Genomic DNA, 576,716 nt, shown 5'->3' on the forward strand with positions numbered 1-576,716 from the left:
GTTATCCAGAAGTGAAAATCTGCTCTGTAAAGTAAATGGAAATTAAATGAGACAGACACGATGCCTAGATCCTGTGTTTGCACTACTAGTGAGCAGATATGTACTACTAATCTGATTTTACATCAGAAATAGGGATCATGAAGTGCAGGACTGAAACTCCTGGGCCTTAGGTGGTCCCAAATGGCAACGTCTGTCAGGTATAATAAGGCAGACCGCTTTATTTGAAAATAAAGCTATCTTTCTTCTTCAGACTCTAAATGCAGCTTTCCCCTGACATCTCACTGAGCACGTTTCCTTCTTCAGGGAGTCTGACACAGTGTTGGCACAATTTGGCAGATGTTCTTTCCTTTCTAATGTCTCTCAGATATATGCTTCATTTAATTTCATCCTGATGTGGTGCCTAAACCTACTGACATTGAAATGCTAAGAAGCAGTGATCTGCAGCTACTGATACTGTTTTTTTATCTGCTATCATCCCATCTTATCTGGGTAGTAAAATATAAAATGTGCACTGGAAAAGGAGCATATCTGCTCCCTTAGGTCCCAGTGTGCAAATTATTCTCAGTTTTCTTGTACATAAATTAATCCGTAGAAAATATAAACATCATGGTACCCCCAGAACTGACAGAGCAGGCTGGAAAGCTTAAGGCAGTTTAAAGGGGGAACAAGAGATAATTTGGCTCAAAAATATTTGGAGGCATTCAGAAGAAGAGGGGACAGGGTGTGAAATTCTGGAGAGCTTGGGGGTGCACAGGAGCAGGCAGGGAGCGTGATGGAAGGTGGAGCACGTGGGAAGTGGTAGGCATCAGGCCATGTCCACCTGGGCGTTTCCATGTGAGCAGCACTGGGTTAGGCACATTCGGTGACATCAGGGGGCCACTGGCATGTGGCAGAAAGGCTGAGATGGGAGAGGAGCCAGGAGGTTGGGGGAGAGCTGAGAGGAACGTGGCTGTTGAATGAGAGGAGCTAAAGAGGCCAGGCAGGGTGACGGGAAAGAAGGAGGAGACAATGGAGGGAAGTTTATTAGATGAGAGGGCTAAAATGCAACATGGTCATTGAAGCCTACAACCTCAGAGGTAGCTAGGAGCCTTGTGCCACATTTAGGATCTCCATCAGCACGTAAGTACGAACCCCTTTTCCTACAGCTTGAACACCAACAGTCACAGTGCGTGTGTGGCAGATTTTCAGGGCAGGCAGAATTTAAGTGAAGTGCAACAAAGCAGAAGCATGGTGTTTTGATCCTAAAAGGGGGGCTTTATCATGAGCAAGTCTTGCAGGGAGAGCGTGTCTCACTGGTGGTGTGGCTTACCTAAGCAAAGCATTTTTTCATTCTAAGTCAGAACTGTGCTAAAGAGGAAGCGATGATCTAGTTGTTCAGCCACCATATCCTGTGTTCAGAATAATTTTCATTTCTACTTATCTGCAAATGTTAATGGAATGTCCACAAATATTTTTTCTGGTTTCTATGGTAAGAGAAAGAGAGTGTGAAACTGTGTGTCAAAACCACTGCATCATTTGCCTCATCCTGTGCTTTTCAGGAGAAGACCCTGAGCACCAGGCGAGTCATCTGTGGCATTACGTGTGTGCAAAGTGACATTTAGTAAATTTTGATCCCTTTCAAGTTCATGTTTCAGAACACAGGCTTGCACATTACAAACCATATGGGTTACTTGATCACTTTTATAATTACCGTAACGACAGAGTATATCAAAACAGCTCCACACAGATTACTTCCTCTCTGACTATAAAGCGACCAAAAGGCACTTGCTGGAATTCAGCTGCGAGACTTTGGAAATAACTCTTTTTAAGGTTTAAGGTTTCCAAATTACTCAGAGGCAGAATCTCCCATTGCCCTGCTCACACATGCGTGGAGCTCAGCGGCAGGGTGCAGGCGCTGGGGGAGCCGTGCCAGCACGCCGTCACGTGGGGGAAGCAGCAGACGTGCTGCGTGCTTCCGCGGCCTTCTGGAAACAGCCCCGCTCCCCCGAGCCTGCGGCCAGGGGCCTGCCACGAGCTGCGATGCTCCTCTCGGGAAGGGGAAGGAAAAGAGCAGCCCCCTACCTTGATGCATTTCCCCGAGAAAGGGGCTTCAGCACAGGGCGCACCTCGTCAGAAGTTCTCGCCAAAGTGTCTCGTAACCGTGCATCCCCCAGTGCTCTGCCTACGAGAAGTGCAGGGGGTTAACCTTTGGTGGAACTGGGGAAAATAAAGCATCTTTATGAGAAGAGCTGTGAGGGTCTCAAATGAAGAATCACTGGGTTTGGTGGTATTTCCACAAATCCAGTGATCGCACAGCTCTTGCTCCTGACACAGCACCCAGCCACTGTCAAATAATAATGGCCGAAATTGTTATACTTGACCCCTGAAAGCAGTGTTTCTTCAATAAGCTTTTCAGCAGATTTCCTGAGAAAGTGAAAATCAGAGTTTGAGAGAGAGATCAGCATCATGAAAAATATGTGTATCTTTAGGAGGGACTCTCGCTGATTCAGGTGGGCCAGTGCCAGTAAAAATCCCCTGACCTCAAGTTACATTTGTCTTCTTTCCCCAGAGTGAATCTCTGAAGAAACTTTAATTTTATATAAAGAGAAGTATTTTGGGAAAAGATAATTGATATGTTAACAAATTGGAAACAAGTCCAACGGAGTTAAATAATGCCCAGCTTGTTTATGTGAACAGGTAGCTGGACGTGGAGATTGCCAGTGCAGTACTTTGCACTGTGTTATTGAACTGTTTCAAAGACAAATTTTATGAATAGAGATCAAAGCGTTTAAAAGGACTGTTAGCAAATATGACCACTTGTGCAAATATCCATGAACCTCCCTTCAAAAGCCTTTCAGTAGTTCCAAAGGCTGTCAGGGCATGTAATGATTGTAATAAATACTGTATTTGCTTTTGTTTCAGCTGGCTTTGACCAGCAAATTCGTCTGATTACTTCCATTGTTATTTTTGCTTAGAAGACAATTATATGGTTATCATTTAAAAATAAAACACTCTCCTTACACATTTCTGGGTACTGGTTTTCAAATTCAGAACTAACTATCTTAATTACTTTTTATACTTAGTTACTTATTTATACTTTTTATTTTCATGTCATCTTTGAACTTGTTTCTTTTCACTAATGTTTTTTTTTTTTCTTTGTTTCATGCTTCGCATGAATTTTCATGAATTTCTTGTTTCTTAATGCTTTGTGCTAGCTGGAGAAAGAAACCACTAATTTTTGAGAACCTCCCTGCCTGTAGATTAATACTGACAGAAATTTAAATTATAGCATACGCTAAGAATATATTGCCATTTAGCTGACAATCTGTTATGGCTGGATTATAACTGCAGTCAGGAGCAGAATACTCCTGTAGCTCTGAGATTAAATTTGAGCAACATAATAGGTCACACGGGGCTGTAAGGAAGCTCCTTGTGTTCTTCTGTAAATAGACTGAAGATACAGTCTGCCTCATCTGTATTTGGTCTACTTGTGGGAAACAAAAGGATAAATATAAGCTGTCCCATTTCCATTGTGGGTCCAATGTGCAGGACTCATCAAAGTACATCGGTGGAGTGGTGCCGGTAAAATTCCAACTGTGTCTCTACAATACATTACAACATGACCAGCTGCCTTAAAGCAGGCGCTTTATGTGTCAGATGTCCCTGGGAAAAAACTGTAATCATTTGGAAATCGATTGTGAGAGAAGTTGGTGCTGGTGTAACCAGCAGCACGTGAGCAGAGACGGTCACAAACTGTGAAGGTCAGCAACCCGCCAAGGGTCCCAGCACTGTGTTCCTTGGTTAAAACAACAACAATTTAAGGTATCTCCCTGTGCAAGGACACCATGCTGGGCAGCACTGAGCCTTTTGTAATGGGCAGCTTTGGGGAGGTTTTAACTTATTCTGTATCCAAATAATAAAATAATGAGTGCCTTCAGTTCAACATGAACAAAACTTCTGAGACGGGTAGGACATTTTTACCCATGTTGGCCAGTAAACTTCAGTTAACCCCATTTCTTTAGGAAAACAAAGAAACTACGAAGAATTTAGGATAAAGATTAGCTACACATTCTGTTTTGTCCTATAGGTAAACCCACATTTTTCCTAACTTACTGGTTTCCAATTTTGGTGTCAACACCTAGGGGGTCCAAAAAAAAGTGTTTAAGACCAGGCCTTGTTCAACAGACTAACTAATGTTTGTTCCACGGGGAGTCTGAACCTCTACTGGAAAATGTTTGGGATCTGTAAGTTTCAAAAGCTTCAAAGAATTGTTCTGATAGTGTGCTGTGATATCACACCAATGCTGTACAATGATACTGTATTTTTGCGATGTGCACTGTTCTGGAGAAGTGATCTCACTTCCTGACTCATCATCACTGCAGCTATACATATGGAGATTTTTCCATACAGGACCTGTTTCTATGCACTTGTCAAATCAGTTTGCCATAATGTGTGAGGTTTTGCAATTTGGATGAAACTAAACTGGATCTGTGTACAGCAACACTTATAAGGTTGCAATTCTGTAACTAAGCGTGCTCTATCTTACCTTCCTTTTTGTTTTACAGGTTGTTACTTTGTGGTATAGAGCGCCTGAAGTTTTGCTTCAGTCCAGCTATGCAACACCAGTGGATCTTTGGAGTGTTGGCTGCATATTTGCAGAAATGTTCCGTCGAAAGTAAGAAATGCTGTCATATTTTCTTCACTGTTTAATTTGAAATTTAAAAAATGTGCAACGATTTCTGTTACAATACCTTAGACCATGATTATGTTGGAAAGGACTGATAGGATGTTTCATTTACAGCACAGAACATAAGCACCCATTGCAAATTCATACTTTCCTCTGCCTTGGAGCCTTTCTTTCTGAATGGGAGTCTCCATTAGCTCTTGATAAAGCCCAGATGAGCATCGTTGTATTCCTGTTACACCTGTGTTACCTATGTAGATAAATAGGGCCTAGAGGAGCTAGTGATTGTTTTCAGTAAAACTACATTCTGGAAAGAATTTAGCCTGAGGAAGGCAAGTCCCAGTGTTCAGCAGAGTTTTCTTGCTCTGGAGTTGGTGCATTAGGCCATCAGTTGTTTTCTTGCAGTCCTCCTCCTCTCTTGGTATATCCAAGATCTTCAAAGTCACCATAAAGAGTTGATTCCAGGAAACACAGAAACAGAGGTAGGAGTTTTTGAAGAATAAGTTATTTTTCCAGGGTGCAGAATAACAGAGACAGTTAAATGTAATAAAATAATAATAATAATGATTTTTTTCTGATTCAATTCAATTAACTGTCAGAACTGTTTTTGCTGTAAAATATTACAGCTAGATAGAGTTGATTTGTGAATATGAGAGGAATACACATGTGCTGTTCTTTCCTGGTGGAAGGGCAGTAAAATGGAGGTTGTACTATGTAGGATGTGGAAAGGAGCAACCCCACAAAAACCTTAGCAAGATAGACCTGTTTCAATATTAACCTGATAATATACACTTTGGTTGAGCTTACTGGAAAAAAGTATGATTGTCTAGGTGATCTCTGTAGAGAAACTGTATATAGTATTTTGTAACACCTACACAGTGAGATCAAAGAATATATGTGAAGAAAATGATACACTATGTGGTCTAAAAAACAAAATCAATATAATTTACAGGAAGAAACCATACTGCAAGGATCTTGAGAGAAAACTATTTAAAAACAGCAGATTGAAATTTCTGCAATGTGAAGCTCATAATACTAATTGGAGTCTCCCAAAATAACTTTGGGACTCCTCTATTTATTAATGTGGAAAATAATAATAATAATATGGAAAAATCATTTTTCTTGGGCTTCTTGCCTGGTCAAATGGCCTGGGTAGAATTAGTACACTCCACCCTCTATGTGTGTGACTCAGAAATGAGGTCAGAAAATGAGAGAAAAGAAGAATGTGGATTTTAGGAGGATCAGTTAAGCCCTCCATTGCAATCTTTAAAAGATTTAGTCTTATACCACACGCTGCCAGGTTCACAGTGGCACTAGGCCATTGGTATTTTTTTCTGATTTAAGCAGCAGAGACAACAACTTCATTTTAGGATTTGTGAGAAGAATGATACAGGACAAAGAGCTGAACGTAGAACTTTATTATTTGTTCAAAACACCCATTTCTTCTCATTTAATTTGTGGTATTCTGACAGATAAGAAATATTACCATACGCAAGCATTACTAAATTACTTTTATTTTTGTGATGTATGTGCCTCAATGACTCTCCAAATCACAAAACCCAACATAGTAAATTAAATTAGGGACAGTTATATTTTCTACTTGTTTATAAATACAAATATTACATTAATGTTACAAAATCAGAGATTTTTTTAATGGAAATAAGATCTGACTTGAAGCAGAGTTTGATAAAACCAGGACTCCTACTATTCCTGCCAAAGGCAGGGTCAGTCTGACATTCTCAGCCCTAAATCTGGGAGACAGTCAAAAACTGTAGAAGTCAGAAATCTGCCAAGTCTGTATGTACTATGTTGTTTCATTGGAAGCAATATGACTTTCACATACAGCAGTATAGAAGCGTGATTTGGAAGACTAATCTGAAGTTTCATTTCCATAAAGCTACAACGAACAGCACTGAGCGCTATCTCCATGGACTGTTATACCGGGTTAATGTTGCAATACTCTGTATGATGTATATTGTCTTTCTGATTTTCTTCATGGATTGCAAAAGAAAGCCCATGTTACTGTGACCTTGGTAGCAATAAACTGTAAAATTTTGCAAACTCCATGGATTATTTCCAAAAGATCGAATAAATGGAACAGCTATTTCTGCAGGAAAATGGTAGTGCCCTTGAGTAATCACCCATCTGCATTTCCACCAGTGTTGATAGGATAAGTGTATGACAGTGTAGCTAAAGCTTAGAAGAGTATGTTGGTTTGACACTTAGACAACCTTCTTACTGTTTTACTTGTTTCCTTCTTTCCCTATTCTATTTTGCTTCCTTTTGAAAGTTTTTAAAGCTTCGTTATTTTAAGAAATGTCCTGAGACTGGTCTCAGCCTCTTCATATCACAGATACTTCGCTGGAACCGATTTGGAAATAATACACTATACAGCATCACAAAATGTATCAGAATGCCATTTATGCCAAGCAAACATTCAAAAGTGCAAACACTTTTTTAACTAGAATTTTTTACTAGTATTTACTAGAATACATTTTTTTGTAGATAGTTGCAAATGCAGTCTGGGTTCTCTACTCTTGCATGTGTATGGGAGAGCAGTGAGCTCTGCATGAATCGTCTGCTGTCCCAATGTTTCTGATTATTATGTCCCTAAGTGGAAGACACCTCATTTAATTTCAACCACACTTAATCCAAACCAGTTTATGACAAATGTTAGAAAGGTAATTTTTTATTTAAAAAAAAAAAAAACAAAACTGAATATACAAAAAAAAACATGCAGAAGCATATATATATATATATATATATATGAATGCATAGACATAAATAAATAAATAAATCTGTCTAGCTATACCCAGAGTAAATGTGAACATTTTTCTCATCTTGGCTTGTTCATCTAGCCAAATGACACTTCTCAGTTGAGAAGCAGGGTCCTGAAATCTGACGTTTGTATAAAGTCACAGCTATATTTAAAACTTGCACGTTGTCATTATGGTACAGATCTGTGGGCTTTTGCACTTTCATGTGTGCATACTAGTGTCTTAGTTCATCAGGGTTTGTGGGCATGAAGAATGGGCACGTGAATGCACAAAGACTACATCCTGAAACCCAGCTGCTGATGAGAGCAGCCCCAAATAAAACCTTATGTGCAAGTTTCTTTAAATGGTAGTTTCAGGTTTTTTTTAACCTCATGTATTGTCAAGTAGATTGCAGTCACTTATAGCCATATTTGGGTGGACTGTCATTAGTTAACAAAAGTGTAAATGTATTAGTCACAGTGGCTCCTCTTTGATGATTTAAAAGGTAAGGTGCATTGATAAATAATAACCAGTAAGGAAACCGGTGTGGTATGCCTTTGTGTGCTACAGTGCTACAGTATCCCTCACCAATACAGCTGGCAGGACTGATGGCATCCTTTGGAAGATTGGCACATTTCATGTCTTGTATCAGTCCAAACAGTCCTGAGCCATTTGCAATAATGTCACATGTTTCTGTAAAGTAATATGTTTAGATAAAAAATAAGGATTAATTATAAAAAGATTTCACTATGAAACTGAGCATTTTCCTGGCCAGTAGGAAGGGACCTTGTACTTCCTACTCAGCGGACAACTCATTAATGAGTAATGCAAACATGGGAGTAGGCATTCACTTCTGTCTGGACACATGAAACTTTTCCAGCTGGCTCAGGGACCATGGGCAGCTCCAAAGCAGGAAGCCATGACCAGTGTTTTAGGGGAGGGCAGGACTGTCTCTCTCCTTGCTTGGATTAGGTAGTACTTAAGCAAGGTGTGAAAGGAACACCTGTGAGAGGAAGAAGACAGGAATCTGAATCTGGGTGAAACAACCTAGTTCTTTAGTGCACCTATACATGCCCAGTTCAAAATGACAATCCTATGCAGGATTGAAATCACATAGACTAGGGTGTTAGTAGGTGTGTATTTGGAGTAATGAGTCAAATATCTATATAGTAATTCCAGCTAGTCAAATGTAACTATAACATGGCATGAACAACCAAACTTGCCTTTATTTGTAGTAAATATAGAGCTAAAAAAAAAAATAATTGGTTTCTGTAGTCCATGTAGTACGTTCATAGCCAGACAAGCTGAAAAAGCCTTACCTTTGAGAGTGAACAGTGAATGCATGTGCGGTCTTCAGTAATATCACAGGTATCAATTTAAACCCAAAACTTGAAAGACCATCCTGTCCCCAAAAAATTTTCCTCCTCCCCAAACCAAAATTAAAACAGTATTATCTCAGTTCCCCCTGCTTCATCCAGCTGAGAGGGAAATTGATTCCATGCACATGGACTTCTTACTGAAACCATTCACGCACCAGCTCCATGGTGTTTTAATGAGCCTGCTGTTGGAAAGTTCATCAGTCCCAGAATTTCATAAGCCACAAGATTGGCACAAATAGTATGAGGTTATTATTTATTCATTTTTAAATATTAAATCATGCTTTTAGCAGTTGTCTCATTTTTTCAGCTTACTCCACCAGCTCCTAATATATGTGAGACAGGCATTGCATTGCCAACTATGTCTGAAAAGTGTGGCAGTGGTAAAAGATGTGTGAGTCTACTAAAATACCTACAGTGGTACAAGTTCCCTGGTGGGACCAAGTAGACATAGGACAAGAAGCTATAAGCATAGAAATAATCTTTCAATGGTGTAAATGTGCCCAATTAGAGGAGCTGCATCATTGTATGCAGAAAAGCCATGAGTCCAAGACTTTGTTAGTTGTGATTATGTATAGCAATGTGATACAGTCAAAGTTTACAGCCTCATCTTGTGATCATGCTGTGATATGAGCACTGGATTTGGGATCTACAGGCTCCCTTTAACCAAACAAAACAATTAACTGGTTTTAAAAAGCAAGGAATGCATTCATATTTGTTCTTAGATACAATTTTTTACTGTATGGAATAGTTATACAGAATCTTTCAAACTAAATGTAGTAGGTCTTTATTCCACTTTCCGAACAAGCCATAGGTTATTACTAGAATTTGAAATGCAGCCGTCAGATCCATCGTGTGTACTTCTTCTGTGTTGAATCCAGAACCAAATGCTATGATAGGTCTGTGGAAGAAGGTGGGTCCCCACATGACCCTAGCCTCCATATCTACTTCTGAGCAAGGAAAGAACAGTCAGCTCTGCAACTGTTTCAGAGCATTGTGGAATAAATATGGTTAAGTGGTTTCAGGGAGGAAAAAAAAAAAAAAAAAAAAAAAAAAAACAGCTGAGTGCAACAGGAACACCTGTTTTTGAGCTGTCTCCAAAAACTGAAGCTGGAAAGGAAAGTTTGAGCTTCTGTTACTGAGTTAAAAGAAAAACTGTTTTAGATGGATCGTGTGGTAAAGTCTTGGCTTCAGTGAAATCATTGTTGAAATTAACCCTGACTTCAAAGAGGATTGTAACCTCTCTAAAAACAATTCAGTAGGACAGAGTGGCACAAAGAGAGGCAGAGCTAATCTCTGTTAATGTGTACAGCACTTAAGTACTTAGCCAGAGTGATCACTCTGCAAGATGGCGTTGCAAACTGGCAAGGAGAGGGTATTGCATGGGTTGTCCTGGCTTCTGTGCTTTGTTCTTCTTGCAGTGACCATGTACAAGCGTTTACTTGTATTACCTGTGAAATAAACCTTGACAGGTGACTTTCAGGGACTGAGACTTTCATTCTAAATAAGAGGTGCAACACGGGAGATGTGATGAACTGTCAGTTGAACAGCTGAGGTTGGAATTCACAGTGTCTCCACTATGGTCCTCGTGAGACTGCATAGCAGAAGCAAAAGAGTGTGTTCAAGTTACATTTGCAAGAATTTAAACTATTTTGTTAGTATGATAATTGATATCTGTCTGTCAAAAGATGGCCAAGAAAAAACGTAATTTTAGAAGAAATCAGGCCATCGATATGTGAGCTACTGTATGCATGTCCTTACCCAGAAGAGGAAGTACATGTTCCCATTTGTTTCCAGTGGATAGCTAAGTGATAACACATAACAGCGCCTACAGGTTTTCTGGTGCTTTGAATGGAACAGGTAGCTTTTAATTCAGAAGAAATCTGTAGTCCAGTTCATCCTGTAGGCCGTTCTTCTAACTAGCATCAGTTTCATCATGCACTCATTTGGTCTGAATTAGCTGTTCCTACAGGTGCTAATCTCTCACAGACATAGCCCTTTAAGGTTGCATTTTGAAAAAATTAGGTATACATCTGGCAACAGATGTTCAACAGCAGAACCACAGTTTTTGAACTGCTTAAGCATGTTCTTCATCTGGAGAAAGAAGAAGTAGAGAGGACAGTGGGCTTGGGGAAAGTGGTTCATAGAAATTCTGCTATTGTGGAGAACTGCTTTGAAATTTGCGGTGCAGGGTCCTCTACTCTAAAAATATTCCAGTTTAGTCATTCCTTGTGATTAGCTGTTTTGTTGTTGGACAGTCTTGAGGAACAGACAATGAATCTGTATCTTCATAAATGCATGCCTGCTGGAGGATTTATATATATTATGACACCCTCACTTCAAGTTAAGTAACAGCATGTCATCACTTAAAAATGTTTTTCATTAATACTGTTCAATTACTCAAAGCATTCGGGGACTAGAAAGACTTGTTTAAAGTCTGTGATCAACAGTAAACTATCATATATTGGAACAGTAGAAACAAAATACGATACCACTTATTATGGAGCTTGTACATGGTCCAGATTCTTACCATAGCCCAAGTGTATTAGTGTAGGCAAAGATGTAACTAAAGGTAGGGTGGTTTGGAAAGGACCCGGAGGGAAAGACAGCATATTGATATAACACACCATAGACGAAACTCTCTTTCAAACTGGAATCAATGGATACTGTTAGAGTTATATGTGTAGGGTAGAAAATCACAGGGAAAAAGTTATCAGTTTATCTGACTGATAGTAGTGAAGATTTTGGTGTTGTTTTACCTCTCTGCCCGTGCAACAATAACACTGTGAACAAAGCCTGGAAATAGATATCTTTATGTATCAATACTACCATGTCAGAATTTGTGAAGGTCTATGACATGGTTTTGTCTCATTTAAGATGCCTTTTAATTTTTGTCAGTGATTTTCCTGTGCTTCAACGTATCTGATCACTTAATCTTCACTGTTTTTAAGTAGACACTGTAGCTATGCAACAATAGGAATATTTCATTTTGCCTACTAGGTCCTGTACTCCTCTGTGTCATAAAGCTCCTATTTTTTTTTTCAGGTCTTAGCTTAGCCTGTCCTTTTTGTGCTCTGTTTTTGTTTTCAACACATTTCAGAAACGCCTTTCAAAACCAGAGCAAAAATGATCTGTAAGATATTTTCAAATCTTCTTTATGTGGGAGAAGGAAGAGAGAAGTGGAGAGATCAGAAAATAAATCCATGAAAGAAAAGGAAAAGAAAAAAAAAAAAAGGAAAATCAGAATGAAAACACCTGGATATTTGGGAGGGAAGGAAAAACAAAACCAATACAGTAGGCAAAAAGCACCTGAGTAAATAAAACTATGAATGCTGTTTACAACTCAGGGTTTGCCTAAAACCTGGCAAACTTCTTAAATGTGGCTTGAGAGAGAACTGTTCACTTTATCATGCAGCAATTTTAAACACAGACTTTGCAATCATATTATCAGGTGTTTTCCAGTAGACCTTAAACCAACGTATCTAGTGGACCAAGAGCTCAAAAGTGTAATCATCCACTTGTCTGCTTGCTCACAGTTAGATTTTGGTGGATGCAAAATTCAAACAACTCTTTTTTTCTTTTTTTTTTCTTTTTTTTTTTTATTTTAACAAGTAAAGGTGGATTTTGCAGCTTAGAACTGTAAAAGCTACAGAGCTTGATTTGCAGCCTTTGAACCAAGGTACTGTACAGTTCTGGCCTGAGTTTGTTTTTGCCATTTTTGGAAATTATCTTGTTTTGTTACAAGAATGATTTAAGTTGCAAGTGCCATTAAAGTTCACCACACTCCAGACCAACTGTACTGGGAGAAGGTTCATTCCTTGGAAAGATCTTGTCAGCATTCAAAATTCTGTGCTTTGCATTTTTCCTCCTTTATTCTTCTGCCATTCATGTGCATATGGGTGTGTGGGAGGCTGATGGTTTTTCCAAACCAGGCTTAATAAAATTGGAGTTTTTCTTCCTCCCTAGATAGGTGGCCAGCCTATTACAGACATATTTTTCAAGCATTTCTTAAATTGAATGGACCCAAGCCACAATTTAGCTTAGTGACCTTAGTGATCTGGCGGAACAACAATGACATTTTGCTTCAGACTTTACTAACAAAGGAGGGCAGAAGACCGTACTTGTTCATGCTATTCCAGTTTCCTGATAAGCAGGATTGTTTTCTCTTTAATCCTAACTCTGCGGCAGAATTCCCCTTGGCTTTGGGCAGAGGACAAATGCATATTAATGGAGTGAAGGGCAGATAGAATAATACCTCTAATTATCAAGTACAAAACAGATATGAGTTTCCAAGGCAGCATCACCCCGTTAAAAATAAAATACCTCCTTGTTTTTCAGCTCACATTTTCCATCAAGCCTTTTCTCGCTGATATCTAAGTGCCTACGGTTGGGCTGATTGATAGCCGTTAGTCAAATCCAGTAACTGTATGGGTCTGTGGTTGGAGATGAGTGGTGAGTGAGTGCGAGCCCATTCACTTGTGGTTTTCCTTCTAGTTTCCAGCCATGCCAGACTTTCAGTCAGAGGAATAGATCTGTTGGTAAGGGAAACCGTTGGTAAACCATAGAAACCAAAAACTGTCACTGCTCATGACAAAAAAAAAAAAAAAAAAAAAACAGAAAGGAGCTCTGAGGCAGGGGTAAGAAGACCTGGGGGAGCTGTGTTAGCTGACAGTTGAATCTCTCTCTTAAGCACAGGTGTGGGCCAGGCCCAGGCCAGGGGTGGGTGCTGCAAGGTGGCAGCCAGTGGCCACGCACAGCCCAGGCCCAGCCTGAGCTCATGAGAGAGCTCCCCACCTGCAAAGCTTCCATGTGCAGGTGGCACGGCACTCATCTGAAAGCCTTCGGAATATATCATCATTAAAAAAATGCATATTCCTTAGAGGGCTGGCAGGCTGGTATGTGACAATCTGAACTGGCCTGACCAGAGGTCAAGGGAAAAGAGCTTGTGGCTAGGAAAAAGACCACAACAAGTCAGTCATGATGTAGATATTTGGAAGCCCTTGGTATTAACATTGTGGCATTTGTAATGGTATTTGTAATGTAGTTTGTATTTGGAAAAACATAATTTGCATTTGGAAATAAGGTTGGCAGCAAAACCACCTGCCTCCCTCATGGCATTGTGCTGGGAGGTCAACGAGTAGGTGCGCCACCTCGGTGGACTCTGGAGCGTCAGAAAGATGAGTTCTTTCCCGGAATAAGCCAGGACATCCCCAGCTGCAGGTGGCTTTCAGCAGTTCCTCCACCAGCCAGAGAAGAGGGTAGGCACAAGGCAATATTACCCGTGCCCCTTCCTCTCGGCCCCAGAGAGGGACAGCCAGCTGTACGCAGCCCAAAGACTTTGCTTTTGAAAGGGTCTCCTGGCTCTTTCACACAGCTTCCCTCTTCAGGAACTTGGCTGCAAGAGGCTTTGCTTTTTGCCTAGAGTTTGGCTGGGGGAAGCTCTGTGTACTTCTGTTTGACTCGTAATAGAACTAAACATTGTTTTTATTTACTTTTCTCTTTCATAAGAAAATGGCTACAAAAAGGTATTTAAACTCCAAGTGGGTGTACAGGATCCTTTCCTGGACCCTGGTGCATGTGAGAGAGGAGGAGAGAAAGACTAGATGTTAACTTTGGGTCTTGTTGCTGAGCTCCCAAGCATGGATTTTTTCCAAATTGAGTGTCTAGTCAGAAATCCTGATCTGGCCAGCTTTACTGAATTTTCTATATTCAACTGTCCACAAAAGATGTCTAATAATTAGCTACTATCAGTCAGTTCTAAAAACAGCATGTAATGATTGAGAGGTTTGTAGGAGAAATCTGTCCTGAATTTGTGTCTTTTCATTTGAAAAGCTTTGCACTAGCACTTCTCCGTATGGAGGTGCTCACCAAAGCTGTTAGACATCTTAAAAAGAAAAAGATGGAGAAGTGGAAAGTACACATAAAGGAACAGACAACAGCAGGATTTTAAAAACACCTACCTACAACAGAGCAAAACATAACAGCTTTCTGAAACTTAGTACTATTCCGTACCAAGTAAATAATAGGCTGTGAGAGGAGAGCTCTAAACATCAGAAGAAAGCAAGAGGAAATGTGATATTTAGATTTCTGAAAAATCATTTCTCCAAGGTAATGGCAGTGCCCAGAGGCAGCTCCCTGCTGCTGCCTTTGTGGAGACGCTTACCTACGCCACGAGGGTTAGACCACTGCAGAGGACTTGCCAGCTGCTCTGGGAGTCTGCACTTTGGCTGGCATTGCAGATGTCAAAGACCTAGAAAGAGGCCTAATCTGGGGATGAAGGGAGGTGGACATGGCCTCTTCTGCACGTGCACGCTGAACATCCTAAGGCAGCACACATGGCACCACAGGTAGCTGGAGCTGCATCTGCCATCAGTCCTCAGGGCCCTGCTTGTTGGCTGCATACTAGAAAAAAAAGAGAAGGAGCATGGTAGGATACAGTTCACACTTGTTCCTGTCCTGTCTTCCTCTGAAGCCACAGTGTGCCTTGTGATATGAATACATGTGTTGCCTTCCTTCTCAATTTTGTTTGCACAATGCCTGTGGCACTGCCATCGCATTTGCTTGCATACTCTGCTTGACCTGCCAACATGCTGTCTATATACAAGTCCACGCAAGACTCAACCACCATGGTGCACTGACTCTGCTAGAGACTGCCAGGATTCAACAAGCCAAGAGCTCTTGATGTCAACATGTGACATGCCTGGCTGCCCTTCTGTGCTGGCTGCATGCTTTATTTTGCAGTCTTTGAGGAAACAAACAGCAGTCTGGCTATGCATGGTCAAACCATGAGACTTCTTCCAGAAACTGATGCATAATGTGCTCTGCTTTCCTTTTATAGATGTCCAGAATGCATTCTGTCCAGAAGCAATTCTAAGACAATCTCTGATGCAGTATTTCTTTTACTCAAATATTCTCCATAGCTTCTCTCATAACGTATCCAGGTTTGTCAGTAACAAGTGCTTTTGGAAGACAGTAATTTGTCAAATGGGAGTTTCATCCAAGGGATTACTTCATTTCCACTGATTTATTCTACTGGGCTAGAATAAATTGGCACAAAGATTCAGTTACTATTGATTGTGACTGAGTCTGAATCAGTTACCTGAAGATAAATGACCTATTCAGCTATATCATCCAGAATTTGACCAACTATTGTGAATTATCAGATCATTTTTATTAGATTACGTCCATGAAGCAGGTTTTCTTATTATGTCAGTACAGCATACACACCAGTCTATACAACTGAATGATTTTTTAAAGTGCTCTTCATGTCCAAATAATTGGAGTGTAAGCTTTCAGCATATAAAGAAGTACACATAATGTGAGAGATTTTTCAGTAATGTTGCTATCTGTAACTGTTAAATTAAGCCTAATTGGCAGTGATGAATCATACTCAGCTGCTGTAAGAATGTAGATACTTGGTTACGACTAGATCACATCAAACCATTAGAAATTGTAGAGTATATTTACAAAGTCTGGTCTCTATCCAAGATGCGTATCCTTCACACTGAGGCAAAGAGGAAGGCATGCTTGCTTCTTTTCTGCCTTAGCATCAGTTTTCCTTTTCTGGAAAGTAATTGCAAAAAGAGGTTCATGTTGCTGATTTCCTAGATCTTTTAAGTGTTTGATGATGAGGGCACTTTGCTGGAAAGTGAGAGTGGAGTTTAAAGAGGACCCAGACAATTTAGTAAACTCTATTTTTGGTAAACTCTCCAGCCACAGCTGTATAAAAAGCAATGTATAAAATGGTTTACCGTGGAAGGAGGCTTTTCCTCAGTTATTCACATTCATCAGAAGAGGATTCTGGTTTTTGAATTCTGAGCAAATCCACGCCTCTTCTTAAAGGGTTAAAACTCATGTCTGAGCTTCCATTGCCTTTCTCCAGTGCTCTCAGCAGCTCCCAATATTTTTATAAATTACTTTTCAGAAACAATAGCCAACTCCGTCTGAATCTTGGGGAACTCCTAGCAGAGGACATGAAAGTGGTGAATAACTTGCTGATACGTGTACAAATTACAGCAGGGGTCTCAACAGATGGCCTCAGATTACCATGCACTGTCATGATCCAGTAAATGTAAAGCTCACAGCTTCTCCAGCCTGATTAGGAGAATATATTTTATGGAACAAAGTATTACTTAGAGCAAAATTATACCTAGTTTAACTGGCCCTTGAAAATTGTACAAATTCTCCCTGCATGGTTGCTATACATTCTTTCTACCTTTAATGCTTATCTCAAGTTTTTCAGCAGGTGTTTATTAATTCACTGTAAGTCAGCACAGCTGCTAAAAATTAAAGTATTTTTCCACACCATCCTTCTAATCCACTTGCATGTCTTTTGATGCTCAGTCTCTGCAGCTGGAGGAAAAAAATCTGAAGTTGAAATTTCACCTCTGCTCACACAGTAGTTTACTGCTCAGTGCTAAAAGTGTTTTCCCTGCCTTTCTTGTCTGAAGGATTGTAATCCCCTTTCAGAGATTCTTCTGGCCAAGAGTGTTTTATTACACTTGAAGGTGATGAGAGATATGGGGTAGGAGGCAGTCCTTCTGATGTTTCAGGATTATCTGAAAAATTAGAGAGGCTTAGTGCAACAGGTGCCATTAACACCTAATACAGGGGCAACAAAAGTGATCATAGATCAAAACATGTACTCACTGCCACACAGCAGCGGCTCCAGCCCAGCTGGAGAGAAAGCCCAAGGGTTTGCCTCTTAACTTGTAATGCTTTCCCATAGACAAATTCCCTATTTCTTGGATTTTATTCTGTATTGAGAATTTCATGTTCTCGATTGCATAAAACATTAATGTTTCACTTCAAATATGGAAATCTGATATCTAATGGATCTCTTTCCTGAAGTACCAAAGAGTGCCAATGCTCAGCCTCCGTTACCTCATTGTATCACCTTTGCCATTGTGCTGCTACCAATGACAGTGAAGATTTGGCCTTCTAGGCTTTTTTCCTAGTGCTTTTCTAGTTTACTCTTTCCAGCTCTACAATAAATAAAAATTAGACTAGTAACTTAGTCAAATAGATGTACCATTTTATGTGTAACTTGTAACGGTGGAATTAAAGCATCACTTACTGGTGTACGTGGTATCACTTATACTGGTGTCCTTTTTCATGATTTTACATTACATATTTAGAGTATACGTTCTTCTATCTACAGGGTGTCCTTTAGTCTATCAAGCTCTTTGCTTAGCATCATTGAGAAAGAAAGAGCCTAGAAAACCTGAGAAGATATACTTGGATGTTAATTTTTTAAGTCTCTTTGGGTAGACTGAATGTGTAATATACCTGTTCCTTTTGCATGAACTTTCTTCTTTGATATAGAAAAATCAGGGGTAGGTATGAGTTGACTTGCCTGTAGGAGCCGACTTTCCTCATGCAACAATTGTGAAATGCTTTTCAGCTGATACAAGAATAACACTGTTAGACACTTGGGTACAAAGAGTTTATTGCATGAGAAATTGACCTAATGGCACAAAATCTTTTAGTTTAAAGGTTTACTGGGAAAGCAATCTGATTGAAAATATTTTCAGATTGTGAAAGAGGAATTGTATTTTAATTAGGGCCTCAGACTTGAAAATCTATTACATAACCCCTTGGTTAAAACTAATTCCAGTGTTAGAGGCACTCTCAGAGCAAAGTCAATTTTAAAAGATTTTTTTAGACCAGTGTATACAGTAAATGCTAACTGCCAAGCTTTCCAGAATCATCTGAACATTCACAGAAAACTTGTGAAACTAAAAAAAAAAAAATTCTGCATCTCTGAAAATACTGATTTGAGTGGATTTTCACAATGAAATTTCATGCATGCATAAAGCAATAGATATTTTGTGTAGGAGACTGCTTTTATTTCATTTGCATAATTGATGAAGATGAGGAACAGACTTAAACCCTATTGCTTACCTTGGGGTAGGTCCTTGGCTGTGATACAGATATTTTAAAAATACTTCTTTAAAATACAGCATTAAGGAGCACCTTCACACTCTGACTAAATCGTGTCACTTTGGAATGCCGTCTGCTAGATTTTTAAGTGAGAAATAAATTATGAGCTTAATGAAAGCAGTGGTGGAAAATAGCTCTGGCCTGCTTTGGAGGGAGGATTGAGATCTTCTCAAGGAAAATATGGGTAAATTTATTCACAGGCGTAAACCTCTGGAAGTGAGGGTTGTCTAGAGCTCCGCAAACACATGCTGCCTGTTCACAGCATTCTGCACAGAGATTTGCACTGTTGCTTATGTGAGTGAAGTGGAGAGGAAGGAGCTCTCAGCTCCTATCCATCCACACAGGATAGCCCTTATCTAACCCATGGGTCAACTACTGCCCTCCAACTCTAAAACTCAGTTGCACAAGAGCAAAGAGGCACAGCAGTTTTGGAGTGTGCAAGTTTTAAAAGGGGATATGAAATAGGTTCAACAGAGAGAATACAAAAAAACAATGTGTTCATGGGAAGAGCATGACTGGGTTGTATTTTTCATACCTGTTGTTCTTTCTGAAGGCTATAAAAATGCAGAATGGTTGTACAATTAAACTTGAAACAGCTGAGTGACTAGATAGATGTAATTTAACTGTGAATAGATGTAATTAATAGATGTATAGATAGATATTTGTATTGATAGATGTAATTTAACAGTGGTGGGATGAGTGTTTAACACACAAATGGTTAATTCATATTGCTGGTGGAAGTGTCAGTACAAACAAGACAAATGCTTCTTTTTGCACTCTGAGCAAAGACCACACATTTTTTGCCTTTCCCTTTCTCCAAGGCCAGTTGTGTGCGTATTTCTAGAGCTTGCATCAAATGTTGGGACAGTTTTCAAAATGCCACTGTTATATCATGTTCACTGAGCTGAGATAACTGCTCAGTTATAAACCCTGATGAAAGAACCTACAAATCTTCTGGAAAAGCAAAATGTCCACAGATAAGAGAGTTGTGGCGTATGTGCTTAGGGATTAAGTGAAGGACATTCAACCTATCAAGGCTCTTCCATTTAAAAAAAAAAAAAAAAAGGCCAGGGGGAAAAAGAGTGTTACATGAGGAATGCTGAAGCAGTTCTGCCCAGGAACAAATGGGATCTGCCCATGTTAGATGATACAATGATTTAATAATACCTGTACTCGCCTTTCTTACTTATTTATTGGCATGCTATCTCCTTCTGTTGAAACTCCTTTTTCTAACAAGATGCTGTGAAACCAGAGCATACTTACCCTGATCCTGGGGTCATTGATGTCTGTGGTAAAGCTCCCTTTTAAGCCATCGGCGGGGGACAAGGCCCTCCTTTCTGCTCCAAGGCCAGCTGGGACTTTGTAAGGCAACACTTACACGGAAAGCATCAAGCAAATGTTAAGCCCCCCAGAGTAGGATCTTCCTCTGTCCAGTTCCTAAAGGAGCTTTGAAGGTGCTCATATTTTCTCTTATTTAAGCTCTGTATCTTTCTCTTTGCTGTATTTTTAATCAACAACTGAATCTATGCAGCAGGCTGCTTTGGTCATAAAGCTGTACACTGTGGCTCTGTTTGGTTTCCCTCTTACTAATGTTTTCCTTTCAGTTATGCATTCAAAGGGAACGGGTATGTCTGCCTGCAAATTTCTTGTGAATCGAACCCCTTTACAGTCCTGGCTCTTACCAGGCTGCCAACCTGTATGTTAGAAATGCTCAGAAAATCCAACATCGTGTAATGCAAACATTTGTAGCAAAGCCATGCAAACTTCTTGTAATGAAAACTCACACCAGGGAATGGTGATCTGGTTAGCAATCTTAACACAAAAATGCGTTGCCAAAATGATACCAGATCTTTTTTTAGTGTGTTTTCTCTCACTAGCCGCATTATTTTCTATTTTTCCTTTTTACCTCCTTTTGGACACCAATGGCTTTTAGCTTTGGACCTCTACACGGGTGGTGTCCTGGAGGCTCACTGAACTGAGTCTTTTCTTTTCTGGCTTGTATCTGCAAGTTCAGAAAGCAACTTGCTTTCTCAGCTTCTTAGGAAATCGACTGTATGTGCATTTGGGGGTCAGAATATTGTCTTTATTTTTAGAATTCATTGCTTCATTTTAAATAGGAAAGGGGAGCACATTCAACACACTACAGCACTGGAAGTTTGCAGCACCTTTTCAGAAACTGCCTGTTTTCCTTTTTCTGCCGTTGCCTATTGAGTAATACTCAAAAAGTTCAGGAGAAACTTCAGAGAAAATAGTCATTATTGCAGTTCTGTTGATGCCTTAGATGTGATTCTAACAATAGTTTAATACTGATACAGTCCAAATGATCTTAAAGGTGTTATTCATCATTACGGTACCATCCTACTTGAAGAATGATAGATTTCAAGTCAAAAATGTTGGCTATTTTATTGCAAAACTAAAAATGTCTGATCCATTTTTTGTCAGATTCTACCTGAACAGTATTTTCTCAGTCCTAATGTGTATCCATGTCATCTTTCTTTTTATATGTAGAAGTTTCTTAAGTTTCAAGTTTTAAGCAATTTGTGATCAAGTTCCACACAAAGTAACTTCTTCCTATGCAGTGTCTGGCACCCACCCACACAGATATATTATTAAAGGGAAAGGAGAGGGAGAAGTACAAAAAATGTTACATTTAAAATGAGAACTCTGAATTGCACAACAGCTGAGGCAAGTCACTTGTGACTGGAAGTGGGTAACTGTTCAGAGCATGCAATGTTGTCAGCTGTGCCCTGTCTTCAGAATAAAATTTTGTACCATACCATATTCATGAAAACTATTGGAAATGTCATCTTTAAATAGGGATATATGTATTTTCCTTATGTTTTTCCTTTTCATACCTGCAGTACACACTTGCCCAGGGGATCTATCAAAGAGAACCAGTGGTGGGAATAAGAGTGACAAATCAGCTCAGCAATAATCCCTCTGAATAAAGGTTTCCAAAGGCAGTCCAGATCATGTTATTTCTAGTCATCTCATCATTCTAGTTTTAGGTCTTACTTGTTTTTAATTCTAAAAATGAAAAATATTATCTTCATAACAAGTAACTAAGAATCTGACAAAATTGTTTGTCAGCTATTCACATTTTGTAATAAAAAGGAAAATGAAAAAGAAGAATAGAAGAAAATGAAAAAGAAAAAAAACAGAAATAAAGGAAAAAATGAAGAAGCAAAAGAAAAAGGAATAGAAGAAAAATAAAAAAAAAAATGAAGAAGAAGAAGCAAAAGAAAAAAAAATAGAAAAGGAAAGAAAAAAAAATAAAAAACATTTAAATATATCTCTGAGTCACAGACTATGTAGCTTGGCAGGTTTCCCATGGTATGATCCAGGATTCCTTGGCAAATGTTTCTTGGCTTTAGCTTTTTTAGTTTCTTCACCGTCACCTTGTTGCTCTTATTATACACACAGGCATACAAACTCCTAAACTTAATTACTACAACTTGTCCAACTTCAAAAATTCCCTGTGCCACTTTCATGTTCTGCTGCTATAATCTTTCCCCTTGTATTTTTCTTTCCACTATGTCAAATTACAGTGGTCTTTCTTTTACCAGCTTCCACAGCTTGCCTCTCTAATGCCTTCAAAGCAGCAGCTACCTGTTCTGAAATTGCTGCTCTTCTTCCTGGCACTTGTTGCTGCCTTTTCAGCATTACTTGTCCAAAAAACAAGTTATACCTCTCCCATCCATGATGCTCTTCTGATTTTTAGGGAGTTCTTTTATAACTTCATTTCGTATATCTGGACTGTTAATATAGAGACTTTTCGCCATGAATATTGTACATTTTCAAGTCAGTAATCAAGAGATTATCCTTCTTCTTTTTCTGTGGTCACAAGGAAGGTGATCGGATTCCCAGTGGCTGTTTTCACCACACTGAGCTAATGGGCTAGCAGACAAAATCCAGATAGGTATTTTGGAAGCTATTTCTTACTTATCTAGTTCTTACATATCTAGCCTTGGATGCAATTGTATTGGCAAGAGTAGAATTGCCATAATAGTTCTCTAATGTTTTGGTTAGAAAAATAATTTCTTGACTGCTCTTTTCCCCTCCTCAATGCTGTTTTTCTTTACATGAGCTTTCTCCCACGTATCCATTTTATTGTATTTTAATCACTCAGTATCAGAAATTGAAAAACAGTTTCCAATCAGAATTTCACTAATTGATTCAAAATGTCAGCCACTGACAAGAAAACTGCTGAACTATTTTCCTGTGCCTCAATGCATGTATTCTTATAGTTAAATTTTTATATTTTTTGCTTGTGGCTGCACTACAGCGTACACTAGAGCAGCATTTATCAACACCTTTAGTTCCAATTCCTATGAAAATTCTAACTTTTCTTACACTAAGTTACAGACTGTCTTTGCTTTGTGGACCACAGGCTGAAAGTAAAGCCTAGAAGTAATGTGGTCAGTTTACAGTTAAACCTCATTTATCTCTGGGGTGTCATTGCATTGTCACTGTATACAATACTTTTAGAATTGCTTTGGCATGTTAGCAGAGTTTCACTAGGGAGAAATTTTTTCACAGAGACTTGCTTAGCAAATGTTTATATCTCAGTTTTTACTGAGTAGCACAGACATGAAACACAGTGTCTATAAAATAAAGTACTCAACCTTTCAGGCACCCATCTCCAGTTCAGATAGACGGAATAATCAGTGAAGGTGAAAATCAGCATGAAACAACGTGAACTGAGTATATTCATTTGGACAAGAGAAAAGAGCATAAAGTTGGTGAATGGTGAAATCTAATTTGTTCAGCTAAATATAAGTATGAGAGCCTTTCAGCCAAAGGATTAGTGGTGTAAGTCCTGCTAAACTATAGGCAGATGCTGACATGTTGAGGATTTGTGAGGTTTTACATGTACATTGCAACCTTATGTCATGATCCGTTCTTTTATTTATGTGTTATCACAGAATCCCAGAGTAGTTGAGGTTGGAAGGGACCTCTTGGAGGCCATCTGGCCCAAGCCTCTGCTCAAGCAGGGAAACCTAGAGCGGGGTGCCCAGGCCAATGTCCAGGTGGCTTTTGAAGATCTCCAGTGAGGAATACTCCACAGCCTCTTTGAGCAACCCGTGACAGGGTTTCGTATTCTACACAGTAAAGACGTTCTTCCTGATGTTCAGGGGGAACCTCTTGTGTTTCAGCTTGTGTCCATTGCCTCTTGTCCTGTTGCTGGACACCATGAAAAAAGCCTGGCTCTGTCCTCTTTACACCCTCCCTTCAGGTATTTGTGTACATTGGTGAGATCCCCCTGAGCCTCCTCTTCTCCAGGCTGAACAGTCCCAGCTCTCCCAGCCTTTCCTCATTAGAGAGGTGCTCCAGCCCCTTCATCATCTTTGTGACCCTCCTCTGGACTCTCTCCAGTACTTCCTTGTCTCTCTTGGACTGTGATATAAAAAGGTAGATTTATCCTCTGAAAACAGTCATAATGCAGACTCATAGCTAATATCAATTTCATTGTGTAGGTGCATCTTCTTTCTGTACCTCGGGATCTTGTTCCATTATAACTCCTAGCTCGCAGAGATACATGCTCATTGACTCATTTATTTTATCAGGATAGGATAATATGATGTCTCCAACTCACCTTCACATCTCTAGGCTAAGGGCACTCTGATCCCAGATTAGAAATGAAAAGTTTTTTCCTCCAGTCAGTGGACAGCTTCTTTTGAGAAGCACTGGATAAAGGTCTAGCTCCAAGGAGCTAGAGAAGGACTGGTCAAATAAGACAGACACCTGTAGATGCCCTGAATCATTTCCCTCTCCACTTCTCCTCCCCCTACTCCACCTCCACCCTCCCCCCCCCCCCCCCCCCAAAAAAAAAAAAAAAAAGAAATCAGCAACCAACAAAAATAAAAAAGTATGGGATCAAGACAGCCTTTGAGACTTCTTGAGCTAATAGGGAAATTAAATCTGCTTTTTGGTGCAGCATAATTTTTTTCTGTCCCATATTCTTCCTTGTTCAGTTGTGTTTTTTGTAATAGCAATGGTGTTGGAGCCCTGGATTTTGAAGTAAGCAAAGTCAGAGAAGGTTAAGAGGATCAAGGAACCATGCAGAAGCCAAGTGTATTCCCATGTATAACCCTTTCCTCCACTGGAAATGAAAATATCCCTCTTTCCTGAGATGCGCATACACAGACTTTAGGAGTTTGTTGAAGTCAGAGGACAAACACAGCTTCTGTCACAGGAGACAGAGCTAGGTCCATGCCTTTCTCTAGTAATAAAGAAGGAATTCTACAAAATCAATCTTTCAGAGTGTAACCAGTCTTACACAGATTATCATCACAGAGAGGAGAATATATCCCCAAGTAAGGACTTCTGGATTCAGTTTGCATAAATAAACCTCAGGGAGTGAGTGGGTGAGTGAGTCAAGTGAAAGACACAAAGAACAAAGGTGAGATTTTACATTTCTGTGGCTGCTGGGTGTGCTCCCAGTTCAGTGGTACTGGGAGAGCTACCATCCACCTTTAAGAGTAGCATTAAAAAATTATCAGCTTGAGGTAGAACTTCCCATACATGGTGTACTGGACTTGCAGTGCTGGCAACTCATTGGTAAAGACTAACTAGCGCCAAAATGTGAGATGAGTTCTTCATACAGCTGCTGATTAAGTGGATCTACTTCCCCAATCATCCGTCCAATATTCCAATTGAACTGCCAGCCAAAATTCATGAGGCAAATTTCATTACATTAGTGGTGCCTAGCCTAGAGTTGGCATTCTGCTGTAGTCATGATGGTGGGATGGATAGGAGTCTGAAAGATGAATTAATAATGCTTCATTATGATGAAATATCAAAGTATGTTGGAAGGTCACCTTGTGTTGTATAATTACATATTCAAAAGAATTTAAATTCTTTCTTCAGCCCTCAGTGAATCTGAGACAGCAGCAGCGATGGGAAAAACCTCTCTTAAAAATCCCAAGAATCATACTTGTTTTGGCATGACACTGCCTAAGGTGATTTGCGAACAAAGCTGACTTTGCCAAGCTTTCACATTAACACAAGGTTCAGCATACATTTTAAAACACTAAATCTGCTTTCCTTTTGCATGGATAGGATTATTTGATTGTGTATTTTTGTTAGTTTAAAGGGCCCCAATATTCTAATGCTACAGCTGAAGTGAATTTCTCAGAGTAATGAAGAATGTATATTCATAATTTTAAGAAGTCATTCAAAAAACTTCTAAGGTTGTCATGTTGTCTGACTTTGGAAGATAAAGATAGTATCTGCTGCCACAAACAATACCTGGATTATAGCTACTGACCATCCTGAAAATCAGGCTCAAAACTGACAGTAGAAGTAGAAGCTTATATCTGAAAAGTTTTTTTTCCTTTTTTTTTTTTTTTTCTAGAAATCAGTATTGCCAAGTACCTTGAAGCTTATAAAGTACAGAAGCCTCTAAGTATGAGTTGAAACAGTCTTGTCAAAGAGGCTGCTGTTAGTAAATATCGTGAATATCTGAAAAGCAGTGCCAGCCATTATTTATCATTTATTCAGAGTCATAGTAAATAAAGCCCTTGAACAGGCTACCACATTTTAGCCCGTCAGTTTAAACTGGTGTCATATGGTTTCAAATTGGTCTTGATGAAATTGTCCTCTCAGTGTCCCTGCCCAAAGCAGCTTGCAGTGTAAGTTGATAGGACATGTCCTGGATGGCAGGTATGGAGGCAAAATGCACGTTTAGTTCATCAGCATGTATTCCAGTTATTGCTTTGCTCTTTTTCTTGGTGGCACAGATTTCTGCAGGCATTATTATGTCTGAGAACTGTCACTGTTCACTGGGTCTGCTTGGTATATTTGGTGTTGAGCCACAGATGAGCAGTGACATGGAGCTCTACTGTCCGTGTGGGAGTTGCAAGATGTATGACAACCATTTCTCATAATTAATGCATGCTTGGCAACAGGAGACCAAATCATACAGCTGCTCCTGCATGCGGACAATGAGAGACGATGGACCATATCTGAGTACTTCTTGTTGTCCCAGTGTAGATGGGAGAGGTCTTCTCTTGTAAAGTGTAAGATCTCTGGTTATCGCAGCCTTTAAGGACCTTTATCAGAAAGAAGAAAAGGAGTATGCAGAGAGAGGCAGGAGAATTAACCTTTCTTCAGAATCAAAGCCTGAGAGTGAAAACATGGGCATGTGCATGGTCTGTCAAGTCCTCCTGCCTCCATTGACTAGTTTGGGAAACTGTAACCATAATCTACAGCTTGCGCTGTACTCCAAAAGAGAGGTGTAGCCTGACTACTAGTTGACCCAAGTTAATATTTCAGTTTGCAGCATGTCTGGATTGCATTTCTTGGAGTAATCTACCGTGTATGACCACATCTTGTTGAATGAAAATGGTACGCAGCATCAGGGGCCTGTTCTTCACAGGTGTCCTTAGTCTTGACTGGATCCTTAATCAGCCACCAGTAATCTGCTGGAATCTCTTGGGAGGTTAGACATAAAATTGCACTGTTCATCACACCTTACTGTACTCCAGGCAAAGAAAACAGTATAGCCATGTAGCCGTACAAATCTGAATTTCATATTTTAGGCATTATGGGGTGATTGTATTTTGTAAAGATATTTTAAGTTGCACTTTGAGAAGAAGACGTGTACCGCTCTCTGAAAGCATTTTTAGTCACTGTGTTTTCTGAACGCTTTTGGAGATTCCACCTATTAATTTGTGTCTTTCCTGAATATATCTTTATTTATGCAGCAGAAGTATTCCTCTCCTTCAAGGTAAATTCTGTATTGTTTCACACTCCATTCTTTACAGACCTTCATAATTGCATTGTCATTTATTTGACCCTTTAAACTTAGGAGTATGTATCTGATATACAATGAATTTAATTTTGAATTTATACCATAATAATACATCTTTATTATATTTTAATGAATTGCATGGCATTCACTCTGTTTTTGTCTCTTGAAACAGCTGTTTAAGTATGTTCTTTATAATCAAAAATATTTTGTTAATGATATAGTTTAAAGGATAATATTAGCTGAGAGAAACTTATTTCATTCACATTAAAGGACACAAATTCTCAAAAGTAGCATATTCAAGAATATGTTTCATCTGCCCTGTTGTTTTGTTTTTTTTTTATCAATTTTAGTAGGAACGTGAAAAGTACACTTACAGACTGGATAAAGCATGAAGGCAAAAGAAGTGAGGTCTCAGAAAAATACCATATTTTCACCCTACATTGGCAGCTCTCAATGGCAAATATAAATTTAGATTAATTAAAGCAAGTCACATACTAAAAATATTTCTTTTTTTTTTTTTTTCAGACCACTCTTCCGTGGAAATTCAGATGTTGATCAGCTAGGAAAAATCTTTGAGTAAGTAATATCTAGTTGCATTATGTCAGTATCTGCTTAATATTGAAACATTGTGAGGTTTTTGACATGTTTTTAATGCAATAATGTGTCTAGAACAAAGTATTCCTAGAACATATTTCCTATTGCTACCCTATGCAACCTGATATTTCCGTTCATTCTGTGTTAGAGTGGGAGGAGGAAGCAACAATATGGAATATAATTCTGCAGAACTAACAGCCATCATCAGGAAGTTATGAGAAACTTCTGTTTGGGGCTTTTTAAATCTCTTAAACATATTGTGTGTATACTATTCATGGATTTTCCCAAAGTTAGATTCAGAAGATTCTCTTCACTTGCAAAAAAAAAAAATGCAGAATTTTCATTTTTCAGTAATTTCTTTGTAGATTTCAGAAAATAACATTAGAATCCTTTATGACTATAATTAAACTGAAATGCTGAAGGTGTTTACCAACAGTTTCTTCATGGAAAAGCCTTCTGTGCATAAGAAATAAGAAAGTAGCTATTAAAAATATTGCACAGCCTGTTAAAATGTGTAACAGTCCAGATAATTGTGAAAGCAGAAGCAATATCAGCATACAATATGTTTGGTTGGAATTAACTAATTGGCTTTATTTTAAAACCATTTTAAAATTCTAGGAGTTTGTGTTTTTCTTCTTCAGATAAATAGGATATGTTGAGGAGGTGGAGAGGCTATGAAATCTCTGATGCTTAAGAGAGATTAACTCTCTTCAAAATTATGTTCTTATTAAAAAATAAAATAAAATGGCTGGTATTACCAATATGATAATTAAGTAGGAATATACCTTTCTTTTTCTCATAAAAGCTCTTCAGAGCAAGGAATGGCTCTGAATTTATAAGAACTGTGTAAACTTAAGATCCAATGTACACGGCACGTCATTAGGAAATCAGACCCATCTACAGCTGGTCCCATGCTACAGAAGGAGTGCTCGTTTACCTACCTCTGTCTTCCCTTTTATATGGGGGGGCTGCAGGAATCTAGGGATCTGCATGAAAGCAGAAACGGAGAGAGAGAGAGAGAGAAGGCTGAAACATTACTCTTTCAAACTTATTTCAGAGACAAGATAGTAAAATTTCTAGGGAAAAGAGCTTAATTGGAATAAATAATGAATTTCTTTGTTTAGCCATGTTTCCAGTTCACAAATCATAACAGATTTGTTTCTAAGGATTTTCATTATTTAATATGAGGTTCCTAAATTGCAGGTCTTGATTTCACACAGTTGACTTCCTTTTCCTGCATACCATACCAGTGTATGTGACTCACTTGCGTGGTTAATTTGTCATGCGCTGAATAGCTCTTCCTGCACAATCCAGAAAAATCAGTCCTTAAAGTTTACTTTTTCTTCTTCTGCCAAAGCTACTCTTTTAGTCTTACAAAATTCTGCTTTATTAAACAAAGACAGTTTGGATACATGCAACATATTTTTAATAATAATAACAATAATAATAAAGACATAGCCGTGGTTTATTTAAAGGATTTTTATTTGTTTATTACATTAAAGGAGAAAAATCCAAATTAATTGGGATAGGATTAAATGGGGTTGATAGCAGCAACCTCCGATGGGATCTTTTCATCCCTAGGGGGCGAGATTACCTGTGCAGAAAAGAATTCATCAAGAAAAGAAAATGCCGTGCTAATTTTAGAATAAATTCCTTATTACACGTTTATTTAAAGAGAAAGTTTGCTTTTGTTTCTTTTTGTGCAGTTCTCCTTAAATAGTTCAAAAGTCTCTTGCTTGGGTTTGGGGGTGAGGGGGGGGTATGCTAAATAGTGTTTATTTTGTGTTTTCACAGCTGGAGAACCCCCTACAGTTAGGCATAGTTCTTCTTGTAGGAGGATTGTTTCTTTCTACAGTAGTGAGTCATTCTCCAGACTAATTTGGACAGAAAGTAGTTTCAGGATTTTCATGCATGCTGGACTGATGTATTCTTTCAGATAATCGGGCTGTGGTCTACCTTTGTTTTACATGTGCGTTCTGATCTGCGTCAGGTAAAATTCCACTGCGTTTGAGGGTAAATCCCTAGGAGGTGGCCCAAAACAATTTCCTGCTTTTCCAGGACACCGTCAGCGTGTGGGATGTCCTCACAGATTTCAGGGTAAATGCCGCAATGGTGTGAGCAGACTTGTCTCTCATTGTGATCAATGGGAGTGGAAAGTACTCAGCATTTCTCAAGACCAGGCCTGAACCTTTGGCAGGAGGTGAAACTCATCCAAGATACTCCCAAACTTAGTCACTGAAATGGTAGTGCTACCAGACCAGAGTGAGGGCATCTACTCAGACATTCATTATTAAGAGTTTTGAATACTACGTGAGTGTGTAACTAAAAATATCTTTCCTTTCCACTCTTGGTCTTCTCCACCCTACCTGCCTGACAGGCTGCCTCCTCATTTCTTTTTGTTAGTTTTGCCTGTGCTTATTCTGCCCTCTTCACGCTCTCTCATGCAAACATTAAAAAAATGGGACTAACCAAACACTTTTGAATGGCAGGCTAAATGTCACGGTTATTTAAAATATTTAACTCCCCCATCCTCTTATGGTGCTATTTGTGTTACATTTAATACAGGTTCAGATCCTTGAACAGCTAATCACATAGCTTTAACCACTGTGGCAAAGAGCATTGCCCCATACTCCTGACATACCTGTGGTTATAAAAAATAATAATAATTTAATTTTTCGTACAGTTTTAACTCATCTTTTCCCAAGAGTTGTGGTGTTTTCTGATGTACTAAAGTGAAATTGTCCTGAGATTTTAATTGCTTTGCCCTTCTAGTCATGCAGTGTTGTTTGTTTTTGTTTTTTTTTAGCTGAGCCAAATTACAATCTAAAACCTATGTAGACAGAGGTGTAATTCTACCAAATTCAGTGAGGTAACATACGACTTACATCAAAGTTTTTGACCCTAGGCTTCACCCAGTCTTACCAGCCTCAGTAAGAAGAAAGGTCAATGCTGCTCCCTAGTGGCATTGGGCTTAGTGCAGACCCAAGTATTTATGGTTCCTTCTCCTCTTACCCTGTCAGCATTTCAACTAAAAATCTCAACTTTACAGGCTGTAAAGATTGATTTTCCATAAAATCTGACAAGTACTGTGTGGTCTTTTCTATAATTTCCATCAGAAATTGGCATTTCACCACTACAAACATTAAAATCAAACTAAAACATGAAATGTATGTGACATGATCCAACATTAGAGGTTTACCTACTATTTCATTTATTTGGGTTTTGCAATCTTAGCATACTTATTTAATGAGTTTAAATACCTTCTATAGTTTAAAGTAATAAAGACAGAAATTATAAAAATAAATTCAAATATTTTATTAAAGGGTAAAAAACAACTAAAATACAATGGAAAGTAAAGATATAAAGAACTAGAGTCCTGTGCCACTTCTGAACTGAGACTTTGAAACCTGTATTGTGAAGCAAATAAATTGTTTAACTTTAGGCAACAATTCCTGCACATAGCTTTGAAGCATTATGAAACATCCCTTTTATTGCCTTACCCTCATCTTGACCCATACTCTTCTCTCAATCCCTATTCTTGTGAATAAAGGTCCTTGCATGCAATTCCCCTTTGAAACTTACTGCTTTTAATCATCCTGGAGTGACATATGTTGCACCATCCAGTCAAGAGCTGAGCAAATTTCTTCCAAAGCACTCAGTCTTTTTTCAACAAAAAGACTCATAAAATTGAGACCTAGGCCAGAAAACTGTGCTGGCCACAGAATGATTTCTACATTGAAGGCCTACACTCATCACCCTCTATTCACAGTGATCAGTGCCTTACTGTACAACTAATCTCATTTAAACCAAAAGACTTACTCATAAAGTAAACTGCTACTCAGTATATTCAATACAAAGGGAAGACTGTGTAAATGTCCAGAGCTGACATTATGTTTTGCCTTTCACAGTGTAATTGGACTCCCAGAAGAAGAGGACTGGCCTAATGATGTTGCCCTTCCAAGAAATGCTTTCGCTTCCAGACCTGCACAACCTATTGAAAAATTTGTACCAGATATTGATGAACTGGGCAAAGACTTGCTTCTCGTGAGTTTCCGTTTGTTGTTCTCCAAACCACATGATTGATAGCCACATGCCAAGAAACATTTATATTTCCATTTAATGAGCTTATTAAAGAAAAACTCAAAAGCAGGTAGGCAAATTCATGTAAATCTATGAAACATCAGTACAAAGACACCACCTTTGACTCATGAGGTGTCAAAAGTAGGAATAGTTGGAGGCTAGGAAACTGTCAGGCATGTACATGTTCTGCATGTCTTTATACCATATGCTTTGATCCTCCTTGCTGACTGCTCTTGTGTCACTGATTCAGCCACTCTTGTGGTATAAGCCTGAGCTGAGTACAGAAACTGATCTACCATTTTTCATAGTATAGTGGGCTGAGTGCAAAGCAGAAAATAGGCTGTAGAAGCAGATTACATCTGCGTGCCTTCTACTGAATGCTGGAAACTTCCAATTTGGAATTCACCAATTAATCATTGCCTCTTAAACATGGCAGGATTGAAAAGAAGCAAACAAATTGTGCTGGTAAAGCTGGTAAGATTGAATTTAATTAAATTATTTTCAATATTTCTACAGATATTTTAGAATCCTTGACCCTCAAGTTCAGTCTTGGAATTGAATATTGAGAATGGTCTTGCCTCAGAGTTTGCCTTTTGCTGTGCTTGTTGAAATCTAGCTATATTTGCTCTCTGGAAGCCTTTGAAAGAACTTGGTTCACTTGAGCTCAGTAGAGTGGGGTCAGTGCAAATCTTGAAAGATTTTCTGCATCCCTTCAAGCCGTTCCTAGCTCCAGTGAAATTATCTCTATATAACAGCAGGTCATTCTCCACTGTCCTTATAACTGCAGCTGTGATAAAGTGGACTGCATCTGGACACTTGAAATGATGGGAGAAATGCATCTTTTGTGCTTGCAGGCAGCTTGGGAATGGAAGCTAGACATGGGAAAATAACAAGATTTTGAGAACAACAAGGACAAAAGCATGTCAATGAGCTCAGTGAGTGTGAGACATTGATGGGAGGGAAGAAGAGAAAAATACCTGTGCCTAGATGGTGAGGTGGGAAGTTGTTACTGTTAGACAAAAAGATGAGAAGTGGAATTTCTGAGCTGGCTGGACAAAGGCAGGGATACGGATCTTGAAAAACAGCAAGCAAAGTAGAGCTAGGAAGAAAAGGGAGAATTCCCAGTGGGATGATATGAAAGCTTTTATGAGGGAACCTCAGAATGGAAGTCTACCATCACCTGAACATAAACAGTGGAATTAGAATGAAAAGCAGGGAACAAAAATGTATCTGCAACAAGCAAGCAGGGTTTGGAACAAGGCAGAAAACATTTAACTTAAGAGGAATAGACCCAAGATCTGTGATCACTTTAGCACAGCTCTGAAATGGCTGAATGAAATGCAGTTTAAGGTTGTCATTGCTCTTGTTACCTACAAAAAGTGGAATCCCCTACTTCCATCTCAAAGGATGTATCTGTCTGGGAGTGTTTGACACACTGACCAGCCCCACTGCTGTCATTATTGTGGCAGAAAGCTGTGATCTAAAGGTTTCACCTCAGTGATAAGTCATGTGGATATTTAGTTATTAAAAGTCACTGCAAGAGTCCAAGACTGCAGTATGCCAGATCCAATACAGACACAGAATAAACAAACAGTTAAAGCTCAGATAACTAAATTACAAAACAACAATACTGTAACATGAAGTCAGTGAAAAATATAAGGAGACAATAGTACTGACCAGCATGAGGAGCAGAGCTTTCAGCACACTTACAGACTGGCATTGATGAATTTTGAATGTTCCTTCAGACTCTTCTTTTATTTCAGCATAATGGAAATGTTCTGGTTTTTGGTTTTGGTTGTTTTTTGGTTTTTTTGGGGGGGGTTGTTTTGTTTTGTTTTTCCAAAAGATCTAGGAAAGCAAACACAAAACATTAACATACAAAGGGTATGAAGTCAAAGACCCAACACCTGTAGAAACATTGAGCTTAGGAATTAACATAAACCTTATAACACAATCTGGGTTATACCCACAGAAGATGAGTATATTGAATACTGGGGGGATTCAGAAGCTATTCATGAATAGTTGCTCCCTGCAGTCTATGAGACAGATGTCCTGTGCATCTGAATTCAAGAAAACCTGAATTCTGGGATTGCCTAGACTATGGATATCTTAATTTTCGAACTTGATATTTTCTATTAGCTTTGAGGATGCTATACTGTAACCCAACCGCTTGTTTTAATATGCATAACCATCTTAACATGCAGCAACTGCTGTGACCTGTGCCCCTGTTGTGCCTCATACTGATCGTAAATTGACAGTGACATGCATAAATAATTGACAGTGACTTGCAATGTTAGCAATTATAACTCTACATTGTAGTTAAAACTAACTTCTTTTCATACTTACAGAAATGCTTAGCGTTCAATCCAGCCAAGAGAATATCTGCCTATGTTGCCCTGTCTCACCCATATTTCCATGATCTGGAGAAATGCAAGGAGAATCTGGACTCTCACATGTCATCCAGCCAAAACTCCAGTGAGGTGAATGCATCATAATGCTGACTGAAGATGAACCTATAAATGAACAAGACATGTAGCTGACAAGGCCACTGACCCCTATAAACCACATAGCTGTTATAGTGAAGATCATTATTTGGAGGTTTTAAACACCTATCTTTTATTTTGGGATTGTGATGTGCTTATCCAAGGAAACCAATCTAGTTTACTTTCATCAGAGCGATGCAAGGAACAGGGTTTCGACCTGCTCCCATTGCAGCTTTATGTTTGTTTTGTTTTTGTTTTGTTTATCTACCTGGGAAAACTCCAGACGAAGAGAAGCTGCTGACCAGTTTTGCTGCCATTTTATCATTTTAATATTGAATGCTGCCAGTGTGGAGTAGGATGATCAAGTCACTGCCAAAACATGATGCAATCTCTCTCTCTAGCTGCTGAAGCATGATTTGGTACTTTTATTATTATTATTATGTGATCTCTTAAAGTGATATTTAAAGAATGGCATTGAAATATCAGATCTCTGCAACCTGCAGTTAACTGATACATACATTAATACATCCAGCTACTGTGCATTGTAGACTATATGCAGGTGCTTCCCCAGTTGAATACTTGGATGGATTATTTTATCATTTAATTGCTCTATAAAAATAATAGTGATGATGGTGTTCATAATAAATGTCTCAACTTTTAGTTTTTCCTCATACACAAACAAGTTATTATCCAGTTAAGTTTGTGTGCATGTTTCAAAAGCAAGTATTTTAAAGAAACTTATAGGATCCTGTTCTTAAAGATCCATTCAGTTTCCACATAGTTTATGTTGGAATACATGCACATTCTAGCCCATCATCTAACCCATCATTTCTCCCTGGAAACAGCTGCAAGCACATTTTCTCTATCTTGTTCTGAATTTTCTGGTATGCAGCTCAAAGACATGAGCAGAGCCAATGAAAATGAATACAGGTTTGTGCCGTTAACTTGTTCTCATTATCAGCTGAAAAGGAACACAGACAAAATACTTCCAGATTAGAAGCAGGGAATCCTATACCTGTAAAGAAGTACAGGTGTTTATTTGTGCTGACTTGCATGCTGTGTACTTCGCTGCCTTACCTGCAACACCCCCCATGCATCACAAGTGCATGAACATTACTGTCACAAAATCTCTCAGATGTCATTTATTAAGAAGACTTGTTTTCTATGCAGAAATGCATGAGCTTCTCTCCTAAACCACCATGTGGGTATACTGGCACATGCTTCTCCACTAGGGCTAATGTGCCATTATTGAATGTCAAAATAACTGAGCAATTCACGTGTCTTTATAGCACAGTTATATTAAATATTACATTAATTTTTTATATTTAGTACTTTTACCTTAACTAAAATATATTTTCAGTATTTTTAAAAGAAACTTTTATTTTTTTAATACTGTAATGGGAAAAAAAAAAGAAGTATTTTGAATCCATAAAAGCTGTTCCCTAGCATGATTTCAGTGCATTTACCTGGATATGACCTGGGGAGAAAATTGGTCCGAGTTAGCCCTTACCATGAATATATAAATACACACTATTGCAGTATAACTGATGATAAGTGAGGCAGCTAACTTTGCTTACTCCTATGACAGTCCCTTAGGCTACTCTCTTCTTCATCTCTACTTCATCTTGTCTAGCTACTGAGCCAGCATCATACCCTTCCTCACAGCATGCTTGGCAGAAGCAGGTCCTGAGCACTGAGTTGAGCAATGTATTTTTTCTGGATCTGGTAAGGGAACATGTAGCTGTCTCCCTGGCAGGTTTCTCAGACCTGTGGCATACTGGCTGTTGTGGTGGACTTCACTGTTAACTCTGTTTCAGGTATCTGCACTGTCTGGGACACAGTCCATTGCTAAGAGAGTGAGTAGATTTTACCAGTCTCTTGGATAAAGCTTTTCTTTACTGTTAGATGCTTAACCATGTGATTTATGGTTAAATTATGCCTACTTCAAATAGGACAGGTTTTAAAAGGACCACTTGCATGCATGCATGCATTGGCCTGTGTTTTTCTTCATGCCCAGAATGATACGTACTCAAAACCTACCAGCATGAACAGGAAAGTTGCAAATTAGGCCTGGCAAGAGCGTGTACGAGGCATCCACACACAGAGATAATACAGATGCATAGCACAAGAATTTTGGAAGCTCTGCAAGTGGAAAGCTGAAGGCCAGGGAGCAGTCACAGCAGCTAACTCCTCTAATCTTGGCCTCATTTCTGTCATTCTCTCTTCTCCTACACCCGAAAAGAATGGCAAATCTACTGCACTGGTGTTGAACCAGCCCTATTCCTCCATGGTTCGATGGACCTGAGTGTGAATAGGTTTTTGACATTCATGGGAAAAGATAGGCCAGAATTATTTTTTTTTAAACAATTTTTAAACACTAATTAGAACAATCAGACCCAACTTTTAGGAGAATCTTGCCAGAGCAGCAAATAGAAGTTTTCTACATGGTTTAGCACTTTTTAAAATATTCTGGATTTTACCTGCCACCAAGCTATCGTACATGTTGTATCAGGGCATTCAGCTGGTGTGGTTTTCCAGCAGCTGTCAGGGAACTCTCCCAGAGCTCTCCAAGAGCTAACATAGGGTGAAAATGTGTGTGTTTCTGTGTGTGTGTGTGTGTGTTTGATTTCTGATTGTAAGCAAATTATTAGGGTGAAACAAAAAGAGGGAAGTTAACACTTTAAGCCAAAGTTTGCTTAGTGTGGGCCCAAGAACTAACGAAAAAATGGAAATTGCAAGAAAGTAAACTACTGGAGCAGAATTTACTAATGCATGGTATTGGAAGTAGAGCTCAAGAGAGCAGCAGAGAAAAGCAGGAGCTGGCCTATGGAATCAGAAGTAGAGCCTCTGCAACATGGTGCTGTATGTCGTCTAATATAGGATCAGGTTATAAGTGGGAGTATTCAGGAGAAAGACTGGAAGAGGTTGCATTAATTTTTGGTTCTGCAACATCCTTCCATGGGAATGGCAGCAAGAAAAAAGGAAATCTGTCTTGACAGGGTTAGGGCAAAGATCTTTTTTTCCCTTGTGGTACCAAGGGACTGGATTCAAAGGCATAAGGACTTTTCAAATGACCTCCTTTTCAAAATCTTTTCAGGAAGAAATTCCAGTAGTCCTCTCTGACATGCCTTAGGCTTCATCTGATTCCCATTTTCCCTGCCAAGCTATGAGGCTTCACTTACACTAGTAAACTGAGGAGGCATGTCCCCTGGCTGGGCAAAGTGCTGGCACTGGCTGAAAGCATGCTGGGAATCATGCTAAAAATGAGACAGTACAGAGACAGCTGTGGGGCTGTGCTCAAGCCATGCCCTTACTCTTTTTATTTCACTGGTATAGCTGTAGTCTTGAAGTTTCTGTACTCATTACTGCTGTATGTGTAGGATGTAGGAATTATACATGTGAAAAAATTGCTCCTCTTCACAGATATTCCAGACTGAGATGACAACTTTTCATACACCCTTTAAATAACATTTTTGAGTGCAATTCTTCACAATAACTATGCCCATACATATATGTTCTAGAGGACTGGTTCAACAGCAGCTGAAAAACACTGGCAAAAAAATATATTAAAAGTAGGGTTAGTTGCTTAGCTCCTAAACCACCCACAAGCAGACACTGTGCTCTACCCACTAGACAACAGGATGTTCTGAGTAACAGAAGGAACAATTTCCATCTCCAACAAACCTTTATTTTTTTTTTTATTTTTTTTTTTTTGTCACTGCTACATAATTCTGCAGGAAAAGCAGACCCAATAGCCAAGGAAAAACATCACCAAAGCCAGGTATTGAAGTGCTGAGCCATAGCAATATGCCTGGAGAAGCCCCTTTCTCTCTTCACCCAGTCCCCACACTCTGTCTAGCTCTCCAGTTCCTCTCTTTGAGCACCCATATGGAAACCAGATTTCAGTGGCACTCACAGATGCTGTTTCCAACAAGATTCTTACAAATTTTCGATAGCTACATAGTGCCAGTGTCCCTGTGCCCCTGCTACCAAGTGTTGCTTATTTTATTCCAGCATCCCAGAAGGGATGATTTTAAAAGAATTTCTTTGTGCACCTCCTCACTTAACCTTAATTTTGTGTACACCTGTGTTGTCTTCTGTGTGACAAGTAAAATTCTAAGAATAGGCTTTGTGCGTATTTCTGTGTAGGCTGTGCCCGCACTCCACTGTTTTTTCAGCACATTAGTCTACTGTGAGAAATGTTAAGAGTACTTTTCATTCTTCTTTCTCTGTTAAAACAGACCAAAAAAGTAGGATATCGTGTTTGCAAAACTTTGGAATTTGGTGCTACATGTATAGAGCCTTTCACATGCAAGAAAACAGCAAGTTATGGTATTTGAGCATGTCCTGCATTGGGGGATGTTACCCAGCAATGTAACTTTTGCATGGTTTTCATACTTGAAGGTCGTTTTGGAGAATAAGACAGAAATACTGTGCCATGCTACTTTTCACAAGTTCACTCACTGTCTTTGAGAAGCGTGTTTTATCATCCAAAGGGATAATTCTCTCTGGTATTAGAATCATAGAATCATTAAGATTGGAAAAGACCTTCAAGATCATCTGGTCCAACGCTACCACTGATACCACCCATTATACCATGTCCCTAAGCACCACATCCAACCTTTCCTTGAACACCTGTTCCAATGCCTGACTGCTCTTTCTGAGAAGAAATGTCTCCTAATTTCCAACCTGAAGCTCCCCTGGTGCAACTTGAGGCCATCCCCTCTAGTCCTGTCACTAGCTACCTGTGAGAAGACACCAACCCCCAGCTCCCCACCCCTTCCTTTCAGGCAGATGTAGAGAGCAATGAGGTCTGCCCTGAGCCTCCTCTTCCCCAGACTAAACAACCCCAGCTCCCTCAGCCGCCCTTCACAGGCCTTGTGTTCCAGGCTTTGTAGCCCTGCTCTGGACATGCTCCAGGGCCTCGATGTCCTTCTTGTAGTGAGGGGCCCAAAACTGAACACAGCACTCGAGGGGCGACCTCACCAGAGCTGACTGCAGGGGGACGATCACCTCCCTGCTCCTGCTGGCCACACTATTCCTGGTACAAGCCAGGATGCCGTTGGCCTTCTTGGCCACCTGGCCAATTTTATTATGGAAAATATAGAAAAAACATGCTGGTTTGGTCCTTCAGCCAACAAACTTGAGCACTTATCTGACTCACAACTGAAAACACATCAGTTGTTAAATATGTTTATGAATCATAAACCACGCAGTTTGGTTTAAAAGTCGACATTAATTATGTGCCATGTATAATACACAGCTGAATAATGAGGAAGATTCTTCTAAGAACCCTGTTTTATAGAACCACTTTGTTAGTATTTTTCTTATGCAATAGTTTCAGGAATAGATGGAATTTTATGTACAATGTGAATTAGAAGATACTAGCCTATTAGAGTAATCTGTTGTTTTATGCTTGGAGCTTGAACTGATCAGAAGCTTCGGAAACTAATGTATTTATTGTATTGCCTCAAAACTGCTTCTAAATATGAAGAGCTTTCTTGATGTTAACAGGATTTCACTCTTCTCTTAATGTGTGATTCTGTTGACATTAACATATTAGGAAAAAAAATGTTTTTCCAAACTGCAATTGTGGGAGAAAAAATAAGAAATTTATTTTTAAATTCACAGAGAATAGCGTGTTATATACTGAAATCTTCAGTAACTGACTGTTCATAAGCTATCACTTTTACTTCTTTTTGATTGCTAAGTATTAGAGTTATACAGATATTTTCCATGAGGAAAAAAAAATCAGAAACAATCTCTAGAAAAGTAAGTGGGATTGTATATGCCTAATGATACCTACCAGGTTTCATTATCATATCCATTTTTTTGTGTGTGCAAATACAGTTGAGGTGTGCAAAAATATGACTACAATTTGAATAATCTAACAGGCTGTGCAACTCAAATAGGAGTTCTATCTGTGAGCTATTTATTTAATTATATCTCTGTGTTTTGTGACTTGTTAAATAATGACTGTAATATAATTCCAGTTTCTGGACCAACTCAGTAACCATGAAATCCCAGTAACTTCTGTAAAACAATAAGAAGCTTTTTCATTGATTTAAACGAGCTAAGCCATTGAAAGAAGAAAGATGTGGACATACAAACTGACAATTATACTTTTGGCAAGTGTAATTTATTCCCTTTAGTCTGAAGCTTCACATGTATTGCATACAGATATGCAGTATATACCTGGCAAAAGAACCATAAAATACACTTAGGAATAGTGTGCACAAAAACGGCTCACAAAGTGCTTGCAGAAACTAGCTAAATATCATTCTTTAAGGTGTAGTAAATGTTGTGTGTTTGTCTTGCATGGCTACAGAAAGCAAGAGATTCTGGTATGGCTATTTTGATACTTGGTGATCACGGTAGAGTAGCTTGTTTCCAGAGAAGATCAGCCAAAAGATACTGCCTTTAAAAAAACTGACATTAGTAAAGATAAAACAAAAAAAGATTTCAAGGAACTATTGGGAAGATATTTCTGGGATAAGGGAAAAGGAGAGTATTTATAAAGTGAGAAATGTAAATACAAACAATGTGTATTAAATATGCATTGAAACTGAGACTCTTTCACTGACTTCTCAAAGTTGATAGGGTTTTAAGGAAGAATCCAGGTATGAACTTACTCTAATAAGCATTTTAATGTTCATTTGCACTAAAGCTACCTATACTATTTGAAAGGAGAAGGGAAAGCAGGTAATGTTTACTTTGGTGATGTATACACAGATATGCTGTAAAGCTCTCAAGCTCACTGTCTATTTTGGAGCATGCTATAGTTGCATCCACACTAGTTAGCTTTCTGCACCTTAAACCCACCCAGATGCCAAGCAAATTTTCTAATGTTTACACTGATACTTGCTCCCATTGACATGCTCATGTTAAGCCCAGCCAAGCAGCACTGTCTTTGCCACTAAATGGAAAATGAATTTTCACAAATATTTGATTGTTAGCTTCCTTCATGCAATTACTTCTGAAGAGAGTATAATTAATGGACTGTAGTATGCAACCTTTCCTCTTATTCCATGCTTCATACATTTGACATGTTATTAAATCATCAGCCCTACCCTAATCATACTTAATGTTATTAATCTTCCCAACTCTTGTTACTGCTGCTGGCTATGCCCAGCACTCTGAGCTGTGCAGTGTGCTGTTTCTGTAGATGCAGAAAGAAGCCATGCTCTGCTGTATGTTCCTGCCATGCATTAATGGTAGGAGGCAGCTACCATTTTCTAGCGACCTTTCTTCCTTTTATAAACTTTTGTGGGACTATTTGTTTGTTTATGTTCTTGAATGTTAGGATCAATTTTGATTATCTAGATGAGAGAGGAAAATTGCAAAGTGCTGCAAAGGTAGGAAAAGTGGGTAGAGATAGGAGAGTTCAGGACAATTTGGGAAAGTGAATTTGAACATGTGGAAAAGTTATGTTTAAGTGTAGGGGGAAGAATTTTTTTCCATGTTTTTTTGTTTTCTCCTGTCATTCACTTTCAGAGCGAAGATGATAAAGCGGTGCTCTTGCACAGGATTTTAGCCCCAGATCCTTGATGTGCTAACTCAAGTCATGAGTGCCGGTGCAGTTTTTCAAGACAGCAACAGCTGTATTTATTAAATTAGATTTTGTGTAAGTGATTTTTCTGTGTAGATATATTAAAAAAAAAAAGGCTGTTGAGACAGCTCAAGAGTAGACTAATTGCAGACATGAAGAATGTATCAGTAAGGGCACCCAGTAGTGTGAAGAATCATTGTGCATTACAAGCTGACTCCTGCAGCAAATTGAAAATTCTTTGCCAATCCAAAATGGCATGTGTTTGAGTACTTGGGTTTTAATGAGATTATCCACACGCAGATTTGTCTGGATCAGTCCAGGTGGTTCACTGCCTTGCATGAGCAAGTCTGAGAGCCTGTTGGACACCCAGTGTAAGTGATGCTGCAGAACCGTCTGCCAGGGAAGAGGGTGCCTTTTCATCGGTTGTACAGCAGGAATGGAGCTTTCCAAGCTGCTGTGCCAGCCTCAGAGCTATCGTTAACTATTGTTGTGCCGCCTCCAGAAATAGGCAGCACAGAAATAGGGAGTACAAGGTCTGTGTAGGTTTAGTTCATGTGTATGGGTGACATGGTAAGGGATGGCACAGAGCGGCTTATTTTGGTCCTTGCATTAAATATGAGCAACTAGGCTTGGCACAGAGACAAATTTTGCAGTTCTAGGAATAGGAAGCCTTTAATTCTACACTGTACTTCTCTGGCATTGGTGGTATATATATATATATAGTGATAGATCACCCAGCAGCTTATCGACTCCTTATCCCAGATCATCCTACTGTAACACCAAAAGTATACCTGAAGATCCTAGTCCTTAACAGCCCTTCAATACCCTGCTTCCTCTCACTGTGGCAACACTTGGTCACCTATCACTTGTAGCTGACCTTGCTCAGCCATTCAAAAGCTGTGAGCTAATTTACTACCTTGTGATTCTGCAGCCCTCCAGTTTGCAGGCAGACAGTGATGTCTTCTCTCATTTTCCCTTGCTTCTCGTTAGGAGCTGGGAATTGATACAGAAGAATATGGCAAAGTGTTTGTTATTTTTACATTCTTTGGCTCAAGCAAAGACATGAGCAGGTGTAGATTAGATTGAACATAATGTGTTCGATCAGTCAAAACTATTTTGGATTCATACGATTATTTAGTAAGTATAGAAGATCACTGGACAACTGTCTGTGTGTGTTTACAAGAGCAGCCAGTGATTCTTCGGCTACATGAAGTTTTTAAAGGATACAAACAAGACTAACAATGCCAGCCTCCTCCTGCTCACCCCTTTTCCCTTCTTCTTCCCAGAGATCACTATTCCCAGGGAAATGTCTTCTCCCAGCAAGAGTCAGAGCACCTAGAAGACCTTCCCTCTATGAGGGGTCCCAACTTTCAAGATGGCATGGGCGCATGCAGGCAATCAAGCTCATTCCTTTGCTCATGCTGTGGCAGATATGAGTACAGAGCCTTGCCACAAGTACTAGGCACAGTCAGACAATGACCCCAATATATTCTCCTGAGAAAAAGTGTTAACAGGATCTGGAGGGGATAGCATGCTTGCTGTTTCTATAGCAGTGGACATTTTTGCATTTTAAACAGTGGTATTGGTAAGAACTCCCCTAGGAGACCTCTCTCACCTTCCTAAAGGATGACTGTGAACTCTGGGCATATGGTGGGAAAGGACAAAGTGCTTTACTCCAGGTGGATGATGGTGTATCTCCAACAGCCACCCTTCAGAGTTCAAAGTAAAGCCTGGGTCTACAGCCTGCTAGTTAAAGTGCTTTGCAATCCTTTTCCAGCAAGACACAAATTCCATCAGGATTTTTTTGCAGGGACTTTATCCTGGAGTCCCTTGCAACAAAGGAGGGGTGTAACTATGGGTTGGGACTACAATGGAAAGTACATCAGACTTTGGATGCTGGCAGGAAGTTTGCGGATGCATTGCTGTACAGGGTGGCTTATACAAGCTCAGTGGCAATGGGCTTGTCTGAGGTACTGATTGCCATGTACGTTTTGAACTGAAGATACCTATTGTAACATAATAGAAGAGCTGCAATATCATGAGATTAGAGGCCGAATGGATGGAAGTAGAACTGTGAGCAGCAGGGACTGCAGAGGTTGCTCTGTCCTTTCCTTTTTTTGTCCTACGTCTGTCAACCCAGTGGTTTTCCAGCTGTTTTCCTTTGTTGTGACTCACCTCCACCACCTCCATTGCCCTTCCTGTTGTGCATAATAAGTTGAATAGAAAAGCATTACTCTAGATTACTAGATCAAAACCAGAGTAGGTCAGCACTGTCTAAAAATTTGGATCATTCTCTGGTGGTTGGTATTAAATGTATCAGTTGTTTCAGTTTAGATTCCAGCAAATAAAACCCAGTATCTGTGACACCTTCCTTGTATTCAGCACCACTTAATAACCTTGCTGTCATTCTCTGCAGTGTTCAAAATCTCTTTTCCTGGAGATTGAACCTCCCTCCTACAACCCACTTATAGTCACGACAAGGTGGGCTAAAGAAGTTTACCTTACAGCGGTGCTTTTTGGTAAGAAATGAGAGCCAGTTCCCATGGAAAAGGGTCTAAACAAGTCTCAAGGAATCTTAGCCATGCACTCTTTTACAGGCAAAGCAGCCACTTCTGTTAAAGCAAGAAACTCATTTTAAAATACTTAAGAAAGAGAAAATATAAAGTCGCCTTTTATTTTTCTGATAGAATCTGTTTTCTACACAAAGCTATATGTTTTTGGCACTGAAAGCAAGCCCACAGGCACCCGTTTATTCTTTCCTTTCCAGTATTTAAGTCCTTTGTAAATTCTTTTCAAGCATTCAGATTAATGTATTTATGGTCCATTTCATTCCAATTCATTTAAGTGGTCTACTTCTGCCATTGAATCTTGTATGGGTTTTATTTTTCGTGTAATATTTAGCTGCATTACTTTGAACAGCTTTAAAAGTATAATGTCTTTGAATGCTCTAGTTAAAGAGAAATTATACCTTCAAAATGATGTCTTAGGAGTTGAACTGTAAACTTTGGAAATGTTTATATTATAACTCCTGAAAGCACCGCAGAGAGCTTTCATCTGTATGTCTGTCTTCTACTTTCTGTGTAAGAGTGTATGTTCCTCACCAGCTTGATACTCTTTGGTCTGAAAGCCTGAGTATGCAAACACCTGAATATGGTGCCTCACCTGAGGAGCCCCACAGAGCTGAGAGGGGCTACTCATGTGCCTAGAATTGCTCATAAAAGTATTTGCAGAAAAAGGCTTTCGTTTAGTGATCGGTCGTAGTTGTGGGGACACATGGTTAATAGCAGCACCAAGACACCCAGAAAGGGGGTCAGTGTTTATTGAAAATGTGGACGCATTTATCTGTGAGTTATTTGACATTAACCTAAATTATTGCTATTATAATTCAGTATATTATTTCTTATGAAAACACACTAGTCCTGTGAAAAGGTTAGTTGCCAAAAAATGTGTCGAGTCTTGCTGCTTAATTGTTTATTTGCATTTAGTATACATTTTGGCTGTTGAAGTGAAGCTAGTTTCATAGAGAGGCAGAAAGCTAGATCAGTCAAAAAAAAAATTAAATAAGCTTCATACTGTACCTTGAGTTTTGCAACTAGAATAGTATGTGTGTTCAGATGTAGTATTTTTTATGCTTTAGGGTATTTTTTTGTTTGTTTAAATATGTAAAAGATTAAGCAGATTACTTTGAAATGCTATTGTAGAGCTAATTTTACAAATAGTGGGGGAATGTTGTCTGAAAAATTAAAATTAGAAAATATTACATAGGCTGCCTTTGGCTTTATTTTGTTTGTAGCAGTTCCAGCAGGTATCTGTCAATTCCAGACACTTAAACCAGGGGCCGTGTTTGAGTAGCATCTTGTAACTGAAGTACATCTTGTACAGCAATAAAATTGCCCATCTCGGCTTTAAAAAAGATTGTTAGCTATACAAAAGCACAAAGGCAGCAAATTTAGATATTCTTTTGTGCATGGACAATTGCATGAAATAGGATTGGGGTGTCAAAGTATTTTAAATCATTTAGTGTAATTTACTCTCACTGTAACTCGACTGACTACAGTTAAATTAAACCAAGTATTTGACCCTTTAAGTCTACAAATTTCAGCGTCAGGCAGCTCAGGTCTATGTAAAGATATTTAAGCTTAGTAAATCAGCAAGAGTACTATATAATGCGTGACAAAAATCTTAACTCTAGTAACATTATGTCTCTCAAAATTCCTACTCATTACTTTTGTATACAAAAGTTCGGAAGTGCACTTCTTAGTGGCATTGGGAAATGTGGAGAAAAGCACGGTGCTGGTACAGAAATGTACCAGAAATAAGATTCACTTCTCACTGCTCCAGACACTCCATGTGTGCCTTACTTACATGTTACAAATTCCACTGAAGTTAAAAGAATTGTATGAAGTTAAGCCTGTTTGTAACCCTTATGGGATTCCTGTTTCAGAATCTGCAAGATAAGTTACAGTCGCAAACGGCATTATTAAAACTGGTGCTTTCAGGTTTACAGAATACTACAAACAGTGAAGATAATTTCTGAGACACATCCAGAGTAACCTTATTAATTGATATTACATCAGGCCAACATCCATTAGGAAATCAAAATATGCCGCAGTGCCTTTACTTCTTGATTTCTCAGTATGATTTTACAAAAAAAATAAAAATTAAAAAAAAAAATCAATAAGTTAAAACAGCATCTAATGCTGTTTGGCTTCTTTTGTGCTCTTTTGGTTTTGCTTTTTGTAATATCATTTGCTCTGGAGATGTCTAGGACTTGCTTATTCAAGGGAAAACATGCAAAGCAGTTTCAAATATTTTTTTCTTAATTCACCTTAGATCATGTACTTTGCTGGTGAAAATCAGCATAGTCCTGTTGACTTCTACAGCGTTGTATCAGCTTATACCAGCGAACCAGCTGGCACCTAGCGTTTTAGCTTTTCAAGTCACTTTACCTACATATGCAGTAGGATTTTCTTTTGCAAGGTGGAAAGTTACCTAACAGTGCAAACTGTACTACCTAGACTACCATTGATACCTATTCACGGGACATGATTTCACTGTATCACTTCATACTTGAAATTCAAGATGTTCTTTTAATCAGGGTACAAACATGAAAAGGTGCGTGTGTTACTGTTTCTTTTAAAGGTGCATCATTTTTTTTATTCTGTGTGCTTAATAATTACTATTCAGTGTTCTTTACATTCTTTTTGTTCAGCATTAAAATCACCTCTGTGTGAAATACAGTATGACCTACAGAGATGCATAAAATTGCAACAGTGATTTCTTGAATTGTTACTTAAATATGCTGGTTTACCTTTTGCTCATACATATTACATCAAGGGGCTACAAAATGCAAACTGTGGTATATAGAAATATTGCACCATTGCTGTACATGAAATCTCGCAGCCTCTCTCCTCTTCTTGCACAGCTGCTGATTACCATATACGCATTGGGAAAACCATGTTTCTGCTGTACAGAATGGCTGGGAAATAATGCAAACACTTTGGAAACTCTAGAGCTCTCTTTGCAAGCTTTCAAACAAAGCCCTTTGATCTAACTGCATGCCTGCTCTGTGTCCCAAATTTCACCCTATGAGGCTTTCTGCTTTAGGAACACCCTCTGTTGGGGCTACTTTACATCGACTGCATTGAAGTTCATCGGAGCATACTCTTTCAAGCATGCACCTTACCACATAACATATTCTTTAGCTTTTACAAGTTTGTAAAGATGGTGGACTGCAGAACTACTCATGTGTCAATATGGCAAAATTAAATTAAGGCACACAGAAGGTTATCAATGTTGTATTATATCAGAATTACAGTCCTTTGGAACTGAACGTTTTGCTGCTGGCAGTGCAAGAGAAGCAAAGTTGTGTATTTATTGTTGGGTGCTGAGGGTTCAGTATGAAAATCGATATAATAAAAATGTTCACGGTGTCAGGTTCTTTTTAGTTGTTCCCAAATTATTGGAAAGTAAAAAGGCAAGAAATTTGTTTTGTATTTAAAACTGCTTTCCTGAAGTTTACTTCACTTTTCGAGCTATATTTTTCTTTTATCTAAAAATGTAAAATGAATACAGATGCAGTAAGTATTGTATATTAAATACAGAAAAATAGCAACATTGTTTTCTAGTTTTTCTCTTTACAAGTGTTTTTCTCAACACCCTGGGTATTACAGAAAATAAACAAACATACACACAAAACCAGACACGCAAACATAAGCACATTCACACCCTTTCAAGCATCCCACCATACACCTTTAGTTTTATAAAAAATCTTGTTTGTCCTCATTTCTGAATTCTTTTCTTGCTTCCCTAGGATGAACTCCATTAAAAAAAAATAAATAAAATGTTAAATTGTTCCAATTGCTATGAAGGCTATTCAGTTCAGCACTGTCTGTCTTTACTGAAATCTTCTTTTTATAGATTAACTTTGCTAGGCAAATTGTGCTTTAATTAAGTGATGGTGGCTCTCAATCATTCATGAAATGCTTTATTTTCCCCGAATGTTACTCAATCCAACTGTTGTACTAAGGCGTGTGCTATTCATGTCTTCCTAAAGATTCTGCTATTTTCATCTTCTATCTTTAGAGAACCCAAGCACACTTCCCTGGCTGCCTGTTTTTTTTCTTGGTTGGCTACAAATACGACTAGTAACATTTCTGAGTACATAGAAATGGTAAAAGTGCGTGTTTTGAGTCAAACACAAAAACAACACATCATCAAACTCTAAAACCAGATGCATGTTTTCTGTCTTCACTCCTAACCAATCAAAAAAAACACCTCGGCAAAACAGCTCAAATAAAGCCTCAGTTTATTGCAAAGACCATTAGGCACTCTTTAGAGCAGGATAAAAGCAGTTTCGACCAACAGGGCCTCAAATGACCCAACAGAATCTAAAAACCATTAGCTGAGGCATCCAAACAGCTTTCCACTTCTGGATGAAAGCTGGAGACAGAAATGACTGCAAAGCTAACCAGACCCCCAAACCACAAAGGATTTTATAACTTAAGACCAAAATTTTGTACTGCCCCTAGAAACTACAAGGAGCCATGAAAGCCCATAACACCTCTATACACTTCAGATACAATGCAACACTGAATAAAAACACCTTTACATCATGTGACATTACAAATCAGCCTTGAAGCACATAAGAGGATGGAGCAGTAGTCCACCAAGAGACAGACACAACGTCAGCCACAGGGAGGGAGGCCTGTTGTCTGAGAAGTCACTATCATGACCCCTGTCAGCCACAGCTAGCACATGCTGAAAAAAGGGGAAAAATCACAGAAATTTTTGGCAGATTACACAAGAGATCTGGATACTGTTCAATGTCTTATCTCTCTGATAGCGCTCAGCTAGCCCAGGAGAAACCTCAGCAGTCTGCGGGCAGCTGTGGAACAAAATCTTCCTACATGTATTTTCTTCCTAGCCCTCATCTGTGAGAGAGTGAGCTACGGGAGGCTCATAAAACTCAATTATGGAAGAGAAATAAAATTATAAGAACTCCATTAAGAAAAATACTACAGAGAAATCAGCACAAGCGTTATTGTTCTCATTAGTCACATAAATGGTCTGATCCCTTCGCCTCACAATTATCTAATGACACTAGGTACCACACACTTATTAGCACTGTAGAAGCAAGTGTTCATTTTAAACTGCTTAAATGTGTTGTCTTTGTCTATTATTTGTCTGCCAGCTACTAACGTGCAGCAAGATTTACAGTATCTGTATCAATCATCATTTTACACCTATCAGTTGTGTTGTTTTGGGTTGTGGCTTTGTTTGTTTGTGGTTTTGTTTGTTTGGTTTGGTTTGGTTGTTTTTGTTTTGGTTTGGTTTGGTTTTGTTCCTTCTGTATACAAAGGCTTCTTTCATGCACACACTTTGCTGGAGTTTGTTGCTTGTGTCTTTGATGTATTTCCCAGGCATCGCAGACAGCTCACTGAGAACTTCTGCCTGATGTTTTCTGAAGTAATCCTTACATTAGGATATACCAGTTGCACTCTGAGGACCTGAAACTCTCCCTTCCCTTCTGCATAATGCTGCAACTTTCCACAGTAAATTTTCATTGCAACTAAGAAAATTTTCCTTGCAGTCCTGGTGTATTTAGCTCCTCAGCTTTCTTCTAGCTCCTCAGAGCCCACTTGTGGTAAATGGCTTCAAGTCACCAGTTCCCATGGGCTCAACATTTTTTCCAGTTATTGCCAGATAAATCAACCCAATCCAATCTGATCAACCACAACACTGTTTCAGAAACGAGGCTCATTTGTGCTTGGTATGTTTAAAGTACCAAAATGTGGTTACTTCTCTTAATTTTTACAACACTGTATCTAACATGCAGTAATTCTTAATGGTACCCTTTAAAAAAAAAAGGACATTTGAAGTTCTGAGCATGATGCCGGTAACTCTCAGTCTCCTAGCCCTTGCATTAACCTAACCTCAGTATTACAACAATCCTTGGCTTGCTAGGCATGCAGGTAGCTAATAAATGATAGTTAAGTACTTTTCCCCCGCTTTTTTTTTTTTCCTTTGTTTTGGTAAACAGAGCCCATTTCATTGAACTCTGTGCCAGGACAGGCTGCTATTTCATGACACCTTAGTGCATGCATCCACAGAAGAGAAAACAAAGAGGTCACACCTGTAACTGACCACCAGGTAGGTCAAGGGGAGGGGAAAAAACAAAACAAAACAAACAAACAAACAAAACTCATACAGAATCATAAAAGTTGGAAAAGACCTACAATATCATCTGGTCCAACCACCACTCTACTACCAATATGACCCACTAAACCATGTCCTTAAGCACCATGCATGTCCAACCTTTCCTTGAACACCCACAGGGATGGTGACTCCACCACCTCCCTGGGCAACCCGTCCCAATGCCTGACTGCTCTTTCTGAGAAGAAATGTCTCCTAATTGTTTTAATTATTGAAGAATAGTGCTCTTTGTTCAGTTCTTTGTTTTACTTGTTGAAGAGTAGGGGCATGATGTTTCCATTTTTCCACTCACCAGGGACATCGCCAGAATGCCAGTCCTTCTCAACTATGCTGGAGAGAGGCTTGGCAACTACATCAGCCAGTTCCCTCAGGACCCTGGGATTCATGTCATCAGTTACCATAGGCTTGTACCTGTTTAGATTCATCAGGAGGTCTCGAACCTGCTCTTCACTTACAGTGGGTGGGACTTTTATCCCTCAGCCTCCATCTACGGGCTCAGGGAAATGAAAGACTTGGGGAGCCCATCTACCAGTGCAGACAGAGGCAAAGAAGTTGCTGAGTATCTCAGCCTTCTCCATGTGTGCTGCTACCAATTATTCACATATAGAAACTCACTCCTAATATAAGAAATTAGCCACCTATAATCACTTACACACTACTATTTTCACAAAAATAGTGTCTATTTTCACAAGTGTTAAAGGTGCATGGTGGCCTTTGGGGACTCCTCCTGTCACCCCAGCGCAGCAGCTAGAAGGAAGCTGGGTCCTGTCTTGTGCTCTTCCTCGAGGCTCTGTACAGAAGGGATGCCACCTCTCACACAAGGCTGGGGGATGAGAAAGAAGCACTCAACACAACCCCTGAGAATTGGCAACAGAGTTCTTTATTGCTGGGACATCTTGCAGGTGAGCCTGCAGGATGTCCGTGGTGTTTGGTGGCTCCAAGTTAATGCTTGGGATGGAGCCTGAGTGAGGAGGCCTGGAAGATGCCCTCGTGGTAGAAAGAGGAGGGTTGGTGGGGCTGAGAGCCCCTTTTCTGGGGCTGGCTGCCCCAGGCCATTTGACTTGCCAGAGAGAAAGGCTGCCCCTCAGCCACAGGGGCTGCCCTCCATCTCCCATCCTGTGCTCTGAGTTTATTTTTAATACTGCTTTTTATGTAATTTCATTCTATTATTTACAAAAAAAGAACAGAAGCAAGATGCATCTTCAGCCCTAATTCTCATGTGTGCTTTGTGCTCTGAGTGAAGAATTTCTTCCTCACATCACTTCTAATCTAAATCTCCCCTCCATTTGTTCCAAGCCATCATTCCTTGTTCCATGGCTACACTCCCTGATAGAGTCCCTCTCCAGCTTTCTTTTAAGCCACCTTTATGAGCTAAGTTAGGTGGCAAAACTGCAGGACCTTGCAAATTGCAGCCTTATCTACCTTGTTCCATATGTTCCACATGATGTTTCCTAACACAGGCTCTAGCCTCTCATCAGTGTAACATAGATCACAGAAGCATTAAGTTTGGAGAAGCCCTCCAAGATCATCTGGTCCAACCACTCCACTACCACCAGTGTCACTCACTAAACCACGTCCCTAAGCACCACATCAAACCTTTCCTTGAACCCCCCCAGGGATAGTGACTCCACCACTGAATCACATAATTGTAGGGGTTGGAAGGGACCTCAAGAGACCATTGGGTCCAAGTCCCCTGCCAAAGCAGGTTCCCCAGAGCAGGCTGCCCAGGTAGGCATCCAAACAAGCCTTGAATATCTCCAGAGAAGAAGACTCCACAACCTCCCTGGGCAGCCTGTTCCAGTGCTCTGACACCCTCACCGTGAAGTTCTTCAGCATGTTGGTGCGGAATTTCCTGTGCTCCATTTTGTGGCCATTCCCCCTTGTCCTGTCCCCACAAACCACTGGAAAGAGGTTGGCCAAATCCCTCTGTCTCCCACACTGAAGGCTGCCCACCTCCCTGGGCAACCCGTCCCAATGCCTGACTGCTCTCTCTGAGCAGAAACGCCTCCTCATTTCCCACCTGAACCTCCCCTGATGCAACGTGAGCCCATTCCCTCTACCCCAAACACCTCACAACACCCCTTCCCCTCCTAGGACGTGTATTCCTGGCAGGAGGCGTAGCTCCCGCATCCCAACACCCAACCCCACCCCGACATTTCCCTTTCCCCTCACTTTACCCCTCAGCCCCCTCTCCACAGGGTGCGGGAGCCGCCATCCCCGCTCCCCCCCGCGGTTATCGCCCCGTGCCCGGCAGGGGGCGCTGCGCGGCCGCCGCCATCGCCGCCGCCCGGCGCTGGGTGGCTGCGCGGGGCCGAGCGGGGCCGGCTGCGGCGCGGCCTCCGTGGCACAGGGCAGGGTCCCGGGGCTCGGGGTTTGGGGCTGGGCTGAGCTGAGGTGAACTGAGCGGAGCGGCGCCATGGGGAAGCGGGACAACCGCGTGGTGAGTGCGAGCCGCGGGGGGCAGCGGCCGGCGGGCCGCGGGGCTCGGGCGGGGCCGCAGCGCTGCGGCGGAGCCCGCTCCGGGAGGGGGGGGGCACCGGCGGCCCCCGGGGGCTCGCAGGGAGCCGGGTTGGTTTTGGGGAGCCCCCGGGACGCCCCCGGGCCGGGGGGGGGAAGGCGGAGGCCGCCGTGTTGTCAGCTGGGTGGGCGGGCGGTGGCGGCGCGGGCCTGGCCCCGGTGGAAACGCGGCCTCGCTCGTCCCTCCCTCTCCTCAAAACTTGTTCCCAGCAGGGAGCCGTGCACCTTAGGCTCATCTTTTCTTTAGGCCCGACTGTACAATTGATGAGTTTTATGTTGGAAAAATAAGTGGCGAGACTTTTGTTCCCCCCCCCCCCCCCCCCCTTTTCTTTGTTTCTAGTACGTGCTACGAGTTTGCCGTCAGCTCTGTGCGGGCAGGCGGCTGCTCCCCTCGCTGGAGCAGCGAGTGAGAGACGAGGTGGGCACCAACACCCCCAGGTGGCTAACGGGGGGCCTTTGGTTGCCGTACCGAGGTGCCAAAATAACGGGAGGAGGGCTGACAGGGTTAGGCTGCAAGGCCTGGCCTGTGCCTGAAACGCGTTGCCCTCTTGTAATGCTTAGGGGTGTATTTGGGTGTCCGTTTATTCCTAATTTTCTCAGTAGTACAATGGGGAGGCACCCACCAATGCCAGCAAATCTCTACGTTCCTATGAAATAATAAAGCATAATAAAGGTTCATTGCACCATGATGGCTGGTAGTACAAGCAACTTAGGATATAGGGCCCCTTGCTTCTCTTGTGTGATTGTAGAGCTTTCCACCTGTTAACTTGATTCCCACAACCCTTCCTAAATCATTTTGACCCTTTGGAGAAGAAAAATAAGTTGTTGGTTTTTTGTTTTGTTTTTACCCCATCTGCAGGATACTTGCAAGGCAGTAATAGATTGCATTGCTTGCCCATAGAGCCCCAGCCAACTGTAGGTGCCCTGTGCTTTTCATGAGCACGAAAGCTATAAAACATCTTTTAATAACTGCTCGAGCAAACTGCCAGAAGAAGAAAATGGATGTGCAGACAAGCACTTTTCTTTGTGGAGGGTGTATTTCTGTACACTCTCTGGCTAGTGAAATTCAGTTTGGCAAGGTAGTGTGAATACTTCTAAGAAATGTTTATTGGCAAAGTAATTATTCATAAATAAACTTGCTTGAACTCATAGGAACATTTTAAGGCGTACATTTCCAAATTGTGGGATATAGAGCGGTATTCAGCCATTATGCTGCTGGAAAGTTAAAAGAAAGAGTGCCACTGAATGGAGGAAGCTTGCTAGCTGCTAGCTATCTATCAGGAATCAATCTGAGGAAGTAGAAAAGCAGAATTTGGCAGTTGTAGCCTCTTCTACAGGTAGAGAGATTTGGTTTCATTTCGGGTTAGTTCGGGTAAGAAACCAGGTAGTTTTTATTTAAGAACAGCAAGAAATTCTTTTTAGGAGTAATAATTATGTAAGAAGCTAGAGCTTTCAGATACAGATTCCTGAATGGTACCCAAACAGAGTTGACTCAGTTTGCTCATTGTAGTAAGCCAAGTCATGAATTAAAGTTGTCGTCTTTTGTACTGTTTCCAGTGCACTGAAATTATCGTTGTTTAATGAAAACAGTGTTCAAACACCACTTGCCTTCATAGCTAAAGGAACTCAGGAGCAGTTGAATTCAAGTGCAAGATTTCTTCTCATTCATCGATTTGCGATACAATAGAACTCATGAGTTAAACATGTGAATACACATCTTCAAGTGCTCTAACTACTTGAGTGCACACATCCACCTGGCTGCAAAAGAAGGTTCCGAGCTGAGATTAAACCCATTTAAATGGACAAATATTAGCATTTATTGGCCCATGTTAGTTAAACTTTTTGTGTGAATTAAAAAAAAAAAAAAAACAACAACAACAAAAAATCATCCCCCCAAGAAGTGGCAGCAAATATCATCCTTAGAGTTGCAAACTTGAGTAAAACAGGGCCTGCTTGAAAGGGTCTCAGACTGAGCAACTAAAGCTGGTCATTATTTTGACTATTATTTTTTTTTTTATCATCTCCAAACTGTGGACAGTAAGAGCAGGTTTTGCAAAAGTAATTGTGAAGCACTGGGATGCCATAGTGATAAAAGCCCAGGAGATAAGGGGAGATTACTTTCACTTCACATGAACAAAATATGTTCAGCATAATAAAAATTGAGTAATTGTTAGTTAGCTTAGATTTATTTCATTTATGGCTGAGATGGTGTATGGATTTTAACAGGTGAACTTAGAAATAAAGTTTTAAGAGTGAATGTGGAGAGAATGTGTGGGTCTGAAGGATGGAATACCTCATAAAATTGATAATTTTGTTGTTGTTGAAATACTCCTAAGTCTTAGAAGTTTCATATTTGCATAATTGTAGCTGAGCACCACCACCACTTGTTTCGGTGTTACAGCAAGGGTCTTGTGGGGTGTCATCATTTCATCCAGAATGTATTGAATCTGTCATCATCAATTTTGAGCAGAACTTTAAAGGCCTAAGTATCAGCTGTCTCAAGAGAGTAAGGGGTGAAATAAAATCACACTTCCCATATCCTGAGGAAGAATATTTCAGCAATCATGATATACTGTACTCAGTTTGCAAAATCATTGCGCAGAGAGGGGAATTACTGTAAAGAACATGTTCTTTTGGTGGATGAGATCATTCTATCACAGCATAACTCCAATTAAAAGCTCTTTCCAGGGTTTTTCTGTCAGGCTGAATCAGCCTGATTTAGTTAAATACTGTATTTTTAGAAACAGGTCAGAATTGTTTTTCAGCGAATGAGAAAAAGGTTGTGCGAAGAGTGACAAGGATAGATTTTGGTAACAGCGTAGCTGATGAATTTTGTATTTCTTCTTGTTTCATACTCAAGGCTTATATGAATCCCATAGCTATGGCCAGAGCACGAGGTCCTGCCCAAAATTCAGGACCAACAATACAAGACTACTTGAACAGGCCAAGACCAACATGGTAAGTGTCAATACTTGTCTGCCTGTTTGACCTACTAAGTGCAAGATTTGTTCTCTGTTATTGAGATGACACAGGTAGCCTACCTCCTTCCCAGAATACACAATAATACATTTTGACAGGTTCCTTGGCTCCGGCCAAGATGTTCTTTTCTAAATATGTATTCCATCTCCTCTTTTAAAAACATTATTTCATTTTGAAATATGTATTTCTCATTTGTCTTTAAATGTTTTGGCTGCAGTTTCTCAGGAGAGGAAAATGTTGGTTTTCTTACCTCTTTCACAAATACTAATCCCTAAAGCCTGCAGGTGTATGCAATCTTAAAACTTAATCTCCAGAAAAAGTTTTTGCTAGTATATTCTTAGAACGTAGTCTACCATACCCAACAAAATTACTTGAAGATACTATCAACAACTTGTTTTACGTTCAGTCCATTTTACCTCCTCTCATAATAAATTAGAGCACAATTTACCTAATTGCAAAGTTAGCTTTAGATCCTTCAGAGGGGTTTAGCTACTGTACTGAAATTATAACATTAGGTTACCATACTCATAACATCTAAGGTGCTTTCATTCTTTTTTCTGTTGGAAGTTCAGCCAAAGCTAAACTTCAAAAAAAAAAACTTCAAAAAGTTAGACACTTTAGAAGGTATTTTTAATTGTGAAAATACAACAACTCTGATCTATTATCCTTTTTATGTAGGGAAGAAGTGAAAGAACAACTAGAAAAGAAAAAGAAAGGATCCAGGGCTTTGGCTGAGTTTGAAGAAAAGATGAACGAGGTTGGTAATGTTGTTAGGATGTTAATATTCAATCCGTCTTACATGCTGGTTTTCCTCCCTTATCATTAACACCACCATGTACACATAACATTTCACTTCACACAACCTTGTAATGAGTGAATATTCAACACAAACAAAATAAAACATTAAGCTTACCCCTTAACCAAGGAAGAGCTACTTGTGATTTAGAGAAACGCTATTTAAGAAGTTTTGAGAAATACTTCTGAAGAAAATATGAACTTTCTAAATGTTAATATAGCCAGACAAATACGTATGTTTACATTAGCAAGTAAGACTCGTCTATTTCCTAGTATGATAAACTAAAGTCTGTTGTGCTAATCTTCAGTTGTTTAAGGTCACACAATCCAAACATATTAGAAGGAGGTGTATTACTGGAAACAGCCTCCTTTCTTTAACAAGGAGTGTACATGTGGTACTGATACAGGAGAAGGCACAGAGAACGGCCTTGAATATCTAAATAGGCCTATATAACGCTTCTTTCTCATCCTAAATTGATTACATGCTGTGCTGATTCACTTCTTTGGAGCTATTCTCATACTTTTGTCCAGTATACAACTAGAGATCAGCATGCTGTGAGAAGGTTTCATGTATAACTCCTGTTGTATACGTCAGAAGAAATTAGTTATATATCAGTTAAATACGTCTCTTCCCTTGAATTCTGTTGTTTTGGGATAAGCTTCGAGCAGTAGTCATCATCAATGTGTGAGAGTTTCTGGTTGAAGTAGATAGTGTTCCTCCTCTGCTACTGAAAGGGCATGACACTTGTGCTCATTACACCTTTTTTCCTAAGAAGTTATGCCAATATTTGGAGGGTCGTAGAATATCCAGGTTGGAAAAGACCTCTCGGATCATCTGGTCCAACCTTTAACCTAGCACTGCCAAGTCCACCATTAAACCATGCCACTAAGCACTACATATGCATGTTTCTTGAAGACTTCTAGGGATGGTGACTCAACTACTTCCTGGGGCAGCCTGTTCCAATACCTAACAACCCTTTCAGTGAAGAAATTTTTCTTGATATCCAACTTAGACCTCCTCTGCGGCAACTTAAGGCCATTTCCTCTTGTCTTTCTCCCCCCGATCAAGCCTACACACTTTCAAACTTACTTCTTCCTTTTCTTCTTTGCCAAATCAGAATTCAAATTTAGAGTTTTCCTCCAATCTGGTTTTGCTAGACACAAAGCATTATCAAAGATGACTTGTCCTGCTTTATTTCCTGGGTCAGCAGGATCGGCTACACCAACAGACTCACGAACAATCACCTTTGCAGCTAACCAGCGTTTAAGGTGAAAGTGTACAGGTCATTTAATACATGTAAAGAAAGATGCTTCACTTGTCATACCCTGATCGTTATGTTAGGATAAATCCTTCTGATCAATACAGAGGTCATGGTCTGTATCCAGCTCCCAAAATTTGCAATAGATAACATAGAAATGTTCATATGAGAAATACTCTGTCAGCTGGTTAATACAAGTTTCAGAGGAGATCACTTGTTTAGTGCTTTGTGAGTTTTAGCTTGGTGAGTTTGATTTAGTGTTTTATCATGTCATTTTCCTGCGTTTTCCTTTCCTTTATTATAAAATAATTGACAGTGGCATGGTTAGAAGGTAGCAGCCTTTCATCATGGCGGGAAGGGTAGTGTAGGAAGAGTTGCAGGGAATCACAAAGTGGCCATGAGTTCTTCCTAAAGCCCAAAAGCACAAATCTCTCAACGACAGAAAAGGTTACAAGTCTGTGAATGAGGTGCCATTTACAGACAGATGTTGTTCTTTCATGTACCTCAAAAAAAAAAAAAAAAAAAGCACAATCTGTTTATACTTACAAGAGAATGACTGCCTAAGAAAGCACTGGCTGTTGTCAAAAACTCTTCAGATAGCTCCAAGTAGCTGTTAAATCAAAGTACCCAGCCTGCTGCAATACCCTGTAGATTCTGCCTTGGATCATGGAAACACATTACATGCAGCACTGTATCCTGGCTAATCTGCCACGTCCTTCAGCAGCACTGTTTAGCTAATTCACAGGATGCTGACTCAGGGTTCTGTGTATCATATCGCATTGCACGTGTATAATCCTACTTAATTCCTAATATTTCTTTCCCTTCTTCACAAAATGTGGGTTATCGTTGTTCTGCCAATACAATACCAGTACAGCTTAATTGGAAGGAAAGGAAGAATCAGAATAATAAGAATAAAGAAAGCGCATCTCTGACACAGGAAGCAGGAATAGCAGATTGAAGCTAGCAGACTTAATATGCTGGGGTGTTAGATGTTTCAGAGCTCTTGAAAGAGGGATTTCAGGTAGAGACTTAGGCCTAGAGAGCTTGTGAGGGGTGGAAAAGAAGGAATCAAAGGAAACACTTATCCGGGCAGTGTGCTTGGCCTAACAAAAGTAAGAGCATTTCTATGAAGATGTACATAATAATTCAATATTCTAATCATTGTTGACGCTGACAAGGCCCAGAACAGACACAAGATAGAGACATGCGTGCATTGAGTAGTGGCCAGCAGAATTTTTCTGGAAATCTTATTTCCACTGATTTTTAAATTTAGACAAAACACACGTATTTCTGGTAGGTTGTCCCACATTGCTGAAGTGCTCTAACAAGAACTATGATACAAAGCCACAACTAGCGAAATTGATGACCTTAAACACAAATAACTTGACCATAAAGGTGAGCACTAAGATGATATTTTATTAATTTTCTGTAGCATCAAATGCATCATAGCCTTGGTTAATACTATACGGTGTTTATTTTCTGTGGGTTTTATGGAGACTATAACTTCAGGTAAAGAAAAGGATTTTGAAAAAGGGTTTTGAAAAATGCTGTTGGAAGTAATGGCTATGTCACTGTTTTTGTTTGGGTTTGTTTTCAGAATTGGAAGAAAGAACTGGAAAAACACAGGGAGAAATTACTGGGTGGAAATGAGAGTTCCTCCAAAAAGAAGGAGGTAAGTTATTTTCAGTTTAATACAGTTTGGAACTGGTTTTGTCATCAGTGCTGGCAACACAAAATGACTTAAATAGCTTTTAAAAGCCAGCATTAAGTTACATAAACCTAAATGTGCAATAAAAGAATATGACGCCAAAATAACATTCATTCTGTTCTATTTTTAAGAAAAAGAAAAAAGAAAAGAAGAAATCTAGTAGGGTGAGCAAAATTTTCAGTTTTCTGAACTTTTTTGCTTTGGGATTGTTCCTATTTGTCACTTCAGTTGTCTTGGAAAGAGGGGTATGGCTTTAACGTTGAATTTGAATGTTAAATCACCTGTTTTTTTTCTTTAAGAGAGGTAGATTATTCTATTCTATTCTATTCTATTCTATTCTATTCTATTCTATTCTATTCTATTCTATTCTATTCTATTCTATTCTATTCTATTCTATTCTATTCTTCAAGGAAAACTTTATTTCTGCTTAAAGAAATGTGGGTGGGGAGGGAACGCATCAAATGTACATTATCACATGAAAAATATTAGAAGTCACTTTTTACAGTTTAAGAAAATCTATGAGACCATGTTCTTGGAAGTAAAATTTTATTGATTTGCAAATGAAGAGATTGTAGAGGTGTTTGAATGGACTTTTACTTACTTACTGGACAAAATGCTGCATCTCACAAGCTTCACTTTTTGTTGTGTTTGGTCAAGTTGTCTTCATCTTCCTCTTCTTCATCAAGTTCTGATTCTTCCAGCAGTGAATCTGATTCAGAAGATGAGGTAAGAACTAAATTACCAGAATCTAACATGTTTTGTATTTTGCAATACTATTGTTCTCAGCATGCTGGGGGGTTAATTGAAGAGTTTTAATTGAGGAGTTGTGTTTTTTCTTGGCTGTTAAGAGAATTCCTCCATCTTTTGTGGAGGAGGTAAATGGGATTTCTGTTTTGAATGTGGAAGATGTGACTGAAAATGAGTGAACAGTTTACCAGATCACTGAAATGGTGGCCAATATTTGTTGTTGCATACTATTTACTTACTTGGTCAGTAGTTACACTTACAAGAGTGATACTGTAGTTCATTATAGAATGAAGGTAAGTACTGATAGACTGCACATGTTAATCTGTTTTATCTTTTGAACCTGAGATTATTGCAAAACTATTTATTGGAAACCAGACTAATGCACAGCAATACTCTGAATTCACTGTAGATTAAAACTGGGTAATTTTACATACTTTTTGGAAGAGACACTTCTTGTCTGGAGATACTGTCTGGACCTAGTACAGCGTCAGTAGTTCTGAATTATCAAATTGTTAACAGAACTAAGGTCTTTGATCAAGAAATAGAACGTTAGCATTGGCATCTTTCTGTGAAAGCTTGCAAAGTATTGCAAACGCTGCAGATGCTGAAAGAACTTCCTTATGCAGTCTTTTTTGACGTATGTGAACCAGTATTACCAGATAATAAGCAAACAAAAAAAATGACTAACATGGGATTAGACAGCAGTCAGAACGAGGCTTTCAGGCTATCCTTTCTAGAAAAAGAAAAAAAAAAAGTAATGTATCACACCGTTAGGAAATGAATTGCACTGTGGTGTATATTTTTTATGTCAAAGAATATTTCATATGAAAAAATGGATTAAATACCAGCCCACTCTTTTTCATGAGATTTACTTACCACAGGTTTTGGCAATATACTTTAGCGTATTGATAGATAGCTTGGCTTGCATAAAACTATTCAGCTTTGATGCATTTGGAACATACGATAATGTCAATTTTCGTTACATATCTGTTCAAGAAATTATTCATTAACAGTATAAATTCTGGCTGGCTGGTTTGTAATCTGGATCCGTTCCTGTGTTAACACTGAATTGTATCCTTTTTCAGTAGAATACCCCTATCTAATCACAGCAGTGCAAATATACCATTTTTACTAGTTTAGAAAAAATCTTTGTTAGAGCTAGTCTGGATCTATAGCACACATCTAAATGATAAACAGAATCTGAAGAACCTGAATTTTACAGTAGTTTAATCTTTTTTCAATACAGAAGATTGATGAATTTCCTCCACTAAAGGAATCAGTGGTAGCATACTTTATTCCTCAAAAGAACACGATAATATGTAGGAATTTGGTGTTCCCTATTCTTTACATTTATTGTAACTCTTTAATAGCTAGTGAAAATAAATTCAGGGTTGTCTTTTTTTTTTTTTTCCTAAAATATTTGTGGATAGGATAAGAAGCAAGGGAAGAAAAAAAGGAAAAAGAAGTATCGCTCCTCACGGAAATCTTCAACAAGCTCAACTTCTGAATCTGAGTCAGACAGCAAGGTAAATAGCACATGTTACTCTCAGGAAGTTTTCCTGATCTGTGTTATAAAGACAAATGTTTCTGACTTTTGCATTTCCTAATTTTTATCTTCTGTATTCAAAGTTGTGCTTTCTTACTGTAGCTGAGCTGTGCTTGTATCTTCCAGATGTGATCAGGAATGTATCTCTACTGTCCACGTCTGGCAGAAAATATTTGATCTTTAGAAAATAAACGTTATACCATTGATTTTTATCTATTTTTCTGAATTCAAACATGCAGCTTTTGTGCTGCTCTGTTTACTTTTAATACTACGTTAACACTTCAAAAAAATTAAAATGTTCTGTGATGTTCTTGTCAATATGTTGTTTAATTGAACACCATCTGTGAAAATACAGATACTGCAGGGCCAGAATACTGCCTAATAAGTATCTGTGGACTGAGTAGTGGTTATAAAATATTAATATTAATATTAAATGTTTTTTTAATACTTACTTGAAAGAAAGTAGACCAATGTACAAGCACAAGTACTGAATGAACAAAAAAGTGGAGAAGATACACCAGGCAGTCTGTTCTTTTAGCATTTTTCTGTGTTAGTGGACAGTAATTGTTTTTCTTTCTACTTAGGACAGCACAAAAAAGAAGAGGTCAAAGGAAGATCATGAAAAAGAGAAGGTATAGTTTTATTTTTGAAATACGTGCATCGAAACATCATTTTACATACATAATAGATTTCTCTTTTTTTTTTTCCCCTTTCCAATTTTTTTAATTGTATGCTCCAATTTACGCCTATTGAAATCTCTTGTCCAAAACTAGATAATCAGAAGGTATTCAGTGCCCCAAATTTGAGATAGACTTTTAGGTGGGTTCAACTCCTGTTTTAGTAATTGCTGTCAGTGGAAACTGTTGGATCTGTTTTTGTCATGAAGCTAAATGAAGAAAGTATCTAATCTGCTGTAGTAGATTGTGTCATTCTAGTATTTGGGATTTATCTTTAACAGTCATATTGAGCTAAAAATGCATACGATATTTCCATGGCGTGCATGGTAGGATACTGGTTTGATATTGCCAATTAAGTAACAAAAAGCAGAAGGTATTCTTATCTAAATGCAGTCATAATTACATATTTACTTATGTCGTCTTTGAAAAATTACAGAGAATTTTTTTCTAGCTTAAGCAAAATTATTATTTCTGTTCTCGGAGCATGAAATCACACCTTCTTTCTCATACCTCACCCATTTTGTACACACATCTGAGGACTTCCTTCTTCAATTATGTTGAATGCAAATAATGTCATTGTCTGAAATTTTAGTTACTCCTATGTGTAAGCTAATAGCTTTCAGTGTCTATCCTAGTCTTTTTTTTCCAGTAACTTATATTACCACGTTGGTCTTGGCTACTACACACAACCATATTGGGTTTGATGTATAAAATCTCCATTGTATAAGGCAAATGTGTTGGTTTTTTTCCCTTTCTCTGCTTCTGTTTCACCACCAACCCCTTTTGAGTATCTTCTCTTCAAAGAGCAAGTGCTTACTATAGCCCCTTAGTCTTGGTTAAGGTGTATTGCTACTTTCACACCTCTTCTGAAAGTAGAATGCTTTGGGGAACTAGAGATTTTCCTGATCTGAAGATGCCCTCTCAGATGGGCTACATCATCTGTATTTTTCATAACTACTTTTAGGAAAGGATGATGGTACTTACAATACACTAAATAGGATTGTTGAGATGTGTGATTTCACTATTGAAAAAGATGATTAAGAAGAATTTTTACAGTTTCTGGCTTTAGAAATGAAATGGAAGAAAGTAGCTTCAATGAGTGGAATGGGAGAAAGTAGCCTGGTCCAGAGCAAAGCTGGTCTAAGAAAGGGGAAGAAAAAAATGGTTTGTTGGAGTAAGCTCATGCACCATCTAAATTATGAGCATTTGATATTTTTTTTAAGACTGCTCTTTAAATATACTGGAATTACCTATATAAAGTGTTGAAGATATAGCTGGTGGGGACAGGTTAGGCGCAGGTAGGATGGAGCTTCTTTTATCAACAAACAAGCAAGAGTCTGAAGCTGCAGTGTTTGCACATATTGTGACATCTTCAATTTACTCAGTACTATTTTAAAATAGTGAAACATTTTATTTTAAAATGCTTGCTCTTTCACATGTCTTTATTTAAAATAAGATGCTATAGTATGCTATTATTCTGTCACTCTTAAAAAGTTGCTCTATTCTGGTAACGAAAGCAATGCACATAAAATGATTTTATTTCCACTGAAAGCATTTTAACAGTAGGGTAATTTGCTGATGATGAGTAATTAGTTTAATGCATACAGCATTTGAAAATATTTTATAACTTAGAAATATTATTTCAGTAGAATTCTAAGTGAAAGTTTCATGAAATCTGAAGGGCTTAACTTTACTCACCAATACTTTATGCAGGATGGCAAAAATCACCACAGAAAAAGGAAGAAGGCAGATCGTGGTGACGGACCTTTATCATCAGAATCCTTATCCGAATCGGATCAGACAGAGGAGGTCAGTATGAAAGCTGAATTTCAGTTTGCTGATTGACATGAGTAAATAAATAGCTTAGATTTAATATATTATTAAAGGTGTTCTGCTCAGTACAGTTGACTTTAAGTGTGCAGCATGTTCAAAGTTATATTTTTCTCTATAATAAAAACTTACAGGAAGATCTGTTTAGTGCAACTCCAACCACCTACAGGTTATTCTGAATTAATTTTCTTGAAATTTTGCAAGTTGTCATGGATACTTTAGAATTTAATAAATTGAGTCTAAGCGGTGGGATATGCTTCAGAAGATTTCTGTCTAATATTAGAGTACAGACAAGAAAAATTCCAAGATTGCTGCCTTTTCCATTGAATTAAAAAAATGTTGGACATAATAATTGTACTCTCAACCTTGTGTATACTTACTTTCAGGATTTGTATTCCTGTAGAATTACAAAATTTGAAAAGGTTCCAATGTGATGTTTTTTTCATTAAGAATTTCTACCAAGTTTTTCGCTTAATATTTTTACCTGTACATCTTCGCTGGCTTCTTGTTCTGCTATATTTTAATAGCAGAATGTTCCCACATCAGATGCTTATGCTTATTCCAGAATCTAACATAGTCACTGTTTCTTCAGTGGTTACCGTTCATCGTGTTCTATCACTGTTGTGCCATCACTCATTTATATGCAACAAAAGCTCAAACTTTCATATAAAATGGCACTTCCAAAGCTATTATCCCATTACATCCAATTTATTTTTTTTTAGGTGCAAGCAAAAAAGAAGAAAAGCAATGAGGAAAAAGAGAAAGCAACAGCAAGTATCCTTCCTACTCATAGTGTAGTTTTAGGATATAAATATTCTGTACTTGGTTAATTTACAATTTCACATTTTTCAGTAACACAAATGTTTTTTAGAAAAAGTCATGTGAATCTAGATTCATCATTTCTCTCTTTATCTGCTGAAGTCACTTTTTCAGCTGTGTAGTTAAGGGAAAAAAATGTCACTATTTTACCTTTTTAGATACGTATGAATTGAGATTTATTTAACGTTTATTGCATTAAGTCAAAATATGTTTTACTCTGTACCAAACTGAAAGAAACACTAATTTCTGTACAATAAGAGGTGGTGTGGCAGTTTGCCATGTAGACATCAATGCTGTTCCTTTGTCAGAGTATTGTGTACAATTATTCCTTGGCAAACTTCTTCTGCCAGGCCATGAAATGAGCCTTAGGACCCAATCTCTGCATCATCCTAATACTAATATTTACTACACTGTAAATATTACAACTTATAAATCTGTAATCATCCTAGTTACTCTCACATATATAAGATGTCAAACACTTTATTCTCTCAGAAATCTATGAAGCATTGAAAAATCATTTAAAAGTTGAGGAAGTATAATAGTGATGGTGCTGAGAGGTGTGAAATAGCCAGACCACGATGGAGATAAATTGAAAGCTGCTCATAATAGTACAAATTATTGGATAAAATATGAACTTTCTTTTCATGGTTTCTAAACAGCCTTTTATATAAATCTCTTCTGAAATATCATGGGTTCTTACAGAAACATCTTTTGAAATGTCTTTGTAGAACTGTGCTTTCTGTACTGTCATTTTTCATTAGTGGAATTTAATAGATGGTGATTTTCTCATAACTTCCATTTTATTTTTTAGGACAAAGCAAAAAAGAGAAAGAAGCACAAGAAGCATGGTAAAAAGAAGAAAAAGAAGGTTGCTGGTTCAAATTCAGATTCAGAATAGTATTTAAAAAGCAAGACTATCAACAGAAGTGCAATGACTAAAGGAAACTTAAACTGTGAAATGATGACAAACTTTACCAAACTGCATGAGTTTTCCTGTGTTCTAGAAATATTCCTAATCTTTCAGTAGCCAGCCACATGCAGCTGTGCTGGGAAAGACCATTGTTATTGCCTGCTGCTTAATACATGAGGTACAACTTTTATAAAATTCCAATAAGCAGTATTAGATGTTTGAAACAATATGAGGTGGTAGTCCAGCTGAGATGTAAAATATTGGAAAATAAGAGTTAAACTTTTTAGATACTGAAAGTAGTGTTTTAAAGCATTAGTAATAGTCTTTATTTGTAAATCAGGACAAATAAAATCCCAAGTTCATCTTGTAGGTTTATATTATACATAAACAATTACAAGCTGGTGTCTGCGAGTGGCATTTACAAAATGGAAAATTAATGATAACATTTAAAATGCTGCCTTTGTAGTAATGTTTATCATCTGCCCCATTACCATCTTTATGCTTTTGAGAAAGGGAATGCTACCGTTTTGGCTAACTGAATAGGGTGCCTTTGCCTTTGATCCTTGCAAATCTCTGCTATTTTAAATCCATGCAGCATCTCTGATCCTAGGGAAAGCAGAACTATTGTCAGCAGTTCTGGGCTTCTAAGCATGTGCTTCTGCATTAAGCAAGAGCAATGACATTTTGCAGTATAACTGACATTCAAAGCCAGAAGACTTTACCTCTGCTTCTTTGCAATAGCGATAGATCTGTGCTAGTAAATATGCATATTTCATTTAATACAGTTTTGGTTTAGTTGAACACTTCTTGCAAACACTGGTAGCTTTTTTCCTTTGCATTATCTTTAGAGTTGTTTTGCATGATTTGTACCCTTTTTTTAAATTAATGAAAATGCAGGTAATCATTTGTTGTAACCAGTTTATGAGTTATGTTCCACAAGCAGAGTTTCATGTATGTATTTAGTTATAGTTAAGTTCATTGCTGTGTTTAAGTGCACACTTGCTGAAGATATTTAGCATGTAAAAAGCAGGGTTTTGATACCATAACAGCTTCATATTGAAGCTGATTTTACTCTAAGCAAGTTCAGTGGCAGACCTGTTATGTGATGCATCTTGTTAAGATTAAAAACAAAAAATACTGCCAGAATCTCATTAAAGATACTGTTTAAACAGTTTGTATTTATATTTTTGTACTTGAGGGCTACGGAATGTTGACCTAAATCATAAAGCTGTTTTACTTTAAATTAGTTGCTTTAGAAATTGAAAACACACTTTTATAAATTAAATGTGCACTCATGAAAACACAAGCAACCATTTGATTTTAGTTTTTACATGAAATTCTCATTATTAGCTTCCACAAGTACCCATTGCTGGGCCTGCTCTTCTTAGTCTTTAACAACTGCCCACCTATCCTGAATGGTCAACTAGAGGTTATTTTAATGGTCCACTGCACAGGTGCTAACTTCTAACTTATCTCTGTTACATACAACATTTCAAATATTTTATTGCCAAGAATTTTAAGACCTTTGTTAATGGATAATTAGTCTGCAAATTGTAACTAAAAACTGGGGGAGAAAGATGATTTAGCATTGACATTCAAAATTGACTTTTCTAGTAAGTTCTTAGAAAAATACAAGTCTTGAATTGCAGCAGTGTACTTCTAAAATATGCTAAATATTTTGATCAAGTATTTTATACTGCTGGGTTTGATGCTACTGATTCTAGACCCTGTTTTGACAGTGAGGTTAAAATAAAGGCAGTGAATAATAGGGGGTTGGTTTGCAGTTTTTGTTTTGTTTTTGTTTTAAGTTGTGACATCGCAGTTTTGGTAAAAGAACTTGTAATGAACCATATCATAAATGCTCTGCTCTGCGTGATACCTTTTTTGACTTTTACACAACTACCTGCAACAGAAAGAAATAAAAAATGGGAATGAGGGCCCCAGTCTTCCAAATACATATGCCGCTATGTCATTTTAATTGTCTGAATATAACTACTTGTTCTTGTCAATTGTGTGCTTCAAATACCGTTGCAAAGCTTTGGTAGTGGTGTAGCTACTTAAGGAGCTCCAGGCTTTGTCAGTTCACAGCAAAGCTGCTTTCGTGTCCACAGTGAAATGTTTCAGTTTTCAATACATTAGACAACCACATTGAGACTCCTCTTGCATCTTTTTTTCTTGAAGGAAGAGTAAAGTCTGGTCGCAATATCTCAGCTTTCTTGATTCGTATACACTGAATATATCTGAGAAGGTAATGTTGGTTTCTAGCAGAGGCAGAGCACTTTGCTTGTTAGTTCTCCATTTAACTTGTAGTCAACAGCGCTGTGGAAAGAGGCCTGCACTGGTGCAGTGGGGATGTCGAGGAGGGAGACTCAGAACGGGCCAGCATTTGGGATGGCCTGAAATCTAAACCTTTTCAGTAGAGAGCAGAGAAATTAAGCTTAAATGGTATGGCACCAGCCAACCTGGATGAATATTTTAAGTTTGAGCAACGGGGAAAAAGTATGGGGGGGAGGAGGGTTGTCCTGTATTGAAAGGGGTCAGCAGGTGTGGCTTTATGAGAAGGCAGCCCAGGCTATGATACCAGTGTGCAGTATTAAAATATTTAAAGTATTAAAAAAAACACACGTATTCTGAAAGTCGATAGCTGCTTCGTTTTGGTGTCTCTTGTCCCATACCATCGCTGCGAGGCTGGTGGCTGGAGGCGATGAAGGGAACATCGCCGCCCCCCTTCTCCTGTCAGCGCCCCCGACCCTGCGGTTACGGTGCTAAACGGCTGGATGCCCGCGGGCCCTGCCGACCCTGGCCGGCTGGAGGCGGCGCTGCCAGCCTTCATCGCCGCCCTGCCCTGCGGAGACAGGCGCTGAGGCGGTCGCGCAGCCGTGCGCCGAAGCCCAGCCCTCCGCCATGTCGGGCCGAGGGCCGCCCCGCCCGCGTTGCCAGGGGAGCGCCCGCCGCCATGAGCGCCAAGCGGCTGCAGCAGCAGGTGGAGGCGCTGAGCCGCTCGGCCAGGCACTGTGAGTGTCGGGGCGTTTGCTGCCCCTCGGCAGCCCCCCCCCGCGTTGTCCCCCTTTAGCTTCTGGTCCCCCGAGGGTCGTTTGGTGACTTTACGCGCTCCCATCCCTTAGGAGCAGCAAATGGCGGGTTGGGGGCGGTTTGAGCATCGCCAGGACCCGGTGGATGCCTGAGGCGGCTGGGAGCTGTGGCTTTCCTGGACACGCCGCCGATTAACAGCTTAGGGTATAAAATGTGCTTTCTTGTTTCGGCTCGGCAGTTAATAAAAATGAGGTGGAATGCCTCATCAAGCTCTTCGACACGTTGGTGACCACGTCCAGCGACCGGTTTGGTACAGTAGGCTTCGATCGCAACATGTTCAGGGATACCCTGCACAGGACGTTCGGCATGACGGATGACATGGTTATGGACAGAGGTGAGATCAGTAGACTCAAAAAGGTTGTAAAACTCATTTTTAGTCCTTGGGCAGCTGTTTTTGAATAAGTGATCCCTAAAACAGTGCCCTTGAAGACTTTCCGGGTTATATTAAACTAATTCCCATCTGTTTTCTGATTCCTACAAGAATAGTGGATCCCTATAGCCAAGAAAACACCACTGATCACTGCCAAAGTTGACAACAGAAAAGTTTTATGTGGACTGTGCCACAATAGTTCCAAGTAGTTGCCCAGTGTGAGTTTAGTTGGCAGGGAGATAGAAGGTCCGAAGAACCCATACAGAAGGGAAAAAAGTACATGGTAGACCCAATGAGCATGCCTGGACAAAATAGCGCCATCCCACCCATGTAAGGATGGCAAAGGAAGAGCCATGCACAAGCACTGCTGAGTAAAGGATACCTTTATTTCTGTACATAGAATAGTTTTCCCATGGTTTAGGATAGCTCATGGTCTCATACAAGGGAGATCTGCCAGAGAGGCAGCTGGAGTGCTAGCATTTGGATGCTTATAGCCCAGTCACCATTAGTGTCGTGACAGAAGAGGGCAGCGTGGTGTCATTCTCCTCTTTCCTGCTGTGATCCACCAAGGAGTTAGTCATTGCAGCTGGTGGATGGATGGATCTGTCTTAGAATTGAAGTCCCAGAAAAGTACTCCGGTAGAGTGGATAACTTCTGAAACAGAGGTGCTCTGAACGACGCTGGAGATACTAGTCAGGCAGTAGAGGGCGATGAGAGTGATGAGCCAACATAAATACTTGACAATACAGAGATTAATGAAATGAGGGCCTTATTTGCAGTTGATGAATGATGTCTGATGTATAGGTGTCCAGAAGAAGATGTGAAGAAGGCATGAGACTGTCATCCTTTTCGATCTCAGGTCTCCAGAAGAGACCCCTTGGTTCAACTTTTTCCAGCTCTTTAACAGGAGAGTGTTTAAATGAAAACACCATTTTATGCAAAAAAAATCATGTTTCTTGGAAAATGCACTACATGGACACATTCTTAATATTTTAATGCTTACAAAGGGTTGATTTCAGTTTGCAAAAGTAAGACTTTTTTTTCCAGTTCTGTTGGCTCTCCATGTAAAGGAGTAATTAATCCTCTGTATGCAAATAAGCCTTAATGTAAGGCATATTGGTTTATTTGGGTTTTGTCTGCATGGAAGCATGCTTCCTGTAGTTATTAAAGTCTGTAAAGTAACAGATCAAAGAAAATACATTATCCCAGCAGGATTCTGGAGTGAAAGATCAGTAGACAGAGTGGTGAAATCCTCTTTATTGTTATGGCTTAGAAAGATTTGAGAAGGGTGTTTGTACCTTGCTGAAAGCAGAAAACCATTTTCAGGAAAAAAAAAAAAAAGTTTTTATATATTTTAACTGAATTTAAGTTTTTGTTTTGTTTTGTTTTGTTTTCTTTCTTTGTATTTTCCTATTATTATAAATTTAAAATGTATCTAATAACTTCCCAGTGTTCCGCACTTTCGATAGAGACAATGATAGCTGCATCAGTGTGGAGGAATGGGTGGAAGGCTTATCAGTATTTCTTCGGGGGACATTGGAAGAAAGGATTAAATGTAAGGTTTATCTGCATGATAATATTTAGTAGTTATCATAGAATTTATGACTATTAAATTATACATCATTTCCACTATAATTTGTTAGTTACTCAAAAAGAATTTAGTAATTGAAGAGTTTTCTTCTGTCAAGCTCAATAAAAACTGAGTTCTGAAATAGTTTTTTTGAAACAGATTATTCTGTGCAAACAGCCACCTTATTTTGTTGCTGACAAAGAAAAGCTTGTTCTATTGTATAGTTTAGAGAGAATATATGTTTTTGTATTCACACACAAAATCAGAAGTAAACAGATGTAGGACGAGGGTGGTGTTGGCTGAGTAACAGTCTCCTCAGGCCAGCTGAGATCTGTGCCAGCATTCATTTACTTGCCCAGTGGGGGGCACAGCAGCAGTTGTATTAATTCTAGCAGTTCTTCAGCTTGGAAGCAGAGATGGAAAAACTGTGAATCTGTTTGCAAGATGGTCTTGAGGACCTCCAGAGTAATGATGGAAAAAGAAGATAGAGGAAAAAAAATGCAAGAACCCTAGAATTCTAGGATTAAAAAAAAAAAAAAAAAAAAAAGGACTGGAGGGGAGTATAATAGAAAAAAGATGACAGCATTTATTTCCATAGTTCCCTGGCTGCAGCATCAGCCATCCATAATATGCTATATAATGTCATCATAAGGCATTGCTTTGGAAGGTGGCCTGGGATGTCACCCCGCTAGAAACAACCACAGTCTATAAAATACGCAGCCTTGTTGTAAGCACTCTAGGATACGCTGCCATGTGGTGGTACACAGTGTTGTTTGTCCTAAGTGTATGCTAGTACAATTTTTGCCCTTAGACAAAGTCTTTGCCTGGAAAAAAAAAATAATCTGTGTCTCAAAACTGAAAAACTTTTGTTTGTTTTTTAAATAAGTTTTGTGAAGGATAGTAAAATTTGTTATGGTCCTAGATTTCTGATTTTAGGGAGGCAGAAGCAATTAAAATAGAAATTAGGCAGATACTCATACAGGAAATATTCCATTGTAGAGATTTTCGCTTTGCATTTAGAGATGCTTCAGTTGTTTTTTCCATGCCTGTACAACTCATTTTTTTCCTCTACTTTTCCAAACCAGTTTCTGAAATAACTAGGATATACTGGAAGATGGACTTCTAAACTAAAACCTCATTTATACTCTAAAAGACTACTCTTAGAGGTGTTAAGATCTGTAGGTTAGTACGGTTTCTAAAAAACAAAGGTTATTTATTATGTATCTGAGCAGAAATAGATTTTAACTATAATGGGTTAGTAGGCAGTAATAGACCAGTATCACATGTGATACATACATTTCATATAGAAATTTTATATGCTCAAGACATATGCTGTATTACATACAGTTCCTGTTTTCTGTCTGTAGGCAACAGCTTTAATGATGTGTGATATAGTTGGTATGAACTTTAAATTGATTTATCTTTTGAAAAGACTGTTTTGAGGTTTATGACCTGAATGGTGACGGATACATTTCAAGAGAGGAGATGTTTCAGATGCTGAAAAACAGCCTACTCAAGCAGCCATCAGAAGAAGATCCTGATGAGGGAATTAAGGACTTGGTAGACATAGCACTGAAGAAAATGGCAAGTACTTTCTCATTGTGATACTTGAGCATCTTCAACCATTCAGACCTTAGGAGCATTCTTACGAGGTAACAAAACACTGTTATCTGCTTTACAGTGGGGTTCTGAGCCACAGAGTAAGTTACGTACCTAGGATAAACAAGTCTAGTAAGGAAAGCTAGAAGTATAATCCAGATCCAATGAGTCCCAGTCCAGTGTCCTCACACAAAACTATTAATTTATTATGTGAACATATTATAAATGGTATGTAAAAACTTGCACGTGTAACTGCACATGCACATGTGCATGGTCAAAAGAAAAGCCCAATCAAAAGCAGAAAATTCAGAAGCACAATCTGTAGTTATTCCTGCATTAGGCATTTATAGTAACATTACTATTAATTACATTTGTATTTTATCAATTGAGCATGGAATGTCTGTGCTCAGTTGATATACTCTATTAGAATTGTAACATCAAGGGTTATTCATATAGCACCTGTCTTCCTGTGATTAATCTAGGATATCTGAATCAGCCAGGGGCTGTGCTTCACCATTTTCTTCAAAACAAAGAATAAAACTTCCCCTCCAATGGTGTTGTTCAAAACATCTTGCGTAAAAACGGATCTCCAATCCCAAATCCTTTTATTTAACCCCATTTTTTCATTTCTCACACTCACCCCTGTTGCACAGCCTCAGCTGAAAGGTCCCTCTTAGCTTTAGTTCTTGACGGTGCTGAGTCTGTCTCATGCAGAATACGAGATGACAGCAATTACTCATCTTTGGAGCACCTACATGCTCAGCTTCCTACAGGTTGCATCCAAAATGAATGTCACCACATTCTGGGTGGTTGGTAAGTAGATTACAAGAAGTCCAAGCCCAAGCAATACCCTCTAGACCTAATGAAATATTCCTACATGTAGGAAAATACCATAAACTAATCATGTCCATAATCCTATTTCAGCTTTTCCATGAGAACTTCAGAAAGCTCCGATACATGTTGGAAGGTCCAGATCTGATTTGGCTGCTAGGCAGTTACCTGAGTAGGATATTACTGCCTACCTTAAATAACTACACAATTAATTATTAAATAACAAGAAAGGCATTTGTGGAATCCATCACTCAAAGAACAAAAAACTGCTCATTGACCAGTGCCTGTAGGTACAACTGCATTGTGATTAAGGATATATTCAGTCCCGTGATAGATTTTCATACTTAAAGGTATTTGTAGAGGACGTGCTCATGGTAGAAATGTAGAGCATACTCAAGCAATTTTCCATTTCTTTTAAGCAGACGGGCAGGCTGTCCTGTTCAGGACATTTTATCCTCCTGTTACCTCTTTTTAAGTGTCCTACTTTTATTTATTCCAGTGCATCTGTGGTTAAGATTTGTCTGTGAGATTCTCAGTTCAAGCTCTTCCCATGTTGGAAGTTTTGCCTTCTCTGGAATTCTGTTAGCAAAGCCATAAGAGATGGTTGAGCTTGCTTCATCTTTTATGGCTTAGGTAGAGGCTAATTACACAGATCTTGTCTGAGCAGAGATTGGTGTCCCAATGGGACATCAATTTTTGCATATACTCAAAAAAAAAATCCATTTGAATAAAACATTAGTTAAACAAAAAGAAAATTACTACAAGTAATCATCCTTTGCTAAAGAGTTCTCCTTTTATAGGACCATGATCATGATGGCAAGCTTTCTTTTGCGGACTTTGAAAAAGCTGTGAGAGATGATAATCTTCTCTTAGAAGCCTTTGGACCATGTCTGCCGGACATAAAGGTACGCCAGCCTTGGGTTTAAAAATATGTGCAAATAACTTCTCTATTAAGCATCTATGCATATCATAGTATTCACTGTCATTACATGGGGTCTGCTGAATTCAGTGGATAAATGCTTCAGCTGTGAGCTGCGCATGTGCTGAGTTCACATCTGCCTTTCACAGGACAGATGTTTCCTGATACAGTAAAACTTTGGCACCAGAGAATGTAAAAAACACACACTGTTACTTGGCACTTTTGTCTTCTGGGACAGCAACATAATGAATGATTCTCAGTAAGCATCTTCCCAGGCTAAGAAAATGAGACTATTCTCTTGGAAGAGTTTATCTGAAACCTCTTCAGAAATGCAGGTTTTATTTTTCTTTCTTCAGCGCTACTGGCACCACTGCCATCAATATTTTGGGAGAGACTGGTAGCTTTCTGAAAAAAAATACCTTGGGAGTGTCATCTCAGACTGCAGCAACGGTATTCTTAAACAAAGCCAAGGTGGATGGAACTCTTTAGCAATACATCTAATTCAATTTAGGGATTTTTTCCCCCCCATAAGATGGTAATTTAAGGCATGCTCATTTATTTATTCAGTAAGTCAAACTGATGAGACCATTTCTAATCTCTAGGAGTATTTTTTTCACTTATCTATCATTACCCTATTTAACTGCATTACATTTTTAAATACCAACAGTCATAGAGATGGAAAACAGGATTTTGAAATACATGCAATAATTCACAGAAACAGAAAAGTTCTGTGAAACTGTTGAAAACGAGGCAAGCTTTTATCTGCTGGAAACCTGTGTTTTCCTTTCCTGCCAGCTCACCTACCAGGTAGGCCAGACAGGAGGAAGGCATCTCATAGCCCTGATTGCAGGCTGAGTTATCTCGGGTCACCTGCAAAGCAGCTTCCTTCTGGCAGGCTGTCAGGAGAGTTTCAGTGACCCAGAGTCAGTACTTTGATTTCTTTTTTACACCAATGAGAAGCTTTAGAAACAGCTTCTAAATCAAATTTACGTTTACTAATTAGAATAGAAAAATAACTTGCTTTTTGTCAAAGTTGGTGATAAACCAGGCATACAGTTCAGGCCAGTCATGACTCAGCCTGATTCTTGCTTCCACTCTTTGCATCTTCTGCTCTACACCCTACCCAACTGTTGCCTTTTTACTAGGTCTATACTTTTGTAGATAAAGACAACTTATGTATTCTTACGTACCCCCAAACCAATGAACAGAAGCATTACATGAAGAAAGCTTGAAATTTTAATCAACTGAAAACATTTCTTTTATTCTCTTTTTAATTAAAAAAAAATAACAGGGCAGTTTGGCATTTGAAAAGAAAACCTTCAAGGGAAATCGTAAACTGTAACACCATGTGGAATACTGTTGCAAGCATTCTCTTCTTCATGGTATAGTAAAAATAAAAACAACGCAGAACTAGTGATTTCAATATTGCTTTATTGTAAAAAAATATTGAATAAATAGAATTTGCTTATATTAAACTGCCTGACCACATTTATTTTATTATGAGGTACACAGGAAAAGATTGCTGCAGTATCATACTGCTTTATTCATTCCAGAAAATATAAACTGATACAGTTTTTAACAGGGAATTGCTTGGAAATGCAATATAAGTTACTTTTTTACATTAAAAAATAAAATATTTTAGATTATATCCTTTATAAAAGGCTGTAGAAAGATACTGCTAGCAGTATCTATATTCTTCTTCTCTGCTTTACAAGTGGCTTGGCAGAACTATTGTCTGGCTTTTCCACAGGTGTTCTTGAAACAGACTCTGCTACCTAAATGGGAAAGAAAAAAAAAGATTTTGAGTAAACTGTAAACATTCTTTTCTAATAATGCTAGTTTTAGAGTAAGGCTGTGTCTCTAATATTGGAGTACAGGGAGGCATATGTTATTAGAATCACACTTGTGTTGACTTTTCCTGTAGAAAAGGGGGAAAAGTAACACCAAAGGCAGTACTAAACACAGCAAAGCTAAAACTCTCAGAAGATACTAAGTGTTGGCAACACCTTTAAAAACAATCAAAAAAAAAAAAACAACAAACACATTGAACCACGCACACAAACTGATTTCAGATGCTCAGTGATAGTTATTTTATCATCCCTCTCAATCCCAGAGGTATTTCAAAGTAAGGTTTGCTACACTTTTTGGACTTGGGTATTTGGGAGGAAAAGGGAAAGGATAGGGACAACGTGTTTTGGCACACATTTTAGAAATAGACTTCTTAAAAGTCTGTGCTTGAAAATGAGAAATCAGGACTTTAAGAATCCATACCTCTTCCAGTTTATTTCGAATTAACATGGCTGAAGTATTCAGGGAATCATCATCCATATCCACCTTAGGTATTTCTGGTAGCTGCGGGCCAATGATGACTTCAGTATTATCCGTATTTGTTTCAATGAGGGCAAATTTGTTACTTTCTTCTCTCTTCCTCTTACGTTCCTGCAGGTGAGTTGTCCGAGGCATAAACCTGCCAATCCCACTGTCAGCTACAGCTGTTCTTTGCCGAATTAAAGGCACAGGAGGACCGTGCCCCCCTGGGGGTACATTTCGAGTTAGCAATGTGCTCTGACCACAGCACGCAGAAGTTTCAGCACGGTGGCTGTCATACTGGGGGAGTGTCAACAGGCTCCAATTCTGACTCCCAGAAGGACATCCCATGTTTTGGGATACCCCATGAGAATCTGGAAAGCAGGACGGATCCCAGTCACTAGTTGCACATGATCCTGAGGTACTCCACTGACGGCAGTGTGCGGGGTCGGTCTTCTTAGGCCCCTCGATCTTCTTTAACACAAAGCAATCTTTAAAACAAAGAAACAAAGTAGCTTCACTGTTTTAGGTCACTATTAGTTCCAGCATTTAATTACAACACAAGCAATAGCAGTGATACTTCATTCCCTGTAAACAATCTGTGATTCTTCTTTCTTAAGTGGCACCTTAAGAAATAACCTCTTGCAATGATATCAAAATGCATAAGCCAAGAAAGAAGAAGCCCGTGCCTGGCACTTGGCTTATTTTAAGCCTGCCCAGTCTTCACTGCTGCTTGGGAACTCCACAGCACAGTAGTTTAACCCATTCTTCCAGTGCCAAAATGCAAGCTAGAAAAGTTTGCGGTTTTGGGTTTTTTGCCTTTTTTAAAGCTTCTGGTATTATCACCTTCCTTAGAAAAAATATTTCTGGATATGCCTGAAAAAGTTGGAACAAGGGTAGAAAAGTGATCCTAAGTTTTCTGGCACTGCTTTAAATTTCTGATAATGTTTTCAAAAGAAAAAAAAGGAAACAAGGAGGTTTTAAGCTTATGCATTATGCTTATGGATTTTTTTATTTTTTGTATCAACTAGAACCTAAAAGTTGCTTTCACAAAGATGGATGGATACCTAGAAATAATTCAAAGATGTCTCCATTCTGCTGCAAGCATACTTTAAATGCATCTTTTAAAAAAGCTAAATACAAAGCATTTGCTTTAACAGGCAGTTTTGCTTTTACCACAACCCACCCTCCGCTGAAATGAGACATTAAAATTCTATAAGAAACTGAAATACAAACCTCTTTGGTTTGTTGCTTTTGCTATGTACTTTCTTCTGTCCTGCAACTTCTCCCTAGTTTCTTGGACTGTTTCAAATTCCGGAGCGTAGCACACGTGCAGCAAACTCCCAAAGAAACTTCGTTCATCCATTTTTTTCTTGGCCACCCTGGAGTGAATTAAACCGTATTAGCAAAACTGAGAATTTTACTTCAACTCTCTAGAATCTAAACGAAGAGGGGGTAAAAAATTAACAAGAGGCAGGTATTGCTCCACACCATACCTTGCACACTGGACTTTTTGGAATTTTATAAGATAAACTTCAGTAAATTGCTCAGCTGGATATTCATCCAGAGCGTGATACTCCTCAATGGCACCATATAACGCAAATTGCTCCACTAGCTCCTTCATAACACCTAACGCCGGGACTCCTTGGATTAGCAAGTAGCGAGACTCCAGGTTGATAGTGTAAACCTGGAAGAAGTAAGAGTATTACAGAGCGTTCACATTGTTGCTTTATTGCAAGTAACGACTCAAGGGATTTACGTATGTCCCCACATCCTGCCAGGATGCTGCCCGTCCCCCTGTACAACGTTTTGACCCTTGTCCGGTCACTCAGGACTCGGGGGAGCCCCGCGGCACCGCCTCACACCCCCCCCACCCCCCCCTCCGGCCGCCCCGGCCTGGTTCGGGCCCCACCTTCACTGCCCGCGGCCGCCGCCCCTCGCGGTACTTGGCGCGGGAGCCGCAGGCCGCCAGCTGCTCGTGGTGCCGGCACGCGCCGCCCGGCCCGGTTCCCGTACCGGGCCCGGTGCCGGTGCCGGTGCCGCTGCTGCCCCCCCCCGCCGCCGCCATCTTCTCCCCGCCCAGGCCGGACCCGGTACCGGCACCGCTGCCGGCCGCCATCTTGTCACCTCAGCCGCCCGCCCAAGCGCGCAGCCAATCAGGCGGCGAGCACAGCGGGCGCTCTCCTCTCATTGGTCCTCCCCCGGGGCGGGACGCGCCGCCGTCCATAGGAGCCGCGGCGCTCGATGGAGGAGCCAATCAGAGGAAGGCACAGCGCGCACGCCGCGCTCCGATTGGCCGGCGGCTGGCCGTACCATTGCCCCGGGGGCGGGGGGGGGAGGGCCCTGCCCGCCGCAGCAGGCAGCCCCGCGCAGTGCGCCGGGTGGCGAGGCCCGGCCCTGCCCTGCCCGGCCCGGCCGCCGCCATGTGGTGCAGCGGGAACCCCGCCGGGGGGGCGGCCGGGGCCGGGGCCGTGACGCTCGCCCTCAGCGGCACCCGGGACTGCTTCCTGCGCCTGCCGCCCGCGCTCGCCTCGCACCTCCGCCTGCAGCAGGTACGGGCCGGGCCGGGCTGAGGGCGGCGCGCGGAGGATTCTGGGAGAATGCCCCCCCCCCACGCGCGCGCCGCCGGAGGGGTTGCCATGGCAACCGGGAGCCCCGCCCACCCACCCTCCGAGGCGCCCCTTGCGCGGGGCCCTGGCGACCCCGTAGCGGCAGCGCCTCAGGGATGGGGTCCTGCGGCCGTGATGGCGGACCCGGGGGCTGGGGTTTGAGTTGCGGTTTGTGGGAGTACTGGGAGCCGCCTCCCTGCCTTAGGGAGGTGCCTGGGGCATCGATCCGAGGGCTCTGCATCGTGGGCCGCGCGTTCTGTTTAATAAAGTGACTGGAGTTTGCCTCTTGAGCGCTGTCTCGCGCTGTGTGGTGTCGTTTGTGTCCCTCAGTGTTGTAATTCTTACACCTGTGGCACGTTCCTCAGCGTTCACATGGGAACCGGGATGGTGAATCCAGGCAGAATCATAACTCTCGGCGTTAGGGGGTATTCTCCTATATGTTTCTTGGGGTTCTTCTCACTCAGAGTCCCATCTGACAGAAGGGGGTCTTACTCTTTAAGTAACTTTTCACACATGGAAATGCACACATGACTGTGTGCATTCGTTATGCAACGAGCAGAAGTTAGGGATTAAGGGCTTGCCAGCAGGACAGACAGTCTGGAGAAAAAAAATAATCCCAAAGAACAGCGTTAAAGAAAAGAAAACCGGGGCGAATGTGGGGAGGGTGGGAGCAGCTCTGGTACAACATCCCCTGCAAGGTCACGCTCACCCTCCAGGGCCAAAAAGACATGGCACAGGGGAAAAATTGCCAAGATTGGGAAAATCCTGCCCTTTGGCATAGTAAAAGAGAGTCAGGGAAGGGCAGGTACGTGTCGCAAGAAATCCAGCACACACGTTCGCTTCCCTCCTGCTGCGGTTTCTGGATGTCTTACAAATTCTCCATCAATAGGGAGGGGGAAAGGGTGTAACTGCTTTATAGTCTTGTAGCTTCATTCTGTACATAGTCAGTTATGGCATTAATTTATCTTATTTCTCTAAAACTGATAGGGCCAGGCTGTGAAAATATCCTGCGGTCATCAGCCTATATTTCTGAGCTGGATGGAAATGAGGCATCGAGGTCACCAGACTGAAAACACTGCAGAGATTAACAGACATTTAGCGGAGAAACTTGGCATTGCAGATGGAGATCAGGTTTGAAATGCAATCTTTCACTTTTTTTTTTCCTTTTTTTTTTAATAATAAGTATCTTGCAAGATAACTGAAAATGTAATAAGTTAAAAATTAGCTATGAACTTATTTACATGTATTTAGCCAGTTACTGCATTTAAATCTTCTCAGGAGAAGAGATAACCATCCAGAAACATCTCTGCTGAAAAGATTTGCTTGTTAAATCGGTAACAATTACCTACATTAAGGTAGGATATGTCAATGGATAGGTCCTCACAGACTTGCAGCCACTGTTTGCAGTGCCATTAATTGTAGGAAAACATAAAGTAATTAAAGAAGTTAAAAGTTATTATAAGAATATTTTGGAGTTCCTGTCATTTTTAAGTACTTATTGATAACGTATCTTCTTGTCTGAATTTTCATCCCTGAATTTTCATCGGCTCTTATTTTCATCCCTGTTTTCCCTTTCACCGTGTATCTTTGTGTCTTTTCTCTTTGAATGCATATTTAAATTTGCGTCCTATTTCTTGTGTGTTGAACTTCTTGCTCTGATTTATTCTTTTATCAGAGAGAAGCTGGAGAGATGCCCAGGAAGCAGGCAAAGCTTTTTGTCAGGGGACTGTTTATATTTTTTATATTAATAGGGAGAAAGTTAAACATGAGTAGAAGACTATTACACAATAACACAGTGTTATTGTTTGGTATATTCATGTATGCGAGTTCTCCTGTTGTAAATTTTATTCAGCGTAATAAAACAGTGGCTCAAAAGCAGTGCATTGTCTTACCCTGTTTATTTTTTAGCATATTTTGTCTAGAAACGATGCAACTATTTGCAGAAATGTAAGACTTACTAGTTCAGTGGCAAGGTAACTTTTGTTCTAGTAATTAATAGCCTTCAACAGGAAAAAAGAATTGGCAACAGAAACCTAAGAACACTCAACTGTTGCCTGGAAATAATTACTTTTGTTACTTTTGCCAGGTATTCCTTGAACCCTGTTCCCATGTCTCCTCCTGTCAGCAAGTAGAAGTGGAACCACTCACAGCAGATGATTGGGAAATTCTGGTAATAAAACCTTTCCTACTGTTTATGTCTTTTACTTACATATAACAGAGACTGTAGACAGCATTTTTTTTTTGTCATTCCCTACTCTTTTTGCCCCTAAGGAAATACTAAATGTGGAACGTTTTCATTGTACTTTATATTTCTAATATTATATTAAAAAATACATAGAGTTTTTATCTGCAAGCGTTCAAAATATACGAAGTGTTTAATTTATAATTATATCGCATTTTCCCAGGAACTGCACGCTTCCTCTCTTGAAAGACATCTTCTTGACCAAATTCGAATAGTATTTCCAAAAGCCATCTTTCCTATATGGGTTGAACAGCACACTCACATTTACATCAAAATTGGTAAGCAGCACTGGAGGCTGACGTGGTACGTTGAGAGAGCTGTTCTGCAAGAGTGGATGCATTCATTCATCTGTTCTGTTCATACTCAGGTACACTTCTGCCAGCAGCCCCCTATGGGAGATTAGAACCGTGCACGGAACTTCTGATATGCCCCAAAACACGTGAACTTGAAGAGAACATCACCAGCATGCCTTTCACGGAAAGTGACATCTTGCTCAAAAGCTTTGTGAAAAATAACATGGAGCAAGAAGAAACAGTAAAGGAGCCTTTAGCCAACCAACCTCACTTAAATCCAGGAGTCCCCGAACAGAGTAAGGCCGATGCAAATGTGACATTTGGCTCAAATGTTCTCCCAGATATGTGGAATTACATAGGGAGCATTTTCTCTCGTACACCTGAGCAGAAACAAAAGACTTTGTGTGATAAAGATGAAGTGGGCACCTTCAAAGACAAGCTGCTGAACTTAATTCACATGGATTCCATTTTTAGAGTATGTCAGTCCCAGCCTCCCAGCGTACAGAATGCATCAGCCACACATGCATTTCTGAAATACAATGCCATTCATATTTTTCCATGGAATTTAGATTTTATTGATTTGGAGCCAAATGCCGTAGTATCTTACGGGAAAATTAATGAGCTGCTTTCCCCAAGACAGCGTCATCAAGAAGCAAAGCAAAATCTGCCAGTTGAAAAACAAAAACATTTGACTAGTCCGCAAGACAAAAATAATTCCAATTCTAATAGCAGTCAAGCGTCCAGTGAGGGATCTGTTGTGCAGATCGTTTGGAATGGATTTGAAGACCTAAAGAGTGTCATAGAGTATGGCAACAGTGGGGAAACCCTACATGTTGGAAGAGTTTGGGTCAGTTTGAGCACGCTACCTTTGGGGCTTTTTATCGGGTATCTTCTACTGGATAACTGTGGAACTGGCTAGTTAGTGTATAGTTTGGGGATATGGGCTTTGTGTTAAGCTCTCAAATGGAGTACACTAGAATCAAATAATATCTTCTAGACCTATGCTTTACTAAGACAACTAATTCTGGGCTATGTTACCATTATCTTCTAAGATACACGGTGTACTCGGGGTTTCTGCATCCTTAGCATTCTTGCACCAAACAGGGAAAATTCTTGAGCGTTCCTGGAGGTGCGTATTTTCTTCAAATTCTGTTGGCAGCCACTGTACTCATGACAACATGAAAGTATTTATTTACATACATTTAGTAATGCATAACGAGGTGGGTTGTTTTTGTTTTTGTTTGTTTGTTTTTGCCATTAGATATCACTTTAAAATATGGTTTGGACTCGTGTCATCAAACTATAAAGCAATGGGATCGTGTATCCTATTGGTAAATGATGTTAACAAATGCTTTTATATACTGTTAAAGCTTTTATTAAAATACTATATTACTGTCAAATAATTAGCTTTTATATAATTTAAGCTATCTTAATCTTTATACAATATTTCGTAAGGTAGCCCGGTTCCAGTGCGCATACACTGACTTGTCAGCTGGTTCTGACAGAACTACAGCCTGCTTGTATTCTTTTCTGGAAGCACGTACAGGATCAAGAAAAACAGATCAAATGCACTCCAAATAACTGTTTGACTATTTTGGCATATTACACTCCTTACCATTCGCTTATTTTCATTGAGACTGAGAGCAAAAGCCTGCAGTGGTATTTACCGCTAAAACTTTTGAGACACACAGCAATTTTCCAAATGCCAGCAACTGTTAAGTCTTTCAAGTTTAATAAACATTTATGAGATGTTTTCAATTTGGATATACGTTTAAAGTAACACAATATTTGAAAAGCAGTTTCCTTTTTAAATGGCAAACAAACTAGTACAACTTAAAGAAATTGGGTTTCTCTATCTGTACTGCAGATGTGCTTAGCTCTGATCTGTATAATGGATTATTTATACCTACCTGCCCATGTACAATTAATTGTAATCAGCAAATGAAAGGGTTTTGTGTTTTTTTTTTTTCCTTTACTAAAACATTCTTGCAACACTTTAAGAATACTGATACCATACTATGTATGCAATGTTATAACTGTTCTATTGTCTGATATTTCCTTTTTCTTTGCTTTTATTTTAAATGTTTTATAGATTCCAGATGCTCTGAGAAAAAAGCTACGTATCGATATACATTCAACAGTCCGAATTAAATCAGTTGAATCTGTTCCTAAAATTCCTGTATCTCTTAGGCTGCAACCCAGACAGAACTTAGTGAGTTGATATTCTTGGTCATGTATTTGTTTACATACTGGAAAAAAATAATATTGCTCTTGTCAAGGTTGTTTTGTTTTGTTTTAATGTTTATATGTTTTTATTTGTTATAACAACAATAATCAAGAATAATTTGCATTTGCAGTACATAGTTCCAACCTAGCAAATTTAAGTGTATTTAAGCTTATGAAAACAATAACAAAGAATCATAAATTTAAAGTGGAAATACCCATTTTTAATTCTTCTGGGAGAAGACATGCATTTGCTCTTCAGATCTTGCAGTGGCTAGTGGATTTCCTAAGAAAGAATTGCAGTAAAATCATTATAATTTTTAATGTGCTGTTTAGATTTTGATCTCCTTCTAATGCTAATTATTTTCCTAATGCTAAAGATTTACTTTTCTAGGGTTACATATTTAAATCTCTCTTGTGTGTCTACTGAGTGAGCATCTGTGACAGTAGAAACATACTTAGCACCATTTTCATGCTCTGTCGGATGTAGCTCTGGAACGAAAAATGCTTCAAAACGTACCATATGCTTGTTTCTCCATGATACTGGCCTGATTGTCTGCCATGTTAGCTGTTCCTCAAAACCTCATATATGGCATTTTCCATCATAGCAGACCTTATGCATGGTTTATTCTTCATTCCCGGTAGTATTTTTTGTTTCCTACCAACAGAGGAAGTGTTGAACTGCATTTTTTTAAGATATATGTTGGAATTAAAATAACCATTCTTTCAGTAATTTGCTAAAATCACACCAAGTATGTGTGTGTGTTTTTATGTTTTAAATACAGTGCCCTCCCCTCCGTAGGAGTTATGCTTCTGTGATTAGGAACTCAGTTGAGATTCACATTCAATTTCTTTTCCAATTCCATTTACCTAGGTGATCTAGGGTCAGTCATGTGGTCTCTTTGGTTGCTTTTTGGAATTTGTTGTTGCTGTCCCTATCAAGATGAGCCCAGGGTTGTCTGTATAGGAAGCAGGGTATACAAAAAAGAGAGGGGTGCAGTGAGCAGCCAAGATAAGTCACAGGTCAATATTGGTGCATATCGCAGGTGCCCTTTCAAGCCTGGGAACTGAGTAGTGCTTTTCAATCTTGCAATACAAGACAAGTAAAACAAGACTTAAAAACTCCTCCTTGCCTCACATCAGTGTTCCAAAGATAAAATCTTTCAAGGTGGCTGAAGAGTCAGCTGTTGCTCTAGAAGGAGCTAGGCAGGTACTTTCTGTAGAGCAGGTCATAGACATGGTGGTTGTTGGCAAAATGTTATTTTCCAAATAAATGAAACTGTTCATCTTCTTCCATATCTCTACTACCATAAGAAAAATAAATAGTCTTACTTACTAACACCTTGTTTTGTTGTATTTCTCTTTTTCTCTACATATTCTTATGTAGCATAAGGATATACACGAAGATGATGTTAAATATGCTTTTAGTTCTTGGCTACAGGATTCTGCTACTGATGATCTTCCCCGGATAATGACTAACACAGACTGTATACACCTGCATGTTAAAGAAGGTAAGGTTAATACTGTCTCCAGCCTTAGCTGTCTTAACCATCAATTATGGATTTTGCTTGGGCAATGCCTTTAATCTCTGTATGTACACCATCTAATGTAACAGTTATCTCTTTACACTGAAACTGTAAGCATTAATTACACTTTAATAACAATTATCCTTTCATTTTGGATTGTACTGTAGTATTTCAAAATATATTAATGTTTTCTCTTGTGAGGGATAAAAGCTAAATTTGTGTGGAATTTTAGTAGCTGTTCCTTGTTTTTGCAGGAATGGAGGAGTTTGCCCTTAGTGTAGTGCATCCTACTCACATGGAAGAAAATAAGTCTGAGAATGTTTTTATGCTGAGTCCCAGTTTGCTGCAAAAGACTAACATACAAGTAAATATCACATAGTATCAGGTACCAAGTAATTTAAATTGTTACATTTGGTTACAAATAAATTATATGTATCATATGTTAGTTTCCCTTTTTAAATAGATATGTCAGTCTGTTCTAAATTGTATCTGCATTCTTTACATGTTACTTTTTAGCCTGAGGCATTGGTGAGATGTTCTAGTCTTTCTCAGAAAATGAAATATTTACTTAATATTAGGATTACTGTTTCCACTGGAAATTCTGGTTGAGCAAATGCCCATAACTTCAGGATTAAGGGTATAGTTGTGGGAAATTATTTTTTTTTCATTTTTATACCGACAAAGTTGAATTTTAGCAGAGACTTAAAGGTCCCATTTGGCTGTTCAGAATATAATTTTTCTGCAAAACTTAGAATTCCTGTTCAACAAAAGTAAAATGGGCTTTATTTATATTGGTAGTAGAGAAGTAGAAGACTTCTACAAATCATACTGGTGACTAGTATTAAGATGAAAGGACAGTGTATATTTCTTAATAGCACTGTGAGCTTTAAGCATCTTCCAGCCTGTGCCTATCTGTGAACTTCTCTATTAGCCCTGTTTGCCAGTTCAGCTTCTCATACCGGGTACCTGAATAAACAGGTTGAAAAATATGTTTGGATTAATAATAGAAATAAAAATAAAAAGCCAAGTGTTTTGCCAGGCTGCTTTTCACCTGCATCAATTTCCTTGTATGATTTTACTGTCTTGCCTCACAACTGCTTGTGCCTGCATAACAAGGAAGGTACAGCAGAAGAATCAAAGTTGCAGCTAGGGAAAGAGATGATGAGCTGCACAGTCTGGGATAAAGTGCACTTAGCCTAACATCTAATTGCAGCTTGTTACATCACTGTAAACACTGAACTGTATTGTGGAAATAGTTACATGTATGCCATTTCACCAATGCATCTTTCTTTCAGGCAAAATTACACAGAATCCAAAAAAGGCTAGTCAATTGTATACCCTTCTGTGTAAAGCATTAACATTTTCCTTTATTGTAGGTTCTTTTACATCCTCTAACTAGAACAGCTGATGATGACAGCCAGCCGCCTATGCGCGATACAGACAGGAGCCTTCCATACCACAAACTAGACCATTTAGGGTGAGATGCTTTCATAGTAGAAAATGTGTGATTGAATGGGAATTAAAGAAAAAAGAATATTGGTGAAAATACACTTTTTTTTTTTTGAAAAGTAAGCCAGATCTTAAAAAAACACCACTGCATCTTTTGGTATTTTGGCTTGTGTCAGGCTCAGCCCATATTCTTGTTTGTATAGATGTTTAATTTTGTCCTCTGAGCAGTCTTACTGAAGTGAATGGAAACTTTGTGTGACTTAAACTTATGTGCTAAATAAGTCATCATGTCTGGCAATTGGATGGGAAGTCTCAGAACCCTGTAAGTTTCAGAAGAAATAGATAGTTCAGTGGCTCTTGGTCTGCTTCTAAGTGGTATGAAATAGGCCTCTGCGTAGCATTAAGGAATACTGAAGTTGTTGGAGATTACTTTTTAATCTGGGGTTTCCAAAGGCAGCCAGACTTAACATGTTGCAGTCTATCTGTCAATCTGCTTCCCACAATAACTTAAACCTATTTACATGTTTAACCAGAGTTAAGAAATGGGTATGGGTCCCAAAGAATTTTGTTGCTACAAGTTTTATCAGAATTGACAGCTGTGGAGAAGAATCCAAAGCAGTAGCTCCACTGGTAAAAAAATGTAAGCTCAACAGCTAGTTGGTTAACCTGCATGGGGGTTTAGGTACAGTTTGGAACTAGCCCTAGGACACACTGGCTCTTTCACAGCCAGTAACTAAGTGATGTGTAAAGCTGTTATAATTAGTACAAGGGAAGACAGTGGTACTGTGTAGTAAGTGAGGTAGGAACAGAGAAGAGGGGACATGAGAGACTTGGAGTATTGCAGTAATATGCTACTGGCATTGTAACAGGCAACGGAGGGCTGGCAAAAAGGGGCCAGTGTGGCAGGGATACAATGTGGTAGGGTAGGGATATTAGAAACCAGGCTTCATTTGTTCATTTCATTTTTCGTGGTGCAACATTTTGGTTAAAGTTAAAATACAAAACTTAGAGCCTTTGTGGACCTGAAAGGTGCACACCTGAAAGGTGTGTCAAAAGTCACAAAGATTTAGGACAGGTAAAGGGCAAAGATCTCTTCCAATGAGCTATGTACTCCTTTATTTCTGAGAAAGTGGAGTTCTTTGCCTCAGGTGTGCTCCATGTTTTACTATTTTGTTACATTCCTTGGTAAATTGTTACTCAGACACTCAAATAGACAAAGCCCCAGAAGCTGAAGTCAGCTCTGTTGTCTGAGACCTACCTGCTGCTGGGGTGGCATAGGATGAGCAGATAACAGTTGCACAACAGGGATGTTCTGCAATGTCTGTTTGTGCCCTCTGTGTTGCCCCTCCAAAATAAAAGTACTTACATAAAAAGAATTAAAAAAAAAATCTTCACACTGAATTCTCTATATCTTTTTGTTCGAAATGTGAAGTGCTTCACATTGCCAACGTTGTAACTTCACTGTACTGCTAGTTATTAATATTTACATCATGTGCACTGATGCTACCCTAGGACATTTAATTTTTTCTTTGCCATGCAGGGGAGTGGACAAATTAGGAGCATCTTCCTTTGAACACATAAGCCACAGCCTTTTGGGTCGTCCTTTATCTCAAAAATTGGCTGGTATTGCTGTTGGACTGCGAAGTGGAGGGGTACTAATCACAGGAGGGAAGGTATGCACTTTACTACTCTCTACTTGCAAACCCTCCCAGAAAGTTTTCAACAGTTACAAAACTTTTCATTAGTTTTCTTTGGTACCACGCAAACTGAAATAATTAAAGAATAAGCCGAAAAATGAGCAGTCAGCTGAACAGTTAACATAATAAAAAATTATATAGACAGAGAGAAATACATTCATGAAATATAAATTATATATAATATATAATATATATATAATATATAATATAACATAATAAAAGTAAAACTTTAAATATTGCTAGCAATGCAATTCCAGTCTATTCCCATAGGTCATTACTATGCTCGGTGTTTATGGTATAACAGACACTTTCTGTCTCTTAAATATGAATGAAGGTAAGAATACAGTATTTTCTCTTATAAACATAAAATGACAGTGTAGTTGATATTTTTTAAGTTTCCTGTTGCCTCTTTCAGTGATCCATTTCACATCATACCCCATAACAATAGATGCCTTAACGTTGAACTTGGTGGAATCAGAATGCTCCCTGTAGTGGAGATATCCACCCTAAATTTGGCTCATACTTGTTTCAGTCCATGGCTTTGGTCTCTACCAAGCGATGCAGAGACAGAATAGCTATATACTTCTTCTGGTGGGGATTAAAACTAAGGTGTGCCTAGCCTTCCCGGCTTAACTTGTGTATGCTTTGATAAAAACTCCAGAAAAATAGAAGGAAATAGTTGTGTAACTTTATGTTGGCTCACATTTATTTTTGCAGGGAAGTGGGAAGTCAACACTAGCAAAGGCCATCTGCAAAGAAGCATTTGATAGACTGGATGCTCATGTAGAAGTAATTGATTGCAAAGCTTTAAGAGGTATGATAATAAGTGTTTCATTCTCAAATGTGCTGCATGGTGAAGAACCATAATTATGAAGTTACCATATTTAGTCTGTCTTATCTTTCATTTTGGAAGGAAATGTAATTCCCCACTATGAGATTCTTTAAATTAAACAGTCTAATGAAAGCGTAACTGCCTTAAGCTTATTTTGCACTTACCGGTTTCTGTTCTTTCTACCACCACCAAATTCAAACAATGATTCCTTGTTTATTTCTAATTGTTGTAACAGAGGAAGAAGTTGCAAGTTGAACTGTGTGTTTTTTCAGCTGTGCTAGCTGGAACAGATTTTATGTTAAACATCCTAAATGTTAAGGAATTCCTGTTTTATTCAGTGGAAAAATGACATGAGCACCGAAGAAGAATTAAACAAACAAGCAGCTGAAGCCAGATTTATGCTGGCACATGTACTAATCTAATGTTTGTTAGCAGACTCTGCAGACTCTGGCTTAAACTAGATATCTGATTTGTAGGAGTGCAGTTAAGTTAGCTGAACCCAAACCATTGGAGTATTACCTGAGCAAGCTGTAAGTCAATCTGTTTTTTTTCCCCGGTATGTTTTGTCATAAAAACTGTATTTCTGTTTTAGGAAAAAGATTGGGAAGCATAAGGAAAAATGTGGAAGAAGCTTTTTTAGAAGCATCATGGAGACAACCATCCATCCTTTTAATGGATGATCTTGATCACATTGTTGGAGTACCTTCCACACCAGAGCATGAGAACACCCCTGAAACGATTCAAAGCAATAGACTTGCGTATGGTAAGACTGTACTACCTGTGTCTGGATAAAAACGTAATGCAGCTTAGAATTTCTGAAGCCTGAATTGTACTGTCCTAACTAGACACTTGTCTGTGTCATTATTGCCTCTGGACCATGAGGTATGTTTGTAGAGCAGAGTTCATAGCACAGAAAAATAATGTTTAATTTCCTGTGGTAGATATCATCAGTTACTTTGCAAATATAGCTCTTAAATTGCACTACCAATGACATTTTAGTAATGGAAAGTACAGTCCTAGAAAAAAAATTACATTGTCCAGCTGTTTTGTTGTTGTTATTTTTTGTTTTGTTTTTGTTTTTTATTATTATTAAAGAAAGGCCTTTATATATGGGGATAAAGTAAATATTCGTTTGTTATGTTTTGTATGTGCTAATGCTACTACAGTAGAAATGTGTATTGCCAAATGCAGAATCTTTCTGTTATTTTGCAATTCATGGAGCATTATGTTATCTGTTTAGTTTTGAAAGATCTGATAAAAGAAGTTATTTCCATGGGGAGTTTGATTGCATTCGTTGCTACAAGTCAGTCTGAACATGCCCTACATCCTTCCCTGGTTTCAGCTCAAGGCACACATATATTTCAGTGCTTCCAATGTATCCAGTCTCCAGATCAGGTAAATTCAGGTATTTATTATTTTGGTTAATTTGCTCCCTCTAAATATATGTCCCCTTCTTACCTGTAAAGGCATTTTAGAGGAACAGCTTTGAAAAACACGTGGATCAGTACAGTTAGGTAAATGAGACTAAACTGAAGTGTGTGTTTTTTCACTGCTCAGAGGAGTAAGTATATCCCTAAATGTTAATTAATTGCATTAAATGTTAAAATGCTATTAAAACTAAATATTACTTTTATGGGAAGGTTTGGGGTTATTTTTCAACATTAATTACATCCCTTTACTTTTAAATGTAGTCTTTTTTGGAACAGTGAAAAGGAAAGAATAAACAGTATAACTTAATTGCAGGAGAAAGTAGACTATTTTACCTGTGCATATATATCCTAATGACATGAAATAGTCATGGCAACTCATTGCTATTTAGCACAAGTAGTTCCTGCCTGCTTGTCTTCTCTCACAGACAAACAAATAAAAGCTATTGAGGAAGCAGTTCTGCATTATATATAATGTAGGTTTCTCCCACTTCTTGCAAGTCTGCTTTTTTTACTAGTACATGAATAATGATGAGGTGTCAGTGGAAAAGTCAAGATCTTAATAGATACCAAATGATCAGATGTATTTTATCTAATGCAGTAGTTTCCACTTTCAATATATTCTGCATGTATCAGCACAAAGGGAAAGATTGTTGTTTTCCTGTGAAACAGAAACAATGGGTGTAGTAAAACAGTAGAATCTGAGGGGGCAGGGTGTTGTTTCATTATTGTTGTTAGATTTAAGATAACTGCCAGGGTAAACATTTGAAGTCATAGAACTGGTGATTTTATTGAAGTTCAGCTGAAGAATTGACTTTTGTTCGTATTCATGCCTGTTCAGATTTTGTTATTTGAAGATTTGGTGATACCTAAAATGGTGAAGGAAATTTTAGTAACTCACATGTAATTGTTTTCTGAACATCTGAAATCCACATAAACAGGAAACTGAATATGTACTTGTTGTACAATTCTATTTTTCAGAAACAAAGATGTGAAATGCTGTGTTCCATAATAAAAAATAAACTGAATTCTGATATCAAGAAGTTCTCTGATCTTGACCTCCAATATATTGCAAAGGAAACAGAAGGTTTTGTTGCTAGAGATTTTACTGTGTTGGTTGACCGTGCCATTCATGCCTGTATTTCTAACCCGAGTGCATTTCAAAATGATGGTATGTTCACAAAATCTAGATTTCATAGTCTAACTTCTGTTATCCAGAACCTTTGAATAACACCCAGATAAAACACCAGATTTTGTTTCGTGTTTAAAATGTATTTATTTTTTACTTATAGTGAGGATTTTTTTTTCATTTTTCTGTAAAGCAGAAGTGAATCTCTCAACTGTGGATTTTCAGAAAGCCTTAAAAGATTTTACTCCATTAGCTCTGAGAAATGTCAACCTTCATAAGCCTAAAGACATTGGCTGGGACAGGATTGGTGGCTTAAAAGATGTGAAGCAAATACTTGTGGATACTATCATGTTACCTGCAAAGGTATGCAGTTCTTTTAAATCAGTTACTTGAATTTTATACATACTGTTAGTAGAATAAGAATTATTTTTAAGGTACAATGCAGTATTTGACAGAAAGAAGGCAGGTATGATTTTAAGCTACTTTTGTAGCTTCCCACTCTTCAGCTGTCTTCAGTTACTGGAAAACTCTCACCTTCCCCTTCCCTCTCCCAAATACAATAGGCAATGGCTTGTGCTTTTCGCCACATGAACTGTTGTTCTGGAGTCTTGCAGTATTACGTCCCCTGCCTGACATATTCCTAGCATCTTCTTTTGTTACACACTTCTTTACAGGGACTTGTGATTACGTTCTCTGAAAATAACATTTCCAACTGTCTTCTTCAATGCTTTTGCTAGAGGAGTACTCTACTGGGTGAATGGCAGTCCATCAATTTTCCCTTTTAATTTGGCTTTTCTGCCTTGCTTAAAGTTTCCAACACTCTGATGAGCCATTCATTTCAGTCTTCAGAAAAATGACTGAACATTTTTTCTTACACTGGACAGAATCTTTTTGTCGTATACTTTATATAATTTGATCATATCGGTCAGTGATCAAAACAGGAATTTTAAAGTGTTAGTATGGATGTTTTAAAACTGATAAATCCCTATTCCGTCCTGTTGCTTCGTGGTAGAAGTTGTCACTACTTGTAATTAAGAAACCTAGGAACCCACTTCAGCCCCATGTAAACTACCAACAGACAAAATGAGCTCTTTTGATAATAAAGTGGATAAAGAAATTAAAATTATTTTTGAACAAAAATCCACATTCATGAGATTTCAGTATACTACAGAATAATTGCTTATTTTAGAACGTGTCTTGTTGACATTCTTTTCCAGTATCCTGAATTATTTGCAAACCTGCCAATACGACAGAGATCAGGAGTCTTGCTATATGGAGCACCTGGAACAGGAAAAACACTGTTAGCAGGAGCAGTTGCTCGAGAGAGTGGAATGAATTTCATAAGCGTCAAGGTAACAAGATTTTTAAGATTGATTAATTTTATTAACTGAATGAAGTAGCTCAACATAATTATGAGTATGTGGTTGTGAAGGCAAAATAAAAAGCTTCTTTAAAATACTGAATGTCTCTGGATATCCAAGCATCTGTCTGACTTTCTGGAGCCTCACAGTTCTATGACTGAGATTTTCTTGGTATAATTTTTCTTTAGGAAGAATAATAAAACTAAACTAGATATTCTTAATTTATTCACTTTTTTTTTTTTTTAATAAAAAGATCCTGGATTCTACTCGACAATGAAGTTTGGCAATTCATTTTAATTATTTTCTAAATGCAGTGTAAATGGTTACCTTGTGATACTCTAACGTGTTTTGTTATAGTAGAAAGATTGAAATAACTGCTTAAGAACAAATTGGAGTGCTGCCATTCTCTTCGTTAAAATAAAATTCACTCCAATATATTAAACTTATGCTGACGTTGAATTACACATTAAAACTAAGAAACATATGATGAATATTCTTTTCTGTTTTTTTTTTTAGGGACCAGAGCTACTCAGCAAATACATTGGAGCAAGTGAGCAAGCAGTTCGAGATATTTTTAACAGGTTGGCTTTGTAAAGATTTGTGATATTATCAATAGATTTTATTGGTTGAAGCTCCATGAAATAATTTTGTTCTTGGAGAGTTATGGTGTCAAATCACAAAAGTATCAGAAATAAACAATTGTGTCAAACAAGATGGTCATGTTGAGTTTGCCAAGACCATTTTTAAGAACTTTTTTTATGAACAGATCAAGGGTGCACTTTTGAAGCTGATTTCCCATTTTTCTACACTTTGAGTGCTTTGGTTCACATCACAGATTTGTCGTGGAAAATAGGTGCTGAATTCCTTTCAGATATGTCCAGGACACAGACTAGTGTACTCCAGCTAGAAATGAACATTCAGTAAACAGAATCAGACTTAACTTGGTATTGAGGTCCTCAGTGCCAGCGATTTTGTTTTTACAAATCTGTCGTTATTGAGCCTCACTGCTTACTAATGTAAAAATGAAGAAGGGAAGGGAAAAAAATGATATCCTTCATGTCCTTTGCTTCTTGGGTAGTTTACGATGTAGAGGCAGATATGTATAAACCAAGATGTCATTTGAAGTGACTGGATTAAAGCTTTCATGAGCTTTCATTAACACAGTTGAGTACTTAAGAAAGGAAAAAGTGAGTACAAGGTATGTCATAAAAATGAGCCACAGTTGCATAGAAATCCAATTCTTAAGAATCTCTAACTTCTGTGGGAAACAGGTTTTCTGTTCTCTGGTTACATTTAACTGGCTTTTTTTGTTTGTTTTTAAGAGCTCAGGCAGCCAAGCCTTGCATTGTTTTCTTCGACGAGTTTGATTCTATTGCTCCTCGCCGAGGTCATGACAACACTGGAGTTACAGACCGGGTGGTTAACCAACTGTTGACTCAGTTAGATGGCGTGGAAGGCTTACAAGGTAGTAATTCATCTCTGTGACCCTTACACATACGTTTAGCAGGTGTTAATGATATTTTTTCTACACTTTCCTAAAGGAGTTTACGTCCTAGCTGCTACTAGTCGCCCAGATTTGATTGACCCTGCTTTGTTAAGGCCAGGTCGACTGGATAAGTGCCTGTACTGTCCACCTCCTGATCAGGTGAGAAAACAAAATGTTTTACATGAGAGGCAGGGGAAAAAATCAAACTACTGGTCTTTATTCTGCTTTTCTTTACAATTTGTGGCATTTCCTATCTGGCCTAAGTGGAGTTGCTTGCACAGCTCAAGTTATATATACAAATTCATTGCTTTTTAGTGCCAGTGCATTAGTATAAAACTGGGAAAAGACTGTTTACCACTGTCTTAAGGATCAAATCGTATTCCAGCAGATGTAACTGATTCAAAAAAAAATAATTAAAAAATACTTTTAACAGGAAACTAGTCTGCAGAAAGTAATTGGCAGTAGGGGAGTGTTTATCATCTTCTGCATCTTCCTATGAATTACAAATCCAATGGATCCGCTGTTTACTTGAAGTGATGAACCATAGGCATTCACAACCCAACCCTTGATTATCTGCAGTTTTCAGAGCAGTTTTGTTCTGAATCCAGACAATTCTGCCAGTCTTTACCCACAGTTAATTTGAACGTTCAAGTTCTTTTGAAGACAGATATGTCACTGGCCAGGAAAGGAATAATTCTCACTGATTATAGAGGGTTTTGGATCAGGCCTTTAAGGCTTTATGACGTGTATCTTTGATTCCCCATCTTATCTTAAGAATTAGTGCTGTTCATTTTCAGATTAGTTGGAAAGTTTAACAGATGCCACATCATTTCATTCTATAAAGGCGCATGAAGAAGATGTTCCTTCACACTAATTTCCTAGACGGGTAGTACTAGTTGGGTATTTAGAGAAATGTATTTCTCTACACACTATATGTTTGGTGCAGTTTCTCTTAGACTTGTCAGGGAAATGTAACAAAATTTATGCCTATATTTTAAAGATTGTTTACTACACAGTATGTCCAATATGTGTTATCATTAGGGTAGTATTATCTTTAAAAAAAGGTAATTCCTTCCATAGATAGGAATGTGTTTGTAACAGGGCCAAAGCACTATTTAGAAGTCCGGAGAAGGAAAATATCAGGTTGCTTTACTGACAGTATTTTTTTTCCTCCCTTCTTACAGAGTTCACGCTGTGAAATCTTAAAAGCTCTCAGTCATTCTCTCTCCTTGGCAAGCGATGTGGACTTTGAGTATTTGGCAGCAAAAACAGATCAGTTCACAGGAGCTGACCTAAAAGCTTTATTATACAATGCCCAGTTAGAGGCAATACATAATAGTTTAGGCTCAGGTTTAACACAGGTAAATAATACTGATACAAAAATGTCTCTTTTTATTTTGATGTTGATATGTTTGAAAGAGTTCATTTTTATCCTTTATTCTTAAGCATTTTTTTAAATAATATTTAGTTTTCTTGTGTCTCTGTACAAAGGATTAAAATCTTAATGTTTACAGTATCATGTGAGAATAATGTAACAAATGTAACAAATTAGTTGACATGCTTCTTAAAGATAAGATTTTCTGATTTTATGATAAGTGTTTAATATTAAAATTTATTTTAGCAAAATCTGTTCTGACAAATTGAGTGTGATCTGAGGTTAGGGGAGAAGTGGTGAGAGGGTACTGATGGAGGGGCCTCCTCCGTCTTACATTCCAGGCACCAGCTAACACCCCTGTTTCTGAGGTACAGGATCCCACCATTAGTTTTTATCCCTCATGTGACTGACAGGCCTCTTTCCTCTTTTAGCTTCCACTCAGCCACCTGCCCTCATATTTTTAATTCCTGTCTTGTGGTTCTGGCTGGGGAGGGGCAGGCATGGCTTCCCCTACTTGAAAGTCAAAGGAAAGCGTTGGGTCAGGGTCATAAAAGCAAGGAGAACTCTCAGGCTCTTTTAGCATCAGATTTACCAGGCGATGGAGCTCTGAGTATCCAACTGTTAGTGTTTGGAGGGATCTCCATCATACCTTCCATAATAATCCCTTCACTGTAGCATCATCATGAGGAGAATCTGAAATTAAGAGATGAGGATAGAACAGTAAAAGTAGGACAGCCCTCCCCAGGCAGAGAGTCCTTACACTGCTCTCAGTTTTGCTGTTCCTTCGTATGGCTATTTCTAAACATTGTGCTGCTGACCTAAGTAGTTGTAGGCATACCTGATGATGATCCCCATCATTATGAGGAGGCTGTTGTCTAAAGTAATAGTCTCCAGAGTGGCATGTGCAAGAAAATGCATTGATGTGTAGGGGAAAAAATCTTAGAACTTAAACAGTACATGCGTATAATTTACAAATAAATATGCATATATTGGGTGAGGTGCTTAGACATTTTTTATTGATAGGGGTGCACAATCAAAGAGTTTTACAGACACCAGTGTAAAGCATCAATTGCAATTTCTGTATCAACATTTAAAATGTGTTGACTGTGACTGAAGATGAGTGAGTAGAGCAATTAGGCACTGTAAAAGTAGACTCACCGCAGTCTCCCAGACCACTTTGCATAAGATAATAAGTTGCTTGGAGGGTCAAGCCAGAAATTTCCTAGCACTTGCTGTTACTGAGTGGGTGAGACAGATCATAGCAAATAAGTAAAACCTAAAGATTATTTCCTCTAAATATTGTTCTACCACAAAGATGGAAAGTTCTGCTTAAAGGCATTGGATTTTCTTAGCAAAATGTTTGGAATTATACTCCCAGAGAAGGATGGATTGCTAGAAATAAATGCAAATCAATACTTTCATTTGGACTATACATTAAATATTTTAATGTATTTCAGCTTGCAATTAGTTGTGAGTTAACACTTCTGTGTTTTTTCTTGTCACAGGATTTTGGTTCTAGTTCTGATAGTGACTTCAGCCTGTCTTCCATGGTTTTTCTGAACCACAGCAGTGGCTCAGATGACTCAGCAGTAGATGGAGAAGCAGTGCTAGAGCAATCTCTAATTTCTTTAGACATGTCCGAATTGCTTCCTGAAGATCCAAGGTCCAACATGTATCGTCTTTATTTTGGAAGCTCTTATGAATCAGAACTAGGAAATGGAACTCCTTCAGAACTGGTAAATTACTTTCTCAATATTTTGAATTCTCTAAATATTATCAGTTATGAAGCAGAAAAACTGAACCAGGCAAATGGTAGGGTTTTATAAACACAAGTATGTCTGCTTTGTCCTTGAAACTGTCTTCATCCAATACCTTGTGGTCCAGAGTGGAAACCAAGATGGATGCCATCTGACAAAATACAATATGGACTTCTCTACAACTTTTGAACACTCTTGAACCAAAACCCCAGAATACTACTTAATGCTTTATAATCAGGCAAACTGATTCATACTAGGTCTTACTGTCTGATCTAAGGGCTTGTTACCTTCCAAAGTTTATTACCAAAACAGTTGTTTGTTTTTTTTTAACTGAAAAAAAAAAGTTTTATCACTAAAAAATCACCATCTAGCTCTCATATTCATAAAAATCAACAACTTTTTCTGTTTCTGGTAGACCATTTATTAATGGAATAATCTGACCACAAGATTGTGTAAATAGCAGGAGAAAATCTTAGCTTCCATTGTTGCTCTTAAGAATGGAACTCTTACTGCAGTGGACAAACCAGCACATTCTGTGGCTAGCTTGGAGGTAGGGTGCTGCTTAGGGGCAGAAGGCTGGCTGGTCTCACTTGGCTGCCAAGTAAGCAAAACCGAATACACTCTCTCCAGGCTCCTTATATTGAAGAAATGATTTCAGAGTTTGCATGTGATCCATTCATTTTGAGAATCTGTTGTGGAAGTGTAATTACAGGTAGTTATCAAAGGTGTTAGAATCTTGGTTTCAAAACTGTATGGCATTGATTCTTAAAGCCAAAAGTATCTGCTTTTGACACTGGAGAAGTAATTACTGACTGCTAAGTCTTTTGAGGTGCTTTTGTATTTGTTGTCTTGCCGTATAGATGACAGTGTTCCAGTAGTGTATCTTTAGAGACTTACATTTTCCTTTAACTGTGGAAATTCTTCAGTGAGGCTACAAAGACTTCAATCTCTTAAAACTATTGAACTTGGAAGTTGCATGTTTTATTGAGTGCACAGAAAATTTGGAGGTGATAAATACTTAAATTATGAGTCATTCCAAAGCTAACTGCATAAACTCTCCCAGATTTCAGAACCGTTGATTTTCATACATAAATAAAACAATTGGTTTTGTAGACCTTGATTCTTTTTGACATAGGCCATTGCAAAACTATATAGATGTTTTCCAAAGATGAAACAGTTTATTTTCAAACTTGTACTTTCCCCAAATATCTTGGCAAATTAACCTGAAACTTCCTGCGCTAAAAGTTGTGTGTGATATGTTTTTAAGATAAAATTTTTGCTGGTGGAAGCAAGGTTATACTGAATTAAACTGGCAGGAAAATGAGCTAAATCTTAATGACTGAGTTGCTCTTTTAGGTCCGTAATGAGTTAATATGTTTCTCCTTGTGATCAATTTAGAGCTCTTTGTGTTTGTCTGGACCAAACTCCATAAGTCACGATTTTACCAGCATGTCTCAGAGAGACGCAGCATCATCACAGCTGTCAATGCTTAGAACAACCTCTCAAGATGACTCCCTGGAAAATAATCAAGAGCAGCAAACAGAGCACCTGAGGACAGAAATCAATGCTATCAAAGCCAATTACAGAAGCAAGAATGGAGTATGGCAGTTTTGTTTATTATTTAGGCTTAACACACTTTTTCCCAATGTTTCTTGGTATTCTAATAAATAGTTTCTGCAATAGTAGTAAATATAATGTAACAAAAATAGCAAAGGTAAATGATACCTAGCTTGAGGAAAACAAGCCAGATTTGTGTTATTAACACAAATGTGGGGAAATCAGTGATGGGGGGAAATCAGTGATTTTATCTATAATATGTATTGAGGTGGTTCCAGGGTTACTGATATTTATGGCACTAGGTATTTGATCTTTGGTAATTTCTCCTTGTTTACTCCTGGCTCTGTTTTCAAGGAGGATGGCACCTTTAATCAGTCCATGCTTGCCAAGAACACTTTGATTATTACTCAGTCCCATCTGATGACCGCACTTGAGGGTATAAGACCATCCATTAGCCAAGATGACTGGAAGAACTTTACTGAACTGTAAGTATTTTTTTTGTGTGTGTGTGAATTTATTTTTTTAATTGTGAATTCAGTGGAGATTTGGTGTTCTCATATTTCTTATTCATCAGAAACACAATAGTTATTTAATGTGGGGAATGGCAGAAGAGTTGAGTGGTTTCTGACAGCATTTTTTCAGAAATCCAGAAGTTACACATTGGGAAGGGGAAATTCTTTTACCAGTGCACTGTATTTTTGTTTGTTTTCATTAATGTAGGACCTAGAAATTCTAATCACAGACCAGAAAAATCCTGTATTATGTTAAGAGCTATACCAGTACAAGAAGATTCTGATTCTGTAAGACTTAAAGCCAGGTCCCATCAAGTAAGAGTCCAGCATATTTTCAAATTTCTGGCACTTGACTCAGTTGTGACCTCTGTTAGCTACAGTATTCAGGAAGAGGTATGTTGGTTTTGAGTCCTAGGCACGTGTGTTCCCAAAGAAAAATTAATAATCTGCAGAGGAGTAGATATAGTGAGAATGAAAATGTATCATCTGAGACTAGAAAATGACTAGAGTGAATAAGTTGGAAGGTGGCATCAGGTTGTTCTGTGATGAATGTGGAAATTAAGGCACATTCTACCTCAGCTGATACATAGATAAGCAGATCTTACAGCATGAGAAAGAGAGAAGGAAAGAAGGAGAATGAGGGATGCTCCCTAGGATCCAGTCCACTTATGTTCCCCACCCCTGCGAGTCCTACACCCTCATATCCCCCCAAAAATAAAAAATAAAAATAAAAGCAGAGGAGAAAGCTTTCCAAGTCAGATTAGTGGTTGAAAATTCTAGTCTTGTAGATCTGAGATGTGTGTTCATCATATCAGTGAAAATATAAATAAACATCTGTAGTGCTGTGTTGCATCAATGTGCATCTGAAGAGGCATATGCAAACAAGATAATTTCAGACTAATATGCTACTATCTTTTTCTGTTTCAAGGTACGAGAATTTTCAGAATCCCAAGAAGAAGAAAGGACAAGTTGGCTTAACATACAGACCGGGACAAAAAATGACTCTAGCTTAGTTACTTTTAATGTGCTTGTAATTACTAAATTGTAAATGGAAATGACGAATGTGAGCCTGATATTTAAATGATTACATCAGATTATTTATATTCATATGGATTTATTAATGCAGCAATTGAAGAAAAATTTATTTTCAGTTTACAGGCTGTAAAATTATTTCACATTTTATTTTGAAGAAAATTGTCTTCCTGCAGATTAATATTAAATTTTTGAGAGAGCATTTGTTACATTATGTCCAGTTGTTTATCACATAAATTTTTTAGTATTGCTTTTTATGAATATATGATTACAAAAAAAAAATAATGATTTCCCTGTTTATTTCCTCATAACAATTACATCCTGTTTGAATAAACTATAATATCTAATGCAGGAAATATTTTGAAAACATTCTGTAAAGCTATTCTCTACTGGCTGTTGGACGGCTTAGAGAACGGTGATACTTCAGATGTTTATTGGTAGACAACTACTCTAATACTTCCAGAACAATTGTAGCCATAAAAGAAAAATACTAAGACAAACCAGTATAATTTTATCTTTGTCTTTTGCCACTGTTAATTATTCAGAGGAATATCAAGTTACATTTTGCAACTGTATCTTCCTAACCCCATCTTTTGTTCTTGAAGACTTCAGAAAAATCTCTGATGTTTGGAAGCTGTCTAATGTTACATCCTGAAGTTATTCACCTCTGCTTTCCTACAATCAGGTTGCTTAAGAGTTGTCATTCTCGGCTAATAAGGAGGTAGACAGCAGGGGAAGGAAGCTTTCTTCCAGGAAAGGAAGAAAACTAGAGATGCTCCCCATGAGTCACTACATGTTACGGTTTATTTAATTCATTTATGTGTGTAATGCTCTGTCAGTATTGGTAAGAACACATAATATTGACCATATGATTATCCTTGTGAATGCTATACTTGTTACTGCCACTTACTATTTGTAGTTCCAGTGTTTGGTGCCAGCAAATAACCCAGATAATATGTTACTTGTATGCTTATTCTTACATCCTGGTGCAGATGAAGTTGTAGCCTTGATACACTACAAGTCTGTAGCAGTTAATACCACTGATCTTCTCATCTAACTAAGCTATTGCTTCTTACTCGTGCTCAACTCTTGCTTCAGTGGGTTTTGAAACTGAAAATCCTTATTGCATTACTACAAAGTAGTAATTTCTTTTCAATTCCACGATGTCATTAACACCATACTTACTTTTAAAAGCTGGCTATATATTTGCTTAATATTAGAGCCATATTCTAGATTATCTCAGCCTTGAGTTCATCTTTCCAATATAATGGTGTCTTTTTTTTGTGTGTGTGTGTGTTAAAGTTTGTTTTAAATGGCTGTAGAGGTTAATACGAATAGGAGTTGAACAATCTGCTGCAAAGGAGCATGTCAGATGCTCCATGCTGACTCACATTTGCACTGTGGTAAATCTAAGAAGTAATTTATGTTGTAATGAAAGAAGGGCAAAAACCATGGATATTGTTAATGAAGTACAGCAGCTAGAAAGCTGTAACAAGTTTCTCTGCTTGGGTTATGTGTCAAAACTCATCCTTCATATATATATATATGTATTTAATTTACTTTTTGAAGTCCAGTAGTTCATTTGAGGTATTTGTGGCCTTCAGGATGTAGTTTCCTTGTGCATCATCATCTTGTTATTCACCCAGTGATATTTGGAGCTTATTCAAAATACATTTTTTCTTCCTCGAGGTTCAAATTCCAAGTAGTTTTTCATCTGTGACCTAAGGCAACGCTGCATTATCTTCTATTCAAATATTTGAATTTCAAACTTCAGCCCAGCCAATTTTACTGACTAGTTCCTGTACAGTTGGGTACTAGTTCAGTACAGAACGATAATCCGTGGAATTATCTTCACACTTGGAATCACTTAAATAGTATATTGTATCTCAGTGTTGAGTATTACATTGTAAAGTTAAAAAGGAAAGCATGCTTGGATTAAGCCATACGCTGAGGTCCTATCAGACCTCAGCCAAAATTAAATACCATGTTGCTGTGGAAGATGTTCTGAAAAAACAGGAAGCCCAAGTTCCAAATCCGCTTTCCAAATTTGCTCTCCTCTTTTAAAAGGAAGTAATTTCACCAGTGAGCTGAACTAACTTGGGTGTGTGTGCATATGTTTGTGTGTATAGGCATGTGTGTATATATTTTCATATATATGTATGATATTACCCACAGCATCAGTCAAGGTTTTCTTTATATATTTCATATATGTATATTAAATCAATGTATTTATGAGTATATTTGTGATTATTGTGTTAAATACATTGCATTCTATTATATTTATAATAGCATATATAAATATATAGACTATAAATAAAATCTTGATTGATACTGTGGGATTGATTTGAGAAAACAGGTTGCTATTAATAGCTAGTTACAGTTATCGTTGATTATATTCTGAAAAAGATGAACATTTCTTCTTAAAAGATAGTGAAGGACCTAAATGAATTATCTGTTATAGAGGCATATAAATCCATACAAACATTGTCTATGAAATATCAACTGGTCTGTGGAGGCTCTTTCCCAAGGCCTGATATTAAGTATCCCTAGAGTGAAAAGAGACAACAACAAAGCTTGTTTCCTGCTATGTAGGACAGTTGGGATTCAGCTGCAGTGGATGGTCAAGGTACGTACCATGAGCAGGGCAGCCAAGCAATCGATGTCCTGTACGAGCCTCTTGACCTGTTTTCCATAAAATCTCCTCCATTAAGTCACAAAACAAAACAAACAAAAAAAAAAAAAATAAAAAAATAATAAAAAAAAAAAGGCACCCAAGCAGGGAGTAATGCAGCGGTGGCAATCACACTGTCATAAAATAATTTAACCAGTTATATGCTCAACAGAGATGTATGTGATAGTGGAAACTGGTCGGTGGGTTGGTTTTTATGAGCTCAGTAGAACTGGACAGAGACCAGTAAGAAACAAATCTTGTGGGGTCTTTGCTTTTCTGTAACAATCCAAGTCAACCCTGTGTTAGCCAGCAACCTAAAGCCAAGCAGGTTCTCTGCCTCCCTGCTGGTGCCCTTCATTCTGACCTCCTCTAAGCGATACCGATGGCATTTTTTCTGGGTATGTATTACAGGCAATATAAATGGTTGATAACTCAGGGTAGCTTTTTCCTTTCATTCTGGTTGTTGCTGACATTGTCAGCTGTCACTGACCTTTCCTCGATTGCCAGCCTGTATTTCCTCGTAGTAAAGGGACTTCTGAAGAAACACGTGATAAATATAGATATGAACACTTACCTTGTTTCTAATACACAAGGGACTATTTCACTTTGCTGATAGGACCTCCATGCCCGCTAATGTCCCATGATTTTTCTCAAAAAGTGCTTAGGCAGCTTTTACTCTGAAAGCAATTTATGTTTGGAGCTATGTAGCTGATAATTTTTTTCAAATACTGCCTCAGAAATATGTACCTGTTTTGAAGTGATCCAGAACTCCAGGCTGAGTCTGAGGACAAATGACAAAGTCTGAAGCAAATAGCTTAGGGTGCTAACAGGTGTCAGTTTTGAAAGCAAGGTGTTGAAAGCAAGATACTGGGAAAAGATGATCTAAGTGGGTCAGTTGAGCTAAATGCTGGGTTAGTCAGTGCAATTAACTCTACTGAAAGGCTCAGATGTCTGAGTATTGAGGGAGTTTGGTAATCCCCAATGCTCAAAATCTGCCAGACTTGCATTTCCACAAACTGGGGACATTGAATACCGTCCAATGTGTTACTTTTTTTTTATTTATTGTTACGCTCTCATAACCTGACTCATATCTGGTTATTGTTGGGAAACAGAACTTCTGTTGTACAATAAAAAATTCACAAGGTATTTATGATATAATTTTTAGTTCTTAAGGAATCAAACTTTGTTCCATTTCCAAAGAAAAAAGAAAAGATTTCCAAGTCCATTTGAAGTGAAACTGAAAGATAAGCATTATCTACTGAGACTTAGATTACGTTAGTATCATTAGTTACTTAGATTACATTAGAGACTTAGATTACATTAGTGTCAATGTTTCAGAATAGACAGCACCAGCTAGAACTCTGTTTGTCAGTGGTTTAAGCGTGACAATTAACAGCTTGGATAAAACACATTATAATTTAATATAATTTGCAAACAAAAGACTTGCACAAATTTATTTTTTTTTCACAGGATATCTTACTCAAATTAACAGATAAGTGAGCATGTAATATAATGCATATAATATGAAACAATATATAGTTCAGCCTTTTAATCCTTTTTATAATCTGTCATTTGTTACCTAACATTTCATAACTTCTAGTTGTTACAAAAATATTATTACATAAGGACCTGATTGTTTGTGTAGTGCTCCTAATCTCCTCTGGCATTTATATAGGAGGGCAGGACCCTTTTCAGGAAGTTAAGCTAGCAATCATAAGATCATGAGCAATGAAGAAACTTGGAGGAGACCAGAATAAGAAGGAAACTTCTTGCATGAATGAGGCTGGTATTTGCAGCATTAATCCTGCAGAATGAAGGGTGGAACCACAACTGTGTGTTGTCAAAGTGACACCTAGGAATTCACTCTCACACAAATCATTGGGAGTAGCCCTTTGATAGCTGCTGCTTGAGAAGCTCAGCCAGCAAGACTAAGGCCTTTCAAATCAGCAGACCTTCAATACATTTTGTCACAGGGTTTTGTACAGTCCCTGTTACATTTGTATGCCCTCTCTTAAAACGGGCTGTCTCTTAGCATGATCTTGGCTTCAGATATAAGCATGGGTTAAGTCACATACTTGGCATTGGGAGCAGAAGGGAGATGGCAGCTTGGTCACAGTGATAGTGTCTGACTTCAGTGCTCACCTGTAATATACAATATATTTAACGTTAATTAACTAATGTCCAGTTTTGCCTCAGGTGCAAAATTTTGAAACATCACTTTTATAATAACAAATAATTTTTCAGTTTTTTAGCAAGCCATTGATTATTGCTCTGTTGTATTAACACAGGCACAATGTGACAAGCGCTTCAGTTCTCCCATATCTAAAGAAGACCAAAAAGTGACAATCTGTCATAGGAATACCAAAGTGAAAATCTATGGGCTGATGGTTAGCAGTACTCTCTTGGTGATGCATCACAGAGGTCTAGGATAAAATACTTTCCCATCCTCAGATAGTAGCTGGCAAAGAAATAGTAAATCAGATTACTGGTCTTAGGTCACAAGTGCAAGTCAGCCTAATGGAAATGAAGTGTGAAAAATTCCTCCTCCAAATCCTCTAGCAGCTGGTGGCGCTTTTGTGAGACTCCCAAATATGTGCCTCCCAGTAACGTGGTACAGCAGCTCTGGGTATCGACTGCAGTTAGATAATCAGGGCAGCTTTTGTAGCTCTTAAGAGCTCTGTCTCACACTAGTGCCCCCAGATTTTTGGTTTGGATAGCTTGAATTAGCTGAAATGATTTAGTGAAGAATGATTTAGTGAAGAAAAAGGTGGCTTTGGAACTGCTGTGCACAAAAAAAGACCTCCTCTTCATTGCTCACCTAACACCAGCTGGTAAGCTTCTGCAGCAATGACAACTGCTGGACTTAGGCGAAGGTACAGCACTGTGGAGCTGCTGGAGGAGAGGATGCTGACACGAGGTGCATGAAAGATTATTAAGGTCATACAGCCGTTGGCCGATTTCCTTTGCTTTCAGAGTGGCAGCTTTTGGAATGAAAAGCAAAATATTTGAACCCTGCCCCCACCCCTGTCTGTGTCACATTATACAACACCAGCACAAGGATACCTAGGATCAGGACCATCCTTATGGTTTATTGGGATTTTCTATTAGGAAGATATTTGAACCCTTCAGATGAACCATATAAGCTGTAGTGCTTATTCTCATTTCTGTAATTATTGCCAAGTTTCAGGAAGCTCAGTGAATTGATTCTTAATATATATTGCCTTAACAATATGTAGGCATTGCGTTAAAGCGCTGCTTGAAAAATCTTCCAGCCAGAACACCGTGACCTTGCTGAGCCACCACGAGGGTACAGCAGGAGCTTTTTGGTTACGATCGACTCTGTGCCAGCAGCTGACTCTTAGCCTGCTTTCTCTGGCCGATTTCCTACACGCCTGAAATCCTCCTTTTAGTTCGGAGTCCCTCCTTTAAAAAGCGGACAGGGGAAAGCAGCACTCTCCCTCCTACAGCTCCTGGGCCGAAGGGAACCTCGCTTCCCCCGGCGGCCCGGCTGCGGCGACCCCCGGAGCCCCTCTCCGGAGGATGAGCGGCGGCGGCGGCGGCTCCCCGGCGGCCCCGAGCCCGGCCCTATCGGGCCGCGGCGCTCGCATCGCCGGGGCCGCCCCGGGGCTGCTGGACGAGGGCTTCGCCCTCTACCTCGCCGACCCCTTCGACAGGGAGCGCAACCCTGAGGTGCGGGGAGCGGCCGCTGCGCCGCGGGCGGGCTCGTCCCCGGCGCCCCTCAACGGCTTCGTCTCTTCCAGGGCGTGCTGAACCTGGGGACCAGCGAGAACACGCTTTGCTTTGATCTGATAGAGGAGAGAGTAAGTGCTGCTGCTGCTGCTGCTGCTGCTGCTGCTGCTGCTGCCTGCCGGTTCCCCCCCGCCGTGTCCGGGTGACAGCCCAGCACTGGGAGTCACCTGCAGGGCAAGGTGCCAGAGTCACCCCAGATGTGTTAATTCCGGTTTATCTGCTGGAAAGCGAGATGTTCCGGCTCACTTGCTAGCAAAACTAAGCCCTAGCTGCCAGACCATCTTCTACAGGGTGCAATGAACCTCTTGCTTCTCCTTCCTATTTACATGTGGCGGTGCATTCACACTGGTGCAGCTGGCAGCACACTGGCAGTGCTGGTCGTGGAGGATTGTGCATCAGTTGGCAGGGCTGGAAACTGGAGAGGAGCTTTTACTTAGGAATAAACCAAAACCGATGCCACAATGAGTGTGAGACAGAGCCAGTTTTCAGAAGAGATACCTGCTCTGAGAACAAGAAGGACGCTACTCATAATACAGCTGTTTTCTTAATGCTTAGGGTTACTGCCACTGCTTGTTGAGAAGCTAATCAAAGCTGTGTGCATTAAAGGCTGATGTCATAAATACTGAAAGAGTTGTCTGGGCTTTGATATACCTCAGAAGTGGATGTATCATCACTGAATTGCAGCTAGTGTGCTTCTCCTCAACGTGACATTCTAGACTTGATTTAGTATGTGACAGAAAAAAAGATGATAAATAATTCCTTCGTTATTTTCTTTGTTTTTATGAGGTTCTAATGTTGTTTTACAGTATCTTAAAAAAGAGAAATTCAAAGAATGAACATAATTTTAAGTCACTATTTTTTATATTCTGCATTTCCTTATTGTTATTGAACAATTGAGGGGGGGGGGAAGTGTGGTACAGCAGAACAGCAACTCCCAAGAACGCCACCTTCTACAGTGTCTCTCTTTCATATAACTAGCTCACAAGACCTGACATGAATTATCTGCAGCCTGATCTCTTCCAGTATTCTGATGCACAAGGTATTAGAAGGTGAGAAGTTCATTTTCCCATTTTTGACACTGCTTGTGCTTAGCGCTGGTCATGGCTCATGTGAAGCGAGGTGTGGTTTCGTTCTTTGGGTAAGCCCAAAGCAGAGGTGTGTTAATGTTAGTTGCGTGCTCACCAACTTTTTGTTTGCCTGGCTTTTTGTTCTGTCTTCCTCCCTGTCCTTACTGTGCTAAAAAACACCCAGATCTCCAAAGGTCAACAATCTGGTGTCTCACTGGAGTGCAAAAGAGTGTGTATTGACATTTCTTCCAGAGCTAGTGATGGGTTGCTCCTAGAAGGATGTGTTCTAGGCATAGTGAGGGGAAACTGGAACTGTATGGGCTGCGAAGAGTAGAGGTGAGGTATCAGCTCCCTGAGGATCATCAGAAGCTCCACCGTGGTCTTTCCTAGGGCTGAAATCCTGATCTAAAGATTCTCGTTTACTCAGGTTCCACTGCTTCTGGTACCCAACCCCCTGGTCTTTCTTCAAAAACATATCCCACTTAGGCTCAAATATGCTTCTGGATTTTCTTGTTTTTCCAGTGTGCAGAAATAGTAGTTGAGTCACAGTCACTTTACTCAAGGTAGCAGATGGCTCCTGTGTGCTGCTGCCTCACAAAATGTAGCACGCTGGATAGCTAAGGAAGTTATATGTTATATTGTCTGATCTGTAGGAAATAGAAAATATTGAAGGATTTTATAACAGAATGAATTGCATGTTTGTTCTTTTTTTTTTTTTTTTTTTTTTTTGTAAACTTAATTCTTTTGTGCATTTTTTTTTCTGAGAAATATGTAATTACATAGTTGACTTTAATTCTGTGTTTTAGCTTCAGAGAAGAAATTGCCAAATTTCTTACTGATTATGCCAGAGCTGCAAAAGAACTTAATCCAGAAAATGTAAGACAACTGCTTTATCTTTGCATCTTATTTTTTCTGAAACTGGTAAAGATGAGTTAATCTGAACACAAATGTCAGCAAGATACTAGAGTAGAGAGAAATTCCAGATTTGCAGAAGTCTTGGTAGTGTTAATTTTCCATTTGAAAAAGTGGTCAATGCCTGACAATCGAGCGCTTCATATGATAAGTGTATTATTGTGGCTTTTTCACTCTATTATTTTGAATTTAGGCTAAACAGGAGTTGATATTTTTGCTAAGGAAAGCTTGGTGCGCTTTTTTCAGATAACTGTTATGAATGGCTGTTGTGCTGTTTTTGCTACTTTGTCAACTGTATTATGTGACCCTGGTGGTGAGTAAAAACCTGATTATTTTTGTTTGAAAGCATTTAAAAAGTGAATATTAAGAGTATTGTGACTTATGACAGCCTGTTTTTATTATACCTGCCTGAATGAAGCAAGGTGTGACATTTGTTTGTCCCTAGCAGGGTGTCTTTGAATTAATGCCTTTGATTATTTCTAGAAGGGTCTGAGGTATCAGCAGACACACTTGCTTTCTATACAATCTATAGTTTTTTGAGAAAAGTGTTACAGGAAAAGAAGGGTATGAAGAAAATGCAAAGTGTACTTAGAGAAGTTATGAGAAGACATGGGACCCACGATGAAGCTGGAGGGAGTAGGTACACAGGGAGGGAGGTGGTCTGGGGTGGAATCCAGGACCTTGAGAAAATTTGGGTAACTGGGTAAAGGAAGCACATAGAAGGAATTGGGGGAAGGAGAATGGAGCTGCAGCAAGAGAGGGCTTCCCAGTCAGGAGCAGTGGTGAGGAGGAAGCAGAGGTGGGGACAGAAGGCAGGAGCAGAGGCCCGGGCTGCAGCCTGCTGGCAGCAAGCAGACAGCAGGAGGACAGAGCCCTGCAAGGGAAAATGATTTTGGACCTCAGTGGTCCAGAATGAGGAAAGCTGAGTAGGTGTGTGGCACAGCAGGCAACAGGGAACATCCATGAAGACCTGCCAGAAAAGGAGGGTGCCCAGGTGAGTTACTCCCATGCCTTATAGCACCCTACTGTTGGACACCAAGAGCCCTTGACAAGATTGTGGAGCAATGTGATGTGGTTCAATGACTTCAGCATAGGCGATAAAATTGCATGAATACAGGCAGCATGCTCTGTCCTCCCTGAAACCTTCTTACATGGGGCCTTTGCAATATTTTCAGGAGAACACCAACCTGGGGCTACTCACAAACATATAAAATGAGGAGGGAAACAAGCTTGGCAGAGCTGTAGGCTTCCTTGGTGCGAGATGGCACTCTGGCAGCCAGGAAGTAGTTCAGGTTTGCAGCAGTTCCTGATGAAAAATTGATAGAACATTAACAAAATACCTAGAGCAAGATCGTTATTTGTCATTATCAATAAAATAAATAAATAAATAAATAAATAGCACAGCTAGTTGACTAGGTCTATTCCCTTTTACTTATGCAATTTACATGACCAAATTTGTATCTGTTATTAAAATTGCTAAGGAAGAAGACTGGGAAACAATTTGGGTTGACTGGCAAGTACTAGATTTTCCATTTTGTTTAAAAACTGCTTTAGGCCACAGTGCTTTGAGATTAAATGCTATGTCAAATTCTTAGACTGTCATTTTAGTCTACTAGAGTGTAACAAAATTGCTCATGAGAAGTGTTAATTTCATTTTTTAAAATATTTTTAGATGGATATCTTATTCCAGCTCCTTACTATGGTGGTATAAATTCAAAAATGTGGTTATATGGTGAACTACAGCCTGTTCATGTGCCCTTGTTCAGTGAGGTAATGTTTTGGCTTTTTGGCTATTTGTATACTTTAACAGACATTTCACAAGGAGCAGTACAAAAAAAAAAAAAAAAAAAGGGAGTACAAGGGAAAAAAAACAGGCCCAGTCTATCACTTTTAGAGAGTGTCTGCCTTTTTTTTTTCAGACTGCAGCATGACAGGAGGCTGGTGTGATCAGATGTGTAGGATTACATTTCTTCTCTGTAAGACAACTCTTACATGTTGACATGCTGAATTATAATTTGTGAGCTCTAAGTCTGTTATTCCTACTAAGAGGAAATTCGTTCAAAGGATTTTTTTTCCCCTTTTCCCCTTACCGAAACATGCATCTACTGCAGAAGGTGTGTGACACTGGTTCCCCTTTTGAGAGCTCAGTAACCCAAGAAGCAAGTCAAAGGGGCTTATAGGTAGCAAATGATGCATTCAGGGAATAAATACATAAATAAATAAATAAATAAAATGAGGTTTCAAGTATGCACGTGCTGCTGTAAGTTGCTAATGGTGTCGTCTTGGGTATGCGCAATGTTTTACAACCAAATAGTTATACAGAAAAGACTGCTCTTAATTTCATATTCTGAGATGTTGTTTGAGCTGCTGTTTTCCTCCTTGAACCAGTGCCATCAAAAACTTTTGTTTGTTTAACAGTTTTGTTTTACGAAAGCCAGTATCAAGTATATTTTCACTAGGTGGAAGTGTTTCTTCACTGTCTTCTTTTTTTGTTCCTGCTGATTTTTTTTCTCCTGTAGGTGACTGATGAAGAAAGTCACCCTTTCCAGTTAACAGTTGAAAAATTGGAAGCTGCATTACAGAGAGCTAAAAAGCAGGTAACAATAACAGTGAATTCTGATTTTCGCATTTCCCTTATTTTGTAAGCAGCGTATGTTCTCAGTATTGAACCATTGGTACATTTTCATCCGTGCAGATTTTCTGTCATGTGACAAGGGTGGGTCCAGCTCAGGCAACAGGAATTTGATTTATTTTTATAATCTGGGCAAAATGCAATAGCAAAATGCAGAGACACTCCTTGCTCAGTTGTATGAAGAACAGATCATAGAATCATAGAATCATAGAATATCCTGAGTTGGAAGGGACCCTTAAGGATCATCAAGTCCAACTCTTGACACCGCACAGGTCTACCCAAGTTCAGACCATGTGACTAAGTGCACAGTCCAATCTCTTCTTAAATTCAGTCAGGCTCGGTGCAGTGACCACTTCCCTGGGGAGCCTGTTCCAGTGTGCAACCACCCTCTCTGTGAAGAACCCCCTCCTGATGTCAAGCCTAAATTTCCCCTGCCTCAGCTTAACCCCGTTCCCGCGGGTCCTGTCACTGGTGTTAATGGAGAAAAGGTCTCCTGCCTCTCGACACCCCCTTACGAGGAAGTTGTAGACTGCGATGAGGTCTCCCCTCAGCCTCCTCTTCTCCAGGCTGAACAGGCCCAGTGCCCTCAGCCATTCCTCGTACGTCTACAGATCTTAATATGTCTTTCAAGACCAAGTCTCCTGCTCCGCAGATTTCAGGGAAACTCCAAGTGTTGTAAAGAAGCTATTGTTCTGATCCCAAGAAGAGAGAATACACTACTGTAATGACCCAAGCAGTTCATTAAAGAAAGATGTTGAATGTTCTTTTGAAGAAGGCTCTTCTGAGTTCCAGCTAACATAAGGACTGAATACACTGTGCCACAGCATTGCAGGAAACTTGGTGGGGACCAGGGGGGCTGACACAGGAATTTTCTGCCACTAGGAAGGCTCCTTGGAAAATGTAATTTTTCCAAAGTTCAGGAAATACCATCAGTTCAAAATTCTTAGCATTTTTAGTCATTTTATTCTGACTGGGATTACATAAATGAGAGTATTATTTGTCATATTGCTTCTCATGTACATTTTATTTTTTTTTAACTTTCTTCTCCATCTTTGAAACTGCTTTTCTTCTTTACAGAAATGGTTGGGTTTTGTTTTTTTTTGAGTGTCCACAAGACAGCACTCACCACTATTTCAAGTTAGAAGTTGTCCTGTTCATAGTGTCTTGACATTCATAATCCACAAACTTCATGGACAGTTATAAATGCACTTAACTTTTGTGGTCTCCCTTGAAAAGATCCTGCGGAAGAAGCACAAGATGAATAGTAACACATTTCATCAAAGATGTGGTGATGATGGTAGTGGTGTTTAAAAAGAGTGAGACAGACTTGTTTTGTCCTATTCCAAGATAGAAAATGATGTTTAACAATAGATAAAGCATACAGGTACAGGCAGTGACACTTATAAAGGTCAATTAGAAATAAGGTCACATATAAAAAAAAAAAAAAAAAAAAGGACATTTTGGATATACAGGAACGTGTGCACAGATTTTTTTTTTTTGCCTTTTTTTTGCCTTTTTTTTTTTTTTGCCTTGCTCCCCTCCTCCCCCCCCCCCCCCCCCCCCTTTTTTTTAAGATCTGTCAAAGCTCTCTTAGTTAGCTAACTGTTTCTTCAGCATGGTGCCTATGTTTAGACACCATCTGTATGTCTATGTCATCTGTCTGTGCCTTTGCCAGCCTGTGTGAGACTGAGCATGCAGACACCTACCACTTGATCCTCGCCGAGGCGGTGAGCTAGCATCCATGCTCTCCTACTGTGGCATGAGCTGTCTGGATGAGGTGCTGAATCACAAAGCAGGTTCACTCTTTTGAGATCTGCACATTTGTCATCCTACTAGAGCTGAAACTGTCCTCACAAACGTTCTCTCAAACATCTGTTTGGATACACGTAAAGTAATAAACAGCTGGGTGAACTAGACTGGAACAGCAGTTGAGAATCTGCCATCCCACAGCAGCTGTTCCCAGGAACACTGATGTCTCACTCAGTATCTTCTGCTTAATACATGTCAGATGTCAAATATGCTCAGCAGGCTATCCATGCAAGCAGTGCTGGTGGAAAAGTGGTTTGTGCTTGGTATTTTCATCTTACTTTGTTTCCAATGAATTTCTTCCTGTAGCTGGAATCAAAGACAATAAACTGTAAGCTCATTTCTTGTTCAGTTCTTGTTCACAGTAACCATTCATGTTCAGACAAATTGCATGCGGAGGGGAGGACAACTACCAGTGCTTCCGCCTAATTAAATTTTATCTCCTGGAGTTCTTCTGAAGCTGCTTAATGCAAATAATCTCCTTCAGAGGAATTTAGGATGGACTGAGAATTTGCAGTGTGTTAGGTTTTCTAAAAATCAAATATACTGAAACAAAAAATATTAATTTAACTTTGAGTTTGTTCCATGATGATACATCTGAAGTCTTAAAAGTTCCCGCTACAGCCATCACAATATTTGACTGCTTACAAAAAAATATATTTGCCGTGTACAGCTCGTGTTAATACACATTCAAGATTCTTTAGCAAATAGGAAATAGGTGATTTTCCGAAAATACCAGTAGAGGTAAAAACAATTCTTTCTGTTTGTACTTGTAGTCTGATTTTCAGTCAAGTGGGACTCTTCTTATTACACAGTAGAATATTTACAATCTCTAAGAATAGTTGAATAAAAAATGTAACTTTGTTGGAGAGAGAATTTCTATTACAGAAATTCTACACAGTTCATAGATATAACTTAAAAAGTAGCTGCTTGCCCAAGACCCCCTTTGGTTGCTCTGAACATAGAACACCAAGTGAATCAATTCTCAGTCTCTGATTTCTGCAGATTCTATTACTTGTTTAAAGAAACAAGCAACATGGAAAAGTTAATCACTTGGCAGGTTATTAGATGCTAAAATCCAATTCTGTTCAGCTTCCCTAATGTTTATCTATAGTAACTTTGCTCAGTCTTGGTGAATTATTTTGGATGTGTATCTGTAGAACCATCCCTGCAACATCATAATCTTGCCTGTTGGTATCAATGGGTGTTGCAAATGATATTTGACCTGATTTTCATTTACTAATAAACTATTGGTTGTATTGGATAAATTACCAAACAAGGTCTGCAGCTGAAAGCTTAGTCTGTATGTTAATTATAATATATAATTAAATAATTTTCCAACTGAAATAAAATAACTTTCCAATAAAGGATTCGCACACTTACTACACCCTACCTATACTTTGGTTTGGTGTCACTGGTGTCCAGTGACACCAAAAACCAGCTACTGGTTTTTCTTTTTTCAGGGCATCCGGGTCAGAGCATTAATCCTGATCAACCCTCACAATCCCTTAGGGGACATTTACCCAGCACAATTACTGAAGGAATGTCTAGACTTTGCACACAGGTTTGAGCCCCAGTGCTATTTGTTTGGTATTTAATTTTCCATTATGCAATATAGCAGTGATGAAAAATCACTTTTGATGATCTCCTGTTCTCTGTACATGTTCTGAGGAGGTGTTGTGCTAGGTCCTGAGCATGGCTTTTGTGTAACTTTCTTTTTTGCTTGGCTTTCCTGGGAACACTGGAATAAATTGCTTAGGATGGAGTCCAACAGTTAGTTTCGGGATGAAATGCTGTTGTGTCTGTTCTCAGCATGACCCGTGGCTTTCAGGATGCAATCAGCATCACCTGCACTACTTGGGTGTTTAAAAGTGTTCTGCAATTTATTCAGTATTTCTAAACACACGCATGGCTTGTTAGCGTTGATTACGACAACATGGCTTACTGTTTACTGCTGCTTTCACAGCAAAAGTGTATTAGAGAGTTAAAAGTGCATGGCAAGTCTTATTTTTTAATCTAACATCTGCATTTGGGCTCAAGTCTCACTAAACAAATTTTTCAAAGGGATTTTATAACATACTGTTGTGTTCACTTGAAGCTGTAAATAAGAGTTGGATGGGACCACAGTATGCCTGAGAACTTTTTGATTGAACGTGCTGTTGGATGTTGTTTTAGATGTAGGGAGTGTTATTGCTGCTGAGAAATACGGAATATGTATAGATAAATGTTGGTAATGAGCAAGTGCTCACAGCATGTCTTGTGACCGTAGAACCTTGTGACCTGTCTTTGTAAAATTAATATGGTGGATATAATAGCAAATAGGCATGCTTATGGTACTACATGGCAGTAGTTAAGATTACATGTATATGTATATATATATATACATATGCAAATAAATTTCCTTTACATGTGTTAACGTGCCTGTGTTTTTCTCTATTTAGATATGAATTGCATGTAATCATGGATGAAATATACATGTTATCTGTTTATGATGATATCACCTTCACCAGTGTCCTTAGCTTAGAAAGGTAAGTGTGATTTCTTAGCAGGGGTTAGAAGATATTTACTCCTGAATAGAACCTATGCCTTTTTTTTTTTTTTTTCTTTTCATTTTTCTGGTTAGCTAGCATAACTAGTATAGATCTAACTCATATCCAAGTCTCTGTGACTTGATGAGACTAGTGAATCTAGGATCTTCATCCTAGACTGACAGATGGCAGACTGCTTGCAGCTAATCTCCATGGTATGGTAACAGTAATCAAAAAATGTCAGAGCCCTTAATCATCTTGCCACTGCTTTTTTGTTGTTGCTTTTGCCTGGTCTGAGTACAAGGTTCTCATTGTAATGCTCAAGAAGTTGCCTAAAGTTGTGCAAGTCACCCACTATAACGAGCCTCCTTCCTGACAAGTATGCTGTTGGGCTCTTAGTTTCCTCTGACAGATTATGAAAAGAATAAAGGTTTCAAGAATATTTAAACCTATTGGTATCTGAACAATAAAACTTCTTTCCCTAAAAGTATGCAGTTGTCTTTGTATAACTGCATAAATCTCGCACTGAGGGGAAATTTCCAGGTCCGTCCAAATACAACCAAGCACAGGGAGCCACTGGGTATTGTCACCCTCACAAGATCCTGAACCATAAATAAAGCTTTAAAAAATATTGTTTGTTTTTGTGAAAGTTCACTCAGCTTCCTTAGGCTGAAGAAGGGAGTTTCCAGCCTCAGGCCTATTTACACAAAGTTAAACAAAGGACAAAAACTATCTTCTTTAGCAGTCCACTAAAGTGTATTTTGTTCAGTTGTAAATGCATGATCTAAAATGTTCATGTCCCCCTTCCCTAGCCTGAAGTGCAGCAGAGTTGAGCAAAGAATTCCTCTCCACGAAGAGCCACCTTGCATCCCCTATCGAAATACTGCTTTTGTTTTAATATTGGTGTGACCATTGACTATGCAGTGGGATTCTGGGAATTGTAACTGGACTGCTATATCATAGTGGAAATCCTTTTCTGTTATAAGAAGTCAGTGCCTGAGCACTTAGGAGATCAGTATCATAGGATAATGTTCTGTTACAAGGATTCTGAAAAAAAGCTATGTCACGTGAAAAAGTTATATACTAATTTTACTAAAAATGAATGATAATTTTACACATTTAAGCATTTTGCCAAAACTTCATAACTTGTTCTTCTGTAACACGTCCTTTTCTGTTATTCAGTTTACCAGATCCAGAACGTACTCATTTTATGTGGGGTTTTAGCAAGGTAGGTCAAAATATTATCTCTGTGTTTTAATTTAAGATATTTCAACACAAAAATCAGTTGGCCTGTTTGAACATAAATTGTATTATAGATACAAAACCAAGCTTTTATTTGTTTTTTAATTTGTTTTCTCCTTTGGTGTTCTAAAATTTGTTATAATTCAGAGTTTCTTATGAGCAAAGATGTCCATATGTTTGAACATTTGAGGTACTACGTATAACCTGACATCTACTACAGACAGGGATTCATTTGATACTTCAGTGGTTAGGCAGTGTTCTGGCTGTTTGTTTTGCTGTCATTTGGGGATGGAGCAGACTCCTGCAAATGTACTCCATACACTAAAATGGTCATTTCTAGAAACGGCACAGTATGTCAGTATTTTTAACCTTAATGTTACCGTACATCCTACGCTTCTTGGGCTTGATCTTTCATTCTGTTTGGTTAACAGCTTTCTTGTCTTTAATGGGGCTTCCCCTCAATGAGAAGCTAAATGCTAAATTTATGAATATTAAGCATCTTTCATCAGCGTTAATGCAGAAATACAGTAAGAACTGTATTGATAGATTTTTTCACCAAGCTGGTAGTACAGGCTAAGCAACTTGCAATAAGAGAATTCAGGATTTCATGCTTTGCACACTGAACCATATGGCTTCCTACTTAGGGACTCAGTGCAAATTTATATTAATAAATATATGCTATTGCATCCTTACGTAGCTTTTGGAAACACTTCTGAACAGTGACTGTTGCAGAACACAGACTTCCGTAGGCACTATTGACAAAACTTAGCCCAAATGTATTCCAAAGTTATTCGTTGTATTGTCTTGTCTGTTCTCAGTAGTTTTTGGATTCTTACTGTGTTATCCAATATTATTTTTGTAGGATAGGAAAACTATTTGGCCTGATGATGGGCTAACATACTTTTTTGAGATCTTTTTTCCTGTATATCACAATGACTTTAAACTTGGTGGCTTGATAAAGCACAAGCATAAAGTAAAAATTATACCTCTCTATCTTCTTTTTGTCCTCAAAGGATTTTGGTATGTGTGGTATCAGAGTTGGAGTACTGCACACCACAAATCATGAAATTCAGAAAGCTGTTAATCAGCTGGCTGTCTTCCATAGCTGTCCTGGACCTGTTCAGCATGTTCTCAGTCAATTCCTTAAGGACAGAGGTTAGCCACCCTAGAAATGTTTCCATTGAGCTGTTCTGTTTTTGTTTTTCTATTACAGATGGAAGTAAAATAGGATTATATTTTTCTTGTTTTGATAGATTGGATGGATAATGTGTTTTTTCCCACCAATAAAAAGCGACTTAAGGAAGCACAGAAGCTCCTTGTGGATGGACTTGCAGATATTGGAGTACCTGTGCTCAAAAGCTCAGGAGGACTCTATGTGTGGGCAGACTTCAGAAAAGTATGTGAGAAGCTTAGAAAGTGGTGGGGATGTGGAAGTGGGAAATGTGAAAATTACTTGTGCATGTTGTTACATACTTTAATACCAGGTCCTGAAAAATCCTTTCAATTTGTATACTTGTTCAATTTTTAATAATACATTTTTTTCTTCTTTTAGTTCTTAAAATCACAGACATTTGAAGCTGAACTCAAACTATGGCAGAAGCTCCTTGATAAGAAACTCCTGATTAGTCCTGGAAAAGCTTTTTGTTGTTATGAGCCTGGATGGTTTAGATTGGTTTTCTCCAATTCTGTAGATAAGATTTACTTATGTAAGTTGCTTTACTTCTAATATGTCATGTGACAGCATGCAAGTTCTCGAGACATTAACATCACAAACAATGAGTTCAAATCTACTTCTCCCTTCTCAGGTTGTAAGGGTCATTATTATAGTTTGTAGGAAATGGGAAATAATATGTTGGCTCAGAGCACAGGTTACAAAGCACTTCTGTTGGGTTATATGAAACCTTTAAAATTTACAGAATTTCATTTTAAGTTGTTTTTCCTATATCAGGAGTCAAGCAGTCAAATTCTTTGTCAAAGGCTCACTCCTCTTGAAGATTACCCTTTATATTAAGTGGGAATTCTTCAGCACCACAAATATTTATGTGACTCTTGTGGGATATGAAAAAGCTATCCATCCTTTGTGCTGTAAAATACTTAATCTTGAATGAATGCTGTATGTTTTTGGCAAAAGAGATGACTGGAAGGTAATTGGAAGCATTTAGAGTAATACATCTACACCTTCCTCGTCAAAGCACGGCTGGATGCCAAGTAAGATTTATTGGGGCCTTCTCCAGTCAAATTTTGGGACTGTCCAAAGATGGAGAATAAAGAGCCACACTGAGCAACCTGTTCCTATATTTTAGCCATTCTCATGGTGAATGTTTTTTCCCATGTGTTTTTAGAGAACAAAAAAAATCACTTATTTAAGAAAAGAAAAGCTTGAACTGAGATGTTTTTTGCTTTCGCAGGTATTAAGAGACTTGAAGAAATGCTACACACCAATGATGCTGAGCCAGTTCCAAACAACGCATCCTCATTAACAAAACACTCAGAACAAGATCATTATTTGTCATTATTATTAAAATAAATGCATAAATAGCACAGCAAGTGACTAGGTCCATTCCCTTTTACTTACACAACTTGTATGACTACAGTAAGCTTTAGGACCCCAAGTGAATGTGGAAATTGTATTCTTGATAGTAATATGGCCTTTGCACTCATATTCATGTCATTTAAGCTTGGCAAGTTTACGCTGTTTGTGCTGAGAACATCAAGGTAAATTATCGTCCTTTCAGCAATAAAGTCTATAGAATCATAAAATAAGCGGAGGTTGGAAGGTACCTCTGGGCACTGCTGGTCCAGAACCCCTGTGTGGAGCAGGGTCAGCCTACAGCAGGATGACCAGGAACAGTGTCCACTTGGGTTCTGAGTATCTGCAAGGATGGAGGCTCCACAGCCTCTCTGAGCAGCCTTTCCCAGGCTTTTCTGCCCATTGCCTCTTGGCACTGGATGCCCTGAGAAGAACCTGGCTCCATCACCCCTATGCCCTCTTGTTGGGTATTTACAGAGAATGATGTTAGCTCCCAGAGCCTTCTCTTCTCCAGGCAGGCTGAAGAGTCCCAGCCCTCAGCCATTCCTCCTATGGCAGATGTTCCTGCCCCTTTGGCAACTCTGTGGAATTATGTCAGTGGGCCCATGTCTCTTTGTACAGGGAAACCCAGAGAAACATTCAGCCTGAAGAAGAGGAGGGCTGGGGGGAGGACTCCTAAATGTATAAATACTACAAAGGTGGCTGCAGAGAGGATGGAACCAGAAGCCCCCCTACCCAGTGTCACACTGGCCTTCGTTACACTACTTTCTAGCAGAGCAAAAGGGACTGTGTTGTTGCTTCTACATCAAAGTATTGCAAGGAGTTCCGAACCAGCACATAATCAGACAGAAATACTACTGTTCACTAAATACCGGGGTGAGCTTGCCACGTCCTCATGTCAAGGTCTCCACTTAATCAGGGTGAGCCATAGGTCATTGTAAATAGGCTACACTTGACTTTACGGCCTAGAGAAGAAGGACATCGCAACATAAGTTGCTGTAATTACCCAATGGCACTTGTCACTAGCAAGAGCCTGATATGGATGCATTAATTTTCAACATACCATTTCTGCTTACCTCAGCAAGGGAGTGAACAAGCCTCAGCTGGGATCTGCAAACTTTGCAGGTAGGCAAGAAGCAGTTGCTTTTGGTTTTGCTTCAGTCTATGTACCTGCGTGTTTGCATTTCCTCCAGTGTGTGATCAGTTTCATCAGAGTGATCGTAGAGAAGAGAAGGGCGGAAAACCTCAGGGCTTACCTAGCAGTGGTCCCTTACTTAGCAGCTTGGAAGCAAAATTTGGGAAAAAAGATCTAAGAAGACACTGAGTGTGAAACAGGAGGTGTTGGACTCGGCATCGTAGAAGGCTGTTTGCTCGCCTTGCTGCAGACACCACACTGCCACCCCACCCTTGGCTCTAAGCAAGACATTCATAAAGGTAAGTGTTTCAAGAAGCTTTACTACCTGATACAGTTGCTTACCGCCTCTGATGATGTCCTACTGAATGTGTATTTAATTCTTACACTTATGCCGCGACTACTGTGTGCAGTCAGCCTTCACAGCTAGCTCGTACTACAGAAGGGAGAGGCACGTGGAGATCAGCCAGGTCTCCCAGCTAAAGGATTTGTCTTTGAGAAACGCTGGCAAAGTTTTCCCTTGGTCCCGTTTGCTATGCTGTCTGCAGTTGATTGTTGTTTTGAAGTTAGTAGCCACAAATTGTTTTGTCATATTTTGGAAGGTGGGAAATACAGGGAAGAAACAACCCAACACCGACCATGCTGTGTGAGGACTGTATGAAGGAAAGGTCTGTGCATCGGAAACGAACTTGGACGTGGGAAGCCCCTAACAAACGAAAGGATGAAGACCTGCTGACGTACTACCTGCGTTGTCAGGATGCAAAAAAGAGATGTTTAAATCAAGACCGGGAAAACTTTTTCCATCTGCCTGTTTCTGACTCAGTGATTAGAGGTAGGTGGAAAATGCTTAGTTCGCAGAGTCTCGTAATTTCAGATATAAAAATTCTATGACTAACAGGACAGGGTATTTTTGCTTTAATTCTTAGTGGCATGCAGAAATCTCAGCTTGGAAGATGGAAGATAGAGGTTCCCAAATCCTGCTGACATATTTCATATCCATTGCCACAAGCTGCCTTAAAGCATGATTTTACCAAAGTGTGATCTTATTAGAAAGAAAGGGATAATCTACTGTAGAAGACACTATGCAGATTGAAAAGGATTATCGGGGCTTTAGTTCCTTAAGACAAAAACATGAATTCTTATTGATGTCACTTAGGGAAATACTTGTGTTAAGAAAAAGAATACCACGTTTGTATTTTGAACCTGGGTTGGTTCACAGAGCCAGCTTAAAAGAAGAAGCAAACAATGCTGATACATAGAGAAGGGATGTTTTTCAGCAAAGACATGGTCACAAGGACCATGAAGGCAGGTTGTGTGGAGGCAAGGGCAGCAGAAACCTCTGCAATAGCTTTGCACCTAAAGAAAACCTGAACAGCTTTCTGAAAAAAAGAGGAATACTCCTTCTGTGCTCTCCCTGAAGGAAAGAGTTCAGATGATTTTGAAGGAGCCCATGTTGCCATATGGAAGCAAACAGATGCTTGGGTTCACTGCTGTGAGTCAGAGAGAGGGCCAGCACCCAGCATTGCAAAATTTTGTAGTTTTCATATAAAAACAGACTTTGTCCACAGGTGGGTTCCAATTGTATTTATTTTTCATTCAACAGACATTAAAGTACTTCAGGCATTCATCAAGAAGTATGAACCACGTGGAGCCACTTTTAGCAAAGAAGAAGTTGTTATCATCAGTGAAGACTAAATAAAGTTTGCAAACTGAGATCATCAATGTACCCATACTACGATGGAGACTCAAACTAAGTCAATGTGTTTCCGTGTGGTGGAGATAACCAGAATTACTTAATTACGTTAATTTGGAGAGACATACTTAAGTAGATAAGAGATGCACCAATTCTATCTGTGTGATAATCAATTAAAACCGTAATTTGGTTGTATAATCTTTCTAATCCAACAGCTGTGGAGAGGAGGTAAAGCTACAGTACTACAGCTACACTTATTTTTGTTCTCACTACTGTAAGACCAGGAAGGATTTGTTAAGCAGTATATACAAGATATCAGTAACCACAATAAATGTGTCCAGTCTGCATTTCCCTTCTCTTTCCAGCATTTCTTTTGGAGAAGAAAAGCTTGAACTGAGATTTGTTCTGCTTTCTGAGGTATTAAGAGACTTTAAGAAATGCTGCACACCAGTGATGCCGCACCAGTTGCAAACAACAAATCCTTTCCTGCTGACACTTTATGCAATCCAAAAAGCCTGCACTTCTCCTGGCAAACCTTCAAACACACCATGCGATGATGTCTCCCAGCTAAAAAATACACTTGTTTATTGAAATCATACATGCATGTCATGATTTGATGAAATTAATCATGTTTATGTTTACTAAAGGAGTGTATATCTTCGGTATGTTCTGCTGTAACCTTGCGTAATAGTCTCACTTTGTTGTGGCCTGGAATTACTGGACTTGCAAGTGGACTTGAAGGAAACTGAGCCTCCTGGGTGCTCTGAAATTCACCCCTGCTAAGTACAGTCCTCAGTTTTATTCCATTTCAAGTATGCTCATTGTCAGTGAAATCAGTAAGTCATACATATATATTTGCACACTTGTTGGGTTATGAAATTTGGAACACACCGACAAAAATTGGTGCTCCTATTACTGTGTACCAGGGACTCTATACGTTAATCATGAGACTAAACATACTGATCAGGTGATATTTAAATTTTGTTATTTTGTTTTGGTAGCTGGTGAAATGTCTTTGTATATTCTTGGGATCATACGCATCTTACAACACCAAATACATCTTTCTGTATATGTCTGCTAGTGAGGACTGTTTGAGAAAGCCTTCAGATTTTTGTCTTCCAGGATCCCCTTCAGATTACTTCTGTGTGCCTGTATTCACTGCAAACAATCAGCCTCTTCAATCATATTTTCATACATTAAATGCAATAAAACCTTGTTGATCTGTAACTTATGCTCATTTGACAGAGTCAAGGGGAAACTATTGCTTCTTCTTTTTCATTTTCTTTCTTTCTGTTTTTCATTAAATAATTTACTAAATTATTTTGCAGTTTGCTGCATGGTTTTGGTTTGGTATGCAAAATCTGGAACTGCAGAATTAACACTGCTGTGAGCGGGAGGATCCCAAGTGAATGTGGTAGTTGTGCTCTTGATAGTAATATGGCCTTTGCACTCATATTCATGGCATTTAAACTTGGCAAGCTTACGCTGTTTGTGCTGAGAACATCAAGGTAAATTATCGTCCTTTCAGCAATAAAGTCTATAGAATCATAAAATAAGCGGAGGTTGGAAGGCACCTCTGGGCACCGCTGGTCCAGAACCCCTGTGTGGAGCAGGGTCAGCCTACAGCAGGATGACCAGGACTGTGTCCACTTGGGTTCTGAGTATCTGCAAGAATGGAGGCTCCACAGCCTCTCTGAGCAGCCTTTCCCAGTGTACGATCACTCTGAGAGTAAAAAGAATTTTTCTTACGTCTGAACAGTTTTCTTGTCTCCTTTTCTGCCCATTGCCTCTTGGCACTGGATACCCTGAGAAGAGGCTGGCTCCATCTTCCCTACGCCCTAAGCAGCTTATTTTCTAGCAGAGCACACGAGACTGTGTTGTTGCTTCTACATCAAAGTATTGCAAGGAGTTCCGAACCAGCACATAATCAGACAGAAATACTACTGTTCACTAAATACCGGGGTGAGCTTGCCATGTCCTCATATCAAGGTATCCACTTAATCAGGGTGAGCCATAGGTCATTGCAAATAGGCTATACTTGACTTTACAGCCTATAGAGGAAGGACATTGCAATAGAAGTTCCCATAATTATCCCATGGCACTTGTCACTAGCAAGAGCCTGATATGGATGCGTTAATTTTCAACATACCATTTCTGCTTACCTCAGCAAGGGAGTGAACAAGCCTCAGCTGGGATCTGCAAACTTTGCAGGTAGGCAAGAAGCAGTTGCTTTTGGTTTTGCTTCAGTCTATGTACCTGCGTGTTTGCATTTCCTCCAGTGTGCGATCAGTTTCATCAGAGTGATCGTAGAGAAGAGAAGGGCGGAAAACCTCAGGGCGTACCTAGCAGGGATCCCTTACTTAGCAGCTTGGAAGCAAAATTTGGGAAAAAAGATCTAAGAAGACACTGAGTGTGAAACAGGAGGTGTTGGACTCGGCATCGTAGAAGGCTGTTTGCTCGCCTTGCTGCAGACACCACACTGCCACCCCACCCTTGGCTCTAAGCAAGACATTCATAAAGGTAAGTGTTTCAAGAAGTTTTACTACCTGATACAGTTGCTTACCGCCTCTGCTGATGTCCTACTGAATGTGTATTTAATTCTTACACGTATGCCACGACTACTGTGTGCAGTCAGCCTTCACGGCTAGCTCATACTGCAGAAGGGAGAGGCACACGGAGATCAGCCGGGTCTCCCAGCTAAAGGATTTGTCTTTGAGAAACGCTGGCAAAGTTTTCCCTTGGTCCCGTTTGCTATGCTGTCTGCAGTTGATTGTCGTTTTGAAGTTAGTAGCCACAAATTATTTTGTCATATTTTGGAAGGTGGGAACTACAGGGAAGAAACAACCCAACACAGACAATGGATAGTTGGAATGAAAGGCATGAATCGAGGAGAACTGGCTGGATGGAGCAAGCCCCTAAGAAACAAAATAATGAAGACCTCCTGACATACTACCTAGATCGTCAGGATGCAAAACAGAGATGTTTATGTGGAAAGCAGAAAACCGACTATTTCCCTCTGCCTCGGTCTGTCTTCATGATTACAGGTAGGTGGAAAATGCTTAGTTCGCAGAGTCTCCTAATTTCAGATATAAAAATTCTATGACTAACAGGACAGGGTATTTTTGCTTTAATTCTTAGTGGCATGCAGAAATCTCAGCTTGGAAGATGGAAGACAGAGGTTCCCAAATCCTGCTGACATATTTCAGATCCATTGCCACAAGCTGCCTTAAAGCATGATTTTATCAAAGTGTGATCCTATTAGAAAGAAAAGGAACATCAACTGTAGAAGGCACTACACAGAGAGTGGGGCAGCACCCAGCATTGCAAAATTTAGTAGTTTTCATATAAAAACAGACTCTCTCCACAGATGAGTTCATAATACTTTTATCTTTCTTAACAGACATCCAGACATCTAAGGAGATCATCAGGAAACGTAAATCAAATGGACGTTTTATTAGCAAAGAAGTTATTTTCACCGATGAACAGACTGAATATTTCAGACCAATTTCACCAGAGAACCGTAACCTCACTGATGCCACAAGCCTAGTGCAAGAACAGGGGAGACAAGCAGCAAGCAGTGGTAGCACACAGTCCCAAAGCACAGACTTTAGGGTGCCTTCTGGAGACAGACCAACATCAAAATCTTCAGCCAGAAGGGCTGAACCAACAGATTTGTGTGATCTCGCTGAAGGTATGTGCCTCTGCCTGGGCAAGACAGAGACAATTATCAATTATAAAATTATGTTGTCAACAGTAGCATCATTCTGTGGTGGGGAGCATACACGAAGAACTATTAGTGGTGTAACTGCAAAAGTATTTCTTGGCACATCACGTCCATCGTTCCTAGAAGCATTTGTCTATAGGTGCGACTCCTTCCACATGTGCTGCTTGGGCTCCTGTTGGCAGAGCTCTGGTCAATAACAAGCAGCCAACATGTGCACTTTTAGTCTTTTTTGCTTATTCTTTGATGGAAGGGGAAGCATACACAAAACAGTGAATCATTTCTGGTTAATGTTAAATCACTGCTAGTTAATGTTTCAGCTGGACTAGCCCCTTCCCCCTTATCATTACAGTATGTGTATATTCCAGACATATCCTTGGGCTGTACTTCTCACTGAATGTTTCCTAAGATCTTTAAATCCAACCTTCTTGTACTCTAGCTTAGCTTGGATTTGCACTCCCCTGCCTATGAAAATGAATGCCTCACATTTAAGGGCATTGAAGAAAATATAACCACAGGTCTTACTCCGGACAAAAGCACAGAAATATGTTTGTGAAATGGGTTTGTGCTCAGAAATCCTGTAATGTCTCTCTCATGAGGAGTCAAACAAATGTCCTGTTTGAGTTACTGACATAAATTTGTAGAGACATACTCAGGTAGCTAAGGGATGTACCAATTCCATCTGTGTGATAATCAATTAAAACCATAATTTGGTTGTATAATCTTTCTAATCCAATACCTGTGGAGAGCAGGTAAAACTACAGTACTACAGCTACACATATTTTTGTTCTCACTACTGTAAGATGAGGAAGGACTTTGTTAATCAGTATATACAAGATATCAGCAACTGCAATAAATGTGATCTTTGTTCTGTGTAGTATATGCCTTGTGAAGTTAAAGACCAAAGTCTTCATTAACTCCAAGCAAGATTAGGAATGGATACCTGAGGCTGTTTCTAAAATGCTGGGCCCAGCTCCCGATCTACATGTGCATCAATGCTTTGACAGCACAGGACTGCCATGAATCATGGCAAAGTAGCTTGTGTTCAGCATCCATAGGGGCACCCAGCCACCATTCGGTATTAGCCCAAGCTGCCAATTTCTGAGTGACTAGTCAGCACTGAACATACAAAGAAAGTAAATAAAGGGCCCATAACACCATTCTAGAGTTGCTGGTGAATGCCTTGTTAGGGAAATACTGAAATGGGACGTGTGCCTTGCAGCCACAGCTCTGTGTGTTGCTTGTACACCTGTGGGGAGAAATACCCACCCAGGGGTCCTGCCCCTTGGCATCTCCCCTGGGGTTCCTGATGTTTTTTTCATGGGGGACTCACAACAACAACAAAAACAAAACAAACAAACAAAAAGGCAGAAACATTTCAGTCTTTCTCCATGCATTCTTGGCATAGCATGATTGTTTTACTCATGACTTTTATTGCATCGATGAAATACTGTAATGACATTGTCTATATTGTCTCCCTAGATTTCAGCAAGAAGGTCTACTGGCTTGCAGCAGTTTGTCTCCTTGTAACCGTGGGAGCTCTGTGCTGGTAAGTTCGGGCATTGTGCAATCCCTCATGCACCAGCATCTCTTGTCAGCGTGTGTCATGGTTAGGCTAAGCTCTTGGCTGTCTGGGGGCCAGAGGACAGCTGCTGCTCGTGTGCTCGTAAGGGAAATAACAGGTAATGGGAGCTTCATGACAGCTGTGTCACAGCGAGTTACAGCATTATGTAATTTGTGCATTTGAGCAGTTTGGTGATCCCTCAGCCTCCTCCCAGCTCACTTCTCACAGGAACATGGGCTTGGAGTGATTTCTTTTTTTTTTGCAGTTAAAAGATGGAGATCCAGAAGTCCAAGTTTTTGGCAGATTAAGTTAACTAGTTAAGCAAGGAAAATAAGAGGGGCTGCTTTACACCCCAGCTGCAATTGTAGTCAGCCTGATTTGCACAAATTGAGCAATACAGGCTGCTGCAGTGACTAGCTCACCTCCTGTGTGGCAGGTAAGCAGCTCCTGGGGAAGTCCCTGTTTTTTTTTTTTTTTTTTTTTTGCAGGTTTCTGTGACATGAACTGTCACAGAACTAGCATATCTACTGGTGAAGGTGGCATATAAGTGGAGAATGTAGCAACACAGGGGAAACGAGACTACCCACCATGCCTATTAAAGGGGCATTTTCAATTTGAAAGGAAGGGAGAATTGCTTTGTCTGCATAAACATTCTCATCTTCAGCACATCGCCTCCAGACAGCACCAGAGATGATCACAGGCACATACTTTTGAATCTGTTATTGCTTATCACTGTTATTTGTCTGTTACTGTTCATCAACCACCTCTGCCACTTAAATTCCTTGCTCCGAGTTGTCCAGGAATTGTGGATGTGGAGACCTGGGTCTGAGGAGCATGCAAAGCAGGATGAAGGCAGCAGCACTAAGCATAAGTGACAGGGCTGTACTTATCCATTGACACTCTGGCAGTCTGTAGTGCCCCATGGACATGCTGAAGTGCATATTTTGTGGTCATGTAGGATGCTGTAACTCCTGCTTTGTCTTTGCCTAGGACCAGGCTACGGCACCAGCTGGGGAATTACTACTGGCTTTCCCTTGTCCTTATGTAAGTACCCAGAAATGATGCACTGAGCTGCTGGTTCAGGTAAATGCTATGAAATCTGAGAGACTATTCAGTACCCCCCAGTATCCTGCTGCTTCTCTTCCTGCAGCATTTGGCTCTCTCTGTTGGTAGCGTTAAGGTATGAGAAGGAAATGAATCTCATTTCTTAACACTTCCTCTTCACGTCTTCCACAAATTTTTTTTCTTCACTGAAGGCTGGAAGTGCAATGTGGATTGTAAATAGATACCTAGCACTGTGTGCTAAAAACAGCTGATTGCTGCTCTGCAAGCTCTGGGCCCCTCCCAGTCAGGCAGCTCCCACAGCTGCACTTGGCCAGGTGCTGGGTGGAAGTTTGGTGGGGAGGGAAAAGTGAGGTTGCTCTTTCTAAGCTCACGTCTGGTTTCCACATTGCAGTGAGCTCAGGTCCTGTCCAGCCACAGGTATCTGCAGTGGGTGAGCTCTGCTCATTGCACTCAGGTGCTGGAAGCAGACACTGCAGAGACACACAAAAAGCAGGATATAAAGTCACTGCTCATGCCGGTGTACTGTTTATCAAAAAGCTCACATACATCAACTTCTCTTTTGCAAAGCATGGCCCTTGTGCTTCCCCTGATGCAGCCTTCTAATAAAAATCTTCAATGGTAATCACTTGGACAAGTTGGGGTAAATAAGGGGTAAATAATTGTTGAAGATACACCCACAGTATGTTTCTGATGTGCCTACAGATAAATGACAAATACCTGAGTGTGTGTTTATTTACTTGACTTGCAAGTATATAGGTAATGAGTCTTTCCTCCTTTTCGGTCTGTATGGCTTCTGTAACTAAGACTTCATTTCATTAATATAAAAATATATAGAAAAAATAACTGAATATTTAGTTGTTGAATTACTATGTATGAAATCTGAATGTTTGCTTTCTGTAATTAAAGCTGTTACTTGTTATTAGCTGTGCTTATTTGGCCTATCAGTCACAAAAAATGTGTTCTTTGCTGTTGGTATTTTTTTTTTTTAATCCAGGACATCTATTGCTACTGTTATCCTGAGCTCAGTTGTCAGCCAAATTACTTCAAAAAATGCCTTTTGCACTTGGACAGTGGTAAGTATATTGCTGAAGTCCTCGATTTTTCCTTTTCAAGTTATTTTATTTCTCATAATCAGATATAGGAGTGAAAATTCTCCTCAGGGGGGAAAAAAAAAAAAAGTAGTTGAAAATAATGCAGTCTTTTTTTTTTTTTTTTTTTTTAATCATGGAAATCTTTTCCCATTCTGTGAGGCAATTGCTATAAATAATACTGATTTCCAACAGTTAGGAAACAGATCATTTTTTTTCTTTCAGGCAGATGGAACTGCACCAAGAGCATACTCTAGATGTTCCATGCATTACTCAGTGTGTTGTGTATATACTGTGTATTTTAGCACTTGTCTAGGTCTTTAGAACTAAAATTGCTTACGGTTATGTCTGTTGGCTGGTCACAAAGCCCCGCAGCTTATCACAGGGCTGTAAACTCAGCAGTAGTGTGTCCATTCACTGAAACAAAAATGAAACTTGACTAAATTTTGTCATGGGTGTACAAAGAACAAGGGAGAGAATAATGGGTGAATAAGTCTTCTCTGAGGCAATTTTTCAGGTCTTCCTTTTGTCCTTCATTTTCCTAATATGAGAAATTCTCAGAGGTCCAATCCTCTCAGCTATGTCTATAAGTAACTGACTGGGGAATGAGCCCCCCTTTCCGTGCTGCTGGTTGGTGTCCTGAACACAAAAAATCAGCACAGTGCCATTGTTCCAACACTCAGACATGCATTTATAATGCTTTAATAACAGGCACTGCCTGAGGATCCAGCTTCCTTAGGGACCTTGCCATCAGCATCCTGACCGTTTAGGCTAGTTTGAGCACTTTGCAGTTTAATCAAAAACTAAAATAAAAATATTTAGTGTTTACTAAGTGGGGTTTTTCTTTTTCTCTTAAAAAAAAAAAAAAATCCTTTTTATCTTTTTAGACGGTAACTGGAAGTGTAATAATTGGAATTATTTCAAAGTAAGTCCTTTAAGCATTTTTCTTTCACTGTTGTATGTTCTGCTTGGGCATTTTGAGGTAACAGATTGCTTCTTTTGTCTTAGTTTCTATGAAACAGTGACTATAATGCAAGTTGGAGGAATAACTGCATTTGCCACCCTGTTACTGTTTTTATTTGCCCTGAAGACAAATGTAAGTACTTTTAATGGATTAGATAACAACAAATAATCTAAATTGTCATGATTTTAATGATGATTTTGTCTGTTTTGGCTTTTTGGAGTCACTCAATTCCTAAAAGTTTTAGTTGCAATTCAAAAAACTTGCACAGCAATAGAAGAAGACGGAATGTCCTCCAGTTGCACCAGGGGAGGTTCAGGTGGGAAATGAGGAGACATTTCTGCTCAGAAGGAGCAGTCAGGCACTGGGACGGGTTGCCCAGGGAGGTGGTGGAGTCACTGTCCCTGGGGGTGTTCAAGGAAAGGTTGGACGTGGTGCTTAGGGACAGGGTTCAGAGGGTCACAATGGTGGTAGGGTGCTGGTTGGGCCAGATGATCTTGGAGGGCTTTTCCAACTGTAATGATTCTATTATTCTATGAAATTAGAAAGAAAGCGGAGCAGTCTGTGCTGAAAACTGTGGCACTAATAGTACCAATCCTGCTCTCTCTGTCCCATCTTAATTCTTCAGTCTATAAGTTCCCAAGAGAATTCAAAACTTAAACATGGGAGTTATTTCAAAATAGGTTTTACCCATGAACATATCACCATTTATCTTTCCTTAGAGCCTTTCTCAGAAATGCTGACTAGTATCAATAGGAAGGCAGTATGAGCTGGAATTCAGCTTAAGAGGTTAACATAAACAGAATTAAAAATAAATTAAATCCATTTTATAGAATTATTTAGTTTATTAACAGACCAGAAAAGGGAATGAAAGCTCAAGTCAGCTGCAGTAATTTCAGGATTTGTCTGTATGCATGTCACTGGTGTTAGTTAGTTAGTTGCTCTCCCTGAACAACATGTAATTTTATTATTTATTTTTTGTGTTCAAAGATGTGTTGACTAATTGCAACTAAAGACAGTCTTAATGTGCTTGGTGTCCTCAGAAACCCCTGACAAACATGACCATATCAACCACTACAAGCATCCTGGGTACTGCTGGGGCAATCGTTTGTGTCCTTAGAAATTCATACGTAAGTAGTTTACTGGATGTGCACTTACTGGATATGCTGGCACTAAGGGTTAGCCCATATTGTGCAGCACCTGTAATCACTCTGTCTGGCTAGGGTAGCGTCAGTAGTTTTACATTGCAGCAAATAATATAAAACTGTTTCAGTGCAGAGCCCCTTTTCTGTATTAGGGTAAATCTGGCAAAAAAAAAAAAAAAAATAAATCAGAAGGCAAGTTTAATCAGCTGATGAGTAGATTTATTTATTTATTTATTTTATCTATGATGTGATTTTTTTTCCTGTTTGATTCCATAATGAATGGCAAGAGCAGCTGGCTAAAAAGGTACTAAAGTGCCTGTGGATTATCCCATAAAAGAAACTGATGAGTTTTGTTTCTTCCCAAGCCAAACAATTATGGATCATGGTTATGTAAATAACAGAACTGGATTTACATACATTTCAATTTAACTGCTACATCATTTGTTGTTTTGTTTTTGTGGTGTGACTTTTTTTAAAATTCAGTGCTGCTGTGGGTTCAAAAGGAGGAAGGGATGTCACTTTTACAGGTTTCTGGCTTGCATTTCACAGAAGCAATGCTCACAGGTCTTTGCTCTGCCTTACAGGTGTTCCAGGCTCTATATGCTCTATTTGGAATGCTGCTCTTTGCTACCGTAAGTACATTTATATGACCTACAAGTAAATCATTATCTCAATACAAACTCTTTCCTTCTGCTTAAGCAAAAACTTCATGTCCAGAGCAAGGTTTCCTAATCGGGCAGCCCATCCCCTCTCTCAGTGTGCCCTGCTATGTGACATGAGGAGGTGCTGAGATCTGCATATTTGCAAAACTGAGTGCTTTTTAGGCCTGTTCTACAGAAAGGCAAACTCCTTCTCCAACAAATTTGGTGAAGCAAAGAACAAGCTGCACTTCTTACCTGTCAAAATTGAGAAATAGTTTTGCTGCTAAAGCACACAAAAGATTTCCAAAGTACTTGCATCTCACTGCTGGCAGTAAGATGGCCACAAAACTTTTCTACATACAAGGGCTGGCGATGTGGTCTGTTTCTTGGCTGTGGTAATGTGAGGCTGTGCACCCTCTGTATGTGTGAGTATCTGAGAAAACCAAGGGGCCCCCAGACAGTCATTGCCTAAAAATAATTTAGCAGTCCTGAAGGTTAAACAACCAACTGTTGTCCCTGCTGGAGAAGGTTTAGGCCCTCCTCATCATTAATGGGGAATTTCAGTCGTTCTCTGAAACAAACTTCATACTCTAAATCAGACATTGACACTTCCATATATTGTCCCTTTCACATAGAAATTTCTTGCCAAATAAGGCAGATGGCAAGCAAGTACTTTTCATTTGGTGTAATTTGTAGAAGTTCCAAAAAGCAAAACTGATTGTAAGCATTGTTTTCTTCCCTCTTCTAACAAGGATCTGACGAGGACAGTAGCTGAGCTTGAAAGTCAACCAACAACCAACAAAAAAGTCACAAAGTCAAAGCTTGAAAGCCAACCAACAAAAATGCAACGTTCCATGGACTATGCTGAGGCAGCACAAAGACTTGTCATATCTATTGCTATGATCTTCTTCTTCACTTTGCTATTAGTTGGTTGAACACACAACAAAGCCGGATATTTTGGCAAACTTCAATTTCAGGAAAAGTCCTAAAGGAAGGTACATGACAGCTTGTTCGGGCATTCTGGCAAGGTGATTACAGGATGGATTTTCATATAATAAACTTCCTATAGATGAAAAAGTATCTTAATGTTACGGGATGTATTTTCATATAACAATCTCCCTACAGATGAAATATTTATCTTAGGGTATTGTGTGAAAAAGTATTAAGGAGGGGAGTGGGCAGCTGAGTGTGGTATAATGTAGAATGTATATTTTGCCTTGCTCATGAGATAGTCTCACCACAAGGCTTAGGGTCAGACTCATTAATTAATGAGTTATGTTGCACGTATTGCCAAAACTGAAAATGAAAAACTTATGAGGAAATGAAAAAATTCAAGGGGAAAATGAAAAGGTTATGGGGACTGCAGAGAAAGGAAGAGGGAAAATATTCGAGGGGGTCATGATGGTTACTGTGAATATCTTTTAAGAGTCATTATTTTTACTTTCTGATGCTAGGTAAGTTGAAAAACCGGCAAAAACAGAAATCTGGACAAAGTGAATGAAAGGAAAGGAAAAGTCAGGAGTGAGATGACTTTAAGATTAATTACTGCAACATCCTGAACATGGGCACTCACCTGAAATGTATGTAGCAAATTACATAAAAATTTGAGATTTAACTCTGTATTAGCAGTATACAGCTAGTTTTGGAAGACTTTGAGCTATTGACAATATCCCCTAACTTCAGTGCCTATTCCCTTACGGCTGAGGCTGTAAGCTGCAACAAATATATCTCACTCCTGTTGTCACAGGTACCGCTGTATTAAAAATGTTCAGTATCTGAGACTTCCAAAACATAATTCATCATAAATCAAACCTTTTCATCAAGCTAAAACAACTGTAATGCAGCCTTTATAGACTATCACGCAATACACTAAAGCTGATTTGGGACTTCTGAGTGCTCTGGTGTCCTGGTTTCAGTTGGGGTAGATTTGTCTTCCTAGTAGCTGCTATGGTGCTGGTTTTGGATTTAGGATGAGGCCAATGATGGTAACACACTGATGTTTTAGTTGTTGCAGAGCAGTGCTTCCCACACCGCCCAGGCGGCGAGGAGGCTGGGGATGCACCAGGAGCTGGGAGGGGACAGCACCAGGACAGCTGCCCCAGGCTGGCCAAGGGGATGTCCCACACCAGGTGGAGTCCTGCTGAACAATACAGCTGTGGGGCTGGCCAGGGGAGCTGCTGTTGCTTGGGGACTGGCTGGGCATCGCTTGGCTGGTGGTCAGCAATTGCATTATGCATCACTTCTTTTGTATATTCTCTTTTGTTGCCTTTTTTTTTTTTTTTTTCCCTTTATAAGCTGTCCTTTATTAACCCATGAGTTCTTGCACTTTTCAGTTCTCTCCCACATCCTACTGTGGGGTGGGGAGAGAATGAACTAACAGCTGCGGGGTGCTTAGCTGCCTGCTGGATTAAACCACAACATAAGGTAACATCATATATAAATCTTTTCTTTTTTTTTTTTTTTTTTTTTTTTTTAATATATCTAAATTGAAGGCCAGTTCTGTCTCCTATCCCTCACAGGCAGCAAGAACCAGTAACCTCAGGGAATTCAGGTTACGTAAGCATAGTAGCCTGTCATAATAAGTATGTCATAGTGTTTTGAGCTGGCTGGCTTGTAAAATGATTAGTACAGAAAATTTTGACATTGAAATACCAATATTTGGTATTTTTCCTCTTCTACTATTTAAATATTTTCATTGGCATCACTCAGACTATCAATATATAAAAGTAGTAGGATTTTTTTTTCTTACTCATCATTAATTGCAAAGCCAGAAAAAACACAGAGAAATAATAAGGATGTGAAACTCAAATCATACATAATGCTAGCTTACTCAAGAAATCAAGATACATTTCTGCCATGAGGCCACCAGGAGGACACATCCAAGTAACAGTTTTTGAATATGCATCCAGCTTTCCAAGAAATGCATCCCCGTAAATAAAGTTTAACAAGAAACTACCTAGGCCCACAGGTTTTAGATTCACCTGAACAAAATTGAATGACACATTGAATGGAGAAAAAAAACATACTTCAAAGATGAGATGTATTTTAAAATAAATAAATACTATAATCCATAAAGTAAACAGAACACTTTATATTTTTTTTTAAACTTCTCATACGGTATTCACAGACTTGAGAATATACTGAAAATAACTGGTCCAAAATATTCCTTTAAAAAAGTTATAAATTATTGGTAACAGTTTCTTTAATGGAGATTGCAGGAGTAGGTCCCACATGAGTCCATATATATCCCTTCTCTGGTCTTGTAGGAACTGTAGGGAAGGGAGATGACCGAGATTTGAAGTATTCTGAAGGTGCATGACAAACAAATTCCAAATATTCCATCTTCCTTGGGAGATCTTCTTCTGGTCCTTGGGAAAAAAATAATTTCCGAAGACAAAGTTTAGAGGCATAGAAGTAGAGAATCCTCAATGACATAACATGCAGCAAGTCAACACCCCTTACAGAACATGCTATTTCAAAAAGTGACTGTGTAGAACCTGAGGCTACACTGCCAGCATGAAGCCTCTACTTTTGCTTGATTTTTTTCCCCATTCGAAGAATTCAGTTAGTTGAGTGAAATGCTTTATATTCTAAATGGACACTATTTGTTGCCTGCCCATCAAAAGAGCTGTACTCAATTTATTAATATTTCACAGTTAGTTGCAGAATGCCCTCTATGCCAGTGCTTGCACACTACGTACGTCACATATCCAAGATGATGATCAGCTAATTCTGGTCCCTTCAAAGGGAGAGGCCTGGACTAGCATATTGAGTTTGTGCTATAATAACTTTGATTCTATCTGTGGAGTAATAATTTGATATTTAAAGTTGCAAGACTGTAATTGTGCCTGTGAGCACAAATGCTCAAATAATCCTGCTTAGTGTAGTAGTGCCACTGACATACATAAGATAAATAAAAAAGGTTATTCAAGTAGAGTAAATGCTTACGGAATTAGGGTCTACAATGTGAGAATTGCATGAATGTCCATGACAAACTAAAATTTCACTTCAAAACTACAGCTCTGCATTAGTCTAGATACTTTTAAGTAGTTGTATAAAGTGAAAGCTTAGAGATTACCTATGATATAGGATGCAGGGTCAAAACAGTCTTTGGGGCTGGCTTGCGTAGGAATGAGCCAGGTCAGTGCAGCACTCTTCTCACAGTATTGGTCCTGAATAAACCCACGGATCTGAGCATAGTATGTTTTTCCATCCTGCTCATCAACCACTGAAATAACATCTCCGATTTGATAGTATACACCCTAGAAGACACAAACAACAATTAAATCAATCTGACTTCAGAAGCTTCACTCTGATTCTTGAGTATCTTCAGTATCAAGATCTCACACTGCCTCAAATTAACCCAGGTCTCGAGAAACAGCCTTAATTCAGCCACATGCAAAAGAGGGGGGGGTATAAGCTGCAGTGCCATCTCTTCTAAGCAGTCATCAGCACCACTTGTGCCCAACCACCCAACATTTAGGAATTGGGGTCAGTCCCAGAATTGTTGTGAGACTACACAGACAGTTCCACATGGTCTCTGTCCGCCAAATGTTGCAGAAACAACCTGGCCTCACCGGTCTTCAAAGAAACAGCCCTCAGCTGCTCTACCTTACCCTTTCCCACCACTGCTATGCCTCCTGTCTGCTGAGCAGAGATGGTCTCATTCTGTCAGAAGGAGAGTGTGCGGCCACCTTTCAGAAAAATTGCAGTAATTTCCCTGTGTGTGCACAGAAAGCAGCTTTCTGCATATGAAGTTTACCCACCCGCATGCAAAAGAGTCCCAAAACACTGATCTACCTCATGTTACTGTTAATGCCAGACCTTTACAGGTTGCTCTTTAATGTGCATGATGCTGCACAGCAAAGGCAATGTCCCTTCATGTCATAACAGTGTCAACACAACACACTATCAAGACTAGAACAATGCACTACCTAGTCTAGAACAGACCATCTCTGACTTGGAAGGGCCCTACAAGGATCAGAGTCCACCTCCCGGCTCCACACAGGACCACCCGAAAACCACACCAAACTCTGAGAATATTGACCAAACACTTCTTGAACTCTGTCACACTTGGTGCCGTGACCACTTCCCTGGAGAGCCTGTTCCAGTGCCTGACCACCCTTTTAGTGAAGAACCTTTTCCTAACATCCAACCTGAGATTGCCAAGAATCATCCAAGAGGGCTTTCATTTTAAAACAAACAAGAACAAACAAAACAAAACCAACCAACCAAACAAAAAATCTCCTTCTCAACAATGCAACAAAGTATCAAAATAGAAATATTTAGGATAAAGATCTCAGGTTAAATAAAAGTTTTGACATAACTTTAAAGAATTTCTGACAAAAACAAAACTACATAATCAAAGACATCAATTCTCTTCTGAAGTAGTCAGCAGCAAACAGAGATTCATCTGGGATGCAAGACATGAAGCATCAGGTCCCTAGAGAGTATAACTACACTCAGTCCACCACTTTTCCTCCAGCTATGCAGGCTCCCACTGGCTATCCTGACCTTTTCTTTTGGGCAAAACACATTTTGGTTTGTTTGTTCCGCTGGGAAACAAAAACAAATTTCAGAACTTCAAAACTCTAACACCTTGGCCTGCTGGTAAAAACACTCTCAGTCATGAATGTGAGAAGAAAGCCAGCTTCTGCTTTCACTGGGTTAGTCAACAGATCTCATTCCCTGGGTGTCTGAGGCTGCTCGCACACAGCTCTGAAGTGGGAGCCGGTTCAGATGCCAGGCCAGTGCTACCCATCTCCTTTCTGTGCAATATCCTACAGGCCTGAGGTAGGGAACACCAAACAAACTTAACCCATACGTATGTATATATATCTGTGTATTATATGTATACATATATACACACACAGATATGCACACAGAGCTCATGCTCGTGATCTCAGCATGGTGAAAGTTAAAAGTTTTGACTGCAATAATTATTAAGGACACCAGATGCATCTTTTTGTTTGGTGAAAATACGGAGCCAACGATGGCTACATAAGCTGTTGTGGTAAACTACATTACAAGTCTCAGTGGAAGAGATGCGGCAGAGCACAAAACCACACACACTGCTGGGCAAGAAAGCACAGTTCAGTGACTATTTCCTTACTGCTTTCATTATTTGTGGCAACTTCTGAAACCAGAAATAGAAACAGCAAGATCCTTTTTGCAAACAAACCTGCACAGACCATACCTTGTAGAAGATTGACTCGGCTGTAATTATAGTGGATACAGACTCGGGAGCCTTGATGGGCTGGGTAAACAACACACAGACGTTAGATGAAGAGTGGTGAAACAAAGCAACAAGTTACAGCAGGTAATTCCAGGGTGGGTTTTAGGACGGCAACATACTGGTGGTGTCTTAGAAGATTTGGAGATGGGAAACGAGCTGCAGACGTTTCAGAGCATTTGTACTTTGCAAATGGAAACAAGGCTGGCAATTTTTAGGGAAGAAGCCAGGGTTAAAGGCCCTCAGCCATGGCCACCAGCTCCTGCCCAGAGGGGCCTCCCCTCCAGCAGCCACCCAAATGGGCCGGCCCTCAACCCACCACCCCCCAACCCCCCCCAGGCACCAACCCTTACGTTTTTTAACTTAAAGATGTGCCTCCTCCCCTTGCCTTTCGTGGAAACCTTCTTCTCGGCGGCGGGCGCGGACTTGTACTTGGTGTTCCTCAGCCGGGCGGAGCGCCGGTGGATCTCCTGCTTGCTCTGCGGGGAGCGACACCACAGCTGGAGGGACCCCACCGCCGGCTGAGGGGACACCCCGGGGCCCCCCAGCCCCTCCCGGCCGCCCTCACCTGCTTCCCCCCGCCGCCACCACCCCCGCCACCGCCACCCCCTCCGCCTCCACCACCACCGCCGCCACCGCCGCCGCCTCCCCCCCCGCCGCCGTTGCTGTGCTGGGCGGCGGCCGAGGTGGTGGCGAAGGCGGCGGGCCCCGGCGGGGCGGAGCGCGCCGTGCAGTTGTTGCAGAGGATCTCGCCCTGGCCGCCCTTCTTCCACATGGAGGAGGAGGTGCTGCGGCACACGCTGCACGTAGGCTTCAGCCCCAGCGGCATCCTGCGGCCGGCGCCCGGGGCCCGCGGCCCCTCAGCCTCAGCAGCGGCGGGGAAGGGAAGCGAAGCGGCGAGCAGCCGCCACAGCGCCGGGCCCGGCGCCGGCCCCTTCCCGCTGCCGGCGGATGTCGCTGCCGAGAGCCGAGGGGCGGCGGCAGGAGCCGGGCAGCGGGCCCGGGGGCTGCCCTCTGCTGGCGGCCGGGCCCCCGCAGCCGCTCGCTGCCGCCGGGGGGCGGCCCCGCCGAGGGGTTGGAGGCTCGGCGGGAGCTGGGGGAAGCGGCTCCGTGTGTTTGAAAGCCGCTTTCCTCAGAATCACAGAATCATTAAATGTGGAGTAGGCCTCCCAAATCATCCGGTGCAACCATCCCCTACCACCACTGTCACCACTAAACCGTGCCCCTAAGCACCACGTCCAACCTCTCCTTGAACACCCCCAGGGATGGTGACTCCACCACCTCCCTGGGCAACCCGTCCCAGTGCCTGACTGCTCTCTGTGAGCAGAAATGTCTCCTCATTTCCCACCTGAACCTCCCCTGGTGCAACTTGAGGCCATTCCCTCTAGTCCTGTCACTAGTTACCTGTGAGAAGAGGCCAATCCCCAGCTCCCCACACCTTCATGCAGCTGTAGAGAGCAATGAGGTCTCCCCTGAGCTTCCTCTTCTCCAGACACAACCACCCCAGCTCCCTCAGCTGCTCCTCATTAGAAAAGTCAAGGCTTTCTGATTTGGGGAACAGCAACTGCAGAACTGACCCTCAGTATACACTGGCTTCAATCTACATTCAGCCCACTGCGACACAGACCCTCAGATACACACCAGATAATTTCCAAAGGGAACGAGTTGGTGTCTTTGTGAAGCTCTGTCAGCGACATGCAGGAAGCCTGTTCCTCGATGGTTCCTCACTGAGGCAACTCACCTCGCCCAAACCATTGGGTACAGGTGATAAGCCTGATAAGAACAAAAAAATTCTACACATGCTTAAGATTTGCAGGCTCTTGGTGTCCATGCCTAGCCTTCATGCTTCATAGTTAGGTTTCATTTAAAGCTTGTTTGGTGCAAATTCAGTTGTTTTCTTTTGTCTCGTTTTCAGTGAACATGAATAAATATGTAACATTTTTTACATAGAGGAAAATGTGCTAAAATCAAATTGTTCTTTTACATAAAATAGGGGTCTTGCTGATGCCCAGCGTGCATGCAGTGAGCGTGGGGTGGCTGGGGCACTCGGTTCCCCTTGTTGCTGTCTCTGGGGCCTGCCTGGGCTGGCTCTGGCTCCGCAGCAGCCCTGCTTACCCACTTGCACTCCTCTCTTTCACACCAGTTTTGACTTTCTTGTCTCCAGGGCCTAAATCTGTTCCCTGTTTTGATTTGAATTCTATTTTACCTTCATCTCTTTTCAAGCCACCCACGGTCCTTGGGGTTGTTGTTTTTGTAAAGCTGCTTCTGTACTCCCTCCCTTTGTAGTTTTATGTGATTTCAAGAAGACCTTTGAACTGTTCCCCTCAGTTTTCTTGCAGCTCCTGTCTGCCTGCCTTCCCAGCCACCTGCCTCAGAAGCCCTCCAGCACTGGGGCTATCTGTTACCTTGCCAGAGCATCACCAGGCTGGTAGGAACAGAGTAGAATGATGTTCATTTCCATCTTCTGTCCTAAGTAAGCACCTAATCCTTTGCAAATGATATTATTCTGTGAATTTGGTAAGTTATAGTTGTCTTTTATGTATGTATGTATTTATTTTTAATGTAGGCAGTAGCTGAAATGTTCTGAAATTGAGATTTGCTGCATACCCAGCAGGTGCAGGGCTCTAGGGGGAAGGGGACCCAGGACTTCTTAAAAGTACCCGTCCATAGGTTCCCCTCAGTAGGATTTCAAGTTTGACAGTTTTGAGTATCCTCATTTGTTTCCAGATCCCCAACAGAAGTAGAATAGAACTAGATTCTCTAAGAAGCAGAAGCAGGTTCTAAGGCAATTGCTAGGCTGTGGCCTGTTAAGTTGTAAGTGCCTGATTTAGTTGAAGGATTTTGCAGCATGTTTAAATCAATTAAATTAATTAATTAAATCAATTTAAATCAATTTTCTTCTAATTAATGCATATTTCAACTTTACTTTATTTCAGCCTCGGTCAAAGAAAGGAGCACTCCTGGCTAAGCTCTTCCGAGTCATCAGAACCCATCCCTGCCCTGAAGGACTTCGTATGTAAATAGACAGGACAAAGAATTGGAGAAAACAAAACGTTGTCTCCACCTGGGGAAAGGGAGTGTCAACATTAGCAATGCACTGACAGGCACTGCAGGATCATTTCTTCTTGGGAGCTTTCAGGCAGGGTGATTATTAGAAGTAATGCGTATCCGCACATGCTCTGTGCATCTCCTGCTTAAGTAGTTTAATTGTTCTGCTATAATTTGACGGCATTGCTTCCTCTTCGGTTCCTACTGCTATCCTGTGTCTGCTGGCTCATGTCTGAAGAGTCCTTTATTACAGTTTTCCGTGTCATTCTTCCACAGCCAGCTGCAGAGACTGCACCTGGAGGGCTTCTCTAGAAAGTTTTGTGCTGCAGATGCATGTAATTTGTTATGAATCTGACTGACTGGTGTAGTTTGCATCTCCACATGGTCCTGTACTCAGGTTCTGTGCTTGTCAGCTCTCTTGTGAGACAAACACATTTTATTCTCATAGTTCCCATAGCTAAAAAGGATGCTATTCTTGAAATATGTTGGACAATTATTATGCAAATGAATAGCATGCATATATATTTGCAACTTCTAGGTCTTAATTCCTCATTCAATTGTGTGGCAAAGCCAAGAACCTGAAATTTTCTGAGCTCTTTAGATTTTGGTCCCTCAGGACACGGCTAGGTGAAGCAATGGCAGAGATAACATGATCACAGGGACTTTGCTCTTGAAAGGCATCTTAAATCTGTCTCTCAAACTACTTTATTTCTTTTCTAACATGCTGCAGTGACACAAGAACAGCAAAAACACTAACAAAAGTTTATGTTTCTGCGCAGGTAGGTACTGCTGATAACCGTGACTAGAGAAGTTCATTTTCTTAATGAGTGTTTTTGTTAAAGAATGTTTTCATGTCTCCATTATAACCCAGTATGACAGCTGCAGGTGAACACTGACTTCTAAAGGCACAAATGCACATTCCCACTGTGCTTGTGTATCATCTTAGCTATGCAGACTTTCTCTTTATTTGATTAGTGAAAATACATAAAGGCGACCTACCAGCTGGAAAAGATTTCATACCGAGTGTAAAGTAAATTCAGTTGTTTACAACTGCCAGTATATTACTGCTTTACACTTAAATTTCAAAAATAAGAATAGCTGTTTGTCCTGTTCAGTCAGCTGCACTGAACGGGTTACTTGGGGTTATTATTGTACGTGTTTTTTGATGAACTTCTCCTCTGGGGCAGGCACCCACCCCTCTACCTACCTCCCAGCATACCCTCAGCTGCACTTTTTTGTCACTCTGCTACACTGACCAGGGTTGCAGTTTTGAATCCTGCCCTTGCAATTTCCCCATGAAGGGTTTCAGAGAATGGACAGAATAAAAGCCAATTCCGGAGCTAAATCAAAGGTTGCAAATGTCCAGTCTTTCAGTGTTCTGTCACATAACCCGACAATGTGAATGTCCCAAACTGCTTGATGCAGCTTTGTACTGTCTCTAGTTTAAACCTCCATATATCTGTACAACACAATATGAAGAGAAACTCATGGTACAACCCAAAGTAGTCTGGTGATCAGGGAAACATTCTAGATGGGGAAAACCTGGCTTAATCAAAGACCTTCTGATTGAGAACTTAGGCTTCCAAATATGAGTTTCCAGCTTCTTGATGGGTGCCTTAATGAGCAGGCTGTTAGAGTGATATGCATGCATACCTTGCAGTCACACACTGCGTGCTGCTTGATATTAGACCTGTCAGGAAGCACAGCTGTTCTGGAATCCTGAGCACGGGAGGCTCACGGCGTAATATTGTGGCTTTTTGTCTCACAGTAGTCAAAGGATCTGCTGCAGTAGTCAACAAACGGAGCCTGAAGTCCAGTGGGACTTCAGTGTAATACCTGAGGTGTTCCTGATTCTGATCTTGGTACCTGTGGCCTTTGGCATACCTTGCAATGACAAGTGTGAGTACATGAGACAATTGTGAGTGTACTTCATTTTCAATCAAGTGTTAGAGCACACTACACCATTTGTTGGATTCTGATCCCAGTTCAGACTTGCCTTGCTTATTTTTCCAGAGTTTAGTCTGGGAGTTTTTCTTACAGTCCCTGGTTTGTTCCTGTTCTGGTTCTGTTATCAAACTTAAACATTTCTCTCCATTGTTATTACAGTGGACTGTAGAACTGTACTCATCCTTACTTGAGTCCAATCAAATTTCTTCAGAGGTGAAATGGGACTGCTTTGCTGTGTTGATACAGCAGAAGCTCAGTATTCAAACAAAACTTAGAAGGGCTGTCAAGTATGAGAATAGCAGTGTAATAGGAAATTACACGATGACATATTTTCTTTACATAACGAATTGCTATTGTGTTTCAGTGTAAAGATATTTAATGTAAATATTGTGTTTCAGTGTAAGGATATTTGACTCTACAGAGCAGAGTCAGACCATTTATGAAAAATGTTTTGTCCTTTGCTTTTTTTCAGCAGTAGCTACAAATGGTTTGTGCCCTATCTGGAACAGTCAGTCTTTAGTAAGTCTATTCAAAGTGCACTCTGGTGTTATCTCACCCATTTTAACCCATGTTATCTCATCTATTTTAAAGCTCTAACACAATTTTAGAGATCTATATGGCAGAAAGTGCAAAAACCTAAGACTGGCAGTATATTCGAAGGGATGTGTCTTCATCTTACACATATCCTTGCATAATGCATGGACATTATATACATCATAAAGGTCTGTATCCTAAGTTTATTTCTGCACCATGCATATTGCGCTCACTTTGTACACATTGAATAAGTGTGGTTTTTACTTAGACCATCACAGAATCTGTCAATTTCTTTTGCCTCCCAGGACAGAAATCATCTGAAATCATGGAGAATGGGTTTGGATGGCTAAAAGGTAGCCAGGACTGCAGTGCTCAGTAACACTGTCTCTGCATGCTGAAAAATACAGAACAGGAATTTTTAATGGCTGTCTGCTGCTGTGCATTATACATTCGGTGTATAGATGTCATAAAAAGATGGCTTCTAACTCCAGATGCCTGAACAGAAAATACAGAAGGGGGTTAACTAGACTGATTTCCAAATAAGATCCATTATTTTATTTTATTATTATTTTTTTTTTAATTGCAGAGTGCAAGCATTTCTGCTATAGCACTCGTCTAGTATTCTTTGCAATAGCATTAGTGAATTTTAGTTGGTTAATTAATATGACATTGTGGTTTGTACGTACCCCTAAAAATGATGCTGTTGTCTACGTGGACTGCCATGACAAAAAATGTAAACAGTAGGGTAGACACGAAGACTGACTGTGGCATTTGCAGAAGTAAAAATGCTAACAGCAGAGTGAGACTTTTTTTCTTCCACATAAAGTATTTTATAAATAAAATTGATCTGGTAATATGAGCAGAAGGTGCAACTGATGAATAATTTGAATAGTGATATTCAATGTTGCTCATAGAAAAACACCTGGGTTCATAAATTGATAAATACTCCTTAAAACCACTTTTATAAAGGTATTTCATTCTTATGTCATCACCAGTTCTTATGTACAAAATAAAACTAAACAAAAACCAGGACAAAATCCTCTTTCTCCAGTATCTTTTGGCGGATATGAAGTTTATACTGAACCTCTACCTGGTTATATTAAATATTTTCTTGTTTGTATTCTATTTATCTGTATCTTCAAGCAAATGACTAAAAAGGAAAAAGATAAAAACATGCAAAAATCTTCTGCATTTTGTATTTCACAGCAGGAGTTCTGTAAAGATCAAGACCTGCATAATTTTAAAATGACACCGTCCTGTCAACAGCTACGTTTAAGAGTTTCTTGGTGAGACGTAACCTTAAGTTATCTATGAAAAGCTGAGGGAAAGAGGTTTTGCAGTCTAAGATGAGATAAGACAGAACGGAATTAGTTTAAGTAATAAATGTTTAATCAAAGAATTTTACATATTATTAACAGCATTCATTTGGCCAAACATCTACATGGTTGTAGTATCCTACTTGTATATAAAGTGGGAATGTATCAAGTATAGACTATGAAAGTGCAAATAACAATTCAAGGTTAGAGTAATTTTTTACATTATAAAATTAACAGGTTTACAAAATAGTCTTGCCAAACTTTATTTTTGAATTGTAAAGTCAATGACTATGGTGTTAAAATAAGTACCAAGAAAATACAAATTTAATAGGCTAATTTCATGCTCATAAGAGTAACACAGAAACAATGGATATACTGCACAACCTAATCAAATTACAAAAACCAGAACCCACAAACTTCACTATCTTCACAGAGAGCACTCTTACATATCTTACTGTAGCTTTGCAAGACATCTCGATGCAATACACACAATCTTTGTGAGAATCTTTCTATCCAGAGATAACAATTCAAGGAAGCTATGTGAGTTAAACAGCTTTCAGACCAATTCATGTTGATAGTTCATGAAGAACTGTTTTTGTTGAAGGACCTTATACCATAGAACGATTTAAAGTAGGTATTTTTCCAAAGATGGCCAAGGGTTCGTGATTATGCCAGGAACAGGGCAGCTAGAAGAAAAGCTGGAAAATGATTTGAGACTATTCTATTCCTTTCTCTCTAACAATGCTTGCAAAATGAACGAGGTTTTTATGGGGTAAGGGTAAAATACTCTTATTTCATTTTTTACTAATATGAACCTTGTGACTGCAAGGTTCAAAAGCAGGATTTGCATGAATTCGATACACTCACTTGAACTCACAGTTATCAATACATAAACTTCGCTATCATGACACTTGCCTATACACACTCAGTAGTAATAAACTTTTATATCATATCAACAAATCTCTGGTAACAGTTAATCAGAACTTAAAATGGAGTGTATGTAATTTGCTCGTGTTATGAGAAGTTTTGATTATATGTAATTAAAACAGCCATTTCGACAACTTAATCTAGTTGTAATTACATACTGTACCATTGTATCTCACTAACTGTAGATTGATGCTTTTAAGCAAATCTAAAACCAGTATTTTTTTTTTTTCCACGGTACAACAACTAGGAAGAGGGGTTTTCAGGTGTGTTTTTTGTTTTTAACACTAAACAGTAATCACACAGCAAATGAATATTGTGCAATTGAACAAATACCTAGCAGTGTTTTGTTTATGCAAAAACACTGGTTGAACATTTAGTTATTTACTGTAAAGGCAAGGCCATGGGTGGTTGTATGGAGGTCTTTGCAATTAATAGCATAGTTACTCCAGAACAGACACTGAATTTGAATTACTTGTTTAATTGTGGCAACTATCCAGTTGGGTTAGGCAAAGGCACCGTAACATGTTGAGCAGAATCCGTTATCTGAACTTTAATTGTGGGACTGGCTAATATATGAAAATTCTGTATTCCTATATTTTTATAAAACGTTATCATTAAAAGTAATTGCACTATTAGTGCATAGAATGCTTTGTAGAATTATGAAAACAAAGAACTATGATTGCACTTCCATTAAAGTGTCTCTTAAAATACAGCATAGCTGTTGCTAACTGACTGTATTTTAATATTTAAAATAACTGTTTAACAGCAGCATTAGGTTTTATTAACTTAAGATACAGGCTACATTTAATTAAATGCAGTCACCATGGCAACACATGCCAGTTAAATTTAGAGAAGCAATGTTACCCAGTGGTTTCTTTCACTGCTAAGAATTGTGGGATTAGTTTGATAGAGTAACACTGCAGTGTTTTGTTAGGCTACCGCCAGCTCACTATTCACAGTTTGGCACGTTTGGACTGTAAATAGACATGAAAAAATCTTTGATTTTAATGTGAAAGAATATCCCCTAAAACTTGTTCCTGGAGCAGTACTAAAGAGAAGCATTAAATACCTCAGTTCACACTGCTAACAAAAAAAAAAAAAAGAAAAATGAGTAGGGGAAAGTTATGGAAAACAAAACAAGCAAACAAACAAACAAACAAAAAGAGAATTGCTAAATGTTATTTTGGTGAAAGAATGAATTCTAAAAAATGGAATAAACTATTTCTTAGGAAAACCAACCAAAATAATCAGTGTAAGCCTTTAATCTGTACTTTCAAGTTAAGGATCATCAACCTAAGGCTAAACAGATGCTGCATTGTATTAGGAATGTGGAATACAACCTACTTATTCCTTTTTCTTGAGAGCAAAAAGGCAAGTACTACCTAATTAAATGCAAAGGATATTCCTTGAAAGGTTCACATAATTACAAAGAACTACAATTCAAGAGAACCCCTAAATATCCATCGTTACGTCAGTGGTTACAACTGAGCTGTAATTATGTGGATCAAAGCCTCCATAATGCTTACTCCACACACTGTACCATCTGTCTCCGCCATTCGGTTACTCCAGATCTTGGTTTTGTTCATACCAGATGCACATGTTCAATCCACTCACTTGAGGTTTGAGGAGTCTGACTTGAAGTGTCTCCCGAACTATCCAGGGTGCTTGCTCCTTCCCTGGCATTATCACCACTCGGTGAAACCGTTTCACCTGGAATAATGTTTTCTTCAGAAGTGCTTTCTTCTGTTTGGGTTCCTCTGCCTTCGTTTTTGAGCGCATCCTCAAATAGCGCGTGCTCTTCCTGAGGCTCCAACCCTAGGTCTATAACATTTGGCTGCCCTCCTGACCTATCTTCAGTACTAGGTTGCTGTGAGTCCTCATCCATTTCTGTACTCGTTGAGGGGATCAGAGCAATACTCTGTGGGTTCATGTCGTGAAACCAGGCCATAATGTTTCCAAGAAGATTTTCACTGGTATTGGGGTCTTGACTGCTGGAATCAGCATCGCTAGATGTCGAGTATAATCCACTTCTTGTATCACTGCAGGGGTGTGAATGAAGACGATCAGCTGAAAAGGGATCGCTGCCTGCACCTAGTCTCATCAGGCTGTCACCAAGTTCTAACAGCTCAGAGCTGCTCAGGGCGGCTCTCGGGTTATCTATACTTATGGGAGCAGAGTCCAGTCTTGTAGGCAAAGAGGTACCTATTGCTCCTAAAGATGCCTCGTTATTTAGAAAGTCTCTGGTTTCTTCATCTATGGCCAAGCCTGATTCTTGTAATGATAACTGAATAGCTAGCAGGATGTTTGGGTCGTCTTCATCCAAAGAACTCAGAGCCTGTGGAAATACGTAAGGTTGCTTTCAGAATAAAACTTTCATCTTGTAACATATTTTGGATTAAAAGTAATTTGGCCTCAAATCTTATTTTCACAATTGACCGACACATGTAATTTATCAGAATCATTTTTTTACTGATACAGTTGCCAACAATTTAAAAGCTGATGATTGTTTAGCAATTCTTACTGGTGTGAGTGTGTAATTTGTTGCCCTGGATTCTCCCTCTCTTGTTGAAGAATTAAGAAGTTTTGCAGAGACAACATGACACAGAAAAGCAGAGAAGAGGAAGGCAAGTAAAACAGAGAGAATGGAGAAGAGGTTAGTGGAGATACCTGAAGAGAATCCTGGTTTTCAGAGCGACTGACAGGGGTATAGTCATGAAGCGAAGAGCTGTGCAGAATACCCATAGAAGCTGAACTCACCATGGAGGTGCCATGTCTTCTGCTACTGCCACCTTCCTGAGTGTCTGTTTGGGCAATTGAAATAAAAACATTTGAGGAACAAGTCAGAAAGCCTTCTCCCTTATCATTTACTGACAGAACCTCTTGCCTTCCTTCAGGATCCCAGCTGTATAACATTAGTCGTTTATTCACTCTGAACTAAGTAATCCAAAAAATCCCCTTTTACAGCAACTCTTACACAGTGGCCAAACACCAGTTACGCTATTTGAGGAGTGACTGCCTGATTCATTTGTGCCTTTGTAGCCTTCCTTCTCTCTTTCAAAGGATGTGGTATGCCACCAGTAGCCTGAGCCTGCTGGCAGGAGGGCAAAATGCTTCCAAGGCATATACATGAATTATGGAAAGTCCTGAAAAATACCGCACACTGCCTCTCTGTCCAACTTGTATTCGGTATTTCCCTCTCAGTCTGTCACCCATCACGATCTGTGTTTTTACAACTCTTTGTGGAAAATGCTGCCAGAATGCTCTCAATGCCAAGTGCAGGGGCTTGGATTTGTCCTTTTGCATCTTTGCATGTCACTCTTTGTGTCCTCACAAACACCCAGATTTCAGTACCCTGGTTAGTTAGACACTGGCTTGTTACACACTATGGAAATTCAGTGTGATGCATGCTTGCAATTAATTTTAGGCAAAGTGCGTGCTATGGGATACATTTACAGGTGACTTAAGACCAAAGCTGGTTTCTCTGTTCTTACACAGACAACAGAGCATCTGTAATGTGAACATTAATTTTTACTGTAACGTTGCAGGGCAATTAAGAGTAGTTTGTGCATACATCAGCGATCACTGACAATACCGTTTTCTTAAAACTACCAACAAAACAATAGAAATAAAATGCTGCTTCCATAAAAATTACTCTGAAATAAATATAACTCCTTTGAATTTGGAAAATAGCAGTTTCCTCTTCAAAACTCGAAATAAAGTGAGGCTAACTAGCTGTCTCCTGCATATGTTAATAGGATGCACTGTTGGTCACTAAAATATCCAAGTCTTTAGTCAAATTCTAGTCCTCAAACCAACAAGATGGTTTTCCATTTTACTTGCATTAGGGAAGGACCAAAGCTCACCAAAATTCTTTTTACTGTTTCTAAAATAAAGAACGTATTTGTTTCCTTCTCCTTAGTAAAGGACTTATTTTGTTTTTAAAGGACAAGCTACTGGGCTTAAGTTCATGAGACATGGAGAATTTTTTATGCATGATTTAGAGGCTGAGCACACAACTGGAAGCTCTGAAGAAGTAGAATTAGATTATGATTTGGATTTGAGCTATTTTGGTACCTTTGCAAAAGCTCGGAGAGACCCTGAGAGCCAAGTTACAGTGACCTTACTGCACGACTAGCTGTGGCACCGCTTGGAAGAGCAGCATGCTGGAAGCCATAGCCTGTGCCAACTTGTCTCCAGGCTGTCTTGGCCAGTACAGGAGTTAGTGAGAAGGGTTTTGTGATACAGCCTTGTGGCTACCTTCCAGCAGTCCTGTAGCAGGGGAAATCTCGCCTAGGCTCACAGCAGCAATTGGTCCTTTTAATTTGCATTGAAAGGCTGGTATAGATAAGGCTGGCATATGAAATACTTATTTTTCAAAATTTCTTCAGAAAAACAAGCCTGCTGTAAATAGCTAAGGAATTGCTAGTGGGAAGATCAATGTATTTCTCTTTAACAAGAGGAACAGACACAGTAAAGTCAGCAACGCTTCTAAAATCACATACAACTGTGCAAGAATGAGTCTTAACGTTGTATTCTGGCAAATATAACAACATGTTTGAAATGTGTTTGAAATGCACCCATAGGAGAACACTGTGGTTGCTACTAGCGATTTCTGAAGTAGCAAGAGAGAACAAACAGCCCCAGGCAGGACCATACCTAAGGTACTCTCACTGGGGTCATCAGGATCTGGAGTATTACTTAGCAGACTGTGCATGTCTCCACGTCGACGCTGCCTGTGCCTCCTCCGATACTGAAATTCAGCATATTCCTGCATAAACCAAAGGTTACAAAATACAGGGCAGCATGCAGTAATATTTTTCTGATGTGACGAGCACCACATTTTTATAAAAAAATGTGTGATTTTATAGTTTTATTATAAAATCACCTGTTTTCAGAAAAATAAATTGCAAGTTATATCATGCAATGCTTAAAACAAAAACAAAAAATCAACGAACAACCACCAGGTAATCCTAAATCTATAAAATAACGAATTAGCAACTAAAAATACTAGCGGTACCACCAATATTTTAATACTTGCAATCTCCCTTTTTAAATAATCCCAAGTACCCTTTTTTTTGTTTGTTTAAAAACTTTGATGCCAAGCGTTACAAACACACACACACACACACACATTTTTGTAGAAGTATACCTACTGATTTTAGAACATAAAAACAATTAATGTGAGTTAGACCAGTAGGTCATGTCAGGGTCCTGTTGCTAGCAATGGCCAGTAGAATTAGCTTTGGAAAAACACAGAAAAGCAGCAGATATCTACTGGTACTTGTTACACTTTTCCCTGGCTCCAGGACACAACAGCTCAGGAACTTCATAAGCCATAGCTGACACTCTTCTACTGAGCAGTCCTCGATGGATTTTTATTCCATGAACTATAAATCTCCTATCTTTGCCTAACCTGAGCTGTTAATGTGTCACACCATACAGATTTGAACTGCTGCAGACTGTATTTTCTCACGGTGTATGTATTTACCAAAGACAGTTTATCTAACATTTATGGGAAAGATTAAGATCCCAAGGGTTAATTATCTTTATACTTGGAAAAAAATGTTTCCATGTCCATACCTTTGCTAATATTAAGAGACTAATTTTATGCTTGAAGGCAAATTTCCAGGTACGTTTTCTCGCTAGTACCTGACTGTGTAGGTAAGGTCTTTTCCTAATCTCAGTCTCTGATTTACCCAAGGGAATAAAAATACACACACAGGTACCTCTCTTCAGAGAAGAATACTGCTAATTTCTTCCCTAAAACCCACCTTGGCAAATCTGGAATCCAAAGGCTTCCTTTGGCCAAATGGCTTGAGAATGGTAGCATTACCATTAACGTTCCTCTCTTACATTAACTCTACATCCCAAAATATCTCAACGTCTAAAATATCTAAAACTTAAATCAAGAAATGTCATTGCTCTTTCATAATGACCTTATTCATTTTAATGATATTGTGATGGTATGTTGTCTTTCCGTGAAGTGTTTCAGTTCAAATTCTTATTCATAATGACACATACAAGCCAAAAAGATTTGTCACAAAATGATTGGTGTGGGAAGATTTTTATCTATATAAGAAGAAGATCCATGAAAATCGTAAGATCACAAAAATAACTGTACTGGATCAGATGAAAGGCCCATTTAGCCCAATATCCTGTCTTCAACAGTGTTAGTGGTGCTGTTAGCCTACGGGACAGAATAAAAACAAGGGCAAGCATGAAGTGATTATTTCCTATAACATCCTTCCTGCTCCTAAAGAGCTTTGAAATTTCCTAAATGGGAGGCAGACCCCCAAACAACAGAAAACAAAATCTTGATATGAAGCAATGTAAGTGAATTAATTAAAAATATATATAATTGTATCACTATGAATTAGATAAGGCATAATGAGAAGCGGTCACTGAACATTAGGATTTTTTTAGTCATACCAGATCTTATCTTTCATTCGTTCACGACAGAGTCATAGATTGCACCAACGGCCCCTTAACTATACTTTTGGTTGCTTTTTAACATGTTATATAGAGATCTTGATTACCACTCCTAACATTTTATTTCTGATTACTTGTAAGAGTTTTGTACTTGTGATCAAAGGAACTTTTATTTTGTCGTGTCGGAACTTCATGGTTTCACACAACAGCATACAGCACCCCACATTCTTTGCTAAAACCAATAAGGTTATATTTTCTGTGATAACATGTTATGCACAGATGTTCTAATACTTGCCAGTAAAAGTACAGCTCTACATCAAAAATTTTGCATTGAAAATCACTAAAATAAACAAAGATGACCATTATTAATTCCACAAAATTCATTTAGCATAGGTGGTTGCAAGTATCTTTGATAGCTAGGTAGCAAAGAAGCCAACTTGCATAGTACAGTGCCACATTTAGGCAAATCACAAAAACTTGTAAGCAATCATCTAAGCATGACTGCCATGGCACCTGCTGCTAAACAGATTATCAACATACTGCTGATCAGCTTCTTCTCATAACCAGTTCCACTGATGATAATGGAATTATTTCAAAACAAAGGAATAAAGGAACTAGGCAGGAGAAGCAAGTTGATCTTTTGTAGAGAAACAAGCTATTTTCTCACCAGCATGATGCTCACCAACAATAGCAAAGGAAATATATAGAAAAAGTACGTGGAGTTTTCCAGGATGCTTAAAATGACTAGCTGAAAAGAAAACAGCAGCAAGGAAATGTTGAGATGAATCTTCCTTCCTAACTGAATGCTTTAATCTTTAATCTAATGTTCTCAAAATATTAAATAAAAATTAAGATGATGAAGAAAAGCTTTATAGGAAGCTTCTCAAATTTTAGTGCAGAGTCTTGAAAATTATATACCCTTTCCCACATACAGATGGTGAAATATTAGTTTTAAAATTTTTAGTTTTCATTCCTGGTTTAAATATCAGAAGTTTACCTAATTTGAGTATGCAATTCCATCCTGCTTTAATACATAAAGTAAAAAGAAACATTTCAACCGGTTAAAATATTTGGGAGTATATCTGTATGTTTTTTGTAGGATTGCTACAGAAGGATGGAAATTTCTTAGACTTTCTCAAATTCTGCTGAGATAATGTTGCATTGAAAAGTAGTCTACACAATTTCATATATTTATTAAGGTTTTCCAGCACATAGAAACCAGTTTATATATAATTCTAAAGCTGGTTATGTACTTGAAAAACGATGATGCCGTCTTAAATAACTATATCCATGTTAATGTTACTGCACAGTTAGCTATGCATATATTTCCTTCTATTGTGAAATAAATAATAAGGTAAGCTTAAACCAATTTGAAAAGCTTTAAATCAAAATAAGGAAGCTCTTCATGCAGACCACAGTCATACCTGTGTTTCTAGAAAATGCAGATGTAACTTAAAGATTTAAAAAGAAATAGTTTACCTCAGGGGATGCAAATCCTAAATACTCCCAATCCCACGTTCCACCAGCAAAACTGTAAAATTAAGAGATATACCATAAAATTCAGAGTTGGAACAAAGTAAGAACAATATACATAGCTTCAAAACATATCAACATATAAAAATGAGTGCAACTGTAACTCTCCTAAGTTAACAAGTCTTCTACTCTAATTCTTACCTTAAAACTAATTTAGGAAGCTACAAAATTACAATAGAAGTGTTGACTACTCCAGAACTGCTTGATATTTCTATGAAATATTTATAGAATTTTGGAGCATTTCAGGTATTTAGAGACAATTTGGAAGGGAAAAAAAGTGAAATGGAAGCCATGACGTTTAATCATTAATGCATCACTAATGGGGGAGCAATTTAGGCTGCAAAACAGAGCGGTAATTCTCAAGCACATTTTTCACAAAGGTTATTGTTTGTGTAGCTGAAGTCAAAATACTGAGGGTGAAAACACATTTTCAAAGTGTGTACTGTCCTCAGGGTATCCTGCGTAACTGCTGCTATGGGAGAAGTGGGTGGGAAGGATAATCCTTACAAGTAATTATGCCATGTGAATTCTTTGTCATGAAGTAGTAATTGAGTTTTCAAATTGATGCATATGTTAATGTATTAAAAACAAAACAAAACAAAACAACAACAAAAAAAACCCAAAACACTCAGTTTTATGTTTTTGACACCATTAAAGACGTAAGTACATCATTTAAAAAATAACTCCTACAAAACAGTAGTGAAACAATTTGGTCAATAACCTCTTTAAGGTTTTGTGTTTTTTTTTGGTCATTGTTTTCTTTTCATTTGGTGTTTTACTTAAATGTTGATTTCAAATCACACTACTTATTTGCTGACCAGCTAACCATGCTGACTTACATCATGAACCTGGTTCTTTTTTAAGTGCTTATGAAGAAGTGAAAAACAAACAAACAACAATCCTCACTATCCCAATCCTCAAAGACATTTCTTGCACTTGGCTTTTGACACAATTTTAAAAGCCAGGAGAGGTTTCTCGTTTGCAATTTCATCAGCAAAGGGAAGGTGATTAACAGCATGTGAGCATTAGGGTTTGCAAAAAAGCTGTAATTCCGTAAGGATCAAATGACCAAGAAAATGTAACTCTCCGGTGATTTATGACCACCAAGTTTATCAGCTCCACTTTACCTTGCTGTCAAAGAATGACAAGGGATTGACCCACTCTGACAGCTACCAAACGAACTTATTTTAGTTGCACAGGGTTTTGTTTGGATTACCTGCGCCTGGGTGCTTCTGGTGAGTCTGCAGGAGCAACGCCACGGGCTACAGAGGCCAAGAATTCTTGCCGCTTCTGCTGCACAAGACAAGCTGCACGGATGATTTTATGGCGAGGAGTCCGAAGATAAGGCCTGTTCACTTTCTGTGCAAGGTCTTCAGTGACCATTTCTAGGTCTGTCTGCAGTAGTTAACAAATACAGAATACAATACTTTTACAGTGAAACAAAAACCAGGCAGAGCTCTACACCGTAAATACCGAATGGAATGATTTCCATTTTCCTGAAAATACCATCCAGACAGAAGATCCATCAGTCCTCTTAAGCATTAACTCTCAAATAATTGTTAAAACTGAAGAAATGACAGAGATCCCCCTTAGCAAGATCACCTGTAATTGTTTTCTGCCTATCCATCTCTTCTTTCCTCTTTGATGCAGTTAACAGAGACAGTAATCAATTTTTTATTTGGTGTTCATTACGTTGTCTAGAACAACGACCTTGATTCATCAGTAAAGACTTTGAGGTGGATGATGACTAAGACCAAACTTGCCAGTGCATGCTTGGAAGCCTGCTCTTCCAGGCCTGAAACTTTATCAGTTGCCCCAACTTTTCCATTGTGATTTGGGCCCTGGCTTGAATACTACTCTGTATCATAGAATCATTAAGGTTGGAAAAGATTTCCAAGATCATCTGGTCCAACATACCATGTCCCTAAGCACCACGGCCAACCTCTCCTTAAATACCCTCAGGGATGGTGACTCCACCACCTCCCTGGGCAACTCATCACAGTGCCTCACTGCTCTTTCTGAGCAGAAATGTCTCCTAATTTCCAACCTGAATCTCCCCTGGTGCAACTTGAAGCCATTCCCTCTAGTCCTATTGCTAGTTACCTGTGAGAAGAGACAGACCCCCAGCCCCCTACAGCTTCCTTTCAGGGAGTTGTAGAGAGCAATGAGGTCTGCCCTGAGCCTCCTCTTCTCCAGACTAAACAACCCCAGTTCCCTCAGCCACTCCTTGTGTGCAAAAACTTGAGCTTGTTACTCACTGGAGTTTGAGCGTGTACCCGTTACTCCATGTGTAACAAGCTATTTGGGGTCTCCACCCCAAAATATCTGCCCTTCTAGCCTATCCCTTTATTGACCTGAATGTTCTACTCCAGCTTGCAGCAGGGCTTCCCTGCACACACTCGTGCACTAAACATCTATCTACTGGGGCCTGAAAAGAAAGGAAAGCAGGCAGCAGCCCATGCAGCTGAAGCATCCCCATCCTCACCCCCTGGTTCTCCCCCAGCTCTGCCTCCCACTCCCTCACCTGACACATTAGCAGGGAAAAGCAGGAAACAGGAGCTACAGAAGAAGAAGACAACTTGATGGAAAATCCTTCCTAGCCCAGAATAACACCTGCCTCTGATGTAACTGTCTACTCGCTGCTTTCTGGGGAGGGCTTCTTCTGTATTTGGGCTATGAAACTTGCTCAAAGAGAGAGTTCAGCTGAAATGTTATTTCAAAAGGAGGTTAACAGAAATTATTTTCCTTTTTTTCCCCTTCCACCTGTCCTTGCCCTTTTCATTCTGCAGCCATGTGTTGTTTTTCGTTCATCCTAAAATTGAACTAAAAGCTACTGTGTCATAGAATATTAATTTTCCCTCTGCATTAATTTTCCAGACTTGTTTACAAATACTAAGTATATCAGTTTTACACTACAAAAATGGAAACAAGGCACTGATAACTAACACTACCAATAAAAGAACAGAAAAGCAAACAATATGCATGTATTACCTGCATAAGTTCAAATATTTCTTTCTTTGTGCTTTTAGGCTCCAAAAAGAATCCATATGGATAAGAACACTTGAGAATGCGGCGAGTTTTTAGAAGCTCCTGTACTGCATCTTCGATGAATGTGGTATCAGGACAGCCTCCCTCAGCTGTAAGACAATACAACATTGTGAAAATATTTTCCTGCTGATGTCAGCATTTATTTTAGTGTAAGAGATTTCCACCAAAAATGTGCACATCAGCTAATTATTTTGCAAATAAACAGCAGCAGGTTCTCCATGAGTGTACCATGTTCTTACTACAAGAACTCAGCACAGAATATTAACTTCTCTCTTACTAATGCTGCTTTCCCTGTGTCTTTGAAAGATATACAATTTACTGTACATTTAGCTTTCATTCACTGCTTAGGAATTGTATTACTGAAGGGATCACATCACACAGCGGACTGATGTGAGCTCTATTCAGGAGGCTTAGCTGTAAGACATTTGATTTGATTTCAGATCAAATTTGTAGTTCACAGCAAATACTGACAAATTCTACTTACTTCCGCTGAGAGCTCTACTCAACTGCTCCATCTTTTCTTTGGCTGTTTTTAGAAGGCGCTGCTCTAACTAGAACAAGAAAACAATAAAATACAACAAGCTAATTATTTTGGGACAAATAAAATGGAAACAAGAATGAGTAAAAATGATTTGACCCATACCTGGTAGCTAAGTTCATGGTTCTTAAACCTTGTGTAATAGTGCATAAACCTATCCAGTTCTTGGAATCTTCTATGCTTCTTTTCCGCCTGGAAAATAATGGGAAAGGAAAACAAATCAAGACAAGTCTTATGGCTTAATTTACTAATTATCATTAGATATAATTACATAACTGTTTATACTTCCTCTACATGTAAAGCATTACATACAATGCTGACAAGTGATGTGTATGAGAAGAGAGAAATGTAATTTTTGGAATTCCCAAGCCTGCAAATACTGTAACTGAGAGTCAATGCACTGTGCGTGTGCATACTATTTTTAAGCAGACTTTCCAAATGCCAAGATTCAAACGTGTCTTCTGTAATGCACAGTACCTAATTACAGGACCAACACACAAATTTCACAAAAGGAAACCATGGCACAGAGAAGTATATTGACTTGTCTAAAGTCAACCAGTGGTTGCTACCAAAGCCAAAAGAAGAACCAAATCTTATGCTTCTGTCCACAAATAAGCAGTGTTTTCTTTCTGTCTTTTTGTTATATTTAAAATTATATTTTCCCAGTTAAAATTCTGGTTGGGAAGAATTTTGACTGAATTTACCCTAAACAGAAAGCTGCAGCCTTAGCACTATTTTTTTAAACAAACACATTTATTTGGTACCTCTACTGTCATCTCCTTGGACTGTTCCTCGACATGTTGAATAACTTCATAGCGAGTACATCTGTAATAGCCTCCAGTAGAAGAGCTGTGCTTCTTCCATTCTTCTAGGCATATCCAGCAAAAGTCATATTTGCACTTCAGAAAAACATGGGGAAAAAAGAAAGAAGCTCATTGTAGGTCTGCAGTTATGCATCATTATTCTCTCCCATGAAAAAATGAATTAACATTATTCTGACTGTACTTATAGTTTAAATAGAATTTCTGAGGAGCCTCCTTCTTATTTTATGTACTATAGAAGATCTTGGTTATAAAACCGTGGAAGTCATAATTTTTATTCCTTGATTCCCGAGACTATGTTGGACCTACAAGTTAAGTTTTGAATGGATGAAATAAAGCAAACGATAAATAGAGATGATTAGGTGTGTTGTTTTTTTTTGTTTTGTTTTTAAAAGTCCCATTTTTAAAATGACACAGGAACAGCTGATGAGAAAGGGAGAATTTTATCAAATTTCCTGGCTGTAAGAGAGATGTGAAATTATCAGTAAATTTAATTTCTAAATCATTAAAATGAAACAAATGATTTATACATGAATGACTTTAACTGTAAAACACTCAAAAAACCCTAATTACTTCAGTTACCGAAATACAGTTCCTCAACTGATCTTACCTGCATTTTCTTCAGTTGTTGGTTAATGAAAAACATTCAGGTTTTTGCCTTTTTTGCAAATTGGAAAGCAGTATTTTTTAGAATCCTGAATATTCTCCATACAGAGAAGAACAGTTCTTCACTCAGTCCTAGTCTGCCTTTACAGTGATAAATATCAACAGTTCAAGAAGGGTGCTTTTGAAATTTACTATTCTCATCTGCAGCCCTGCTGGTATCTTTGTAGTGCAGTGAATATGAAAGAAGTGCTATGATTTAGTATCTGCTGTAACGCAGAAAGGGCACTTAAAACCTTAGAAGTGCCTAACTTACTTTATTTAATAAATTTCAAAAAACATAAGCCTAAAGAAAACAGAAAGCTTAGGTGAAAAATGATTTTACCAAGTTTTTTTAACTTGTTTTCTGATAGCAATTCAAAATATGAGATTACTGGTATTTTAATCATGTACTGTTCATGATGTAAAATATTAATAGCAACTACTAAAGCAAGAGAGAAAAAAAACACAGAACATGAATTTGAAGAGTGATTACTTCAAGTTAAGCTTTTTCTGTGTTTACTGAGTAGAAAGTTTTCAAAACAGGTAACACAAGGAGATCTGCCTTATCCAGACATGCTCTGCATTAGGGAAGGTCAAACTGTATTATTTTCAACTCAGCACTGAATTCTCAGCTAGTTTATTTCAAAATAATTGGAAGCTGTTTATGGATGGGTGTGCAAAAGACTTTAAGACTTGGTCATTCCGGTTCATTTTATCTGTTTTACAAATGAACAAAGAAAAATTCTGAATAATGGAAGCAAAAATTTACATGAATTAGTAAATAGGAAGTCATTAACATTATTATTGGAATCCAGTAAATTAAGCTACATCTTCCCCTTCCAAGTCAGATATTCTATGATTCTATGAAACACTCTATAACTTCATAAGAAGTTGTTCAATTAATTATATTACATGACGAAATGAAATCCAATTTCTGCATTGTACTTTTGCTAATTTTGTCTCACCAGTGATGTTGATTTTCTTCTAAAAAGCAATGCAAACTACAGTATTTCTTCTTGCTATTGTGCTGTAATTTTTATTTAATGTTTTTTTTGAAGCTGTTTGCTTATACAAAGTGGTAAGATGAGTGCTGAGAATGAAGTTTGCAAATAGTTGTATATAAAAGTCTGAAGTGTATATCATTTGCCTCTCATTCAGAAACATCCATTAGAAAAAATTGTAGCAAAATTTTTAAAAAAACAGCATGAAGCAAGTTATTCCACAACAAACAGAACTATTAAAGCTTCATTTCCTATTCATTTATATGTGTATATGCTCCTACTGCAATAGTGCCACCTCTCTCAAATTACCTCCCTCCATGATCACTCCACCATATGTATCCTCTAATCTCTCAGCACATCACCGAAAGCCTCCTCAATAACCCGAGGTTCACTCTCATTAAACATTCAAAACCGCGTCCATCTGTTCTGACTCATCTCCCAAAACCCTGGGCTCTGTTTTATTCGCCTTTATGATCAGCTATCCATGTGGCAGCACTGGCTGGGCTTACCAAATGACACGTGCTGCCTGGCCACCGTCTGAGTCAAGCAGAAGAGGTAATTGCTGAGCAGGTAACTGCTGAGTAGGTATTTCAGCCTCTCTCTTGGGGGCAGTACAAATTAAGCCTCTGTACCACGGAGCTACCAAGTTTTGTGAAATTTGCGGTGATTTAGTATCTGCAATGCCCCCTCCTCTATCTGGTTCAAAGTATCCAGAAGCTTAAAAACTACTAGAGTTAGGGGAGTGAGAGACAGCAGGACTGCATGAGCCTCGTTACCTTAGAAACCAGGCTCATAAAACAGTACGGTGCCTGCTTAAATACAGAAATGGATTCTGTGACGGAACAGCATCATCTCTACACAGAGGTACATGCTAGCTCCTAAGAGGTGGTTGCAGCTCTCTACTCACCACGTAGTAGGCTTGAGCAGAACTTACTGCAGGGAAGGCAGAGGCTTTGTAACAGGCCCTTCCTTCAGTGGAGGAAGAGACAAGCGAGGTGTCCGCAATACCTTGCATCTGAGCCCTGCAGTGATCCCGAGGATCCCCTTCCTTTACTTCCTCACCAGGCTGAGGGGAGGCTGCCTCTGTGTGCAGAGATCTCTCCACCACAAAGGGAAGCTGACTGATTTAAGGGCACTTTAAGCTGTTTATAAGGAACGACATCAAAGGGGAATAGAATTGTGGTTGTCAGCCAGTGCCTCAGGATGGTACTAAATTAAATTATCTATATTCACCAGTGCTTAGTAGTCGAAGTCCTCTCAAGTCTTAAGCCATACTTCCATTCTTTTGAGAGGAGCTCAGTGACAACAACTGCTGTCAAGTAACTGAAGAGGCTTTGTCACATCCTGAACATTTTGTTACACTGGCTGAACAGGAGCCTGCAATGTGCCCAGGTGGCAAAGAAGGCCAAGGGTGGCCTGGCCTCTGTGAGGAACAGCATGGCCAGCGGGACGAGGGGAGGGATTTTCACTCAGTACCCAGTGCTGGTGAGACCACACCTCGAGTACTGTGTTCAGTGCTGGGCCCCTCACTACAAAAAGGACATCGAGTTGCTAAAGCCAGAGCAACAAACCTGGTGAAGGGACAAGAAAACCAGACATATGAGGAGCAATGGAAGGAAATGGGGCTGTTCAGTCTGAAGAAAAGGAAGCTGAGGGGAGACCTCATAGCTCTCTACATGTATATCTCCCTGAAAGGAGCTTGCAGCAAGGAGGGTCTCAGTCTCTTTTTTTTTTTTTTTTCCAGTTAAAAAGTGACAGGAAATGAGGAAATGGCCTTGAGTTGCTCCAGGAAGATAGGTTTAGTTTGGATATTAGGATGAATTTGTTAACAGGAAGAGTGGTTAGGCATTGGAATGGGCTGCCCACTGTGGTGGTGGAGTCCTCATCGCTGGAGGTATCTAAGAGATGTGTGGATGTGGCACTTAGGGACATGGTTTAGTGATGGACATGGGAGAGTTAGGGGATGACTGGACTTGTTGATTTTAAGGGTCTTTTTCAACCTAAATGTTCCCATGATTCTACATCTCATATATGAATTGTTTAAATCTTGACACCAATACAATCCTGCTGCAAATACCTATTTCAAGCACTCTGTTTACAGTCTGGAAGATTTCAAATTGAGCCGAACAACATACCTTATTACACTTTTTAGTGCTATGGAATTTATGACCTCTTTTAAAAATTATTTAAGAAGAAAAAAAAGAACAGCAAACTTGGCATAAACCAAAGTAGAACAGAATCTGTTCTCTGCTGCTGCAGACAAACTACACCAAAAAAAAAAAAGAAACCCAAACCCAATCCTCAGCTCGTGTCAGACAAAATATGTGATGATAATATAAAGAAAATAAGACCTGGATAGCAATGGAAACTAACACATTTCCAGAAAAATGAAGAGAATTACTTTCTAAACCTCTTAACTTTTTATTGGAAGCTAACTATGTCAAATAAGTGCAACTTTCGTATTTTCAATGATCATCCTCAAACAGGTATTAGCTGTGGTTATATAAGATATTTCTGACATAGAGAAACAGCATGCTAAATATGCTGTTTTTAACTAATTTGATAGAAAAAGTGTTTTCAAATTATACTGTACTCAGGGCAAAAATATTTTTTCTATTTCAGTAGCACTGTGCAAACTCATGACTAATTTTTTGGCTGCTGTCACCAATAAGTTTCTTTTGGTATTACTCTTTCCTGTCTTTTCATTCCTACTGATTAATTTGTGTTTACAGTTTTCATTTAAACTTCTCTGTTGTCTTGCCATGTAGAGAAATAACGCGAAAGAAAAATGCATGAAGGCAAAACATTCATTAGACCTTACCATTTCTTAAAATATATCATCTTCTGCCAACTGCAAGTGTTCATTCTCTTCTACATTATTAATGATGATTAAACTCTCAATGATTTCTGTTGCCTTAGGTTTCATACTGTATTGCCAGTAATTGTCAGGTGTTTACGAAATCTTGATAATTACAGTGCTCACCTGCCAGCCAAACAAATTTCACTAAATATGAAACATCTTCTAAATATATGTAACTAACGATTTGCAAATTATGCAATTCTTGCAACAGGTTCCATTAGATCTTAGACACATTTCAGAGGTTTTGGACTTCTGTGCTCCTGAAATGTATCTATGACACACACAACCTGAATTATGGTTTCACAACAAATTACATGAAAGGTCATTTCTTACCTTTGCACATTGCATGTGGTTGCAGCCCTCATTCTTTTGAATTGGAGATTTGCAGTTGGCGCATGGTTTGGAGTTAGTTAGTAACCACAGACAGTTGGCAGCATCTTCATATGCCTCACTAACTCCCACAACTTTATGAGGGTGACAGGAGGATGTGAAGCATGCGAAAACAAGACAAGTTGAAATTGTAGCTGTTTAATATCTTGTGAAAATCAGATTAGGAAAGATATGTGTTTACCTTTTTCTTGATAGAGTATTGTAATTCCTCACTATATATATTTCTCACATATATATAAATATACACACCTACTCATTTTTACATAATAATCTTATACATATTATTTATGCATAGTGTAGTATGTGTTATATATAGCATATATATGAGAAAAACACATATGAAAAAATGGCATTGTTTGACTAAGCATGGTGTAATCTGCATCTATACCACCTTATATGCATTTCAGAATAATTTATGACATACTGTGGAAAGGTTCAACTGTGGTAACCAAGTTAAGTAACTTGTTTATTCAAGTTACTGTTATTTTTTTGTATGTTTGTTTCTGTTGACCAAGAAAACATCTGTCCTGTGTAAACCCCATCTTTGTTAGCTGTTTCACTAACAGTTATTTAACATTAAACCATTCCCCACAATTGCCTTGCAATTCACCCTCAGCCTTACCATTATCATCACTTGTTGCCTTTAAATAGTTTTAAAGCACACAAACAACTGCATGGAACACAATTCTAATGGACGTATAGACTGGGATAAGGATTTTAAATTGTCCAGCACAAATAAAGTTATATTCAGTAATAAATGAAAAAATAATGAAGGAAGCTGTAAGAGGAAGGGAAAAAAATCTATCTGAACCCCATGTGGATTTATGAAGAGAATAGGGACGAATGGCTAAAGTCTGCCATTACTGCGTCCTCATATGCAGATAAAGCATGAAGCTGCTCCTTGTTCAGCAATTTGCTTTTCTTTCTCTTCTTTATCCTATTTTTCAACCAATGTAAAGGTTTTAATTAATGCTACTAAAAAATCCCACTAAAAATAGAAGAAAACAACAAAATAATAAGAATAAAAAAGGCACGACTTACGTTCTTCTGGTTTCATTTCAGATATTTTCTGTAGCCAATCCTTCCAGGTTTGGCAGTCACAAGGTTCATGTGCTTCACCAAGACATTCCCTGAAAATTAAGATGTATACACAATAACTATTCAGTTAGAGATTTAGAATGAAAGTTGAAATTGGTTCAAGCTAAAAGGCCATGGAAACTTATCAAGTCACACTCAAACTTTAATTAAGTCAGGAAGATAAAAGTCATCCAATTAACATTATTTTAAAATATTCTTAGACCACTTACTCACAAGCATAGATGACCATCATTAAGATTAATAAAGAATTTAAATGAGACAGGAAAGGAATAGAGCTTTTAAAATTACAACCTGAATTAAATTATCAGGTTTGCACTTTAAGTTAGGACAAAGTACTACTTTAAAGCCACAAAAAATGCTAGTACAGTTTCTACGATAAAGCTAAATTTCAACTCATAATAAAGAGATTATCCAAAACTAGGTAGTTTGCTATTGCTGAAATTCATTTTATGTAGTATTATTTGTACCTATGCAGTAGTAATAATTAATCTTTAACTAGATTCATGCCTTCAGTCCAGAACAAGATCCAAGCCCTTCAACCAGCTTTAAATGCTTATGGATTTTTGCTCTTTCCATCAGTCTCCAAATGAAATGGACAAAGTAGAGAAATGAGTCCCTTGAGCTTGTCTTGAGGTTAGTACTAACTTTAAGGATGGCAATCACTACCATACAGCAGCAGATAAATGGCTTCCAGATGGTTCTTGTGTGTAGGTAGATGCGTCAATATGGACTCTGGATTTGTAATGACTCCCTATTTTACTGGAGAGGTGGCACACAGCCTCAGACATCTGCCACATCAAACAAAAAAAAATCAGATGGAGTAAATATCTGATGGGCGCCAGCTGCATCAGAACATATGCAAGTTTTCTGCAGATCAAATGGTGAACTGCTTTCTGCAGTGCAGATTCAGAAGCTAAATTAGTATCTCTCTGATCACTCTTGTCCACATTTTAAGCAGGAATATCTGAACAAAGAAAGGATTAGGAGCACAGTTTTGAACCTTTTTTTCCACTAGCTAGTCTGCTATATAACAAGCTTAAATTCATGACCCAAGGAGCTCCACTTTGGAGATGCTTAAGATTCTGTAGTTGGAAAAGATTTGTACAAGCATGAATAGATAGTCTATAATAACACAACCTCAGCACAGTTCAAAAACTGACACCTTTCACACTTGTGGGACAGTAGTACTCTTAAATCATTGATTTCAAAAGAGTCCAGGCCTCTCTCACAGTATTTGTTCTCAGGAAGTACTGAAATTATAAAAAATAACTTTAACAAACTCAGTTTTAAGTCAAAAGCTGATCAGTCAATCTACTACTGTGTGGGAAGGGAGAAGGAAGGGACTTTGATTTTCAAATATGTGAACTTTTAGACAGACTGATTTTTAGTCCTTAAGTCTGAAATATTTTCAGAACATGGAAAGTGGAAAATGAAACACCCTTTACAGAATTTTAGAGAACATTTGGAAAACAGAACTGACATTTTCAACAATCCTACCATAAGGAATAAGCAAATATTTCAAGAATTGCACTGAGTCCCTTAGAAATCTTGAAAAATCTCAGTATAAATGAGAAAGCCACACTCTTCACATTGTAAGATGGGAGCTCCCTAGTCTAACTTAGTTTCTACGAAAATATTTTATGGAATATTTTATCTCCTGAGAAGGTAAAAGACAGTCTTGTGTCTTTGAGAGACAGGAGTGAGGACTGATGGTGCAAAACTAAGCGTGCAGTACCTGCTAAGACTGTTTTCCAGAAGTGTCTGCTTGCTACAATTCCTTATGTGCCTGACACAGCATGAAGGGGTTTTATATATACAGAATCTGTCTGATATAGATGTAGGATTCATGCACCATTTTCATTCGCACTACATTTAAGAATCTCGGTAATTTTTCTGAAAAGGAATGGAATTTTATATTTGTCACAACAGATTAGATTCTGTTGAAGGTGTTGTTACTGTCAGGTAATGAAAAATGAGTACCTTCCAAGGAACCCCATGCTTAAGAAGAACATTCCTACTTTTATATTTTCTTGATTTTATGAGGAGAAAGGCTACAGATCCTACAAATGGACATTCCACACTGATATATCCTCACAGATTGTTCCTTACTACATTATAGCAGGTGATTATCTATGGGTTGGTTGGGGTTTTCTAATGTATAGATTCTGAAGAATCTCTTACTAACTGCAGTATAAATTGATATTGTAATGTCTAAGCTGTAGATTATTTGGGAAATCGTGCAGAACTGACAGAAGTATGGAAATGTGGGATGTGTTGATTGAACTTTAAAGATATAAAGCAAGCTCCCTTCAAGCATACAGTGATGATGAAGACCCTCTGAACTGAGAACACGCTTTCTTTTTCTCCAGAAGAGCTATTTTTATCATGCAGTGTTTTGTACTATGAGACTGACATGACCGTCCTCAGCAAAACGTTCTGTTTTATAGTACTGCAGAATGCTTCAGTTGCTAGCAGAACTTTCTTGCCATTGCTGAAAGTCTTCTTTCGTGGGGAGGAAAAAAAGGCATTGGAAATACCTTCTTGGACATTTTGCTGATAGAATTGTGTCTTTTTTCAAGACCTTAGTCATATTCACTTGTGCAGTATCTCAAAGCATTAACATAAAAAGAACATAAAGAAATATTATCAGGAAACATAAAAAAGAAATTTCTCATAAAAATCAGGCACTCGGAGAACGTATTCATATTTAGAGGACACTCTAAGGAGTTAGTGCATTCAGTCAATGTTAAGGAAGAAGAGGCTGCCAATGTCTGAAAGACCGTGTCAATATTACACTGAAGTAATCTCAAACTCTGTCCTTCAGGTCAATAGAAGGTTGATTCTCTGTTAGGACACAGAAGCAAGGATGAGAGGCTGGTACCTTCTTGTGGAATGGCACTAAGGTTTGTTATATGTTCACTGTTAAATCATTTTCTGGTTTGTTTTCACAGGATTTTTTTCTTTCTGAGTTCTCCATCCGTTGTGAACAACTTGTTCTCAAGAAGTTCTGTTTTCCAGCTTTCCTGGTTGCTTCATTATGTCTACTTTCCTCTTATTCCTTCTTCATTTCCATTCATAGAAGGAAAGAACTAAAATCAGAATTATCGTTCATTAAGAGTCTTATGATATTTGGAATCAAGCAGATTACTCAGGATCTCTTCTTCTTGTATCATGGTTTCAATTGAAAAATGAAAAGAAGGATTACACAGCTTGTCTAAATGTTTATACTTAAGTTGACCTTTTTTGGTTTTCCAAAGCAAAAAAGACGTCCCACTACAACAGTCTTAAATCAGTCAACAGTCTTAAGTTACCAGTCTGATAATCTTAAGGAGCAAGGACAGGGCTTGTGCCAGGTTTCAGAAAAATATCCCACCACTTTTTTGCTTTTGTTGATATTGTTCTTGCCCTTTCCCTGAAACTGCTGAAGACAGATAGCTCACGCAATCTGAGGGATGTTTTTAAAAAATATTTTAATGTTTCTTCACTCCTTCTTGAGCTTGTATTCATCTTAAGACTTAATAAGAAAAAGTGTTGAAAAAGTGAAACAATGATCGGAGCGATCCAGCAAACAACTGGCTATGTATGGCGCAAAAGATCCTTCACAGCTCTGTTTAAGCTCCAGCTTTGCTGATGTGATTCCACCACAATTCTGGGAGAGCCAAACTTTGCTCATTTTCTATGCTATAATTCTGAATATCAGATATGCTACAACAATCCAGAACAGACGCAAAAAATCCCTCTACCTATACTCCTACTCCCTAAAAAGAGAAAATCACGTCACTTCATGCCACTGTTTTGCATCAGTTAGAACCAATAAATAACATGACAATATTATAAACCTTTGCTGAAACTTTAGTGCCCCATGTTTGTGAAATGTGAAATGCCCCATGAAATGTTTGTGCACGAGTTTCTTTACTGCATGAATACAGAATACAGTCATATACCATCCCATATTTTTTGTTGTTGTATGCTTCATACTAAGTGCCACTTTTAACTTTCTATTAATCCTTGGAATAGCAGTGGCAATGAGTTTATGTAGAGATAAGTTCCTAGTACTAACCAGCAGAAAAGATGTCCTTTTCCACAATCTACAGCAGGGGCTTTTAGCATAGGGAAGCTAAGTGTATCTGATCCTGTTGAATTTGTTCCTTGTCTTGTTAGCCTTACTGCTCTTTCACAGCCTGGTATAGGACACCATTTAATAGCAGGATTATTTTCAACAAAGGCCTGAAAAAAGAGAAAAGAATGGAAAATATTTTAACATAAAAGATCAGATCTTATCATTGACATATCTGTCATCATAATCTTCCCTTGAAGGACCAAAGCCAAAAAGCATAGACAACCATAGCTACTTTGACAGGCTTTTTAAAATTGTTAAAAGAGAACAATTTAATCTCCATTTAAAAAAAATAGTATTTCTTTGGGAAATAACAATAATACTCCAGACTTAGTATTATGCTAAGATCCAAATTTATATCCCTCACAAAATGTTCAATGTGTGCAGGTCAAATTCTCTGTGATATGGCTAAGTGTAAACTTCTACTGTATATGCACAGGGCTGGAAGACCTGTGCTGTGAGGAGAGGTTGGGGATAACTGGACTGTCTGGAGTGGAGAAGAGGAGGCTGAGAGGCAGCCTCATGGCTCTGGGCATCCTCCTGAGGAGGGGAGACGCAGAGGGAGGTGCTGGCCTCTGCTCCCTGTTGAGCGATGGCAGGGCATGGGAAGGGCACAGAGCTGCACCAGGCTGAGCATGAGGAGAAATGTCAGTGCCATGAGGGCGGTCACACACCAGGATGGGCTTCGTGGAGAGGCAGGTGGTGCCCCATGTCTGTCAGTGCTCAAGGGATGTTTGGACAATGCTCTCAGTGACGTGCTTCAGCTTGTGGTCAGTCCTGAAGGCTGACTTGATGGTCTCTGTGGGGCCCTTCCAACTGAACTGAACTGAACCAAACTGCTCTGTTCCGTTCCGTTCTGTTCCATTCCATTCCCACCATACTGTGTAAAACTTCAGTACTGGGCATTAGAGACTTGTCACATGCAAAAGGATTGTATTTTATACAACAGATATGATGCAGCATTTCACATAGAAGTCGTATGGTGCTTTTAATAAAATGAAACACATGTCAACAGTGGAAGAACAGTTTGATAATTTACCTTAATGTCAAATTGAAGGTATCTTTTGTCCATCTCCTTGGAAACCACACTTTCTATGATGTCTACAGGCACAAGCTGGAAACAATCATATGCTGGGCAAAAAATGTTGTGAGCTTCACCCTCCTGAATTTTCAGATTCAAAAATCTGCCAGAATTTTGTCAGTCAGTATTTGTGAATAAAAAGTAAAAATTAAAAGGCTGCTGAATACTTTATACTAGGTTCATATATATACAGATTAATCTTTTTTTTAAAAAAAAAAAAAAAAGAACAGAAAGTATCGGTTTCAGCTCAAAAGGACTGCAGATTTGATGAACAGAATAATTAAAAAAAATAACACTGTCACAGTTCAGAAGTGAGCACCATCATAGCCTTGTGTGTTTGCAGTTTCCATCCTCACCATTTATCAGATACTGCTATGCAATGTTTAATTAAACTGAGCATTACTTATAACTTAAACAGAACATACAAATGTAATTAATCTAGGAAATAATTAATTTTATGTGCAATTAATTTTTACAACTGTGCTAGTCAAAATAACTCTGCTCTTGGAAACAAGTTTCTAAACAGAGAACATTGTAGTTCCTAACTACTAGAATGCAAGACAGAAAAAGCTCAGAAATCTGATGAAAACTGGACTTCAACTCACAGTGCACAAGGATTCTTAGTTTACAAGCTAGTACTTCTTTATTAATCTGATATCAGGGATGGTATTTATCTCATCTAGCTTTATTCATCTGAAGGATACACATTTCTAAGTTAGTCATCTTGGGTCCTTCAACAGTTTCAACCCATCTTAGATTCATCTTCAAATGGGATAACTCAGTCCTGGCTATACTCTGTGTAACAGAAATGACTGGCTTGGAAGGATGAATCCCACCCAAACATGCCACTGCAAACACTTGCTTGACATTGAAATGTAGTTCTGAGAGCATACACAAATCACAGTATGTGTAGTCCAGCACCATATCAAGCCAGGCATCTCTTCGTAATTTCTAAATTACCGTGTAACAATTTATAATAAAGGAGTGTAACGATTGATTCTCTGAACACTGAAAAAAACGCCTTCTAAGAGCTCGTAGAGAAAGTGCTCATCCTTAACATAGGAGGAATGGGTTCATATACATGTAAATCAGTATAATCTGCAGTAGGACTAGCTGTGCTGATATGAAACTATAACAAGACACTGTAGTGGTACAGTGCAAGTTCTACAGTCTCCTGACTGGGGAGATGAATAAAAATGCACTGCATACAGATATAATTATTCCTGGGAACTATGATTAATATTTATACTAATATAATTGTCCATGACTGATTTTTTTTTACTTGCATGGCTATCTAGACTTAAAAAATTATGTAGTAATGAGAACATTACACCAGCAGAGCATTCCAGCTAAATCTACTCAGTTAATAGCATTCAATGTAAAAAAGCATTTTAATTGCTTTTCTGCATGAAAATGGATTTACAATGCCTAAGTTCAGTGTGCTGAACTAAGAGATGGAATTAAGCATATGCTTAACTCAGGAAGTGTGAACCCCAATGCCACCACCATGAACACACTGAGCAGATCAAGAGTAGGCTCATCTATTCACACTCATGATTGAAACATGCTTAAGAGCTTTGCTGAACTACAGCAAGCATTACATAAGCCTACATCAGTAGATGGACACTTTGAATGACAACTTAAATATTTAATAGGATCAAAACAGCAACTCTCTGAAACCCCTTCCCTCTTCAAAATAGGAAATATGAAAGTTTCTCAAAATAAAAGTACGTATACTCACGCCTCCCAGCATGCTCTGCAGAAGTCATGTCCACAAGGCATATCCACTGGGTCTTCAAACACAGAAATATTACACATACAAATGTCACACTGTAGACGAAAAAATACTGATTAAGAAAAATCATAAAGCTTTTCATATTGTTAGCACCACACACTAATCTGGAAAATCTCAGCAAAAACAAAAAGTACTCAATAGGGAGAAAAATCTAACTGTATACAGAAAAAAAAAAAAAGGTAATTTAAGCTACAGAAGTAGCTTAGAAATAGAAATGGGAAAGATTACATATCTTTCTTTCTATACCTCCTTATCCAAACACCACATTTTGTGGTGCCTTCTGTCATGTTCTTCAGCTCAGCAAGTGCTTCATTGTGCAGAGCACTCAGACCTCAGTTTTGAGGGAAAATGGGATCTGAAGTTTGCATCAGATTCAGAGCTTGAAATGGAGTTTGGAAATCACAGAGGCTTTAGGAAATATTCAGCATGTCAAACAATCAGGTCCAAATCAAGTAGGAACAATTTGGTTGTGCAACAGCAGCAACTGTTTTAAGTAATAATCTACATAAATACTATTTTTAATACATTGAATCTTTCAGTCAAAATAAAGAATGAGTTAATCTACAAATGTTCCAAAAGAAGACACCTCTGCTTCATTTTATACTACTAGGTACTGTAGAAAAAATAACATAGAATACTGAGGCCCTTACTATGAAAATATTTATCAGGGGTGACATTACTCGTTGCTTATGGTTAGGCATGGAAGGTAAATGTTTCACATTCACCAAAGAACATAAGTAGATTTTTATTTCAATTGGAACTAAGATTCCATGAAAACTTACTTCAACTTTCAATACATTAGATATTTTACACACAAAGGACAATATTTCCAAAATATTAGTTTGTTATGTGACTTTTAAGAAGCACTTGTGTTACAGCCAAAACCAAAAATGTCTGCCTCTAAATGAAGGAGTTTATTGTTGTTTCAGACATTTTAGCTAATTGTCTTGCCAAAATTTAGTATTTTAGAAGTTGACAATGCATCAAAACTGTTCCCTATTAAATTTGTGTTTTCAATGTTGTTTGAAACATAGCTTCAAAATACATGTAAGTCAGTTAATGAAGACTTGAGTTCAGAATATCAAGTATAGAATGTGTACTGGGACAGTTTTAATTATAAGTTAGGATGCAAATGCAAAAGCTGAAGGGAGTTTTACAGCTTGTGGTTTTATCTTACCTACTTTTTTTTTTTTCATTTGTCTGCCAATATGAGTGACTTTAGAAAAATATGTATTATTTCATAAACAACATTTTGAAAATATTATTTTGAAAGCTTTTTGCAAGATTTTTAAACAAACAGAAACACTAAATGTGTGAATCTGGATCTGGATTTAGATATACAAAAGAGTGATCACTACCCAGCCTGCATTGCTGGCTTAAGGACCATAAATGAAAAAAAAAAAAAAAAAGCACAATGTAGAACTGAACACATCTTTTATTATACATTTTAATTAGGAAAGATTCCTGGACAATATTTCATTGCTAATGTAATTACATGTACTACAACAATATTCCATATAGCTTCTTTTTCGACATTTTGCAATTAAAGACATAAAAGGTTTCTATGCAGGAACACAGTTGTTGTTTTTTTTTTATTTTTTATGTGATCTAGGGATGATCCATTTGCAAGACTGCATATAATATTCCAGAAAAATTGCTTAGGTCATGGAGCAAAAGTTTTATAATGTTGCAGCTGTGGATTATTAAAAAGAGAACTCTGTCTTCCAGAAGAACCACACTGATTTTAATGAAAGGCGCTTTCATATTTCAAATTTGCAATAGCCTTGTAAACTGCTTGAAGCAGCCCACACATAGTAAAAGTAATTATAAGCTTACAGTACACTAGTGGGCTGACATTTCAAAATGCAGACAAAGAGAATTTTGTTTTCCAAAGAAAAAATTTTCAAAAGGCAGGGTTCGCAGCACTGAGTATATTCACGGAAATGGATACAATGAAAGTGAAACATCTTGAGAAGTATGAGACGAGAAGAGAAGCTCAAAAAAGCCAAATGTACTGATGCTACTGTGTTTGCATAAAATTCTGCTTTGTGAGTGACAGCCAAGGTGAAAACAGAGCCCTTTGTATCAGCCACATGCTCAATCGTGTTATTATACAGAATATGTAAGGTGTAAACTTCTTTGTTCCCCACTTTCGGGAAGAGAAATGCCTTATATCTTTACAAATGTATTTTCCGAGCAAGATGACAATGCAGCTTTCCTGTCCACGGAGGTGTGCTATGTTTAGGCACACGCGCTTCTGCCCTGTGAGTTTCAGATCTATTTATAAACTTACCACAGCTGTCTCGATGTCTCCCGGTGACGGGCTGATTTCATCAGGGGAAGTCACAGAAGAGCGAGTAGTGCGGGGAGTTCGAGGAGAAGGCAGCGTATCCCACGCGTTGTAGCCGCTGGGAGGGGGAGTCGGCATCTGAACCCCCGAACGCTGGCAGCAGTTCTCTGGATTAGACATCCATGCTTCAAGCAACTTCTCCCTGTCCCAGTCTTCAAGAATAAATATAAGCAAATATAAGCAAATGTATATGCAAAATTTGCAATTTAAATACAAAAATAATAATAATGAAATTAGCTTTATTGTCTATCTTAAAGCAAATGCAGATCTTGCTTAATCATTGTTTGAAATGTTTTCGGTTGCTGATCCCTAATATTAATACTAAAGACATCTTACAAATACAGTTTTTCCTATCAGAAATGATTTAAAGTTCTCATTTAAATATAAACCTATCAATTTCCTATATTGATTTGAATCTAAAGTCATCAACGGTACTCACAGATGAGACGAAGTAGAATTTCAAGAGGAAATTTCCCAATTTGTTCCTATCACTTAAATATTTTTTTTTGAAGTTTTTACTTGTTTGTTTTTAATCTTAAGTGAAAAAAAAAAGTTTGTTTTTAATCTTAGCTACTCACACTGGAAATTCATTTTTATAAACCAAAAGATCTGCATTGTTTTTATCGAATTTTATAATTTATACAGGAAAAGATAAACAATATTCCTTTATCATATAAATATTGAAAAAAGATGTATGTGTTCTAAGCACCGAACTTAGTAAGAATATTGCCACTGTCAAATAATGATTGCTGCCTTAACTAAAATCTGCTCCCTAATTTAAAAAGAAAACTGATCTGGGCATGCTTTACTTATCTAAGCTGAACCATATCTTGGGTTCGTTTCATTTCATTTGTTTGCAGCCATGGAGCCTGAACATGTACACACTTCAATAATTATAAATGTTATTAGCATTTTGCAAATTAACTTGACCTTATAGCCTCTCAGAGAGATGCTTGCTGATGCTAACATATAGATAAAATTTAACACGTTTTCTTGAGCTCCTTTTGCAGGACACTTTTAAAATTAGCCAGGGTAAATAGAGGGTACTGAATGGATTCCATTGTGTTTTCTTTACTAAATTATGAGTTTAATTAAAATATGAAATAGCTGTATTTGCTGAATTGCCTCTCTTTTATCCTGAAAACAATTGCTTTAGCATGAAATAGAAGAGAAACAGGAACAATGTTGAAAAAACATTTGCAAAAGAACTGAAAAGTTTTATTTGTGACTGCCACAATAACATTTCTTTATCTTGGCGCATACTCTACATACTTCTGTCTCTTAATTAAAAAAAGGCAAAAAAGCCCAACCCACTCGCAATTCTTGCAGCTTGGGTCAGTAAATTGATACAGTTCTATGATAAAAGAAAGCAAATTAGTTGGATTAAATATTACATCTGTAAACTACTAAAAGTATTACATAAGAACGGTCGTTCAAAAAAATTAAGATGTGCTTTTCACACATTAAGTGTGAATTAAGTCAAGATTTTGCATTATTCTTTTATGAATTTCAAGATCAAATGCAAAAACACTGTGATTTGGTATTTGGCATTTCCCGGTTGCCTCAAGCCTTGTAAATAGCTCAATTATTCCTTTTACTAGGCTAAACCAATTCGCTGTCTTCATTTCAAAATAAAAAGAAAAAAATCTTTTTGAATAATTTCCAGTGTCTGACCACAGCTACAGGCAAAATAGCTGACTTTCTCATGACTGCAACTCGTCTGTGATTTTTTCTCTACGCTGGCCAGTGGCATTAAGTTACAGCTACCTCTCTAAAGCAACATCAGTAGCGTGACCTTTGCAATGCAGACTGATTCCTTCTCAACTTTCAATTACTGCTCACTAGATTCTGGCAGACATTTCTGCACACTTTACATCAACCTCATTGCTTTTGGACTTACTATGCACTGTGCTGCCAGTTTGAACAGTACTGCCATCATTTTCTTCTCCAGAGTTCTGCACAGTGTACAAAACATGCCTACCTTGTTAGTAAAATATTGAGTAATGTCTAGCCATAATGAAGTTTTCAGAGAATCCAAACTAGCATTCAAATACTGTGCATATTATAAATACCCTATAAGAATTAAACAAATAATCAATATTTAAAAACGTATGTGCAAAGACTGTGCCTTATATATGATTGGACTGGCACTGAAATTCACTGGCATAAGTTCATGATGGCCAAATTCTATACTAAAGAGAACATAGCCTATCAAAAACAATTTAAAGGACACATGTTTAAGGTACCATACCTTCTCATGAAAGTCTGCCAAGTTTTGTGGGTTTAAGGTAATATTTTCCTGTTTCACTTTTTCCACTCTCTTTTATTTTTACAGGGAATCCACGAAACTATCAGGGCACAAAAGCTTAATCCAGCAATACAGTGATGAGCATGGAAACCATTAGCTGCCTGAGTAGTCCCTTTGGCATACAGCAACAATGCAGATGCTTCAGTAAGCATAAATTTGGAATCGCTGAATGAAAGCCTAAAGCTTCCACTGAGTTTCAGAGAGATACTGTTGTCTGGAGCAAACCCACTGAATTCAGTATCTGCCTATTCCGACAAACCCAGTTTAAATTACACAGCAAGGGCACAGACTGATTTCAGTGAAATTAAACTAGTTACAGATATACAAAGGGAAAAGTACACTGTGCATTAGAGCAGTAACTGTAAAAATCCTTAAAAGGACACACGCTCATATGCTTTAAACCCTGAGGCAGTTTCCAAACATATACTACAACAGTCAGACTGCTTTTGTTATGACAAAAAAGTAAAAATAAAAATCATTTCTGATCTAGTTTTATCTACAAATATGTAATGGCAGAAAATCATGACCTGACAAAAATAGGAAAAATGAACTTTGACTTTTTTGGTACATGAAAACATGGAAGTTCTACTTCTGTGTCTCTCACTAAAGTAGGAAAGCTCTGTTTCTCCATTTTGCTTAAGTTCAAACATCTTCCACTGTAATTCCTAGTTTGAATCACTTCCCTATCAACTTGCCTGTCTGCCTCAATGCTTTTTGACATACTGCAGAACTTCTTTCTGAAGTACTGTGTGAACTATGTCCTGGTATCTGATTAACCATTACTTCTCTTTTTCTTGGGAATAAAAAGTGAACACACTCACAACTGAAATTTTGATTTTACTGAAAAGAAGTTTTTTTAGTCTTTAGGGTTTTGGATTACCATGCGCACGAAGAAGAGCTTCTGCAGTAAACAGTGGGGCTTGGAGCATGTCAGCAGATTCCACTATCAGCATATCCTTGAGCTTTCGCAGATCCTGAAGTCTTAGCCCCTCGTATGGCTTTGAGGAGAAGGAGAAAGATAATTTACGTCTGGTGGTGCTTTCCAGTTAGTCTCTAATTCCACAGTAAAATGAAAACATTCAAAGCAGTTACAGCCAATTATCTCAACTGTGAGGTAAGATGTGGCAGAATTTATTTATCATACAAACCTATATGGAAACACTGTCATTTTCTAATACTTAGAGAATTATCTTCGTACATTTCCAAATACAGGAGACAGCATTTCTAGAGTACTCAGTTATAATTGGAGGCCACATTCCAATGCTGAACTAGCCTAACACAACTCTCTCTCTCAATCTCTCCCCTCCTCTCCCCACTCCTCTCAAAAAAGCTGGATTTTCACAGAATACAATTAAATTTTGAAGTGATTAAAATTCGGATATTGAGGCATTCATATCAGAATTCATGAGTAGAGTTGAACTAAGTATCAGGATAACATACGATGCATACAGATCCTCTGACATTATGCATGAATTGAGACGCATTAACTTTGAATTCATCTGGAGGAGGATACACTGAGATGTTAGACAGTAAGAAGTTTATGAAAGGATCATGTACAGATCTTTTGATGTATACCCAATTTCACATAAGTAGAGAAGTCAGTATAAGATAGACCAGAAATGCAGTTAGAGGCTGGGGATGAAGATATCAAGACTCTCTGAGAAACAGAGGCCATTCCCTTATTATAGCATTAAAAAAGGTCAAATTTAAAAGACAAAAAAAAATATAATTTTAGGATACTGAATTATTCCAGCCAAGATACTGGAGATGCATACACATGTTTTTCAGACTCATTTTTAAAAATAACAAAGGAAGAACATGACAGCAAGTAATATACTTGTTAGTTTTGATCAGGGAAAATGCCCAGAAGGTAGAAAAACAAGTGGGAGGACATACAAAGAGAATGGATGCAGAAGGGACTGTAAATGATGTATTCTTGTATGGACTGGTTTAATTTAGATAAATGAAAGCAAACAAAAGATTTAAAGCATTTGATGTAACACTGATTTGTTACGGGACTAACTAGGCATTTGGCCACCAAATAGCAAGTGTCTTCAGCAATTTGGGGAGAAAGGACACAGAGTAGCTGTGATAGCAGATAACCACAGTTCAGACCATGCATCATTAGTATTTATTATTTATATATCGATGTTATGTAGAGCACAGTCAAAGACCCTCCAGTGCTATGTAATATGCACACACACACGTGTGCATACATGCACAGAAGAAGCAGAAGGCTGGTTCTGTCCTTGGAAGTTGACAGCCTAAGTAAAAGTCTATTGTGTGCATAACCTTTTGAGGATAACAAGCAGGAGGCATAAAAGATGGGGAGCAATGGATACCCTGAACTTCTAAATGAATTTCTTCTTTTGAGAAAACATAACATGCTTCCTACATTCTGGGTATCATAATAAACTCTAACAAATGCATCTAGAAGCATAGCTGCTGGCTCTGACCTCTTCTCTTAGGTAGTCAGTAACATAAACTGGAACTTCTTAATGTTAGAGATTGGCAAGAGTAATGCTGCCACAAACCTGCACTGGGTCCTTGGCTTTTTTTGAGAAAGCATGAATAGCTTAAGAGAAATGGACTGTGAGTGTCCTGACCTTTATCTTGATTGCCCAAGTCCAGGGAGTTTCTCTGTGTCCTCCCATTGCTGATCATGCATGACACAGTAAAGGGCAATCTGAACGCTAATGGCTTGAATTGAAATAAATCCGGGCCACTTGATTCATAGCATGCTGGAATTTGACTGACCTACTTCGTTTCTTACAAAAGAGATCATTTATAAAAACATGTCAGAGAGACAGGGATACAAACAGCTGGGTGCCTGAATGATTATAATTGCACAAATATGCTGCAAAAAAATGGAGCAATGAATAAATCGTTTTGACAGAGTCTGAACTTCAGTTTGAATTACAATTGTGAAATAAGTAGCTTTGTCAGCCCAACAGTCCTCACTTCTTGGAGAACACATATATCATAAAAAGACTTATCTTTCCTGTTAAACCTGCAACACAAATGCATATTTTACGACCTCGTATTTTACCCAGAACTGCAAATATGTTCAAAATTACATTTAACTGATTGGTTCTAGGTCAAACATTGGCAATTACCTTCCTTCAGTAACAGACTATTATATTATCTCAGCTGGAGCATTCCACACAACCCAGCAGGGATTTTTGGATCCTGAAGTTTTTAAGAATCCCTAATTTTATCTTTCTGAGCAATGAGAGAAATATTTCTTAAGAATGCGTTTGAAACTTTAGATTATTTTTTTTAAATAAAATAACACATGAGCTCACAGAAGAAGCCAAAAGAAAGGAAATTTTAGGCTGGCACTATTAAGTAGCTTATTCCAGAAATTCCAGAGTGAAGGCTTTATACAATCAGAACTCTTAAAAATGTTCATGTCTACAAGACATAGTCTTGTGGAGACTTGTGAAGACATAATAGTTAGTTATAAGGATGTATATTCATTATATAATCCCATAAATATGTTTTTTATCTACTTAATTTATTTAACTACTTCTACATTTATGACTTCTTTCTGCATTGCCATAAAGAATTTGAATTCCAGATCATGATGCTCAGAGACCTCCTTTAACATTTGTTTATGAGGCAGCTCTTTATTGATAATTGCTGTGAAAAATGCATTGTTCAGTATTTAGCCCTATTTAACAGGGTAATGATTTTGGAATGTATTGTTTGGGTACTACTTTAACCCATTGTGAGCTTCTCATTACAGATTTCAACACTCATATTCTCTCTAAGCCTTCTTTTTAACTACCTTCCTCTCAAAATTTTATCACTAATATTTAGACATCATAAATTATATCATTTTTTTCTCCTAAAACAATTTTTAATACATGAGCAGAAGATCATTTTAGCAGCTCATTTCAAAGTATTATTATTTCCTTCATCTTTAAAGTACCATTAAAGTAGACAAGGGCAAAGCCACTCTTTGCTACAGCGTTGACTGTATAATTAAATGGTGTCAAATACACTTTATGTAAATATCTTCTTTCATGGGTGGATGGGATTCTGCAGTTAATGGAGTAATACGTTTTAAAAATTATCTATACTTCACTTCATTTGTTCAAGTAGAAGTATATGTACTATATATGTATGTTTATATCTTAAGTACCTACACCCATATTCTCTCTTTTCACTTAATAATTCTCTGTCTGTAAAGTACATCTTAATTGTTTTAAGATAACTCTTGGTATTTCTCATACTTGCATTATATATATATGACATTAATTCTGGAAAATGAAGAAAACCATTCCATTTACCACAGGCTCAATAAATCTGTGATACACTGCTACTAGTGTGTTGCTACAGTATCCAGTGACACGTAAGTAAAATGAACAAAGAAATTATATACTTTGCTATTACACAGTGTATTTTTCTGAGGCTGACAGAGAGCCAAAATTGTTCCGGATGATCTGCTCTGATCTACTGCTCATTCCCAGGTGTTTCTTATGTAAGTTTTAAACACTGCATGATGTGATTGGAACGAAGGTGCTTGTTGTCTTCCAGGCATACATCACAAACACAATTATACTTCTGTGCTAGAATAAACAGAAAACTAGAAGACTGTGCAAATAAAACAACCAAAATCTATGAAACCAGTTTAAAAATTATCAGTCTTGGTTTATATAATTTAGTGTAACTCCAATGAAATTTAAAAGATAAACTTACACTTTCTACAGAAGTTAATTGTCTCTCATAGTTCATAGGAGAACGTTCATTAACAGAACAGGAGAAAAGAATCAAGACAAAGAAAGTCATCTGACATATACTCCTGGCTTGTTTTCTAATAACCTTTCCACCGCCCACACAACATCATTGATGGATCTTTTTTTTCTACAGCTAACTACAGTGATGACAGTCACTCTTTATAGTCCATACTTAAAATACTTAAGCGCTTCTATTTTATATAGGGAAATACAGATTATGCGTTTGTTGGTACATTCCTTTTCTTCTATATTGCACTTTGTGGAAACATACCTAACAGAATCATGTTTGGGTTTCTAAAGGACCCATTTGCTTGAACTGCTTTCTCCAATTTGCTCATAAAAATGCTTGTGGTGTGCTAAAAATGAAGCAAACTAGACATGTTGCTTAAAAAAAATGTTCAGGTATCACCATAGCAAAATGAAATTTTAAGAGGCTGGGTAATTGTATGACAGAAATGGATTTTATTCAGAAACCCCACTCAATGGAGTAAACTGAAGTGCTGGAAGACGGACAGTTCTTTGCTGTCAGGTTATGAAACTTGAAATGTGAAAACTTGATCTGCTCAGTGATCTGTATTTCTTACAAGCTTGAGAACCTTTGTAATCTTAAAGAAAGGCATGTGCAAGTTATTTTTTCTACTGTTGCAAGAGTTTCAATTCTAAACATGAACACTTACATAACTCCTTAGTAATATTTCAATGCGAAGAACAACTTTAGCTGTCTCTTAACATCAGAGACAACACTCTTTTACTACTCTGAACGTACGCACGTAATTCAATGACACTACACAGAGCACTACATAAGTCTTTTGGTCTGTATGAAGAAGAGTGATTATTTTCTGCTGTAAACATGGCAGGTCTTGCAGGGGAGGTATTAGGTACTATCACTCCAGATTCTGCTGTGTATATCATAAACACTGGAGCTAAGCTTCTTTGGCTGTTTTGCCTGGGAAGAAGTCCTATTTGTTGTTTTCAAATGTTTTATTTTTACCTCTAACCTTCAATCAAGAGATGAATGACTTTGAAAATGCATTTTCGGGTGTTACAAATATTTGCTCTTTAAAAATTAAATTTTCATGTTTCAGAAAGATGTTAAAGGACATCACTGAACAACTGTAATCTTAATGCTATGTTAAGAAAACATTTTGCATACGCCCTTCCCTCAGTGTGTATTTTTTATTTTTAAAAATGAACTTGAGAGAAAGAAGTACAGGACCATCTCTGAGGGGCAAATATGGGTAAGCATTCTGTGGAAGAATTTCAGACTACTCATCATGCCCCATCAAGGTGACAGCTGCAGGCATCACTACAGCCAGTGGTAAGAGCAACCTTCACTGCCTATCCCAGGCATTTGCCCCCATGCCTGGAGAATCCAGATGTATTCTCATTTGGATTGCAGTTCAGTGCCAGTCTTTCTAAGGCTGTTTTTTTTTTTTTTTTTTTTTTTTTTTTTATATATATATTATTATTTTTGCTGACTCCAAGATGAACTTCCTGGCATGTGTCTAGTGCTAGCACTTGTGCTGTTACAGCTACACAAGAAGTCTGAGCACCTTTTGCACTGCAAAGTCACAAGTAAAGGGAAAAAAAATAAAAAAAAAAAAGAGACTATGAAGGCTGAATTACTCTATGTGAAACCCCAAGTCCATCAATCGGTATACCAAATTCCATGCTGACATTTTTTGGCTTGTGAATCTTTAGAATACTTGGGAAGGCTGCCCTGGTATGTCAGATAGACCTAGGTCTGCAGGCCTGCCTTCACTTCAGTTCTCACGCTCAGCAGCTTTGCTAGAGACAAGTCAAACGAGGAACAGAACTGTGTCTTTTAAATGTCTCAGTGAAGTGAACCCAAGTAAACATAATTACCTTTGTACTTTAGTCCCTTGTAACTAGAAGTCTTTAAGTTGATTTGGCTCTGAGTACCTGCCTTGAACAATCACGAGGCATTATTTTCTCTAGCTGAAAAGCTTGTTCAAGTGGTTCCTGACTTGCTCCACCCCTATCTGTAAGTTTGCTATTCTCTTAGCTGTGTTACAAACCCATGACATACATATAATGATAAAAATTATTCAGGTTAAATAAAACAATTACATATTACCACTCTCAAAGACTTTTTCTTCTTTTAAGCCAAATCATTGCTATGATGCAGCCGATAGCATAACCATCCAAATTGTCCCATATATACAATCAAAGGAGTGATCAACTGCAATCGTGGCAGGAAACAGCAGCAGTCTTTTAAAGTGGCTTTGCCAACAAAGAAAATATAATTTCAAACTAGCTTCATATAATAAATATAATTTCAAATATAACTTCAACACTTTGGGTGTCTCTATAGGGGAGTATTCAGAGAAACTAATGTCAGTTAATTACATTTGTTATTTCAATGCACAATTAAAGCATATTAAACCTCATCTCAAAACTTCTCAGCTAGGAGTAAACAACTTAATTAAGCTTGTTTAGATTTGAATTTATTCAAGAAAATTAGTCAGAAAATTAACTGAACAGTACAAAGACTCTTACTTTCCAACAGAATTGACCTTGCCTGGCATTCTTCAGGAAAACAGCTGATGTGATCTGAACATACTCCTATCTAAACCTGAATGACTTTTTTATTATCAGGCCATAAGTAGACTGAACTAGGAAAATATACGTGCTACTTACAATGGGAGGAGCCATACAGAAATCTATTGTCCTTAAATTTATGTAGATTTACTTCAAAATATTTACTGAATCATGTAATTTATCTACATATTCTTATTTAGACTTTTAGTTAGTTAAAATCTGATAGTGGATGGGGGAGGCAACTTTTGGTCAGAATCTTTTGGGTTAAGTTATCTTTAGTTACACTAAAAAATTTAGCAAATCACAGTCTAATATAAGGCACAGCAGAATTCAAGCAAATTTGTATGAGTTTTATATCTCCTCCAAAAACTGACTTTAAAATAACATACCCTGTTATTATCTGTTTTCCTTACAAGTTCTGGTATGCAGTAGCTTCAGACATCGTGTTATAAAACAAGAAAGAAAATGCACTGTTTTGAAATCCTGTGCTACTCAGCTGCTTTTTGGTAACATTGAAGCCAACGTCAGTCTAGGAAGATCGATCAGAATGTTTTTCCTATTCTGTCCCACAGATTTTCTCCTTTTCAGAATTTCTCCTGTTCTCACTTTTTGACAGAAAGGGATCTTAAGAAATAAAAATCTGTAAAAACTTTGTTTTAGAGAGATTGTTTCCCAGTTTACTGGCCTTGCCTCACTGCATTTCCTCTAGCCTTACAGCCTGCAACACATCCAAGAAAGTCTGTGTAAACAAGCATAGGAGTAAAACTTCTCTTTAGATTTGACAATAGATTTGTTACTTTCTCCGAGCTTAACTTGAAAGATACAAAGAGCTGTGTTAAAATCATATGTTTTCCATATATATAGTACAAAGCGGAGTACCTGCTGAGTATTTCACAGATTTCTGTCACAGTGTAACTGCTACAAATATAAATGTGTAAAATACCACAGACTTAAAGTATTCTCTAACCTCTTTTTTGTCTAAAGCAGCATATTCAGCTTCAATGCTTTCAGCTTCGGGATCACGTGAAAATACCATTCGAGATTCCAGGTTAAGAGCCAGCTCTTTGTGGTGCTGTTTCTCTGCACAGTCACATGGGGTATCTTTATTTTCGTTTTCTGCAAACAAATCTCCACCATGTTTTACTAGAAGCTGAAAAATAAAACGTCAAGGTAAACAGTTATTAATCACCAGCTCTAATAGCTCCCTGAAGAAATGGCATGTCATTCAAGAAGAGAATAAAAAATTATGAGCAAGAAAACAGAAAAAAGGGACAAATTTAATAGCAATTGCCTTTGAGAAACAAAGATTCTGTCATGAAATAGTTATTATATAACAATTGGATAAAACATTAATTAACCATTGGATTATTAATAGATTAAATTATTATAACTGTTATTAAATAAATTACTGCTTGATTTCACTTATAATTATAATGCAATTCCATGGAACCACATCTCAGACATACATTACAAGGCAATGCTGTACAATACATCTCTGTTAGGGTTTGAATACTGAAGTTCTGCTGCTGATAAGGTCAATGCTCCACAGAAAATGAGGGGCCTGAGTTCATCAGGCACATGGCAAATTGAAGCTGCAGTCACCATTAAATATTCTTTGTATGTGGGTATAACTCCACCATTCTTCACAACACTGACCCGGTACAAAAAAGATAGGGATCTCCTGGAAAGGGTCCAGTGGAGTGCCTGGAGCATTTCCCCTGTGAGGAAAGGCTGAGAGACCTGGGTCTCTTTCGTCCTGAGAAAAGAAGACTGAGGGGAGATCTTATCAATGTTTAGACAGAGGGATTTGGACAACCTCTTTTCAGTGGTTTATGGGGACAGGACAAGGAACAATGGCCACAAAATGGGTCACAAGAAGTTCTGCACCAACATATGAAAGGACTTCTTCACGGTGAGGGTGACAGAGCACTGGGACAGGCTGCCCAGGGAGGTTGTGGAGTCTCCTTCTCTGGAGATACTCAAGGCCCGTCTGGACGCCTACCTGGGCAGCCTGCTCTAGGAAGCCTGCTTTGGCAGGGGGGGTGGACCTGATGATCTCTTGAAGTCCCTTCCAACCCCTATAAATCTCTGATTCTGTGACCCACTGGTGGTGACAGAACATGGGAGGATCCTCAGATAAGAGGGAAGATGGGGCACCAGTTCACAGACAGCACGTAACACTACTGGTTTACAGACATGTAAATGGTACTGTAAGCACACATGCTGGGTCACACCAAGCTTGTCAACGCTTGATACAAAACACAGCCTTGTATAGTGCCATTTCACCGGCCTTGAGTCTAACCAGTAACCACCTAGAAATAAAGTTTCTCGCTAATAAACACTACTTGTGCTGCTCTCAGTATCTTGGCAAACTCATCTCCTGCTATAAGCTGATCTGATATAAGAAAGGACAGAAAACACCACAGATTTTAAAGGCCAAGAGTGGATCGTTTAGCTGATTTATTATGACATCTTTATAACAAATGTTAAACTTTTAATGATGGAGAGCTCAAGACAATCATTCGCTTCTAAAATGATTCATCTTATTTCTAAATAAAACTAAAATCTATAAACATTATCTTGCTTTCAGATCATGATGGCTATAACAACTCTATCCCGTACTGCAAGGATATTTTAAAGCACAGGTTCTAATTTTTATACTTCTAGAAAATAAAAGGTCCACAAATGGATCTGTTCTCCACAAAACCTTTTTGATTGTGATCAGTTACTTCTTTCTTTTCTCTTCAACATACTGTATTTCTTTATCTGCCACAGTAAAATATCTGGAATTATTCAGAGAATCAGAGAATGGTTTGGGTTGGAAGACACCTTAAAGATCACCCACTTCTACTCGCTCTGCCATGGGCAGGGACACCTCCCATCAGACCAGGTTGTTCAAAGTCCCATCCAGCCTGGCCTTGAACACCTCCAGGGATGGGGCATCCACAGCTTCTCTGGGCAGCCTGTGCCAGGGCCTCACCACCCTCAGAGTAAAGAATTTCTTACTTATACCTAAAGCTATCCTTTTTCAGTGTAAAACCATTACCAGTTGACCTGTCACTAGAGTCTCTCCCCATCATGTAGAGTCTTGTAGATTCTCTGAAAAAAATTCCTGTGTTCTCCAAAATAAAAAGAAAGCAAAACCAAAAAATACTGCAAACTAGTAAACTAACAAGATTTAGTTGAGTTAGATATTAGTGTCATCAAGCATGACACCATGTTTTCTCTTCATAGCAGAGTATCAGGTAGAAATAAAGAAAATACTGGGGTAATTATCAAGATATTCAGCCTACAGGTACCTTGCAATTCTTTTCGAATGTAACATTGCAAAAGCCTTAACTTTAGTTTCACATTCTATCTATACATTTTAAACTTTAACACAAATTTACCCGAAGGAACTAAGACACCTTCTGAAGAAGAAAAATAACAAATAATCTCGAAAGAACACTCGACAGACCTATGAAGTTCAAGATCTAATTTGCAAGATGAGGAATACGAAAATTGACAAGATGTTAAAAATGATACCATATTTCTTTGGTACCACTGTTAAAAAGGCTCATGTCTGCTAAGAAATGAAAAGGAGACTAATAATTTAAATGATCCCATTAAGAATTTAGATAATAAAAAATGCCATTTAACATGCCAAATATGCTGTGATAGAGTGGAATATATCTGCATGAAATAAAATCTGTTCAGCATGAAGGTCAAGCCTTTTTTTTTTTTTTGTTCAGCATTTAGAGGTAAGCACATTAACTTTGCCCAACTTATCTTTAGCAATGTGTTCCACACAGCTGTTCTGCTCTGAGAAGAAATGTAATGCATGTGAATGGAGAAGTATCAAGGCTGCACATTTGATTATCAGCTCTGAACAACTCAACTAGTAGGTGATTCAACCACAAGGCAGTACGTTTTTTTTTCCCTTTCCTTATGTGGGTATAGGGGGGATAGAAGTTATAAGGCTGGTGTTTTCCTGGAAAGTTAGGGAAAAACAAGGAAACAAAAATTAATTTTGATTTGAAGTGACAGTAATGATGCAAAACCAGGCAAGCAATGGAGAAAAAAGGCAAAATGCACTCCTGGGATTCTAAGTTACCTTCAACTTACTGGAGAGAGGGAAAAAAGTTGTGGATTAGGCAATTCAGTTTTCTATCTCTCTCACTCTCTTTTTTTTTGTTAAGATTTTTAATTCTCAAATAATCTCAGGAGTAAAGGAATCACTGTTAAATTCATTCACTAAGCTCTGTTTCCTGCTTTTCATAATGTAGTGTTCCTGCTCATAATCCTGTTCCTGTTGAAGAAGTTAAAAGGACAACGGACTACACTGGAGGACTTAAAATATCTCATACACTAATCATAGGGTACAAGTTCCTCTACTATGGAAGGGCACCTAATGAAGTTTGAACTTGGGGGTCGAGTAAAATACTCTTTTCAGAAAACATGTTTCTGAAGTAGAAAACGTAGTCCATGCATTGGCACTACATAACTGAATCCAAATTCTGGCAAATAACAGTCCATGTGGATCAGACTGTAAATCCTTCTTCAAAGACAAACTGAAAGCAAATCAGACTCACAATGGTTTAGTCAACTTAACACTGCATATTGTAATAATAACATAAACCAGTTCATATGGTTAAACGGGCAACAGTCAAGTAATTGGCTTAATTTAATGAACCGTATCACAGACAGTGAGAAATAAAATGATAATTTGTGAAGAAACACAAAGCATGAACTTTTGTGATGAGGTTAAAACCAATTGATTTTACAGTCTAGACTTAAAAGTTGCAGCCCAGGTCCAGAACCCCAATTTACTCCACAGTGAGCATGATTCCTTCCAAAATCATCATCTATATGGCTTTTAACTCTGTGAGCACAATTGCTTCGTGCTCTTGAAATTTAATCTTTTGGATAACTGTGTCTACTTCTAATACCACTGTATAACCCCATCTGGAGCCATAAAGGCAGCATGATTGAGGCAGACAACTCCTTGCTCCTTGTAAATCCTTTGTAAATATAAAGTCTAAGTTACCTGTGGATTTCAAGTGTAAGTGTAATAGCTACAAAAGACCAAGGAATGGGAGCTGCTCTAGAAAATGCAACTATTCTTTCTTTTTGAAGGATTTAACAATATGGGTCCAACTGCTGGCAGTTTACAAATCAGTGTAATAGATAAAATATTTCACAAATATGAGTAAGCAAGCTCCTAAGTGCCAGAAATTAAAATATGTTGGAAACTGTTTGCTAAATGTTTCTTCTGTTTATCTCTTCATTACCAGATGCAACCATTCTTATGTCAAACCATTTCATGTGAGCTTTATTTTGTTTTCACTGACTTTGGCTTGAAGAGGTTGATGAGTGCTAAATCCTGATACATCTCATTGTCTGCTAGGACACACACATTCATCATTTAAACAATAATGTTTAAAAACAAATGGATCTTCTTGGGAAAGGCTAGATAGAACAACTGTGATTGAAAATCTCTGTAGCTAGAATTTATCAAGCAGCTGGATCGAACAAGTGGTATTAAAAAATAGCATGAGAGAAAAGCACATGATCTTCTGCAATCCATAATTTTCTCTGTTTTTCCAATCTAAAAAAGAATTAAAAGTTGACAGTCAACTTAAAAGCAGTGTTTACTTAGACCAAGGACACAACCTGATGCTTGTTTACAAATCAGTTGCATCAAGAGGCACTATCACAGAATCACAGAATGGTTTGGGTTGGAAGACGCCTTAACATCACCCAGTTCCAAGCCCCCTGCCATGGGCAGGGACACCTCCCACCAGACCAGGTTGCCCAAAGCCCCATCCACTCTGGCCTTGAATGCCTCCAGGGATGGGGCATCCACAGCTTCTCTGGGCAGCCTGTGCCAGGGCCTCACCACCCTCAGAGTGAAGAATTTCCTCCTAGTGTCTAATCTAAACCTATCCTCTTTTAGTTTAAGGCCATTTCCCCTTGTCCTGTCATTATCTACCCAAGTAAAGAGAGGAGACTTCTCCAAGCTGAACATCCCCAGCTGTCTCATTTCTGCACAGGAAGTCGATCATATAACCATACAAATGAGGAAAGATGTAGTTGTAGCTGTCATTGACAGGAAGAGTCAGGCAATACTGTTGTGCAATTCAGTTACTGTGCACATTAATTAGCTGGATTTGAGTATAATTTAGCTAGAAAAGACTGTGACCTGCCTCCCTGGTGAAACTTGGGACATATGTAAGTAATTTTTAGGGAAGTGCTGAAGACAAACTGCTAGCATGGAGCTTGCAGAACAGTAACAACATGGCGCAGAGAGGCCACAGGGGCAAGATTTAGGAGGTTAAATAACAGAACATAGTAGCAGCATCCTGTTAACTCTTCTCATAACTAAGGGACCAGACAGCCAGAGGCTTACATTATAGCACAGAAAACATCACAGAGAAGCAGTTTCCATTCATTAGAAGCTCAGAAAACTACATAGGAAAGATGATCTTTATGCTAACAAAATGAAAAGCATGTTGGCTAGAAATTATAAGACACCAGGCTAAGCTTTTAAAGAAGGAACTAATGAAAAACCAGAACAGCATACAGTTCAAGGTCGTGACAAATTTTAAATGTTTAGATAGAATCTGGAATCTTGATGGAATATAATCAATATAACAAAGTGATACTACTGGACAAATTACATGAGAATCTCAGAGAAGTTCACAGTGTTTGAATAGTGATGCTATTTTTTTTTCCTTTTTAAAGCTCATAGATAAATAAACTAGCTCTACCAACAAATGCCAGAGAACTGTAATGGAATACAGTTCCGGACTTTAATAGAAAAAGCATTAATGATCACCTGACCAAAACTGCAAGAGAAGTGAGATGCTAACAAAGAACAGGAGTGCTACAAAGCCAGAGCACACAAAGTGAAACTTCAGACACTGAGTCTCCCAAGTATACTGAGAAAATGCTGTGCTAATATATGATGTGTAAATTAAATTTTCAGACCCAATAAATGACTGAATCATTGGCAAACTAGTTAGTCAACACATGAGAGGAGAAGCAACTCCTGACTTTGTCCAGAGTAATGCGCAAGACCTGATTCAAAATGTTACTGTGAAAGAACCACTCAATAACAACTCCCAAAATGTACTTAGAGCCAATGTCCTTGCCAAAGCAAAAAAAAAAAAAAAAAAAAAAAAAAAAGACAAATGATCTACTGCCTAATTTCACAAAGTGGTACTGAATAAAAGTGCTGAAATTTTCTAGAGACATAGAAGAATCTGTCAAGGTAGAGTAGCAGGACAGATTCATACAGGAAATAGGAAGCTGCAGCTGTCTCCAGATGAAGAAAATGTAAAGAACAGTCTGGAAAAGTGAAATGTAAAAACACAATGAATAAGGCTAATAATGGTTTTGAACAATGTGCCAAGTGCCAAACAATTCAGAATAAATCATTTCAAAATCATACAGTGAAAGTGTCTGTAAAGTAGGTCGCTGGACAAAAATGCAAAAAGAATCTCAAATAATGTAAAGCAGAAACATGACAAGAATTGCTGGAATCCTGCTTCTCCGTGGACGTACCACGTAGGTCCCTATGCTTTATGAAGGACACCAATCAAAGTCTGCTTCCAACTGAAGTCCCAGCACAAGTGGTTCTAGAACAAATCAATAAACCAAATACTAATGAATCTTCAGGACCAGATGGTACTTATTCCTGAATCATAATGGAACTTAAATAGGAAATTTCTGAACTATTTATTATAATATGCAACCTATTGCTTACAGCTGTCATGGTACAAGATTAGAAGGTGGTAAAAGTAACACTAATACTAATAATAGCACCACAGAAAATCAGGAAAATACAGAACAGTACATCTGTGGTAGCTTGATAAAGTAAACTGACAGAAAATACAATCACAAGCATTACTGATAGATATTTGGACAAATATGAAATAATGAGGAAAATACAGCTTTCTTTGAAGGACGTTACATACCACTAATTTATTAGATGTCTCTGAAGGAGTCAAAAATGTGTGCAAGAAAAAGCTGTTTAATGCAGTCTATGTACAGACCTCCAGAGAGTTCACCAAAAACATTTAAGAAAAGTAGACAAGCATGGAAAGCTGTTTGACCAAAGAAATAACTTGTTAAAAGACAAGGAAACAGGGAAAATGTCACTTTCTACTGCAAAGAGAGGTCACCAGTGAAGTCCCACCGGTCCTGAGACCTGCCTGTTTAAAACGTGTACAGGTATCTAGAAAAGCAAGGGAACAAGTTGATAAACTCTGCTGACGATACCAAGTTAATGACTGAAGAGCAGATTCAATAAACATGAAGTTATGCACAGCAGGAAAATAACCTACATTTTACATACAAAAGCTGAGCTCTAAACTAATCATTACCATTCCAAATACAAACCTTGATGCTATAATAAACAGTCTTATGAAAATGTTAGCTGTTTTTGAAAAGGTTAGATGTCTGTTCTTGTGTTCTTTAAATTAAATTACCAGCATAATTAAATACTATTTCTCATTATTCGGTATAGTTTAAAAATAAATTTGATGGGAGACCTTCAAAGTCATTATGATTCCCAATTACTCATTGATATCCACCACTTTCACAAACATTAAAGTAATTTTTAATTTATAAAAAGGTAATTATATTGGAGTATGTTTAATTATATTGAAGTATGTTAGCACAGTTGTATGGCATCCTATAAAAAAGCTGGGCACTGTAAATTAAAGACATCAAACCTGTTTTAGAAACATGGACAGCCAGCATTAAAACTCTAATTTTCTTTCAGGAAGTTATTTCACTTCTCTTTACACATACAGGTATGCCTCTGTTTAATTTTAAAGCTTTTTCTCCAATGGTACAGTCTTGTAATTATTTCCAACTCTTATAAGCCTATGTCAGTCTATACTGTGCTGAAGAGTTTATGTCACAAACTTAATGTGTATGTAATTCATTTTTTCCATTGTTTTCTATGCAGTGTATGTTCTGGGCTGCTTATCTTTGTCATTTTTTCAATTATAGAAAAATAGAATTAAAAAGTTATTTCAGTATACATTATCATTTTTTTTTCTTGAACTAATTTGTGAAACACTCTGCAAGTAATTTACTAATAGCAGTTATGCAGACTCATGATTATATATCAATTTTTACCTCGACGCAGGTTTTCATCCCTGAGGCAGCAGCATAGTGCAAAGGTGTATTTTTTTTATTATCAACAGCATCAATAGCTGCTCGTTCGTATTGTCCTTCATCCAGCTTTGCTCCCTTCCATTTCAAGATCATTTGCAGACAATCTGCTCTCCTGCAGTCATCTTCCGAGGGTCTGGTCAGGCGAGGATGAAGAGCTCCTTCCGAGATCATGATCTGAGGTCCCATACACAGTAAGTGCATAGATGTCTCATTGTGCACATTCCGTTTATTTGGGTTGCCATCCCTCACAAAAAGGAAAGTTCTGCAAGAAGGGGAAAATAGAAGAGAAGTAATTAGCATACAATTCCACACATTTTCGTGAAGTGGGAAGCGTCTACTATGACAGCTCTTTTTAATTCTTGACAATATTTTGATTAGCTGTGTGAGAGATTAACATTAATAGATAATTACTACTGGATATGTCTTCGGTTAACATGTAGAAGTACAAAAAAAAAAGGTCATTCATTACTCTATGTGGTGTTTACAAGTTGCTTTACTTGTTTGCATTTAATTCCTCTCAAAGACTACAAGTTGTTTTTATTTTCATTTTTGGGAAAGCTCTGTTTAGAACACCGGTCCATGTGCACTTAAGAAAAGTTGGGGGAGTGATAAACAACCACAGGCGTGAGTACTCTCTGCTCTCCTTCAATTCTCTTAGGAGTCAATAGCCAAGATTAGGATGAATTACGGAAATATCAAAAGCACATTTGATTACTTTGTCCATTTGTGACAAATTTTAGTTGGCCAAGTTTCTTCTAAAACTCTGCGTTGTTTTGCAATAAATGTTATTAAGTCACAAGACTGATGAAACAGATCATTTCTTTTTCTACTCTGCGTTCTTAATAGCAGTGCATTTGGTAGTAACCTAATTGAGAATGCTAGAGTACCTTCTTAAAAATTCATTCTTTTTCCCCGTATCTTTAGTCAGACATAAAGGCAATATTTACTATTTCTTGAAAATATTAAATACTTTTTCTGCCAGCACTGCATGCATTGAGTAAAGACACTATTTGCTTTCTCATTCTAGAATATATGAAAGTGAAATATAATGCAAATATGCCCACCTATGTGGATGACAGAGACTGGCAAGAATTGAAGTCTTTTCTTGGAATGCTTTAGAGGCAGTTCAAAGTGGACAATTAACTATAGCAGCAAAAAGGGTCAGCTGAGGAATGAAAGGGAAAGAACAGACTGATTCCTGGAATTGCAAATCTAATTCCTGACAGCTCCTGTGGCCACGCAGCTTTCTGCTGCATCTTGCCAGCAACGAACTATAGAAGTCACAATCCAGTTCTGAAATGGAAGAACTAAGACATGCCGTACAAGGCCCATGAAACCAAACTTGCTTTAGCCTTTTGAGGTATATGCTATTAATATAATAAATGATAAATTAATAATATATTTAGGTAGTAACATTTTCCTTAAAGGAGGGTGTACGGTACGAAATGTTAGGAAAGAAAAACTGTCTCTTTATAAGTGGCAATAAGAATCCCGTAGGAGGTACAAAAAGAAAGCAAGGTACTAGGTAGAACTGGGGCTGGGGAGAAAGCTACAATGAAAGGTTTACATGAAGATAGGAAGGATGGTTCACAAAAGAGGTAAGTTCACGCCAGATCGGAAGCATGGCACATACATTCAAGAAGTCACTGCAGAAACACATGTGCTGCTCCCACATGGCCCCTCACACATAAAGCCAGCAAACTCCCTATTCATCCCCTCTTCAGGCTGTTCCCTGCCTCCTAGCATTTTTCAAGAATGAAAAAAAACGTTTTTCTGGATTCCTTAAATCAATACAGGGGACCAGTTTCCTCCATCCCTGCCCTCACCTCTCAGACTAATTGAAAATAGTTCCAATCATTTTCTGTTCAAAACAGGCAGCTCAGCCACCCAAACGCAGGCACAGCCTAAATACAAAATCAGACTATTGATCTTGGTGAACAGCAGAGCTCAGAAGAACTTGGTAACCGAATTGACAAAAGAAAACAGAGGCAGTTTAACATTTTCATAGTTTTTTTCAAAGATTCTCCCAACCAGTTTATGCTGACTGACATCACTGCTAACTACCAAAGCCTAAAAAATAATTCCTGAGTTTCTATAACAACTTAAAAAGTAATCTCTATACTGATCTTAAAAAAATACTGCAATTATTAGTCCATATAAACTTCTGAATCCACAAATAAACTACTTCAGGCAGAGACAAAAATGGAAAATCGAAGCACATATAACAGCAAAAATCTTTTGGCCCAGAGACATGTATTAATCAATTTTAACTGTGGGTCCGTATAGAAAAATGCATAAAAGCAGTACAGCAACAATTAGATTGGATGTAACTGAAAGATCTGCATGTGAGGTCATTTACAACTAATAAAACAAGATGACGACATTCACATGTCCCACACAACAGTTAAGTTTTACTATCTTCTGTTCTCCAACAATAAATGTACCTCACTGTCTTTTCTGAGTGGAAACTGTGAGGCAATTACTTACAAAAAAATTGATATCAGGTTGTTACCTGCCCAATTATGCTGCTGTTACTGCCTGGTTACAAACTAAGGTGCCACCTCCCCTTTCCACTGTCCCCGAGTACACCCCAGCAGGCATTATGTGGCACACCTTTCTCTCTTTAGGAGCTCTCCCATTCTTTTGGAGGACAAAGCATAATCCTGAAATTATTTTACTAATAAAGGAAGAGGCTATATAGGGTGGGTGTGGAACTTCCCTCTCACAAATTACTGAAAACAGACTGAATTTAGTATTTCACTGTAAAAACGTAGGTACTGTTTATCTGGCCTTATAGGGGAAGGATGTCCTGACAATAGCCCTGTGGTCAGCTGATTTTCTCTCCTTTCTTCCCTTTGAAAATCTCTGAACATCTTGAGTTCAAAAAGAAATTTGCTACTAAAATATTTTTCTTTTAAAGAAGTGGTAACAAAGTATTCAGATGAAAAGAACTTCAGAAATACAAAGCAGTCTCCTCTATAAGCTTACAACTCCTCACCACAGGCCTGCCACACACCACTTGGCAGAAATCCTAGGAGGTCTTCAATAACAGGACGTCTCTGACAATCCTTTAATTTCTCCTTTTCAACTTATATTTTCTGATTCCTAAGCCTAAATTCTGTTCACCAAACCAGTGTCAGAAATGGGCTACATCTCTATGCAGACCACTCTGTGCAGACAGCCTACAAGATAAACTAATGGGGGCTGGCCCACATGTGGCTAATCTTGAATGATCTTTCTCCTTCTTGTTTGATTTTCCCTCCGTTCCAATTACTGTAATTGCAGAATAAAATAAGCATCCAAACAAGAAACACACACACAAAACCATTGTATTTGTTTATTTTAAGAACAGCTTCAATCTCATCAAACTTCAGGTAAGCCTGAAGAAAGATTTATAAATTTGCATTTTTGTATCACAGATTTGCATGTGTTCTCTAAAACTGATGATACATTGTGGTTTTTCCAAATCTTTCTGATAAAACAAGATCATGCTCTTCTGGAAGTCCTTGAGAAGTAAAAGCTGTGCTATCACCCCAGTCATCACTGGACTTTGTATGCCATCCATCACATTCCATTTTCTTGAAGATGCTGACATACATGATTACCACGTCACTTGCCTGTTTCATCATATGCTTTTTAGCTATATGGCTATGGTTAGCCTATATATGGCTATGGTTAGCTATGGTTAAAGGATGTGTATCTGGTCACACTATGGGGGAAAAACAGACCAAGTGCTACAGAGTAATAACAGTTTTGTGCATCTAATTCACTTACTTACTGGTTTTGAGTCTGTATTGTTGAAATATATTTTATTGAAATTAGCAATACAACAGTTAGAAAAAAATGATAGAGTTAAAAAATATTAGACATTAGTATTAAAGAAATTGTGTTAGTCTCCTCAACCTAATCACCTAAAATATATACTGTGTTCAAAACCATAATCTAATTTTTGAGTCAACCACTGAAATGGTTCCAATTAGCTCACAATACTTTGAAATAAAAAGTAGATTTAGAGATGAGGTTTTGCAGAACACTTAAAAATTTCAAAATAACTAAAATGAAAGGTTTTTCAAATCCCTCTAGAACACACTGAAATTTGCTTTGGATGCCTCAATATCCATTTTCCACCTTTTTTATTGTATTATCTAAAAAATAAGACATTATTCTGAAGGAATACTTTGTGAGAATACATAACACTGCCAAGTAATGTCTCAGAACTAAATTTCCACAAAACATTATGATATTATGAAAAGTTTTGATATAGAATGGTTCCCTTGTTGTTTTTCAACAAAACATACCAACAGAGACTGTTCTCACAATAACCAGCAAAACATGTATTGATGTTTTTCATTTTCAGGTCAGGATACATATGCTGGCATTGTAAATTTCAGTATTAAAACTTCTCGAAGACAACATTTCCCTTTCTGTAGCTAGACTCATTCAGCTGTTCTCCATCTTACAGCTTCCAGCTGTCTTCAATAAGCCACATCAATGTTAAAACTACTTGTACCTTTTCTCTAGGAGTTTGTGCTGAAATAACTAATTCATTGCTTTAAAAAGCCTTACTTTGGCAGCAAAAATGATCCTTAGAGAAACCTCTCTCATTACATTATAGCAGACATGGTAGTTGCATTTGTTATGAAATATGAATATGGTGAATTTAAGATTAAAGATCTTAGTGAGAGAGAGCATATTTTGTTTGCTTGTTTGTTTTCAGATGAAAGGGATTCAGCAATACAGGCAAAATGCTTCACAACAAATTACATGAAATGACAAGACTAACTGGTATCAAATGGTATCCAAAATAAAGTATAACATTTCCTTGACTGAATAAGCTTTGTGTAGTTTGAAATAAGAAGTGGAAAGAATGAAATGACAGAAGGAGAGAGAGAGATTAGAAAAATGGAAGCAAGGAAAGAAATGAATGAAGGAAAAGGAAAAAAGAACTCAGTGATGAATGATGAGATGAATTGCATGGAAGGCAATTATGTATGAGAATGGTAGATGCTTTGGATATGAAGATTTGCAGGTACCCATTGTAAAACCTGCATATAGAAAACACACGGCTAAATCTAAGTCCTCTTGGTCTCTGTGAGATGTAACTTTGGAGACTCACTGAACTGAATTTTTTTCTAGTTCTTTTGCAATAAAATCTGTTTTACAGTACTACAATACACTAGTATATTTTCTTCTGTTAACTTCCTTTTACAATTCATTTTTATTTTTACTTCAAGTAAAGATCACCTCAACTTAGCCTTCAATGTATTTTTAAACTGCTGTATGAACAAAGAAGTACAAAGTTGCTCATTTTTCAATTCATACTCCTTAAGTCCTAACTAAGGCATTGTCAAATCAAGATTAAATAAAGTTTTCTCTTTCAACATTACTGTTTCCTTCTACTACAACCCATGAAAGTTATTAACCACAGGTCTCCTAATGGTTCATCCCCAAACCCCTGCATCTTCCTTATAAAACAAACAGACAAAAACAACAAAGTTCACTGCCCTAGGAAGAAACAGACAGCAGCTAAGGATGGTAAACAACTTCCTGTCTGCCTCCTTTTTCACTGGTTTTAAAAATTAGATAACTCTTTCACATTCAAGTCAGTAGCCCTAGCTATTTTTACCTGGAGTCCAGACCTAACAAACAATTTCTAAGCCTCTGTGTAACACAAAGTTTGTAAAGGCAGCAGCTACTTTCGAATTAGAAGTATGAGGAATGACGATCAGATGTACAGGAATGAACAGATAAGAAAGTGTAATAAAGATGGGGCCAGACCCCCTCTGCAACCACTACGGTGGGCTGCGGTAGGGTACGAGGACACCCAAATGGCAGCTGCTCTGCAGAAGCCCTCAGCAGGATTTCCTGAGGACAAGCACCTGAGGCAGTGTTGAGGCTAAAGGCTTTACCTCGTACAAAGGCCTCACAGCCTGCTAGCAGCACGAAGCCAACGAAACAATTCAGTACTGCATGGGGGGTGGACTTTGCCTTTCCCATCAAGTGAAGCTTGATTTTATTTCAAAGTTTGAACTCAGTCTGCCTAACGTGCTAGACGGCTGCTATTAGACCCACATACTTCAAATGTCAGGAGCGTCTTGTGGGTATTCGTTAACCACATCTTTTCCTCCCACTTCAAGGTGCTTTATATCCAACATGCTGACTCTGCTACTTCTTTAATTCAAAGTAAAATGTCACTCTAAAATTCAGTGGAGAAATGTCTGTGATTTCTGTATTACACCGAGCCAGGCCTTTAGGCCCAGAAGGCCTTCATTGTCACCTCCCAAGCCAAATGAAGTTTCTCAAGGATCTTTAGCTATCTAATTATTGCTGTTTAGAGTTGATAACACTACAATGTACATTTCTGTTTTCTGTTTTTATTTAGCGCTTTATCATCACTTACATTCCGTGCTGTGATATTTTAAAGCATGTGATTCACTCCTGAATCAGGTTACAATGCATTGATTTCAGAATAGCACAATGTTTCTGTGGTGACCTGCAAAAGCTGTAAATAACACTCTTTTTCTTACAAAACACACTTAAAACTTAAAAACTTGCAGTATTTCTCTCAACAACTCTACCAAAGTTCTATTTAATAATCCCAAACTATGAGGATTTCATTCATATTACAATAAGCTGCAAGCCATTAGTTTCCCTGTACTAAGATTTATGTGGGTAACCTTTGTAGAAGACTCAAATGCTGCATGGATTCAATTTCTCTCATAACTTGAGGTAGGTGTTTCACCTTATATGTATTCCCTGAAAATTGTCTTAGGCTGAATTTCTGCATAAAAACAGAACTTCAAGGCTGTCAAACCAGTGCCCTGTTTTAAAACTAAAACTTCTGACTAAAGAGTAATTTAAAAGGCAGACTTAGTAGTCAGTAACTATTGCTATAAATTTCTTCCACCATAAAATTAAGCTTCAGGGAGAAGCACAATAAAACTCTTGTTTTAAGAAGTTATTGAACAGAATCATACAATCATTTACACTAAAAAAGACCTTAAGATCATCAAGTCCAACCATCACCCTAAAACAAGAAGTGTCTGAGTCCTGCCTGCTTGCAGATTCGCTGTTCTTAAATAAGTAGAAAGGTACCTTTCTGTATTAAACAAATGATATAAAGACCTAGGATGGATTTAAATCTTTTAAACTGTCATTGCATCGTTTTACTATCACTTCATAGCACAAAGAACATTCCGACTCAAAGAAGTCTTTAATCAAGGTAGACTTTCAAACCCTGCAGCAAGAAATATTAGCTTTTTTTTTTCCCCAAGAGATAAATCTATAAAACCTCCCTAGAAAGCCATTCCCTTGCCTAAGATCAACGCCTGCCCTTCTATCAAAGCTATCTGGTAAAAAAAACAACTATCCAATCATCTCTAAATATGTTAAAATCTTCAGTAAGAATCATCTACTGCAGGCAGCTCTCAAATGCTCACTTAAGATTTAAATTTTCTAGAACAAATTTGTGTTTATCTGTAAACAACACTGGTGTAGGGAAAAAATAGTTTTGATTACTTGTTCTTCTTGTTTGTTGCATACCTTCTGTGTCTCATGAATGGGTATGACAAACACCAGAGCTAGCAAAGGCAACCAGCACCTTGCTCTGGATATATAAATAGGTTTCAATAGGCCCCAGCATCCCCCTTTTCCTCATCTTAATTTCATCCAAAAATCAAAGGGACAACTCTTCAGTCTAAGGGGGATTCAAACCAAAGCTGAAAAGCCCAGCTGAATACAGGGCTTACAGTTCAGAGAAGATGACTAACATCCCCAAACGGGTGAATTAATACATTTTGTATCAACAAATTCATTATTTGGCAGGGTCCCATTTTTACCGACGGTATTTGGTGCGTAAGACTTTCAAAGAGCAGTGCTGTAGACCCTTGTGATTTGGCTCATAACTTCAGAGGTATAAAAAACTACATTTTGCCTGGAAATGTACTGGTAGAGTGAAAAAATGTATTGCTTATGGGAAATACCACTTAACCACAAGGCAGTCAGACTTTACTCTAGTTACAGCTTCCAGATTTTGCTTCAAGCTGTAGCTCTTTGCAGAATCCAAACTTGAGGTGACAAAAGCATTAAAAAAGTGTTGAAAAAAGTGGCAAAAAAGAAATGGCTGTAACATTTACACCTACTACTACCAGTATTTGCAGAAAAGTAGCAAGAGACTCAAGATCATGGGGCTGTGAACTTGAATAATAAACAACTGACACATTCCTTCATTCTGGGAAACATCAACACGACCATTTCTTCAGGTTTTACTAAAAGGGTGATGAAAACAGCTACATTTATGGTCTGTTTCTCTATGCAATGCTATGTATTTATACCTATTAAAGCTATATATGTATGTATACACACATATATACAAATATGCGTATAAAACATATGAAAATGTATCTATGCGTAGAAAAATAAAACCAAAATAAAAACCAAAAAGTAAAATGAAATTATACTGGTAGTTCTGATAGCTGGAGACCAAAACAAACCCGAACCTGCTAAAAGACCGTGAAACTTGCTGATTTTGATGCAAGGTACTTATGTATACTATATAAACTACACAGCAAATTGCACTACTTTATGCAGTACAAGGAAACTTTATGGAACCTTTATGCAAGGTACTAGAAAAGGAAAAGCAACAAGGAAAATTAATCTGCATAGGATTCCTTTTCACAACATGCCCTCTAGTCCTTGAGTTAACTAGTACATTTACGTCCACCTTACTATTAAAAAAGTTATACTGCAAACTCCAGTGAAAGCATAAACCTATAGCTAGCAGCTTTTTGAGCATTAAGAGAAGTATGCCCAAGCCATATACTGAAAACCCAAGCTCTTTTATTCAGTAATTTAAGAATCTCATGTAATGAATTAAATCATAGTTATTGAATCATTCAGCTTCCAACACAATGGGTCAATACTGATGCATAAAAACCTTGAATAATCACCGTTATGTCATTAACCTGAAGTACTTCCCCCTAAAATGTACTGTAACAAACAACTGTAGTGTTCTAGGAAGCACTTCATTTTTTTTTTAGTCATGACTGACAGCTGCATACAAGTATAGGTTAGTTTAAACAGTGTTGTGAAAAATATTATTTCCCTAGGCAGCCTCAACTAGCACAATAATTATTGTTTTTTATTATTATTTATTTTTTATTCATTGTGTGGTAGTAGAAAATTATTTATTACTTGCAGGTACTTCTCTGTTTCATCAACTCTTAACCTTCCCCCAAAGCCCAAGAATCTGTATGCAGTAAAAAGAATAAATAAATAAAAATGGGTAGGAGACAGTGCCTATTTCTATTTTAAGATAAAGAATCTGCTGACAGATCATTAAACTCTGCCTATTTATCAAACAAAACCAAAAACAAAATACCGTGGGACTACTACCCCAACTTTTTATAAGCCGTAAATTCAGTTGGCCCCTTGCCTAAGAACTGTTATGAGCATTGCCAGAATTCCTGTAAACATTAGTAATATACTGCTAAAAAAGGAGCAAGGTTAAACCAGGAGCAATCTGGGCTAATGACAAAACATAGGAAGCAGTGGAGAGGCTGTCAAGGACACTGTACTCCACTGCTGATGGAGGTCTGTGAAGAGCTAATTCTTCATTCTGAAATTTGAAGTCTTCACAAACATTTTAAGATCTCTTATGTCAAGGACTCCACTCTGGCCCCAGATGCTGTATTTTTCCTAAACAGAAATGCCTTCAATTTTTTCCCATTCCTATGACTCTTATCAAATACAGTACATCTGGCAAAATGAATTAAATCCACTTCCTGAGTACTCAAACAATTTCTGCAGATTTTCATAGATAAATGTTAATTTGAGGATCAAGTCCAAACTATGGTGTATATGAATCATATCTTAGAGCAATCTAAGGTTAAAATGGGAATCTTTGCCAACATTTGCTCCTCTGGGCTTGTTTCACTTATGGGCTTAATGTAACGTTCAATGCAAAAATACTGCCTAGAACTCAAGCACAGTGTTCAATCTCTCTTAAACTGGCTCAAAAAAGCCTCACAATCTTTTTCACAGCATTGCTGCAATTTCACCTATTGCCTCCCCAGACAGCTTGTCTCAAACAGATTATTAGTGATTAAGGGTAGGTCAGCACCTGGACCTGATTCCAGTTTGGGATTGACTCACGTTGACATAGCAACCCATCACCTAAAGACCTCTAAGAAAGGTCTTACACAGATACACATCAACAAAGAACCTGCTATTTTATTTACTAAAAAGACGCAAATATCTTGAAAAGTTTGTTTCGGTGGTTTTGTGTCAGCTATTAGGACTGAGTATGAACTTTTGTAAGTAGCAACCTTTGGCTTGGCAGAACACAGAAGACGTAGAGGGACAATGTGCAGGAGTGTCCAAGGGACGCAATGGAATTGTAGAGCACAGATCCAAAGATACTCTACACTAAAAGCAAGGAACACAAAACTTGGTTAATCCTTATAGTTGTTATGCTGTGGGACAAAAAAAAAAAATCATACTTTATACATAGTTCTAAAGCCTGTCAGAAGGAACAGCAGCACCAAAACCATTCCTGATGCGAAAAGGTGTCAAAAACATCCTGAAGTTACCCTTAATTGGAGAATGATTGGATTTTGTTTTGGAGTGCTTTGAGTTTGTTCTGTTGTTGGACAATTAGGAATGCTGCTTCCATGATCCACTGAAAAGCACTTCTGGCTTTTATTTCAATAATCTGAGATTTCAAAAGAAAAAGAGCTGCATGCCAAATTAGAAGTGGCTTCCACTGGAACTGGCTGCTTACCAGCAACTTTTGTGACTAAATGTCTTCTGTGATGCAAAATCTGTATGATTTTCATCTTTCTCTGGCCCATAAAGCTATACGTTTCTTTAGAGTTAGAATCAAATCCCTAACTTAGGTGTGATCCTCTCAGCCTCCTTTCCAAATGCCTCCTTTGAACCCATTTTTCCAAAAAGACTATCCACACAGAATGATCTTTCCAGGTAATTGTGAGATTCTTTTTATATTGGTTCAAACAAATGCCGGATGAAATAATAAGCATGAAACTACCAAGGATTGGGTTCATCTTCACCATTTAAACACACAACTTTGTATTTCTGCACACAGACTGTTATCTTCATATCAGCTTGTAAATCACCTTGCAGTGTATGACATCTAGTGTTGACATTATTTATGTGGCAAAAATGATGACATTACACAATTACTAATGGGCCTTGTAGCAGTTCTATTCTTTTTCTTTCTCAAAGGCTATGAATGTAAAATAGAGATTGTCTCATCTTCCTCTCTCCCTTCCTCCCTCCAGAAAAAACTTTCAATCTGTACATTGCTTGATCTTTAATGATACCAACAGAATACACTTTTTATTCTTCTTAAATGTCTCAGTAAAATCATTTTATTTAAATTGAAAAATATGTAATTTTTAAAAAATGATTCACCTACAGTTTATATATATAACGTCACTGAATATGTTAGCTAGATATTGCATTTAGCTGTAAGAGGTAATTATTTCTGACAGATTTCAGTTTATCAGAAACTGCAAGTCTCCCAGTCACTCACTATTCCTGTACCCACTGAGGCAGCAGGTTCCTCTGATGAGGAAGCCACGTGTGCCTCCAGCTCCAGGGTGAGGTTAAGCCATTTGACACAATGAATGATTCAGCGGGTACCAATCAACACGACAGTCACAAACTCTACCTGGTAACAAAGTCAGTTGAAATAAAGATTCAGTCCTCCTTGATTAGGACCAAAGCTATGCTTTATTCCTTTACAACTCAAATATAATTTTACTTTGCCTGTGGTCAAATAGTCACAGGGTTCTGCTAAGAAGAACAGACAACACGGAATAAAAAGTCTTTAACAGCATACTGCATCGATGTATCTCATCTTTCCATTCACAAACATCGAGATCTTATTTATGCAGTATGTGATTTTCAAGGAAACAAAAAGGACAATGCAGGGAATAGATGGCAAGTCTAATAACAACATTTGAACAATCTTTAAACATGTGGAGGAAAGAGCACCGCAACCTAAGATTTCTGGTATTATAAAGCGTGCAAGGTGAAACCATAAACAAACACACTCAACAGCAGAACCTGTAACAGGCACCACACATATTCAACATACTAAGATTAAAATTATCAGAAATCAGTCAGGAAAAGTTCTTTTTTAAGAGGCAAAACCATAGCAGCTGACAGTCATTTGAGCTTTACTTGTAGGCCAGGCTACCATTAATATAAAGTCTGCCTGCTGTTGCGTATGGATTTTTGCGTTTGGGTTTTAGGATGAGAACAATGCTGGTAACACATGGATATGAAGTTGTTGCTGGCAGTGCTCACCCAGAGCCAAGGCCTCTCCTGCTCCATGCGCTGCCCGGCCAGTGAGGGGCTGGGGGTGCACCGGGAGCTGGGAGGGCACAGCCAGGACAGCTGGCCCAGGCTGCCCAAAGGGGTGTCCCACCCACCCCATGGGGCATCAGGCTCTGCAATAACAGCTGGGGAGAGGAGGAGGAATGGGGGAGACATTTGGAGTGATGGCACTTGTCTTCCCAAGGAACCATTGTGCATAATGGGCCCTGCTTTCCTCGGAGTGACTGTCACCTGCCTGCTGATGGGAAGGAGCAAGAAAATTCCTTGCTTTGCTTTGCATGCACTCACAGCTTCTGCCTTACCTCATAAATTGTATCTCAGCCCATGAGTTCTCACACATTTACCTTCCCTGTTCTCGCCCCCATCCCGCCTGGGGAGAGCAAGTGAGCCGTGTGGTGCTGAGCTGCCTGCCGGGTTAGGCCACAGCTCTCCACTTGAGAGAAGTCATGTTCTGAGATACAGGCTGCACAGATCTCCCTCCAACGTATCCAAAACTAGTTTTCAACATGACTGCAAAAGGAATAACAACCAACAAAAACTGGCATGGGAAGTCCCAAACGTGCTGTAAACAATACAATGCTCCCTCTGATGTCAACAGATTTTCTGTCAAGTTTATCCCATGCAGCATATTGGTGGTCTCAACAGACTTTCTCTTGTGACATTATAATTGCCTAGATCAGTCCTTATTGAAATCTCTTAAGTAGCTATAGAAGCTAGATTAGTTAAGACAAGGCTGTAGCATGCGTTGACCTGAAATACCCAAAGCTGCACATTTATTAACTTATCAGGAAATTTCAGCTGAGAATCCACTGGTATTTGATCTGCTCTAATTCTACTGCAGTGAAAATTACTTCCCAAATCCTAGCAATGAAACAAGAAATACTTCCTATAGCCAGGTCTTGGACACATCTACCTACGTTTCTCTCTGGCTTGTTTAGTTATGCATTAAATGTATGAGTTCCTTTACCATTATCACTGTTAGACAGGCATCAAGAATGTTAAAAAAAAAAAGTGACTTTTTTCAGTTTCAGGATTCACCCCAATTTCCACACTCTTTTGTAACAGGAAATCTTTACTTTTGCTGTTCTAGAAAAAATCAGCTTCACAAGCCCCTTCTGTCCCCCACAGCCTCATGTTTCTGTCACCTTCTCTCCTCTCCTCTTCACCGTCAGCTCAGGACCAGGAGTAACTGCTACAAACAAGCCACCTTGGGCTCGGATACTCACAAAGTGCTCAAACGTAGCAGTATGAAGCATAAATTGGAAAAAGTCTGTCATAGATTCAAAAAGCTTCCGAGTAAAATTACAATACTGAAAGTAACACCACAACATACCTTGCAGAGTTACAGGTTATCTAAGAAGGTTTTTCCTTTCAACCATGAGTAGTTTCCCCATGATTTCCAGGCACTCCATCTCAGCCACCCACTGGAAAAGCCTATGCTGATGTCTTATTTCGGGAGTGGTTCACCACCAGCCAGACCCTGGTGGATACCTTTCCAAATTGATAGCATTTCTTTGAAGCTGAGCAGTCAGGTGGTCCCAAATATACCTTGGGATTAGGGGGAAAAAAGCCTGAGGGCAGCTGAGGTACTTGATCATCCGAAGACTGAATTTTCTAAAGAAAATAAATCCCCTGTGTGCTCTTGCTCTGTAATATTTTTAAACCCATTTACTAAATGAAATTTAAACTATCCTCTTGAACAGGAATCTTCTGTCAAGACTTTCATTCATAGGGGATTGTGATAAATGTTAATGTAGAGTAGGATCAATTTGTATGTCGTACAAAGCTCTCAAAATCAATGTGAGTATTACGCATCTTTTATTACTTCTTGACGTTTCTGATGGTTATGTAACCTTTTATTTTTCTTCCCTGAGTCTTACCTATCATTCATGGAAGACTACCTGTTTATTAGCCTGCAATAAACACAATTTGAATAGTGAGATCAATACAATTTTGTAACACAGATGACATTTCTTATCCAGATCTATTAACAGCCAAGGCAAACTTCTCTGGAAGTCAATGCTGAATTCAAGTACCAACAGCAGATGTCCATAGACTGTAACACAAAATCACTTAGTAAATGACACTCAAATTGTTCTCATGATATTTACAATATAGTCCAAGAAAGTAAACTTGAAACTTTTAGTTCTTTGCTTCCAAAACGGAAAGCAACCTTATTTTCTGGAGAGATTTTCTGGCAGCTCAAGAGAGGCAAGGTGCTGTGGCCCCACATCCCTAGGTCCAGCCGGTGTAGAGGCTGAGCATGCATCTCCAGCAGACACACACACAACCTTATGTGTGCAATATGGTATGTGGTGATCCAGAAAGACAGAAACAGCACGGACATGACCACAAGTGGCAACTGTTGGCCCTCATTCTATTTCACTCTCTAGGTGAGTAGGATGAAGGTCCAACAGTGGGAAAAATATACATCTGAAGTCAGGACAGACAGCAGTGATCAGGCACAGGGCATGGCCAAATATACGGACCAGCCACCTGTTTACACATCCTGACTGAGCAGAGCAAGTGAGACAGCTCTCGGCCCCTGGGAACTGCTGAACTACACAGCTTCTGGCAACTTCAAGCAGTACTTCGAACGTTCTCATTCGTGCTAATTAGCCACAAGCAGCAGATTTTGGTTTTTAAACATTAAAAGCTTGGTAAAACAAAGTGATCTGTGAGGTAAACATTATATCGGCTGCAGACTGAGCAAAAGTTACATATTAACTGAATGCCTAACTATTTTCCATCTTTTATTTCAACATTACTAATATATCAAAGCTTTCTATGCTACTTATGAGAAATTATCATAGATATAATCTGAGTATTTTAATACGTTCTTGCTGAATCTTGTGAAGAGAAAAGAAACTAATGGCACATTTTCAAAGATATATCAGTGAGTATGAGGCTACAGTTTGATTATACACTAAATACAGTTTCTGGACTGTAAAAGCTGGATGAAAAGCACAGCAACCAGGTGACTCAGATTGCTGACCTTGTATAAAACAACTACATGGTTCAAAATGGTTGAGAAATTTTTGTCTGTGTAAGTTTCTGCCTGGAGAGTTCATGATGGATTATGTAAGGTTTGATCAGATCAGGTGTTTTTCTTCATGACCCTTTAAACTTTTATCCAGTTCCTTTATTTTCTTCACCTCTGAGATGACTATACCAGGATGTCCTCAGCTCCCTTTCATTGCAAACTTAGTGCCTATGATTTCACTGAGTCTTTTGACAGTCACCACTAGCCATACATCAGGGATTTTGTCCCGTTGTTTTAGTATTGGGCAAGAGCCCTGTCAGGTTATTTCTGAACATTCCAGAACATCTCTCTTAATATATCGTGTTATTCAAAAGGTGTACTGACAACTGCATCATGCTACTCTATTTTGAGAAATGAATATGGACATGTTAGTTCATATCTACCTACAACAGCACAAGTATCAGCCTATGAAGAAAAACTGAACATTATGGCATAGAAAATATTGTCTAGAATTTGAGCTACAAGTCACTGTCACTGTAGGTTCCCAAATATTTAAACCATTCCATAAAGAAATATATATACAAAATTACAGTATTATGGGCATCCCATAACTGCAAATCTCTCTCAAAATAATAACAGATTAAAGTTCGATTATTTTTAGATACTGTACCTCACCTGTAAATCGATGCATTCATTTCAATGTTCAGTTTATTTAATCTCTACCATATCCAGGACTTTCAGTACCAAAGGGAGGAGGCTTAACTGGGAAACACTTGTGCCCTTTCTACTATCGACTTTGCAAACAGGTACAGTATAAGTACAATATTTATTCACCCTTACTATGTCTTTCACATAAAAAGGAAAAATTGTTCTCTAGTATGTGTCACTGATGAGTTTTGAACAAAGCCATTGCAAAGACAGATGAAAAGTAGTAAAAAAAAAAAAAAAAACAAAAAAAAAAACACAACAAATTACTCAGCAAAAATGACAATTCCAAACGTCCAGGATTTCATTAGCAGATTCTAGCAAATACAGGTAACTTCACCATTTACTAGCAAAAAAAATTATAAATCATGGACAGAAATTAGAAAAAGGAATGATTCTTTTGATCATTTGTTTGTAACATGCACAAAATAAAACTGCATTGTCCTGTGAGACTTAGATTCTAAAGGTCCCACATAGCTAGTAGTAAATGTGATTTCTAAAATACTGATTATTTTTAATGCAAAGCAGTTATTCTAGATCTCATCATAATGGCGAAATATGAATTAACTAATGGACTGCTCAGCAGACAGCAGTTATGACTCCATTTCTTTCCATTTATGCAAACAATTTCATGTTTCCTTTCAAAGAGGCTGTATTTTCTTAAACTGAGAGAAAGAACCTGCAAATTGCAGAGAAAAAAAATCACATAAAATGTGAATAAAAACTGAATGCTATTTTAAATCAGGTTTATTAAAAAAAAAAGGGGGAAAAGGAACATTTTGGCATGTTAGAAAATAAAAAAGAATGATTCAGTGGTGAAATGAAAACATCGGTTAAGTAGGGGAGAAGAGAAAAACAGCAAAAAAATCAAGGCAGATGAGAAGCTATAAAGTTTAACAAGTTGTTAAATGAATCTAAAACACCAAGGAAAAAAATATGGTTAGTGGCTAGTAAAGTCCCTCAACATAAGAGGGACAACACAAACTTGAATACCACAGGCCCATGAGTAGATATAAACACTGAACTAAAAAGAATATTGAAAAAAAAAAAAAGAGTATATATTTATATTCTATTTCCTAATATAAATAAGAGGCTATTTATGAAATTCTCTCTAACTCATTACCTACTAAAGAAGAGGTTTAGCAATGTCTACTTGGAATAAGATTCATGAAACACTAGGCTGGAACAGCTTGTACCTGTGATCTCTGTACATGGATAAGATGCCTAACTCTTTGATGTTAATCTTTAATTGATTTTAAAGCACTGACAAAAAATACAGAAGAATGGAAGTAGCTAACATTAGGGATTGCTGTGCATGTCAACTGCAGCAATAATAAATTTATTCATTATCATGATATTCACATTTGCTGCTATTAACCAAAATGGAAGAATAAAAGCTGCCTGTTTATTCTTTAACACAAGAATAAACATACTGTCCCACCTGGAAATCTATGCAATCAGTATGGTATCAATTAGGTATGATACAAACAGATCATTTTAAAACAGGAAAACACATTAAGAATAGTGGAATGGGCATGACTTTTAAAAAAACAACTATGGTATAGCAATCTTCAGAAAGCAAACTAAAACTGTCCAAGATTAATGTTATGAAGAAGGAGCAGACACTAAAATTAATACCTAAAAATAAAATTAACGCCTGTTATAGCAGCCTGGGATTATAGACTAACTTGCATGTTTTCTATTACTATTTGAAAATCTTACAAATTCTGTCTGCAGCACACATACATATGTACGTATATATACACACACGTAAGATATTTATAACTCAGCTATAACTCTTGCATTTCTTAGACCAGTATATACACAAATAAAACACTGAATTATACTCACCCTAGGATACGGTTCATTCCATGCCTAGCAGCATAATGTAGTGGAGTATTGTGCTGGTAAGTTTCTCCATAAGAAGTATTTGGGTCAAGAGTTTCTTTTAGTTGAGGATTGCTCTCATATATTTGGCAGGCCAGATTTTCATCTCCATTTATAAGAGCTTTGCGGAATTTGGTAGTTGTATTTCCCATGTTGCTATTCTAGCTATCAATGGCACTTTTTCCTTTCCCCTTCATCCACTTGCGAGGTTCTGTAACATGCTTCACAGCCTAAAAAGACAAACAGTATTTCAGTTATTCCGTAAAGCACTCTTTGCTAGATGAATTCACCTTGAACTACAGCACTGTAAGCATGCATGTGAAGATTACTTAGGGCCTGTAAATTCTGTTCATTAATCGATGAAGCCCTTATAGACACACACAAATTTCCAATTCTTCATGGACTATTTCCCTATTAAATATTTTAACTACATAGACTCTTTAAACATACAGAAAATAAAAAGATGGTCAATATCCGTCTGTATTAGCAGACAAGGATGAATTTCCGTGAAAGAGAAGTGAATTAGAGATTAGGACAGATTCCAAATCATAGCAAAAACAAAGTCAAATCCTTAAACAAGGAGGTAAAATTCTTCCAAAGCATGCACGAAATCAGACCAGAGTTAACTGTTACTTACAGAATATCAAGTAAAAATGTGCTTGAAGTACCTAGGCACATGTTGATGGGCGTAAGCAGCAGGTTTTTGTGCCAGCAAGACCAATACACAAAGCACAGGATTTATTATCATAAAATCATTGTGGCCCCATCTTAACAGTACTGCTAAGCAGATTCTTTAAAATGTTAATCCTGTTTGAAAAATGACACAGACCAACAGCAGATCGATCCATACAACGCCAGGCATTATAGTGGCACTACCTAATTGGACCTTACAAGAACTTCAAGGAACTGCCAGCTGCCCTATTCCCCTGCCTCTCACCTTTATCTGAGGTAGGGGACCAGCAGATGGAGTTATAGGAAGCCTGGGCAAACAGAGCATCCCAGCACAGCTCAGCTCATGAGATGGGACAGCAGAGGCTTATCGGGCCGGGCCGTGCAGTCTGAAAGAGCACATTGCATTTTGTGTCAGAGGGACAGAGAGGGGACTCAGCACCAGGCTGCAGCTGGTAGCACAGTGAACCTTCCAGGAGGTTTCTTTTGTGCACGAGTCACCCCGTGCACACTGCTCCATGCCAGATCCTTCCCCCCACAACACGCTCTCTGGGATCCAAATATGCCAGGCACAGCAGGTTAGGAAACTGAATTTGACTGTGTTTGGTACCTACAATCAGGCAGGGCAGGAACCTCTATGTGCCCAGTACCTTATGTTCTGTTGGTTGGGACCATCTCAAACTTCCCTATTTGCTCTCCAGCAAAGTCACCAGGCCCAGACCACCTTGTAGACAAAACAGAGGAATGCAAGGGGTCTACTGTTGCAGAAAATCTAAGCGAATCAGGATGTATATATAATCCATGTGAAAAGGATTTGGGGAAACTATGGGGAACAGCTACAATGCACTTTTGTTTCCCCAGAGCAGTCCTTTCATGAGCTGCTTCAGCTATTATGAACTTACAAGTCACATTAATTGCAAGAGTAACAACAAGCAGGACTGAGCAAGCTTGGACACTTTTACTCTGCATCCAAGTCTCCTACAGCTTTGCTCAGGCCCCATGCTGTACGGGATGTTGCTGGCTGGAGCCTTGTGCTGTCCCCTCTCTGCAGTTCCTCTGACAGGTCATTTGGTGAAGAAGAAGGAAGACTTTTCATCCTGACATCACCAGTGCATGTCCCTCGGTCTGGGCCACTCCAGAAGGAGTGCAGTGCCCTTGGCGGCCTCCACTTTCATCCCCTTTTCCTTCAAAACTGTGGCGAAGCAATGCTTTTTTTGGAGTTGTGTCCTACTGCTTGATGCCACTGTGGGACAGAGATCTGCTAAATGAGCTAACTCAGCACGCTGAGCCTGGTGACCCCGTCCTCCCCTGCCATCAGAGTCAAGCAACTGCATTAAGCACCTGCACGCTTCTCATAATAACATAGAAGTAGGTACCCTGAAAGCAGATGCACACCCTGTTATAAACACAAACCAAAGTCCAGATTCTTCAATCACACTGGATTCTGCAGCATTTTGTGTCTTTCTGTGGTCCCTGTATTTTACAATATAAGCATATCCCGATACTATGTTCGTAGTCTTCAAGAAGGCTCCTGCATGTTCACATTACCACAACACAGCTTTCAGTGCTTTAGATTAATGTGCTTCCAGATATACAAATAGCTGCATTACTGTAAATATTCCATAGTTTTAGGCTTTAATGAAACAGCGTATCAAACCATGAAAACATCTTTACCCTTTTCAATAAACCGGCAGTTCATTATTTCTCTCCACATAAACCAAAATAAATAATGTCTAATACCTTCACCAGCTGGGATCTCAAAAACAACTTGAAAGAATAACTTTCAGTCAAGCAGTCAAGTTTGTTAATAAGAAAAGTTTACGCTATTGTATTACCCATTAGTCCTCTATCCACCACCAATATTTCTTGAGGCCATAAACAAAATTAGACAAGAACAAATGCCTGAGAGATATCACATTACTCAAATCTTCATGAAATCAATAATGCAGATCCCACTAGTGCCCTCAATGAGAAAAAAAGCACAAAAACTTCTCCCATGGTCTGAAATTAGAAGATAAGAGCATCAATTGCTGCACACTTATTTCGGGCAATTAGCACATGGCTAGCTTGCGTCAGCTGCAGCACATGCTGCCTCCTGCCCCATGCATTGAACAAACCTGGCGATGGATGAAAGGGGGTGCTAGGAGTCTAAGGAGATCAGATGGTGCCCTCAGGGAACCTGAGAAGATGGGGCAGGGTGATTCTGCTGAGAAGCTGAAGCACAATTTAGGTTGGATATTAGGAAGAACTTCTTTACTGAAAGGGTTGTGAGGCATTGGAATGGGCTGCCCAGGGAAGTAGTTGAGTCACCATCCCTGGAGGTCTTTAAAAGACATTTATATGTAGAGCTCAGTGATATGGTTTAGTGGAGGACTTGTTAGTGTTAGGTCAGAGGTTGGACTTGGTGATCTTGGAGGTCTCTTCCAACCTAGATGATTCTGTGATTCTGTGCTATTTAGGCAGAGGTCTGTGAATGCATGGGAGAACCCATGTCTGTGGAGGGTGGCTCTAGAGAAATTAAGAGCTCAAGTTAGTGCAGTGCAGAACTTGTAAATTTCATTAGTTCCACTGCAAGCTGAATGACCTATTTATTTTTTGATGGAGTGTGGATATATTAGGTGGCAGCACAGTGTTCAGGAATGAATAATAAAAGATGGAAGCGCATTGCCCAAAATAATATATACATTACCATAACATCTGGGAGCTTTAGGAACATGCAGCATGTACTGCAAAACAGTGACATCTGCTTTCCTAAAAAAAACCCTACAGCCTATGTGCACAATAAAGGGCTATATGTGATACAGACATGATACAGCAAGGTGAATTAAGAAAAACAGCAAAATTCTGCTCTATATAACACTCTCCAATTTTTAGGTTCTCGTTTCTCAGAGTCAAAGGAAAGGGAGAACTTTAAGAAGGATTATAAAAGAGTAACAATGTGGCTTTGAATAGACAAGTGCAACCTCTCCTATAACCAAGAATCAGCATAGAGGTATTGAAAATTTAGCAAATGGCTAATTGAACTATAATCATCATGTTATCAAAAGAAAATGAGAGATGATAGAATGGGGATAGCCCAGGAAAGCACTTCAGGTGAAGGCAAACAGCTTACATTTCATGTGATAGCAAGAAACCAATCTCTGGAAGAAAGCAAGGAGAGAAGTGATGGGGTCAAAACTAATCTAGGAAACAATTCCCTATTTCAAATGCAGGATGCTATAAACTGTGCTAATGCCTTTCACCGTCATACAGCATCCATAAGGAGATTCATCTTTCTCACTCTTAGCCTTTTATGCCTCAATAATTTGGTGGGTCACGCTGCAGTTTTCTTTTCTGGATTAGCCACTGACCGTGCCAGCAGAAATGCAGAAAGACGGGTGAAGCTGCCTCTGCACATTGCTCTAACAGTGGGCTCCCAGCACCTTGGGAAGTCCAGAAGAAACCAAGACCCGACAGCTGCTGCCTCCCTCAAGCTGCTGTGGCTGCTAAGTGCCCTGCTGTAAAACATTCGAGCTCTGCCAGCTGTGTTGTCTGACAGGTCTACCAGAGACCAAAGAAGCCTCTACTTCATCTGAAGGAGAAAAAGGACAAAATGTGAGCTGTTGCAACAAACTTCTGGATCTGACAATGGCTGAGAGGGGCCCAGGCTGTCTTCTTTGTATTTTTTTTTTCCCATTCCATTAAGGGCTTCCCATCCATTAGGTGCTCTCGGAGGACAGTGAGCTAACAAGGCCAGTGCTGGAACCAGGCAGTGATTCATCAGAGAGAGGAGACTTGGTTTGCTCTTTCAACCCCTCACATCTGAAGGTGATGGGCATATTATATGCACATTTCCTCCTGAAAGAGAAAGAGAAGGGAGGCCTGGGAGATCCAGCCAGGTCACAGCCTCAGGGACGTGGAGGCTCCCCCAGGCTGAATACTGGGGTGGCTGACGCTGCCTCAGGAGCTCCTAGGCTACTGATGCTGGAGCCTGCTGTCAGTGTCACTGTTCTTGCTTTGGTGTTTACATAAACTTTTATGGTGTTTTCTTAATGTGATGTGTTACAAAAACATTGCAGAATAACAAAAAGGACAACAGGGAAATGACAGTCTTCAAATATTGTATCTGAATAAAATGGGACTCAAAGAGAATTTTACAGGCCAAAGACGAGATATTTGTTTGGTAGGCAGACCTATTTGCTAAATTTTCAAGTTCTGTGATTGCAAAAGGGCTGTATCATAGCCATTATTGTAACCACATAATATTTATTACAACAACAAATAACATTACAACCTTTTATACCAAAAAACACAGGAAAAACAGTTAGCTAACACAGCATTTAGTATCCCCCTACTATTTCAGAATTTCAAACATCAAAAATCACACTCATTCAAACTTAGCGACTGTCTTTACTACTCTACCATTCCCCAATAAAAGTTCCAGGGTAACCATAAATCCAAAATACTGTTTGCACAAAACGCCTTAAAGTCAAAGGAAAGATTCTCATAAACTCCGTCAGGCGCATCACACGTCTCTGCTTTGGCAATAAGCAGTAAAACTTCTATGGACTTATTAGCAACACCGCTAAAAGCAGCACTTTGATATCACAGCTCTATAAATATTTAACAAAGAGATGGATACTCCCACAGGAGCCTGAAGACCGAGTATAAGATGAAAAAAGAGTGAATGCCGAAAGACTTGGGTAGATCAAGGTACAAATGAGATCTTGAGAGCAGTAGCACCAGCTGCCCAATTGCTATTGATTTTTTCATGGGTATCATCATAGACGTGAGTTTGAAGAAGGATGACTGTAATGGCTTAAAAGGATTTTAGAAATAGTCCTCCCTTGAAGTAGTGCCACGGTGCTTGCTAGAAATTTGTCACAAATGGTGAAATATCGTACAAGAGGGACCAGACAACTATTTTTGAAGCCTCCTATTTCTAACACTCATTTTGGAATCATGTATTCAGCACATGAGTCTTTCATGAGATGACATACCTCCCTGAATTTACATTTGAATTGCTTTAATACTGAAGCAAAATTTCTCGCTGAACGTAGCACCAGCATGTGATCGTACAGCAGCCGTTTCCTATCTTGGGAGATAGGAAAAGGAAAGGGAGATATACTGCACTACACAGTACTGCTCAGTAAATCTAAAGAAAACATTGTATTTCTTGCACACAAAAAAATATTTTATCCATATGATGATCGAAGATCATCAACAGAACCAAACATTGTTTGCAACTATTATTTTTCAGAGTAACACTTTAATTCTAAAAAGTTTGAATACAATTTGCTGGTTGAAAAAATAATATTTCTTACTCAAAAAAAGTATCTTTTCATGTAAACTACAGGAAAATTATTGTGGAATGAACAGTAAGTCAAGCTGAAAGAAGAAAAACATTACATAGGCTCTAACAACTATATCTTAATACTAACAAAATGAAGTTTTGATATTGATATATCATGTGTTTTTTATACCTTTGCAAAGACAACTGATAACAAATTGCCTACACATAAAGGAGAAAGAAAAAAGATATCAAAACAACCTTTTTTCCAAAAGAGCCTTGCTTTTGTTGAAAATATAAAATATTTTACTGCATTCTAAATGCATCTTCTGTTCTAAGCACAGTTAGCTCAAAAGGTAACTATTTTGTTTGCTTTGGATACTGCAGTTAAACAGTTCATTTTTATAAGGTGAGTTTTTAAAATATTTACTGCAGACTCTGTCCTGCATTACAAATCATAATTAACTGCAGAAGGGAATCATGCACAGCTTCATGTTTTAGGAAAAAGGCCTACTAACCTGGTACATTTCAGACTGTTGCACCATGACGAATTATAATCTTCACTACTGGGATGGACTAACACAAATGAAGCAAGTTAAAAGTTATGTTCAAGAATTCTCAGAATACTAAGTCCTCTCAAGAAAAAGCCCTGTTGATTTCTATTCCTTCCTGGTCCTCTCCTCTGTCCATGAAGTAAAGAGCACAACGGTACCAAAAAATTGTTCACTTTATCAAGAGGACAGAATTAAAAACAGAGCATGCAAACATGGATACTTACTTTAGTATAGCTGGCAGGTATGTTTATAATTAAGATATAGTAGAAAATGTTAGATTAAGTCTAATTTTTACTAGTTTCTAGTAAATATGTAAGATTTACCGAACTTGAATTACTGAGCAAAAATTTCCCTTGCTGGACATCTCCAACGGAGGAATATTTCTGCACAGTTAAGTAACAAGTGTGCTAGCAAAGCTTGAGAATCGAGTTATGGAAAAAGGGTAGGTTTTTTTATTCTTTTTGAACTAATACAACTTACTTCTTGTTTTTTTTTTTTTTAATTGTTTTTGTTTGGATTGTTGTCGTTTTTTAAACTGAAATAAGATATATTCTAAGGTTTGTTATTCTAAGATCTGAAGTCATCACCGTGAAATAATGAAAGCATCTTATCCATTTAAAGCCTTCTGAATGGAGCTTGACATTGTCAAATTCAGTGTTACATTTTACATGTCCAAGTATAGACCAGAAAATGAAACTAAAATACCAATGTAGAGAATTATCTACAAACATAGCATTGGTTAGCCTTAGTAGAAAAATAACCAACATACATTCTTTTTGTTTCAAACACTAAGGTTGACAAGTGGCATTAATGTTGAGAATTTACTTGAATAAAATACAGCACAGGGTTGTGAAGGAATTATTTCCTCATTATATGTTTGTAGGATAGAGTCTAACAACTCATGTTACAATCTTCTGCTGGCTAATGTGCCCACAGCGAGGCAGCTTAAAGCTATTGCTAAACTCAGTAATTTGAGACTTCGCCTTACTGACTCAGGCACAAAGACTTTGATCCAGGTGGAAAATTTCCTTTCTGACACACTTCTTTTGCCTGCCTCCAACTCCTGTTTGCAGAGAAAACAGACTTTTAAGCAGGGCTCTGGTTTCCTCTGCCTTGATACACTGGCAGTGATGCAACAGGGACAGATGCAGCAGACTAGGAGCAGTTAGCAGTTTATGGAAACAAAGCTACATTTTGCAGCTAAAGCAATTGTTAAATGAATTTTGATGGTGTTGTACAGTACTTGCTTTCTTCATCACCTACATGAAATGTGGTAAATCCACTGTGGGTAGGTACATACACATGTGGAAGCACATGCAAGATACTGTACAGCCAAATGAAATGTACACTGCAATAGTCAGATGAAGACAGCATCCCTGTAGATAATAAGAAATAAATAAAAACAACAATCTAGTGGCAGAGCTTAAAAGGTGCAGCTGTTCCTATACAACCTCTTTTTTTTTTTTTTTTTTTTTAAGGGCACAGCAATTCAGTGTAATGGAACAAAAGACTTACCATTCCCTAACTGTGCACTCAAGTACGCAATAGTCTGACGTGTAATTGCAGATTATTTCATATTCGTTTCAGGGCACTATGTCTTTAGGAAATTATTTAAAAAAAAAATAACAATAAAATCTGCAAAGTTCTCTGAAGTCCAGATAAAATTTTGGAGTTGTTCCCAGTGAAATATTCTGTCAAGGCCTTAATAATCTGATTTAATTTGCTGTAGCTTAGTTACTGATACAAGAGATATGCCCTCCTTTATGGCCTTTTCAGGCTTCAGTCATAAAATACAGCAGAACTCTTTTCAGGCTGGTTTTTCACTCCTCAGATTAAACAGACTAACCAAGCCTTAAATAATTTAAAATATCTGTATCTCAAATAATACTGACACTACTGCTCAAAGACCTGTGTCTGCGTCAGAAGGCAAAGAAGCACAGCAAGAAAGGCTTGACTTTTTTTTTTAAGAGTAAGACAAGCTGCACGCAGACAGCTGTGGCATTGTGATCTTGAGCACACTTTGTTTTGGTATAAAAAACTCACTACAGACTGCTCAACCTACTAAAATATCTGAAAACACGTCTGCCACAGCTAATAAAATGCTGTTAGCTGAATAAATGTCTACAGAGTGACTTCTTTGCCACAGGTCAGTGCAGGTAACACCACTTTTGCATCAAGCGCTGGACCCAAGCACCAGACGCCGAAGTGAACAAATATCACCCGGCCTCCTGTGTAAAGAAGCAGGGGCAGCCGGTGACTCAGCCAACAGTCAGCATCGGTGATAAACTGAAGAATAAGAACCGGAGGCTGGCAGCTTCCTTTAGCAGGGCCATTTCTTTCACGTTGGCAGCACGAGAACCCCATCCCGGGTAATGCTTTGCTGCTGCATTTCTCCTTGCTCACACACACCGTGGCCACTGTGATCGCTGGGATTTGCAAAAAGGACTCAAATACATTTTATTTAGCTGTAAGGTAAGCAATGACCCAGCTCGAATCAGTTAGAGAAGAATGTCTGTTACCTCCAAGGACAAAAAGTACAGGGTAAAATGACCGCTGAGAGTGACAAGGTAAAGGCTTACAGAGGAATGGACACGGCGGCATTATCAGCAGCAAAAAGCCCAAAGAAATGCGTGGGTTCCTATCAGACCGACCTGCTTAGAAAAACTGAGGATAAAGAAAACTAGTTCTGGGCAATTGTGCCAGGGAAAGGAGCAGGAATGAAGACAGCAACACAAAATTGGCTATACAAGAACCTACAGGGAACTTGATTAACCAGCCTAAATGGGGTGCAATGGGCCTTGACCTTGCCTTGACGGAGTTCAGGATGTATTTTTCAAGTATGCTTGCTCAGCTTAACACAATTTAAAAGCCTTGTTAAGATTCAGCTGAACAGGTTTGAAATTGCACTGTAACCTAAAGAGAACCCTCTGGAGAGCCTTTGTTATAAACTGGCCAGCTAAAAGCTTTAATGTTAACACAGTTTTCAGTGGCATTAAACTGACACAATTGAAATCCCAACTTTTTGGCCTAAAACATCCAGGTATACCTACAGAAAGCAAAAATAAAGAGCCTGGCAATACAGGGCTGCTCAGGATCAGATTCATCCACAGTAAAATCTGAAAAAATCCTCATACATTGAAAAACCTTATCCTGTTTCCGAACCACAAGCCTCTCAATTCGATGAAGCTTTCTTACAGTTAAGAGCATCAGCTGGGAGGGCCATACTTCAGCTGTATATTGTAAATAGGCCAAAGGCCTGGATGGTGGATCTCAAAGGGTAAGAATAGTTAATATAAGAGGTAAGTCAACTGCAGTCAGGCTGTACATAGTTGTCATTGTTCCACGACTTTCTAAAAACACAGTTGCATTTTGTAGGAATAAAAAATATCTGAAGTCAGTGCATTTCAACACAAAAATTACTGTTTTTATGAACAGCAATAAATCACTTTAATAAAGTGAAAAGCTAAAAAGGTGAGCAAACAAGTAAAACTAGATTTTCAATGTAGAGACTCCCAAAATATCATTCTGTATTTTAATTTGTTCGTGTAAAGCAATAATCACAGAATCCTACTGCTGACTCCGGACTCGTAACTTAGATCCAATGTTTGGTCTGTAGGCTGCTGCTAGTCTGCAGCTAACAAGTTTGGAATAACCTAACCAACCCTCACCTTAATTTGTCTATTCTCATTACCCCAATAACTGAAAGCACTGAAAAGAATATTACGCAGCATTTCAAGGAACGTGCAAGGTATGAAAAGTTCCCTGTTGTCACATAAGTAACATGACAGAGTGACAGAGCACATCTCTACTTCACAGAATCACAGAATCACAGAATTTCTAGGTTGGAAGAGACCTCAAGATCATCGAGTCCAACCTCTAACCTAACACGAACAGTCCCCACTAAACCATATCCCTAAGCTCTACATCTAAACGTCTTTGGTGCATTACAATTATTCCATAAACATTTACGGGATGAAACTTTTTAAAACACACTCCGCATTAAAGAATTATCTCTTCCTGTGCTATTCAAGTGGGCGGTGAGGAAAGCATATTGAGCTGTTGGAGGAAGATGACAAACAACATTCACAAAATTACTGGACCAGAAACAAACGTGCACACACTTTTATTGTTTCCTGGAAGCATTCTTACATGCTGGCTTTGTTCTCTGTAAAGCTAAAAGACAATGTGACCTCGCTGATCTCCCAAAGATATCGTGATTTTTTTCAGATGAATGAACAAATCAATTTCCTTTTAACAAAGAGGTAATTTAACTGGTCAGCACTCCTTCAAAGCAACACATTCATTTAAGGTCTAAACACAGAGTCCGGGAGATCATTGTGTGTCTAAAATGAGACAGACTCCCACAGCAAAACACAGTTTCTATACAATATTTCAGAAGTGTTTTACGACATTTCTGAGACACAACTGTAGGAACTATTTAACTATTTTGAGTCCAAAAAGCACACATCCTGCTTGCCAAGGTTGCGAGTTCCCAGGATCAAGAACAAGAGCATCCCTGCCACCAACTCATCACTCAGGTAACCACAGAGACAAGAACCATCACTTACACCTTACGCATGCCCTCAAATTAGTGGACTTGCAACTGCTGCAGTTCTGATAAAATATTTAATGTACCCAAGGGCAAAATTCTGACTCTGGCAAGGAAATAGCAAAAGACATATTGGATCTAATCTAACATTAATTTACACTATTCTGTGATTAAACACGTATTTTTAACATTTGAGAAAAAACCTATGCTGAAATATTGGGTTGTTTACTCCACTGCATACAAACTGTTTAAACATTTATATAAAGGCTATGGATAACAAATGTAATTATGGCACGTCACTTACAGTTTATATTTATGAAGATTATTCTTGACTCAAGTATAATTGCAATGAAACACAACGCTGTTGCACAACAAAGATTTTTGGTTTCAAGATTAATATTGAATCAAAGAAAACAGAGAGAAAGAAAGAGAATAAAGTTATTTTCAAAAAAAAAGAGCACCTTGAGTTTGAATCAGTTCTGCTGTTAACAAAATCAACACACCTAGTGACTGGCATAGCCACTGATGCAATTCTAATGACAGCTGTTCTTAGAACGTTATTGTGACTTTCACTGTGTAAGGAAAGGAGTGTAGGAAAGAGAAATACAAGTTGCCAGAATTCCTCATTGTGCAAAACCTGACCCATTTGTCATCAAAACCGCATGAAATGGATTGGAGTTATAGAGACTTAATGCTACAAAGGTTTTCAAGAACCAGTCTAAAAAATGTGTTTTGTTTTAGCCAAGTCATAAAATCTGTACGACTTTATTTGAAAAGATCTGCAGCTATGTACTTGGAGCTTCCAAATGAAGCAACTGTACAGACAGCGGGATGATAAAATAGCTTTGGTGGTTAGGGGAACTTTGTGACTGCTTCCCAGCATCATGCCGAAGCTATGCACAGAGGACGGGAACAGAGGCTCTGCCATTTCTCCTGTGCTCTCGCTGGCACCTGGAGAAGGGGGTGGAAAAAGAGGCAGGAGTAACAAGCCTGGCTGGATTGCCAGGAGGAAGAAAAATGCAGGAAATGATGGAAAATAGTCTGCAGAGTTGGAGGGTGGAAAGAAAAACAGAAAGGAGAAAGGACGCTAGGACATCTTTATCATCCATGGACCACTGCAACGGATGCTAAGTGAGGCAAAACAAATAAGTGTTCATTTAAACTGATGGACAGAGGGGCACACAAGAGGAGGTGAATTATGGTTGTTCTGTAAAAACACTCCTTATTCTGGCATTTTTTTTTTTATTATTATTTCTAAGAAATGACTGAGAGCACATAAGTCTCTTAAAATGGTTTTTGCTTTGTTGAAACCTTCTCAAGCAGTATGTGCCTACGCGACTTGCCAATACAGCACTCCAGCCAGGACAGTGAGGTTTCCTTCGGGAACTACAAGAGAGCACGGAAGTAACTCAAGCTGACAGTAATCCTGTTGTACCCCTACTCAGTATTGTCATGAGGGTTTTTGCTTATTTATCCTCTATAATTTAGCCAGGGCATGATTCTCAGTCATCGTTTTGAACACAAGAAGTCAAAACAGCATTGTTTAATTGTGAACATGCACTCCAGTATCTCTGAGTATCTGCTGTGTAAGCGTGCACAGTAACTGCACACACTTTACATCTTTTGTAAGTCATCCACACTCAAACAGCGCACCCTCCTACCATGTAGCTATTTCCAGTTTTTCTGAAGCATGCTGTTGTTTTTATGCCTCTGAAATGATTTAGAGCCACAGAAACTGCAGGACACTGTCTAAACAACGGAACGGAGTTGCCTCTTTCCAGTTTATGACATCTGTGTTGTCCAGAACACTGAAGCACCATCACTTATTCACAGACTTCAAGTTTCTTCCAGTGAATTATTTTTCATAATTTCATTGCCAGAATATGCATCCCAAACCCAGTGATGCAGAGAAGTGAGCTTTGCCCTTTGAATTAACAAACTAGTTGCTCAAACTACTCTCCTGCAAGCATAAACAAACCATTAATATTACTACTTCCCTTGACAGCTAAGCTTAAGAAAAATGCATGTTACACTGTGCTTTAAAATTAGTATTTATTTTAAATATCTGAGCCATAAGAAAAACAACAACAACACAGATGTTCTGTGATAGAAATAGAAAAAGTGAAATTAAAATTATTTTATGTTCTTTTCATAGACAAGATTGCTGAAGCTTGGATTGTTGGACATTGAGTTTTCTTCACCGTCTTTCCTGGCACACACTTTAGCTCACATGCACAGAGAACCTTAGTGAATGCAGACCCCATTTTTTACTTAGCTTTTTTTTTTTTTAAAGTCCTGATAAATTTGTCCTACAAAACTGTGTTAGTCTTTCTTAAACTTTCACATAGAACCTGTTTTTTTCATTCTAAACCACAACATTCAAGTTACCAGATCCTCACATCTTGTTCCTACTCAAGCATTTCACGACTGCATCCACTGTTTCAGTTTCTTATTGCTCCTGGAAACAAAAACCTCTCTGTTTGTGCAGAAATGTGTCATAACAATAAAAGAGCATCTGTGCACCAATAAATCCTACTGCATTTATACTGATTAATGCTAACTGGTTTGCAGTAGGTTTTCATCTTAAATTATTGCAATAGAAAGTAGATACTGTAGAAAGCCAGGCAAGGTTTCGTTTTATTGGTTTAGCACACAGTCTACATCATACCATGCTTCACCAAGCAGCCTATATAATCAAATTGCTCTTCTTTCAGCCACAGTCTTTTAAAAAATCTCTTCCTCCCCAGTGCAGTAATTTAACAGCAATGTCCATGAGTTTGGATTAAAGGACGTCAAGGCATCTCTTTAGACATCATCCTACAGTTGCTGTAAAAGCCAAGAGAAGGCAGAAGGCAGGCATGAAGTCTGCTCGAATATACCCGGGGCAGCATGAAGATATGATCTTGACCAAATGCAATGATCTGAAAAAGTATTAAATCAATTGAATGTTTGACCAAGGTAAAAGGCTACACTGCACAGCAATAGATAAGGCGTACAGCAACAATTTATGGATGAAAACTACTGCCCTAATTCATGAAAGAATCCAAGATTTTTCACAGAAGAAAGAACCAGCTCTTAGGTACTGATAAATGAAGGATCCTTGGGTACAGAAAGGGCTCCTGTCAGTGTGCTTGCCAAGATCAAGATTTACGTACCGAGAAAGGATGAGGATGGCGTTGATCTTCCAGCAGAATCCCACATACCTTCTCCAGGCAAGATTCTCTGTATCTAACACCAGAATGAGTTAAAAAGATGCTGCAGGCCTGCAGGAATTGTGTTCCTCAGCTTTAGGTACCTTCTTCTGAATACTAAATTGAAACCATTTTCCTAGATCAACATCTCAGAAGTTGATGCAACTTAGTGTTTTCCTGACAGCACTCAATCCTACATGTCACAGAAAGAGTTGTAAAAACCTTAATTAGCTTTTTTTTTTTGTTAGCAGAACAATCTGCTAAGAGAAGAAATGTCTTTAGTCCAACAGTTAAGAGATTGACCGTGTCCTGAAATGAGGATTCTTCATCATACAGATTTATTCATGAACGTTCTTATTGTCTGCATCACAATGTCCAACGCTGCAGAAATTATAATAGATTCTTGTGGGAGTGGTTTGGGAGTGTCTGAGTGGGCTCAACGCACATCCACGGGTCCCGATGGGATGCATCTGCATGTGCTAAGGGAGCTGGCAGATGCGATCACCGAACCGCTCTCTATCATCTTTGATAGAGATAGGTTTAATAAGTTGATTTGATAGGTTGGTCATGCTCGACCAACCTCGTTGCCTTCTATGATGGCATCACCAGCTGGGTAGATGGGGGGAGTCATCTACCTTGACTTTAGCAAGGCTTTCGATACTGTCTCCCATGACATCCTACTAGCAAAGCTGAGAAAGCATGGGATAGATGAGTGGACGGCAAGGTGGGTTGAGAACTGGCTGGCTGGCCGAGCTCAGAGGGTGGTGATCGGCAGAGCAGAGTCTGGCTGGAGGCCTGTGACTAGCAGTGTTCCCCAGGGGTCGGTGCTGGGTCCGGTCTTGTTCAACGTCTTCATTGACGACCTTGATGAGGGAATAGTGTCTGCCCTCAGCAAGCAGGCCGATGACACAAAGCTGGGAGGAGTGGCTGACACGCCAGAAGGCTGTGCTGCCATTCAGCGAGACCTGGACTGGCTGGAGAGATGGGCAGGAAGAAACCAAATGAGGTTTAATAAAAGGAAGTGTAGAGTCCTGCACCTGGGAAGGAACAACCCCAAGTATCAGTACAGGCTGGGGGACGACCTGCTGGAGAGGAGCTCTGAGGAGAAGGACCTGGGGGTCCTGGTGGACGACAGGTTGACCATGAGCCAGCACTGTGCCCTTGTGGCCAAGAGGGCTAATGGGATCCTGGCGTGCATTAAAAGGAGCGTGGCCAGCAGGTCAAGGGAGGTGATCCTCCCCTTCTACTCTGCCCTGGTCAGGCCTCACCTGGAGTACTGTGTACAGTTCTGGGCTCCCCAGTACAAGAAAGACAGGGATCTCCTGGAAAGAGTCCAGCGGAGGGCCACAAAGATGATACGGGGCCTGGAGCATCTTCCCTATGAAGAAAGGCTGAGAGACCTGGGTCTGTTCAGCCTGGAGAAGAGAAGACTGAGAGGGGATCTTCTTGGTGTATATAAATATCTGAGGGGTGGGGGACAGAAGGATGCTGCCAACCTCTTCTCAGCGGTTTGTGGGGATAGGACAAGGGACAATGGCTGCAAGTTAGAGCACAGGAAGTTCTGCTCTGACATGTGAAAGGACTTCTTCACAGTGAGGGTGACGGAGCACTGGAACAGGCTGCCTAGGGAGGTTGTGGAGTCTGCTTCTCTGGAGATATTTAAGGCCTGTCTGGACGCCTACCTGGGCAGCCTGCTTTGAGGAGTCTGCTTTGGCAGGGGGGTTGGACCCGATGATCTTTTGAGGTCCCTTCCAACCCCTACAGTTCTGTGATTCTTGGAGCCAATGTGTTCTTGAGATAATGAGCTCAATTAATATTCAATGTGGAAACCTGATTACCAGATTTTTACAGCCAACTAAGAAATTAAAAACTTTAATGAGCTTTTTGTAGCTATGTTACTAACTTAAAAAAAAAAGATTTACAAAATTATTAGACAAGACATAAAAAAATAAAATATTTGAACTTATTATAACAGAAATTAAAAATTACTGTAGGTCTGACAAGGACTGGTAAGAATCCTTTGCAGTTTTGGAACTTATTTCACACTGTTTAAAAAAAAAATCCTCAAAAATAAAGGCAAACTTTGCTAAGGAATAAATATCCAGAATTCTAAATAGAAGAAAAACTAGTTGTTTATTCCTACCTTAAAATAATACTATTTCAAGACATTAGCTTAAAGCAAGCTGAAGCTGATTTTATTTATGAATACTATTAATAACAACTAGACTAATCCTTCAGTTCCAACAATCTCATTTATTTTCTACTGCTTATATGTCAACATTTTGTTGACCAATATGTTTTATTGCATGGCTTTCATGAAACAGCATTACGTTTGGATTGCAGCAAAATTTCTGTTGATTTGCCATATGAATATTCTTCAAAAACATGAAACCAAACAGAAGATGCATGGCATTAGTTAAGAGTTTTCCATTACCAACATATGCATTTTTCTTTCCAAATATTATAAACATAGTTGTAATAATGGCTGTACTGGATCAGATACTTCTCATTGAGTATCTTGTCCCAGAAAGTTGCCAGCAGAATATACCACTGAAAAGTATAAAAATTGAGCAAGAATGAACTGACATTTTTTTCTGCAATACTCTGCCAGTCTTCTGCAATTTAGCACTTGATGAATGCGTAAGCCAGATGTGCTGCGTCTATATTAATAAGCTGCAGTGCATTTTTCTTCCATTAATTTGTTGAAAAACTCCCTGAAACCATGTAAATTTTTACCAGTTACAGCATCATGAAATTTCACAGCTTAACCATTCATTGTGAAGAAACATCTTTCTGTTTTTAACCTGACACTTGTTAAATTTCATTTTCACTGTCTACAAGAACTGAGAGGTAGACAGCAAAAAAATCTTCCTCTACTTACTCTTTCCACTTGTGATTTTAGAGCTTGCTATTACATTGTGTGCTACAAGTGATCAACCTGTCATATCAACCTTTTTAGAGGTTATTCTTACAGATTGATTAATCCTAATTCTTATGGAATAGATTCTGTGCAACCGTTATGTTCCTTTCTGCTGTTTCTGATCTTTTCTCAATGCAACGAAAGCTTTTTTGAGTTTGGAGACCAGAAGCTGTATACAACATGCAAAATGCATGGACTTACACAGTGGTGGCATGATCTGTACTCTTTCAGCATGTGATTTCCTTTTTGGGCTGGTACTAAGCACTGAGCTGATTTTCCTCAGAGATACTTATTACAATTTCAAGATCTTGTTCTTTGGGGGTAATCTTTAAGATAATCAGTTTGTATATAAATTTAGATTTTTTTTTTTCCAACCATGTGAATCTTTCACATTTGCCTATACTGAATTTCATGTGCTAAATATTTACTACTCTGACCAATGAGATTATTTTACAGTTGTCATTGTTTGTAGCATTGTCTAGAGAATGCTGTATCACCAATCCCATCTTTCCCAGATCACTCATCCATACATTAAACAGCATAGGTCCTACCACTGATCTATTTGGGACTCTATCAATAATCTTCAGCCACTGTGAAGACTGCCTATTTATTCCTACCTTTTAACCAGCTACTTCTCCATGGAAAGGACCCTCCTTCTTTCACAGAACCACAGAATGGTTTGGGTTGGGAGGGACCTTAAAGATCACCCAGTTCCACACCCTTGCCATGGGCTGGGACACCTCCCATCAGACCAGGTTGTTCAAAGCCCCATCCAGCCTGGCCTTGAACACTTCCCCACAGCTGTTTGAATTCTTTAAGACTTTCAAGCAAGGAACTGTGTCAAATGTCTGTTGGAAATCCAACTGGAGAATAACAACCACATTTTCTCTGTTAACTTCTTCAAAGGACTTTGCTAAGTTTGTGGGACCTGATTTTCCTTCATGGTGATTGCTGACTGTTCCTCAGGATGTCATACTTGTCCATGGGTCTGCTAATTTGGACAACTATCACATCATTTCTACTAACACCCCAGGTAGAGATGTCAGGCTTACACATCTGCTGCTCCGTGCCTGCCTTGGAATCTTTTAAAATTGCCATCACATTAACTAACCTCCAGTAATCCAGCACTGAGGTAGCTTTCAGGGGAGAGTTTAAATGTGACAAAATGTAGTTTTTTGCACAATTCTAATTACCATCAAGTGTACCAAAGAAAACCATATTCCTACTGAGAAAAATAACCCAAAGCAGAGTCTACACAGCTTTTCCACAAGATCTCAGACAGATTGACAGTTCTGCGATCAGACCTACAAAATTAGACCCTGGCTCTTATCATCACATAAGTACATCGCACTTTGGCAAATGACATGTTATGAAGAGAGAGTGTCTATGCCAATCTCCTTTTACCTTGCTCGATTCAGCCAGAACACAGGAAATCTGTAAAGCCTATCTCTGAGGCCTATTTCTTAAGATGAAGGAGTGGCAGTCTGTCTTTTAACAATGCTGAATTTCTTTAGACTTCCCTCCCCACCTGCTCATGAAAGGCTTATCTCACTGAGAGATGCTGAATTATCACGGAAATATTGTAGCCAGACGTAGGACAAACAATGCAAACTGCTAAGAGAGGAAATTTAGCCGACTGTGTTTGTTGTAAAGCAGGTGCATGAAGAAGGATATCAGGCTTCACAAGATGTCCCAGGAGTCCTCAGAGAGGAAGCTACCTACTGGGGAACAACCAGGAATTCAGAAATGTCCCCCACCAGCAGAGGAAGCTGATAGATACAAGGCAGTACAGTATTGCTGAGGACAATCTTACTCTGTGAAGGTGGTATAAGCCACCTCAACGCCCTTCTACATACGTACATACCTTCTACATACAGTAACCACAGAGCACTGAGCAACAGATTTCAGATAGTCTCACTGGGGTACCAGATGAAAGAGGAATGCACGAGCTGATTAGGGTGTTTTTTCTCCTCCTCTCATGTTTATGGTATCACATACTCAGGCCTTGCTTCCCCTTACTACTCTACTCCACAGCAACAACAAATACAAGGAAACTTGCCAAAACACTGCCCTTCTCCCCAGAACTTCCCAGTTCCCATGCTCTCCTGTAATCTGTAAACCTTGGCACTCTCCTTACCACTCTTCTCCACATCTGATTTGCTGGCAAAGAACAAGGAGGTGCCGCCTCATCGGGCCAAAGCAAATCTGAAATATTTTACTGGAGGCTTCCCAATACATAGGAGAAAATTCCTCTCTGCAGAAGATTTAAGCATTCAACAGTAACTATGTAGGCTAATATGCCAGCCAGGAAATACTTTACTTTTTATCCTTTAAACCAGAACACTACAACCTAAAAAGGGAATAATTATAAAAAGATTTAGATTGTAATGTGACAGTTATGCTGAATCTCTGTATAAGTAGATCACCTGAGGTAACAGATGTAAGCCTGTTTGGGATCAGATTGCTAACGGTCATACAGTACTCAGTACTGCCTTTTTTTTTGTCCCCAGCACTAGCCTTTGGCTTGCTATCCTGTAGCCAAGATCATCACATGCGCACCCACTAATTTGTCTTTGTGGACTGCCTCTTTTTGCAGCCAGGTGCTGTGCCAGGAAGCACGTACTCTGAAAAGCAGCATTCACTGGATTCATATACCCTTTGCTTGTAATGCTGCTTGCCCTTGAGCCCATCTATTATCAGAATATACTACGTGGAGTCAGCACAGCACAGGCTCTGTTCATTGCTGACTCTGCTGGTTGCACATCTCCTCCACGCACTTCCCAGGGCCGTGGGAAATGAACCATTGACTATGCAGGCACAGCTAGGGCAATAGTGGATTCGTACTTCTGGTCATGGAAAATGACTTCTAGGACCTCTGTGTCACTTCTTTGCTGCTACATTAAACACAGAGGTCCCACAGAAGAGAAAGATCCAGGTCACCCTCCTGATCTGGGAGGTGTCAGTGATACTGCGCAGGAGGTTCCTCGCCAAGGCTATTTCTGAACACCACTCACTGAGAAAGTCACAGAGGACATCTGCACGTGGGTTCCCCCAGCGTGCTGGTGCTGCCACCCTCACAGCCAGGCACATCTCCTCACGCAAGGGAAGCCCTCGATGTCTGCCAAACGTGGCTGCAGAGCAGACCCCACAGCCAAAGGAGGCACGCGGCCTCCCCTCAGAGGTACCTGAAGCGATGTGCCCGGGCCTGCTCCTGTGAAAGAGCAGGTTCCCAACATCAGTCACGTCACCCTGCTGCCCCCTCGGCTCGACAAGCTTATTCACCTTCTTCTACCATGGCTGGCAAAGCTGTCGTTAAGCAGCCTGATCCTGTGCTAGGAAAAATTCAGTCATCGATCCTGCATTTGCTAGGTTCAGGTAGAACTTGTATTTGGCTGGGTGAAAGTGAGACAGAAACACACTGGGGTAAGGCTCAAGAATGTAGAGCTTGTTAGATGAAGAATTCTACTGCCAGTTTTATTCCCCACATCTGTGGGAGCAAAAGCAAGCAGGGGGAGATGAGGCAGTGGCCAAGGGGAACTAGCTGTGCTAGCTTCAGCAGCTCTCGGAGTTGCGATGCTCAGGAGTCCCTCCGTGATTACTGTAAGAAAAACCTGCTACAGTGCCAAAGTAACACACAGAGACTTATTTAAGAACAGTTCTCCCTGCTCCTTAAGTAAAAGGGACCACAAGAGATTAAAAAATCAAATAAAATCGCTTTTTTTTCCCCCTACACTTCTTATTCCTGTCTTGGGTAGTTCTTCTCTCCCACATTCAATTCCCTGTTACAGCTGCCCAGATCGATGTACGACCTCTCCCAGGCCTCCCTGAAAGCTTCAGAAATTATAAAGTCATTTTTATTGTTATTATGAAGCCTGCATTTAGCAAGCTGGAAATCTGCCTCCATTATATTTTTATGATGCTAATGTCGCTTGAGAAACTCAGCCTGTAGTTTCTAAAGTGGCTTTAATTGACACCAGAGCTGATCTCGCCCTTTCTGTTTCTGGTCCAGCCTTTCTATTCACCCATATTCCCACACTTTCCCTGGTTTTGTACTGGCATGTGCCTTTGTAACTGCACAGAGAAGCAGAACAGTAACTCAGAGCAGTTCTCTGGTTTTGATTTTCTTCCTACATGCTGATGGCCCAAATGGCCAGACCACAGCAGCAGCCATAGGGCAGCAGGGTTACTTATACCAGCACATAATGCAAAAAAATTGAATACTTTCAAAACAGTGTTCATTCAAACTGAAATGCAGACAGAAGCAGAAACACCAGTGAAGTGCAAACTGTGCAGAACCAACAGCAGGTCTGAGTGCTGGAGGCAAGGCAGGAGTACACCAGCCCCGCTGTAGTGATCAAAGCAAATTTTCAGGAAATTTCTCTCGCAGCCCAGCATTATTTTATCAGCTGCGAGACCCAGACAGTGGTGGTGCCTTCAGAAGGGACAGCACATGGAGCATGAGCCAGAGGATGTGGCTGTTGGAGCGGAAGACTGTGGACATGGAGCAGGCGTCACGGCACCAGAGGCAGCACTTGCTGCTGTGCCCAAGCTTGGCAGCACCCACACTAAGCCAGGAACAGAGCATTATTGGGGTAGGGGCTCCCACAAAAACAGTGACACAGTAGCCATTTCCAATCCCTTCCAATATCTCAGCAGAACTGGTACCTGTCCCTGAATCCAGCTGTAATCCCACTGTGCAAAACAAGGGATGACGGTCAGTAGCAGCAGCAGATACTATTCCATTGCCTGGACCTAGGCAAGCAAAACCTAGGTGGAAATACAACTAAAATAAGTGTCCAGCAGGCAGGGAAAGCACACAGCTAAGCGTGCACTTACTGGAGGGTGAACACATCCAAGTCAGAAAGCAGGATAGGGGCAAGAAGGACCTAGGGAGAAGTGTTTGCTGCAGCTAGCAGGGGCCCAGCAGGGCTCTGGTGAAAACAAGCTCTACCAAGCTGGCTGAACAAACACAACCTTAACGAGAGAGAAGAAAAGAAAGTCTAACATAGCCCCTGTCCACTTGCATAAGGAATGGGTAGTGTTTAACACCAGACAGCAACCCCTTCTGTCCCTCGCACACTGCATACACTGTCAGACCATATTTTATTAGAGATTTACAACATGCTTGGGAACAGCCCACGGATATGATTTTGAAATGCTGGTGAAGATGCAGAAACAAAGGTATCCATCAATAGGGTCTACATATTTATCAGAGGATTTTCATCTTAAGGTCTTCTGAAAATTCCAGACAAAAATAGCTTTGATAATCTAGCCTAGAGTCACCCTTGATACAATGTCCTGCATAGCAAGAAGCATGTTCTAGTTGTGTTAAACTGCTCCCTAGAAGATCAAAAAGGGAAAAATAGCAATAAACAAGAAGCCAAAGAAGGGGAACACCACTTCTATTATGGTAAAAACAAATGGGACCTCTGAAACAAAAAGCCTAACATCCACCATGAACAATATCCAGTAACAAAAAGACAACTATATTGAAGTGAAATAGTTAAAAAAAAAAAGACTGCCTTTTCAAATGCTGGTTTGTATGAAGGCTTCTATAATACTGTGTAGCCTACAGTCTGTTGGAGGATGTGTTGTGTTGCAGAACAGAGCGAGGCTTCAATTTTAAGAAGGCAACATATTTAAATACAAAAAAAAAATGATTATTTATTAGAGGTATCCTCAGCTGCAGGGAATCAGGAGCACACCACTTCCTGTGTGCCCCCAATTACAGATGTTTGGATACAGCTGCTGGGTGGGCAGTTTGGAAAGGACAGGAGGAATCAAACAACTCCAGTAAGCAGGCAGGCAGTCCTGGGGAAAATAAAGTACACAACAGCTAAAGCAAGGAATGATTTGGGGCAGGCTTTCTGTCTTCAGGAATGCGACAAGATTTATTTTCACAGTAAGCCATGGGTAATGTGGAATATTTTTTGTTCAAAGTTCATACTGAGGTTTTAAAGTTTCAGAAAGAAGCTTCTTTCCAATTCCATTTAGCACTGATCCAGTCTGCTTTTATCTGTACTCATTATTACTCTGAAGGAACTAAAAGACCAGAAAATAGTGTCTGGTTTTCTTAGAAATTGTGTAATTCGTACAGGAAATCCATGATTTTAGGATTCTGAATTTGCTCCCTAAAAAAGATAAATTATTTTGATACTTATGAATAGCTGCTACAATTGGGACCCTTTGTATATCTGAAAAAAAAAAAAAAAAAAAAAAAGGACACAGTTATTAGTAACTCTTTAATGCTACCCTAATACCACAAGCTGCAAAATTGAAATGAACTCAATACACTTTTAAAGCTTGTGACTAATTTAAGGAGAACCTTTACTCACTCTCCTCCTAGAGACCCATATGACTAGGTAAACCAGAACTGGTGGGTGGGAGGAATTAACCAGTCACCTCCTTAAAGATTCATTTTAAAACTCGTTTTCCTTACTGATTCCTCACTCATACATAGAACAGACACACATACAGAAAAGTCAATGGGATTTCTGAATTGAGCTCAGCTAAACTGAACTTAAAGGGTATTCCTATGAAACAAAGACCAAATCAACAGGCACTATGTAGTGCCTTTACAATAAAATTATGTGGCAGTCTTACTCAGGTTTAGTTTACATTTTAATAACATCCAGGGTAACAGAGTCCAAAACTTTCGTGGTATCTCCTTTTATTTATACATCACAACAAATAATTCTAGATTAGAACATGCTGTCTGTCTAACTCCCACTCCAGCCAAATGAATTTAACTTTCTATTCTTTTATTAAGCAAACGGGTATGAACCTCAGGCTGCTTGGCTTATGAGAGGGCATATTTCATTAGTGACATGTGATATCCAAAGCTATAAACTAATAACTTCAAACCTCTGACTACAGAATTCAGGTTCCCTTAAAGAACAGATTTTGAACTGTATAGCCAAACTTACTTGAGCTAATCATATTGTTCTCTTCTGCAAAGCTCCACAGCCCTCTGGGTCATGCACGTCAGCTGGGCTAGGACCAGTTGCAAGCAGAGAAAACAGTCGGTTGTGCAACCACACCATCTGATACGAGCAGGCACTTACATTAATTGGTGCCAGTGGGCAGTCAGAACACCAGAACCAATAACCCATGCTACCTTGCACAACAGCATGCGCCAGGAGCTATATATGTTTCATACAGGAATGCACAGAAACCCATAAGACAGTCAATAACGTGTATATATACATGCACTGTTTGCAGTATATGCCTCAAAATTACAAGCAACACCTTCAGAAAACTGACTATATTCCCCTTAGCCTTCTCTGAGAACTGGAGACAGCCAGCTCTCCCCACTTCTCTTACATATGTGCTCCCGTTGCCTAATCACATCAGCAGTCTTCCTCTAGACTTCCTCAAGTACATTGGTGGCTCTCCTATACTGGGGATACAGTTTCAGAAGCAGTCACAAAAACGCCAAGCAGACAGAAATGATCTCCTCACACGGTTACTGACTTATTCTCCCCAAGAAAAGGCACTCTGCTGACTCATGTTCAACTTGGTGTCTACCAGGAAAGCAATGTTATTTGCTGCAAAGTTGCTTCCCAGCCATAGGTTTCCGGCCTCTACTATTGCACAGGGTTATTCTGTTTTAATTTTCAGACTCTGATGAACCTCATGAGGCTTTTGCCCGGCCATTTCCTCCCCTGCCCTGCAGCACACCCAACTCTGTGTCATCCAGCAGCCTGCTGAGGGTGCGTTCCACCGCATCATCCAGGCCATTAACAATGATTACAAATGCAAAACTATACTATTTGGTCTGACAAATACTAATTATTCTGTCCTGAAAGAGGTAAAGGACTCACAAGTAATTACATTTTAACTAATGGACAGGTTGGTAAGTATGAGATTATAAAGAACTTCAATACACAAGCCACCAAACAAAGCCTCTTTCATTGTCCACAGCTTTTTTTTCTTTCTTTCTTGTTGTTTTTGTTTTTAAACATGCAGTTTGCTTGGGTTTTTTGTTTGCTTTTTGAACATGCAGATTGCACTCGGTGGATCACTGAAATGGCTCCAATTGCAGATATCCTCTCCAACATCCTCCTAAACTAAGTACCGAAAATATCTGTGACAGCGACTTTCTAGAAGTCAAGGAGAAGGTCCTAAATTGAGAGCCACCGTACAGTTGTACTGCAACGGGTAATGCCTCAGTGCACGTGCCTCCATGGCACAAGCTTTTAGAGAACCAAGTAACTCAAGTTCATTCACAAAGGATGCTTTATCTTAGAGCTGTATACAACTTACAGTGCTGCACAGACCTGCACTGCTTGATACTGTAGTTCTGTAGTATAGCTAATTCTGGAGAACAGACGTGTCTTCCTTTCTGGAGAACCACACGTTCTGCCATCATGAGATCTGCTATATAACCCTCTCAACAGCTGAGCTTTAAAACATCAAAATTCTCACCTTATGGTTAGATATAATGGTTCCATCAGTCCATAAGATCCTACAACTGTTCAAGCGTATAATCTGCATTATTAGCACAGCTGGAACTTTGGAAACATAGTTTAATAGCTTTACACTTTTGCAGTTTCTCCAAGATATCGATAAAATTCACCATTTTGATAGAGCAACACCACTTCTGGGCTCTCCTCTGCCAGGGCATTTCTCCATACCTATCTGCAGTCCTTTCACACAGTAGAGAGTTAACTGGAGATTAATATTTCCTTGTCTCCCAGCTGCTTAGCTAAATAAAACAGCAGAGCCACCTGGATTTAACACCAAAAAAAAATCCTGAAAAAGTAACAGTTCTGCAAATCTACACACAGGCAAGGAATTAAGGGAAAAGAACACTCCAAAGGAAAATTCTAGTGCCATAGCATTTTGAGGTTGCTACTGCTGAAAGTAAGTCCCAATGTACATACAGTCTTGTATATATTAAATTTTGTATTTTATCTATACAATACCTAATAAAAATGTAACAAAACCACACAATGGGATACTGCAGCAGTACAACACAATATCAAGCTCGGAGTATTAGTACAGAGAAGAGTTCACTAATAAAATACAACTGCCCTAAAATCCCTGTTCTTCAGTCTATGATTTTTTTTTTTTTTTGACAACCACATAAGATAGAACCAGTATTTAATGTAATGGCAGTGCAAAAAAAAAAAAAAAAAGTATATATCATGATAATTTTTCACCATTTTTTCAGCAATTTCTGCACAGGAAATATTATAATATTTGTCATCAGTTTTTCATCTGTGCATTCTAAAAAATATACAACTTTTTTAACACAGTAAGATTTTGAGTTTCTACACAACAGCTTTCATATAAACGTACCGTTTTAAGCTTTGCCTTCAAAATTGCCATTGGAAGTCCATTTTAAGTAACAAAGCAGGGGGAAGTTGCTATCCCAGTAAGCATTTGTAGAAGCTCCTTGAAGAGCAGACAGTATGTGAATTGTAAACACAGCTCAGATTAATAAATATAACAGACACAATTTTCTCCACTAAGTTATTTCATTTCTAGTAATTCCAGATCAGGATCAAAACCAGCCGCGCACGAACAGGACACGATGTTCCTACAGCCACTTAATGCATCCACTATGGATACATTAGGATGAGCAGGGCCTGCTTCTACAGCAGAACTATACTTACAATCTAGAAAAATCTAATTATTTTCTCTGCTGAATTCCAATAAATATGTCATTAGTATACGCACAGTTAACATTATGTTAACTTTAAGGGTATTTTTCCAGTAATAGGTCTGAAACTTCCAAAGTTGTGTTTTCCTGAAAGCATCTTTCATTTTAAAAAGTTCACCAACACTCCTATAGGATAGGATTTTTTTTTTTCAAGTCAGGACTTTGTGATAATTATATTAGAATTAAACCCAAAAAAAAGGATTTTCACACTTACCCATAATCATTCTTTTACCACTTTTCAACTAAGTTATCTCACAGGCTACCTCTAGCTGACATCACCTATCAGAGAGGGATTTAGAAGCACACCAAGTCCAAATAAAATGGTGTTTTGCTTTACATAACCTTTAATTCTATATGTAAAAAGGTGTCACCCACCCAATTAGCTTCACAAGAGAGAGGCATCAGGTGAGTACAACAGCACCCACCAGCCCTTACCACAGCAGATGATGCTGGAGACAATCGTGGCTCCATGTGCAGGAGCACAACAGAGCCGTGCACAACATCAGAAGCCATTCATGCTGTCAACAGAAGAAACTGACCTTTGCTTTGAGAGGTGTAAGACAACAAAGAACAACACGATAATAGGAAAAATAATGGGAAAAGATGGACAGAAGAAAATCAAGGAAAATAAGGACAAATACTCAAAAGATAGAAACCACCCAAATAAATACAGGGAAAACACCAACACAACACAAAGGTAGAGCAGCTACTACAAGATGGGGCAGAAACACTGCATGGAAAAGAAGTAACACAAGCTTCAACAGCAGCAGCTATTATGTTCAAGGATATAAACAAACGTCTTGCTACAAATTATACTTTTGTTAACTTGCCATAGGCAGAAACTGATTTAAATGTAAGTTTCAAGAGCATTACATTAAGAAAAAAATTGTCTTCATGAATTGTGTTTTAGGACTTTTAGTTAAACCTGAATTTGAAAGTAAGCAATGGACTTTTTCTTTAGTATTTGATGCCTTCCTCTGATATTGGCTCCTGAAAATTAAATAAATAAATTGTATTTTAGAACCTACTCTACATTTTAGAAAATCTCCCCAAAATGACAAAGATTTAGAAGAGGAGGTATCCAAGCCATGGCTTTCTTGGTTGCTTAATTAAGAAAGTAAGGCACAACCAACTGGTCTGAGAGCAAAACAACTCCCTTCAGGTTATTTTGGTTTTCAAAGCTTATCATCTAGTTACTAAAAAAAATATATATTTATAAATCGGCTTGTATTGCATACACTCTTGCAGATGGTCCAGAAATCAATTATTCTTGATCTTTTCTTTGAACTAAAGCTATGCTTTTTTTCAGAACACTAAAACGTAAAAGGGTTATGTCTTTGCATTTGACCATCAACTGTAAATACGAATTCAGATCATTCCAAACTTACAGCTTACTCCAAATACCACAGTGACTTGGAAATGCCTAGACTGTATTTTTCACTGCAGCCTTTATTATAAAGCAAGGGCTAAGTGGTTCACAGCAGTTTAAAAATACTCCCTTAAAATGAATATACACCATTTGGCTACCATCTGACAGCCCTTATTCCATGGATTTTTTTTGGTGAGTGCTGTACTTCTAAAAGTCTTTCTGGTTTATTTACTCCTATGTTTTTAGAGTGCTATTTTCACTATGAAAGTCCATGTCAAAATTGAAAACCTTCCCGTTGTTATTAAAGAAGGGAAAATCCCCAAGAAATTTAATAAAGTTTTTTGCCAGTACAGAAGCCTGTACATAAGAATTGTTTTATACCTAACCTTACTCTTAGAGAATTTGCTTCGGTTTGAAACAAAGCTCCTCGGCTTCCTTGTCAGGAAAGGGTTGGACAAGAAAAGTTACCGAGGAACTTGACAGGCGCTGTCGTGCAGCTGCTCCGGAAAGCCTCCCCAGCCGGGAAGGATCTCAGGCATTCAGCACAGAGGTCCTCCTATTTCACTGCAGTAATCCATTTACAACCTGTTATTGTATTTTTACTCCAATTATCCTTTAACATTCCAAGTCCAGCATTAACGTGCTTTAAAATATAAATCAAAGCAAAACCACTAAATCAAAACCTCTCTTAAGTAACATCAACAAAATATGTTAGAGAAAATTCAAGGATAATAGCATGACTAAAAATTTGTTCTAGGTCAAAAGAAGCATTTGTCTTAGCTAAAAATACTTATATGGCAATTCTCTTGTTTGCAAAACAGGAGAGCTAAGGATATAAATATAGGTGAATTTGAAATTTTAATCTTTATATGGCATGTTTCCAAGTTCTGATAATTTTTTCATTACTAAAAACAGGAATACTGGAATAAGGCTAAAAACAAAGAATCAGAAAGCAAGGACTGTATTGTTAAAAGTGCATGAATGATAAAGGAAATTTGGAAAACCTTAAAAAAAAAAAGGTAACTATTATCTCTTCTTCCCCACTTTGACTTCTGGACTAATTAACTGAAGATTCTCAACTACCACTGTACTTACGTGTATAGCACTCCGCCCTGACTACTCTTTGGGATAAGACATAAATAGACACATACACACATACATATAAACACAAATTAAGACAGGTTGGAATGCAAAGCATACTATTTTACTGATACTAGTGAAGACAACGTAATAATCCTCCGAGGAAAATGGCAAATGGGCTATTTTCACCAGTTTCACTTTAAATCCAGAAGATGTTTAGAGGTTCTGAAGAAAACTAGTAGTTTAAATATTAGGTAGACTGCTTGGGCTTAACCTGTTAATGCGATATAATCTTGCATGAAATATTCTGTGGCCCCCCAAATTACACATATATGCAATTCATGTGCAGTGTATTTGGGAGGGAGAAGGGAAGCAGTAAAAATCTTGTCCAATGATGACAGCTTTCAAAACACAATCTTCTCTGTCATTTTGAACATTTCACAATTTCCACAGGTCTACTCTTCAAGCAAAACAAAAGATCTCTCGTTCCTATCTATCATCAATTACTATACAGTAGTGGGATTAGAAACATAACCGGTTCAGCACAGACATGTGTAACCTCCAGACTTCCACTTTGTTTACTGGTAGGGGTCACCTTAGCAAAGGTGACAAAATTCCAACAATCACAACACCAGAAAGCAACTTCGAGAATTCAGATTTCAAGATGAAGCTGGTTTACCACTCAGGTAATGGAGACCATGTGAAATCTAAACAGAACAAATCACATACATACGAAGCCACCACAAAACAAACAAACAAAAAACTCTGCTGGCCAAACTAGTCAAAAACTGACAAACAAAGCTCTATTACTGAAACAACAACAAAAATAACTTAGTGCTAATCAATCACAGCAAAGGCGCCAGGGACTAATGGGTGAGAAAGTGCTCAGGACGCATTGAATCAGCCATCGCGTTAACAAGCTCTCACGTAAGTGAGACTTGACGACACTGTCTAAAACCATTTTAAGAAGTTGTTCCACTTAACCAAAACCGACTGGTGTAGCAGGCATGGTAGCTGTTTCCTTTAACTTTCAGGAGCGTGTAATCCTGACAGAAATACCTGACAAACAGAAGTAAATTTAAACGCAATATATATATGCATCTTGGAAGCTCCAGGTTCTTTCAGTAATCCTCACCAGACAATTATACATACCTCATCCTAGCTAGACGTGGCAAACCACATGTAAAAATGAGAAAAAGGGCCGTGTAGATCTTACATGTATCTTGCTTGATTTTCCTCTTTTGGCTACTGATGCTACTCACTATAAATCGTTCCACTTTCTTTTTCTTTTTCAAATTATTTTCATTCCTAATATTCTACTGATGCACATACAAAGAGAGGGCATCACCAACATTATTTAGCTTATTGCTTGCTTTCTAGTAGTATTTTTAATTCAGGAATAATATGTTAGAACAAAGAATGAAGTATTTTAGTACAGGCTAAACTAAATTTATTGAAGTGGGAATTGCTTGAGTACAAGACCACCAAGTCTTGGAATTAAAGTTTCCAGAAGCCTCCTCAGTAATTTGGTCTCTTATTTGCAAGAGCAGCCGCTCACACTTTCTACATCAATTTAAAGAAAAAAAAAAAAAGAGACTTCTTTTAAATCCTGTTATAAATTCCACCGTTTCACTTCTGTGTATACCTCAGGTACACAAGCCACGTGTTAGAAGTTGAAAAACGCTGTCACTTTCTGTATGAATAACCCCTTTTTCTTTTAGGGGAAGGAGAGCACTTTCCCGTGTACCGAAAAGAAACTGAGGAGAAGTGAACACGCTACGCTTCGCGTTTATAATCAAAGAGATGGAAGTAAGGATAAAGCAGTCACACGGGCAGGGAAAGCTTCTGCCTCTCAGCCTCTTGTTGCTGCTGCTGGGCGCTGCGGCTGCTCGCTCCCTCGGAAGCCGCCTCTCTCTTTGCAAAGTGAAAGAAGTTGGGGCAGGTCTGCGGGTGCTGCGCCCACCGCTACAGCTCAGCACGGCCCGGCAGCGAAGGAAGGGGCCGTGAAAACTCCTGGCGAGGCTGCCCGAGCAGCGAGGCTCCCGGCGCCCCGGGCCGGGCCGGGCCGGGCTGTCACGGCTGCCCCGGCTTCTTGGCGTTTCGCAGCCAGCTTCGTGCGCCCAGACACGCCTCAGGGAGCGAGCCTGCCCCTTACATAAAGCAGCGACCGCACCGACACCTCGCTGCGCTTCTTCTGGAAATCAAACAAAGTGAGACCGAGACACCAGCCCTCCAGCTCTGGCGGCGGGTCCCGGCGGCTGGCAGCCCCCCCAGGCAGCCCCCGCCCGGCCCCCAGCCGCCCGTTCCCCTCCGCACCCCGGCGCTGCCTCTCCGAGGGACCCCCCCGGGACACGGTGGGGGCGGGTCGGGGCTCCGGGCTGCGCCTCGCCGAGCCCTCACCGGCACTCACCGGCTGCTCGCGGCGGCTCCCCCCGGCCCTTCCCGGCGGCCGCCGCCCAGCGCCTCCATTTGCTCGGCGGCCGCCGCTCGCTCGCCCCTCGCCGGCCGCTTTCCGCGCTCCGCTCTGCGGCGCCCTCCGGGGCTCCGGGCTCCCTGGGCACGGCTGCGGCTGTGGCTGCGGGTGCCGCCGCCTCGCTCCCCCTTTGTTCGGCGGCGCTGCCGGGGCCTCCGGCTCAGCGGCTCCCCGCCCGGCGGCGGCAGCAGCGCCTCATGCTCCCGGCCGCCCTCCTCCTCCTCCTCCTCCTCCTCCTCGTCCCCTCCTTCTCTCTCCGCCCGCAGCCGACGCCCGGCGGCAGCAGCAGCAGCAGCCCTTCAGGCCGCCGACCCGGAAACTCATGGGCGGCCGGGGCCCGCGGGGCTCCGACGGGAAGCGGATCCGCCGGGCCGGGGAAGGGAAGGGAAGGGAGGGAAGGAGGAGCGGGGAGGAGCCGGGGCGGAGCGCGGCGGGGCGCGGCTGCGGCGCCCAGCGAGGATGCGCCGGGGGAGGCGGCCGCCGGCGGCAGCGAGGAAGGCAAGGGGGGAGCGAGCAGGGTCCCCCCGGGGGATCCCCGCTGTGGGGCGGCCTCTGCAGGGCACCGGGGCTCGGGCGGGGAGGGGCTGGGAAGTTTGGGGCGGCCCCGGCCGCGGGGAGCCGGGCGGAGGAGGCCGAGGGAGGGAGCGGGGCGCGGGGCGGCCGGCCCCGAGGAGGGCGGGGAACGGCCCTGCCACAGGGCCCGGGGTGCTGCGGGGAGGGATGGGGAGGGAAAGGGGGTGCTGCCTTGCTTCGGCAGGGGGGTCATGGCCATGCTTCGTGTCCAGCTGCTGCTGAGGGGCCTGGAGCACAAGTCCTGTGAGGAGCGGCTGGGGGAGCTGGGGGTGTTAGTCTGGGGAAGAGGAGGCTCAGGGAGACCTCATTGCTCTCTGCAACTGCCTGAAAGGAAGGGGTGGGGAGCTGGAGGTCGGCCTCTTCTCACGGGTAACTAGTGACAGGACTAGAGGGGATGGCCTCAAGATGCACCAGAGGAGGTTCAGGTGGGAAATGAGGAGACATTTCTGCTCACAAAGAGCAGTCAGGCGTTGGGATGGGATGCCCAGGGAGGTGGTGGAGTCACCGTCCCTGGGGGTGATCAAGGAGAGGTTGGACGTGGTGCTTGGGGACACGGTTCAGTGGTGACAGTGGTGGTAGGGGGGTGGTTGGACCTGATGATCTTGGAGGCCTTTGCCAACCTTAGTGATTCTAGGATTCACGTGGGAGAGGAAGTACAGCTTCAGTCATCTCATTGCAGCTTGGTAGAAACCACCTGAGAGGTGCACATCGGGCCTCTTCCTTTGGGAGGTCAAAGGAGTGCAGCACACCTCAGTGGAGGTGTGAGGGAGCGGGGATGGGCCAGCAGCTCCGGAGGGATCTGGTCAAAGCATGTTCTTCAGAGCCCACATCTGCTGGGACACGTATGCATTACAGCCATCAGGGTCTGGTTAGGATCAAGTCACAGGTGGTGTCTTCTGAAAGTTTTTATTGTCACATCCTCCTTCTTCACCATCCGTTTTTGTTTTCTGAAGTCACATGGCAGCTCTCAGAGCTATTTGTTTCCCAAAATTATCATCATCCGTTCTCTGTATTGAGTGCAGAGCAGCCTCCTTGCGAGCAAATCCATCTGTGGCCCACACACCAGCCACCCAGGTGGCCCAGCCCTGGCCACGCAGGTTCCTTCTCCCCACTTGTGACCCAAACCCAACGTACCCCAGTGCATGTAAGGACACCCAGACACCAAGCCTTGACCAGCTGCCTGCAAGGGATGGGTGTTTCTTGTTCCTTTAAATCTCACGAGTTAGTGCATTGCTTATTTGATGTTCCTAGAAGCTACTGCAATGCCAACCCATCTTTAGATACTTCTTTCCTGATATACTTGAGTGCCACCATTACATCAGCTAACTAATGCAGTTGTCTTAACTGAAGGTGAAACTGTGTGTGCTGTTATTTATGTATGTTTTCAATGTATTTTCAGGTAGTCGGATCCCAGCAGAAATATTGGACTAAAAGCATGGGAATCTGAAGACCTCTGTTTCTCCTAGAAAAGGTGAAGAAAATATAAACAGTAACATTAAAAATCTTTGTGGAAAGATTAATCTGCAAATAGCATGTGGACTGAGAGGAGGTTCATGTGCAAATTAAGAAAATGATCATCTGAAAAGTGCTCATGGCCAGACATGACAGGCTGTCTTGAATCTGATCTATGAAGTGATTTTGTTGTAAGAGGCTTTCCCAATCCTTTTCATAAGATTTTATAATTACAGGAGTTGTCACTTTAGGTTGATTTAAAGCATAAGCAAAATTTTGTATTAAATCAAATTTGAGACCTCTATTCACTTTTTGCTAAAACTGAAGACGTATTGCTTCCAGAAGCTGTGCTTGAATGGATTGTGGCTCAGCTTACAATCCTGCTAAAGAAAAAAAATCCATATTATAGCTTATTTTTATCAGCTCTGTTACTTGGACTGTAGTCAAGACTATTATACTTCATATTGGGAGAAATAAAAGGAAAGGGTTCAAGTTTTTTTTCCTGAAATCCCTGTGTAACTGATAGAAATACAGTACTTTGTGACAGCACCTTTTGTGAATTACCATGCTTATAACTTTAAAACATTTTTTTCAGTGTCCTAAAATTCTTTGGCCTTATGTCTGGCTTGCAAAATGTGAAGAGTTATTTACAAATTGGAAAAAATATGTTTACTGTAAAAGTGGTTTAGAGAACAAGATTATTCATATAAAATCTACATAATGTAAGATTTTCCTCATTCTCTTATTTTTGTCTGTGTTATTATTTCATGAACAGTAAGCAGAAGCATAGTAACCATTGGTATTTCTCCAGCTAAAGAGATAATGAATAATAAATGAGTAACACAAAGAATCAGTGGACATAACCACTGCATACTGGTGTTTAGTGTGCTGTTGGATTTGTTTTTAATATCAGCTGAATCTTTACTTACTGTTTATTCATTATTTCCAGGGATAAGATTAAAAAAGCAGGAGGAGAGATGGGAAACCCAGAAAACATTGGAGATGCCTATGTTGCTGTGATTCGTCCAAAAAATACTGCTAGCCTGAATTCTCGGGAATATCGAGCTAAATCCTATGAAGTAAAACTTTAAGATTTTTTTTTTATTAACATTTAAAAAATAATATGTAATAATAAATGTATAATAATACGGCAAAAAAGAAAATCTGACAGTAAGATTGCTTAAATAACATACATTCATGTCACATACCTACTGTGTGTCACACCATCATTAGATTATTTGAGCACTTTACGGTTGTGTAATTTCCTTGTCTTTCATTTCACATCAGGGCCTTTCGCCCTGTGGGCTGCTTAGTACAAGGGAGCAGCCTTGTCTTTTTATCTTTAACCTTACTGTTGCAGAGGTCATTCTGACTTCACTGTCTTGCTCCTCCAGATTCAATACTTCATGAATTTGGTTACTGCTTTTACCATGGTGTGATAAACCTAAAAACAAACAAACAAAAAAAACCACCCAGTTGTTCAGTGCTTGTCTAAGTCATGCTTAAACACCTTTTGTTTCTTTATTGTTTGAAAGATTTTGCTGCTCGAAGTTCCCATTGAAGGTCAAAAGAAAAAAAGAAAGAAAGTTTTGCTGGAAACTAAACTGCAGGGAAGCACTGAGATAACCCAGAGCATCTTGGATTATGTATTAGAAGCCACCAAACCAATATCACCAGCCAATCAGGGTATTAAAGGTAAGAATATTCTAGTCTCATTTTTTGTTGATAGCTCTATAAATAGTTTAAAATTTAAATGGACACATGGAGGTAATACAAGAGCGTGAAATTAAAAAAAAAGAAGGTACGTTTTGAGTTACATCAAAAACCACCGCACAGCTAAAACCTTTCATCTACCATTGTTTCCTGTTACCTTCCAAGTCCATAAAATGCTTACTAAAAGATTCTTAAGTGAAACTTTGCCTGTTTGTTCTACTACTCCACCTCAAATTGAGATTTATAGCTAAACTTCTGGCAAAGCAGATTGAAGCACCTTTTTTAACCTTGGTCTGATCTGATGCCAGCATTGTATAAGAGATGCAGTATCTATGTGAAAAAACGTGGCATAACTGTATCAGTTACAATTATAATTTGATTGGTATGTTTTCTTTTTTATTACTGTGACATAGCTGGTCCAGCAGGTGACCTTGTGTTTGTGCTGACAAAAATTGGTTTAGTCAGCTTATTTAATTTCCAGATTGGTATAAACTATACTGACTAAAGCACTTTTTTTTTTTTTTTTTTTTTTTTGCTGTGTACCTCATCTTTGTTTTGTAAGTAAGGTTACACTGGGAAGGTTGTCGGTGCAGACGAGACAGTGCTAACGATTTGGATAAACTGGTTGCACGGTAAAATGTTGTAGGTGGCAATAGGTGGGGTTGGATGGACTTAACAAAGGCAGTGAAGCAGGAAACATGAAATAACTTAGTACACATTGAGGGATGCCTAGCAAAAGCAAAAGCAAAAACTGTCTGTTTTTTACATAGTTTGGAGAGTTTTAAATTGATTCATGAACCATGCATTAATATGAACTGTTTAGTGTAGCCTCTGCTAAAATATGCAACTGCAGTCAGAAAAGCAAACAAAATGCTGGATTCTGTAAGGGCAGAAGGGAGGATAATGCAGAAAATACTGTCCTACCACTACATGAATTACCCTAACCTGAAATATTGCATGCAGCTGCACTTTCCCATTTCAGAAAGAATCTTATTTAACTTAAAGATGAGTGGTTTAGGGGGTGAATGCTACCTGAATAATTAGAAGCATAGAAAAGTTACTGTGAAATAAGGCGTACAGTCTGTTATCTTTCAGGCTAATGGGTATATACATATTTATGTTCTTTGTTTTGTGTATTTATTTAGATTTTCTAACCTTGCTTTACATTATAGCTAATAATAAGTGACTTTTCTTCCTAAAATTAGGAAGGATGGGTCTGGTAAGCATTCTGTTAGCCAACTCTGGGTTGCTTTGTTTTCTTGATTAATTAATTGTTTTTTGTTTGTTTGTTTTTTAATACTGTACTAGGGAAGCGTGTAGTGTTAATGAAGAAGTTTCCTCTTGATGGAGAGAAGACAGGCCAGGAGGCATCACTTTACATCGTTCCTACTGTTGTGAAAGGTAACACTAAATTTAATTTCTGAAGTTGCATTCATGTTAGTAGAAGTTCAGTTGAGGATTTAAGAATTCTTATGAATACACTGTATGATTTGTATTTAAACATTAAAAAGTTAGATTTGCGTGGAAACCTCTCTCTGAACACTTTAAAACTTGAAAATGTTGCATAAAGGCATGGGAAAAACTTGTTTTTAATGGATTGCATTTATTTCTATAACTATAGCACACTTTCACTTATGGATTTAAGCTGTATTTGTTCACTTAATGCATATGTTTTGAACTGTAATCACCTCCTTTGAACTTGCTGAATGCAATTGTAAATAAGGCATCCAGACTATTCAATTCAGTGTTGTTTACTCAGAGAAGAATGCTTAGTGAATTCTGTAAGCAGTTTTGTTTAATGTGCAATGGTGAAGAAGTTCTTTAGAAAACTAAGTAAACTGCTTGTCGGGAAAGTTTTTAAAACAAGCCTGAAATAAGTGTCTGTGTGCCTTTGGTGAAACTCCTTTTTTGTTTTTGTGATAGTCCTTAAGGATAAAAACTATCAAATAAATAAATACCATTGTGGAGTTACCAATAGCGTTAAACACTTCAGTTCCTAGGCCCTATTCTTTTTTTTTTTTTCTGACAACAGCAAACATTTCACATTAATTTCTCAGATGAAGCCGATCACAGTGATGGTGTAGTAACTGAACACGTTGTGTTTTTTAAGGCTAGTCTTTTGAGTTGTAAATTGTTATGTAAGGATTGTGTATAATTTTTATCAATTATTATATGGAAAAAGTTCAGCTACTCTCAGTTGGGAACACATAACTACAAAAGATGCAGAAGGGAAAATAAGATTGTTTTCTTTGATGAGTCTTCAGAGTATGTTTCCCTTACAGATAATACAAAATATGCATACAGTCCGGGATGTCCCGTGTTCTACTGTTTACAAGACATCATGAGGGTCTGCAGTGAATCCAGCACCCACTTTGCTACACTTACTGCAAGAATGTTAATTGCCTTGGACAAGTAAGAAATGACATAAATAAAAGTACAGTAAAATAGAAGAGAAAAAAATTTGGAGATGTTGCAAATAATTTTTACATCGTTGTGAATAAAAAGAAAATCATACTGATATCAGGTTGCTTTCTTCATGTTTATCAGAATCTAAAACCATGACAACAGATTTCTAAATCTTTTTCAAAATGTTTTTGTAAACTGAGAAATGGTGTGCTTGTTTAAATCAAGTGGCTTCTTGGAAGTCCTTGCTTACAGTGAATGTTTTATAAAATCACATAAAATACTAATATTTAATCTTCTGGAAGTGACATGAATGTTATCAATAAGAGTATTTGCAAGACTGCAGTGGAAATGTCTTATTAATTTTATACCATTTAGATTTGCCTTTAGAAACAGTGAAGTGCATCTCTCCCAGACATACATGTTTATTTGCAGTAGTGAATTAAGTTTCAGAATGGTGATTAGTTGTTTAGCCAGATTTATAGGAGTTTGAAATTTGAACATGTGAGCAGTTTTTTTTACATTTAATGTCCCCTTAACAAAGAAATACCAGACATACTTATGTATGAACTTATTTGCAGGAGTAAGTCTGTCTGAACTGTAGGTTAATGAGGCCTTTAATAGGAAATAGGAAAACATCATGTTTATGAGCACCTTTTTCTGCCACACATAAGGTTAGGTGAAGCTCTTGGCTAATGCAAAAAGTAATAATAATAACAATAATAATAATAATTACAGACTACTGCCTGGCAAGGTTCTGTGTGTAGTTTTTGTGCAGTTCATTAGTATTTCTGTGTATACCATTATGCCAGATTTTATATTTATTTGTTAATTTATGCCTTCAGATTCTAAGCTCTGCTTAAAATGCGTCACCAGGCTTACAGCTGTTAGAGAAACTTTGGAAGTATAATAGAAAAGAGTTTATATGGATTATTCTCTAGGGAGGTAGTCTGACATAACACTTTAATATGGTACTTTTGAACTTTTCAAATTAATCTATCAACTGAAATTACCTGAAAATACCCTCAGATAGGCAAGAGGGTGTTTAGAGCACAATGACCACAATTTTTAAGACCTTCCTCTCAGCAGGACTATGAGTAAGTGAAAGGAACATAGCTTTTGCAGGACGTGATAGGTTGGATCTGGGACTTAAAAATCCAGGCCTAAGAATGTGCTTTTAACTGCAAGCCACATTCTTAGACGTGGTTCTGGGACTGGCAAGATCCAAATGATCCTGTCAGTGGATCTTTCATTCCAGAGCATCTATTTCTTTCTTCTACATTTCTGGGGTAAATCACTAAAAAGAATTTACTGTATTCTAGTGAAGTATGAATTTATTTCAAGCTTTCGAGAAAGAATGTGTGGAAACCTAAAATGCAAACCTGACTTTAGACTTTTAAAATGTCCTGTTCCACATGACCCTAAAGCCATTCTGTATTGTCAGGAGGAGTCCACTTAAAACAGAATAATCTTCAGCAAAGCTATGTGAAAAAGCAGGTGGTAGCCTACATGAAAGAGAATGAGCAGTTTCTGAGTTATCAAAGGAAACTTCAGTCTGCGTACATACTGAAACTTCAGCTCACACTTTAAACAAATTGCTTTAAGTTTCAAAATGAGTATGCTGAGAGTAGTAACACTGATGAACTGAAAGTAAATGAAACGATAACTTGGTGTGGTTACGTGTTTTGGCTGTAACCATCGCTACCTTTACTGTAGATCTTAATTTCCTTTTCTTTGAGAGGTTGCATCTGCCGGAAATGTGTTTGAGCAAACGTTTGCTTAACTATATTCTATTAAAAAATAATTTGGGGGGAGTAATTTAGTGTGATAAAATTCTCTGCACATTATAATTATTTCTTAATGTATAGTTATCATGCATACAACCCTTAATCAAATAAAATAACGGCCAGGCATGACCAAAATATTCATTTATTACCTGAAAATGAATTACTTGCTCATTCTCTTCTGCAGGTGGCTGGATGAACGGCATACCCAGTCTCATTCCATCCCAGCTTTATTCAGACCATCTCCTCTTGAGAGAATTAAAACAAATGTAATAAACCCTGCCTATGCTATAGAACCTGGTCAAACAGAGAGCTCGTTACACATGGGTTATACTGCCTTGGAAATAAAGAGTAAAATGCTGGCACTAGAGAAAGCAGATATGTGTATCTATAATCCCTTGTTTGGGTCTGACCTTCAATATACCAATAGGGTAAGAACTGTATTTTCATTTTATATTTGTGAAACATATGTACATTTTCATTTTACAGCTCATATTTCATATGAGCATGCTTTGTGTTTTAATGTGGTCAGATTTCTTTCTTGCACACTTAACTGCCAAATAGGTTTTAAAATCCACACACTTGAACAGTTATAAAATGTCACTTTAGTTATAAAATGTCACTAGCATAAATTTGGTTCCAAGAGAATACTTGGGTTGGATGGGGGATTGTTTAACCAAATCTCAGTAAGACTTTTTTTTTCAGTTGTGTTTAAATTATGTCTTCACAGGTTGACAAAGTGGTAATAAATCCATATTTTGGCCTTGGAGCCCCAGACTATTCAAAAATTCAGATTCCTAAAAGAGAAAAGTGGCAACGTAGCATGAGCAGTGTCACAGAGGACAAGTATTACCTTACATTTCTTTTTCTTTAATAGATAATTTTGCTTTGTTATATTACAGTAGTACTTGGCAGACTCAGAATGATGTTCTCTTTAGGGCTTCACTGTACAAATGCCTATTTAAAAAAATCTATTTGAAGTCTCTAAGTACTGAAACACAACAATTAAAGGATGGGTCAAGGAAGTTTTAAATTACAAACATTAGGGAAGCATTTCTTAGCATAATGAGTACAGCTGTGGCTTGGCTACTGCATGACTAAAATACTAGTTGTACAAATACACATTTTAGCTGCATGAGCTGTAGATCTGAAGTTAGTTGTGAGTTAGTCATTGAAATATTACTGAACTGTGTTTTCCTTCTGCTTTCCCTTTAATTTAATAGGGAACACCAGTGGGTAGATGATTTCCCTCTTCATCGGAGTGCTTGTGAAGGTGATTCTGATTTACTAAGCCACCTTCTGGACAAGAAGTTTTCTGTTAATCAGTTAGACAGTGACCACTGGGCACCTATCCATTATGCATGCTGGTGAGTCAGTTCGATATATTTTTGCAAATGAAGCATATTCTTGCTGTAGCAATTCTTTAGCACTAAGCACCTGTGTAATTCATCGTGCAGACTCAAAAATGAGGAAAAAAATCTAGACTTTTATTAGACTCAAACTATAAATGTTAGTGTTAACCTTTTGAAGAGAAATATTGCTTCAGGTTTTGAGATAATTGCTATCTGAATGGTTTCAGAGACCAGGTATGGATACCATATCATCAAACACTTATCTATTGTTCCTATAGCTGTCCTGAAGCATCTGTTTTAATTGCTGGGTCTGGTTTAGTGTGGTAACTTTTGCAGTCTTTACTGGTTAAAGGCTACAAGTACATGTAGTTTTGTACAGTAATAGCAAGTGTTGGTGACGGTCATGCTTTGAGCAGGAAGCTGATTTAGGTAATTTCCAGATGCCAACTTGTCTGATTCTCTAATTCTGTGATTATTTTAATCTATAATTCCTTTAAAGCTTTTGTCAGTTGTTGTAGAAATGCTTTTGTTTTGTCCTTAAACAAGTTAGTCTTCTGTATTTATGATTGCGTCTGATGACCTGAAGAACATGAAAATCAAGCTCAGTTGTTTGAAAGCAAACAAAAAACTTATTTGACTTTTAGTGTTTCTCAGACAATTTACATGAACTGCATACACCAGATTTACCAATTACCACTGTGAGGTTTAGGTGTTCTCAGGAGACATCTACGTGACAGTCAGAAGGTTTAATGTGATTCTCACAAGGATTTTGAGAATCATATTACTTGTGGGCAAGGCTGAGACCTGTTTTTGGTGTGACTGCATTGCTACAGCTACCCCAACTTTGTTTAAAGCAAGGTTGGGTGTGTCCGTAATGAATCCAATAAACAGTTATTAGATGGTACCGAGGAAGTGTACAATAGTTTCCACAAACTTATTAATGTTCCCTTCTCTTTGGTGTCATTTCAGAGTTAAACTCTTGAGCATGGCAATGTACTTTTTCATATTTATGAGTATCTGAAAAAGATTGTTGTTTACACTTGTGTCTGTTCTGTTTTTAATCTATCTGCAGGTATGGAAAAGTTGAAGCCACTCGGATGCTGTTAGAGAAAGGGAAATGCAATCCAAACCTTTTGAATGGCCAGCTTAGCTCTCCTCTGCATTTTGCTGCTGGAGGTGGGCATGCTGAAATAGTACAAATTTTACTGAATCATCCAGAAATTGACAGAGTAAGTTCTGTTTGTGTACAGAAATGGCAGTTTAACATCCCCTTTCTAGGTTGTGCATGTGAAATACTTTGTGTCCGGATCAAAATGTGTCATCCCGTGGAGAGGTTGCCAAAAAAATGCTTACATGTTTTTCCTCCATTCTGCTTTTCCCATTCTATATCAATGAAATGTTAAACCCCAGGATTGAGGATCTTAATCTTGAAAATATGTAAGTGTTTACCCATCTCCAGTCAAAACAATGTATTTTCTGTGTTTCTGTTTGTTTGTAGCACATTACTGATCAACAAGGAAGGTCTCCACTGAATGTCTGTGAAGAGAACAAACAAAACGAATGGGAAGAAACTGCAAAACTGCTGAAGGAAGCCATAAATAAACCTGTATGTGTTTATTTTCTAAATTGTTTGAAGTTTATATTTAATTTACACATAGACTTGTGGAAGAGCTAGGCCGACTTATAGCTGTTACTGGAAACATGCAGTATACTTAAATTGTTAGTATAAATATTGACAAACTAGCATTTTGTCTAATTTTTTTCTGTGCATATTTATGGCTTGTAAGACTTTAAATGTGATTATTTGATTTATTTGTAGAAGTATCACATCAACTATTGATCTCATGTCTACTTTTGATGATATAACCATTACTTTTCTTTATTCCTTATTAACTTACGTGCTGATAAACAGGGACACTCAGCTGCTTAAATGCAGACTTCTACAAAATAGGCTACTCAGCTCTTGAGCACTGAGCAGATTTGAGGAAGGGAAATAACACAATCTTGCAACATTTTATTGGAGAAGCTGAAACATTGAACCTGTTGGAGAGATGAATACAAGATGTTTCTTTTTTTTGTATGACTTGTGTATATGTATATGCTTTAAGCACCTGATTTCAGTCTCTCAGAAAGCGCGCTCTACACCCACACGTAAATGATTGAAGGCTATGGGAATTCTGAGAGGGGAAAATGATTTATTATTAGCAATATTATCGAAGGGCTAAAAGATCTTAGTGAGATTGTATTCTTATTTTGCTGGGGTCTGTGTAAAGGATGGTGCTTTCCTCCTGAAAAATTAACCTTTTTTGGATTAGACTAATGGTGAGAATAGTTCATAACATGCCAGTAATAGTGAGGTAGTCATTTCAGGATCTGTTTAGGCAGTTGAGCCCAGATCCCTTTTTCTGTAAGTTCCTGCTTGCCTTTGAGTTAAACAGAAGCAAACTCCTCAAATATCAGTAGAACCTATCTTGTAGTTACTGTGGTAAAAAAAAAAAACAAAACAAAACACTTCAAAAGAAGTTGCTTGGGACATGAAACATACAGTTTTCTTAAAAATATGAAGAAGTTGTGCAGTGTGTTTTTTCTCAACAGTGCCAAGCACCAACAATAATTTGTACAAGTTTATGTTAAAGAATTAAACACTGTTTCTTTATGTAGTATGAAAAGGCGCGGATTTATCGTATGGATGGGTCATACCGCTCTGTTGAGCTGAAACATGGAAACAATACCACTGTACAGCAGATAATGGAAGGGATGCGTTTGTCTCAAGAAACTCAGCAATACTTCACTATCTGGATCTGTTCTGAGAATCTCAGTAAGTAACAGGGAAGTTAGTTATACTTGAGAGTTTATCATAGGTTTTTTTGTTTGCCTTTAAAAAAAAATGACAATTTTCTTAAGAAAATAGGAAACATGGTCTCTGACAGTTTTGTAATACTCTGTATCAGTTTCTTACAAACTATGTTTAGGAATTAATTTATATCTAGGCTGTCTGTTAACATGCTTTGCCCCTCCTGGAGACTCTGTGATCCTTATAGGTGTCATTCTTTATATATTTTGCATAAGGAGTGAGACCCAATTTTCTATTTCCTTTGCTTAAGCTTTCCTGCAGTAGATCAGCTCCCAACCTTTACAGCCTGATATCTTCAAACTGTGCTTTCAGAGCTACAGATAACTTCATTTTACCCATTGTTTTGGCTATCTCCAGTAGGTCTGACTCTCTCACTGTGGCACCTAAAATATATTTCATCTTGGAAGATGAGCCTGTTCCAGATTGCCTTTCTGTTTACAAAACACAGTAAAGGTCCAGTGGATACTGTGTTGACAGTACTGTTAAGACAGAAGCCTTGCATTCAAACTTCTATTTATTGATGTCATTATTCTACTACTTCAACACTGTTGCATTGTTACTTTTTTTAAATATAAAAGTATGGTAGTTGTATGCAGTCTGGCTACTGTAACCCACATTTGAATGTAATAACTGGAACAGAACGGATCGTAGAGAATAGCTTTGGTTGGAAGATCATCTAGTCCATTATGACCTTTAAAGTCATGACCTTTAAAGATCATCTAGTCCAGTCCTTCTGCTGTAGACATGAAAGAAGTGTTTGAGTATTTAAGTCTTACTGCCTTTTCTAAGCATATATATCATGTTTTACTTAAATCACAGAAATGCTACCCTTGCATTTTAGGGGAAATATTCGCTGATACATTGTTTGTTTAAAACGAAGTAATTCTGTAGATATTTAGCCTAAGTTTAAAAATGAATCAGCTTCTGATATACAGTACTTCAAGCAACTAATGACAAGTTTTAAAAATACATTTCTTGCAGTTTGTTGCATGCAGTTGTAAAGACCACATAGTCTCCTTGTATATAGGATGGATAATATTTTTCTGTGTTTGAATGTAGGGGGGATAAGTAGAATGAATAGATAGATTATCCTCAGTGAAAACATGTTCCACTATAATAGGTCCTTTGAATTTTTGCATATAATGTAAAATGTCACAATGTAGAGGCTAGGGCAGTAACGATAAAAACAAATACAGCTCTGGTTCCTCGCTACTGAAAACAGCCAAACAGCAGTCACAAAGACAGGCAGGACAAGTGAATGAGCACAGCTGAAGGTATGGACTCCTGTATATAGCAGGACTGTAGCTGGAACCTCTGCATTTATATCATCTCTGGTACAGACAGGAGAACATGTAAATTTGAATTACTGTAGCCTGATAAGATATTTCACATATTTAAAAAAAATTAATGTCTGTTGTGAAAGGTTTATGGATTATATCTCCAAAAATGGCAAGTATGTTTGCAAGATAAGCTATATCTGTATTTTTCTGTCAAAATCATACTTTTGGACTTTGTCCCATAATAATTATTGTGATTTATTTAATATGTCTGCTTGCTTTCTGGATTCCCTCTACTTGTGGTTTTATGGTCCATCTTGGTATTCCATTAGGTTTTTAAATACAAGTTCACTCTTGGGAAGATGAAAACAACAAAGGTTCATTGTTAGTGCTTTTATTAAGTATATGCCAAGAGTTTTGTCAATATGTCTGTATTTTTAAAACCTTTTATATGTAGCAGTTTAGAAAGCATTGGAAAGCTGTTTGTTAATGAGTCCTCAGTTTGAGATATTCTGTTTCTGGCACAGAATTTAACATCCATATATGTATATGCTAGGTTATTGTTCTGTTTATTTATAAACAAACTGGTATTTTCTAGGCCTCCAACTGAAGCCATATCACAAGCCTTTGCAGCATATTCGAGACTGGCCTGAAATATTCACTGAACTGACAAATCTGGATCCTCAGAGGGAAACTTCACAGCTTTTCCTGAGAAGAGATGTGAGACTTCCACTGGAAATAGAAAAAAAGGTCTGCACATAGAAGTGATAGCGTGAAACCATGGTCTGAATCAGGACACCTTGAACATCAACACTTAGTGTGTTTAGTGACTGTAGTAATTTCCATGTTTACTTAAACCAGATCTCTTCTCTCCTTCCCTTTTCTGTAAGAGTTTGTCTTCAAGTTCTGCCCCATGCCTGCTCAACATTCACTCAGACTCTCTCTTAATTTCTCACCTTCTTAACTGTTTGGTTTATTGAAAGTCCATGTGCCCCAGTCTCAGTTTGTCATGCCTTGTTTTCTTTTCCTCATACTGTGATGTATCCAATACTTAATTAGTCAATTTCAGTGGGATTATTCAAATATATTCAAAATTGGTGGGAGAAGTGGGACAGGGGAGGAGGACACATATCAGTATTTCTGTGAACCTATTGATTGGGCATGGTGTGCTAGTCACCTTTAATTTGCAAATGCGTTAGATGAATGAAGTCTTGAATTAAGTCAGTAAAAAAAAATTGTCATTTTTACCATTACAAAGCATTACTAAAAGGTACATTTCAAGCAGGATCACACCTTTGTGTTCTATCTCTGAATCAATGAGAAATTGTATTTCTTGTTTCTAAGCTCATTTTGTTTTACCATGGAATCATTAATTAATTATTTATTTTTTTAACAGATTGAGGATCCATTAGCTATTCTTATTCTTTTTGATGAAGCCAGATATAACTTACTGAAAGGTTTCTATACATCACCTGATGCCAAACTGATCACACTGGCAAGTCTGCTCCTACAAATAGTCTATGGAAATTATGAGAGCAAGAAGCATAAACAGGGCTTTCTGAAGTAAGTATGTGCATTTAAAACATCAAATTTTGTTTTTCAATGACATATTTTAGATAGTTCCACTTAGTGTGAAACTCTCAAATTTTAGGTATAGCGTTATTTACTGTCACTGAGCTCTAGTTCAGAGTGACCACATAACCCTTGTAGCATTAACAGAAGTTAGATGTGGTGTCTGAAAAACATGCTAACTTTACTTATTGCAGTCCCAGGCAGAGGGATGGAGGTTCTGTATTCTGCAAGTCTGTGCTGAGATCCAGTAATATGAAAATGTATAACGGTATTCATGTGAGTGAAGGGTTTTAACAGGATGGAGACTGGACTATGCTGAAGGAATTCCTTACTATGTCCAGATAAACCAGATTCTGGACTGTCTTTCCTCCCTCTTTTGGAGGGGGTATGGAGAGACCACGGAGAGCATTATTTCTGTTCACATTTGCATGTGAAATGCTACACCAAATTGGTCAGAAACACAGCACCAGCAGGGCTGTGCCAGATGGTGCTTTTCTCTCACCTTCTCTTCACTTGCCCATGGAGCTGTGGCTGAGCTCTTCTGGGATGTGTTTTTTTCTTCCCACATACATTCCTACAGTGGTACCTGAACACATCAAGATTTCGCTCCTCTGCTGTGTGAACCTTCACTCCACCCCCCACCAACTCCACCCCAGCTCATTCATGTAACAGCAGCTGTGCTATCCTGGGAGGCTACTATACTTCTTATCTCTTCTCATTCACAGCAGCAGCTGAGCTGTGTTGGCTTGCTTTTCTTGGTTATGTCCTCCACCATCAGTAAATCAGGTGCATTTTTTTGCTGCAGTTACACTGATACAAGTGGGAGCTGCCTCTGAAAGGGCTGGCTGTACTGCCTCACTTGCACGTTCTTTTCTCTGCCTTCTGTTAGGCATAGGGACTGTACCTGTACAGAGTAAGCCAGATGAATGAGCTTGCTGAGCAGAAAACCAGCAGTGACCCGGATGCGTTGTCCTGTGTGGGGTTTCTGTTTGGTAGTGAAGTTATGGACAAATATAGTGTAAAAGGGATGCAGCCTATATTAAGAGTGCATGAAAGCCAACTAGGCTTTTACAGCTTCCTTTTAGTGTTTGTTGCCTCTTTTGAAAATAGAACTTTCTATAGATAGCTCATAATACAAGAGTGAAGCTATTTAATTTTCACGTGGAGATGAACGGGCCTGGCTATTGTTGGTACTGAACACAGCACTGAAGGGAAGAGTGCCCATAAGCTGTCATCCTTACCAAGTTATGTGATTTTTCTGGTTTAAGCGACTGTCCCTATATAATTTTGGCTTCCGAACTGGAAACCACCAAACTGGTCTGTAATCAAGTAAGAGTTGTGTTCTGCTGCTAGCATTTCCTGCCCCGCCATGTCCATAATGCGTGACACAGAGCAGTTAACACAAAGCTCTGTCAACTGTATGGCCATTAACTAAGAATTGCTCTCCATCTTAGGAAGCCCCAGCTTCAACTTCAAGATAACTTCTCATCTGAGGAGGCAAGGTAGAATGGGAGCTGACTGTAGCTCTGTGTCTGTGGCTTGAAGATGCAAACTGGCAGCCATTGTTCTGAGTCCTTATTTTGTTTGATGAAGGAAAACTTCTTTTCTGCTTTCTTTTTCCTGTAGTGAAGAAAATCTTAAATCCATAGTGCCAATCACTAAACTGAAGAGTAAAGCTCCTCACTGGACAAACAGGATACTTCATGAATACAAGGTAGGACAAATAATAAAATTCTAGAAAATCCTGTCTTAAACATATATTTGACTGATTGTCAGTGAATGGACAAAAATGCTCGTATATGAAGCTGGAAATGTGTATGCTCTGAATTTTTCTATTGGTTGTTGGAACGCTCTGTTTCTTATACAGTTACAGTTGTTTTGTTTCTTAAAAATAAGTATAATTTTGTCACCTGTTCATTTATCCTCAACATTATCTTTCCATTGGGTGATGTTGCCAATTGAGATGGACATGTAGAAAATCTACGCTGATTTGTATTTTCCCATCTTCTTGCAGCGATAGATCCATAAACTCTTTTGTGCCAGTGTAACTTGTATGTTAGAGACGTTGGTGGTACTGATTCACAAACTACACTGATTAGAGTAGGTCATTTAGCAAAACTTTTACATGTGGACTTGGGCTGCTTCTGTAGAAGACATCTAACTTGAGGCTGTGAATTCCAAACTGGGTCAGACACACCTGAAAATTAAATTAGCGAACTTCGCAACAAATTATGGAAGAAGTGAGGTGTGACAGGGAGAATTGTACCAGCTGACACGCATCACTTACAGTAGCGAACAGGAAACTCTGCAGAGGCACACAGAGAATGTTTTCAGGCCTTGCCACAATTTCTTTAAGATGAGGTTACTCAATCATATGCTTTCTCCTGATGCCTACACCTTTTCTGTAAGAAACCAGCAGATCATCTTTGTAATACAGATGAAGAAGGGGAAGATGATGGTTTTTGTAAGACTGGTGTAGAAAGGGGCACAGCAGAGTATTCTCTACTCTTTCTTTTATCTGATAATACGTAAGAGTGAGCACAGCTTTTTAGCCTTCTGTTCTTTGGACACTATTTTTGAGTGCAAGAGAAGGGGAAAGGAGCTGCAATCTTTGTTCCAAAGACATTCATATATTTTACATTTTAAAAATAGCTGTGTAGAATTCAGATAAACGGTAATGCAGGGTGTGGAACCAAAGAGGTTGGTGCCACCCACCACACCCACAATTATGGCCCCCTAATTGCTAAAGACTTGTGTTCCCTCTTGTCCCTGTGCCTTCTCATGTGTGGCCCAGGCAGTTTTTTGTTTCAGAAATGTTTTTTAGTTTCAGAACTCAGAAAGTTATTTCCCCTTTTTCTATTTAGGGTGCTTTACACCAGTATATTCTGAGGTGGGAGCGCATTCTAACAACCCTTTGTTGTGACTGTTTCATGTTACTGAAGAGGAAGGAAACAGCAGGAGCACATCTCACTCCAAGTGAGGGCTTTGCTGAAGAAAACAAAGCTGTGCTGCCTTTTGTTTAAAAAATAGAAAATCCACGCTGTGTTTGGTGCAGATACTTGCTCATCTGAACACTTGAAGGGTTGATGAAGGTGAATGCTTAGGGTTTTTTGGATTTTATGTATTTAGCGCCTGACAAGTCCAACGTACTTCTAAGAGAGGGAAAATTGTGGGGATCTGCAGTGCTTGGGTGTCTGTGGTTAAGATTTTTTGATGCTCATACAGGCAACTGCTTTCTGCCTCAGTCTGTTTTGGCATCTGAGTTTTTCTGTGACTCCAGGGTTTAATATAGGTGCAGGAGAATGGTTGCTGGAAAGCACTTTGGGAATACTAGTTTAGTGGGAATTCTACTAAACTTTGGATTTTCTTCAAATAAACACAATTATTTGGGAAGACGTGTTGATTGCCATTGTCCTTTTATTTCTAGAACCTCAGCACCAGTGAAGGTGTAAGTAAAGAGATGCATCACCTTCAGCGCATGTTTTTGCAGAACTGCTGGGAAATTCCTACTTATGGAGCAGCTTTTTTCACCGGCCAGATATTCACCAAAGCAAGTTCAAGTAGCCATAAAGTCATCAAAGTGTACGTAGGAGTCAATGTGAAAGGGCTGCATCTCCTCAACATGGAAACAAAGGTCAGCTTACGTGATCTGCCAATAAAAGCTGCTAAGTTTTAATTCTGTTCTCTTAAATTCCCCATGCTACTTCCTACTTTCTACTTTTTTTTTTTTTTTACTAGTCTCTTTTCACATCCGACTTGACTGTGAAGATTTCCAAGATTTTGAAGTCTTCAAAAGGCACTACTAATAGAAAGCCTCGTATTTTTCCACTTGACTACTTTATAAGCTACAACTAGATAATGGAACATACTGTTTCACTTAGGTAGAATCCTATCTAAAGTAAGGAAAAGTAAGGAAAATTCAGTTTGTAAGTATGGAGAGTATTTTCTGAGTGACGGTTTACTGCATTTCATTGTAGGCTTTACTCCTCAGCCTAAAGTATGGCTGCTTTATGTGGCAATTGGGAGATGGTGATACATGTTTTCAAATACACAGTCTGGAAAACAAAATGAGCTTTATTGTGCATACCAAACAGGTAAGCATTGTCATTTTTCATCCTCTATTTACGCTAAATTATTTTTTCTAGACTTCTCTTTTGAGATTGACAACCCTTGTTCCATATAAAAGATGCTCCAACCAAGTCCCCGCAAAAATGATTTTCAAATGAGAACTCTTGTTAATATTTCAGAATGTTTGCTTGTTTTCCTAGTATGTGAAACCTTTAGGGTTCAAAATACATAAAAATACATCTGCAGTTATTAGGGAATAGAATTTTTGTAATGGAAACTGTTTGTTGCATGTACCCAATGCTTTACACTCTAAGGACAATTTTATGTTAAGAATCACGGAATTAGCGCTGGTAACTTTTCTATCAAAATTAGCGGAGTTTGAGATTGGATGGTATTAGTGATAATATGTCATGTTAAAATGTGTTGCAACAGAACTACAGCTTTGAGTGTCTTGTATACTTTGACAGTAGTTGCCTTTTGATTCTTAAGAATATGGATAGAGGGATGAAGTGATTTAATGTTTTGAAAAACACTTTCTGATTTATGAGGAAAACCTAGTTCTTGTTTTTCATCATTTTTTTCTAAAATTATGTAATTTCTAACATTTCTGTATACTTACCTTTGCCATATATTTAAATTGTTTGTGTCATTGATCTGAAATGCTGATTAGAATTTAATTGTATGCCCTTGTACAGGCAGGTCTCGTCGTAAAACTTCTGATGAAATTAAATGGCCAGTTAATGCCAAGTGAAAGAAATGAATGATGGAAAAGTTATGAAACAGCATCTTATGGCTAAGCAAAAAACAATTCCCATCCTAACAGAAGACTTCCACAAACATGAGTTTTACACAATAGAAAAGTCTATTTGTACAGTTGTTTTTTTAACTTTGTACAGAAGCTGCATGGTTTATTTTTTTAAAAAACTATACAACATATCTATTATTTTTATAAATATTTTTGTTTTGCATATAAGCTATTGTAGAGCTTCAGGTAAACCAATAAAGCTAGTAAAATGTAAATTTCAGTCAGACGAGAGTGAATAAGGAATCATTCTTGATTCTTGATTGTTGGACGAGAATGAATCTGGGAACTATGGCTCCCAGAGGATTATGGGACTGCTGGTGCCATTAGGCAAGTCTCAGTTAACCTATTTACCTTTCCTGTCTTTCTGTGGAACATCGAGGAGGTTGTATATGTTTTAGTATTTGTAGACAAACTTTATTTTTAAAATACTGTTGATAAGTATGCCTAGAAGACCAGTCAATCCTTTGACCAACTACTTTTGATAAACTCATATTTTTTATTTGGTTTCTGACGAATGTTATAGCTGGCTTTATTTTTACTCTTTCTCATACTTTGTATTCAAATTTATTCTAAAATACTGCATGAGGATGTCAAAAGGGAAATACTTTGAATCTACAAAAGCCATATTAAATGTTTAGCATGCTTGTTATAGGAAAACTGGATTTTTACTTTTGCTGTGCAATATAAAATTTTGTATGTGAAGGAGAGACAGATACAGATTTATAAATAAATCTTATTCAGAAGTCTTCAGAAAGTTTAATAAGTCTTACCCTGGATTGCAATACATATGCAGTAACAAACGCTCATATAGGATGTACTGAGTTATTTCTGTTAAACTCATTCTCCTACTCATTACTTATTTCAGTTTATTGAAACCACAAGGAGTGCAGGATGCAGGAATGAATATACTTTATGTAACAGTTACAGTTTGATAATGCAACAATACAGTTTATAAGCATTCTTGCTCTTTGCAGTTAGGACTGGGTCTTAACGTGTTGGGTCTTAAGTGTAAGGTTGAATGCTATGGAGTCTGAAACGTCGTTGTACCTTAAAATAGTATTCATGATACATCTTTAAAAATCCTAGTTGCATTTTGGGGTTTTAAGTGCACTTGACTATTTCTTCCATGTAAACTGCATGCTAAAACAGTGTGCAATATTTTGTAAAGTAACTTACAGACAAGTGGCTTTTTTTGTTGTTTTTTAAAGTGAAGATTAAAACAAGTGTTAGGAACTGTGTTGTTTTATAATGCCTTTACTAGTACCTCACTACTAGGAAGTACATTTTAAGAAATTAACATCTTAAAAAAAAAAGTGAACGGGAGACTTCATTTGTTACCTTCTTAGAAAGCTGTGCTTTAAAACTGAAACTTCACTGTCATGAAGAACAGTAAATCATGGATGGTTATCTTTTATTTAAGGTAAATAATGCAACAGTTAGGTCCATCATAGTGCGTCCTTGCTATCGTGGCGCACTGGTATCAGAAGTACTCTTCCATACACAGCACTTTGTTACAAAACTAGAGGAAGAATGTTAAGATGTGTGTTACAGTCACATATTTAACAACAGTATTAATATGCCTTAATGCTGTATAGTTCTTTCTGCTAAGATTCTTATTTATTACTACTTAATAAATTGTTTACAACAAGTCATCTTTGTTGGTTTTATATTATTGCCACCAGCATGGAAGTACCATCAAATGTGTCACCAAACAAGTCCTATTACTTTACAAAACACTTTTTTTTTTTTTTTAACAGGCTTACCTTCGCAAGTTTTGTAGGGTGATCATGAGATAGGATCACAGGAAGGGATCCATGGTGACTGCAAATTGAGGCACACAGAGCACTTTGCTGTGCACCGTGGATACAACTTGAGCACTGATCAGAAAAACTGGAAACTCAGTCCTGGCAAACCCAAAGGCTGCAGATGCTGTGTACCAAGGGAGTTTTTGAGGACTGAGAGCCCAGCCATGCTGTCCAGGTAGGCTTCTGGCAGCTGGGCACATAGCAGTTGTCACTGGGTTGCTGTTACAAGAAAGGTGTGTGATGTCCTTTTGTCTAGAAGTGGGAAATGTGAAACAGGAGCAGAGAGAAATCTGATGTTGTAGAGATAGACTGCTAGTAACAGTCCTTCGGAATTGAAAAAGAGCTGCAAGTCTAAAAATGAAATAACTCCTGCTTACAAATGTTTAGGTCAACTGTTAGTAGTTTCTCTAACAAGTATTTTTAAATCAATAGCCATGTAGTTGATAAAGCAAAGATTTGATGGAATATTCCAGCAAGGCTGAGTAAGGCACAATTGTAGTTGAAAATTCAAACCGTGAAAAACAGGCACATTTTTTACCAAGTGGGATAATTAATCATTAGACTACCCTGCTGCCAGGATGGGTTTTTCCCCGCTTTCAGTGTGGGCCTCACTGCAAGACAGGACTGGCCCAGGTCTAGCCAGGATGCCTTTTGCTGTACAGAAGCTTTACATGTTGACTTGAGGTTGTCCGAAACGCTGTGAAGCTCAAATTACCTGTGGAATGGTTCCCAGCCTTAATTATGGGCTAGCGGGGCAAGCCCCTATTTTGTCCTTAGTTCATGTGAGGAGGGACATGGGGCTGCGAGCAGCACCCGTGGTCTCCCAGCGTGGCAGCCGCCATTCCCAGCCTTTCTTACAGAATGCAAGTCCTGCGAGGAGCGGCTGAGGGAGCTGGGGTTGTTTGGTCTGGAGCAGAGGAGGCTCAGGGGAGGCCTTATTGCTCTATACAGCTGCATGAAGGTGTGGGGAGCTGGGGGGTGGCCACTTCTCACAGGTAACTAGTGAGAGGACTAGAGGGGATGGCCTCAAGTTGCACCAGGGGAGGTTCGGGTGGGAAATGAGGAGACATTTCTGCTCAGAGAGAGCAGTCAGGCACTGGGACGGGTTGCCCAGGGCAGCGATGGAGTCACCTTCCATGGGGGTGTTCAAGGAGATGTTGGACGTGGTGCTTGGGGACACGGTTTAGTGGGTGACATTGGTAGTAGGGGATGGTTGGACCTGATGATCTGGGAGGTCTCCAACCCGCCGCCCCCATGTCTCCAGCATTCCCTCCCTCAGCGCCCTCCCGCGGCTCCTCGGGGCGCTGCGTGAGGCGCGGTTGTTGCCGCGGCAACGGCCGGGAGCCCTGAGGGGAGCGGCGGCGGCCGGGGCCGGGACCGGGGCCGGGACCGGGGCCGGGACCGGGGCCGGGACCGGGGCCGGGACCGGGGCTGGACCCGGTGCGGCGGCGGCTGAGGTGGGCTGGGACGAGGAGGGCCGGGCCGGGCCGAGGAGCTGCTGGGGTTCAGGGGCTGCTCCTGAGGGGTCGGGAGGAGGGCTCGGTGCTGAGGGGAGCCCCTCAGGCAGCCCCCGCGTCCTCCTCTTGTTGCTTTGGTGACAGGGAAAAGTCACCGTAAAAAGACAGGGGATTCCCTCCTGTCACTTACAGCCAGGTATGCTTTACAAAATAGGCTGTTTCTTAAAAAAATAAATAAATAAATACAGGCTCGGCAGTGGTGATCTGCATGGTTTGCCAAGGTTCCTCTTGACCTTAAAACTTTTTAGTAACACGGAGTAAGGGTGTTATAATTTTGTACCACCTCGGCAGAAAGACCAGTGTTAAAGGAAGGAGGGAAAAATGTAAATCTGTTGGAGGAGCTCACGTCGGAAGGCTTACGGAGCAGGATGGTGCAGATCTGCCTGTGAAGGGGGAGGAGGAGGCTGGTGATGAGCGCCTTGGGTTTGCCAGCCGGCAGTCAGGTGAGGTGGCGATATTCTGCTTGTGGTGGTGCATTGCCAACAGCAGAATGAAGGCTGAAGTAGTAATTAGCAGGCTGAGGCAGGACAAACATGCAAGGAGAGCTCTAGAGAGCTGTGGGATGCACACAGCTGAGCCGTGCCTGAGCCTCTGCTGTCAGGGGACATCCTGTGCTGTGCAGGTGGAACACAAGGGCCCCATGTGGAAAGCAGAGTGTTGTACCTCTTACCCTTGTCAAATGTTTCTCAAAATACACTCTGGGGTTAGTCTGTGTCCCTACAGACTGAAATAACCCAATCTCATCCACTGTTGTTTATCATGAAAAATTAAGAACCGTTCAGAACTGTGTCTGACATAGCAGTAAGTATCTGTAGTAAAGATGGCTGCCCTGTGAAACAGAATCAAAACAATTTCAGTAACAGCTTTTTTATTTTATGAGATAGATAAATGTGGATTTCAAGATTTATATATCGCACATCCATTAACTCCACATCCATATTTAGATAAGCAATTCTTTCTGCTTGAGGCCTATTCTTATTTGTTTGTGATTTCAAGGAGCTTAAAAATAAAAGTTACATTTTACAATGTAAGCATTTTAATAAAGTTATTATTGCGTATGTTATTGCATATTCAGCATTTTAAAACCATTTTGATTTTAAAACCAGTTTGATGTTTAAGTGTAGACTTAGAAAGCCTAAATTACGGGTCCTGTTTCTTAAAAGATAAATATATTTATATTTTAACGATGAGATGCTACTTAACTAAATGTTGTGTATAGGCAAAGAAACATCTCAAACATTCTTAAATTAAAAGCTGCATTTAATGGGTCTGTTGATTCTATGAAATCTCAAGCAACAAATGACACAGTTGTGATATATGTTTTGTGATCTGTAGTACTGTATAGAAAAACAAGATATTATATTAAAAGTAACAAGCAGTGCAGTAAAACAATTTCCTACTTTGGGTAAACAAAGAAGTGGGAAAGTTCACAAATATGTTAAAAAAAAAAAAAAAAAGTAACCTAGATTTTTTCTTATACAATTGCTAGCTCAATCTGCCAATGTCAACACTTTTATTATTCCATATGGATTTCATGCTTACACTTTGGTTTCTTAAAAAATAGCAGTAAGAATCAATTGCCAATCCAGAAAAAGAACCAATGTCTCTGGAGAAGGAAGAAGATTAAATTCCACAAAGTCTAAATACAGAAGGATTAAACAAAAACTTTCATGCAATTCCTGACAATGATACCAAGGAAGACCTGGTAAATTCAGCAGAGTCCTGAAGCAGCTGCCCCAACTGTGAAAAGTTAGAGTTGAAATGTCACATGAAGTTCCTAAAGCAGATCAGGAAAGCCATAAAATGACGGAAAATGAATCAAAAAGTGATTTACCTGCAGAAAAGCATGAATATGAATCCTCAGCTGAGAGAAATGTTTCCACAGTGCCTCAGGGTATCCCTGAAGCAGGTGTGAGGAAGCTCAGTTTTACATCAGATACAAAAGACGCTGAGGAACTGAACCAAGAGCTTTCAGAAGCTTTCAGTGCCAGACCAGACACATTATCATCAGCAGAGAATCCTGAAAGCACTGAAAAAGGATCAACATTTTTGATGCCTGAAGGAAAAGATGATAATTTTACACTTAGACTAAATGATAAAGGACTCCAGGATATGCCTGTGCTCATTTTTGAATGTCAAAAATTGAAACGCTTGTTCTTACACAACAATGAACTAAGAACACTACATTTAAATGTAGGACTTCTAACTAATCTGGAGATCCTGTTACTTGAAAGAAATAGACTGACATGTTTGCCACCAGAAATAACATTTCTTCGTAAATTAAAAGTATTGAATGTCAGTCACAACCAGTTACTGAATCTCCCTAAAGAATTTTCAAAGCTTGTAAATCTTCAGGAACTTTTTCTGAATCACAACAACATGGATGAATTTCCTTTTGCACTGAGAAGCCTTGAAACATTAGAGCTTGCTGGGAACAAGCTGAAAACTTTGCCAGATGCCATGGTTGACATGGAAAAATTGAAGGTATTCAACATTGATTCCAATCACTTCTCAATATTTCCAAGGGTTCTCTGCTACCTTCCTAATCTAGTAAAACTCAGCATATGTCAGAACTCAATTCAGAGTTTACCAAAGGATATTAAAGAACTCAAGAAACTAGAAGAATTTTCAATTAGTAACAATAAGCTTATATTTCTGCCTGTGCAGTTTTTCCAGTTGACAAAACTGAAAGACTTCAGAGTTGATGATAACAAATTGGAGTATCTTTCAGATAAAGTGGAGAATTTAAGAGAACTTAGGTTTCTGAACCTTGCAAAAAATTTATTCAAAAGCCTTACAGATAATCTTTGCAACTGTACCATGTTGAAACATCTCATTATACATGATAATCAGTTAACCCAGCTCCCTGCTAATATCCACAGACTTAGAAATCTAAAGGAGCTCTCTGTAAGTAGGAATCAGCTGGACTCACTGGATGAGCGAGTATCCCATTTAAAAAACCTCTCCAAGATAGAGCTTTCAGGAAACGCATTGACATACGTTCCTGTTGAATTAAAAGATTGCATACGGATAACCAAAGCTGACCTCAGCTATAATAAGCTCTCTCAGTTTCCAAATGCTTTGTGTGCTTTATTTGATCTTAAATACTTAAAACTTAGTGGCAACTCTATTTCAGAAATAATACCTGGAATTTCCGATATTAAAGATTTGGAGCATCTAGAGTTAAACAAAAATAAACTGTCCTCATTTTCTGCGTGCTTCTGCAGCTTTACAAAACTAGTTTACTTGGATTTAAGTGAGAATGAAATCAATAGCATACCAGCCGTGGTATCTGAGATGAAGTCTCTCCAGGTGCTTCTGTTACACCATAACAAGTTTGACTCATTTCCTGAAGAGCTGTGTACTTTAAAGTTTTTAAAAGCACTCGACATGTCAAATAATCAGATAAAGACTATTCCGTTAAAAATTAGCAATCTGGAAGCAATCAAAGACTTAAATGTATCAGACAACCAGTTTGCATCTTTTCCTTCTGAAGTATTTCATCTGTCCTCACTGGAGAAATTGACCGTGTCTCAAATGAATGGGTTGAAGGTAAGAGGTCATTTCCTTCAGGTAAGAAAACTTACAGATTGTCATGCTGCAAAATTATTATAAATAGACTTCCTCCGAACACAGGCTAAAGCTCCTGTGTTTGAGGACATCAACACAGAGGGAAACACATTTATGTATTTATCTGTTTTTAATATCAGAACAGGACAAAAATCTATTAGAATGCACATTTATTTAGAAATACTAGATACAAACCTTACTATATATGGTGTTATTTAGGTGTATCTTGAAGTGATATTTTGATAATCAAGATTGACCTGAAGTAAGCCATATATTCCTCATTCTTACTGGTACAAATTGCTGTATTTTCCATCCCAGTGGATGCTAAGAGACAAAATGGCTAGCTGGAATTTGGTAGATAAGCCTGCCTCCAAGATTTCTCTCCGTAAAATGAACAAATCTTTCCAACTTGCATCAAACTTCTTAACACTAGAAGTGTGTTAAAGTTTGATTAACTGAAAGAAGAAAAACTATATTGCTTCTCTGATTGCTTATAGCAGAGAAAATTACTTCTCATTTCTAAAATCCAAAGTTTAATTTATCATCTTTTTTATACTAAGGAATGAGGCAGGGAAAGTAAAAAAAAAAAACAACAACAACAAAAAAAAAAAAAAAAAAAAAAAAAAAAAAAAAAAAAAAAACCTCCTGAGGAAATCTAAACCTGTCTGACCTGCCTTCTGATTAAAAAGGCAGATGGCTGTCATAAATAAAATGGCATGGTGCTATCATTGCCAGTTGAAATTAAGCACCTTTCTAAAGCAAGTACTGATACACACAGTCCTTGGCCCACTCGTTTAAAAAGTTAAGCATTTTAATCTTTCACCAGAATTTGCAAAATCAGCATTTCAGAAAAGACTCAGATTTCTTTGTATGATTTCAAGTGTGGTTATGTTGTCTACCAAGGGTTTACCTTCTTCAGAGACGAGAGGAAAAGGTCTGTGAGCTTATGTTCATTTCTCAGAGAGTGGTCTAGTGTCCACAGTACCTGAAGAACAGTTAAAGTTCCTAGGAGGAAAATAAAATTTAGGAAACACCAAGGTAAGAACTAAATGGAAGAAAAATATGTTTCATACCCAAGAGGCTGAAAAAAATATTTGAGTGTTCTGAGAGGGTAAAAGTTTTCATTAATGAATTAGTAATGATAACAGCACCCAAAAGGATTTCTCCTGCAGCTCCTGCTATGGAGGCATGTCTTTTTATTGCCATTCTATTATTGTGTCTAGAAGTTTTGCTGCAAATTTTCTGCTCATCATCTGTAAACTTATTGGAAAATACTAAATTAGCTTCAACTAGAACTGAAGTTCAAACGCTTTTACTGTTGGAATTAAATTATGGAATGTAATTTTGCCTGCAGGAAAGTTACCTTTCTAACTTTTCACATAAGAGAAATCATATCAAAATAAATGAATTGTCTTCTTTCTCTATCAGCTAACTCAAATTCCAGAGGAGTTATCTAAACTGGTTTGCCTCCGGGAGCTTGACATATCTCATAATGCGTTAAAGGAAATGCCAGAGAGCATAGGGGAACTGGAATATTTGGTCCATTTAATTGCAAATAATAATGATATCAGCCAGCTCCCCAAGTCTATTACATCGCTAAGAAATCTGCAGCACCTTGATCTGAGTGGTAAGTAGCAGGCATTCGATTCATTAGTGGCATTTAAGTACTGAACTGTGCCCCTGATGAGTATAAACATATCACAAGATGAGAAGGTGATGAAACAACTGAGAGAAATGCAGCTTTCCAGTTTTTAATGTATGCTGCTCTTGCTTCTAACCAAGTATCTTTTAACACAGCTGTGAACCTTCTGTGACCCCCTCTGAAACCTTCTTAAGGGGCATGATTTTTGCAGATGCGATCATCAGGCAGATAAAGGCCCGACATACACAAAGCACCCATCACTACAAAGTTTATTCTGCAGGGACCTACCACTTTTAGGACTGACATTATTCTGTTGCAAAGAACGTTTATCTTTGTGTTCAGATTTCCAATTAGTAGCACTGGTATAATACAGTCTGTTGTCTTTTTTTGTATGTGGAGGTTTTACCGGGTTGTCAAGTGACTGTTAAAAATGCTCAGACAAAAAGATGGGCATGAAGCAGAGCCCTGCATAGCCTGTTATCTCAGGTATATCTCAGCTGCATCAACACGGCTGCCATGTTCCACCCTGTGTTCACTCACTGCAGGCTGAAACTCGCGGCTCAGCACAGTGTCACGCAGAGACAGGAGCTCCTGCCGTGTTAGCACGGGAAGCTGCATGTTCAGCAATAGCTGAAGTATCCCTGGAAGTGATCCCTTCCTGCCTAGCTGCTGTGCTTTACAGGCAGTTAGGATGTTTTGGGAATTTATTCAGATGTTTTCTGACTGATACCATTTAAAATCCTATGGACCGAGGACACCTTTTATACACTGCTATAAGCCAGGCTTACAGTTTTGAATTCATCTTTTATTGCTATGATATATTGTCCTTCCTCCATGTCTCTTCATTTACTTTTCTACTGCATTATGCTGATAGTGACTCCTTCATCTTGTAACATTTTGCTTAAATCCTTTTCTGCTTGCTTCTTTGCTTGTTTCCATCCGTCTCTGCCTTTGTTGCCCATATTTCTCATTACTGAACTTTCCAGCTCTCCTTTCATTTTCTTCCCCTCTATTTGTCACTCTCATTTTTAGAGCTACTTGTAACTTTTTTCTTTTTGTGCATCAGCTGATTTCCTTTCTTTCCTTCATTTCTCCCTTAAGAATATTTTTCAGAATGCCAGCGTTAACTTCTACAAGATTCTCTCAGTTTCACAGTGTAGTAGGCCATCAGGCCACTACAGTAGCCCGTGAAATCAGAGAAGGAAATCCTTAATTTTATTGCTATTACAGTTAAATCCCCAAACTGTAAATTCTCTGAGGCAAAATTTTTCTTCCCTTACATTTTATGTTTATGCAATGCTGAATTCATAATTAAAATTAAGAAAGAATAGTCTCTTCCCTGACATGTCCCAAGCTTCGTTAGATGAATGCAATACAGATGTAGTGAAGCATGCCTATGTATTTAAACAGAAAATCGACTGAAATCTTTGCCTGCTGGTCTTCATCACCTTCATATGCTGAAAGATATAAACTTCGATGGAAATTCTCTGTCTGAGCCACTGCAGGATCTGTGCAGAGGAAAGCAACTGTATCCCATTCTGTGCTATCTGGAAAGTGCCAATGAAAGAGACGGTATGTTAAGAACAAGTAGAGGTACTTCTGTGCATTAAAGGTAACTGCTGTAGGAGCTGTTGAAACTCCACCTAGCTGTTTTCAGAAGGCAGTTGTTATTGGTTCTGGTTCTGTTCCTCACTGATTTTTGTTAGTATCAGCAATATCAAAATTACGATTACTGTTTGTGTGCTTCCTTTGCAGACATATATACAGAAATCAACAAGCATTTATTTGTTATTGTTTTATGGGGGGTTGCATGAGGTCACTGATAAGAAACCTGTAGTTCAAGAGCTAGGATTGTATTATTGCATTAGGACTCTTCAGAAATGGAAGCTGACAGCCAAAAACTGAAACTGGGGTTTAGGTGTGTGTATTTAAGTATGTAAATTCTTGACAGAGCCCAGAGATAGAGAATATGCTAGGCTTTTGCCAGTGATTGTCCTCCCCAGACGTCTTCTCTTGACCAAATTGTGTATGAGAACACTTAGGCTAGACTTTTTCTATGGAGACTATGTCCAGGTGCTTGTTTGGAGAAGGTGGAATGTCAGGTCCTGTCAGTGTCCTGACACCCAGGGGACATGGCGTCACCTCTAATGATCTGTGTATTTCTGTAAACAAGACGTAGAAGGCAACCATGCAAGCACAGGCAAAACAAAACTTGGACAATTTATAATGTTCATAGGCAAGTAGGGTACAATAGTAATAGGGAAGTAGGAATAGTAATAGGGTTTCCCTCCTGTGCCCTTGTAGCCATCTTTAAGTGGTCAGTTCACTGAGAATGTTGTGCTGTTTCACGTGCTACCCAAGAAGCTGGCTATGAGTTTGGATAACTTGATGAAGATCAAAGAGAAAAGAATATTGCAACTACTGCTTCCTCACTTTATGCAGTGTAAATGCAATGAATCCTAATCCTGTCAGGTATAACACTTGTTTTCAGTCACATAAGGGAGAGAAAATTTTTTATTCTTAGCATACATGTACATGAGCTGTTTGGATACACACAGTTGCTTTGACAATCTGGTTCGCTCTTGAGTGGTGGTGAGCTGAGCTGTGAGGCAGCCGAGTACTGTAAAACATGTTCTCAACAGCGTACCTCTCCACCCTGCTATTCCTGTAACTCATGCTGCTTCAAGCTGAAGAAAATGAAAAGCACCCATAATGTGGCAGTGACCAAAACCAGATGGTCTGGGGCAACATCTTGGAGGTCTCTTCCAACCTAAATTATTCTGTGATCCTGTGAACTACCAGAAACTCACCAGTGTGCTGGAGTCTTACAACCCTTCTGGCTGAAGGCAGGGCCTCCCTGAGATGAGGAGTATTCAATTCCCCCACCCACAGCAGGGTTATGAGGGAGAGGAGGAGATGATGATGATAATGATACATCCTCCAGGATGGTGACATCACCTTGGAAAATGATGTTTGGTATTAGAAAAACCCTGAAGCAGGTAAACAGCATTTACAGAACATGTTAGACAAGATACGCAATTTTATTTAATTAACAATACTGCTTTATACATTTCTATTTAGAGAAGATACTGCGTAAGATGATAGAAGTGATTGCTGACAACGTTGCTTCTGAAAATTTTGAATTTTTCTGTCAGAAACTGCAACTTCGTCAGGCTGACATCAAGTCTCTGGAAAATACCAGGTTAGTTACAGGTGATTGTAACAGTATCTTGTTGGTTTTACTTCCCATTTCCTTTGTCATTACTATTTTATGAAGTTAATACACAGAAGATTAAAGAATTCATGGTACATTTTCTGTTCAATACAGAGTAGATATATCTATGTAAAATTTAGTAAATATCTACAAATCTTTTTTTTTTTTTTTTTTTTTCTCAGATATTTACTTTGTAACTTCTTTTCCTAACAGGGCTCTTATGTTGAAAGAGAAAATCATCAAGGCACTGGACGTTTGGATCAGTGAAAACCAAGACCTAACTTATGCTGAAATGGTAGATAAACTGATCAGAATACTAGTAATGACAGGCATGTATGATCTAACCAACGAAGTGAAAGCTTTAAAACTCTATTCACAAATGGTGAAATTCTAAACAAGGAATACAAAGAGTGGGTATGAACAGAACAAAGGCTTGTGTTGCCATTCTTTTTATCCCTGAAATTCTTTTCCCTTTGATCATACCGTACTCAGCCTGTTTTTTGAAAGTCATTCATAATTTTGTATTAGCTTGTCTAGTCTCTTAAAGATTGATTGTGCAAAAAAAAAAATAAATCAAAAATGCACCTTTTTGATTTCTGAAGTGAAGTCATTTTATTAAAAAATGTACTTATGGAAACTTTAGTAGATCTTGAATCTATTACATCAAGTTGTTTTATTCATTGCTGTTAAATTCTCACTTTCAATTATTGAATAATGTTTATAAACAGAAAAAAAAATGTTCATGGTTTTAACATGTTGCTTGCAACAAATTTTAGTGTTCACCAAGGCTGTATGAAGATACGGTCAGCATTCTGAGCATCTTTCTAGCTTACTTTTTAGAGCGGGAAGAAGTAGGCTGTTACCCAGTAACTGCAGCATACAGGAGGTTTGTGTTTGGAAACAGGGGGTTGGGAGTCCAGAAAGATGATTACCTGTTGCCTTAATGGATATAATGGAAAAGCTGCTACGGGTACTTCAGTGATAAAAAGAAGAACAGAGAAATTGTGGGCCCTCTCCAGAAGGAAACGGGAGACCTGGTCACCCAGTGACTTTTTTGCCTCAGTCTTCACAGGCAAGAGCTCAGCCACACAGCCCAACCCGCAGAAGGCAGGGACCGGGAGAATGAAGAACTGCCCATGTAGGAGACCAGGTTTGAGACCCGATAAGGAACCTAAAGGTGCACGAGTCCATGGGGCATGTCGAGATACATCCACGGGTCCCGTGAGAAGCTGTGTCAGTCCGGTGAAGTTCCCACTGACTGGAAGAAACATAACTCCCTTTTTTTGTAAAGGGAAGAACGGAGACGCAGGGAACTACAGCCCAGCCTCCTGCACACCACACATGGAAAAACACCCTCACGGAAAGCCGGACCTGCCCTCAGGCTGTGTAAGGCCAAATGTGCTGCCTCAATCACCAGTTAATGACCGCTACCCCTCACCCCGCTGGGGCTCCCCTCAGCCACCGCCCCCGCCTCAGCGCCGTGCCGCGCACCGCCCCCTCCTCCCTCCCCGCCTCCCCGCCAGCCGCCCAATGGCGGCCCCGGCAGCCCAGCAGACGCCGTCACCCCGTGCCGCGCGGGCCGCCATTGGCCCTGCCGGCGGCAGGCGTCACATGGGCAGAGATCAGCCCAGCGCGGGGGGGCGGGGCCCGCCACCTCCCCCCCCCCCCCCCCCCCCCGCCTCAGCCGCGGCGCGCGGGCGGCCGTTGGCTGTTGGCCGTTACCGGTGAGGCGACGGTTCCCGTGAGGCGGCCGGGCGGCCGTTAGCCGTGAGGCGATGCTGAGCCTGCTGGAGGTCGGCGGCTCGCTGCTGGAGCGGGTGGCCGTTGGCAACCCCCTGTCCCTGGCGCTGGCCGCCTCCGCCTTCGTCCTCAGCCTGGGCTACCTGCTGCAGCTGGGCTACCGGCGGCATGTCGGCTCCGAGCAGAGGGTGCGAGCCGGGGGCGGACCGGGGAAGGTGGTGGGGGCCGGCGGGGAGAGGGCTCGATGCAGACAGGGGGGTTTGGGGGGGGCTGCCCGGGGACGGCTGCGGAGGGGGGCGGCAGCGCTGGGGGTCTTGGGCCAGCTGTGGGCGCCCCGCATGTCTTCAGAGACATCTCGTTAGTCTCTGAAGAAAATTCAGTCTTTTTTCTCTTTCTTCCTCAGAAATACCCACCGTATATTTCGTCAAGCATCCCTTTCCTTGGGCATGCGATAGCATTTGGAAAAAGTCCCATTGAGTTTTTGGAAAACGCTTACGACAAGGTACGTTTTCTTACGCGAATGGCTGAGCGTGTGCTAAAATACTTCTGTGTATCTGTTAAGCTCTGTTTAAAAACTGTTGAGTCTCTCTTATTGCCTTGAACATAGAATGAAGCATGCACAATAGGCTGTGGTTTCTTCAGACTGTTGAATTAAATTGTAGTGGAATCACAAGTTCGTTAAAAATCCATTTTCACAATGTTATTTTTTGTATTAATGGGAGTCTTTTAATCTCACTCTTTCCTAATCTGCTGACTGTCTCTATAGTAGGTGATTTTATGACTCTTAAGGTGCTCAGCAATGTTAAAAGGGCTGGTGCATAAAACCTTGGTGATTTAAACAGCCCAAAAGAAAGGGTCTAAGGCAGTAGAGCCTTAATTCCAGTACAGTCAGATGTATTGATATGTGTCACGTTGTCTAAAACTTTCTGGAGTCATAAGCTTAAATCTTGTCTTTCTCCAGGCTAATCAAGCTAAGATTAGTATGTGAGCATCTGTTGGAGTTGTCATTTAATATTTAAAATCTTATTTGCTCTTAATTATCAGTGCATAACTCCAAATCCATTTTTTTTTTTCCAAGACAGCATTTATAGGTTACTGTAGGCTGCTGCATTCTTGTAGTGTCTCTGCCAGATCTCATGGTGTCATTTTTTTTTCCATGATTTTTTTAAGCATAATAGTTTTACAGTTTGCATGATCACACGCGTTAGTTATATCACTAATAAGTCTATTGGGAGAAGAATTTAAATATAGTTTAAAATGTTTATATCTTTATTAGATCTCTAACTGTTTCTTAGGTGAATAGTGATTTGTAGAAGCTTGTACATAAAGAGATAATGATTGCATGATTCATGTTCCTACTTTTTAAAAGAAGAACTGTTATTTCTTTCCTCCTAGTATGGACCTGTGTTCAGTTTCACAATGGTTGGCAAGACGTTCACCTACTTACTGGGTAGTGATGCAGCTGCACTGCTCTTCAATAGCAAAAATGAAGACCTGAATGCAGAGGATGTATACTCCCGGTTGACAACACCTGTTTTTGGAAAGGGAGTTGCTTATGATGTCCCTAACGCGGTATGTATTTTACATATGAAACAAGAAGAAAGCTAGGAGAATTAAATTCCGACTAGACAGCTGTGAATGCTTGGCTCGGTGTGCTGGGTTTGGTGTTTGTGTGCAATCCTGGCAGAAGGCCGGGTGCAGTTGTACTTTCACTTGGATGATCAAGCCTGAGCACATTTAGGCTGCATTATTTACTACCTGACCGTTCATTAGTCTGGAAGCTTTTTTTTAGTTTTAGAAACCACCAAATCCCACCATAGAGGAAAACTGGGAGATGGTCCTTATTTTTTTCCTTCCCTTAGACATGTCACTGGCCACAGTTTCCTTTGTGAGCAATTGGGTCTTCCTTCCAAACGCTAGTTTCTCATTCATGCCATTGCAAATCTGTACACAGGAGTAATAATTTGACAATTGGCACCACGAGGTTTGGCTTGGTAGGACCAAAATCAGGCTGTGTGTGTTTGCAGAGTGTAGCCTGCCTGGGTCTGGCAGGAAGATCGCTGTGTCATGTACCATGGTTTCCGAGCTAAGCTCTGGCTGTTGCCTTGCCTCTGTGTGTAGCTGGTAGTGACAGACAGATGTAAGCTGCAGAATCTGCTTCTCGTGGGAGAGACTCGCTCTGCCAGCAGTCTGTGTTCTGCCTGTAGTGACATCGCGGTCTGTTGAGCAACAGGGCAGGCTGGTAGCAGTGGCAGCCCTGTGTGCTCCACGTACTGCTCTGTTCTGATAAAAGGTCCCTAGGCTTACACAAAGGGTGTGCTCAAGCTCTGCTTTAGTCAAGAGACTAATCTTAGCACTCAGTAAGCCTTGTGAGTCTGTTGGAAGTCTCCTTTACTCATACCTTTGATACTAGAAGGACTTCTCCTTTTTTATTTCTGAAGATTGAGGTTTTTCAGAAAATCACCCGTGCTACTTTTTTTCCACAGCTGGGCGATTCAGGGATTTTGCTGTTGGCACACACTGATTAACTCTAGAGACACGTTCCCCTGTATGAAGCTGACAAGGCAGCGTGCCTGGTTGTGCCCAGAGTGCATTTTGCTACAGCTGAGCCATTTTTTTTGTGTGTAGGGCTACTGCTATGGTTTGATTTCAGACATTGGGAAGGTGTTTGGAGAGCTGTTCAGGCCTTTGTCGGGCATCTTGCTGATGGTGGGTCATCTGGGACTTTCTTTTAAGGCTCCCTTCTCTCTGCTGAAGCAGCTTAGTCTCCTCCTCCTCAGTCTGACAGGGACTTCCACTCCTGCTTTGGAAGAACCACCCCTTAAGGTTGACTATCTGTTTGAATGTAATTAGGACTCTTTGAAGGGAAGCTCCTTGTTTATCAGTAATTCTGGTAATTAGGTTTGTTGATCTGCACCCTTTGTGTATCAGTTCATATTCCCTCTGTCTCCTCCCTCCAGGCCTTGTGCTGGTGGTTTCTCTTGGAGCAGCACTGGGTGTGACACAGGGTGTGCTCCCTGCTGGGTTCTGTCCATTGCTTGGGGCTGGGCCACCACACTGTTGGGCAAAATGTCAGACTGGCAGAAGCAGAAATTCCTAGGAAGCAACCTTTCTTTTTATGCCTTCTTTTCTGTAAATAACTTTACAGTGCGTGGAGAGCCCTTGGTGGGATGCCAGTTTTTGGTCAGTTGTCCCCGGTATGGTGTAGGACAGATGCTGTAATCCATAGTTGGGGCTTAACAATTATTTGAATAACTTTGAGTCCCATCAACTCACTGAAAGGTTCTCATATAGTAGTGAGCTCTTTACCAGGAGGTTTATGAGCTGTGAGTCCACATGCAGAAAAAAGGGAAGGTGAGAGGGATGTGGAGGTTACCATATCCTGAGGAAACGGCTCACTTCGTGTTCCTGGGTCAGCCTTTGTGGGCAGTGACATCCTGGGGCCTTGTAAAGGAGCGGTGGTACCTAGAGCAGAGGTAAGGTATGAGGGAAGGGGAAGTGAGGAGGCTGCACACCAAGGAACACAGACTGAACCCAAACACTGCAGGCATGGGGCTGATCAGCTGTGTGTGCGTAGGTGATAATGAGGTACATGAAGTGCATTCCGTATTTCTCTCTTGAGTGCTTCTTGTATCTTCAGTGCTAATGCTTAACAAATAAAATGTTTTATTTTCTGTTTTGGCACTGTAGAAGAGAGTTGTTGCTCCCTTCAGCTAGTACTTGGATGTTACTGAAGTTTTGCTTGAAAAACAAAAAAGGTGAAAAATTGAATATTACCTATTACTTCAAATTTGGCTATCTTGTACATTACAAACCTAATCTTTTTTTTTAACTTTTTAATGTTGTAATGCAAATTATATGAAACTGTTAGCTACATTAATATGATGATCCTTGTTCTAATTGCTTCTTCTATTTTGTTTCCCCTAGGTATTTTTGGAACAGAAGAAGATGCTCAAAACTGGACTAAATATTGCCCAGTTTAAGCAGCATGTATCTGTGATTGAAGAAGAAACAAAGGAGTATTTCAAAGCATGGGGAGAAAGTGGAGAAAAAAGTAAGCGAGATCAGATGCATTTTTACTTATTTTTTCTGGGAAGGAATGAAGGCTGATGCATGGTATAGCAGTATGTTTTTGGGAATGATTTACTGCCATATTAAATTAAAAACGATGTAGGCAAAATTGTACTGAAGATTAGAAAAAACATGGAAAATACCCTTTTTGTTTAATCAAATCTAAGGCTACTGGAGAGTAAAGCAGCTTGGAAAAATCATTGACAGGCCTTAAGAACTGTTCTACTTGTGCTTTCTTGGTCTGCCAATAGCAGGTGTACCTGTCGCTGGCTGCATCGTGCTGGATTTGTATGGTACCAGTCACTTCAGTGTGACTGTTTCTTAGTCCTTTTGAAAAGGTACTGTGTGACTTCCTGGAGTGACTGTCAGAGGTGTTAGCTCCTGATCATCTGCACTGCAGCTGTAGAAGTGACACGGTTAGATCGGAAGCTGAGCGAAGTTCTTTTACTTAACAACCTGCTTGCTAGACATAGCCCATCAGTACTCTCTCAATCCCACTGTGGCACACTGGTGTCAGGAATAGGTAAAAATCATTCAATAAACAGCAAAACTAGCTGGTAACCCATGGATTTGGATTTCAAGTATAAGTTTTCGTGTGGCTTCTGTTACTTTTGTTAAGGATTAGACTTGTGCTGCATTGTTTACTTTGGAAGTGTTAATAGCTTTCCTAAAAAAAACATCTAGAAAATACCTTAGAAAAAAGTTGTTGAAATCAAATGATCTAATTTAAAAGTTATTAGATAAGAGATGTGATGAAAACCACAGAAATTTAAAATCACATGCTTCATTTTCCAGGAAAAGCAAGCTAAAACTCTATTAAAATATTAATATGTATTCAGTTATTTATTATTCTCTTCTTCAAAATACAAAAAAGCTACTGTAAACTAGCCTGTAAACTATAACATCTTGCCTAAAATGTGTCTTCAGTAACACTTCTTTCAAATCTTTCCTCAGATCTGTTTGAAGCCCTTTCAGAACTTATCATTTTGACAGCAAGTCATTGCCTACATGGCAAGGAAATACGAAGCTTGCTGAACGAGAAGGTGGCGCAGCTGTACGCCGATTTGGATGGGGGCTTCACGCACGCTGCCTGGCTGCTGCCCGGCTGGCTGCCTCTGCCAAGCTTCAGGTACCAGAAATGAGATTGAAGCTATTGAAGCATTTTATCCAAACCCCTTTGTTCCCACGTTCCAGACATCCCAGTAAATCCTTCCTAAGGATTTAGTGTTACTTTATACAAAGTTGCTAACAGACATATTTTGAATCGCAGACGTCGAGATCGAGCACACAGAGAGATAAAGAACATTTTCTACAAGGTTATCCAGAAACGTCGGAATTCTGAGGAAAAGGAGGATGACATGCTCCAAACTCTACTGGATGCTTCGTACAAGTAAGGAAAGGGGTTGAAGACTTGTCATTATTTTCTCTCTATAGAGAGAAATAAATACAGATAAATAAAAACAGCCTAAAAAGTTTACTTAGAAATGCTGACTTAGACTTCTGAGATCTTCAACAACAAGCTGGCTGTGCAGGAGTGATTTTCTTCTGGGCTCCCAGGGGGTTTGCCTCCCCTGTTCTCCCTTCTCCCTCCTGCTACATCTTTAGTTGCTGCATTTAGGGTGGCCAACACAGGAGGAGGAGCACGAAGTAGATTAGAAAAAATTGTCAACACTGCTGTAACTGGGAACCTGATGAAGTGAAGCTTTAACTTGACACCCTTTAACCCCTTAACACCCCTCTAACAGGGACGGCCGCCCGCTGACAGATGACGAGATAGCTGGGATGCTTATTGGGCTGCTCCTGGCAGGGCAGCACACGTCCTCCACCACCAGTGCCTGGCTTGGCTTCTTCATAGCCAGAGACAAATCAATACAGGAGCAGTGCTATGCAGAGCAAAAAGCAGTTTGTGGAGATGACTTGCCACCATTAACTTATGACCAGGTTTGTATGTTCATTATTCCTGAGTATATTGTTATACTTGCAGATTTTCATTAAAAAAGTCAAATACAGTCATGTGCTTTGTGGTAGAATCGTGATCTGTAAGAAGCAGTTGGTGATAGGAGACATACTGGCCAACAGTGCTGTGTCTATTTGAGTAACTTTTCAGTCTGATGCTATTTTTTATCAGCATTGATTAAGGAAACTGCACTTGCTACAACCTCTATTCAAAAAATTTGCTGCATGATCTTGCTGGAAGATCATCATATCCCCACTGAGGAACTGGATGTGGTGTGATCTCTCTTAGTAAGCACTTGTGAGACAAATCAGTCAGATAAGTCAGGAACTGATTGCACTGGTCAGACAACTTTAATTCCTTGTCTTAACTGAATCAAGGGAAAAATTGTCAGGGTAGCAAATGAAGTACATGTAAATGTGAGCTGCTTGTTCCTTGATTTGGTTATTTATTTGTTCTTAAATGGTGTAAAATACCTTTTTGTGCAAGTGGGTATGTATATCTTGATGCATCATTTGCTTTATATTTGCAGCTCAAAGATCTCTCTTTGCTGGATCGCTGTCTGAAAGAAACTTTGAGGCTCAGACCTCCTATAATGACCATGATGAGGATGGCCAAAACTCCCCAGGTGAGCCCGCCTGTTGGTTCTTGCTTTGCTTTGGAAGAATAGCGCTGGAAGAGGCTGGGTGGGAAGTGTCTTGCTGGACGTAAGGAAAAATTGGAGTGTATGGTGGGCCCTGAGGGTCTGATGGCTTCTGGATTGTACCAGTGGGAGCGTAGCCGGAGCGGATTGTGGGAAGAGACTGTTACTGGGTGCTTGTGAACTTCACAGGAACATTGGTGTCCAGGTTTCTGGGCAGTCAAGGTCTTGGTGACCTGTAGGGATCAGGGGACCACTGAGGTGGCATGGGGCTTGTCCAGCCTGGAGGAGGGAGGGCTCTGAGAGCCCCTGCAACAGCCACCCAGTGCCTGTGAGGAGGTGGCTGACAGGTTGGAGCTGGGCACCTTACTGACATGTGCAACGGGACAAAATAGCGAGCCTTGTGGTTTGCCAGGTATTTTAAATAGCTATCTTGGACAAATTTCGCTTGCTCTTACATAACAATACAAGCTAGGCAAATCTAAAGTAAAATTTGCTGTGCTGAATTGATTTTAACTGACTTAGCCAAAATCTCTTCTGAGATCTGAGTCCCATGATTACAGAACTTCAGGTAACACTGTCAAAAGAAAAAAAGAGAGAGGTGTGATGTGTGGGGTCTTGTCTCTTCCCTCCTAGACTGTTGCTGGCTACAGTATTCCCCCCGGCCACCAGGTCTGTGTATCTCCCACTGTCAACCACCGTCTGAGGGACTCGTGGAAAGACGCGCTGGACTTCAAGCCTGACCGCTACCTTCAGGATAACCCAGCAGCGGGGGAGAAGTTTGCATATGTTCCTTTTGGCGCTGGTGAGTAACTGCGTGTGGTGAGGGAACAGATCCCTCCCAGAGTGCATATACCTTGTGCTGGCCATCCCACAGCATCTCCCTGTGCTGTAGCAGCTGAGGAGTTTTACCATTTTTTTCCTTTCCTTTGCTGCCTGAAAGTTTTCTTACTGTGAAAGTGCTGCTAAGAGAATGAAGGTGATTGTTCTGCATCAGTCATAGTTGCATACATGACTCATACATGACTCAGAGTAGCAATTGAAAAAAGAAATCTTTGTTACCATATGTTACATTTGAGTTTATTCAAGTCTTTTAAAGTCAAGGTAAAAAATTCATAATATGAAGTCATTTTAAGGCAGAGAGAGAAGTCTATGTAGAGATGCATAACTGCCCAAACAGCTTGCAGATAAGACCACAGTATGGTTATAATCAATGCTCTTTTCTCGAATTTTACAAACTCTTCCTCAGTGTTGCATAAATTAATGCATTTTGGTGAAAACAGAGCACAATCTCATTGCATAAACCACAGTATTTTGAGTGAAAGCTTCAGAAAACAAGACTTTCAAAAATTACATAAGTACATTTGCAGGCTCAGAGCCCCAGATTGCTTCTTTTTAAACAATTACAGTCCACAGAAAACTTCTGAAGTTAATTTGTCAAAGGTGATTTAGTAACTACGCATTCTAATTGCCTTTTCCGGCTTTCCTCCTAGGCCGTCATCGCTGTATTGGAGAAAACTTTGCTTATGTCCAGATTAAGACGATTTGGTCTACCTTGCTTCGTTTGTATGAATTTGACCTCATCAATGACTATTTTCCAACTATCAATTATACAACAATGATACACACACCCAATAACCCCATTATCAGATACAAGAGGAGGTCACTCTAAAGCCTGGAGCTGAGAACATAAGTTGCGTAAACTAACAGACTTCTGAGTAAAATTATAACAAAGTGAAGGAAATGGGAAATGTTTCCTCTACTGTAGGAGAGCAACAGTAATCTGCCACCTGCAGTGCCTCTACAGCTGTTTCATTTGTTAATGCTGCTGTGTACAACTGCTTGTTCCACCACCTTCTTGATGTATTTTTTGAAAGAGAAACTGTCTTCTGTGTGTGCATGCGACCCCTTTAAGGTGAAGAAACGAGTTACTCTACCAACCATCTTTGCTTTTGAAAAATAATTGAAAATAATTTTCCCCCAGACACTGACAGGTAAGACTACGTACCGTGCCCTGTAACCAATTACTGTGACTAGTGGGTACAAGGTACCAAGGGGGCAGGCACTTGCTCAGTGCCCTACTGCAACCAGAATCATGTCAAAGTCTGCCTGGGGGCTTGGCTGATTGGTGAAAGTGCCCATGTAATTATTTTAAAAAAAAATGACTAGACAGCTGAGTGGTAGGCAGACTACAAACATGTTGGTAGAAAAGTCTTCTGTAAATCAGCACGCTAAGTTAAATGTCTAACGTCATCGGGTTGTAAAAGAGGTTTGGAAAGCAACAACTAATTTGCTAAAAAAAATAATTTTGAGAGATGATAATCTCTGAAAGCATGGTGTAAATATGAAAGTAACAATAAGCTGGCCACCTTCTCTGTGTAAATAACATGATCTTGTGTAAAAGGGCCATTAATTAAGTTAAATGTCTGACTGTTTCCCTTTGTACTGCGTTATGCAGGATTCTTACATGGTGTTTGGTTCATGAGTGGTGATAAATGGTCATGAGCTCTGGCTCAGGAGTTTTGAATTAAATTTATAAAGAAACTGCTTGTGGAAGTCTTTTCTCTGCTCAACCTTGTCTCTTCTGGAATAGTTTTCTAAGTGAATCTACTCTTACAAGAAAGAAATGAGCGCATTAAAGTTAATCATGCAGAGCTTTGCTCCCCCACTCCCACCTCCCTCCCCTGCCCCTCTCATCCTTGCTCACTGCAGCAAGGGCTTACCCAGTCCCCCCATTCCTAATGCAGGTGTAACTGTCACAAAACCTCTGATAGTAGAGCATCCTCCCTTCTAGCCCTGTCTCAGAACCCAAGCTTACCCTCGTCCTCTCTTCTAGCAAGCAGCAGCACTTTTGGAGTCCAAGCAAAGTAACGATGCAGCTGACAGAACAGGAGCACAGATAGCAGCAAGGTGTTCACTGTGAAGCAGGGAGTGGTTCTTCAACGTTAAGAACTTTCACAGAGTAGAACACAGTTAAAAGCATGAAGTCATCTTTATTTCAGTACTTTGACAAAATACCCATAAAATTCAAAACTTCTACCATTACAAAAATAGGTCTCTACAAGTGATATTCTGTCTGCACTGCCAGTAGCAAATATTACGGGAGTCGTGTAACTTCAGTAGCCTTGCCAGAAAAAGTGCAAGTGAACTTCTCTGAATGTAGCTCAGTTTCCTTAATAGCAGTTTCATCTTTGCACCCTTTTGATAAATACACACTTCATAAGTTAATCATTTAAATTAGCATTCCACAATATACATGTAATTTAATGATTTTTTTTTTGCATGACCACAAAGTGCCTATATACATAAGTCCCAGTCTGCACGGGGTGTGCTGGGATGGAACTGCGTCTGGGCGAGCTGCGTCCAGTCGCAGCACTGTGTTCTGTTGGTCCCACACTATACGCGTTGTACAGAAGCACAGAAAGAGCACGGGTTTGCAGAAGACAGCCCACTGCCAGCGATGGAAAAGGTATTATCTTCTCATACCAGTGTGCAGCTGAGTGTACGAAGTCGAACCTGCAAGGCAGAGACAGATTTTAATCGCAGTACTTGGAATAAGTAGGTGAGGACTCACAAGTGACAAGTTACTCACAAAAACTTGAAAGATTTTATGCAGGAAAGCACTTAAGAACAAAACTTCGTCAAATGATGGATTTTATGCTGAAGTAAAACTAGTGCAGTAACTGCTCCAAATCACCAAGTTTCATGAATTATGTTCCAGTGATCTGACAGTTTCCTTGGTGCATTCCTTTTACATCACCAAGATTACCATCTACAGAACAGGAAGGCTGCAACTTCTCTAACCAAAGTGGTACAAAGAAGTTTCCCTTGCATGCCAACTCCCAGTCTTTGGGGTATGCTTTTCTCCATCCAGCTTAAGCTCTTAAAAAGATGCCAACTGAAGCCTCAGTGCGCATTTATTAGACAGCAGGGAAACTTAACAAGTTACTGATAAACTCCAAATCTGTAATTAAAGCACACCTGCCGGCCTCCCTTCAAATAATTTAAAAATTTTCTTTTTACTGTGCTGCTTGCCCTAATAGAGAATAACCTGCTGTTTAAGGCAGAAACAGCCTGAAATCGAAGCTGTAACACACCTCACAGAAACAGCAGACGCCTGTTCCACCTTGGAACTGCACCGTGCATTACCCAAGGAAGAGTGCCTGAGCCCTCACCTGACTGCACGCTTCCCAGTCGCCTCTGCAGCGCCTCCAGCCGGTTGATATAGTCTGTTAATGCTCGTTCGGGATCATAGTTCTGCAGCTGAGAGCAGGCGAATGAGACTGGGTTCAAGTCGGCATGCATACTGTGGAACCTAGGACCAGGACAGGTGTGTTTTTAAAAACCAGAACGGCAAATAATAAAGTGTCAGCAGACATAGCAGAATGCTGTAAGCAGAGATACCTACCGGCTGCGCATCTGCTACCTTACCCACAGAGTACTACCTCCCTACCATTTACTGCCCGAGCCCTCAGACTGCCTCCTGCAGAGAAACCGCCTTTCTCACCTGCCTTTTCTTTCTACTGCACCTGATCTGTTCCTGCACTGCTCTGGGACAGAGACTGCAAAATCCTACTGAGACTGCAGCAGAAGCTGTAGTAGATTTTCAATTAAGAAGCTCGTGTGAACGAGGACACGGCCATCTTTACAGGACTCTGGCTTTCCTCAGTACTTTCTACAAGTAAAAGTCCAGAATAGCTAAAATATAGATAAATATATATATATATATGTAATGTATATAGATGTAAATCATTATGGTTGCCACAAACTAGGATTACAAACATCAAAATGGTTTATATAAAAAATGAAGAACCAAAATGGCTTGAATCCAATCTGCTCTACTAGCTCTGAGCCCACAGCTCCACATGAAGTTATCCAATGCTGACGGCACATCACCTGAGATGCAATTTGTTATGTTTCCTGACGAAAAAAAATAAGATCTGTCATCAAAGTTTACAAACCTTATCAGTAACGCTGATACATTCATTTAGTTAAATGGTGTTCTGGCAGAGAATAAGAATCTGAAAGAAAACTTACTTATGCTGGAAGTTTATAGGAGATCTGGGAGGCTCCATATCTGATCGAGACCTACAGGAATGTCTTTGCTCTCCATAAAGATCCATGCCGCCAGAGAATGAATCGGGCCGTAATTCATTACCTAAACACATAAAAAACATTGCCTTGGAAATGGAAAAAAACAACCCCCCAAAGTACTACCTTCTGCACTTCACTGGGAATTTCAAACACAAGTTTTCTGTTTGCATATCACACACTGAAAAAGATGTTTAACAAAATGTGGATATTTATTAAAATTAGAAAACCAGAGGTGAAATCTTAGCCTGATGTTAATGACAGAACTCTCACAGACTGAGCAGAACAGGGGAGAAAAAAAAACACAAAACACTGCTGCTACCAAAAAAGCCAAACAGAAAACCTTATTTCCCAGATTTTAAGCTGTAATGAGAATGAGAGACTTTTGTTCTTGGGAAAAGGCCAGGGAGGACAGTTCCAGAGACTCTGTTGGCCCTGCCTGTGGCTCCACGGGGGACTTGAAGCTGCTGATTCCTCACCTGTCCCTGTCCTCAGCACTCCCTCTCAGAGCTGGGGGTGCAGATCTTGAGAGAAACTCCCTGATGCATTATATAGACAAGTGGTTGTTCTAGGTATGGAAACTATCAGAAACCTGAGAAACTGGTTAGTCCAAGCAACTATAGCAAAAGGAAGGGGGCACAGCAGCCCATTTATTCCAGATGAGGAAAAGACAAACTAAAAACCATCTTCATTAAGCAGCAGCATAACTTATTAGTAGCATTTTTTCAGTCTTTACTGGACTACAATTTACCTGTGTTCTGGCTAAAGACATCCCTGTTGATACTCAGTATACCAGAACCTGTAACTCTGTGCCATCGACGAACCAAGAACTTCATTCTGGAATTGAAAAACAAAATAAAAAAGTAAAGAAGCTCAAAACTTCAGGTTAAATGAAACAGTCAAAAAAAATATATCTGCTTGTTATAGTCTAGAAGACAGACTTAAGAATTACTTGAATAGCAAGCAAAAATAACGCATAGGCATTTAAAACCTGACAATTAAGTAAAAAAAACCTTCCTTATATGCATTCCTAGAGCCTCAGCAAACGATCTGTTGCCAAAATCTGCTTTCAGTTTCACCTCTGCTATTCTAGTGACTCCAGAGGAACTACATGAAGTCAAAATGGACAGCAAATGGGTCAAGCAACTGAACAGCAGGGCATCAGCATTTTAAAATTGTAATAAATAAACTTTTTGCCCTGACACATTCCCAAAATTGTACCAGCAGAGTGTTATGAGCAAAAGCCTCACTTACTGTAGGTATATGAATAGTTCCTAGAATTGACACTACGTACAAACCTCAGATCAATAGCAAGCAGAACTACTCGGGAGTTCAAACCCTTGTGAAGGAGGCTTATTAGCAGCACAGCAGTGCCATGACAGTAACTGCCTTCACTTGTTCCTTCTCATCTATTCCTGTTCCTCCTCAGCCTGAGGCCTCAAAGGACAACCCAGCTGGATAAAATTAGTTCATCAATCTGCATTATGCTTACGTGTAAGAATTTAACTGTTAAAGGAAATTAAGTTGCAGAAAATACCTTTGTAAATGAGCGCACACTCTAGAATTGCTACTAATTATCTTTCTAAAATTATGACCATATCCAATATATTCTGTCTTTGATTATCAAATACAGAGCCGTGAGTTTTTAAACTAGAATCAGGCTGCTGAGTACCTCAGACAGCTTATGTCTATTACAGAATTTACCCGTGCTCTGCTCAACTTGTTATCCTGCACAGCACCTACTACATTAATGACTACCAGAAGTGTACAGTTGAAACAGGGTGGAACATGAGAAGTTACAGATTCAGTGACACAGCTAGAAATGTATATAATAAAATGCACAGCCACGTCTGTTCAGAACTTCCTTCAGTTTACCTTGAAATCGCAATGGACACTCTGACCGCAGAGCGAAACCTTGTAAAACCCTTTGAATGATGAGTGATGATTTCGAGGTCTGTGTAGCAAGGCTGTCCGCCCATTCGTGCAATGAGGGCCAGTGTGGCTTCTTCACACTCCTGGAATCCACCTAGTAACAGCAGCAAGTATTTTTTCTGATATATGAGAGCCTTCCGAAAGCTCTCTGCTCGTAGGTATTTGCCATAAATTCTCTACAAGATGAAAAACAAAAGAAGAACCATCAGTCTTAGGACTTTTAACGTTTTTACTCCTACAGCATTGCTGGGATTATGCATTTCTTGCTATTACGGAGAAGACCACACTACAGCTCACGTGTGCTGAATGTAGCTTCATAATTTGAGGACCACTTGAGCAGCAAGGAATGGAGCATGCACAAAATGACAACACAGGTGCTTGCTTAGCATTCGTGGGGAGAAAAGTTTACAGAGTTATGTGTGTGAGGATAACAACTTAAAATCTGAATTTAATCTGTTCACTTAGCATAAGCAGAGTGAACTAAGGAAAAAAACAGGCTCAAAACAAAATGAAAAATACCCATCCAGAGTTACTATGCAAGCAAAAAAGTTTTCCTACCCTTAAAATAACATTTTCAGAATCTGATCCCAGTTCTCTGAGGAAGGCTTCGCTCCTGATTTCTGCTCTCAGCTTGGACAGCTCTGCATCTGCTTGTTTCAAAGACTTCTGCAGTGATAGCTTTTCTCTGTTCCAATTTTCCTTCTCAGAGGCAACAAGGGTATCAATATTAACTCCAAGATCTGATGAGTGTCTAGAAGACTGAAGGGGAAAGAAATTGAATTAGAGCCACACAGTTTGGAAAAGGCTGAGCTGTGTCATTCTAGTCATTGGTTTAGTGGAGAGTTCATTAAATTACTGAGAAAAAACTACTGACTGAAAGGATCTAAGGTCATACTGGCATCCTGACCCCTCAGATACAGTGAGTTTTGGAGCCTGTTCAACATCCTAGAAAAATATAGCTACTCCAAAAAAAATGTTAAAAAATAATCCCTCCTGTCGAACCATAATAGCTTCATGATCTTGAAGCTAACTGGATCTATTTGCAGTTTGTCTGGGTGAATAAATACAAACCAAAGAAAGAAGCATTTGGAATTTAACAAGACAAAGGTGGTTAAAATCACAAAGTGTACATTAAGTGAGTCAGGATGTCTAGACCATAGGACAAGAATATCTCACAGCCATTTACTCTGCAGGAAGAAAGTTGAGAAAGTCAGATAGCTTGAGCATTAGGGTAGTCTCACAGCACATCACTTTCATGCCTATATATACTTCATTAATTAGTGCCACTGAAGACATACATAGTCTCCAGAAGTTTGTCTGTGCTGGTATCTCCTCAGTTCTTCCTCCAGTTTCATAACAGCATTCCTCAAATTATTCTTTTCTTCACTCAGCCTGCTGACAAAGCCTGTCAGCTCAGCATTTTGTCGCAGCAGCCTTTCGGTCAATGAGCTAGACGGAGTTCCTGGTGGCAGCGTTAGCTTTAGCTAGGAAAAAAGAAAACCAAATAAATTCCATTACATCTGTGTTGCCAACTCGAAAGTAACTTTGGCTTTAAGTAAAAATCCTTTTGTGGGTCAGGACAATAACTTTGTCATAACTTACTCAGAGAAAACAGAAATGTACATGAAATCGAGAGGTTAATGTGACTTTTTCTTCTATGCTCACCTTGTATGTAACAGCAGGATGTTCACATGCAAATTAAACTAATCCAACTGTAATAATGTCCATTTTTTTTTTTAAACTTTGCTTAGATTTATCTAACTTAAACGAAGGAAAGACCCAAAGCTTTTTACAAATCATGTTGAATACACTTGCTTAAAATGCAGGTAAGGACCCAGCCGAGCTGAGTTAATATCAAATATTGCTGAAATCTTTGTAACAGGTTACCTCAATTCATGTTTTATACAAGTGTACACTGCTCAGTTTCTGACTGCCTTTCCTTTGGTAATTACAGGGCAATTAAAGTAAATGTGTTTTACCAACATAATATAGTAAATGTTGACTCTAATATCAGAAAGTACTGAGAAAAGTTTCCTCAGAAAAAGAAATATTGCTGTAAATATATTTTACTAAAGAAAAGCTAGGAAATTCCAAAGAAGAACTAGGAGATCCAAATATTAATAATTATAAAGGGAAAGTCTTAATCTAAAAATTGAAGATTTGGTTTTAAGCTAATTAAAAATAAAGAAAATAATAATAAAAGGAATAGGGGGAGTTTTACACTTCACCATCTCCAAAGCAGCGTACTGACTGGAGGAGATTTTCCTCCATGAATTACAGAGCTGGATAGCCACAGATTTAATTACTTGCTGCTTTCCACTCACATCTCATCATCCAAAATCTCCCACTAAAGTTGTAACATTGCACTCTCACCTCTTCCAGATAGGGCAATCCAGGTAGTTTCTGCAGCTCTGAAATAACTTCTTCAATAGTGTTCTGTATTGCAATAAAGTCTTGATCATCTGCTGCTTCAAACTGCAATCTGAAATTACATCAAGAGTTTCAGCAGCACGCATGGTCTAACAGCATGAAGCCAGACTAACACAGCAGCCACACCGGGTATCAGTAAACACCCACTGGACCTTTAGCAAATCATGTCAGCAGTTATCAGAGAGATGTCAGTGTAATCAGAGCATTCAGGGACTCTCAGGTATTTAAATTAAATTGGCTCAAGTGTATAATGAATTTGCATTGAAGAACTTCTACTGATTCTGAGAACAGAATATTCTACATGAAGAACATTTAGAGATATTTTACTTCTCACTTATCTGTTGTATCTATTTGAGAAAAATCTTAGGGTATTTTTAAAATGTAGTGCATTTCATTTTACCCAAATGTTTCAGAATAAATGTTTAAAATTAAATCATTATCACAGCAACAGAAAAACAGATTAAAACCTCCTACACATTTTTTTTTCTTCCATAAGGAGACAGCAACCCAAGCAAGTAAGAATCAAGATCCATTTCACTTGACTACAAAATATAACTGGGGAGGGGTTGACACGACAACTAGGGGGATATATCCATAGCAGTAATTCCCATATGCTTCCCCTTACACAGTGATTTTTTCTATTACTGAATTGTTTTAAAACAATCTTTTGCCTACACCATAACCACATAAATCTCAGCATTTTGCAGAGAAAGAAGACAATTTTGTTGTAACTTATAAAGGACCATGTTAAACATGAAAGAGTTAACAAAGCACTTGGCACTCTGTGATCCTGTTTTATATCAGCACATCAAGTAAAAATAAGCATATAATATAAACATAGAAAAACAGAAAAATTAGTTAGGCTTATAGTGTGAGAACTATGATTAAAACCTGATGTATCAGCTTGCTGGCTGCTATTAACAAAAACAAGTAGCTGAAGACTGGTCTAACCTGCTAGCAGCTTTTCGAGCCAACTTCTTCAGCTTTGGAGATGCATTTTGCAGCTTTTGTCTGACATTTTCCAGAATTTCGGTAGCTGCAGATAGGTCTCCTCCTCCTCCTGTCAGCGTGGGGTAGGTTGATCCATTTGTCTCAGCTCCTTCCATTTTTTGCTGGAGAACCCAATTTCTTGTTCTCTCATTGGGTGTATCCCAAGTAGTCTGTACATAGATATATATACAGATTTCAAATGCATGTATAGTGCTTTAAAATATTAAATCTGAAATATGTTCAAAGTTAAAGAACAAAATTCTGATACTGAAAGGAGTGCAGTGTGACTACACTATTGCAGCACATCACTGCAGCTATTTGTTGTGAGAGGTACAGTGCGATGCCTTTCTTGATTAAGATCTAGCAGTCATTGATCTAGACTATGAAGCCATCCAGTAAACTCAACTGGTTAGAAGCCACCCAGCCTTTCATTTTTTTTTTCCATCATCATCTCCTTTACCAATTGTGCTTGGAACTTGGGCATTGGTACCCAGATGTTTTTGGGACCACTCCACAATCAGAGAAACAGGACTGGAAATGCCCACCACGGTCACGGAGTCACAGGCTTTGGATATTTTACTACAGCATGGTACCAGTGAGAAAAAAAAAAACACACACACAAAACCCAGTCAGGGTTCTGCAGATGTCCCAGGAAGCAGCAGGAGATGCACTGTTTGGTACTCTAGGCAAATCCTGGAAAGCAGATCACACTGAGGCAGGGAAAAGCCCCAGGAGCCACTGCCAACTTGATCCAAGGGAAGGCTGTTCCTGGACCATGCTGCTGGCAGTTACCTCTGAGCAGGACAGCAACGTGTACAAACTGAGAGCGGCAGGAAGCCTGATGCTATCAGGGGTGTCAACACATTCAAATCTTGCCTCTAGCTGTGATAGTTTCCAGTGCTTCAGGAGAGTAAAAGTAGTAGCCAAATGAGGTGAAGACAAAAATGTCCTTCCTGGCTCCACAGAGAAACAGCTGCTTAAGGGGAAGCAATGATTCCAGGGTGGGCAAACAAACATGCTCAGCAAAGAGGGAAGCCTCCCGTCAACCACCTCCTTTGGGACTACCCACAGATCGCTCACAGACTATCACTTATCTCTTTGAGGGAAGTTTCTAAAGTTTTAAAAGTTTTTTAAAAGTCATTTAAAAGCCATTATAGAACTGGCCAAACCTTTTATGAGGGAGAAAAACTTACATGCAACAATGGTTCCAACTTTCAGTCATCTAAAAACTAGGCTAAATTCTGAAAGTAGTTTTTCACCTTGATCTCTCCTTTCTGTTTTGCTTGCTGACATACATATATCCATGCACAGGCTTGTTTGACTACATACTCATTTAATTATTGCAATTGTTGAGAGATTGCTTTTTGATGTTTCAAAGACCACTTGTGGTTTATGGACTAAAGATTAAGAACACTGATCTGGAGCACTCCTGAACTCATCCATGAAACTGGGTGGGGGGAATATTAGTCTTCCACTACACTAAAACACAAAGCGTGTGTATACAGTCAGATGCATTTCTCCTGCTCACCCTCTTTCTTACACATCTCTAGAGCTTCATTCTCAGAGGACATGCATGAACAGATTTACTATTCCAAAATAGAGCGCTTTCCCTTTTGCTGATGCCTCTACTTCAGCATATGCAATCTGCAGGCTATTTTATAGATCAAAGGCACAGATAAACAAAATTAATTGTACAACAGAATTAAAAGCAAAATTGCACAGTTCGATACCACACATCGCTCTCGGTGCTACTGTACCTCATTTTGATTGTGGCTTGGTGTTCTTTCAGTTTCCTTTTTTCCTTCACTCTCCTGCTTTTTGATCTGCAGTTCTTGGATTACTTCCTGTAACTTCTTTGTCTCATTCTCTAATTTATGAATCTCTTGCTCCTTCTGTCCAAGTTGCCACTGAAGGTCTTCTACTTTGGACTCCAGTTCATGAAGTTTTTTCTGTGCTGCTATGTTAGCATCTTGTTCTGCTTGCAATGCTTTCCTCTGGATTTGCCTTTCTTTTTCCATTTGCTGACTCACTTGCACAGATTCTAGTTTGTACTTCTCCATCTCACTTACTAACTCCACTATACGGTCATGCTTTTCATCCATTTGTTTTTGTAGTTCTTTAAGTAATTCCTCAGATGGATTAGGTGTTCCAGCTTGCCCCTTATCTTCAGCACTTTGAAGCTGAGCACATAGCTCTTTTTCTCTTTCTAGGGCACTGCTTATTTCAAGAGCTCGAACCTTCTCTGATTCAAGAAGCACCTGCAACTCAGAATTACGGCCTCGTTCACGTGACAGCTGGGCAGCACTGAGTGCTTCTTGGGATTCAATTTTCTGCTGCAGCTCACTTGACAGTTGTTTCTCTTGCTCCAAAAGTTTATTTAACTGCAAGTTCTGTTGTTTTTGATCTTCGAGTGAAAATTTTAAGTCCTTCCATAAGAAACAGAAGAAAAAGTATTAAATCAATGTGTGTGAACTTTGCATTACCTTCTGCAAATTGCAAGCAGGCTAGCTCTGCACACTTTGCTTTTAACAAGTTTTGCAGTTCACAAATTAATGTCAAGATTCTGAATACGCTTGATGTTGTAAATGTATTACAGGTGCCTTTACTCTAAAAACAGATCATCCTATAAAACAAGAAAATTTGTAACACACTTTTTTATAAGATGCAAACATCTATAGTTATCAAGTTCAAGAAAACTAACTCCTTTTACTCTCTAAAACTGTGACAGTGAGCTTCCAAGTTAAGATTTCAAGATGCAGATAAATCTATGCTGTTGAAGCGACTGTTTTTTTGTCTTAATGTATTAGGATACTTGCTCTCTCCCTCACTAAACCAGATACTGCAGAAGTACCAAGGAACTTATTAATGTATTTTCTCCTAAAGTAAACTTCTTAGTGTGGTTTTCATGAGGTGAGACTGCTGACTTTTAAAATGGAGACAAACAACTTATTTCCTCAAATGACATTCTAAAATAATACTACTTATGAGTTAGGTTGTGGGGGTTGCTAGTTGTAGCTATGTGAGCAGTGTCCTGTCCCCTTGAATAGCTGGGGGCTATTATTAAGAGTAGAATACAGTTGTAAAATTCCTACTTTTTTTTTTTTTTGCCACACAGCTTCTATACATCTTTCTTCAACTCTAAATGATACAATACTGTTGTTCAAGACAAAAACATGGAGTACACATTGGACTGAAATGTAAGTCAAGATTAAACGTTGACCAAAAGAATATTTGTACGTTCCTTTTCCTTCCATAATCCCAAATGACCTAGAACATTTACCTCAAGCTCTTCTCTTCGTCTTTCCTCGCTGCGTTCCATTTTAGCTTTTTCTTTTTCCAAAGCCCACTGTAGCTCTCTTGATTTCTTCTGTTCACCAGCCATTGTATCCTTGAGGATATCTAGCTCAGCTGCTTTTTCTTTAACTTCAGTCCTAAGAAAGAAATGGGCAATCTTTACATTAAACCATGGCTTTCATGCTACCACAGTAACAGCAGTTACTTGATACTTCATTTTGTGAACTGAGAACACTGCTTGTGTAGTAGTGTAACAATGAAAAGCCTATTTAGAAAAAGTGAGCTAATTCCATCATCAAAAAGAGTTGCACGGCTCATAAATGACAGAAGAAGTGTATCCGTACTCCTAACTTTGTAGCTGCCGTTCTCCATGAATTGGTGGCTCAGAGGTAGCTAGTGTTCAACTTAATCCAACCATTGGCCAAAACTTGAAAGGATGCAAATCAACATCTTGCTGCCACATATCTCGAAGGATTTTTCTGGGTGGGTGAATCTGTGCCCCAAATTTACACTTTTCTGCAAATTAGCATTTTTTTTTTTTGCAAAACAATAAAAAAAGGCAAAAGAATCTTGCTCCTGATGATCAGTAAAGGTTAGAAGGCAATCTGTAAGGCAACATAAATTTGAACTTTCTCTTAATTTGTTATCACTGACCTGAATGTTAAAATACTGTATACAGGCACACAAATTTACTAAAGACTTCAATAGTAATAGCTTTCCTGAGTGCCAAATATGTTGCCTGGTACCTCTGCTGTTGGCCATAACAAAGCAACATTTCAAGTCATATGAATTTCATATGAAAGTACTTGCTAAGTCATTTAGACTCTGCAATTTGGTCTCCATGTTACATTTTAGAAGTAAAAAAGCCCTTTAATAAATATGGTGCTATGGTCCACTTATTAGTTCGTAAACAGCAGTACAATGTGTCAAAATAATAAAAAAGATATTAAGGAGTCATTGAATCAAACTATGAATCAGATCATGTTAATCTATAGAACTTTTCTTTTTTGTCCAATGGAACAGAAGTCTATTTTCTGTTAGGCATGCTCTACAGAAAAACTGAGATGCAGTTACAATACATGAGATCAACTCCCTTAATAAAATCAGTATTATGACTTGGGGTGACTACAGACAAATATCATCTTCACTGTGAGCACTGAAAGGCTGACACTGAAAGCCATACCTGATGGTTTCTAGGTCCTTGAAGTGCTTGTGCTGTGCTTTCAGGGTTGTTTCAAGCTCTAGTTTGGCTTGAGCAAGTTCATTCTTCAGCTCAGCACCCATCATTCTCTCTGAATTCAGCTGTTCCTGCAGCTCAGCTGCTCTGTCTTTCACACTCCGGAGCTCTACTTGCATTTCAAGTATTTGTGACTGCTTCTGCTGCATGTTATACTCCAGCATTTCTAATGGGAGCACCATTAACAAGGAAATCAGTCTAGTAATCAAACACCACTTACTTGGTTCAAGATTCCCTTAGCACAAAGAATGACCACAAAGCTACCACTAGCAGTGATATTAAAAAAAAATAATAAAATCTTTAAATAGTGGGGTGAAAGTAAAACCACATCATTTCACTGGAATACATTTCACACCTTCCAAGAGATGACTTCAGGTCTTAAACTTATTTAAAAACTGTATGCAAACCATATCACTATTTATTGTTTGGATTATGACCAACACAAAGCTAGCTATGTAAGTATACTTCTTACCAAATATCTGTGACAGAACACTGACAGCATTTTCAGATCAAGAACAAAAATACATTTGTTCTCTGAACTTTTTGTTGCCCATTCTAACTGCTTAATTCACTCATTATCATCGACTATCTGATTTTGATAATTTCAAAGCTGTTGAACCTAAACACTGAAGCACAGAAAATAACTTTAAAATACAAACTCGATTTTTATAGCAATTGAAATTACTTCATGTCACTTTTAATTTGATACAAGTCCTAACACCAAAGACTACATTTTTATTTTTGAAAATCACTCCAATAAGATTGAAAAAGATGAGAAGTAAGCGTGCTCAGAATCTAAGCTGAGCATCAAAATCGGAGAGCAAAAATGTCAACAGTTCTCCACCTAAAACTATATGAGCACTGGCACAAAAACATGTAGAAATCAACATAAATTACCACATAAATCACCTTGGCTTTTTGAATCAATTTCTTGTTCTCTTTTTGGATTACTTTTCATAGTGTTCATCTGAGCATGCAATACTTGAATCTCCATTAGCAAACTTCTTCTGTCGGCATGCTGAAGACAGTCCATTGCTGCTCTCTGATTAGTAGCCTAGCAGGATTGAAAACATACCAGATTTTGTTAGAATATCTGTGGTGTGTGTATAAAATTTAATGATATATTCCCAGTGCATATATATTCAAAACATTTTCAATTAAGTCGTGATTAACACAATACTATAATACTAGAAATAATTCTCTTTTAAAAAATATTTATTTATTACTCTGCTAGACAGCAAAACGATAGAATCAGAAGAGATATATATACTTTTGAGTGATATATACATTAAAAATTCAAGAACTAAAAGACATAAACAAGCCTCAACATAAAAATACTTCAGTCACCTGCTCTTGTAGTCTGTGCTCTAACTGATTCATCAACATCACTGCATCTCTTGTGCCTGCAAGTTCCGCAAGTTCAGTTTGAAACACAGCAAGAAGAACATTCTGTTCCCTCGCAAAAACCTGTTGAATGGCATGCAAGAGTTCTCCTCGCCAGTCTGAGTCACCTTCAGGAGATTCTGAACTTGCATAAATCTACAACAAAATATAATACCAATTTCAACATTTAACAGAACTGAAAGAATACACCAGGAACAGATACGCTATCATTTATGCAAAGTGTGTTTTCTCACTGGAATATTGAGCATCTCTGGCAATATATTTCATTTGTAAAATGGATACATTTTATTGCACACATTGATTTCTTCTGCATGTACAAATGCTCAACTTCATGAAACTTGTCCCTGCATTTTAGATGGGAATAATTTAGTTTTTATAAATGAAAACTTAGCCCAATATAGTTATTATACATGCCACTGTATCACACTATCTCAATATCATTTTAATTTTCATAATGTTGCATGTATGTCCATTCTGTTTGTAGACTTGTACAGAGCTATGTGATAGTGGGCAGATACTGTGTATGAATATTTAATTTTATAATGATGTAAAGTTGATCTCTGTACTGCCCCCCCTTCCACTTTGCATGTTGAAGAGAATGCAAAAGTAATGGAAACTACCAACATATAACTGAAAGTCTACAGGTTTGCAAGTCCCAGTAAGTCTCTGGTTAATATTAAATTTTATTTTATATTTTAAGCAATTACTTTTTTCTCTTTTCTCTCACTATGGTACCATTGAACAGCTACTGGAAACATGCTTTCAAAATAGAATTATTTTTAAAAGGTCGTTCTGTACGGTCAAAACCAATCAATGCATAATCAATCAAAACCAAACAAATACAAACTGTAATTAAAGATGTATCTTATTAACAGAAAGTACAACATGCAGTTTTACTGCACATTTCTGAAATCTTGCCTTGTAGTAATGTATTTATACTATTTAAAGCTGAATTATCAATGTGCTTTACGTAAAGTTCTTATAAATTATTTCTGATTTAGAAAGACTCATGATATTGTTTATACCTCAGTGTCTCTATGAAGTTGCATTTTTGAAATCAGGTCTTTCAGAGATGAAATGGTGCTTAGAAAAGCTTTCCTTTCCTCAAGCCAAGAATCTGGTCCTTGCTTAGGAGGTGACATCTCTCTCTCACCATACGGAAACTCAGTGAGAGACAGCACCTGTACACCTTCATGATGGACTGCTCTCAGCAAACCCTAAATAATACAAAAAGAAATAGGTCGTGTCAGCTTTAACAATAATGGTATTTCATACCTATTGGAATACTGGTACTTTCTGCATTGATCTGTATAAGGAAACTACTTATGTTTCCTCATATTAATAACAGAAATCTCACTCAGTTCTATATTAGTCAAGCAGTGGAACAAAGTTCTGTAAAGCTTTCAGGCAAGCTTTGCAATTCATTTTTTGAAATTACAATTAAGCTAGGTATGATTTGTTGGAAAAGGATCATCTTCCCCCCCCACCCCCCAGTATAATTAAAAGCATGATATCCTTATTGTTTATAATACACAAATTATTTTTCTTTTGTAATATAGATATTATTCTACACCTATAATTATAGAACCTATAATTGTGTAATAGATTATCATGGCATTATTACGAATACACAAGAAATACAACACATTATAATAAGAGTTAAATTTTACATATCCATAATTGAGAACAAGCCTACAGCTACAGCTGATGTTTAACAATCTAACATGAAATTCTGAGAAAGATTCCATGTTAAATGAAATGGTATATCACTGTGGATCAAATGAAATGTGTATCACTTCTAAACATTTTAAAATGTATTTAAATAGCAAACACTTTACAAAAAAAAATCTAAAAGGCTCACTACTCACTAATTAAGCAGTAAGTAAGCTTAGCTTTTTGTACTGTCACTCTTGTTCCACAGTGAAAATGATCAGCCCTATTTTACCTTAATTTTTTGGGGAAGTAAATCCGTTGAAGTTTCACCTTCATCTATTCCTTCAGATATTGTGTCAGATCCCTGGGTCTGAGCAAGATACATTCCTTGACTCCAGTCTGAACTGGAGTCTAAAATAAAAGGAGAGAAAAACATTAAAGCAGGATTACTGTGAAACTTTGAAGAACAGACATCAAAAAAAATTTTTTTTTCATTTTGTTATAACAGGAGGTTGCATGTCACCACAGCCGATTCTAAACCTGAAGACTACCTGTTTCATAGTTTTTCTTTTTCAGTTTCAAAGCAGTGACAGCAAAAAAACAACAAACCAAACAACAAACAAAAGCCTAAAAACCCCTCCAAAATGTGAAACTTTAAAATCCTGGTTTACTTTTAAAAGAAAACAACTTATTTGCACAAATGCACCTGTTAAATGACCCTTCTTAATATGCTTAGTCTTTGCCTATTAAAAGGATCATATTAATCATTTCTACTGCTGACTGACAGCCTGTACCCGTCATCACCTCTCATTGCCATGGAGTTGTTGCTTTGAATTCATCAAGACATGATGAAGCTATGCTGAAGAGATGCTGCAATATGTAAGAAGAATATAGAAACTCCAACTGGAAGAAAAAAATTAGCATCTGACACTTTGACTCAATACATCTTGAACTGAAAGATTACTGAAAATTGGGTCAATCGTGTCATTGTTCTTCTGTAACAGTTCAATAGAAATTGTATGCTCAGTGCCTTTTTTTTTTTAAAGTGTGATAGGGTGCAGCTTTGATATGGGGAGTAGTTTCTTTTGTTACTTACAAACTCTTCAACAGTAAACTTACTACTCAAAAAGCAAATTTAATTTATAATGGTGACCATCTGAAATCTAAAAAACCAAGCTTCTTACCACTAGAACCTCCATCTCTAGCTTGATACGGTGGAGAACGCACTAATCCAGAAATTGGGATACCCTGTATTTAGAAAAGAGAACAGTCAAACCTTGAATCACCTCACACCCACTCCCAGTAAGGGTGCTAATTCACAAGAGCATGGAATTACATGATTGTTTCTTTTTAGTTTTCCCTGCAACAAAAGTAATCAATATGGAGACTAGAAAGATGGTGTTCAGTAGTGTGACCTACACTTGCCCCTGATTCACAGGGCAGGCCACGTTCAAAACAGTAGCACAAGGAAGCATCTGATAGTCGAGCAGATTCTCATACTTAAATTGTTGAGGAAGTGGTTCAAAATCTCTCCCTAGGCCGTGGAAACATCAGAACACGTAAAGTCTTTATATTAATGAGGATTAATGGTGGTTCACACTTACAATTATAATGGGAATTTCTGTAGCAGGAAGAAAAGCAGAAAACAAGGTAGTTCAAATGAACGTAAAATAGGATACACACCTCTTTAGCTCGTAAAGTCTCTATGACTTCCTTTAAAGAATTACATTCATCAGTTAATACTTGCACTGCAACAAACTTGTCTCTTTTTAGTGCTTCAGATTCAGAGATATGCCTTGTCTCCATGTCCATGATTTCAGCAGCATGAAGTTCTTGCATTTGGTCAATTTTCTCATTAAATTCTCTTATGATCTCTGCAATCTCTTCTGAAGAACATCCACTTTGCAAGTCAATTTGAATTTCTGCATTTTTAACAGGCGTTGGCGAAGTTTCAATATAGCTGTTCATCTCCACATTCTTGTCTGTCTGTGAAGATGTACTTTTGCTAATCTGAGCAGACTCACTCAACAAATCACACATTATTTCTGCATCTTTTTTGCTTTCAGTTTTTGCCATTTTCTTGTCCTTTCTCACATAATTTGCAAGCTTCTCTTCTACTTGAACTAGCTTCTCTTTGACTTTGCACAGATCTTCCTGAAGATGTACCAGACTTGCTTCTTTTACCTGTAAATATGGAGAATCTGAGTTGCAGTCATGAAATACTTCAAAATATACAAAATCTAAACAATTGTGAGATCTATACAAATTGCAACTCAGTTAAGTCCTATTTTGAAGTGGCTATGACACACGGTAACAAGTCTCATCTCTGATAAATACAGCTCTGGATCCACTGTTGCATTATAGTGGACTGTAAAGCTCTCTACTTTGGCATTAAATGTTGCTTAGGTCTACAGCATCAGCTCTATTCCACTGTAGGTACTGAGTAATCATTTTTCTTAGTGGCATGCTCAGTTAAAGATTTAAAAAAATCTAGCACGCATAACGGCTATTATAAATCCTGTATAATCATTTGCTTTAAATATGTTATAGAACAATCTGGTTCTTACTGATAGTTGTTGCTGAAGTTTTTCTGCCTCTTCTCTGTAACTGCTCAGCTCTTCCTTAGCAGCAGCTGCCTCTTCTTTAACTTTCTCTAGTTCAAGTTCATTACTAAGTACATTTTCTTTTTGACTTTCCGTGAGGTGTTCTCCTACCTACATGGTAGCACAAGATACGGAAAATGGTTAAAAGAAATCTTACAAAGAAGCACTGATCACTTTCACATTGATTTACTAAAGCAAAAAATGAAAACACCCTTATGGAAAACAAATGTATGTTACTTAGCTTAACACATCTTCTAAAAATTAATACCGGAAGATCATTTTCCTAGATTAACTCCCCACAAATTGGTTCCTGGTTCCATGTGGGAGAAAAAAACATCTTCTGACAGCTTACTGCAAGCAGAAATGGGCTAGACCATCCAGAAGCATGGGGAGGAAGGTAAACACCCATGAGAAATGATGTCTGATAATATAATTGAATTGAGACGTATGACATTCATTCAATCTGCATTTTGATGAAAGGTCTTTGAACCCTTCCTGATCCAGCACTGGGTTTCTTTGGACTTAGGAGTTTCATCAACCAAGTCCATGTTTTTTTTTTTTTTAATTAAAAGCTGCTATCGGGCACAGTCAACTGTGAAGGTTTTAAAATCAGAAGCAACATACCCAGTAGTGGATGGATGTACACTGGTAAAAGTTACCAATAGGAAATGTATTTGGAATCAAGGAAGGAAAGCAAGCAAAAGTAAACCAGAATGAAAATGTACATAGACAGACAAAAATGTTCAGACAAATTGCCATCACTCCCTTATCCATTCTGAACCTTCTCCTAGAAGGTTTTAAACATTTTGATTTTTGTCTCTCTACCTCCTTGCCATATAAGTGTAATTCATTCCATTCCATGTCAGTTCAAAGTAGGAATATGAAAACCCATGTTCAAAATTCAAAATCAATTAATGCAAAATGGAAATCGATAGTAGAGTTCACCTGAAATAACATCTTTTTCTTCTTTGCAACCCCTCTGCAATAAGAGAAATGAATATCTACCCCACACAGCAGAAAACTATCGCTAATTTCGTTAAGAAGTTTTTAATTCATTATAGTTCATACAAAAAAAATGATTTTAGTGAAAACAAGCCAAAAGAAGAATGCTTATAATTACCACATTTGTCTGTGTTCCTTCTTGCTTAATGTATTTCTGAATCTCTCTTCTGTGTTTCTCTTGAACCTCTTCTAGTAATTGCTGAAGCTCTATTAGTCTTTCTTCTTTCAATTTAGCTTCCTTTTGTGAAATTTTTACATTTTCTTTTTCTAGCTCCAAGTTATGATTTACCTTTGCCAGTTGGTCTTCCATCTCACTAAGCCTCTGTGTTAAGAGTGATAATTTTGATTCCATTTCATTTTCAGTTATACTACTCAAACCCTCCATTTGGGGATTCTTGCTTGCTTCCTCAACATGTTTTGAAGCTTCCTGAATTTCCTGCATGAATTTCCCTTGCTCTTGAACTGCATTTAGCTGAACCTGACTCACAAGAGCAGCTGCAACTTTTTCCACTAGTATTTTCTCTAGTTCTACTATCTTATTTTTAAGTGCTTCTTTTTCAGCTCTGCCTTGCTCTTTTAGGTCTTTTATTTCACTGTAGGATTGGCACAGTTCTGAATCTTTTTCCTTAATGCATGCCTGAAGCTGCTGCAGTTGTACCTCCATCTTGCTAATGGTGACCCTTGTATTTTCATCTGAAGACCTGAGCTGGGTTTGATCTGGCAATTCTATCATCTCACTTGAGCCTTCATCCACTTTCTCAGTTTTCCCATTGCTCCTGTCTTCTGTTTTTTCCTTGTCACTTTTCATCAGTGCAGATTTATACTTCTCTGTTACTCCTTCATGTTCTTTTTTTAACATGTTTATTTCTTGCTTTAGCTGGTTCATTTCTAACTTAGTTTCCTCAAGCTCATTCTTTGTTCGAGATGCCTCTACAGTAATATTTTCTACTTGCTTCTCCAAAGCTTCTTTTTCTGCTATAACTGTTTCAAGTGTATGTTTCAGACTGTCAGCATCCTCATGGAAAGCAGCACTGTCTGCAGGTATTTTTTGTTCAATATTTGCCAGTTCCTGCTGAAGCTTGTCAATTACATCGTTCAGCTGCTCTATTTCCTCATCATTTTTTTTCTTCACGCGTTCTTGATCACTTTTCAGACATTCTACCTGGGCTTCAAGCTCTCGTATATGCTCATTTTGCTCTTCAAGAACCTGAAAAATGAAGAATAAAAATATTAGTAATGGGTAATTATTAAACTTTCTGTTAAATCCAGTTCCAGAACTTCATGGCAACAGTTTAATCACAATTTACAATGTCTTGTAAAAGAAAGTATGTCACCAGTGAACTTTGTCTCTTGTAAAGCTCTATGAGAATAAAGACATCTTCACACAGGATTAATAAAGTAGCCTGTGAACTCTATTTGTAGGTGTGGAAGTATCAAATGAAGTGAAAGCATTGATAATACTCAGATGTATGCTGAATACAACAGGTTATCAGATTCCAATAGAACAAGTTTTGCAAAATTCGTTAAAAAACTTGCTTGTTAAATTGTGATGGGAGTAACATCTCATTAGAGCGTAGAAGAATACTGAAAAATCATTTAGAAAGTCAAAATAAAGACAGACCAGATTACAAGTAGCAAGAATCTAAGAAATTAAGTGTATATGTTAAGAGAATGTCTAGGTATCTGAAATGAACAGTGCTTATAAACTGGAAAGGAAAAAAGCAGAAGGAAAAGTGTCAAGAATATTCTGAAAGGGAGATTATAGAATGAAATCACTTATGATACATTATGTGATACCTTATGGTACCTAAAATAGCTAAGAACAGTAAAAGTGTTTTTTTTTTTTTTTTTTTTTAAAATATTATGAAGGAAAAAAAAAGATGACAACTAAATTTATTACTAAAGTAGCTGCGTTTTTCCCTTTATCTCTCAGCATTTCATTATATTTAGTTAGTTATACAATAAAATGACTTTGTAATAGTTATAATACGTTTAAGAATAAATGAAAAAAATGACCACATAAAACAGAATGGCTAATTTGCCATCTAAGAACATATCTTTAAAACTCCAAAGACTGAAGAAAGCTCAAAACCACTAAAGAAAATGTGAACAAGGCATTGGTTTCAGAAGAAAAGTCCTGCTGACTGTAATCCAGTGAGTGTAACAGTTTCTGTTCTTTGTAACATAATGGTGTAAAGGGCCACATAAGGCAAATACAGCAAGTAAAAGAAAAGCACTTTGTGGCATGAAGATGTATACAGGATTAGGAAGGGATTAATTAAGGATGATCTATTCTTTTTTTTAATGCTGGTATCATAACCAAGCCAACAGTAATTATTTAATGTCCTGGAAAATACGACTGAGTAAGAAGATGAAATTAAGAAAATGGAACTTCACACTCCAGGAAAAGAACCAATCATTAAAATGAATTATAACTAAATCCTGGGTATTTTCCTCTAGACAAGGAATGTAATGGTCACTGTATAAAGCAGAATAATTCTAGATTCTTGAAACATGATCTTTCCTAAATTCATTTCAAAGTTTTGTCATTATTCACTGAGGTTCATTACAAGTAAAAATAGCACAGGAAAAACTTAGTTAAATTATCCAGCTCAGTCAGACACATTGAATTCACTGAAAGTGTTCTGCTAAACATTCAGCTACTGAGGGGTAGCAGAACTTTGATTCTTATCTTACTTTATAATATGGGCATTGGGAAAAAAATCTTGTGGACTAAAAAAAAAATCATGTTTAAAATTGTAAGAATGCAAAATTTTTCCACTGAGGAGATGTAATGTTTTTTCTACAGAACTTGACATTTAAGGCTTGTTTCTGCTACCACTTATAGCAACACAAAATATGTAGTATATCCATTAATATCAAATGCATTAAATCTCTATAAAATAGAAGCAAGCCATTAGAAGATGAAGCTTATTTTCATAAAAATATATAATTGAGAAAATAAGAAGACTACAGGTGTTAAATCTTAGTAAATAAGGTAAGAATGAATCTGTTTCTTTTTTGCCTTTTTTTTATTTAAATAGAGCACAGCATACTGTTTGCACATCCACCACATTTCAAACTGGATTGGATGTATGTCATCATACATTGGTACGATGTCAAAATATTTACATAAACTTACAAAAATAAACTGCTAAAAACACCTGTAAGCACAGGTCCAGCAGGTGTCACTGAAACAACACTGCGAGTAAGTCATTGCAGGGAAGATGATACAATGAATGATGAAATTCAGTTCAGCTACCTACATATAACTATGTTCAGAAGTATTAGAAGAATAAAGAACGAAGAATGTAAGACAGAAACTGAAGGAGAAATAAGGGAGAAAAATAAAGAGAAAGCAAGTAAAAAGTATCCATAGTAAAAAAAAAATGAGACAGAAGAGGAAAAAGAGAATAGCATCAAAGCACTTTTGGACACTGAAGCATTCTAATTTTTAAATTAAAGCAGCAACAGAAGATACTGTGATTGATGGAGAGGAAGGAGATTTATTATTACTAAAGCTAGCAATGTAACATGGGACTCTGAAAAAAGATTTCAAAAGTATGTACTTTGTTGTCAGTTGTGCCTTCAAGTTGCTGTTGCAGTTTTGCAATTTGTTCATGAAGATGATCTATTTCCTGCTCCTTTTCTTGCATGATGTGAGTGAGTCTCCCAGCCACTAAATGATGGTCCTTTATGATGGCATCCTCAGATTTCTGCATAGCTAGTCCCAGTATTTCCATTTCATCCTACCAAAAACCAAACCAAAATAAAACAAAAACAACCCCATACCATTTATAGCTGTAACATAACATTTTCTGCATATTCTTGTATGAGTATTTAAGGTACAGGAGGAACAAGCTGCATGGAATGAGAATTAATTATATCAGCTTTTTAGTATTTTGCAAGTTGAACTGCAAAATGCTCAAGAACAAGCAAATACAGCATCTTGGCATTTTCTAATAATTTGTTTCTGGGGAGAAGAGAATATAAAGCCGTAGGCTTCCCTGTTACACTATTACCTTAAATAATTTGTTTTCTTGTTCAAGTTCTTTCAAGTGTGTAGTGGACTCCTTTCGCTGAATTTCTAGTTGCATGTGCAATTGCTGAACTTCTTCATTTTTATTTTCTAGCTCCTCTCGAAACTGCTCCAGTTGTTCTTCAAGGTTTGTGACCTGTTTCCAAAACAAATGGTAAAAAATGAATAGACAGCCATACCAAAAATTAAATGCCATAATTTTCAAGTGCAATGTTAACTGTAAACCAGTCTGATAGGTAGAAACAATAGAATGTATACTCAGTGACATTCTGAGTCTTTAAATTGAATGTAATTTTATAACCCATTAAAAAGCTGAAATTACTATGAACTTTTTCTTCACTGGGCTGCATTTTGATTCCAGAAACACCCTCTGCTTACTTAACTCATAAGCATTAACATAAATGATAACAATTATCATGGCTCAGAAGAGGAATTTTGAACAAGTGTTTCATCTGGTTAAAAAATTCATCTGTATAGTTTGCTGTACTCAACAGAAAGCAAAAACTCATCAGTCAAAAATATCAGACTGATATTATCACAGGAAACGTGGAACATTGCACAGATATCTTACCTCCTTTTCCTTTCTGTCCACAGCTTCTCGTTCAGCTTGTAGCTGTATTTCAAGAGGTAATTCTCCCTTTACTATGATGGTGCCAAATTGTTTCCTTTCCTCCACCTTTAAAAATAAATCAAATTTAGTAATGTTACTTGCTTAACAATAAACAAATCAAAAGGATATACTGCCTTGTTCTTGAAAAAATAAGAAAGGAGTAAACATGTGGTAATTTTAGACCAAGAAATACCTTTTGCAAGTTGTCTGCACTGATAATTAAGGCTTGTTCCAGTTCTCTTATTCTACATTCTAATTTCTCAATTTCTTCATTTCGTTCTTGTACATCTCGCTGAAGTTGCTCTTTAGAAAGCAAAAGCTCACTGCATTTGTCTGTTTTTTCTTTTAGATGGTTGGTTAGCTGTTCAACCTAATGACAATATAGCAAGAAGATTAATATATTGTAGCAGATTGGAAGGGTTTGCTAGCAATACTAACAGCACTCATTTTTTATAGAGGAAAAAAAAAATCCTTTTTTTTCATGTAATGAAAATCCACCTGTTTAGGTTATAGATGATGCACAATCAGGATATTTTAGTGCTATATCCAACAAACACATTTTCAAAGAAGTTATGTGCTATACCACCTGCTCTCTAGATCTGTATCTTTCCAAAGCCTTCAATGCCACCTAGTCATTAAAAGACAAATAGCATGGTATCCTTATGCACTGTGCTATCAAGATAATTCTAACATCAAAGCAAGTGCCAGATTCCGTAAGTGGGCCTGAGTAATCCTAAATGCACAGACTGGAGGATGAAAGGCTGGAGAAGAAGCCCCATGGAAAGGGATCTGGGTGTTGTGTTTGATGGCAAGTTGAATATGAGGCAGCAGTGTGCCCTGTCGGCAAAGATGGCCAACCGTACCCTGGGGTGCCTCAGTATGTGCCTCACTCCTGGGTACCACAGTATAAGAAAGACATAAAATTGTTAGAGACTGTCTAAAGGAGGGTTACAAAGGTGGTGGGCTACAAAAGTGGTGAAGGGTCTGGAGGGGAAGACATATGAGTGGCTGAGGGCTCAGGGTTTGTTCAGCCCCGAGCAGAGCAGGCTGAGGGGAGGCCTCATGGCGGCCTGCAGCTCCCTCACGAGGGGAGGGGAGTGGAGGGGCAGGAGCTGAGCTCTGCTCTCTGGGGACAGTGACAGGACCCGAGGGAACGGCATGGAGCTGGGACAGGGGAGGGTCAGGCTGGGGGTTAGGGAAAGGTTCTGCACCCAGAAGGTGGTCGGGCACCAGGACAGGCTCCTACAGAAGCAGTCACAGCACTGAGCCTGCAGAGTTCAAGAAGTGTTTGGACAATGCTCTCAGCTCTTTCACTTGATTTTGGTTGGTCCTTTGCGGAGCCGGGAGTTGGACTTAATGATCCTTGTGGATCCTTCTAATTCAGGATATTCTGTGATTTTATGATTCTGTGATCTAAGGATGGAATATCCTGAACCCTAAGGTGAAGATGCTGTTTACTACTTTGGGGAGTGTCATAGTATTAAAAAATCCACGACAAAATGATTTGAAATAAGGAGTTGGTTAGTGACATGGAGACATGCTACGGCTCACTTAGTCCTTAATATCAAAGAGAATTGCTATACTTCAGTCTGAAGGAAAAAGACGTTTTGTTTTCTTGCTGGGTTTGTTAAATAGGACCAAACAGATGTGATGGATTATATCATTTCACTTCATACAGGCGACAAAGCATCCAAAGAATGCACTCTGAATCTCAGTAAATCATGCTTATGGCTCAGAAACGATGTATTCAAAAGTAACTGAAGTTGCAGAGATAGGGACTTGCAGCATAACTGGGGAGGTTCAAGTGTGCAAAGAGAGCACTACTACATCTCAGGTGCTTAAACCTTGGTAATTCAATTCCTTCAGTCATGCATCTGTGCTATGAAAAATGGTGTCACAACACAATTTAAGAACATGTTAAATTGCCAAAGTAGTCCTGACTGTTTCTGCAGACTTTTGAAAACAGAATGAACTTTCTAAATTAAGATATACAAAAGATATAAAGTCTCCGTATGTCTATTAGTAAAAACAAACAATCCCAATAAACCCCAAAACACAGGTTCAGCCCTGCCCTCCAGCACTTTCATCTTTAGGGATATACTTTACTGACTTGTAAATGGATGCAAATTAGGTATACCATAAAATAGATAACAGTCATAGAATCATAAAATAATTTAGGTTGGAAAAGACCTCTAAGATCAAGTCCAACTATTAACCTAGCACTGCCAAATCCACCCCTGAACCATGTCCCTAAGCACCACATCTACACATCTTTTGAATACCTCTGGGAATGGTGACCCAACCACCTCTCCAGGTAGCCTGCTCCAATGCCCCATATCCCCTTCAGCAGAGAATTCCTTCCTAATATCCAACCTAAACCTCACCTAGTGCAACTTGAGGCCTTTTCCTCTTGTCCTGCAAACAGCCAGGTGTCATTTTGTCATCTATATTCACTGAGTACAAGTAATAAAGTGTCTTACCTCTCTGCTTTGATGTTCATTGACAGGCTGACTCCTTTGCGGAACCTTCAGCTGTTGTTCCAGCTTCTGTATCTCTTGCTGGAACACATCTCTTTCATGTTCTCTGTCAACTGCTTGCTCCTGAAAGTTAAGGAATCATGTGGACACACCATTTGATTTTAAAATCTACCAAAATTAAATCTATTATTACTTCTTATTTCTGGTAAGATGAGGCTGGAAACAGTATGCTAATGGTTTTGATGTAGCAGAACCTCATGCAACTATGATTTAAAAAAGTTCTTTCAGCTTTCAAAATTCATACTCAAAAAATGAAGACAGCATAGGTAGAGCCAGTATTATTTCACAAAAGTGACAGTCTTTGTTTCTTCTGTGCCAGGTACACCACACAAATAACCCATTATTTAATGATTTTTTTTTTGACTTACTGTTTGTCTTTGATACATGTAGCATAAATGTAAATTACAAATACGAATTCTATATTAACATTGATGAAGAGCCAACAGGAAAAAAAATACACCGAAACAAAACAACAACAGAAAAAAACACACCAAGATCATAAATACTTATAAATTGTTTGAATTTTGCATTTCAGTTTCTCTTCTGACCAATTTCAGTTGCTATATCCTACTCTGACATTTGTGAAATATTTTTATTTAGGAAATAATACACAAGTGGTAGCGTCCAGTAAAGGATCCCTTTAGAAGTCTGTCTGGTTTTACAAAGTCATCAGATACATTAAAGTAAACTAGCTTAAGTATCTGATAAAAAGAGGAATGCTTCTGACAAGCAAAACGTTTTGCAGAAATCCAGCAAACTGGAATAAAACACCAGCCTTGAAAAGTTGCAGATTATAAGTTAAAAAATAAATAAAATCATCTGCCCTTTCAGGGTAAACAAAAGATTTCTAATTCTGCTAATAAAAATGACTGCTCATCTTAGTAGTCCCTGATTCTCCAGTTCATGTTATTGATACTCCCAAACCATACTGAGTTTATGAATATGACACTTGTAACAGGAATTTTAACTTCTGAATCTACTCTTATTATGGAACACTTGTTTCAGTGTAAAAAAAAAAATATAACCTTGACCTGAAGAAAATGAAATACGGCAAACACAATTGTACTAAGCAGTATGTGGAGAAGATCTTCCCTTTAATACTGCTTAGTAACAGTGCAGAGGTGGTGTTACACTGTTATATTTATTGAGTATGAAATTATTTCACTCTACTAGTTATTAAAGAGTTGATTGAGAAGGCACAGAAATAATGGTATAAGACACTTAGAAGGAAAAAATGGGAAAAGGAGGAGTCAGGATGATGGTGTTTGTTGAAAAACAGGTTTTAGAACAAAATCGCTGAGACAGCCTGTAGGCAGGTAGAAACACTGTACATTAAAGAGGCAACTGCCACTGTAAATGTGGACTGGCTGGGAGGTGTAGCTTAATAACTAGAGAGAGATTCTTAGAAAAGAAATGAAAGTAGTCTATAAAAGAAATTTAGAAAAATTGTACTTTCATTTTCCAAGCACAACTGAAGCTGAGTATTTAATTCCAAAAGATCTCACTGAAACTCCCAACTATTAAAAACATGGTAATTCCACAAGGATTGTTGCAAATGAAATCACAAAAATGTATTTTTTCCTCATTAATTTTAGAAGTTTATCATTACTTTAAAAAAATTTAGGAAGCCTGCTAATTGACACTTAAAAATGATGAACAGTCCTATGTAAACATCTCAGTCAAACTTTTACCTTTTAAAACACATTACATTCTTGGACTGCAACCTATAGTTCTGTTTCCATCACATGTTTCTAGGTATTTGCTTCAAGTCTGACAATAGGAGCATTTGCTGCTGAAGCAAACCTCAGCATGTGCCCACCCACTTTCATGAAACAAGCTTTCTACCGTACTTACATCAAGAAATTTTCTTGTTTTCTCAAGTTGCTTCTCCAAAGCCTGGTTTTGCTGCCTTAAGTCCATTAGTTCTGCATTTTTTTCTTGTTCTAGCTCGATAAAACGGTTCACTTGCTCTTCCAAGTCTATTTCTAAGACTTTCACTTGCTTCTGAAGGTCATCGTACTCTTTTTCAGCTTGACGCTGTACTTCAATTTTTTCTTTCATTAGTTTTTCTGTTTCCTCCAGTAATTCTGGTTATAATAAAATCATCATACACTACTTTTAGATACGAATAGTTAAAGTTATGAAGAAAAACCACTCCCCAAGGTTGTATGTATCCATGCTGTAGTCTGCAGAAGGACATGAATTGGTTTGGGTTTTTACTATTTTTTTATTATTATTTTTTTTTTAGAAAATGTATTTTCTTCTGAGAAATGATCAAGAGAACCACTATAGCAAATTCATACTAGAAGCACTATCCTTTAGACAGTCTTCAGAGAACTGCTAGTGCAGTGGTATCAGATCATTTCCCCACTCAAGTTTCATACAAATTAAAAAGTCCTTGCATAAGTGGCACAGAAAAGAAAAATGCTTTGATTCAAACTGCAGCTAGTCAGCAAAAGGGTTAACAATAAAAAAAGGGTTAACAATAATCCTCTTCATTAATCAATCCTCTTCTCTTCATTATCATGCGTAAAATCAATCTCCTCCCACTCCTTGTCATTTAATGTTGTTCATATAAATATTTTGAAGAAAATTCTGAAACACTTAGCAAGGTTGCCAGGCAGAGAGGGAAATTACCGACCCGTAACGGGACCTTTGTAAAGTCAATGACTGCATGCACAATTTTGTTTCCTCATGAAAGTGCCGGCACATACATAGTAAAGCCCCAAACCACTCTATTAAGATTCTTAAGCCACAGCCCATTGAATACATATTAACAAACCGTTAAGGCATCCCTTGAGGTAAAATCCAAACTGTAAAGTGCAATTACATTTGGAGAATCTTTAAACCACGATTGATAATTAGACAGAATACAATTTACTTTCACTATAGAAGAAATACCCTTTAGGCACCATCATCTTACATCATATTTAACCAATTCTCTTTTTTGGGTAACTGTTATATGTCAATATAACACAGCGTTTAGTTATCATAATGAATGACTTCACTATATTTGGAAATAAAAAGAAAAAAACACATACAAAAATATCCCTGCAATACCATCTAAGTATATGTAATTCATAGGTGAATAAGATGATGGTTATTCATGAATTTGCTTATTATGCTTAGAAATTGTAGAAATGTTGTTAGCGAAACATAAAATTGAGTATGAAATACAACATCAAAGCTGCAGGCCAGTAAGAATTACAAGTAATGTCAGTAAGCCAAAAGCCCAATAATCCTGATTAACAATGTCAGTACGTTTAAATCTTCCACCCAGTTACAGATTGGCCATGCAACATACAAACACACCTGCTTGGGAAGCTGCATCGACTGCAGCATCTACTAGGCCTAGGAGAATAGAGAGAGAGAGAGAGAAAACAAAAAAAGAAGCAAAGTAATTCACATGCCAGCTATAGTTTTCTTGTGGTGCAACAATGTAAGAGAAAATGAAGCCAAAGAAAGTGTGGCATTTAATGACAAAGTTGTTGAGATAACTTAGGGAATGTGGTAGGTTATTCTGGTATGCATGATATAAATACCTAAACATACATTTTTAGAATTGTTTACAGTTGTTATACATTATAGTAACTTTAAAATACTTAGAAATATAAAGCATAAAACAAAAGGAGTTCTATTTCTATGCAAGGATCATCTTTCCTATAAAGTAGCAAGCAACTGGCTGTTCTTAAAATTGCACTATTACACAACATGGATACAGTTGCAAAAACAATTTACCAAACCAGCAACATTATAAATTGCCATAAACTTTTAAACATAAAATAAAACGCTAATTTCATGTAAGCACTGCAATCCTCAAAAGAGCAGTACTTCTTAAACACCATTGTCCTAATTTTCTTCCTCACTCAAATATTAATTTATTAGTTTAAGGAAGAATTAAAGGACACGTTTACTTCATCAAAGCAAATACTTTTATTCCTCAGTAAGCAGTTAGCTAGGTGAAACTGACACGATACTTATCTGAAACTCCCACCATCACTTTTTTTTATTACTCAATTTCTGTATTTTGCTTTCGGGAGAACTGAGTAAGTAACTTTCATTACCGGTAACAGCCTTTCTTTATTATGCAGCTCCTATGCCACTCTTACTCAACAGAGAAATTTGTTAAAAAAGCACATCTTCAGTGCCTGAAGTAAATATGGACATCACCTTCAATCACATTCAAGTAGGTAAACTTGCTTGTGTCTCTAGAAGTCTGTTTGGAAGCTATTTAGATGAGTATTTTTGTACAGAGGTGTCAGCTTTGAGATACCGCATCTCCAGCAATAATATAAATAAAAGTCAATTTTCATAGGCATCAAGGTTTTGCTGACTTCAAGAGCAACTGTGATTGTTCAGCCCTTCTGAAAATTCAGTCTTTTTTTGTTTAAATATCAAGAAAAAGTTATATTGCTAGCATTAGGCACCAGGCATGAAAATATCATTCTGTCACTTCACATTTTTATAAATGATTAAATAGAGAAAAGAAATCTAAACAATTTCACCATGATTACTTATTGTCTTATTTCAAAATATAAGAAAATCTCATAGAAAGATTGTGAGAAATACGTACGCTGCTCTACTGGCCCCGCATCTGCTCTCATGGCATCCTTCTGTCTGGCAAGTAATTCCTTTTCTTCCTGGATCTGCTGCTGCTCAGCCTCTAACTCCTGCAATTTGTTACCTGTACGCAGTAGTTCTTGCTCAAGATGGTCAATTACATCTATTTTTTCCTGGAGCTGTTTTTCCAGAAATGCTTTTTCATCTGCATAACCATCAATGAGGCCTGTAGCACATCAATTTTTGGGTAGATTTAATAAGAATTTGAACTTTTTGCATGGTCAAGTCACCACAGTAATCTCATGAAATACACATACACATTAGATACTCAGCACTTGAGAAATTCTGCTCCTGTTCTTGCTTTTCTTAGCTGATGAACAAACAATAAAAATAATAGTACATGACAAAATATAAAAATTGGAAAATAGTGAAAGAGTTTACATAGGAATCTGAAGAGGAACTCTGGTTTATCTTGATGAATGATATTACAGCAATAAGAAATGGCACCATATTGGAATGATACAGAGTGAGCACAAACCTAAATTCTAAGGAAAAAAAATCTTAGGAAAAAAAAAAACAAAACTGAAGCAGAACTAAATTTACTTGAGGGCTGTATAAACTAACCTAAGATGCTATAATGGTATAGGCCTCTGCATGAATGAGAAATTTCACATCAGTACTTTCAGAAACATCTAACCATAGAACACAAGAGAGGTTATTAATGTGCAACAGAAAGCACTAAATAAGTAGAGCACTCTAGAGAGGTGTGTTCTGTCTTGTCTGATACTGATGGTTCTAGAGGACATACAAGACATCAGTCATACAATGCCAAAAAACTCTGCTGGACATGCAACCCTATCTTCCATGTTTCTTCGTACTAAACACGAAGAATCTATGTAGTGTTTTTTCCAATACTGAAGTAATCTCTGTCAGTGTGAAGCTACGGTCTTGAGACAGTATTAACATGGATTTAGCCCTGGCTTGAGAATATAGGAAAACTAAAGATGCTTCCATTGGTTGCCTGTGCAGACAATGTAAAATCTCTGTGTGCACTTACATCCACAGCAGATGAAACCTATCAAGGAGGAAATTAAGTAATAGTGGACTTTGCATATACTGCCTGCAAAGCATAGCCCTGGTCCTATGCACAACTATCATGCACTGTGGGCCAGTCTGTTTTTTCAGACTTGGATTCAAAGTGCAAAGACACATAGAACTGTTGAAAAAAAGATAGTAAACTAGAACCACAGAATCATCCAGGTTGGAAAAGATCTTTAAGAATATCAAGTCTTATGGTCAACCTGACCTACTGAATCCCATCAATAAACATCTCCAGGGATGGGGTCTCTGCCACTTCCCTCAGCAGCCCGATACAAAGGCTGAGAAACAACATTAAAAGCTTTTCAAAAAATTGAGACAATGCAAATTCTAGTAGTTTTACTGTAACTGCTGATGTTCACAATGAGTACTTAGCAGACTGGAAGCTGAGAGGGCATTCCCAGGTTAAACGGAATGCCCGCATCCAACAAAAAGGTAGGAAAAAAGAAAATAGTTACAGTATTTGTATTTATATTTACAGTATTTGTTACAGTATTTGCTCCTGATTTTTTTTTTCTCCTTGAAAGAGATGTAATGAAAGTTGTCAGAGTTCAGTGAACAAATTGGCATTAGCTTTTCTATCACATTCCTTAGATATGTCATATCTGATGCCACTAACACACCAGAGGTTTGAAAATGTCTCTGCTGCAGCAGTTTTTGTGATAAGAAAGAAATGATCACAAATGACACATTTTATCTCAAGAGAAGACAGAGTACCATCAGATGTATAATGAACTAAGACGTTGTTTTGCATGCTTATCTAAGGAATTTGATAATGGAATGTAGTCAGGCTTTGTCAGAGTATGCTCACAGCTTGGTTCAATGAGCAGGAAAAATTAGATCGAGAGTTCTACAGCATTTTTGTTTTGTTATATCCACACATAAAAAGGCGCCTGTCATTTAGAAGTGAGTTAATTTCAGAAGTTCTCTGAAAAAAATGCTGAAAAAAGATTTAATGAATTCAGGAGTTATAGAGCATTAAAGCAGTAAGAGGGAAAAATTAGCTGATTTTCTGCAAAAGACTGAACTGTATTAAGTCTCTGCATGTGATATAAATCTTAGAACTTACAAGTTTAAATGTGCAATATATCTACTGAGGCCTGAAACTAAAATCAAGTTCTGTCTCTTATAATTCAGAACTCATGACAACACAGCCAGTAAGTCAAGTCTTATAACCTGACATTGCTACTGCTATGATTAAATTTAAATACCAGTTAAAACCTCTTGAAGATTTCCACTTTGTATGCTTCCAAGATTTTTTTCCAAATAAAACATTATCAGATCAAAATCAGATAAAAAAAAAATCAGACTGCAAGGCATAGCTTCATAGCTCTCACTAGATCTTTGCCTTTAATATACTTTTTTTCCTAGCAAAAATACATACTTGCCCTACCTTGCATTATATTTGTAAACCCAAAATACCAGAACAGGCTGCCCAGAGAGGTTATAGACATTCAAAACTTGACTGGACATAGTTTTGGGAAGCCTACTCTAGCAGACTCTGCTCTGACCAGGGGGTTGGACTAGATGACGTGGCTTCCCAACTCAACCATGATTCCATGATTCTAAGTTGTTAATATTAAAGTTTGTCTGCACATAACAAAATAAATCAATTTTGAGGATAACAACATATCCAAACTGTTATTTTAAGTAGCATGTTTTAATAAGAAGTGATAAAAAAAATAGTGAGACAAAGTTAGGGAAACAGAATTTCAGAGTGGCTGAAGCTGAAAGGCATCTCCAGAGATCATCTTGTCCATAACTATCCATTAAGTTGGTAAGTTTGCTAAGAAAAAGCTTGCTAAGAAATTTTTCCAATTTGCATTTTCTTTACCTAATTAATAGATTAGTGAGTTCAACAGCTCAAAGAAGTTACTCACCTTCAGCTTTACTAAGCTCCAAAGCCAATTGCTCTCTGGCTTTGGTTTCTTCGTTAAGATGCTCTTGCAGTTCCTCCTGATACTTGATAAACTCTGTGGCCTCTTGTTGCTTTTTGAAGGATTCTCGCATGAGTTCTGTCTGGGTAATTTTAGCATGTTCAAGCTACCACAGGAGAAAATTACACAGATTAGACAGATTAAAGATTTTATGATAAATAGCCATTCTATCACCCATATTTAATTAACAGTGGCTAACATACAGAGTAATGAGATCCTGCATAACTTCACGGGACATTTGATAAGATCTTTACTGAACACATATTTACAGACTGCAATAGAACAGATTCAGTACAAAAGCCTAAGCAAATTGACATTTCTCAGAATAGTGAACTGAATGAGCCACCTGTCTAACTCCGAGTCTTTGTTCCGGTGACTCCTGCTTTATGAGTTTACACTAGATTCACCTTTATTTATGTGAGTTTCATACTAAATATGCATATGAGTGAGCTGTCATGCACCATATGCTTGGAATGGCTAAATATATTGCATAAAACTGGCAGACATTTTGATATAAATTGACACGTTTCATCCCTTTCTTTCCTAAACACAAAGATAAATGAGGACACCAAGAAAATGTGAATTCTGAATACATTGCACCTTTCAACCAAGAAGGCAGTAAAGCAATAATTCTTCCAACTGTGTTTGCCTAGCAGAATCATTCAGGATTTTCTTTTTTTCCTTCTCTGCTCATGTGATTAGCACGTAATGCCTACTACAACAGATGTAGTGCAATCTCACTGAGTCACTCACCTAGACAACTGGAAAACCAGGACTGAAATACACAGAAGTGTATACATAGGGCCCAGTTTAGACATACCCAAAGTGATAATTTCAAAAAAGAATTAAAATAAAAACTACAAAGGCAAAATAGTTAATTAATAATTAATGCTAGAATTATTGATCACATAAGGTGTTCATCTAACACAACAGCAAACTGGAGTCAAATACCAAGAAGACTCATACTTCTCAACTGCTAACATTTACAGCCTACATCGATGTCTTTGAGAGACAAATACAAACTGACAGAGCTGAATGGGGTACGAGTTCTTGGTGTGTCTGGTATTCAAACTAAGAGAACATTTCAACTTCAGAAAATGAAGTAATATTTCCTGCTCCCCTCTCATTTTTTCCCTTTCATATTACAGTTGTTGGCAGATATTTGTAAGAGTAACTTTCGTGGTTTTGCCACAGTTTCTATTCAACATATTTCATCTGTCAATTTTTTTTTAAAATAATGGCTTTATCACCATCTCCAGCTAAGTTCATGAGTACAATTAACATGCTTTAAAATCCCTGAAAAAGGTATTAGGAATGCTTTATAGAAAATTACACATAAAATTACCCACTTATAAATAAAAATTAATTCAAATAAAATTGAAAAGAACATCTGAAGTATCAATACATTCTCTTTTATAGTACACTGTATTTAAAGACTTGATTTGTTTTCTAGAGCATTCATTTTCAGATGGACATTATCACCCTGAACAAGAGTATTCTGACAAGAATTAAAAAACTGTGTAAATACTTCAGGTGAATATCTGCACTGGTTGAAAATATTTTAACAATTACAGTCTTTTCACTCTATTCTTAGATTTTGGAATTCTGTATGAAAGCCCCACCTCAGTTAAAGGAGAACATATGATAGATTTACTGTACATAGATAACCATAAAAATGGTTTACTCAAATGCATTAAATGAACTCAAATGCAACTCCAGCGGAAACTTGAATAAAAATTGTTCACCAGCTCTTTTCAGTAATAAAATCTCAAGGTATTATTCAAAATATCAGAGGACAACACAGAAAAGAAAAGCAAACATGAGCATAATCTTTCAGGTATAAACATTTCTTTATGGGATCACTGGAAGCATTAGCAAGCTTGTGCCAGTTAATGTTACTAGTTAGTGCATGAAAGCTATAAAGGAAAAACATGTGGACTGCAGTGCCCTTCCTTTCTTCTTAAATTGTTTTTACAGAGAAAAAATTATAACGTAGTAAGTGTAATTAAAATACCTTAAAAAGATATCTCAAATCTATATAAATCAATATATTTCCATGTCTGCTAAATTAATTTTTTTAATAAAGAACACGGAGTATTGTACAACTAAAGATGTTTAATTGCCCATTAAAATTGCCTAGGAGAAATGCCTGTCATTAGTACACTGATTAACAATAAGGAGACAGGTTTACACCATTTCCATTGCATTCTCTTCTATTTAAGCAAGTTAAAATATTTATTTTTTTAAAAAACAACTTTTATACTTACTGAGTAGGGAGGTGTAGGCAAGGAGATTTTAGAGACAACTTTTAATATGTGCCCATTTTTTTTGTGTCTGAAGTGCAAAACTGAAGTATTTACAACTACAGAATTATTCTCATCCAAGTGTTCAGTGAAAGGAAAAGGATATGGTAAAGGCACACGAGATTCAACCTCATACGCATCTTCTTCTTGTCCTTCTGTCCACAAACTACTAAAAAGATTAGATGCCCAGTAGGTGCGGTAAGAATCCATTCCCAAAAACACTGCTGTTACCGTCTTCTCAACCGTCACATAGGTATTTTGCACTACCTAAGCTGGCTTCAGAAGTTTCTAAGAGCAATTTGCAACAGAACACACACGTTTGACAATCTGAAAACACTTATCAGTACTGTCAGTGACAAACTACTCAGGATCGCCAGGAAGCCTCAGATCTCACACTCAGGCAGAATAATTCAGGAGCACAATAATCCAAAAGAGAAAGAGGTGCATAACTTCATATGGTCACTCCTAAAAATCCTTCTTAGAGACGTTTCACATGAAAAAGCACCACAAATCTTCCAATAGCAGCTGGCAGGTAATATCCAAGGCAAGGAAGCATAATTTTGTTTGACCTGAACAGGTACACTGCAGCAGACATACAAGCTAACAGAGAGCAAAAAAGTAATTTTCCACCTCCACTACAGCAAGTGAAAGAAATACAGCGATGTCACTGCTTGCCTTCATTCTCGTTCCCTGCATTAATTCAACAGGAAGAGCTTTCTCAAACTCACCTGGTTTAAAGGTTTCCTGTTAGTATCTCCCAGCCGAAAGTGAACATGGGAGGGGCGTGATTTATTTACCTACACGTAACACCAGCAGGTGGAATCTGAATTAGTGCACCCACTGAATGTCCTGCCTGAAAGGAGCCACACTGTGCTTCAGGTCTGAAAGTGTGTGTTCAGACAGGTCTCAAATAGTTCTTTGAAGATTTTGCCAAGTTTTTCTCACTCTTTTAAGTGTATTTTAAGAAATGCGTACATGCTTGTACCACAATATAGATGATTTAGAGGACAGGTTTAAAATCTTTTCTGTCTGTGATTTTACGTTATTTTCTCCATTCTGCACTATTTTATGAAGTATTAGTTTTCTATATATTTAAAAATAATTGTAGTCACCCTTGGTATGTACAGGAACTGTATATAATTTAGTAGCCACAGACCTGACTTTGCAAAGCAATTAATTTTTGCAGAGTACCTCTACAGGACAGCTAGAAATTATGTCCAGATTTATACTAAATACTGTAAGAAAATGTCCAAAGAGACTAGCAACTTATTTACTTAAAAAAAAAAAAAAAAAAAAACACAAATACGACCTTCAGGGATAAATCCATATTTGTCTACTTCATTCTCATGGGAAAAAAAAGTGCATGTATGTGTTTGAGCGAAACATAACTGTTGCTGGTATTAGTAAAGGCTGCTATAAAGCTACAAAGGGAAAATAAATTTTCGTGATCAAGTGACAAATACAAATAAGCTGTTTAGAATATACTGATTACTTTTGCTGCTACCGTGAGACGTAAGTACTTAATATAAAAACATCAGTCATGAAAATAAAATAAATTAGGTTTATGTTACTGCTTTTAAGTTAGGTTACTGCTTTTAAACATCAGAAGCAAAATATTCTGAAGAAAGAAGCACCAACTGGACTAGATGTCAGTACTGCTGTAAGTTGCAGCATGAATTCTTAATTACTGCAACACTTTGAAGTTGTTTTTGTCTACATCACCTGTTCTTTAAATGCAAGATGATGCAAGACTTCCCACTGATGTCTAACAGTGTTTTTAAGGACTACATATATTACAGTTTCTGTATCCTTTTTCAGTATTATGTAATGCTGGTACTTAAGCTAAAAAGCCAACAACCCAACAAGAAAAGCACCTCAAAACATCAAACATCCCTATTTAACTGAACTTATGCTTAAACAGAAGAGATCTATTGAAGAAATCAGTTTGAAAACAAATGCACTGCAGAAACTGATTTACAAGATCCATCAGATTCCTTGCTTTAGTAAACTGTAGTGGGGGGGGGGGGGGAGGCGGAGGTGAGTTGAACTTGCATTTATATTATTTCAACTTCATTAAGTCACAAGTTAGCCTTTTATCTTTTTTCCTTAAAAAAAAAGGGTATCAACTTAATTTTGAAGCATTTTTCAAAAGTAACAAATACTTAAATGCCCTTAACTTTTAAAGTATTAGACAGCTGAATTTTCATATTTCATCACTACAGCTTTTTTCTCCTTCATTTCCAGTAGTCATGATTTACATATTTTATACCCTGAGACAAGAAAGCAACAACTTTTAAATAATATCACTATTAGGTTAACTAACAAACGGGTCTGTAGCATAAAACACAGTTGCCTTTGAATTCTAGTCTGAAGTAAATTAAAGAGCTGACTTTGAAGACTGAGCTCTTCAAGGGACAGTGACTTAAAAATAATAGTGAAATACCAAAATTTACCTAGGGTACATTCAAATTGAGATATGCATCATCTGAAAGTTAAGCACCTGGTATAAGCAGTGTGATTTGAAGTGTCTGAGCTAGGTACACAACTCCTGTTTCAATTAATAGAGAAGTACTCCACAGAACAATTAAAATCCCACCATGCAAATTCCCCCTACAACAAAGAGGAATTACACTGCCTCACCTCTGGAGGCAATTCATGAACCACGTACCTCCCGTACACACCAGAAGGCTGGAGTGCCTATCCTTTTCTGATAGCAAGGTAGGTATGTGCTTAACTTGCCATGCTTAAATCCTAGTTGGAAGATACAGTAGGAGAGCTCCATCTTTTTGCTGAGCCAATTGACTAAAACGTCTGTCAAGAGAACTGGGCCCAGTTCCCTTCAAACCTCTGTCTTCACACAGGCCAGCTCAACGTGCTCTGACACCTCCTGCCTCATCTCTGGATCATGGTAGAATGCAGATGACTCTTATGAGGAATGAAAGAGTGCCCTAGATTGATATACTTGTCTAAATTCAGGCATCCTTTGTAGTCCTAGTCCAATTCACAGTGTGAATCTACATTCATCAGTACAGTAATGCTGGAGCAAACTTTTTTAGTTTAGGCACCTGAAGCCTAAACTGTTTCAGTTTTCAAAAGGAGCCTACAGTTTTTAGGCTTATAAGAATACATTCATGAGGAAAATAAAGAAAAAAAAAGACACAAAATTCAAAACACATTACTGTTAGATCACACTACCTGATTCGAAGTTTCATTGATAGCTTCCAGAAGCTTTTCAACAGCCGCCTGTAGACGAGAACTGATATTCATAACTAGTTCTTCATTTTCAGGATCTAATTCCATTCCACTTTCTGCAAGATGTTGGCTCAGTAGTCCTTCATCTGTTGCTCCTGACCACAGGTTAATATCATCGTCTCCCATGCCACTACCATGATATGAGGAACAGGGCTCTGGAAAAAAATGATAGTTATCTTTTAAATAGACTCAGAACTTCAATACATGAAAAACTATGCTGGAGTTACCATTAGAAAGACAAGTCATAGCATGATAAAAATATCTGTATTGATCACAAAGACTGAAAGGGAAATATTACATACTAAAATTTTCACAAAGAAGCTACACAATGTGTTAAATAAAAACAAGCAGAAGGCAGAAAGAAAATGAGATATTAACAGAATATTTTAGACATCCTCTCAGTATGCTTTTGGGCTCAAAAAAGTTTTCCCTTTTTGCTCTCATCTTGCAAACCTTTGTTCCTCTAAGTTACCCTTAATCTTCAGAGTAACTTGCAGTAATGACTTGCCTGGTCTTTAAAAGCAAGACCAGGTAAAGAAAACCTAGACCATCAGCCACTGTTGGTTAGTGTGCTATAACACACGATCGTTAATAATTCAAGTTAGTAATTCAAAAACACAGGCTCAAGTGAGTAAATGGAACAACACATATGCAATTCAACTTCTCAGGACAAAGACCAGATACAGAACATCAACAATCAGCATTATCATTAGTGACCTGAAGAACTAATTAAAATGGGTAGCTGAACAAAGCAAGTACAATGCAGGGGAACTGTAGCTGTCCCAACTGATGGGGAACATGGCATCTTCCTACTCTCAATTTTCTAAGTTCTGATTCACTTTAAGGGTCTTTATCTATTTTGTCTGAAAAGCAGGAAACACCAAATTTGCCAGTGGTATGGAACTGACAGCAATTCATCTAGAAAACAGTAGATTTGCTAAATTTAGAATTCAGGGCTGCATTGAAGCCAGACAAGAGAAAGCAAACTCCTGTTTTAAAATCACACTTTCAGTGTGAAATCATACAATAATAAGTCATCACACCAGTAGATGGCTATCGGTGATGTAATGTTTTAAAAATTAAGAATTGCTGTGTCATAAGGCTGTTATATTTGAAATGCCACAAATAAATGTTATTGTGGAAAAAAATTAAATGCTTATTTTCATAAAGTATTTTTAAAATATTTAAATATCTTATATATATATTTATATTTTTATATATATACCTACACAATTAGATGTTTTTTCTCAAGTTTTTCTTCCCCCAAAATACTTTTTTTTTTTTTTAAACAGTGGTATGCCTACATGAATTAAGAGCAGTCAATGCCTGTTATGCAATGAAATTACAATACTACGTTATCTTTGAATTTAAGTTCCTGGTTACTCCATGAATTGTGACAGCTGAACTGGAACAGTTTGTTTAGCTACAGAAATTCAAATGAAATTATAATAGGTCAATTTTATAAATTGCCTTTGAAAATGTAGATAGCACTCTCGTGGGACCCAATTTCCTTATAATGCTCTCCTCTTAAACAGGCATGCAAATAGCATCAGAAATGCAAGTTCTCTTGTTGATGCTGTTTGAACCCACCACAATTTTTATTTTTCTTTTAACAAGTTGCAACATGATTGACCATCTGGTTGACTTACTGTTAGGCAGCTGCATACATCCTGATAATAACACATGTATACATTTGTTTCATTATGGATGTAGATGATACATGACCCACATACAACAAACTAATCCACACCAAGTTTAATTTAGAAAGGTTTAGTTTTGTTTACTTTTATCTTATAATTGAGAAGACTTTTTTTAAATGCAGACGTATTTAATAATTTTTTTTTCTTCAAGGTATATCATTACTGTTTCATATCTCCTTTTAGATACGTGGGATATAAATTTACAAAATCTTTTCACACTCCAAATTAAAAAAAAACAAACAAACAAAAAACAAACAGAAAACTCACTATATACATCAATGGAATGAAGAATTATGACAGGATTTCATCTATGCAGGATTTCAAAGCACTTTTGAGTACTGCACTTTGGATCTTCAGTCATAAACTACTGTAGTGGAGTCACCCTGTTCTACCAGCACACTAATAAACCTTTGTGTTTGGGGAGAATAAAAGTTTTCTCATAACACCATAACATTTCAAGACCCTGCAATGTAAGGATGGCTGCAAAATGAATGATTTCATATTTTTCACTGAATAGCATTCTGATTTCTCAGCACCCAAACTTAGAGGACTCTGGGTGTCTCAACACATCAATACTGAAGCAGAAGCTTTAAAGGACCACCATTTCAGATGGGCATCTGGTAGTGTAAGTATTTCCAAATGCTGTGTCGAAGTTGTTTTTTATAGTCTGAGTTGAGGGAAAACATTCCTTACTGAGCTATGAACATACTACACTTACTGTAACACCTGATGCTCTTGGGAGGTCACTCATCTTAAGTACTGACCACATAAGACCCTGCTTAGCTCCAGAGATCTCACAACATAAAAGTATGGACACAGCACCGTAGCACAGCTATGAATAAGATAAATAAAACAACAACATATTAGAAAATGCACAATCTAGTTCTCTCCTAATTATCTGTGTAGTATTCCTGTATTACATGTCAGCTTTTATTTCTTAGGTAAATTAAAAAAAAAAAAAAACACTTTAAAATTTCAATTTCCCTACCTAAAAAATATACCGTCTTTAAAAACATACAAACTTTGAATACATTTACAAATGTGGGCAAAGTTTGGCTCTGAAAAGTGAATCTTAACGTACACAACTTTAACCCAGTGTAAAATTCATGTTCTATAAACCTTACATTTTAGTGAATTATTTGGTTGATAGGTATATCTGAATTGTGCAATGAGTGTAACTCAAATACAAAAATGAACATTATACAAAATAACTGCGGAAATTTGCAGTCTGTTGCAAGAGCATCTGAACTTCTGACTGTCTGGAAACTTGTAGAGAAAAATCTAAAAACATCAATGACTGCTCAGAATGAATGTCATTCAAAGCCAGGTCTGGAATATGTCTCGTACACTAAGAGCATCACTAATATTATTATTTCTTCTTGCCAGTGACCAGAAGAGTACAATTTGGCCTCCAACAAGTAACAATATTTTAAACTCTTCTCTTACCAATATCAATTAATTTGTAATTTGCTACCATTTCTTCTAGATATAAACAAAATGAACCTATATTAAAGTCTAAAGTTGTTATATGAAAAATCTTACAATGGAACATCATAATTTCCCTGAAATAGCTATAAAAAAAAAGGGGAAGGAAAAGGAGAATTGTAATCTAAAGTATAATTTGGTATGTGGAAACTTCACAGCTTTCAAAAAAGGAAAGAGTATCAAATACACTCAAAACTGCAATAATTTTGTTTATACTGTGGGGTTGACAACTCAAGCAAAAATAAATCAATGACGTGATAATGCAGACACCCATCGTGTAACTTCTATTAACTGGCACTTTAAGAACAGGAAGTTCAGTGTCTTGTAACCGCAAAGTGAAAGTCTCTGCATTTTCTCACTGACAATAGCCTTAGTGCACCAAAGTGTTATGGCACAGCATATTTCCAGAAAGGTTTCAGAAGCAAGAAACAGAAATGTTGTTAAATCTGATTAACCCCCATGGCAGCTGACCACCTGACCCCCATTTGTACTAACCCTTACAATGACAGTCACTGCTCCAAGCATTACAACCAAATTCTCTTTCCCCAAATTCTTTTTTTCCATTGACACAAAATAATAATTAGAATGTAACCAGCACAAATAAAAGTGCCATTTGCTACTGAATATTAATTGTAATGCAAAATAAAAGGTTTACAGTTTTTCCTTTGCCATGAAGTTTGCAGTTCAGCATATCAGATGTCACGGCCATTAGATCTTTAAAAAAACATACAGTGCTCACTCCGAAGTTTCAAATACAGATGTTGTTTATAAGCTGCCACCTGACATTTATGGATCAATACCTAGTTCATTTGAGACATATTTCATGTCACTTTAAGCTAATGCCTCAGTCTATTTCCGTGATTCCACCACAGAACTGTGCTCAGGGGTTACAAGCTGAACACAAACAAAACTTGGTATTGTGACAGTTCAATGAGTGTAACTACTCACTGCCTTGTTCCTGGTGCAAGGGAACAAGGAGCCCAGGAAGTAGGCGAGAGGGTTTCATGTTCAAGGGATGCCATAACCACACAGGCAACATGCATTACTGCAGCCCCTCTACCCGAGGTAATCCATCTAAAGGGCTCGATCATGGTGATTCCTGGTCCAAATCACCCTCTGCAATTCAGTCACTGGATTTCTTTGCACAAGTGCTGTTCACTTCAAGTTAAATGTTTTATGACTGAAATTTGAACTTTGCTCTTTGTGCTGCAAATAAAATCTTGTGTTAGCCCGTACCCTAGGCAAGGTCTCAGATAAAACTCCATACACTCTGTAAATGAAGTTATGGTTATAAGCATGAGACCTTAATGATTCAGCTTTGTAAAATGCTAAAACAACTCAACAGAAATAGTAGTCTGAGCTTTGCCTGTCAATAAATATGGATTATGTTCGGAAGGTTGCAGAGAATTCACTTTATTGAACATGTTTTTTCTATTTTGTTACCAGATTTTTATCAGTACAAATTTATTCCTACAAATTACCTAATTAAAAAGGAAGTTCTGTTTGGTCAGACATTGGAAAATACAATAACAAGCACAGATTACAATATAGAAAAGGTATATATCTCTTTCTTTCTTTCTTCCAGAAAGCAGTGGTAAAATTTCTTAGAAGACTATGGTCTTTCAGACCATCCTGTAGGAGCATGAGAAATGAGTAGCAACAGTCCTGTTGCTGAAAACACTAGGAGAATGTCTTCTATTTCTATTTGAAGCAGGTTTGAATGCTTCAGCTGATGAAACAGTACAATCACTACTAGGGCTGTCTGACCCTAGTGGCAGAACTATGCACACAGCAAGTATGCTGTTGTATTTTGAAAGAAATTAAAAACAAACAAACAAAAAATAGCCACCCAACAACCAACCAACCCAAACTGTCAATCCTACATCTGAAATCAATGACAAGCTATGAATTCACCCATTAGAGCCACTGAAATTTTGGATCTTCATTAATCCTTACTCTCTCCTTTGTTTTTTTTTTCATTTTTATATTATTTCTGGACTTGAAAAAGAACACTGAAATAAAAAAAATGGTACATGGAAAGCTGCTATGCCAATACAGCTCTGTGCTAAGATGGAGAAGTATTACAGTAACACATGAATTGCTTTGTTAAAGAGTAGCAGATCCTTAATTACCTCTTCACAAAACACTCCAATGACAAACACAAGAGATGAAACAGTCTATCTTCATCTCTAGTGGAATGTAATACATTTCCATTTTATTTAAGAGAGTACTCTTTCATCAGAAAACTGTAAGAACAGGGTTTGTAGTACATTTAGATTTTTATTATTATTATTATTATCACTAAACCAAGGCATAATTTCAAATTTTGTCCACTCAAAATACCAAATAAAGGTAGTCTTCTGTGCTCTCCCACATATATGTAATGCGAATAGTCCCTCCCTGTTAAGAATTGTTAATGACAATAATTAGTGACAAGTAAACACATGGTGGTGCAGAAGCAGGCAAAAAGCGACTACGTTTTGTGTATTGTGCACAACTGCGCAGAGCAGGCACATAGGAGAGCCGCAAAATGCAGTCATGATGTATTAGCAATTTTCACATAGAGTTATGTATGTTTTTCTGAAAATGGAACAATATTCTCAGTACAGTACTAGGTAACAACAGAATAAATATAACTGTGATGGCCTGTGATCACTTGCCTCATAATGGGAACATGTTTCTATTTCTTTGATCAATGTATGTTTTGAAAATCTCAATGCTTTTTACACAATACAGTGACAACATGCAGGATATGAAGAATATTTATAAATTACTGTTTCCAATATAGAAAACAGATTTAAAATGCAATTTACATAAAGACTACCTCATAACACAAAGGGACGTGATAAACTTTGAGGCCGGTTGTTGCTACTTTTACCACTTGGCTAAGACACAGTGTGGAAGATAGCTAGTAGTGTTTCAAGACACTTACTCTGAACTACTTGAACATATGTCTACCCCCTTCATTTCCCACCCCAAAGTAAAATGCAAACATTCTTCATCTTGAATGAAGTGATTCCTTCAATTCTAGTCCCTGGACAAGTACCAAAAATTTAGGCCAGAACCTTAGTTACCAAATCCAAAATGTGGGGAAAGAAAGGTAAAGCCTCAGAAGTCCTCAAAAAGTATGTTAATTTTCCTCACAATTAAATACAGTGAAACATGCAGAAAATAGAAGTTATGAGGCTTTTTAGTGAAACACCAGTACTATAAAACCATGAAGGTGCTGTTAATTGAAAAACTTCAAGAATCCTTACACTGCAGCAGCTGTACACATTTCACTGCAGATAACCTGTGGAGAAAAAGACTGAAAGAGCTGCCACTGTGGCACAAGTCATACATGCTTTTTAAACTTGCCCCATGGTTTAAAGGTATAAGGAATCAGCAGTATTTAATGATCTATGTTTTGGATTAAAGAGTTTCGTAAAGTTCATCTTTTACTATTTGTATGATTACTCTGTAGTATATATTTTCTTAATACTGAAAAGTAGTACATAGTTCTTTTTTGCATTCACAATAGTTAAAATTTCAGACAAAACCAGATGTATGATATGTTTTAGTCTGAACTGATCTGTTGTATGTTGTGTGCCCTTAAGACCCAGGACGAACATACACATCTTTACACTGGCTTCTCATACCATATGTACCTAAATGGCAATATGACAGAGCTCCTATTCTTGCCCAGAAGAGAAATGAACAGACACTACCTCAGCATAATCATAGAAAATTAAGCAGTGCCTGGGAAAATTCTTCGGCACCAGTAAGCAATTACCTACACCGTTAAAATGCTCCTTTAGGCTCATGCCAACTGGCACTCCTCTGAACAGTTGATGGGCAGGGATTGGGAGTTAGAAAGTTCCTGAAACTGTTTCCAAAAGTCTGTTCGCATGCAACCACCCTCTTTAGGAAGTTACGAAAGTCCACAAACATAAATACAGGCTGTCCCATGCCAGCTGGTCTCAGTGACCAGCAACATCCCTATGTACACTACATGTACTAGTAGAGGTACATGCTTTGACACTAGCTTCCGTTCCCCATGCATATGGGGCATTAAGTTGATGCAAGATTCCATGCACCTATCTTCTCTTTCTCACTCTCTTTCTCTTTTCCCCCTTTGACAGGAACGTAATTATTTTTTATATTTTTCCCTTTCCCATTCTGTTGCAGGCTTTGCAAAAGTCATGTCTGGGTCATACCCAAAACCAACTCCTGAAATGCTGTCTCTTAGGAACAGATATCATATGTATTCAAATGACTGATAGTAAAAAATAAATATTATTTTTAATTAAAAACTTCAAAATGAAGGGTAGTTAAATATCAGAAAGAAAGCATGCAAATGATACTTATTATGAAACAGAAAACCATACAATAAGTACCTTTTTCATATCCCACACGGACACAAGGTTTTACTGACTCCTCTGGGTCTGCGTCCCATCCAGCTGGTTTGGAAGGCTGGACCTTCCCAGACCTATCCAGTAACCCAACTATATGGCGACCAATTGTCTCCTCCGTGGCCACAGTTGTCTTCACAACTTCTAAAAGAATCTTCATGAGTTTCTGATTAGCCTTCTGAAAACCATGCCTGCAGGACAGAAATTAATCAGAACTTTGATTTTCCCCTGCTTTCAAATCGTGTTTTATCCCTTACACACCAGTGCAACCAGGAAAATTTTGCAACTGAATTGGTAAAGTCGAGATTGCTTTTTAAGACAAAAAAACACATAACATACATAAATATTAAAAAGCACATTTGTGCTAAAATTCATTTTTTTTCTTTTTTTTTTTTTTAAACGAAATATGTGAAAAATGAAACTATTTATCAAGATTTTAAATTATCTTGGTATTTTTTCTAGACTTTCTTCTAAAATGGCAAGAGATCCACCTTCGCCTGGCACTCATTAAATCTCCTCAAATACAATAAATATAAATATTTCTCAAATTGTTATTTACCCATTAAATACCCACTCTTTTCACAGTGTGACAATTAAAGATTGCTCATCTACATAGATCAAAAAAGTTAGAGAATATTCAAAATGCATTATCAAATACAATTATATTCATATAAGTTTAGTTCATATATGTACAATGTGTTACTTATACACATCTGTATAAATGACATAATTCTATGTATGCATGTAATATGAAAGAGTAAAACAGACTAAAATTTGGCTCATCCTCTATGCCATTAGAAAATTAGGTTTTATAAAACATAAGATTTGATTTCATCTTAAGTATGTTAACTTAGAAATATGGTTATTTATAATCAAAAACACTTAAATATGGTTATCTAGAATTAAAAATTATCATGAAGTTCAGTCAGAATAAAGCTTATAAATATTATTAACTTAACAGCAAGAATATCACTCATGATTTTTCTTTAAATAATATTTTTTTAACTAACAGTTCTAAGCACCTTTCTTTAGAAAGAAGATCTGGAGATGTTTCGTCAGACTTTCTTCCTCCATCTTTATCCACCGAGATTTGCTCTCTCCCGTCATTTTGGTTTTCATTTTCATTCTGAGCAAGTTTTTGAAAAGGGAGAGAAGACAAAATAGAGAGAAATCCTGTCATGCCAGGAACAACATATTCTTCCGATAAGTGGTAAAATATGAAATTTAAAACTAAAATCAGTTGTGTTTTGTTAATAAAACTTCTGCGTGAAATCACAAATCAAGAAATACTTTTCCCATGTGGAAAAATTAAACTAAACCAAACGAAAACCAAAACAGGAAGTCCAAGGCAGGGCTTATTAGAAAGAACTTTGTTATGCTGATTAAACAGTCTGTGCTTGCTGTTGCTATAGGAATTATGAATACGTGAGTTTACCTGAGCAAACAGCTATATTAATAAACCCCACCTACAAGCTGTTAAACTTGCTTCCTACTACCTGAAGTAAAAAACCTGTGTTTACCAGTACCTTAAATTCTACAACTTCTTAATCCTGCTCAAACCAAGGGGTATCCAACATCTTTTAGGAAAGTATATTACATGTAAAACATTTGCAGCAAACCAAATCTTACCAGTTTTATATGCCACAGCTGCCAAGACAGTCAAAGTCCACACTTACCTCAGTTTGTGTGCTGTTGTTTTGTAGCTCACAGAATTGCCTCTCTTTTCCAGGTAAGGAATGTTGCTTTAATGATTCCAGTTCTTCTAAAAGAATTCTCTCTCTTTCTGCAGCCAGGCTGTCATTCTCCATTGAGACACGCTAAGAAAGAAGTGTTGCAGAGGCACACAAAGGGTTTTTAAGCTTCTGAGTATTAGTAAGTCCTGTCACTTCTAATTTTGTTACATATTTTGCACAATGAAAATTCAGTCCATTTCTTTAAATGGTTATAAAGACACTGAAAGCTTTCTAGAACTGAAATACAGCTAAAAAATTCTTTTGATATTTTATAGCTGATTTAAGGTTTTCACAGAATTTGGACACTCATCATGAAATACGGTGGTTATAACGTAAACTGAATGTTTAACTTCTAAAGGTTACATGCCATAGTATGTAATTTTGTACAACAGAGAGTAAAAGATAAAAAGTTATTTTTTTAAAAAAAAGCCTACACACCTTCTTTTAGAATTGCTAGAAGAACTGATAGCTTAAACATGATGCACAAATTCCTATGCAGTACTTATGCATAAACATCCTTGACATGAAAAAAATAATTGGAACTTATGCTGCTGGCATTTCTCTATCTAATATTTTTCATCAGTTTCAGGAATTTGCTAGCTTTGACAAAAGATGCAGTTGCAATTGGCAAAGGGATAAAAGAGAAACAAATGTATAAATCAAAAGAAAGGATTATCAGGATAAATGATAGAAAGATGCTATAACGCAGCTAAGAGAAACGGACACCTGACACTGCTGGAGAAGAAACAGACAAATAGAATGCATGCAACTTGCTCTCTAGATTCCCAAGCTCCTTGAGCCCAAACTTAAGCAGAATAGTTTGGGTAAGGTCTGAAGGAACCCAACTTCCACTCCACAGTGAAATCAAAGAATTTTAGAATTCTTTGATTACTATTTCCATATATATACATTCTTGAAACTAAATCGGAGCAAGACAAATTTTTCTGAATTCTGTTTACTTTGCCTTTCAATTTGTCTTCAAGGGCTTGAAGAGAAACCTGTAAGTGATGTTATTTTGAAGACTTAAATTTCTAAGATAAATTAATGAGTTGCAGTACACACAAACATATATTTGAGTACGTGCACACATGCATGTGCATGCATATATTAAATGTGTGCCTGTCTCTTAAGAGATACACAAGTATAAATAAACATAAATCTGAGCGGTAAAGTCTCTTCATTAAATCATTGTTAACTCACTATGCCAAGCACCATATTACCTCAGCTAATTGCACTTTAAGACTCTCAAGCTCTGCTAGGAGTTGCTCTTGATTTTCTTTTTGACGTTCCATTTGCTGCATATGCCCTTGTCTCAATAATTCTGTTGCCTGCTGATGTTCCTGATACTGCCGTACTAGTTCCTGTCTCATGTCTTCCAAACGCTCCTCGTACAACAACAGCTGACTCGATGTTTCTGTGTCTGATGCTGTCACCACATTGTTGCACTGAAATATTGGAACTATTTTAGCATTTCATGTTCAAAGACAAATTCTAGAAAATATTTCAATACATTTAAAAAAATACTTTCACAAATTAAAATAGCTATTACTAAAGCATTATTGTGGCGCCTGTTTCTTGAAAGGTCTAGGTTCTCCACTTGAAAAGACAAACTTTTCAAAATACTAATAAAAATTAAATAAATAAAAAAAAACTAATTAAAAAAAACTAATAAAAAAAAATAATAAAAAACTCTAACGCCTCTGAGCTCACAGGGATCTCAACAGAAAACAGAGTGGCAGATATACATGCTTGTGAGTGAGTGATTAAGTGACTCAATGTGTGTATACTGCAACAGGAGTTTTAGAGAACAGTATCACACAAAACAGAAATATTACAGTTCTTGATATAGTCACTATTGAGATATAGTCACTATCAATACAAGACTCAAATATTCTACTGTTTCACAAATTTGAATGTGTAATTTTTGCTTTGGCTAGTGTCAAACTCAATAAAATATTTAACTAGGATTAAATTGTAGAGTCTAAATTTGACTGCTTTTTACCGTATTTATTCCAGGCCTTACACCTTCCCCCATGTTTCTGAAGTGCTAAACATTAGATATATGCTTTACATATTACTTCTGTAACTTTTTTCTTCAGCTGATATCATTGACAGAGAGCAAGGGACTCGAAGTTTTGTTTAAAAAGTTCTCTGTTTAGTTTAAAAAGTCTTATTAAAGCAAACTCCCATTTTTATAATATAAAAAAGTCTTATAAAAGTCTTATTAAAGCAAAAAGTCTTATTGCAAGCAAACTTATTGCTTGCAATACAGTTTCACCACAAAATGGAATAATGTTTTCCTTCAATCAGGGTTATATTCCTTTCCTCATGGCATACCATAATGCTATGATAATGAAGGAGAACATTGGAAAGAAGGTAGATAATTGAGACCTAAAGTTGCCATCCCTTTTAAAAGGAAACATTTCAATTGAATTTTGAATTTTCATCTTAATTTATTTCTTTGGTGTCTTCTAATTGAAATGGAACTACAAATCCATTTGAATGATTATTCAAATGTGTTGTTATATATTTTTAAAACAAACAAAAAACACTTACCAATGTTTCCTCTGCCATATGCCCTTTGACATGGGAGAAAAGTTCTTCAGAAATCACTGATTCATGAGTGTTCTGTCCTAACGCATAACCAGACTTGCCATTAGAACAAAGCTGTTTTCCAAGTAAGTTCATCTCACCAGATTCTTCGATGAGCTCTTTGCAAAGTGATTTCAATTCTTCTTCAGGCTTACTGCCCCTTTCTGTTGCTTTAAGGGGGCTGTCAACCTCTTCTTCACTACACTCCTTTTTAATTTCAAAATGTTTTCCCTGTTGATGTGCAATTTGTGTTTGTGTTTCTTCTTTCTTCTGCCTAGCAATTCTTGATAATTCACTCTGTTTGGCAAATGCTACACTCATTGACACAATTACCTGAATAAATACAAGAAATATGTATTAATTTATACTCTGCAATGTATTAATTTATACTTTGTAGAATTTCCTATTGCTGAAAAAATCTCCCTGCTTACCATCAATAATATAAATAGAAGTACTAAAAGTTCTGAACTATGACTTTACAATTTTTTAAACAGAATCTAGAAAGGTAAGGGAATATAGATACCTTGTCAATATCATGAACAGTCGTATCTTAAAATACAGACATGCTGTGTTTAAAGTGGTCTAACAAACTGTGATGATATTTTCAAAATATATTACATATTTTACTATTTATTTTACTATTTATTACACTATTTAAAAATATATTATATAGCAGGGAATTATGTAATTCTCTTTAAAAAAAAAAAAAGCCTAGATTCTACAAGGAGACTGAAAAGTCCTGGTATATTCTTCTAAGATACTGTTCTAAGTCCAGCCATGCCTAGGTTCCTCTATCTATCCAAGTATCATCCATAAATATTTCACTGACATTGAACTTCGGGGAAGCAGTGCCATGCACTTGATATTCAGCACAGGTATTTAATTCCTTAGAAAGAAACTTCTACACGCATTAAATAGCTGCAGTTGTAGTTACAACAGCTTGATAACTTTTGCATGTTAGTGTTAGGTTAGAGGTTGGACTCGATGATCTTGAGGTCTCTTCCAACCTAGAAATTCTGTGATTCTGTGATTCTGTGATTGCTAAGCATCTCCTTCTAATACAAATAGATCCCTTTTCTAATCATGCAAGCAGTTACACTCGAAAAGAAAACAAACAAAACCACACATGAAAACAACAACAACAAAAATAACTCTTCCTTCCCAAGCTTGTCTTTTGAATTTGAAACCCTCCATAACAAAATACAAGCCAATCATGTACTTTACTTTCCCACTTCCCATAAAGATGGGTTTTCTTGGCAGCAGATGAGACTGATGGAACATTTACTCCAGCAATTTCGATTACTTACATTAATGTCATCCTCATTAATAACTGGCTATAACATCCTTCCTAACTCTAATAACAAACCTTTTGACAAAGTATTCATTTTTTTTTCCAATTTTTGACTGATGTTAATTTAATTCACCTGTTTTGTGACCTGCCATGTTAATGGCATAAACACATAAAATGCAGAGAGAATTCTTCATTCCACAAAGAAATGAAAATGTTTTTGGAAGTCAAATAAGAAGTAATACTAATACCAATGATTTAGTATACTCTTATAAATAATGTCTAAAAGTTAATTCTCATGTTTCAGTCACCAGATCCAATAAAAAACTACACGTTTTACACAGCACGTGAAAATAAACAATGAAATATGATCAGAAAATAATGTGAAACTGTTAACTGTAACTCCTTTTGAACCTGAGCATCTGTTAATCCTTAAGCAGCAAGAAATCCACCCTCTATGTCTCTAGATTCAATAAATAAATTCTGGTAGTGAGTATGGTTCCACGTTGTTTTATTTCACTGAACTTTTAAATGAGAATAAATACCACCACCACTTTGCCTATGAACAGACATTATAACAGAATTATGAATGGTACATTAATTGAAGGACCACCTGGTTACAAAAGAAAAGGTATGAAACTAGGCATTACAGGAATGAACATATATCCCGCAATGAAAAAAAAAAAAAACAAACAACAAAATGTTTCAGCAAGTTTGTTAACGAGACTTTCATATTCAAAATCAGAACAAAACAATTCTTTGTTAAAATAATAAACTGTATACAATACTGCAATTGTCAGGAAAGGCAAACAGAAGTGACAGCATTTTTAAACATATTTTAAAGTAACAGAATAAAAGGAATACCTTTGCTATTTCTTCTTCTAATCTTTCTTGGTACTGCTTTTCTAGCAATTGAACAACATCTAGATCATTTTTCATTTCAATTTCACTAGCAAGCTGTAAGTAAAAAAAAAAAAGGAAATCTCAGATCATGTATTTGTACTTTCATTTCATAGATTTTAAAGGTTTGAAGAGATTTTTTCCCCTCAACTAGGTCACATTTATTTCTTTTAAATCACATATTTTTGAATCACAAAACTGGGTAAAGGACTTTGCCTCATTTCTGCACCAAAATTAATTTTAGAAGTTGAGTTTGAAACAACTGATCTCTCAGCACTATCTGAATTGTCAAAATGCAAAGAAAACAAGGGAGAAACTACAGTACTGCAGCAGAAAATAGTGTTGCTGCTTTTCAAATGCAGAATTTTGGAGTCAGCCTCCTAGAGGAGGAATGGGGTCTTTTCTATTTGCGTTTGGCTTCTATGATCTTTAGAAACTATACTTAAAAAAGTACTGGGATTTCACTTAAATCACTCTTCTTCCATAACTACTCTTCAAAGGAAAGTCAGAATGTTTTAAGGACTCCTGAAGAAATCCCAGAATTTGAACATTGATGTCTTCCTACTTTTACAAGAGGCAGCCCAACCCTTTTTTTTTTTTTTTTTCCTCAGAGAATAGATAAAAAATAAAATTGAAAAGACAGGATGAATAAAGCATGTTTTATTACTCCTAACTTCTCGAAATACCGTTTGGCAAAGTTTATATATCATTCTATTTTCTCTAATGTGGTCTGTAGAGCAAAGTATTAAGACAATTATTTAATTACTACCAAGTATTAGCCTGTATTTCAATTTCATCTGAGAACCAAAAGCATCTAAATTATATTGGCAGTATAATGTTTGGCAGTTATAGGATAAGTATTGACAGTTATACCTCCATTGTTACATCTGGTCTCTGCTGATGAAGGTTTTCAGTGCACTTCACTTTTCTGAAGACCTCTTTTAGCTTCATTTGTGAATCTGGGGATATACTAAAAAGGTAAAAGAAACAGGGAGCTACGGTTAAAATAAATTCAGCCTTTCAATACGCATTATTTTTTCCTCTGTTCAAATATGTACACATACAAATATACTATGCATCATACATATTCAAAGACTGAATATTCAATAACTGCACATACTTTTTTCACAACACACCTTTCCCCATGTCATTAATTTCATATACTTGACTTCATAATTCATCTGCCTTCCATACACTAGCTCTTTCAAACTAACACTTAGCATCAGTTTTGCCAACCAACACACAAAAACGTCTTTCACAGCTTCTTGAGAATATTTTGTGCTTGGTGACTTGCCACGATTAAGATGAATACTACAGTGCCTGTTTGAATCATTAGGATATGATTCCTCACTGATATGACTCAATAAGAAAAGGCATACACATGAAAGTAGTATGAAATACAATGATTCATTTTCTGTTTAGCTGTCAACATGCTGAAATATATTCAGAGACTTTCCCCCCCCAACTGCAAATCAGTAAAAACAAAACACAACCACACACCACTGTTCCCCTTTCACTACATTTTGAAAAAGACTTAACAGAAATACACTGCCAAAAGGATAAGACACAGTACCAAACTACCCAGAAAACCCCCTGCTCTAGTCTTTGTGACTACAAGAAGTAGTCACAAAGAAAAAACCTGCCACCACAAAGAAAAAACACCTTGCTAAAAGACAGGGAGCAAAACAGATCCTTAGAAAGTAACTATTATCTATGAGACTTACAGCCTTTACCAATACTAGGATTTTAGAGAAACTATCAAGATTTTCTTTTGCTCAAATCTGAGAGCTGTTTTAGATTATTCTGAAATGGGAATCCAGAATAATTTTATAAACCTTTTGACATTTGTATCTACAAAAACTAACCCATTATTTTTAGCATTCATATTTAATTTGATGAATGAAGACCACAAATATATTTTAAGGAATGAAAGGAATACTGTTTAAAAGATAGAAAAACACAGATGGCTGAGAAAAGGCTGTGATCAAATAATTAGGGTAAAACAGCTGTTTGGGTTATGATAGGTCACAGTTGAAGAAAAATAATTCTATCTCAATTTCTCACAGCCTCTAAGGATTTATCTCACCACAGTTCTTTTGCTTTTTGAAAGATAGCTGTTGTAAGTGTATCAAACACTACACAATTTCTAGAAACATATAAACATATAAATTCTTCCCCTCCACCCCCCCTAGGTTATATCTCTCATTGCTCCTGTGTCTATTCATTTCCCCTCTACAGTTGTCACTAGTCTGCCTATTAAACCCAGCTCTCCCTCAAGTAAGGGTGAGTAAGGGAAATGAAAAACACAAACACTGAATGGTTCAACAGGTGCAACTAAATGAAGAACAGGAATCCAGAGAGGACACTGAATAGACCACAATGAAAAGCACCCACCACTCCTTGAACACATCCAATGAGTCAGTGAAAGAATCAGCAACCAACCAAAACCAGGTTCCACAGTTGTCAGGATTCCCCCAAGAAACTCCCACCTCTTTCAGGCTTGCGTGGCCACACTGGCCAGGGCCAGGAAGAGGTTGATATGCAACATCCCATGCCTTGTGACTTGATGAAAGACAAAATCTGTTAAGTGGCCTGCAACTCTGCCACAAATATAATGCTACACATTCTAGAAAAGTGTTGATTCCGTGGAAATACCCTACACGAGCCATCCTTCAATGTTAAGTTTGTTGCCTGGAGTTTCAAGGTGGGAGGCGGTTGGTTGAGTTGGATTTGAAATTATGTCTGAAAAGCTCATGTACGTGAAGGGACATTTCCACATTATTCCAACTAACATACCTTCCTTTATTACCTATAAAAGCTACATGTTTGACAACATTTCATAGTTCTAAATGCTGCACTACCTTGTTTGAAATGTTTGTCGTTTCTTGGTAGCATTGAAAGAATAACAGAATGAGAGTGATGTGTTTATAAAGAATTTCACACATTTTAAAGTAAAACACATAGCTTTACATGAACAGTTATTTGGAACACTTCTGGTTGAATGCAGTACAACATTATAAGCATTAAAGGACTGATTAATACCTCGTGTAGTCAGAGGATACCCCAGCACTCCGAAGCTTATCCTGCAAATGAACAATCTCTGTTGTGTACCTCTCTTCACTTTCTTTCAGCTGTTGTTGGAAATAGGACCTGAGGTACTCCACTTCTTGAGTATGTTGTTCTTCAAGTTGTGTTTTCATGTTCTCCATCTCCTTCGAACAGTACTCATGAATTTTAGGATCTACACATAGGTTATTTGAATAGAGAAAGGGAGGGAAAATACTTAAATTACAATAGTATAAATTCACCCCCCTCACAAACTATTAGAAGTGATGGAACTGAAGAATTGCAGCAGTTAAAAATTTCTCCTCATACCATATCAATTAATTTGTCACAATAACTAACTCAGTCTTCCATTTTTACAAAATTAAATAAAACCTTTATCTTCCATTATTTGATAAGGGTAACAAAACTCTTACCAGTGGAAAACTGGTAAAGACCAAACCAAAGCTGCTTAACAGAATGCAGTTCCAATATATTTTAGAGATTAAAGAAAATTATCCTTATGTAAAATCTGCAAAAATCTCTTAAGTGCTTCAAGTTACTGTAAATTATGAGTCAGTTAAATTTTAAAGTTGTTCTTTCTCTGACTTTCTCTGCCCCTGCCCCACCCCTCTTTTGAATTAAAAATATTAAAACATTACATACATTAAAAACAGTATATGCATCTTTTTACCCATTAGACCCTGTGAAGGGGACTGCAGACATTCCTTTCTTGTTTCCAGATGGTTAGGTTCCTCTTCTTTCCTTCTCTCAGGTTCCGAAGATGATAACCACGGTTCTTTGACCTAAGAAATAATCAAATAAATAAAAAGGACAACAACTTGCACAGAGATAATGCAAAAATATTAACCTTTTTTATAAATATGTAAGAAAGATTAGTGGTCAATACACGAAAGAATGTAACTGGCCTAATAAATACATTTCAATATAACTACAATATAACTAGTTGATCAGCCTGTCTAGAATGTCCACTATTAATCTCAAACTCTTCTCCCTGGATATGAACTGTTAGGCCGTAATTCTGGTTCCAGACATGTGCACACTGTTGTGCACTTGGGGCACAACAACCACATGCAATGTTACAGGCTGGGGGAAGAGTGGCCTGAAAGCTGCCCAGAGGAAATGGATCTGGGGGAATCGGTTGACAGCTGACTGAATATGAACCAGCCGTGTGCTCAGGTGGCCAAGAAAGCCAACGGCATCCTGGCTTGTATCAGGAACAGTGTGACCAGCAGGGCTAGGGAGGTGATCATCCCCCTGTACTCAGCTTTGGGAGGCCGCACCTTGAGTGCCATGTTCAGTTTTGGGCCCCTCAGTACAAGAAGGACATCGAGGCCCTGGATCATGTCCAGAGCAGGGCTACGAAGCTGCTGAAGGGCCTGGAACACAAGTCCTGGGAGGAGGGGCTGAGGGAACTGGGGTTGTTTAGTCTGGAGACGAGAAGGCTCAGGGGAGACCTTAGCACAGCTGACAATTATCTTAAAGGAGGTGAGATAGAGATCGGTCTCTTCTCCTAGGCATCAAGAGATAAAAACAAGGGGAGAAGGACTCAAGTTGCACCAGAGAGCAGGTCTAGGTTGGATGTTTGAAGAAATTTGTTTGCTGAAAGGGTTGTGTGGCACTGAACAGGCTGCCCAGGAAGTGGTTGAGTCACCATCCCCAGAGGTCTTCAAGAAATGTGTAGATTTAGAACTTGGTAGCACAGTTAGTCCATAGTAGTGGACTTTAGTACTCTGTTGAAGGTTGGACCTGAGTGATTCTAGGATTCTATAATACATATTTTAACACGCATGTCCATCAATACATGTTACCTACAAAAATCTTTAGATGTAACTAGTTAGAGTACCTTATTTAATACATCAAAATACATTGTGAGGAGTGGTTGGTACACCGGATGTTTGTACTGCCATTCAGTAAGACCTCAACAGGCTAGAGAGAGACATGAATGGAGAGGAGCCTCATAAATTTCAGTAGAGAGAAATGCCAGGTCCTGTGCCTGGAGAGGAATAATCCCCCTGCACCAGGAACATGCAGGGGACTGACCAGCTAGAAAGTGGCTTTGAAACAAGGGAATAGGGGGTCTTGGTGAATAGCAAGTTGGACAGAAGCCAGCAATGTTCCATTACAACAAAAGTCCAACAGCCCCTTGGACTGCATTAGAGAGTCGTCATCAGGATGAGGAAGTGATCCTTTCTCTTTACTCAGCTTGTGAGACACATCTGGAAAGCTGGGTCCAGTGCTCTGCTATCTAGTATGAGAGATGGAGTGAGTCCAGCCACAAATGAGGTGAGTAGGAGCAAAAAAAAAATTAATAATAAAAAAAATCTCATGATGAAGTGAGGCTTAATATAATTATCTTACGAGGAAAGTCTTAGAGAGCTGAGTAGCCTGGAGAAGAGAAGGTTGCCCAATGAGGCTGTCTAGCCTCCATCCTTGGAGACACTCAAAACCCCAAAACTTAAGTCTTAGGCAGCCTAGTCTGGCTAAGTCTGCTTTGCGTAGGGATCAAAACAAGACAATCTCCAGAGGAGCCTTTCAACCTCAGCCATTCTACATTTCCGTCACACAGAGAGCAGCCTACTCCATTTTATCTAACCATGGCACTGCTACGCCACTTAACCAGGATGCATAAATGTAATTTCATTTGTAAATGTAAATTCTTTCCCTGATCCAGAAGGAATTCATGCAAGAGAGACAACTCAAAGGCCTACACACTCTAACATCATAAGAAGTTTACCTGTTTACAATCCTTCATCAACTGTGTTTGAAGTGCTGTCAGCCTACTGTATTCTTCCATTATCTTGTGCAGAAGTGCTTCCATATGTTCTTGCAAAGCTAAATTACATAGATCATCAGGAAATTAAAAAAAGTTGAATTTGAACATTCAAGCATAAATTTTAATACAATGTATTGTTCACAAGTTCTTCACTGAAGACTTATTCAATAAGCATTACATAGTGATAGCGCCTCCAAGTTTTAGAACACACTTTTATATAGTGTTGATTTTTTTTGGTATGTCTGCTAGCTTCTTCTACAGAAGAAGAAAAAAATAATCACTTTTTTCAACAATTTCCACTGTAATGAAAACAGCACAAGAAAATACAAGAAAAGTTATTCAGAAAAGTGAGGAAATCTATAAAGCAGCTATTTAGGCACATGAAACAGCACCTGAACAACTAATGGTATAACTGTCTGTCTAAAATACTTGAAACCTTTATTTTATTTTATTTATATAGTAGAATTGCATTACCGTGCGCCTGACCTCTATGTCTTGGTAATTCTACATTCCGTTTTTCTTTCTCATCAGCAGGTCTATGGAAAATATCTTGTTCCCTATGATCAGATTCTATACCAGTTGAAGACCGTTCATTCCAGTTATCACACAAATCCTGCAAAACGAATGAAGCAAAGAAAAAAAGTGAAGAATTGTTTATTAATGTAGCAGTGATAATTCACAGAGAAAAATGGTGACCGGAAATTATTATTTTATATTATCTTCTGTAAAAATGATGGCGTAAGATGTTCCTAGACAACCTTTAAAACTCCTGATAGAAGAAACATGTATGAAAAGACTTTCCAGCTAAGACATAAATATGTATATTTTGGCACAGTCATTTAAATTCATGCTTTTAAGTATTAAAATCTTGCATAGTAAGGCTTCTTTTATCAGTGCTGAAAGAAGATTTACATTGTGAATGTTTCTTGCTTGTAAATTTTGTAATTGTAAAATGTTTCTTTCTGGTTAACTGCAGTTTTACTTGGAAAAAGGATTCCCCAGAATTTTTTTTTATATTTTCAGAGCTTACCATTCATCTTGTCATTAAATATTCAGTAAATGGAATGGCAGCAGAAAAATGCAAGCAAATCATAAAAAGAATACCTCACATTTGTTGGTTCTGTGTGGTCAGCAAAATAGCCACCATGTTTACAAAGAGTAGGTGAACAGAAGATTTACGTATTTGCTTTTCAGAAGACATATAATACTTGAAGAGAAACTTGGCCTGCCCAAGGCAAACAGTGGGATTCTTTATTGAAGCATTTTGGAATCAAAAGACACTAAATTCAACTTAAAAAATAAAACCGTAATTTTTCCAAAAGTTCAATATTGAATCATATAGTTTGGCAGCATTCTTCCTAGCTCTGAAATAAGGCTAAAGAATTTCCTCCACCTGCTACTTTCTGTGAGCTGTCATGAAATCCTGCTTAATCCCCACCATGGTGGCTCTCAAGTAGAATAATTTCAGTAATTCTAGTATCCACTTTTCAAAAAAGGTGTTGAAAATATTCCAGCAAAGAAAGAAATCCCACCAAATCCAACAACTGAATGCATTAAAGATTAGAAAATTGTGGCATACAGTGTTTATAGCTTAAACATATAGCTTAAATTATCCAGAAATAAATGTATTAAGTAGTCTTCAAAAATATAAGGCAAAATAATGTCATTAGTGGCTGACATTAGTATACAAACTAAAAATAATCTTCAATTTTTGATAATAATATTTATCTACTGAAAACACTATAGACAGCAATTTTGATGGACTCCTAAAACACTTGAGGACTTTGAAAGACTTCACATCTAAGAAATGTCTTATTGTTGCTATGAGAGGGTGATGTCCTTTGTGTTAATGTGTGACGTTTGACTGCTACTTAGTCAAAAAACATACAGCCCAAAACTTTTTTCCAAAGGCAAATACCCTTCAGAATGAGCAGATAATATAAAATAAAACAAAAAGAGACATTAAGAAACAAGGACATGAAATAGTTTAGAAAAAAAAAGCATAAACAATTGCAACCTTATTTTAGAAGATCAGTCTGTATCTGGGATCAAGGCAAAGAGAAAAGCTGCAAAGAAAACCTCTTGAAGATGATGCACAAAGCAGCGTCTGCTAGAACAGGTTAAAGATGCAGAAAAACATGACTCACCATACACATAATTCTTCATTTACAGAAGTTCCATAAAAAAAAAAAAAGCTTTTTGTTAAGTCTTACCTGTGTGAGCCTAGAACATTCCACAGTTACAGCTTCATTCAGCTTTTCTATAAGTTTCTGAGTAGATGTGACTTCATCATCTACGAACACAAATTATTGATATTATTTTTAAATACTTGATACACAACAATTTTTCAAAGGCCTAATTCCCTGTGTCAGTGAGACTGCCTCCTCTCAGAAATGCATAGTTTTTTGTTCCCTCTTCTTGTTCCATCACAGAGATATATTCAATTATTAGAGTAAAACTGCATGTTCAACAGGAATAAGGGATAAGAAATGGCTTCGTGTATCAGTGAGCTCTAGAAAGATCAAACTTTACTTAAATATACTGGAGGGCAAAGAAGTTATTATGCCAAAAATATCACATAAGGGCAAAATCATGGAGTGACAGAAAATGTACTGATGGAAAAGCAATGAGATAACATAAAAGCTGACTGAGGCAGAAGTGCAAAGAACAATACTCCTCAAAGTAGTATCAAAGAAGCTTACTTAATATGGGCAGGAAGCCAAAGCAGAAATTGAATGAAAGAAGCTAAAAAGTATTTTGTTAATGCATTTGTTTAATATTTCAGTAAGGAATACAAACTAATAGATGAATCTATCATACAGTTCTTTGGAATTAATTGACCTAATACTAATTATGAGCTATACAGCAAAACGTGAGCTGCAATACTTTCCATTCCTTTTCTCTCTCTCTCTCTCTCGCTATGTATTTAAATGTGTGTGCTATGTATATAAATGTGTGTGCAACACACACATTTTAATTTTTAAGTAACCAATAGTCTACTTATAATAGGGAAATAATTTGGCACAAAACCACTTCAAAATATTCTATAAAAATAATTTGTCGTACAGCTCCATACACTTCTCCCCAGATGCTTTTTTTTTTTTTTTTTCCTATTTCAGTGCTTTTTTTTCTATTAAAGATACTATTTTTCATACCAAGAGCTTTTCTCCTGTAATTTTGGTCAAGTTACCTGCTTGCTGAATTTTCAAGGCCTGCAGCTCCAGCTGATGCATTTTTTTAAGATCATTCATTTCTTGTAGATGACTATGTACAAGCTCCTCTTTAAGACTGCAAAGTGCACTCTCTTTTTCTGCTTTCAGGTACTCACGAACTTGATCTACATGAGCTGAATAAACCAGGGACAGGCAAATGCGCTGTGCTTCCATCTGTAGCTGTAAATCAGTCTTTGAATAAAACCAGACATTTTACAAAGAGTAAGAAACAAGAAAACAAGAAATGTCCAGTCTCTGTGACTTTCAGGAATTAATACTTAATATGTTGAATGGAATGCTGCATATATGTTATATGTTAAATAAAAGTTTAAATATACACATTTTAAAAACTTGAATCATAACAAAATAGTAAGACACTTCTTTAACTTAAAATGAAATAAACAATGACTAAATGACAAAACACAATATTCTTCAGTTTCTGCCTTGGGAAAAGCAGCTGCAAACACAATGACCTTTAAACATTGCACTTAATATTGAGAACACACATCCTCACAGTTACCATATGGTTGGGAATTTGAATGCTTCAGATCATTTCAGTGCAGATTATGTTCTATGGAGTCATTACAGCAAATCATATTTGCAAACTATTTTTGTCTTGTGAGGCACCTTATTTTCAGGTGTGGATAGGTGTCAAAGAAGACACTGTCTGCTTACTGATTTCCAATGAAACTTCACTGAAGAGAGGCATCTTAAATAGCATACACATCAAATAGACCAGAATTTTCTCAATCTATCTGTGGACATGGGCAGATTTAACAAACAAATAAACAAACAAAAACAAAAAACAAAACAAAACAATTAAAGAAATAACTGAACTAAGTAGACCCTGCTTTGAGTAGGGTTTGGACCAGATAACCTCCAGATGTCTCTTCCAAATTACATTATTCTGTGACTCAAAAGAAGCCTTGAGTTTCTGAAAAATAGCTTCTGCTATTATGGATACTGGTGATGCTAATTGCCTTGGGAAACAAATTTCCAAATAACTTAAACTGCTTCAGCAAGACTGACTACCAGTGCTTGAAGATTAAAAACAGATACCACACAGAAAACGTGGCCTTATATTTGTTGAATTCTCAGCTGACTGAGGACCAGAGTACTTTGACTTAACTGAATAACAAACTTCCGATCATTTAAGACCTTCTTCCCATGTCCTTTAGAAATCCGTATCTCTTCTTACACTCACATCCAAAAAGTGACAACCACACATACTAATATTCCACTATCAAAGTTTTTGTGTATTTCATGAGTTTGATAAAAGATGACTGAAGAAGTCAAGAGTCTCATTCTCTCCTTATACTGTTTACCTGAGAACTTACAGTACTGAAAAGCTAATCCCAGATGAAACAACGTGTCCTGCATAAATTTTCATCTCAAGAAATTAAACTGTATGTTATGTCAAAAGATGAAGTGCTCTAGATGTCTTCTCCTCCTTACTTTTTTTGTTTTGTTTTGTTGATTTAATTAAGTGTAAACGAAGGTTATTTCTTTCATTGAAAAACAGCATCCTTATACATGTTGACTATGGTTACAAGGTCTGGTCATTCATGCAATCACTTTCAACCATTGGCTACTTTATGCCACACACCCATCACAATACAAATGTACTTTCAAGCAGCTAAAAGGAAAAATATGAGACAAATCTCCAAGGGCAAGCTCCTAGAAATTTTTGTAGGCTACAATTTTATGTAACATACCTGTTCTGATTTTAATGTATTCACTTGCTGCTGAAGATTATTATTTTCACTCTGTGTATTTTCACTGGATATTAACGATGTTTCATCGTGCAGCCTGTCTGGCATCTCATGCAAATGTTCTACAAGAGGTGGCTGTTCTGGTTTCAACATTTGCTGAATTTCCTTTCCTTTTGTTACCTGATGACTGGCATCTTTACCTGAACCCAGATTTTCTCCTACATTTATTCCTTCATTGACTTCGTTGCTGGGACCAGATGTTTTACTTCTATTCTCAGATGCTGGAGTAGCAGTCTTTACAGCTTTTCCTTTAAAACATTTTGTTTTAGGTCTAGTACTACTAATACTTCCTCTCTGAGCGTGGCTAATTCTAACTTCTAGTTCTTTACATTTTGCTAGAACTTGTTCTTTCTCATCTTTTAAGGATTTAACTTTTTCATTTAAACAACAAATTTCACTGTGCTTTGACTTTAACTGTTCTGAAAGATCACAAAGTCTCAGGGATAATTCCAGTTTCTCACGTTGGGTAACCTCAAGCTTTTCCATAAGTTCTGTTGCATCTTTCTCAACAACTTCTCCAGCCTCAAGCGTGTCTACCCTGGACACCTTTTCTTTACTCCCTTCAAAACCAGCAGTTCTAGTTTTAAATACAAGTGGTTTATTGCTTTGCAAGTGCTGAAGTTCTTCGCTTAAAGCTTTGAGTTTGACTTTATATTCAGCTTCCTGCTTAGTCTTGTTCTCTTCTAACTCAGTTTTTGCCTTCAGAAGGCTTGCACACTCTTTCTGCAGCTTTTTATAATTAGCTTCAAGTTCTTTCTCAGTAGACAAAAATGCACTCTTCTGCCTTTCAGTATCCTCCTGGAGTTGACTGTTCTGTTTTTTGAGTTGCTCATTTTCAGCAATCAGTTTTTCTATTCTTTTTTCCACATCCAAATTTTCTGACTTTGAACTAATACTGTCACTAACAATGTTATTTGCTTCAGAGATTACCAACATGTTTTTTAATTTCTCTTCCAGAGTTTTGTTTTCCCCCTGAAGAAGGCTATTTTGTGTTTCAAGTTCTGAACATTTGTTTTGAAGGCTATCTTCTGTCTCCCTCATCTGTTTCTGCATCAATTCAGTTTTAAGCTGCAGCTCTTGAATTTCTTGCTCAAGAGTACCTTTTTCTTTTTCTTCTTGCCTAAGCACTTCAATTTCCTTCTGCAACTCATGAATTTGAAGGGTCATTTCTTCAGATTTAGAATTTACAATAGACTGCTGTAAATCTTTTAATTTTGATATCTCTAATATCAACTGGTTTTGCTTTGTAATTAAGTTGTCCTTTTCAAGCTGCATGACTTCTATCTTTTGACTCATTTCTTTTTGTATACCATCTAACTGCTGTTTATGGTGCATATTCAAGTTATCTTTAAGGCTTTCCATGTTTACCATGTGCTCTTTTTGCAAGTCTTCTTTAAGTCTGGTAAGTTCCTCTTCATGACTAAACAAAAGCTTTGTCCTCAGTCTCTCTAATTCTGCTTCTTGAGACTCTGCCATCCTGTCTAAAACTGCATCCTTCTCCCGTTCAAGCATTTCAAGTTTTATTTTGTAATTTGTGACTTCTGCATCATGTTTTAATTCCAATTCCTTCCTAAATTCAGAGGCAGAAGCCAGCTGAGTTTTTAGATCTTCAATCACAAACTGGTATTTTTCAGCTTCATTCAACCTACATTCCATATCCATTATAGTTTGTTTGGCTCTTTGAACCTGCTCTCTTGAAAAGTTCAGTTCTTGGAAAAGATCGTCAATTTTAGTCTGTTGAAGAGACTTCTCTGCTGAAATTACTTCCATCTGTTGTGACAATTCTTGCTTTATTTTCTCCCTTTCATTATCAGCATCTTGCAACTTCACATTCAATTCATTAATTTTAATATTCATTAAATGCATTTGATCTTTATTAACATTATCATTCAAACACAGACTTGAAGTTTTCTCCAATTCTACTTTTTGTTGTGAAAGACGCTGTTCAATTTCCATTGCATGTTGCTTAATTAATTCTTGCTTCATTTGGACAATCTGCTGGCCATGCATTTCATCCAGTTCAGCCTGAAGTTGTGCCAGTCTCCTTTGTGTTTCTAATTCCATTCTTTGCACAATGTCAGCCTCAGTCTGGCTGTCCTTATAGCATCGTTTCTGCAGTTCTTCTACAGTTCCCATTAATTGTTTTATTTCATCAGAACATTGTCTTTCTTTCTGTTTGTAGGTGGTAAGTTCTACTCTCATATTACTTATCTCCTGATTCTTTAGTGAAATCTGTTCTTTTAATTCTTCATGTAATTTACTGACATCTGATAATTTTTCCTTAAGCTGAAATGATTTTTTTTCTTCTTCTCCAAGTTTTGCTTCCAGCTCTTCAACTAATGCTTCTTTTTCTTGTAGCCTACTCATATCTTCTCCCTCGCTTTTGTGCTTTTCCTTAAAAATAAGCAAAAACGTTTTTATTTTCAGTTCATTTCCTGAACATATTAGAACATTTATACACTTAGCTATTTAAACACAATGCCTTTCATAGGATAATGATCATTTATAAAAACTAAGTAAGTTATTTCTTGCCCTCTTTTGGAGGTTTTCTGCACATTTGGGATATATGACTTCTCCCCATTGCCCTCCAAAGGAGAGAAAAAATCAAAACAAAGATTATTTCCTTTTTTTCTAGTTGTGCTCTGATATTTCAGAAGATATTTGGCACCATCTGCTGAAAACTTTGTCTTTTGTCACTTTTAATGACTTTTTTGTTATTATTATTATTTTAAGCTACTTCTAAGAAGTCTACCATTATGGACAATACAAAATGTACATGAAGAAATTCTTTCCTCAGGACCGAAAAGATTGTTCAAGCAGGTTATTTTTTTTTTTCTAATAAAATGATATCACTTTATAAAGACATTCTAATTCTCAGTATAGTTTAATCAATTGAAAATATTTCTGCAATTTTAAAAAAATGATGAATAATATTGAAATAAGCAACTCAGCTCTAAATTATATGCATATTATTTGTTAGTCAACAGATGTGTTCTTACACACATTTAAAAATTCTGTATGCATTACATGTAGCACACTCATAATCCATGCTCTCTCTGAGCCTTATATTTCAAAGGAACTACAAAACCATAAAAAAAAGCAATAACAAAAGAGATCTTTTCTAATAAGGAACATACCATTTCATATGTTTTGATTTTGTCATGAAGATGTGCAATCTGCACTTGAAATTCTTCATTCTTCTTCTGGTAATTCTTCAGCAGACATTCTTGTTCTTCTAGCTGTTGCTGATGTGAAAGTATCTGTTGCTTGGCTTGCAATAAATCAGCAGCTGTGCAACTATGGCTGGTGTTCCTTAGGGCTTCACTTGCCTGTAACTTGCATGTTAAAAACAAAACAAACAAAAGAAAAACAACAACAAAAATGTATCAAGTGTTTCAGAAACAGCTTGCGCTACAGAAAGAGACAGCTATGGTCTTCAATTTTATGTTCCACTTCACAAGCACAAACAATTACAAAATTTTATAACTTCTTTCAGGAGGAACTGGAATATTGCTGTTTTGTTGGAAGACCACTAAACAAAGAATATTTAAAATTAAATTGTTTTATGGTGAGCTAGTACAGTACAGCAGTGTCTCAGAAAAATCTCTAGATAGTAAGATGAACTAGTTGTAATTACTGGTTCCCAAATCCAATTTTAATTAATTAGCTAGGTAATCAAGAACACCACAAGAGGCAAATTTTATCCAAAAACACAGGGCTGAAGTGTGAAATGGTGGCCCAGCAAACTGATGGCTCGCTGTTTTGATTGGAAATGTAACTGGATTTCAGCCCAAAGTTTTGAGAACTGTAATTACTTGAGTGTTTTTCCCCCTAAGATAATTGCCATCATCCAGTATTTATCAGCAGCTATCACTACACATTAGGAAAGAAAACAGACTAATCTCTATTGTTTTATAGTGAATTAGTACAATAAACCAGCTACTATAATGATAACTGTAGGACTGTTAAATTGACTGCAGATAATATGCAGGTCCCTATACCAAGGGACCAACTCTTAAAAAACGCAAAAGCATAAAATTCTTTATTTCTTCAGGAAGTAACTATTTACAGACCCTCCAAAGTGACATGAGTTTTCAAACCCAAATAAGCATTGTTAGTGCTGTAACTTACATGCTGAAACTGAATTTGCAGTTTTTGGCTTTGTTCTGTAAGCTCCAAAAACTCCCTCATAGTTTCATCCTTTTCTTTCCGTGCTTGCTGTAGGTTAGTAGTGAGCTGAGTGATAATATCATCTCTTTTTTTGATAGCAGCTTCAAATTCTTGCAGCTACAAAAAATAAAATTTAAATGATTAATACACATCAAAGCCACAGACAGAAAAAATACTAACTTGTTCTAGTTAAACAGGAATATATGTTCCCTAGCATCTCTTAAAAAGATGAACAGACATACTGGAAAATTCATTTTCACTAACTCTTATTTGTAAGCATTTTAGTAACATTTTTTGTCTTTATACAACAGTGTACAAGTTCTCCATAAATATACTTATCGAAAAAAAAAAGGACAAAAAAAATTGGAACTTTTAAGAAGATTAATTACTTAATTAAATATAGAATTTGCTTTTAAAGAGTGTGGCCATGTAAACCATACCATCATAATAGAAATCAGGATACCTAATTAAAAAGCATCATCAATTTTGTCCAACTATTCTTGTCCACACATTTTTCACACAATAAATGCAAGTTACATCACCTGTCACAAAGTGCAATAAATTGCATTGATTATATTAAAGGTATATAATAGACACTATGTGGTAACTTACATTGCAGACCTTATTCATAACTACATGAAAAATCAGCTTAGGTTGCAAAACTAATGCAATGTATTTCATAGGTTCATCTTCTATAATTTATGACGATAAAAAAAATGATAAAAGGACAGAAAAAAAAATCCTTTGCAGTGTTTTTGTTTTGTTTTTCTGTAAGATAACATTAGCCAGAAATCCTATAATACTAATTGGGTCCATATGCATGTGCAAATACATAAAATCGATACGTTATTCACTTTAAAGTCACTTTGTTGATTGGAACTCATTCAAAGCTAGTACATGCTTCACCTCTACACACTGGACATTTCTAAAACCATCAGTCACCTTCTGTAACTGTTTTGTTTACTATGCTCTCAAAAAGAAGTTTCTCCAGGTTACATGCTGATTACTGAAGTAAAATTATAGTGCTTTCAGAAAAAGACTACTGATTTAGAGGATAGGGACATTATTCAGTGGAACACAAAAAACAAGAGGCCCTTAAACACACCAACCTGGGCAAAGAATTTGAGGAAATTCTTTAAAGCTCTTTTCAGAACTTTAAAACTTCCTTTAAAAAGTTCTGTTGAGAACATTTTTGTGTCAAAATATGGATCTAGTGGAAATACTAGATGCTTATTATAACAAAGAAAATAAGGAACAGATCAGACACTTGTGTCATATTTTTCCTTTTGCGTTTGTTCAACGAGATTGAGTAAATTTATCTGTTCAAATCCACACACTTTTGTGTTACTTCTAAACTTTTTTACTCAACCTTTTTCTTTAACAAACAGGCAGAAGTACCACACACAACACATCTGCTGTATCCCCTGTTTTTACAATTCTTTCTTCTTGTGAAAAATAAGCTGTATGCATTCCTCAGATGAGATAATATGCACTGTACCATTATCATAAAGAATATGCTGCAGCTAAAATGTATTTTAAGTATTACTGTACTGCAGCATGTTTTAATAGATTTTGATTTATTTTTAAAATATTAATCACAGTCATTTAAAAATGCAAACATTTTCACTTTAAACAGTAGTCACAACTGCTTGAAAATAAAATTATATTATGTTCTTTATGATATGACTATTATGTTTAGCACAATGGACATAAGTCACAGCAATTAGAAGATAAACTTGTCTTAAAGTGCAACACCAGAGATTCACCAACAGACAAAGCAATGATAAACCATCTCCCTCCAAGGCAACCAGTCGTAGATCACTGGTAGTGGAAAACATAACATCCATTTTCACAGATAAAGTACAAATGGAAAAAGCAAAGAATTATAACTGTGCAGTAACAATGAAGGTGAAAATGACTGAATTTTAAAACAATTTTCATATTCTTTAGCTCTTTGCAAAACAAAGAAAAGCATACAGTGACATGGCCTGTACCCAAATTAAAAGAAAGAGACAAGTGAGATGTAGCGCTTGCTCAAACTAACTTTACAATCTAACTTTATATTTGAATGATACTTTTAAATTAAGAAATATTTTGCTGTAATCCCTCATTGTTATAATCCCAAATTATAATCCTGGCTCAGTTGCCTTGTATTTCAGACCGTGAAATATCAGTGAATTTTAGGTATACAGATACCTTTCTGGTTTGAGGCCCAACTTAGTAATATCATTTCTTAAGAAGTAAAACCTGATTTTTTTTTTTGATCTTTGAGGAACAAGAAGGTATAAAAGAAATGCAGTCTTTGCACAACTAAAGAAGAATTAGGACTTTTCTCGAAGAAAACCGTCTCTCCATTCCTGATATGAAGAAAGTCACTGCAAAGAACACTGAAACTTTACTAACAAAATAGAGAAAAAGGACACATGATGGAAATGCCATTCAAAGAAACAGAGCGCGTGGTATGTGATTAAAAGAAATTACGTATAATTCCATATAACATGCTAACTGCATTCTGAACAACTGTAATTAAAGGTGAACTCTTTCAGGTGATACTCTGCATTTTTGCATGTAACCAAGTAGTAAGTAGAAAGCAACATAAGGTAATTATACCTGTTGCAATCCTTCTGTACCATATGCTGCCCTCATTTCTTCTAGCTCTCTGTTTAGTTCTTCAATCTCTTGTTGTTTCCCAGCCAATTCATTCACCATCACCTCTAGTTGCATCTCAGAGTGTTGCATTCCATGTTCTGAACAAAGCTCTCCAACTCCAAATTCTTCTTCCTAAATCAATCCAAGTTCCTTAACATGCCATTCTTATGCTTTATCAAGATAAGTAAACTCAAATATCAAATTCTGTATCAAATGCCACCTTAGAACATTAACATATAATACAGTATTGAGGATCTTATTACCATGGTAACCTCTTTTGTTAGTATAATTCACACCTCAAAACACTGACATAAAGCATTTCTGCAAGTCTTGCCTTATAATATTAGCCTTAATACAAGCAGTGAGACATTTTTTATTTTATCTTTAAACTGCATTTATATATCAAGCAATGCAGATACAGAGCACAGCATGCAAAACAAAGTATTAGTCAACAGCACAGCTTTTGTTTGAACAAATTGTTTGAGGTTTTTAGTATTCATTATTAGTATTACAATTCAATTTGCAATACTGTACCCTGATTAAGTCTGCAGGTATAGCTGTTCTTGTCACAAAACTGCAACCATTTACCTGTATAAAGACAATTTCTAAATACATTATTATTTGAAATAAACCTTGATTTCTATTTTTGATTTGTTTGAAATCTTTGATTCCTGCAGACACACATAAATCCTTATGCCACAAAAAATTATTTCATTTGAAATACAAAATAGCATTTTATTAAATAAACTGCGTCTAACTCTGCACAGGTAACAGATAAACCCCACAAATTACAAAAATAGATATTATTGTCTAAAACCAAAAAACATATTAGAAATGTAATCATCTGGAGAAAACAAAGGAATTCAGATCTAAAGGTCAATGCAAAGCTTTACACAGTAAATTATTAAAATGCAGTAATACTCCATTTTAAATTATGTTTAATATTTCTATAGATTACTAAACATAGTCATTTCCAAAAGATATATATACACCCCAAGATCTACTATTTCTAAAAATATTCAGTATCTCTATAGTAGATGATAGACTGATGTTCACAATCTGGAGGAATTTCTTATGATTAAAAAGGAGCAGAAGATAACCATTTAACATAAGACATTTGAAAATTTTCTCTTTCACTCACCTAATGCTGCAACCCCTGTCAGCTTCCAGGAGAATTTTGGTTCTACAGACCATACAAACCAATAATAATGTATTTCCAAAAGGTAAGCATGCGCCAAAGTTATAGGTTAAAAATAAAATAATATTTTTTAAAAAATTGAGATAAAAAGAACATACTATGTATTTGTGCGAAATCATAAGACAGACATACAGGCTTTTAAACCAACAGACAAATGTTTTAAAATGAGAAAGCAAGAAGAGCTGTATTTCCTCTCAGAGCTCTTTATCAAATGAGCCTGAAACAAAAATAATAGTACTAGAGGTGGAAAGGTATTGTATCAGATTCAAATACTGTGTTTACATCAAAAAAGCAACTATATAGCTCTGATATCTGCTATAGTAAAGATTGGGGGTTCTTTACACAAAACTATAATGTCTGAGCAAATCAGTAAGTTACTTGACACAGAATCATACTGTTATAAATGGGATCAATATAGTTATCAGGTTTTGAATAATCTTGCATCAGACATGAATTGGCAGAGCTGACATACTGCCACTTCAACTCCTGACTTCCTCACTGAAAAGGAAGACGCCACAGAGAGATTACTACCTTATTTCAGAAAGAATAAATAAAATTGCAGCAAACATCAGTCCAGGCAGCTCACAGAGGCACTGCACATCATTTGTGTATCACCAGATGTTTGCTCTGCATTCCACCATACAAGTGTCTACACAGAGCATAGCACCAGTGTCTATTTTCTGGCTCACGTCCCAGATTAATAACCCTACTAGTTTAATAGAAGCTATTATGAAATAATGATTTTCCTTCTGTTTAACTGTTATTTTATTTAGGCTTAATTGCTAAAGATGTAGTGCTATGATTCTTGTGAACTGCCACACAGGGCACCCTTCTCTTCCTATGGATCCTTTCAATGTGGAACAACCCATAACTCTTTGATGCTTTATAACAAGAGCTGCAAGGACACACATAAAAGCCTCATCTCTTTAGATGTTCCAGACTCTTTAGCAGCTGAGACTTCTACAAAAAGATTTTATAAAATGGATTTTGGCATACACGTTCCAAACAACTGCCTGGAACTTTGGAAATACCCCTTGCTTAAACAGAAGCCTAGCTCTTAGGTATCACAGAAGTGAACCATACCAGCATCTCAGCCCATTCTGTTTCTCATCCCATACCTTCTCCTTTCAAATGTCTTATGCCTTCTTGCAAAGCGCAAGTTGAAACACGACAAGAAAACAATCTGCACCATAATCCATCAGAAAATCACAATGCCAGAATGCTCTCCTGACAGCAGCCATGTGAACAACCTGGCAACGTGAGGCAGGACAGAAATCCTGCTGCCTCAGACCAGATTGATTGTTGTGGCTGGATATTAGTTTCAAAAATCTCACTCCAAAATTATTTTTTTCACTCAGCTGCAGACTGTAGTCCAGATACCAACTTTAGTGTTAAAGACATGAGCCAACAGGCATGAGGCCTACTGGACTCGTGTGGCATCTCCTGGGCCCAGTGGTTTACCTGTACAGAGCTCTTCTGCAGGCCCATACTATTGATGTAGAGTATTATTATTTCTTCTTTTAAAGCTTTGCAATTCACCTTTAACACTGAAATTCCCTTATGCCTTGATGTTTTATGATGTGCTTAGTTATTTACCCCAGCATACAATTAAACATTTAAAGAAGCAATCAAACTACATAAGATAAGATAATGGAAGATAATGGGAGCAAGGAGTAACAAACACTCTGAATATAACTGCATAATCAATTAACCACAAAGCAAGAAAAAATGCAATTTTACAGCACATTAGCTACTCAGGAGCAACTGTTTGGGTGAATATAAGACAAGAAACCAGAGACGGTTATGGAAGTCCATCAAAGTATGCTCTAACTGTCTTGAGTTTTCTTCCTTGCTTGTATTTTCAAAATAATTCACATAGTATTTGCTATTATAATAATATATAAAATACAATTTGTAATGTATTGGCTAAAAACAAAGGTATATTCTACACCATATCAGTAATACATATGCTTAGCAAGTGAAGGCAAGCTTCCTCCACAAAAATACAAGAGAAAACCAACTTTCACCATTAAGTAAGGCAGCAATTTATGACAACTGCCACCAGAGGTCAGGATTAAATTTATGAAAACACTGCATTTTACTACAGGTTCATCACCCTCTCCCTTCCCCTCAGTGCTCCTCAGACCTTGGAATACTTGAAACTGTACCTCAGAAAAACTGGGCAGTTACACATAACATACTGTTACTGCTAACACTGATGTCAGTACTATAGAGACTTCTCTTTATGGATTGCAAACTTGTGCTCAGCATGAATCAATGCTTGCTGTTCAATCATTGGTAAATGTAAAAACACTCCAACACAGGAAAGCAATATAACCTATTACAGGCGGGCAAGAAGAATTATGGTTAAAAAAAGTGCTTTGATTTGGTAGTAGAAACATACAGAAGGGTCTGGAATAAATTAACATTTTTACCTCATAATTTTATTTTTTTTCTTTTTCTTGTGCATTTTGGACACCCAATTAATTTACAAAAGTTAATACTTTGGCTTTCAACACTGCTTGACTGTGCCCTTAGGAACATTTAGCCTTTCCTCAGTTTTCTAGTTATGTCACAATTGACTATACGGAACTTAGCAAAATTAGCAATTAGGACAATTGGGGAAACTCAATTTTTTTAAACTCCATAAATTAAAATAATTTTCAGTTTCTGATGAGAATAATTACAATCATATAGTATAACTAAGTCTAATAACTTCTGAAGAATGAGAATTGACAGCCTTTAAAAATACTACAGTTTAAGATATTTTACAAAAAGAATCCTGTAAGACAAGAACACTCATATAAGCATTTACTGATTCCTTCACTTTTATTAGAAAACTCCTTATAACCCTGTGTCTAATTAGTCTATCAAAGAATGAAATACTTATCACTGAATTTTATCCAAAACACCAAGAGAAGTGGCTGACAAATTAAAAATACATGGCTTATTTTACCAACTATAAAAAGTATATGATTTAAAACCCATTTCACTTTGAAGTGTGACAGTCTCCAATTCAATGTAATTTCTGACAAAAACAACTAAAGAGAATACAGATGTGCTAAAAAATAGGAGAAAGATGGATGAACAATCCTATATTTGTACAAATGTGTGGTTTCTTAGAATTCCAAAAAGGAGGTCATGTATCTGAAAGTAAAGTAAGCCCACGACTTGACACAACTTCATAATTATGCTATTATATATAAAATTCAACTTATTCTCATGTTTCTCACCTGAAAAGGACTCTGATTGTTTTATTTAAAGGATGGTCATGAACGTAAACAAAGTTTTTCATAAAAGAAATAATATAACAGTTGATATGAAACACACTGAAAATTCAGTGTAATTCCTAAATATAGGTATTCTTAAATATGCCATTTCCTCATTGCAGATACCAACCAACTGCATTAAATTAAAAACAGCTTATTAAGGTAGCAACTCTCACCACTTCAATTTGTTCTTCACCAGACCCAGTACTACTTTACAACTCACAAATTTTGTGTTGCCTACTTCTGTTTTAGAAAAGAAGTCTCACGGAGGAAAAAAAGTTGTTTTGGAGGGCTGAGAATACAATGTGCCTTGAAAAGCATTTTGCGGGAAATCTTTTTTGTTTGTTTTTAAAGGCACATTCAGAAAGCAGTCTGGTTGTAATTCTATTGTCTTTAGTATGTAAGAATTTGATCCCTAACATACTCTGTAGACACCTGTGGAAATCTTTGCAGAATGAAGCTGGGTAAAAATTATGTTGTATTAAAGTATTTAGATGTGATAAGTCAACTAATACTAATAGTAAAACACTAAAAACATTTCTGCATGCCAGAACATATCTGCAATTATCATAAGGCATTATGCCATATATTTTCTGTCTCCTTCTGCAAAGATATGTTTGCTTGAGCTTTCGTCATCAATTTCCAACACTGCATCTACAACCTCAGAAGCGATCAAATTTTCTTACTCATATTCCATTTCATATATATATATATATATATATATAAAATACCTCACCTGTAAAGATATATGCCATCAATGCCATTGTTAACTTTTTTCAAAGGTTCATTCTGCACAGATTGCATATTCCATTTTACAGTAATCACATACCATGGTGATGCATATATTCTAAAAAGCTGCCATAAGGTCACAGCAGTTGTTCAATAGTAGAGTTATTTTACTCTCAATGGCAAACAGTACGTACATGCTTTCCTATCTTCTTTCCATACATAATATAAACTCAGGTTCTTTTTGTTCTTTATTTAATTGCTTGGAAAACATGCAAAAATAATGCATATTTTATCTGTGAGAAATATTACATCTTTAATCTGACTTTTCCCCATGTGGTGTTTGCACCTTTCCACCTATCCCTCTCTATATTTTTTTTTTCCTTTCTTTCATTCACAGCACTTTGAAGCTGCTGGCCTGGAATCTTCAATTCTACAGGTGCCTGACCTGGAGGTGTGTGTGTATGTATATGTGCGTGTGTGTGTGTATTAAATTTGCATTACAACAAACATAGCATAAGAATGATTGTAATTGATCAGACCAAGGGTCCATTTGGTTCAATATTTCAGTATATGAAAGTAATCAACAATGAATGTGAGGGAATGTTTTCACTGTACTCCCAAAGTGCCTTCTCCTAACACACCAGAAGAAAGTGAGGGTGCTTATAAACAAGGACAGGAAGAACAAATGGGAGAGAAAGATTCAAACTGGGGAAGAGAGGGACAGTAAAAGGACTACAACTAAAAAGACAAAGACAAAATCTGTGGGGGAAACTAAATGTGATTTGATGAGAAGCTGGGAAGAGACAGTACTGCTGAAATTGAACTTGAGCAGAACATTAGAAGACAGACATAAGAGGAGGAAATAAATAATAGTTTTTCAAGGGAGAGAGAAAAAGCATTAAAAAAAAAAAAAAGCTTATATGAAGCTGGAAAGGCTGGAAAAATAATCTGGGCTTAGGAATCACTAATGAAGGAAAAGGAAGGCCAGAAAGGGGCTATAGGAATGAGCTAAGAAACCAAGCAAGTGGGAAATGGGGAAGGACAAGGAAAAGGGAAAAGATTAATATAAACTATTACAGGGAAGGTAGGAAACTCTTTATGAAAAAGCTCAGGAACAGAAAACATACAAGAGTTGGTCAAAAGAACAGGCTGGAAGAAGAAGTAATGAAGACAAAGCCTTAGAGCTGAGAAGGAGAAACAGAGGTCCTCCCAGTTTTGAGGGCATGCCTAGACTGTCCATTGTGGCAATGATTTCACTCTTAGACCATATAGTGTGCTAGGTCAGAGACACATTGTCTGGTGTGCACATTAGAGCTCACAATAAGCATTTATAATACTAGTAAGGAACAAATAGTTATTCTAAGGTGTGTCAGCTTTCTCTTAGAAAGGCTGAATCAAAGGAGGCACAGTAAATATTCTAAACCAAATTTACTCCAGCAATGGAGGCATGTTTGATTACTTGATCCCTCTTACTTAGCCAAGCCTAAGATTCTGGGGTGTGTTTTACAAAAAGTTTTACAAAAGTGCTTAGCACAGAGAGCTGCAAACCAAAACAGCTACCATTTGAGACATGAAGAACTTGTTTTTTAAACTACTATTTTTACATCAGATACTCCATGGCTATTTTGTGCACCCATGTTCTTGTCCCTCCACTAAACACGAGGTAGTTCACTCCTTATGAACATAATTGTTCATTTGTTGAGACCAAATTTCCATATAGCCTACTTCCCTCTTAAGCAACAGATATGAATAGTGGATGCCAATGTGTGGTGGGCAACTCTGTCCAGCAGCTAAGGCCCAGCGCAGTCGCTCACTCACTCCCCCACCAGTAGGATGGGGGTAGGATCAGAAAAGCAAAAGCAAGAAAAAATCATGGGTTGAGATAAGAATAGTTCAGTAAGTATAGGGAAAACAAACACACACCAACCAAGTGATGCAAAGGCAATCACTCACCACCTACCAGCAGCAGAGTGATGACCAGCCAGTCTCTGAGCAACAGCTACTTTGGAACTCATTACGACATAATCAACTCATTAAATAATTTTCAAAAGAAAATGAATTATCCACAACCATAACTCCAATAGTAACACAAATCATTACTATGACCAGAATGGTGACACTGTTGTAACAGTTCATAAATCTATCATATTATCAATTACAGCAGCCATCCCATTATGTTGTTGACACAATGCTTGCCTTAATGGTACATGAATCATACCAGTAATGACATGCAACATCTTTGTCTATAACATCACGTGTTATTTCCTTCCTCCTCTTTTTGGAAAACAGTGCACAGCATTTCAATAAACGTGTAAAAGAAAAAGTTAAAAGGAAAGTTAGAAAGGAAGTGTTTCTTCAGTCTTACCTCAGAACTGTAATCTTCTACAGTAGTGGAAATTTCACTTTCCGGCTAAAACAAAATATTAAAATATTTACAATGATGGAATTCTAAAAGTATTAAACAAGACATATGCCATCTCTCTCAGAGAATGTAGACGGTACTAAAAAATATAACAGGTATCCATGAATGCGATTAGAATATATACAGTAAAGGCTACCTTCACTTTCTTGAAATTCCAGCTTTAAATAAAACAAATACTTTGCTTAAAATCAGGAAAAACACATTGTTATTTATTTTCCTAATGCAGGTAACAACTATGTGGCCATATCATCCTATACTTTTTAGTGGGAACCATGTAGTTCTTCATCACATTTTAGTTGTGCGTTATCTGCTAATAGCATAAATAATCTTTTAGAACTATTTGCTTCAATCTTCAAAACAATCAAGATTTGTTTTTCGTCTGTTAATATCAAGTATTTTTGCCAAGAGATTTATTTGAAAATCACTACAGAAAGATGGCCAAATGAACTCAAGTTCAATGGATATGTCTTCTGTACTAAGGGGTTAATCCACACTCTGCTGAAAATCAATTAAAAACACTTAAATCCTATGAGCTCACACATCAGTGTCTGCCACTGTAAGACTTCTGTGTTATTCTTTTGCTGTCACAATCAATTACGAGTAGCCAACATTTTAGAGGCACTCATGTTGCCCTCCAAGCAACTATGCTCTCTCCCAAGACCTGATCAACCATAATTAAAAATCCAGCTCCTTCCATTATTAAGCCATCCACTCTCTATGCTTCAATTGTTCTTTGATCAACAGAAGTAATTAGGTTTTATGTAGCTCATCTGTCTGAACCACATGGGTCCAGTTTAAAAGGAAATAATTCAAAAAATTTCATATATACAGATATTGTTAGCAACACATCTTCTGATAGGACGATGCCAATGAAGCTATTCATCAGTTCTCCCATTAATTTATGAGATTTGAAATAGGGATCTGTTTCACCATGACTTCAGGTTGTTAATTTGCACTTATTCTACCACTTATGCCACACAGCATTTTCTTGGTACAAACAGCTAAACTCTTCTGGCAAGATGTTTTTTATTTTTATTTAAGTTTCTTCACTGATAACATGGTTGATGGTTAAAATACACTGAAGAGACATTACAAAGGCCCTTTATATCCTATTATCTTTATCATCTATGCAGCTAGTACCTTAATGATAACGCACAAGAGCTAAGTACTTTTCAGAAAATCATAAATACTTTCATCTGTGAATATTACTCAGAGGAACTTACTGCAAGGTAATAAGAAAAAGGAGGTAATTTGCCTACAAAAAACAGGATGTCCATTTTCTTGTTTCTATATACTGTTTGTTAAGCATTGTTCAAAAGATATGTTCTTTGGTACTAGCTGTCCAACATTATCACAGGACTCAGAAAAGAACTCAAATACTAAATTGGTCACAAGAAAGACAAGTGATTATGTTCCTTTGAAAAACTTTCATGGATGATAATAAAAGTTTTTTTTGTTTGCTTGTTTGTTTGTTTTAAAAAAAGGGTTTCCAGTACTAACATACTCCAATTGCAATGGATGAGTACTAAAGGGAGAGAACCAAGACTATCCATGGAACAAAATTCTACCTAAATTATTGACTTTTTAAAATAACCTCAGTGTAAACTGTTATACAAACATAACTACAAAATTCTAGATTAATTTTCAAACATGGATTAATTAGTGGGCAGAAGAGAAAACAAGTTTATTTTAGCTTTGTCAATTTACAAGAAAATTATAATTAACAGGAAAGTAGCAATCAAAATTTTACTGCATTTTCTGATTTATAGGCTTCTGGCAGTCTATAATAATGTAGCTTCCAGTTTTTATAGAGTAGGATAAATTTATAAGGGCATTATTAAGTAAATAAGGCCTTAGTCATGTGGGAAAAAAAGCAAAAACTTTCATATGAAGACAAAATTTTGCCAGTGGAACTATTATTTCATCTATCCTTTGTTCTCACTATGTAATGTTGCTGTTACATACATAAGTATGTGGCTGAGCTAACAGTTTCCAGTAGTGATAACTGAGGATCCAGCTTGACTTCTATTGCTCTCACAAAACTAATCCAAGCTCAACTGTATACTTTAACTTTTGAATTAACGCTACATAGTCTAACATTTTTTTCCTCAAATGAGAATGTATATTGACATTCAGCTATTGCTACAAAGAATGCAGTGTTAAATATGACTACCCTCTTCCTTACAGAATCGTGGAATGGTTTGTGTTGGAAGGGACCTTAAACCCCATGCAGTTCCAACCCCCCTGCCATGGGCAGGGACACCTCCCACCAGACCAGGTTGCCCAAAGCACCATCCATCCTCCCAGGGATGGAGCTCCCACAGCTTCTCTGGACAACCTGTGCCAATGCCAGGTTTACCCCCCCCCCCCAGTAAAGAATTTCTTTCAAATATCTAATCTTGATCTCCCCTCTTTTACTTTAAAGCCCCTTGTCCTATCACTCACTCCAACAGCTCCATGTCCTTCTTGTGCTGGGGCCCCAGAGCTGAACACAGTGCTCCAGGTGGGGTATCACAAGAGCAGAGAAGAGGGGTAGAATCACCTCTCTCAACCTGCTGGCCATGCTTCTTTAAATCCAACTTTTTTAGATCCTGTATTTGTGCTTGGGATTGCCCTGTCCCAGGTGCAGGACCTTGTACTTGGATGCCTTGTTCTAAGATTTCAAAGCACTGAAACAAGAACATGAATAATTCCTAAGTACTTAAATAGCTTTGAGTTATTTAAGTATTAATTTGAAACAGTTCTGTTTCATTTATTTCTGTCTCAGAAGACCATCTCCGTAATCAAAAAGGCTACATTCAGAGTTGCTCAACAATTAAGACCATCTTTTTCAGCATTTTTTTGCATATTCTTTACTCAATGCTAAAATATTTTGGTGTTCCCAAATTCTTATTCCTCTCAGTTTACTCTGAGGGCTGTGCCAGGCTTCCTATTTCTCACCTAGTTGGTCTGACTAAGGTACAGAGTGTATAAAGCAATTTTCTCTCTCCACTTCCTTCCTTTCCACCAATAATTCCAGAGAACTTAATAAATTCTCTCTCAGAAACAATACATGAACCTGCTTATATCCCATCAGAACCACCAGGCACTGAGAGCTGTGGATAAATAAACTCATAAAACTCTAAACATTTACAGAGACATTGTTTTAAAAGCAGTTTTTCGTTATACTTCCAAATATGGAAAAACATTAATAAAAATCCCTTCATACTGAAAATGACAGATGTTGAAAACCATGCTCTGAGTATCACGAGGTCAAGAATGACATAAATCAACTTGCATGCAAGCTGCAGTCTATCTCTCATATCACCTTTCCATGGGTCATTAGAGATACACAAATGATTGTGACTTGGCTAAGACTGAATAACAGGACCATGACTAGAAAGAGAGGCAAAAAAAAATGTAAGCTGAAAAAGTCAATCAAACCCTCTCTTTAGGTCATCCTAAAGAGATGGACTCTTAATATTTGTAGAAAATTCTCAATACGAAATGCTATTCTTATATACTGCCTAGTCATGCCTTTCTTTGTTTCTATTCCTAAAAACACTGAATTTAAACAAATGTATTCCCTGGCCATTAATGCCCCAAACCAACCAACTATGATCAGATTTAAATAGAATACATCTTAATGTATATAAAGCACTGCCAAAACTGAGCATGACCTGCAGTGAGGTACCCCACCTCTCAGCGCCTCAATTTCCTGTATCAGAAATCACCACCAACCTAGAGGTAACCTCAGCATTTAAGGAGGTTTCTTCTCTTTGGTAATGTAGAACTGAGCTTTATAAATTTTCAAACTAAAAAACAAAATACTCTTTATATCCGCAAAGACTGTTCTTCAATATGGGTAATTTCAGTGTTGGTAAACTGAATTATCTATCATTATTTACAGACAGTTTGTTGTATGCACCAAAAAAAAACAAAAAAAAAAAGGTAAGACCCTGGCAGTCCTTGATCTTTGTCATAACTATACACTGCTGAGAATCTAGTATTTCCTCTCATGGTGCACACTTTAACATCGAACAGGTTATTTTAAAACATTAGTTTAGCATATGGATCTTCATTTTCCATCTTCAAATTGTTTTCATTAGCTGAACTGTCCTTTTTTTTATTTTTTATACTACATTTTCTTTCATTTTCTTTATTCCTTCTCCCCTCTCCCTCCTTGCAGCCCTCCATCTTATTGTACATCCCAGAATACCTCTTCCCCAGTCAAAGCTTTTGGTTGATTTTTGCTTTCACACTTCTAACATGGGAGTGCCTTAACTACCTTCAGCAGCTACACCTGTTCCTATTGAGGTGCTCTCTGTTTCTCCATACTGCTTATGTTTCCTTATTACTGCCACTTTTCATCCTTACTTCTCCTCCAGAATCCCAAACAGTGTCTCCTTACTCTGTACTTCTGTTCCTTGCCCATCAAAGCTGAGCGACTAACTAACAATCGGAGTAAGTTAAGGAAATGAAACAATGAGCCTGGAGCTCTAGCCTTTATCATCTACTTGAATAAACAGTTAAGCTATTCTAGAACTACTACCCAACAGATTTGTCCTATGAAAAACAAAAGATGAGTTACTAATCCAAGTGTAATCAATTAGCAGGTATTCTTCATCACAGAACTTTGAACTTTTCTTTTTTAAGAAGCTTTGTTTAATAGCTTTTACTACTCAAGTGACTCAAGGACAATTTTACTGTGCCACAGGTTAATTTCTTTTGCTCTGCTGGCACTGGTACATTCTTGCAAATCCTTCAGATCTGCTACATCATTTAAATAAATTGATCTCATTAATTATTCACTCTGGAACTGGCTTTTCTTTTTTTTTTTTTCCATTTTAATTGCAAAATTAAGTAATCCTAAAAGCAAGAGTTTCACTGGTCCAATTTATTTCCTGAGTTGTCTCTTTATTTCCTACTTAACTTTATTTCTATATAGAAAAGAACACTGTAGATCTCAAGACCAAAAGACTCCTGCAACAGAATAATGACAAAAAAAAATAAAGCCAACTAGAAAGTAAACATTGAAAAATTTAACATGCAGCAAGTTCAGACCCAGAGACTTAAGCAAGAAGTACCAATTGGGATTTCTCCAACAAATCTTGTAAATAAAATATTCCTCAGACATAGGATGGAAAACATTACATAAATTACAGGTAATTTAAGACAGGTGGTAAAATTGAATGGACAAGAAGGATACAACAAAAAGTGTTTTTCTCCTGAGTTCTTTAATTAGTTCCTGTAGTTTGAGGGATTGCAGGCAGATAGAGGAATTGACACTTAAGTGAGAGGAAAAAAATGGAAAAAACTCATTTGAGGGAAAGGGATGACTGCAAAAAATAACTTCTATTCTCTAAACAGACTTTTGCCCTCTCTGAAAAGGAGTCATCTAACTTTGGATAAAGAATGAGCTCCAATAGGAGTAGCTCTATCTCACTTTCCGTTATTGATAACGAGTAAGAGAACTCCTGGTGATTTGTATTCGGGCATGCTAATTCCACTGGGGACTAAAAATTCATAGGAGAAAAGTTGCAGGAAAATAAGCTTCTTCCCATATAACTATCAGAGCAGAATCCAGCCAAAACTTTTAGACAGAGAAGTGTGGTCAGATGTTCAGTCTATTTCGTGGCACAAAAAGAACCATTCCAAATATGAATTCTAGTAAAAGGTGAAGTAAGTAAATTGAATTGAAATTTACCTAGAAAGTAATCCTGCATAATGCCTCCAGTAATCTTGCCTTACTCTCCTGACACAGCAGCCTATAAAGATTTAACATTGGGTGAAAAAGCAAACAGCTCAAAGAAGCTGTCTTTAATTCACTGCAGGGATTAGCCTGAAACTGCCTGTTACATTGGCTGCCATGTCAACTAAGCGAGCTCTAATCCAATTACTGTAATACAAGCTCACTGTTCAAAGCATTGCACTTATAAGACTAAAAACAGTAAATTATCAGATTCACTAAGACTACTTCAGATTTTTTCCTGTTCTATTAATACTGCACAGATAGAGACTTTAGCAATTATCTTTCAATTCCAAAATAACAATTACTTATTTAAATGAATAAGCAGGCCATAAACAACACGTAGCAAATAAAAATGTTCTCCCAGTTGGGTGCAACTTGTTTTACTGGAAGTGAATACTGCTTCTGGAATCAGTATGTCATGAGCAATTCAGCAGAGACAAGTTACAAGTGAATAGCAATCACCATGCTTATTCTTTTAAAGCTACATTTATAAAACAAACCAAACCAAGCATCTTCATATTTAGCTATTTTAACATAATAGAAGTTGATTTGGGCTTTTTTCATTCAAGCCAAAATAAGCCAGACGTCAGAAAAATAATGCCCAATCTTAAGAACGTGTCTGTGTGCGTGTAATCTTTTGCAACTCCAGCACAATTTCTTCAAATGTAAAACCGTAACCACCTCGTACTGTTAATATTCAGAAGCCAACACAGGTTACTAGGAGCAACCTGATCTAATTAGACCTGCTTTGAGCATAGGATTGGACTATATGACCATGTAGGTCCCTTTGAGCCTGAACTATTCTATGATTTTGTACTTTACCCCATTTCTCCAGCTGCAATAGAAATATGCATGATGACTGAGGGTGTGTATGCATGTTCCCAGACACTACTGGTAATCATGAGGTACTTCAAAGTATATTTAGTTAAGAAGTTTTCTTCAGACAGTTCTCGTATGTACATAGACTATACTACTGGCAAAACAACTGTTGAATCATTTCCCTCTGCCCTCATAGTCCTCTCTCCTCAGCTGTAGATAAGTCGCTGCATTTCATTTCTTCCATCCTCAATAAATACATACACCTTTCTCTTTTTCTTAAAAGACAAAGAAGTCTCACCTTTACCAATGCAAACAGTCATTCTGGTAATAAGTGCTCTTTTGAAGTTTTATTATCTCCTCACGGAAAAGCCATGAATTGAACAGTTTCACTGAATTACTACAGATAGTTCTGAAGCCCTGACATGAACTTTCTAAGAATGAAAGCCTACATTTCAAACGGCAGATATCTATGAAGTTCAATATATCTACTGTACTGCAGGCTTAAAATCATAAAATAAATTCATCAATTACTTCACAAGTGTTTTATTCACACATGCAGTTTAGCTCCCTTCCCCATGATAACCTTTTCTTTTCCTTTTCATTTTTTTAATTGATGATCGTAAGAAATTTTTTTAAAGTGTCTATTACTCGCTGGCTACTGGAAAGGAGATAATGGAGCCAAAATAGTTACAAATGGTCCAACCTAGCACAGGGTTGATGAATCAAAATGCAGAGCTATCATCTGTATTGCCTATCTCAGGAAAGAGTGCATTCACATGTAGAGAACTGGGGATCTGAGATGATTTCAAAGCGACACTCACATCCTTTTAAAGTCACTGCTTTCAAGAGTGCAATAACCTATTTTGTAAATAGCATCTCTTGGCCCTAGATACATATTGGGAACAATATATTATGTTATGTGAATTCATGTCCCCTCAGAGCTGACCCGGGCTGTCAGTGTGTATCACACAGGGCATCTTACTACCTTCCCAGAGCACGTACTTTCAACCACTAGCAAGCAGGATTATATTTCATCAAGCAGTAAAAGTAGAGTATCTGTTTATTAGTCTCTTAAGCCATCCAGCTCTAAGTAGTGTTTTCTGAATTCATTTGTCCTCCTCATTAACCAGAAAGCCTCAAATTGCATTATGAATACAAGAAAGATGCTTAGCTTTGCATTTTGCTGTAGCCATGGCTGCAGTGATCAAAAATCCACAGCAATTTGAAAACTTCTAATAAAACAAAATCCATAAAATGAAGCTATAACATAAAACAATTTTTGCCCATTTAGGGAGTACAGCAGTATCAACTAACTTTCTGTAATCTACGGGACATTGAGTACCACACAAAACATGATGACAGCAGGCAATTAGAAAACACCTTCTCTGGATGTTAAGGACAGAAAGCAGAGGCAAGGAAATAATACCTACAGCCTCATATACCTCCTTTATTTATATTCTCAAATTTAATAGATTATTTTAAGCCCAAATTTTAATTTACAGTTTGCAACCTGAGACAAACTTACCTCAGTGGTGTATGTCTGGCTGTGTGTGATAATTTCTCCACTATGCAAAGTCCTCATAACAGCAAACTCAGCAGTTGCAGCTGCTCCCCTTCGGCTGCTGCATGTGGATGTTTCATCACCTCGAGATCGATCAATATCAATCCCATCTTGTATCGATTCTTCATCTTTGATACTTGCTGTTTTCCTTTTCTTTTTCTGCTTCTTTGATGCATTCTGACCGTCAGTTTGTGCTTTCCGCTGCCTAAATTGGGCAAGCTGTACAGAAGACAAAATCTTGTTAAAGGTGAAAGTTTTCCACTTTATTACGAATGATATCCCCTATAAAGGCTTACCAGCTGCTTTAAAGCTTCAAAGTAATCACTACCAAAATGTTTGAAGTTAATGCTGCATATCTCAAGCCACATTCAGATTATTTTTTGTTCACATTGTTTTATTTCTTTGAAGTCTTTTCTATTTTTTTGAAGCAATCTATCTATTACTCTATTCCTTTTAGGATTCATATCAGCCAGTTACTGTTTCACAGACAGAAACCTAGAAATCAAAACATCCAAAGGTAAAGGTACCAATGTGATGAAATTACTATAATAATTATAGCAGCAAATATCTCAAAATTTATAGAAATTACTTCTGACTTTTTGACCAGAAACAGATAAAAGCAAACCTTTCTTCCACCAGGTATCAAATATTTTTTTATTTTTTTTAATTTTATGTTAGAACTTAAAAAGCACCTCAAAGTACTGAAAACATCACAAAGAAATAGCTGAATACATAATAAGGGAACAGTCTGAAAACAGACAGCGAGCAAATTACAAGATACACTACCTTGTAGCAAAACATGCTGATGAACAAAAAGTCACAGGTGAGCCAGACACACAGTTGAAAAACCAATTAGTATATAAGCTATTCAAATACTGTAAGACACTGCCTTTTGAAGAGCTTATTTCTTTTAATCACTTCATAGTGGTTTACACAAGAAAATCCATTTAAAATATTTTTTTTTCTTAAGAAGAAGAGAGTTTCTGTTCAAATAAGAAAAACGAGCATGGCAGATTTTTACCGATTAAAATTCAAAATTAAGTAGATACAAACCAATAAAATCTGATAACAGACATGAATATTTTACAATAAAAAGTCCAACAATTATTTAGTGCTAGAGTATGTTTTGTAAATTTGTCTCCATAGTACATGCAGAGCATACAAAGAAAGGCCTTAAAGCTTTAACTACTTTTTACATCAACTAATATCCAACTACAAAGTATTTTTGACAAATCTGCTGTAATTTAAAGAAGAAGCTATAGCAAAGAGGTTTGCTCATAATATTCACCACTCGAGACAGCCAGGTGTCCATTCAACCTCTTCAGCACCTCTCGGATCAAGCCGGACACGAGGAGCGCCTTCCCCAGACACCGCTCTGCTACCGTGCCGGCTTGCACTGCTCTGGAGCTCCCACCTGGCCTCAGGAGAGCTGGGAGGCCATAATCGAAATAAACGGGTCGCTTGCAGATCAGGTCTGACTTCTGGCTAGTTTATGCTTTTACTTGCTTACTCCGTGGGTTTCTTCAGCCTCCTCTCCAGCCTTAGGACAACTGACAGCTTGGCATATGGCTCCTGCTCTGTTTACAGAGTACCTGAAGATTTGCTGAGCCAAATATGCTCACCTACGTATTTAATACTTACTTCCTCTCTAATTAGTTCGACTTCATGAGTTGTTTTTTTTTTTTTCCTATTTTTAACATCCATACCTTTCATTATTCCACAGAAACCTATTAAAGTTTAGAAACTTCACAAATTCTCCTAGTCTCCTCTTGACTTCAAAGTTTAAGAAAAAAATATGCATAGATCTAGCTTCACAGAAATAGGACTTGTGAATGTTACAGATCTACCTCCTTACAACATTACTATGTTCTCTTAAAGACTAAATTTATCTCAAAAAAGGTTTCAATTTGTAACCCCTGACAAGGTTGCCAAAATACCACACAGAAATGAAACAGAATCTGAATTTAATCTGATCAATTGCTTTTATTTATTTATAAATAAACAATAAAAGACACATTGTGCCACTAGTCAAGAACTCTCTTTCTCAACTTGATTAACTTTCCACCACAGAAGGTTTCAAGTTGCCTTTTCTAAAGCAGCCTTACAGTCTTTATTTGTCCACAAAATTGGATGTGTATCTCAAGGACAATTGAATTACTCCACATCTCCCCTCACTTACTTTGAATATCTCAGCTGAAGCACCTCGGTTGCACCATTACTTTAGCTTTTAAATGCTGATGTCCTCCAACTGGCAGAAAAGCAGAGGAGAATCAATGGCTGCTAGGAACTAAACGCTCTTGGTGAAGAAGGGCACTAACCTGCAGAGTGGTGGGGATTACTTGTGTAAACCATGCCAATTATAATAACTGAATAAATAAATAATGCTGTTCTTTCAATTATAGCAGTAAAATCTTCAGCATATGCTTACCCCTGGCAATTGTGCCAGAAGTCTACATTGGTGGGATGTGCTGGACTATGATTCATGTTGAATATGGTCTGACTGAACTGCTTTGAGTGGAGAAACGCATGTTAAAATACAATTTGTCTCAAACAGTTTGCAAAATGTAATGTCTCCTTAAACATTATATGTATATACATATAAAACATCTGAACAAAAGCAGCAACGTACGATCACTTCCGATATATCAGCACAAGAAAATACTGAATAAAATTTATGAAATTGAAAATGTGGCTATTTTTGTTTTATAAATGTAACTTTTTAGATAGAAGTCTTTAAAACAGAAACACATCAAGCCCCATTTACAACTGGTTGCTGCCTTAAGATTGTTTGTGACTCCTTAACGTCCTCATACCATGCACCAGATCCAGATCACCTCATTTACAGATCTACTGCAGTTAACAAGAACTGAAATTGCACATTGCCTCTGAAGAAGGCTGCTATGAAGAAAGGTAAATAATATTTGCTGAACTTATTCTTTAAAAAACAACTTAAAATTGCGAAGTTTGTAAGTTTATAGATAGCACACCCTGTACATGTATTGTTATATCATTATACCTTGTGTACCTACAGAGAGCCATTACTGCTTTGAATTGTAATTTACCAACATCAAACACTTGTCTCAAATTCAGTGCTGCAAACACACCTTTAACGGAAGGAGCAGGGTCTGTTCACCTGTCACAAGTCTTAAGGACAGAATCTCTATTTATTTATTTTTAAAGAACTTATTTATAAAGAAGCATAGAAGGATGAGCTATCAACTTACAGACTGGAAACAAAAAAGCACCTCAAAAAAGCTGCTACAGGCAAGTAATTTTTCTTTTTTCCTTTTTACACTGTACAGTAGAAACATAAGTAGAGAGCTATATCATGGCCTTGCATACCTACTATCATTTTGAAAGATGTTCCAGATACCGCTTTAACTTCAGCTGCATGTGATAAACTCACAGAAGGGGACTTGCCCTTAGTCAGAAGTTCTCAGTCTGGTATCCAGAGAAATGTATCACGTTGGACTACAACTCCTTTGGATCACTCAGTTGGTGTAAGAAGACAAGAACTTCTGAACCTTGTTGTCTACAGCTCAGAGTCATGGTTAATGGCTCAAAGTCAAATTGGCAACCAGGCACAAGTGGAGTTTCCCAGGGTTCAATACTTGGTCTTATGTTGGCCATTATCTTTATAGCTAATCTGGATGATGAAATTGAATGCACCTTAAACAAGCCCATGGATGACATCAAACTGGAGGAAAGACAGATACCCCAGAAGGAAGTGCCACCAAACAAAGAGACCTCAACAGGATGAAAGACAAAGCCAACAAGAACTGTAAGGAGGTTTAAGAAAGATAAATATCAAGTCCTGCACCTGGGATGTAATTATGGCAATAAGAGGCTGGGAACTGGCACGTAGCCTGGCACGTAGCTCTCCTGAAGACAACCTGGGAGTCCTGGTGGAGAGCAAGTTAAACATAAGCCACCAAAACACCCTTGCAGCAACGCAGAGAAACCGCTTTGAAATGGCTACTGCCAATAGCAAATGATGAAGACAAGAACAGAACTGTTTGTACACTAATTTCAGGACTAAAATTGCTGTGTGGCCCCACAAAATCCTATTTCGTAAAACAGGATTTCATAGCAATAATACCATCTCTTATTATAGAATATGATCTCACGATATAAAGGAAAAATGCCAAGTGAAACCAACAAACAACTCCTAGATGTGATGTTTTGATGTAAACGTTGCACTTAACAGCAGAGTGCGTATCTTAAACCTTCCATCTAGCAGCCTGAAATTCTCCAGGAGAGCAGCATCTGCAAATAAGCGTGCGGAGGGTAGGCAACACCAAAACAGCATTCTTTGGCAGGTGTTGCCTGGGACTTGCCAAAAGAAAAGAGACACAAATTTGACTGAGAAAGCGGTATTTATTCTGTGTATGGGGTGAATGCTGAAAAGTCTGCTCTGCACTGTATCTGAAGGTATAACATGCGTTTCATCAAGTTGTGTCATACAAATGATAACCACTGTATGTCCCAGAATCAAGACGACGCTCACTGCGAGTGCAAGATGATAGCCAGGCACATTGTGAGACCCACTGGAGATCATAAATGGACCTTTGGTTGAAAGGCTCTGGCATTTCCAATCGTGATGCTCTGAATCCTCATCACCAAATGCTGACTGATAAAACTTCACAGAATTACAGAATCACAGAATTTCTAGGTTGGAAGAGACCTCAAGATCATCGAGTCCAACCTCTGACCTAACGCTAACAGTCCCCACTAAACCATATAAACCCTAAGCTCTACATCTAAACGTCTTTTAAAGACTTCCAGGGATGGTGACTCCACCACCTCCCTGGGCAGCCCGTTCCAATGCCTCACAACCCTTTCAGTAAAGAAGCTCTTCCTAACATCTAACCTAAAACTCCCCTGGCGCAACTTAAGCCCATTCCCCCATGTCCTCTCACCAGGCACGTGGGAGAACAGGCCAACCCCCACCTCACTACAGCCTCCTTTAAGGTATCTGTAGAGAGCAATAAGGTCGCCCCTGAGCCTCTTCTCCAGGCTGAACAAGCCCAGCTCCTTCAGCCACTCCTCGTAGGACTTGTTCTCCAGGCCCCTCACCAGCTTCGTCGCCCTTCTCTGGACAAGACTTCTGAATGATTACTGAGAAAGTGAAGTGAAAATATTTGGAATATGACTGACTGCTATCTGTTTAATCTTAAAATGTGAAGAAATAATGTAAGGTTCATCTGCCCTCATAATAGGTCACAACTTCCCTTCACCACAGGTAAGCAATTAGTGCTACAAAGGCAATGACACAGAAAGGTCAAAAAGCAGAGAGCTGGGTTGGGATTATGAAGCACAGATAAATCCCATAAAGTCTTGACTTAGGTGTCTTGCAAGCCAAGGACAAACCAGAAAGTCCAATCTGAATTCGAATTTTAGGTATCACTCGGAAGCTGGAGATCTGCTCTGGTTCAAGTCTCAAGTTATCTACTCCACCTTCCCCTGGATAAATAAATAAATGCCTACTGTCATCTCCCATCCGCGAGAGAGCTCTCTTGCCTGTGAGCTGACTTTACTATTCCAATATACAGTAAAATTTTTATGTTTATGGCAGCAGATGAGAGGCCCTAAAAAGGGATAAAAAAGTCTGGGAGAGAGCAACAATGAGATGTAGGCAGTAGGGCCTTGCCTAGGCTGTTTAAAACGCATTGCCTATTAAGCCACCAAATCTTTAAAGGCATGACAGTTTGCCCCTAAAGAGGTGTCAAACGGGATAACTGGTAACTGCATCAGAGAAGAAAGTGGCACTTTGTCATTTTTGGTCATGTTTGCAACAGATCCAAGCACTGAAGGTTGCATTGCAAAAGCACTCACTCGTGAAGGATAGGCAAATTTACAGTGCTGCCTACAGCCTTCAGGTTCCTGATGCCTATACTAAGGAAAGAATGACCGGGAGTGAGATGAATGGAAAATAATCAAATACAGAGGATGAATAGACTTCTTTCTAGTGGTTGATTTAAAGTCACCCAAGAAATCTTTGATTTATTCTATTCCTCTAATCAACTAGCAAGAGAGTATCATAACTCTTTTGAATTCCTGAGATAAAAACCTACAGAAAGAAGATAACTAAGCAAGCAACTTAAAATTATATAAAACATTTATGTCATATAGCTGGAATTCCGATAATTGTACTGTTTAGTATGGAATTAATGCTCTTTGTACGTTCCAAACTGGTAATCTTCTGAGGCAAATGAAGCTTTAGTTTAGTTGTTCCTTTCAACAGATGCTGAATTTACTAAATGGGAAAAGTTAGCCTGAATGAAGAAGAAAATAATCACCCAGGAATGAGGTATTTCCATTCATTTCCATTTGTATGCTGCATTCACAGTCAGATTTACCCAACTAACAAGTGCAAGACCTTAAAGTGTCTTCTTAGAGACTTAAGTGGTTCATGAGCATTAGAGGATGCCAGTAAGACTCTGAAAACTTACAAAAAAAAGTGTTACAGTCTGTACCTAAATATAATCCTGAGTCTTTCAGCTTCAGAGACAGCTGTTTGTTTGCAGTACCCTGCACAAAGCCAGCAGGACCACCACAACTTACAGTTATAGCCCAAGTACCACGGAGGACAACTCACAATAGTGAGAGGAACAGCAGGTAGAGAATTCTCTCCATCTTTTTAGCAGTCTGTATTGAGTCAGACAGTACTGTTGCCGGTGCTAATAATCAAGGGCACTGAACTCAAATGAACCCCTCCAGATGGCTCCATGAGCTGGAAAGCCTCCGAATTAGTGTGGTTCTGATCTGGTCTGGTCTCCTCTGTCCCAAGAATCTAAATAGGAACAGACCGAGGAGCAGCTAAGTTAATTACTGCTGGGTTATTTTCTGGGTAAGCGATGAAAGTTAAGTGCATGAAAATGCTCTCAAGGCAGGTTACCATGACAGAGACCCACGTACGCCAAGCACATTTCAGTGCTGGATTGCTATGGGAAAAGTCCAATTAAAAGAAATTAAGCGCTAACAGATTGCCCACGTGGCCTCTTTACTAACCCACTACTACATACACGTTGGTTTTTATATTGCTCCCATCAGCTTTTTATTGTTCTTGTGCTGAGTGCTATATGACTGCCTTGCCTTAAAACAGAGGCAAGGGGTCCTGTACTTCCCCAGAGCGAAGAGGAAAGAAGATTGGGCCAAGCTATCACTGACAAAATGAGAGGGCAATAGAAAGCTTGTTTCATGCTGCTCTAAAATGCACAGATCGTGTGTGCAAGAGGCCTGAAACACACAGGACGTCTCTGCTGCATCCAGGCCCTGGGAGCTGAGATAAAGCAGAGCCCCTCTCACCCCAGAGAGGGAGATGAGCAGTCGGGTGCTCTCTCAAAAGGCACTCTGTGTCTGTCCTATGCTTCTGACCAGTTCCAAAGGGTCAGTAATAATGGGCAGGGAAAGGGAACCACAGAGGAGGTTAGCAACACACTCCTTTTGTCCCACAAGGCTGATGCATAACACCAGCTTTAATAAAACACTGGATTCTGGAGCTTTCTTCAGCCAAGCTGAAATAACAGTGGCATAGGGACAAACTCACTCCTCAAAGTCCTACAACCTTTGAAATAATGTCTGGAGGGGAGGTGGGGAAAGAGAAGGAATTATCACATTGTTAACACACACAGAAAATCTTTCTGCCCTCAGCAAGGAAAAATTTTCCATCTCTCTCCTCCCTTAAGACTTTTTAAAAATTATCCAGCTTGCCCAAGCCAAAAAATCCCAGGTCAGAGCTAAAATCTGGTAAAACAAAATTTTAACAAAGGAGACACAAATATTTCAGTTACATTTTATTCTTACAAAAGAACAAGAAAAAAGCTTTTATTGCTCACTTTGTTACACTGCTTGTCTCCAACATGAGTCATATAATTTTCTCACGAACTTTTTGAAGACAAACTTGAAAACTTCACTGTCTTGCCATACCGTGCCTTCAGCATGCATTCACACCTCATGGCAGTGTTTTGAAAATCTGGACCCATCAGAGAGGATTGGATACCAACCCTTGAAAATGAATTTTAAAACGAAGATTTGGATACTCTAAAAGCATGAGTTGCTTTCCGCAGAGCTACTCCACTGTTCTTTGGACTGTATGAAGTTGGTATCTCACAGCCCTGTGGAAACAAAACCATCAATATAAGTTCTGAGGCCCTAACCAACCTTAGGTGTTATCACAGTCTTCAGACAAGTCACAGAACCTAGTCACTGGCTGTACCATTGCAAAGATTTTTTACGTGTCACCACGTTTATGACCACACACAAACCTAGTGTGCTTCAGCAGTGTAATAAGTAGGATGTGCTAGCTGCTAGCAAGCCAAAGCCCGACTGCCCCAGCTCCCCGGGGCGTGCTGGTATCTGCATACGGCTCCAGGTAACTTCAGCTGCGGCAGCCATTCGAGGACAGCACAGGGCCCTAAATGAGATGTAAATCTAGATGAGGGTCAATTAGCTAAAACAGTTGCTGCTTTAAAAGCGTACGTGACAACCTCCTGAACAGAAGGCAAATGAGAAAGTCTATGTGCTACAAAACTACTAAAATTATGCACTCAAATGAGAAAGTCTACGTGATACAAAAGTATTAAAATTATGTGCTAGCTTCCAATTTTATGACTGTTTTTTGTTTTCTTTTCTACTGTGTTTGATTCAACAAAATTACAGTGTTAGGCTTTATGCTTACTGCGGTTAATTTCTATAAGGCCAGTGCAATCAACTGAATGATAACCAGGATTAATTCAACTCGCTCTCAACTACAGAGCAGTACTTTGTGTTCACAATAAATTATTTAATCAGGGTGTACAAGTGAATACCATATGGCACAGGAAAGGGAAATAAAGAACAAAGCAATGGACATTCACAGGTAAGTTTCAACTGCGCTTCCAAAGAGAACTGGTGTTACTGCGCAGTAGCAACAGAACAAACAAATACAGGCATCAAATAATTAATTCATTCAGAACTTGAATTTTTGGAAAGCAGCACAGTCAGACATCAGCATGTTGCCTCTAACACTAAAAAAATAATTATCAACAATCTGAGCACTGCTTATGTAGTTACTTCTTAAAACAACTGGTTTAGCACCTGTTCGTTAACAAGCATACACTTACATCAGCTATTTAACTATATATAGTTAAATCAGCTGCTGGAGACTCATTTGATTAATCCCTTAGAATTCCTTCAGGATAACAATTTATTTTCAGAAAACAATTGCTATGCTCTAACAGGTTAGGCATTTACGCCTGTTCATTCAGGTCAAGAGAAAAGTCTCGCAGAATAGGAATAGTACAAAAAGTATCCAGGACAACCACGTTACTAAATACTACATGCTCATAGTATCTTTTTGGCTAGTAGTAGCCAAAAACTTACAAAATCTCTGCCTTTCTCTGTAATTTTCTTCGCATGCTGCCCTTCCACAAAAATAGGCTTAGGAAAACATTCTTAGACCGCTACGCAGTAAAAAACTGAGTCTACTGCCTGTGCCCTAAGTAAGGCTAAACAGAAATCTACGTTTCTGTGACAACAGATGGAAAGAGGTGTTTCCTCCAGGTAAAAGGAATGTACCACAAAGAATGTACCATTTCAAAAAGTACCACTGAAACATTAATTTCTAACTTAGTGGAAGAACATCCATCATTAACAGCAAGAGAAAGGCTTGATAGTGGCCAACCTGATGATTTTTTCCAGGAGCAACTTTAAAAAGTTACTAATATGACAAAATAACACTGTTGACTTAAAGAAACTACTTGAAAGTAAACATTCAAATTATGCAAAAGCTGAACACAGAAGCCCTTTATATTATTAACAAAATATTTAAATGGTTGGTTCCAAAATCCCATGCTATAAGCTTAGGGATTAAAATAAAAGAAATATAGACAGTAGTTAACATACGATATTTACATAATGCAATTTAAAAAGAACTGTACAAATGTTTTCTCAAATTCAGAAACATACAAAAAAATCACAATCTATGGCCATCTGTGCTTGCCAGTTAGAAGCCAGCTATAAAAATACAGAAGTATGTGAAAGCGACAGTTGCCAGTATCACCACACAGTGCTTGTCCATCAAATCACTGGCAACCGCAAGTTATATTTGTGACACAGACACAGCTTACTAATTGTCTAATGCATTTAAGAATTAAGGCTGACATTTTACATTTTTGTAAAGATTGGTCTTCTAATACTATAAAAACAGCAGACCTAAAGCTTCATAAAGTAGTGATTCTCATGTTTCTATGTATAGGATCCTAAATACGAACTACTTACATGAGATTTGACTTCAGACCAGTACTGTGAAATGCATGAAGTATGCGGTATGCTTAGCAGTAACAAACATGCTTAGAAAGACTGAGCGCGGTGTTGGCAAGAGTCAGAACTTCTTTGGATTTGAACAGTAACACAGGCAGAGTCGCAGGTGTGTACTAATAGAAGACAAATTTCCTCAAATTATTTTTTTTAAGAATAACAAAATGATTGACTCTACTCTATAGACAAAAGGCACCTATAATGCTAGCAATAAGCATCCTATAAAAGACTGTAAGAGAAAGAAAAATGACAAGCATTGATTTACCAAGCATTAGACACACAAGTTCCTCTAGATAAAGGGGAGATAAATGTGGCCAGCTGCATTACTCCCTGAGCGCTGCCCATTTTGCACACAGAATACGGACAGATTCAGCCGGAAACAATTGTTGGAAAACCAAGCTAAATCAATACCACCTCTGCATCCACAGGAACTTCAGGCTGGTAGTTCTTTACATTAGAATACTTGACTTAGTAACTTTGTTTTAATCTCATTCTTAATGTAATAGATTAAATATTTTAAAAGAAATCAGTGCATATACTACTCGATCACCTTTATTTCCTAAGGGATGATATTACTCTAAGCACTACAAGTCCTTATTTTAGGAAGCATTACCCTATTATAACCGGCCAGTTTACTTAAATGTGTCACACCACCGAGATTTAAACAAACTCTCTCTTGCCAGATGTGGAAACCAGATGAGCTACAATCCTGAGCAATCCTTTCCAACTGTGAAGCTGCCTCTGCTGTGAGCAGGGTTAGACCAGACTACCTCCAGAGGTCTCATCCAACCCCAAATATTCTATCATTCCACAAATCCAAGGCAGGTCAATGAATGTATTTTAATGTTGATTTATTCTTAACACTGAATACAATTATTACTTCAGAAAGTTAAGAAGAATCTAACTGTAAGCTATACAAAATTGCACAAGTGATAGTCATTAAATGTGTTGGTGTTTGTTAAAAGAAAATAATAAAATAACATCACTACAAAAGAAGAACTCAGTGTAGATGTGGAAGCAGGGTGCTGGTGGAAATCTTTTCACAAAGGACTCGACCTTTGGCCAGCAAACATACAGAGCCTCTCGGTATGAGGGAATCACGCTAGCCTACTGGCAAACTCATTGCCAGCACAGAATATGGGCAGCCTGTCTTTGCAGATATAGCACATACCATAGTATTCTGCATTTCTAGCTCGTTTCTGGAAAACGGTAACATCTTCTCTCCCTTCCCTGACTTCAAATCATATCACACAACATCACATTTGTTTTAAATTCACGGAAAATCCCCTAGACTACTGTTACATCCTAGTATCGATGTAGAAACTTGAAATTCCTCCTTCTTCCCCCTGGGAAAGCATGCGGGCTTTCCTCTACCATCTTCCATCCTGCTCCACTATCACGTCAGCCCACTTCCTCACACTGTCCAGGTCTCTCTGAAAACACGCCCTGTGCTTCAGTTCATTAACTGCTCTGGGTAATTTGGCAGCATTCCCAAACTTGCTGAAGACACACTGCTTCCTGTTCTCCAGTTATTAATGAGAACATCAGTCAGGACTGGCCTCAGTTTCAGCGGGTGAGGAACACTACTGGCCACCAGCTGGACCTCATCTTAGCCCTCTGAGCACAGCAGCCCTGACAATTTTCTACCCACCTTGCAGTCCACCTACTCAAGTCATCTATCAACAGGTTGGTTACAAAAAGCTTGTAAAAGATTGTATCAGATGCTTTCCTAATGTCAAAATAAACAACATTCACTGTTCCCTCCCTGTCCACTTAGCCACTGCAGAACTCCTTGCTGAGAATCAGTGTTCACTATAAGGACAATTAATTTGCCCTTGATAAACTCCCATCACTTTCTTGTCCTTCATGTGCCTGAACATGGCTCACAGGGGGATCTGCACCATAATCATCCCAAAGACCACAGCTAGTCTGATCCCTACAGCTCCCCACATCCTTCTTTTGCCCTTCTTGAAGTTGGGTTTGATTTCCTCCCCTCCCCCCCCCTCCCCCCCCTTTTTCTCCTGCTTATTTTGATTCTCCTAATCACCACGACCTTTCAAAGATGGCAGGGAATAACTTTGTAATGATAGCAGATAGCTTCTGTCAGTATGCTTGTATACTCAATCCCATAATTTTTTGTAGATCAGATTTGCTTAAGCTAGCAAACCTAGCTCGACCTTCTGTACCACACATAATGCTTCACCTCCTCCAGTTCTGCCGTTAGACTCAGGAAGCCAGAAAGCCCAAGGACAGTCCTCATCATTAGAGATGAACAAGACCTTGAATATTACTTACACATCCCTTTGTAACCAGATTTGTTAAGATTATTTTGAATTCTAAGCTTTTCACACCGTGCCATCCACTTCAGGTTAGTGCTGTATACACAGAGCCCTGCATTCTTTCCACAGCTAATAATGAAGACAGAGTGACGCGGCCCCCTGACAGATTCTGCTTGAAAGACCATCCACTTTGAGATAAAGCCATTAAAACAAAAATAATCCTAAAAGCAATTTTTATTTAGTTGTAACCACCAAACGATGACTTTATCCACATCAAGTCTTTAGTTTGTTTATAAGATCAGATCAGTGTCAAAAAGTCTTAACACCCCATTGACTCTCAGCAAGGAGTTCTGTCTGAATCAGCCCCAGAGAAGCACTCTCCTATCAACAATTGCACAGATCCCCAAGGACGTCAATATTGGATTTGGACTGAATACCAATTCATTTACACCAGCCTGTTTCCTTTAAAAAGCAATCTTTTCCAGTACTTTGAGACCTTCTGATGAGTAGAAGCAGAGCCTTGCTGATGACTGCAGCCTTGGTTGTGGTTTGTCAAACCTGACTGTAGTTTCCAGGGAGTCAGGGTAGGAGGGAGCCAGCTGTTTCTCAAAAATCATGAATAATGTTTAGAAACCTAAGAAACACAAACACACCTGACTGTTTTGAAGAAAACTGCAGTCAGGCAACTGCTCCTTCGTGTGGGATCCCATTCAATACTCCACTCCTTCAGCTCACACAATTCATTCTTCCAAAACACATTCTACATAGTCAACGGCAGATTCTAACTTCAAAGACAACCATATCTTGAGTACAGTGCTTTAAAGATGCAGAGAGACTGAGGCACCTAAGGACACACACAGAAAGAATCTGTTTCTAAAGAGGCTTTGTCCAGTCTTCTCAATGAGCTAATGCAAGAAAACTTAAATCAAAGAAGCATTTGTCGTTTCTTGTTTGTGTTGATGCCTCAAGAAAGGGGCTGTAGTCTGCTGCATATTTTTCCTGAGCTGCCGGACTCCTGCACCCCACAGCAGTGCATGTTCTTCTTGTCTCCTGAACTCTAACATTTAGTCTATATGCTAAAGGAAGAAGAAGAGTTTATTAAAGCTTAGCTGAAAAGGGCAGGAGAGAGTATTTATTGCAAAAAAACATCAATTATTGATTTATTTTGAGTAAATATCTACTGCTTATATTACCCTGAATCTTGTAAATTCATTTTTTTTTCTTACTAAGATATATATATATATATATATAAAATAGCAAAAAGCTTTTTGCATTTATGTAGAATGCATCTAGCTTTTTTCTTCTACTTTACATGTTTGTTTTTAATTATCTGATATAATTTTTTTAAAAGATCAAAAGCCAAGCAAACTAATTTAAAGGTAGAGTATGCAAAAGAATAGAATAAAGCACAATAAGACCTACATAATTTTGCTCACATTTACTTTCTCATTAAGTAAGAAATCTGAAAGGAAGTCTTTTTTGATAACCAACACAAGCTTATCAGCTTTTTCAAGCTGACCAGTGACATGAAACTGATACCGAATTTGAGAGGTTACATCCTTGGCAACAAGACAATCAGCTTTACAGCTACAGAGCAGCAGTTTAAATTCTGTTCAAGGTAACCAAGTAGTAACAGAAACTTCTTGCTAATAAACAGAAGTGATGCGATGACATCCAACCAGTTACCGAAAGCAGTCTTTTCACAAAGATTAGGGTTGAGACTTTCAAAAGAGTCTGGAGAATTTAGATACATTTTAAAGAAAGATATTGGAAGAAGTTCTGGCTACCTCTGTGCTCTAACTCTAAGTAGAAACTAAGTATAGCTTTAATTTTTCTTTTTAAAATAAATTAAGGTTCTGTTTTTTTTTTTTCTAACAAACTGTAAAATACTTAGAACAAGTCCCACTCAGCTGTACTTCATCATTTCCCTCCCCCAGTGTTTATATTATTTTTATATGAATTCATACCATGTGGCATGTCTGGTACTGAATGGACGGAGTGAGAATAAAGCCCCCAAACACAGTAGGTTTGTGAGAGACAGCTCTGCGAGGAGCCGAGCAGATGTAAGGGAGGAACCAACTGCACGAATTTCATGCTCAGTATGCAAGACTTGACAGGCTTATATTATTTTGACAGGCTTATATTATTATTTATTTATTTTACACACACACTGTTGAATCATTAGATAAACGTGGGCTCACAAAGGCATTGATACTGCTCCCAGGATTCCAGACTTTGTCTATGAACTTAGCTTTTTTTTTTTTAAATGCGAAACTGAGTTCTGAGAATACATTCCAAGTAATGAAGAAGATCTAGGAAACTCATCCCCCTTTGACGAGTCTTGAATCAGGTTTTCCATCCTTATAACACACCAAACTATGCTAGCTATTAACGAACATAAAAAGACAAGGTTTTCTTACTGCTATGAAGCATTACTTGTACATAGGATAAATATCTACCACTACCTTTTAAAGGAAAATACATATTCTCAATGTATGGTACTAATGTTAAGTCAGCTACTTCACTTAGACAACATAAATGGGTTTGGGAACATTTCAATATTTTTCTGCTGTTTTGTGGTTGGACACAGGAGACTTCCTCACAGTGACATAAAAGTTCAAGGACGAGCAAAAGCTTCAGAAAGCAAAACTAACACAAAGAGATAACCATTTCTGTTAATTCACAGCTTACCAGCAAAGTCAGCTTTGAGTAAGTTCTTTTGCAACTTTGCTCATTCCCTGTAACACCCATTTTATCAATATTTGCACAGAAACATACTCAGTCCCAGAATCCCATCTCCTCTGCGAGTCTCCTTGGCTCTTTAGCTCAGGATTGTAGTTTTAGATATAAGCTGTAATTTTGCCCTTGCAGTACCGTTTTCATCAAGTGCATGTTCTCCCCTGGAAATATCACCAAACAGTATACAACCCCTTTAAAATTATTATTTCTCATTGTGGAGAGTCTTAAAATTTCACCAGGTTTTGAGGTTTAGGAGCATGGGCCACAAGACTTTGTTTTGTGATGATGCAACATCTTTGGGTTATTACAATTGTGGCTTGCTCGCTTCCCATCATGTTCCTGGGCTTGGTGTTTGGTTTCCAGACTCTCATGCTCTTCTGCCCGGCTGACAGCTACTGAACGTGTTCTACCTGCAAGCTTCTGGTGGTCTCTTCATGCAAGAGGGGAAAGCAGAAAGGCTGACTGCATACTTCTAAGAAACCAGTAATTTTAAGAAGACATTTTTATGCATACTTCTCTCCTTTTTCTACTGGCTGTAGGAAAAAGTTTACAACATCACATGTTGGCCTCTCAAAAAAAGAAATGTGGAAAACGCAGATTAAAAATTCTTTTAAGAAACGGGAAAACAAGAGCCATCAACACAATATGACGTGCCAGCACTTTGCAGTCAACATGCAAGCACTTCATCATGATAGATTTTAAGGTCTCTTTGCTTTGTTTCAATAGCGAAAGACTGCAATTATCAGATGGGTTTTACAGAACTGTGATCCCATGTCTTTGCAAATTTGAAGCATCACATCAACTGGTACTAGTAACTAAATGATTTCAAAACCAAATACATAAGAAGTACATTGAAGTCTCTAGCTATGGGGCAGAGATTTAAGACAGCCCTTTCAGCTCATGAAGCAGGATTCCCAGAGATTACGTTGCTAGCACACAACCTTATATTGTAAATAAGGCAAATTAACAACAAAGTTGGACCTACTTCAGAAGCCTCTTTTCTTTTGTCCTCATTTTTATCAGATTTTTCACTATTATAAACAGTAAGACATTAGAGTAACCATATGTTAATCCGCAGTTAATATCTCTGTAAAGGAATATTTAAAAGCACCTACCTGTTAGGGCATTTCCTATTGGGGGGGGGGGGAAACAAAAACACCACCACAGAGGGGTTTTTGGTAAAATCTACATATGTCAAAAGGCCTTACACTTCCCTTGAAATATCAGATGTACTTTATAGAAAGCACTTTAGAAAGAATTTGTGGTCGTGATGATCCTGCTTATTTCCAAACCAGTATAAACAAACAAACTTGTCTAGACACTGCTCTACCAAGGGAAACAAATGTTGCAGTCACCCCTGTTTTGCTTTTGCAACACCCCTACAAAGAAAATAAGCAGTTGGAAAGCAGACCGTAACAAGGGAGAGACTAGTACCAAAACAAAGAAAGCCTTGATTAGAAGAGCAAGTTTGCGCTTTTTTTTCCTCTAATTCCTTTTCTTTACACATGAAGCAGCACGAAAATACTTGAAATTGCCTTTTTGCAATGTAATTTCTTGTTTCATAGTGCTTCTAACAATATTGTGCTGTCTTATTTCTCAGTTTTTGTGAAATTGAATTAATGACCATTCTTGAATTAATGACCATTTTTCTCTAAACTAGGTATAGAACAAAGGTTATTCTGGAGAGCTGCTTTGTTCTGAGGATGCGAACAAGTAAGTGATACTTCAAATTCACTCTACCTTGCATCACCACTACAAGGAGAAAGCTAGTTTAGAGCTCTGAATAAAAGGGTATAGCAACAATAATATTTAGAACAAATAACCAAGCCCTGTATCAAAAGCTAGGATAGATCTCTGGGGTTAGTGAAATGGGGCTCAAACCTAGGAAATAAAAAAAAAAAAATTGAGAACATGCCCAGAAAAAGGAAGAATCCTACTAACGCCAACTGAAAAAAAAAAAGGAGCTCTAGACCAAGATTTCAATTCAAGTACTATTTTTATGAGGACCCAATAAAGTCCAGAAGAAATTTGAACACAGTGGAGAAATATTAAACTTACTTTTTCTTCTTAAAAGAAAGGAAAAAAGGTGAAAAAAGACTGCAGAGCAGGTAGCTCTATTATCCAAGCGAACAATTCAGTTCTATTAAAAAACCTAGTCATACCATTTTTTTTCTGCTAGTAGAAGTACAATTCACATCTTGAAGACTGTTTCACAGATTACCTTTCAGCTTGATATCTCCTTCAAGCTTATTCATCATCCCAGCAGCAATAAATTATCCAAAATGCATTTACATCTCAGATGTATACAAATCTTTCCCATGATAAAACGCAGAGATATCATCCACTGTGCCAAACAAAAAAATGAAGTCATGCACAGCAAAGAAACACCTTGGTTTTTGTTCCTCTCTCACCTCTTGGCAATTTCTGCCCTCTCTGCTTTTACTCAAGAGCTTTAAAACAAGACATTTTTTCTCCAGGTGACGTTCAGTCCTTGTATCTGTGGTTCTCTGCGGCACAAAAATCGGTCCTTAAGCTTACTCATGTTCATAATCAAAACACACAGAGGCAATTCTCCTGCCATACCACCTCCTACTATTTGCATTTAGAGTTGACAGAGATGCAAAGGTGAGAAGCAGATTGAAACAAAAGATTAAGAGGAACGAGGAAGTGCAAATTCAGAAGGACCTAGGAGGACAATTATCTTCACAACACAAAAGAGGAACGCCTAGGAATTCGGCAGCATCCTGATAGGTTTGTGAGGACCTTCATGTGTAAGAAGAAGGTTGCCCCCAACTAAAGCATCTTAAAGCTCTTGTCATTGTTACAGCACTTTTTCATAGCCTTACTGCACCCTCCTGCTTCTTTACAGATCCACCCACATCTGTTGAGCCAAAGCTCACCCACAGCTTTCCAGGTGGCTCCAGAGTTAGCCTAGGTTCTCCTATGGTTTCTTCCCCTCTTGTCCACTAATTAGTACACAGCACCTCCACATACAGATCTAGCCCAGCATCATTTCCGTTCAGCCCATAAAGCTGCTCTCCTCCATAGTTTATAAAAAGGGAGAGTAATGCCAGGGGCTTTATGGTGAAATTAGCACCTTATGATATGGTTGAATATGATTTCTTATTTTGAGAGAAAAGTTAAGTAAGGAAGCATGGACTGAAAAGGAAATCCTTCCTTCCAGGATTCTGCTTAATTGCTTTTGGCTATTAGAAGTTATTAGAAGCAGACAGGCCATAAACAAAATGAATAGTTTGCACCTGAAAGCAAAAGGCAGAATGTTAGTAGGCCAGCTCTTTAATGAAATGTAAGGTTTAAATGTATTTAATTTGTCTTCCATGATGAAAAGCTCATGGTAACCAGTAAAACACTGCCTTTTTTCCTCCTTCAGTAAATGACAGGGAATTTTAAAGGGCTGTGTTTTACAAACACAATCTGTATGTTAATTCTTCTGGAGGTTTTAAATTAGACCTTTAATCACTATGGTGTGTAATCATTCCATGTTTTGCTTAAGTCTTAATAAAAAAGAAAAAAAAGGAAAGAAAAACTGATGAACAGCTTCTCTGAGAAACCCCAAATTTCTCAGTCTGAAGACCTCAGAGATGACGATGTAAAATCTTTTTTTTTTTTTTGCCCTCAAGAGAGTAACGTATACGAAAGCAAACAGCAAACATTTTCAGACACTTATGCAATGCTGTTTTAATTATGCACATCGTTCTCATCTTCAGCCACCTGAAACATTCACACGCATGACCAGAAGACAAAATATGCAATTATTTCCTTTTACTATTCAATTTGTGAAGATAACTTCTCAAATTAGTTACACAACCTGTATTACTTGTCCGCTGAGTGCCATCAGCACTTCCCAAACAAACTTCACCGTTCCGTCTGCTCCATGATTCACTGGCATAGATCAAAAGCAGTCACACCGCTTTTTCTGCACTCAAATATTGAACTGCACCAGACAGTTCCTTATTTCTTCAACAATTGCATGGTTTATTCAAACACCACAGCAAGAACGTATTATAGACATATAGAGAACTCTTGAAAATCAGGGCGTTAAATAATGTATTTCTAACATTAGAAGTGAAATTCTAGACCAACCTGAAACTCAGAGAGTTTACAAAGTAAATGAGTGTCTTCCCCTCACACACCCCTCCTCACACTGAAAAAGCATACAGCTAGGGAGCGTATTCTTTCTACTCCCCCTTCAGTATTGTAAAATGGACCCTTCTTCAAAACTTGCTGTTGATAGCTTCACATCTCTTAGTTTCACCAGTTGTAATCGCTGTGTGTTTCATTGTGCTGCAGAAGTACATGGCAAGAATGCTTCTGTCAAATTGCAAGAAAGTCTGCCTTCATATATAATTATATATTAAATAGAAAATAAAATCATAATCTTAAAACCAAAAGATTGCCAAAATATCTACTTTCTCACAAGGGAATCTGAGACCCTGACATGTTCATTCCAAAGCTAGCAAACTACTGCTTATTGATTTGAAAGTTGATCAAAACAGTGCAACATCCTGATAAGAAAGTGAGATACTAAGCTGCTAAATAAGTACATAAAATTAACAAACTCAGCTCCCATAAGCAGTATCCTCTTCAATGTTACATGAGATTTCCAAGCAAACTGATACACACACAGGCATGAACACACAGCATGCGCACATATAAATACCACACCAAGATCTTCAACCACCATCCTCTCTTGTATTTTGCAAAATCAGGTGCACGTACACTATTTGAGGCCATTGACAATATCCCATAATCTCTAAAGCAAGGCACATAAGGTATCTGATTTTTAAGTTCACTGTGTTTTGGGGCACTGATCAACTTGACAGAGTGCATCTGTATTTCTGTTGCTGGCACATCTTCACTCTTCCACCTTCTCTCACAGTCAGCCCTGTTTCCCTCAACCAGCCGGTCTGACAAACACCTTTCCTGGAATCAGGCAAATGCTCTTCTTGCTCCAACATAATCAGTTCAGCATCCAAGACAAAGAAATCCACAGAGAGACCATTTTAATGGGCGAGGGAAACAGACATTTATTGAGGCTGGGTTAATATCCAGTGCGTTTATCTTGTGGCAAAGGACAATGGATGACTACAGCTCTGGAAAAGGGAGCATGTAATTTGCTAGGTTTGACTCCATGTCTCCTTTGCTTTTGTGGGTTTGTAACAGACAGAACAGCAATTCATGCTGCAACCGTTTCATAACAAAGGATTGGCATAGTCTCAAAAAGTCAGAAGGTACACACAGATGTTGGTGAGCCTATCAAGAGCTTACTCCATTTTCCAGGTGATGTACTGGGGAAGTTGAGCCCCATTCTGCCAGCCTGGAGTACATTTAGCACTATTCGGTCAAGGTGAGATTCACAACACAGCTTCTTATTTCCAAAAATAATACAAGAGGTCTGAAAAGAAACTGCCATTGCAGAAAACATATTTCTAATATGCTTCTTTGTAGATCTGTGTAGGGAGACAGCATCTTAAGAAGACATCAGGAAAAACAAAGCTGACACAGAACCAAACTTCACAGCTACTACCCAACACTATAATCAGAAAATAACCGCATGATTGCTTTACTGGAAGCTCATATTGCTTAGAACACAAGTAGTGAGACCTGGCACTACATTTAGAGGAAAAAGGCCTAAGAATCCAAGTACCTTTTTAGAATAATAACTTCACTGTTAGCAGTGCACCTACCACCTCCATCGTACCTACTAGGCTCTTTTACTGGCCTGCCTATTAACAACATTCATTCCACAGTTTATGCAGTGTCTTATTTACATTTAAAGTTTATACTATCATGGAAGAAGCATCAAGGTATCTGAAGTATAGCAATGCCTGTGCTTTTAGCACAGCAACAACACATTTTATTATTTTTTCCAGCTATTTAAACAACATCCAGTGGTTAGGCTCTAAAGTTTTTTGGACGCTTGTTGCTGTGGTTTGCAGAAAATATTCAATGGAGCCAAGCAGTTTTGGGAGGCACGCTGATCATGCTCCTGTGAATGTGCTTGTATCCTTGAAAAAGAGAAAGGCAGCTGCAGGAGCAACTCCTACTTCCATTCTCTGCTAACACAATTTCTTCTTTTCTGCCTTTAGCAGTGACACTTGTCACTGGAAGACTGAGACCTAGTCTCCACAGTACAACACATTTAATTACACTATTCATGTGGGGGAAAAAAAGAGAAAGAAAGAGTGTGAAGGGTATAGAGAATGCCAGTGAAAAATCTGAAATACTAACAGTGCTTGTCATGTAAAGCACATATAGCTTTAAAGAGTTACAATGACTTCAACCACAAGGGAAGTTTAAAAGAACAGAACATGAAAGTCTTCAGGGATGTATTTATAAGAACATCCACACATTTCAGTCAGAAAAGGCTAGAAGGGCAACAGCAATGACGGAATTCCTACTAACAGTAAGTAAAACATGCACACGTCTTTTCTGAAAGCTAGCAGGAATGCAACAGCTTCCTTCTTGAGCCCCAACTTCTGGTTCGCTTTTCAGAAATTGCCACTAGCTTTCTGTGCTCATACCAAGCCAACAGGAACAGAAAAATGTAAGTTCTCTCGATAAATTATTCACTGTGGTTTGTAGTATTAGCAAATTTACTCCATCCATTTTCTTTGTGAGCTATTTCCAAGTATTCTACAGCAGAATTAATTTGTCAACCTGGGTGCAGCCGAACACAAGGCTGCCAGCACTGCTGATCTGTCCTGGTACCTTTTGGTAGCGCCGCTGTACGTTCCCTGCCCATGGCTGGGGGGTTGGAATTAGATGATGCTCCAGGTGCCTCCCAAATCATTCTGTGATTGCATGGTTCTGACGATGCATAAACACCATTCTTGCTCTAAGCGTGTAAGAACACCCTATATAAACGATCTAAAAGAGTTTGCTGCTGTACCTTTTGAACAGCGTTTCAAAAGAAACAGACACACCAGAGTTACAAAGTTTTTGTGTAACACAACATAATGCTTCCCTGCCCAACTACGTTCTCTTTTTGATGGACTGTATAGGCACAACGATTATGGTATTTCACAGTTTTATTTCACAGCTTGCCTTTTCGCTGCTTTTACCACTGGTGACCACTACCAAGCTGTGTGTCTCCTCAGTGTGGATATTACAGGCTTACAGCGCTGCGAACCCTGCCACTGAGCAGTGGCTGCTGGAAGGAACCAGACAATAGCTGGCATCAAAAGGCTCCCTCTAACCTCACCTTACCATGGCTGCCGTTAATTACCTTGTCTCCCTGACCACACCAAGGCTCTCTCTGAAGGCAAGAGGAGGTTCTCACACTGTGGGGTGGCCCCATGTGCAGCCCATGAGGCAGCACCTGTGGAGCCAAACCAAACCAAAGCCAAGCCAAGCCGAGCTGGTGCGAGGCTGTGGGCTGGCCTGGGACCCCGACAGCCACCGGGCAGTGACAGTGGTTGTTGAGTTATACCCCTCATAACATAACCCCTCATGAGGGGTTGAGTTATACCCCTCATAACTCAACAACCACTGGGTGCCCCTCACACAGCCCTGGGAGCCCGTAATCCCCCCTTCCTAAGAGGCATTAGCAGCACGCTGAGACGCAGCTGCCGGCTCTGCAACCCTCCGGGAAGCCTCACAGGGAGTCTCCTCGGCTTAAAAGGCTCGGGGGCGAGGCGGCGAGGAGCCGGGCTTCGCCGCCACCTGTGGCGCTCCCCGCGACGTGGCCGTCCCCGGCCGCGGGCTGGCATGGAGGAAGGGAGGGAAAGAGGGAGGGGGACCCGGGGCAGTACAAAGCGCACCCCGCCCCCGAGGCTTTGTTCGCCGCGGGTCCCCGCGGAGCCGAGTCGAGCCGAGCCGAGCCGGGTCCCCCGCCACAACCCCCGTCCCCTCCTCGGGTCCCCGTCCCCGCCCCGCCGCAGCCGCCCCGCACCTTGGCTTTCCCAGCCTCCAGCTTCTTCAGCCGCTCCTCGTCCTCCATGGCGCCTGTGCAGGGACAGCGGCGCGTTACCGGCGGCGGGAGGCGGGCCCGCTCCGCCCTCAGCCGGGGCACGCAGCCTGCCTGCGCCGTCCCGTCCCGTCCCCAACCCGCCTCACGGCGACGGCAGCGGCCGCGCAGGGGCCCCCGGCGCCGCCATCTTCATCTCCACGTAAACACGCGGCCGGGGAAAGTGACGTGGGGATCGCCCGCTCCTCCTCCCGCCGCCATCCCTCCTCCTGCCCTGCCCTGCCCTTCCCGGCTGGGTGGCGGCCCCCTGCCAGCCGCCTCTGCCCCGCACAGCCCCTCCTCGGAGGGGACAGGCGGGGGCTTCCTCGTCTCACACCTCACACCCAAACACGAAAGTCTTTAATAACGAAAGCCTGAGCCAACAACCTCATAGTTTTGCGGGTCTGCTGCCCTCCGCTGCCGCCCAGACCCGCCCCCCGTGGCTGCGATGCTCGTTTTGGTTGCTTTAAGTGTTGAGCCTACACCTGGCTCCTGCCTCTTCCAGCGTGGATCTCGACCCTGGAGAAGCAAGCACAAGCTTTCTGGGCGTGTGTCACATTGTGTGGGGATGCCAACAAAGGATGTGTAGTCCCCCGTTTAAATTAACACGCTCTCGTCGTGTCAGCGAAGTGGCAGTAGTTGTGTTAAAATCACCATGGGGAATTTGGCACACAGCAATTAAATGCAAATACAAATGCTCTACCTCACCCTTCGATACAAAGCAATGTTCTTTGTATTACCTAATTATTACAGGTTATTGTTTACTAAACGTGTGACTGGCCTGGCTAATAGCGAATTTGCCCTGGGTGTTCACGATGTGCTTTTTCTTTCAGTTACCCGCGAAGTCGGTGCCATTTCTGGTGGGGTGATGAATGGCACCGGTTTACACATTCCTGTCAAGCCTTTTTTGGTTGGTGTCTAGCAGCTGCATGTGAACAAACACGTGCTTTATTCTGCATTTGGAACCAGTCTGCTTTAATAAATGCAAAACGCAAAATCTTTCTCAATGTATTTAGATCCCAGCCCTGCTGATCTTTTTAACACAATTCACATTTTCCACTGAATATATATATATATTTAAAAGTAAAGTGTATGTGCTAAGTTAGCACATATTCTTTCTTTACTTGAGCTTTCCAGCAGACCAGACACACTCCAAAAAATGCCAGAAGAAAATAATATTTGCACAATGTTACCAAGTGCAACCAAGATGAAAAAATATTAGGGCTCCTAGCAGCAAACTTCTGTGCCCATGTTACTTCCAAGTAAACTAAACCTAAAATCAGAAATGTTTAAGGATTCCCTTCCTAAAAGGTAGAGCATTTCACAGAAAAACAAACAAACAAACAAAAACCAAACAAACAAACAAAAAACAAACACTGAAATAATCTGTTAACAGATCAGTACATGTATTGCACATTGGTGCATTTAAAAAATGATGTCCCCAATCTGCAGTTGAAAAGGAAATGAATACCGTTAATGTCAAAAAAGGAAAACACCAGCAGGGAATTGGCAGGGAATTACAAATGTCTGCACTATACTTTGTTCCATATTTGAAATAAGTGTGCGTATCAATTAAAAGTTCTCAGACTGTTGTTTCACTATGGGAAAAGCATGTTATAGAACAAAAAACAGCACATGAAAACGAAATTAAGAATTAATTAAAGAGGAAACATTTTCACAGAAATACAAATTTGAGTTCTTCCCTTAAAAATGTGTTCTAAGGTTAGTAAAATAAAGCACTTTGTGCAAAGTCCCTACAAATGTTTTTTTTTTTCTTTTTTTTTTCCCAGCAATTCCAAAGGCCCAGAGACCCCTGAGGGAAAATTAGATCACCTTTTTGATACAAATGACATTCCTCTTGGGAGATGGAGGCCACCATCACAGAACTACCTGCTAGGTGTCAATGAAATTTCACACACACATGACACTATGATACTAATTTCTTAATCAGTAAACATGCCATTTATAATTACAAACTCCCCAAATCCCATAATTAAGTGGGTTCTTGAGTTTGTGCTAAGGATTGATGGGCCTAATTTTCCTCTCACAGGCTTATATCCATGTAATTCTAATGGATTTTAGCTAAATGCTGAATTCATGACAATGAAAGGCATGAAATGAAAACTGACTAGCTATAATGGAGTACTGTGGAAATTACTACTGGATAAATTATCCCAGGGAATAATATTTCCAGATTCTCTCAGCATTAAAAGAACTGTTTTTTCTCTTTTTCTCTTTCAGGACAAACAAACAAACAAACAAACAATAACAAAACACAAAACAACAACAAAAAACATGCTTATTTCAGCTGTGTTAAAATTCCTATTTTATTCTTAATGCTAGGCTAGCAATTCTGGAATGAACAACTTTCTAATAAGTGCTTTAAAATACTGATTAACTTTCTAACACGCACTGAATTTACACAAGCTAACCTTGTAAACTGCTTTTAGCATTAGCATTTGTGAAGTGAACCAGAGTAATGAAGTTAAAATATAGATCAGATATTCTCCAAAATAGGAATGACTGGTATTTTGGCCCACGTTTATTTGTATATACAAATATATTGATTATTGGAAATGTTTGTAAAAAAACTGCTCTGAACTAACTTTGAAAATGCGACCTAATTTTTCATTGTGTTGCTCTGTAAACAATGGCAAAGGTCATTCACCTGTAGCATATTCCTGTAACAATGAAACTCTTCCTCCTGCCTGCCCATTCTGTTTGTTTTATTCACTGTTCTGTGAAGATATGCCTGGTGATGCTCATAGGAGTACATCAGTGGACTGCAAAGCCAAAAGATGAATCCTACAGATATGTCTGATAAAAATCACACAGTTCTAGTTAGGAAATTCCAATTTTGTCTTTGTCCCTTGAAGCCAAAATCAGAGAGGGCTATCAGATTACCATGTGCTGCTAATAGATCACGTGTAAATAAGATGTAAAAATTAAAAAATGTCACACACCTAAATGGATAATGCAACCTCTAACAACAATTAAGAAGCTCAGATATTGTGTATTTTCAAGCATCAAAATTATCGGCAATTGCCACTTAATAATGAGACTGCCCAAATCTTTGTTTCATTCAACAAAAAATAAACAGATCTACCTGAAACATGTTAGATTCCCCAAACCAGCTTGTAAAAATACCAGTCAATATTTTCCTAGCACCACCACAATAACCATGTCACTTTACATTTCTTTACATTTTTACATCTAGCTACAAATCGCTACTTATAAATGCCTACAGTTGTTTGTCATAACGTGGTAAAGGAGTCATCCTCCTGGTAGTGGATATGCAGCCTCTGATAACGTAGCCCAACAGCTCTGCTCTGACACCAGATCTGTGCAAAACCTACCTGACAGGATAATGCTTTCAATTATAGAGAACATTAAATGGATTGAGTGGTGTGAAAATAAGAGACACCTCCTTCCGAGAGATGACCCTGCCAAAGGTTTTATTTGCTCAGGACATGCATCTGCTTTCACTGAATGTAATTAGAGTTGTATGGATGATTTTACTGGTAGTGAGACAGAGCCTCAGTGCTTGCCTGTCACAGTGCTTACAAACCAAAATGATTTGGCTCCACCTCACTGGAAGCTTGAACAAAGAATGTGAGGTTGAGTTTATGACTATCTTACCTCTGCCTTTGCCACAGTCTGCTGTGCCAGCTCTGTCCCCTACCTCTGCAGCTGCACCGAGCATCATTTGTGCTGCAGTTTTCCATAGCATTGGAACTGCTTTATTATCCCCATAGCGCTGGGGCTGCTTTGTTGTCATGGCTGCCGCAGGCAGGTGATTTAGGTAGAGCGTGGAAGTTCATGATTTCAGAGACCCACTGTAGGTACTGCTGAGGGAGGATTACAAAATTAATTTGCTGTTATAAAGTGCAAGTCAACTCAGATTTCAGGTTGAACTTGGCCTATTGTCTGTCTGCATGTTACATAAACATTCTGTAAGAACTCGGTCACTGTCACCTCAGGGGTGTTTGAGGTATGTTATTTGTTAGAACTACCTTGAACTGTCTTAGGAAAAGACAACTATGCTCTCAAAGCAGAGCACAAAAAATGGCATTACAAACAAAATAGTGAAGCTCGGTGGTTAACAAACAGAAGAGACAGACATGCAAAGAAAACATCTTAGGATTTAAAGAGGTGTGTTTTTTTTTGTTGTTTGTTTTTGTTTTGCTTTGCTTTTTCTTTCTTTTTGAGAATCGCTGTAGAAGCATGGCTGTATGAAAAATTATCAAACAGGGTAACTGATGAATATACATAAAGTAAAGGTCTCATGTAACAGACCAAATTTCTGTTTTTTTTTTTTTTTTTTTTTTTCTTCATATATATTTTTAATGAAAATGTGAAAATGAAAGCCTATGAAAATGCATGGGCAATGAGGTGCCCAAAGTTTCAATATATGGAGAAACAAAAAAAAGTTACTAAAAAAAATAATTTAAAAATCATATCAGTGGTTAAGTTGGACAAATTTATATTAAGCATTGCAACCAGTGCCACAACAGAAGTCTGGGTTTAGTCACTACTTATTGACTTTTATTATAACAGGTGACAGAAGACATCAGATACTAGAAACTTCCCCACAGATATGTGATCCATTCAATAAAATCAGCTTGCTAACATGCTTCAGTCACAAAGAGTCAAGTCCAACACACAAATGTGCTTTTCTTGTTTCCAAGCAAACATTTTTATTCTGCTGAAAAGAGAGTAAAATAACTCATACAAAAATTATCAAGCACAGACCTCTTGCGATATTACAATAATACATACCTCCTGGAGATGCATGTCTTTGTTTTCTGAATCCTGGAGTAGTACAGCTTATAGTTTGACATATTGTAAGCTCCACATATCTTTTTTTAGGCATATTTGAGCCTATTCCTTAACATATAATTAATTAAGAAAAATACTTCTGCATTTGGCTCCTGTTCTCATGAAAATAGTGTAGCTAAAAAGAGATAAGACTCTAGCTAAGAAGTTTTATGAGATGAATAATTTATTCTGCAGGCATAATACACCAAGGAAGGTAATTTAAGTAAGCTTGTAACTAATACAATTAATTAATTAAGTGACCCAAAAGCATCAAATTGACATTTGAGATATGCATGAAAGATTAATATTTACCACAAATCAGTTATTTGTATTGGATATAATGTACAGCTGCTATTACAGAATCACAGAATGCCTGAGATTGGAAGGGACCTCTGGAAGTCACCTGGTCCAACGCCCCCACCCAGCTCAGGGCCACCCAGAGCTGGTTGTCCAGGATCATGTCCAGGTGGTTTCTGAGTATCTCCAAGGATGGAGATTCCACCACCTCTCTGGGAAACCTGTGATAGTGTTTGGTAACCTGCAGATTAAAGAAGAGCTTTCTGATGTTCAGATGGAACCTGGTGCCCCCTAAACGATTAGAAGACAGGAACGCCTCTCCTATGAAGTGAGGCTGAGAGATGTGGTATTGCTTAGCCTGGAGAAGGGCAGGCTCTGTGGAGGCCTTAGTGTGGCCAGCCTTTCAATACCTAGAGGAGGCTTGTAAAAAAGATGGATAGAGACTTTTTATCAGGGACAAGGCGTAATGGTTTTAAACTAAGAAAGGGTAGGATTACAGTAGACATTTGAAAGAAATTCTTTACTATGAGGGTGGTGAGGCACTGGAACAGGTTGCCCAGAGAATCTGGGCCCTGTCCCTTGAAATGCTCAAGGTCAGGTTGGCTGGGGCTTTGAGCAACCTAATCTAATAGAATGTTTCCCTGCCCACCTGGGGAGGGAAGGTGGAACTAGATGATCTTTAAGGTCCCTTCCAACCCCAAACATTCTATGGTTCTATGGTTCTAAGATTCTATAACCTCATGTTTCTCTTTGTTCTCATAGCCTCTTGTCCTGTCACTGGGCACCACTGAAAAGAGCCTGGCTCCGTCTTCCTTTCACTCTGCCATCAGGCTTAGAATCATAGAATCATAGAATATCCTGAGTTGGAAGGGACCCTTAAGGATCATCAAGTCCAACTCTTGACACCGCACAGGTCTACCCAAAAGTTCAGACCATGTGACTAAGTGCACAGTCCAATCTCTTCTTAAATTCAGACAGGCTCGGTGCAGTGACCACTTCCCTGGGGAGCCTGTTCCAGTGTGCAACCACTCTCTCTGTGAAGAACCCCCTCCTGATGTCCAGCCTAAACTTCCCCTGTCTCAGCTTAACCCCGTTCCCGCGGGTCCTGTCGCTAGTGTTAATGGAGAAAAGGTCTCCTGCCTCTCGACACCCCCTTACGAGGAAGTTGTAGACTGTGATGAGGTCTCCCCTCAGCCTCCTCTTCTCCAGGCTGAACAGGCCCAGTGCCCTCAGCCGTTCCTCGTACGTCTTCCCCTCCAGGCCTTTCACCATCTTCGTAGCCCTCCTCTGGACACTCTCCAACAGTTTCATGTCCTTTTTATACTGTGGTGCCCAGAACTGCACACAGTACTCGAGGTGAGGCCGCACCAGCGCAGAGTAGAGCGGGACAATCACCTCCCTCGACCTACTAGCGATGCCGTGCTTGATGCACCCCAGGACACGGTTGGCCCTCCTGGCTGCCAGGGCACACTGCTGGCTCATATTGAACTTGCTGTCTACCACGACCCCCAGATCCCTCTCTTCTAGGCTGCTCTCCAGCGTCTCATCGCCCAGTCTGTACGTGCAGCCAGGGTTTCCCCGTCCCAGGTGCAGGACCCGGCACTTGCTCTTATTGAACTTCATGCGGTTGGCGATCGCCCAGCTCTCCAACCTATCCAGATCCCTCTGCAAGGCCTTTCCACCCTCATTCGAGTCCACAACTCCTCCAAGTTTGGTGTCATCGGCAAACTTGCTCAAAATACCTTCTATGCCTACATCCAGATCGTTTATAAAAATATTGAAAAGTACCGGCCCTAAAATGGAGCCTTGAGGGACCCCACTGGTGACCACCCGCCAGCCTGACGCAGCGCCATTCACCATAACCCTTTGGGCCCTGCCCGTTAGCCAATTGCTCACCCATCGTATGATGTTTTTATTTAGCTGTATGGTGGACATTTTGTCCAGTAGGATCCTATGGGAAACCGTGTCAAAAGCCTTGCTGAAGTCCAAAAAAATCACATCAGCTGGTTTCCCTTGGTCCACCATACGGGTGATCTTATCATAAAAGGAAATCAGGTTAGTTAGGCAGGACCTGCCCTTCACAAACCCATGCTGGCTGGGACCAATGACTGCTTTGTCCCCCAGGTGCGCCTCAATACTTTCGAGAACCATCTTCTCCATGATTTTACCAGGCACTGACGTGAGACTGACAGGCCTGTAATATACACTGACAGGCTTTTATACACACTGGTGAGTTCCACTTGAGCCTTCACTTCTCCTGGCTGGTCAGCTCCAGTTCTCAGCCTTTCCTTGTAGGAGAGCTGCTCTTATCATTTTTTTTCATCTTTGTGGCCCTTTGTTGGACTATCTTCAGAAGCTGTGTCTCTTATACTGGGAGCCCAGAACTGGACACAGTACTCCAAAGTGTGTCCTCTCCTGTGCTGAACAGAGGAGGAGGATCACCTGCTTTGATCTGGCAGTACTCAGCCTATTGCAGCCTAGGATACCATTAGTATGTGTTACTATAGTACACATATTTCTTTAAAACCAAAGTCACAGTTGTCCAAATTTGCATAAAAATACAGAATATGATTCTCTTATTACATAAAAAATATAAAACCTACTTATTTTCTTCCTCCATCTGTATTTTATATGCTCAGCTATTATTCATGAAACCCCATTTAAAATGTGGAGGATTTTAAAACTATAACACAGTGTCTATTTGTTTCAAGAAAAAGGGAAACTACCAATTTACCAGTACAAACACTAGCTTTCTTTTCAAATGTATTTGGACTGCTCATCTGACAGATAAGCATTCCTTGTTCTTTGAAGAAATTCAAGAAATTCTAGCAGTATCTGGGATGAAGTGCTTCATGTACCAGAATTTGCACCATAATTACAAAATTCGAATAAGGTATAGCTTCCTAACTATTTTAATAAAATATTTGGGTACTAAAATGGAGTTGTGTCATTCGTATTTTAGCAAGTCTCAAAATACATTACAAATTTAATTACTTTCATAATGAGAATTAGTTGCAAATCATTGTATCATGCTGGGGGGCATGCCTTTTTTTTTTCTTTCTTTCATATTATTTATAGGAAAAAGAGCTGGCATGCTAGGTAATCCCATAATGACTGGTAAGTAGAGTGAATTTCCTGAGGCTTAATGTTGATACTTGTGAGGAAATCTTGTTCCACTGCCTTAAGTAAAGGCAGTAATTAAGTAAATGTCCCAGACTCAGCAGAGCTGGGAGAAATGTGCAGAATTTCCAGTGACAGTGTGTACCTCACTGACAGCCTGGCAAAAAGATTTATTATCGAACTGCTGTGAAAACACGCTTGGTGCCCTGAAAATATCGACACACCTAATGCACCAGGCCAGCGCGTCATTAGGTGTGTCGGAGTGTGTGTGTGTGTCTGCGTGGGTGTCTCCGTGTGTGGGTGTTTAAGATACACAAAATTTGGGGATGTTTTATCTTATACTGCCATCTCCTGGCAAACATCTCAGCTACAAGTGAAGAAGTTTACAAAACGGGCCTGCCAGGGGGCAGCACTGCACCCTCAGCCGCTCCTCGTAAGACTTGTTCGCCAGACCCCTCACCAGCTTTGTAGCCCTTCTCTGGACTTGCTTGAGCACCTCGATGTACTTCTTGTAGTGAGAGGCCCAAAACTGAACACAGTATTCAAGGTGTGGCCTCATCAGAGCTGAGTATAGGGCTGGCCACACCATTTCTGGCACAAACCAGGATGCTGTTGACCTTCTTGGCCACCTAAGCACACTGCTGGCTCTCATTCAACCCACTATCAACCAATACTCCCAGGTCCTTCTCTGCCAGGCAGCTTTCTAACCACTAAACCATCTTCAGACTTCCAGATCTAGAGAAACACTTTGACTGCAGCCTAAAAGCCATGTGTACAGAAGCTCCCCCAAGCCAGCCAATCTTCTTGCCATGACCTGCCAGAAAACAGCTGTCCTGGTTTCAGCTAGGATTCAGCGGGCAGGCTGGGGGTGCAGCAGGAGCTGGGAGGGGAAGGACCCAGGACAGCTGACCCAAACTGGCCAAAGGGTTATTCCATACCCTCCGACGTCATGCTAAACAATAGATAGGGGTGGCTAGCCGGGATGGGGGGGGCCATCTGCTTGGGGATAGGCTGGGCATCGGTCAGCGGGTGGTGAGCAATTGCATTGTGCATCACTTATTCCATATACATTAGTAGTAGCAGTACTATAATCGCTATTATTATTTTTTTTTTTCTCTGTCTTAATAAACTGTCTCTGTCTCGACCCACAGGCTTCATTTTCCTATTTCTCTCCCCCATCCCAGAGAAGGAGGGGGGAGGATGAGCGAACGGCTGTGTGGTGCTTAGCTGCTGGCCGGGGAAACCACAACAACAGCAATGTAGTCATGAAACCAAATTAAAGCCAAAACTTTCAGCCCAGTCCTTGACCTGAATGGGGAGTGAGGATCCGGATCCTGGCATTTATAAGTGATAGTTTATATGCAGCCAAAGTAAATACTGTAGTCAGAGGTCATGGTGCTAGATTTTGAAAAATCCCACATAAAGACTCAGAAAAGCAAATTTAAATAACATTAACGTCAAGAAAAGTGTGGAGGAATGGTTAAGTGAGGCAGGACATGTGGATGTTGAGCAGTTGGGAGACAATGGGCTAGTGAAGCACCGTACTCAACTCACATGAGCCTTGGCACATACACCGCTGGCTGAGAGCCAATCAGGCTCAAGGACACGATGCCCTTGGGCGATCGGGAAAGTCCCTAAGGCGGGACAGGTAGCCAAAAGAAGGAGGACCAGACTGAAAAGCCCGGGAAGTGTTAACCAATCCTGAGCTTAGTTTCTGCAATATGTATGAGTTGATTATGTTCAAACTAGATAAAAGGCGACTGAGCTATCCATTGAAGTTGAAGTTCACTGTTCACTCATATTGAGCGTCTGTGTCTTCCTTCCGTCGGCAACAGAAAAGTAATTCTGGTTGCTATATTCTTTATCTGTTGTGACTAGACAGATGAAAATCTATGACAGCAATTTTGCCTTTAAGGTCATTTTCTTTTTTATTTATGTTTATTTATCTTATTTTAACAGGCTCTGTACTAATTTTCCTCACAGAATGACTAAGAGAAATATGACCCTTGTGCACCTTTTGTAGTTAATTCATTAGGTCAACTCTAACCACTAAGCGCCTTGTCAGGTTATTTCTCTTAGAAATAAGGAGCAATTGTCCTTAAAAAATTGAAGCCAGGTAGATGAGCCTATTCTATAAGGTCTCTTGGCTCCACCTTTGTTAAGTGAAATCTGCCAGGTGGGGATCATTTGACCTTTGCTATATAGGAAGCATGAGGACTCAGGGGGAGGAATTGCCTCCCCAGAGGAGTTTGAGGCTCAGGTTATCTAGGGTGCTTTTACTACTATCATGGCTAAATGGGTTCAGTGTTCCCCAGCAGGCTGCTTTTTCTTCATGTTTTCTACTGTTTTTGTGAAATAGTTTTAGAGACTCTATGAGCTAGTTACGTTGGTGGTGCCTTCTCAGTACAGTGAAACCCTGGTGGTACAACTTCACCATATAGTAATTTGGAAGTGACTGAAGTACAGAAGCTGGCAGGTAAGTGTTGCTAGGTTCTACAGTTGTTTCATGTTGGGGAGTTTGAGTACTTCCTTCACCTTGTCTGTTTTCAGAGAAGTTACTTACATGGATTCTAAGATTCCTTCCCAGCCCTAAATAATAATAATACAACCTCAGAAGCTCAAGTGCATGCAGGTAAGGTTGACTTTGAAGAGTATTTTTAAGTATTAAGATCGAACAACAAGTAGTCTGATAAAGGTGTCTTACTGTGAATTTGGGCCTTGCTTTGTGGTAAGAAGAAACAGATTTGGGTAGATACTGGTGGCGTTATCATTACTTTTGGGAAGAATCAATTGTCAGAATGTGCTGTTCATAAAAGAAATACTGTTTTCACAATATGAAAGTCAAAAGCCTTTAAACTACTAGAAGCTACAGTTTCAAGGAGATAACTGGAAAGAAAGAAATGATTGTTGGACATCTCCCCCTGACCCTTCCATAGACCGGATCCCAGAAGAAGTGTGAAAGGGGTCATTGCTTATAGTTTCTGAGGTAGAGTCAGGGGAAGATGTGTTTACCACTTGTTGGTCCCTGGTCCTGGAGTGTCCTGCTCGAGTGGGCAGCCGAGCTCTGCCACAGCCACTCCATCACTCCCCCTCCTCAAAGAGGAACGGGGAGAAAATATGATGAAAAGGGCTCAAAGGTTGAGATAAAGGCAAGAAGATCATGCAGTAATTATTGTATATATTTATACATATACATGTATATATATTATATATATAATGATATATAATATATATATTATATATTAAATATATATATTATTGTTTTGCCCAATATATACATACATATATGTATAAATATATACAGACTAAGCATAGGGAGATAGTAAGCTTTATTGCTTATTACTAACAAGCTAGAGAAGTGAGAAACAAAGGAAAGAAACCAAAAGCACCTTCCCCCTCATCCAACCTCTTCCACCTCCTCCCCCCCGAGCGGCAGGGGAATAGGGGTTATGGTCAGTCTACAGCGCTTCTCTGCCGCTCCTTCTTGGTCACTCTCATCCCCTGTGCTGTGGGGTCCCACCCACAGGATGCAGTCCTTGATGAACTGATCTGGCATGGGCTTCCCACAGGCAGCAGCTCTTCCAGAACTGCTCCAGATATGGGTCCGTACCACAGGGTCCATCCCTCAGGAGAAAAATGCTCCAACCTGGCTCCCCCACGGGCAGCAGCTCCTGCCAGGTCACCTGCTCCTGCATGGTCTCCTCTCCACGGGCTACAGGTCCAGCCTGGAATCTGCTCTGGCAGGGGTGTTCGACAGGTGGCAGCCTCCGTTGGTGCAGGGCCACCTGCTCCACTGTGGTCTCCTCCACGGGCTGCAGCATGAGCTCTGCTCCACTGTGGTGCTGCAGGGGCACATCCTGCTTCACTATGGTCCTCACCACAGGCTGCAGGGGACTTCTGCTCCAGCGCCTGGAGCACCTCTCCCCCTCCTTCTTCACTGCCCTTGGCGCCTGCAAGGCTGTTCCTCACTCCTCTCACTCTCCCAGCTGCTGTGTGGCGCAGTGTTTTTTTTCCCTGTCTTAAATATGCTCTCACAGAGGCGCAAAACAACATTGCTTATTGGCTCGGCTCTGGTCAGCAGTGGGGCCCTTACCAAACATGGGGCAGCTTCTAGGTCCTTCTCACAGAAACCACCCCTACGGCCCCCTGCTACCAAAACCTTGCTATATGAGCCCACTACATTCCACTCCTTGCCTCTGTTAAAAGCATATTTAAGATTAATCATAATATACTCTTACTTTACAATTATCACAACCTTCACGAACTTCATTTACATCAAAAAGAAAGAGAATTCACCACACCAAAATAAACGTAACATCATCACAGCACCGACAAGGTGGACATGTTACACACGCACCACCCCTCGTCCCTTCACAACCCTAACATCTCACAGTTATTGCTTTCTTAAATTCTTCACAACTTATGCATTTGTAACAATCATCATATCCATATTTTGCCTGTTACTTCTATCAACTATCATCCTTATCTCAAATTCCTCAAGCCCCATGTTGGGTACCAAAAAGGACTGTGGGTGGTTTTACTCAGGCGGGCAGCCGAGCTCCACCAAAACCACTCTCTCACTCCCCCTCTCCTCAAAGAGGAAGGGGGAGGAAATGCAATACAGAGAACTTGAGGTTTGAGATGAGAAAGGTGTAATTAAAGAGGAAGGGAATGGTTAGGAAAAAAAAAAAAAGAAAAAAGAAACAATAAGTCTGTGTGGAAGCACAGAGAGAGGGAAAAAATTATTCTCCACTTCCCATCAATGAGCGATGTTCCCCCCCCACCACCAAAAAAAAAAAAAAAGAAAAAAGTGATGTTCGGCCACGTCCTGGGAAGCAGGGCCTCAAAATGTGTAGTGGTTGTTCAAGAGGAGCAGCCCTCCCTTTTTATTGCTGAGTGTGACATCAGGTGTTATGGAATATCCCTTTGGTTGGTTTAGGTCAATGTTTGTTCCTCATCACTTGCCCATCCCCAGCCTGCTGGCTCTTGGGGGCTTGGAAGGAGTCCTGATGTTGTGCCAGCACTACACAGCAATAGACACAACACTGGAGTGATACCAGTGCTGTTCCAGCTACAAGTGCAGAGTACAGCACTGTGTGAGCTGCTGCAGGGAAAAGGTGACTCCAGCTCAGACAGACCCAACACAGTCCCCAGTCCTGGTCCCCATTTTTTTGTGCCAGGAACATCATTCCACAGAACCGTCAACGATTTGTTTAGCTTTGAAGGGGCTGAAGTGGTCCCTGGCCTGAAAAGAACTAGTTCCCCACCTGTCACTAAGAATTGCTTAGGGCTAAAATCCGAGCTTATTTTCTGTTACGTGAACAGCCAGAGAGACTCCTCCTCCCTTCTCTGTGGAGTTCAGTGCTGCCTAGTCTTAACATTTTCAGTACTCACTTGTGCACCTCGATGCCCTTCTTGTAGTGAGGGGCCCAAAACTGAACATGTTACTCGAGTTGCGGCCTCACCAGAGCTGAGTACAGGGGGACAATCACTTCCCTAGCCCTGCTGGCCACACTGTTTCTTATGCAAGCCAGGATGCTGTTGGCCTTCTTGGCCACATGAGCACACTGCTGGCTCACACTGCAGGACCTGGCACTTGGCCTTGTTGGACTGTATACAGTTGGCCTCAGCCCATCAGTTCAGTCTTTCCAGATCTTCCTGCAGAGCCTTCCTACCCTCTAGCAGATTGACCCTTGCACCTATCTTGGTGTCTTCTACAAACTTATTGAGGGTGCACTCAATCCCCTCATCCAGATCATCAATAAAGGTATAAAAGAGAACTGGCCCTGGTACTGAGCCCTGGGGGACTTCACTAGTGACTGGTCTCCAACTGGATTTAACTCCATTAACCACGACTGACTATCCAACCAGTTTTCAACCCAATGAAGCGTATTCCAGTCCAAGCTAAGAGCAGCCTGTTTCTTGAGGATATTGCTGTATTTTTCTACAATGAAAGGACCTTGAGTGCTTTTCTGTTTATTTTAATCAGTATTTGGAGGATCGGACTGCAACAATTCTGAGGATGTAAGGATGATTTTTGGCTGGGCTGTTATGAGCGGGGTTTACTTCTGACAACTACATATTAAAATTTTTCCTAATCTAGAGAGCTAAGCAGTACTCGTTAGCTAGCAAAAGTGTAGAGTAAGCAGTGCAGAACTTCAGGAGTGATGGAAGAGGACAATGCCTAATCAGTGCCAGAACTTGAATTATATTTGCTAAAGGAGTAGTCTTAATCAGGCTTTTCCAGGATATTTCATCGCCTTGCGTTCTTTGTTGCCTGTTCCAGGAAATGTCAGAATCTTCAGAGGTCTGAAGAGGCTCCTTATAAGCCCTTTGGTGTCTATGGAGCTAGAGGTGGTGTGTGGCACTTTGTGATCAAGCAAAGCCACAGGTTTAGCGCTGACAATTTTGGGGAAATTCACTGAAATGTACTGAGTGCTTACTAACTTTAGTAGCCCTGACACTGCTTTCATCAGTGAGTTAAGTAACCTGTTCTGGGTGTTCTGAATTTTTTTTCTTCAGTAGTAGGTAGGGATTGATGCATGCATGATTCTGCTGCTGGAAGAAAATGATTGTGTTGTTTTGATGCACTCAAGGAGTCACAGGGGACTGTTAATTCTTTTCAGTCTGAATTCACTTATGTGGCTTAACGAGTTGAAGGTTCAGTGCCATAAGCATTACTTAGCACTGTTTGAATTGTACCCAACATGATACGGTTTTGTATGAAAAGGCTTGTGGAGAATGAAAGAATTCTTTGTTGTTGTTGTTTATAAGTGGCCTCGTGTTACCTTGCTGGGAGTACAAGCTCCTGTCCTCTCTGTCTCATGAGTGAAAAGTTACTTTCAATAAAGTAGAAGAAAACTGGAAAGTGAATCAGCTTGCTCTAAAGTAAACACCTACTGGATAATCACCTAGACTTGACCCTAAGTTTGATCTCTTTGTGGTTCACAATCTATGTGTTTGCTGCCAATTATTTCAAAACACGGGACTAGATTTTAACTAAAAATGATCTCTTTTTGAAACAGGAATATTGCCAGCTGTTAATTCTGAGAGGTTCAAATCCATTCTATTACTCAGAAGCCTACTCTGTAGCTTTTGAGATTTTTTTTTTATCACTTGTAGCTGTCCTTATGGACATATTCAGCAACTATATTTTCTAGAGTTCCTAAAAAAGCATGAAAAAGCCCACTTTCAGTAAATAGGACAAAGGTTCTATTAACTTCAGCAGGCAGTTTCTGTCACTGGCTGAGGGAGTGTGCTGAGATTTAGGACTTCCAACCTGATTTTTGGCACTAGGAAAGTGATGTCATTTCCTGAGTTGTGTGACCATGCTGGAAAATTAAAAAATAAATAATTAAATAAATGAGATTTTTAAATAACCAACTTTATTTGAAAATCTAAGAAATGACACATTATGCTGAAACTCATATAGTAAATTCTAAATTAAAAAATGCTTTTAAACAGTGACGAGAAACTCTGAAAAGGTGTGCTTTTTACATCTCAGGTAATTTCTAATTTATTGCCATAACAAGATTTTGTAAAGGGATTACTCCTTATAAAATAAAATACATCTTTCTTGTAACCATGAAACAAAAGTGTTGTGAACCACAAACAGGTGTTGTGATATCCCACTTTTACTAAAAAAAAACTTACCTCCTTTGGAATGAGATTTTTGGATGTACAACAGCCAGATACTGTCATTCCAGGACAGCCTCTCAAATATTTGCTTAGAAAGTATATATAAGGCATAGCTGGCAAGTATTGCAGGGACAACTTTTATGGGAAATTCTGGATGACATTTTAGCAGTCATAACTTACACTGGTTCTCAGGACTATCTGCATGAAGCTGGGTACACTGAGACTCTCAGGTCATCCAGAGTTGGAAAAGTGTAAGACTCAGTTCATGTTGAACTATTCCTTCTCCGAGGGCTGGAGATTCTATTTTACTTTTCTTATAAGCTTTGAGTCTTTACCGTAACTTAATCTGGCTGCATGACAAGACCAAACATCCATATATTTTCTTTACAATTTTGAAGTACAAATGGTCTTTCAAATAGTTTGTGTTACTAATAATTTATAAGATTTAGTTTATGCTATTTGTTTAAAATAATTGCTTGCCTTTTTTTTTATTTTGGTTAGATTATTTTTTTTCTCTTTATAGCTAATTTAAATAAGTAAGCAAGACCAGAACTCTCCGTAGATTCTTAGTTTTGTTTTTAATTTGTGTATATAATGGTTTTTATGTATTATTTTTCTTCTTTGTCACCTTCAGATGAGGAAATGTGCAAGAAGAGAGTTATAAGGGTGTGTATAGCTTTTAATCCCAATGGCAATCTGGCTGAAACACATGAAGAACACATTGCTTATATAACATGAATTATTTTTAACTATTAGATTTTCTTTGGGGGCTGCATTCAGACTAGTGCCTTCTGTGTCTCCAGAAAGAAGAGTAGTGGTGGTGCATAATCATATGAAGAGCAAGGTGGCATGCACTGCAGTGGATGTCCAAGTGGTCAGACAGCAGCTATCAGGCATTCTTAAGAAGCTGATCACAAACAGAGCCCAAAATAATTTCTGAAGACCAGTAATATGCTCATTGCCATCATAACCTAAATTAACCATAGGTTATCCTATAAGTCTCTTGAAAACACTGGGAATAAAGTTTAATGTGGGTAATATGAAAATTGAAAAGGCTATGTAAGGTTTCCTAGAATTCTTTCTTTAGTTTGGTATTCACAGCAATGTGGAGGAAAAAGAATACTGGTTTTTACTTCCTTGGGTTGATACCTGAAAGTCTTTGTGACAAGTTGAACAAATATTTAGAAGCAGAGTAGAATTGAATAGGTAAATGCCATGCCTTGTTCATGAGGTTGCCTGTATGTGGTGAAAACCAAATGGCTTTTTGAAGACCATTTCTAGAAAAGTCTTAGTCCTCCTATGGAGCAGAAAGTAAGTAATAACTAGTATTGAGCTTCTCAAGACATCTTTCAAAGAGAACAACTGGGAACTTCTTGACTTCGTGACTCTTCTTCCTGGTTGTATGGCTGACATTTTAAACATACTTAATGAGCACTTTAAAATAACTCTTAACAGATGTCAACTGGAAACTACCTTCACTTGATTGTATTGAAAGAGATCTGGAAAACATTCTTGACTATCTGCAAGTTCTTTCTCTCATCCAGAAATGTCACTAATAAAATGAGTTTTTTCTTACAGTTATAAATCTACATTAAACTTACAACAGTAAACCCTCATATTCAGTGTACAAGTGCAATGCACAGATAGATCAAAGATCTGGAAAATCTTGTTTATAACTGAAATTTCTGTACATGGCAATTTTATTTTTTAATTAAAAGGAGTTTTGAAGCTAAACTAAAAATACTACGTGTTGATTAATCAGATACAGCTGTTACTCAAGGGTAGAGATCCTGTTGTGTGAAATTTCCTTCAATATATTTTCTAATTAAATTTCTTTTATATATATATTGGTTTGAACTGTAAGCAAATCTTGTGACATTGGTGACCATAAGAAACTTCTAATACTTGATCTGTCAAATGTGAAGGTAGCAGATCCCAAGAGATGTACTGATGTGCTTCTGGTGAGGTTTTGAATGTAATCAGTGATGATACAGTGTATAACGAATGACTGGAAGAAGTGTAAGAAAAACCATGGAGGGTACATTTTGATTGCAAAGGGAGTAAAACGGAGTGTAAGTATAGATCATTTGATGATTCCAGTTATGTAAACCAGAGGGGGAAATGGGAATGAGGAAGGAGAAGAGTACTAATTTATTAGATCCTGTGGAACTGGAGAAACATACTGAGTAGGGAAAGGGCTTCTTGTAAATGAAACTAGTTTGCTGGCATGAGTTTTGTGAAAATTGTGTGAATTAACTGCAGTTAAGCTAGTTGCTAAGGTATATTCAGGTGAAGTGATCATTTGTCATTATAACTTTTCTGTTAGAAGCTTGGTTGAAAACATTTCTAATGCCAGGCCAGTTTACAAATTGGGTCATTTCACTGGAGTAATATTTTTGATCTTATCATAGATGACCAAGAGGCAGAAATCAGTGTTTTTGAGGTATACTTCTAAAAATCTGCTTATGTGAATGAAGTCCTGGCACTGATGCTCAAACCAGACTGTAGAAACCTCTGTTTTAAACTCCACATTAAACCTTATCTAAGTAACATAATCCTAATAGGATGGGCAGCTCTCCATGCAGTAGGCAGTCGGGGAGCTGAGAACTGTATTGTCTTTAGCCCCAGCGTCTTGCAGACAGTTTCATTAAATGCTACAGAAACATCTTGGTGGGAGGTTTGTTAAATACTTCAAAGAGATCCCATTTTATAAACAAACAAACAAAGTGATGTGGTGTCCCTAAAGTATAAAAAGAGGTAAACTTGTTTTTCAGTTACATTTTTTCCTACTGTAAAAATATATGAGCTTCAGATACATACATATACACATGTGTCTTTGGATCACACAACCAGTCTTTTGTCTTTTTTTCTGGGTAAAAGTAAGTTTCCATTACTTTGTTTCCTTCTAATTTTTGGGAGCAGTGCGTAGTCTAAAAACACTTATTTTTGGGTCAGAAATGTAGGCATAATGTAATTCAATATTGAATTTGTGTGAATGCAGGTTTTCAGTTTACCTTTGTTACTTAATATTTAATATTTCTAAATATAATTTTAATTTCTAATAAGAAATATGTTGTCAATTTTTAACTTTCTTCCATGGTTGGGTTGTGTTTTTGTAACTATTTCCATTTGTTTGGAATGTCTATGGAAAGCGCCTGGAAGGCTTGATCCTGACGCCTTTAAAAAAAGAAAGGGTGAGTCAGGTTGCCCTTGTCTTTCTGCACAAGTCTCAGCTTCATTTTTCTCTTTACTTTGGTTAAAAAGCTGCTATAGTTGGAAGGTTGGCTCTTCTTTACAGCAGGAAATGAGAGTGCAATATACGTATATACGTATTTGTCTAGCTATTAGTGTTTAAAAAGATGGTCGATATAAGAGAAAATCAATGCACATCCCTCAAAATGAATAGGATTAACCTGCTTTTAAAATCCAAGGTAACTGGTATTTGTAGTTGGTGTATCATTAAGAGGGCCTTCCTTTTCTTCCTGAAGAGATTAGATTTATTTATCTCTGTGTTATTGTCCACTAAAAAAGTGGAGATCCTAGGGATCTTCAGTGAAATGTGTGAATGTAGCGACTGGGTGAATACTTCATGTTCATTTGTACAATGCGTTTGATTTTCTTTATGGTGGGCACAGAAGTTACCATGAAAAGTTAGTATAAGCAGCACTTTTAAGATAGTGTAAAATAATGAGAGGAATAGCTCTAATAACTACTGTAGATTAATGGTTGAAAACTGGTACTCCAAAATGTCAAGCTGCATATGTATTCCTTGGCTCTGAGGGAAACTACAGTAAATGCTGCTTTTATAGAGAGTTTCTCTGACTGCCAACGGAAGAACTGTAACACATTTATAGGGAGTAAAAATTGGAATGAAACATGCCAGAGCAGAACAGCAATTACTTCCTTTTTACCAGTGGGAGAGAATGAATACAATAAATCATTAGGACAATAATGGGAGGTATGTTTGAAAGATGAGATAGTTATTAGAAGTTATAATTTAATTAAATGATAAATTACAAATAATGAGAAGTTTGCATGTAATTCACTCCAACCCAGAATTTCCATTAAGGAGTACGTATTTTCTTCCTATTTAAGTAATAGAGAGGGTAAAACAAAACCTCCTAATTTCTTTTTTTATTAATATGTATGTGAAAGCAGAAATTTTATGAAGGCAAACTATAGCAGTAGTAGCTGTTAAATGGAAAAATGACTGACTGTTGGTTACTATAAAGAGTAAAGCTCACTTGAATTTCTACATTACTAGTAGAGTAGAAGGTAGAATCCTTCAGGAAATAATTGATATGATATTATATTTCAGCTAATTTCTGTACCTATGAGATAGGAAGTTCAAAGCACTGAGGTGGTCAGGGAGCTGGAGCACCTGACAGATGAGATGCTAAGGGATTTGGGTTTGTTTAGCCTGGAGAAGGAAAGGCGGAGGAGTGGGAACCCAACTAATAGTGGTCTTCTACTTCTAAACAGGGGTTACAGAAGGTGGATCCAGACTCTTCCTCTGAGGTACCCAGTGAAAAGATAGGAAGCAACAAAAAAATTTCTGGTTAGAAACAAAGACTAAGAGTGGTTAAGCATTGCAACAGATTGCCCAGGGAGGCTGTTTAATCATCATATTTGCAGATTTTCAATACCTGGCCAGGCAGGGCACTGGGCAACCTGATCCAACTTTGCAACTTGTGAGCAGGAGATTGGATACGATGATCTCTAAAGATCCCTTCCAAACAAAATTATTCTTTGATTGTAATGTCTTTTATTTGAACTTTGCAAGATACAGAAAAAACATGTCTTGCCAATGTGACCACCAATGTCAGCTTAATAGTGAATGTAAAAAAATTTGCAGTTGTATGTGAAATAACATAAGAAACATTGATTATTTTGTCATTGTACAGCCTTTCAAAAATCTTTTCTGGATGTGGTGTGTTTCTTAAGGTATCTTCAGAAAAGCAGAATTCTCTCTTCAGTTTTCCTGTTCTTGATTCTTACCTGGCAAAACTGATAGGGATCTTACCAGTAAAGTTGTTTAGCTTCTGTAACATTTTCTCAGTTACTGTCAAAAGTAGTGGATGCTAGCTCCCAGATGTTTTCTCCTCTTCTACTGTATTTTATCATCATAGAACTTTCTTGAGAATTTACTAGATGTGGAAAAACAAAAATAGTTTTGAAATGCAGCTATCTTTCATTACTCTCCTTTATACCCTATGTGACCTCAGACAGCACAGGTATGAACTCTTCAATACTACTAAGATGATAGCTATTTTAAGGACTGGAACAAACTGTGACATTATGTTGCTGGCACATCCAAGGAAAAAAATATGTGATATAGGGAGAGGTGGTGAGGGAGTAAGAATTGCATTGTTAAAGAAGTTGCAACATGAATAACAAGAAGAATTTATGTAGGCCCAGTTTGTTAAGCTCACTCTGCCTCAAAATTGTCAAAGATAAAATTAAAAAAAACACTATAAAACCCTTTTATTTTATTGAAGAATAATTTTCCCACATTACAACTAGCCAAATCTGATAAGTGGAAATGTTCCCTTTCTACTGAGAAGAAATTTCTGGAGGAAAATAATTTCCTATCATGGTTTCTAAAGCAAAGGAGTTTGAAGGAAACATCTGTACTCTGAGGTAAATCAGAGCAAAAGGTACACATGACAAGAAAGTGCTATGTTTCATATATAGTTTATATATATTTTTAAATAATTCCTTGCTTATAGAAAACAGCTTGAAAAAGAGCTGGATATAGCATGGATTCTTTTCTGTACTGGTAAAGGAAGTTCATTGGCCAAACTTGTTGGCTCTGCATGTTATTTGACAGATTTTTTTTGGTCATAAGTAACCAGCTACTTCTAAATATAGAAAAGCACATTATTTGTTACTGGTAAAAGGTGCTGTTGCAGAAAAAAATATTTCTGTCTTATAGAACAGCTGAGGTACAGCAAATTACCCAAGTCATATAGAATGTAAATTACTTAGTGTTTTTTTTTTTTTTTTTTTTTTTTTTTTTTTCAAGGACTGTATACAGCATGTGTAATTGTTGGGCCGAGGCCAATGGGGTGAGGTTCAACAAGGCCAAGTGCCGGGTCCTGCAGTTGGGGCACAACAACCTCATGGAACACTACAGGCAGGGGGAAGAGAGGCTGCCTGGCAGAAAGGGACCTGGGGGTATTGGTTGATACCTGGCTGAATATTGACCAGCCGTGTGCTCAGGTGGCCAAGAAGGCCAACAGCATCCTGGGTTGTATCAGAAATATCATGGCCAGCAGGATTGTCCCTCTGTACTCAGCTCTGGTAAGGTCTCACCTTGAGTACTGTGTTCAGCACTGAGTTTCTATGCATTCTGTGGGAGGTTACTGAAGACAGAAATGCTTGTTTCAGTTTGATTGCTTCTGTAAACAACCAAATATACTAGCTTTCAGTATACTTTACATGCTGACCCAGGCTGGTCTTTGGACTTGCTCCTATTTGTTGAAGTTTCAGTATTTACTAAGCCTCTTACATTGCTGATGCTCTGATAATGTGGTAACAGGGATAATTAAAGAAAGATCTGTCTTATGACTATGCTAGAGCAGTACCCTTGGCCTTATCACACTGCATAGTGGGAGGTCATGTCTGAATTAATCACAAATAGGTGCTACACAATTGTATCAATTCTGTGGAGACTCCCAGTAGAGGGCATGTTCTTTGTATATTTTTTCTAATGGATGTCAATTTTTGTTTATTTCTTTAAAGTTGCATGATGCCAATAAATTATGCTAAAGACGCTGTTGACAAGTGAATGTGCTTAGTGAACTGTAAAATCAGACAAATTCATTAACTGAAAGCCTGCCCTTTATGAACCTAGAGAGAAAGTACTGAACAGGCCCCATTCTAGTCAACGTCATGCTGGAGTTTGAAATTTTTGAACCGACTGAAACAAGGCAGTTGGATGAGAGATGCTGAGAGCAGAGTGATTCAGTCCCTGTGCCCATTTTGGCCTTCAGTAGTGTATTCATATATGGAAAGTGTGCGGTTATGAGCAATTGGAGTACAAAAGCTGTCTGGTATCAGGAGATCTTGGATATAGGCTTAAGTCAGTCAAAAGGACACAATTTACTGTACAAAGAGGCATGAGTGGAGAGAATCTTTTGTTCCCTCAGAAGGGAAATGATCATTTCACTTCAGTTTCTCTTTCTTCCCTCTTTCCACGCTAGAAAAAACAATAAAATAAATAGAAGGAAACAAGTAATCTCCATTTCACTAAATAACAGATGTGCTAAGCAGACAGTGATTGCTGTAAGATGTTGAGGGTAGAATACTTGTAAAAAGGAAAGTCCAAATTTCCTCAGTCAAATAAATTCATGGTTGGCTTTCCCCAGCCACAGTATGAAATAAGAAATTGAAACTTTAAGAAGAGCCCCAAGTAGAGTGGGCCAACTGAAAAGATGTTATTTACAAATACACCTTGGAAAGGAATGAGAGTCTAGTTTAAGACATCACTGGGATAGGATTTCATTATCTGAGAGAGGACCTTGAAAAAGAAGTTGCAGCAGTAGTAGAGATCCAGGTCTGCCTTCCTTTAAGGAGCCTGCATACAAATTGCCATCCAGAGGAGCAGGCAAAAAAGGTTCTAGATTATCTGAGATGCTGGCAGCCAGGACAAATTGAGCAGAAGTCTCTATTAAATGGCTCCTGCCATAGATGACTAAAAGTCTGAGGGCAAAAGGAATTCCAAATATTTTATGTTGTAAAGCTGAAACACTGGCATGCAAATCCTGTATTTATGGTATCTTTGTAAAGACTTCTAATCATCAATGCTAGTTTTCTGAGATGAAGGAGGCAAAGAAAGTACTGCTAAAAGCCTCACACAATGGTTCTTTTGTACGCAAAGCCAAGATGAAATTTAAAAACTTTATTTGGCAGTCAAAATAAAAATTGCTTTAGGCTTTTGATTCCCTGAGACATTTATTTTTGTGTATGCCATTTGCTTTAAAATTATTTGTTTTAAAAGTTATTTCACTTGGAAGAAGCCTGGGACAGGAGGGGAATTGCCACCAGTTGGAATTTTACTCTAGCTGTACAAGAAGCTGCAAAGTACTATTTTGCCTTCTTGGAACTTGCTGCTGACAAACTTAATAAAGTTGTATAAGTCTGCATGACTTCCGAGGGAAGGATGGCCTCTTCAGCTGGGATGTGCACTTTTGGATAGACTCATGCTGTTTCTATCATTTAGTGTAGCTTCCTGGAACAGGGCAAGTATTTCACAAAAATAGGACCACTGTCACAAAGAATTCACAACCTGAGGTCATTGATATGACTTAGTATGTTAGGGCAACAAGCAAGAAGGAGAGAATAGGGTGAGGAAGGAATACACTTAGTTATGATAAAAGGTGGGTTTCTGATTGAGCTCCATTTTTCTGTTAAGGTGCTGAAATGCACGTTTAATAGAAAATACAGGGCACACTATTGATTCATTTTGCACAGGTATTGTAGAAGAAATAATTTTCATGATGAGTTTGAAGCAGAAATAACCAGTGTTGAGGGAGTATGGTACTGTGAGTTTTTCATACATAAGGGGAAATTAGGCATTTAATGACCCCCTCTTATTAAATATAAATGGTGCAAATTCATTCCTGATACAGATTGGAGCAACTAAGCTGGCTTTCATGGCACAGTATGCATAAGTAAGCTGATGTGGTTCAGTGTTGCAACTGTCCTTATTAAAAAAGAAGTTAATTACAGATTTTTTGAATGATAATAGTAAAATTTTTGATTCTTTAGTCTCCTTGTAGGTGAAACTTTCTTGAAGCTCTGAGAGCAGCAGTGCATGTTTTGTTCACTCGCTATATGGAACTCATTGCAGGTTCCTGGTTTATAGTCTTAATCTTCTTCCCTGATTTCCTACTCCTCTGGTCTCCCTCATTTGTACAGGCCACTAGACTACACCCACTATCACATTTAAGGGCATTTCTTGAGATGTGACTCCTACAATTTGGCTCTGCTTTTCCTCACTGTCAGAAGCCTCTTTTTCTGCCATTGAGTTTCTGGATGCATTCCTTCCATTCAGCTTCCTTCCTGATTGTTTAGCTGTTTTCTTGAAAATAAGACAGAGTGGAAACTCATGGTTACCAGCTGAGTCCATCTTAAATTTAGGCCACTTTTTCATTTACAAGAAGTTGAAAAAAAAATATCTCACTGGTTTCTAGCAACAGAGCTGCACGTTAAGTTCCTCTGTTCTTTTACAAAGGGAAACCTCTAAGTACAAAAACAAAACAAACAAACAAATTTGATTTGAAATGACATTTATGGCTTCTTGACTGAAATCCTCTACAAACCAGGCATTTGAAGTTTTTTCTGTTAACTTGAATGATGCTGATGTGACAAGCTGGTAACAACCTAGTTGCCTTATTTTGAGCTGTCTGACACTGAAAACTGAACAACGAGAGAGAGACTTCAGAACTGTAGTTATTTAAAAAGTTATGTAAGTAGATTCCTTAGACATCCCTTGTGGATCCTAAGAAACCTTTCCACTGTCAGGACACAAAATAACTTGCAAAGATGAAAAATGCAAAGGCACCTTTTTCTCTTTAGTTTGTTTTAATTTCTGTATCTTGTGATGTGCACAGCTCAGTGAAGTTCTGGGTCCTGGTTCCAGTATGTAAGTGTGTGACAAAACTTGGATTCCTGTCAAATTTCAGAGTGTAGGTGTTTCTATAATAGAGCCAACCCACATCCTGTCTTTTACAGTCGGTGGTACCCTGTATTTTTGTGTTAGATGGTTATGAAAGAACTTGGCTAAAGCTGGTCACACACTTTGTAGTTTGCTCAATAGATGGTCAAACTATTATTGATTGGTTTATGCCCTTAATGACTGGCCAGGATAACTTCTAAAATATTAATTCTTTCTAGTGTTAATGGTACATCTCATACACCTCTCACAATTTTGATTTAAACAAGAGAGTAACTCTGCTAAAGGAATATCAACGCACTTGCACATCTTTTTTTTTTTTTTTTTTTCCTAGTATTGTGTTTCACCAGTAATGACTTCTTCTTTATGCCATCTACTAATTACTAATAATATCCTAAAAATCACAGCAAACATTTATAGCTTTTACTAAGCAGCAATAAATATCTAACCAGTTTGTTTTGTACCTCTGCTCAGAGTCAGCCTACCCGTTACTCCTGAGCCCCTTGGACATGTCAAGGCCTATTCCTGCAGGCATCCTAACTATGCTCATTCTCAAGTCTTCTGCTGTGCTCTCTCTTTCTGCCCTGCTCTGTATTAATTCATTCCCTTTGCACGGCTGTGAGAACAAACAGAACGGAAAGAAAAGGGCAACTCTACTGAATTCTTTTTAAGTAAGAAGCATTTTCTTTACATGAAAGTCTTGCCAAAATGGGCAGAGGGACCTTCCTCCTTGTGCTAGGGGCAAGGACTACGTGCTTCTCAAGGAGACTGAGACAGAGGACATGGGGTGTGCTGCTGTGTAAGCAGATGAGAATCAAGATGAACATGCTGTTGATCTGTATTTGGTTTGCTTTTCCATGGAGGAAGGCAGTGTATGATTATACTGATAAAAGTTTGAAACATAGTGCATGCATATTAAAGGGCTGAATTAGGTTCCCTGGAGGATTTTAGTTTCTACATTTCTCAGTGTCTCAGTGCTTGACTGTGCACCTTTAAGTATGCTTTCCTGGCAGCTTTTTGTATAAATTTCAGAAGTAAATGTCACAAATGTACTAGTGAAATGCAGTAGAATTTACTCTCTGTGGATTAATACTGAAAAATCACAACTTGTGTCTTAAATTTTACTTCTGTAAAAAAAATCAGTTAAATCAAATTTATGTTCATTTTCATGTCTTTGTCTAACTGGCCTTTCTGCTCTTTGCAGCTAGATGGGGTAAGTGCTACGCTAAAATTCAGTCTGAAGAGCAGCTCGGAATTACAAAAACACAGGGTCTAATGAAAAGTCCAACGGTATATATCATATATGACTACACAGATGTTCAGTCATCTTTAGGTAAAAACATGCTGTGCTCAAATTTCTGGCAATTAGTTAAACGAGATGCAACTTAAAATTTGTTTTTATTAATATTAAATGATTTTATAACTTCACTGCAGCCTTCATATCCATCATGGGTTATACCTAAACTATCAGATTGTTTCCTAGGCATTGTCTGTGCCTGTGTAATTGATGTATAGGGTTATATATGGAATTTGAAGGAATGGAGAACATTGTTATTTCATAAAACAAATGAATTGAGGGAAAAGAGATTTTTTTTCCTTAAATATTTATCCTTCAAGACCAGTTCATGAAAGTAACCACTAGATAATCATCTGTCTTGCTGGTTTCCTGCCCAATTGTTAGGAATTTTTTAACTGCATTTTTTTTCTTGAACAATGGACAACTGAGCCCTCATCTCTCTCTTCTGCCACTTAGTTCATAAAAACCCTGCAATGAAAGCATGGCAAGGTTTTTGAGAATAAAATGCTTTTTAATCACAAAATCTTGGCAGCTAAGGGAAGGCAGAAGTTGGATGCCTAAAAAATGCTAAATAGATCCAGCTGAAATTTTTAACTTTTTGAAGTTGAGCATATCCATAGATTTTATATCTAGAAGATACAGATCCTTACATTTTCTGTCACTTATGCTATGATAATCATATATAATCTATAAGAATTACTGTAGAGTTTTATCCAGTAGTTCCATTGTCAATCTCATCAGTTTTGCTGTTGAACTACAGATGGGGAGCTGGGGAATGGAAAGAGCCCTTGACTAACTCAAGCTCCTCTGGGAATCCATGGCAGAGCTGGCAGTTAAAGCCAGATCTCATGAATCACAGGCCAATTTTGTGCAAAAAATCAATTTTCTGTAGTTAGCACAATAAGGCACCACCTTTTCTAAGTGAATATTTTAGCTACATAAAGAATATTGCCAAACCATGGTAAATGTCTTCAGTGGAGTCCGGTTCAGAAAAGGTATGGATCTTAAGAGTGACACAGAACTACTTCATCATATTGTCTATGCTGAGCTGGGCTTTGGAGTATTTCTGTGATCCTGCCTCTATGGAAGGTGGCTCTAGCAGTTTTGTTTCACTTTTGTTTTTGCTATATAACTGGGCATTATTAATATTAAATCATTATTAATGATTTTTTTCTGCTTTATTACATAGTAACTTACATTTTCAAAGTGTGATATGAAGGTTCATATACCACATATGCACTGCTGCTATGTCAGTATAGTGGATGAAAGTGTATTATAGAATATTCTTAAAGACCTGACTTTCTGATTGCCTGTGTCATGGCTTTGGTGGACTTTGGAGCAGTAGTTAAATGTCAGTTGGGTTTTGCTGAAGTGAAGAATAGCCTGACCACATATATCTCTTCAGATGAATCTGACAATAGGCAACAGTAAAGGGCACACTAGTATAGGTGAAAATAGATGGTGGAAGAGTTAGGACCATTGATTTGACCCTAGTTCATACTTCCTTCATGACAGCATGGTTCTCTTCTGGCCACACTGACTTACTTTCAAGTCTTGTACTTCCCTAACAAGAAAGAAAAAGGCCCCTGCTTCTAACAGAATCTGGAGCATCATGTTTAAACTTGGGATATATTGTGTTCTAATGTTTTCAGATATTAGGGTGGAACATTTGGATTCATTAACAAAACATGGCTCTTTCTCCTCCACATGCTGCTGTAGCAGGGCACTAATTTCACTGAAAACTGGTAATGGTACCTTTCCTGTTTCAGAAATGGTCTGACAGTTCCTGAGGTTATCCTAGCCTGGTGTATGCACAGTACTGGAGAGAGTGCAAGGCAGAGCTCGGTGACTGACCTCTTCTGTAAACCCTCTGTTTTGCATAACCCATTACATCTTGGTCATAAACGAGGTCTAATAACCACTAATTATATCCCTTTTTGGTACTAACAGTGTTTTATCAACCCTCTTGAATCTGAACAATGAAAGATGGACTAAGCCTCCAATCAACAAGAAGTAGCAAAGATTTAATTTTATTTATTTTATTATTATTATTTTTTAAACTAAAGCTGTCACCTATTATGTCTTATATGCCTCTTACTAAACTGGGCAAGACATTTCCTGCATCTCAGGTGGAGAACTTGCAGAGAGGGATTGCTTATGCCAGTAGCTATTCCTGATGAAAAATGGGAAGCAATGATTATCTTCAAAAGTCCATGAAGGTTCAGTTAAGGTAAAATATGAGGCATATGATCAAAGGACTAAAAACTACACAAATCCCAAGTGAAGGTCTGATTCCATGACAAATGCTCTGTTCAGCCTTTACCAAGAGACGTAAGGGCACCAGAGAAACCATCCTGGATGATTGAGGATACCCATCCCATAGTTCACTTTAGGAGGATTAAGAGCACATCTGCTTCCTTTTGTCAAGGCACATATTTCCCGGGCTGCTGATGGATTAGGTTAGCATCAGCAAGATGCAGACTGCATGACATGTATCTTTTCATCGTCTTGAAACTTCTTTTTTCTTTAAAACTGGGAAGAGCCCTGAAATAAAAACAGTTGAATGAAGTACTTATTCCCCTAAAGTTATGCTTAGTTTTTCCTGAAAAATTCAAGAAAGCTTTATTATGATTTAGCTTTAAACATTTTTTTTCCAGTCTATTTTACATTATTGACTGTGAACTGGAAAGTTCACATTGCTGAACTCAAGTGATTTTATCTCCTAATTTGTAGTCCAAGGACCTATATCCTTATCTGGTGTAGATTCCCATTAGAGCTTTTAGTTTAAATAAAGCTCTGAAGTAACTCTGTGTCTATATGAGAAATAAAGGGTTTCAGACAGAACTAGGAGCCAGGAAATCTTGAGTTTTTCTCTGGTTTTAATTCAGTGTATTTTTCATTACGTCCCATATGCTTCTGTGTAGGAAAAAAAATGAGTCTATTTTCTATCATTCCTCTTCCAACCATTTGTTTTAGGACAGCCACAGGGCTGCTCTAAACTTAACTGCTTCCTAATTATCCTTAAAAGACAATTTCACTTGTGGTGATGAGGATAATGGATGAAACAGAGGGAGATAAAAGAGTAACTAAAGTTCACTACGCTTTGACCATCTACCCTGTCTCCTAACCCCCATCCTTCTTAGGCCTGGCAGAATTTGGCTCTTAACCTTTTCATGGCCTGGGCCAAGACAAATCTTGATTTTTTTTTTTTGTTTTGTTTTGTTTTTTCCCATTTGTAAAGTAGGAGATAATTGCAAAGTAGGGAGTTTATCTCTGAATGGAACTGAAATATGACTATGACTAGAAACTGCTACGGTTAGCTACTTTGCTTTAGCTATAAAGCAATATTTCATTTAGTAATTTAATTAACAATGGGATATTCATTTATCAGGTAGGTATTGAAAAAGTTTTTTTTTTTAATGCATCATCTTGGGAAGGATAAACATTGTTATAAATGTTTTTGTAACATGCTTGGATTTGCCTTTCTCAGAATCTTTAGCTTTTTATTTGTCTCTCATTTTTTGGCCTGGCTATGGCTGCTAGCCTAGAAGAAAAAAAGAATATGCTTTAACTGATTAGCAGTGTTTGGTGCTTAGCTTTCTTTTATTTTAGGAGGAAAATATATTTCATAGAGAGTACCCACTGAATTTATAGTGCATCACTATGGTGATCACCATGGAAAACCCAACAGTTATAAGTGATTATCTCACGGAAATAGTTAAGAAAACACAAAATTTCTTACTATGGATACAACTGAAACATCAGCCTGTCATTCTGTATCGTTCTTACAGGGTGACTCTGCTTGGGACTGTATGTGGGGAAGAGACAGAGATGTGGGGCTGCAGCTGGGGAGCTCCTGCCTACCTGCAGGGCTCGGGTGGTGGGATCTTGCGAGGCGCCAACCCAAGCATTCCTGTGCAGTACCTGCTCCACCCTCCTTCCCCTTCCAGAACCCCATCTGCCAAACACAATTTGTCGTCAGTCTAAACATGTGTATCTGATGTTGGATCCTGGAGCTGGCACGAAGCTGAGGAGCTGTTGTGTGGTCGCCTGAGACTGAAGCACCGCACTGAAGAGAGAGGGAGGGAGCCAGATGGATGTCTTGTGCGTGAAGTATGAAGCTTGACAAGTCTGGCATTACACACTCTGATACTACATTTGACTGAGTCAGCTTTTGATCTGAGTTACACCATGATAAATCTATGTAACTCCACTGAGGTTTACTTAACAAAGTTAAGTATTAAGGTTTATGTTAGTCGAGTTACTCTGTGTTTTACCGGATGCAACTAAGATCAAAATCCTCTCTGAATTATATTGGTTTTAATTTTAAGCAATCAAAATTTAAACAACAAATTCTGCAAGTGTGTGGAATGTTGAAAAGACAAACTCTCTTTTCACTTATATCTGTCTAAGCTGAGCACTTAGGATTTGATACAGGTTCAGTTAAGACTGAATGTGTCCGTAGATGTGTATTTTAAACAAGACTCAAACTGTGGTTTGGTGAGTCTCACCTCAGACTATAGCTTAACAAAAACTTTTCCTGTCTTTTAGTAACCACTTTCCACCTCCTATTGCTGTCCACTTTTTTTCCATATTAATGATTAATTACTTATGTTCCTGCTTTCTGACTAAAATGCTGAGTCTTCCACCTACTGTTTCCTTGTGTTTTACTTCTTTATAGCTGTTCCAGCTATGCACCATCTATATGCAAAGCATCTAACTGTTTATATGAAACATGTGGTTCTTATTTTGCTCTGCTCCAGACATGACGTATATGTGCATAGGAAGGAAGATGAAGTAGTTAACAGTGCTAACAGAAAAGTAGATGTTTTAGAAGAAAACTGCTTGCTTAAGTGAATTAAAAATATATAATCTTTCCAATTAAAATATTCTTAAATCAAGAAAAAAAAGTAAATTCTGGATTAGTACCCCAAAAGGAAATATCTTTAGCATTGCAGATTGTTGCTTCACAGTCTGCAACTATAGCAAGGTTTCCAAAGTCTGCTTTAAATAAGCAGTATTCTTAAAGAAAGCAACATTTAAAGCTTAGAATGTGGTGTTCCTTTTTCTTTTTTTTTTATAAGTTCATAGAAAACTTTCCAGATATTTTTGAAAATTGCCATTCAAGACATGGAAGGTTTTGTCTCATTTTGCATATATTCAGGAGGTCGTAGTACATTAAATCTTGTTTAACAAGGAAATAACCCAGAGAGACTCTACTCCTTTTTACAAGCTGACTCTGGGAAACCTTTTTCTGCACTCTATATAGAAAATCAATTATGAGGAATCCTTGAGAGGAATATTCTTTGCTTGACTTTGCAATGGTTTACAGTGAGGATTTAGATGCTTGAGGGCTAGATATTCAAGATCTTGCACAATTGTGCACCTAGAAAATGTCATTTCAGCACATAATTGTGTTTCAGAACTCCCATGAAAGTGTTTAAACATACTAAGCAAAATTCACTCTGCCTGGCAGAAAGACCATCATTTAAAAGTGAAGAAGGGTTATCTGTGTATGTGAGAGTTTAACACCTGCACAGAGGTGGAATGAACTGGATTTTGAGGGGAATGAGTTTGCAGGTAGGACACGGTCCTCCTGAGGTGTCTGTGTTGGAGTGGTGCCTCCATTGTCATTATTTAAAAATTTATCAGGCAGTAAGACTTTGCATGAAGACTCTTGGGCCTCTCTGGGTGTGTTTCTAGAGCATGAAACCTTTGAGTCGCAGCGTGTTTTGGGAGCTGTTTTTTGCAGGGTGAGCAGTTACGATTGCACCTATTGTCACAGCAATTATCATTCTTTTCCAAGCAGATGTAGTCTTTGGTTTCCATGGGGCAGAAAAATGTGTCTTGTTGACCAGAGGACATGGGTGCAGATTCAATCTATAGTGCATATTAATTGCAACACCAAGTTACTTTGCATCCCTCTGAATATGTTGCAGGGAATGGATAGCAGAGGTTAGACAACACTTGTAATAGATTTGCTGATTCAATTCTCTTATCTAGTGAAAAAATAGCCTCTCACTATTCCTCTTTGCTCTGACAGTGTGTTTGTTCCAGTTTTTCACTTTTCTAAATCCTTCAGGACAAGAACTGTCTCTTTATTCTGTGTTTGTATGGTATCTAGTATAGTGGTTACCTTAGCTGAGGTAGTAATGGATATGATGAAAATTAAGAAGAAAGAATGGCTGGTCTGGAACAAAGACCAGACCCACCTAGCACAGAATCCTCCTTCTGATGGTGGAAAATGTTGACTATGTAGGGTAAGTGTATAAGATACTGGGTAAGAGTAGCATGATGCTTATTCTGATTTACCTTCCTGGATTCTAGTACTCAGCAGTGTAGGGACTTGTTTAGCCAGAGGGTACATCTAGACTGTTGTATGTAACAGCCACTAATGGACCTATCCTTCTGCATATGGCCAGTTCTTTCTCTAAAACAAACTATAAAGTAAAGCTAGGTAAATACCACAGATGATATAAAGATTAGTGTGGGTGAAAGTTAATATTATAGGGAGTTGAATAATGTGGCCTAGGTGCTAATGCTGTTAGAGATTTTAGAGAGTGGTACAGCACAGCTCAGAAACCATTAGCTAACTCCTTCCAAACACATTTTTGTTCCATGAGTAGGTTGGGGAACCACACCTAAATTCTACTGTTTAATAAATATATACATACAGATACGTATATTAATTCTTTTAAGCTTTGTGGGCTTTGAACACAGCAGCAATTTATAGGTATTATTTCTGAGAAAATTCTATTTTAAAGAACTATATAATCTATCTTTTGCTTTAGAAAGCCCAGCATACATCACATCTCATTTTTTCTGTGCATAAAAAATTCAGTTTTAGTCCAGAATTAACACCATTGTGACATATTCCTTATTGGTCAATAATGCACTTTCTACAAAGAGGACATTTACCTATGATAGTAAGACTATTATAAGACTATTGTTTGTACATACATCAGTGAAATTTCCTCTTAATAATAATGCTAATGGTGTTTCACATGGACATGGGAAGTTATCTTCTGACAAGCTGCTAGACCAAGACCTTATATACTTCAGAAGACAGAGTATATCTCACGGGTGTCTCATTCTTTTCGTTCTTTTTTTTTTTTTTTTTTTTTCCCCACAACCTTTCTTTCACAAAATTCTCTCAGTTTCCTCACTGGGAGCTGCACAGATGCTACATCTGATATTTTAAAGCCAAATAGTTTCTGCATAAGCCATTCCAAAATTATCTTAACAGATCTTCAGCTAAATAAATACCCTTACACTGTTTTATGTCTTGTATATCTGAAGGAATAGCTGGATATTCTTCAAACATGAAGAGTATAAAAGATGGGAAGCATCAGTGGGGATAGAAACAAGGGTAAAATGTTTCATGATGAAGGTAATAGCTGAGGAAAGTGCTGAAAACAGGGACTTAAAAAGAAAGCTCTGTCTTTACCATGGTGTGACTGAGGCAAAGCTATAGTACCCTTCAGTGCTCTCCACCTAAGAATTGGCAGGCTAAAATAAAATTCAGTTTACACCTCTATCCCTAGATGATAAGAAATTAATTCCAGGAATTACATTTATTCCTCAAGCCTTTCCTCAAGGCTTGTCAAAGAAATTTCCCTTTGACTTGAAACGAGCATTTGCCTGAAAAAGGGATGGCACGATACAGCTCATTAAGAAGATCTTGTATATCAGGTAAGAGTAAAAGGGAGAGATGTGAGTGAAGGTTACCTTTCAAACCATTTGGAAGATTAAACCTTCTATGTTGAGAAGAAACAACAACAAAAAAATCAAAATAGTGAAGAACACTTAAAAACACCTTGTTTTTCAAGCAGAAATTCAATCTGAACCTTGTGCACAACAAGTTATGTTTTCACTTTTAAAATCATGGTACTTGTACATCAACTGGTTAGAAACAAACGTTTATTTTCTGTCTGAAAACCACACATTTTGCAGCTTAATTGCCTAACAGCTCTTTATTTGTCTTGGACATAAATTCATAAATGTCTTTTCAGGAATAAACTTGCCTGCAGATGGCCACTATATGTTTCTGGAAATCTTTTTAAAAATGTGTCTATTTAAACTAGCTTCAGTGGAAATCTTATAAATAAACAAAGGTTTCAGCTAATTCTTGCAAATATTCTGGAAAGAAAGCCATGTCAGGCCAATAACGTGGAGCTGTGCTATCACAATTATGTTCTTACTGGAACTTTGTCACTGTGAATACTGGATGTTGTCTTTGATTTTGATTATGACTTTTAATGCATCCCCTACTTCACTATTTCTGGTAATATAAGTAGTTCCTCAGTTGGTATTTTTTCAAAGCACTCCTTGAAAAATCTTTGAACTTTGCTTGGTTTCACTTGGACGTCTGACTTTACATCACGTATTAAGCAATTCTCTCCATTACTTCAAAGTATTCAAATACAGCTGTCCCCACTTTCATAGATGTAAAGTCAAATGTCCAATATACAGTGAGGCAGAAAAGAGCCCTTATTAATTGGTTTTAATTTTCTCAGTGTTAGAGGAGAACCTAAATCTTGCAGCCAAATTAAAATTCACCCACAGTGCACCATAGTGCACAGTCCCACAGTGCACAAACACATCATGATTTTCAGAGCAGATGGGTCAGGTCACTTGAGATCCAAAAGCACAAGCATGTTCTATTTGAATTACAGATTGCTTCTTGGGTGGTTGATCATGTGTCCTTTACACAACCTTTCCTACATCCTTCTCAGCCCTTTAGGGTCACACCTCATTTCTTAGATAATTTACACTAAGGATTCTCTGCCTGTCACTGTTGCATGTGGGTCCTTGGATGAGGAGTGACTGCATTTGCTGTTTGCAGTTTCTCACAGGTAAAACATACTTTGGGGACTGAGAAGTGCCATTTTAGACAGAGTCAATCATTTCACGCAGATGAGAGAGAAGGGGTTATTGCAATTCATAACCTCTTAAGCAACTGCAGGAGAGCTGTCTGCTCTGCTGGAAAAGCAAAGTATTCACAATATAAAATGTCTGTTAGGTCCATGTACGGGAGGGAGTAGTTACTCAAGGCCAACTTTACTACCAATTGCTCAAATCCCGGCTTTGAGGCACTTAATACACTGATAGATGTGCTTAGCTGAGCAGAATATAGTCCACTCCATGGCACCACCCCATCTATATGCAGTTCATTGTTAATATATAGCTAAAACAGGAAACTTCTACAATCAGATAAAGAAAACTCTACAGTATGTGATTATGGTTTGGTCAGATGTGAGCGCCTGTATGAAAAATAATACCTCAGGTTGAATAACAAAGAACAGCTTGTATTTGAACTTGGCTGTGGTGAATTAAAATGAATTCCCCAAGTCCCTTCGCTCATGGTAGCTTTCAATTTTGTAGCATTTTTCAACCTTTTTGCTCTTTCAGGGTCAGGAGTGATTAATTTTATTGACTTAATCTCAACCTGGTATTTTTACTGCAAATCCTTCCAATGTTCAGAGTATAATTATTGTTTAATGATTTAAATTCATAGATTCTCTTCCCCAGAAATAAAGGGCTACATTTCATATCTACATCTTTAAAGCTATTTTTCTGCTTCTTTTACAAAATGAGCAAAGAACACACATGGGGAAATTGGGAAAGATTGTTTGTTAGTGACATACGAACCACTACAGGTCGGTATTATTGATTTTTTGGCTCTCAATTTATAATTTTATAATGAAGTCTGCAAGTAATTTAGTCTTATCCTTGAAGAGGATGGTAGCAAAAGAATCAATACAAGAGCTGAAATTTAATCCAGGAAGCACAGTAGTGTTTCATGAGCTTCAGTATAGATTGGCATTGTGCATTCTATGTACCATTGGTATTGATATTAATGAAAGTTCGCTGTGTATAACAAGGGGAGAATATTCATCTGAGATTTCCAGTACAGAGGAAGGACCCACAGCATTGACTTTGTCCTGAATGTAGAGTTCTGAAAGATATAGATACTTAAAGTAACGGAGACATTTAACATTAAATCTAGCTATTTACAATGAAACAGTTATAACCCCGTTTAGATAGTGTAAGAAAGAAGCATTGCAAGTTTAGTAAAGGTCAAATTTTCACAGACACAGTTTCATCTCTGTTCATCTCAGAGATGCGTGTCACTTGCTTGTGCTCTTTCTGTCAGCTCTTGTGTTAAAAGTTAATAACTTTTAAAGTTAATAACTTTTAACCTCAGTAGTCCTGCACTCTAATTGTGCTTACTGTTTGTTTTATATGTGCTGACTGATGTTAATGCCATTCCTATCACTTTTTCTCTGAACTGCTAATATGGAACAGGGTATAAGTAAGAGATTTTGCTTTGCCTAAGTGGACACTGATTTGAGGCACATTTTGAAAATCGAGCCTCCAAAGGTGTTATATTCCATAGGCAGAATAACAACTGCTTTATATAAAAACAGTTAAGGCTAATCAAGTTGATTGAAATAAATATTCTTTTAGTGACTGATTTTTTTTTAAACCTTCTCCTTGTCATTGCTTTTGCTCTGCCTCAGATATACAAAATATGAAGCTGAGAAAACATGGCAAGAAACCAAAGAGTTTTTTCCCATCTTTTTACCCAGCTAATTACTTTCCAAACATCAAGCTGCCTCCTCAGCAAGTTAGTTCTGCAAAGTCTACGAAGTTGGATATCCAAAGTGCTATCAAGTTTTCTCTTATGTTCCAGTTACAATTGTTCTAATTGAGCATTACTGCTGCTTCATTTTGCTGCATTCAAAATGGCACTGGAATTTTGTATCCTTTTGTAGAATACTGCTTCTGCCCCCAAATTTACATTTTGGGCTACATGTGGCTGTGGACACGCTCTATAGTAAAACAGTCAGTAGAAACCTTGACATGAGGCTAAAAGCAGCCTAATCAGCCCCTTTCTGAAGACGGAAAATTGTTCCCTTCTTCATTGCATCATGGTTGGTGCTTGGCAGATACCTGGCTTGTTCTCTTTCTGGTGGAATCCTTCCTCCAGCATTCTTCAGGAGCCTGGGAAACTCAAATGTTCTTGCCAGTATAATGTGTGTAACGTAGTCACAGTTAATATTAGCAGATGTTTTCTTTTGCCAGTACTCTTTAGGCAGATGCCCTGAATTAAACAAGTTCCACTAGCAGAGGGATTTTTCTATTGTAGAGCTACTCTTGCCCTGGGATTTTATGTAGATACAAAAGCGGGGCAGAGTCCCGCTCTTACAAGAATGTTGTTTCTAATGTGTAAATGTATTTTGCATAAAGAAAAATGAAGTTTTTGTAAACCCCAAAGTATGTGCAAGACTTCACTCTAGAACTTTCTTTAAATTCTTTCTGATGCCCAATGCTAGCTCTTCCTAGCCAGCTATGCACAGTTCAGTTTGTAAATAGGTTTAATGTGACTATTCCACTTAACTCACCATCCTGTCCCCAAATCATTGTAGCAATATTTTTCATCCTTTCTTTTTCAAGAGGGTAGTATTCACAATTAAAAAGAAAGCAGGGGGGCAACTTGTGATTCCTGGATTGCACAGGCAGTATATGAGACAGAACATAGACACTGGCTTCTAATCACAGCAAGCAAATTTTGCACATTTTGTGCATAAGTTAACTTCTCAGAAAGTGAGAGCTTAAATTTCTCAACTCACATAAAATTCTTACATCTGAAGAAAAATCCTTCAGTTGGGTAAAATGAATCCAAACATTTGGGTTTTAGCAGGCCTTGTTAAAAGTTTGGCCTCAGTCCTGTATTCCATGGTACCATCACACACGTTTTGAAGATTAGTAGAGAAACTATTAGTTTATAAGTATCTGCCTATTTATCTGTAGAAAAGGCTCATCAGATTTCAGCAAGCTGGATGCATGCGTTACCGGATGAACTTGTAAGGTCATGTCCTGAATTCACTGCAATTTCCTGAGCAGAACCGAGGCTTTGGTGAAATGGGGATTCAGAGAGACCCTGGTTAGCAGGGCTACTGGCTTTAAATCTGTGTGAGCCGTAGCCTGTAGATCATTCATTTATGATGGTGGTCATTCATAACTGAGAAGGGGGCACCTTTTTCAAGTTAGTTTCATCTTTGGATCAAAGGGAGAGTAAGAAAGCTGACACTGAGAGAAGAAGAAATTAAAAGAAAAAGAATCGTTTCAGAATTTGGAAAAATTGAAAAGCAATGTTTAGATTGGACCAAAGGCAATTAGGTGTGAGTGTTGCTGGTACAGAGGGAGAACACATCCTGAACTTTTCAGTTAATGGAGATAAAACAGATTTCCAAGCCAAAATTCAGGGACTAGGTCTAAGACCACTCCAATCAAGGGAATGTGTAAACACTGGGAGGAGTGGAGAAGGCCTGTTTATAGGGATTATAGGGTCTGGGATTCACACATTCAGAAGGTAAGCTCCTGATTAAAAGGTAAGTCCTTCTATTGCTTTTGGTTTTTGGAAGGAGGCTCAGTCCTGTAGTAGGCTTGTACAAATTTTTACTTGGAAAATTGCAACAGTTTCTTATTAGTACAGAATGTGTTTTTTCTTCTGAAAATCAAACCCTCTCTCAAGATTATGATTTTAAATTTAGTAAAACATAGCATTTGTTTGCAGCTAAAAAGATTTTCACATTTTGAATACTCATTATATATGTTTGTGGAATGTCAAGTTTGGTGCTTTTCACTGTCTTTATATCACTACAGAGCTGGATAATAACTTTTAAAAATGTACAGAGGGACCACATGTTTAAAGAAACGAAGTCAATTACCCATAAAGATAAGGAGAAATGCTATCAATTTTAAGGGCATCATTTAGAACCACTGACCTCCCTCATACACTCACAGAGGTTCAAGTCAGCAAGCATTTCACAGATTCTGTGTTTGGCAGGTACAATTTCAAATCACATTTTAGTCCTTGCATGTCCCCTAACTCACCTCAAATCCGTCCTGCACTGCCTTCTCCCTCCCTACCATGTCACACTTACGCAAATACTTGGTCTTGTTAGGAGTTCTAATTTTTCCATTTTCACATATAATTGCTGTCTTGTGCTTGCAAAATTGAACAGCCAAACACTTAAATACTGGAGCTGGATGATAGATTGAAAGTGTTTCAACCTTTAACCCCACACGTCTGTAAGTCCTGTCCACTTGCATAAAACTGACAAAACCACATTTTTATGGTTTGTTTTCTGTGCAGTAGATCCAAAACAGCTTTTCAGAGGAAAAGGAAAGTTGCTCATATTCTGCTTCAATCGTTCTTTATATATAATGTGAGAATTTTAAATTAAAGAAGCATTGTTATTGAAGAAAGTATAAGAAAGGGAAAATGCCTAGCTTCTTTTTGCAAACCTAAGCTGAGCAGAGAGAGCTGGCAACTTTGGAAAAATAATATTCTCCTTTCCAGTATTTATATGGGCCTGTGTGAATTGGTTAGAATGTCCTTCAGCATAGGAATTACCACTCATTAAATTCTGCTCTCAGCTTTCCAACTTCAATTACTAAATCACAACCAAGAGATTAATACACGAATGAAGCCAGCTCTGAAAAAAGTTTCATTTTTCTTAAATCTAAGTTTCACATCAATTCTCTGCTATAAGACAATTTCTGGAGGTCTTTTTTACCTGCCACTTTGGGCCTATATTGTGCTAGATAGACTGACATTTGAACTGCATAAGTAAAGATAGATCAGAAAAGGTGTCCTGAGATATAGAGATAGAGATTAGATAGAGATAACTTCTAGCATGATCGTATACAGCTTACAATAATCCACAACACAGACTGTCATCTGTGATCTGTTTCTTTTCACATTTGTGAGACCCAGTCTTTCTGCTTCTCGTACTGTCAGCAATTCCGTTCATCTTTGATAAAAATAGCTAACTAAATTAGGAAAAATCTTAACACAGGAGAAATACTGCACATACCAGCCACCTTCAAAGAAGGTTGAGAAACCTCTTTGAAATTAATGTTGCAAGTGATGTTTTGTAACTATATATTACAAAGAGGTTAAACTGCACCAGGGAGAAAGAAGAAAAAGAAAAAAAAAAGAAAAAAAAAAGAAAACTGTAATGGGAAGAAATAATTATTCCTATGAAAATAAAGAAGACTAGATGTGTATAAATTACTTTCTGTGCCAGAGCTAAACAGGCCCCTTAGGAAGATAATAAAGGCCTCTTGAACCTCAAAGGCTTCTTGCTGCTTTCATAGGCAGCTTCTTCTATAATACCTGTTTTGTTCAAATTAAAACTCACATTCCTGTTGCTGATACAGAGATCTTTTTAAACCCATTGAAGACATAGCTCTTGGGACCAGAAGTGGAGAAAAACATTCTGAAGAAATATATTTTCTTCCAAAGTGAATTTGTCATTTCTTTAACCTCATCCCACAAACACAAACCATAGCGGGAACATTGATAAACATGTTTATCTTCAGAAGAATGTATGATCTGAATAAAATGTTTCTTGCTTTACTGCTCAGAATGAATAGACTTGTACTGTAATTGCAAATGATAGAGAATATCTGTGCTGAAATACTTTAGCTTATTTAACAGACTGCAATAAAATATATGTCTACACTGGAAAATCTATTTGAATAATGATGAAATCTCTGAGATTAATCACAGCCAGAATGAACAAATGAGTCTGACAATAAATTGTCTACCAGGATAGCAGTATAAAGTAAAGGGAGACCAACTCTTTAAATAATTGAGTGCCAGCTGATGCTTTTGTTATAAGAGTTACAAATAGATCCCAGATTTCATTATTATTATTTTTCCTGTGGTACTATTAATTTTAAAATCTGTATCAGACTATGTGATAATAATTGAAAGACAGCTGTTTGGTTTGAAGAGCACTTATGAAAATGAAGGATGGCATAGTTACCTGAGGAGAGGGTCTTGATCCCATAAAAAGAAAAATGAAAATCTGAACAATGTCTCTGAAAACTTTTCTTCACTGCAGAGGCTTATATCTGGAGGAGGAAAAGAGGTCGACACTGATATCAAACCAATGAAAAACCTGATTGTGCAATGAACACTAGAAGTCCTGTGGGATCTAGATTGGGGTGCTTTCTGGTACCACATTTATGTTAAAGGACATTGTATTTTATAAGATTTTTTATTGAGATATTGGCTATACATGAAAAATAAGAAAGAAAAAGCAACCATAGAACTGAAAATGATACTGGCATAAGGAGACTGACTTAGAATGAGAGAGTATAACATTTCTGAGATGATTCTCAGAAGTGGAATGTCAGCAAAAGTGAGGATGTATCTGGAAGTGGTAAGAAGAATGAATAGAAGAGATGATCCTGCATTCCAGAAGTGTGTATAATTCCTCTATGGTGCAATTTGACAGTGCAAATATGTGGTGGTGAAATACTTTGAGTAAAGATAAAAGGAATAGAAACCAAAAAGAGAAATAATAATGACCATCTGTTACACATAAGAAGATCTGGAAAAGAGTGGGGAAAAAAGAATTCCTGGAGCTGTTCTTCATGCTGTGGGACATCGTGCTGCCGAGGAATGTTTACAATTCATGTATTTGCTGGTTAGCAAGCCCAACAAGATGGCATCACTGATGAGGTCTATAAAGTATGCAGAAAACAAATTTTGGAAGCGGTGTTTAATTGTGCCTATAAAGTAAAAATCTACTGAGAGGAACTGATGAAGGTTCATTCTTTTCATTCAAAACCTCCATGTTTCAGATATAGTCCCTGCTCTGAATTCCACCCATTTGTATTCTTACTCATTTTTGATGACATGGCAGTCAATTTAGGAGGGAAGTGTGGTATGAAGAGATAAACATTTATAAAGTCTTTGTTCTTGTCAAGGCAGGGCTTAACCGAACAGTTTCTTGAAAGGCCCAGATCACCTGAGCCTGTCAGACTTTTCAAATTGATAAAGTTCAATGCAGGTTTGGCCTTTGTTGTATCACTATGGACGTTTGACTGCCCTGAAATGGCACACAGAAGTCAGGGCACTGCACAGCTGGAAAGATGAACTGTAAATGGAATGAAAGAGTGCTGATTTTCCAAATATGCCCTTGAAAGCACTATTTTACTTGGGTTCCAGAAACTGCTGAAATAGAGGTTTGAATTCTGTTTTTGCAAAACGGAGATTACTATTTCTGTTGGTTACTTTATATTAATTTCAGAGTTACCAGAAATCTGAAAGCAAGAGGTAAAGTTTTCTCTGTGTACTGCTAGACTTCCCAAGTTGATTTATATGATGACAAGCTGGCATCAGGTGAGAAGTGTTCGCTGACAGAAAGAGAAACATGCTGCTGTTTCTAAGAGAAGGTAAGGCCAGAGCACAAATATATTATTATTTTTTGTTGTTGTTGTTTTTATAAAACCCTAAGCCACTTTGGTCAGGTTCTTCAGCCACACTAGGTTCTTCATTTCCTGCCCAAAGAATATTTTGCCCCACAAGTTATATGCTTCATTCCTGGCTGAGATTAAAAACGTCTCTCTTTGGAGCTTGGTCAAAAATAAAGAAAACTGCACACTTTGGTAAAGGCAGGAATAGCATATTCAAGGTACACCTAGAATTTAGCTCAGATTATTTTATAAGTTTTGGTTTAACAAAATGAATAAAGAAAACAAGTTAGTCTTGTCTTCTCTGGGAAGGTATCTTTTCAAATTCAGTGCTCACCATACTGGAGTCCTGGTTCAAGAATTTGCTGTAATGCAAACAATTGTTTACAGTAAAAAATAGCTTTTAAAAGGCCTAAAAGGCCTACCATTGTACTTCTTATGCTTGACTGCTGTGAATAAGTGTTGTGGTCATAAAAACGAGGATGAAACCAACCTAGAACAGTAATGAAAAAATGACAAAATGTAAGAAAAATATGAGAGAACGTTTTTTCCTCTCAGAGTCTGAGAAACCTATAAGCACTGCAGCTGTTTCCAGGGTATTCTAAAATACAAAACTATATAATTAAAAAAAGGATGTTTTTCCAAGTTCAATTAATACAGTGTGGAAACTACCATTTTCCAGTTTATTCACATCTCAAAAACAAGACATGGTCTTTTAAAAGACCATGTGTTCACCAAAGAATTAATTCTTAAATGTACGTGAGATGTCTTCAAGGTTATTTATGTGGGAAGAAAACTCTCAGTAGAGGAATGTGGTAGATCTAGACTGTGATAACAGCTGCATAATACTATAATGCATACACTTTTAAGAAAAACAAGAGGACAGGCACTGCATGTCCGATATTGTGCACTATACTCACAAACTTTATGATGAAGAGCACAGCAGAAAGGAAATTGTTCCTATTAAGAATTTGTTTAAAATTCTGCCTTATTGCACAAAGCTGAAATACTGGTTTGTATCACTAATCCCTCTCAGTCGCTGCCTTATCACAGATTCCTCCAAAGCAGTAACCTACATAACCTTTATGTGAGTCTCAGATGACTCCAATTATTCTGCTGAGAGTGCTGATTCTTTTACACAGCCTACCCTTAACTTTAAAAAATTGAAGGGGGAGAAGGGGTCTTGTGAGAATGAAAGCCATGTCGCATATTGTGTGGCCTGACCACACTTTGTACCCTATGAGACAGGCCATCGAAATCTTGGAGAGAGAGAGGGAGGGAATTTATCTCCCAAATCTTTAGATAGCAAGAGGAACTGAGTTGCACCACAACGAGGTCAGCTGTGCAGAAGCACTGTATTTTGACACGGTCAACTTGAAAAGTGATGGGAGAGTAAAGATAAATGAGAAGCAGAAAGTAGGTTACAAAAGGGAATATAAATGTGGACCAGGTTACGCAAGAACAGAGGGGTCAAGGCTTGAAGAACCTTGAAAGTTATTGGTAAAATTCTACTCTCAAATCTCAATTTCATAGAAAACCAATATAGTGGCATGAACAAGGAGGGTGACACAGTAACAGCAGGGACAGCAGCAGTAGGATGAAGGTGGAATAGGCTACTTTAATAAAAAAATGTGTTGCTGATATAAACCCCCAGATCAGTGCTACTTCTCTGTCAAAATTTGAGGCCAAATGTAGGTCCCACTGAACCTTGCACCAAAATTTAAATCCTCTTCAGCAGGATCAGGTTTGGGCTCCTAAATTTAAAATCAGACAGCAGATTGTTGTAAATCTTGCACTTTTGTGTAGATCACTGCATGATCTAGCCTCAGGATTTCTTCAGGGTTTCTGCACTTTCACAGAAACCTCAAAATGCTGCAAATCCAAAAATGTCATCCCTTTGACATCATGGGTTAACAGAAGACACCACAGGGGAATGAGCAATCCTGAACTAAGGTTTTAGTTGTAGTGAGAACAAATTTACCCATTTTGTGAGAATTCTCAGTATTTCAGAAAGTCTTCTTTTCTAAAATCAGAATGGAAAATCAAAACTTTTCCTGTTTGTTTGTTTTCAAACAGAAATAATAGTTCAATGAGGAGTAATCTCGTGCTAGAGTGTATCAGCTGAAATGTTTTAATATGTTCATCATGATTTCTTTTTTCTTTATTTTTTGTATTTTAACTAGAAATGAACTCAAATTTTTAAATTCAAAAACATTAAAAAAAAGATGTTTCAGCACTTTCAAAACATTCTTCTGAGGTTTTCTTTAGAAAAGCAAAATCATTGAAACGTACTCTACTATAGATAAATATGCATTTACCATTGAAAAGCTTTATGCTAAAAATATTTTCACAGTCTCTTGAGTATTAGCCAAAACTCAGACCTTAAAGCAAACAACAGAATTTGGGATTGGCTTTGACATACAATGGAAAACACTTACCTCCACACTTAAGCTGTTATTCTCTTACAGAAGAGCTACTCTTTTTTTTGTGTGAATGGAAGGTAAGTTGCACAGCCGTGTGCCACATGTTGACAACTCTTCTTTTCCTAAAACAGCATATGTTTGTCTTGATTTTGATGGAAAGCATAGTTAGTCATTTCTATGGCTAAGCTACATAGAAGCTACAGCTGTCAGACATAATACCAATACCTGTCACTGGCCACTGTATGGCAAGTGGGCTCTAACCACCTTAGACTTGGTTCCCTAAATATTTAGATTAGGAAGTGCATCATTCTGGCTTGCACAGTCAGGTTTCTTTCCAGTGAAAACCTTCGAGAGGAGGGAATGCCTTTGAATCTGAGTGTTGGGAAGCACTCTGGTCTAAGCAAATGTGTGTAGACATCACGTATTTGAATCTGCTTTTTGTTATTTCTTGTAGTTTTATTTATCAATCCTTACTTCAAACAAAAGATCCTGATTTCACTAATGTTTAACTTAAATATAGCAACTTCAAAGTTAGGTTTGACAGTATCTAATCCGTATTTTTACCCCATTTAAAATCATAAACAGAGCTTGCTTGAGACAGAGAATGTTTATTCTGGCTTGTCATATTTTACAAATAAAACAAATGGGACCAGATTGTGGTTCAGAGTTCATAGATGCTTTGGGGAAGGTGAATAAGATAAAAAGAAGAGTTTTCCCTGACTAGCAAAGCAGTCATTGTCAGTAAACTCCCCAAAGGAGGAAGAGAGGAAGGGTAATGAGGAGAGTGCACTGGGTGTGCACTCCACAAATCCTCCCTGGATATTGCACTGCAGGTTAGCCTGTCTGCACACCAATAGCTCTGAGGTGATAGAAATAAATTCTGTGAAGGCAAGATTGCTGTCATCACAATCATCATTAGACATTAAGACAGAAATAATTATTTTTGAGCAATATCTTATTACATTATTATTGTTATTTTTTCCCCTACATTAATTTAAAACAGCAATGAAGATGGGACATGATTAATGGGGTGTACCACCCTTGTATTTTATGCTAAAGAGTTTAAAAATTATTTTTCAAACATACATGTCCTGGTTTCATCTGAGATAGAGTTAATTTACTTCAAAGTGGCTGGTACGGTACAGTGTTTTAGATTCAGGAGAAAGATAATGTTGATAACACATCGACGTTTTAGTTGTTGTAGAGCAGTGCTCACATTAAGTCAGAGACTTTTGAGCTTTTCATGCTGTCCTACCAGCAAGGAGGTTCTCAGACAGGGAGACCTAGAGCAGGTTGCCCATGACCATTTCCAGAAGTTATTAAGGGAGAAATAGAAAACAAAATAGAAACCGTCATAGAACTGCTTAGATTTGTGAGGTGAATACCTCCTGAAGACTGCATGCAGTCCTTTCTCCTACATATCAAAAGGATAAAATGGAACTAGGAAAGGGTAACAGGATGTTCAAACTTATGAAATAGCTTCCAGATGAGGATTGACTAAATAGACTTGGAATCCTAAGTAGGAAAAGAGATATCTGAGGAAGGAGGTAGTAGAAAGCCATAAATTATGAGTGGTGGCAGAAGCAATGTAGGACAAATAGGGACAAGGAATAGCAGGTTTGACAAAAAAAGCAGAGTTTTTTGCAAAAGGGGTAGATTAAATGTCAATGGCATTAGCACAGGATTCTGAGGGTGCCCAAAGTTTGCATGGCTGAAAAGGAAGTAGACAAATTCACAGAAGGAAAAATTCATTACAGTCTGTAAGACACAAAGATGCAATTCCTGGCTCAGGAAATCTTGGAGCTTGTAGAGTGCTAGAAACCTGGGGAGCAAAACTGCATTTAACTTTGTGTGCTTCCTGAGCTTCTGTTGGCTCCTTCAGTATCCTTCTAAAGGAAGGATACTGAAACAAAAGGTTCTCTGACCTAACATTATCATCCTTGTATCACTATGCCTACTTTCCCTCTGCTGCAGCTTGGAAATTCATGTTCACTTCTGTTGATGTATGTGGAGCAGTTGTTAGCGCTGGGGAGAGAGAAGAGATGTCCATTCCCTGTAGCAGTCTTTCCTGTTTCCCTACTCTACCCGCAGGCACAAAGGCTGACTTTTCCTCAGGTCATCCTTAATAAGTGTAGCCCAGGTGTGATTCCTGAAATTTGGGACGGTAAATTTCAGTCTGTGCTGTGAGAAGCTCTGAAGGAGCTTGTCCTTTTATTTCAGGCCTTTCAGAGGCATCAGACCTGACCTGTAGAATCATTTTCTTGTGCATTTTAGCACTCGTCATGAAACCCATCAGAAAGTTTCAGAAGTTTCCAGCCAAATATATAAGACACTACAAGATTTACTAGAATTTGGCTTGGGTTCAATTACTCAATGAAGTAAAGTCAAGGCAAGCCAAGCAAATAACAATTATGTTCAAAATATCACCTGAGTCATCAGGTGCAAAATCAAACTCCAAAAAAAAAAAAAAAAAAAAAGCTAAGTAGCTCTTTTCATTTTAAACTCAAACTGTGTGAAATCTGTTGAGTGAATCATATGAAACAGAAACTTTTAGGGGACTGAAACTGTCTGCAAATATGAATCATCTGCAATTAAATTCAGCTGAATAAACAGTAAAGCAGATATTATATAAAAAGAAGAAATGCTAGAATGTTTACTTCTGACATTTGCAAAATGCACTTAATGTCTGAGTGGCCCACTATAGATAAAAAAAAAATAAATTAAAATAAAAGCAAAATAAAATGATAGATTAGCTCAATCCTTAAAAAAATCTACTATTTTTCTCCAAAACCAGAAAATATCTCTTTTGATTAAAACTCAACTGATTGCATTTTCTTTTCAATTTTTTTTTTTTTTTTTTTTTTTTTTTCTTTTCTTTAATGACTAAATGAAAAAAAATCCTTGTTTGTCCATCTCTGTTCTGGGTTATATTATGAAAGTTTTTCAAAGTTGTTCACACTGAATTGAATGCATTCATAACAAATTATAGCTGTGCTTTCCAGCAACAGTAAATACTGTTTTTATCTTTGTTTGCAAATAATGGTAACTGCCCCATGAATAACAATGAGGAAGGATGGAAAGGAGAAGTTCAAAAATTCAAATTTGCAGTTATTGAAGCTTCTTGTTTTAAGTGTTTAATGCCGATTAATGCAGATGCCACATTTTCCCTTTCTTCTTCATGATCATTTTGACTTCCTCAGCTTAAGAAAAGCATTCAGAAGAAATGAGTTTCTCTTTTCTTTCCCCTCTTTTTTTTTTTTTTTTCTTTTTGACTGGCTATGGATTCCCTAATTCTCTTTCTTTGAGTCTTTCAATGCTGATAAATTCTTTTAAAGTAAAATTTGTTTAGTGACTTTTTGCATGGAAAATTTGCTTTGTTGATTCCTTCTCAAAAAAGACGGTTTATTTTAACAGAAGAATAAGCGACTTTTGGTGTAATCATTCACTTCAGTGGGTGCTTGCCAAAAGGACAGCACAAATGAAATGCTGTCTCTAATCTCACTCGACCATGCAGAGGAGTGAGTTCCCACATGCTTATTTGCAAGTTGATTTGAGGGAGAGCTCTGAGGGAAGACAGCAGTGGCTGCTGCTCCCCCGTGACAGAGTGAATCCCCCTGAGCCGGAGCTGTCATCCTTTTTCTCCAGCCAGACACCTGGGATGTACATGAGATGGCGGAAGGCTTAGGAATGTGTTAGTCCCTACTGATATTATTAGAAGGGACTTTCTCTCCCGTGCAGTGTATGGTCCCTTTGGCTGGGCTGAGTTCCCTTTCCTGCCCTCTTCTGGAGCAGCAGATGTCACTCACTGCTGTAGGCTGGGTACTGTGCTAGTTTACTACTGTTATGTTGCCAATGCTAATTAGAGATGGTTTTCGCTCACAGAAACCTCCTTGCCTCAGAAATGAAATAGGCCAAGACCCATCCTTTCACCCTGAGAGCAAATGGCATTGCACACACTGTACCCACTCTCTTGCCCAAACTAAACTTTTTTTCCCACTCAAAACAGGGTGACTTCACTCCTGCCACCCATGCTGTTGTCCCTGGGGAATGCCCAGGCCAGCAGGTTTGCACCTTCTTGGCAGCAGGGCAGTGCAGTCGGCTTGTTTACATGCATAGATGCAGTCATTGTGCACTGGAAGACAGCAGCATGTGTTTTCCTTGAAGTAAAAGCTGGGGGTACTTGCCTAGATCACAAATACCTAAGGATATTTCTGTTACTAATTGACATTTTGTTGTACCCGTGGAGTAACAGCTTCCTCCCAAAGGAAACAAAACCCAATCTATGCTATTTCTGTCTTAAACAATTCATAATTTAAAGGCCCCAATACTGTGCAGATTTCTATGGTGTGTATAATATATATTTGCATTAAATCTTCAAGCAAGTTTCACTTTAGAATTTATCAACCCTTGTCAGGTTGAGTGTAGAGTGTCCTTCTAAAGGCAGTACAGCTTCTAGAGAGAGATTTGGAGAGTTTGGTTTCAGGTTATTTGGTTATATTTTGTTATGTTTGTTATATTTGGTTATAATTTATATTTGATTTCAGGTAAAACTTCTGAATCATCATTAGATTTTACACCAGGAAGCTTACTGTAAGTTTTAGATTAATTCATAACTCCTCCAAAATAGAGAAACATAGAATCATGTAAGATTATCTGTTCCTACCTTTAGCCTAGCACTGCCAAGTCTACCATTAAACCATGTGCCTAAGCACCACATCTACATATCTTTCGAGTATCTCCAGAGATGGTGACTCAACTGCTTCCCTAGGCAGCCTGTTCCAATGCTTCACAACCCTTTCAGTGAAGAAAATTTTCCTCATCTTTCCTTCCCTGGTGCAATTTGAAACGATTTACTCTTGTCTGTACTTGGTGCTTAGGAGAAGAGACCAGCCCCCACCATATTACAACCTCCTTTGAGGTAACTGTAGAGAGTGATGAGGTCTCACCTGAGCCTCATTTTCTGTAGGCTAACCAACCCCAGCTCCCTCAGCCAATCCTCATAACACTGAAATTATTAGCACCTTGATGTCTTTCTTGTAGTGAGGGGCCCAAAACTGAACACATTTGAGGTTTGGCCTCACCAGAGCCAAGTACAGAGGGACAATCACTGCCCTTGTCCTGTTGGTCACACTGTTTCTGACACAAGCCAGGATGCTCTTAGCCTTCTTGGCTACCCGAGCACACTGCTGGCTCATAGTCAGCCACCTATCAACCAATACCCTCAGATCCCTTTCCATCAGGCAGCTTTCCAGCCACTCTTCCCCCAGCCTGTAGTGTTGCATGGGGTTGTTGTGCCCCACATGCAGGACCCGGCACTTGACCTTGTTGAATCACATACAGCTGGCCTTGGCCAATCAGTCCAGCCTACCCAGATCCCTTTGCAGAGCCTTCCTACGCTCTAGCAGATCAACATTTGCGACCAACTTGGTGTTGTCTGCAAACTTAATGAGGGTGCACTCGAACCCCTCATCCAGATCATCAATAAAGATATTGAAGAGAACTGGTCCCTGTACTGAGCCCTGGGGTACACCACTAGCAGATTTAACTCCATTCACCATTACTCTTTGGGCCTGGCCAGCCAGCCAGCTTTTAACCCGAAGAAGCATATACTCATCCAAACTATGAGCAGCCATATTTAATCGTTGTCTATTTTGTCACTTTTTGCTCTTCATAGTCTTTTTATTTTTAGTGGCTTCACTGTAGGTCAGTGAGTCATATTTCCCTTTTGGCCCTTACCAAAGTTCAGAACTTCCATTTTTTCTTTTACTCCTCTTTTCAATGGCAATGATTCTTTTCAATCAATCATCCATACCTATTTCAATTCATAATGCTTCCCTGATATACATACATATATATTATATATATATATGTATTTTAAAGCATGTCCTACTACTAAAGTGGAAAAATCTTGCAGGTTTTGTTCCCTGCACTGTTTTTACCTAGTTATCTAACTTGTATCAGTGGTAGTAGCTAAATGAGGAAGAGTCATTCACATGAAATGTTTGTGCCATCAAAGCTTTAGTTACCATTACAAAGAGATATTAAGATCTGCAATATGAAAAGCACTTTTCTTTCAGAAGACATTTCCAACCTAAAAGTGTCTGATAAAAAGTGGTCATTTTCTCTGTTTCTGGGCTATATTAATTTCTGGTGTAGTCATAAAAAATAGTAGAACTGCACCAAGAAGCGCAACATGAAATTTCAGTTCTGCTTCACAGAGCTTTGGATTGCAGTGGTCTGGCATAACCATCGATGGAAAAACTAATTGCTTAAAATTAAATGTATATTATTGTGTTCAAGGAGGTCACACACATCTACTTACTTTTTATGATTGTTTATCTTAAACACCCAAGCAGAAAAAATAGACCATGCCATATGCATAAAAATACTTAAATGACCCCAGCAATGAATGATTTAGTACAGCTTACCTGAAAGACATTTCCACATTTTTTGTTGTAAACACTGCCATGTTGTCTGAAAATACTGGGACATTTCTGGGAATATTTCTGTAGAGCAGTCAGTGTCAGAAGCACAGGAAAGTAATGGTAATTTGGAATAACAAACTCTAATTTTCAGTTTGTGAAGAATGCTTTCTGTGCTTTATGGGTTATTATGTTATCATGTATAGTATAGTTAAGCTCAAAGGCCGCAGTGAATTTGGCACCTTGTTAAGCAAGGCAGGGTAGAAGCCCATAGTAAGATACAATCTTTTCTGCAAACATTACTTACTATCTACAAGACAAGAGTGAAAGAAAAATGAAATGTTCAGAAAAATTAAGACTGTGAAGACTGTGGTGTCTTCAGGATTAGTGGCTTAGTCAAAAATATAAGCTGAGTTTCCAGACTTGTAATTAACTGTCTTCTTATTCGGATGCCAATGCCATTGTAATGAGGTTACATCTAAGCATCGGGAACCAAAAGCTTAATTTTTCTGGAATCATAACAATCAATAACATGTGATGGCTATAAACGCAAATAAATTAGTCTAACCTTGGAACTTTCTGTATAAAATTGATTAATTTTGCCACTTTTAATCTCAACATAAGCATTCCTTGTGCATTACACACAATGTTGCTGCCAGCTACATGGAGAGCACAGGGAAACTTATACATGCATAGCTGAAGGAATTTCCACAATTGTTCCACTATGGTGCTGGCATTGTCATTTTTTCCCTGGGTTTGGTGGCGTACTGAGGGATTCAGCCACAATATAAGGTAATTGAAAACATTCCCCGGACATCTGAAAAAAAAGTGCTCATGCTCTCATCTAGCTAAAATATCATTCCCCTGCAAGGAGTAGTGCAGTAAAAGCAGTGTCATATTACTTTAACAGAAACATTTAAGATTTTTACTGACAGAATCTAAAGCATGATTATGGAGTGTGAAATCCTCATTAAAATTCCTCGAGGAAATTCAGTTGAATAAATCCAGTAATTGTCACAGTGCCTTCATTGCTGTAGTTTTACAATACAATAATTGTCTCCATTGATCAGTTTTATTCTCATATCATATAAAAAGTTCAGATTCTTGTTCAGGAATTTACTACCTATCAGGGGCAATTATGGCTTACAAATGTAAATCTAAAGCTCTAGAAATATATTTCAATAACTGTAGGCTGGGTCATACTTGTGTGTTTCATGGAGCTTCTTTGTGCTATGCCTCCTTGGCACACCTCTTCTCCTTTCTCCTTCACGTGGTTTGTACAGAGAATATGGATGAGGCAAGTGGGAAATCTGAATGAGCTGGTGAATTGGAACTGGGAAACACCATCCATCCCACCCTCTGTGTTCAATCCCCCTTTGCTATTCTCCCTTTGCTTGACTCCTTAGCAAGGTTTTCTGGAATTCCCAAAATGGGACCATGAAGTCTGGGATTGAAAGGATAGGACACTAAACTGATACACAAGGAATGGGCACTCTTTATAAGTGATCCTGGAACAGCTGAAGGCTTTAAGGAGAATTTCAATGTTTTGAAGTTAGTCCTAGATGGAAGTGCAGTTAGTCCTTCAGAAGTGGCAGAGAATAGCCAAATTCTGCCGATGCATTGAAGGGTATTGACTACATCTGATGAGAGTGTGTCTGGGGTACCTTCCAACTATTGACTTGGATAATCAGTAGTGCTATCTTTGCCCTCTTTGTGTTGCTTTAAAGCACCTAGCAATTCTAAAGGAGTGAGGTATTGAATGTATCTTAAAAGACCTGATGGCTTTTCTGGTAGCAAATTGCTCCTATATATATATATATATTTAAGCTGAAAAATATTTAAATCTTACTTATCTCCAAGCTGTTATAAAAATGTCTCTATGTGTTGCAGAGTTAAGAGTTTGTAGCTATATGACTCCAATAACATGTGAGGCTCTCAAGAGAAAATTCAAAAAGGCCTAATTTTAAAATATTTTGCTGCCAAACTTAAAACATTTTTGAATATGGAAATATTACAAAAAATCAGATTGCTTATGAAAAGTGAGAGTGTTAAAATTGGAGGCCAAAACCAAAATCGTTAGTGTGCAAACTTCTTGTCTTAAGATGCAAACCTGCACTGAGCTTCAGTTATTGAGTTGAAAAACTATGTCTTCAGTCTGGACTGTTCCAGAAAGATCAGTAGTTGAGATACTGTGATCTGTCAAAGAAACCAGTCCAAGCAATTGCATGTATGGTATTGTGAAATCATCCACAAAATGATTTTGTAAGCCAATGCAACAATAGATAAAAGTGTTCTATACCAAGCCAGTATACTTTTCATCACATTTTTACCAGAAGGTGGCATTATATCATGCCTTTTGCAGACAAACCATCCTTTATTTATTTATTTATTTAACTATTTATTCAAGTATCTATTTATTTATTCATATGACTAGGGCGGCTTTACAAACAACACTAGGTCAACCTTTTTTTTTTTTTTTTTTTAATGGACACAACAAGTCAGCATTCATACATGGTTTCATCCACACTGAAAAAGCATTTTCTCTGTCTCCTCTAACTTTGCTGTCAGACTTATACTCGTATTATTGTTTTATTATCCAGATATGTTTCTGGTCAAAACAATTTGAAGAATTTTATCTAGAATACTATCTGTATTCATTCTGTTGTTAAATGCTATTTCAGTTCCCAGCTATGTTCAAAAATGTTTATAATGACGCCAAAAAAATTATATATTAATTTGCAACAAGGACAATGGCATATCACTAAGTGTACAAATCTCTTATTTATGGTTAATAAGTAGAACTGTTTTCTTAGAACAGAAACAGGGCCTGCTTGAAATCCAGAAACAAAAGCAGTGTGTGAGAGAGATTTATATTTTACAAACTACTGAAACTTGCATACCATTTCTCTTTTATGCAAGGTTAGAGAAAGTTGCATGATCAGCTGAGTCCTCAGAGACCTCAGAGGTTTGGGCAGGCATGTTAAAACTGGTAGAAATGTCAGCTGTTTTTAAAAATGTGTGTGTGCATGATTTTTGAAAGGCCTGGGATTGTCTGTCAGATGTCAGATTGGCAATTGCATATCATGCATATCCTGTAGTCCATGGAGCCACACAGATTCTGGGAAAAGATCTCCAATATGGATGACTGTCTCAAGGATTGGGTCAGTCTCTTCAGCCACACATCACATGGACTTTGCAATGGTTTCTCATGTTGGCCTGTGCCCTTTCAGCCATGGCTTATGCCATGCAGGCAACAGGTCATTGAAAACCACACAGCCACCAGCAACCAACCATAAGAGGGTGACCGTTGCTAATCATCTGAACTAGTTCATTGTCCTAAATGCTCAAGATCTACTACCTCTCCTAATCATAAACGCTACTGCACTAACCCTGAAGAGGTCACCACTCACCGCAATGGGCTTGGATAAACACTTCTAGAAACAGACATGATAATCAGCTCCTTAACAACTGCTTAGCAAACCACATTGACTATTTGACATAGAAACATCCCCACAGCTCCAAGTAACAAAGATCATATCATAAAATTGCCAGGTTCAATGTAGCCCTATGCTGTACATGGTTGCAAGCCATATATATCCTTTACAATGTGCAATCCACTGAAGATATTACACCAAAACAGTTAACAGATCTACTGATACTACACTTCATCAGCCTGAAAGTACTGGCATGATCTGTACTTCCTATTTTGAGGATCAAATACTGGCACTGCCATATCACAGAATCTGCGGATCGTGTGTCTTCATTGTATTAGCACAGACCCAAACCTTGTATCTGTATGCTGGAGCATACTGCATGCATGCAGCAAAGACCTTTCCATTTCTAATTATATATGATGGAAAAGGTCACAAAACAGATGAGAAACTATATTAAATCAATACTGAACTTTTTTTTTTTCCTTTCTGATTTTGGAAATTGTTTCCATGGTTAGTAACACCAGGACAGACAGAGAAAGAACAGTTAACTCATGTACCAGTAAACATATTTATTTGTCATTTTGCTTCACTGAGCATAGAAGTCGTCTGGCCAATCTTAATTTTTTTCTAAGGGACCATCACAAAAAGACCCTGTAACACAAAGGAAAAACAATCTGGAAATGCTCCCTTGAAATGTGGCCTTTCTTGCCTAGTTACAGAATGAAATCGATACACAGCTGTGGATTTGTTGACCTGCACATGAGATTGAAACTATAATATGAAAAAATGAAATTCTTCCCTGATGATAGATTTTTCTCCCTTTAGATACCACTAGTGGGAACAATATAATGACTGGAAGGATCTGCAGACCCCTGTATAATGTTAGAGAATGTCATGTTGAGAAAGGGCATATGTTCTCTACATCACTGCTCCTTAATCTTCTCAGATTTTCACAAAGAAATCATATTAATCAAATCTGCTTTCAGCTATATGAAAAGTGCAGTTTGAATGGTTCACAGCTTAGGAAGAAATTGAATGTAGAAGAAAACCTTGGATAGAAATAAGCCCAGAACTTAAAATAACTTGCTGTTGTCAGTATCTCACTTTATAATTCTGAATAGCTGCGACAATTATGCATCCGAAAGCTCTGAAACTGCCCCATACTGTGGCTATAGAGAAGTCCATGAAGGCAAAACAGGAGCAGAGGAATTGCCAGATGAAATCAGACTGATGAGCCATCTGCCACTGGCGTGAAAATTAAAAATCAAACCCAACAAAAAGCCCTACCCAGAAATATACCAGCAAGGGGCAAAACTCTGCCTGGCACTGAACAGATACACTGTTCTCTTACTTGTTTGAAGATCTGCCTGGAATCTTGAGGAAGATTAGGCTATATATGAACGAGGTGCAGGGTTTTTGAGTCTCTTTCCCTTTCCATTGCCATGTTGGGGACAAATTAAGAGGACAGAGAGTGGGAACATCACTTTGGTTCCATGCAGTAGAGAGATGAGTATGGAGGGGAAAGGGTCCATCCTTTGTTATGGCTGGGAGAGGTCAGCATACTCCTCTGTATACAGAGGCTTTCCAGGGATCACCAAGGTTTCTTAAGCAGAGGACCCTTCTGGTGCTCTGTCTGAGGTGGAGCTGCCTCCTTGTTTTGGGTTGTTTTCAAGACAGCCTTGAGGAAAGGAGGCTGAGGAAATATATTGTTTTATTAAATGTACTAAATAAAAGCCACAACACTTGTGTGTGGTTTCCTTATTGCTATGTTAGTGTTTAGTGTTTGTTTGGCATGACTATTCTGTTTGGCACAGGACTATGGAGAAAGACCTGTGCCCTCTGCCCAAAAGCTGAGGACCCAGTCTTGCTCTCATTGAAATCACAGAGATCTTTTCTGCTGACTTTTGATATGAAGAATAGGATGGGCATGTAGCTGCTCCAGGAGCAGGACTCATTTTCTCTCTGTTGAATATGAATATCATACTGGTAGGTTGGTGACTGTATCACAAGGTAAACTGTGAGATATGAATGACAGCATGTTGGTTTTGGCAATAGGATCTAAAAGGTAATTCTGTGCCATTCTGTGCAAAAGTAACACATTTCATTTGAACGTAAAGTCTATTTAATTCTGGAAACAACAACAACAACAGCAACAACAACAACAAGAATAACAAAACAACAAAGAATGAAAAAGAAGCACCAACCTAATGAGAATTATATTTTAAATTGGTGCCAGAAAAACAGGATATTCCTGAGGTCTTTCTGAACACGTCTACTGCTGTCTGGACTCTGGAGAAAATCTACTAATAGCAAAGGCATGACATTAGATTACAACCACAAAATTGCAGTCTTAAGACTGTAATGAAAATGGGTTAAGTCTATACCATTTCCTATTCCTATTATAATCCCTGCCATAAGAATAGCCTTTCCTGGAATTATTGAGAAGGAAATTCTCCCTTGCTTGTAAATGTCATTTCATTTTTACTCTCACTATATTTGTAAAGATAGCTGAAAGTGTTTAGCTCACCATTTTTCAGAATGCTATCCAAATCCGAGGGTGGTTACTATAAAGGGAGTCTAGCATGGGCTAAGGGTTATTATACTGTGGTATTTGAAATCAGTACTGTTTAATTATGTGTAGACACATGGTAAAATGAAACTTCTGAGGAAGAATGAGCACAGTGATTTGTAGTCTTTGGGGCTTGCAGATGCTCAGGATCCAGGTGTAAGACTTCTGTCTGCTCTGGTTGTTTTTGTTATTGACTGCAGTGCATATCCCAAGGCATTCCTAGCTTGTGACAGGAAGACAGCCTTCAGATTTGCAGGTCTTTCACTAGGTGGGATATGATGGATCTCCGTAAAGTGGGGGAATACATCTGTGCTTGAAAAACTAATTCTGCAAGAATATGGTCTTTTTTTTCTTTCAGTAACTCCCTATTCTCATGTTGGAGATACCTACTGTAGTTAAGCTGAAAAGTGTCTGTAGATGGGTGTTGAGTGACATGGCTGGGGAGCGGGAGAGGCAGTGGGCCTCAGAGGGGTGGTGGTGAGGAGCAGCAGCTCAGTGCTACTCCTTGGGTACACAGTGATTCCCTGTTCATATGGAGGTGCCTCCACAACACCATCAGTCAGGAGTAAGCCATGGCAAGATGAAATGCTCCACTTACGGCTGGCAGAAGACTCATATTGCATGTGACCAATATAGCTGACTGGGCTACGTGCAGTTAAAATGACTCTTTTGAGGCAGGCGGGGTATGTGTACATGCACTCCATGGCCTGCAGCAGCAGCACGTTAGGTCCTGTGGCCTGCCTTAGCAGGAAGCCTTGGCACCACTCACTTACAGCATGGTTTGCTTTGAAGGAATCACTCAGACATAAATAGCTCACTATGAGGTGTTGAAGTCATGCTGGTTGGTGTAGCATTCGGAGGTCTAACAGCCTCAAGCTCAAAAAAAAAAAAAAAAAAAAGACAAATTTCTCACTCGAGTGGTAAAAAAAAGTAAAGAAAGGAGCATGCTGCTTTGATTGCTTTTTTTGATGCTATAGGAAATCACTCTATCTAGAAATTTCAAATGACTGTCTGAGGTGAGCTATGATATATTAAAAGCACTGATCGAAGGAGATGATGAAGTTCACTTGTATAAAATCAGGCTTGCTGGCATGTTAAAAAGGATGTCTAAACATACAGAAAAAAAACACGAATTGTGAGAAAATGTATGGTTTTAAAATTATTTCAATTGTTTTTATATTATTATTTTTATTTTTTTGCTAGCTCTTTGATCATTGACTGAATGACCAACTAGTATGCAAAGGTCTCTGGTGTCTTGCAGCTGAATAGTAGTGGTAATTTAGTAGAAGCCATGAATAACTTGGTGCTTGTGATTCAGTTCTACCTGACTCTTCACTTTGCATTTACCCAGACACATGATTGGGAGTCAAAGCTGACTTTTAGAGCTGTATAGGACACATGCTCTGCTGGCACCAGTGAGGCTGAACTAAGACAGGTTAAGAGGGTGGTGGTGAAGAGTGAAAGGCTTGGGACATTCTAATTCTGGGCATACCACAGTGAAGTGTAATATGTATATATAGGTTCACCTGTTGTATTGACTGTTCTCCCAGGAGAAGAAGAAGCATAAGAGATCATTTTCTGTCTGCATGCTCCCATTCTCATGAGAGATATTTCTATAGTAGGGATGACTTGATTAAGAGGTAAGTTCATTTCCTTCCTTGAGGCACCGCATGGCTCTTCATAGCTTAGCATAAACTTCCAGTTACTGGTATGTTCTATCTCATGGATGGACAGAAGAAGGAGTTGTCTTGTGTGGGCAGGCTTCAGAAGATGTTGAGCTCAATCACTTGGGTGTAGAAGTGAACTAGACATAAATCCAGAAAAGGAGAAGGTAACATGGCCAGACTTGAAGTCCGGTGTAATTTTCTACAGGAAGGGTACCAAATTCAAGCATTATTACACTGGAAGTGCTCTGGAAATCTTCCTTCATTTGAGTTGTGTTTTGTGACATCTGTTTCTTATGGTAATAAGGACAAAAATGCTGATCTTTGTGAAAATTAGAGGCTGCTCCTCCTGATATTCTTAGACAGAGGGTTTTAAAATTTTGAATAGTGTATCTTCTTTTGCAATTCAGAATGAAAATACTGTTTTTTTTTATTATTATTATTTTATTTTATTTTATTTATTTATTTATTTATTTTTTTTTATGGATAGCAAAATACAGTGTATTTAAAAAGTGAATTAGATACAGATCCTTTCATGACTCTTAACTTTCCTCTGTTCTCAGGAAGACCTTTCTCCAAAGCAACTCTTTGCAGAAAGTACACAGTAGGTAGAGGTCACTTTATGCCAGCTGTCTTTCTTCTGCTTTTTCTCTAAGGAACTGCTATTAATCACTGTCAGATGCAGGTTGCTGTGCTGACATGGTCTTCAGTCTCACTCAGTGATGTTCTGAAGTTATGCTCTTATGTATCCCAGTTTCCATACCAACTGCTTGACTTTGCAGGCTCTTGGGAACTGTTTGCTGCAGATACAGTTTTCTAGAAACTGAAACCTGAGAATCACTTACATAAACTTTATAGATCTGCCATTTTATAAATTTCTGCCTGTCTCCTTATCCAAGTCATCCTTCCTGCCTACTTTTTTTTTTTTTTTTTTATTCTCTTCATTACATCCACCAAGATGCCAAGTGTCTTGCTCCTTCTCCAGATACATTCCTGAATGTTGATGTTTTCTTGTCTCTCTTTTTCCTTCACAATAAAGAATTCATTTGTATCTCTTGATCCTGTAAACCACCTACTTTGGCTAATACTACATTAGAATGTTTTTGGTGTCCTGTCCCCCCGTCCTTCCCCCCCCGATATTCTTGGACATCATGAGAACTAACATTAGTTCTGTTTCTTTCCTGTACCCAATAAACCACAGTACAGTTAGAACATTTTTTTTTTTTTTGTATTCAGGAGCTTATAAAAAGGGCAGCTCATTACCCTAATCAAAATGCTAAAACATGTTATATTTTGAATGTCTCCTTACACTCCCTTTTTGTCACAGGTGGCCAGTTTTGTAAACGAAGAGGTGAAAAACTTGTAAGCCTATTAAAATTATTGAATATTGAAAAGAACAGCTAGTATAGTTGCTGTCTGCCTGTTACAGAATGGCTGTGGAATATCAAAAATTGAACTAGGTCTGGCTAGACCTAGGTAAAGGGGAAAAAAAAAGTTTTGACATTAAACACAAAAATTGTCTGAAAATATGGGGGTAGGAACTTGATACCATTTCTAGTTGGGTTTCTTGTTGGTCTGTCATTTTCTGTTGCTCAGTTTATTCCATGATAAACCATCTCTTGCTGATCCATCAAGCAGGACTTACAGCCATTTTGAAAAGCAGGCTTAAAAGGCCTACTAGGGAACAACGATGAAAAGCTGAGAGTCTTTATTGACAACTAGGTATTCAAAATAATTTATTTGAAAACCATGGGAAAATAAATGGATATATATGTCATAGTTGAGACCAGTTTTCTACAATCTTAATAAACATTGTCATTTTTGTTTTCTCCAGTTGTGCCATAGCATGCTGAAGTAAATTTCTGGAGGAAGTATACATACGGAGAAGAAAAATGTTTTGGTTATGATGCCATCTGTCCAATGCTAGCTGACTGCTGAGGCAGTGGAAATTGAAATTAATATAATTCAGTTTCTGTAATCTTCTTAAATGTCAAATTAAATTAGCATCAGGATTGGCACTTTTTAGACTGACTTGATGGCTGTGATTATAGTTCCTTCTTGCCTTCTCTAGTTTCATTTATTGTTAGTTGCTATTATATGTTCATTAAAAAGTAATTTAATAAATCATGCGATTTCCTGCCTATAAAACAATTATCAGAATGAAGAGTGAAGGCAATGGTTGGGGAATATGCTGAAATTGGGTAAGCCTTTGTGAAGGTGAAGCAGGACACAGAATCCTTTCCATTTAATTAAAAAAAATAATAAGTATAAAGTAACTATTTAGTATAAGTATATACTGCGTTCCTCTACTCTCCATAAATAAGTGAAGCAGGACTTGAGACATCTTCTGGGTTCTAATTCTGTCTCTACCAGGGGTGAATGTAAAAAGGTCACTTGTGTCAATATTTTTGGGAGCCAATGTTGAATTAATTTGTTGGTTATTCAAATGGAAAGATAACTTGGCAATATCATGATGCTGGGGACAGTAATTCACAATTCTCCTACACAGGTAAGTACTGAGAACTGTACTGAAATGATTTTAAGGAATCACCAACCAATTAATTAAAAAAAATTCAGAGATCCTCTGGGTACCCAAATACACATTCTGAACTTCATTATGACATGGATGTTTGTGAAACCATTCAGGACCAGGTGCTTTTTAGTGGCCTTTCTGTACTGTTTGAATACGTCTATTCAAGTTGTTTAAAAGGTCTCCAATCACAGAGTGAGAATGAGGAATGGTGGAGGAAGCAATGAAAGGTTGGTGAGGGGGAATAGGGGGAGCCTGAAAGAGAAAGAGAGAGATTGTTCATGCAGGCAGAGAGCATAGGAGCAATAACTGGGACTGTGTTTATACTGTCATGTTAGCTTAGGATTCAAGGTCACACTCAATGGTTTCCTCATTGCTTACACATTAATGTTCACCCTGGCTGTCAGACAGAGCTCGGATCTGACCATGAACACAGCTGCATACACAATCTGCAAAAGCCTAACAATTTTGAGGTCTAGGAAGGAGTCAAAGTGTATATGGAGAGAACTGAAAGAGGCAGGCCAGCTGAGGGATGCAGTGAGATAAATGATGGAGTGCTGGGCAAGGAAGGGTTAAGCTCAGGGGGATTCAGGAGAGAGCAGGATGGTGGCCAGGCAGGCTGTGTTCAGAGACACAGGAGGCAGTTGTCTTCTGCAAGCAGACTCTGTCAAGAGGTTTTTCCTTAACTTCACGGAGGTGCAGATCACTAGGAGCCAACCTTCTCATGTTGAAAGTGTGGAAAGAGCTACTGACAGAAGCCATCTTCTCCAAAAGCTCCTCCAGTCAGCACACAGCCTGGGACACTACCTGCCCAAGGAGACTTGTGCTTCCCATCAGCAGCGGAGAGAACTTCTAAACAGGAAGATGCAACAACAGCAACAGCTGTGTTTGCAAGAGACAAAAATGAATAATTCCAGTTCATACAGGAGCTCTTTAAAACAGACAAATATTTCCTAGTAATAGCCATAGTGTGCGGAATTAACATAACTGAGCACTCTCTGAGGACAATGCAGCCTTCAGAGCCAGAGAACACACCTACATTGTGTATGATGTGTGCCTATATGACTCAAAGATAATATTTACAGCTGTGGTGGTTTGGTTCCTCAGAGCATGCCATGAGCCTTCCTTTCACACTATGTTATCCCAGGCTGCATTGTTCTGTAAGGGAGACACTGAGTCTGGCTCCCTTTGAGTATGCTGGGAATCCAGAAATCGTGCATGCTGCACTGACTCCTACAGGATCACTCACATTCATCTCAGAGGTGGCAGGCTCATTACAGCCAGTAATTTCTCTTTCAAAATCTGGCTCCTCACCATCTTCATAAACCCTGAAGCAAATATAATAGTACCCTCAGGCCCTCAAGAATGCTCATACGGCAGGAATTTGGCATCTTCCAAATGTGATTCATAGGCTTATTCATTATGTTGTGCACCTTAAAAAATCAAGAAGAGAGACCAGGTATACTGAATACATGAGTTCATTCCCATTTGATGAGGAAATATCTTTACTTGAGAGAACCTAACATTTCTGATAAATTTGGGATTGAAGGATCTGGTGGATAAGTTGTTGAGCATAAATGTGGAAGAGTTAGGGAAGGTCAAAAACTAGAGAGAGGTGTACCAACTAGAGAACAGACTGAGATAAATAATGGAATGATAATTATAAATAAGAAGATTTAGAAGGAATAAAAAAGTGAACAAGGGACAGCAACCAGATAACTTCTGCAGTGAGGGGCAAGTACTATGGCTCCCTATTGAAGTTACATGGTGGAAGGAGAGAAAATATCCTTGTGGCAGTTAGCACTGTGTGGACACAGTCATGGTACCTAAATGTCATGTGTTAGATGACTACTCAGATTTACAGTGGCTGAACAAACAAGTAAGAGCATCCAGGCACTTGCATATCAGGAACAGAGGACAAATTCTTGTTAACAGTTTAGTTTGTTCTTGTGTTGCAATACTATCTAAGCCTAGCACTTATTTATAAATGTTGCAGCTTTAGTCAATTACAAATACAGGACCTGTCAACTAAGATATGATGTTTTGCAGTGATTTTAGACTTTTACTGTCCTGCAGCTATTTCAATGGAAGGCATTCTTCCATGAAAGATGTGTTGTCTTCAAACAAAAGTCACAGTAAAAAGTTACCTGTACTTCCTGGAAATCAAAATGCCTTCAACACAAAGACAAGTTGTTATTCAGCATTTGGTGGTTTACCTTATCCAGATAATGCCTTTCTGTCTATCTTAAGGGGGCTGCACAATAGACAGGAGTTGTTTTAAAAAACGGCTTCAAATGAGAGATGGGGAAAAAGAAATAAATGTAATGGCAAAAGTCTTTGTGCAGTACTGGACAAAGGTGTGGCATGAAAAAAATTAAATAGGGTCAGAAAAAGAAAGGGACTCTTGGAAGGGAGACCTTAAAGGTGGTACTGAAGAAGATTGGAAGCTTTGGAGGTCATTTCAGGTAAACAAATGTGACATGATACTTATAATGGAGAGAATTTTACGTCCAGCAAATACAATTCACAGCCTTTTTAAAGACTTGCATAAAATTTGCTGGTGAGAGAGAAACATTTCTTCTCACCATGTGGTCATTCAAACCATGCTAACACACTGGCACCCTGTGCATGTTATGGGATTGCTTCTTGGTGAATACCAAATAATTACTCTTACCACTGAAGAGATTAATAGCATGAAAATTAAGCTTCTCTAAATGCAATCTTTATTATTAGAGCTCTGAGTGTGTTGCTGAGAATCCATAGCTCAGTGTTCAAAAAGTGCACAGTATGTACTGCGTTATCAGTATTTTAAAAGTTAAAAGTATGATGGGAATTTCAGCATTAAAAGTAATCCCATATGAAACACTCTCCAGGAGCTAATCTATTGCCACTTCCGGTTTATATAACTAGATCAACCATAATGAATTAATAAAAATACATGGCAACTCCTCATGCACTTAGCAAAGCACGTAGCACTGACACATCCTTTAAAGGCTTATACAACACGTTTCTTTAGCCTACTGCCTAGGCTTTTTGAACATAGTGTCTTATTTTGGTGCCTGGAGTTTTCAGGTTTCCAGACTTGAGATGGTGTCTGATTTTCAGGAAGTCTCACCTTCAGAGAGTAATAAAGAGCCACAGTCAGTGGAAGTTAAAATTGCTCAGACTTTGGAGATAAAAGGTCTGATGAACTGATTGTATTTTTGGAGTTATTTTCACTCGGTACAAGAGGGCTGCAGGGAGGGGCATGGTCTCCCCACAACAGAACTGCTCAAGGTCCTGCTGTGTTTTTACCCTTGCCAGAGGAAAATTCCCTTCTCCTCAAAGTGGTGTGTATACTGGCAGTGAAAGGCAAAGAAGGAGATATTGGTTCCTTTCATTTACTGAAAGCTGTACTATTCCCTGAGAAAAGAGATGGGGGTCAGGTAGGGATGTGAATAACGGCCTAAACAACCTGTTTTTCACAGTTTATGCAATAAGCCCTTCTCTATCCTTCTATCCTCTTCCCCATGTCACAAAGAGTCATTCTCCTTCTTATTTGCACATCCTTACACAATGGTACATGAAAAAACTTCTGTTCCTCTGTGCCTTTGTTTCTCCTCCTTCTGGTATATTCTTGATATCTCAGTACCCATGTGAAAGATCTCTTCTTGTGTTTGTTAAGGTCCTTATCTGTATTTTTTGTAGTATCCACTGTTTACATCAATTCATCTCCTTAAATAAAAAGAGAACTGGATTATGCTGGGTAGAAGAGGCAACAGAATAACCTCCTGACCTTTCTCTAGTCGTTTGTGGTGACTGTTCACGAGTATAAGCTCCACATACTGCAAAATCTTTGGAAAGATAATATTGCTTCAACGTGAGTTTCAGTATTAGCAGATGTCTTCCAGAGAAGTCAGTTCTAAAGCAAAGTTTCAAGGTTAACAGTAAACCTTCCATTTCTGTAGACAGCTTATCTGGGTTGTGATTTCGTAACATTACATTTATGGCAAGAAGCCGAAGTTGCCCATAGTGGAAAGCTATGGATGAGTACTTAGCTCAGGCACAGAGCTACTTGGAGGAGGGTGTACCTCTCCCAAGACCAGCTTAGGTCCTGGGACAGTACTGTTGCTTTTACACCTGCTACACACAGGACTTTTAGTCCCAGTAGACCTTAGTTGGCTTTGTGAAGAATCAATGATCTGGAGACACCAAGAAGAGACTTCACAGGGAATCAGTGAAGGATCGGCCAGTTTAGTACTTTCCCATTCAGACCCTCTGAACCTCATATTGGGCTTTACTGATGGGCTTGCACAGTTTCCCATACTGTAAAAGGGATTTATAGCTTCCTACACAGCGGTGAGTGAGAACACAGTGCCAGTGCTGATCCAGCTGTGTGCCCCAGACCCATGATCCCTCAGAGACCATGTGCAGGAGTCTGAGATTTCCAGTTCTTGGGAGACTTCATGTTTACCTTGTCAGCACATGCTTCTCTTATCATTCACCTGATGTTTACTGATAACTATTTCTCCACCCAAATCTACAGATATTGTAAGGATCTTGTCCCAGCAGTACACACAGCAGGGACATTTATGGCATGGGCTGTCTGAGCTCTCAGCTTGTTCACGACAAGCTTATTAGCTCTGTGTCAGCACTGGCCAAGTTATACTTGATCTGGATCTGTGGTTAACGAGCACTTACATTTCCTTGATTTTTCCATTACCTATAGTATCCTGGACCTTTTTCAGTTCAAATAATAGAGTGTTAATAAAAGTCCTTTTGCTATAATTTGCATTAAAATGAGACAAATATGAGAATACATATATTTTTCCTCTTGCATTTGTAAAACAGATAAAGACACACATTTAAAAATAATAACAAAGAATAAGAAAATAACAGCTATGAACAAAATCACATCAAAAGTAATTCTGAAGGAAGAAAGAACAGGGTAGAAATATCTTGATGTAACTGTTTCATGGCACCATAAGCCTGGAAAAAAGGGTCCTTTAGTTAACATTAATTGTTAATATTCAGTTACCCAAAGTTTAACTAATTCCTTCGGCAAAGTTTTGCAGTCACAAACGCTCTCTCTCTCTCTCTCTCTCTCTCTCTTTTTTTTTTTTTTTTTAAGGGCAAACCTCTAAAGAACTACATGAAGAAAAGGAATTGAACTCCTAAGACAAAGTCAATCACAGGAAGGAGAGACACTATTACTGCTCTGTGCATTTAGTCTGATAGTGGATTAGTCCTAGAAAAAAAGACTAGAAACACCGAAACACCCATAACTCTCTCACAAGTGGCCTCGTCAGAAATTTACTGTAAAAAAGAATTATAAAAATATTTAAATTCCTAATTAATAATGAAAAGGTAGAACTAAAATGACTTCACTTTCATGTGGCAGTTACAAAACAACCTCTTAGCCTGTTAATTACAAGTCAAAAAAGAAAGAGACATTTTCAGACTTGAATGTTTTAAACAAAGTCAATTTTTTTTGAGAAATGGGAGACTGCTATGAGACACAAATTGCAGGAGATGAAGTGATCATACAAGAATAATTGACATCCTTATGTGAGAGATCTGCTTGTTAGAAAAGCAATTTGTATTTGTCCACAATGGTAGTCATCTGTCAGCTAAATAACAAGGATTATAGCGTAGCTTCTGATTTTGTTCCAGATATAAACAAAAACAAATAAAAAAAAAGCCACATTTTGTCTAAAGTAGACATTGGTACAAAATTTTATACAATTACATGAAATGATCTGTGAACAGAAAATTGTGATGATGTGGTAAAGGGTTACAAATACCAGAGGTTTGATTGGTGAGGTCTTGTGTACTTCTCCCTTCTTTTCATCATGTGCAACTCAGTTAGAATTTTCAGGTAAGTTTGAGTTCTGAATCATGTGTACACTTTCTGCTCTATGCAGTTTCTGCAGACTGTTCTGCAATGGGACATCTAAGGCATACAACACGGTGAGTAAGTATGTGAAACCAATTTTACTCTTTGGATATCTGGAGTTACAATCCTCCAATTCCTGATCTGGGGCTGCCACACAAGAAATCTCTGGTCCACAGATCATCCCTAATTGTGATATAAACAGAAGACAGGTAGAGGGGAAGGCAGAGACTGGAGGACTGTAAACTGATCACACAAAATTTGAGAAAAAAAACAACCACCACCACAGATATAAACCATGCAATTTTCCTTGAAAGCTGAGTCTGGCAGTGAGATTATAAAAGGCTGTTTTTATAACCCTAACAAGGATGAGCACTGCTTTGTTCTGTTTGTTCTGTCCCCTGTCTGTCATGATTCTTACTTCTTATTTTTCTCAAAATCCTGTGATGGATTGTATGTCTCCCCAGTTTTTATAACTATATTTATTACCATCAGCCTCAATATTTTTAGATAACAAATTATTACAATGGAGCTTTTTCTCCATTCCGTGGCTTTTTCAGTAATTTTGATTTGCTCTTTACTGCAGCTGTTTTCCAGTTCTCTGAACATCCCTGCATTTGATAGCACTCTGTTTAGATAACTACATAATCATTCCACATCTCACTGTGATGGCAAGTCTTTGGAAAGTCTGAGTTAGGACTGCCTCCGGGACTAACGCATGAAAGAGCTGCCAGGCTCTTTGTGAAATAGGAAACAGGAAAATATCTACCAGCCATGTCCTGAATATTGTCCAAGCCCTTGTCCTTTTGGGAGTGTAAGACGGTGTCTTAAATCCTAATAAAAATTCTACATTAATTTGCGCTGATGTAGCCCTAGCAGACGTACTTCATTTCCATTACTATCACTAATAATAAACCAGTTAGATATCATGGTGTGGTTCTTATTTAAGTCACTGTCTGTTACATGGTAGAATGGGGTGAAGAATGCTCTGGAATCTGCTGTTGGGAAACAGTGTAACAGTGTAACAGTCCCTTATTTACCATTCTGCTTCTCATGCTCCAAAAATAAGACAGTGCTTTTTTATCTTCAAAGAAATGAAAAGAAAAAAGAAAAAACACAACTTGCTAAATACTGTATTCATTTTGTGTGTATATATAATGTACATTATCTCCAGTAATTGCTGGCAATTTGGAAATGCCTAAATCAGTATATTGACCATCAATAAATGAGAAGTGACAGTAAGTATATAGTTGGCTGCTCCACACATTTATGAACAAGACTGCTATAGTTAAGACTGGAAAAATGTGGGACAAAAGGCCAAGCACTTTTGGTGGGAAAACATCTCTAGCATTTTATTTACTCTTTAAATTGTCTTTTGATTAACTTTGTGGATCACTACAATCCTAGTGTAGGTTAGTCATTATTTAATTAGAAGACAGAGACAAAGAAGAATCCTGTTTATAACTCTTAATCTACTTAAGTTATTATCTAACCAGCAGTCCTGGGAGAATATTCAACATATTGAACTGATTCATGCATGCTTCATTAGCTTTTTATATCTTAACTGTACATAATCATTCCCAGCCCTGTCATGGTTATCGTGGTGGAATTTCCACTGAAGTCAATGAACTCTGAGCATAAATTGACTGCAAAACAGTTACTGGGACAAATTCTCTCTTTATCTGAAACCTTTGAAATGCCACTAGATTGAGTGGAATTGCTAGAGACATGACTGGATTTGGTTTAATTTTCTGGTATTTATTCAACTTACTGCCTTGAAGACCTGGAGTTCTCTCATTTAATTTTAATATTTTGAGCTGAACTTGACAAATAGTGATAAAAATAATGCCTACGGTGTTTGGTTGAAAAGCTTTTTTGTGACAACCTGAAAGATTTCTGTTAGCATCAGCAAGCCCTTGATTGAGCTTTTAGTGGTCATAGAGGAAAGGTAATTGAAAATATCAGTCAGCTATTAGGGTGCTTGGAAAATTTTATTTTTTTTCATGGATTTTTAAAAATACGGCTAAAAATTTATTGCATTCAGATTTGTGCAAAACACAGCCATTTAAAATATATTTGAAATGAAGTAATTTTGTTTTGTTTCATTCCAAGTTCAGGCCATATTTTCAGAACTTTTTTTCTCTAGAGACAGAAGAAATAAGAAAACATGAAAATAAGCACAGGAGAACGGGAAGAGGGGGAGATCTAATGCAGTCAAGACTTGTTTTATTCACCTTTAAAAAAGGGGAAATATTTGAAAGGAAATTATTCTTCCCTCCCTCCCTTCCTTTCTCCCTTCCTTTCTCCTTTCCTTGCTTCCTTGCTTCCTTGCTTCCTTCCTTCCTTCATAAAGGAATAGGTTTGAGGAAAATAAAGGTTTAAAGGAAAATCTTTAGGAGCTCTGCTGATAGAGGCACAGAGTTTGCAATTGCAACACTATTCAGGACACTGTGGCACCCTATACAGTCAGCTGAGAAATGCGATCACAAAGTCTAAAACAACCACATAGCATGGGATTTGTTTTAGCTACATCAAGTTTAGATTTCTAGCCAATATAATAATTTAGGCTTTTTTTTTTCTTTTTTTTTTCTTTTCTTTTTTTTTTTTTTTTTTAAACAGTATAGGTATTGAAGTGTTTTCAGAGAATTCTTCCAATTTATATTGACATCTGCCTTGTGGATGTTCTTTCTCTCTCATACAGAGGGAGTCTAACTGACCAGGTTGGACCAAATACTTGTCTTTTGGAGATGGTTAATGATATCTGAATGAATGCTTGGACTTGATGATCCTTAAGGGTCCCTTCCAACTCAGGATATTCTATGATTCTATGATTCTATGAATGACAGCCAAGATGAGTATGTCCATGTACACTTCCACCTGAGATATCAGAAGACATTAATTTTCCTCTAAAACAAGTTCAGCATGCATGAAGTAGGATCTATGGATCACACTTTGGTATACAGAATCTTTTTGGATGATTCTGATGAGGAATCAATATTTTTTTTTATTACTTGTTATTTTTAATAGCACTATAGAGATATTACAGACCAGTTTTAATAAAGAGAAAGTGTATTTTGCAGATTTTTTGTGTACATCCTCTTCATGCTGTTACTTAGTTTTCATGCATAGAAAAATCTATTCTTTTTGTCTTCCACAGATCATCACTAAGGAATTAATTTGCAATCTGCTTTGATTTTACATATTATCTGCATACAAGGTTTGCTCACCTGATTTTAGTGATGCTGTAATTTCAGTGTTACTGACCCAGCATGGGCAGTGATAAAAGGATGCTACAATCATTTGGTTTGTTATCTTCCAAGCAGGATACTGGCTAAGCCACTTGCATACAAAAAATTCTGCCATACTTTTCCACAAATCTCCATCTACATGCTTAGAAGACCATACAAGTCCCATCACAGTTCATCACGTGGGGAGAACTGTAGAAGCTTTCTGGAGCAGAAAGTCACTTGTTTGGCCTCAGTATTCCTAGCCATATGTGAGTATTAACGCAGCACCAGAGGACCAGCAACATACAAAAGGCTGTACATAATGTGGTAGTCAAAGAAAATACTTTCTTTCAGCAACAACGCATCTTTTAAAAGGTTCCTATAACAGGTTCACAGGTTGTTTTCTAATTATGCTACTCATTTCTAGTTGCACAGAATGGATGTATTGGATGCAGTTCTCCTGCATTCTTTTTCAGGAGGAATGTTAAAATATTATTCCTGCTTTCTGAAAGTAATGAACTGTACTGCAACCTTAGCAAAATTTGCAGGGTAAATAGACTCTAAATCATTAATACTACTTCCGAAAACTCCATTGAGGTTTCCCACCCACAGATTGACTTAGCCAAACCCAGCTGGGCCTGTGGTATGTGATGAGATCACAGCTTTCATTTCTGGGGCTGTAGGTGTAAGCTAAGAGCCTATCAGCATTGCTGCTGTGAATATCTTTCTGAGGATTTATAATTTAGTTTTTAAATATTCATCAATCTGATTCTTGGCATAGGTGCAACATTTGGTTTTAAAGTGGAGAAAGCACTTTAGGTAATCAGTTATTTTTCAAGTTTTGGGATTTTTTGCTGACATTCATGCTGTAGCAATAGAAAAGGCACTCATTAAAACTGAAATATTGCAAGCTCTTTCTGTGGAAGATGTGGTGTGTTAGCAATTAAGAAAATCTAAAGAACTGAGTCCTTAAGCAATACGCAAAGACACACACCTGGTTTTTATATTTTCATCATGTTTGCATGTTACGTCAGACAATGCATTTAAAACAACACTTTCTGTACCATGTCCAAGCTATATATTCCCATGACACATTTTCATTTGGCTGAATGTTGAAATACTGGTGGCCCCACTACACTCTGCTTTACCAAATGAAGTGATGAAGCTTGTAATGCTGTAATCCTGAGGTTCCCTTTCCTTTACTGCTCTGAACCTAAACTCACAAGAGAAAATCTTGCGTTTAGATGAGTCCCAGTATTTGAAATTGCAAGCGAGCCACTTAGAGTTAAAATATTTGATTTAACTGAATATATATAGCTAAACTATCACTGTTGCAATGCACTCACATACACAAAATTTGAAATCTTGACTGTGTACCCAGGGCCAGTTATGAGGAGAAACACAGGTTACCAGCTGGAGTTCCTGATTCAAGACTGGGCGTTTAGACTTCCATTTAGTTTTGGTCCAACCATCAGTCAGTTCTACCCTACTGAGGGCAGCTTCTTTTCACCAGCTGGGAGAGTCTGTTTCATTGATTTAAGGTCACACAGAGACCTGAAATTTCAGGCTTAACTCTTTATCTTCACTGCCCAGCAGGGTTCAAGACATGAAAGCCAGTATGTGAGCTCTAATTAGCTGACACTTTTAGCTCAGGTCAGGCCTGGTCTTGGAGGAATAGATACAGTTTTTGTCAACATTAATGCTAACTGCCTCTATGACCCAGATCTCTGTCTTTGCCCCTCTCATTCCCCTCCTCCTGAGGATATTAGGCATCTCACCTGTTCCATGCAGCCAGGGCTTCAGTCTCAATGAAGTTGAAAACTTGTATACACTTGGAAACTAGATGAGATTAACTAAATGATGTAAAGTCAATGTGCAATAGCTGCTTTAGAACAACTCCATGTGTGCATAAACCCTGTGGGCCACCCTAATCTCTTTCAGCTATATGTGACATCCAGAAGGACATCTCTAGGCAGCTGCAGTAACAAGCTCTCTCACCATGTCCCCTCCATACCACCTCTCTGGAGCAGAATTGCAGGGATCTCCACTGATCAACTTTCACCAAGCTGAAAATTCCCAATTCATTTATCCTGTTTGTTTTCTTTCTCTTAGCCATTTTCTTATCTATGAGCACACCTTTACCTTTTTCTCCATAATCTCTCAGTTTCCTTTACAGCCTCTTGGGAGAGACTTTGCCAAAGACTGTTAAAAAATTAAAAGAGTTACATCATCCTGCTCTCTCATCCCTCATTTTGACATATTCAAAATATTCTCATAGATTATAATGGGGTGCTGGAATTAGGAAATGAAAGTGGCAGTACCACTGAGTCCCTGCAGAACAATACCTTTAATAGAGCTTATTTAATGCTAGGTTTTGTATTTACTTAATTAGTTGTGGAATAACCTTTTATGTCTTTTCCAGCTCTTCGTCCAAGTGGCAATCTTGTCTTGGCATTTTGCTTTAATGGGTCAAGAAATGAGTTGAACAGGGTGACTGAGTATGGAAAAGCTTTTAAAAGGTGAACAGCAATGGCTTTTTTTTTTTTTTACCAGCAAAATTTAATGACACCTTTACAGCCAATTACACATTTTTTCCACTCCATTCCATTTTCTGTTTTCTCTCTCTCTCTCTCTCTCTCTCTCTCTTTTTTTTTTTTTTTTCTTTTCCTTTTCTGTTTCTTTTTGGTGTTAAAGCACTGGGGCCCATAAATGGGGAAAAGATAATGGTTTACAATCAATGCTTGTGGACCAGACAGCTAATCTGAACTTAACTAAAAAGTCAATATTTAGCTGTACCTTATCAGTGGAGAAATGTCAAGCACAGAGGTAGACATGAACAAATTTCCAACTCGTTTCTCTTTCTTATGCCTAAGCATTCAAAGTGTCATGGAAGAGTTTCAACATCAGATAAGACAAAACTGCCTTTGAAAAAAAAAAAAAACCCACAACGTAACAAATGACAAACTTGCGGCTGCAGAGACTAGAGTTTATGAAATGAAAATACACGTCAAAAATTCATTCTAATCTCTCCTCACACATTCCATTGGTCACCTTCCAGTCTGTGTGATGCTAGCAGTTGATAGTTAGACGCTGCAGGCAGTCTTTAAGAGATAGCAGCAGGAAATGTTTTCTTGCTGAGTGAAGTCATAATTTGTTGCCACCCAAAACAAAATTGACATAAATCATTTTGAATTTGAAAATTGCTGCAAATTTTAATACGTGTGAGGTACTGACTTGGAATTGTGCTGTGCTGGCAACAACTGCCACAGAAAACAATTTTTGTAATTAAAAATGAGTTTCTTAACTTATCTCACAATGAACATAACTTTTACAAAATCTGCAAGTCATTTCACTGGTTTAATTTTCGTAATGGAGTTACACCAGGAAAGGATTTAACCCTTGGCTAGAAATTGGAACTGCTTGGTTTATTCCCATTGCTACTTACTTCACTAGTGATTTTTTCTTAATTTTAAGAGATGATGACCCACAGTTCTCAAGCAGTCATGGGGTTTGCTGCAGTAAAACAGTAAAATGGTAAAATGGTGTTTTTGGGAATCTTCATAGCACACTGAACTTTGTGGCTGGGTAATTTCAAAATTGGTCGATTCATCTCTTTGTGAATGGGAGGATGAGGATGAAAGTGAGGCAGGCTGAGGTGTGAAAATTGCAATTCTGGTCCTTAATGTTCTTTTTCAGTAGAATATCATTAGGGAAACAAGGAATTGGAGGAGTGGAAAAGTCCTGTTGGACCACAAATCGTTTCATTAAATGTTGTTAAGAATAAACCCATCAGGGAACAAAAATAACTGCATGACTAGTGCTTACTGAAGCTTAAATATTAAATATTACTGAAGCTTAAATATGGAAAAGGATTGCCAAAGTCTCTTCTAGGTAGAAATAATAATGGGAAAAATCAGAAATTAAGGGCTGTATTTGAATCCTCAGAAGTGGTCTTCATTGATACACAACATTCAGAACACCACTGTTCTGAACATTTTGGAAAGAATAATGATATCCGCAGACTTTCCATGATTCCAAGATATTTATATCTTATGTTTAGTTTTGGAGGAATTCCTGGCAAAATTTAAACCTTGACTTGTGAGTACTTTAATTTTAATTGTCCCTCCTTTCTTCTTTCATTCAATGAACAATAGATATTCAGGTTGTGATTAATATGGGGAAAATAAGACTAAGATCCTTTTAAGTGCAAGGTGATCTGTACTTAGACATTGGTTATCAAAAAGTAAGGCAAGGATGCTAGTAGCAATTTGGAGATTTTATTTTTATTGGGTTATGCTTACCAAACCCATTTAATTAAGAGTTTTCCACTTCTAGCAGCATTCTACTTGCATGCTGGTACCCCATATGTATGAAGAATCAAAGGCTGTTTATGGGCCTTTGCTTTCCAGGATGGGACTTCCAGTCCTTCACATCAGGACAGTCTCAGTCCTAGTTCTGAAATCGTTTGTGTGCTTGTCAAGAGTGGGAGGACATGATTTCCCTCAGTGGGAATGCCAACACACAAAAATTTTGGGTAAAGTTTTCACTAATGTTTTTGGAAATACTTCATTAATGAGTCCATTTCTTTTGTGAAAACATTTAAGATTAGTGGTGTGTATGTGCACTTTATCAAGGAAACATCAATGCAGACACATTATATATTGTTACTTCTCCATTGTATCTTCAAAAGTATTTAACCTTTGGCACCTACACACATCAAAGCCAGAAAATGAATTCACTTTTTGGACTTATATAGATTAGATTATAATTAAAAGATATTAATGTAAATGAACATTGACATTTTCCTCAGAATGGAATATAACATAAGTAATTTAATAAGAAAATTGAATTATTTTCTCAGCCTGATCACTCATAAAAGAAAATTTTTTGTGCATTGGATTTCCATTGCTGCTTGGGATCACTGATATTTTATGTCAGTTCATAATGAGCTTGCAGAAAATGAAAATGCGCAGTTTGCACTTCAGTATAACTGTACTGTTATTCTATTTTTCGTTTGCATGTGCTTTCAAGATAAACAAAATACTTTTGCATGTCTGGTGTGTATCTTTTCTGCTTAGAAAAAAATGACCTGTAAATGATGTGGATATTTATTATCACACCCCAGTTTCATGGGACATTTTGGGAAGTTTGGAGTCCTAAGGCTAGAGAGTGAATAGCAAGGTGGAACTGTCATGGATGAGTGCAGAATATTTAGAGAGAGTACACAGGGAAGAGGAGGAAAATTTTTGCTTCATATAAAGGATCTCATTTTCTGCAGAGTTCCAGTGTGAAAGAAGTGTCTGCATATTCTTTGCATCAGGGTCAGAGGGGAGGGTGACGCTGCCCATGTTGTGGAGGGGTCTGCTACAGGCTACCTGACCCAGGGGAGGTAATGAATCAGACTTTCTGCTTTCAGCCAGCAGAAGTTGCCTGAGCTCCGGCTCTCATCCTCATTGGGGATGAAGCATTTAATTCCTTTCTTTGCCTCAGTCTTCTCAGTCTGCACTTCTTTGCCCCCTGCTTCCAGACCACGTGCAAGCATCTTTTGGGAAAAATAGGGACAGTCTGCTGCTAATACACATCTGAAGAAGCTTTCCTAGTTTAGGAGTCTTATTTTTAAAAAAAACTCACTCTTGAAAACATATATGTTCTCTGAGAAAATACTTTGTTTTATAGACGAATGCTAATTTTGTGAATATTCTGAGGCCCAAAGAAGAAGTTGTAGATGTTATTTCAAGTGAAGAATAAACGTCTACTGCTATTGCAGATTGCAGTCTCACATATATGTTTGATCATATCATTCTCCTTGTTCCAGAAGTAATCACTTGCTAAGTCTGATGGTTGCCAGATATTATCCAGTATCCCCATGCTATTCACCTGCTAACAAGCTATATGGTCCTTTACACTTGATAGTCAAATGACCATGAAAACATAAACCAAAGTCAGAAGTTACCAGTTTTTCCCCATTGCCTGTTGAAATGGTGCATTGAAATTCTTGCATCTAATGAGTGAAATGTGTGGCTGGGATTTTTCTGCTGACCATGGATGTCTCCTAGTGACTTATTTCAGAAAAGGTTGCATTCATTTGATATTGTATGTCATACAATATCAAAGAGAGAGAAAGGTTGCTCAATCAAAAAGTGATGAGCCTCCAGCTCTCTGTCTGGACTGGCTTCAGCTGCATTAGGGAAAACACAGCTAGTGTGAAAAAGATAATCATCTATATCTGCCTGATATACCTGTAGATTATTTTTTTTCCTACATAGATTTGGGGACTTCACAGTTAAAAATTCATAATGGGACGACTTATTGTCACTTTTTGCAAAGCTGAAAAGTTGGTGATTTGATGTGATCAGAAGATATAGGAAATTTGTTTTTGATAACTAATTGCAATCCTGGTATAGAAGCATATTTTTTATAGGTAGAATTATTGTATTGTTTTATTCCTCTACTATCTCAAGATTTTTTTTGCAGTTGAAGTATAAATAAAGGAATTAAAAATTGTTCTTACAGGACTGCTTTGTATGAAGAAATGCACAATTTAAGGAAAAAATCATATTTTTAAATAATTCATAATTCAGTCTTTAATGAATCTATTATTCATCTATGAATGTCACCCATTTAGACCTTTGGTAAATATCTTTGTCTACCTAGGTTTATTTTTCAGAAATGCATGCCTTAGAATATTCATAAACCCAGAAATAGGGAATCCTCCATTTTTCTTGGCAACTTGTTCCAAGGAAGAGCCACCTATATTCTTTTAAATAAGTTATTCCTAATTTTATTTCAGCCATCAGTCTTTGATCCATTTTTCTCTGGTAGCCCAAGGAACACATTATTAACACCTATAGAATAATGTCAAGTAACGCCTGCATCTTCCTTTTGACAAGCTGAAGTGACAGACTTCTTTAAAATGTTCTCAGTAAAGTACTCATTTCAAGTTTCAAGTTTTTTTTTTTTTTTTTGGCTTCTCTTTGTAATACCTCCAAGTTTCAACACCCTTTTTCTAATGTAGATACCAGAAATGAACTTGATATTCCAGAACTGATCTTGCCAGAGCTGCCCATAAAGGCAGAGCTATTTCCTCACTCCTAGCTCTTCTTTCTTCTACATCCAGGGCTCAAAGAACCCTTTGGATGCGGCATTGTACAAAAGCCTCATGTTTAGCCTGTAATCAATCATAACTTCCAAACATTTAGCTGCTGCCTCCCAAAGGTCTCATCCCCTCCATGTAAGACCTCTGTTCTTTGTTCCTGGCTCTATGACTTCATGACTTCTCAGAAAAAGGCTTTGAGACACAAATAACTTAGAAGCTGACAAAGTGCTATGGGGAAGTGCCACCATTGCCTGCTTGTGCCAGGGTGCCACATGAGCAATGGGGGCTTCCCAGGACAGGGCAGGGCCTCACAGTCAGGGCCTGTCCCACCACCCTGGCCAAGGAGCAGAGCGGCTCTGGGGCAGCTGAGGCAGCTCCAGCCCTGGACACCGGAACCTCCTGGGGATGGGCTGGGAATGTCAGGCCTGCTGGTGCCTTCAGCATGCAGACAGCTTGTCTGGCCCTTACATGTCTGGTGACTTGCAAGACATGACATCTCTGGGTGACAGAGTTGGCTGTGGCTGGAGGTAGGACATTGTTGTGGGTGTGCTTGAGGACTGGACAGGTAGAGCCGATCCTTTTTTTCTGACTTGAGGTGGGCCAACATTAACACCCCTTCTGTACACCTCTAAGGATTGCGCCAGTAACTTTAGCATTTGTGCTTGCAAGTTCTCTCTCCTCACTGTCTGTACTTAAATGCATAATATTAACTTTAACACTATTGACTGAGATGACCTACTCCAACCTGCTGTGTAGAGTCAAGATATTTATGCTCTATCCCAGAATAACTTCTGTTTATATAAATTTCCCTTAAGGAACCTCCAGAGAGCAGATTCTATCACCTTCCTGCTTGTTCTCTTGCAGTGACTGCCTGCTTTTGTCATTTAGAAAGTTTTTCATCTCATCTGACTTTTATCTTTACATCAAAATAAGCTGATTTGTTTTGGTCTTGCCCCTTCTGCACACAAAGAACAGTTGTCTTTCTGGAAGACCGTTCTCATCTCACCTCTCATATTCCTATATATCTTAGATTAACAAGGCAAAAATCTTTTAACCATCCCTTAAAAGTTATACATTCTAAATCTCTTATTTTTATCCTGGCTGTTTCTAATTTGTCTAATTTTTTATTACAATGCAGTGCTCCCACAGGATCCTATACCATAGCTGTGATTTTATTAGCTCCAACAGAAATAATTACCACCTAAATCTTGCATATGACACTTTTATTAACACTTAAATAGCATTTAAGCATCAACTGCCTTCAATATGAGCTTTTCTGAGGCAATATATGAGTATAATAAATATATAGGTATGCATTGGAGTCAAGTGCAATATGCTTTTTGCTCACTTGGAAAACTCAGTGAAGTTACATTAATTGGGGAGAACAGTGCAGCGAATTAAAGAATGGGAACCTAAATCTTAAACATTTTTGGCTTTCATTATTTTTGTCTTAGTGTGGCTTGTTCTATACAAATGCATGTGTAGGCTCCATTGTCTGTTTTGCATCATTCAGCTGTCTGACTTGGTATGCTGTAGGTCAGGTCACATATATATCATTTCTGAGCAAGGAAATTCTTTATTTTGGATCAAGTAAAATAACCTTGACTTATCACTAAAAAGAATAATTGTCTGGAATGTCTGCTTTTAAGTCTACTATTATGTACTGCAAATAAATTATTGTGTGAGTGTTACAATAAGCAGGGATATTTCTGAGTGACAAAACAAGCACTGTGACCTGTAAGTAGTGTGAAATTTTGTGTCAAACCTCATGCTTATCATTAGTCACATAGGTAATAATCAGCAACCAGTCACTGACATTGGATAACTGAAAGCGGTATTCTAAAATATTTCTTGAAAACATGTCATGATGCTGGCTCCAAGCTTTTCTTTGTGCATGTTTTGGATTATTTGTTGAATAAGAGCCAGCTATAAAATATAGTAAGAGGCATGATAGACTTGACTTTGACAGATGATGTCTTTTCCTCTGTTCAAACATCATCAGTCAGGAGTAACGTGGGGTTTCAGCATTAACACACTGCACTCAGTGAACTAAAGCACACACTATGCAGAAAATGCATGTTTTTCTTTCAAAACTACTATTAATGCTCCAACTAAGGAGAGATATTTTTTATCTTTTATGGATATTTACACCCAGTAAATGACCTTTCTTATCCTCTTAGGGATTTTTCTGAGAAAACATTTTTCTCTAGTGAGAAGACATTTTTACCGTAATCTTCATTCTTTAAGAAACACTGATGTGATGCCAAATATGAGGTGAAGTCTACAGAAGAAATGAAAGTATTCATCTTGTTGCAAAACCCTCTGGACTCCTTTGTTAAGCAGTAAAGCTAAACAAATTATGTGAACATTAATTTTTGACCATTTCATATATTTAAACAGAACTTTGTTTCTTCAGTGATACACATTTCCTTGGAATCCAATGGTTGCATATATAGAGAGTGGAAAAAAATCCTACTGTTTAAGGAATGCAATCTGAGGTTCATAATTGAAAATCATTTAAAAAATGCTGCTAGTTTGGGATGAAACAAAGTTAATTTGAAGCAGAGTTAGAAACAATTTGAGTATTAAGTTAGATCTTCTGTTAATGTACTTCCAATCATATTTGTTGAACAGTTGCAGTTAGCAATCATATCCTGTCTGAGACAATCTAAATAACCTGTCTGTGGAGGAAAATGAAAGGATAATTTTTCCAAACAAATCTATTATGATGAATTGTTTGCCAAATTTTGTTGAACAGTGATTACTTTGAAGATAAATCATATGCAACAGCTGAATTTGATATGCTCTGTGTATGATAAACCCTTTCCCCCAGACACTCGAGATGAAACCTTTATGAACCCTAGGAATTTAGGACAAAATCCATTTTGGATATGAAATTTGTGATCTTGGGCTATCTCCATTAGTGGATAACTAGGCTATTTATAAATTTTATGCTTTTTGATATGTTTATATATAATATTATTATATTATATATTATTATAAATATGTTTATAAGCATTATACTTATGCAGGTTTATATAGACAAACACTGTCTTTTGCTAGACCAACACATCCATATCTTCAGGTTTGAAAAAGGAGAAATCCTTTAAAGATATTTGAAGGATTTCATGCTATAATTGCATATAATAATAGAAAGACAAAAGCAAAATGATTAAAAATAAGATCTTCACTGCAGATTTAAGAAATGGATTTATTTATGTCTATTCTGTAGGTCACCCGAGAACAAAAACAGCATCCCTTTCTGCAGCAAAGAGATTAATTTCTTTTCATTTGAAGGTTCAGTCCACAGTAAATGGGCTGTAATAATCACACATCATGTACCACACAATACTGGGTACCTTGGCAAACACTACAGCCTTGATCGTCTGGGAACTTTCAGAAATTGATGATAGTGGTTCCACTCACAGAATGAAGAAAAATGGAGGGAAAAGTGATTTGAGGACAGACATTATCTAATGCAAGGAGACAGTGTTCATGTCTGTGTCTCTCCAGTGTGTTATCTTGGCAAATGTTAGCAGAGAGTCTTTTTTTTTTTTTGACATTTTTTGACATTTTGCAGCACTGTATTGGGCATAGGGACTTTCTGTAGGATATGCATATTCCTGCATAAAACCAAAAGCAAAGTAAAATAAATAAATAAATCCAAACACATGCTATGTATGTATTAGACTGACTTTGAGAAGTAGCGGTGGAAAGAGGGGAAAAAGAATAAATTATTAAAAATATCCTAAAAAGAAAAGTGACTAAATGCATTTCCAAAATAGATTTGAAATGTTCTAGGTAGAATATGTTAGAGTAACAGAAGATATATCTATCCCTAAACAAAGAAGAAAGCAAGAGGTAAAACCTTATCATTAAATAGCCGTGTTGGGTATTCAGTTAACTTCAGAAGATGGAAGGGGATCTAAGTGGTGAGAGAGAATGTATGCTCTGGAAAACAAGAAAGGTGCAAACAAGTTTGACAGGAGAAAACAAATAACAGGAAATTATTTTTTTTTAATCAAAGGCAGGAAGTCTGTGAACTTTTATCAAAGCAGCCAAATCATTCTTGCTGCCTTCCTTATCAGCACAAAAAATGTGGGAACCACTCTCTTTTTAGGCTTTAAAGATATGTCATTTCTGTAAAGCACAATGAGTGAAAAAGGAACTCTCATAGTTGGCATAGAACTGAAAAAAAAATAAAAATCAATTAAAATTAAATTAAAATTTAATTTGGACTGGAAAATCATAGCCTCTCTTGAAGGAGTCCTATGGCGCAACTCTTCAACTCCAAGAAAAATTCTGAAAGTGGAACAGGTTGCTCATGACCATGCCCAGTTGGTGTTGAAGACCTCTAAGAAGAGAGATTTCTTTGGGCAACTTGCTGCTTATGGATATTTCCCACCCAACCTTGTATTTAATCAAAATTTCCCTCGCTACAAATTTTGCCCATTGTACATTGTCCTTTCACTGGGAAGAGTGTGACCTTGTCTTCTGTATGTACCCTCTATAGCCTCTCATTAGGTAGCTTTAAAAAGACCTAGCTAAAGGAGCAAAAAGATAGATCTCCTTTAGCTAGGTCTTTTTAAAAAAGAACAAACCTTGTGTTCTCAGTCTCTGTTAATGAACCTTGAACTCCAGCCCTGCAGTCAGTCACCTGTGTGGCTGTCCACAAGGTTCAGTCCAGTTTGTTAATGTCTTTCTTGTACTGGTGAAATGGAGACTGGCCTCAGTGTTCCACATGTGCCGAACGCAAGGCAACAAGCACTTTTCTTGATCTGCTAGCTAAAATCCTTCTAATACAGCCCCATATGATATTTACTCTTCCTTACTGCAAGGGTGGTTGGTGGCTCATATCCAACCCAGTGTCTACCAGGACCCCAAATGTGTTTCTGCAAAGCTGCTTTCTAGTCTACAATGGCTTCCTAGGTGCATGGAAGAGTTTGCATTTGTGTCTGCTGAGCTTCATGAGCTTCCTGCCAGCCCATTTCTCCAGTTTTTCATGGACCCTGTGCCTTCCCTTCATTGGGTGTGTCAACCACTGCCCCAGTTTGGTATTGTCCACAAAATTGCTGAAGGATACTCCATCTCAAATTCCAAGGTTGGAGATTAATGATGAAGTTCGACAGTATGGGTCCCACAATTAATCCTTGAGGAATGTCCATAGCAACCACGGGCCAGCTGGATTTTAAATTGTTAATCATAACCCTGTGACCCCAGTATTTTAGCTAATTTTCCACCCACCCTGTAAGTTCAATCAAATTGGCTACAGGGATACCATGGGATACCTTCTCGGAAGCCCTGAAAAAATCAAGGTAATTATTATCCACTGCTCTCCCTTTGCATGCTGAGCCAGTCAGCTCATCATAAAAGACAATTAGTTTTCTCAGGCATGGTTTGTCCTTAATAAATTTATTCTGGTTGTGCCCAGCCACTTTTTTACCTGCACTTCTTTTGCACTAGAAACATATTCGTGGTTTTCTCCATAATTCCCAGAGACTCATGTTAGGCTGACCTGCCTGTCATTCCTTGAATGTTCCTCCATGCCTTTCTCGGATTTTTTTCTTTACCAGCCATGAGGAACATTCCATGATCCTCATGAGCTTCCAAAGATGATAAAGAAATGCCTTTCCCTGACATCTATCAGCTCTCCCAGCACCCTGAGATGCATTACATCCAGTCTTATAGATTTGTGCATATCCAATTTGTATAAGCGGTTCCTTAATTTTAGCTTTACCATATGATGGTAAAAAATCATCTGAACTGGAAAATACTAATACATGTACTAATACTAATACATGAAAAATGAAAATAAAAATGATTGCCATTTTAAAATTAAAATTGTTTGCTCTACTGAAGAGTTAGACAGTAGCAAATATTTCATTGATCTTGAAAATAAAGCGGTTGGTCAAATCATCAAATTTATTGCAGAAGACCCATGTAATTACTAAATAAAATGTTATAAATCATTAAGAAGATATGAAAATATACATTTTCAGCATGACTATGGCAAGGTCAATTGTGTTTTCTGTGTGCAATTATGTGCTTCATCTCCTTGAGTAGGATAAAAGAAAAGCGATGGATGTATTTTATATAGACTTTCACAGTCTTTCAATAAAATCACCCGTATATTGCTAGGAAAATAAAATTAATGACAAAATGAGAAGGATAGTTCTGTTATATCTTATAAACTGTCTAAAATGAAAAAGACAGTTGGGAAACATGTTCTGTTTTCATCAATATGAAATTTTTCCAACATGAATATTATGTGTCTTCCCTGTAATGAGACCATCTAAGTTAAAAATATTTTTAAACAAATTGGAAAACAAAATGGAAACTTGATACACTTTTCATATGGCAGAAAATTACTTAATTTGGCAGGATTATGGAAGACTGAGAATCTCACAACATTACTAAATTGGCAGTAGTATGGCAGACAGTTCCATATAGCCAACAGCAAGATCACACACACTGGAAAGAATATTTTTAACTTCTTGTGCATATGGCTGAGCTCTAAATTCATTGTAGCCTCATCTTACAAAAAGAACACTTGGAGTCTGCACTAAGACATCATTAAAAGTTTCTGTATTTTGAAAAAGGTCCTCCTGTGTCAAGTTGTGTTCATTTATAATTAAAAAAGAAATCGGAAGAGACATAGGTAGACAAAAGACAAAAGCTCTTTTTAGATGTAGTGAAAAAGAGTTATTAGAAACACAGGAAGGTCACACATAAACAGTATAAATAACTGTATAAATAAGTAATGAAAAAATTAAAATTATGTGTAAGAAACAAGTTGACAGTATAAAATTACATAATTATATATAAAGATACTCTAAAATAAATGATGAAGAGAAATGTTATTGAGTGCAAAAAGTATAAGAGCAGAGATACTGAATACAATAGAAGTATAGGAAAAAAGAATATTTAAAATAAATATTTTGCACTAACAAGAAAATGACCTATGGAAATATGTGCTGCTGGGTATAACCAATACTAAGAAAAATACTAAAAGGAAAACATTTACAGGAATAAAAATAATAATTACAATGATAGAAGACTGAAATTATGAATCTTAAGGTCATCACATTTAAAGGTGTTCGCAATCCATCGAACTCAGTTGAGCCTTGGAAGGTTTATGTCTTATGTCCAGAGATTTAGACCAGCTGTTTTCTATAGACCTTACATGAGAGATTTGCTTTGAAAATGTCCCATTTTTTTAATCTTTATTTGAGGCTTTTGGTATTGGCCAACATTGGAAGTGGGACTTTGAGTAACATAGTTCCTAGGTCTGATCCAGTAGTGTTTCTGTTCCTCTTATGCAATTGCCAAGACAAAGGACAGAAAGCTTCATACAGAGACTGATAACAGAGACCATTGTGCCCTCGACTCAGTGCCTGAATAAGTGCGCTAATTTATGGCTGAGAATATTTCAGCAAGGAGGAATAAAACCTTCTGATGGTGATCTTATAGAAACACTGGATAAAAATGTCTCCAGCATCTGCAAAACATGAATTTGTGAAAACATAAGCAGTGATTCCCTGATTCCCCCCTGTCGTAGTGTAATGGACAAACCAAGAACTGGGTGGTAGTCCTTTAATGGGAGGATGGACAAGCAGGCTGAGCTAAACACATATTGTCAGCTCTTACCGTATATTCAGTTTGGACTCGTTATTTGAATACATTTTTATGTCTTTATGTCCTACATTTTTTTTTTTCAAATAACCAATTAGAAAACAAAGATCAAATAAAAAATAAAAAGAGGAAACCTTTGATGCATAGAAGCATTTGGAAGTTAATTCACTTTCAGAACAGGTTAAAAGAACAGTTTATCAGAGGCGATCCATCGTTTACAAAATTTGCATGATTTAAAATGCACTTACTGTCTCTCACAAGACTCATTATGATCCAATTTAAAAGACTAAAGTTTACAGTGACAATAGTTCGGTCAGTTAACAGGAACTGCTAGGCAATGTTTGAAACAAATGACATTTCCTACCCATCTGGAGTTACTGTGCATGAGGATTAAGAGAATATTAAAAAGTGGAGGGGTCACTTGCTTCATAACAATTCTGATGTCTGTGATTTGTGGGACATCTACAATCACAAACATTTGTTCAAGTAATACATTTTTTTGAAATGCATACACATATTCAACAAAGATATTGGATGAGAAAAAACATGTTTTAAAACCTTGTGATTTGGAAAAAACACCATCACACAACTGGAAGTTAATTTAATAAAACACAGTTGTCAGGATTCCAGGTGCATAAATGTATTAGTAGTGAAAATTAATATAGGATGTTTCATTTCTTACATTTATTGCTATCTCAATATTGCGTGTTATGTCTGAAAGCAAGCCTTGGGCCAAAGCTATGCTCTTATCCACATTTGTATTTAATTTTTGCAACCAGATTTTCCATTTTAATTTGTATTTGAGGATGTAGTTTTACTTCATGCAAAAGAAAAAGTGAGTTTATTTCTTGATAATCACAGGTCCACCTACTGCTAGAGGTAAACCAGTTTTCAGCACCAGGGAAAACATACACATTTTGCTGTTGTGTACAGTACATTTGCTGATAAAGCAAAAAACAAGTCGTTGCTTCTAAGAGTATATTCTTTATCAAATGTACTGTGTACAGCTTTGTATCTTATACTAAAAAATTCGTGATAATTACCTCAGCTGTGTTGGTTTGCTTCTGTCATGTCACATACACCTTGACTTTCAGCAGACTGTTGGCCAGCTAGCAAGAGATGTCACCAAGGCCATACAGCGAAGGCTTTAAGATAGAGCCATCTCTTTTGAAAGGCTGGAGGGACCCCTCAAACACTGACGCATCTTATCTAGAGTCACGTTCTCAGCTTCTGTGCTAGGCATTTGTGATAGGTCTTTGCAAACAAAATGAGGAAAACGGGATATCTCTGATACAATGGCAGAAAGGCTTAGATATATGTTTGTGAGTGAAACATATATATGGTGGCATTCTTCAGTGTTGTTAATTGCACCTTGTGTGTTATAATATCTGTGAAGTTGACAAATGGTTTTGGTAATTTTTCGTACAAGACTCTTGATATTAATTTCCAATCAACTCCAAGAAATATTACTGTGAGAATACACGTTATGTTAGTAGTAGATTTTCAAGTGTTGTAACCTACTCAGGTAGATGCAGATTTTTTTTTTCCTTTTATTCTTTCATAGTACTTCAATGTGGTCAGATGAATTCAGAAATGGTTCCCAGGAAAAAACAAACAAACAAACAAACAAAAAACCCACATTATTTATCCTGTATTACAGGATAAATAAACTCTGTATTACAACATGATCTTTTGGCATGCTTTATGCAAAGAGACTCACTTTAATTGTTCATCAACATCCATCCACCTAGCAGTAAGAAGAGAATTTCTGATTAATCTGGACTTCATATCATTCCTAGATACGTTTCAGAGCACCAGAGAAGAACTATGTACAAAACTTAGTGTTGGATCCCTGTTGTTATTTTGTAATATATGTTGTTATTTTGTATATATGTTGTAATTGTTATTTTTTAATACATATATATATATATAGTTTTAATCTGGTGGAACTTCACAGAAAGGTTGCTTCAGTATTGCAGCGTCGGTGCTGTAATGCAATACTACTGTGAAGTTGGGGCAAGAAAGGATAATTATCATCTTAAGATAGAGATATGGAGTGACTTGCCCAGAATGGAATGGAAGAAAGGTAATAGCATGTTTTGGATGGAAGGTCTGCGGATTCCCTGCAGACACACCTTTTCATAAAGGAAGGGGCTAGATATCTGCAGAGTAGGGAACCTTTCATCTTTATCTCTTCCTTCTGAGCCCATTGAGACCTCCCCATGTGAAACTGTACATCTGGGCAGCTGGAGGTTTTTAGAGGGAAACATATCTGGCACACTGTCAGGAGGAAGTTATTTAGTAGGAATCAGTGAATTGGCATTAGTCTCCTGGCACTGGGAAGCATTGTGGGAAGCTGGGGTTTAACCAATTTGTGCTTCTGGAAGAAAAGAGGAATCGGAAAGAAAGAAAAACAAACAAACAAACAAGCAAACAAAAAAACACCTGGCATTGCAGAAGAAGGAAGTAATATTTAAATATTTTTTACAACTTTCTCATACATGTTCTTGGGGTGAGCAGCACCAGAAGATTGCCTTACTGCATCCACAAAAATGACAGGAAGCAAATACCTGGCTTCCCAAGGGGACAGTGCTATGGGAATAAGTTAGATCTGAGCTGTAGGGTCTAAGTGACATCTTTACCTCATTTGTGGAGAAGTAGGAGTAGGAAGGTATGTTGCCCCCTGGCAAAGGTGGAAAACAGGGAGGCAAGCTAGGACAAGCTCTGTTCCTCTCCTGGTTTAATAAATAGTGAAACTCCAGGATGAGAGGAGGGTTTCTCACATGTAATGTCCTGAAATACTAAATGGTTGAAATAAATTGTTATTGGGTGCTTTTGGCTAACACCAAAAAAAAAAAAAAAATAATAATGCTTGTGGGCTAAGCACTTCTTGGTGAATTTGCACGGAAACTGTACAGTTATGCAAAACATAAGATTTTTTGATGATGGTGATGACCACACCACCAGGTACAACAACAGAGTCACTACGCTTGGTGCTGAAGAGACTGTCTTATTGTTAATCTTGGAAGTTTTGCAAGAAAATCAGCTTTGGTTCTCCAGTTGGTCACAAGCAATGTAACAAGATTCATATGTGCAGGGATACAGTTCTCTTCAGACATGCAAGAAGAACTCTCGTTCCTGGCACAACATAACAGATCAGAAACCCCAGGTCTGCTTTCTGTTTTCTGATGATGGTTTTGATTCACAACTAAACTGTAATTACACAGGAAATCCAAATGTAAAGGTATGTAGCAGGGTGAGGTGCTTTTTCTTGTTCAAAAGCATCTCACAATTCTGTGGGTGGTCGCCTAATTCCAAAAACACCCACAAATGGCAGAGAGTTTTATCAGCCTGCTCCGCTCAGCCCAATGCTGGCTTGCAGTGCCGTGGCACACTTCACGTAAACACTCCAGGGTGCTCCATCTTTGCTAGAAGGTAAAGCTGGCACAGGCAGCAACATTTCTAAAAAGATCACGTTTGAAAAAAAAATAATAAATTAAACAGAACAAATAGCATGTAAATCAGGACTCTATTGCTTGCAGGAGACAGGGGTTTTAATCCTTACTTCCTTAATGAAGTGCAAGATAAAAAAGCAGAGTCATGACAGCCTCTGATAGAAGATGATGGTTTAGGATTTTTGTAATTGTGTGTGAGTGTCTGGGAAGGAATAGTCAGAAGTTCTCTGTAAGCCACTTTTAAAATGTGAGTCAGTCTGCTTGGCAAGATCCAGTGAGTCCCTGTTACCCATATTGTGGGCCACACAGTTTATTCCTATCTCTTTAAGTTCAAAATTCACATTGAAAATGAAATGTTGTTTATCTAAAACTTTGATTATCCCAAGGCTTATATGTTGTCTCCTGAGACGTTTAGATAATCAAATTGCAGCAGTGCATGGAGAAAATGAACTGTGGCTGCAAATAGCTATGTAAAAGTGGTACCTTCTTCCCCAATAATATAATCCTGTCGTGCATCTGAGTCCAATCTGTTTGCTTTACTGACAGAAATATGGTTTTGGTCTGGAAAGCAAAGCAAAGACTCCAAAGCTGCAGCATACTAGCTGAATTTTAACTTCAGGGTTGCTGGTTGGGCTTCCAATTAAGTTGTGACTACAGGATGTTTATTATCTACCAGAGAGCTGCCTGTGTTAGGGTTTTGTTTTCCCCCAGTCTCTGTCACTAGCATGTCTGTGCTTTTTCTGTTTCTTATCAGGAAGGGATTAAGGCTTAAAAGGGTGCCCAGATTTACCAAAATTATTGTGTGCCCCCAAATGTTACTTTATTGTTTCTCCCCACCCAGCCTACCCCATGGGTCCCTTCCTCCTCCCTCTCCCTTCAATTTTTGCTATCTTGTCTTCCCCTGCTCCTGCTCCCTTGATGTCTCAGCCCAGCGAGGCAGGGAGCCCCTGGGGGGGGGGGGCAACTAGCATTGCTCCTGCCACCTCTGCCACCCCCTGGCTCCCATGCACCCCCGACTGCTGCTGACCACAGGTGCAGTGCCCCAGCAGCGGCTTCACCCCTCTGCTGATGCTGGGGTATGCAAGACCTGCTTTTCTGATGCAAGGGGGCATGCAGCAGGGCCATCTCCAGCAGTAATATTCCCAATAAAACCCCACTGATTCTATCTAGTAGGTGCAGAAGGAACATATTGAATCTCTGTAAAATGTCAGGGCTGCAAAATAATTTATAGCTGCACTTCGCACAAAGGCAGAACTGAGAAAGGATTAAAAATCAAGTCTGTGTTATTATTGTGTTGCGGTATCATAATAGCTGCAGTATAAACTACAGATGAGAACACACTGAAAATCTTTATTTTCAAGCACTTGCAATCATTAAAAAATAATATGCTCAAGGGCATGAAAATTGTCAGACCAAAATGATTTTTTTTTTTCCCATTTGAAAGTCTAGGAACATTGTAGCCGGCCATTTATTACACTGACATGCTGGGAGCCTAGTGCTCATGGGTCAAAATTATTTCAGCACCGCTAGCTTTTACGCATAGTCTTTTTTTTTTTCTTTTTTTTTTTTTTTTTTTTCCCTTGTTCTTTCTATACGTAGGGCAGAGAGAGGCTGTCTGAAGATGTGGATGTGAGATTGCACAGACTCTGCCTGAAGTCCTTGGCAGGTTCCTGCAACTGTCAGGTCCCCTTGGTATTTGTGGCTCAGGGTACCATGGAAGGCTGAACCTAGCAGCCCCATGATGGTGCCCCTGGTGGCTATTACTTGAGGGTAGGGAATATCACAGTTACATGGCAGCTATAGCAATCCATCACATTCTTTCTTAGTGTCAGCCACCAACAGTAACCAAAATATGTGTGCCTGTGACACACACACACACAGTTTGATACAGTCTCAAATGCAACCTGTAGCCATTTTTTTTTTTGGATCTCAGTAAAATCTCATCCAAGCTGACTTAATTTTATTGCTATCAATGCCTTAAGCTCTAATCAGCTTGAAAAATCAGAACTTCTATGCTATCGTCATTAATAATGACTCTGAAAAATTGCTACCTGTCATCTTAAAGTACAACTGGAGGATGAATTACGGAAACCTCCGGGGAGTAAATAGCAAGTGGTTTGTGAACAAAAGGAGGCAAAACCATGATAGGCAAATGTCAAGATTTTAAATCAAGTTGATTATTTAATGATATGTTAGTCAGATGCTGTTTGATTTACTTTTAGATTTACACATAAATTCTTTCTTGCATTAGGGCTGTTCAATATAAGACATCTGTTCTATCTGAAATAGCCTAGGTATTTTTGATCTGGTTTTGAAAAAGTGACATGGGCTAGGAAATCTTCTGAGTCTTCAGTACTGCTGTTTATATGATTCTGTATCTTTTGATCCAGATCAGAATCCTACACTGATATTAAATTTAGTTGAAAAGTATGGTTTTAGTGTGGCTTTAAGTAAGGAATGGCTGAGCATTTTCTATGGTGGGGGAAGGAACAATGCTGTATTTGTTGTGCTGCCATGTAACTCACTGCTCAGCAGCTCTGCTTGCTCCCAAACACTGATTTGCACCTTTTTGATAATTTTACTCTACATGCAATGTCAGTGCTTCTAGGTACCCCTAATGCTGACCTACTACTTTATCTCACACAGTGAGTTGAACTAGGATGTTACTCTTGGCATCAGGCTGTGGCACATGTTTTGGGATATAGAAGCTCAAAGGCAGGTCAGGCAGACAAAATACAGTCTGAACCAAACAAAGGTAGCAGACCACAGTTGGTTTGCTGGCATTTTATTTATTCTGTTAATCAGTGCTGATAGTAAAGTCTTTTCCATGAAGCCATTCAAGTTTGATATTATTTCTTTTTGAAGCTGTGGTTCATTACAGGCTATTTTGTTATTAGCATTAAGGTTGCCTGCATATAAAGGCTCAGGCTCCAGGCTCCAGATCAGGCAGAAGCAGTTTAATAAGATTCAGATGGTATACAAGCTATCAGAGAGGTATAAAATTCTTCTGACTTGCAATAACAGCTCCTGTTCCTGGCAGACCATAATATCAGCAAACTCTGGTTCCGCTTTCTGTTTACCGTAGATGGTTCTGATTCACAGCGAAATTGAAATTACACAGGAAATCAAAATAGCCAAACTTAAAAGTATGTGACAGAGAGGCTCTTTTACTCTTCTAAGACTATTTTATAATTCTAGGGAATTAGGGCATTTTGCAGCAGTGTTTAGTACACTAAAAATTCCACAGGAATAAAAATACGTGATAGGAAAAAAAGCAACATAAAACCCCACTGATCCTCACTCCAAAAATTGCAATGTGCTTTGCCTGAAGAAACATGATTGTACAGACATACATTTCCTATTGTTTAAAGCATTGCTCCTGTTGTTTAACATGATGATACAGGAAAAGAAGAGAAACATCAGATAAAACATCTGCAAATGCATCTAGTTCATCAATAACTTCTTGTTTAAGCTCTGATTGGAATTTTTGCATAAAAAATGAAGTTAAATCCCTGAATTGTTGCTAATCCCCTACTTATGGTTGTAAAATTAAGTGATGAGGAGTATTCATGTAAATGGAGAGAGTGAGCCTTTTTGTATGTTTTTGCATGTATGTATGCATGTATGTATGTATATGATACACCTGTATCTGTTTTAATTACAGATTGCAGATCTTTAAAAAAAAATGTCTCAGAAATACTTGTATACTTCTCTTTTATTATTTGCAGATGATCTGATACTTCTGGCTTGACGATCTGCCATGCTGACAATGAAATTACAGCCTGGAAATGAGCCAACTTCACCATCTACTTATCTCTATTTATTTTGCTAGTGTTACTGGCAAATTGCATCAACATACCATTCCTTTCATTCTGAGGGAAATGGAAAACTTAAAAGATGTTCAATATTTTTTGTGTGAAATGTAGATACCAGTGAGGGTGATAAAAGCATCAGCAATGAAGAGAAAAGAATGAAAGCTGGCAGAAATTATGTTTTTTTTTTCATGCTCTTTCAACTGCATTTTTGGACCAGTGTGATTACAAGGGAATTATATGCTGATGAATATATATATACACATGTGCTGGGACATCCAGACAGGCCACCCTTTAACAAAGCATGCTGTTCCTGGATGTGGTAAAAGGCTCATGTTCTCATTTTAGAGATGTTCTCAAACTCACTAATTAATTCTACAACTCGTATTCAGTAATTACCACTATCTTTTTTTTTTTTTTTTTTTTTTTAATAATGAGTTTAAATTCCACAGAAACCTGGCTTCTTTTCCTCCCTCTCTCTCCACACAGAAAAGCTGTTGAATAAGCACAATCTATTTCTTATCTTTCAGGAACTCAGCCTGGTTCACAGTGTAAGCAGCTAAGCTGAAAGATTTAATTCATCTTCTTCATTAAAATTCAAATAATTATAAAGTCAGAGATGTTAACTTTTCAGTTATTACAATACAGCTGGCAAACAGAGACTGTTGCACCAACTGGGAGACTTAAAGCCTCATCTTTGGTGGCCAGGTATTTTTATTTAACATTTCAGCACGAATTTAAATCAATACTTCTGAGAAATCTCTTTTATGAAATTATTATTATGAGCAATTGATTCAAATGTGCATTTCACAATCTCATGTTATTTCACATGATTATTTCCAGTGCCTGTGGGTGTGTTTCTTTCTGTCTGTAAGTACTAGATAGTTTAGTGTTGAGAGGAATAACTCACTACCCCTGTAAGTTCTGATTTTGCAATGTTAAAGAGCAATTGCACTTAACTGTACAAGGTGGGTGGGACAGCTTGAAACGCTTGTGCTCAGGGGACCACGCAGAGCATGGCTTATAACTTTTGCTAAAACATTTTTGTTTCTTTTTTTTACCAATTGTCTGATTTCCTTCCTTGCAACATGTATGTTCATTAGCTGCGTTTGCCTTCTCAGCGCAAAACTTAGGATGCTTCCAAGAATAACCACCAAAGTGACAAGTCTAAAATTAGCTATGAGACTTTGGCATTTCCACACTAGAAGATGAAATCATGAAACCAAGGTATTTACTCTATGGTAAGCTGGTGCTACCAGTAAGACACCAGTGTTGTGAATGGATACAGATTTACCCACCAACTGTAAAATGAGTATCTGTCCTTTGGGAAATTTCCATGAACTTTAGCAGTTCTTGTGTTCACTACTGCTTAATTACACTGCATTTTTCCTCAGTTATGTGCCAGAAAATGGACTCAGATCCTGCAAAATTTAAAGAACGGTAACAATGAGTGAGACAAAGGGAAGGTATTCATAGCATATCCAGCCTGAATCCTATAACTTTCAAGTTACTTTGAAAGAAAGAAATTTAAAATCAGCCTGGCCACTGCATGTCACCATTACACCATGCATTGGTGGAAGTAGTCATTTGGATGACTTGGGTGAGGAAGCTGTTTGGACAAAGGAGTGTGTGCTTTCTGGCAATCTGACAGTATTTTCTAAGATCAGAGTCTAGTAATGCTTCTGGGCAAGGGGATATTCTCTAAATCCAGACATAGAAGACATGAAAAGCTGCTGTGTTATTTGGGAGCTGAAGGTACCTGTTCTCCATGCAAAGGGTACTTTTCACAATGTGTGGAGAGACAGTAAGAGAAGACTTCGTGTGTGATTAAATAGGAAATTCCTAGTGCAATCTTTGTGCCCCTGCTAAATGAATAACTCTCTACAGCCTTTTATATGAAGTGATTAGAAAGAGTTAAATGAGCATGATTGCCATGGAAATTTCTTAAGCATTAATGTTTTCTACTTCTTCTGTATTGAATGCCCTTGTGATAGAAGAGAAAGAACAAACATCAAAAGTACCTTTTAACTTCACAATTCTTTCTAAATTTCTTTAAACTTATAGGCTATACTGCTGGCTTTCAAACTTCAAAGCATGCAGGAAGATCAGGGTCACACAGAAAATTATTTCTTACAGTTTAATAAAATATGCATGTGAATTGTATGACCTGCCAGAGAAATTATTTATGTGTTAATGTAATGTTGTAACATTAATTACACACTTTAATTTCTTCCTTAGTAGCTTCTTTACCAGTAGGGACAGAACCAGTTCTAAATTGGGTTTGAAACATGTTATTTCACCAAAGCTTACATTTCCATTCTGAATTACTTTTTTGCTTCTGCAGGAAAGCAATCCTTTCTTTTAGTATCTGCGTATAAAGGAAGTAACTGAGATATTTTGCCTTTAACTCAGAGGATTCTTGATGGATCTTGTCCTGCCTCAGTCTTCCAGAGCATACTGACACACGGGTATACTGATCATTTATTAATAATTCCAAAAGTGCCTATTGCATGTTTTTTTTTTTTTTTTTTTTTTTTTTTTTTTTTTTTTTTTGTGAATGAATCACACAACTTTCATTTATGGCCACTATTGTAATCTGCTTAATCCCATAGGATTCATCCTTTTGGATTTGATTCCTTAGGGGACTTCCTAGCTTTCTTTCTATGGTATACATGCAATTAAAATAATTTACCCACTAACACAAGGGCATATTTATATACTGAGTCTTACCTTACCTTCTGACTTCCTGTTCATTCAAATATCTTAATACATACTGAAAAGTTGATTTTTTTTTTTTTTTGGGGGGGGGGGAGGGGGGACGACAATGTCATTGAGGTTTATATTTTTATCTAGAATTCTTTACTTTTTGATAATTTCAAATGAATCACTGCTATGCTTCTTATTCTGCTATATAACCTAGATCACCAACAGCTACTGTTTTCTGAAGCTAATATGCCACCTTTCTTATACTTTCCCCTGGCATCAATGCTAGGAAAAATGCAGGGAATCATGAAGAGGTTTTTCAATTGATTTTCCACCTTCACCCAACCTTCACCCAATCTTGCTTTGACTTGATGACATCATGATTCCCTATGAGTCTTTTTATAAAGAATATGAAGAACTTGAAGCCCAAATTGACTTCACAAACTTCTTAATAAACACATGGAACTTACATATAGCCAATTTTTGGACTGCTGGATTTCACTCAGTACCCTCTACATTCAAAATGATTTGGTATCTATTGATAGACTTTTGTGTCTTTGTAGTTACTAGGCTTAAGATGTGGATAGGGACCTGGTAGTCACCAGAAAGTGCAAGTCACCACCTACATAAGAAAGGAGGCTTTGTTCTGTATAACATCCTTTTCAAAAAATGAATTGAGAAAATGCAATATGTTTCTCTAAGTAGTGTGAAATACCAGTGCCAGAAGTTCAGCTGATACAAAGTGCGTTGGGATTGCTACAATGTCATGGAGGAGTCAAAAGTAAAGATGCACAAGACATTTCACAGAAAATACCAATTAACTCAAGCCCTTCCCTGAAGCATAAATGAATCAAATATGAAGTTTTTTTTGAGGTTAGAAATGGTGTTTAATTTTACATTTTTGCACATGTTGGCATTTCTTGGAGTCTGTGGGAGCAAGCGTGGAATTACCAAAATACCACAGGTATTTTTTGGGTACTGCTGCTCTAAAGGATGTCAGGAAATACTGGAAACCATACAAAGACATTTTTTCTTGTCATTTCCTACCATTAGCATTCTTGAATGTTTTAGATAAATTTCCCGAAGTTTGGGGTGGATGTCCAGGTTTGGCAGTTCTTCACAAAATGTACTGAACTGCCAAACTTTTTTTTGCAATTTATCAATTTTTGTAATTAAAAAAATTGCTCAGCCTGGAAAGACCTAATTCTATCGCATGAGTCTGCAACATACAGACTCCCTTAGCTCCCCTCCTCTCCCTTCTGTTTGCTGACTTCACTGTGGTCCCCTCCCTGCTGTCCTGGTGCTACCACAGGGCTGTGTGTTGATGTGATCATCACTCAATATCTTCACAGCTCTCCTGCCAAGAGGTCACCTGCCTCTGCCTTGTGACACTCCAACTGCTCTCACAGGTACACTTGATAGCTTGTCTCACGCTGACATCATATTTGTGGCACTAATTTCCCATCAGGGTAATTAATCCTGCTCTTCTCACAGGTCAATGTGCTTTCTTTTGTGTTGGTCTGGCTTTGCCAGAAGAGGGCTGCTGAGCGTGGCCAGGGGCTGGGGTGTGCATAGTGGAAGACATGAGGAACAGCAACCCATGAGAGATATACCATATCCATAGGGCCAATCATAGAGCATGACCCAAAGCCAGGCTTAAGTTTCATCCCTTTCCAAGTTCCTCCAGAAATCATTTTCCCTGGTTCATGTCCCAGAACTGCTTTCACCAAGAACTTGTGTGCAGATAGCATGGAAGTCTGGCACACCGGGGCAGCCTCAAGCCTTCTCCTAGTTAACCTGATGTGCAATTCATCTAGTCATGCCCTTGGTTAATAGGGCTGTCTCAAGGGTTCTTTTTTTTTTTCTTTTTTTTTTTTTTTTTTTAAGGTAGTGCAGATGCCCACACAGGCATAGTGTAATCTTGCTCTAACTTTTCAAGTGTACTACGGTTACATCTGTACCGTTACATCTGTACCGAAGGGCAAACCCTTCCAAAAATTTGTACCTAGATGGCATGGGCAGTGCTGTATTTTCTGCATATCTAGTCTGTTTTTTTTTCACTGGGAATCAAAACTGCTATTCTGTTCCACCAGCTTTTCTGATCAAATCAGTCCATTTATTAATAGGACTTTCTGGTGGTATTTACATACAACACATTTCCTTCCAATTCCTCATTATACATATGTAATTATTTTTACATTGCATTCCCAGAGGTGAGTGACAGCACACAGATACCAGAGATGTTATTCTGCCTCCAGCAAATGCTCAGAGAAGAGTGTGGTATTAGTAAGGACCCTGTTTCCTTGGTTACATTTAGCAAATTTGCATGCCAGCATGGTGCTATTCATCATCAGAGACATCGTAGACCTGTCCATGGAGAGCAGGTTTTGGAAGTGAATAACCTTTGCATTCTTAGCTTCTGTTTTGAATATATGGATGAGAAAAAAATAGTTGTCAACACATGCGTAGTGGGAGATAGGCAGGCTGAAAAGCTGAGTCCTGGCAGGGCAGTCTTTGGAAATGAAATCAGTTCCTTTATAAGACTGGGTAAAGGAGCTGGGGCAGTGGTTGAAAGAACAGTTCATAAATTTGGCTCTAGTGCCAGCTTACAAATGCCCACCAGATATTTAGATGATCGCATTCAAGGCGATGCCCTGGCTACACTCTCTGATTATGCACTGTGATGGGGAGTGACAGGACTCTGCTGTTAAATGTTTACATGAACTTTTTTTTCTAAGGTGTGCAAAAGCGATGGATCTGGCACAGAGGCAGAGCTAGTGAACACAGACCAGTAGAGCCTATCCGGGAAACTTAAGCTTCCCCTTACTGGCACAGCCTCTCTGACAGGTTATTGTAAAAGCATATCCTGCCTTCTTGAAGGGGGTGTGAGGTGTGTACCTTGGCTGGAAGTGATCAGCCTTTTCCTAGCAGACAAACCTCCTCCATGTCCCCCAGGTGTGATGGCTAGATGGATTATTCCTTCTATAATCACTGGAAATGGGATTCTCACCCAAATAAACTGGTTGTGCCACTGTATACAAATTCAGCTATGGGTGCAATCCTAGCTGATGAGTTCAGTGAATAATCCCAAACCAATGTAATTCATTCATTTAATTTCCATTTTCTAATGATTATTTTTTAATTCAAAATAAGTTTATCACATTCATTTACTGATCAACAATGAGTCTGTCACTCACTAATAGAAGCTGTGTTAGTTCTTGAACTGGCCAAGGACAAACAGGATACTCAAGTGTCTCAGAAGTGGATGAGGAGTCAGGGTTTTGTGTTGCTCTGCCTGTGGTTGTCTGTACATGTGGGTAACTCTAACTTGTATCATAGAATCATAGAATCATAGAATCATAGAATATCCTGAGTTGGAAGGGACCCTTAAGGATCATCAAGTCCAACTCTTGACACCGCACAGGTCTACCCAAGTTCAGACCATGTGACTAAGTGCACAGTCCAATCTCTTCTTAAATTCAGTCAGGCTCGGTGCAGTGACCACTTCCCTGGGGAGCCTGTTCCAGTGTGCAACCACTCTTTCTGTGAAGAACCCCTTCCTGATGTCCAGCCTAAACTTCCCCTGCCTCAGCTTAACTCCGTTCCCGCGGGTCCTGTCGCTGGTGTTAATGGAGAAAAGGTCTCCTGCCTCTCGACACCCCCTTACGAGGAAGTTGTAGACTGTGATGAGGTCTCCCCTCAGCCTCCTCTTCTCCAGGCTGAACAGGCCCAGTGCCCTCAGCCGTTCCTCTTACGTCTTCCCCTCCAGGCCTTTCACCATCTTCGTAGCCCTCCTCTGGACACTCTCCAACAGTTTCATGTCCTTTTTATACTGTGGTGCCCAGAACTGCACACAGTACTCGAGGTGAGGCCGCACCAGCGCAGAGTAGAGCGGGACAATCACCTCCCTCGACCTGCTAGCGATGCCGTGCTTGATGCACCCCAGGACACGGTTGGCCCTCCTGGCTGCCAGGGCACACTGCTGGCTCATATTCAACTTGCTGTCTACCACGACCCCCAGATCCCTCTCTTCTAGGCTGCTCTCCAGCGTCTCATCGCCCAGTCTGTACGTGCAGCCAGGGTTTCCCCGTCCCAGGTGCAGGACCCGGCACTTGCTCTTATTGAACTTCATGCGGTTGGCGATCGCCCAGCTCTCCAACCTATCCAGATCCCTCTGCAAGGCCTTTCCACCCTCATTCGAGTCCACAACTCCTCCAAGTTCATTTTCTCTTTTCCATAAATGTTTCTGCTTTGTAAAATGCTTTGAAATCTATAGAGATGGAGTGGTGAGTGGTAAGCTATATGTGTATAGCTGCATTTCCAAACCAGGAAAAATGTAAGTGCAGTTTCCAGTAACACATTATAAATGGATTGAGCAGTAATCCATTGATTCATACATATAGGCAATTGGAAACGTCATAAGCTGTGATTTTATGAAGTTATGTATCAGCTCTTTTCCATGTTGCTTCAGGATATAAGGTCCATGAGCTCCCAGCAGTGTAGCAGCAGAGACAGGTCTATGTGCAGGGCCCCTCTCAGCCTCCAAATCTTATGGTGGCACAATGTACTCCTGGGCTTTAGATATTGCTTCTCCTCAGACAACAACAGCAAGCTGTGGTGAGTGAAATGTTCTGAAAACTGCTTAAATTGGAGTGTTATAGTTTGAAATCTCTTATATTAACTGTGCCTTTGTAGTAATAAGAGGAAGATGGGATCAGCTGAGGGTCTGTCCATGCCCAGCTGGAAAAAAATCCTTCCCAATTCCCTAAAGCAACATCCTTGGGTCAGAGCTACTTCTGAAGGAAAAAAAAAGAGGTAACTCCCAGATACTTCAATGCAGATGCTTAAATTACCAAAGGAAGAGTAAAAGCCAGTCAACTCCCCTCTACTTCAAACTGGCTAATGGAAAGGATGAAATTTTACCTGTCTCCTCTGTAAAAAGCTTTCCTGCCCCTTGGTCTCCTCCTACCTCAGTCTGATTAAATCTTCCACTCAATGAAATGGGGAGAGGGGCTTTGAGATAAACGCTTTCAGAACAGTAGTTAAGGGTTTAAGTCTGGGAAGAGTGAATATATTTTCTCTTTTACAAAAGAGATTCTTATCAGTGTAGAAATGTTACCTTTCATAAGGGTTTGATATTTTTTCTCACATTGCAAATGAAGATGTGGGGAGATTTATTGTCACTGCACAAAGTGCCAGTGTAGTCTGTAGGGTTCCCTTTTTTTGGGGGTGCCCTTTGAACCATCACTGCGGACATCAAAAACTAGTCTAGTGTATCCAATTTAAATTTAAAAGAAACTAATTTTAGGGTATAGAAACATTTTAAATCCTAGCATTTGGCTCATCTATGGCATTGTATTGGCAGGTGGTTTGAATGATTGCTGCTTCAAGCAGCACTTGCTGTGGGCATCAGGGCATCCTGCTGTGCAAACAGAGCTGCATGGCACAGTAATGATAACTGGTGCTCAGGGGACTCTCTTTACCTTAGAGAATCCCAAAGCATTTTATGGCTGTTGAGGACCACAGCCAGGTATACTGGAACCAAGATACTGATATCATTTGTGCTGCCAGCTGCTCATTCATCAGACCCAGATTATTCCTTCTGACTGACTCTGCCTCTCATTGGGTGCTAGACATCTTGCTTCCCAAGCAATACTTTCTTCCATATTATATGTCTTTTATTTCCTCAGTAACTTATAGATTATTCAGACCAGGAGCCAAGATCCCAAATCCCAGATCTGTAGTAATTTGTGGAGGTCAGAGCCAGCCTTGCAGCTAAGCCTTAACTGCTTGCAATAATCACCAGTCTGAAATTATAAGGGAGACCTTCAGACTCTGTTGAGACAGACTTCAAAATCAATTTAAAATATGTAGTCTTTTTATTTGCTGCTTATGTTTTGTTCCCAGTTTTGAGATCTTTGTGAACTTTGGAGCTTTTTTTCATTTTCAATGAAAGTGGAAGTTGTCATGTAATCTTCAGATGCCGGAAGAGACTGTCATGTCAGCTACAGGGAGGATCTTGATAAAATCATGAGAGTGGGCAGCTGGATACATGGGCCAATGGAATTATTTTAATAATAACAGAGTTTAAAAGCTCCTGCCAGACCACGTGTGTTAGGCCCTTTAATCCCTAAAGGATTTACAGACGTGCATTCTGCTTTCGAGTGTCTCTGTTCTTTCCACAGTTGATAAACAAAAATCAGCATTAGCGCATAGATGTAAATTCCATGCCAAGGAAACAAAATACGCTGGTTCTTGTTTCTTGGGGGGGAGTGATGCTACTGGGTCTTGCTCTATTAAAGGTCATGCCAGTGTTCAGTAGCACCTGGCTATTTTCTTCAGGGATGAGGTGGGAGTCTGTGCTTCCTGGGCCAAAGCAAGAAAAGGGTAAGGAAAACTTGAGGGATTCCAGCAAATGTTCTGAAATGAAGCATTCATTTGTTATTAGGGTTGTTCAAAATTCTACATCAATACATATATTAATGTTCTCAACATCTGGACTAAAGAGCTGTTTAAAGCACTTAGCTTAACCCAAATACATTGAGTTAAATGCAGAAAGCCTGGTTCCACGTCTTTTAACTTTTTGTTTCTGGTCACACATGAATCTTTAGTTCCTGGCTGATAGCCCTGGTGTGAAGCCATCTGCTGAGCTGAGTGCTGGGTTCTTGAGGCTGCACATGTGCTCGTAGATTATACATTATACTAGTGCTCTGCAATCTCTTGCTTCCATATGTGACCTCCCTGGTGTCGTGTGTTAACAAAGAAGTTGGTTTCCTCAGACCTGCATAGGAGAGAAGGAAAAAAAATAAAGGTACTTGTATAGATGGGATAGGGGGATTAAGTTACTGTATGTGTGTGTGTGTGGGGGGGGTAACACAGTAACTCATGTACTCCTGGAAATCTGAACTATATTTGGTATGAACTATATTTGATAATGAATTTTCTTGATGACAAAAAGGGGTGTTGACACAAAAAAAGATAAAAATGATTTGATTAAAGTTACATGTTTGAATGAAGTGCTGGAGGCAGAATCAAAATATCAGGTAATCTGAGTGCATGAACAAGGCCAGAACATGGAATTTAGTTCAAGGAAATTAAATGTAATCTATAAAGAAACCTGGTTCTAATACTTTTGCCAGCATGGGCAATCTTAAGAGCTAATTTGGGATAAAGATAATGATTTGTATGGAAATCAGTCTTTCAAACTGATCTTTTGAACTTCAAGGCAATGGAAACTTAACAGTGAAAATCTTCTGGAACATGCTAACTACATTTCTTTCTCGCCTATGTCTGCTTGGGTGCATGGGAGTGCAACATTAGGGTGCTATGGGGGAAGCAGAGTGACCATTCTTTTAGAGTTTTGGTCCTCCTTTCAGAAATACATGTACATTCCCATGTACCACTTAATATCCTTTTAAAAATCGCAATAGACAACATAGGTACACTGGGATATATTTATTTTGCATAAAAGTAGTATGACCAGTCTAGGTTTTCCCCTTTCTTCCATAGAGGCAGCAGAGAGCTACTTTTCTTTTTATCTTTGCAAGTCAGCCACCTCTGGAATATACAGAGTAAAAGAAATTTAACAACTGAAAGTCCTCTGTGTGCGTATGTCTGCATTTCCTAAGCTTTACTGACTTCTCTGAGTCACAGAACATCAGAAACAGAGAGCACATAATGGGAAAGTAATACTCTGTGCTATCTTTTTTATATTTTATATTAAGCATCTGCTTTTAGCTACAGTCAGAGAATAATGAGCTAATGGACATTTGATATGACCTGGTATGGCCATTCCTGATATATATAGATATAAATAAAAAGATACATATAAAATACCTAAAAAGAAGACCTTTTACCAGAATAAGAAATCACGATATGTACAACTTGTCCAGTACAACAGACTTATGACTGAGGAGCCTGTGCTAGCAGTAGTGAAGCTCTTAGTAATGTAGAAAGTGTGTATCTGTAAATGTGTATCTGTTTGCAAGGGAATGCTAAGTACTTAGTTAAAGCAAAATCTATTTCAGAGACTGGTAGAACCCAGTTCTTTATAAAGATCTGAACTGAAAAATCATCAGTTTAATCAAAGTTTACTACTCTGAGATACCAAGAAGCCAGGTCCTATGGTAAATCTCCAATGGCTCCATTTTTGGTTCAATTTACTAGGGGGAGACTATGGCCTGACACATTGAAGAGTGTGGGGGTCTGGTGGGGTCCTGGCAAATAAATATGTGCTCTGGGATGAGGGTAGGGCAGTCTGCCATTAACAACCATCTTGATTTAAACTTTGGATTAAGCAGAAAAAGATGGAGAAAAGTGCCTTGTGTGAGAAGGAAAAAAAAAAAAAATTTAAAAAAAATAGACTGTTAATTGCATACAATTCAACTGGAGTGATATATATCCACTACACGTTTCTTTCTCTGGGTATGAGTCTGGGCATTTAAACCAGGAACAGACATTTTTCATGTTAAATTCTCAAAATTCAACACCTCTATTTTACTCCCAGAAACACAGGTCTTTATGTTTCCCATTAAAAAATCAGCTCTTTGGGTTCCCATGCATTTTAGACAATGCTTTTTCCTTGGTCTCCATTAGCTGAGCTCATGTAACAGAATCCTCTTCTCTGCTTCTGTGTTTTACCAGCCTTCAGACACCTGAAGCAGTGCCTCAGCTTCTGATGGCAAAAGTAAATTCTGTTTCCAATCAGTTCTCTCAGCCCATTTGTTTGCTTGGTTTGTGATTAAGCTGAAGTGTTCACGAAAGGATCTGCCTCACTTTGTTGGACCAGATTTGCAAGGTGCTTGTGTTTCTACATTCAATAAAATCTATGGGAAACAGGAGGTGGTCAAGCTTGAGCATGATGTCAAGGAGTAGAAATGTCCTGAATTAATATGGCATCAAAGTTAAAGATGTTTGTAGTGAATATGATGTTAATGCAATTAAATATATATATATATATTGATTTTTTTTTTTTCTTTGGGATATTTTCTTCAGGTACATGTATCATCAACAGGATTTGAGGGACAGCTGAGAAGTGTCATTTTATCACACCAAATTACCTGAAAAAATCCAAATTCAATGGCAGGGAAAGTATTGTAATAAAAACTAGTAACAATGAAATATCTGTCTAACAATATTGCAGAACAACCAAATGGCTGGTTCTAAAAACAGAAAGGAAAATACTGTGGTTTTGCTTCAAGATAAATATTTCTGCTTTATGCGTGCTATAAAAATGTATCCCCTTCTGGACAAATTAACCAGTTCTAAAAAACTGACTTTTTTTGCACTCCCTAAATCTTTCTTTCTTTAATGACCTCTGTGCCACAATTTTTGCCTCCAAGCAGTAATTAACCACTCTGCAAGTCACCACAAGTAAGTCAGAAATGAATTACACTTTTAAAAAGTCTGTAGCATTACTATAGTTTAAACTAAAGTAATCAAACTTGTGCTGCTACTCTCTTGTGTGATTCAAGTACAAATGTCATGAAATTTTCAATAGCTTTCAGTGTCCTGCATAGCAACTGCAGATGAAAATACTGCAAAGCCTGAATCACCAAAGGAAGTCTGAAATGAGTAGAACTGTCCTTGAACACACCTTAAAATGGTTCACATTTATTATCCAGGCAAAGCAACTCTTGCTTTATGTAACTTTTTTCCAACGTCTTTTATAAAGTGATGGGAAAATATGCAAATAAGATTAAGCATCTTGCAGTGCATTTGATTGTATCTTGCAACATCTTAGGGGTGGAGAAAATTCGAGGAATGTCGTCATACAATTTTCCCTCAGGTTTTTAGTTAACAAGGAGAATGTCTAAATACAGAGCTTGATTATTTCACTTAGGCTGGTACCAGTTGGGAGTAAATCTATTCAAGTCAACATAACCTCCCTCAGGCATACAATGCTCAGAGAATTGAAGGCTACACATCCTATCAGTTTACAGCTGCAAATCTTTCAATAAGTTTATAGTAAATCTCTTTGCTTCTGAGATGTAATTTGCTTTGTTTAAGCATAGGGATATCTTGTTTAAGCATAGGGATATCTTAACTATGTTTACTTTGCATCAGCTCATACAGCAACAGCTTTTGTCAGGAACTTTTCCCTGACATTGCTTTTGCCAAATGACATGCATTTTGCATGATCAAAATTGCTAAATCAGAATACAGGGCACAACTTTACCATTTTTCTGATCAATTTACACTGAAATGTTACACAGCTCATTGTTTAAATCACAGCTCATTTTGCTGGGGTAAGATTCATTTGATATGAATGCTGATATACAACTGTTCCCTTTTTACATCAAGGATTTTTACAACAGATTTTTCAATAGGAATTTTGAAGCAGTGCAATTAAAAACATTTTATAGACTTCTAAGCACATATTTTGGAGTCTGAGAATAAAATCTACCTTTTAATTTGTTGTGCCCAAGTCCATGAAACCGGTAGAAAATACCTTAGTAAGAATAAACCTTTTGATCTAGTGATCTATTGGAAGTTAAGAATGTAGTCCATACTGGAGAAAGAACACAAAACCTGAGACGCAACAATGAAAATTTGACTTTGAAGATCAGAGAAATGAACTAAAAATTACTTTTATGGGCATCACAACTTGACATTACAGTCAACTTTTTAGATTACAGTATATTTGTGAAGTCTGGAAATACTCCTGGGTGAAATCTTGCACAAATTCCCACCTGCTATTTACCTTCTTATTTGGAGTAGTAATATGTGCCATAGCAAAATTAGCTAGCATCAAAATAGCTAAAACTAGACTTTTGACTGCTTGACCAATCTATTTCGAAGTGGAACACAGAATCATTGGAGTATGACATTCAAACAGAATGATGCAATATCAGCACTGCATTCTACATGTCTATGTATGTACTACCTTGTATGGTACCTATGTGCCCCCAATATAGGTTACTTTTACATTAGACAATTTTTCTCTACACATATCAGGAACCTTGTAGAGAAAACAAGCAAACAAACAAAATGGATAACGAGTTATAACAAAAGGTTTTCTGGCCAGGAGAAGGGCTGAATTACATTCAGTATCAGTGGGAAGTGACTGAAGAGACAGCGTGACACCTTAAGCACATTTTTGACAAAAAAAAAAAAAAAAAAGAAAAAAAAAAATTAAAAAAAAACAACATCTGAGGTATTATGTTTGAAGGTGCAAAGGAACAAGGGGATTATATCAGCAAAAACTGTAATGCTTGAAAAGAAATGGGTGGGAGTTAAAAAAGAGGACTACAATACAAAGGTGGGATGCTTTCCTTCCTTCTTTGTCCCCCTTCACACAATTTTCTTTGCTCTCCCCATTACTCCTTTTTTTTTTTTTTTTCTTTTTTTTTTTTTTCCCCACACACTTTTTGGTGCTTATTTCTTCTTGGATTTCCTTTTCCACCTGTTTTCCTCTCTTTTTTCTATTTCTCTCTCACTGTCACAAGTCTCACACAGGACTTTGTGGAGAAGTGCTGCTGTGAGCAGCCATGGGGTCTGCCTTGTGCAGCAGCCTCCTCACTCTAGTAAGTCTGGCAGTGGGGAAATCCAGTACCTGGAGTGTCAGGAGAATCGAACAAGCAGCAGATATGCATTTCCTAAGCTGAGCTAGTTATTCCTCTGGGAGGTCAGAGCCAACAAAGTGAGACACAGGTATCTCGAACTGCCTTTGAACACCATTTTACCTGGTGCAAAGTCTGGAGCAGGAACAGGAAGAGGAGCAGGAGCTCACCTGTTGCATCTGTTAGACTGGTGAAGCAGTCTGCATTACACTTAGAGTGACTGCTTCATTTGAACTTTCTCATGGTGGATTTTTGGGGTCATCCCTGCTTTTCTGTTGTCTGGGTAAGCTTGACCACCACAGCAGTTGACATCTATATAAGGTGTCAACCTTATATAGATGTCAAAAAAAATGGTTTATTTCCAAAATATCTCAAAAAAATGGTTTATTTCCAACAGAACATTGCTCCCATGCACAGCAAAGAGTTAACAAAACTCATGAGGCATCAGGTTGGCTCTTACGCATGCATTATAGTATGTTGCTCTCCTCCTACTTGTTCTCATTTCTGGTTATAGGAAGCAGCCTTCTCTTCTTTGTGGGTGCCTCTGTGCACGTGCTGAAAATCCATGTTCCCAGATCCTATATATCTCTAAGGATTTCAGTTTTCCCTTTGTTCTTCGGTTTTGCCTGGGAAAGGTAAATCTTGCTGGATTTCCGTCAGGCATATGTGGCCTCCCATTATTGGCTGCTCAGGTTGTTGCCTCCAAAGTTTCCTTTATAACCTTATCTTTGCCATTGTCTCATTTCCTGCTTGTTTTCCACTAGGACTTGCCTTTGATTTAGCAGGTGAACTTGGGGGCAGATTGTATTTAAAAAATATATACGCGGGTGCCTTATCCCCCACTGAAGCCTTGGGAGGGATGTACATGAGCCTCCCTGTACTGTTCATGGAAAGTTTTGACACTAATTGCAGCTCCTCCTTGGCTAGCTTGGCTGCCCTCCTGCCTGCAGCTGTCTTCCAGCTCTGAAAGTCAAGGATAACCTGGAAAAAAACAAACAAAACAAATGTTTTGTTGGCTTGTAGTTTAAAATAATTGCTTTGCTTAGACCTTGTAACGACCTCCATCATTAACTTTGGAGAGGGGGTTGTTTCCTTAAATCCAAACACGTGCTCATACACTCTGGGAAATTTGCGACTTTAACCCAGTGAGATGGCATGACCTTCTGCTAGAATGAATAATTTTTGAACAGAAATTCCAGTGGCACTTAGTGAGCTGTGCTGAGAAGGTCGCATAAATAGCATTACTCATGGTGATAGCAGCATCTGAAACTTTATCATTACATTTTTACATTCATAAATATTTCAGCAATAATTTGTGGCATTTTGCACTTGATTTTTTTTTACATGCACAGGGCCAAAGACTGGTAGCAACAAACCATTGAAGCAAAGGGCACTGAAGTTGTTATTTTCCATCTGGTATATGTATTCCATGATTTTGTATTCCCTGTGTATGCCAAGAAAAGGGCTGTTTTGGCTTGTATGTTAATGGCACTGTGAAGTGTGGCTGAACTGGGCTCTCCTGGACCCAAGGACCCAGACAACCATTAGAAAACACTTAAAAATACACTTCACAGCTGCTTCTTTCATCTATTCAACAGTGGAATTGTTACCTGCTTACCTTAGAGTGGGATTGATGAGATAGCAGCCAAAAGGATTTGCAGAAAGGAGCTTTTCACTTTTTTACTTTTGAGAAAGCAAAAGCAGTACACCGAGAGCAAGAGCATATAAATATACAGGAACAGTAGGTGAGAAAATGAAGTCCTGCCTGAAGTCATCTAGTAACCTTTATGTGTTAGCTTTACTTTTGATGTGTCAACCAAGACGTTTAAGCTTTTATACTTTCTCCAGCCAAGAAAGTTTCTTGCTTAAAAAACAAACAAGAAAGATTTCTTCCCAGTTGTAGTCACCCTTCTTCCTATGTTCTTTGTTGCAGCAAATACTCCTGAGTGTTAATGGGTTTTTACCTGATAGTAAATTTAACATTTGCATGGTCCCAAGTTGAGTTTTATTCCATGAAGTAATATATCAAACAATGTAGTTCCAGAGGTCTCACAATTTAATAGATAAGGAAAAAACAAGTAGAAAATATACAAATGAGCCAGAATAAGAGTGCAGCATGGAGCTATAGTAGCATATGACCACTTTGTTGATGTTCTTCTTATTACCTACTCATAACTAGGTTTTACCTTATTACTTACAGTATTGAAGTGATAACTTTTTGGAGAAGCTCAGTTAGGAATGGCATCTTGGCTTCACAGTGTTTTTCTGGAAGCTCTCTTCATTTGTATCATGTGTTGTGTTGGGCTGCTGTGTTGATCAAAAAATAACTTTACTCTGTGTCCTAAAATTGACAGATGTGAATACCTATAACTTAAATACTTGTAACTTAACTGCAGAAAAACAAACAAACAAGCAAACATAAAAAGCCAACAAACCCAATAATATATTGTGTCTGATGCATTCAATTAAAACAATAAAACAAGTAATCAGAGATCAGCCTCAAGTTTGTTGACACATGCAGTGGATTGCTTTTGAACAATCTGTAGACTAGTTGCATGAGTTGCTTGGTGAACAGTTTTGAGCAATGATGACACCTAATAAGACTTCAGGGAAGAGTTAAAAAAATAACCACCACCACCAGAAAATACAACCTAAGAACACTGACTGCACTTGCAACCTAAGAACACTGAATGCAGCTTGCTAGGCAATATTTGCTTTTTTATTTTTACATTTTTCACTTAAAAAAAAAAATCCATGTTTGCTGTTTGGTAAGTGTTGTGAGAGTGCATACTTCTTGTGTCACTGCTCAAGTACATATTTTGCTCTTTTAGGGGTTTTGATCTTGCTAGATTTCAATGGAGAAGCCATTAAAGATCTTGTCTGCTTATTAGCAGTAAAGAAATAGATTAAGTAAAAGTGTAATACTGACAATATTTCATTTTTATAACTGAGAAATGGAAGCCATTGAAACAAAGGAAAGAAGGGGTGCAAGGGCTACAACCATGATTGCAAGTCCTACAGACTCTACTGTGAGTCTCCGAATAGGTGTTAAATGACACTGTAAGACTCTGTAAGAGGCATACTATTTCTTAAAGTTTTCCATATCTACAACCATGATAGCTACTTTAATCTCTGATTAAGAAACAGGATCTACAGAGAATTCTACTCTGCCAATTGTAAAGTAGGCATATCATACGATGACAGAAAATCATCAGTAGCATTTGGGTCAACTTCACACTATGACTTATTAAGCCTTTTAGAAAATAAAGCTCAAAGACCTTATTAATATCAACAAGGTGTGTTATAGTCACTCTTAATGGCAGGGATTAACCTTGTCATGGTTTGCTGCTTTCGTTACAGTGCTAACAGTGAGCTAGGCTTATCATTCTGTTCACTATACTGTATCTTTACTGAGTGCAACGAATAGCTGATTTGGTCTTATTCACAGCAATGAAATGATATTTCAGGATTTCAACTTTCAGGATATTATGAATTTCTTCGGCAAAGCATGGATCTAAGCCTTGAGATACTGTGGCTAATCAATTCTATTAATTTCTTGTTGAAGCAGTGAAATAAATTTCCTGACCTCTTATGTATGGTTGTGAACCAGCCAGGAGAATTGTAGGGACATAGCAGAGCTTCTAGTTAAAAAAAAAAAAAAGAAAAAAAAAGGTGGAATATTGAGCTAACATTGTAAATTTATGGGTAAATTCAAATCTCAGTTGAGGAAAGCATTAGAAATTTATTTCACTATCCTTGAAATCCCTATTAGTAGGATTCGGTATCCCTGTTAGTGGTCTGTGTTGTATTAAAGCCAGAAGGGCTTGAGCAAGATTGGAGCAGAGTGTTTTGAAAGAGACTATTACTTCAGAGAAAATAAAAAAACAAAAACCAACACTTACCTACAGTTTACCTGCAGGCATTGATCGGTCTTGGCTGGTATGGAGTTGGTCACATAAAGCTCACCATAACATTTTAAAGCACAGAGAGTAATCTTGAACTGCAATTTTCCAGAAAATTGGGTGTTTCCTTAAATCTAAGAGATTAAAACATTTCCGTATACCTTATCATTTTAGGCTTTTCACCTGTGAATCTTCCTGTTTGCCAGGGGAACGTCTTAAGTTTTGATTCCTGCTTCCATTAAGCTAAATGGCAAATTTCCATAGGACTTGTGAATGTACTCAAGACCTCAGAGACTTAAATAATACTTTTCTTTTTAAAGTAGACTGAATGACTGGAGAGGAAAACCTGCTAGAGTAGTGTGCCTTAATGATTCTAATTCACATTATGTTGGAAACTAGGACAATTAACGGTTTAACATAATGACAGAACATGTAGAATGGTTTCAAGGATGGCTCAGTAGATTTACTTCAAAGTCAGGCAGAATCCACATCTAGGAAAAGGTAATGCCTTTGTCTGCAGCCTCCCTGAAGTTGGTATTTAAACATTATTTTTTTTCCTTCATAACAGCTGGGGAAAAAACTAAAGAGATTTGCAATGTTTGAACCAACTCTCAAGGTGATCTATTTCAATGCAGCTAGTAAAAGCTGCTGTAAATACAGAAATGAGATCAATGTGTCTTTCCATAAAGGAGGCAGGAGTGGTAAAAGGGTATTTCTACCACAGGAGCACCTCACTGGTGTCTGCTGGCATGCCTTGAGGTGTGTTGTGAAACTGGACCTACAAGAAACTGAACTCACCAGAGTTCTATCTAGTCATCTTCTGCTAGCTAAGCTCTGACAGTGCTCTGAGTCCCTTCCCTTCCCTTCCCTTCCCTTCCCTTCCCTTCCCTTCCCTTCCCTTCCCTTCCCTTCCCTTCCCTTCCCTTCCCTTCCCTTCCCTTCCCTTCCCTTCCCTTCCCTTCCCTTCCCTTCCCTTCCCTTCCCTTCCCTTCCCTTCCCTTCCCTTCCCTTCCCTTCCCTTCCCTTCCCTTCCCTTCCCTTCCCTTCCCTTCCCTTCCCTTCCCTTCCCTTCCCCTTCCCCTTCCCCTTCCCCTTCCCCTTCCCCTTCCCCTTCCCCTTCCCCTTCCCCTTCCCCTTCCCCTTCCCCTTCCCCTTCCCCTTCCCCTTCCCCTTCCCCTTCCCCTTCCCCTTCCCCTTCCCCTTCCCCTTCCCCTTCCCCTTCCCCTTCCCCTTCCCCTTCCCCTTCCCCTTCCCCTTCCCCTTCCCCTTCCCCTTCCCCTTCCCCTTCCCCTTCCCCTTCCCCTTCCCCTTCCCCTTCCCCTTCCCCTTCCCCTTCCCCTTCCCCTTCCCCTTCCCCTTCCCCTTCCCCTTCCCCTTCCCCTTCCCCTTCCCCTTCCCCTCTCTCTCTCTTTTTTTTTTTTTTTTTTTTTTCCTGTCTGCTCCATTTCAATTTGAACCACTACAGTGGAATAAAGGGGTGAGACCTGGGTCTGATTTCTCTAGCTGAGTTGGAAAAACAACCAGGGAATATAGGGTGTCTCTTGGTCTCTTGCAGTTCTTTTGCTTTCAGCTCCAGCCCTACCTTGCTAATACTCAAACTTTTCATCTATGCTGGGACTACTGCCAACAGTCAGAGTTGGCCCAAACACAAGAAAACTTCAAATGAACTGCCCCCTCAGCTCACTTGTGCACAAACTAAAGGGAACTGTGGATCTGGTCCTATTTTCTCATTTGTGGACATCCTTTTATAAGATTCATCTCATTTAGACACCAGAGACAGGAAAAAAGCCTAACTTGCCTTTGAAATAAAACAAACAACACTTAAAAAGGGATCTGGAGGAATGACTTATATCTCTCACAGAAAAAAAAATAATAATCTGTAAAATCAGGTTAATATGGACACAGTGCAAACTGGCATGGTTTCCCTTGTGTTTATGTTTTGGCTCGGCTGTAGTTTTGGGGGCATGGTGTTGAGGCAGGATTCAGAGGGCGCCAGGCGGGTATCACATCACAGGTATAGGCAGCACGGCTGCTGCCAGGCCTGGTGTCAAGGGGTGGGTTGTCCTGGCACTTCTGGAGCACAAGGGCAGTTAGCTGACCATAAGGCCACAACCTCATTGAGCTCCATTTTTCCTCCAGAGAAAGAGCTCAGGTTGCTGGATTGTTTGCTTAAGAAGGCAATTCATGTCCCAGATCTGAATATTCCCCAAAGGTTTAGATTTTGAGCTCGAACCCCTTTCCTCACTGATGACAAATTAGGAACTAAACTAAAAGTGAGTAATCAGAGATGTCCCCAGTGGAACTGAGTTATTTTAATGCAGTCCAGGAGTCTGAAAAAAATGAGTGTGTGAGTTGTGTGATGAGTGTGTCAAAAGAAATTTTAGGAGTGCTTTCCATTGTGTATGGATGTAACTAACCCAAGTGAAAGAGACCAATGGAGCAGAGGTACCGAGAAACCTTGAATGGTGGCAAAATCCCTGCACTGGCTTTGCCTTGGTTTTCCCAAAAGATTGCTCTTGTGGGCTACTTTACCGCAGCATTTCTCTTGAACAGATTTCTAAATATTTTCCTCTGAAGAATCCACAGGAAGATTTACTGGAAGCACCAGAACAGCAGTAGCCCTTCTGGCATTATAGCATGTGATGAACTTTGTGTCACTGGTAGGGAAAGCAGAGGCACCACTGCATGGCCTTCTCCTAAGTCCTCCTACCAAGCCAACCTGAGATCAGAGTGTGGGGTTTGCCAACCAGACCACCAAAATCAAACACCAAACTATATTCAGCTGGGACAAACAAGGGTAAAATGACGGCTATTTGCTTTCATTTATGAATAGCATAAAGTTTAGAAAGTATCCTTCACTGCATGTCCACACAAGGTCTAGCCTCCCTGTAGGGCTGGGGCAGAGAGACAGAGAGGACTCAGTATTAATGAGTGGATGAGTTGGGTTAGCTGTTTGCAAGGTGAATGATACTGCAATCTTGTGTACAGGGCCCAAAAGCTGTCTCCTCAACATGTGCTCACTGGGAGACCCGGAAGGCAACTGAGCTGAGTCATCCTCACATCCATCTGAAGCATCCATTATCAGGCAGATCTGCCTCTTTAAGTTTTTTGAAGCCAAAAGCTTGGTATCACAGGAAAATTAAGAGACCTGAAGTCCCAGTTCCTATTTAGCTTAGTCTACAGATGAGTCTCTGTCTGGTTTCCGTTTGTTGGCATGGAGAGCTTGCTCAGAGCTGCTGATGGTGATACCACACAGCCAGGCATTATTTCTGTGACCAGTCTCACACTGTGGTAATAGGGTTTGACATTATGTACGTTCCTATTTTGTCTGTGTCCCTGCCTCTTTTTAATGAGGTTTGATGTTACTTCATAGAGTGAAGATATTTCAACATAATAATTGCTGAGTTTTTCCTGTTTAAAGGGAAACATTTGCTTTATTTAAAGTTCTGAGGAAATCTCTTCTGGCTCATATATTTTTTCTTTTTAACCAGAGAAACAATAAGTTCTGCTTGATTTCTTTTTCTTCTGAGTAATTATCATTATTTCTCCTATACGTTTATAGTAAATCTAATGTCCAACCCCACTTCCAGTTGTAGAAAATGACTCCAAATCGTATAAACACGTGTCCCCCCAGCATCACAACGACAACATTCTCAGAACTCCTCTGTGCAGCTGAGGAATTCCATTTTCCTCATTAGTGCTTCACAGAAACAGAATTTGATGCACAGGGCAAGTGGCTTGCAAAGTCAGACAGAGCTATGCATGAATCTCAGATCTACCAAGTCCCAGTTAGGTACCTTGGCTACAAAATTGTCTTTCTTTTATGGACATTACAGCTGTGATTTGCAAAAAACCTTGCACAATCGACTTATTCCAATCCGTAAGATTTGAGCACCTAACTCCTTTAGTACCTTTGAAAATCCATTTAAAATATTTTCTCATCCTTTTTTTTTTTTTTTTTTTTTTTTTGGAAAACGCTGTCTTCTCTATTCCCCATCTAGGATTATACTCGTTTGTAAAGATGGATCTAAAGTATAAAAAAAATGATCTGTATTTTCTTCTGACTCAGAGAAAGACCCAGCATTTCACTATTTAGTAGACTGTGTTTAACTGCCTTTCACTGTCATCACACTGTGTAATTACATCTAAGTCCCATACCTTGTCAGAGAATTAATACATTTTTGCATAAACAGTGTCGCCTCTCCAAATCCTGCACTAAAATATCTGTTGTGTGAATATTTTTAAAAAAGAAGTTGGGATTGCTGATAAATATTTCCATTATTTACTCATCCAGTGTTCCAATGGAGAGATGCTGGAAATAACTGCTGTGCTACGTACCTAAAGGAAAGGGAAGGGAGCAAATCAAACAGCAAGCCTAGCTTTTACAAAAATCAAATGAGTATCAGCTGTTTTGTATTTTAACTTTTTGATTGAGAGCTATAATAAAGCAAATTATTTTCTGTTTCACAGTAGATGGAGGAGAATTTGCTGGGGAACACAGAGGACAGACTGTAAAATGCATGTTTTTTAAGGCAAACAGCCAGCCCCCAAATTCTTCTGTCCCTGTGTATACAACCTGAATTAGTTTAGTAGAACTTCAGCAAATGTCACAACCTATCCTGTTTGCTTTTGCACTGCTAATATATTTGTGCATTGCAAAAACTTGCATCTTGTTGAAAATATCCTTCAGGGAGGGGAACGGGGAAATCCATATTCCTCTCTTCGGCAGAATCTCTTTGACGTCTCCTCTCCTCTCCTGTCATGCTTCTGTCTGCATGAGGATAAATGCACTGCAACTGGAAAAGAGAGATAAATAGCGTAAGGAGAAATCATTATAAACCCCAGTGCTTGAGAGGTGCACTCTCGGAAACGCGCCAGTCATAAAACCTGACCAGGCCTGAAAAATAAAAATCCCTCAAATAATAATATGGGATCCCCATGGACCATTTTCTTATGCCTCTTCCATAAGCATGGAGCATTAAAAGATTGAAAACTCTTTTTCACTTCATTCCATGCAGCCTGAAAAACCATACAACATACTCTGCATGCATTTATAATAAAAAACTGGAATAAAAGAATTTTCCTTTTTTAAGGACTGTGTGCAAAATGAACCCTGCAAAATGAAATACAAATAAAAGGAATAGAGAAGAACTGTGGAAGAAGCCTAAGTATCCTTCCCCTCCCTCTTCTGAATGACAGGCTAGAAGAGTGCTGAAAACTGATGTTTTCTCCTCTGCTCTGAGAGGTGCTGAAGATATATATACATATATATTTATATATATGTACATGTATATATATATTGAAGTGCATGTCATTTAATTCATACAGGCAGCAAGCCTCTTGCAGGCCCAAAGGCTTCCTTTCTTTTTTGAGAAAATTTCAAGTGCATAATGAATGCGAAACAATGTAAGAAACCTTTGGCCACCCAAGACGTCATGGGTATTGTTCTGCTGCACTTGTGGCCTCTTTGGAGCTGACACGCAATGTAATGAGTAACAGCACTCCTCCCCGTGGTGCTCTTGTAGGCAAGTTACACGACTTGTTTGCGAATCATTCTTCCTCCCTCTTATTAGCAACTGGCATAATGATTTTGTGACTGTAGTTATCTCCTCAAGGAAGCCTTGCTGATGCGGTGTTATACTCATTACACTTTGTGGGTTGATTTCATCAAACTTCACCGTCTGCTTTGACGGGTGATTTTCATGTTTTCGTGCATGAGAGTGATGCACTTTTTTTTCTTTCTTTTTTTTTTTTTTTTTCCAGAGATCATTCAATGGGTTGTTAAGGAAACCACATCTTACAAATAGGGATCACCACAGTAGAAAAGCCAATTAGCACAAAGAATGTTCTAGAGCACTCCCTTGCCAACAATACCAAAATGATAAACTAGAAGGACCTATCATGAACAGCCTGCACTGGCATTCAGTTCCTGACTTGCAATCTGCTGCCTGAAATTCCCGTGTGCAGGACAGGAGGTATGCAGGGCAGAAAACAAGGCTTACTCCTTGCAACCTCCTGAGCAGCTTACATGAAGTTCATGTCCAGAGATCTTTCTCTGCACCGCCCCTGACCCACCTCCCACCCCGATGTACCCCAGGACATGAGAAGCTCTCTGCCAGCTCCCCAGTCCTTCATCTGGTGACAATTTTCACCTGTCTACTTAAGCACTTTTTAACCACTGGTGAAAGAAAAGCACTAAAACTGATATAATACATTGATGTATTTCTTCTAAGAGAGGAAATGTAAGACAAGTGAGTTTTTGTATTATAACTGTTTATCTGTTTTATAGGTAGGGTTTAATTACTCCCTAATTATGTTTTCACAAGTTTTCCCAACTTCTTTCTACAGTTTAACACTATTCAGATCACACATTTATGGATTTGCTACTCAAGACGTGACAAGTCTGGCTTCTTTATTATTTAATTGTATCTTTCCTCCTGTATCAAGATTGCTATTATTAACAGTACTTTTACTGCCACAGTTAATTTTGGTTCAGGATTAAGACTTTATTTTTCTCATCTTGGTATAAAAACCTAAGAAAACAAGGTCTCCATCCTGGGTAGTTTATCTGGTAGAGTGACCTTTCAGATTTCTCATACATTCCTTTAGAACTGGTTTCCGTTTAGTACTGAGTTATTATTTTCTGCCCATGCTTGAATCTCTGAATCTGTATTATTTTTATGCCCTCTTCCTCCTGCTTCACTGCTGACTGAATTTATTGATACAACACATCTTGTGCCACTGTTCTAAGTACCTAGCTATATTGTCACTAGCAATCAGTATTCAGCATTCAGATACCTACATTCACAATGCTCCAAACCTGGCCAATTTGATTTCATGTTTTAGGTAAGGCTCTGCAAGATACACTACAGCACAGTATTCAGTATAAATATTCAGTATCTCTGCTACTTTTTACATATATATATTTTTTTTCCTTAAAACCACGAAGCTGTATTGCGGTGGACATCACTTTATATATGCAAGCACAAAAGCGTCTCACTTCATCGCATGTTTTTGATCTTCTCTCTCAGCTCTTGCCAGCTTCACAGATCACAGGAGGTGGCTAACAATTTACTTCCATTGTGCTGGAAGCTCCGTTTTCTCTCCCCTCTCAGTTACCCTTCTCTGCTGATCATACACTATTGGACTTCCTCAAGTTTCCTTTGAGACACCCAGAGACTTTTTAAAATCAATCATTCACAAGTAAAGTAAGTTTGCTTTTTAACTACTTACCAGGTAGAGAGTACTGTTGTTTGTTTAAGGACTGCCAGAATTCCCTCTTTAACTATTTGTGAAGATGGTTGTATATCGATTGGCTCATTGATTTCTGCTCTGTCATCAAATCTCTTTTAGGAAGACCTCCAAAATTAGTCTGTCTCTCTCAACAAAGAATATAAAGTTGCTTTTTGGCATAGATACAGTTAGTTGGTATTTAATATGTTTCCCCTAGAATAATGTGACAATACTTTATGTGTATCCCTGATTATAAATAAAATCTGAGCATGAAATACTTGAAGAAGTCACTCCAAGAAATTTTTTTCTCCTGCTCTGGAAAAAAATCTAGCTACCAATCCAGCTGTGTTCATCCTGGATATGAAAATACTGTGGGTGGGGGTGAAAAGAATACCTGTTTCTAAATTAACTATGAAAAACCTCACACAGCTATAATGCAAATGTCACCAAACCTTTATTTTACCTTTGTCCTAAGTAACTTTTGTGTCCAAGCTCAGTATTTAAGATTTTTATTCATATTTCTTACACTGAAAGGTTTAGCTAATTAAAATGTTTTCCCTTCATGAAACTCATTTTGAAATACTTATGGGCAATCACTGAGGTAAGAATTTATGTCAAAGCAGTTTAAGTAAAAAAAATAAATCTGCCAAATTACAGTTAGTTAGGAGTTGATGCTATAGATCTAAATCTAATTAGTATTTAATTAGCTAATGCTATGCAGCAAAATGTCTTGCAGTGTAGATATGGTCCTTTTGGAAGTTTGCGTGGCCATTCTGGGAACCTCGGACATTACAGAATCACAGAATTCCTAGGTTGGAAGAGACCTCAAGATCATCGAGTCCAACCTCTAACCTAACACTAACAGTCCCCATTAAACCATATCCCTAAGCTCTACATCTAAACGTCTTTTGAAGACTTCCAGGGATGGTGACTCCACCACCTCCCTGGGCAGCCTGTTCCAGTGCCTAACAACCCTTTCAGTAAAGAAGTTCTTCCTAACATCTAACCTAAAACTCCCCTGGCGCAACTTAAGCCCATTCCCCTTCGTCCTGTCACCAGGCACGTGGGAGAACAGGCCAACCCCCACCTCTCTACAGCCTCCTTTAAGGTATCTGTAGAGAGTGATAAGGTCGCCCCTGAGCCTCCTCTTCTCCAGGCTGAACAAGCCCAGCTCCTTCAGCCGCTCCTCGTAGGACTTGTTCTCCAGGCCCCTCACCAGCTTCATCGCCCAATAAAGTCCAATATAAAATTGTCAAGAAAACAGGGAAGAGATGCACATAGTGGTAGAAGGATTGAGATACTAATGTGAATACAACAGAAGAAAGCCAAGGAAGCTGTGAAGGTAAGGATCAAGACGGGGAAAGAAAATGGAAAACTTAGACTTTTTGCTTGAGCTAGGCAAGGAATTTTGATTTTGAAAGAACTTCTAAGGGCATATTGAATTTGCATAATGACTAAGTGGTATGTCACTGCATAATGGCTAAGAGAGCTGACTCAGTGCAGGTAATAGCTGACCATGGTGGTACATGTAGGATCCTGCACATGAGACAGAATAACTTACAGCATAGTCTTGGCTGTCATCCTCACCATGCTATGGCACACTGGGCAGATACCACCCCTGTGAACTATTGTTTGCGGTAGTAGCAAAGTTTTGGTAGCACTCCTGAGATTGCAAATACAATTTTAAATGCGTCTTTGACTTATTGTTACCTCTCCATTATATGGAGAAATGGTGGGGTAAAGAAAATGTGGTTGAAGAAAAACACCAGTAATGGTATACCTTCTGTCCTTGATCTGGTTCTCACAAAGCCAAACTGGGGTTCAAATAGCCTTGCACAACTTCAAAAATCCACATGTGGACTTCCAGTATGTGACCTGTTTGGAAACTATTAAGAGAAATGGGCACTTCAGAGACATGAGTCACTTGCTCTATTTTAGATATCCATGCTAGGATGAGATGCACCTGTTTCTCTGCCAATAACTACTAGCTTAACTGAGACAAGACCCACCTTTACAGTTTCTGAACCGTGTTCTCTGTCATCTTCGGTTTTGTAGGGACTTTGTTTTCTTGGGTAAAGCAGTGAAAAAACATACAACTTGGGACCTAGAGAAGTATAGTCCCAACTCCTACGGAGCCAAAATCAAAGAATTAGACTGTTGCACCACAGCTTTCTCCAAATGGTGGCTGCTTCAATATGCCTTCACCTGTAAAGCAACCTTTTCACAAACCAGTCTGCTCATGGATAATGGAAAATTAAAAATATACAGTTATGGCATGCCTGCAGCATGAAATGCCACAGGGCAGGATTCAGCTTCCTATGACATTTAATGTCAGTAGATGGGATTTGGCATGTGCACTGTGTGTCTAAACTCTCATTAGAATTGATGGTGATAAAGTCAAGACAGCCAGTGCAGCCTAAAGAATGATTTCTAAAAGATGAAGAACCTGAAGTATGAGGAACTGACTTAGAGGAATTTAGAGCCATAAAAGGAGTCCCAAAATAAAGATGGGTTGCCTCTCTGGGGCAGCAGCATGCTGTGGTGTGAAATAGATGCGACCCTTCATGCAGGCATCCTGGTCATCCCAGTTGGCACCATGTACTTCCAGTTTGGTACTGATTCCTGCTGCAGTGACTTGTCAGCTGAGCCAGCCTTGAGATGCTGATGTGAGATCCTGACCTGTCTACACTGAGTGCAGTGAGACCTCAGACTCAGCAGACAGGTAGACAGCTACCTGCAGACATCTGAATTTGTCTTAATCTGTGAGCTGAGTCCCAGTGTGCATGGCACTCTGTAAAGCATAGCAATGTGCTCTCTTCTTCAGCATCCATCTCATCTGACCCTGTGTAAGGGAGAACAGTGGTCATGGTTAGCAGCCCCATGATGGCAAACCTGAATTTCCCTGATTTGTATTTGTTGTAGGAAGCAAAGCTTTTGAACTTTCTGGAGCTAATGTCTCTTTCATGCAAGCAAAGCCCATGTTCTAATTCCACACATCTGTGAGTAACCCTGTAAACTGATTTCTTTTGTCACTGAAAGTGGCACTTATTTTTACCATGGGGATGCAAGGTACCTTCAATGAGTCATTAGCTGTAGGTCTTGTAATACAAATCTCAATGACTTTTTACTCATAATTAGATACATTCTGTGACTTGAAGATAAACACTCAGATCTGATAGTGTGCCACGGTGATTTATCAGCATTCATGCACCTGTAGGGTTGTGCCAAGAACATGACTTCACTAAAACCAGCCTCCCTTATGGGAACAATGTGAAACGGTGGTTGGTGTAAATGGGAAAGACACTAGCAGGCTGCGGATTTAAGCTCATCTTAGAAAGGATGAACTTATTCTATCTGACACATCCAGCTGTGCAAACAGCAGTACAGAGTGAGCTGTAGTTAACTTCACTAATACATGGGGATTAGAAAAGATCCTGTGCTACATATAAATAATACCTCTGCTTATAATGTACTTGAGTACCACAGAGGAAAAGAAGGAAATAGAAGGGGAACACAAGTTATTGCTCCAGCTGTCATGAAATAGGATTGAAAACCCTGTACATTTCAGAGCTTACTTCTTCTGCTTGCCAATGTCTTTTATATTTCTGAGGCAGAATTTACGCAACATGAAAATTGCCATGATACATCAGCTGCTAGGAAAGACAATGAGGACCATGCCAGCACTATTTCTTCACTTCTCTAACACTGAGCTTCTAATAGTCTGGTGTTACTGTATGCCTTGAGTGACAGATTACTCTGGCTGGATTCTCAGTAAAAGCAAAAGGAACTGAATCTGTTATCCTTTTTGAATTTGAGAGTATGCCACAAATTGCAGTCAGACTTTGGAGATGAGGATGTCCAATGCTCACCAATGCTAGAGAGCACTGGAATCCTATTTTCCTGCAAAGCAGTTGTTGGAACCAGTTACATTTTAAATCCATTCAATGACTGTAGTTCAGGCCTGTAAATTTTTCTGTGCGTGCCAGCTGCTTTAATGACTTTCCTATGTCACAGAGGACTCAAAAAAAAAAAAAAAAAAAGTTAAATCTATCTATTCCAGTTGCCTTATGCAATGTCAGATGTTATCAATATTACTAAGGTTTCACATGATGGACATGGAGCATGCTGCTTCCACTAGAATTTCCCTTTTTCTACAGAGCCAAACCACCACTGACATCTTGTTAATTCACCCAACTGTGACTACTCTGTGTCAACATGTGTAGCTAACCTTTGTGTTCAGAAAGTTCACTTTGTGAAAACATTTTCTTGCTCTTAGTGTCAGACTCTCTCTTGCTGCTTTTTTCCATTACCTCACTTTTCCCTGTCAGCCAGAGATGTGGGACACCATTTCCCTTTGGAGTGTATCTCAGTGTTGAGCTGTTGAAACAGCAGGGGATGCTATAAATCTGGACAGGGAGCTGCTCTTCATACTTAGTAACTGAATGTTTTGTGGACATCTCAGACAACCTCTAACCTCTGTAATTTTGCGTGGTTTCAGACCCAAACTTTCAGTTTGGAGTGGAAACCAGCATCATGCTAACACACCTCCAAATCATCTGTTACTGAGTCACCTTTTTAGACAAATATCAGATAGTAACATTCATTTAGGGCTTTTCAAGTGTCTCCTCATTACCTATTTGTACTACTTTACCTACAAAGACATAAATAAAAGAAGAATAAAACCAAAAGTGTATCTGAATGCAATATATAGGTTGCAAGGATTTATTCCAAAACTTGTAACATTAGAGAATTTTGAACCCTAATTAAAAAATAAGCTGTTGAATTCTTTTACTCTGCCAAATATGTGATTCCATTGCCTCCTCAAAGCATGGCTACTGAAAGCAAAACAAAGGAAAGAGCAACAGCTGGGAACTTTTCTATACCTAGAAATGATGTTGATGTAACTTATGCTTTTTCACACCAGAGGTGAGCTAGAAATGGATAATTTATATTCTAGAAATAGTTAATTTATATTTGTAGAATGGATGCAACTTGCAGAGTTAATGATGGAAGAACCGAAGATATTGTTCCCCAAAGTTTTGACAGTTCTACAGTTTAATAGTTCCTTCTGTATAGTAAATGTTTAATAATGAACAACAGTTCTGAATAAATTGTTCAGATTTCCCTAGAATAGGTCTAAGCTAAGCAATTTTCCTAATTTCTCTTGCTCTTATAACAGATACAGAGATATCTGATAAGGCAAGGGAAAAAAAAAAAAAAGATTTAAATAAAAAAAAAATTGTTCTTTCTTAGTCTTTTTTTCATTTTTTTATCAAAACAAAAAAGTGACTGACTTTAATATCCTGTTTGCAACTCCCTTGAATATTGGGTCAAAGATCTAATAACCCTGAAGTAGCTGCCTCATGCTTAAAGCTTCACAAAGCCCTATTTGAGATTTTTTTTTTTTTTTTTTTTTTTTTTTTTGCATTTGATAACAACCACCATCCACTGTGACAAAGAATGATCTTTGTGGGAAGAGTTTCAAAGCCGCATTCCTGGACTTTCCAGGGAAGAGCAGAGAATTGATTGACTGGGGTTTTCTGCTGTAGTGTGGAATGTGAGACAACTGTTATTCTCCATATAGTATATATAGAGATACTGCATATAGAGTATTTCTATTCTATATGTTGCAGTAGTTTTTGATTACAAAATAAAAGTTGTTCCATGAAGAGGGACTAGCTTGTTCCCCATGCTGAAGTCCCAGTAAAATCAGTCTTGTGATATTGCTATCCAATCTACCAGTTTTAGGAGGAGATATGGAGAGTCCAAGTTGCCAGCTCATGGCCTAGGAACTAGAGAAATCTCTTGGGACTAAGAAATGAAGACTCAGCGAGGCTGAGAACAGTTTGGTTGGCACTCACTGTGTCAGAGCTCTCACCATCTGATGGGTATGTGAAAGGCAGACCCTAATGAAGCAGAAATTTTTCCTCTTCAGGCCTTATGAAGAGGCCTCTTGGAACTCTGTTTCATTAGGTGTGAATGAAATGGTCAGAGGCATTAAAATTGTTGTTATTTCCTATATGAAATAGAATTCTAAATTAACTGGACTGAATCAGTTTTGAGGCTTCTTGATTCTCACAAAGTCAAAGGAAAGAGGGAAGTGCCTAACCTAATCAAACAGGGTCTTAATCTGCACTCCTCTGGGAAATTTATCATTCCTGTCACCTCTATGGGGAGTGAAAGTAATTAATTATACTATGTAGAATGACTCACCAGACACCAAAATTTCATTAAGTTCGAGATCTGAATGAGTAAACTGGATTCCACCCAAGAGCAGTGGATCTGTTACCCTTAACATTTCTCTTCTCAGCAGGCCACTGGTGCTTAACCAATAGATCAAATCCAGACTGAATCAGTGGAGTGTTACACATTCAGACATGATGAAGATGAGAAGCTTGGGAATTATGTTTCATACTTGATTTTTGGTTCATCTAATGTCTTCTACTTTATATACATCCCCTGTTCCACAGGACCAGCTTTTGCTGGTACTGTTAACAAACCCAGACCTGAGAATAGTTTTGACTGAAGGGAGGGGAAAGTGTTCTTATTTTCTGTCTTCTTTTCATCTTCTCATAATTACTTTTTGAGCTGCTATTATTTTTTTACCATCAATCTTTCTACAGAGATTTTAATGTTTTGTTATAATTCTTAGATAACTTTGTCTGAAAATACATTCTTAGTTTTTCTTCTGCTTTTTTTTTTTGTTTTTGCTTTTGTTTTGTTTTTATTTTTTTTTCTAATTTCTCAAAGTAGAATGTTTGTTTGTTTGTTTTTTTCCCCAAAAAATACTTTTTTAGAGGTTTGCAGTAAGTGTCACTTAAGTAAGGTTGCTTGTATTGTAGGATTTGTTGTGTCTCATCAGATGTCTAGGTAAGTCAGTTGTAATATTTTGGTGATGATCCCTGTGATGTCTCAAAACTTGTACTGATGATAGTCTCAGCTGATTGATAATGTCCAACCTAATGTTAAGTGGAGACTTGTTTAATATCATGACAAGATTATTTCCTGGAACATACCGAATCCTTATGGACAAATGTCACACCAAAAATATCTCTGTTTGGAAAGAAGGATAATTGCTGTCTTTGCAAGAAAATGGCAAATGTCAGCACAAATGAGCATCAGATCTTACTATATAGTAATTTCTAATCAGCATATGGCCTGCATCTTTCCATTTATGTATGGCATTGGATATGCAGTTATCTAATGGATATAATGGTGTTTGAGCTAAATGATGACGATGCTACAAAGGATAGAAATAACGCCAATATTTTGTTTGTTGTTCTTGGATGAAAAAATGCCATCAAAAGCTTTTATGAGGTAGTGTTGTATGGTGTTCATTTCCCTCAGTATGATGAGCTCATCATGCCGTGGGTTAGACTATACCCTTGCTTCCAGTTGCAGATTGAAATAATCTCTGTTGGCATTTGTTGCTTCTTCAGTAGCAGGCTGTATGTCTGTGCAGAAAACTGAATCTGCTTACATATAAAATATTACCAGATACAGAACGTCACATTAAAAATGGTTTCTCTTGAAGCACGGTTAAAGGATAAGTATTCCATTTATTTCTCAGGATTGCAGCAATCCTGTGTCTTCCATGAGATACCGAGAATAATTAATGAATCTAATTCTGATAGTTCTGACAGCTGTAATGCTTTTCCTTTTCATTTTTCTGTCTAAAAACTCTAGATAACAAATATTGTTACATGGCAGATTGTTTGGATTTCACAGCAATTCTCATATCTGCTAGTATTATAGATCTCAGACTTCTCAATGATTTCTATTTACAGCCTCTCTATGTTTATCAGGAGTGGATTTTTTTTTCTTTCTTCTAGTAGGTATGTGTTGACCTGTGCCTATACTCTGGGTTGCAGCTTTTAGTGAGTGTTAACAAGGGGAACTAACTAGTTCAGCTGATGCTCAGGTTGTGCCTCAAAGTGGTGCAACACATGCTGCCTTATATTTTAAATTCTCTTTGTTTCAAAATAAGTAATATTATCTTTGTTTTCTGTTAAGTTCTGAAGACCTTTACTGATTGATTCCTGACTTTTGTCTCAGATGAGAAATGCTAGTAATCAATCAGGTGACTGACCCGTGAACCTTAGCACAAGAGAGACAGAGACACAATGTGCCCCACTCACACAGAGAACAGATCATAGAATCATAGAATCATAGAATATCCTGAGTTGGAAGGGACCCTTAAGGATCATCAAGTCCAACTCTTGACACCGCACAGGTCTACCCAAAAGTTCAGACCATGTGACTAAGCGCACAGTCCAATCTCTTCTTAAATTCAGTCAGGCTCGGTGCAGTGACCACTTCCCTGGGGAGCCTGTTCCAGTGTGCAACCACTCTCTCTGTGAAGAACTTCCTCCTGATGTCAAGCCTAAACTTCCCCTGCCTCAGCTTAACCCCATGTTAGAAGAAAGTTCTATTTGAAACACAGCCATTGCAGGAGAACAGAGCTAAGACAAAAGTAAGTCAAGAACATCATAACAGAGGTGACATTTTGCTTTTTCGCCTTCTTTATTGAAGGGGGAACAGATTCATTGTCAAAAAACAAACAAACATTTATTTCAGGACAGGTATATTTATGAGCATAATATGAAATATTTTCATGTAGGTCCCAGTCCTCTCCCACTAAAATAGATAGGTAGATTTCTATTAAGATCCATATAGGATCTTATTCAACACAAGTAGGGGGAATATTTGTTTCTAATAAATCCCTTTGCTTTGTAGTGGAGTAGAACTAAAACTACTGCCTTTTGATGTTTTGGGACTCAATGGTCTTCTCTGATCACTACAACACTTTGGTGTTGTTTTATAGACTCCACGGTTTTCAAAGTTGCCAGATTTATAGAGTCAGGAGTCCAAGTTCAGCCATTTTTAGTTTAGCTTCCAAAATCATGTGCACTTAAACTTTTGGAGTATTCCTGTACAGCGCATGTGGCTATAGGGCTTCCACCCAATGACAAGTGTATGAAAGTCTCCTTAGCAGTGAAAAAGAGAACTAGATATTTAAATATTTCTCAGATGCAGGTGTTCAGAAGAAAAGCATCTGTTAAACCTTCCCCTCAAATGATACTACCTTCCACAGAACAGGAAGTGATGGCTCCTTTGCCTGCATGGCTCTCAAGAATAATTTAGCTCTGGATGTGTTCAGTCTGAAAGAAGCTAATGTGCAAATAGAATACTTGTATGACATTCAAAATCTGCTGGAAACCTTGTTAGAAATAAAAAATTAGAGCCCCCTTCTAAGCACAGTAGGGCTGTAAGATTCCTGGCTGCTAAATCATGGAAAAGAAGAAGAAATGAGAAACTCTTTGGAGGATAAACCTGTTTAAGAAGGATTAAAATATATAAACTGATTCATTCAATTGGGCATATCTACCAGCTCTGCATGTGCTCATTCTATGCCAGTTAACTATTTCTGGCTTCAAGAGATACATGTGCTGTGCATAGGCAGCGATAATGGTAGTTCTGCATTTTGTATGCTGTATTCTCTTCTCCCAGGGTCAAAGCCTATACTGAACCTGTGACTCTGCAGGCAGTACCTGCATTGTACCTGCCTGGTCCTGTGAATAGTCTGAGATTGAGGGCAATCCCAAGAACTTTACTCCAGTCTGCTTTTTTTTTTTTTTTTTTTTTTTTTTTTAATTTTTTTTTAGCCTACATGTTGATGTCCATAGTTACTGTTTGTTGAGAGATAAGTGATGTCAGCTTCTAGCAGGAAGGGCTCTGTTGACAGTGTTGTTTGGCGGTGGTTAAGGATGCTGTAGGTTAACGTGCATTCAGGGAATATTTGGAAATTTTTTCCTGAATGAAAAAACATTAATTAACCCATTAAACTTCACTGCGAACATTACCATTTGAGACTGCCTGTGAATTTGGCCTTGATACTAAGGATCTGCCCTTTAAATATATGAAACATACTTGAAATCCTATTCACATCATACACAAAAATCAACATGAAGTTTCAAAGTAGAAGGGCAATGGGAGCTCTGGAGTACATATGCAAAATCTTGGACAAAGCAAACATTACTGTCAGCAGGTACATGATTATGGCCTGGGCCATCAGATCTTGTCTAGCAAGGTCAGATACTGCTTCATGGCAGGCAAGATTGAGAGCAATAGAGGAATCACAGTTGGCTGTAGATGTAGATGTAGATAGAATATCTGTTGCTGGAATTGCAGTTTTAATTTGGTGTTTGTTTTTTGTTTAGAGGAAACACAGGTGAAAAAAGCTGCCAACTGACTATCTCACAGAGTGTCACAGAGACCAGTCTGACTTCACAATTGCATTTTCTAAGAGCAAGGCACTTGAACTTTTTTAAAACTGGGAAAATCTAAACAAGTTCTGATGTCCAGAGAGCTTTCTCATCCTTCATGAAACCAGATTTAAGAAGCTATTAGGAAGAGCTCTGCCTGGCATTTATATTGCACATAGTTGGGGAAAAGAGGATTTCAGCAGCATTTTAAGTATTGTGCCCTTGGATCATAAAGGCTGTCCTTATTCTTGAGGGAGAGGATCACAGTAACCAGAGGAGGAAATAGAAGGCAGGTCTTCACATGTCTTTCATTCGCATGCTGGCTAACAGGGAGGGCTGGCTATCAAGATATCCATGGAGGACACATGACATCCACATCCTGCATTTGGTACTCATCACTGCCTACACATCTTGTTGCCCTGTTCTACCCATCCCTTTACAATTGGCTAAAGGCAATTAATGCAGTCACACTGAGAAAGATCACTTCAGCCTGATCCTGATGTCTTAGGATGCAAGGAAACATCTTCAAGCTGAATGAGGGGAGTTTAGACTGGATGTTAGGAAGAATTTCTTCATGGAAAGGGTGGTTAGATATTGGAACAGTCTGCCAGAGAGGTGGTTGGGTCACTATTCCTGGACATATTTAAGAGACATGTAAATGTGGCAATAAGGACATGATTTAGCAGTGGACTTGTAGTGTAAGGTGGTAGTTGGATTTGATGATCTCGAAGGTCTTTTCCAAACTAAAAGATTCTATGGTTCTATTTTTTTTGCTGGTGCTCCACCAGTGGCTCGGTGTTGCAGAAGATACCTTGAATGTTCTTTGACTGACAAAAGTGAATGCCATGTATATTTAAATTGCTATTCTGCACTGGTAATATTTGGCACCCAATTTTCTGGATGGCTCTATAATATACTAGGAAAAGATGAACAAAGCTCTTTAGTCTAAATGGAGTCCTTCTGATTTGTATCAAGGAAGTTGAGAGAAGACTCAAATCCCAGATCATTATTTTCTGAACCAGTACAGAAACAGAAACACTAGGCTGTAAGGCCCTGATTCAGGGAAGCATTAAGCACCTGCTTAACTTTGAGCAGTGACTTCAATGTATTTAAAGTTAATCAAGTGCTTAAGCTTTTTCCTCTATAGGGATTCTTCTCTGCATAAGGGCCTAAGAGAAAATAGATAACTATAAAGAGCAACTGTAATGAGCCTGCATATGGGCCAAAGAGAAGGGGATTATTAATGCTTTCAGGTTCAGCGAGGACTAGGGTTTAAATATCAGCCTCCTACAGTGAGACATGAAAGACTCTCATAAATGTGTTAAATCGCATCAGGTCCATTTAATATCATTATGTTTAATAAAAGTATCTTTGCACTATAATAATCACTGAGGACAGTAGATGGACCAGTCAGGCTATTCTGGAAACAGAATCTACTCCTTTTGCTGGGGTTATGCTCCTTTCTGCTGCACTCTGTAGTGTAGGTCTCCAATAAACAATAAGCTTCTAAGTGCTTTAATCTCTGGGAAAATCTTGCAATTGCCTTGAGGGTGGTAAAAACACAGCTCCATGACACAACTGAGCTAGGCAATGAAGAATGAGGTTCTCTGAACCAGAATAGTAGAAATGAGTGTGGGAAAAGTTCTTGTGCAACCTCTGTTTTGTTGGCAATGCTTCCAATAATTGGTAAGAAAGACCACAGAGCTGCAAATCAGAATATAACAGTGCAAAACTACAACCAGGGCTTTTATCAGAAAGGCCTTTCAACAGTCTTTATTGTTGCTCCCTCTCTCCTTCTAAGCCTCTTACTGTGGACAGAGGAAAAACACATCACTTTTTGGTTGTTTATGACCCCAGAGGGCAAACTGAAGTTGTTGATTTAATTGGAGCATTTAATTTTAAACATAGTTTATGATATGTAAGTGCTGCAAAGATAATTTGTCAAAACAAGAATTTTGGGGAACCTGGACACCAAACCTCAACAGCTTTTATTATAATCACTTTATGATGACTAAACATCTTATCAGCAAGTCTTTAATAGAGTGCTCCTAGATTTTGTATGAAATTTGGAGATAGTCGATGGTACTTTTTATGTTTGAAAGCTTATATGGGATTTTTTTTTTATTTTAAATAGGTCAAAGGTAAAATATTCTGTGCAGGAAACATAATGGCTGAATTTGAAATCCCCAATCTGCATTTTACAAAGTCAAAATCTAATTGGTGAACACTTGCAAAAGAGATTTCTTTTTATTGTCTTGCAGAATCTTTAACATAAACAGAAGCTCTCTGTTCAGAACTTCAGAACTCCTGAACTTTCAGGCATTTAATGAAACTGTGTTTTTTAGAAGAAAGAAAATGAACTTTATGCAATGTTACTAAACAAAGTAAGAAGGTCTGAGCTTTTTTAAGATATTTGCAGTTTATATCATCTTTATAACAGTATTTTTTTATCTTATATGTTAGCCATGTGGATAAAATTTAAACAATTACATTAATGTATAATGTGACATATTGTTGAGCACAAATACATCTTTCTTTACCTGCTTTGTAGCCATGACCGTTGATTTCAGAAATTTTAATGCACTGATCATTGTACCCAATCTATAGTTAACTCATGGAACTCATTACTATAGGGTACTAGGGTATTGATGTGTTCAGAAAAACAGACAAATTAATGGAAGGAAGAAACCCATATCCATGAACCTGTGAATATGAGTGCTGGCTGAGAACTGCTCAGTGCCAGAAGCCAAAAAGATACACTGAGAGAAGGATCACGACATGCTTTGTCTCATTTTTGCCTGTCTCTTTCCATAACATCTGCAACTCTGACTACAGTCAAAGATGGTCTGTAGGCCATGGATCTGCCAGTATGTCACAGAAAATATTCAGAGTCATAGAATCAATAAGGTTGGAAAAGATCTCTAAGGCCATCTAGTCCAGCCATCCACCTACCACCAATATTGCCCACTAAACCATATCCCTAAGTACCACATCTACATTTTCCTCAACTCCAGGGACAGTGACTCCACCACTTCTCTGAGCAACCAGTTCCAATGAATGAGTTGTTTGCCACTGCATTCACCTTTCTTCAGAGTTCACCCACAAGTGCTGTAATTTAAATATTTCTCATTTAATTGACAGACATTATAGAGCTTGTTGCAGAAAAAATATGTGTGGAATATCCTTCCATCTGATCAATACTCCTCTAGGATTTAGGTGATATATAGCTGAGCACTTTGAAACCTCTGCTTTTCAATCCCCAAAAGATGCAGAAATGAACTCTGGCCTGGAGTGAAAGACAACCCTATTAATCTTCAGGATGAAAGTTGCTTCTTCTTCAGGCAGGGTTCCCAGAACTGCGCCATCATTTCTGGCCACAGAAATGGGAAGGAGTAAACCCTTGGGCCAGCCCTATCTGCCAGAGAACCCCCAAGCTTTGGAGGTAATGTTATAAACTGATATATACATATATACATACATACATACATACATACATATATATATATATATATATATCAGTGAATATAACAGTGATCACATCTTACCAGGCAAGAGATGCAATCAAATTCACAAAGAGTTTTCCTGACCATCCATGGGTTTGTGCTGTCTTGAATAGTTAATAATAGTTTTCCAAGCAGTAGTAGGGAACAATACGCAAGTCCAGTGGGAACATGGAAGGCAATCTGTAAAGCAGGTGACAGAAGAGATGATTACATTTCATAGGATTTCTATTAAAGTTTTATCAAAGACTAAAAAAAGGTACGAAGCAGTTGTCCAATGTTGCCACATTGTTCTTTTAACTGATGGCTTGTAACAAAGGTAGAAGAGCATAATTCCTTTAGGTAAATAGAAAATTAGACTTAGAAGTCCTTAGCATCCTTAAACTGGATGCTGCTGAACATTCAAATCCCTCATGTATGTCTGAGAGCATAAAGTTATCACTGAATGATACTTAAATACAACTGCAACACAGACTGTTTTTTCATGCACAGCACAATCTGTTTATGTCACTTATGCTCATCCCTTTAAAGACCTGATGGGACCCAGTCCAACACAAATGCAATGAGCACATCAATTAAGTAGGGAGATGGTACCTTGTGATGACTGGGCTGAGGAGGGGCTTCAAGATTCTGTGAAAGGGAAATGAACAAAGGGAGTAGGAGAAGGACTAAGTTCAGATAGGAATGACACCTTTGTGGAAGGATTGTCCAGGTCAAGAATTGCATTTCTGTCTTTTATTTTATTATCCTTTTATTGAGGCATTCCTGTTTTTTTTTTTTTTTTTTTTTTTTTTTGTCTTTTTTTTTTTTTTTTTTTTTTTTTTTTTTTTTTTAGCTAGCAAAGTATCTTTCTTAGACTGTATTATGAGCACAGTGTTAAACATGGTAGGGTGCCAATCTACAGTCAGGGCCAAGAGCCCTTACTGAAAACTAGGTCAGCCTCAGAGGTTATATCAAGTAACCCCCTGGGTAAGTTGCCTTGTAAGACTTTACAGTAAAATATTTTATTTTTTTCCCCATTTTTATATTTTTTGAATGTGACAGAAGTTGGGAGCAGAGATCCCTCAGCTGTACCAGCACCACTCTCCCAGTCTGTACTGCAGGTGTTCTGGGAAGAGTGGCTTCAGAAACAGAGGAATACTCAGGGGACAATAACTGTCTGCTAGGAAACAATGAAACGTTTCTTATTTTCTTTTTCGATTTTTTGAGAGTCTGTGCTCCAAATATTCTACCTTCCTTGCAGAGTGAAAAAGCATACAGACTAAACTGCATTGGCTGAATGTGATTTTTTGGTAATAATTTTTTAAAACAAAACCAACCCTATTCACATTTAATGACTTTTTTTCCTCACCAGTTAGCCAATGAAAAGTAAATTGAGAAGTTGCTCATCCTAAAGGAATCCAAATCATTTAAAATGTAATAAATTAGGCATATTCCCCCAGGATCAGGGCATATTATCAGTCAATAAGCAGGATTAATTTAGATTTCAATATGTTATGCTCTTCATAATCTTTGCTTCTGGTGCACATTAGAGAGTATTTTGCCCCACAAGATTAGTCCAGAATAAGTAGGCTTTATCAATGTTCATCTAGCCTCTGAGAACAATTTAATTTTCTCAGTACTTTAATAATGAAATGATTTTTTTATCTGTTTATGTATCTAAAAGGTGATCCTCCCATTTTGAGTAGATGATTATGTTCCCAGTTTTAAAAAAATTGAACATATAAATAGGATGGATCACTTTAAGATATTCCACCATGCTCGTGTTTCTCAGCATGCATACCTGAGTGACAACAAATATTTCTTTCACTTGATTGTCAACAGGAATTCAGATCAGATTGTCCTAAGTCTCCTAGCATCTTTCCAAGACCAATTTCATTCCTCAGATTTGACTTCTTTCATTTTACCTAACCAGAGATTCTCCTTTGAACAAATGATAATGATCAGTTCATTTCTACTACATTCCTCTCATTTTGCTGTAGTAAGGTAACAATATATTTTATTTCCGTTTTACAGACTCAGAAAGGCAAAGGAACCTGCCCAGGATCTCACTGGAAGCTAAAGTCAGAAAAACAGCTAGAGCCCAGGCAAAGGGAAAAATATCTGCAGTCTTTCCATCCACTAAATATGTTGTTGCCATTGCTTGTAACAGGCATAGCTTTGCACCAAGCAAGCAGTATGGGCCTCTTAGGGTTTGTCTGAACTTGTTTTGACCCAGCTGGAAATTTGCTTCAGCTTGTTATGGTAGTTACCTAATGACCATGGGACTGTTACCTGCTTGGTTTTAACTTTTGCTTAGCTTGGAACAACTATGTGGTGTAACACCAGGTATTAAAGTTTTGTAACTAACAGATAGTGAAAGCAAGACATTTCTCTGTTCATTACCATAGAAGAAAATGCAGCAGAGAGGGGAGAAGGCATAGGATGAAGGCAGAGGCCTCAAAAGCACAGGCAGAAGAAGATATGGGAGTCCTGGGGGCTATAAACTGGGGACAGTCGCTAGTCATCAAATGAATGCAACCTTGGGCACTGTGTGACCCATTCCTATGGGCAGCAATAAGAACCAAGAATCATCCAATTTACATCAAACACACCATATAGAGTACATGAAGATACAGCGTGGACTTACAGTCTGATAAAGAAGAAGCAAGGCAGGTAGCATGCCAGCAAACAGAAAAAAGGCCCCAGACAAATCCCAGAGGAGGAAGAAGGGAAGAAGCCAACACCAACATCAGGATCCTGGTGATCACAAGCAATCCTGTATCACAAGCAAGCCTTTATCACAACCAAGGGCTTGGGATACTAAAGACTCATGGTAACTCCCTCCTTGTGCCTTGTAGTGATGGACACCATCAGCCTTAGGACTCTGAGGGGCAGTAGAAAGGTGAACACTGGAGATGGAGGAAAGTTCTAGAAAGTTTATGCATACGTCATTTTACCTGTGTTACACAATTTGAACTGTGTAGTGTCACTGTAACTGGGCTAACAATGACTTTTCAATGAGACAGTTAAGACTGTAATTAGAACACCAGTAAATTACTGACTTTGCATATGTGGCATGCTTCTTTTGCCCGTAACAAGGCTTTGCATATAACAAACTGGTGGGAAGCCAAACAACTTGTTCTTTAACTTGAAGGTAACTGACAACATAAATACTGGCATAAAAACAGGCATAATCCAAACAATACGAGGTGACAGGGAGGTTAAAGTAATCTTAGTTTAGCTGAAGGAATAACAGCCTGCTGCCACACTAGAGGTTATTTTGCAGACAGGTCTTTCATGATGTGAGAGTTTCCTCTTCTTTTCCTGCTTTCCATGAACCCAGCCAGGAGCAGAAAACCAGGCAGGACCTCTGAGCAGATGCATCTGCACTTTCACCTGTGGTGAGCTCCAACTGCTCAGTCACTGTAAGGGCAAACATCTCACGCTGTTATTTGATAGGGCTGTGAAGCCACACATGGCCTGTATAAATTAATGGTGAAAATCTAGTACTTTCTGAATAACCCTGATTGCAGAATGATGGGAAATACTATTGAAGTAATGTATTTGAAAGGCACTTCTTTTTTTTTTTTTTTTTTTTTTTTTTTTTCCAAACACAAAATGTTAGGAGAGTGCTATATAGTCTGTATTTTCTATATGTATTTAGACATTAATATTGATAATAACCCCCCAAAAAAAAGAGGAAAAAAAAAAGCAAAAAAAAAAAGCAATCACTGGCATGCATTCCAGTTTAATTATTTTGAAGGGTTTGAAAGGTTTTCTGAATCCACAAGCTACCCTTATGCTTCAGTAACAGGACCCTAATAACACAAAGAGCATTCTGCAGACATACATATATACAAAAGGTGAAATACAATGAAGGCTGTTCCTAAGCACATTAACTTTATAATATTGGACATATTAGAAAATATAATCTAACCTCAGATTCAGCAAAGTGGCTATATGTGTGCTAGCATGGGACTTCACATACAGGGCAATTTTTAACTCACACTGCTTTGTAAACAGGCTCAGACAGTGTAGAAAATTCTGGCCCTGCTGTGCTGATCTCCAACTGTCTTCTCTTGCTCTTTATAAATCTCTTTCCCTGTCTGCTTTCAAAATGTTATCTTAACTAGGATTAATAAAGATACACTGGGGAGCTTCTTATCTCTTATAGGAATTATGATTATAATAATAATAAAAAAGGTTTAATCTTGGAAAAGCAATGGAAGGAGAGGGAGGCTGGAAAGAAGAAACTGTGTGTGGGGGAGAATAGACAGGTAAGAGGTGAAGCAAGGACATTGGAGTTCATGGATGGGCCCACACCAAAACCTGAGATCCAAGTACCCCTGAACTTTGAGAATAAATGAACTTTGGGAGCCAGATAAAAAAGGTTTGATCTGGACCCCTACCTTTCTCTCCGAATTAAGGATAAGCTGGTTCTGATAAAAGAAGATCCATCCTGAGAGTTTTTGAAATTCAAAAGAACTCAGTTTACCTTTTAAATTAAGTTCTGAGCAGCTTTCCTATTTCTTGTGTTCAGTCAGGAGAAGATGTGGAAATATCAAAACACAGCATGAAAGACATGCCTGCCCAGCTTGAATGAGGGCGTACTGAAAATCTCCTCAGGCGGACTGATCCTCTGAGATTTCCAGAGCTAAGAAGCCTGGATGTGCTTCAGAAAAATAGCTGAAGTTTTAGGCAATTGACTGAATGAAACCACAACATCAAACAAATTGAGGTTCACCATGGCTTGCTGCTTAACTGGAATATAATTACATTTGTTTTAGATATATGTGATTCTCCTATTTGTAACTGAAGACCCGTAGAGTTCACTGGCTGCCATGCCAAAGACACCGGTGGCTATGTTTGCACTAGGAAATTAGGCACATCCTGGCCTGGAGGCACAGTGACATAGCCAGGCTCATGCCCACAGGACTGAACTCTCTTGTCCCCCAGGCCTGGGTGGCTACATCCTAACTTCCTGCAGGGAATGGTTCTTGGCCCTGAGAAGCATGCTCAGGACCTGCTGGGGAAAGGGCTAGCTGCCATTATCAAAACTGTGCCAGATATTGTGGCCATGTTTAACAGTGTAGACAATCATGAGGCAGCAGTGGGCTCATGCTCTGGCACTGTTTAGTTAGTAATAAAGACTGAATTGATGGATGCTGGCTATCTGCTGCTTGACTGCAGTCTCCCTTCCTGGCAAAGAGACCATCACAGTGGCCAGTTTTGTGTATCATCACTCTTCCACATCTTGCTAGGATTCAGCATGTCGGAAAGATGGTCTTTGTGAATTAACTTGTTTGTCTCTAGTTGGAGATTGGATATCCTTGGTCCTGTGCATCATCCCACTCGATTTTGGCCCTATGCTGCGTGAGTTAATCAGAACCAGACACCCTTTTCATTGAGGTGTCAGACCCACTGTCAGACCTTTGTTGCTGTTCTGAGAACCAGCAGCAGAAACTGCATCAGGTTCATCTGGAAGCAGTGCATCTCTGAAGTGATACGGACCAGTGAGAGCATGTAAAGGCAAATAACATAGTTGTCTCATTAATTTAAAGTTGTCCTTTAAAGCCTGGGAAGCCAGCTACTGCTGGTAAACTATTATACTGAACTCCTGAGCCTAGTGTATATCATGGACACAGCTTGAGACCATGTTGGAAAGAGACCTAGATGGACATACCTACACTTTGTCTCCCACTGCATGCCCATTTTCCCACCAAAAAGAAGCCTAAACCTTACCAACAAAAGGTACCTTACAGACATCTCCATTCAGGTGACAGAGAAAAAAGGGTTGTAAGATATGCCATGATATCTAGCTGCAGTGTTGCTTTTCATTATTTCTGCAGTAGAAGTATCTCAGGTTATATACTTAACACTGCCTCTTGATCCTGGGTAGGCTATCACTACAACATTTTCTGAGTGAAAGATCAGTTTTTCTACACATGCATTATTCAAGTAGGATGATATAAAACCATATTATACTATGGAAAATGTATAAACCCTCAGTCTTATCTCTTGTTTTGACATGTCTTGAAATCAGCCTTATTAGACATATCATATGGTTTGTCTAGGTTTTATATTGAGATATTGAGATACTGTTCAAGAACTTTGTCGTGTGAAATTACATACTTAAAATTAAATTTTTGTATACTCATAATATTCTAGTGTCTGTTTAACTTCCAGATCATTAGCCAGTAACACCTCCATACCTATCTCTCTGTTTACTGAAGAAATATCCAGTTTCTTTTGTTTTCTGGCTGACTGGAGTATTTGAATAGGAATGGAGAGGTGGTTATAGACTGGTAAAATGGAGAGCAAATTGCAGAAGAGACAGATTAAAGAGGTGAGTTTTGTTTAGACTTCTGAATGCAAAGAGACCTGCAGCAATTAGTTTCTGCTTCAAGGGGTCTCTGTCTGACTCTAGTATAATATCTGAGTACTGTACTCATGCTTCCCATGCCTTACCTCCCCCCCCCCCCCCCCGGCCCCGCCCCCCCATTGATCATTTAATTGCTTTAGGACATTGTTATCCCAAGAGATCCAACATGTGAGAGTCCAACATGTCTCAGAGCCACCAAGGGCCATGAATAGGATCTGGATACCATCTGCTTTAATTGGACCCCATGGTCAGTGAGAAACCAAAATTGATTGCCAAGACAAAATAAATACAGTGTCTCTCAGATGACTGTCTGCTATGTTCTGTGAGAGCTGAACTTTTGGAGTGAGGGGCAAAGCTTCATTGTTGGGTACAATGAGTTGCAGTGGTCAAGTCTGAAGGTCACTAATGCAAAGATGTATTTTGCTGGAGCTGAGGCTGTTTGGAGAGAGTGTGGCTTTCTAGCTAAGGAATTATTCCCTTTTGTAAAATAAGAATTGTGCTTATGTGCATGTATTTTTTTATGTCGATAGATGTTTGTGTGATCATCTGTGTCTGTGTGGAGGAGCTGGAGCACAAGAAAAAAATATCCGAGCATGCAAATGAAAAAAACCTGTTATTTTATGAAGAAAATGGGTCTGTTCTCTTTTGGTTGCATTGCTTACATAGTTGTTAGTTTAATCTTTATAATAAAGTTTTTTATTTATATATTTTTTTTAATGTGTGGCAAACTAAGCAACTGGAACATAGGTAGAAATAATATATTTGGGTTACAGGAAAAAAAAAAAACTGGCATGACTTTAAAGGCACACATTTCATAACACCACATGTGCAAAGTATTATAATAATTGTACTGTGCACATCTGTAACAGACAGAGTGAACAATGAATATTAAAAACACATTCCTATAGCTGGCCCAGAAGCTTGGCAGTAGATTTTTATATGGGAGACCTGTACTAGAGTCCAAATGCTGGATTTTCTGCATCCAGAGCTGGTGGGGCTTTGGCAGTGGCTAAGGTGATGAGCTCGGGTGCAGGCAAAAGGAGTGGGGAGGAAGATGGTGAGGTTATTCCAGCTGCTTTATTCCCCAGATTTCTACCCCACAGAAGGTATTTTGCTGAGGAAATCTGGCTGGAGCCATCAGTGGCTGCTGTTCAGAGCCGTTATAGTGCCAAAATGAGGAGGAAAAGGGATGGATGTGGAAGCAAATCAGCAACAAAAAAAATGGACAGAAGGCTATGCTGTGTACACCTGGGCTCTTGTCCAAGCAAGGGTTCAGAAACACTTAAATTTCCTGAGATACAACTCCTAGGCAAGATGGGAAAGATAAGTACCCATACCAAAGTTGTGTGACTCCTGCTAACTGATTAAATGTGTCATTTAATTAGTGGGCTGTACAACATATTGAAGGCATTTTATGGGGAAATACAGTGGAATATCATTCAATAAAGACACTCCTTGCAAACAGTGGAGAATGCAGTAGCCACCTCACAAGGAAGAGTTCATCTTTCCACCCAAGAGCCAAGTCCAGAATGTTTTGAATGTATTCATTTTATAGCAACAGAAGACATGACATGGAAAGCCCCTGAACTTCCAGCTTGTGGAAATGCCTTCCACAAGCATGGGAGAGTAAACTTCCTGCCAGACCCTAAAAGTGGGATGGATGTCAAAATGTCACTTCACTGAATCCAGTGGCTTTACCATGAGAATTCAGCTGTGAAAGCAACACTCAAGATTTCATTATGCCCTGTAGGAGAAGGAACGTGGAACACTTGGTCTCCAGGCCCAAATGGTAATCATTTATCAGGGAAATGCTTTTATTTTGTCTCTTTACATTGAATTCATTGTATATCCACATTATTTTAGTGAGTAGGACAATTTTCTTCCCTTTCTTTTCCGTTAGAACATTTTAGATGCCTAAGAAAATTAACAGTTGCAATGTTGCTGCTCTATTATCTATCACACTCATCACTATTTCACTGTTGCCTTTTACTTATGTATCAGTCAGTCTGTATCACATAGTAAGAGCACAAAGCTTTTAGAGGAAAGGCCATCCTTACTTCTGTGCTCATGTAATGTCACCCTGACACATTAATTTGTCATTAATGTTCAAAACTGCTATGGTAATGCTCCTATCATTACCACTACTAATCCACCCTTAACAAGTACTATTTAAGGTACTGTAAAATGTTGGAAGACTGTTTGGGACATCAACAAAATAACATCTCATTGTCTTGAGACAGATTTAAAAATCATACTATTAAAAATAATAAATAAAGAGACTTTCTGAGGTAATGCAAAATAGATGCTTTTTTTTTTTTTTTTTTTTTTTTTTCCCCCCCCACAGGAAAGTAGGGATTTGCCTGAAATTCTATGACTTTAAGAGCAGGAGATTAAAGGAAAAGCAAATATTAAGAGATTAGCAATAAAGTCATAAGAAACGAAGACATTGGATATTCATAAATGATCAGTCACAAAAATCAGAAATGCAACAAATTTCAATAGTAAACATTTCAATCATCTAAAAAAAATAATTATAATCCAATTTCCTTTTCTTTTCTTCTTTGAAACACTTCTCCAGTTAAATGAAGTTGCTTAGCCCAAACGTGTAATATCTTCAAAGACAATTTAGAACATTCAAAAAAGCCCTTTGATGTGAAATTAGGGAAAAAAATATATTAAAATATATATTTGTATTTTGACTAAGTAACCTAGTAAAGAGACATTCTGAAATGGAGAGGTAGAAATAAATCATATTCCTTAAACAGAAGAGCCATAGTTTGTCTTCACCTGAGCAATGGGTCACTATGTATTACAGCTAAATTCAAAGAGGTTACATAGAAAAAGTACATAAATAGTAAGCCTCTATCAAAAACTGACAGTGCCCTAGACATTAGGAAGTTGAATGAGAAATATTGAAAATAAATACTTCTGATGTTACGTGATTTACAAAATATTGTAGCTTTTATGAATTGTTGTAAAGAGCAAGAAAACCAGTTGAGATGGAGGAATGTGCTAATTAAGGAATGCTATAGGAATGTAAACACAGGTAGGCTTCCAACAGGCATGTGGGGAGAAGAAATCTGAGCCTAGCTAGCAGGGAAGAGGGAGTCATACTTCATGTAAACCTTAAACCTGAATTCCCAAGAGCTGGAGATAAAGTGAAAGGAAAGCAAGAGAAGTGGGAGGGGATCCATCTTGGAAAGAGAGAATGCAACCTGAACTGTCTCACTGATGTTGGCAGTCCTGGAGTTGTGGTGAGATTTTGGATGCCTGTCTTCCTTTCCTTCCCTCCCCTCTTCTATTAATTTTGTAAGTCAGCTCTGTAAAATGGTATTAGAGACAAACAGCAGCTGAGCTGCTGATTTGAGTTTTGAGGCTTGCTACAGTCTCAGAGAATATGCTCTGAAATACAGCATCCTGAAGGAGAGGTTAAGCAGGATCTATTGCTGTATATTGCCACAGTTGGGTAATATCTCAAAGTGATGAATGGCACTTTGGAGACGAGACTAATCCTGGGTGTATTTTAAATTATTGGAAGTGTTGCTTTTTAAGGATTCACCAAACTCAAGAATGGTACAACTCAACAAGCAGGAGGTCAAGAAAAGGTATCAGGAGTCCTGGAAAGATGAACAAGTGGCTCCTGACAAACCCAAACATAAAAAAGGAAGTGTACAAGAGACGGAAGCAGGGTCAGACATCCAAGGAGGAATATAGACATTGTCTGAGCATTCAGGTATGGAGCTAGGAAAGTCAGAGCCCATCTGGAGTTGAGTCTAGCAAAGGAAATGAAAAATAAGAAATAATTCTATGGGTACATCATTAGCAAAAAGAAAACTCAGGAAAATATTGTTGAATAGCCAAAACAGGCATAGCACCTGGTAGATATGGAAGGTATCTCCTTCATCTCTTTACCTGAAAGTTCAGTCTTTAGGAGTCCCAGATTCCCAAGTCAAGTGGAAAAGTCTGGACCAAGAAAGACTTACCCTTGGTGGAGGAAGATCCGTGAAGAGAATATTTAAACAAATAGGACATGAACAACTCTATGGGGCCTGATGGAATACACCCACAAGTACTAATGGAGCAGGTTTATGTCATTTTAGGTGATAATCTTTGTGAGTTCATGGAGATTGGTGGAGAGGTCTGAGGACTGGAAGAAAGTAAATGCTACTACTCTGTCCAAAAAGGGCAACAATGAAGAAACAGAGAACTACAGACCAAACAAACTCAGTTTAATCACTGGAAAGTTGAAGAAGCAAATAATTCTGGAAACCATTTCCAAAGTCATTAAAGCCAAAATGCTTGAGAGTAGTCAGCAGAGGGGAAATCATGCATGGACAGCCTAATAAACTTCTATGATGAGATGACTACCTTGGTGGATGAGCAGAGAACAGTGAGTATTGTTTAATAATGTACTCAGGCAAGACTTTCAGCACTGTCTTCCATAGCACCCTAATTGACAAATTGATGGAGTACAAGGTATATAAATGGACAATAATGTGGATAGAAAACTGGCTGAACTGCTGGTCTCAAAGGGTTGTAATAACTTTTGTAAGCCCAGTTGGAGGCCAGTCACAAGTAGTATACCCAAAAGGGGCCAATGCTGTTTAATCTCTTGATTATTTGCCCAGATTATTTGCCCTTGATTATTGTGGCAGAGGACGCCCTCAGAAGATTTACAGGTGATAGAAAACTGAGAGGAGTATCTGATACATCAGATGGTTATGTTGCCATCCAGAGGGACCTCAATAGTCTGGAGAAGTGGGCTGACAAGTACCTCATGAAATTCAACAAGGGGAAGTACAAGGTCCTGCACCTGAGGAAGGATAGCATTGTTCATTGGTATACACTGGAGGCTAGCCATCTGACAAGCATCTTTGCAGAAATGGACCTAGAAGTCCTGGAGGGTTACAAGTTGAACATTAGCCAACAATGTGCTCTTGCAGTAAAAAAGGCCAAGAGTGACCTGGGCTGCATTAGGAACAGCACTGCCAGAAGGTTAGTGGAGGTGATCCTTCCCTCTAGTCGGTATTGGTGAGAGACATCTGAAATGCTAGGCCCAGTTCTGGGCTCCCCATTACAAGGGAGACATGGACATATTAGTGTGAGTCCAGTGGAGGGCAAAGAAGATGATTCAGGAAGGGTCTGCCACAGCTGTCAGGCAAGAAGAGGCTGAGAAAGCTGTGACTGATCATCCTGGAGAAAAGAAGTCTCAGGGATTTTAACAATGTGTATGAAAGCCTGATGGGTCGACTAAAGTAGACAAAGGCCAAATTTTCTCAGTAGTCCCCAGTGACAAAAAAAGAGGCAATGGACACAAACTGAAATATGGGAAATTACATTTGAGCATAACGAAAAGCTTTTTTATTGTGAGGTTTGTCAAACACTTGAATAGGTTTCCCAGAGAGGCTGTACAGTCTCCTGTCTTGAACATATCCCAAACCCACCTGGATACAGTCCTGTGCAATCTATTCTAGCTGGCCCTTGTCTGAGCAGACAGGATGACAGAATCACAGAATGGTTGAGGTTGGAAGGGACCTCTGGAGATCATCTAGTCCAGCACCAAACTGGTTCAACCAGATAATCTCCAGAGAGCCCTTCCAGCCTCAATGATTTTCTGATTATGTGATTGTGTTTACTTTACTTTTTTTTTATTCTTTCAGATTTTGTGACGATTTGTTTAATATTATTTTGCTAATGTAATACTAATTGATTTGTCTCTAAATTTATCTGGTGCTCAGTGAAAAGTCAGGTTAATCTAACAGACCACATATATACATAAATCCAACTTTCCATGACTGAATCTAAGTTTGGTTATTGGGGTGTCTCACATTAATGTGTCAATTAAAAGTCAGTATGAGTTTTGGCACCACCAGATGGCAAGTGAAGTGTAGTGGGCTGTCCCTAGCTGACATTTCCAGTGCCTCTCCAACAGACAATAGTAAAGCGAACTTCAGTTATAGCCAAATGCTCTGTCCTCATGTTCATCTTCTGCACATCTTACGGAAGAAATAGACTGGGTGGACAACATACGAAGTAGAAAAAGTCTCATTCTATTTCCTACTATTTTTTTCTCATGGATCCAAGGGGTCACAGTCATATTGTTCTGAAATCCTAGGTGTTGCAGGCAGGAGGAACATGGAACTATAAAGCTTATACGAGAAACATCTGCTGCTGCTACAAGAAGACAGTATCAGGGAGGTAGTACAGTTTGAAATGGGGATACTGGAAATTTGCCATAGTCAAGGTCTGCAGAAGCCAGGAAAAAATCAGAGAAGCTCTAGTCCAAGAGTTTAAAGAACAATAGTTGATGGTCTTCTTACCTAGTTACCCATCTACACTGTGCACATTTTTGCAAGAAAGACTTCCAATACAGCCTCGTTGTACACCTGAAGCTTGGGAAACATGTCAGCTTGCACTAATAAATATCTATGTTGATGCATATATAATGTATTAAAATAATTAATGTATTTAAATGAAGTGTCACAATTCTGAATATGCTGTATAAAATCTCTTCAGCTGTCTCACATAGTTTTCTTTTAAGGACAGAAAACAAATACATTTATGTTGCCTTGGGGAACAGTTTGCTTAATGGTGATGTCACGAAGTTCATACAGAAGGTATCTAGGATTCACCTGAGTAAATGACAGCTTGCTGACAAGTCTGTCTTCATTTGCATACATAAAGTCAGGAAAAAAATTAAGTAGTAGAATCTTTAAGATATGTTCTGTTTGAAAACAGTCTTAGATGTTGCAGCAATGTAGTTATGTGAAAAAAGAGCTTGATAATAGAATTCAAAAAAATGTTGTTATCCTTTTTAGCATAGCTGATTTCCTTGGAAGGTCAGATAATGAAATCTAGCTCTCTTCAATTGCTGGATAACCTTGAAACCACATTTAAGGTATGAGGGATGCATGCTAACATCAGCTAACCTCTCTGATTGCAATTCTACACAAGAAGTTATTTTAATCTTAAGTTATGAGCCTTTTCCTTCTCCAAAAGACAGATTTAAAGTTATTTAATTCTATAGGGAGTAGGAGAATAATGCAATATATGACTTATTTACTTATCTACATTAAAATGTTCCAGTACATAAAATCATGTGATATGTATAATCTGTATCTTCACCTCTGCACTTTGAGATACAGGGATAGATTAAGATCTTATTGTGGCTTTATTTTGGATATAAAATTCCATTCATTTCAGGAGAGTTACTCCAGGCTTACCTCCAGAGTGAAAACAGATGCAAGTTCAAACAATAAAAAAGATATGGATTTATTGATAATATTTGTGATGTTAATGGCTTGGCTGCATAGAACTGCTTGTGTGAGAACTCCTCTTAGAGGAATAACAACTAGTTGTAGGATTTCTATGTGTAAACACATACCCTACCATAAATAAACTTTTTTTTTTTTCTCTGAAAGATATGCAGAAAATCCTTATCATTACAGTAGACACATATAGAAATTGTTCCAACTGCAGTGAACAGAGCAGAAAAGAAAAGAAAAAAAAAAAAGAAACAGAATGGTTCAGAAAGAGGTCACTTATGGCTCAATTCGTGGACTTCACTGTAGCATCAAGATTCTTGCTCTGGAACATCTGGAAACAAAATAAGTGGAGAAAGGAGTAAGGTTAAAATCAGAGTGTTTTGACAAGTGACAATAGCCTTGCTTATATGCAGATGCAAAGGTAAGGTTTGGGCTACCAAAAATTCTAAATGACAAACAAAATTGTCCACTTTATTCTAATCCTGACCTGGTGAAATGAATAAACAGACTGATACAATACAGAACACAGTGTGAAACAATTATTAAACATGTGGGCCTGATGCATGTAGCACTAAAATAGTGCTACAGATTGAAGAGATGTGCAAAATAACTAGCAAAGAACTGTAATTTCACAAAGAATGTGTTGGTTGTTGTTGTTGTTGTTGTTTTTTTTTTTTTTTGACATATAAAATTTCTACTTATAAACTCATGGGTTTTATCATTTGGCAGGGAATAATAATCCATTCTGCCTGTGTTGTTTTCTGAATAAGTCCACAGATTTCCTCTCAGCAAAAATACTTTTTATAAAAATAAACTTTTGCAACTTTTATGGCATTGCATTGCTTTATTCACCTGCTGGTGAACTCTATCATATCAGAGGAGTGATGGAGGGCACAGACAGTTACTGAAAAAAATATCTTAAATTAAATGAACACAAACCTAGGAATCATTCTTCTTCTTCTTTAGTATTTATATCGCAGTAGTGCTCAAAGGCTTTGTTATTGTATGTGAGATACAAACATAGTGGTACAAATGGACTCAAAGTGTGTCCAATCAAAGAATCAAAAAAGAGAGAGAGAAGATTTTTTTAAATAGAAGGATAGAAGGACAATAGCTTGCTGAGGTTCTAAGAAGGCTGCTTCTTCACTCTCAGTTCTTACTTCTTTCTGACTTCATATTTTAATAGGTCTCTGTGACAGATGGAGTCTTCAGCATCCTCAGCAAGGGTAAGACTACTTTACAAGAGACCAGAGAATTAATACTAATCTGCAAAGAACTGAGGCCACATAGAACATAATTTGGATTCCTCCTTTTGCAATTATTACTCCAAATTAACTGTCAGTTTTGTAGGCAATAAATCTAGTTGATCAGCACATGGAATGCTTCCTACATGGAAACAGATTTTTTTAGATTAGACAACAAGCAGATAGGATCATGCCACACCATAAGCCCAGGGAAAAAAAGTCCTGAGCGATTACCAAATAATTTACAGCTAGTTTTGCACTGCTGTCTGGGAGAAAAATGACTGGAGAAAGGGGGAGGAAGCAAACCAAATATCTGCTGACATATAAATGTGAGAACTAAAGAGCAAAAGAAATTAGGTTAACCTTCAAATAACTGTGCCAGGTAAAATCAAATCTGCACAGCTGCATTCATTTTTGTAAGTACTGAAATTGGGAAAGGATGTTTTTAAGGTAAACTACTAGATTTTGCGAAGGGAGGACTAGATGGAGTGAGAAAGAGGTTGTTTTCAGTGATGGTCTCAGTCTGGGGTCTGTAGAGAGCTTTGAAATTATTTGTAAAAGGTGACTGTGAAAACCAAGGTCATAAATATTCTAGAGCAATCCACATGTGTTAATTTTCACTGGGGTTTCCACTTCTCCAAGTAAATTAGTAAGGGGTCCACAAATCAAAAAGGTTGAAAACCACTGGGCTGTGGGCTAACCTCGGTCTTTGGACATACACCCAGTTCTCATTGCAGGCCCTGGGAATGGCTCTCGTGTCTAAAGAATTGGCTCTATTCATCCAACAGTCATTAAGAAAGAAAAGTTGTCCCTGGCCAAATACTGAGCAGGCACAGGTATATATCAGATAATGGACAGCCCAGAATGCACAGAGGCTGTAATTCAACCGTGGAGTCCCTGCGAGTTCATGTGCTTTAACTGCACAGCACTTTGAATTCAGCCTTGTGTTTGCACCACGGCCATCTGGTGCTATTTAAAATATATACTTTTCAACTTTGACCTTTTAATCTTTCTGGTTTGAAAACATACACCAGTTCAAAGGTTACCTCTCTTAACCTTGAGCAATTCCCTTTCAGGAACAACACTGAAGGGTTATTATTATCATCACTTTTACTGGTGTTAATGAAGGGGTAATTCTCTATTGTGGCTTGTACACACATTTCAAAATAAACCAAAACACAATTGTTATACATTTAAAACCACATTTTCCATAAGTGCCCTGATTTTTAGGTGCCTCAGTTTTGGGAAGTTCAAAATAAATGGCTTTCTCAGGGGTCTAATTATCAAATGGGCTGAGAACTTGTAACCTCTCCACTACTCCCCAGACACCAGAATCTGAGACACCCTGAGTGGAACTAATGTTTTAACTGTTCAGCCATACATGGCCATACAGATGCACACAAATCACTGTGCCACCAGAACAAACATACAAGGACTGTGTTCTGTCTGTGACAATGGAGAAGTATAAAGTCACCAAAAAGGTGCTTTCTGCCCAAAAGCCACACAAAATTTCAGTTCTTTTCCTTCCCATATACGACAGTGAGAGCAGGACTCCCTGTAAGTAAGGGAAGCTACCACAAAGGACATAAAAATCTTTATCTGTCCAGTATTGAGAGAGACCACAGGTAAGGGCGGTGCTGTGATATCCAGCTATTTTTCAGTGCCTAAGAAGTAGCCTTAACAACCAGTTTTATCTGTCCTTTTGAGATGACTAATTGTGTTGAAATCTCATCCAGATAGTTTAATGCCACATGAAGCTTTGACTCAGACAGGCTGATGAATTTGTAATTGGGATCCCTCTCTCTGGGACTTTTCTTCTTTAAAATTTTATTTAAAAAATAATGCAAATTTATAATATTATTTGAAATGAAACTATTTCCTGAACCACCTAAGAAAAGAGCAGCTTCAAGGGAGAGGTAACAGACTCCGTAGGATCCATTTGAAAGAGCTGAGACCTATCCCTCCTGTATTATCCTTAGATTTATGTTTGGTTTTCCACAACTGCAGTACCTGTTACTGATTATTTTAACAGGGTTCGAGATCCCCTGGGACTGAGGGTGAAGTATGAAAAGCACACCTCTCATTTGTCCCCAGTTTTGAGCCCAGGGTTTGAGTTTTTCTATCACATTAGATTAATTTTTATTTCTACCGGATCTGATTCATAAACCCATAGTCATTTCAACATCAATGTAAAAAATGATATAGAATAATCTGGGGTGGGGGCTGTAGTTTTAACATTGCATAGCAGATTTTAAATATCACACAGAGAATTTGAGAGGAACTGATTCTCTCTCCCTTACATTAAAAAAAATATTGGAACTTCTAAAAAGGATTTACACATATTGCTTCAGGCTGCTAGCCACTCGCCTACAGGTGGGTGGTGTTTGTTTAATAGTTGAAATACTTTTTGACTTGACTTTCTGTTTTCCTTGTTTCCCAGGTGATTGGTTCTGGTGTTTTTAGAACTGTCTACTGCATCCTGAACATTTTCCATGCATCACTGACTGGGAACATTTTAAGCTGGCGTCAAAGATAGAGTCTGTGGGGAAGTCTGCACACAAATAATACTTCTTCATTGTTCTTGCTCAGCAGTGTTCATGTCTTTTGCAAGCCGCTTCACCCATTGCAGCAAAAGAATATACTAAAAATAATCAATCGATTTTTTTTTTTTCCTAAGCAATCCATATTCTCCTCTTCAGAGCCAATGTACCACTGGATGACAGAAAGAGAAAGTGCTCAACTCCATTAGCACCAGCCATCCAGTGGAGCCCGACTTGGCAGGCATGTGATAACAGCCATGTAAGGAAGCATAGGAGAGGCCACACAGGAAGATTATATAAATGAGAACCACAACTGTAGACGAATAATGAAATACAATGAAATGAGCTAGAGGATACTGGCTGTCCTTTGGCATAAGGAAACAATCTAATTTCTGTAAGCATTTACTCATGAAAAATGCCTTGACATCAGCATATATAGACTACAGTTTGCAAGAGTGGCATAAAAGTATAGCTCCAAATCCTGAAGTAGTCTCCTAATCAGAGACACTTATGAAACGAGGGTCACCTTTGAAAGTGCATATCTAGCTCCCCTTGGAGTCAAATCTTAAGCATCCTATTTCATTGTATTTAGCTGTGAAGGAGGGGAAGGGTTTGAGCTTGGAGATTTGGTCAGAGTCATTAAAATTGTGAAGGATGTATACATGATACAGGCCAGAAGAGAAACAATGAGATAAATCTTTGAAGAGGTGATGGAAGGAGCATTTGCAAGGACTTTGTGAGATGCCTGGACTTATATCCACTCTGTCATACTGGAGATGGAGGTGTCACAGCTACTGTGGGCACTACCCCAACTATTCATACATGTTCTGTTATGAGGTATTTCCCAGCAGCCCCAGGCATGGCCCCAGGCTACAAAGATCTCCGCAAGACAAGGAACAAAATGGTAATTGCTGTCAATGACTTTCTCCCTCTGTTTTCTGGTTAAAAAATGGTGGGAGAAGAAAAGGGAAAGTAAAGTAATCACTGTAAGGGTAAAACACTGAGAATTACCCAGGTATAGGGATTTTACCTTGAAAAGCAGTCATCTAGAAGAGGTTTAAAGGAGGAAATTTACTGATGAAGAAAAGGCAAAAGAAGAGACTAACATTTCAGGTGGAACTTGTTGTTCAAAGCAAATCCCTCTAAGAAGTAGCTCCTTTGGGAAACAGTTAATTGCCACATTCAGAAGGCTTTAGCTCTCTCTTGGAGCTCTTGGAGCTGCTACTTCTTGGGCCACAAAATGGGAAATTTCACTTTCTGGCCACATAGAAACTCTGAGGTGTCCAAAACAAGATATTCACACAGCAACCTGGTTTTGCAGAGGAAAAGAATGTAAGTCTCCACAAAAAGCAAATTGTGGATGTTTTTATGGGCAAGGAAAAAGATTACAAAAATCTGCCTGAAACTTCTAGACCTTCAAGTAAAGGCCAGGGAATTTCAGCAATGTTACAGCTGGATCCTAGAGGGGCACCTAAGATGAAGCCAACAGAAGTGGAGAAAATGATCTCTATTCCAGTAAATGTACATACAAATTTAACGTAGGCTCCATACATTTGGAAAACAGCTTCTCCATGGATGAAAGGGAGGTTCTGTATTGAATACATCCTGTAAGTCCTCTATCTCTTTCTTTTTTTTTCTGAAAAAGTCTCTACCACCTGTATTTGGACACTTCAGAAACAAGATACTTCTACTTGTCCTCACATTTGAATTCTGAGTTGGAAATACTGTTTACCAAGTTACCACTTGCCTGGGTAAAGAGTTTCTTTTCTAGCTCTTTACTCCAGGGACACACAGAGCTCTGAGGAAAAAGAATAATTTGCAACACATAATTTATTTGGCAAAGTTAGCCTTTTGCTATTTTTTCCATGAGCGCAGCAGCAGCATGGTTTCTTCAATGTACTCATTATTCAAATATATTCTCTGAATAAACAGCTGAACACTCTGTACTGTCAGATTTTGCCATGACATGTTGACTGGTGATGCATCTCTCTGAGGGCTTGGCTGATCACTCTGAGATTGAGAACATTTAGGCAGAGAAAATATCCCGCTGTGGTTTGTAATTTGCCTCTGAGCCCCTCTCCCCCATTCTGAAAGGCTGATCTGTGGGACTGTAAGATCTAAACTTGGATGTGGGTGATGGGAAGGGGCATCAAAGAAAAGCCTACTAGTCTGCAGCTCTACATTGTAAGATAGGACAAGCAGCCTCATCATATCAAGGGTGTTACTCTCTATTTCATTATTCAGTAGGAATTTCTGGAGAGATCTGAAGTGGAGTGAGGAAAAGCAGAAGAGGTTTGTCTATTCCAGAGCCTAACTGACTTGCTGGGGAGGGGTTGTGTTGTCTACCAAGACAAGACTTCCTCGTCTGCTTCTTAAGTGAACCCACTGTCACACTGGTCCAGTGCGGGGTGAATCTGCCGACAATCTCTTTGAGCAGTGCGGGGCAGAGCTGGGAGGGCCAGGATGTGTGGGAGGAGTTGGCAGGGTGCGAGGGAATGAGGTGTCCCCATCTGCACAAGGCACAGGAAGCAGGTCGGTGGGGGAGAGGAAACCAGCTGAGGCCGGTTCTTTGTGATAGAAAAGGGTGGAAGAATACACATATTTCCTCACCTAGCACCTACGCTTTGCAAGCATGGGAGGCTGTGTCTCATGCTGTTGCGTCAGAAGCATGCTGGCAGCCTCATTGTCTATCACGTCTCTACTCAGTCACTTTGATTCAAACCTTGGACAAAGCAAAAACATCAAATACATGTGGGATGTTCCACAGTTTTAAGATGTCACCCGTCTAAAACATCCAAAGCAAAATCAACAGTGAGATAGATATTTGAACATAAACTTATTTAAACTGGCAGTTGTTTAATTCACCGTTCTGAAGGGAAGTACGTATTTTCCATTACAACTTGAATTTAGAAAAAAATTGCAGTTTCCTTTAGCACAGTTTTTTTTTTGTTGTTGTTTTTGTTTTAATGAGCCTTATAATAGATGCATCACTTCCCTTTCTAGCTAATCTCCCTATAATCAAAGGCAGAACATTTCCCTGATGAAAGTGAAAGATGCTACCAGAACTCAAATCCAACTTGGCACACCAGTTGTTATCACCTCAAATCGCCAGATGATGGTTATCAGTGTTCACACTGGGTCTGGATCTGAAAAGCACCAAGTAGTTGCAATCTACAGGGGCTTCCCACAGGGTAGTTGCAGCTTTTCAGTCACTTCTATAACTGGGTCCCATCACAACAGGAAATCTTAGAAGAGTTGGTTATACCAGTGCCTGTTTCCATTCTTCAAGTGAAACTCCTGTGTAATATAAACAGCTCTCTCTATCAACCACAAAGATTGTGGAGTGTGAAGATTAAAAAAAAAAAAGAAAGGAAAAAAAAAAAAAAACAAGCAACATCTCATCCAGAGACATCTTGATTGCAGATGTTACTAAATGATTCTCTGGTGCTGGAAATGCTCATCCTCGCTACATGTTGATCATAGAATACATTCCGTTCTCATGGTTTTCTGACACAAAGAATGGAAGAAATGCCTCAGAATGTAACAAGGGAGAAAAATACCTCTGTATGTGGTGATAGCTCTCCCTATCTTTTAGCCTCAGAGTCAGATTCCTGCCTGAGGGGGCCTTCATGAGGGATGGTGAAAGTAATTATCCTGTCAGTTTAAATATGATTTTCTTTCACGTGTGTGTTTCTCGTGATGTCAGTTGATTAACCTGTCAGTCATCTTTGCATGGCATGTGGCCACATGATGTCATGTGCTGAGCTACATGGTTTATTGTGCTAATCTAACATAAAATTGTGAAAGGCTCCAGTTTAAGCCTTATTTCCTTATCTGTGTTTTGCATTTCTCTTTTGTTTCAATCTTACATGTTACTCCTTCTCTTGTCTCCACACCTCCTTACCCAACATTTTTCATTTCTTCCTGACTCAGTTTTTCCTTTAGTTTTACATCTTAGTTCATCTCACCTTTTCTCTCCCACACCCCGCTTTTGTTCAACTCTTCTCACACCCCTCTGTCCCATCTCTTCATTGTTTCCACACTGGAGAAGAGAAATCCATGACCATAGAGACCATTTTCCTGTTGTCTCCTTTACTGTACCTTGCTCCTCTCAGTCTTACCATGATACAGCTGAGCCACTCTGAATAAAGAAGAAAAAGAAACTGCAAAACCAGAGGTCTTCACCTTAACTGCCCTGGTTATCTCAGAAAAACAGGGAAATCTAGAAGGTGTTATGGATTAGTTGTAAACCCTCTCTGTACTGGTGAGTTTTATTCTTTTCTCAGTGGTGTCAGAATTTCATCTTAAAGGACTTCACTTGAACATCACCAAATGGTAGTAAAGGCAGCTTTATTTGTAACCTCAAACTTCTCCATGGCCTGGTATTAGAACACTGATTCTAAAACAGGCATCATCAAAATTTTTTGGGGAAAGGATATGTTAGCTAGAGCCCAGCTGCATGAGAGAAGGATTAAAGATGAAGGCCTAACATGAGAAAGCTTGAAAATCACTAGGAAAGCCATCATATTCCTCTAACTAAAGTCAAAGTATGTATCATATATATTTTGTTAACTTCGGATGCAGGGAGTGTAAAAATAAAAATAAGTGTATTATATCATCCACTCCTGCTTTGAAGGCCATGCCAAGCACAGGGTGGCCATTTGAGAGACTTGGACAGGGGCGTTCTCATGTAAAAAAATCAGAAATCAGCACAAGTTTATATTAGCAAGCTAGGGAGGAGATAGGGAGAATTGATTTCTCACACAGACCAAATCTGTTCTTCAAATTTCACATGGGCAATGTGCTTTTCCAGCCAGGTGGAGGACATTTCTGCATGAATTCTGCTCTCAGTGGCCAGGAGTGGAGACATAAAAGAAACTGTTCAGTGTCTCTGTTTGCAGAGATAAGTGAAAGAGTCATTGGCAATAACTCTGTAGTAATAGCAGCAGCACATACTGGGCATGATTTGAATCTCTTGATAGTGATACCGGGATGCCAGAATATTTATCAAACCATTAGGAGAGGCTGTGCCTAGCTGATAAGATGCCTACAACTGATGAAGTCCACCTGAAGACTGATGGTGTTGGGGCGGATTTGCAGCCAACAACAGTGGATAGCAGGCAACACTCCCCTTAAGAGCATCATGTGCCGTTCATCAGCAAAATTATACAATCTCCTGCCAGGGGCAAGCCTGAGGAATCTTTAATAAACAGAGTTAGGAAACATCATCATGTATATGTTCCTCATGACTGGGGATCCAGGAACAGCCTGCCTTGCTGAGAAATGGTTTCAGTATTGGTGGCAGAGGGAAGGGAGCTGGGAGAGGTTGGGAGAAAATTGGTTCCAAGAGGGATTAATCCAGGGCCTCATTTTATGCCCTCCCTATATAAAACTGTGCCAAACTTGTGATGGTTCTGCCCTTGGAAGATGAAATTGCCCAATTTATATCATTTAGTGTCTCTTAGTGTCATCAAATCAAAAGAGCATTCTGTCATTTTGACTGGAACTAGATTAGGAACAGATTTTTTGCTATAATCATCTGTAAGCAACATAAATGAGGAAAGATTTCTCTCTGCTTTTCTGATGTTTAATCAGCACATGTGCTATATCATGGATAAGATCAGGTGCTAGCACTTGAGTTTAAGTTGAGAAGTGTTTTTCTTTGAGTGTCTTTTGTTAGTCAAGCCTTTAATAATTGTAGGAATATTTTATTGCATCCTTTACCTCAGCTGCCCAGGTAAAGCACTGAAGTTAATGCTGGCACTTGTTTTTCCTTCTTGTTTTGTTGTGGGACCCTCTTTCTGCTGCTGACAGGAACCCTCTGGATCATGGGAACTGTGGTCTGCCCATCAGATTGTTCAAGTTCAAAATACCTTTTATGTATTTCTTTATCTTTCTGTGTGTAGAGGTATAGGCAGAGAGCTCAAGACAAATAGACAAGTTTTCCCTTAAACAAGTCTTAAGGATTATAAATATAAAGGGCTTGCAAATGAAAAGGCTTTGTGCTGTTTACTTCCAGTAAACAGAACAGTAGATAGAGGGGAGGAATGGAGAACCAGTTTTTTTTCCTGTTCACAATGAATTAAGCGTATAAATCCTTAACAATGAATAAACGCTATTGACAGACAAAAGTAAATACATCTTAAATTTTTCTGGCTTTTAAAACAAAGACTATCTATAGCAAAATTGTGCTTTCAAATGTGTTTTGAATTTGACACTGTCTTTTTGACATTTATAAAGTACAGCGATGAGTATGTAATTAAAGTTCTTTGCTTGTTTTTCAGTATTGCATTCTTAGCCCTCCAAATTTCCTTTAAGCTAGAGAGGGACTGAACAAAGGAGGAAGGGTTGCCAGCAAGTGGCCCGTTCCCATGCACGCCGTGCTGTGCACCAGCACCAAGCTCCCCTTTGAACCCCACACTGAGCCAGCCCATCTGCATGCGCTGAGGAGCATCCATTCTCAGCATACTTGGGGTTTTGTTTCAATTACCACAAAAGGGCTAAGTGAAGAATAGAATGCTTTTCTAAATTTGTCTGCCTTCCCTTCTGTCTAAATATGAAGTATAGGAAATTTCGTGGCAAAGAGAGATGTTTTCTTGGGAGCTCACATATCTGGTGTGACTGCAGATAAAATACTGAACAGCATGTATAACCCTGGAACATTAGCACTGAATCCACAGGTAATGAATTTTGCTGTAGGCTGTTTTTCAATTGTTGTTTTCACTCCTCGCTCTCAGAGTGTGCTTTTCAGCAGTAAGTATCCTGTTCAGGATTACAGCACCAACGCTCCAGCCTGGGAGGGTTGGAGCAGACTTAGCTGTGTCAGTAACACAAGCCCTCAAGCCAACAAACTCTGTCACAAGCACACAAAAAAGGCACAGCACCAAAGCTGTCTAGACTCTCTCACTGTTTCCAGCTTAGAAAATCCTCATTTGGACAGGACCATTGATAGAGGTATTTATTTACCACAAATTACTCATAAAATATAAATTGCTATTATAAAGCTGAAGAATGCATTAAAAAAACAAACAAATGTAGGACAAATTACACAAAAGGGATGTAGGTCAGGGACAGCAGCTGGGGTCTGCCCCTTTCCTTTCCACTTGGCTCCAGCTTCATCCTCACTCTTACATATAATCTTATATGCCTTTCTCGTGAAAGAATGGAGTGAAGCTGATGGCAGACGTAACTGTTACATAGGTGTCAAATTGCCTGGTGGTAGCAGGCAAAGGCAGTTCATGGCATGTCCAGAGACACAACTTGAACAACTGGAATTTTGCTGGTATGTAAGTTTTCATGCGAGATATCCCATTCTTTTTGTGAATTAATTCTTCCCAGTGAGTTGCTAAATTCATATAGAAAATCATCAGCAGGTGATGGGATTGAATGCAGGCCTCCAGAGGCCCAGTCCAGTAGCCTCTGGCTATGCTTTTTTGAAGGTGAGAGGCTGGATTTCTAAAATGAATGCATTCAAAACTATTTAGATCTTTTGAGATTACAAGCCAATGTAACTATTTCAAGCAGAAGGCTAATCCATGACTGGATACCGAATGACCATGCCAGGAAAAGGCAAGCAAGAATGCTAAAGGGCAGTTGCTTTAGGAAAAACAGCAGAAGGTGTTCTGAGGGACCTGTATGAACTGCTGGAGAGGGTGAGGCATGGCAGAAGAGCAGACAAATGTGGCTCAGCTTGATCAGCGGCAGACAGAAGCCACTTGTGAACTGAAGCATGAGATCTCCACGTCACGTGAATGTCACTTCGGTCCTGTCTCAGAAGAAACGTGGAGCATGGGTCCTGTACGCGCTCTCTGTTGTACGCAGTTGGTTTACCCTCAGCAAATATTGTTCTAACAGAGGCTGCTGTCAGATTTGTATCTGTTGAACAGACACAAAACACTGATCTCAGTGGGAGGCAGGTACCTACTCTGCATAAGCACTTTTGCAAATCCCAAAAGGCATTTCTCCATCTTCAGGCACTTCAGCATCTTTGAAAATCTTGCCCTTTGTGCCTAGCTTTACCTCTCTACAAAACAGAGAGAAATCTGCCTCCCTAGGAAGTGAAGCAGAGTTAAATTTATTCATATTTGCTTTAAGCTGTGGAACCACAGAGAAGATATATGGCACAAAGGTGCACTTCTTGTTCAGCATATTACACGATGAAGCACCTGTGTATTCAGTTATTGTCCATGCTGTCGTTGGCCTCATTTTTAAAGATGTATCCATGAATCAGGAGAAGACAAGGTGCCATGTTAATGAATGATATATATAGAAAGATCACAGTACAGAAGCTGCAATGTTTTGTGACGGCCTGGCTGTTCTTTTATGAGAGCAATCGGATCTGCTTCAGGTGTCCTCCTGTGCTTGAATGTCTTGCAGGAAAGAGGTAGAAAACTACTACAGGTGCTCATTATGGTAATTGTGTAAGATGTTTGGTGAGATGAAGTCAGAAAAGATGGCTACATGTCTAGATCTTCAATTTTGGTGTCTAAAAGAGCTCCTCAAAAGGAGTCCCATGCTCTGTGCACTGAGGTCCCTCTGCGGTGAGCTCTATAGCAACTTCATTGGGGCTTCTAGGTTGCAGAAGTCCTCTGGCCCTCTTTCCAGTGTTTGCTCCTCCACTTTTGCCATAACTGTAAACTTTACAGGGTTTCCGAATCTGGCCCAGCACTCTTGATAACCTGAATAAAAGCAGAGTTAGCATTTGTGCCCTGAAAAATCCTTTTGCCCTAGTTTCTCAGTGGACTGCCTGCAGCAGAAATTATCATCTGACTTGCTTGCCTTACTCCCAGATAAGTGAACTCACGCAGGCTGCCCTGTTACTACTGGTTTCACCTTGAGATTTTTGTCTCCTGTTCTTTTGCTGAGGCAGCAGCAGTGGAACTATCCTGTCCTTCCTAGGACAATCTACCTTCAGCCTGATTTTGATCCGTGGCTGATAGCTCCTTGTCAGGTAATGGCCTGTCCTCTGTAGCTCAAAGTCCATTTTCCCCAGGGAGAAATTAAGAGGATAAGTTCTGCTTTTTTCTTTCTCTTGTTTTCTTATTTGTGCAGACAACACACTGTTCTATGAATGTGTTTTTTTAAATATTATCGTTTACTTTGTCCATTTAGGATTTGGGGTATATATATATATATATATTATTTTATTTTATTTTTTTTTTTTAGTTGGGGAAATTCTTGGCCTTTCCAAGTGAAAAATGCTGTAGAAAGCCATACCGTTACATACTTTTCCTAAGCATAAGGACAACATGTCTTAGCTTTCAATAGCTGAGAGGCAAACAAGACGATTAAGTGACATGATTTGAAGCCAGGACTCTTTGTTTTAATGCCTGGCCAGACCAGGCATTCTGGTGCTCTGCTTGTAACTTTTCCATTTACTGCTATGAAGACAGAAATATGATCAAAGAAAATAAAAAGGGAGGATCTGCAGAAAAGTTGTTTAAGCTTTACTGAAACATTCTACGTTAGCAGTGCCAAAGGCTGAGAACTCTCTCAGTGTGTTAAAGCCTTTTAATAATTTGAGATCACATTATAATCCTCTTGTCCAGAATCCTTATAATTTATACATGGTTTAATGCTTGGAATAAAGTTAGAGTTTCAGTCTTTTTTTTTTTTTTTTTTTTTTTTAAACTCTTATACCACAGTCAAGGATAATCATTTTAAACGCTGAAATGTGTTAAATGCTTTAATTGCACTAGTTTAAGTGTTTTATTTTGAGTTAAAGTCACTCAAAACTTTAATATGACAGATAAGATACAGAGTAATAATTCTAACTGTGGCTCAGAACAGGAAACAAATCCTGACTTTGATCTGAGTAATAGCACTTCTCTTCCGGACCGACAAGGTTGCATTAGTGCCGTACTCAGCCTGCGGTTGAGGCTTAGTCCTGGGAGCACCCAAAGAGCGGCTGGCTCCTGAGTGCTGGTGAGCCCCAGGCTCAGCCCCATGTCCTGTCTGTGCAGATGGGAGAGGACTCGCACAGCTTAAGTGGGCGGTAAGCTCGGGATGTCACTCTCCCCTGCCTCCAAAGTGTCACAAGGGGAAGGAAGTAGCTGCAGATGTCTAAAACAAGCCTGTCCCCAGCTGGCCCATGCCTCTGTCCCTCATCGCCACTGGCATCCTGGAGAAGATAGGAACTGCCTGCCCCCATGCTCTTAATCTGTTTCAAGGCAGTCACAGCAATTATCTTAGACCACTTCTGGCATAGAAAATGTGTTTCCTCTCAGTTCAGATTTTTGAAGCTGAAGCATTTTATGCATTTGGTAGAGTGGTTAAACAAGCAAAGCAACAGCCATAAGACAACAGAAAACTCTGAGGAAAGAAGGGGCAGCTGGTGCACACATTTGAGGGACAAGTGTGGGGTGACAGTAAGCCACAGGGCCTCCCAAGGAAGAGGGTACATTTGCATGGTTCCCAGCCCTGCTGGAGAACAGTAGGGTGGGCTCAGCATGTACTCCTGCAGCTAACCAGGATATAAAATGTTCATGCTAGCAGGAAATCTTTGAATGAACCTGGGGTTGGAAATTTATTCACATTTCTGTGTTGCTGAACCCTTGTGCTAGTTCAGCTTAGGCCTGCTGATCATCTTTGGGGATACAGACATACTATTCAGAGGTGGATTTCTAACAGCATGAAGGGCAAGCTGCCACATCAGTCCCACTCTAAGGCACCTTGGGTGTCTTAGATTTAGGTGCCCAAACATATATGTCCAGCACAGTGTAAATATACTATGGTGTCCTGCCTCACTGCAGAAGGCCATGGATTTCCTATACACCTATCATCCTACATGAGTGCTTTCAGTACCAGAAATAATCTGATTGATTTGAAATTTTGAAATCATCTGTTCACCTATGTTTAGGCACTTGAATATCTCCCCTAATGCCACGTTGTCCTTGCAGCTATTCAAACTTATAACAGAAAGAAGGAAAATCTGTTCAGTTCTCCAAGCTCATTTCAGTAGGTCACTTCCACCTATTTTATAAAACCACAGTGAGCTGGTGGTCTCACAGTTTGTACAGATTTTCCTAATTTTTTAATGTTTAGATTGGGAAGAAGTCATACTTCAAAATTTTGTGCCTAAAGTTAATCTAGCATTATTGGGTTTCAGAGTTAACTTGCATTTGAAAGATCCTAACTTCTACACCTCATAGGCCACCATCTCCACTGTGCCAAATATTTTGAAGGAGTGTTGGTCTTGGCAGCCTGTTTGGAAAGTTACAGGAATCCAGTGAAGCCAGATCATGGAGGAAATTTGTAGAGTTGCGGGACTTTCATAAAAGATGTGCTACCAGAAGCTCTCTTTTACCCTGAACTCCTCTGGTGATATGGAGGGATGTATTTGGTTGACCTGGTTTCAGAATCTGAAGGTTGTATGGCTCTGATCAAAAGCCTACCTGTCTAAATACTATGCATCTTTTTAAAAGCAATCTCAGTGTGTAACACTGTGGCTCCATCAATCTGGGCTGTCCACTGACCCCCTGAATCTCAGTCCTCTCTGGCTTCAAGTCCAAGAAAATTCCCATTTTTGACCACTCTGCTGCCCTTCTGCCCAAGAGAGTTAATGCCTAGCTTGCCTAAACAATTCTGTCACTTGTCTTGTTTCAGTCCTCCTCAGTTCCTGTTCTGAGTATTTTATAACCAACTCTCCTGCCCATTCCAGGAAAATTCTCCCCAACTAATTCTGTTGCTTCTTCAGCCTTCCCATCTCCTCTGTGTATTCATTACACCAGGTGTTACACATGGCACCCATTCAGCTGTCTCAGATTAGAAAAAAATGGTAACAAGGCACCCTTATTTGATTTAAACACTAAATGACTTGCAGTCTATACCAGTTTTGGACGAGATGATTTTAATGTGATAATGAACTGTAAGGCCCAGCCACAGGACATCTTTGTCCCTTGGGAAAAATCTGCTTAGCTGCTGACAAGCCTGCAACACTCGGAAATAGTGCAAGAAATTCATTGACAGGTGGTAACATTGGAGGCAAAAATTCATAAAAAGTATGGCCTATCCTGTGATGAACACTGTGATTCTGAGTGACCAACTTGATTTTCCTTCAAACACTTTTATTTTCCAAAAAGTAGTGGACATCTAGTTCCTCAAAATCAGAATCATTCCACTTATGGAATTCAAGCCCAAATATCCAGGTTATGTATTATTTTGAATGAATGCTTATAAACCCTCGAGTATCAGTCCATTAAGATAGAAATTACCAGAGGTCATGAATAAATTTTATCAATGAACAGGTTTAAATTTCAGTGACTGTTTAAGGAAAAATTGTATTTTTGCCTTGCTTTAATTGCCACATGCTACAGTTTCAGAGGAAAGAATGACTGGCTAAGCAGTCAGCAAAAAAAAATATGATACTGTTAGCACATGAGATATGGTGCTATTTTCTGTGCCACGGATTCTCCTCCACATTGCTCCAACTTACCCAGATCTCACAACAAACTCCAATCTGTCTGTCTGCAGCCTGGCTGTTATTCCTGTTAAGATCAATACCTCCTGGTTGGTTGTAGATATTTAATTGTCCCCAGATGTGTAATGTACAGACTGGAGCCTTACTGTACGTATAACACTAAGGATAAAGGGTCCGTGACCAAACCTTTCTCTGAGCAAAAGTCACTTAACACATTTTTGCATTACAAAATATCCCACAGTGAGATCTTACTGGAACCAGATGTTCATAGCAGAAAGCATATGGCAAGAGGATGTAGATCTATTTTTCTTAAATCCTCTTGAAAAGTCATTGTATCATAGCCCAAATTCTGCTCAAATTCATGCTTATAATCCCCAAAGCCTTTTCCTTTTTTTTAAAAAAAAAAAAAGAAAAAAAGAAAAAGAGTACATCTCTTCTTTCATTGCTTGTGAATCATTTCCACATCCATTGATTTCTAATGGTTTGCAAAGAAAGCAGCTGAGAAGAGAATTTGACCCACAGTGTACAAGGTGTGCATGAAGCTTGAATGAATGGAACATGTGTGAAGAATTACTGAATGAGTGCTTGTCCTGGAGAAACAGAGACAATAGCCAAAAAAAGTCAGCTTTTTCGTGTTCCATAAATATTTAATCTCAACCTGAAGAGATAGAAGTTTCCAAACAATATGTATGCTGTTTATCATATCATGTCATCTCATATTATACACTGCCTGTTGGTGCACGACAGCTGCCTAATCTGTTTATGTAGTTGGGTTTAATCAGGTGAGTTTGTTCTTATTGCATGGATTAAGGTGTCTGACAACAGCCCTCTTTTTAAATTGAAAGTCTCTGCCAATACAGACAAGAGCAGGGCCTTAAAAAACATTGTAATCCAATGCCTCAGGCTAATGAGGGCTGAACCAGCACTTCAGTTGTTCATTTAACCCCCTCAAGCCCACAGATACTGCATCTGCCAGAGGGGTTAATCGCTATGTCCTGCCCCTATGAGCTATGCCCAGGAAAAGGCTAGTTGCACGGTCAGATACGTGGCCTTCATGCCAGAGGTGAGAAGAGCATTGTGAAAAGTGTGTAGCAGCTAGCATCCAGGACAGGAGAGGTGCTGCTCCCCCTCCTAGCAGGTGGGAATAAGAAGTGTGGGGCTGAATGGTGACTTCCCTGGTGGCACAAGGCCAAACCTGCAGTGGCCAGTACAGGTCCCCTTTGCCTGGAAGGCTGGTGCTGCTGCCAGTGCTACTCCTAAGCATGGCAGGGAGTACAAGAATCTCCTAGCATATGAGAAAGTGTATGAAGAGTCACACTTCAGGCCTTTCTATGTGAGACAACCTTTATTTGCCATCCTTAGGCATAATCCAAGCTACGCAGGTGCAACCCAAGTTACTCTAAGTGGAGACGTTACCATTTATTGACTACAGGTGGACTTGCCAGTTGTAGGAAAATTGCCTAACATATTTCTACAATAATCTTCCTCATTCTTTGTTTGCTTTGCTCTTCACCTGCAATCTTTCAGGCAACTGCATTTTAAAAAGGTCATTAGGTGATGGAAATGCTTTCAATAGCATTTGCAATAGGTAGGAAATGGTAAACTGGACAGGTCTTGGCATTTTATAAACTCTGAATGTATCAATCATTTACAAAACATATATGATATGGCAGCCGATGCTCAGAAAAAGGAAATGTGGCTTTTGTCTGTAGGCTAGACTATATTTTTAGTTTTGACCTGTCTCTTCTACTTAAAGAGATATATGTTGTCTTGCTGAATTTCCACATTGATACAGAACCAGTACATGCCATATGTAGATATAATAACAGGATACTTTGAAATACTTGAAAAGCTGGTCCAGTATCACTGAAGAAATTCTGTAACATCAAATGGACAACTGAAATTTTTAAACTGATAAATATTTGACTGATAGGTATTACATAGATTTGATTTTTGACACGTTAGTAAACCATCATTCTCAAATACTCAAAGCAGCCACATTTTGTTTGCAAGGCAGAGCCATTCTTCATTCCGTGGTTTTGTAAAGCCATAGCCCCTTGAAAGAGATTATATAATATTGATATATAATCTTTTATGCAATAGGAATTTCTCTGTGATGATCTAAAAGCAGTTCTCATCCATTGATGACTGAATTCTCAGCACACCCTTTGTTAGGGATTTATTTTGCCATTTTGGAGATGAGTGACTGAAACACAGGTTGTATCTGTACTAGGAGTGCTGGTATAGGTGTTCCTGTGCATTATGGGAATGAAGTACACTTAGTATAGACACAGTTGGACAAGCAGAACTACTTTGTACTGGCATTATAAAATCCTTTTACCCTTCAAATGAAACAAGCTGTACTAGTAAAAGCACAGTTTTCCTAACGTGACTGCAAACCTAAATTCTTCTGGACAGGTCTTCTTTATCTAAATGAAAATCCTGTCTGAGCAGATTTTTAGGATTTTCTATCTTTGTCTGGACTTTATGGGTGGATGCCTCGCAGCCCTCAGGCACAGCTGGTTGTGGGAGCAGCTCTGGCTGTGCTGCTGCTGTCAGACATTTAGGACACACCAGTGTGAGCAGCAAGCACTGGGTTGAACCAGTGTGCTGTGCAACACTGGTATTGCTGCTGGGAATCTATGCACAACCACCAGTGCCTTGGGGTTCGCTGTGTGAGGGGGGTACCACTGCTCCATGCCAGCACCACAACATTGCTGCCCATATGTTCCTGGCAGTAGCAAAATTGCTGTGTATATATTTCCATCTGGGAACTCCTGGGTAAAAAGAGGATGATTTTATGTTTGATGGTCTAACCTGAGCCTTGGGATGCTGTATCTGTGTCAGTTAAAGATCCCTTTCCATGCTGGACCAATACAGGTGCTGCCAAGGCACTGCCAAAGGAGGGCAAAGTGTCTTGCCTATGCTGCCCATGCAAATCAGTCGCAATACCAGAAGTTTATCCCATTAAAAGCCAGGCCATGCAATCAAATTCAATTCCCATTGAGTTCCCTCAGCAATTTACCTTCTTTTCACCAGGGCAGCTTTGCTGCTACATATAATTTCTGGGATAGCAGTGCGTTTCTTTGTAGCATGCAGTACACAAACACACATAAGTATGTATAAAATGTAGGCCATGCTCACATAGTTGCTGGAACTTCCCATATAGGTGGACAGATATCACTCATGAACAGGTCTGTGATGTCCATTCAGCTTGCTTAGTAGTATCTGCCTTGAAAGGTGCGGATGACACTGGTAGCTCTAGAAATGCCTAGAAAATACAGAAAATATTCTGAATTTTTAGACATAAAGAGAGGAGGTTAATGCTACTGTAAATGGATTTTCTGTAGTCTTCTGGAACTTTTATAGGCAACATCTTATTTTACTTTTTTTTTTTTTTTTTTTTTCCCCACTGTATTGGTAGTGGTAAAAATGCATCCATCAGTTTTAACTTTAGTTCTGTAGCAATTCTTTTACAAATCAAACATATTAATTAGAGACAGAAACTTCTTTCATTCTCAAAGTTTGTAATTCCATGAGGTTGAGGGAAGCGAACAGAAAGTAGGCCCTTAAATGGGGAACAAGGAACAATTGCTTTTAATGTGGAAAAATGAGCCTCGTTTTTTACCTTTGGGTAATCCAGGCTGTTACACATTTGTTTTTAAATGCTAGTGAAAGAGCAGAAATTAATCACATAAAAACTAGTATAACATCTACAGACTTCAAGACAAGGAGCCAAATGTTATGCAACCTGTTTAACTGAGCTTCATATGGAATTAAATCACTGTAACCATGGGGGGGGGGGGAACAAACAAAAAAAAAACAGTGAGGAACAGGTTTATCACATTGTTTTTACAGTTGCCAGTTTGATGTAGAAATATGTAAAATCAATGAGACCTTTCAGGATGGGCTGCGTATGAAGCACTCACTATCTGTTAAGTGTTGTCTTTTCTTCCACCTGCAAAAGCACACAGCTCAGCAAACCCTGTCCTCCTGAAACTTGGTCTTGGGTGCTTTACACTGAACAACAAGTGCTCCTGCCAAAAGGATTTAACCAGCAGGATGAGCACATTCCTTTGGTTGGGATTCACTAACCCCGTAACCCCCCGTCTGAAGACTGTGTTGCTTAAGAAAAAAAATCTTCTCTAGCCAAAAAGAGAGAAGGAATGAGCTCCCAAAGCAAGCACTGGCACATTCCTCTGAACCTTGAAACAAACCTTCCCAAAATGTTGGTCCAAAACATATTATTCTCAAGATGAATTTACAATTACTAATGCACTCGTCACTGATTTGGAATAACTTTTCTAAGAGGGGAGGATTGTTTTTGTATCATGTCTCAGAAGCAGCATTGCTGACGTGTTTTGCAGGGGCAGCTTTAACATCATTCCATGGACTGGCAAAGGTCTCAAGAAAATGCTTTCAAATACAGATGCATAAAGTTACTTGCTTTTACTTGATGGTGCACACTTGAAAACAGGACCTTTAATCTCTTCATACTGCATTTTACTCAGCTACACACAGCTCCGCCGGGAAGCTTAATTAATGCATGTGAAGGTCTTTGTGGTCCTTCAAGAATGATACAGCAGAAACACAGGATTTTATCACCTCTAATTCTCATTGTCCCTGAAGGATAATCAGCACGAAATTTCAAGTGATGATGGCTGAACACATCTTGTGGTTCATGCTAGATATGCATCCTTCATTTCTGTCAGTGAAGATGTGGCATAAAAAAAAGGGGGGCAGGAGGGGGGGACTCACCTGCGTTTGTCTCTATCTTCTGACAGGCTTTGCTCCTCTGGCAGACCCTAAAAAGCAGTAGTTCCCATGGCATGGGAAGCTGACAAAGTGAGGTACCGAAAGAGAGGAATGCAGCTGAGAGAAATGCTCCATGCAAATAAATACCAGGATAATATATTTCTCTTCTTTTAGCTTAAAGGAGTTACTGTTTTGCAATCCAGCCTAGTGAGATTGAACTCCTCATGGCATCCTGCAAAAAGTCTTCTAACATCAATGGATATTTATTACTCTATGTAGCTGGTGGAATATCCTCTTTATCTTCTTATTTTTTATTTGGTTTACATTCTGGAGATGTTAAAATAAATACAGCTTTGTGATTTTTGGACCAAGAAAGCAAAAGCCAAGTGTTATTGTGGAAAATGGTGTGTTTATAGAAATTGTATTTTGTCACATGATCCCTAGTGACACAAGAGTTATAAAACTTGAGGGGAAAAAAAAAAAAAAAAGTATTTTAGGCATAACCAAGCATTCCTTCTGTACCCACCTCACTCATTAACCTCAGGATCAGGTGAAGGTCTCTGATGTACATGTGGGGAAGGGAGTGTCTTGAACCAGAGTGGTACCAAATAGGGTAGGGAAAGAAATTGCACCTCTCATCTTGGTGAATGGAAAATGGAGTAGTGCAAGGATGGTAACCCCAGCTCAGAGGGGAAAGTAATGTATAGCAAGAGAACGGATCAGTCTGTCTTCCAGTACCCCTGTACTCCAGCACCATGCTTTAGGTGTATCAGAGCAAAATTGTGATTGTCCCCCTGTACTCAGCTCTGGTGAGGCTGCACCTTGAGTAGTGTGTTCAGTTTTGGGCCCCTTGCTACAAGAAAGACATCAAGGTGCTCGAGCAAGTGCAGAGAAGGACAACGAAGCTGGTGAGGGGTCTGGAGAACAAGTCTTATGAGGAGCGACTAAGGGAGATGGGTTTGTTCAGCCTGGAAAAGAGGAGGCTCAGGGGTGACCTTATCATTCTCTACATGTACCTTAAAGGAGGCTGTAGCGAGGTAGGGGTTGGTCTGTTCTCCCACGTGCCTAATGATAGGATGAGGGGGAATGGGCTAAAGTTGTGCCAGGGGAGGTTTAGGTTGCATATTAGGAAGAACTTCTTTACTGAAAGGCATTGGAATGGGCTGCCCAGGGAAGTGGTTGAGTCACCATCCCTGGAGGTCTTTAAAAGACATTTAGATGTAGAGCTCAGTGATATGGTTTAGTGGAGGACTTGTTATTGTTAGGTCAGAGGTTTGGCTAGGTGATCTTGGAGGTCTCTTCCAACCTAGATGATTCTGGATGGTTCCTAGATGGACCTAAGAACCTGGATGGACCCTGAACCTAGTTGGTTCAGGGACTGCGTAAGCAGCATGGATGAGGCCATCATGTTTTGTACTGTAATAAGGTACAAAGACACGAGGTGAAAAAGAAAAGTGATAACATTCATATGATGCATAGTTGATTCCAAATGAAAGAAATGTGTCACTTCTGTTAGACCAGATAGAAACATCAGAATGGCATTCTCAGCATTTACAAACAGTGGTACTAGCAGGGGAAAATGAAAAAGAAAATTGGGTGCAAAATAAAGGGGTTTCTTTAAACCTTGTAAGATTCCTAAGGGTGTATTTCTAAAGCCATCAGATGAGGATCTGGAGATGGCTGTGAAATGTGGGAAGGTGAGTCTTATGGTTATGGATATGGGCTGCACACTTCCAGCCGAACCCAGGCACTGTTCATGGCCACACAGTGTGGAGTGTCTGCTCTGATGCATCTCCAGGTCATGCAGAAATTACCAGTCCTCTCTGCTGGTAACTAAGACCATGAAAGTTTATGAAATGCTGCTGTGTGAAGTGGCATGATGGATACCCTATAGCCTACTGACATCCTCAATTATGAGTTGGGTGCCCACCTATTGCAATGAATAAGGAAAGCTAGGAGGCTAGATAAGAGAACCTCAGAAACCAGCTGAGCCAGGAGCTGACTAAATCAGCTTTGTGAAGTGTAAAAACAAAAATACATTTATAAACACACGTAGACACATATATGTTTAAAGAGACTAAAGCAGGTGTTCAGGTATCTCTGATGGCTTTGGCCTTTCGTACCTCTAAAGATTCATTCAGATACTTTAAATCAACCCAGGATAATGCAAGAATGTGACCACATACCTACAATACATATATTTTGTACATGTAATATCATACACATATAATATATATTATATACAAGTATATAATACCTGAGCTAGCTACTTGTCTTCTTTCATAATCAGAACAGAAAAATAAGCACTTTTAGACACAATAGATTTCAGTCAAAAGTAAGTGTCTGTTAAAGAAGAGATGTTATGAAAACATATATTTCTCACCACTGTGACAGACATGCACAGGTGGATGAGGTGAATTTCTTGTCTTTGTTTCCTGTGTGTTAAGTTAATGGTAACTACTCCCATTTTCCCCATCTTTGTTTAACTTGTCACTTGAAGTTTGCTTTAGGGGAGGGGGTGTTATATACAGCCTGTAGACATTCTGGTAGAAGTTGATGGTTTGGAAGAGGCTCTAGACATCATTGTGATATTGCTATTAACCATGGTTGGCTGCACAGTTCATAAAAGGAAGGCCAACATGCTGTCTCTTTCATGAACCAGGTGAGGTCTCCTCACTCTGCCTTCACGAGAACAAGCATGCTCAACCATCACAATCAAAGTGTGAATGTAAAAGCTGACTTTATTGTGCTCCATCTGTCCCCTATTTCGAAGACGGATGTTCTAGACTTCTATATGTTTTCTCACATTCCTCTGACTGACTATTAACTTCTCCTTGGTGAGATGGAGACTATAATTAACACTTGATTTCACTTGAATCAATGGCAGCAAGAATCTTACATCCTGTTGTGTTTGGAGTTTATTAGAGAATGGGTTTGAACTGGGGATTTTTCTGAGTTGGGGAACTCCTCTGCTCTCTTTCTCAGAAACCCATACTTAGAAATTTCTTGTTCTGCCTTAGTTTATTCCAAATATTTCTGCACTTCAGAGCAACTCTTTATTCACCTGGGTGTTTTATATGTCAATGTGTTATCATTACCACATTTAATTGAATAATTCCATATGATGATATGGCAGTCCATACATACCATGAAAAAAAAAAAAAAAGAAAAAAAAAGTCAGTGCTTCTTTGACTCACATTAGTTTTAAAAGCTCTCTAATACATCAGGTTATTTGAAGAACAAATATTCCCTATGTGTGTGAAAGAGAAAAAGGAATAGAGAGTATGCAGAAATTCCTACAGGCATACCAAGTCAAAACACACTGTTATACATTTTGTCCCCACAGGATAATGGTGAGGCATCCACAGTATGTGGCCTACTTTTCTCACAGACCCACTATTAAAGTCTTGAGAACTGAGAAATGCACTAAATGTTTGTTCTGTACTCCCTTGTCAAGCTCACATGCAAATCCTGATATGATAGTTACAGACTGTCCTTCCTCTGGCTGTCTACAGGACCACGACCTAGTGGTCCTAGTGGGAAGGTTCTGATCCATTTTTGAAATGAAATCTATATAGGACATTTTTGGAAATAATCCAATGGCTGTTAGAATGAGTGATGGGGGGAAAAAAGAACAAACCCATCCCTGAACCTTTCTGCAATATTTTTGGGAGTAGGTCTCTAAATAGTAACATTAGGTTTTTAGTAGAAGTTGTTCAGATATTCTGGACAAATTCCATTTCAAATAATTGCATTTTATTGATTTACCCTTACCCCCTATTTCTGTAGAATTATGCTTCCCATACCAGTATTGGTCTAGGATATGGAATATGTCTGGCTGGTCCTTTGCTGTCCATATTTTAAATCAAATCTGATTTCATGTTGCCTGAAACACTGAGTTCCAGTGAACTTTTAAGGGAGACTGACACTGCACAAATGTTTGGGGAATATCATTTCTCCATATAATTTGAGTAGTCTAAGGCAGCCTATTTTTATGACTGCTATTATTGTGATAGCTGGATGCTAAATGTTGATTTGCTTAGATTTTGATTTCATGTGAGGCTTTGCCCACTTGCCTTGTATTTGAAAACATAATAAAGTAAAAAAATCCCTCAGAGCAGTGATTTCCCAGACACTGTTGCTAGGTGATCCTCCAAAGCAGAATGAATTCTTAAACTCCTGGGGCTCCAGGCACCCGACTAATAACCAGTAACCACATGTTCAAGTGAGGAGGGAGCATCACCATTTTCTGGTTGCTTCTCAGTTTTGCATCCTTCTTATGCAGACTGAGATGGGCACCAGCTGTTCTGGTCTAATCTTTTCCTCCCTTGGAAACTGGGCAAAGCATTTGCAAATACAATCAAGATTAGATGAATTAGTTGGGTAGAAAAGGAACATACAGCATGCCGGTCTGCACCTCCTCACTAACTCTTCTGGCAGCTAGATATGTAACAATGTTTATGTTAAAAAGAAAATATATGCTTTTATATGAATAAATATTCAGTCAGAGGTATTCATGAACTCTAGAAAAGGTGAAATCTTATTTTGGTTGAAGAAATACAACAAAATCATTTTTTTTTTTTTTTAACCAGCGGCTGTAGAAAAATATAGACCCTCCTAAAATTTAGTCACTTTAATTGGAGCTTAGCTCATAACTGGTTAATTATGTCCTTTAATACAAACTATTATCCTAAGAAGACTTTCAGATAAAACTTAAGATTCCCTCTATTTTTTGGCTTCACTGACTATAATGTATATCCTTCACAAGGCTTGAGTCAGCACAGGCTGACTTTGCAGCAAATAGTCAGATAGTGTGTACTGTATCCCTTGCAAACAGAATTGAGAATTCTGTAAGAGTATTTTATATGAATGTGATATAATGAAATTAAAAATGAAAATTCAGCCAGAAAATCTAGATTTTTTTCCCCTTGACTTTCTTGCTTCTAGGAGGCTACCATGACATTATAAACCATGTGCTTGATATGCTGCCAAAATTCCTCTGGAAAAGGAGGAAAGTTTTAGCATTTCATAACGTTCACAAGCTTCCTTATCTCCTGATAAGCTGAAAATCCTCCTTCTTTCTCCCTTGAGACTCCCTACATTAGTCAGAATATTCTCTCACATACGAAATACAGATTGTTATCTTCCTCTAAGCCCAGATCCACATCTCGGCTGTAATGAGTATGTCAGTGCTCAGCGGGGCTGGCTGAGGCGTGACAGTGATGGCACATGGAGAGGGCATCTTTCTGAAGGTTCCTCCTTTCCTCTACTCCATGGGAGAGGCACACCAAGACATTCTGGCTTGTGAAAAAAAAAAAATAATCAGACTTCGTTTCTGACATCAGACCAGCAAATTTCCAGCAGTGCTGCAGAAGCACAGTTACCTCAGTATAATCTGTGATTGTATAGTTAAAAGCTATCATAATGAACACACACCACAGATACTGGATTAAGTATCTGGCAGCTCTAATACTCATACTGAATTATTGACATTGTAGTCCTAACAAAACAGTCCTTTCACTTTGATTCTGTGTATGATTTTTATAAGTGTTGTAAAAATGAATTTTGGAAAAATAAGACTGAGCCATCCCATTATCAAAGACTTTCATTACATCTATATGGATTATTAGGAGTGTTACTAATGGTAAAAAAGAAAATCAAAAGAAAGTTTTCAAAATATTTTGTGGAGATATTTCTTTTTTTCCTGTTTTCACATTGGACCTCTGCATGAGTCTGTCTGAAGCTCCCTCTCCAGCTATGTTGGGAAATTGTTGTAAATCTGCTTTCATTAGTTCCTTGCCTGTCCTGCTCCTAGGAGAGCACATTAATGCCTAACGGTGACCCTGAAAGCTATGTGAATTCCTGCTCCCCACCTTCCAGCCCATGTCCCGTCCCATCCCATCCCAGCATACAAATTGGATAGCCTGGGCCTTGCCTGCCTAGCAGATGACCATGGTATGACAGCTCTCTTCCTCTTTGTGTGAAGAACATAAAAAAGCAGGTCCTGATTGCCTGCATGGAGCTGAAGGAGGGGGAAATGAAGCAAATGGCTGGAGCATTTTGCAAAGGGTTGCTGAAGGCACCCCCAGGATGGATCTCTTCCACTGCACTGGAGTGAGCAGTGCTCCCAGTGTCACAAGCACCATGTTCCCTCTCCCCTGGATCCATTCCCTAAATTCATGCCTTTCTCAGTATCCTCCAGCCCCTTCTGATTGAGCTGGTCCTGGTGCCATATACTCTTCATGGAAAGGCAGTCCTCACTAGGCCCAGTTTCAAGTCCTCTTGGTAAAGTGTGGGAGAATGAGGCTATCCTAAATAAAAGCTTGGCAAAATTGTTTTTGGTATGGCTGAGAATATTTCTCCCACTCTTATTCTTGAAAATGGGTCAGGGACAGTGACCAAGATTTTTAGAAACTCTTGGGTCTGTTGTTAATATGTAGCAAGGCAGATCTCAGCCCAACTATCTCAAGCATGGCATTTGAAAACAAGGTCCCTGTAAGGGACAGGAGTTGTCCTGTGAATGTATGGAATGAGAAGGTTCATCATTATCAAGCACCAGCCGAGGGCAATGTGAACAAAGACTATTTATTTATTTATTTATTTATTTATTTATTTATTTATTTTTTCTGGTGACCAGGTAAATAGCAGTGCTGGCACAAAAGCTTTTTGCCAGTAAGGCAGGCCTTCTCATCCAGTCCCCAGAGAGATGGGTGGATTTGGTAAGCATCGTTACTATCACTTCCTCCTCATGTGCTGTAACCAGTTCTCAGGCAAATGAAAACAAATCAAAAAATGTCTGAGCTGTCAAGTGAGACCAGACCCTCAGTACTCCTGCAGGTTTTCCCATGAAAAGCTACTGTAGTCAGTGCTGCAAGAGGGATCCCTTTCAACATAAAAAAAAAAAATACTCTCACAGCCTTAGGGTTTGGGTCCTTGGAGTTAAGACACTTAGGACTCAGTGACAGATTTGGAAAGCAGAAGATGTGGACAAAAATTACAGTCCTCCATGGGTCATTTATCTGCACAATGGATTAACCATAGCCTGAAAGCAGAGATGCTGGGATTGTCCATCTGGCTCACCACTGCTATCTGGGGCACAGCTAAGCTTATTTTGGGTCTAGTTTGAGACAGTATCCCACTCAGTAAAACTTGCCCAAATCAAAATGGTGCTGTGCTGAGCTAGCACTGTTTTTCCATTAACAGGACCCACTGAAATTTGGAAAAGGTGGTGCTGTGACACCTCTCAGGCTCTGGGAGGGCTCTGTTCTGTGCTGTGAACTGGCATGGAGCCTTTGGAGGTTCATTGCTGCTTCTGCTGGCAAGTCCTCTTTCCCTAAATGCGCAGTCAGGGAGCGTACCATGGAGATACTTGGGTTAGCTTGGGTCTGACTGAGCTTGTGAGTTTATGGAGCCCAGGAAGGCCCTGCCGACCAGAAGCCTTCCCAGGCACCGTGGCATTCATTTTGTAAGTAACTTGAGAAATATTCAGCAAGGAACCTAAGGCAAGACCCAACTCTCCTAATTTTAGTTATCTGTAATTTAAGTGTCTAGTCTAAGCAAATTATCTAGTTTCTTTGGATGGAGCCTATACGGAGATACACATCTTCAGAGTGTTGTTCATCCCACCTACTCTAAACACCTATAATGAATTGTAATGACATGTACTGTGAAAGAGTCTATCTTTCTCCATTGTTTATCAAGGAATTCTGATGAAAATTTACATTAGTCACCTAGATGATAGATAGCTAAAGTTAAAGAATCCCATTCAAGTGTTTCAAGGCAGATTATTCTTATTTCTTGTACAGAGAATTTCTGGGTGGTTATATGGTTACTATCAGATTCTTTCATATTTCTATCCAGTGCTAAGTAATGTTTTCTCTCCTTTTCTTTGGGTGTAAGTCTTCTCAGTGTTTCTGTGCCCAGAGAAAACAGGTGGGGAGATGTATGTAACTCTTTTCAGTTTGGATGAACATGATCATGCTTTCACACTGCAGACACAGCGATCTGTGTAAGCAACGTTAGTGTACCTGCTGGGCACAGCTCAAAAGGAGACAAGGGAAATATATGCAATTATCTAAACATTTCATTTAAAATAGATAATTCAGCTGAGGATGGCACTGCAACTGGGTGACATGAGATCCTTGTCTCTGGAAGGGAGTGCTTTACAAGAGTAGATTTTTTTTTTTTTTTGGGGGGGAGGGGTTGAGGGGAGGAGGGAACAGAGTGGAAATTAAGGAAAGGAAATCTGAATTATCTCAAGTATAGAAATTATAACAAAATTTCCAAGAGACGTGTTGTAAGCGCTGACTTACGGGTTTTGTCCTCGACATAAAAAGACGAAAGCCTTCATTTTAATGTTCTCTTGGACAATATTGCTTGAAAGGAGGAAATTTTCATGTGTACAGATATATTTTCTTAATTATGGAGCAAAAATAGTACCAATACACCCTTACTGCACATGATAGGTCATCCTGAGTTGCAAGATATCTCTAAAATATTAATTGAAAAATAAATATGGAAAAGAACAGAGAAGAACTAACATCCTTTTTAAAAAGAGGGAGAATTCAATTAAGAACTTATTCACTGCAAGACATATATGCCTCTCTTTTTTTACTTCTGCTTTCTATTGTTATTCCACTTCCTTTTATCTAATCTCCAACTTTCAGTTCTCAATTTTTGGAAGTTTGTTATTCATTTCTGACCAAATAGTGACACCTGGCCTGATTCATTGTCTGAGTTCTGTTGGTAGATCATGATTTTTTAGAGATGAACTTTTTTTTTTTTTTTCCTAAATAGGCTAAGAAATAAACAATTCAGAAAATTCAGAAATGGATTTCAGATAAGCCTGAGGACCAGGATTCATGCACTGGGGATTTCAGACCAATGCATCAAAATAGGGACCTTTTGAGAATGGATCTGAATTCAGATTTTGGGTGGTGGAGGCAGGGAATTGGTTTAGGCTTATGCCCCTTCCTCAAGATGGCTATAAATAAGATTGCAGTTAATTAACCTATTTAGAATGCTGGTCTATTCTTACAAGTGACAATGAACAGGATTAATATTCAGAAAGAAAACAGAGCTCAGTGGCTGATCCGTCTAATTATTATAATTGCAGTAAGGGCTGAAAATGCTAGCTCAAACTAAATACATGTACCAACCTCTCACAATATTTGCTGTACAGGTCACATTGAGCAGAACCAAGACCTCAAAGGAGACAAGTATTTTTCAACCTCCCACAGGACTGGCTTGGTATTTTGACAAAATGTTGAACACAAACACTATTACCTCCAAGATAATCTCTTATCTGGAATTGATCTTTTAGTGGCTGGGTTTGTGTACTGCTATCTGTTAGTCAAGTTAACCAGTCATAAATAACACTGAAAAGAGACCGGAACAGTAGCTTAGATTACTGGTGGGAAGAGTCACTGGCAGCCCTGACTTTAACATAATTCTCTTGAAATCAGTTACCTATCTCAAATGCTATTCAAATAACTAAGTGTTGTGGGATAAATTCTCGGATTACATACATTCTGTCTTAAATTTATGAGGATAGACTAGAGCAGGGCATCTGAAGTCTTTGTCTCATACTCATTCTCTTTCTTAAATCAATATGGTTTTGAATTAAAAAATGACAAAACAAAACAAACAAACAAAAAACACTAATTTGTTTTATATATTAAACAGCAGGAAAGTTGCTTGCTGCCTCATTGACTGAATATTGAAGCACAGGTACCTATCATCTGGCTCTCACTCTGGAAAATGACATAAGGTGCCTAAGTTTAAACACCAGAAAAAAATTCTAAATAAGAAATGCTTTTGAATTCATACTGGGAAGATAATGGTAGGTAGTAGGCCCAAGGCAATTACCTGATCCATACAGATGTATCAAAATCTTTGACCTTACTGCAATGCTTTATTTTTATGTTTATTTCTATCTAACATTTAATCTTAGTAGGTTCAGAAAAGGAGCTGCCTTCTATTCTTGGTGCTGGATTTAGTCACAGAAGCTGGAAACTTAAAAATTTAATGAGTAGAACTAAAGACAAGCTGAATACATTGTGAATATACCGTTGAGTCTACATTCATTTAAAACTATATATATTGTTATGCTGGAAATATATGCATAGAATCACTAAAAATGAAATTATCACTTTTACTATAAAAACCCACCCTCTTCCCATCATGCAAAGACAGAGAGCCACAAAAGTGAATCTTACTGGAGGTCTAAGGCCAGGAGCAGTTTTTACAAAAATCTCATCTGAACCCCCAAACAACACAGGAATCCTGCCATCAAGGCTGACTCTGTTTGAATTTGTTTTAGAAAAGACATCCTGATTCTTTGAAAGCCTTCAAATGAAGGAGAATCCATAGCAAGTTGTTTCAATAGTTAATTGCACAAACTGTTAAAAACTTGTACTTTATTTCCAGTCTTATATCTTCTTTTTTTCTTTGAAGGAAGAGACTAGAAAAGAGAACAATTACTCTGCGAATCTCATCAGGCTTGTTCCACATTGTTCATCTTTATTCCCTCCTGTAACTGTTCCTGTTTGCTCACCGGCTTAGAAATGAACTGAAGCTTTAGATGAGTGCCCCACACAGAGACAATGCTCTTATCCTTCCAATTTAAGATGTACTAAATAAATGATAATGTCTTTCAACTGTATGAATCCACAAGCAGAACCACCTCACTGGGAAGAAAGTGATTTCAAAGAAAGCTGGCAGCATATTCTGTTCTACTCAGGTTTCTCGACTGTGCCCATCACCACGTACACAAGCTCCTTTCTGAGCAACACTGGCACAATGCTACTTACACCAACACTTAATACTTGTGTTCCCTAGACTGTAAGCAGGTAAGCCTTGCCAAAGGAAGACACCAGAGAGAGGACTCCCACTTCTAAATTGCCTCAGCCTATAAGGATGCAGTCAACAATACGCTTTCTCTGTAATTAAGTCAAACGGAGAGGTTCTTTTTTTCCTTAAAAAAAAAAAAAAAAAAAAAGTTTTTTAATCATTACAGCAATCTGGTTTACAGCATGAATCCATAAACAGTTTCACTGGCACAAGTGATGTAGCAGCAGCACAGAGGTGAAAGGGAGTAGCCAGGGAGTGTGAAGACAAGAAATTATTGTGCTGGCTTTGTCATCCTTCCCTGGAAGTTTGTGAAAGTTTAGGACTCCTGGAAAAATATGTAGAAACTCAGCTCCAACGATTTGTAAAATCAAGACTGCATGTTTGTTTAATGGGCTGTGGTCCAGTTTAGACAAAAGATATTGAAGGGAAATTACTGGAAGAAATTACTTTTGTGGTTCCTGTCCCTCAAATTCACAAAATCTTATTAGGGCTTTTCAAGCCTGAAATCAGACAGCCAGTATTTTTCAGTAAGAACAGGAGGAAGGACAATGCTTTTAATACTTACGCAAATTGCATTGTTTATCTAACTGTCAGTATTATATCTCTGCATTCAGTGGGGGTCAGGAGCCTCCTGCAGAATAGCTCTGCAACATCAGTTGTCTGACCAAAGGGCTGTTCAACCAAGCATTTCACTGCTCATCTGTCACTGGGGTTGCCAGTAATAACAATTAGCTTGACTTAATTGTGTATTTTAACAACGGCTTAATATTACCCAGATCTTTCCTTCACTCATAATGTAAGATACCTTTCTGCTGAATGTGGTTTTAATTAAGGCTCTGTTCACAACTTCTCACGAGCTGTTGAAAAAATCCTGCCCTGTAAGAAAAGTGATGATGCAGTAAATGCTGCTGGGGCAGAGACTGACTTTATTAGATGCATGTTGAGTCCCTATGAATCCATGACTCTAGATTAGCATATGTGGATACCAAAGGAAAGACGGAATAGATTTAACAATGGTAGTAATATAATGGTGTAAAATATGCAGGTGATGATACCAGCACTGTTGTACATTGGGAGGGAACGTATCCTTACAGTAAGTGGTGGCAAGCTATGATGTGAAAAGCAGAGTGAAAAGTAGGTTGACTAGATTTCCATGTGGTTGAGTAGAAGTTACCAAGCTGATGAAGAGGACCATGATGGAGCAGTAGTGCAGCATTGCTTATGCTTAAAGGCTGTAGTTTTTGTTACACAAGCAAAAATAAACAAAGCCATTTTTTATTTTTATTTTTTTTTTCCAAGCATGTTTCAGGAAACAAATGAAGCCTGGAATATCTGCTTCAGCATAAGAAAAGATCTCACATATCTCTGTGTGTGTGCCAAATAGATAATTCTTTGCAAGATATTAGCCACTGAACTATTATTCTTCATCTTCAAAAAGGGAATTTTAATTCCAAACTCTCTCAACAATCCCATGCTATTAGACAGACAGTCCTCCCCAGATGCCCCAGACAATTCCTTGGTAACTGCAAAAAGAAGTTAAGGAAGTTTTTATATATGTGGAATTACGTTATGAGTACGAATCACTTTCATCTGGAGCAGATGTCATGTGTCCTTAGCTTGGCTTCTACTCAGACATGGAAGGCATGACATTTATATATCATTATAAATGGGCTGGGATTTGGGTCTGTGCAAACTTTTGGATTACAGACATTCAAGAGTACAGTCATCACCCTCTCCTTTTTATTGTCCAGAAGCAAACATTTTATAAAATTCTCTCCTCATATTCTGCCAATAAACATTTTAGTGATCCTAGCAACAACCTTTAGATGTGCTGTAAATATACTTGGCAAGCTAATGGATGCCCTTAGCCACTTTAAACAGCCACTTTCCACTTATTTTATGAATTTTGCAC

At 38.6% G+C, this 576,716-nt stretch overlaps 13 protein-coding genes and 2 long non-coding RNA genes across 34 annotated transcripts in view; 10 read left to right on the plus strand and 5 right to left on the minus strand.

Moving 5' to 3' along the window:
* CDK6 (cyclin dependent kinase 6) overlaps positions 1-48,315 on the plus strand; it is a 140,861-nt gene extending 92,546 nt beyond the window's left edge. For both annotated transcript variants that reach the window (XM_027450782.3, XM_027450783.3), the window contains exons 5-8: positions 4,545-4,654; positions 28,018-28,068; positions 31,995-32,130; positions 34,515-48,315. In XM_027450782.3, the coding sequence (XP_027306583.1) occupies positions 4,545-4,654; positions 28,018-28,068; positions 31,995-32,130; positions 34,515-34,661 (444 nt within the window). In that variant the 3' untranslated portion in view covers positions 34,662-48,315. The remainder of the gene's footprint in view (positions 1-4,544; positions 4,655-28,017; positions 28,069-31,994; positions 32,131-34,514) is intronic.
* A 4,851-nt stretch (positions 48,316-53,166) lies between these two features.
* On the plus strand, positions 53,167-68,468 carry FAM133B (family with sequence similarity 133 member B). The gene is made up of 11 exons (XM_038174911.2): positions 53,167-53,353; positions 56,291-56,388; positions 57,088-57,166; positions 60,061-60,135; positions 60,303-60,335; positions 60,829-60,897; positions 62,349-62,444; positions 63,049-63,096; positions 64,855-64,950; positions 65,694-65,741; positions 66,602-68,468. The coding sequence occupies exons 1-11, from the start codon at positions 53,330-53,332 to the stop codon at positions 66,686-66,688; spliced, it is 753 nt and encodes a 250-aa protein (XP_038030839.1). The 5' UTR covers positions 53,167-53,329; the 3' UTR covers positions 66,689-68,468.
* Positions 68,469-68,993: 525 nt separating this feature from the next.
* Positions 68,994-76,557, plus strand: CLXN (calaxin). Its single transcript, XM_038174910.2, has 6 exons — positions 68,994-69,714; positions 69,972-70,127; positions 71,614-71,718; positions 73,166-73,317; positions 74,964-75,068; positions 76,374-76,557. Exons 1-6 carry the CDS (start codon positions 69,405-69,407, stop codon positions 76,422-76,424), a joined length of 879 nt encoding a protein of 292 aa, XP_038030838.2. The 5' UTR covers positions 68,994-69,404; the 3' UTR covers positions 76,425-76,557.
* Positions 76,494-79,653, minus strand: RBM48 (RNA binding motif protein 48). Its single transcript, XM_038174909.2, has 5 exons — positions 79,302-79,653; positions 78,886-79,076; positions 78,626-78,771; positions 77,354-77,880; positions 76,494-76,857 (listed from the first exon to the last, which is right to left on the minus strand). Exons 1-5 carry the CDS (start codon positions 79,506-79,508, stop codon positions 76,771-76,773), a joined length of 1,158 nt encoding a protein of 385 aa, XP_038030837.2. The 5' UTR covers positions 79,509-79,653; the 3' UTR covers positions 76,494-76,770.
* A 62-nt stretch (positions 79,654-79,715) lies between these two features.
* On the plus strand, positions 79,716-103,133 carry PEX1 (peroxisomal biogenesis factor 1). 2 transcript variants are annotated; one of them, XM_072033635.1, is made up of 24 exons: positions 79,716-79,941; positions 80,986-81,129; positions 82,085-82,168; positions 82,404-82,518; positions 82,608-83,380; positions 84,626-84,745; positions 86,144-86,267; positions 86,537-86,646; positions 87,659-87,759; positions 89,272-89,404; positions 90,146-90,242; positions 90,853-91,023; positions 91,501-91,655; positions 92,669-92,858; positions 93,010-93,179; positions 94,034-94,168; positions 94,694-94,758; positions 95,500-95,642; positions 95,719-95,822; positions 96,848-97,024; positions 98,544-98,774; positions 100,194-100,394; positions 100,707-100,837; positions 101,793-103,133. In XM_072033635.1, exons 1-24 carry the CDS (start codon positions 79,813-79,815, stop codon positions 101,875-101,877), a joined length of 3,888 nt encoding a protein of 1,295 aa, XP_071889736.1. In that variant the 5' UTR covers positions 79,716-79,812; the 3' UTR covers positions 101,878-103,133. The 2 variants fall into 2 exon arrangements, with proteins under 2 accessions (XP_071889736.1, XP_027306580.3); XM_027450779.3 differs by having other exon boundaries at positions 79,717-79,941; positions 93,013-93,179.
* A 4,701-nt stretch (positions 103,134-107,834) lies between these two features.
* Positions 107,835-125,179, plus strand: LOC101792417 (1-aminocyclopropane-1-carboxylate synthase-like protein 1). 2 transcript variants are annotated; one of them, XM_027450772.3, is made up of 16 exons: positions 107,865-108,257; positions 108,329-108,388; positions 109,296-109,366; positions 110,191-110,260; positions 110,543-110,609; positions 111,969-112,066; positions 112,816-112,893; positions 116,198-116,298; positions 117,176-117,262; positions 118,445-118,490; positions 119,518-119,659; positions 119,758-119,900; positions 120,057-120,210; positions 120,913-122,468; positions 122,769-122,998; positions 123,770-125,179. In XM_027450772.3, exons 1-14 carry the CDS (start codon positions 108,108-108,110, stop codon positions 121,029-121,031), a joined length of 1,386 nt encoding a protein of 461 aa, XP_027306573.2. In that variant the 5' UTR covers positions 107,865-108,107; the 3' UTR covers positions 121,032-122,468; positions 122,769-122,998; positions 123,770-125,179. The 2 variants fall into 2 exon arrangements, with proteins under 2 accessions (XP_071889737.1, XP_027306573.2); XM_072033636.1 differs by lacking the exons at positions 119,518-119,659; positions 120,913-122,468; positions 122,769-122,998; positions 123,770-125,179 and having other exon boundaries at positions 107,835-108,257; positions 120,057-120,192.
* Positions 125,180-126,040: 861 nt separating this feature from the next.
* LOC139998524 (uncharacterized) lies at positions 126,041-135,124 on the plus strand. Of its 2 annotated transcripts, XM_005010959.6 has the most exons (11): positions 126,063-126,379; positions 126,680-126,903; positions 127,260-127,550; positions 129,063-129,129; positions 130,135-130,188; positions 131,204-131,282; positions 132,185-132,222; positions 132,306-132,393; positions 133,302-133,388; positions 133,988-134,035; positions 134,797-135,124. In XM_005010959.6, exons 2-11 carry the CDS (start codon positions 126,717-126,719, stop codon positions 134,977-134,979), a joined length of 1,122 nt encoding a protein of 373 aa, XP_005011016.4. In that variant the 5' UTR covers positions 126,063-126,379; positions 126,680-126,716; the 3' UTR covers positions 134,980-135,124. The 2 variants fall into 2 exon arrangements, with proteins under 2 accessions (XP_071889752.1, XP_005011016.4); XM_072033651.1 differs by lacking the exons at positions 133,988-134,035; positions 134,797-135,124 and having other exon boundaries at positions 126,041-126,379; positions 133,249-133,387.
* A 1,991-nt stretch (positions 135,125-137,115) lies between these two features.
* On the minus strand, positions 137,116-141,268 carry GATAD1 (GATA zinc finger domain containing 1). Its single transcript, XM_027450776.3, has 5 exons — positions 140,845-141,268; positions 140,630-140,755; positions 140,241-140,300; positions 138,123-138,306; positions 137,116-137,412 (listed from the first exon to the last, which is right to left on the minus strand). The coding sequence occupies exons 1-5, from the start codon at positions 141,103-141,105 to the stop codon at positions 137,222-137,224; spliced, it is 822 nt and encodes a 273-aa protein (XP_027306577.1). The 5' UTR covers positions 141,106-141,268; the 3' UTR covers positions 137,116-137,221.
* Positions 141,269-147,172: 5,904 nt separating this feature from the next.
* Positions 147,173-244,450, minus strand: ANKIB1 (ankyrin repeat and IBR domain containing 1). 4 transcript variants are annotated; one of them, XM_027450764.3, is made up of 20 exons: positions 244,151-244,450; positions 212,437-212,702; positions 194,496-194,796; positions 186,334-186,516; positions 178,943-179,060; positions 175,698-175,906; positions 173,351-173,439; positions 171,568-171,712; positions 170,472-170,638; positions 166,355-166,443; positions 165,257-165,387; positions 160,361-160,495; positions 159,702-159,788; positions 159,543-159,609; positions 159,002-159,147; positions 157,227-157,405; positions 155,957-156,008; positions 152,705-152,798; positions 150,716-150,849; positions 147,173-150,383 (listed from the first exon to the last, which is right to left on the minus strand). In XM_027450764.3, the coding sequence occupies exons 2-20, from the start codon at positions 212,622-212,624 to the stop codon at positions 149,631-149,633; spliced, it is 3,267 nt and encodes a 1,088-aa protein (XP_027306565.1). In that variant the 5' UTR covers positions 212,625-212,702; positions 244,151-244,450; the 3' UTR covers positions 147,173-149,630. The 4 variants fall into 4 exon arrangements, with proteins under 4 accessions (XP_027306565.1, XP_027306564.1, XP_071889745.1 ...); XM_027450763.3 differs by having other exon boundaries at positions 152,705-152,816; positions 244,151-244,449; XM_072033644.1 differs by having other exon boundaries at positions 150,806-150,849; positions 244,151-244,446.
* A 119-nt stretch (positions 244,451-244,569) lies between these two features.
* On the plus strand, positions 244,570-265,716 carry KRIT1 (KRIT1 ankyrin repeat containing). Of its 2 annotated transcripts, XM_027450768.3 has the most exons (18): positions 244,570-244,711; positions 246,186-246,257; positions 247,188-247,317; positions 247,774-247,933; positions 249,260-249,352; positions 250,234-250,363; positions 252,326-252,569; positions 252,869-252,984; positions 253,362-253,505; positions 254,563-254,719; positions 254,989-255,096; positions 256,152-256,308; positions 258,220-258,371; positions 259,018-259,184; positions 260,820-260,907; positions 262,621-262,827; positions 263,171-263,287; positions 263,957-265,716. In XM_027450768.3, exons 3-18 carry the CDS (start codon positions 247,216-247,218, stop codon positions 264,023-264,025), a joined length of 2,211 nt encoding a protein of 736 aa, XP_027306569.1. In that variant the 5' UTR covers positions 244,570-244,711; positions 246,186-246,257; positions 247,188-247,215; the 3' UTR covers positions 264,026-265,716. The 2 variants fall into 2 exon arrangements, with proteins under 2 accessions (XP_027306569.1, XP_071889751.1); XM_072033650.1 differs by lacking the exons at positions 263,171-263,287; positions 263,957-265,716 and adding an exon at positions 262,932-263,111.
* Positions 265,717-265,867: 151 nt separating this feature from the next.
* LRRD1 (leucine rich repeats and death domain containing 1) lies at positions 265,868-276,407 on the plus strand. Of its 5 annotated transcripts, none has more exons than XM_072033646.1 (7): positions 265,868-266,046; positions 267,680-267,831; positions 268,953-270,961; positions 272,387-272,585; positions 274,011-274,172; positions 275,682-275,802; positions 276,028-276,407. In XM_072033646.1, the coding sequence occupies exons 3-7, from the start codon at positions 269,150-269,152 to the stop codon at positions 276,206-276,208; spliced, it is 2,475 nt and encodes an 824-aa protein (XP_071889747.1). In that variant the 5' UTR covers positions 265,868-266,046; positions 267,680-267,831; positions 268,953-269,149; the 3' UTR covers positions 276,209-276,407. The 5 variants fall into 5 exon arrangements, with proteins under 5 accessions (XP_071889747.1, XP_071889746.1, XP_071889748.1 ...); XM_072033645.1 differs by lacking the exon at positions 265,868-266,046 and adding an exon at positions 266,104-267,328; XM_072033649.1 differs by lacking the exon at positions 265,868-266,046 and adding an exon at positions 266,108-267,328 and having other exon boundaries at positions 268,953-270,940.
* A 1,074-nt stretch (positions 276,408-277,481) lies between these two features.
* Positions 277,482-286,763, plus strand: CYP51A1 (cytochrome P450 family 51 subfamily A member 1). Its single transcript, XM_038174406.2, has 10 exons — positions 277,482-277,742; positions 277,958-278,056; positions 278,950-279,126; positions 281,482-281,608; positions 282,580-282,754; positions 282,896-283,015; positions 283,371-283,566; positions 284,112-284,207; positions 284,856-285,024; positions 285,713-286,763. The coding sequence occupies exons 1-10, from the start codon at positions 277,590-277,592 to the stop codon at positions 285,889-285,891; spliced, it is 1,491 nt and encodes a 496-aa protein (XP_038030334.1). The 5' UTR covers positions 277,482-277,589; the 3' UTR covers positions 285,892-286,763.
* A 429-nt stretch (positions 286,764-287,192) lies between these two features.
* Positions 287,193-397,125, minus strand: AKAP9 (A-kinase anchoring protein 9). Of its 8 annotated transcripts, none has more exons than XM_072033638.1 (51): positions 396,884-397,125; positions 373,616-373,870; positions 365,484-365,528; positions 358,457-358,510; positions 357,884-358,054; positions 355,235-355,390; positions 354,241-354,438; positions 351,047-353,497; positions 349,310-349,523; positions 348,333-348,412; positions 346,606-346,732; positions 346,081-346,178; positions 344,017-344,128; positions 343,323-343,521; positions 341,154-341,250; positions 340,245-340,337; positions 338,057-338,425; positions 336,721-336,945; positions 335,444-335,584; positions 334,790-334,893; positions 333,753-333,958; positions 326,135-326,346; positions 320,580-320,742; positions 317,615-317,827; positions 316,354-316,392; positions 314,896-315,128; positions 312,985-313,104; positions 310,698-310,874; positions 310,466-310,570; positions 309,878-310,030; positions 309,425-309,604; positions 305,974-307,062; positions 304,818-304,964; positions 303,934-304,434; positions 303,435-303,498; positions 302,543-302,661; positions 301,623-301,814; positions 300,541-300,732; positions 300,103-300,247; positions 299,140-299,359; positions 297,943-298,093; positions 296,420-297,088; positions 294,624-294,832; positions 293,616-293,724; positions 292,541-292,726; positions 291,801-292,001; positions 291,186-291,418; positions 290,062-290,147; positions 289,257-289,377; positions 288,395-288,534; positions 287,193-287,735 (listed from the first exon to the last, which is right to left on the minus strand). In XM_072033638.1, the coding sequence occupies exons 1-51, from the start codon at positions 396,929-396,931 to the stop codon at positions 287,692-287,694; spliced, it is 11,856 nt and encodes a 3,951-aa protein (XP_071889739.1). In that variant the 5' UTR covers positions 396,932-397,125; the 3' UTR covers positions 287,193-287,691. The 8 variants fall into 8 exon arrangements, with proteins under 8 accessions (XP_071889739.1, XP_071889738.1, XP_071889741.1 ...); XM_072033637.1 differs by having other exon boundaries at positions 346,594-346,732; XM_072033640.1 differs by lacking the exon at positions 358,457-358,510 and having other exon boundaries at positions 346,594-346,732.
* LOC119715835 (uncharacterized) lies at positions 381,433-385,929 on the minus strand. Its single transcript, XR_005263280.2, has 2 exons — positions 381,919-385,929; positions 381,433-381,768 (listed from the first exon to the last, which is right to left on the minus strand). It is a non-coding gene; the product is annotated as an uncharacterized lncRNA (long non-coding RNA).
* Positions 397,126-490,742: 93,617 nt separating the features above from the next.
* LOC140001609 (uncharacterized) lies at positions 490,743-532,954 on the plus strand. Its single transcript, XR_011807014.1, has 2 exons — positions 490,743-490,911; positions 531,384-532,954. It is a non-coding gene; the product is annotated as an uncharacterized lncRNA (long non-coding RNA).
* Positions 532,955-576,716: the final 43,762 nt, after the last annotated feature.

Source organism: Anas platyrhynchos, chromosome 2, assembly GCF_047663525.1.
Source record: "Anas platyrhynchos isolate ZD024472 breed Pekin duck chromosome 2, IASCAAS_PekinDuck_T2T, whole genome shotgun sequence".
In the NCBI taxonomy this organism is placed as follows: Eukaryota; Metazoa; Chordata; class Aves; order Anseriformes; family Anatidae; genus Anas; species Anas platyrhynchos.

Bases quoted from the DNA above. Each gene is read 5' to 3' on its own strand.
- RBM48 (XM_038174909.2), bottom strand. From the start codon at position 79,508: ATGGCGGCCGGCAGCGGTGCCGGTACCGGGTCCGGCCTGGGCGGGGAG. The intron at 78,772-78,885 runs GTATGGTGTGGA...AATTCACTCCAG, and splicing joins CAAAAAGTCCAGTGTGCAAG to GGTGGCCAAGAAAAAAATGG. The intron at 77,881-78,625 runs GTTTGTATTTCA...TTTGTTTTAAAG, and splicing joins AAAAGCAACAAACCAAAGAG to ATTGCTTTGTGTTAAAGAAG.
- PEX1 (XM_072033635.1), top strand. From the start codon at position 79,813: ATGTGGTGCAGCGGGAACCCCGCCGGGGGGGCGGCCGGGGCCGGGGCC. The intron at 91,024-91,500 runs GTAAGACTGTAC...TTATCTGTTTAG, and splicing joins AAGCAATAGACTTGCGTATG to TTTTGAAAGATCTGATAAAA. The intron at 95,823-96,847 runs GTGAGAAAACAA...CCCTTCTTACAG, and splicing joins ACTGTCCACCTCCTGATCAG to AGTTCACGCTGTGAAATCTT.
- AKAP9 (XM_072033637.1), bottom strand. From the start codon at position 396,931: ATGGAGGACGAGGAGCGGCTGAAGAAGCTGGAGGCTGGGAAAGCCAAG. The intron at 349,524-351,046 runs GTATGTTACATA...TTTTATTCAAAG, and splicing joins ATACATTAAAATCAGAACAG to ACTGATTTACAGCTACAGAT. The intron at 304,965-305,973 runs GTAATTATAAGC...GCTACCATGTAG, and splicing joins AAGGAACACAGACAAATGTG to GTAGGAGAACACCTCACGGA.
- FAM133B (XM_038174911.2), top strand. From the start codon at position 53,330: ATGGGGAAGCGGGACAACCGCGTG. The intron at 62,445-63,048 runs GTAAATAGCACA...CTTTCTACTTAG, and splicing joins AATCTGAGTCAGACAGCAAG to GACAGCACAAAAAAGAAGAG. The intron at 64,951-65,693 runs GTCAGTATGAAA...ATTTTTTTTTAG, and splicing joins AATCGGATCAGACAGAGGAG to GTGCAAGCAAAAAAGAAGAA.
- KRIT1 (XM_027450768.3), top strand. From the start codon at position 247,216: ATGGGAAACCCAGAAAACATTGGAGATGCCTATGTTGCTGTGATTCGT. The intron at 254,720-254,988 runs GTAAGTTCTGTT...GTTTGTTTGTAG, and splicing joins ATCATCCAGAAATTGACAGA to CACATTACTGATCAACAAGG. The intron at 259,185-260,819 runs GTAAGTATGTGC...TTTTTCCTGTAG, and splicing joins CATAAACAGGGCTTTCTGAA to TGAAGAAAATCTTAAATCCA.
- LOC101792417 (XM_027450772.3), top strand. From the start codon at position 108,108: ATGAGCGGCGGCGGCGGCGGCTCCCCGGCGGCCCCGAGCCCGGCCCTA. The intron at 110,261-110,542 runs GTAAGACAACTG...CGCTTTTTTCAG, and splicing joins AAGAACTTAATCCAGAAAAT to ATAACTGTTATGAATGGCTG. The intron at 117,263-118,444 runs GTAAGTGTGATT...TCTGTTATTCAG, and splicing joins AGTGTCCTTAGCTTAGAAAG to TTTACCAGATCCAGAACGTA.
- LRRD1 (XM_072033646.1), top strand. From the start codon at position 269,150: ATGTCACATGAAGTTCCTAAAGCAGATCAGGAAAGCCATAAAATGACG. The intron at 270,962-272,386 runs GTAAGAAAACTT...TTTCTCTATCAG, and splicing joins TAAGAGGTCATTTCCTTCAG to CTAACTCAAATTCCAGAGGA. The intron at 275,803-276,027 runs GTTAGTTACAGG...TTTTCCTAACAG, and splicing joins AAGTCTCTGGAAAATACCAG to GGCTCTTATGTTGAAAGAGA.
- ANKIB1 (XM_027450763.3), bottom strand. From the start codon at position 212,624: ATGGGAAATACAACTACCAAATTCCGCAAAGCTCTTATAAATGGAGAT. The intron at 166,444-170,471 runs GTTAGTACTAGG...CTTAATTTTCAG, and splicing joins AAAGGACATCTTTTCTGCTG to GGAATGTCTTGGTGAAGCAC. The intron at 159,789-160,360 runs GTACCAAATAAA...ATTATTTTCCAG, and splicing joins CCAAGGAGATGACAGTAGAG to GCGGAAAAGAAGCATAGAAG.
- LOC139998524 (XM_005010959.6), top strand. From the start codon at position 126,717: ATGGATAGTTGGAATGAAAGGCATGAATCGAGGAGAACTGGCTGGATG. The intron at 130,189-131,203 runs GTAAGTACCCAG...TTTTTAATCCAG, and splicing joins TGGCTTTCCCTTGTCCTTAT to GACATCTATTGCTACTGTTA. The intron at 132,394-133,301 runs GTAAGTACTTTT...TGGTGTCCTCAG, and splicing joins TATTTGCCCTGAAGACAAAT to AAACCCCTGACAAACATGAC.
- CYP51A1 (XM_038174406.2), top strand. From the start codon at position 277,590: ATGCTGAGCCTGCTGGAGGTCGGCGGCTCGCTGCTGGAGCGGGTGGCC. The intron at 281,609-282,579 runs GTAAGCGAGATC...ATCTTTCCTCAG, and splicing joins GGGAGAAAGTGGAGAAAAAA to ATCTGTTTGAAGCCCTTTCA. The intron at 283,567-284,111 runs GTTTGTATGTTC...TTATATTTGCAG, and splicing joins CACCATTAACTTATGACCAG to CTCAAAGATCTCTCTTTGCT.
- CLXN (XM_038174910.2), top strand. From the start codon at position 69,405: ATGAAGGGAACATCGCCGCCCCCCTTCTCCTGTCAGCGCCCCCGACCC. The intron at 69,715-69,971 runs GTGAGTGTCGGG...TCGGCTCGGCAG, and splicing joins GAGCCGCTCGGCCAGGCACT to TTAATAAAAATGAGGTGGAA. The intron at 75,069-76,373 runs GTACGCCAGCCT...AAAAAATAACAG, and splicing joins CATGTCTGCCGGACATAAAG to GGCAGTTTGGCATTTGAAAA.
- GATAD1 (XM_027450776.3), bottom strand. From the start codon at position 141,105: ATGCCGCTGGGGCTGAAGCCTACGTGCAGCGTGTGCCGCAGCACCTCC. The intron at 140,301-140,629 runs GTAAGGGTTGGT...TTGTTTACCCAG, and splicing joins ACATCTTTAAGTTAAAAAAC to CCCATCAAGGCTCCCGAGTC. The intron at 138,307-140,240 runs GTATGGTCTGTG...TGTGTCTTCTAG, and splicing joins CCGAGTCAATCTTCTACAAG to GGTGTATACTATCAAATCGG.